Here is a 530,866-nt window from a genome sequence, read left to right on the forward strand (position 1 = left end):
ATGGTATGGACCTAACAGAAGCAGAAGATATTAAGAAGAGGTGGCAAGAATACACAGAAGAACTGTACAAAAAGATCATCATGACCCAGATAATCACAATGGTGTGATCACTGACCTAGAGCCAGACATCCTGGAATGTGAAGTCAAATGGGCCTTAGAAAGCACCACTATGAAAAAAGCTAGTGGAGGTGATGGAATTCCAGTTGAGCTATTCCAAATCCTGAAAGATGATGCTGTGAAAGTGCTATACCCAATATGCCAGCAAATTTGGAAAACTCAGCAGTGGCCACAGGACTGGAAAAGGTCAGTTTTCATTTCAATCCAAAAGAAAGGCAATGCTCAAACTACCGCACAATTGCACTCATCTCACACGCTAGTAAAGTAATGCTCAAAATTCTCCAAGCCAGGCGTCAGCAATATGTGAACCATGAACTTCCTGATGTTCAAGCTGGTTTTAGAAAAGGCAGAGGAACCAGAGATCAAATTGCCAACATCCGCTGGACCATGGAAAAAGCAAGAGAGTTCCAGAAAAACATCTATTTCTGCTTTATCGACTATGCCAAAGCCTTTGACTGTGTGGATCATAATAAACTGCAGAAAATTCTCAAAGAGATGGGAATACCAGACCACCTGACCTGCCTCTTGAGAAACCTATATGCAGGTCAGGAAGCAACAGTTAGAACTGGACATGGAACAACAGACTGGTTCCAAATAGGAAAAGGAGTACGTCAAGGCTGTATATTGTCACTCTGTTTATTTAACTTATATGCAGAGTACATCATGAGAAACGTTGGCCTGGAAGAAACACAAGCTGGAATCAAGATTGCTGGGAGAAATATCAATAACCTCAGATATGCAGATGACACCACCCTTATGGCAGAAAGTGAAGAGGAACTCAAAAGCCTCTTGATGAAAGTAAAAGTGGAGGGTGAGAAAGTTGGTTTAAAGCTCAACATTCAGAAAACGAAGATCACGGCATCCGGTCCCATCACTTCATGGGAAATAGATGGGGAAACAGTGGAAACAGTGTCAGACTTTATTTTGGGGGCTCCAAAATCACTGCAGATGGTGACTTCAGACATGAAATTAAAAGACGCTTACTCCTTGGAAGGAAAGTTATGACCAACCTAGATAGCACATTCAAAGGCAGAGACATTACTTTGCCAACAAAGGTCTGTCTAGTCAAGGCTATGGTTTTTCCTGTGGTCTTGCTTTTTCCATGGTCCAGCGGATGTTGGCAATTTGATCTCTGGTTCCTCTGCCTTTTCTAAAACCAGCTTGAACATGTATGGATGTGAGAGTTGAACTGTGAAGAAGGCTGAGCGCCAAAGAATTGATGCTTTCGAAGTGTGATGTTGGAGAAGACTCTTGAGTGTCCCCTGGACTGCAAGGAGATCCAACCAGTCCATTCTGAAGGAGATCAGCCCTGGGATTTCTTTGGAAGGACTGATGCTAAAGCTGAAACTCCAGTACTTTGGCCACCTCATGCGAAGAGTTGACTCATTGGTAAAGACTCTGATGCTGGGAGGGATTGAGGGCAAGAGGAGAAGGGGACGACAGAGGATGAGATGGCTGGATGGCATCACCGACTCGATGGACGTGAGTCTGAGTGAACTCCGGGAGTTGGTGATGGACAGGGAGGCCTGGCGTGCTGCGATTCATGGGGTCGCAAAGAGTCGGACAGGACTGAGCGACTAATCTGATCTGATCTGTTTCCTTGTTAATTTTCTGTTTAGTTGATCTCTCCATAGGTGTGAGTAGGGTATTAAAGTCTCCCACTATTATTGTGATATTGTTAATTTCCCCTTTCATACTTGTTAGCATTTGTCCTACATATTGCTGTTCTCCTATGTTGGGTGCATATATATTTATAATTGTTATATCTTCGTCTTGGATTGATCCTTTGATCATTATGTAGTGTCCTTCTTTGTCTCTTTTCACAGCCTTTGTTTTAAAGTCTATTTTATCTGATATGAGTATTGCTACTCCTGCTTTCTTTTGGTCTCTATTTGCATGGAATATCTTTTTCCAGCTCTTCATTTTTAGTCTGTATGTGTCCCTTGTTTCGAGGTGGGTCTCTTGTAGACAATATATATAGGGGTCTTGTTTTTGTATCCATTCAGCCAGTCTTTGTCTTTTGGTTGGGGCATTCAACCCATTTACATTTAAGGTAATTATTGATAAGCATGATCCCGTTGCCATTTACTTTGTTGTTTTGAGTTTGAGTTATACACCCTTTCTGTGTTTCCTGTCTAGAGAAGATCCTTTAGTATTTGTTGGAGTGCTGGTTGGGTGGTGCTGAATTCTCTCAGCTTTTGCTTGTCTCCACCCTTATGGCAGAAAGTGAAGAGGAACTGAAAAGCCTCTTGATGAAAGTGAAAGTGGAGAGTGAAAAAGTTGGGTTAAAGCTCAACATTCAGAAAACGAAGATCATGGTATCTGGTCCCATCGCTTCATGGGAAATAGATGTGGAAACAGTGTCAGACTTTATTTTTTGGGGGCTCCAAAATCACTGCAGATGGTGACTTCAGACATGAAATTAAAAGATGCTTACTCCTTGGAAGAAAAGTTATGACCAACCTAGATAGCATATTGAAAAGCAGAGACATTACTTTGCCAACAAAGGTCTGTCTAGTCAAGGCTATGGTTTTTCCAGTGGTCCCGTATGGATGTGAGAGTTGGACTGTGAAGAAAGGTGAGTGCCAAAGAATTGATGCTTTTGAAGTGTGGTGTTGGTGAAGACTCTTGAGAGTCCCTTGCACTGCAAGGAGATCCAACCAGGCCATTCTGAAGGAGATCAGCCCTGGGATTTCTTTGGAAGGAATGATGCTAAAGCTGAAACTCCAGTACTTTGGCCACCTCATGCAAAGAGTTGAGTCATTGGAAGAGACTCTGATGCTGGGAGGGATTGGGGGCAGGAGGAGAAGGGGACGACAGAGGATGAGATGGCTGGATGGCATCACCGACTCGATGGACGTGAGTCTGAGTGAACTCCGGGAGTTGGTGATGGACAGGGAGGCCTGGCGTGCTGTGATTCTTGGGGTTGCAAAGAGTCAGACACGACTGAGCAACTGAACTGAACTGAACTTGCTTGTCTGTAAAGCTTTTGATTTCTCCTTCATATTTGAATGAGATTCTTGTATTCTTGCCAGATACAGTAATCTGGGCTGTAGGTTTTTCATGTTCATCACTTTAAGTATGTCCTGCCATTCCCTCCTGGCCTGAAGAGTTTCTATTGAAAGATCAGCTGTTATCCTTATGGGAATCCCCACGTGTGTTATTTGTTGTTTTTCCCTTGCTGCTTTTAATATTTGTTCTTTGTGTTTGATCTTTGTTAATTTGATTAATATGTGTCTTGGGGTGTTTTGCCTTGGGTTTACCCTGTTTTGGACTCTCTGGGGTTCTTGGAATTGGGTGATTATTTCCTTACCCAATTTAGGGAAGTTTTCAACTATTATCTCCTCAAGTATTTTCTCATGGTCTTTCTTTTTGTCTTCTTCTTCTGGGACTCCTATGATTCGAATGTTGGAGCATTTAACATTGTCCCAGAGGTCTCTGAGGTTGTCCTCATTTCTTTTAATTCTTTTTTCCTCTCGGCTTCATTTATTTCTATTATTCTATCTTCTGCCTCACTTATCCTATCTTCTGCCTTGGTTATTCTACTGTTGGTTCCCTCCAGAGTGTTTTTGATCTCATTTATTGCATTATTAATTATATATTGACTCTTTTTTATTTTTTCTAGGTCCTTGTTAAACATTTCTTGCATCTTTCAATCCTTGTCTCCAGGCTATTTATCTGTAAATAGCCTGGAAACATTTTGTTTTCAAGATTTTGAATCACTTTCACTATCATTATTCAGAATTCTTCTTTAGATAGATTCCCTATCTCTTCCTGTTTTGTTTGGTTTGGTGGGCATTTATCCTGTTCCTTTACCTGATGTGTATTTCTCTGCCTTTTTATTTTGTTTATATTGCTGTGTTTGGGGTGGCCTTTCTGTATTCTGGCAGTTTGTGGTTCCTCTTTATTGTGGAGGTTCCTCGCTGTGGATGGGGTTGGACGGGTGGCTTGTCAAGGTTTCCTAGTTCTAGAGTATAGTTCTATAAAACTATTACCAAATAAATAATCTGTCAGTATATCTAAATGCTTTTGTTTATAATTTCCAACACCTAACAGTGAGGCTGGCATATTTCTAATATATGCTTCCATATGGCCTGTCATTCAAGGGCCCAAGCTTCTTATAAGCATTTTGATAGTGTCCTTTGATAGTACTTTCCTTGGTAAATGCCTGTTACAACTCTATTCATTCCACAGTTTAAAAAGATTTTTAAAAAGAGCTATTAAACTACTTATTCAGCATAAAATGTGATGAAAGTTTCTTCAGCCACATTAAGGGGAAAAAAAGCAAGTCTCAACCCCAAACAAAAATGAGACAGTGGTAGCTAAAGAGCAGCTTTGCAGACCAAGAGAGGAGTCACTAAGGAAATGTCTGGGAAAGTACTTTGATGTGCCCGTCGTGGTTCTCATGAGAGGCTTCTCCCTTTACATAGAGTGAGGATCAGGAAACTTCTCCACACTGTTGGTAGGGCCAGACAACTTGGGGGTGGGGAGCGTTTGCTGGGAAATGAGAAACGAGAGCTAAACATACTGAATTTTCTTCTGTCTTACCATGCAGTTGTCTGCTTTCCATGGTCCTTGATGTACTGGGTTTTTCCACAGCAAGTTCCTAGGACCCTCCAACAAGCTTTATGAGTTACAGTCACACATCTACACCCTGTTGTTGTATAAAGATAAAGAAACACTGTAATCTGCTATATTTGGATAGCCTTCTTGGTGAGGCAAAACAGATGTCAAGAGAGGAGGGCTATCAATCTAAAGCTAAAGTGAGAGGAGAAAATTAAAGTTAAAACTTCAAAATAAATCATTCACTAGGGAGTCAGTAGATGACAGAGTGGGACAGAGTGGGACAGAGTGGGGTGGCAGCTCCAGGGAGGAGGCTCAAAACAGGTTCAAGATCCTGTTCCAGAACCAGAGTGCATTCAAAGTGTCAAAAGTGCCTCCTTTTAAGCACAATCATCTGTAGACCCATAAAGGAGTTATAGGAGGTAGAAATTCTTATGAAAGTAATCATAGGATCCATGGGTCTTTTTAGAAAGGCACATCCAAATGCTAATTATGAATCTATAATCAGCACAGATTCAAATGGACCCTCCCCAGGCTCCAGCCTTCCAATGCCAGCTTTGAACCTTTCACATATTTGTGAAATTGCTGTACTGTAGTTCTTTCTCTGTGTCTTTCCCTTCTTCTCTCCCTTCATCCCACTCATTTTTGTTCCCATAGATAAGACAAGACAGAAAGAGTGATAGCTCTCTTCCTGTTTTTGTTTTTTATCTCCCTTTTTAAACCACTGGAAAGTAGAAATAGTGTCTGCTGTTCAATAAGCACACCAGAGTGTTTAATTCATATAGTGGCTGCTGAGAAATACTTTTGAACTCTCTGATTAAATAATTCAAGAGTTTTAGACTTCCTTTATAAAACATAATGGAAAATGTGTGTGTAACAGAATATATACAATGAGAACCAAGTGCCTTTGAATGTTTTCAGAAGTAAAGTGCCAAACCCTGTTTGGCAAAGACATGCGCCTTTATTTGATTTTAATGGCACTTCAAGAGGCACACCCGAGGCCAAAATTTAATGTTTTAAAAATATAGAAAAATACTCAGAATCAGCAGTTTATTTCTGTTTTTGTAAGTTCTATATTTTGGCACAGGAGGAATAATATTACAGGGCCAAGATGAATGCTCTGTTCTTGATTCTGTGGCGTATAATTTGAATATTTCATAGCACTGAATTATAGCAAGCATCTGATTCATTTAATGTTCAGAAAGCTCTGGTTAAGCAAAGAATCCATCTGGCCTAAATCAAACTGGGCGAGAGCTTCCCAGAGAACCAAGGAGAGAACAGCTATGTTGGGATATATGATCCTACCCAGTGTTCCAAGGAGGTGAAATTCCAGGTGAAGAGGTAGTTCAACAAATCTAAATCTCATTTACAAGGCTTGTCTCCAAAGGTGGAGAACTGGTAAAGAACTAGATCAAAACATATGTCTTTAGTTTCATGCAAGACTGTACCTCAACCAACTTCTATGGACAGCTGCCTCTCCTCTACACCAATCCCATAGCACCACCATCAATACTATCCACTTTTACCAAAATAAGAAGTTTCATTTTTTTTTTAATTAAAAAAAAAATTATACATGTGTTCCCCATCCTGAACCCTCCTCCCTCCTCCCTCCCCATACCATCCCTCTGGGTCGTCCCAGTGCACCAGCCCCAAGCATCCAGCATCATGCATTGAAACTGGACTGGCATCTCGTTTCATACATGACATTTCACATGTTTCAATGCCATTCTCCCAAATCTTCCCACCCTCTCCCTCTCCCACAGAGTCCATAAGCCTGTTCTATTCATCAGTGTCTCTTTTGCTGTCTCGTATACAGGGTTATCATTACCATCTTTCTAAATTCCATATATATGCGTTAGTATACTGTATTGGTGTTTGTCCTTCTGGCTTACTTCACTCTGTATAATAGGCTCCAGTTTCATCCACCTCATTAGAACTGATTCAAATGCATTCTTTTTAATGGCTGAGTAATACTCCATTGTGTATATGTACCACAGCTTTCTTATCCATTCATCTGCTGATGGACATCTAGGTTGTTTCCATGTCCTGGCTATTATAAACAGTGCTGCGATGAACATTGGGGTACACGTGTCTCTTTCCCTTCTGGTTTCCTCAGTGTGTATGCCCAGCAGTGGGATTGCTGGATCATAAGGCAGTTCTATTTCCAGTTTTTTAAGGAATCTCCACACTGTTCTCCATAGTGGCTGTACTAGTTTGCATTCCCACCAACAGTGTAAGAGGGTTCCCTTTTCTCCACACCCTCTCCAGCATTTATTATTTGTAGACTTTTGGATCGCAGCCATTCTGATTGGTGTGAAATGGTATCTCATAGTGGTTTTGATTTGCATTTCTCTGATAATGAGTGATGTTGAGCATCTTTTCATATCTCAAGTTCCCTTTCCCTACTTTCTCACAGTACCTATCCTAAGAAGCTCTTACTGTTTAATTTTAAGCCTTTTCAATCTTACATTCTAAAGCACAGAGCATGCAGACACCTGTGAATCATCTGAAAATGACAAATGCTGTTTAAGGAAGACCTAGCGTATGACCCCTTATAATTAAGAATGATTCAATTAAAGAATAAGGAAATAGCTCAAGTACATAGGCCAAAGGAACACAATTGCTTTTTCTTGCAGTTATAGAGAATACAGTAATCGCTTAGGCATGCCTGCTTTAAATATTGATGTCATCTCAAGAGATGATACAATGTCTTTCTGGATGGCCGTACAGAGTTTAAGTTCAATCAGCAGCATGCAGACAACAGGCCGTTCATTTCCATACTCCAGATAATGCAAAACAGTTATTTCATCCCAAGGCCTGTTGAGAGGCCAGTGAAATCACTGGTCTGCATTAACTTGCACTTCTAGGCCTCTAGATGGTGGTTGTAAAATTGTAAGTGTTTGGATGAACACTTCACAGGACTTGATGAGGAGTGCTTTTCACAATAGAAAATGTGAGTCACACAGCTTTTACAAGGGTATCTGTCTCATGCAGAAAGCCTGAAAAACGAATGAAATGTTACCTCTGCCAGAAGAGTGTCAAGAGGCACACCAAGAGGCAACATGAGAAACCAAGTAAGTTATGCTGTGTAAATCAAAGCTCCATTTTCCTATTTAGAAAATGGGCTTTGGCAGCAAATTCTTTATTGTCCTGAGCAACAATAGCAGGAACCAGAATGGTTGCTATGAAAGTTTATGGAGTTTTTCATAACCCACTGTTGCTTGGCACATTTCCCCACTCTGGGGATTATAGTGACTTTGCTCTATCATGGTTGAAAATGATAGAAACATTTTCATCCAAATATTTTTCACATAGATATATCTAGTTACATTTAAACATTATGATTCTTCATGCCATGTAGAGCTGGAACATTAAATCCATGTGGGAGATAGGGGCAGAGGGAGGTTATTTATCTATTTGCCTTGCAGCAATCCAGAAATTAGGAGGTTTCCTGTTTTATATTCAATATGAAAGTATTTCACACAGGTATGAAATTATGGTAATTTGAGGATTTATAAAAATCCCATAAACAAAAATTTATTTCTATAACTAAATCATTAATGGTTAGTGAATTTATCCAAGTGAGCAGAGACTTTTTCAAGATATATATATATATTTTTAAATACATTTTATTTTTTTAGTTTCTGGTTTTTCTAAATAAGCATCTCTAAATGATAACATTTTAACCTTATTGGGAAATTCTGCCTTTATAAATATTATGTTTCTAAATACTCAAATTGGAACTTAAGCTAAACATAAGGAACTTTTATAATAGTAAGAACATTCATTGTCTTTTGCCTTTAATTTTTGCATTTTTACTTAAATACAAATTTTTCCATTTATTTTATTAATTTTTAATTTTTAAAAGAGGAAATATAGAGAGAGGTAGGTCCCTAAGAATTCAAAAAAAAGGAAAGAAATGTAACATGTTTCAAAAATAAGTGCTTTGGCAAGGATGTCTATTATACTTCCTCTGTTTTAGTTTTCATATAAATCTAAATTTCTTTGTTTACAATCAACAACAACAACAAAAGTATAAAGTAGATATACATATTTGCAAGTAAGAAATATAATTTAATTGTAAATCGAGAAAACATATTAGAGCCTTGCTCATTAAACATCCAACGTCGGTTTTGGAAGTCACACTCCTAGACATGTAACATATGTCTTACAATAGCAGGTCCAGGTCTGCTTTTGGAAACGACATGCATCATGAATAATCTTCACGTGAGTCACAGGCACCAATAAAATTAAAAAAAAAATGTGGAGAGGTAAAGTAAAAACACCATAAATACAATTATCACCACTAAATTTTATATGCTAAGTTGTAACAATTATTTGATCACTTACTGGCACTTACTTAAAAAGGCAAAATGTTTTTAGCTGTAAAAAAATATATACCATCTAGGATTTGAATTATGCACTCTTTTCCTTGGGCCAAATTTAACTGCATTGCTTTCTCACCCACCAAAAAATCTTTATCCTATATTTTTGTAACACATCACTGGAAATACATTTCCCATCATTATAATATATATGGCTCTTAGGATGCTCTGGCTAAAAACAATACTTTTTCAAAAAGTGTTTTTAACATAATATGTAATACTGATTCAATATCAACATGTATAAAAGTACATGCATATTCCAAAAAGCAAAAGTAAATTAGTTACCAAAAGCCATGTGCTAGTGACCACATGAAGGCACACAGCTGCTTGCTAAATCATTTGTTTATGATGATTTAATTTTCACATTAGTCACATTAGTTTTCAAAAGTGTAAGAGTTTGTGCTGAAGGTGACTTTTCCTAGAGCAATAACAACTTTAGAACATTTATCATTGATGCTTGAAAACTGCAATTAAATAACAGAACGCTTTGGTGCCTTTAAACAGATTCTAATAGCCTCAGTACCTTACAAATGAATTATTAAAATTCTTAATTTCTAGAATCAAATGCTAAAAGACTTTTAGCAAGGAAAAAGCAAAGCATTAAAACACTTCTCTAGTGATACTGCATGAATAATACTAAGAATTTTCTGCAAGTATATTAAATCATGAACTGCTGAGAGAAGAAACCTATGCAATTTCAGACTTAAGAATCACGAAGAGGATACCTTATGGATAGAGATGGGAAAGTTAGTAATTTTTATTCAAATCGCGGTACATTTTAACATTCCCAGTCAGTTTAGCTTCACCATCCTTTGGAAGAAGAGGTCTGGATCCAGCCCCTTCTGGCCAATGATTACTGCTATTTTTAATTTAAAATCTTTAGTAAATGCCTTCCTTTGATCTCCTCAAGAATTGTCTCCTGGGAGACCCTCAGCTGGACTTCAGGTTTGACTTGTACACATGTACCTTCAGAAGAATACTTTAAACCGAAATGTCTTACTTCTAGCCAACCAGCCCATGGTATGCATGGGCAGGTTCAGTTTTCACTCATCTGCAGGTCTTGGTCCCAAAAGTCAGTACCTTATGGACATCTGAAAGGGTAGGTTTACCAAATAGATGGCAGTTTTCAAGAACCTTTAGATAGGGATCACCAAAGTGGGAAGCAGTTTATTTGAATCTTACCATAAAATACCTGCTACAATTGAAAAGAACTGCCACAGGGGGAAAAAAATGCCACCCCAAATGGCCAAAATTAGCACAGAGATAAAGCTTATTACACTGCCATAGTTTTCGAGGGAAATAAAACACACATAATATTTTCCATTTATTTCTCCAGCACCATCCACTCCATTCTACATCTGCAAGAAAGAGCTCATACTTTTCAATATACCTTACTTCCCATGCCACTGCCAGCCGTGACAGATTTGTGTATGTCACCCAATACTTTCCTTCTTCCTAGATACAAATCTATACTTCATTTTCTAGACTTCTTGTGCTTCTTTTTTTTTTTTCCCACCTCTGCTCATAGTTAAAGCAGATGTGTCTTCTTCATCCCTTGTCTTCTCTTTGACTGCAGATGGAGGAAGCCAAGCAAACACCTGGGGTCACATGAGAGATGCAGAGCTACCTATGGAAGGAGCCTAGGTCCCCAAGTGACCACATGGAGCAGAATCTCTGTCCCTCTGACCTGCACTGAACTTTCACAAAAGCATAAAATATACTCCATGGAGGAGGGCATGGCAATCCACTCCAGTATTCTTGCCTCGAGAACCCCATGCACAGAGGAGCCTGGTGGGCTATGGGGTCCATGGGGTCACACAGAGTCAGACACAACTGAAGCAACTTAGCACGCATGCATGCACACACTTACGGGGTTAAACTTCTTCAGGTTTGGAGGTTTTTTGTTTTTGTTTTTAAATAGCATTTAGTGTATATGATGATTAATAAACCACTCCCCTCATATCACAGTTGAATCTATAATCTTACTTATTGGATTTCTAAAAATAATATATATATATATATATTTTTCCATTGTGGAAGGAGTCTACCATGGCCAAGCCAGTAGGAACTTTACAAAGTGTCTTTCAGCTGGATTTGCTCTTTGCATTCTCCTCACTCATGACTCATCCAATGACCATTCTAAAACCATTTTCTTCTTTGCTACTACAATTTACTTGTAAGAACAGAGAAGTTCTTACATAGGATAATGACCCTAGGAGTTCCATAGAGAGACCAGCAAGATGAAACAGAGATGAGATCACCTTATTCTGAACTACCTATGATTTCAGAATCACAGAAGTGTTAAATCACATTAGGCTACTAACTTTGGCCTTTCTGGAAATTTTCATTGCTTTATAGGATAATCAACTATTCCACAAACCAGAGATATGTGGGAAAAGGAGGAAATTCAAGTAGCCGAATGGAATCAGCCTTATCATATAGATACTGCAGAGTTTCCTACATGTAATCTTTGTGAGCAGTGTTCTACAATTCTTTGGGGACAAAAAACACAGGGAACACATTAGAAACTATATTTCACTGTTTGACACATTGGAATTTTCAACCATTGTTTTCAACTAAAAAGTATAAAATAATAAACTTAGATGTTCTAAGTGTGGCCTTTGGAACTTCCTTTGTTGATGCTATCATGAGTACACATAATAGAAGTAAAATGGAAGATGAACAGTTTACAGTATAAAGAAATATTTCCATCTTCACAATCTACAGTTTCAGGGCTCCCCTAAGGCCTTGAAATGAAGTCTACTTGGTGGTCTCAACTCTAACCCCTGGAGAATGTGTTCTACATCTCCAACGCAGAACACCTGATTCTGCAGAATTTGACACTTCTCTGCAACCTCCACACAGAAGAAACAGAGGACTTGACATGCATGGAAATTAAATTATCTTCACCCCCAGAGACATGCTGTCCTTCCAGGTCAGGGTTACATTAAGGTCAAATGAATGAGCTCAAATTTCAACCAATTCTGCTCTAGCTGTGATTCAACAGAAAACACATCCTTTTGAGCTCTTGACAAACTGCTATATTTTACAAGATCCATCAAAAATAAGAATGGAATAAAACCAAGTATATCACCTTAATTGAAAAATAGTTTTGCATTATCAAACCAGGTGATTAAACCTTAAATGCTAGAAAATCACCTAAAACTGTGAGTTTCCCACTAGTTCATGAATGTACAAATAAATTCTGAGACAGTTATAAAAACTCAGCCTGCTGACCCTAACTGTTCAATATAACTTTCATAGAAACCTAAGAATTGTTAACTTGGTTTTGCAGATTAGTAATTCACAACCCTATGTAATATCTGAATGACTGAGATGCCGTCAAAAATAAAGCCTCTTAGGACTCATCACTAAGGCCTTAAAGAAAATATAGAGGCACTTAAAATATGAGATAAAAATGCTTTTAAAGACTATTAATCATTGATATTCATGGGAGTTCTGTCAGTGCGTAACTACATTCAGTTCAGTTCAGTTCAGTCATTCAGTTGTGTCCGACTCTTTCCGACCCCATGAATCGCAGCACGCCAGGCCTCCCTGTCCATCACCAACTCCCAGAGTTCACCCAAACTCATGTCCATCGTGTCAGTGATGCCATCCAACCATCTCATCCTCTGTCATCCCCTTCTCCTCCTGCCCCCAATCCCTCCAAGAATCAGGGTATTTTCCAATGAGTCAACTCTTCACATGAGGTGGCCAAAATATTGGAGTTTCAGCTTCAGCATCAGTCCTCCCAATGAATGCCCAGGACTGGTCTCCTTTAGGATGGACTGGTTGGATCTCCTTGCAGTCCAAGGGACTCTCAAGAGTCTTCTCCAACACCACACTTCAAAAGCATCAATTCTTCGCACTCAGCTTTCTTCACAGTCCAACTCTCACATACATACGTGACCACTGGAAAAACCATAGCCTTGACTAGACGAACCTTTGTTGGCAAAGTGATGTCTCTGCTTTTGAATATGCTATCTAGGTTGGTCATAACTTTCCCTCCAAGGAGTAAGCGTCTTTTAATTTCATGGCTTCAGTCACCATCTGCAGTGATTTTGGAGCCCAGAAAAATAAAGTCTGACACTGTTTCCCCATCTATTTCCCATGAAGCGATGGGACCAGATGCCATGATCTTCGTTTTCTGAATGTTGAGCTTTAAGCCAACTTTTTCACTCTCCTCTTTCACTTTCATCAAGAGGCTCTCTAGTTCCTCTTCACTTTCTGCCATAAGGGTGGTATCATCTGTATATCTGAGGTTATTGATATTTCTCCCGGCAATCTTGATTCCAGCTTGTGCTTCTTCCAGCCCAGAACTTCTCATGATGTACACTGCGTGTAAGTTAAATAAGCAGGGTGACAATATACAGCCTTGACGTACTCCTTTTCATATTTGGAACCAGTCTGTTGTTCCATGTCCAGTTCTAACTGTTGCTTCCTGACCTGCATATAGGTTTCTCAAGAGGCATATAGATAACTACATTAGACTTATTTAAATGTTATATATTTTAAAAGATAATTCCTTTTGCTGAAAGTGGACTGTTTTACCTGCCCACTTCCACTCAATCCTTTCTCAGCTGATATGTCCAGTCATCTTTTGGCTGAAACAAGATAAACCTCAGACAAATCAGGAAAATTAAAAATACATATAACTCTAGTGCAATAAAATGTTTTTAGTTCATTCAGAGCACAATACGTTTCCCACAGAGGCAGTTTGGTGCATTTAATGAATTTATATAATTATAACTACAAATGGGGGTGATTTGTTTCAAAGTCCTTGAAGTCACCCACACTTTGAATGAAAGTCTTCTGAATTCCTAAAGGTCACTACTCTACCCTTCTACATTTTATGGGTTGTCTAATCCAGGTCCTAGTTGTTACGCAAGAAAAACAATGTCAAGAAGCAAGTTTTCTTGCCTTCATCACTGGAATTTTCAGTAGTCTTAAATCCGTGGACCTGCAACCTCCATTGAAGACCTACATGACTTGAACTATGTTACCTTGAGGAGCAGCAGGTAAATATGATTAGAGAAATGCATCTTCAGAACACAGGCCACTCTTTCAATAGTGTGCATGTAGTTTGAAACTAAATAATCATCGTCTAGTTCCTTGATCAACTGTACTCACATCATAATCATCATCTGCTAAATCAGACTGTCAAACCTCTTGCCACAAAAATTTCATGTCTTCTGCATGTCCAGTAAGTCCACATGGCTATGTAACTCTTCTCACTTTCAGAATTCAATTGTGTGCATATATATATATATGTGCACATATGCACACAGTCATATATATATATATATGACTCCTAAGAAAGAGGAATACAAAGAAATAATGTCCCACAAACATATAAAGATCAATGTAAGAGGTGTGATCTAGCTTACTTCTCATGTAATACTACTTAAATATTTCCTAATAATTCATTTTTTCAGTTGCCTAATAGAAAAGAAGCATTTTCAACCAGTAGGTATATAATATACAAGGAGTGTAAATGACAAATATATACAAGTAATAAAATGAATGTAAAAATCATCAAATTACATACAAAGTGAAGCTAGGTTTCCACCTCTATGGCTCAGCACCATATCAATATTAGACCAAAGGGAATTTCTCCTACCTTGTTCCAACAAGGCTTTCATACAACCTGGCATTCTGGAGGAGAAGCTTTCTTTCCATGGCAGACTTTTCCATAATGAGTCAAGGTTCCCAGCCTAACCAAGCGCACTTTAGGTCTGAAAATCATTAACCTCAGGGCACCTCAGGCTTCACACAGACACGCCCAAATATGTACAAGGATAGAGCCACTCTTTCTGATTAAAAACACAAAGACCTCCTGAGAGGCAGCAAAGATGCCCTGATTAGACATAAACAGCCACCCCCAAGTGAGTTGGTGGCAGCAGCCGCAGGCTTGCTAGCGGAGCACACCACTCCTTGAGAATCACATTGACTTGTAGCACCTAACCTCCTGATCCCACCTGCATCACCTGAGGATGAAGTTAAGCTGATTTTCTGCCATCCAGGAAGATGGAGACCAATCTGGTCAAAGCACAAAACCACAGAAAATTCCTATTACAAAAAGGTAAATATATATTCTCCAAGCAAATAGTATGCATTGCTTGCTCATTTATTTTAGTTCAAAACTTGTAACAAGTATATGAGTTGACTACAAGATCATATATATATATATAAAATTATTTATTGATGCAGGTACAGATGTGGGTATGGATGCAGACATAGGCCCATACATCAACCTAGTTTAAGATGATTTTGTTGTTTTCTTTTTTTCTTACATTATTAGAATCATTCCCTGTGTATTATTCTGGGATGTTTCTTCTGGTTTATAAGGTATAATCTACAAATCATACATTCCAACTGTTGTATGGTACAGTTCTATGAATTTAATCTACTGGTGTATGATCACATTCACAGTAGAATGTAGAATATTTCCATCATCTCCCAGAAGTTTTCTTATGCCACTTTGAAATCACCCTTTCCCCCACTTCCAGGCTGAGGCAACCATTGATCTATGAGACTTAACAATATATCTTGGAAATTATTCTATGGGAATGGTAAAAATAGAATAAATTCCAGTGGTTCTGCAAAATATAATCTGTGACATGTTCCACACATTTATAACGGAGTTTTAATAGTACATTGGAAATGGAACTACAGAATAGATTTGTATAAAAGCCCTTTTATATTTTTCTATTTTGAGATCTATAGCAAATGCTAAACAAGAGCCATATGGACCACACAACTTTTCTCCAAAAAGATTATCAAGCATTAGGAAAAATTAGCAGCTGTCAATTTACTCCTTCAATTTACCAAAAAGCAACAGGCATAGCTGGACTTTCCCGATGGCTCAGCGGTAAAGAATCCGCCCGCCAATGCAGGAGATGCAGGTTAGATTTTTGGGTAAGGAAGATCCTCTGGAGGAGGAAATGGTAACTGACTCTAGTGTTCTTGCCTTGAAAATTCCATGGACAGAGGAGATTGGTGGACCACAGTCCATGGGGTCGAAAAGAGTCAGGCACGACGAAGCACAGCACAGCAGCAATGGGCATAGATAAGAAGAATTGGTGGAGAGTAATGGAAAAAGGAAAGAAATATTAAAAACACTGTAAACTATTTTCTATGTTTTTTAAATTATACAAATAAGCTTACTATGCATGATAGAGTAAAAATATATTGAAGAGTTTCTCAGGGCCTGCTTTTTCAGCTAAGAGGCCAGATTTGAAAATAGTAGGAGTACAGCCAGAAGACAAAGGACTTGGAAGAATTTAGGAGGGATTTTCATCTTCATAGGTTCCTGATGCCAAAAAATGGAACTTTGAATAATTTCTTTAGCACAGCATAACCATGACCCTCAGATATCAGATTTAATATTCTCATTTCGCATTTCATAGCTTCTACAAGGTTCCAAAGGAGAAAAAGTACATTTTTTCCTCCAGATTAATATTTTGGCAAACTAGAACTTGCCCAGAGGAATCCACTAGCCCTATTCATTCACATATGCAAAGAAAGCTAAGGTTATTGACTAACAAGTTGATAAATTGTAACCTGGCCAACAGCTGTTTTCATGGAATTTCTCTGTATTGAAATGACAGAAGCAGAATGCCTGCATTTTCTCTATGTGTATTGCATCTAGTGGAGTATAGGATTACAAGAAAATATTGCTATTTTACACACACACACAAAAAAACACTATTATTCATGTTTTGTGTGTTCAATTAAACTTGTTGGCTTAAGCAGGTGTAATCTGACGGCAGACATATCACCTGGATGTTCCTGGAAGGGACGACAGAGCTTCAGGCTCATGGGTCAACTACAGGACAGTATTTTGGAAGTGCATGATAGGAAACTGCAAGGATACTGTTCCAAAACACATTCTTTTTAAGAGCCAAAGATTCTGAGTATTACACTGCCAGGGTGAACTCTAGAGAGGTGGGGTGCAAAATATGCTCTCGCCAATATGACAGCAAGACTGCAGCAGTTTCATAGCAGGGAGACCCTTACGCAGGGGGAGGCTGTTTTTTTTCACTTTAAGATGCAGTTCCCCAATTCTGTTTTCCTGTCAGATTCAGTCCACCACAACACTGAGGGAAGAATAATTCCATTCCTTTGCTTATAAAGTAAAGGCTTTACTTCTACAATATAATACTCCACCAAACACCACCAAATGGCCCAGAAACCTAGGAGGCCCAGGCTAGATTTTATGGCCAAAGAGTTTCAGTTGTTGAATATTTAGTGACAATATCTCAGTCAGCCTCAGAGAAACCCGGTTCCCAGCCACTGAGCACAAACAGCTCAGTCACACAAAGAGGCTTGCAGATTTCCCTCCATCTGATCCATTTCAGCAATTCTATTGAAGAGATGACTTAAGAATACAGATCTCAAGACTCAGGTAGAAACTACATTTCTACTTTTCATTTCAAATACGTTTCTATTTTTCATTTCAACTAACTATATTTCAAATAAGTATTTATAATTGGTGCAAAAGAAACCAGATCTATTGCTTAATTGAACTATAGCTTTATTGGCCATTCACTGTACAAAAACCAGTAATATCTAGTATTTGCTCCACACTAAACCCTCACAATAACTGTATGAGGTAGGTAAGGATGTGCTTGCTTTGTATGATATAATTGAGTCCTGGAGAAGTTGAGAGATCTGCCCAAGAACTAACAATTTTTAAGTCAGAGAACAGGAGGTAGAACCCAAGTCTTCAATGTTTTAGGTGATATTCTATCACACCACAGCTGTCTTCTAAGTCACTTAGTCCCCAAATGAAAATGTGACAAAAGTTACAGAGAATTAATAAAGGAGAAGGTTGGAATTGGTTAGACGTGAATGATCTACAAAACTAGGTATTAAAAATGGTTCTCTAAGATCCTGAAGCCACTAATGAATTGATTTATTAATACTGGACTCCCTTTATCTTGCCTTAACTCCCCGAGGCTGAGTCATGCAGAATGTTCCAGAACCTGAAATAGGATCTCTCTCAGTCAGTAGGAATCAGAAGATGGGAATGAGAAATGAGACCTTGCCTGTTGTTGAGATAGAAAATCTCAGGGCTTTTGTTAGGCCGTGGGGATAATCTGGCTCCTGGTATTAAAATCATTTAGTAAAAGGAATTGAACTTTTTTAGAAGAAAATAGTACACAGCTTCATTTGCATATTTATTGGGGATATTTAGATAGATCAGTAATTTAGATTTCCTCTATAAATCAAACCTTAAGCACCAGATCAGAATAAAATTAGATTAGTATCCAAAAGCCAACCAAAACCACTTCATCATTGAACCAAATGACATTTTGTAACTCAAAGTATTTTTGGTATTCTGTGTTTGAGTCCTTGAGTATACCTATGTAAATATGAAACACTTGCTGATTTGGAGTATCATGTTAGGGACTATTTAAGATAATCTCACTTAATAGTAAATTGGATTAGGCCAGGTTACTTATACAATTTAGTGAAAGAATGTGTACTTTGGTTTGGTTAGACTATGATAATCCATTCGCAATCAACATTTGTTTCCCTACTTCTCAATTTAATCAATTTGATAAAATAAAGTGTCAACCTAACATATTAATACTTCTCTCTTAAAAATCTGTCTTTTATAATTTTAGCAAATAAATAAGCCCATATTTATGATTTTTGTCTACAACTATGTTTGAACACGCAAACACATGAAGATAAAATTTTCAGTTATTCCAAGATCTTTGAAAATGTTGAATAAATTTGAGGAAAAAGCATTTTTTCTTAATGAAACAAATATTAATTCCAAGGCTTTCATTAGAAGTTAGCTTTTTAGCTGAGGATACTCTACTCTTTCTTTCAAAATTGTTGTTATCAGCTGTTTAGTTCTGCTTGTGGTAAACTCAATAATATTGTTGACTGACTTATTTCAGTGCTTGCTGTAGTATTACAACACTTGAGAGTGCATAAAGAATAGCAAGACACTGTAAATAGCTTGCCTTCTCCTCAAGGTTCCACCACTGCCACACCACCACCTGACTCTGAGTTTATTACGTAAATATATGTACCTGTAATCTATACATATCATTGCCAATACCTTCATTCAACTAGATCTAACTGTCCCGGGGATTGGATCGCTTCTCTTTTTCCTTAGTCCCAAAATCACCTAAAAGAGGTTTCTATTCTGAGATGGTAATTAAACAACTGCTTTTTTAATTTGGTCAGTTCATTCCAATCCCTTACAGTTGATTTCAATAAAACAAGATCTCAGCCCGAAGCACAGGGCACTTAGCCATCTTCAGAGTCATTGGATTATGACACGTATTACGTAAAATCCCAAATGCTGAAGTCCTTCCGACACTCCATTTTTTGGCAACTTAGCCTTTTGGTGAGAGTAAGTCTGTTTGATGGATGGTCCTGAACAGGAGTTATGTGATCTCTGGCCTTTGTGCAAAAGAAAACGTTTTTTTAAAAAACCACGTTTTGTGTGATCCATCATGAAACAATCTTTCAATTTATCTGCTATGACTCTAGTCTTCCCGCACTGACAGAAATGTGCCTCAGATACTGTCAGTCCCAGTTCAGATGAAACTCTGCATTTGGCAATCCACCTACCATTGCCAGCTGGAAGGAGGCCTTCTTTTAGCTAACAATACACATTTAAAATTCAGGCCCCAACATGGGACAAGCTATCTGTTGAATGCGGATCATGCGTGTGAATAGAGCACACGTGGAAATACTGCCACAGCCAGATTCACACCGCAGGCAGGAAAGGATTTCGGGGCTCACTGTGGCCCAGCGGTTCTGAGAGAGGCAGAGGGCATACGGTCATCTCTACCAATCAATGCCAAATATGTCATTTGCAGCATCAAATTAGGTGTTTGGGGTCTTTTCTTATTTTTGTTTAAGTAGCAACATCACTTACTGAGAAGCCATTTTCTTACGGTATTTGTGTAGGTGAGAACAAGCAAAATAATCTTGGTGAGTTACAAAATAGAAAATCACAGATTGCCACTTGAATTGCTTCTTGGCATACCAAAGTTTTTATTTCTGTTTTGGCTGTGGTTTCACAACCCTGAAGGCAAACTGTGGGTGTGCAAATAAACCGATTACTTAAAACACAGGTTCTTAAATCACTCACCCTTCCTCTGTTTCAAATAGCATACAATCTGTTTGCAATAATAATGGGCATAAATATCACCCACATCCCTCCAGCTAAATGGATGTTAATACTATAACTGCTGTGTTTACTTTGCACCTGAATTCCACTGTGGTGAGTATTTGGGAGATTTGGATTCCAACAGAATATTCCAAACGGCATTCTGGCAGATGACAAGGAATACAAATGTAGTTCATTTTTAGATTAATTTATAGCGTGTCCCAGGCCCCTTGGGCATCCTAGCAAAGGAGAAAAAGAAAAAAATTAAAAACACACCCAAGAGAAACATATCCAAATAAAACCAAGATCGGGAGCTCAAAATAAATGATGCTATAATGAATACCACAAACTACAAAGAAAAAATGAAGCTTCTGATTACTCAGAGCCCTGGAGGCTGAAGAGGTGATTAGCCAATTAACCATTGCATAGTATTTTGGAGCTATAAGAAAGCTTTCTATCAATGAGAGTTTTAGGAGTTTGGAAGAATGACTCACAAGAAGATGCCCTTCCCAGCCAGTCTTTCCTGTAGCCCATAGGAATAATTCCACTCTGCAAAGTCCTCCCAGCAGCTGAGGTAGGAACAAGAACAGACTGTCCATCACTTTATTTTAATCATGTTTCAAAATAAACTGACAAAAGTGAATAAACAGCTTCTGAAAAGGAAGCTGACAATTTCATCCTTAATACAAAGAAATTACTAGCTCTCAATGGGGAAATTAGAAATTATAAAATGAAGATAAGAAAGATTTTCAATCTATTAAGTTAATTAGATAAGTAACTATATTATGGATTTTACAGAGTGATGGGGATACTTTTTCCTAGAAATAGAAAAAATCATCTTCATCTCAGAATATTTCTTCACAGAATCTTTGATTCAAACCCAATTAATACTGTTCATTAAAGTCTGAATTTAAGTGTTTTGGATGCTGTTTATGTGAAGTTAAAGAGAACAAGAAAATGTCAGAAAATTAATTGTATATATTTCTGATGTGTGATTACATAATGAAAATAACTGAATCTGTCTTCTCATGTTTCTGGGACCTGAACCTATCCCAGTATAAAGGCAAGCTTAAAAATCTGAAAATGTGATTTAGGGTTGACCCAAGAAGTTGGCACTCCCCTCTGTACCACACCAAAGAGATGTTACTGAGACAAATTTTAGAGTACTGCCAAGACTGCATCTATGGATGAGTCATTAACACCTTTGTCCAGGCATAACTGTCAAGGTACTACTATCATATGAACATCACACAGCATCAACTGTAACAAGGTTTGCTTTCCTTAAATGACTGAAATTTGAATGTGAAAGTAAGAGGAAAATAAAACTCAGAATATACCATTAGCAAATCTGTTCAACATCTGTTCAGTCAAGAAAAGGTTGGGATCTGCCAACACTGAAACATAGATTCAGGCTCTTATCATATTTAAATTTAATTTTAACTACCATATAATTGTCTTTGTAAACAAATTACATATTACGATATACTAGGTCTCCAACTTATATTTAAGTAGAGAGCAATACTCTTTTAAAGAGATCTTAAACAAATGTCAAAATTTTTTTTTCTAATTTTATTTTATTTTTAAACTTTACATAATTGTATTAGTTTTGCCAAATATCAAAATGAATCCGCCACAGGTATACATGTGTTCCCCATCCCGAACCCTCCTCCCTCCTCCCTCCCCATACCATCCCTCTGGGCCGTCCCAGTGCACCAGCCCCAAGCATCCAGCATCGTGCATCGAACCTGGACTGGCAACTCGTTTCCTACATGATATTTTACATGTTTCATTGCCATTCTCCCAAATCTTCCCACCCTCTCCCTCTCCCACAGAGTCCATAAGACTGTTCTATACATCAGTGTCTCTTTTGCTATCTCGTACACCGGGTTATTGTTACCATCTTTCTAAATTCCATATATATGCGTTAGTATACTGTATTTATGTTTTTCCTTCTGGCTTACTTCACTCTGTATAATAGGCTCCAGTTTCATCCACCTCATTAGAACTGATTCAAATGTATTCTTTTTAGTGGCTGAGTAATACTCCATTGTGTATATGTACCACAGCTTTCTTATCCATTCATCTGCTGATGGACATCTAGGTTGCTTCCATGTCTGGGCTATTATAAACAGTGCTGAGATGAACATTGGGGTACACGTGTCTCTTTCAAAATTTTATCTCTAAACAGACAAAAATAGAGCTGGTCTTAAGGAAGCCAGAGCAGGGGCCTTGTGCTCCCGGAGACCTCCTGCCTCCCACATCATATAATTATTTACTTGTTTTATTCTCCCATACCACCAGAAATTCATGGAGGCAGAAACTATGCCTGTCTTGTTCCTTCTTATGTTCTGAATATCATACACAATGCCTGATCATAGTGTTAATAAATAAATTTAGAAGGTTAAAGGGAGAGAGGAAAAAGTGGGGAGAAGGGCAGGAAGAGAACCCAAAGCTTAGAATTTACAAAGTACCGTTCTCTACATTTATGATTGGGTACTCAGGGCAGTGAGAGCTGTAAGCTATGCCTTGGATGGGCTTTTACAAGGCAAATAGGAAGAAAGGTTCACAGCGATGTTCTTTGCACATTTCTCTATTGTGGTATTCATCACATTTTATTTCAATGTCTGTTAACATATGTGCATCATCCCACACGACTGTGAGAACCTCAAAAGAGATGACTATTTCTTATGCAAGTTTGTGTCCTTGACACTCTGCACAGTGCCTAGGGCATGGAAGGTACCTAAGAAATACTTGCTGAATGAGTGCGTAATCTTTTTATCAGCATGTGGAAGCTGGCTTGGAAAAGATCGTGTTTAGTTACAAAATCTTCATCTGAGATACATGAGTGCATATTTTGATTATGTACAGTAAGTATAACTAGAAATTTTGTTACTAAATAGGATAAATACCTCTTGTTCTACATAATTTATCCATTGGTATTATAAAATACCCTAGCTCTTTCAAAAATGCTCACTATACAAATTTTTTATAATTGTGGGAAATCAGAAATCAGTCAAATATCAAAACTGCATAATGTTTAATTATGTAAATGATTATGCATCTACCTGATGGAAATATTAAATATCTATTTAGAGTTATGATTTTGAAGGCCATTTAGAAATGCTTGAAATAGTTAATATATAAGAACATAGTTACAAGGTATAAGAAACAGCTAACGTATAAGAACATCTATTTCTCCTTGTGTATGCACGCATGCTCAGTAGCTTCAGTCATGTCCGACTCTTTGCAAACCCGTGGACTGTAGCCTGCCAGGCTCCTCTGTCCACAGGATTCTCCAGGCAAGAATACTGGAATAGGCTGCCATGCCCTCCTCAAGGGGATTTTCCTTACCTAGGAATCGAACCCATGTCTCCTGCATTGCAGGCTGATTCTTTACTGCTGAGCTACAGAGAAGCCCCCATTTCTCCTTCAGTTCAGTTCAGTTGAGTCACTTAGTCGTGTCTGACTCTTTGCGACCCCATGAATTGCAGCACGCCATGCCTCCATGTCCATCACCAACTCCCGGAGTTCACCCAGACTCATGTGCATCGAGTCGGTGATGCCATCCAGCCATCTCATCCTCTGTCGTCCCCTTCTCCTCCTGCCCCCAATCCCTCCCAGCATCAGTCTTTTCCAATGAATCAGCTCTTCGCATCAGGTGGCCTAAGTACTGGAGTTTCAGCTTCAACATCAGTCCTTCCAATGAATACCCAGGACTGGTCTCCTTTAGGATGGACTGGTTGGATCTCCTTGCAGTCCAAGGGACTCTCAATAGTCTTCTCCAGTACCACAGTTCAAAAGCATCAATTCTTCGGTGCTCAGCTTTCTTCACAGTCCAATTCTCACATCCATACATGACCACTGGAAAAACCATAGCCTTGACTAGACGGACCTTTGTTGGCAAAGTGATGTCTCTGCTTTTGAATATGCTATCTAGGTTGGTCATAACTTTCCCTCCAAGGAGTAAGCATCTTTTAATTTCATGGCTACAATCACCATCTGTAGTGATTTTGGAGCCCAAAAATATAAAGTCTGCCAATAGTGAAGATTAAATAACATTTGGTGCACTGGGATGACCCAGAGGGATGGTATGGGGAAGGGGGTGGGAAGGGGGTTCAGGATGGGGAACACGTGTATACCCGTGGCAGATTCATGCTGATGCATGGCAAAACCAATACAATATTGTAAAGTAATTAGTCTCCAATTAAAATAAATAAATTTATATTAAAATTAAATAAATAACATTTGCTTATTTATTCAGAGAGTTAAAACAGAAGGAAACTAAGGTTTTAAACACTGCAATGTGACAAGCATTATTCTGTTTTTATAGTGTTTGATTATTTCCAATTCCTTTTTCTCATTCTTTGGTATATGCCAAAAGAACAATGAGCAAAGTCACTTCGCCAAGGTGCCCCCTGTAAATGATATACTCTGCCTTAAGAACCTTGTCCTGCAAACTTACGGTTACCAAAGGTGGCAGGAAGGGATAAATTAGGAGTTTGGGACTAACGTGCATACAGTATTATATATGTAAAATAGATAATCAACAAGGACCAACTGTATAGCATAGGGAACTCTACTCAGTATTCCCGTAATAAGCTATATGGAAAAAGAATCTGGAAACAGATACATGTATACATATAGCTGAATCAATCTGCTATACACCTGAAACTAACACAGCATTGCAAATCAACTATACTCTAATATAAAATAAAAACAAATTTTAAAGAATCTTGCATATCTATCTGTTTATCAGTGACTTGGAATGGCTGAGAAATAATACATACTACAATTTGGAACTGAATTAACACAAAAAAGTGAGAAAGATATCTGGTTACTTTGAAGACCTTGCTGAAACCCAAAATGATTCTTAAAAATGGAAATAAAAGCAAATACTTGGCAGGAAGGTAGTCAAGAGAGAAATATAAATACATTATGTGAATTCAAGAGGAGGAAAAAAGGGTTTGCCACAGAGGCTAAGAAGTGCCACTGTGAACCTTTAACTGAACATGAGTCAGCAGCGCACATTTATTCTTTTAAAAACAGCAAGATAGAGGAATGCACTAACAAGAACAAAACATGCAAGAACCCTGAAGCAATTGTCCCACTGGGCATTGGTCAGGCACTTATTACAGTACTATATCCAATTTAAGGTCCAGAAACTAAAGGAGGCTAGGGAAACTTGGAGAGGAATGAGAGAAAAGCAGCAGAAAAGATGGAAAGTTCAAATAAAAGGGTCTACGAGGAGCTGGAATTCATAGAGCAGGCCTGTAAAAGAGTGACTTTTCTACATGTTCATATAGTTACATGTTTTTCCCATAATCTTTGCACTTATCTAAGAGATGCTGCAGTCTTCTCTTGGGCCCCTTTAGCCTTCTAATAACAGTGGATTCAAAGTCTTCAGGTTGGCAGGGACAGGAGAAGACAGAAATATTAGATTCAATCTGTGTTACTTTGTTAATTTAAAAAATTATATACATCTGTGTCTCTTTTGCTGTCTGACATACAGGGTTGTCGTTACCATCTTTCTAAATTCCATATATATGCATTAGTATCCTGTATTGGTGTTTTTCTTTCTGGCTTACTTTACTCTGTATAACAGGCTCCACTTGTATAGAACAGTCTTTTGGACTCTGGGAGAGGGATGGGGGTGGATGATTTTGGAGAATGGCATTAAAACATGTATAATATCATATAAGAAATGAATCGCCAGTCCAGGTTCGATGCAGGATACAGGAAGCTTGGGGCTGGTGCACTGGGATGACCCAGAGGGATGGTATGGGAGGGAGGTGGGAGGGGGTTCGGGATGGGGAACACGTGTACACCCATAGCGGATGCATGTTGATGTATGGGAAAACCAATACAATACTGTAAAGTAAAAAAAATAATAATAATAAAATAAAAAATAAAAAATTATATAATCACCTGCAGAATATCTATTCCTGGTACTTCAAATATAAGAAAATAAATTTCCTCTGTCAGATCTATTTTCCTTCTTATGTCCCCATGTCTTTTTCAGTGGTATCACTCCGCATCCAGACACGCAAAATTGATAGGAGCCATCTTGGACTTTTCCAGCTCCCTTATCAACCATTCCAAATTAATGAAGATACATTGATTCTACCTACTAGTAATTTTCAATTTACCCCTTCCTCTCCATTACTCCCACTGTTCCCACCATCCAGGACCTCTTCATCCCTTACTCAGACTATCACGATGAATTCCTAATTCTGTCCTTTTCTATGTGAGCTTATTTTCCACTCTATCATTCAAAAAATATTATTTAATTATATTCCTTTTCTGCTTGAAGAATTCCTGAGGCTGTATGCTTCTTGAGGGATAAAATCATAGCTTGTAGTGCAACAACTTTCATCCCAACATAACAGCTGGGCTCAATTCCTTCACATCCTTTCCAAGTACCCTATATTTCAGCCACAATGAACTTTTTACCACTTCCTGACTATGCAGCAGTCTTCTTTCATGTCTTCATGATCATACAGTGAATTTTTGCTCTGCCTCAAATGTTTCTACCTTCTTTTGTGTCTCTGGAACTTCTACGCATTTGCATTTTTTCAAAACTCATTAAAGATATTCCACCTCCCCAGAAACCCCATAAAACCCATGCCCAAAACCTAGGCTGTGTTCCTTGCCTATACGCACCCTTGTGCTTACTTCCGTCACATCACTCTGTACTCTATATTTGGTTAATGTCTCTCCATCCAAAATGTGAGCCTATTGAAAACAGAAAATATATTATTTGCTACTGTTATGTCTATATATTTTCAGCACATAAGGGCCAATCAATAAAATGTCCTCTCTCAAAAAATATCTCCCCACTAGACTACAAACATCTTAAGAGAATATATCATGTCTTATCCATATTTGCATATTTACTGAATGAAACTTGAAAGAATAAATAACTTAGCATCATCATTTACCAATCATGGAAACTGTTTAGTTCTCCCATAAATTCCTTTTTATAAGCTGATTTTAAATTTCATTAATAACATGTAGGTTGGGTTCTAAATAAACCATAGCTTACCTCAGAAATATGATCTAATTTTCATTGGCATTCACCTGCATCCCAGGAACTTAGCCTGGGTAAACTGTCATCAGTGGAGTTGGCAAAAGCTATGCAAAGAATAACTGACTACATAAAATGTATGTGATGTTCTCCTTATTAAAAAAAAAATATATATATATATATATATCAATTTTAGGTAAACATTGGCAGCAGTTACAATTCTATCTGCCAGTTATCTAATGGAAATATGTACTCTTTCAACCATTCATATACAGAAAATAAATAACTTACATTATTCCTAAGTTTGCTCACAGACAGCCAAAAATACCTCTGTCAACAATTAGTTCATAAGGAGAAAACTCATTAAAATTACAGAACAATAATAAAAAACCAAATTCTCCAAAATTACAATGAAGGAAAGTTTTTCATACATATTACTTGAGAAAAAAACTCTTTAAATTATTGAAATATATTGTTTATAATAACTATGGCTATTTAATTACCTATTTGCCTTATTTACAATTTAATGAATATTCTAAAATATTAAAAGAATTATCATCTTGTAATAGCTCTAGAATTATTATAAATTTGATTCATTTTAGTTAATAATAGCTGACAAACTTAGATATAAATGAGTCTTATACATATATTTCCAACTTGAGAGATAACCTGTCCTAAGTAGGGACTTAGAAAAAAATGTTTCCTTCCTGTCTATATGTATTCTTTGAAGAAAGAAAATAAACATTCATGAAGAAATAATTTTTAAAGTTTATTAGGTTAAATGTTAATTTTCTAAATACAGTTTAAATGTATGCATACTGCTTTCAATTTTAGTTACTGTTTAGATATTTTGGCCAGTGTTATTTTTTGTTGTTAATTGAGATGTCATTTATCTGGTGAAATGTGAAATCCTAAGTACAGTTCCATGAGTTTTGAGAGATTAATAGGGTTATTAACCTAAAGTGAAAGTCGCTCAGTCATGTCCAACTCATTGCAACCCCATGGGCTTGTACAGTCCATGGAATTCTCCAGGCAAGAATACTGGAGTGGGTGGTCTTTCCCTTCTCCAGGGGGTCTTCCCAACAGAGGGATCAAACCCAGGTCTCCCACATTGCAGGTGGATTCTTTACCAGCTGAGCCACAAAGGAAGCCCTTATAAACCAACACAAGTCTAAATAAAATTAACCTCACACAAGATTAAAAAAAATTTCTTGCTTCACCCCAGACAATTCCCTCAGGGCTTTGTTTGTCAATCTCAGGGGTGACCACTGTTTTGACTTCTGAATGGACAGTGGGCCTATTTTTGAGCTTCATATGAACATATGTACTCTATCTGTGCCTGGATTCCTTTCCTCAGCATAACATTCTTGAGATTTATTGACACTGCTTGTTCATTCATTTTTGTTTGTTCCTTCATTTTATTGCCTGTACTGTTTAATTGCAAGAATATATTACTCTTTCTTAATCTATTCTCTTACAAATAGCTGTGAAAAGAAGAAAAGCCAAAAGCAAAGGAGAAAAGGAAAGATATACCCATTTGAATGCAGAGTTCCAAAGAATAGGAAGGAGAGATAAGAAAGCCTTTCTTAGTGATCAGTGCAAAGAAATAGAGGAAAACAATAGAATGGGAAAGAGTAGAGATCTTTTCAAGAACATTAGAGATACCAAGGGAACATTTCATGCAAAGATGAGCACAATAAAGGACAGAAAAGGTAGGGACCTAACAGAAGCAGAAGATATTAAGAAGAGGTGGCAAGAACACAGAAGAACGGTACAAAAAAGATCTTCATCACCCAGATGATCACGATGGTGTGATCACTCACCTAGAGCCAGACATCCTAGAATGTGAAGTCAAGTGGGCCTTAGGAAGCATCACCACAAACAAGGCTAGTGGAGGTGATGGAATTCCAGTTGAGCTATTTCAAATCCTGAAAGATGATGCTGTGAAAGTGCTGCACTCAATACACCAGCAAATTTGGAAAACTCAGCAGTGGCCACAGAACTAGAAAAGGTCAGTTTTCATTCCAATCCATAAGAAAGGCAACGCCAAAGAATGCTCAAACTACCACACAATTGCACTCATCTCACACGCTAGCAAAGTAATACTCAAAATTCTCCAAGCCAGCTTCAACAATACTTGAACCATGAACTTCCAGATGTTCAAGCTGGATTTAGAAAAGGCAGAGGAACCAGAGATCAAATTGCCAACATTTGCTGGATCATTGAAAAAGCAAGAGAGTTCCAGAAAAACATCTATTTCTGCTTTATTGACTATGCCAAGCCTTTGACTGTGTGATCATAACAAACTGTGGAAAATTCTTCAAGAGATGGGAATACCAGACCACCTGACCTGCCTCTTGAGAAACCTGTATGCAGGTCAGGAAGCAACAGTTAGAACTGGACATGGATCAACAGACTGGTTCCAAATACGAAAAGGAATACGTGAAGGCTGTATATTGTCACCCTGCTTCTTTAACTTATATGCAGAGTACATCATGAGAAACGCTGGGCTGGAAGAAGCACAAGCTGGAATCAAGATTACCTGCAGAAATATCAATAACCTCAGATATACAGATGACACCACCCTTATGACAGAAAGTGAAGAGGAACTAGAGAGCCTCTTGATGAAAGTGAAAGAAGAGAGTGAAAAAGTTGGCTTAAAGCTCAACATTCAGAAAACGAAGACCATGGCATCTGGTCCCATCATTTCATGGGAAATAGATGGGGAAACAGTGGAAAGAGTGATAGACTTTATTTTGGGGGGCTCCAAAATCACTGCAGATGGTGATTGCAGCCATGAAATTAAAAGACACTTACTCCTTTGAAGGAAAGTTATGACCAACCTAGACAACATATTAAAAAGCAGAGACATTACTTTGCCAACAAAGGTCCGTCTAGTCAAGGCTATGGTTTTTCCAGTGGTCATGTATGGATGTGAGAGTTCGACTGTGAAGAAAGCTGAGAACTGAAGAATTGATGCTTTTGAAGTGTGGTGTTGGAGAAGACTCTTGAGAGTCCCTTGGACTGCAAGGAGATCCAACCAGTCCATCCTAAAGGAGACCAGTCCTGGGTATTCATTGGAAGGACTGATGCTGAAGCTGAAACTCCAATACTTTGGCCACCTTATGTGAAGAGTTGACTCATTGGAAAAGACCCTGATGCTGGGAGGGATGGGGGTAGGAGGAGAAGGGGATGACAGAGGGTGAGATGGCTGGATGGCATCACTAACTCAATGCACATGAGTTTGAGTGAATTCCTGGAGTTGGTGATGGACAGGGAGGCCTGGTGTGCTGCAATTCATGGGGTCGCAAAGAGTTGGACACGACTGAGCGACTGAACTGAACTGAATGTTGGTGAAATTCACTTAATCTTTGGTTTTCTTTTATGTTCTGATTAAGAAACCTTTGACTATCCAAAAATTGAAAGTACATTTTCCTGTTTCACATCAGAAGCTTTATGGTTTTAACCTCACATTTTGGTCTATGATTCATTGTAGGTTAATTTATCTGTATATTATGAAATACTTGTCCACACTGATTATTTTAAAAATTTGGATGAAGATCAGCTGATACAGCACTAAAAGCATTTTCCCAACTAAATTGCTTTGATACCATTATTGAATATCTTGATTATCATAGCTTTAAGTCTTAAAATCAGATAATGCAGTACTCCAAATTCATTCTTTTTTAAGATTGTTTTGACCATTCTACGTTCTTTGCATCAACAGATAAATTTTAGAATCAATTTATCTATTTTCACACATACATACCAAATCTAGCTTTGGATTTTTTTGGCATAAGAATAAATCTAGAGATGATTTTGAGGAGAACTGACATCTTAACAACCCATTAATATGGCATATATTTCTACATTTATTTATATGTCATTTCATTTCTCTCAATAATGTTTCACAGTCTTCATTATAGAAATACTCCATATATTTTTTAACTTATTATGCATCTTATATTTTACAATGGTATTGCAAATAACATTTAAAATTTTAATTTTCTGGTTGTCTGTTACTATTTTACATAAATACAACTGATTTTCATATGTTGATCATGAATTTCATGAGTTGTTAAGTTTATTTTTAGCCTGAAGCACTGCAATGAGCATTACATGAAGTGGCTAAAATTTGAGTAAAAGCTCAGAGTCTTACTTGTAAGAAGCATTAGAAGACAGAATTCAGGAGGATCAAGACAGATACAAAATGAGAAAAGGAATATGGAAAGGAAAGAACTTTTTAACTGGGTGCCCCAAATTCTGTGTATAAATTCTCCTTGAAAGTCCTAAGTTACCCACGCACTGGATAAACCCAAACAGACCAGCTAAAAAGCAAAGATTTTAGCTGTTGATCATGGCAGGGGAGTCACAGCATGATGTTTGAGTCCATCTATGCTAACTTCACTGCAGATGGTGACTGCAGCCATGAAATTAAAAGACACTTACTCCTTGGAAGGAAAGTTATGACTAGCCTAGATAGCATATGGAAAAGCAGAGACATTACTTTGCCAACAAAGGTCCGTCTAGTCAAGGCTTGGTTTTTCCAGTGGTCATGTGGGGATGTGAGAGTTGGACTGTAAAGAAAGCTGAGCACTGAAGAATTAATGCTTTTGAAGTGTGGTGTTGGAGAAGACTCTTGAGAGTCCCTTGGACTGCAAGGAGATCCAACCAGTCCATTCTAAAGGAGATCAGCCCTGGGTGTTCTTTGGAAGGACTGATGCTAAAGCTGAAACTCCAATACTTTGGCCACCTCATGTGAAGAGTTGACTCATTGTAAAAGACTCTGTTGCTGGGAGGGATGGGGGTAGGAGGAAAAGGGGATGACAGAGGATGAGATGGCTGGATGGCATCACCAACTCGATGGACGTAAGTTTGAGTGAACTCCGGAAGATGGTGATGGACAGGGAGGCCTGGCGTGCTGCAATTCATGGGGTCGCAAAGAGTCGGACATGACTGATTGACTGAACTGAACTGAACTGAACTGATGGTAACTTTCTGATAAAGCAAAAAGAAATCAATACTCTGAGGCATGTATCAGAACCTCTAACCTCTACAATGTCATTCACAATGTCCAGGATTCAGCATTGATCATAGGGCATCGCAATGATACAGTATAGTGAATCTGGATTTTGCTTCAGCCTTTAAAGAGTGTTCAGTTTTGTCCATGCAGTTAATTCACTGATGACTCACCAGGAACATGTCAAAACTTGGTTTCAGGCTTTGTTAAGGCAGATCTAAAGCAGGCCTGGGCTTACCAGGTGGTGCTAGCAAAAAGGAACTCACCTGCCAATACAGGAGACATAAGAGACGAGGGTTCGATCCCTGGGTTGGGAAGATCCCCTGCAAGAGAGTATGGCAACCCACTCCAGTATGCTTGCATGAAGAATCCCATGGACAGAGTAGCCTGGTGGGCTACAGTCCATGGGGTCGCAAAGAGTTGGACATGACTGAGCAACGAAGCACACACACAAAAAGCAGCCTATGGTGTGGAATTATTTATAACTTGTTGCCTTTGGGGAACTTCAACTAAATGTTGCTTTTTCACATCATCATTCCAGAATCAAAATTCCAAAATGCTTTTATAAAAGTTCATATAAGTATATTAGCAAAGTTCATATATTAGCAGTCTTTTAAACTAGAGATACGAATTAGCTTCCATTTTACATTTAAACTGAAACCATACATACTTTTATTGGAATTCCTTGCACCTGGAATAGACGTTCCCTGGAAAATCTGCAAAGTCTCATAGTCAAAACAACTACTAACATGTTATTTCTGCCTTAAAATACTTCTATAAATGACTCCTTTCTTTTAAGAACTCCAAGGAAATACCAAAGAGGAAGCCCACTTCTCAGTTCTTCCAATGAGAGTAAAAAAAAATTGTTTAAAATTTTATCATTAGCTCCAAGTATCTTGGCTCTAAAATAAAAGTTATCTCAAAATTGACAAGAGTATCCAGGTCCTATTCATAGAGCTTGATGGTCAACAAGTGCTTGACAGTAGACAGAGGTCTACTCCACTTAGGATGGTATTGAGTTTGATCTTCAATCATTCTAGGACCTTTGAAATAGTTCAAAGAGACACCTTACCCTCACCTGGGAAGGGCCAGAGAACCTGTGCTGATGTCATTATTATTTTAAGTTTATATTAAGTAGATGGCAAAGTAATTTATTGAAAATGAATATGGTACACTTTTCTCTAATAAAATATAATGTAATCTATTAAATTAATAGGGTGCTGGGCTCCCCTGGTGCCTCAGTGGTAATCTACCCGCCAATGCAAGAGTCACAGGTTTAACCCCTGGTCCGGAAGATCCCACATGCTGTGGAGTAACTAAGCTTGTGTACCACAACTACTGAGTGCGTGCCCTAGAGCCTGGGAACCACAACCACTGAGCCCTTGCGCCACAACTGCGGAAGCCTGTGGGCTCTAGAGCCTGTGCTCCACAACAAGGGGAGGAGCCACTCAATGAGAAGCCCAGGCACCACAACTAGAGAGCAGCCCCTGATCACCATAACTAGAAAAAAGCCTGAGCAGCAACGATGACACAGGACAGCCACCAAATAAAATAAATAAATAATTTTTTAAAAATTAATAGGGCCTGGCAAAAAGGAAGAAGTTCCCCCCCGATCTTTGTCACAAAGTACCCTAAATCTCCAACATCTAGTGCAAAAGTGATCTCTTCAAACACAATTTTATGGGAAAATGATTACTTTATCTATTTGGTTTATTTTTAAAGAATATGCTAGTGATGGATTAGTATTAGCATAATATATATTTTATATAGATTATAAAATATACACATAATTAATATATAATTAATATATTATAATTATATTACAATTAATATATTATATTAATTATATAATAAAACATATTATAAGTAATATATTAATATATTATATATCATATAATTAATATATTCCTTGTTAAAATTAGAGTGTTTTCAGTAATATATTCCAGAATGAGCAAACAGGCAGTCCATTTGACCTATAGCCAATCTCTTTCAATCCAATCCATATATGTCTTATAGGTATTTTAAAGAGTAAGATACCATTGCTATTTCTCATGTTGCATTTTAAATGATCACAAGAGAATAGGGGAAATGAACCAATGAATAAAGAACATTTTGTGTGATAGAAACAGTTATACTTGCTTTAAATATTACTACTATTAAAAAAAATAAAATAAATATTACTACTATTATCCTGCTACTTAAAAATTATATATTTGCAACAGAGCACCTTGGCTTACAGGCAGGAGCTGTGGTCTAGGTGCTATGGGCAGAAGGAAGTAAGTTAATATGCATGGGGTTTTGTTTTTGCCTGGAAGAAGAGAGAAAATATGGAGATAGGAACTCTGAAGGGAAAAGAAATGAGGATAATGAAAGGGAAGAGTTGACTTTCATTCTCTTAGCTCCAAACAGCCTGACAGGCAGGTTTTGAGCCTTTGTAAGAGTATAGATGTGAGAGTTGGACTCTGAAGAAAACTGAGCACCAAAGAATTGATGCTTCTGAACTGTGGTGTTGGAGAAGATTCTTGAGAGTCCCTTGGACTGCGAGGAGATCCAACCAGTCCATCCTAAAGGAGATCAGCCCTGGGTATTCTTTGGAAGGACTGATGCTAAAGCTGAAACTCCAGTACTTTGGCCACCTCATGTGAAGAGTTGACTCATTGAAAAAGACTCTGATGCTGGGAGGGATTGGGGGCAGGAGAAGAAGGGGACAACAGAGGATGAGATGGCTTGATGGTATCACCAAATCGATGGACGTGAGTCTGGGTGAACTCCAGGAGATGGTAATGGACAGGGAGGCCTGGCGTGCTGCCATTCATGGGGTCGCAAAGAGTCGGACACGACTGAGCAACTGAACTGAACTGAACCGAAGAGTTTTATCGGAAGAAGCTAAAGGAACTGTATAAATGAACAAGTGTGAAACTGAGGAGGCATGGTAGGGCCTGAGGATTCAGGGAATGTATGTAGCACAGAGTTAGGGACAGGCCAATACCTGCCTCCTTGAGCCCACTGCCTTCAATACTAAAGGCACTAGTGGTAAGGAACACGCCTGCCAATGCAGGAGATGCAAGAGACTTGAGTTCAATCCCTGGGTTGGGATGATCCCCTGGAGAAGGGCATGGCAACCCACTCCAGTATTCTTGCCTGGAGAATCCTATGGTCAGAGGAGCCTGTCAGGCTACAGTCCATAGAGTTGCAAAGAGTCAGACAGGACTGAGCGACTAAGCACACCATGCTCAAGGGCCACTGATGGAGCCTAAGTGTGGGGGAAGATCTTACAGGGAGCAGGCAGAGGTGGCAGGAACAAAGATGACTCTGGGTCATTAATGAGCACTTTAGAAGCTGGAGGAGACATAGAGGGGGTTTTAGAAAGAACTCACTTTCCTATGGGTGCAAAGCTGGCATCCACAAGACCTCATTTATACACACAGGATGGAAATACCTAGAGCTTTTAGATTATACTCGCTAGCATATCTTAGAAAGTTGCATCCACGTATACACATCAAATGCATCCTACTTCTATTTTCTTCCTGAAAACACCTCTATCAATGAAAGTGAAAGTTGCTCAGTCATGTCCAACTCTTTGCAACCTCATGGACTATACAGTCCATGGAATTCTCCACGCCAGAATACCGGAGTGGGTAGCCTTTCCTTTCTCCAGGGTATCTTCCAAACCCAGGGATCAAATCCAGGTCTCCCACATTGCAGGTAGATTCTTTACCAGCCAATCCACTAGGGAAACCCAAGAATACTGGAATGGGTAGCCTATCCCTTCTCCAGCGGATCTTCCCAACCCAGGAATTGAACCTGGTCTCCTGCCTTACAGGTGGATTCTTTACCAGCTGAGCTATAATAAGTGACTGCACTTAAATGTTTGTTCATCTGTGATATCAACCCATAGGTCTTCTTTTATTTTTCACAGCAGCAAATTCTTCTACAGACAGACCTTCACTCAGAGGTGGTGGTTGTTGTTCAGTCACTCAGTCGTGTCCGACTCTTTACAACCCCAAGGACTACAAAACAACAGGTCTCCCCGTCCTTCACTATCTCCCAGAGTTTGCCCAAACTCATGCCCATTGAGTCAAAGATGCCAGCAAACCATCTCATCCTCTGTTGCCCCCTTCTTCTGCCCTCAATCTTTCCCAGCATCAGGGTTTTTTCTGATAAGTCAGCTCTTTGCATCAGGTGGCCAAAGTATTGGAGCTTCAGCTTCAGCATCAGTCTTTCCAATGAATCTTCAGGACTGATTTCCCTTAGGATTGACTGGTTGGATCTCCTTGCAGTCCAAAGGACTCTCAAGAGTCTTCTCCAGCACCACAGTTCGAAAGCACCAATTCTTCAGCATTCAGCCTTCTTTATGGTCCAGCTCTCACACCTGCACATGACTACTGGTAAAACCATACCTTTGACTATATACACCTTTGTTGGCAAAGTGATGTCTCTGCTTTTTAATATGCTGTTTAGGTTTGTCATAGCTTTTCTTTCAAGGAGCAAGCAGCTTTTAATTTCATGGCTGCAGTCACCGTACCCATGTTTTAATCAGGGTTCTCAGAGAGTAAGAATTAGAATGAGACATATGGACAAACATAAAAAGAAACTTATTTATAGGAAATGGCTTACATGCTTATGGAAGCTGGAAAGTACCACAGTCTGCCATCTGGAGAGGCAGGGGAGTCAGTGGTGTAATTGAGTCCCAGCCAGAAGGCCTGAGCTTCAGGGGCTGATGGTGTAGAGTCTTGATTTGAGTCTAAAAGCCCAAGAACCAGGAGTACTGATGTCCAAGGACAGGAGAGAACAATGTCCCAGCTCAAGAAGAGACAGTAAATTTATTCTTCCTTTGCCTTTTTGTTCTATTCAGACCCTCAGTAGATTGGATTATGCTTGTTCATATTAGTAAGGATGGTCCTCTTTACTCAGCCTACTGATTCAAAAGCTAATCTCTTTGGGAAACACCTTCATAGACATACCCAGAAAAAATGTTTTACCAGTTATCTGGGAAAGTCCAGTTAAGTTGATACACAACATCAACCATCTTACCACACTTCCATAATTCCCCAAGAAAACTGCATCTGCCCTCTTCCTCTGTTCTTTGTTTTACTTTGAAATGACAACAAAAAAAAGTTACTGAAATCACATTTATTGAGTGTGGATGCAATACCATGCCTTATGCTTTGTATAATAGAAGCTATTCTCTGTCTCCAGGGAGATTAAAATCATGTAAGGCAAAAGAGATAATACATAAATGAGTAGAAAACAGGATGGAAGGTAATAAGTGAAAGAGGTACCTATTATATGAGCATTAAGAAAAAGACAAGTGATAACAGCAACAATATCAACATTTAAGAAGTACTTAATACATGCCAAATGCTATTCTCAATCCTCATAATAATTCACTAAGATAGTTACTATTGTTTCCATTTTTTTCAGTGAGCACACTGAGGCATAGAGAGGTTTAGTAATGTGTCCGAGGTCGCACAGCTAAAAATTGACAAAGCTGGAGTACAGAATAATAACAATTCACTCATAAAACAAAGGAAAACTCAAACTTTCATGTTGAATTGAACACAATAAAAGCCTGGTTCCATTAACCTCTAAAAACACAATGCTGAGAATTTTCAAAAGTCTTCTTCAGCTTTTCACAGATTAAACTTAAAATACAACTGCTCCAGATTATGCATGATTTCTTATCCAACTTCATTTTTCCATGTTTTCATCATTGTTTTTGCACTGGTATTGTTTTTACTTTTTTCTTTATAATCAAAGTATTTCAGACAATGGGTAAAGGAGACTTTTATAGGCCAGCCTGGAAATATAATAAACAGATTTCTAAAGACCAATTTACAAATTAACACCCGAAACACCACTTCTTTGTGAATTGAGGATGTGTAAATAGGTAGATATGTGTTCATTAGTATGTGCTGGGTTCTGGACTGGATACTGAAGTGGTGTTGTTGTTATTCAGTCACCCAGTTGTGTCCAACTCTTTGTAACCCTATGGACTGCAGCATGCCAGATCTCCCTGTCCCTTACCATCTCCCCAAATTTGCCCAAGTTCCTGTCCATTGAATTGGTGATGCCATCCAGCTGTCTCACCCTCTGACACCATCTTCTTCTTTCCTCAATCTTTCCCAGCATCAGGGACTTTTCCAATGAGTCAGCTGTTCACATCAGATGACCAAAATACTAGAGCTTCAGCTTCAGCATCAGTCCTTCCAGCGAGTATTCAGGATTTATTTCCCTTAAGATTGGCTGATTTTATCTCATTTTTGTACACTGAAGTGTACAAAGATCAAGTAAGCAGAGACACTAACTTCAAGGGGTTTTTAATTTTGCTTCTAATACAGATAATATCTTCTTGGATAGGTATCTATCTTTCTAATATGTAAGAGGAAATAAGTATATAATTAAAATTTTTATTAATGAACTAGTACCATTAAAGAAAAGCAAAATATTTTCATGTCAATTTGAAGAATTCTGTTATACATCAAATAATAGTGATAATCTTTGGACTGATGACAACAAACAACACACTTCTATGAAAATTGAGCATTATTTGGTCAAATATTGCTACTGCTAAGTGATTGACATTTATTTCATTTAAGCAAGAAGAAAGAGGAAGTACCCCTTAAAATAAAACAAAATAACTAGCAGAAAAATTAGGAGACCACATACACACAGGAGAAATTTGAAGTACTATGCTTTAGCTTAGTGAGGAGTTTTTGTCCCAATTTGGGAAAAAGCAATTGCAGTATAAGGATCCAGTACCTCTTGCCTCCCATTTCCTCCCACTTTATCAGATCAGATTAGTCGCTCAGTCGTTTCTGACTCTTTGAATCGCAGCACACCAGGCCTCCCTGTCCATCACCAACTCCCAGAGTTCACTGAGACTCACGTCCATAGAGTTAGTGATGCCATCCAGCCATCTCATCCTCTGTCGTCCCCTTCTCCTCCTGCCCCCAATCCCTCCCAGCATCAAGTCTTTTGCAATGAGTCAACTCTTCGCGTGAGGTGGCCAAAGTACAGGAGTTTCAGCTTTAGCATCAGTCCTTCCAAAGAAATCCCAGGGCTGATCTCCTTCAGAATGGACTAGTTGGATCTCCTTGCAGTCCAAGGGACTCTCAAGAGTCTTCTCCAACACCACACTTCAAAAGCATCAATTCTTCGGCGCTCAGCCTTCTTCACAGTCCAACTCTCACATCCATACATGACCACAGGAAAAACCATAGCCTTGACTAGACGAACCTTTGTTGGCAAAGTAATGTCTCTGCTTTTGAATATGCTATCTAGGTTGGTCATAACTTTCCTTCCAAGGAGTAAACGTCTTTTAATTTCATGGCTGCAGTCACCATCTGTAGTGATTTTGGAGCCCAGAAAAATAAAGTCTGACACTGTTTCCACTGTTTCCCCATCTATTTCCCATGAAGTGATGGGACCGGATGCCATGATCTTCATTTTCTGAATGTTGAGCTTTAAGCCAACTTTTTCACTCTCCACTTTCACTTTCATCAAGAGGCTTTTGAGTTCCTCTTCACTTTCTGCCATAAGGGTGGTGTCATCTGCATATCTGAGGTTATTGATATTTCTCCCAGCAATCTTGATTCTAGCTTGTGTTTCTTCCAGTCCAGCGTTTCTCATGATGTACTCTGCATAGAAGTTAAATAAACAGGGTGACAATATACAGCCTTGACGAACTCCTTTTCTTATTTGGAACCAGTCTGTTGTTCCATGTCCAGTTCTAACTGTTGCTTCCTGACCTGCATACAAATTTCTCAAGAGGCAGATCAGGTGGTCTGGTATTCCCATCTCTTTCACAATTTTCCACAGTTTATTGTGATCCACACAGTCAAAGGCTTTGGCATAGTCGATAAAGCAGAAATAGATGTTTTTCTGGAACTCTCTTGCTTTTTCCATGACCCAGCGGATGTTGGCAATTTGATCTCTGATTCCTCTGCCTTTCCTAAAACCAGCTTCAACATCTGGAAGTTCACGGTTCACATATTGCTGACGCCTGGCTTGGAGAATTTTGAGCATTACTTTACTAGCGTGTGAGATGAGTGCAATTGTGCGGTAGTTTGAGCATTCTTTGGCACTGCCTTTCTTTGGGATTGGAATGAAAACTGACCTTTTCCAGTCCTATGGCCACTGCTGAGTTTTCCAAATTTGCTGGCATACTGAGTGCAGCACTTTCACAGCATCATCTTTCAGGATTTGGAATAGCTCAACTGGAATTCCATCACCTCCACTAGCTTTGTTCGTAGTGATGCTTTCTAAGGCCCACTTGACTTCACATTCCAGGATGTCTGGCTCTAGGTCAGTGATCACACCATAGTGATTATCTGGGTCATGAAGATCTTTTTTGTACAGTTCTTCTGTGTATTCTTGCCATCTCTTCTTAATATCGTCTGCTTCTGTTAGGTCCATACCATTTCTGTCCTTTATTGAGCCCATCTTTGCATGAAATGTTCCTTTGGTATCTCTGAAATGTTCCTTTGGTATCAAAAACGACAGAATGATCTCTGTTCGTTTCCAAGGCAAACCATTCAATATCACAGTAATCCAAGTTTATGCCCCAACCAGTAACACTGAAGAAGCTGAAGTTGAACGGTTCTATGAAGACCTACAAGACCTTTTAGAACTAACACCCAAAAAAGATGTCCTTTTCATTATAGGGGACTGGAATGCAAAAGTAGGAAGTCAAGAAACACCTGGAGTAACAGGCAAATTTGGCCTTGGAATATGGAATGAAGCAGGGCAAAGACTAATAGAGTTTTGCCAAGAAAATGCACTGGTCATAACAAACACCCTCTTCCAACAACACAAGAGAAGACTCTCTACATGGACATCACCAGATGGTCGACACCGAAATCAGATTGATTATATTCTTTGCAGCCAAAGATGGAGAAGCTCTATACAGTCAGCAAAAACAAGACCAGGAGCTGACTGTGGCTCAGACCATGAACTCCCACCTTATACATGTATCCATACATATGCATACATACAATACTTACACAACTTTAGAAAAAAGCCTATTTACTGAGTAAATAATAATTTTAAGTACATTCCTTTATCTTTTGAAATCAAAGATGCACATACTAAAAACACATCTTCCATATAATTTATTTCTGAAATTGGCATCCAAAGTGAAACAATCAGATCATAATATCAGTTTTTTAAATGATCACATCCTGAAATTTGATGTTACATCTTAAAGAAATTCCTATATGGTAATTAAAACATTTTTTTAGTTGGCGCCAATGGATTTTGTACTTTCATCAATTAATTATCTTATTAAGGAAAATTATTTCCACCTCTCTCTTATTACCCAAAAAGGAATCATTATACTGAGCTTAAATATCATTTTCTATCTGCTGTTTTAATTTATACTTTCCTATGAGAGATTATTTTTTTCCTTGATTACTAGGTTAAACATGACTAAAAAATGTGACTTTGAAGAAATCCTTAGGAGATAACATGGGGATTATCACATAAAACCTGTGATTTAAAAGCTGGATAAATTTAATAAAAATCTCATTTTACATTAAGAACAAGCAGGAGACTATCTTTCCACCAAAGCTAGCATATTTAAATCTCCTTCCTCAGATATTATCATTACTTAAAATTGTGGGAACTCCAATATGAAAGTGACTGCACTTCCAAATTAAATCACTCTGATTCAAATTAAATTCAAATTCACTCTTATTACAAGTTGTACCTGCAATTTCGACAAAGAATGGAATGACTTTAGAGGTGCTACATTTCATAAAACTTCCAACACATTTCCCCCTCAACTTTGACAGCAATGAAAACTTTTCCTTTCATTTTAAGTCTTTGTTTTTCAAAGGAAATTTGATTTTGCACATTTCTCTGGGTAAAGAGAAGCTTCTGTTAAAACAAACATCAAAAGTTATTCTAAGTAATTTAGGGGATAAATTCCTTTTAATGCAGCATTTTGGAGCTGGAATTCTATAATAGCCACACGGAATGAGGAGCTTGAAAAAGTCTTCTTCTTAATTTATAGCTCATAATTTTCTGTAGGATTCTAAATTGAAGACAGTGGTTTCTTCCTTTTTAAATCTAAGATAACTTGGTCAGTTCTTTCTGGATGGAACTCTGTAACACTTGAAATGAATGCAGTCATAACACTATGGATACTTGGCTGCTATCTTCACACAGATTTATTTCCAGAAAGTGTTTTAGGAAGGATTGAAAAAAAAATGGGCCTTTATATTACAATTCAATTACACTAGTGAGACTTAAAGAAAAATTCAGGGTGAGTAATTTTTCCCTTGATTATAAAAGACATGTTTAAGAAAATATATTAATTAGTCAAACCACCACTTAGTAGTTTCTGCTTCTCTTGAGATATCTCCTGACTTTCTTAAATATGGGGTTTGATTTATTTTGCCACCATAAAACTAAAGTAGATTTATTTATGTGATTAATGATTTACTGAATTATAAATAACCATGATTTCTCAAAATGGTGTCAAGTAGCATAAATCAGAGAATACAAAAGGATTTTTCTCTGTAAGAAATAGATATGGAACACTTTTTCACTATCCTGTTTTAAAAATGGAAAATATTACTTAAAAAGGAACTCTGGCAAGGGTCAGAACTATATTTTCCAAATTGTACTATTTTTGTTGAAGCATAAAATACATTCATAGTCTAAAGTGCACAAATTTTAAGTTTACAAATTTTTATATTAGATATTTGTAACTACCACCCAGAACAAAATATATCATTACTGGCATCCTCATCCTTTTAGGGGTCGCCACCACCACCACCACCACCTCAGGTAAGAACTTTTGTGTCCGAATTTTATCATTCAACATTATTTGTGATATTTCTCCTTATGGTTCTATGTCTAGAAATTCATTATTTCCCCATGCCATGCTGTATTCCACTGTATGAATATACCACAGTTATTTATCAATTGGAATTTTGAAGGACATTTGAGTCATTTCTAGGGGCAGACTAGTTTAAATCATGCTGTCATGAATGTTCTTGAATGTTGGTGCAAATATATATTCATTTCTATTGGATATACACCTAGAAGTGGAAGTGATGAATCATAGGATACATGGAAGTTCAGCTTTAGCAGATGTTGCAGGACATTTATTCACAAATGACTTTTAAAGCAGTGTAGGAAGTACCCAGATTCTCCACATTATTGCCAACACTTGGAATATATATATATTTAAATTTTTACCATTCTGGTGAGCTTGTAGTGGTATCTCATAGGGTTTTAAAAATTTGGTTTTCCCTGAAAAATAACGATGTTAAGTCTTTTTTCACATATTTATTTTATATATGCATTTTTTGGTGAAATTTCTGTTCAGATTTTAGGCCCATTTACTTTATCTATTATTTTGTTATTGATTTGTAGAACTGATATATGCAAAGGAAACAAGTCTTTTCTTAAATATATCCACATATCTTCTTAACTCCATGACTTACTAGGGTTTTTTGCCCTTACTGGTGTCTTTTGATGAACAAAAGTGGCCATTGTTTAAACACATACTGCTTATACACCATTTAAGAAGTCTTTGCCTACTCTTGAAGTTATGATATTCTCCTATTTTAGCTACTAGAAGCTCTATTGTTTTACCTTTCATATTTTTTTGTATGCTGAGAGACATGTGATCTTATTTTATGAATATGCAATTCACTCAGTATCGTTTATCTTTTTTTAAAAATCTTATCTCTAACACATTGCAAGAGCTCTTTAGTCGTGAATCATGCTGGTATGCACTCTGCTTCATTGCTCTCTATAGTTATCACTGTCCCAACACCACACTGCCTTAACTGCCTCAGTTTTTAAATGTCTTGATTTTAAAACTTGATCTAGTAATTCAAATTTTCAACTTCTTAAATTTATTTTTGACTGTGCTAGGTCTTAGTTGCTGCGCACACGCAGGCTTTCTCTACCTGGGGCGTGCACGGGCTCCTCTGCGGTGCACGGGCTTCCAACTGTGGTGGCTTCCCTCCTGAAGCACAAGCCCTAGGGCCCATAGGCTTCAGCAGTTGCGTCTCGCTGACTCCGGAGCGCAGGCTCAATAGTTTGCCACAGGGGCTTAGTTGCCCCTCAGCATGTGGAATCGTCTTGGACCAGGGATCAAGCCCTTGTCCCCTAAATTGGCAGGCGAATGCTTAACCACCTGACCACCAGGAAAGTCCCAAATGTTCAACTTTTAAGCTTTCATTTTCAAGATTACTTTGGCTATTGTTGACTCTTTGCATTTCCACATACGTTTTAGAATCATCTTTTTGATTTCTTTCAAAACACCTTGCTGGAATTTTATTGAGATAGTATTGAATCTATTAATCTGTTTGGGGAAAATTGACATCTATACAATATTAACTCTTCCAGTCTCCTCTGTATTCTATGTACAGATCACTCCAAATCAGCAACTTGATACAGTAACAATATGTTTTTTCCTTATGAATCTGGGACTAGACTGGGCTCAGTCAGCATTCTCATGAACTTACAGACAGTGACTGGAGCACAGACAGTGACTGGGTTGTGGAAATTTATCATGTTGCACACTTTAAATATGTTCAATTTATTGAATGCCAACTGGACTTAATGTGTATACAGACACTTTAAACCATTTTTTCAGCTCTCTTCATTTTGATTGTCTTTCAAAACAGAACTCAGATGAAAAAGGAAGCACAACTATTTACCAACAGCAAAAATAAATGGAATGAGAGTGTATGGCAAGTATAATATCAAACTATACCTAATGTTTCAGTGTTCTGAACTTAAATATAATCCTAAATCTGGAAAGATAAAAAAACAGCACTAACATAAACATCAGAAAGCTTTTAAAACTTCTAGTACACTAACTATTTCTCACAAAAGAATATTTTTATATTTTTATGTATACATATAGTAAAATATAAAAATATAAAGAATATATGCATATACATATATAATATGTATAATATTATATATATATAAAATAAAGAAAATATAGAGGTTCTGTTTTCTTTAATATATACATGAATTTTAAAAGCTGAGCATGAACTTTATTCTTTTAGGGAACATTTCCTGGATACATAATACTGACAGCCCCAAATAGCAAGTTATACCAAATGTGACTCTCCGTATCCAATTTGGCAAATGTAACATAATGGAAATAAAATATTTACATTAACTCTTTTGAATAGAGAATGGGATATTGAAAAATAAATAAGAGAAAAAATTTTTGATTATATAATTGGGCCAATTTTCTATCTTGGGTTAAATTACTCATTTGGCCTGTTAGTTTCATCTTCACTCAAATAAACTCTTAGACTTCAAAATTCTCTTTGGTCCAAGAGAGAACAATGAGCCACAATCTTCCCCTGGTAGATCTCCCTAATCCTCTAATATCTCTCAGTACCTCATGTATTACCACACTATCAGAAAATAAATATCCAACGTAATATATATCTAAATATTAGCAGTGATTGTATAGACAAAACTAGGTTTTCTTTTGTTTTCTTAAGTATTTATGTTTGCTGTTTCATGATTGAGATCAACTTTGGTATATAATTAGATCAGATAGCTATCCACCCAAATGACTGATACCTCTCCACTAAGCTCCTAGTATATATAACCGTACAGTCATTAAAAAAGCCAAAGATGGTAGGAACAGATTTAAACTTTGAGTCAGAGAATATAAAGTTGTGTTCTGAGTCTTCTAGTTTTCTAATTTTGTGATCTTAAAAAAAAATCAGTTTTTATCATTTTCCACCTAAGAAATAGGAATGATATCATATGATAATCCATTGTGCATATTTAATGAGGAAATGTGCACAGAAAGTGGTTTTAAAGCAACAAAGTACCATGCAAACACATACAGAAGGTATTGTTATCTCATTAGCAGAGGAAATAGAAGAATGGGGATTCCTATTTTGGGTCTTTCTAGCTTCCTTGTGTTAACAGGTTCATGAATTATTATTTCTTACTGAGGATAAGCCCCTTAAAAGTGGCTTCAGTACCTGAGATAAATGGTTCTCCTTCTCTATAAACATTCAAATTTGAAGAGATAGTCAACTTTTCAAACCTACTTGAAAAATAAATATCTACCATTATAATTATAGACTCAGTAGTCTATAGTTTACTGCCAGGCTTATGAAAGTGTTTTCCCTCATATTTTGTTAAGTGCATAACTGACATGATGATGCTATGTTGACATGATTCCGTGATAGATAGGGTGATGAAACTAAAGCTGCGTGATGCAGTTACCTCACCATCAGTCACTCCATGACATTTTAATTTGAACCCTTAAACATCTGCTAGCTTTTTTTTTTTTTTTTTTGAAAATAATTAGAGAGCCATTTATTTTACTGTTTGAGTTAGTCGTTTATAATTTATTTCCCCAACAATCTGGTCATTAGAACAGAAATGACTTTCACATAAATGACAAGACATGTCAGCACAAATACAAAATTTCTGCAAATAGCAACCAGTAGTTAATCATATGCTGGATCCACAACCTCTATTCTGATTGCATGAAATAGAAAAACGATGGTTTGTTAATAGGAATGAACTCACTGGCAAAGATCACAGAAAATTCCAGGCAAAGACTGAAATAATATATCATTACATAAAGTATCCTTTTCTGATTTTCAGTTGCACAGGAAAGGGGGAAAGGGTGGGAAAGCAGAGGAAGGATAGTGCTGTTGAGAGACAGAGTGCTATGAAGTAATGTGAAAACCAGTAACTAGAAACTGTTTTGACATTATTCACCTTTGTGAAAGTGAAGTCACTCAGTCGTGTCCGACTCTTTGCAACCCCATGGACTGTAGCCTACCAGGCTCCTCCATCCATGGGATTCTCCAGGCATGAATACTGGAGTGGGTTGCCATTGCCTTCTCCAGGGGATTTTCCCAAGCCAGGGATCAAACCCGGGTCTCCCGCATTGCAGGCAGATGCTTTACCCTCTGAGCCACAGGGAAGCCCATTCACCTTTGACCCCATTTTATGTTTTTAAGACACTGTTTGAACTCAGCTTTAAATTTATGATCAATTTTATTTCAGGAGAAGAGTTAGAAAGGAAATAAATGAATAAATCCTGTTGACTGGTGTTTCATCGGTGTATGAGAAAAGGGAGACGTGGTAACACAGACAATTTGGATATTGTAGTAGTATGCCAATTCTAGCTCACCAGGTCCATATTCTAAAATCTGTGTCCATCAGGCTCTTTGTGGTAGACTACATGAGTTGATTGTGGTACACATGGTCAACATGAATGATTCACTGTGAATTGGGTATGGGGATCACTTCTCTCTGCCTAACCCACACATTCCTATTTTTAGATGGTAGGAAATAAATTTTTTCTCCTATAATATTTAGTGTCCCCTCTAACTGCATTAAATAAACTCATAAGAAACAAAAAAATTCTTTAATGCTGTGACTTTACAGAAGCCATAGAAATTGAGAATGTTAAAATGTATATTAATACTATATTTTGGGGCCACTAACCATAGATTCCATTTACCTTTTCTCACTTCATTCATCATCTTCTTTCAAGCTGCCTAATGCTCTCATCAAATTATCCCACCTTCAAAATTGTATGAATTAAAAACCATATTTCAATAGGTAATTTATAGAATCCAATTATGATGGGAAATTTTTAAAAAATAAATTAGTTTTTCATTTGTCTGTTTTTGTTTTAAACTTACTATGTAAGTACTGAGAATACAACTTCATCGTGACTTTTTGTAAATATTGATAAACTACTATTGTTCAATGAACCAACAGATAAAGAAATAGAAGGATGATAAACTATAACAGTTGTCTCAGTAATCAAAATGGGCAAATCCAGAAAATGAAGCAAAGGATTAATTCACTTACCCAACAAGTATTTGTCAATCAATTCACTATGTACCAGGGAAAGACAGAGTAAAGTGATGAGCAGAAAATCATTCTACGAAATTATCCTCTAAAGAAAACTGGATAAACACTATTGTTTCTATCAGTGATGATATCATTCAACAGAAAGTAGAAAGATGTGATCCTTGGACAAGTTACTTAACCTAAGCCTTAGTTTTTCATCTGTAACATACAGGTGGTGATAACAGTACTTGTCTCATATTGTTCTGATAATTGGTTAAGTAATACATATAATACACTTAGAAAAGTGGCAAAAAGTAAACCATAAACATATTAAAATAAAGGCTAAAAAGTATATTGCATTGTCTCTAGGTTATAATTAGACAACCTAATAAATGTAAACTCTAGATAAGCCTGAACCTTTAATATCTTAGAACAGAATCTGTATCATTTTCTCCTTAAGCACTAGATATACAAAAACATCTTTATCTTGAGCCATTCCCATTTTCTGTGCTTTTGTCCTGAACTTTGTGATTTCTGTGTCTGTTCTGGTTATATTGATCCTGAATAACCAATAATGTTGATCCTGAATAATAAATCTGTGTCTAAAAGATTCTGCTTCACCTGTTCGTCCTGAAACCTGCCAATATAATGCTATTACTGAATATAATTTCTAAGCAACAAGGGTGAAGGAAAATAAAACACAAATTCATCCCCCAGATGAGGCAGACTATACTTAATACATACAACTACTTGCAAGGATATGTATTGTTCCTGTTAAAAACAATTTTTTATGTTAGACTTTTTCTTTGCTTCAGAAATAGTCTACACCCATCAGTGAAACCAACAGAAATTCCACATTTGGACCTGAAAATCACTGAGAAAGGAAGATATCTTCTCATGTACATATTGACAATTGCCACTGACTGACTGGAACTGGCAGGTACAAACATATAAGGGATGATTTTGATCATTTCCCTCCCATTTTTACATTCAGTGACAGTGGGAGCTTAAAACCAGCCAGCTCACTAGTTGTTTTTTTTTAAGAATAGTGTCCAGAGATTTTTTTACTTCAGTCATCCAGTTATCCAACTATCTGCCATTTTCCCTTCCATACATTATCTATACACCTTTCCACCTATGTGTTCATAGATCTACTCATCTATTCATGGTACCTATCTCAGGTACCCATCTATACACCCATCATGCACATCTATGCCTGTACATCTATACATGCACCTACCTATACATCCCCTCTTGCATTTACTCACCCGCCCATCGCTCATCCATCTATATCTGCATCTACCATCTACATCCTAAGTTGCTAGCTTGAAATCACCCCATGGATGGCATAAGCTAACATTATTAACGTTGGGGTGTTTTTTAAAGAACTATTTGTTAACTAGCTAGTGGTATTTAACACTAGCATGACACTGAGAATGAACTAGTAATGGCTAGTGACTATTTCCTTCTTCTGGACTTCTCTTTTCATTTATCAAGTGGCAGCTTATTTTTAACTGACCATAAACTTCATGCAATGGTTGAGCACCCTGCCGTATCAGGCCAAGGGGTCTGTCTGCACCTCTCCTCATGTAGAGGAGTACACAGGGAACCTGAGACTCAGAGAAGGCTCAGTCAAGAGGACCTGGAGTGAGGCGAGGATGTCAGGCCAGGATGCTCAGTGTTTTAAGAGGTAGAATGTGGAGGGTAGGCAGGAGAGGATGGGGAAAAGGATACAAATTTTACTCTTACAGATACTAGTGTGAAATACAGGAAGAAATTTACATTCTTCCCTATAATTGAATTTTTTTTTTTTTTTTGAGGTCTAGTCCATGAAATTCTGAAGATTTAATCTCAGTCTTCCCTATCCTGTCTTTGGAGTTACACCTAAATTTAAGGCCAGAGTATCAGTGTAAATTGGAAGGGTTGTACAGTGTATCACTGGTGATCTCAAATACTCATACTGACAGCTCATCTGTTAAGGAATACACATTCCCACCTTTTTCCCCATAACTGATTTATTCAGATCACTGCTAGACTTTGTCACATGATAGCTTCTACTGCTCCCATAAACTCTGAGCCTTAGGAAACTATGAGGCTAATTCAGAGAAGTCTGTCCAGAGTATCTCCACTCTCCCAGTCTCTACTTGGAGTGCTTTGGGGAAGGTAGTCACATAGGGCTCTCCTGCTCTCAGGTACCTGGACTTATCTGAGGATTTGTGATACCATTTTCCTCCTCCTTTTGGAATACAGCAAAACTCTTTCTATGGGATCTGTCAGCAGAAAATGATTTATTCTCCCTCATTCTCTCATCTTTCCCCCTTGGGAATGATTTTCAGTGTAGGTAGAAAAGAAGACTTTCTTCTATAGCATCATGGATTTTATATTCCCTAAGTTTGCCAATTCAAAGATTAAAATTGGGGCAATTAAAAGGTCTTTTTTTTTACTTTCTGCTCCATGTTTCTCACCTTAGAGGAACACCTCTGACTGTATGAAATGCTGAGAGGTGGGAGAAAAGATAAGTACAGAGAACAGCAAGTACATTTGATAAAACTTCAAATAACCATATCTCACCACACGTGGTTTAACATATTTTCTTATATGACAAAGGGAGAAACATCTTTCAAAGTAATTACACGGCTTATATTTTATAGGTGATTGCAGAGTCAAGTGAGGGGTTACAAGCAGAGTGTTTGGGCAGGAAACAAGTAAACATTTAAGGATAAAGTCCAGGAACATCTAGTATAGAATGTGATTTGACACCTGTATCACAGGGGGATAGTTAAGGAGACAAGCATAGCTGCATGCATTAGAAGGCAGAAACACACACAGGCTTGTTTTATATTTTCCACGTGTAATCTCCTTACCTTTTTCTCCTAAATCCTTGAAAACTAGAGTGAGAGCATAAGTCTCAGGGTATGCATAAAAGTTGTCTTTTGACTTTTCATTTCAAACATTGGCATTGGAGGATTAGGCTAAAATCTAATCAGGAATGTGAGATATCATAAAGGTCCATTAACTGCTGAAACTCAGCAATGTTTCTGAGTTGCTAAAACATCTTAAATCATATTATCCCTAAAATATCCTTTTTTCTGAAGAATGTGAACTACTGATATTATATTCACAACTGTTGGAGCTCTTTTCCAAGCTTTCTCAATAAATCACAACTTCTAACTTCCATAATTTTATAACAGGATGATGAATCATTGTAAAAGTGAGCTCAAAATAAGTTATTTCACTTCCCAAAGAGAGAAAGAAAATGTCACACAAAACATCTAAATGAAAGGACTGATGTTAACCCCACTCTATTCTAAAAGGAGGATTCATTCAAACACATCTGTTAATCTTTCTCACAAAGACAAATTTTGCAAGAGTTGGCCAAGGAAAGACAGATAATATAACATGGAAATCCCCTGCATGATTATGGACTTCTCTAGAGCATGCTTATTATTAATTTATGACTTTGCACCTTCCATGAAGACTATTGGGAAGAATTTCTCCTAGGCGATTTTTTTTTTTAAGGTAAGTTCATAAGTAAGACAATTTATTCCAGAAAAAATTATAGGGCATCATGCAGTGTTTTAAATTAACTCTTGGATTCTTATTGACATCAGAAAGGAAAAGGGTAAATGATTAGTAAAGCAAAAGTTGTTTAATCATTTCTATACAACTCCCTCTTAAAAATGTTACAGTAAAAAGCCAGGAGACCCCAAATGACCAAACATTAAGATAAAGTCAAAGGAAGCTATATATATATATATATATATATATATATATATATATATATATAAACACTGAACTAGGGAATTCCTGTGATGCCTAATGCTTATTTCACTAAGTGCATATAATCTCTCATATATCTAACGGAATAGATATATGAGATAATTAATCTTTTATCCAGGATTAATCAATACTAAGATAACACATAAATGACTCCCCATCAAGGAAGAATATTAGAATTTTCTCTGTTTTTTTGCCTTGGAAATAGCATCAAAACAACACTAAAAATGACAAGTCTATAGGTACGTTATTGTCATTTGGAAAAAAAAAATCTTTATGGCAAATGCCAAGACTGGGTTGGCAAAGCTACACACTGAATCATAAATACATGGATTTTGTGTATCAGTTACAGCAGCTTGAGGTCAGATTAGCTCAACTCCACAACACTTAGCAAAAACTAACTCTTTTATAAAGACAGAGAATAGCATTAAGTTCAAGCAGAGTGGCATCCAGAGGATAACCACTTGTAAATTCTCCTTGAATCTTGATCTATTTATGCTTATAAGCCACTTAAAATCAGTTCTTGCACACCATATCCTCTTACCAATTTAAGTGGATTGACTGGTTAAAGAGAAAAATGTGTTTTTGGAGGCAAATAAATCTGGATTTCAAATCTAATGCTTTCACTTAATAGCTGTATGACTTAAATATACATGACTGAGTGACTGAACTGGAACTGGAATAAAAATTGGGGAGCATTAGTTTCCTCATTTGTTAAATAGAGATAAAATTATCTAAACTCTAAGATTATATATATATTCAGTTCAGTTGCTCAGTCATGTCCAACTCTTTGCGACCCCCTGGGCTGCAGCACGCCAGGCCTTCCTGTCCATTACCAACTCCTGGAGTTTACTCAAACTCATGTCCATTGAGTCGATGGTGCCATACAACCATCTCATCCTCTGTCTCCCCTTCTCTTCCTGCCCTCAATCTTTCCCAGCATCAGAGTCTTTTCTAATGGGTCAGTTCTTCGCATCAGGTGGCCAAGGTATTGGAGTTTCAGCTTCAGCATCAGTCCTTCCAATGAATATTCAGTATTGCTTTCCTATAGTATGGACCGGTTGAATCTCTTTGCAGTCCAAGGGACTCTCAAGAGTCTTCTCTAACACCATAGCTCAAAAGCATCAATTCTTTGGTGCTCAGCTTTCTTTATAGTCCAATTCTCACATCCATACATGACTCCTAGAAAAACCACAGCTTTGACTAGATGGACCTTAGTTAGTAAAGTAATGTCTCTGCTTTTTAATATGCTATGTTGGTCATAGCTTTTCTTCCAAGGAGCAAGCGTCTTAATTTCATGGCTGCAGTAACGATATGCAGTGATTCTGGAGCCCAAAAACATAAAGTCTCTCACTGTTTCCATTGTTTCCCCATCTATTTGCCATGAAGTGATGGGACCAGATGCCATGATCTTAGTTTTCTAAAAACTTAGTTTTCTTATATATGTACATGTATATATATATATATATACATACACACATATATAAGATGAGGAGAGTAACTAACCCAAAGTCTGTACTGGCTAAACACTGATTCTGTCTTATCTTCATTCTCTTCTCTGTTACTGAACACAAAAGACACATTGAGAAAATAGGAAAAACACGAATCATACTCATACTCAGTTCTAAAATCTACTTTGGAATATCCCTTTGCCCAGGTTACCTAGAAATAGAGCTTGAGTCAGAGCTTGAGCACCGATGCTTTGTTGGGCAATGCCAGAGAAGCAGAAAAGGAATACAAGGCAAAGAAGAACAAGAAGTGAAAAGGTGTGAATTTCCCAGGGATCCTGGCTTCTTGAAGAGATGTAAACCTTTCTTTTGCCACTTACAATATCAACAGTCAGGCTATAAAGAAACACTAATGGCTGCTGGCCTTACAAATAGCTGTGAAGAGAAGCAAAAAGCAAAGGAGAAAAGGAAAGATAAACATCTGAATGCAGAGTTCCAAAGAATAGCAAGAAGAGATAAGAAAGCCTTCCTCAGCAATCAGTGGAAAGAAATAGAGGAAAACAACAGAATGGGAAAGACTAGAGATTTCTTCAAGAAAATTAGAGATACCAAGGGAACATTTCATGCAAAGATGGGCTCGATAAAGGACAGAAATGGTATGGACCTAACAGAAGCAGAAGATATTAAGAAGAGGTGGCAAGAACACACAGATGAACTGTACAAAAAAGAGCTTCATGACCCAGATAATCCTGATGGTGTGATCACTGACCTAGAGCCAGACATCCTGGAATGTGAAGTCAAGTGGGGCTTAGGAAGCATCACTATGAACAAAGCTAGTGGAGGTGATAGAATTCCAGTTGAGCTATTTCAAATCCTGAAAGATGATGCTGTGAAAGTGCTGCACTCCATATGCCAGCAAATTTGGAAAATTCAACAATGGCCACAGGACTGGAAAAGGTCAGTTTTCATTCCAACCCCAAAGAAAGGCAATGCCAAAGAATGCTCAAACTACCGCACAATTGCACTCATCTCACATGCAAGTAAAGTAATGCTCAAAATTCTCCAAGCCAGGCTTCAGCAATACGTGAACCGTGAACTTCCAGATGTTTAAGCTGGTTTTAGAAAAGGCAGAGGAATCAGAGATCAAATTGCCAACATCTGCTGGATCATCAAAAAAGCAAGAGAGTTCCAGAAAAACATCTATTTCTGCATTATTGACTATGCCAAAGCCTTTGACTGTGTGGATCACAGCAAACCGTGGGAAATTCTGAAAGAGATGGGAATCCCAGACCACCTGACCTGCCTCTTGAGAAACCTATATGCAGGTCAGGAAGCAACAGTTAGAACTGGACATGGAACAACAGACTGGTTCCAAATAGGAAAGGAGTATGTCAAGGCTGTATATTGTCACACTGTTTATTTAACTTATATGCAGAGTACATCATGAGAAATGCTGGGCTGGAAGAAACACAAGCTGGAACTAAGATTGCCGGGAGGATATCAATAACCACAGACATGCAGATGACACTACCCTTATGGCAGAAAGTGAAGAGGAACTAAAAAGCCTTTTGATGAAAGTGAAAGTGGACAGTGAAAAAGTGGCTTAAAGCTCAACATTCAGAAAACAAAGATCATGGCATCCAGTCCCATCACTTCATGGGAAATAGATGGGAAACAGTGGCAGACTTTATTTTTGGGGGCTCCAAAATCACTGCAGATGGTGACTGCAGCCATGAAATTAAAAGACACTTACTCCTTGGAAGGAAAGTTATGACCAACCTAGACAGCATATTGAAAAGCAGAGACATTACTTTGCCAACAAAGATCCATCTAGTCAAGGCTATGGTTTTTCCAGTAGTCATGTATGGATGTGAAAGTTGGACTGTGAAGAAAGCTGAGCATGGAAGAATTGATGCTTTTGAACTGTGGTGTTGGGGAAGACTCTTGAGAGTCCCTTGGACTGTAAGGAGATCCAACCAGTCCATTCTAAAAGAGATCAGTCCTGAGTGTTTTTTGGAAGGAGTGATGCTAAAGCTGAAACTCCAGTACTTTGGCCACCTCATGTGAAGAGTTGACTCATTGGAAAAGACTCTGATTCTCGGAGGGATTGGGGGCAGGAGGAAAAGAGGACGACAGAGGATGAGATGTTTGGATGGCATCACAGACTTGATGGACGTGAGTTTGAGTGAACTCCGGGAGTTGGTGATGGACAGGGAGGCCTGGTGTGCTGCAATTCATGGGGTCACAAAGAGTCGGACACAACTGAGCGACTGAACTGAACTGAACTGATGCCCCAAAATGGACAAAGAAGAGGAAATAGAGAGGGATTTTATGTGCCTGCTTCCACTGTCATCCATTGGTCAGTGTTTGCCCATAGGGAGTTCTGGTTTGCTTCTGACAGGTCAGATAATGGAAGTGCCCAGAGTTCATAGGGAGTAGTCTTCTCAGCAGCAGCCAGAGCAGAGCAAAGGTTCAAGGGAGAAAGAGGTTAACAGAGACTCGGAAGCAGCACCTAGGAAATGTCACCATGAATAATAACCCCTTGTCTGATGCTTCATTTTCAAATATGTCTCCCTTTCTGTAGGTTGTCTTTACATATTTTTAATAGACATTTCTCCAAAGAAGACATATAGATGACCAGTAGGCACATGAAAAGATGTTCAACATCACTAATTATTCAGTTTAGTTCAGCTCAGTTCAGTCACTCAGTCATGTCCAACTGAGCTAATTATTAGAGAAATGCAAATCAAAACTACATGAGATACCACTTCACACCAGTCAAAATGGCCATCATTAAAAAGTTTATGAGTAACAAATCATGGAGAGGGTGTGGAGAAAAGGGAACCCTTCAACACTGTTACTGGGAATGTAAGTTGGTGCAGCCACTATAGAAACTAGCGTGGAGGTTCCTTTAAAACTAAAAATAGAATTAATATATATCGAGCAAGCCTACTCCTGGGCATATATCTGGACAAAATTATAATTCAAAAAGATACATGCACCCCTATGTTCATAGAAGCACTATTTACAATAGCCAAAACATGGAAACAACCTAAATGTCCATAGACAGATGAATGGATAAAGAAGATGTGGTACATATAAACAGTGGAATACTACTGAGGCATTTGCAGCAATATGGAAGCAACTAGAGATTATCCTACTAAGCAAAGTAAGTCAGAAGGAGAAAGAAAAATACCATATGATATTACTTATGTAATCTCATAAGGAATCTAAATATGGCACAAGCAAACCTATCCAGAAAACGAAAACAGACTCATAGCCATAGAGAATAGATTTGTGGTTTCCAAGGGGGAGAGGACCAGGGGGGAAGAACTGGGAGTTCAAGATTAGCATATGTAAACTATTATATATAGGACGGATGAACAACAAGGTCCTACTGTATAACACAGGGAACTATCCTCAACATCCTGTGATAAACCATAATGGACAAGAATATTAAAAAAAGAATGCCTATATGTGTATAACAAGTCATGTTGCTGTGCAACAGAGATAGACACAACATTGTAAATCAACTATACTTCAATAAAAAATTTTAAATTAAGATAAAAGAAAAATATCATCTTAATATATGCAGAAAAAGCTTTTGACAAAATTCAACACTAATTTATGATAAGAACTCGCCAGAAAATGAGCACAGATGGAAATTACCTCAACATAAAAAAGGCTATACATGACAAACCCACAGCTAACATCATTCTCAATGGTGAAAAGTTGAAGGCATTCCTTCTAAGATCAGGAACAAAGCAAGAATGTTCATTGTCACCACTCTTATTGAACACCGTTTTGGAAGTTTTACTGTCTGAGCCACCAGGGAAGCTTTTGGAAGTCGTAGCTGTGGAAATCAGAGAATAAAAGAAATAAAAGTAATCCAAGTTGGAAAAGAAGAAGTAAAATTGTCAGTGTTTGAAGATGACATGAAACTATACATTAAAAACCCTAGAGTCTACCAGAAAATTATCAGAGCTCATCAATGAATTTGGTAAAGTTCCAGGATTCAAAATTAATACACAGAAATATTTTGCATTCATATACACCAACAACAAAAGATCAGAAAGAAAAATTAAGGAAGCAATGCCATTTAGCATCACATTGAAAAGAATAAAATATACCTAGGAATAAACCTACCTAAGCATACAAAAGACCTCTACTCTGAAAACTATAAGAAGCTGATGAAAGAAATTGGAGATGACACAAACAGATGGAAGGATAAACCATGTACTTGAATTGGAAAAACCAACATTGTTAAAGTGAATATACTTCCCAAGGCAATCTACCCAATGCAATCACTATCAAATCACCAATGTCATTTTTCATAGAACTAGGACAAAAAATTGTAAAATTTAGATGTACACACAAAAGACCCCAAATACTTGAAAAAATCTTGAGAAATAAAAATGGAGTTGGAGGAATCTCTGACTTCAGACTATACTACAAAGCTACAGTAATCAAAATAGTACAACACTGATACAAAAACAGAAATATAGATTGATGGAATAGGATAGAAAGCCCAGAAATAAACTCACATACCTATGTTCAAATAATCTATGACAAAGGAGGCAAGAGTATAAATGGAGAAAAGTCAGTGTCTTCAATAAATGGTGGTGGGAAAAGTGGACTGCTCTGTGCAAAAAAAAAAAAAAAATTAAATTAGGACAGTCTCTTGACAACATATACAAAAATAAACTCAAAATGGATCAAAGACCTAAATGCAAGACTGGACACTATAAAACTATTAGAGGAAAACATAAGCAGAACACTTTTTGACATAAATTGCCATAACATCTTTTTGGATCCACCTCTGAGATAAATGAAATTAAAAATATAAGTAAAAGCAACCTAATTAAACTTAAAAGCTCCTGCATGGCAAAGGAAACCATAAGCAAAACAAAAAGAAAACCCATAGAGTGGGAGAAAATATTTGCAAATGAAGCAACCAACAAGGGATTAAGCTCTAGAATATACAAACAGCTCATGTAGCTCATTAAAAAAAATAAACCCAATAAAAAAATACATAGAAGATCTAAAGAGACATCTCTTTAAAGAAGTCATACAGTTGGCCTAAAGGCACATGAAAAGATGCTCAATATCACTAATTATTAAACAAATAGCTAACCACTTCCTGAACTCAAGCTGTCTGATGGTACATCTCTCTGAGACATAGATTCCTACTAAGGTAAAGTAGTCTTTTCCTAAGAAGTTATGAAGCAGAGACTTACTCATGAGGGCAGGTGGAAAGAGCTATATTATACATTTCCAATACATTTTCTAAAAATATCCTCTGTGTATTTACTGTAACACTGCTGATGAGAAAATCTATGAATTTTTTTTTTTGCAATTACTCTTGATACACAATTCTAAATATTATCTATAAAACAGCAGTTTTAAGCTAAAAACAAAAAGAACTCCATGCTAGCAGCCAAGATGCTAGGTTATTTCCACTGCCTGCTACAACCATCACTGTATAGCTTAGTTTATAAAATTAAGAAGGTGATGAAAAAGTCACCATACTCCCAATAGCAAGGGATATGAATCCTCAGGTGGTGACACACAGGCACAGAGATACTCAAGCAGAAATTCTGGGTGGCAATCAGGAATACTATGGAACATGTTAGCATTTCTTTTAATTAAGACTCTCAGCAATTCTAAGAGTTTATGATTATTTTCTACCCTAAACTTCATGAAAGCTGATTTAAAACCAGTAAGGAGAAAGGGGAAAAATAGGATCTTATGGCATTAGATTTTCAAGGAGAATATTGCTCAAAAAAGATGAAGAGTCCTAAAACTAATAATCTGTCCCTACAATTTTATACAATTACATCAGGGAGAGACAACGTCTAAACTAGTGGTTCTCAAAGCATGGTCCATGACACTGAGGGGTTCCTGAATTACTTTCATGTAGCTACAAAACCAAAACTATTTTTCCTAATATCACTAAGACGTTACTTACAGGCTTTCCTGGTGGCTCAGTTGGTAAAGTATCCACTTGCAATGCAAGAGACCTCCTGCAATGCAGGAGATGCAGATTCAATTCCTGGGTCAGGACGATATCCTGAAGGAGGAAATGGCAACATACACCAGTATCCTTGCCTGGGAAATCCCATGGATAGAGGTGCCTGGTGGGCTACAGTGCATGAAGTCAAAAGAGTCAGACACAACTTAGCTACTAAACTACCACAGTTCAGTTCAGTTCAGTCGCTCAGTCGTGTCCGACTTTTTGCAACCCCATGAATCGCAGCACGCCAGGCCTCCCTGTCCATCACCAATTCCTGAAGTTCACTCAGACTCATGTCCATCAAGTCGGTGATGCCATCCAGCCATCTCATCCTCTGTCATCCCCTTCTCCTCCTGCCCCCAATCCCTCCCAGCATCAGAGTCTTTTCCAATGAGTCAACTCTTTGCATGAGGTGGCCAAAGTACTGGAGTTTCAGCTTTAGCATCATTCCTTCCAAAAAAACCCCGGGGCTGATCTCCTTCAGAATGCACTGGTTGGATCTCCTTGCAGTCCAAGGGACTCTCAAGAGTCTTTTCCAACACCACAGTTCAAAAGCATCAATTCTTCAGCACTCAGCCTTCTTCACAGTCCAACTCTCACATCCATACATCACCACAGGAAAAACCATAGCCTTGACTGCTGCTGCTGAGTCACTTCAGTAGTGTCCGACTCTGTGCGACCCCATAGACGGCAGCTCTTCAGGATGCCCCGTCTCTGGGATTCTCCAGACAAGGACACTGGAGTGGGTTGCCATTTCCTTCTCCAATGCATGAAAGTGAAAAGTGAAAGTGAAGTTGCTCAGTCATGTCCGACCCTCAGCGACCCCATGGACTGCAGCCTTCCAGGCTCCTCCATCCATGGGATTTTCCAGGCAAGAGTACTGGAGTGGGGTGCCATTGCCTTCTCCCACAGCCTTGACTAGACAGACCTTTGTGGGCAAAGTAATGTCTCTGCTTTTGAATATGCTATCTAGGTTGGTCATAACTTTCCTTCCAAGGAGTAAATGTCTTTTAATTTCATGGCTGCAGTCACCATCTGCAGTGATTTTGGAGCCCCCAAAAAATAAAGTCTGACACTGTTTCCACTGTTTCCCCATCTATTTCCCATGAAGTGATGGGACCGGATGCCATGATCTTCGTTTTCTGAATGTTGAGCTTTAAGTCAACTTTTTCACTCCACTTTCACTTTCATCAAGAGGCTTTTTAGTTCCTCTTCATTTTCTGCCATAAGGGTGGTGTCATCTGCATATCTGAGGTTATTGGCAAGACTTTATTTAATTTTGTAATTGTTTATGTGTACAATGTAGTTTAGAGAAACTACACATGTAATAATATCATTACTGTGCTAGCTAATGAATCGCTGTGCATTCTTTTAAAAAAATTTTCTTAGATGGTTGCTTTTTAGTATAATTATGTGCATTTTCAGATATTAATTCAGTTTTTTCTCAGTACTTCAGTGCCCATACTAGTTTTCTTCACTTTATTTCTTCTATAATCTCTGTAACATTATTATCATTCATAATCATTGAAATCTCAGAGGTTTCCTTTTGCTTACTTGTAAACACAAAAAGTTGGTACACATTATAGTCCTATTTTGCACCAGTATTTTTAAATTTAATACAGGAAGTCTCACTCATCTGCGATAGTGTAAAGAGTGTACCAAAATCCTGATACGAAGAAGTTTAAGAAGCATTGATCTAAACAAATTTCTTTGCCTAAACATGGTGAGCTCTAATGAGCGCACAAAACTACATAAAATCTACAAAGAGGTGCCACTGTGGCCAAAGATAAATCCAAAAAGCTCTACAAAACTAGAGCTATTGGTCAGAAAGTCTAAATTCAATATCAAAGACTCTTGTTCATTTCAGAAAAAAAATAAAATTAGAAGTACTTTGCTGAGAAGATGATCTAAAGCTAAATGAAGACAAAAAACGTTTCCAATATTTTTTTTACAATTAAAAACAATAACTTCTGTGGTCAGTGGGCTTATTTTGAGTCAAAGGAGATATATTTATCTACTATTCCCTTTCTGTTGCTGTGGAAAGATACTGCTATGGAGTATGTTAGCCTCTTTCTTTATTGGTTGGACAGACAGACAGAATCTTAAAAAGAGAGAAGGCAGACGCAAGTTGCATATGAATAAATGTCTATCTTGTTTAATTGGTTAACCTTTTTGGTAGCTCAGAATTCTGAAGACTCCTACAGTAGCACTTATAAAACACCACGTATTAATGGTCAATAGCTTAGTAATCACTCACTCCAGTGTTCTTGCCTGGAGAATCCCAGGGACGGTGGAGCCTGGTGGGCTGCTGTCTATGGGGTCGCACAGAGTCGGACATGACTGAGGGACTTCACTTTTATGCATTCGAGAAGGAAATGGCAACCCACTCCAGTGTTCTTTCTTGGAGAATCCCAAGGATGGCGGAGCCTTTTAGGGTTTTCTATGTAGAGGATCATGTCATCTGCAAACAGTGAGAGTTTTACTTCTTCTTTTCCAATTTGGATTCCTTTTATTTCTTTTTCTGCTCTGATTGCTGTGGCCAAAACTTCCAAAACTATGTTGAATAGTAGTGGTGAAAGTGGGCACCCTTGTCTTGTTCCTGACTTTAAGGGAAATGCCTTCAATTTTTCACCATTGAGGATAATGTTTGTTGTGGGTTTGTCATATATAGCTTTTATTATGTTGAGGGACGTTCCTTCTATTCCTGCCTTCTGGAGAGTTTTTATCATAGGCTTTTCAAAGGCTTTCTCTGCATCTATTGCATAATCATATGGCTTTTATTTTTTAATTTGTTAATGTGGTGTATTACATTGTTTGATTTGCAGATATTGAAGAATCCTCGCATCCCTGGGATAAAGCCCACATGGTCATGACGTATGATCTTTTTAATGTGTTGTTGGATTCTGTTTGCTAGAATTTGTTAAGAATTTTTACATCTATGTTCATCAGTGATATTGACCTGTAGTTTTCTTTTTTTGTGGCATCTTTGTCAGGTTTTGGTATTAGGGTGATGGTGCTCATAGAATGAGTTTGGAAGTTTCCCTTGCGCTACAATTTTCTGAAAGAGTTTGAGTAGGATAGGTGTTAGCTCTTCTCTAACTTTTTGGTAGAATTCAGCTGTGAAGCCGTCTGGTCCTGGGGTTTTGTTTGCTGGAAGATTTCTGATTACAGTTTCAATTTCCGTGCTTGTGATATGTCTGTTAAGATTTTCTATTTCTTCCTGGTTCAGTTTTGGAAAGTTGTACTTTTCTAAGAATTTGTCCATTTCTTCCACGTTGTCCATTTTATTGGCATATAATTGCTGATAGTAGTCTCTTATGATCCTTTGTATTTCTGTGTTGTCTGTTGTGATCTCTCCATTTTCATTTCTAATTTTGTTGATTTGACTCTTCTGCCTTTGTTTCTCGATGAGTCTGGCTAACAGTTTGTCAATTTTATCTTCTCAAAGAACCAGCTTTTGGCTTTGTTGATTTTTACTATGGTCTTTTTTGTTTCTTTTGCATTTATTTCTGCCCTAATTTTTAAGATTTCTTTCCTTCTACGAACCCTGGGGTTCTCCAATTCTTCCTTTTCTAGTTACTTTAGGTGTAGAGTTAGATTACCTATTTGACTTTTTTCTTGTGTCTTGAGGTATGCCTATATTGCTATGAACCTTCCCCTTAGCACTGCTTTTACAGTGTCTCATAGGTTTAGGGTTGTGTTTTCATTTTCATTCGTTTCTATGCATATTTTGATTTCTTTTTTGATTTCTTCTGTGATTTGTTGGTTATTCAGCAGCATGTTGTTCAGCCTCAATATATTGGAATTCTTAATAGTTTTTCTCCTGTAATTGAGATCTAATCTTACTGCATTGTGGTCAGAAAAGATGCTTGGAATGATTTCAGTTTTTTTTGAATTTACCAAGGCTAGATTTATGGCCCAGGATGCGATCTATCCTGGAGAACATTCTGTGTGCACTTGAGAAAAAAGTGAAATTCATTCTTTTGGGGTGAAATGTCCTATAGATATCAATTAGGCCTAACTGGTCTATTGTATCATTTAAAGTTTGTGTTTCCTTGTTAATTTTCTGTTTAGTTGATCTATCCATAGGTGTGAGTGGGGTATTAAAGTCTCCCACTATTATTGTGTTATTGTTAATTTCTCCTTTCATACTTGTTAGCATTTGTCTTACATATTGTGGTGCCTATGTTGGGTGCATATATATTTATAATTGTTATATCTTCTTCTTGGATTGATCCTTTGATCATTATGTAGTGTCCTTCTTTGTCTCTTTTCACAGCCTTTGTTTTAAAGTCTATTTTATCTGATATGAGTATTGCTACTCCTGCTTTCTTTTGGTCTCTATTTGCATGGAATATCTTTTTCCAGCCCTTCACTTTCAGTCTGTATGTGTCCCTTGTTTCAAGGTGGTCTCTTGTAGACAGCATATATAGGGGTCTTGTTTTTGTATCCATTTGCCAGTCTTTGTCTTTGGTTGGGGCATTCAATCCATTTACATTTGAGGTAATTATTGATAAGTATGATCCCTTTGCCACTTACTTTATTGTTTTGGGTTCGAGTTTATACACCCTTTCTGTGTTTCCTGTATAGAGAAGATCCTTTAGCATTTGTTGGAGAGCTGGTTTGGTGGTGCTGAATTCTCTCAGCTTTTGCTTGTCTGTAAAGCTTCTGATTTCTCCTTCATATTTGAATGAGATCCTTGCTGGGTACAATAATCTGGGCTGTAGGTTATTTTCTTTCATCACTTTAAGTATGTCTTGCCATTCCCTCCTGGCCTGAAGAGTTTCTACTGAAAGATCAGCTGTTATCCTTATGGGAATCCCCTTGTGTGTTATTTGTTGTCTTTCCCTTGCTGCTTTTAATATTTATTCTTTGTGTTTGATCTTTGTTAATTTGATTAATATGTGTCTTGGGGTGTTTCGCCTTGGGTTTATCCTGTTTGGGACTCTCTGGGTTTCTTGGACTTGGGTGATTATTTCCTTCCCCATTTTAGGCAAGTTTTCAACTATTATCTCCTCAAGTATTTTCTCATAGTCTTTCTTTTTGTCTTCTTCTTCTGGGACTCCTATGATTCGAATATTGGGGCATTTAACATTGTCCCAGAGGTCTCTGAGATTGTCCTCATTTCATTTAATTTGTTTTTCTTTTTTCTTCTCTGTTTCATTTATTTCTACCATTCTATCTTCTATCTCACTTATCCTATCTTCTGCCTCAGTTATTCTACTGTTGGCTTCCTCCAGAGTGTTTTTGATCTCATTTATTGCATTATTCATTATATATTGACTCTTTATTTCTTCTAGGTCCTTGTTAAACACTCCTTGCATCTTCTCAGTCCTTGTCTCCAGGCTATTTATCTGTAACTCCATTTTGTTTTCAAGATTTTGGATCATTTTCACTATCATTATTCAGAATTCTTTATCAGGTAGATTCCCTATTTCTTCCTCTTTTGTATGGTTTGGTGGGCATTTATCCAGTTCCTTTACCTGCTGGATATTTCTCTGGCTCTTCATCTTGTTCATATTGCTGTGTTTGGGGTGCCCTTTCTATTCTGGCAGTTTGTGATTCCCCTTTATTGTGGAGTTTCCTCACTGTGGGTAGGGTAGGACAGGTGGCTTGTCAAGGTTTCCTGGTTAGGGAAGCTTGTGTCAGTGTTCTGGTGGGTGGAGCTGTATTTCTTCTCTCTGGAGTGCAATGAAGTGTCCAGTAATGAGTTATGAGATGTTAACGGGTTTGGTGTGACTTTGGGCAGCCTGTATATTGAAGCTCAGGGCTATGTTCCTGTGTTGCTGGAGAATTTGTGTGGTATGTCTTGCTCTGGAACTTGTTGGCCCTTGGGTGGTGCCTGGTTTCAGTGTAGGTATGGAGGGGTTTGATGAGCTCCTATCGATTAATGTTCCCTGGAGTCAGGAGTTCTCTGGTGTTCTCAGGATTTGGACTTAAGCCTCCTGCCTCTGGTTTTCAGTCTTATTCTTACAGTAGCCTTAAGACTTCTCCATCTATACAGCACCAATGATAAAACATCTAGGTTAAAGATGAAGTTTCTCCACAATGAGGGACACCCAGAGAGGTTCACAGAGTTACATGGAGAAGAGAAGAGGGTGTAGGGAGATAGAGGTGACCAGGAGGAGAAGAGGGGGAATCAAAAGGGGCAAGAGCAAGCTAGCCAGTAATCACTTCCCTGTGTGCTCTCCAAAGTCTGGACCGCTCAGAGATGTTCACGGAGTTATACAGAGAAGAGAAGAGGGAGGAAGGAGACAGAGGTGGCCAGAAGGATAAAAGAGGGAATCAAAAGGAGAGAGACAGATCCAGCTATTAGTCAGTTCCCTAAGTGTTCTCCACAACCCGGAACACACAAAGAGATTCACAGAGTTGGGTAGAGAAGAGAAGGGGGAGGGAGGAGATAGAGGTGACCTGGTGGAGAAAGAGGAGAGTCCAAAGGGGAGAGAGCAATCCAGCCAGTAATCTCGCTCCCAAGTAAAAATGGGTACTGAAGATTGGGTTCTTAAAGGTACAAAATTGATAACAAATACCAAAAAGCAAAGATTAAAAACCTAGAATAGAGGTTGGATTCTCAAAAATACAATATTAAAGAAAAAAAAAGTCATAAAAATTATAAAATATATATATATGAAGTTGGCTTTAAAAAATAGGGTCTTTTTTATTTGCAAAGTAATGGTAGGTTATAAAAATGAAAATTAAAGGAGTAATAGAGGGCTTAAAAATAAAACTTTTTTTTTTTTTTTAAAGAATAGTAAAAAATATATCTAGGATATTCTCTGGTGTTGTTGTGGACAGTGTGGGGTCAGTTCATTTTCAGATAGTTCCTTGATCTGGCTTATACTTCTCAAAATCTATAGGCCCCTTTCTATGAAGTTGGTGCTAACTACAGGGTTTTAATCTATTGCACCTGTCACTTCCCTGTTTGTTTTAGCTTCTTCTGTTTGCTGGTCTCTTCAGTGTCTAATTTCCACCCTGACACAAGGGGGCGGTGGTGGACACTTTTTAAGCCTCACTTGTTCAGTCGCGCTGTGGGGAGGGAGGAACACTGCAAACAAACAACACTGGCGTGTGCTTGCAGTGTCTCAGCCACACTGGGTTTGCCCCTGCTCACGGTGTGTGTGCTTTCCCTGTCTACACTGCTTAGGCTCTAGGTTGCTCTGCCGGGAACTGTCTGAGGTTGGTCCTGGCTTGTATGCACTTCCCAGGTCTAAGCCGTTCAGGTTCAGGTACTCGGGTACTCCACAAAGGCACAGACTCAGTTGGGCCTGCATTTTGTGCCCTTCCCAGGTCCAAGGAGCTCAGGTGACCAGGTGCTTGGTGAGCACAGTTGCTGTGGCTTATTGCCTCCCCCGTCCCTGCTGCTCGATTTTCTGGGTGTAAAACCAGCTCACCTTCTCAGGTGTGCCGTGTGTCTCTTCTGGGGAGCTGATCTCTGGCTGCGACCCTCCCGGCGGATGTAGATCGTCCAGAATCCCAAGAAGTCTTGGTTAGCAAGAAGCCTGCTTGCAATTTGGTGGATGATGCCTCTCTGGGGCCATGATTGCCCCCTTCCAGCTCTGGCTGCCCTCACCTGCCTGTCTCCAGCAGGGGATGGGCTGGTCCACAGCCAGGTAGCTCTGCTCAGTCCTTTGTTCTGTGAGCGGGCCTGGCAGTGTCTTAGGTTAGGGCTTTTCGAGGGATAGCTATGCCACAGTCTGGTTTGCTGTCTCAAGTTAGTTCCCTCAGATTGCCCTTGGGGCATTCAGGCCCGGTCCTTACTCTAAGCAATGCAGACTGTGCCTCCCTGCCCAGCCCCGCTTGCTAGTGGCAGATGAGGGCATCTGCACTTCTTCTCCACTGGGAGTTACTGTTGGGCATGTAATCTGTGGATTTTAATTATTTATTTATTTTTCCTCCCAGTTACATTGCCCTCTGAGGTTCCAAGGCTAGCCAGAGACTTGCCAGTGAGTGTTTCCTGGTGTTTGGAAACCTCTCTTTTTTAGGACTCCCTTCCCGGGATGGATTTCCATCCCTACCTATTTTGTCTCTCTTTTTATATTTTATATTTTTTCCTACCTCCTTTCGAAGACAATGGGCTGCTTTTCTGCATGCCTTATGTCCTCTGCCAGCATTCAGAAGTTGTTTCATGTTTGAGTGGGTGATGACATCCAACCATGTCATCGTCTGTTACCGTCTTCAAAATCTTTGATAATATCTATTACTCATATTAAATACAATGAATTGGGAAGCCAAATACATTTAATTTTGTCAATCTGTGCTAGATACTGTAATGAGCTAAGAAAATGTTACAAAGTTTGGAGAGCATGTTTTTCAGTAGTAGGTTGAATGACATATATAACAGAAAAATATGAATAACAGGGATTTAAGGAGAAATCATTTCTCTCTCATGTGAAACAAACACAGACAGAGCCAAACTGGACTTACAAAATAACTTTTCAAAAGTATTCAGCCCCTTCCAGCTTCCACTCTCCCATCCCTGGGGTGTGGTCCTTGACTCCAGTTTCAAGGAGGCTGCCTTGCTCTCTCAACAGCAGGGTGAGCACAGAATGAAACAGGAATCTCTTCTCTCCTTGAAGGGAACATCTATGAGTTGTACACAACATCTCCATTTCCATTCATCAGCCAGAACTCCATAATCACCGACTGTGGTAGATGGAATGGCTCCCCCAAAATGTCTACCCCCAATCCCTGCGACTATGTTAAATTAAATGGCAAATGGGACTTTGCCAATGTAATTAAGGTTACAGATCTTAAAATAGGGTGATTATTCAGGTGGGGCTGACTTAATCATATGATCTGGTAAAAAGTGGAGTACTTTCTCCAGCTGGAGGCAAAAGCAGGCCAGGGTATAAGGGGAAATCAGACATTCCCAGCATGGTTCTAAACACAACACCTCTACTGGCCCTGAGATGTAGGGATCCACATGCAATGACCAGTGAGAGGCCTCAAGGTGCTAAGAGCAGCCTGAAGCTGACAGCAGGCAAGGAAACAGCGTTCTGGTCCTACGAAACCAAGGAATTAGATTCTGCCAACAACCTGAATGAGTCTGGGTATGAATCCTTCCCCAGAGCCTTTCAAATGAGAACACAGTCACTGTGACACCTCGATTTTTGCATTATAAAACCTGGAGTAGAGAAACCAAGCTAGCCCAGACTTCTGAACTGCAGAACCAGGATGTAACAAATTTGTGTTATTCTCAGCTACTACATTTGTGCCAATTTGATACAACAGCCATAAAAACTAATATACCTGGTCACACCCAGCAGCAATAAATGTTGGGAAATACGATCGTTCTTCTAACTATAGGGCAGTATGTGCCACTGAAAAGTCTGGGCCAGTTTGAAAAAGAATGGGGAGAATATGTATTTGTTCAACAGCTAGTCTCTACCATAGAAGGAGAAGAGCAGTTTGAATGAATGAAAAAGGAATAAAACAGACTTAGTATTTTAAGCATAAAATGGAATAGAAGCAAAAGTAAATGAATATAACTCTCAAAGAAGTTCAAAATTATTAGGGATCTTTCAAAATAGCAAACTCTTTACTTCTGATTTTGCCACTGAATGTGCTGTGCCTTTACAACTGAAATACAAGGTGATACTGATATAGTCAAAACTCTCTCAATCCCTTATCTACGAAACTGGCAATTAGTTAATAATTTTCTTAAAAGTCAATTACATTGGGGAATCATAATTAAAATTACATACCTTAAAGATTCTATTTTAACTTAAAACATAAGTGTACATTCATAAGCAAATGTTTTTATGTAGAGTCTAAGCCATTATTTGAATGTATGGCAAATAATAGTTTTATTGCACTTGTTCTAAAATCTCCAGTTTGAGTTTCTTTAAAATAAAGCAAAAACCTAAACTTTCAATGCAATCTGAGCACATAATCTTTCTAAAATTTGTTTAGAAACCTATCTCTTCCACAAGTAATTCATTATCGTTCCTATAAGCCACATTACCCATATGCTACTCAAAAGACGATTCAACTGTTTTCTACAACTTTCATTTTTGCACACATTTCACCAGTGTGCATAATATCTATTAAAACACACAGTTACAGCAATAAGTACTATTTGCATGTACAGATTTGGCTGTAGATGAATGAGAAAGAAGTGAGAGAGATATGCAAGACTGTACCTGGTACTTAGACTTTCTCAGTGGAGCAGGCGTAAGGCAGAATATTTGCAGAGACAACAGAGAGCAACTCAATTAGGTGAGTCAGTTAAAAAGAGGATAAGAAGATTTACAGTTTTTCACTATCCCTACGGAAAAACAAAACAGTAAATTGTATTTCTACCTATGGATTCAAATTCTAGCTTCATTGAGAGCTTTGAACTGTATCTCCATGAAGTAGAATCATCAAGCAGTTCTCACACTCAAGAAACTGTTATGGCCTAAAAAAAAAATCCACACCATTTCCCTCTTCCTTTGGAAAAAGCTCTTGTTCCTTTGTGAGCCCTAGAAGTCAAGTAGAGTTTCTAGATAAGAGGTGTGGTGGAGGAGAACTCAGCAAGAAAGAAAGGTGCTTATTTGTCAAAATGGATTGCGGTGGGACACAGGGAGACATGTAAAAGAGGGAGGGAGCAGGGTGAGACCCTATTCTATAAACATTCTTGTCTTCTGAAATGGCAACTTTAATGCAAATTTCTGAAGAGGACAAATAAACATTTTCTAGTAAAACAATTGAAAATTCACCCTCATAAACTAAACCTTATCTGCTTGAGAGTTTCCATTATGTCCTGACCTCCCAAAGTGATTTCCTGTTTTAAAACAAGTTGTAATTTTCATTTGAGAATGATAGGTTTCCAGCACCGAGATTTAAATTTCCTTCACTGAATTAGTCTAATAGCATTAATCTTTCTAACTTAATTTATAAAAATCTTAATGGCAAAATTTCAACACTAAAAAATTTTAAATAAAAAATTAACTATGACTCTTTTCATTCCAAGAAAACTATTTTCCTTTTAATCTTCTATACCAGGGTTTTGTCTATATGCATACAGAGTTTTGATATAATTGTAAACACAATGTATATGTTTATTATATTATTCTTTTTACATTTGACATTATGTGAAAAACATTCATCCATGTTTGTTAAATAGTTTTTATAATTATCATCTCAGGAATTTCTAACCAAAATAACATATGTTTCATCATAGGAATGAAATTCTCTGTATCATCACCTTGACCATCTTATTACAACATGCAGATAATTGTTCATTAGCTATACACTGACAGTAAAAGCATGGTTTAAAGTTAGGGCTTTGAAATCAGGCATTTTTTGCTTTGAATCTGGGTTCTGTCCTGTAGAAGTTATGTGACTTTGGGTATCTGAAGTTGCCATTTGTAATTTTGGGGAAAAATAGTATTTACTGCTACTGCTGCTGCTAAGTCGCTTCAGTCGTGTCTGACTCTGTGCGACCCCATAGACGGAAGCCCACCAGGCTTCCCCGTCCCTGGGATTCTCTAGGCAAGAACACTGGAGTGGGCCGCCATTTCCTTCTGCAATGTGTGAAAGGGAAAAGTGAAAGTGAAGTCAGCGACCCCATGGACTGCAGCCTACCAGGCTCCACCATCCATGGGATTTTCCAGGCAAGAGTACTGGAGTGGGATGCCATTGCCTTCTCCAAAAATAGTATTTAAGTCACAGAAAATTGTAAAGATTGAGTAAAATAATGTATATAAAGCACCTGACCACAATAGCTGACACATAGTATTTAACAAATGATAGTTATTGTGAGATAATTAGTATCCGCTCTGTTTAAACACTATATATATTTCTCACCTTTGGGGCTTCTCAGGTGGCTCAGTGGAAAGCAATTCACCTGTCAATGCAGGAGATGCAAAAGACATGGGTTCCATTCCTGGCTTGGGAAGATTCCCTGGAAACGGAAATGGCAACCCACTCCAGCATGCCTGCCTGGAAAATTCCCTGGACAGAGGAGCCTGGCAGGCTACAATCCATGGAGTTACGAAGAGTCGGACATGACTGAACGACTGAACTGAACTGGACATGATTGAGCATGCACGCAAACACCTCCCACATTTATAATACTTCCTAACTTAAAAATAACAACTGAGAGAGGCAGACCTACACTAACCCCTCCCTCCTCATAGCCCATTCCTCACCACACTCGCCCTTGATGTTGTACACCTGCTACTGCCCTACTCACTGGCTCAGCACCTGCTATTTTGTGTTACTGTTTATTTTCATCAGAACAAGCTGTATCTCTTCAATACACTGTAAGCCATCCAAGGCCAGGATAATAGTGTGTCTCTTTGTGGCTCAACAAGATGTCATCACTTTCAGTCTGCTCCATCTCCAAAGCAGTGTCTTTGTCCAATATTTCCACATTGCCCTGGGTACTGGCTTTGCTTCTAATTTGGCTCATTTCCTTACATTTTCTAACTGGATTTTATAGTTTTGACTCCTTTTCCTTGGCCTAGCTTTGCACATCTTCTAAATTAATGTTAAGAACATTTGGATTTAAAAAGAAGAGATGGTGGAAACGGAGCTTTGGAAGAGAAATAGAGTATTTTAAGCACTAAATGGATAAGTAAATTTAAAACATTTGTTTAAACTTGTTTTCCATTGTATTTATTTACTGTTACAAATCCTTTACTGAAGGAGTCTTAAACACAAGCGTATTTGAAACAAGAGGTTATTTTAAACATATGTGCAGGCGTTGTCCAAAACTATGCAGTAAGCCCTAGCCCCAGAATCAGCCAATTTCACTAAGTTTGGCAGGTTTCAAAACTGATTTTTATGACAGGGCCCAGTGGAATCACAAACTTCGTTGAATTAGACAGGTTTATCTCCGAAGTCCCACACAAGCCAAACTCCACTGACACAAAGATTGAAAGACATCCATTTTAATGACCACAGGAAAGTCAAATGAAATTCAGGCAGAAGAGCTCCACTGTACATTCATATCTGAGACCTGAAAATATCATCAGTCATGTGTCAAACTTAGTGCTGGCAAGGATTTCACTTTATTCTGCTGTTGCCAAATCAAAAGTTATTACTCTTTAACTTGCTGGGTCCTCAACATACCACAGCTTATAACAGGAAAATATCTAGTGGACCACACTATTCAGGCACTAGAGGCAGAGAATGTAAAATCACAAGTGTTGAGCAGGGATTGTGTGAAGTCTCAGCATCATTTAAACCTAATTACACGTATGAGTTATAGATGGTTTCTAAGCTGATGAAAGCTTTATTTGTGGTATTTAGAGTTTTCTTAGGACAAAAATAATATCTGATTAAAACTGAATTTGTAAAACTCAACCTCATAAACTTATGCTATGGTAAACCACAGACCAAAGACATTCCCTGAAATAAAGTCTCCTCATGTTTTGCAGGGCACAGGAGATACCCAATCAGAGCACTGTGAGGGAGGGGCACAACATGCTCTTATACAATACCCATAACTTCCACGGTTAGTGTCTGTATTAGTAAAATCTGATCCATGGATGAAACGATTATAAACTAAGGAAAGGCCAATCACAAGAGAGAAATAAAAGATTATTTCTAAAAAGAGGAGGAACGTTCATGAGCCTCTTCATGAGCCAGGAGAATTAAGTTGTTTGAAGTAGCATCCACTTGGAATTCCCTTTTCCCCATCTCTCCCTGTTGAACCCCTACCTTTGCTTCCGACATACTCTCCGGTCACCTCTTCCGTAAATCCTTGCCTGGTGATACCATCTCATGGCTCACCCATTACAGCCAGACTATCACAGCCTCCTGAGCGAGGTGTCTCTCCCTGTTAAATTCCCGGCTTCCTGGGGGCAGCGAAATCGTCTGTAATCTTTAGATGCCCCTACCTGGCGCCTAGCATAATGCCTCCTAAGTGGGAGGGACATAATTTGAACCGACTCCTATCTGACGGGGCTCTCCTACGCACAGTCCAGCAGATGGCAGCAGTGTTGCCTTCAGCAGAGGCCGTGGGGATCTCCACATTCTGACCTCCACTCATTAATGAGAGCACAGCTGCGTTTTCTTCTTCCTCCTCCATCCACGGCTGAGCCATACACTCGTGAACGTTATTTCACAGCACTGTGCACAACAATGTATGAGTCCCGGATTTGCAACTCTCTGTGTAATTACCTGAAAAATGGAGGTGGAAATTTTGAAATTTAATAATCCCCATTCCCCCTCCTCCCACTAACACACACACTTTGAAACACATGGGATAATTGCTATTAACATAATAGATCACACATATGTGACGAGTTAAGTGTGTTGGCGAAGCAGGCGGATCTGTCCGCCATTCCTCTTGTTTCCAGCTGGGGAGACTTTAGCTATAATTACAGAAACCAGTTAGCCTTGCGTTCCACCCCAACTTATCCCTCCTTAAGGGAGGAGAATTAATTGGTCTAATTGGTGGATAGGGGGAGAAGTCACTGAGCAAGTTTATTCAGGCTTTTCCTTGTTTTCTCTCTTTCTGGAGTCATTTATGCAAGGACCCTGCCTTCCCTGTCTGCTCCATATCATGTGGTAAACATCCTGATTCATGAGGGAGGTCTGTGTTATCAAGCATTGCTTATGCCAGATGAATAAGTGTGTCTAATAGTGGGGCAGTGTTAGGAAGGATGGGGCTCCCAGGTGGCTCAGTGGTAAAGAATCTGCCTGCCAATGCAGGAGACACAGGAGACTTGGGTTCGACCCCTGGGTCTTGAAGATCCCCTGGAGGAGGAAATGGCAACCCATTCCAGTATTCTTGCCTGGGAAATCTCATAGACAGAGGACCCTGGCATGCCACCTCCATGGGGTTGCCAAAGGTTCAGACATGATTGAGTGACTGAGCATGCATGCACTTTAGAAAGGATATTGTGGCTGCGAATAGAAGTGCTTTCTTCAGACCAAATTTTGATTAGTAATAAAGCTGGCATTTTTTAATCTACATCTATCTGACACTCTACCCTCATAAAGCAGAAGAGAGTATTTTATTTTGTTGTTCAGTCAATCGTTTGTGTCTCTTTGTGACTTCATGGACTGCAGCACACCAGACTTTCCTGGAGATGCTAAGTCACTTCAGTCGTGTCCGACTCTGTGCGACCCCATAGATGGCAGCCCACCAGGCTCCCCCGTCCCTGGGATTCTCCAGGCAAGAACACTGAAGTGGGTTGCCATTGCAAACCACTTCAGCGTTCTTGCCTTGAGAGCCCGATAAACAGTATGAAAAAGCACTTTATTTGGAGCCCCCCAAAACCTCAGCTTTACTTCTTAAAGCTTAATCAAAATTAGAAATTTACCCTCGCTTTTTCATACCTAAATATTTGTTATTTTACAGCCAACATTTAAATTAATGTTCTTTAAGATTTCTTACAATAATTAGTTGCCTCATCAAATGCTGAAATTAAGTAATATTTTTTAAAAAATAAGCCCTCAAAGACTATTCTTTTTTTATTACAAATAATTGGCAGCAAAATCAGTGGACTAAGCAACTAGTCTTTGCAACAAAGTAATTTTATGTGGACCTGACATCTCATCACCCTCCTCTACCCTCCTCCAGCTGGGGAAATTTTCATTCCTTCTGCCATACTTTAAACATTTGGTTAACCAATTGGAACAAAGCATGCTCATTTACCTCACTGAATAAAATGCTCAAAAGCATTTTGCTTTCTTGACTAGCCAAGTCTTATAGCTTTGTATATGCTCTATTTCTTAATGAGGACTTGAGCAACTAATTATTTCAAGGCCTTAGAGTAGTCTTCAAAATTCTCAAAATAAACCTTGATGTTTTTAGTTGCTAATCAGCTACAGCTGAAGGGAAAGTTCAGAAGTGCTAATGAGATGGGCTAATGATGTATACATGTTTATTCAAAGCCCAAAATGCTCCCTTTTTATCCTAAAATTAGCATAATCATTAACCAATCTGAAATCAAGACTCCAACAGCAACATTGTAGCCTCATCACTCCTCTCAAAAACTCTTAGAGTAGGGAATTTGATGAACTATCAATAGAAATGCCAAGTTTACACTGTTTCCTCTTATCTCAGTAGTCTTCCTTTCACCCTGGTTCTTCTTTTCTATTTTGAGATTCTTATATGCATAGAATGGGATTAACCAAAATCTAACCATTTGTGTCATATTCTCATCATTGGTATTCATGACATGGTTGTATTTAGTTAGTTAGTTATTCTATTTATAATTTTAATAATAGAATAACTACCCATAATCCTACCACTCACAACAAACAGAGATCCCTGTCCTTAAAGATATATTCAAAGATTATATTCTAGTGAGAGCAAAGAAACTAAACAAAAATGTAATTTTTAAGTAAATATACTCAAACATAAATACTATGAAACACACACACACACACAACACAAAGCAGAGGAGGATAGGCAGATAGGAAATGCCAAAGATGGAAGGCATGCTAAATAAGGTGGTCACGGTAGGCTTCATTTAGAAGGTGAAATTTAGTCAAAAACTTAAAGGAGACAAAAGTGTTGTCGATTCAGATATCTGGAGAAAGAACATTCCAGGTAAAAGGAGTATCCAAATGAAAGGTCTCAAGATAGGAGAGTTCCTAGCAAAAGTGAGGAAGAGCAAAGAACCTGCTGTGATTGTAGGAGGCTGAGCAAGGGAGTAGAAGTCAGAGAAGAAACGGAAGGTCTTAGCCTTGTAGCCATCATATGGACTACAGTTTTTACTTTGAGTACAAAAGGGAGCTATGTCAGGATTTAAAGGAGACAAGTACCACCTATCGCTGTATGGTCCAAGTTTTAAGAAGCTCACATTGGTTTATTTGTTGACAATAGACTCTGAGAAGATGAGGATAGTAGAAAAACTGATTTAGAGATTCTAGTCACTCCGTGGAAGGGATGAGAAATGGGAAGATTCTGAGTATATTTTGAAGTTAGAGCCAACAAGATTTCTTAAAAGATTAGACATGGGGTGTGAAAGAATAAAAGTAGTCAAAGATGGCTTTCTAGTTGTCATAAAGAACAGCAGGGATAGAGTGGCCAGAACTGAGATTAGTGAAGCAGGATTGTAGATGGGTAAAGAAGATCAGGAGTTCACCTTTGGACATGTTGAGTTTGAGTGGTACTCACATTTAGTGGAAATATCCATGGATATGTGAATGTTAAGTCTGGAACACTCTGGAAGTTAAGTCTGGAAGACAAATGGTCCCAGAAGTGTGAATATGAGAGTAATTACCATAGAGATGTGTAGACAAAGAGGAAGAAAAAAAGAGAAAAAGTCTAATATTCCAAATTAAGAAATCAGGAAGAAGAGAATCCAGACAAGGAAACTGAGAAGGAATAACCAGAAAGGATGGGAAGAAACTAAGAGAAAGTGGCATTCTGGAAGCTAAGTGAAGAACATTTATTAAGAAAGTGAATGCCTGCTCAGTCGCTCAGTTGCGTTTGACTCTTTGCGACCCCATGGACTGTAGCCCGCCAGGTTCCTTTGTCTGTGGGATTGTCCAGGCAAGCATACTGGAGTGGGTTGCCATTTTTTCTCTAGGGGATCTTCCTGACCCAGGGATCGAACACATGTCTCCTGTGTCTCCTGCATTGCAGGTGTATTCTTTTACCCCTGAGCCACCAGGTAAGGAAGAGGAATGATCAAATGTATCAAATGATACTGACAGATCAAGTAAGATGAGGATTGAGAATTGACCATCATATTTAAGATCATGAAGGTCACTGGTGACCTCAAGAAGACTCGTGAGGAGAAAACCTGATTAGATTGCTTTAAAGTAAAAAGGAAGAAGAATTGAAATCAGGAAGTAAAGATAAATTTTTTGCTCGCCAAGAAATGCTGTGGTAGGTAGAGTTGAAAAAGGGTAAGAATAAATATTTTTAGGATAAGAGAAAAATTCATATTTATGTATTTGTGAGAATAATTCAGTAAAGAGGGGAAATTTGATGATTTGAGAGGTAGAAGGGAATATTGAAAGAACAATGTCCTTGCTATGCTATACTGTCACTTCAGTCGTGTCCGACTCTGTGCAACCCCATAGACGGCAGCCCACCAGGCTCCCCTGTCCCTGGGACTCTCTAGGCAAGAACACTGGAGTGGGTTGCCATTTCCTTCTCCAAGGCATGAAAGTGAAAAGTGAAAGTGAAGTCGCTCAGTCGTGTCTGACTCTTAGCGACCCCATGGACTGCAGCCCACCAGGCTCCTCCGTCCATGGGATTTCCAGGCAAAAGTACTGGAGTGGGGTGCCATTGCCTTCTCCGGCAATGTCCTTGAGTAGGCTACAAAGAAGTTTAGACGGTGAAGAATACAAGGCTGATAAAGGATCTGAGTTTTTATGAGGGTAGCAGTGTAGAAGGATCAAGGGAGGAACAAAAAATAAAATGGTAATGTTGGCACCTATATGGAGTTTCTCTTAATTTTTCAAACACCATGAAAATACAAACACTTCACTCCAAATTTAGTTTTTGGCAACAGACTGCCCAAAGTGTAGATTAACCAAGACTTCCCAGTCTGTTGCTTACCCTAATCTCTGAGGGACTGGTAAGGAAAAGAAGTGGAGATAAAACTCAAAATGCATATCAATTATGGACATTTTTAACAGAGTATCAGATTAAAGTTGAGCAAGGATAAAAGGTTATTCATAAAATACATTTAAGAATTTTCTGAGCATTTCACATACTTATTCACATTTTCCATTGCCATTATATTTTCAGGTTTCATGTCTGAGTATAATTCTATCAATGTACAACTCAAAATTATAGTTTTAAAATAGAACAAATCGATTTTATGGAAATCTGAGATTTTGGCCATAGCTAAAGGAGAATAGAATTCCAATTATTAATTAAAGTAAACAAATGTGTCCATAAAGACAGCAAGGAAGCACATTTATTTCTTGTGAAAATAACCGATTGGTCAAGGACTTGCTGGTCCAGTGGAATAGTATGTGGGCCTTAAAACAGGTATACCTTTATTACCTGAGGGGAAAACATTTCTAGTATTTCCCTGGTGGAAAATGCTGGTTAAAACAACATGTCTAATTCTATCATGTCAATATTCTATATCACGTCTATATATCATGTCTAACATGTTTATATTCTATCCATATAAAATTAGACAAAAAATCGGATGACATTCCTATAAGAATATTCAACAAAATATAAAAGGCTGCCTTGTAGTGGTGAGAATTCAAGTGATTTTATTATTCTCTACACTTTCTATATTGCTTAAATTATTTCTATTATCTTTAGAATTAGGAAAAAAATTATAACAGCCATTGTTGTTTTGAATAATAAAAGAGGCAACGATCAAGAAAATAACAGATTCAGCACACCGTTATGTAATGCTAAAAAATAGTTTCAGCTATCATCACAGAACACAGAATGCTCACCTTTAACCTAATTCTATCACTGTCTTGCTTAGGTGGCTTCAAGCAAATAAAAAGATCATTTACATGACTATTGTCTCATTGCAAAAAAGATAGAAGGGTCTGGTAGATTAACTAAACTGCCTGAAAGCAACTTGGGGAAAGTGATACAAATTATTTTTAAGATTTATTATTTTTTTTGTTTGTTTCATAAAGTCTGTGCTTTTCCGAGCAAAAAAGATCAGAGCTCCAGAGATTTTTCAGCTCCAAAAGCCAAACTCTGCCCTCAGTTATGTGTATGCAATTAGCTGCATGTGTATAATTGAGGGAAGAATTTGGCATACAAAATTTGAAATAATCTGGAAATTTTTTAAATCTGGAAAAAATTAGAATCTGTTTGATAAAATAAACTATGATGTGATCCAAATTCAAACGGGCTTTGATGTGTTTAAAAAATGGTGTTTTCACTTACATGAGAAAAGAAAATTTTCATTTAGCCCAGTCTAGAAAAGACAATTCTGGAGGATGAGAGGGAAGAAAATACCAGCAAGCAAGCTTTTCCCAGGATTACAAATATCATGTATCTCCATGATAAGAAGTGAGTTTGTGCTCCCTTACTGTTAACAGTGCCTCACATAACAAAAAAAAAGGAGAGGAGAGGAGAAGGGAGGGGAGGGTCTGTGTAGGAATACTCTTGAACTCCCCAGAGTGTTCTTACTGCAGCTTTCACATGCATCTGGTATACTTTTATTATCTACAAATCCCCCTCTCCTGCACTCCCTGCTCACTATTAGAGTGAGCTCTTCTGCAAATCGATCCTTCCCCAAGTCATCCATCAAGTATAAAATCAGCCCAAACAAAGACTTTCTTCTCAGCTTTTGTTCCTACTTCAATATTCCTTTCACATGTCATCTGAACAGGACCACCAATGTTTTGCTTCTAATAATTTCTGAAGCCCCTTTCAATGTTTCATTTTAAACCAGAAATTGAAAATAAATAAAGTTCCATATCTAGACCTTTATCATATTCCAAACTTCTTCTTTCAATGTCACATTTTAAATTCTGACATATCCTTTTTAGCCCTGCCATGTCACCGAGCAAAGAATCAGAACAGGGAAATAACAAAAACCACAACTCCTTTCCCCCATTTCTGCCTTGGGGGGAGAAAAAAAAAAGCTAGCTGTGCAATGTGCAGAATGTTCATTCTTCTGGCTGTGTGTGTTGAGCTATTTATCAACCCACAAAGTATGATCTGTTTCTCCTTTATGGTCCTTTCAACACAAAAAAAAATATTGGCGTTGCTTCTCCCTGCCCCTCAAGAGAGTCATCTGGATTATAACCGCACTACCCATGGGATTAAACCACTTGTAAAGAAGTGGAGTCTTTTGCTTTTGGATCTTGAAATTTTGAAAACAACCTTAAGCTATTCTCCTAAAAACATTAAAAGGAGCATTTTTGTGTGTTCTTCAGGCATCTTTACAAGTTCTTGTGAAAGGATAAATGTTGCTGGTTTGCATTTTTATATGTTCGTTATTTTTCAGAATAGCCCTGCCTATCACCATAGATAGGGTTATAAAATCAGAAGAGAAAAGCCAAAGTCTTTCTAAATGGCCTTTTGCCCCCTCTATGAACCAAAGGCAAAATATTTTATAATTAAATATTAATATGGTCTCTGACCACTGCTTCAATAATTGAAACATGTAATTGTTCAGAGACCTGGTGCACCCCATCTCGAAAACCCAGTAAATCTCATTAAGTTTCAGTTCAACCTTTTCAAGAGGCTAATCTATTTTTGTCAGAAACTAAATAATACTCAACACTTAAAAATTTTTTTATTTGTTTATTTGGCTGTGCTGGGTCTTGGTTGTGATATGCAGGATATATAGTTGTTGCATGCAGGGTCTTTTAGTTGTGGCACGCAGCATTTTAAGCTGCAGATGCGAACTCTTAGTCGCAGCATGTGGGATCTAGTCCCCTGGCCAAGGATTGAACCCAGACCCCCTGTGTTGGGAGTGCATAGCCTAGAAATCCTCCTTCCTAATATCAGCATGAGTGTTACCCTCTTTGAAGGTAAGCTCCTAGTTTTGCAGTATATTAGATTGCTAGGGATGCCACAACAGCTTGAGTGGCTTAAACAACAGAAATAAATTTTTTCACAGTTCTGAAGGCTGGAAGTCCAAGATCAAGATGTCAGCAACATTGATTTCTCCCGAGGCCTTCTTAACTTGTACTCATCACGCGGTTGTCCCTCTGTGCATGAGTCCCTGGTTTCTCTTTTTCATCTTATAAGAACACTAGACATATCTGAATTTGGGTCTCAATCTTAGGGCCTCATAATTTAATCACTTCTTTAAAGACTATCTCTGAATACAGTTAGATTCTGAGGTAACGGAGTTTAGAGCTTTTAATATATGAATGGGGGGCACAGTTCAGCTCATAATTTAACTTATTTTTTTATATTACAGTCACCCACACTTCATTGTAGGAATTGTGGCCAGGCAAACATTTGGTTAGGTATATCTTGAGGAATAATATTACATCTTAAAAATATGCGACAGTTTTTATTAATAGCAGTTTTGGAATATTTTGTTGTTCAGTTGCTACATTTCTTGTCTTGAGCAAGGTATGAAATCAGTAAATAACTGATAAGTTAAAAAGATACCAAGTACCCAATGAAATGTTAGATTGAGTAAATAAGTTTGTCACTGGCATGGCAACTTTCAGATTGCATCACCCCACCATGCCAGTGGCCATGATGTGATTTTATAAATAAATGTGCTTCTAAGTACACCTCTAATAATTTTTTAATCCCAAGTAATTTCTTTTACTGGGATGAAGACCTTTTTTAAAATCCTCCACAAGACTTCCCTGGTGGCCCAGTGGTTAAGAATGCAGGGCACAACTGGGCTCGATCCCTGGTTTGGGAAGATCCCACATGTTAGATCAGCTAAAGAAAGCCCATGTGCCAGAACTACTGAGGCCATGCTCTAGAGTCCGGGAGCTGCAGATACTGAAGCCTGTGTGCCCTAGGGCCTGGGCTGTCCAACAAGAGGAGCCACCACATCAGAAGCCCGCATCCATAGAGATTAGCCCCTGCTTCCACAACTAGAGAAAGTGAAGATACAGTGAAGATACAGTGCAGCCAAAAATAAAATAACTTAATTTTTAAAAATCCTCTATAGTATTAGATATAACTGATTTCATAGACTAAATCACTACAAATTCCCCCAAGGAATTGTGAGTGTTCCACCTGGCCCTTCCATGTAGACACTCCCCAAGGTCCTCTCATCAGCTCACTTTGCACACATTCCTTGATGACCTCATCTATTCCCATAGTTTTATTCTGACCTTCCCACAGGTGGCTCCCAAATCTATATCTTCCTGAGCACCCAAACCTACATTTCCACTGTCCGGTGGGTTTCTTTGCAGTGTTGCAGACACCTCACAGGAAAACATTCTTCTCTAAAAACATGATTACCATACAAAGGTTGTGATACCATGACATAATTAGAAATATATGTATATTTGGTTTTCATCACTGGTTCTTGTCACAGAACTTCTAAAACTCTTGGAATTTCCTGGGTGGTAAAAATGAAAGGAGCATCCTTTATTATTCATAAGAATACAAACAAGGCTACTGGAGTTGATGAATTTCAGTTGAGCTACTTCAAATCCTAAAAGATGATGCTGTTGAAGTGTTGAACTCAATATGCCAGCAAATATGGAAAACTCAGCAGTGGCCACGGGACTGGAAAAGGTCAGTTTTCATTCCAATCCCAAAGAAAGGCAACGCCAAAGAATGTTCAAACTACCACACAATTGCACTCATCTCATACACTAGCAAAGTAATGCCTAAAATTCTCCAAGCCAGGCTTCAGCAGTACATGAACCGTGAAATTCCCAGATGTTCAAGCTGGATTTAGAAAAGGCAGAGGAACCACAGATCCAAATGCCAACATCCGTTGGATCATAGAAAAAGCAAGAAAATTCCAGAAAAACATCTACTTCTGCTTCTTTGGCTATAATAAACCCTTTGACTGTGTGGATCACAACAAACTGTGGAAAATTCTTAAAGAGATGGGAATACTAGACCACCTGACCTGCCTCCTGAGAAACTTGTATGCAGGTCAAGAAGCAACAGTTAGAACCAGAATGGAACAACAGACTGGTTCCAAACTGGGAAAGGAGTCCATCATGGCTGTATATTGTCACCCTGATTAGTTAACTTATACACAGAGTACATCATGCGAAATGCTGGGTTGGATGAAGCACAAGCTGGAATCAAGATTACCGGCAGAAATATCAATAACCTCAGATATGCAGATGACACTACCTTTATGGCAGAAAGTGAAGAGGAAATAAAGAGCCTCTTGATGAAGGTGAAAAGGGAGAGTGAAAAAGTTGGCTTAAAACTCAACATTCAAAAAATGAAAATCATGGCATCTGGTCCCATCACTTCATGGTAAATAGATGGGGAAACAATGAAAACAGTGAGAGACTTTATTTTCTTAGGCTCCAAAATCACTGCAGATGGTGATTTCAGCCATGAAATTAAAAGATGCTTGCTCCTTCGAAGGAAAGCTATGACAAACCTAGACAACATATTTAAAAGCAGCATCATTACTTTGCTGACCTAGGTCCATCTAGTCAAAGCTATGGTTTTTCCAGTAGTAATGAATGGATGTGAGAATTGGACCATAAAGAAGGCTGAGTGCAGAAGAATTGATGCATTTGAACTGTAGTATTGGAGAAGACTCTTGAGAGTCCCTTTGGACTGCAAGGAGATCCAACCAGTCAATCCTAAAGGAAATCAATCCTGAATATTCATTAGAAGGACTGATGCTGAAGCCGAAACTCCAATATTTTGGGCACTGGATGCGAAGAGCCAACTCATTAGAAAAGACCCTGATGCTGGGAAAAATTGAAGGCAGGAGGAGAAGGGAATGACAGAGGACAAAACAGTTGGATGGCACCACTGACTTAATGGACATGAGTTTGAGCAAACTCCTGAGATGGTGATGGACAGGGAAGTCTGGCGTGCTGTAGTCCATGGGGTCACAAAGAGTCAGACGTGACTAAGTGACTGAGCAACAACAACCTGAGTTTATGCTAACTAGTGACTCTTGAGGTCGGGGTGGGGGTTGGTTGCCAAAGGAGCCAGCCACATGACTGGAGGATTGGAACTTACATTCAGGCCCACCCGAAACTTCTAGAGAGGAGAATGAGGCTAGGGATTAAGTCAAATCACCATTAGTTGACGATTTAATGAATCATGCCTAAGTAATGGAATGTCCACGAAAAACTCTTTAAGAGCTTCCAGGTTGGTGAATGCATCCATGTGCCAGGAGACTGGTATACCCCAAACTCCATAGAGACCGAAGTTCTTATACTCAGGACCCTTCCGGAACTTGCCCTGTGTACCTTTTTAACTGATTGTTCAGTTTATACTTTATAATAAACCAGTAATGGAAAGTAAAATATTTCCCTAAGTTCCGTGAGCCATTATAGCAAATTGTAGAAACTAAGGTGGGTGAAGGAAAGTCATGGAAACCCCAAATTTGTAGCCAAGTCAGACAGAAGTATGAGTAATCTGAAGACCCACTACTTGTAATTGGCATCAGATGTGGTGGAGACAGTCTTGCGGGACTGAGCCCTTAATCTACGGAAAGAAAGTGAAAGTGTTAGTCTATCAGTTGTGTCCAGCCCTTTGTGACCCCATGGACTCACCACGCTCCTCTGTCCATGGAATTCTCCAGGCAAGAATACTGGAGTGGGTAGCCTTTCCCTTCTCCAGGGGATCTTCCCAACCCAGGGATCGAACCTGGGTCTCCTGCATTGCAGGCAGATTCTTTACTGTCTGAACCACCAAGGAAGTCCTGTGGGGTCTATGCTAACTCTGCATAGTTAATTACAGAATAAATGATACTGTAGGGACACCCAGTAGGTGTCCACAGAGAATTGGAAAAGTTCTTGTGGAAAACTCATACATTTTGTGTCAGATGTGTTCTTAGTAGAAAAACAGTTTTCCTTTAAAGATAAAGAATATAACAGATCTGGGTTCCAATCCAAATGTTTAGGCAAACAAACTGGTGATCCTGGACAAGTAACTCAAGTTCTCTGAGCTTTGAGTTAACTAATTAATCAAGAAACCAATTAACTAAAATCTGACTTCCTTGTAGGAACAACATGAAGATTAAATAAAAAGTTTAAATTAAAAAGGATATACTTAGCATTTACTCAATAGCTTGAAGTGCTACAGAACTAAGAAAAGTAAGGAAGGGAAGAAGGAAGGAAAATGGGAAAAAAGAAGGAAGAGAGGGAAAAGAAGAAAAAGAAAAAAGGAAAAAAAGAAGGTTGAAATATTTTACATATATATATTCTTTAACTTGATTAATGAAATATCATTCTCCCAATTCATATTATTAATATTTTTGTCAAATTCTGCTCTTTCTTTTCCACATCTTTCACATCTGGTCAACAGCTAACATCTGTTGATCTCCTTCTAAAATGTGTCCCTAATATATATACTCTTTTCTCTGCTGACTGCTTTGGTTCTGACTTTTATTGCTACTCAGCTGGATAAGACACCTAGTCTAATTTTCCCTTGTTTTTTTTCCCTTCTCCCTTTCTCCCATTATTTCAATTCCTATCCCTAAATTTCCTTCATACTGCTCATATCTTCTTTATGTGACTACATAAATTAAAATTTTTCCATGATTCTTCATTCCACAGAATATCAACAACCAACATTTATCTCCACTCTATTTTATCCAAGATTTTTTCCATGAAAGTTCTCAAAACCATCTCATGCATCAGCTATAAAAGATGTATCACTCACAAACCCAAATGCAGAAGTGAGCAACCACTCTGCTCACTTTTATTCACATCACCCTGTGAATCTCCTTCCTTATATTCGCCAACCAAAACTCTACCCAATTTTCTCATGTTGGAATAATTATTCATACCAACTCTGTGTTCCTCCCCATGAGCTGAGTTGACTGAGAATAGATATAGCAATCAGATGAATGCTTAGTCAAATAGACATTAAGTTATTGTCAAAATATTGGTTTTACTATTGGCAATATCAGATTAACAAACGCAGCTTGATCTATGACAAGAATCTGTTTTGTTTTGTTTTACTCTCTTTCCCCAAACCTACTGATCAAGACTGTTCCTCCAAAGAAGAGTTAAGATCTTCAGATAAGAAACACTTATCCAGACCCTCCCATTAGGCTCTGGGACCCCATAGATATGAGTCTTCAGGCCCTTAGACCTTGAACTGGGGGCGCTTACTCTATGGAGGAGCCTAGAAAAAAGAAAGAAAGAAAAGGAAAAAAGAAAAAGAAAAGCACACTTCCTCAAAGCAGACAGATCTCAAAGAGGAGGCAGAGATAAATGAAGCCAAGCAAGTGAGAAGACTATCTTTTCAATTTCTCATATCAATTTAGTCAGTCTTCTTGGGGGAAGGAGAGGAAGAAATGCAAAAGAGAGAAAAGGTCAAGCTTCACTTTTCATTAGTTACAGAAGGATCAAAGTTTCTACCTCTTGTGTGTGTGTGCAGGCAGGAACACTGGATGAGGGAAAATGTGGTCCCATCTATGCCCTGCCTTTCAGTGTTTAACTTAAGATCCTAAAATGTGCATAAAAAGTAAATTGTCCTTTTGTGGGAAAGTTGAAGTTATAGCTAAACATATAAACTGCATTAAAAACATGAACAGTGAAATGAAACAATCAGGTAATAGAAGGAAAAAGAAATGAAAAAGTTGACTGGCCAATATGGAAACAAGAAAGAATAAAAAACATATGGAAACTTTTTTCAAAATTAATTATTAAGGCACATATGGCCAAAAAAAAAACCAACAACACTAAAGTTTATGTATGTTTAAATACATTTGAATTCCTTTCTCTCTGTAGTGGGTAACATCATAAGCCAGATTTGTGTTTTATTTAGTTGCTTTGTTTGAATTTCCTGAAAGGAAAAGTAAAGACTATTTAATATAAATAAAGAGATTTTGGTGCCTTTTCCCAATGTACTATAAATGTGGGATTAGAAAGTTCAGTTTGGTTTTATTGCTGATAATACTACAGTGTCATGGTATAAATATGATTGAAAAAGAACTTGAATAAGCATATGAAAACAGGTACTTGAGTCCTTCTCATTAACTAAAATTTATTATATGAATATATATATATATATATATATATACTTTTTATTACACACACATGGGCTTCCCTAGTGGTTCATACAGCAAAGAATCTGTCTGCAATGCAGGAGACCCAGGTTCAATTCCTGGGTCAGGAAGATCCCCTGGAGAAGGGAATGGCTACCCACTCCAATATTCTTGCCTGGAGAATTTCATGGCCAGAGGAGCCTGGTGAGTCCATGGGGTTGCAAAGATTCAGACACGACATAGCAACTACGACTACTACTATACATGTGCATATATATACCTACACATGTCTCCTTAGGCCTAAAATTTTCATGCTCATTTTTTCAGTTCATTTTTTTTTAGAAAATATTGAATGATTCCACTTAACCATTTTTTAAATTTTATTTTATTTTTAAACTTTACAATATTGTATTAGTTTTGCCAAACATCAAAATGAATCCGCCACAGGTATACCTGTGTTCCCCATCCTGAACCCTCCTCCCTCGTCCCTCCCCATACCCTCCCTCTGGGTCGTCCCAGTGCACCAGCCCCTAGCATCCAGTATCGTGCATCGAACCTGGACTGGCGACTCGTTTCATACATGATATTATACATGTTTCAATGCCATTCTCCCAAATCTCCCCACCCTCTCCCTCTCCCACAGAGTCCATAAGACTGATCTATACATCAGTGTCTCTTTTGCTGTCTCGTACACAGGGTTATTGTTACCATCTTTCTAAATTCCATATATATGTGTTAGTATACTGTATTGGTGTTTTTCTTTCTGGCTTACTTCACTCTGTATAATAGGTTCCAGTTTCATCCACCTCATTAGAACAGATTCAAATGTATTCTTTTTATTTTTTATTTATATTAATATTATTAAATCATGCCTTTTACATCCAAAATAGATTTGTGTTTTTGTTGTATTTGGATGAGCCCAAACTATGCTTTTGAAAGAGAACTTTGAATTTTATATACATTAAAAGCATTTTTGATATATTAGGGGAAAAATACACCTGGAATTATAAATAGCCAAGTTGGAAAAGCTTCAGAATTGTGCTTAAATTACCTCAAATATTGATTTTCCACTAAAACTATAGTAAGACTCAAGGAAAATGAACTATTCCACATTCTAAAGTAGTGAATATGCAAACATCATCACATTAAATCACTAACAAGCAATATAAAGGAATTGAGAGTCACTTATTCATTATTCAAAAAATATTAACTTGCTGTCTATCATGTGTAAAGAACAATTTTAGGGTTTTTTCCCCTACACTGACAAGCAAAAAGTGATAAAAATTTCAGCTCTGACTGTGCTTACATTTAAGGGAAAGGAGACAGATTATGACTAAGCAAAGTGCATAGTTTATTATTTTCAAATGCTACAAAGAAAATGGGGTTTCCCAAGTGGCGCCAGCGGTAAAGAACTTGTCTACCAATGCAGGAAATGTAAGAGATGTGGGTTTGATCCCTGTGTCAGGAAGATCCCCTGAGAAGGAAATGCCAACCCACTCAGTATTCTTGCCTAGAGAATCCTGTGGACAGAGGAGCCTGGCAGGCTACAGTCCATGGGTCGCAAGGAACTGGACATGACTGAAGCAACTTAGCACACATGCACGCACAAAGAAAATATAAAGCAGGAAGGGAAAATGAAATATTTCAGGGGATGGGGAGATAACTACTACACCAAAAACATTCATCAGTTTTCAAAGGTCATGTTCTATCTCAGATTAGGAGATGGTGAAAGGGATCCCTGAGCCTCACATTAGTTCACACAAGTCAGGTTCCCTTCCTTAGAAGAACCACTGATTAGACTTACGAGCAATGTAAGAACAACATAGGTACCTCTGTGTTCCAGCCTCTAAGGAATCAGCTCTGTTCTCCATTTACACATGACCAAATGAAACCCAAGGAGTTTAAAGCAGATACACAAGTTTCGTTACTGGCAGACTAAGCACATACTAAAAAGCGCTATTTAAATTGTGGTTAAATAGATGGGGAAACAGTGGAAACAGTGTCAGACTTTATTTTTCTGGGCTCCAAAATCACTGCAGATGGTGACTGCAGCCATGAAATTAAAAGACGCTTTCTCCTTGGAAGGAAAGTTATGACCAACCTAGATAGCATATTGAAAAGCAGAGACATTACTTTGCCAACAAAGGTTCCTCTAGTCAAGGCTATGGTTTTTCCTGTGGTCATGTGTGGATGTGAGAGTTGGACTGTGAAGAAGGCTGAGTGCCGAAGAATTGATGCTTTTGAAGTGTGGTGTTGGAGAAGACTCTTGAGAGTCCCTTGGACTGCAAGGAGATCCAACCAGTCCATTCTGAAGGAGATCAGCCCTGGGATTTCTTTGGAAGGAATGATGCTAAAGCTGAAACTCCAGTACTTTGGCCACCTCACACGAAGAGTTGACTCATTGGAAAAGACTCTGATGCTGGGAGGGATTGGGGGCAGGAGGAGAAGGGGACGACAGAGGATGAGATGGCTGGATGGCATCACTGACTCGATGGATGTGAGTCTGAGTGAACTCCGGGAGTTGGTGATGGACAGGGAGGTCTGGAGTGCTGCGGTTCATGGGGTCGCAAGGAGTCGGACACGACTGAGCGACTGATCTGACCTGATCCCTAACAGCAGCTAGTTCATAAACTATTTTACTCATTCTTAATAAGAGAAGAATTGAAGAAAAAGCATTTGGAAACTTTTGAGACAAAATAGAAAAGTTTTATGTCTATTTCATCTAATAATACAAAAAGTAGGAGTTTGTTTCTTTCATCTTTACATTTTATTTTCCAGTAATTCACTTTTTGTATTTATAGAAGACTCAATATGAGACAGAGTGAAAAGTCAAAAAGCAAACTAGTTCTTCTTCACAGTTAGTTTAAGAGGCGTTGAACTAAAATACTGATCCAACTCAAATTCATTTCAAAAACAACCACATATTAGAGTGAGTGACTTTTTTAAAATATGAAAAGTAGATATGTTTATTTTTTCAGATTCTGTGTTTCAACAAATATTTTTTAACCTAAAAATAGTTGCATTTGATAAGAGGGCTTATTCTGTAACAAGTTTACTTTTATTTTAATTCAATACAAGAAAGGAACATCAATATGAAATTAAATGATTTTCAAGTAAATGGTTCCTTCTGTGATTTTTATTTTCGTTATTGTGTGTGTGTGTGTGTGTGTGTGTGTGTGTGCACCAGGCATAGTGTTAAGGGCCGTAGATTTAGAAACAGTCTATGCTTTCATGGAGCTTACAGTACAGTTAAACAATAAACAAGCAAACATTCTCTGGGCAGGATTTCAATGTTCTCCATTAAATCTCATTGTCTCCAGTTTGTATGGACTGAAACAAAATCTTAGATCATGAGGTCATTCATTCCATTCATGCTACTAGTTTTAGAGTCACAGCATCTGGGGACACACGTGCTAACCATGGTGACTATGTGTTTCTTTTGAGTAGGGACCTGAATCTGTCTGTCGAAGCAAGGGATCTTGGGGAATAAGAAATTGCCTTCAAATGATCTAACTATGTTGGGTATATTCCACAGTATAGTAAAAGGGATATTCTATCTGCAATCCCCAAACCATGATTCCTATCCTTTCACTTTAGACTGCCAAAAAAATTTATTCACAAATTTTTAATGGCCTTGTGACTTACTATAGCTTTAAATATATTTTAAAATTTTAATCTTGAGTTTATAACCTTTGAATTAAATACTATAATTAATCATTAGAATAAGCAAATTCTTTAAGAGGTATACTTAAAAAAAAGTTCTAGAGTCTCTAAGAATTCTAGCCTTGAATCTACCTTAGAGGTTTAGCCTGAGATGATGGTATTTATTTTGCTTTATTATTATAAATTTTTTTCAGTGGTTTTTACATATAGCAATGATAAAAGGCTGAAATAAAAGAGATTGGGAAGAGACATGTGAGACATATTTTGAAATGTCCGTCCAGTGGTCTCTGTTTGGTAAAGAAGCCTCAAATTCATCTAGCAATAAAAAATAAGTGCTAATTGGTAACTTCTATAAAAATTGGTAACCTCTTTCAGGGTTTTAAGTTGATATTTGATAGTCAGGAGGGGGAAAAAGTAAAACTGTGCAACTGATTGAGGTGTGCAACCGATAGTGAAGGGTGTCCCAATATTTCTCAGGGTAAAATAATGAACAACAGTCAGGAATAATACTTTTGGCTCAGCTGTGTGTATCACTGTGAATAAAGGGACTAGACAACTTAAAGAGGGGATCTCAAAAATGCTACTGAGACCCTCTAGTCATTGAGGGATATTTCATTTCTTTAAAAGAAGAATGTTTGGTAAATTTGCAACTTGCATTGAAAATTTAATCTCTCTTTAAAAAAAAAAAGCAAAGAAAATTTAATCTCTGAGAAAGCTGATGAAGCAGTGAGAAAAAATTCCAACCCACAGGACTGATTGTTTGTAAAGGGAAATCGCAGCTATAAACATGTCACTTCCCAGCTCCAAAATCTTCAAAGACCACAGGTTGTTGGCTGAATAAAGTGCTAATAGTAAAGCCCCTCTGCAATTCGGCTCAAGGTTCCTTTCCAGACTTAATTCCCACAAGTTACTTACAACAGAAAGGATGGGATGGGTAAAGAAGTGATATAGACATTTATTTGAGGATGTACTATAAGCCAAGCACTGCATTATGTGATTCCATTTTATCTTCACAACTCTTACATCATAGGATTTTTGTGAGGGCTGAATAAGGTCATTAACGCCAACTGCTTCACACAGGTATTTATATTAATAGAATTATTGTGCTTAGAACAATGTTGAACACATAGTAAGACCTCAATGAATACAAGCACTTATTAGTTGTTTAGAAAAACCCAGGGAGAGGAAACATCAGCATCTCTCTTTCAGGATGAGGGAACGGGTGATCATAAACTTTAAGCTGTTTACCAAATGGACGGCAGGGCTGGGATTTTATGTGACTCAGAAGTTCTTGTTCTTCCCACCATACCAACCTCTCTCCACCATGGCATTCAATTCTTCAACTAAATTGGACTCTACTATTCCCCCAAATACATCACAAGTTTCCCCAGCATTTCACCTCTGCTCATACTTTTGATCTCTCCTGCACTGTCCCTGCCTTAAACCCTGTCTTCTTCAAGTAGAGGATCAGCTGGAAATAACTGTCCATTTCATAGTTTTTCCATCCCATGCATTTGCCAAATGCCTGCACAATTTTTCCCAAGCACCTACACAATAAGTGCAGTGACTAAAGTTAGCTTGGCTTGTTTAATTTTTTTGGCATTTTGACGTTATTATTTCTGAATTTTTAAGGCAAGGAACAAACTCATATTTTAATTTATTTAAGTATGTTTCAACGAATAATTATTGAATTCCTACCATGTGCCAGAAAATGGATATATATCAGAGTATAACACGTACAGGATGGAGAAAAGAGACATATACCCACAGGACTTAATAAATACTTGTTGACTAATTGTTCTGTAAATATAGTTTTATAGAAAAGCAAGACCCATTCCCCCAAATATATAGAACAAACCTGTTTAGATTTGAACCATCATTAGCTCTATGATAACTCAATTCTATTTCTAACACAACCCCATAGCATATTAGTCTCTCCAGTCATGTCCAACTCTTTGCAACCTCTTAGCTCAAATGATAACTCAATTCCATTTCTATTATAACCCCTCATACACATCCTGACTGGGGAAAGCCATGTCCTTATATATTTTTGGATTGATTTTTTGTGGATAACACTTGGGTCTTATTTTTCCTTATCTTTTATCCCACAGTACCATTCCTTGGGGAAGAAATACAAAAACATCTCAATCTTGGAGGCTTGCAAAGTAATCTTTTTAGACTTGATAATAAACTGCTCATACAAAGCCCATCAAACATGCTTATCCCAGAAAACACTGCTTCCTCAGAGACTAAGAGATTGAGCTGTTTATAAATTCTTGTTGGCATTCTTTCCTCACAAATGCTGATCATCCTCCCAGTTCCTCAAAGTCAAGTGACATCTGATTAATTGGAAACTTGTACTGCTATTTTATTAATGTTCCTCCCTAGTTCGCATTACTTTGTGTTTTATAGGAACAAGCCTTTTTTTGCCACATAACTCATATTTTATCTCTATCACACTGTGCCATTTGGATTTACCTCGTTAACTAAAGACTGTCTTCTTTTGGATGTTAAGTGTATTTGATTGCTTTCTGCGGCTTATTAAAGTGTTTCATTTTAAAAGGAAATTGTTTAGCCATTTAATGCAAAGTGTTGAATGCCAATCGAACCATTTGGGTTTATTTGGTGGGCTGTTTAAAAACTGGACATTTATTCCAAATGGCATTCAAATGATTAGGTGAAAGTTCCCTAAGAAAAATATGATCCCAGGTTTTATAGTCACCCTGCTATGGTTCAAAGTTGTGATAAGAGTTTATTAAGGCCTGGGTCAGATTCCTGCAACCTGTCTCCTGTGAGTCAAGTGGGAATCTGCAGACAGTGCTAGCCTGGGACATGAGGCAGCTTTCCATTGGCTGTTTTGGCATCCCTTAAAAATGATGGTCTTCAATTATGCTGCCTTCAGCTTCTCCAAAGACTCCCTATTGCCGTGAGAGTAAAGTACAATCTCCCCACAACAGCTGAAGACCTTGTACCTTCAGGCCTCTGGGAACGTCTCCAAACCCACCTCTCCATTTCCTTCTATAGTCACTCACCTTATTCCCGATCTTTGCCTCTGCTCCTATGTCAGAGTTGCTGAACTTATCCTCCCACAGCCTAGAATGTTCTTTTTCCAGATCTCACATGGCTGCCTCCTTCATATCCCTTTGGCCTTTGTTCTGATGAGATATCTTCAGAGAAGCCCTTGTTAACACTCTACAGCTAAAGGCTCTAAACCCATTCCTGTAGCTCTCTACCTTATCACCCAATTTTGTAGCAAAATGCTCCATTTCATAGCACATATCAATATCTTAAAATCCAACATTGAAGAAACTAAGATCATGGCATCCTGTCCCATCACTTCATGGCAAATAGGGAAAAATTGGAAGCAGTGAAATATTTTATTTCTTGGCCTCCAAAAATCACTGCAGACAGTGACTGCAGTCATAAAATTAAAAAACGCTTGCTCCTTAGAAGGGAAACTATGACAAACCTAGACAGTATATTAAGAAGCATAGACATCACTTTGTTGACAAAGGTACATATAATCAAAACTATGTTTTTTCCAGTAGTTATGTATGGATGTGAGAGTTGGACCACAAAGAAGGCTGAGTGCCAAAGAACTGATGCCTTCAAATTGTGGTGCTGGAGAAGACTCTTGAGAGTCCCTTGGACTGCAAGGAGATCAAACCAGTCAATCCTAAAGGAAATCAACCCTAAATATTCATTGGAAGGATTGATGCTGAAGCTGAAACTCCAATACTTTGGCCACCTGCTGAAAAGAGCTGACTCATTGGAAAAGACCCCTGATGCTGGGAAAGATTGAAGGTAACAAGAGAAGAGGGCATCCGAGGATGAGATGGTTGCACAACGTCACCAATTCAAGGGACATGAATCTAAGTAAACACCAGGAGCTAGTAAAGGACAGGGAAGCCTGGCATGCTGCAGTCCATGGGGTCACAAAGAGTCGAACACAGCTTAGCCACTGACAACAATAACAAATCAATGCCTTAAATTGTATTGATTTTGTCTCACTTATAATTTGCCTCTTTCCACCAGAATATAGGCTCCACAAAAACAAAGACCTTTTCTCATCCGCAACTATAGTCCCAGCACTTGGAATCCACCAAAGTTGGTGCTAAATAAATATTTGGTTAGTCATTAGATACAAACTTAATTATAAGAGGGACTAAGGATTACATGTGGTAAGATCAAAGGAAGAAGTCTGTTAATGGCAGCTGAGACCTCCACCCCGCTGTCTGAATAATTAAGCAGCGCCCTACTTGGGAATCCTCAGGCTGCGGTTCACTTGGCCCACCCTCACTGCGAGATGGTTTGGTGCTATCGAGTCATGGAGGAGTCTCACTGTCTTCACCATCTCAGTGGCTTATCAACTTTTTCATCCCAATCACTTACAGAACTGTCTCTGAAAGGACTTCTTATAGGTAATATTCTCCATACAAATATATTTCCACTGATGTTTTAAGGGCTCATATGTCTGTCCTATTGACCAATCTTCCCCCTGGTTTGGAAGACCTGGGGGAGGTCCACAGAGACTTAATAACTCCATCCTCTCCCCATAGTTTGGAGAATGCACATTCATACGTTCCATGCGTCCATATGAAAGATGATATATTCTATTCTAGGCACCTTTCTAGATACTGGAGATAAAATAGTAAAAAATAATGTTTTAAAAATTAAAAATCTCTGCTCTCCTATAATTCACATTCTAGTAAAAGAATCAGACAATAAACAAAATAATTGGAAGTATATTATATAATATGCTCAATGTATTAAATGCTACTGAGAAAAATGTGGGGACTGAAAATGAATCAAGTAAAGAGGCATAATTTTAACAGAATGGTTACAGAAACTCCCACTAAGAAGTGGAAACTTAAGGAAAGACTTGAAGGAAATAAGGAAGCAAATCATGTGAGTATCAGGCGCAAAGGTAAATGTAAAGGATGAGCAAAAAGGTTGACATGGCCAGAGTAAGTGAGCAAGGTTGGAGGAGGTGGAGATATGAGAGGTAGTCAGAGAGGTCAAGGGGCCAGGTCACAGATGGTATGGACCACGGTGGCCTCAGTTCTTACTCTGAGGGAGATGAGAGCCCTTCAGAGGTTTTGAGCAAAGAAGTGACTTGATCAGCCATATGTTTTAATAGGACCACTCTGACTTCTGATTGATAATAGACTGTAAGAGAGCAAGGGCGGGAGAAGGACAATGCAATAATTCAGAAAACAGATGATGGACCTTGGACGAGGGTGGCGATATGCTGTTAGGAAATGTCTGGATTCTGGATAATCAATGTTTGTTGACATACCGCCTAGCTCTCATGAAAAGGAAAAGCAGTGGAACACAGTGGATAAGGGCACAATCTCTAACACCAGATGATTTGCGTAGAGCTCGTGACTCTGACATCTCCTTAACACTTGAATTTATACAAGTTACATGTCCTCCCTAAACATCAACATATTCCTTTGTTAAAAGAGAGATGGTAGGGGTATTAGTTAAAGTAATGTTAGATATTCTAATAGATCCAAAGCTGAAAAATGGCTCTAACAGGACAGAAATTTATTTTGAATTGATGTAAAGTCTCATGACGGTATTTCTGATCAGTGAGGTCTCTCCCATAAAAAGTGATTCAGAGGCTCATGCTACTTCTATCTTATGGTGCTGCTGTTTTTCAACTTTTGGCTTCTGAGGTCTCCCTGGGTGTGGATTTGCAACCAGCAGATGGGACAAACAGAAGTCTCATGTGTAGAAAAATGTTAATGGGCTGAGCCTGGAAGCAATACAATCATTTCTCCCCCCATTTCATTAACCAGTGAACTCACCCCTTGGTTCCACAGTCACTCCTGACTACAAGGGCCCTGGGATACTTGTTCTCCCTGTGTGCCCAGGAAAAAGAAATGCGTTTGGTGAACAGCTTATCAATCTTCACCATCACTCTTCTCAGGGAACTATTGTGGGGTGAGACAACAGTTGAGAAGTACTAACCTGAAGGCCTGTAAGAATACAAGTGTGTGCTTGGTCACTCAGTTGTGTCTGACTCTTTGCAACCCTAAGGACTGTAGCCCGCCAGGCTTCTCTGTCCATGGGGACTCTCCAGGCAAGAATACTGGAGTGGGTTGCCATGCCCTTCTCCAGGGGATCTTCCCAAACCAGGGATTGAACCCAAGTCTCCTGCACTGCAGGTGGATTCTTTATAGTCTGAGCCACCAGGGAAGCCCATTGCTAGAATACATAGTTGTTACTAACTTAGGAAATCACAGAGGAAGGAGAAAGTCCTACCCACAGGTGTTTTTTTAATCATCCAACTCAGGGTCCTTTCTGCCCATTTGGTTGGAGGAGAGCTGGTCTTAGAAGAGTTCCCCAGTTCTCTCCTTCTGTGAGTAAAAACCCAGAGCCTTTCCATTCAGCTTCCTCAATGTTAATTAAGACAGAATACCAACATTGATGTGAGAGCAATGTTATTTCCTTTCACATACAATCTTAGATGCCATGCTTAGTAATATAAAAAGTAGGTATCAAAAATTCTCAGCCTTTAATAGAAATAGTCACTGAGCTAAATAGGGGGACCCACAATTCATCCTCTTTGTTAAAAATAAATTTCTAAACAATATCTCTGAGTTATAATTTATATGCCTCACTTTAAGAGTACAGTTAAATTATTTTTGGTAAATTTATACAATTTTACAACCATCACCACAATTCAATTTTTAAAACATTTCCATCATCCCTAAAAGTTTCCTCATGCCCATTTGTGGTCAGTCCCCTCCACAAAACCTAGTCCCAGGCAACCATGAATCTACTTTCTGCCTCAATAGATTTGCCTTTGGGGGCACTTTACAGAAATGAAATCAGACACTATGTTGCCTTTTTGTATCTGGCTTCTTTCCCTTATCACAATTTTTTAGAGGTTCATCCATGTTGCAGTATGTATCAGTAGTTCATTCATTTAGGTTGTTTAATAACATTCTATTGTATTGATATGGCATATTTTGTTTATCCACTTACCAATCAACCAGCATTTGAACTGTTTCCATATTTGGCTATTGTGGACAATTCTAGCAGGGTTCCCATCCTTGCAATGGTGGTCAGATGCCGTCCTCTTAGAGGCTTTGCCCAGGTGGCAGTGACATTTACAATAACAGAGTGGCATAGTGGAAAGATGATCAGAGTTGATAGAAAAATGACTTGGATTTAGACCTTACTTCTCCTTTTGTCTGAGCTATCTGGTAGGAGATAACCTCACACTTGATGGTATAAAGAGCCTACAGTGGTTTTTGAAACAGTAAATGCTCCACAAATGTAAATTCCCACTCTATTGCCCTCACTCCATTGTCTCACATTCTCTCCAAGAAAACTCAGAACCTCTTATCAGCAACCCCAGGTGCTGAGCCAAAATTCCTCCTATTTGCACGCCTTCTTTTATCAAGTCTGTGAGTAAAATAAGGTGCCTTCTGTGTGTGATGTGGAGGAAGCCGTTTTTTCTCCCTCACTCTTTTTCTACTGGTCCATAAAATAAGAGCTCTGCCCTCTCAGAAGTGTTTATTAGAAGCGTTCACCTTTCTTCTAGATCTCATTGTTCCTCTCTACAGGACAAGAGTGACTATTCTGTTTGACAGAGTCTGATAGTCGTTGATCCATATTTCCCCAGTTGTCATAGTTAACAGGGTAAGTCACTGCACCCACAAAGGAGACCTCTTGCTTGTGTCCCTGACTGGGCTTCCTGGCCCAATATGGTAAGAAATTGCTGGCTGGACAAGTTTTTGCTCTGGAGGCCTTACAGATCAAGTAAATCCAAATTAAATCTGAAAAAAAAAAATTAGGAAGCCAGATGGACCACATTCAAGCTACATTTGCCAATCAAGCTTTACCTTCAGAAAAGCTGACAATATAATTTTCCGATTCCTCTGCTTAGTTCTCAATCAGTTGCCATTTTGAGGAGCAAAGGATCTGATGAATTCTCTCAAGCCCAACATATGGAGGCTGTTTGTCTCTTTTAGAAACAGAGCTGGGAATATATTTAGGCAGACTGATGGTTGTAGTCCTATTCTCCTTCCATGTGTAGAAGACTCTTCTCAGCACTAACCACCCAGTAATGTAATATTAGTATCCTATCATTTAGCACAAGTTTATCCAATCCCTCTTGGGTTTCCCAAAAGAATTTGTTAGCCTTCTTTCTCTGAAGTAACAAATTATAGTCTGAGTCTGCCTCACATCCCACATCAATCACTTGTTCAGTCCCTGGGATTGCTAAATGGTTGACCCAATTGGGTAGCTTTAACTGTCCAATCATTTAGATTTGGGGTGTTAAAACAACTGAAGTGGTCTGACTACTTAGACTTAAAATGCCTGACAAACCATGATGGAGACCAAAACATCCAATTTAACTGGAAAACAAAGTTGAGGAATCTTTTAGATGTGTTCACATGTGTTCACAAGCACACAACGTGTCTCTTAGGTTCTCATTCTCTTTTCCCTTCCTCCCCCTCCCTTCTCCTTTCCTTTTTCCCTCTTCTCTACCCTCTACTTTGTCTTTCTCATCTCTCATGTTTAGCAAATACTCATAATGATAAAATAGTCATTTTTTATTGGGAGTGCTTCCTTCTCATTTCACCCAACATCAGAATCCAAGAAAGACTAAAAACAATTGTTACACTTGTTTTCTTGACAACTGAGCCAGTCAGTGAAATAGTTCATCCTACATAAGAAGAAACAATGTGATATTGGCAGAAGGAGGTGAGATACAAGGAACACCCCAGAGAATATAACAGGTCACAGAATATTACTAAGATACACCGAGCCTTCGTGGTGCAGCCCGCGGCACTATTGAAGTCTTTAGAATACCAACTTGAAGGTTGCCCTGTTTGTTTACAATCCAATGCCATCCTCTTGGCTGCCATCGTTACCCTTTGTCTCTCTTCACCTCTGAGTGCTTTTGGCCAAGTTCCTTAAAGAATGGTAAATCCCTAACTCTGAGGATCCAAGCCTCCAAGCCCAAAAATGATCACTAAAGGAAGATGAAAGCTGAACAGTTAGGAAGTGGCAGGAGACACATTAAACTTTTAGCAGAGGAAGATCATCACCTCTGGGCTTCAAGTTAACCTCTGATATCACAAGGTCATCCTTTAAGACTGGGAAATTAAAATTGCAAGTGCCCCTCATGTGGATTAATGCTGAAGACACAGCTGGGCACTCCCAAGGGGATCAATGCCTTGTTAATGATACAGCAACAAGCGTTAGGAAAATTCTATGAGCAGCCCCCCATAGCTGGTTGTTGGCCATCATGCAAAGTTTAAAATCCTCCTTTTGAAGACATCTCTCAAGGGCTCAGCTTTTGAGATTTTGGCTCATCAAAATAAGTTATTCTCAGTACTACTGAAATTAACCATATTCAAAACACAACAGAGCCCTGTCTAAAAGAGAATGAAAGGACATAAAATTTTCTCTAATGTGTAAAGGAAAGAGCGCAAAATGTCTTAATTTAAAAAATGTGATGTTTGGAAAGTACTTTCTATTATGCAACAGATTACTTAGTACATCAAATGTTTGGGATTTTTTTTCCTGAAAAATTTAACCTTAAGATCATTAATGCATTACAAATTGACTTTTGTTTCAGTTTCTTTTGATTTCTTTTAAAATAAACAAAAAAAAAATAAAATAAAATAAACTAACAATTGTCCTGCTGTTGAGACTCACCCTAAGATACAATAATGTTTTAAATATTTAATTCTGGATTTCACTTAGACCTGAAAAACTAAATAGAGAGATGGGAATTTTTTTTTGTATTAATTGAATCATATTTATTTATTAGATTTGGACACTTCATTTTAATGATATCAACCTATCAAGTATAGGAATCACGCACAGTGTTAAGAGAACTACATAGAAAATTTAACATCTTAAGGCACTCTACAAATGTGCAGTAATGATAATTGGTTCTCATATTTATTCACAATCTTTAAGGATTTCATACCCATAAATATCAAAATATTTGGGTTGATGTTATCATCCTCCATTATTCTACTGGAAACAATTTTAGTCATTACAATGAGGTCATTTAATTATCTTCATAATTTAACCTTGCCACGGAAATGCTCTTTTTGTTTAATAATTAAATATGAAAAATCATATGATGCCCATAAGTTAAATAAACAACTATCCTGGGACCAGCATCTTCATTCTTTGTAATAAACTGACCAATCTCTGTAAATAATTTTCTTTCTAAGAAAGCTATCAGGGGAGGAAAATATTTTGGCTGCCGAGGATATAGTCTGTAACAGTGTGTTGAAAAGTTTTCAGGCCAAGTAGAGCACTTCACAGTTCACTTACAGATATAGGCTGTATACTATATATATATATATAGAGAGAGAGAGAGAGAGAGAGAGAGAGAGAGAGAGAGGCTGCTAAGTCGCTTCAGTCGTGTCTGACTCTGTGCGACCCCATAGACAGCAGCACACCAGGCTCCCCCGTCCCTGCGATTCTCCAGGCAAGAAAACTGGAGTGGGTTGCCATTTCCTTCTCCAGTGTATGAAAGTGAAAAGTGAAAGGGAAGTCGCTCAGTCGTGTCCGACTCTTCTCGACCCTATGGACTGCAGCCTACCAGGCTCCTCCGTCCATGGGATTTTCCAGGCAAGAGTACTGGAGTGGGGTGCCGTTGCCTTCTCCAATATATATATATATATACATACATACTATTAAAATGGAAAACTACAGATAAAAATAACAAACACTCATGTATCTACCATACACAGTTAACAAATATTAATATTTAAATATGCTTACTTCAGGCTTCCCTGGTGGCTCAGACAGTAAAGAACTTGCCTGTGATACAGGAGACCTGGATTCAATCCCTGGATCAGGAAGATCCCTGCAGAAGGAAATGGCTACCCACTCCAGTATTCTTGTCTGGGAAATCCCATGGACAGAGGAGCCTGGTGGCCAGAGCCCATGGGGTTGCAAAGAGTCGGACATGACTAAGCGACTAACACTTATGTTTACTTCAACTCTGTTAATACAGAGCTTTCTTTATTGTTCATTTGTTTCTTACTGGGAAATAACCCATTACTGATAAAGTTAAAATTGCCATTGTACACTTAACATTGTCATGTTTCCCTTCCTCTTTCCCCATATGCAATGTCTATCGTATGTTTAGTTTACACTTTCCTGTTCATATTTTTATTCTTTCTCTCTATGGAAATAGAGATGATTGATACAGAGATAACGAGGTCCAATGCACAGGCTATTTCATCATAATACATATGGTCTTCTTACTGTTTTCTCATTAGGTTTTTTTGTTGTTGTTGTTCTGACAGTATCAATACATGTAGATATAGCTCTTTTAATTACAGTAGTCTACTGGATTAACCAAAAAGTTTGTTCAGTTTTTTCCATACCATCTTACAGAAAATTGTTTAGTTTGCTAGAAAAATTTATTAAGGCAACACTTTGTAAAAGCATGGCATTAATATCAGGGAGAATATAGAAAATATCATACAAGTCCCTGATGTGACCAAGTTGGTCTTCTGAGCAGCCCAAAATAACTTCAGGAAAAATAATATCAATAAATAATAATGACTAAATTGTACTGAACTCTTACTGAGCTTTAATTGTCGCATTTGAGCTGAGAACTAGTACTCTTTTCAGCATTTTACTCTCCTAACTCATTTAATCCTCACAATAAGGTAAGAAAGCTAAGTCGAAGTTAGTTTGCTTTTAAGCACACTGCTAGAAAGTAGCAGCACTTTTTAGTTTGTCTGAATGGAAAAATACGGACTATTAGTCTTTTGTTCTCAATTGCAGGTGCTTAACCATAATTTTGAGTCAACAGGACATCCCTCTGGGTTCCTGACACTACCTGGGTCTGTATTTTGATTTATACTGATCTTATCATAGTTGTGGTCTTCACTGTAAGTCATTGCAGCTAAAGATAAAAAATTTCTTTTCCCTTAAATCTGCACCATCTCAACATGCTCCTCCTATATATTAAAAAGCAGTCACAATTAAATTCACTTTTAAGCCTTTTAAAAATTTGATATGCTAGCTGATTCAAATTCATCTTAAATCATCTCTTTCTTTGAAAAGCTCATGAACACTTATTAACTTTTAAATGAAGAGTATATGTGATCTCATATGTTTATATTAATAAACAAAAGTCCCAGGAGACTATAGAAGTTTCACGGTTCAAAGTCTCATGGAGAGTCAAAGGCAGACTTGTACTTTCACAGGATTTCTAGCTAAGCTTCTTGTTTGGTCTTCCATAAAATGCGGATGGAGATCAAACACCTCAGAAACTGAAAATTAGCTTAAATAATGTTTAGCAAGTGATATAATATTATCCTGGAGAAGGTAATGGTTACCCAATCCAGTATTCTTGCCTGGAGAATTCCATGGACAGAGGAGCCTGGTGGGCTACAGTCCATGGGGTCACAAAGAGTCGGACACTACTGAGCAACTAGCACAGACAGTAATATCATTTCTTCAAAAAGAAGTTAAAATAATATTGCCCTCCCTCCCTGCTGCCCTGGACATAATTTGATTCTCTATATATTAATAGCAATAGAGAACTTCAATTTCAGAATATGCATAAATCCAGTGAAATCGAACCTTAAATAAATTTATTTAAAATTTTATCTCCTTAAAATTTACAATCTTAGTTGAAGTTTGATTTTGCTTCCATACATTTTCAAGGATTCTACTATCAAGCCTTGTTGTTGAAGAGCCCTAGCCATGAGACACAAGTGCCCTTGTGGCTAGCTGAGCGCACAGGGCATAAGGAGACTCCCCTCCAACCCCCGCTGGAATTCTAGCCCTCCACCTCTTTCTCTCTTCATCCAGGGATAAGGCTGCATTAAAGTAGTGGTTCTAAACCCACCGTTTCATCTAATCAGCTAAAATATCTACTTATCTAACTGCACAGCTTTTATTATAAGCCCATATAGTACAAGTCAGTTGTAAAGCAAGACTACAACCTGAGGTCAAATGCAAAAGGCTTGCCTCTCTGAAAGAAAACCACTTCTCAGACAGCACTGAATAAAGATTATGCAGTGCTATATTTATTTATTTGATGCTTTACATAGAGTTTAGTGTCTTAAGAGCTGGACTGGAAACATCCTCTAAAAATACCCCAGAGTGCCCTAAAGAACTGGCGTAATTCATTCTGAGCTTTTAGTTATTTCTGGCCTCTTCAATTTACTTGGCTTTGGTCCTGGTACTTAATGCTTGATTCTATTTCTGGCTGACACAACAATATATAAATAGCCATAAACGCAAAAGTTATTTTAAATCCACATCAGACCTGTAATTCAGTTCAACAAAAGCAGGAGTTTGTGGCATTCAGCCTTTAGATGTCTTTGTTATGCTGCATGTTACAAGTATTTAGCATTAATCTAAGATACCTGATAATGATGCTGAGGTCAAAATTAAACATAAGTTGTGGACATGAGCTCTGGAGTATGAATCTCTACTCCTCCACTTACTAGCTGTGAGACCCTGGGTAAGAGACTTAACATCTTTGTACCTCTGAGACAATAATGATACCTATTTCATAGGCTGTAAGGATCAAATGCAAAAATACATGTCAACCACATGGAAACGCATCTATCATGTACCTTGTATATAGTAAGAACTCAATCAACATCAAGTTGTAATACATGACAAATATTACAAGCTGAACTATTTGTTGTTGTTTAGTCACTAAATCGTGTCCAACTCTTTGCGACCCCATGGGATTTCCTAGGCGAGAATGCTGGAGTGGGTTGCCATCTCTCCAGGGGATCTTCCCAACTCAGGAATAGAACCTGCATCTCCTGCATTGGCAGGTGGATTCTTTACCACTGAGCCACAGGGAAGTCCAAAACTAGGCTCTGTAACACTTCTAACTTTTATAGCTTCTGTTTGCCAACAATGGAGCATGATTTGACTTGCAATACAACTAAATCTATGCCATAATGAGCCTTAGTTTGTACACACAAATGGCCTAGATTATCCAATTAACATCAAAAATTTTAATTTAAGAAATATTAATTAATGTCCATTAAAATTTCTATTTTTTTGAATTAACATTGTGTCAGTGTCTGGTTTTCAAAATCTCATAAAGTTACTTTTTCTCTACTGTTTTCTGGGACTCAGCCTCCTCATTAGGCATTTTCTCATCTTCTAGCATAACAACATTTAAACCCCTCCTTTGTCGTCAGTTTTGTTTCTTCTTCTATAGGTCATCTTTTATGTTAGAAACAATATTTTTAAAAAGGAGAAAATCTAGAAGAATAGGTATGCAGTTTGGCTCTGCCCAGCTAGACTCTACTTAGCAGCAGAATATGGCATGTTTTGACTAGGCATCCCTGATATACTTGCCAATTCTTCATTTGCTTCTGGGACTGTTGATTCCCTACCTGCCTCATTATCATCTATCATCCTTGTTCCTGAGAGTGGACACATTTTGAGGAATCATGCTGCCTGAGAAAAAGTTCTCTCCCTCTTCTGTCAAGTGCCAAGAAAGGGTCTGTTGTGCAATGAGACTGCTAGAGAGAAAGGAGAAATATCTGTTGTGACTGTGAAATTATCAGAATGAAGCATGTATAAATGACATCTGGAGTTGGACTACTCAGAAGGAAACCATATTTATCAGTTGGCAGGTCAGATTGTTTGAATCATCATTAGTACTTGGTAGTTATAAAATAATCTGGGAGAAAACAGAACCATTTACACAAAAGACAGCAAGACCAGAATGCTTGGTAAGTTGTTTGTCTCATGCCTGTTTTGATAGTGGCTTTGATAACCAGCTGGTCGCTTGTATTCATAAATTTAACTTCACCTTCAATAAGGCTTTCTAGGCCCTCATCTTCCATGTGTTGGAAATGCAGCTATTTAAAAGTGTGATGAGGTTTTCCTGTCCTCAATGAATATTGCCTCATAGATCTCAAAGATTGACAATTCAACATGTGCTTCTGTGATCCAACTGAAATCATCTCTCTGAAATCGTATCACACAAAATTTTATCTATTTTAAAATCATATTGTGTACTTTTATAAGGAAGGAGGTTTATATCAATGAGTATGTCACCTCTAAAAGACCTGGTTTCTTAAAAATTTAAAATTGCTTTCCAAGTAAAATTTAAAAATAATACAAACTCTTAAGGTTACATTACATCTGTTGTCTTAAAATAATTATAGTTCCCCCTTTCATCTTCAAATGATGGATTTCATCCACTTTGGTTGCTCAATTATATGGTCACTATATTTATATAACACTTGCTAGGTGTTATATGCAATTTACATGTATTAACTTGTTTAATCTTCATAACATCTCAATAAGGTAGGTGCTGTTGTTATCCCAACAACAAATCACAGCACAGAGTGGTTAGGAAAATTGCCTAAGGACAACAGAAGGAATTTGAACCCAAGCAATCTGTTTCCATACATTTATGATCCTACCCTCTATGCTACTGTAGACTATGTAAGTTTTGATACTTGTTTTTCTTCTCCCCGTTGTTTGTACTTTTAAATGACCCTTTGGTCATGAGGACAACTTCTGGGCATTCCCTAGAAACAAATCATATATGAACAAAAGCGGCCCAAATGCCTTGATACCTTGGGGTGTTCTGATCTAAACTTTCCAGAATTGGTTGTCTGAATAAGGACTCTGGAGGATGGGGATGAGGGAGAAGGAAAGCCTAAGCACTATCATCAGTTCCCTTTTAGGAAACCAAGCTTTTGTTCTCCTGGGACCATGCTGTAAAAAATGAGTTGTGGAAATGAGAAGAGAGGGTGAGTTGACATTTGGAATTTAGAGATGACTTAACTGCACAACAAAGAGAAAGATAAATCTTCATGTTTATGTAAAATTATGACATCTGAGCTAAGAGAGCATGCATTGCAAGAAGATGCTTTTAAAAGGGACTTAAAGGAGAAAGAGCTCAGTTCCCACTCCCAGAACTGGAAGCCAAGGCTGTTTTTCTCAGCCACTGCCAAGATCCACCCAAATGTAGCAGGTCTGAGATCTTCAGTCACTTAAACCTTGTAAAAAGATAGATTCACATCCAGGGACTTGTGTTAAGAGAACCTTTCAGTTTCTTTAAACTTGATCCAAGGAGAGAAGGCTGCAATTCTGTTTCACTGAAATCCTTATCTTAGCCATTCCAACTCACATTTCCAGGCAGCTTTGGAAGTTTCTCTGAGGATACTCAAAAATCCAAGAAGGGCATGTGGTCCTCTATTTTCAGCAGCTTGAAGTGAAGTCACTCAGTCGTGTCTGACTCTTTGCTACCCCGTGGAGTATAGCCCACCAGGCTCCTCTGTCCATGGGATTTTCCAGGCAAGAATACTGGAATGGGTTGTCATTTTCTTCTCCAGGGGATCTTCCCAACCCAGGAATTGAACCCAGCTCTCCCGCATGGCAGGCAGATGCTTTAATCTCTGAGCTACCAGGGAAGCCCATCAGCTTATATCTTCCCTAATCTCAACATATTATTGGAATACAAAATTGTCCTCAGTATCAGCAAAATCACATCAATTTTGTCTTAAATATTTTTTAGACATACTTTATTCATGGGTCTATAGCTTTTTAGTTTCACTTTAAACAATTTAATTTTTTAAAGTTTTTGAATAAGTATTTTTCTGTATGATCTTTTTTTCTTCTGGGCCACATCCCCTACAATTACTAGTAATAATATGCAAGCATTTGGAAACTTATTTTGGAATTCACACTTAGTTCTAAGTTTTTTACTTCATACTTCAATATAATTATGAAGTCTCCAAGATCACCCCAAGGTTTGGTGATTTACTGGAAGGGCTCACAGAACTCAGCATATAGTCTTACAGTTAAGATTTATTATGATAAATGGATACAAAGAAGAATAAGCAAAAGGAAAGGGCATATGGGGTAAAGTCCAGTGGAAACCAGGCACAAGCATCCAGAGTCATCTGCTGATGGAATCACAAGGATATGCCTAGTTTCCTCAGACATGAGTTATAACAACAAACGTGAGATACCGTCTACCAGTAAAGCTTGTTAGAATCAGCATCAGGGTTTCCATTTGAGGCTAGTCATGTAGGCACTCTTTGCCTGGCATGCACACAAATTCCAGACTCCCAGAAAGAAAGCAGGTGTTCAGCATAAACATATTATTTGTACAAGCATTTATGGCATAGCCAGTCACTCCAGTGAGGGAATGGGGGGAACTCTCCTGAAACCCAAGTTCCCAGATGCCAAAGGCCAACCTTGTAAGCAGGCCTTACTAATGATAGCAGTCAAGCTTGCTCTTTTCTGCACATATTTCATAATCTGATTTTCCACAGATAAAAATAACTTAAAGAAATCATGTTATCTTCTCATAACCATACGTTTCTAGTTGGGTCAATCCCCAGTTATTCCAACTCCCTATCCAATAGTTTTTCCAGTAGATTACACAGCTGCTCAGAAAACCATCTGATATCCAAGCAATTGAAACTGATTTAAACAAACTGAAAGATGAATAATCAAGGATGCAATTGTAGCTTTTTGTCATTCACATATGAACTAGAAATAATGATAGTCTCCAGATTAGCACTGAGAAGTCCATGAGAACTTTCAGCAAGAATGGAAATCTATAATATATTCTGTCTAGTTCAGTAGCCACTATTAACATGTATGCATTGGGCTCTTGAAATATGGTTAGAGTGACTGAATAAGCATTTAATTTTGTTTAATTTTTTAAATTATTAATTTATTTTAATTGGAGGGTAATTACTTTACAATATTGTGGTGATTTTTGCCATACATCAACATGAATCAGCCATGGGTGCACATGTGTCCCGCCCTGTCCTGAACTGCCCTCCCACCTCCCTCCCCACCCCATCCCTCTGGGTTGTCCCAGAACACCCACTTTGAGTGCCATGCCTCATGCATTGAACTTGTACCGGTCATCCATTTTACATATGGTAATATACATGTTTCAATGCTATTCTCTCAAATCATCCCACCCTCACCTTTTCCCACGATCCAAAAGTCTGTTCTTTACATCTGTGTCTCTTTTGCTATCTTGCATGTAGGATTGTCATTAGCGTCTTTCTAAATTCCATATATATGCATTAATATACTATATAAGTGTTTTTCTTTCTGACTTACTTCACTCTATATAGCAGGCTCCAGTTTCATGCACCTCATTAGAACTGACTCAAATGCATTCCTTTTTACAGCTGAGTAATATTCCACTGTGTATATGTACCACAACTTCCTTATCCATTCATCTGCTTACGGACATCTAGGTTGCTCTTAATTTTAATCTTTTTTAATCTTATTTTAATTTTGTTTAATCTTACTTTAATTTTGTTTAATCTTATTTTAAACAGCCACATGTGGCTAGTAGCTACATACAGGAAACACAGTTCTACATAATTTAAGACTTACTTTATTAAAGCAAACTACAGTAAGTTCATAGATTATATAGCCCCTAGAACACTAACGTTTCCTTCAGGTTTCTTGAGGGCCATACCAATACCACCATATGGTCTCTCAAAAGTCTTAATTTCTTGCGATCTTAATCCAAACCTAGTAGGTTTAATCAGAATAAGAATATTCTAACACTACTGCATGGACTGTTTGTTTCTCTTGAGTCATTTAAAAAATAACCACTATCTGGAGATTGGTAATAGTCCATCTGCAGAAATGGCTCTGACTGATAGACCTCAGAAAAAGGAAAAGAAGGCATATACACTGGTGCAAAATCAGTCCTCAATGTTTAATATCAGTTCATATGTTTTTAGAGTTTACTAGTAACTATCTTAGAAAAGAGGGAAAGGAGAAAGCAAGCACAATAGTTTTCCTTAAAAAGGTAACTAATGAAATAAATTATAAAATTTAACTTACTTCAAATATTATAATGTTTGGCATACAACCTTCATAATATTATATCCCCAAAATCCATTAGAAATTATTTTTGCATATGTATAAAACATAATAAAAATGAAAGCATATAAAGCAAGCAAGGTCAATTTTTAAATAAAGTGAAAGTTCTATTTTTGTTATCTGTGCCAGTATAAAAATCACGTTTTCATCAATGGGAACTAAAAACAAATGAGTGCCATCTTGTGGTGGCATCTACCACTCCTAGATGACACTGTAAATTGCTCCTACCTTCTAAAAAAAAAGGCTTCTTAGTCCCCATTTTCTAATGCTGTGACCTTAATCTCAGGCATTCCTTCAGACTTGGTCTCTGGATCAGTTTCAGAATGTACAAAAGAAAAACAAAATTGAAGAAGTGTATGTAGAGGGAAGGGCCTGAGAAGTAAATACCAGAGTGAAAAAGATTTCTATGAAAAATAAAGAAATATTGGGAGTAGAGAAAAAATTTTTTAATTCAACAGGTGAAGCTGGCAGCCTAAGGAAAAAATAAAATTGTACATAATGCAAGGTCTTTTTAAGGGAGAAGAAGGAAAAACTAATATTAATAAATGTTACCCTACTGGTACTAAGGTTGCTTATAAATGAAGGGAGTAAGAATAAAAAATGAATATATGACTAAATCTATTTTATTCTACCTGTTTTTAAAAGACTAAAAAACACTACCATGTGTAAAGTAGGTAGCTAGTGGGAACCTGCTGTATAGCATAGGGAGCTCAGTTCACTGCTCTGTGATGACCTAGATTGATAGGATGGTAGAGGGAGGCTTGGGGGGTGAATATATGATACATATAGCTGACTCACTTCATTAGACAGCAGAAATTAACACAATATTATAAAGCAATATTACTAACATTACTAATATCACTAATATTAAAAGTGCTTTCTTACTAATAAATACAAAGTACCTTTCAGAATAGAAAATTGCATTTGAAACTAGGATGCTTAACTGCTGCTGCTGCTAAGTCGCTTCAGTCGTGTCTGACTCTGTGCGACCCCATAGACAGCAGCCCACCAGGCTCCCCCATCCCTGGGATTCTCCAGGCAAGAACACTGGAGTGGGTTGCCATTTCCTTCTCCAATGCATGAAAGTGAAAAGTGAAAGTGAAGTCCCTCAGTCGTGTCCGACCCTCAGCGACCCCATGGACTGCAGCCTACCAGGCTCCTCCATCCACGGGATTTTCCAGGCAGGAGTACTGGAGTGGGGTGCCATTGCCTTCTCCGATGCTTGGCTGCAGTGGGAGTCAAATGTGGGATTTGCCCATAGATGCACCAGAGTAGTTTATGGCACTAAAACACAGTGATCCATGACAAGTGTTAGGAAAGCTAAGATAAAAACCAAAGAGTTTCTTATGGCAAGATTATTCAGAATCTTTAATATGTTCATATGCATTGTGAATACTCAAGAGTCAGATTTAAGTTTCATCATTTTCTAAACTTTTATCGGTAAAAAACCATTTTCCCCCTTTGGAGTATATCCAAGTACTAATGTTCTACAAGAACATTTTGTAAAACGTTGTTCTTATTCAATAGTTCCAAATCCTTGTCACTGAACAAGACTTTCAGCATCCTGTCTCATTGCTCTACCTGAATACTACTACTACTAAGTTGCTTCAGTCGTGTCCGACTCTGTGCGACCCCATAGATGGCAGCCCACCAGGCTCCCCCGTCCCTGGGATTCTCCAGGCAAGAACACTGGAGTGGGGTGCCATTGCCTTCTCCAATGCATGAAAGTGAAAAGTGAAAGTGAAGTCGATCAGTCGTGTCTGACTCTTTGCAACCCCATGGACTGCAGCGCACCAGGCTCCTTTGCCCATGGGATTTTCCAGGCAAGAGTACTGGAGTGGGGTGCCTTTGCCTTCTCCGGCTCTACCTGAATACGTTATCACAAAAGTAAAGTACACATACAACTAGGGAAGCTGCTGTAACCCTAAACGAGAGCCTGCCCTATTAAGTATGAGTTGGACATCACTTAATGTTACCAATGCAGCCAATGACTTCTTTTAAAACTTGTAGCAGTGGGCTAATAATCCCATTCATAGCCTCTAGGAGTACTGACAGTCTTTTGTCAAAACAACTGACAAAATTAAGGAATATGGCAATGACTGTTGATTACATGACCACTGGTAATATAGGCACACTATATAAAGAGGTCTTTGTGGGTAAAGAATTTGTATCACAGATTGCGTAACTGTTCACCAAATTATTTCACTTTTCTCCTAGCCATAAACTAATGTATGTTTTCTAGTTTTCTTTAGTTTTGAATGCTGTCCTCTGCCTAATATCTTACCAGTGAGATGTGAATGAAATAATGTATAATAACTTCCAGGTTTGGCTCACAAACACCTTTGTGGTCATATACTCTCTCTCTTTTCCTCAATTCTTCAGCAGGAATTAATGCCTAGAAAGACTTAGACACCATAGATTGAAAATGAGTCTTGTTCAGTGTATTCTCCTGAATAACCACATGGTGCAGAGGCCACCCTCTACTACCACCATTTCTGATTGGACTTTACATAAACAAAAAAGAATGAACTGTTATCAGTTACCAAGATCTCAGGTTTTTCTGCTTATAGCATGTGTGTGTGTGTGTGTGTGTGTTAGTCACTCAGTTGTCTCCAGCTGTTTGAGACTCCATGGACTGTAGCCCACCAGGCTCCTCTGTTCACAGGATTCTCCAGCCAAGAATACTGGAGTGGGTTGCCATTTGGTGGCAGATCTTCTGCCATCCAGAATATCTTCCCGACCCAGGGATTGAACCCAGGTCTCCTGCCTTGCAGGTGGATTCTGTACTGTCTGAGCCACCAGCGAGCCCACTTATAGCGTGGGGTGCCATTGCCTTCTCCCAATTATTGAAGGAGGACATAGAATTGTGTGTAATCAAAGACTTTGAGAAATTTGGCTAAATTCTCTGTAAATTTTGTGGCAGTACTTCCTTTTTTCTTTTTCATGAACTTCCATATCTTGCTTATTTATTTTTCATATATTTGGAAAACTAGTGAGAAAGAAACAATGCAAGTAGAATCAAAACGTAGCCTGCCTTTAATCTCAGCCACTTGCTAGTCATTGACTTTCAGTGTGTCACTTTCCCTGAACTGAATCGTCTTTGACTCTGTGATTCCCTTTTGTGATACATTTAGCTTTCTCATCACCCCCATCCCCAAACACTCCCCTAATGTGGTTTGGACCTAAGCTTGTCTCTTAATTCTGTCTTTCTCTAGTGCAACTTTGTAGTTCTGAATTTTGCCAACACAATTTCACTATGTAATCATGTTTACTTGCTCTCAGTTCAGTTCAGTTCAGTCGCTCAGTCCTGTCGACTCTTTGCGACCCCATGAATCGCAGCACACCAGGCCTCCCTGTCCATCACCAACTCCCAGAGTTCACTCAGACTCACATCCATCAAGTCAGTGATGCCATCCAGCCATCTCACCCTCTGTCGTCCCCTTCTCCTCCTGCCCCCAATCCCTCCCAGCATCAGAGTCTTTTCCAATGAGTCAACTCTTTGCATGATGTGGCCAAAGTACTGGAGTTTCAGCTTTAGCATCATTCCTTCCAAAGAACTCTCAGGGCTGATCTCCTTCAGAATGGACTGGTTGGATCTCCTTGCAGTCCAAGGGACTCTCAAGAGTCTTTTCCAACACCACAGTTCAAAAGCAGCAATTCTTCGGCACTCAGCCTTCTTACAGTCCAACTCTCACATCCATACATGACCACAGGAAAAACCATAGCCTTGACTAGACGGATGAAACTCCTCTATTGAAATCAACAAGCTACAGGCCATGGGGTCACTAAGAGTCGGACACGGACACGACTGAGCGACTTCACTTTCACTTTTGACTTTCATGCATTGGAGAAAGAAATGGCAACCCATTCCAGTGTTCTTGCCTGGAAAATCCCAGGGACAGTGGAGCCTGATGGGCTGCCGTCTATGGGGTCGCACAGAGTGGGACACGACGGAAGCGACTTAGCAGCAGCAGCAGCAGTCCAAACATGGAAGAAGGCAATGGCACCCCACTCCAGTACTCTTGCCTGGAAAATCTCATGGATGCAGGAGCCTGGAAGGCTGCAGTCCATGGGGTCTTTGAGGGTTGGACACGACTGAGCAACTTTACTTTCATTTTCATGCACTGGAAAGGGAAATGGCAACCCACTCCAGTGTTCTTGCCTGGAGAATCCCAGGGATGGGGGAGCCTGGTGGACTGCCGTCAATGGGGTCGCACAGAGTCAGACACGACTGAAGTGACTAAGCAGCAGCAGCAGTCCAAACACATTTACTCTGTCTGGCTCCATGTCTGGTTCAGCCTCATCCAGGACAGGTCTCCTCACTAAGTTGTGACCATGTCCTTAGCATCCAATTAGGATACAACTTCAAGGTATGATGCCAGGACTCAAGGCCAGGCTTTCTGTTACTGAGAAAAACCATATACTGGGCAATAAAACAAACCACAACAAATTTTTAAATAATTTAAATACTACACAATATGTCCCTGACTATAATAGAATCAAACTAGAAATCAATAACTGCAGACCAACAGGAAAATCTCTGAACATGTGGAAATCAAGCAATACATCTAAATAATTCATAGGTCAAAGACAAAGTGTGACAGAAAAAAATTAAATGTGAAGTAAATGAAAATGAAAATACAACATATAAAATTATTTGGGCTATAGCTAAAGCTACAGCACCAGGAAAGATGTTTCTAGCAGTAAATGCTTACATTGCTGCTGCTAAGTCGCTTCAGTCATGTCTGACTCTGTGCGACCCCATAGACAGCAGCCCACCAGGCTCCCCTGTCTCTGGGATTCTCCAGGCAAGAACACTGGAGTGGGTTGCCATTTCCTTCTCCAATGCATGAAAGTGAAAAGTGAAAGTGAAGTCGCTCAGTCGTGTCCGACTCTATCGACCCCATGGACTGCAGCCTACCAGGCTCCTCCGTCTATGGGATTTTCCAGGCAAGAGTACTGGAGTGGGGTGCCATTGCCTTCTCCGAAATGCTTATGTTAGAAATAAGCAAATATTGCAAGTCAATAATCTAAGTTCCCAACTCAAAAAACTAGAAAAGAAAGAGCTAAATAAAATGGAAATAAGCAGAAGGAAATACTAAAGAACAGAAATCAATGAAATTGAAAATAAGTAAAATGATCAAAATATTCATGTCCATCAGCAGATGAATGGATAAGAAAGCTATGGTACATATACACAATGGAGTATTACTCAGCCATTAAAAAGAATACATTTGAATCAGTTCTAATGAGGTGGATGAAACTGGAGCCTATTATACAGAGTGACGTAAGCCAGAAGGAAAAACACCAATACAGTATACTAATGCATATATATGGAATTTAGAAAGATGGTAACAATAACCCGGTGTACGAGACAGCAAAAGAGACACTGATGTATAGAACAGTCTTATGGACTATATGGGAGAGGGAGAGGGTGGGATGATTTGGGAGAATGACATTGAAACATATAAAATATCATGTATGAAACGAGATGCCAGTCCAGGTTCGATGCACGATACTGGATGCTTGGGGCTGGTGCACTGGGACGACCCAGAGGGATGGTATGGGGAGGGAGGAGGGAGGAGGGTTCAGGATGGGGAACACATGTATACCTGTGGCGGATTCATTTTGATATTTGGCAAAACTAATACAATTATGTAAAGTTTAAAAATAAAATAAAATTTAAAAAATATATTCAATAAAACAAAACACTATCTACTTTTATTTAATCAAGAAAATTGCTAAACCTCTAGCAAGACTGACAAAACAGAGAAAATATATAAATTACCAATATAAAAAATGAAATAGGAAATATCACAACAGAGCCTGAAGTTACCAAAGGGATAATAAGGGAATACTATGAAATACTTTGTACTTGTAAATTTGACAATTTAGAAGAAATAAATCAATTCTTAAAAAAAAAAAAAACATGCTACCAAAATTCATCCAAGATAAAATATATAATCTGAATAGCTTTGTAACAAGTAGATAAATATACTTAATTTTAATTTAAAAGTTCTCAAGAAAGTAATCTCCAGCCCAGATGGTTTCACTGGAAAACTCTGTCAAACATTTCAAAAACAATTACACTAATTTCTCACAGTCTCTCATTTAGAAAACAGAAGGAAGAAAACACCTTTTAACTTGTTTTGTGAGAACAGTTTTACCATGATGCCAGAACCAAAACAAAACAAAGGTTATTGACCAATGTATATTATTAATTAAGACATAAACATTGTCAACAAACCATTAGCAAACCATTAGCATTCAATAATGCTGCTGCTGCTAAGTCACTTCAGTCGTGTCCCACTCTGTGCAACCCCATAGACAGCACCCACCAGGCTCCCCCATCCCTGGGATTCTCCAGGCAAGAACACTGGGGTGGGTTGCCATTCCTTTCTCCAATGCATGAAAGTGAAAAGTGAAAATGAAGTCTCTCAGTCTTGTCCAACTCTTCACGACCCCATGGACTACAGCCTACCAGGCTCCTCTGTCCGTGGGATTTTCCAGGTAAGAGTACTGGAGTAGGTTGCCATTGCCTTCTCCTCAATAATACATAGAAAAAATTATATACCATGGAATTCATTCCAACTCTTCAAGACTGGGTTCAACAACAACAACAACAAAAAGACTGCTTCAACAATCAAAAATTAATCAATAAAATCCATCATTACAACAAGCTAAATAAAGAAGTCATATGATTATATCAACTGATAAATTGATGCTGAAAAAAGCATTTGACAAAAACGAACATCTATCCATCACAAAAACTCCCAGCAAATCAAGAATAAAGGAGAACTTCTTCAACTGACAAAGAATATCTTAAAAACCTCCACTGAATGATGAGTGTGTTTATTTCAGTTGTGAACCCGACTGAGAGGCTCAGAGAGTTGGAGTGGGCCTGTGTCCCCCCCGCCGGCAGGCAGGGACTAGACATCACGGCAGATATGGCAAAGCGGGGACAGGCACCCCTGATGTGAGGGTCCCTTAGGGATGGGGCCGGGAGGGAGGCTGCATTTCTCAGGTGGGCAGTAATCAACTTAATGGTCCTTTAAAAATGTTTGTGTATTAAAAATTTAAGAATACCACACTTTAATATTAAATATTCATAAGGTCTAGTATCTTGATAATAATGTAGATGTTTTAATAACAATTTTTGTCCTTCTTAAAATAAAATGAAAGAAACTTGCAAAAAAAAAAAAAAACCTCCAATGTGCTTTATGGTGAAAGACTGAATGCTTTCTCCTAAAATTAGGAAGACAGCGAGAATGCTGGTTTCACCACTTTTATTCAACATAATATTGAAAATGCAAGCCACTGAAGTTAGGAAACATAGACTGAAAAAGAAGAAAAAAAATATCCCTATCTGCATTTGGCATGATTGCCTACATAGAAAATTCCAAAAATTGTCATACACACACACACAGGAAAAATTCATTTAGCAAGGCTTCAGGTACAAAACCAACACAAACAGAAAGTATACACATTTTTTATACTGACAGTGAGCATGAATAAATAAAAGTTAAAAAACAGAACACTATTTACAATCACTCCAAAGAAAATGAAATATTAGGTATATATTTAATAAACATATATAAGAACTACATGTTGAAAATGATAAAATATTGATAAAAGAAATAAAGAAATTAAAATAAATGCAGAGACATAGCATATTGAAAGATTCAACAGTTAAAGATGTCAGTTCTTGCGGGAGAGATAGGGAGTTTGGGATGACCATGTCTACACTCCTGTATTTAAAATGGATAACGAACAAGGATCTACTGTGTAACACAGGCAACTCTGCTTAATACAGTGTAACAACAACCTAAATGAGAAAAGAACTTGAAAAAAAAAGATACATGTATATGTATAACTGAATCACATTTCTGTACACCCGAAACTAACACAACATTGTTAATCAACTATACTACAATATAAAATAAAAAGTTTTAAAATGTCAATTCTTCACAGATTGATCTACAGATTTCATGAAATTTCCATCAAAATCTCAACAAAGTTTTTCGTAGATGTAGTCAAGATTATTCTAAAATTTATATGAAAAGACACAGGCCTTAGAACAGATAAAACAGTTTTGATGAAGAATAAAGAGGGAGGGATCTATCTGACACTGAAGCTCACTATGCTGCAGCAATCATGACAGTGTGGTATGGGTGGAGGCATAAACACATGTAAACTAATGAAACAGAACAGATACCTCAGAAATAATCCCACACAAATATTTCTAGTCTTTTCTATTCTATTGGTGGGAATGTAAATAATCCAACTACTCTAAAAACGTTAGACAATTTCATATAAAGTGAAACATGCAACTACTATATGACCCAGCAATTCCACTCTTGAGCATTTATCCCACAGAAGTGAAAAATTATGTTCACGTAAAAAACCTATATAAGATGTTTATAGCAGCTTTATTCATAATAGCCAGAAAGTAGGGAAAAAAAACTTTATCATTTTATATCATGAATGGTCAAAGAAACTATAGTACTATGTATCTCACATACCATGTGATACAAATACCGTATAAAACTACTCAGCAGGAAAAAGGGAAAACTATTACAGTTGACAATGATTTGAATGAATCCTCAGAGTTTATGCTGAATGAAAAAAAAACATATCCCCCTAAATTACATGCTATATTATTCAAAATACAAACACATATATGTATGCATATATATTATATATATACATATACATATTTGACATGCTAAAATTTTAGAAAAGTGGAACAGATTAGTGGTTTCTAAGGATTAGTGACAGGATGGAATAGGGTAGAGATGGAAAGGATAGAAGGGAGGTGCATGTGGTTACTAAAGGGCAACAAACCGGATGTATCCTAGTGGTGATGGAACAGCTCTGTATCTTGACTATGGTATGGGATACAAAACGTACACATGCATTAATTCACATAGAACTAAATACAGACATAGAAACATACACACACACACACACAAAGTATAAGTAAAACTAGTGAAATCTGAATCAATGTTTTGTATTGACTGTAACGTCAGTATCAACATGTACTGATGTAACATGTAAAGTCAATATCAACATCCAGATTGTGATATAATTTTGCAAGATGTTACCACTGGGTAAAGGGTACATAAGATTGCTCTGTATTATTTCATACAACTACATGTAAATCTATAAAATTTCCAGTAGCATTTCAGTTAAAAATACACAGCCTTGCTACCAATAATTACTGTTCCTCCACCACCACCACCAGCAACACTTCAAGTGACCAACCATCCCAGTGTGCCCAGTACTGAGAAATTTCCTAGGATGCAGTGCTTTCTGTTTTAAAACTCAAGACAGGCTCTCTGTAGAAAATCCTAGAAATTCCAAAACAAAACAAAACCTATAGAATTAATAAGCAAATTCAGCAAAGTTGCAGGATATAAAATCACTATATAAAAATCAGTTGCATTTCTATACACCAAAATGAACTAAGAAAGAAATTAAGAAAACAATTCCATTTACAAGAGCATCAAAACAATAATATACTCAGAAATAACTCTTAGCAAGAAAGTAAAACATTAGTACACTAGAAACTACAAAGTATTGCTGGAAGGTATTAAATAAGACACAAATACATGAAAAGAATTTGGGGTTAATGGATTGGAAAACAACATTATTAAGACATCCATTATACTCGAAGTCATCTACAGATCTAACACAATCTCTTTCAAAATTCCAAAAACATTTTTTTGTAAAAATAGAAAGAAACATAGGGGGAAATCTTCTTGATATTGAACACAGCAACTATTTCTTGGATATGGCATCAAAAGCACAGGCAACAAAAGTAAAAGTAGACAAATAGGACTACATCTAACTTTAAACCTTTTTTGCAGCAAAGGATACAATTAACAGACTAAAAAGACAACCTATGTAATTAGTAGGAGAAAATACTTGCAAATCATATGTATCTAATAAGGAGTTAAGAGCAAGAATATTGAAAGAACTACAACTCAAGAACAAAAAATCAATAACCCAATTAAAGAATTAGAAAAGAACTTGGCATTTCTTCAAAGATTACAGACGGATGACCAATAAACATATGAAAAGATGTTTAACATAGTAAAATATCAGAAAAATGAAAACTATTATACAGCAAGATATCATTTTGTACCAGTTGGGAGGGAAGACTACATTCAAAAAAGCAAAACAATAAATAATGAAACGAGGATGAGGAAAAACTGAAGCACTTATACATTGTTGGTGGAATTACAAAGCAGTGCAATTGCTCTGGAAAACAGTGTGGAGGACCTCAAAAATTAAAAATAGGACTACTATATGGTTCAGCAATTGCACTTTTGAATATATATTGAAAAGAATGAAAAGTCATAAAGAAATATTTACACAGATCCATGTTCACAGAACTATTCACAATAGTGAAGAGGTAGAAGCAACCCAAATGTCCACTGAGGGATAAATGGATTAAACAAAATTTAAGATATACGTACAATGGAATATTATTCAGCCAAAAATAAAATATAAATCCTATTTAATGCTAGAATACAGGTGAACTTTGAGGATATTATCCTAAGTGGAATAAACCAATTCAGTTCAATTCAGTCGCTCAGTCGTGTCCAACTCTTTGCAACCCCATGAATCACAGCGCGCCTGGCCTCCCTGTCCACCACCAACTCTTGGAGTTTACCCAAACTCATGTCCATTGAGTCGGTGATGCCATCCAACCATCTCATCCTCTGTCATCACCTTCTCCTCCTGCCCCCAATCTCTCACAGCATCAGGGTCTTTTCCAATGAGTCAACTCTTCGCATCAGGTGGCCAAAGTATTGGAGTTTCAGCTGTAGATCAGCCCTTCCAATGAACACCCAGGACTGATCTCCTTTAGAATGGACTGGTTGGATCTCCTTGCAGCACAAGGGACTCTCAAGAGTCTTCTCCAACACCACAGTTCAAAAGCATCAATTCTTTGGCACTCAGTTTTCTTCACAGTCCACTCTCACATCCATACATGACCACTGGAAAAACCATAGCCTTGACTAGATGGACCTTTGTTGGCAGAGTAATGTCTCTGCTTTTTAATATGCTGTTTAGTTGGTCATAACTTTTCTTCCAAGGAGTAAGCATCTTTTAATTTCATGGCTGCAGTCACCATCTGCAGTGATTTTGGAGCCCAGAAAAATAAAGTCTGACACTGTTTCCACTGTTTCCCCATCTATCCACCATGAAGTGATGGGACCAGATGCCATGATCTTCATTTTCTGAATGTTGAGCTTTAAGCCAACTTGTTCACTCTCCTCTTTCACTTTCATCAAGAGGCTTTTTAGTTCTTCTTTACTTTCTGCCATAAGGGTGGTGTCATCTGCATATCTGAGGTTATTGAGATTTCTCCTGGGACTCTTGATTCCAGCTTGTGCTTCTTCCAGCCCAGCGTTTCTCATGACGTACTCTGCATATAAGTTAAATAAGCAGGGTGACAATATACAGCCTTGATGTACTCCTTTTTCTGTATGGAACCAATCTGTTGTTCCATGTCCATTTCTAACTGTTGCTTCCTGACATGCATACAGGTTTCTCAAGAGGCAGGTCAGGTGGTCTGGTATTCCCGTCTCTTTCAGAATTTTCTACAGTTTATTGCGATTCACACAGTCAAAGGCTTTGGCATAGTCAATAAAGCAGAAATAGATGTTTTTCTGGAACTCTCCTGCTTTTTCGATGATCCAGCAGATGTTGGCAATTTGATCTCTGGTTCCTCTGCCTTTTCTAAAACCAGCTTGAACATCTGGAAGTTCACAGTTCACGTATTGCTGAAGCTTGGGGAATTTTGAGCCTTTTCTAAAACCAGCTTGAACATCTGGAAGTTCACAGTTCACATATTGCTGAAGCTTGGGGAATTTTGAGCATTACATTACTAGCGTGTGAGATGAGTGCAATTGTTCGGTAGTTGAGCATTCTTTGGCATTGCCTTTCTTTGGGACTGGAGTGAAAACTGACCTTTTCCAGTCCTGTGGCCACTGCTGAGTTTTCCAAGTTTGCTGGCATGTTGAGTGCAGCACTTTCACAGCATCATGTTTCAGGATTTGAAATAGTTCAATTCGAATTCCATCACTTCCACTAGCTTTGTTCATAGTGATGCTTTCTAAGGCCCACTTGACTTCACATTCCAGGATGTGTGGCTCTAGGTGAGTGATCACACCATCGTGATTATCTGGGTAGTGAAGAGCCTTTTCGTAAGTTCTTCTGTGTATTCTTGCCATCTCTTCTTACAAAAGGACAAATACCACATGGTTTCACTTATATGAGGTATCCAAACCAGTCAGACTGATAGAAACAGAAAGTAGAATGATGGTTACTAAGAGTTGTGGAGAGGAGGAAAAGGGGAGTTGTATAATGGATATAGAATATGAAATACATGAAATGAAAAGGTCCTGAAGATCTATTTCAAAACAATGTGAATATACTATATACTGATGAACTGTACACTTAAAAATGGCTAAGATGGTAAAATCTATGTTATGTGCTTTCTATCACAATTTAACAAAATAAAACTGAGACAGTCCCAGGCAAACTGGAGCAAGTTGTTCACCCTAGCACCATCACTCAGCAAAAGGAACATTGTTGTAATTCCATATTAGGAATAATGAATTCTCCTGCTTCTTAGGCTCAAAGAAAACTGCTCTCTTGCAAACTTGAACATAGTAAATTTTCTTTATTCCTCCAGGACAGGTGGACACAAGATTAAGAAAAATTAAGGAAGACTTAAATGAAACTTAGAATCAAAAGATTGAGACTCTAACATTTAGATCTTTAATCCATTTTGAGTTTATTTTTGTGTATAGTGTCAGAAAGTGTTCTAGTTTCATTCTTTTACAGGTGCTTGACCAGTTTCCCCAGCACCACTTGTTAAAGAGATTGTCTTTTCTCCATTGTATATTTTTTCCTCCTTTTTCAAAGATAAGGTGTCCATAGGTGTGTGGATTTATCTCTGGGCTTTCTGTTTTGTTCCATTGATGTATATTTCTGTCTTTGTGCCAGTACCATACTATCTTGATGAATGTAGATTTGTAGCATAGTCTGAGGTCAGGCAGATTGATTCTTCCAGTTCCATTCTTCTTTCTCAAGATTGCTTTGGCTATTCAATTAAGGATCTAAATGTAAGACCAGAAACTATAAAAGTCCTAGAGGAAAACACAGGCAAAACACTCTGTGACATAAATCACAGCAAGATCCTCTATGACACAACCCCCTAGAGTAATGGAAATAAAAGCAAAAATAAACAAATGGGACACAATTATACTTAAAAGCTTTTGCACAATGAAGGAAACTTTGTGAAAAGTGAAAGACCAAGGTGAAAAGACAGCTTCAGAATGGGAGAAAAGTAACAGCAAACCAAGCAACTAACAAAGAATTAATCTCAAAAATATGCAAGCAGTTCATGCAGCTCAGTACCAGAAAAATAAATGACCCAATCAAAAAATGGGCCATAGAACTAAACAGGCATTCCAAAGAAGACATACAGATGGCTAACAAACACATGAAAAGATGCTCAACATCACTCATTTTCAGAGAAATGCAAATCAAAACCACAAAGAGGTACCATCTCATGCTGGTCAGAATGGCTGCTATCAAAAAATCTACAGGCAATAAATGCTGGAGAGGGTGTGGAGAAAAGGGAACCCTCTTACACTATTAATGGGAATACAAACTAGTACAGCCACTATGGAGAACAGTGTGGAGATTCCTTAAAAGACTGGAAATGGGACTGCCATATGACCCAGCAATCCCACTTGTGGGCATACACAGCGAGGAAACCAGAATTGAAAGATACACATGTACCCCAATGTTCATTGCAGCACTGTTTATAATAGTCAGGACATGGAAGCAACCTAGATGTCCATCAGCAAACGAATGGACAAGAAAGCTGTGGTACATATACACAATGGAGTATTACTCAGCTATTAAAAACAATGTATTTGCTCCGGTTCTAATGAGGTGGATGAAACTGGAGACTATTATACAGAGTGAAGTAAGTCAGAAATAAAAACACCAGTACAGTATATTAATGCATATATATAGAATTTAGAAATATGGTAACGATGACCCTATATGCGAGACAGCAAAAGAGACAGAGATGTAAATAACAGACTTTTGGACTCTGTGGGATAAGGTGACAGTGGGATGATTTGAGAGAATGGCATTGAAACATGTATATTACCATATGTGAAATAGATTGCCAGTCCAGGTGTGATGCTTGAAACAGGGCACTCAAACCTGGTGCACTGGGACAACCCAGAGGGATGGGATGGGGAGGGAGGTGGGAGGGGAGTTCGGGTGAGGGACACGTGTACACCTGTGGTTGATTCATGTCAATGTATGGCAAAAACTACCATAATATTGTAAAATAATTAGCCTCCAATTAAAATAAATAAATTTTTAAAAAAAAGAAGATTGAGACTCTGCACATGCTGACTCCCTGAAATACATAAGGATGGGACACCCGAAGTGATCACTAAAGAGGGAGATGTCTGATGAGACTGTTTCATTTTTAATTGTTGGGCAGTGTCAGGGTTTGCCACTCAGTCATGAGACCCCACTGACTGTAGCACACCAGGCTCCTTTGTTCATGGGATTCTCCAGGCAAGAATACTGGATTGGGTAGCCATTTCCTTCTCCAGGGGCTCTTCCCAATCCAGGGATTGAACCTAGGTCTCCTGTGTTGCAGGTAGATTTTTTACTGCCTGAGCCACCAAGGCAGATAATTATTGGTTACGTCCTTATTTGAAAAGCCACTATCACCACATCTTTAGGAATGCCTTAATTGCTGCAGTCTGGTCTGCAGGGATGTGAGGAACTGAGAGTTAGCTGGTATGTCCACACTTGGGTCTGGGGGTTAAAAAGAGAAAAGTGTTCTCTTCAAACCAGGGTTGAACAACTGCCCAGTTTAAAGGTGAATGCAGGAGCCAAAACTGTGCAAGCAGCTACCTCTTCCCAGTTGCAGCTCTCACTCTACAGACTCTCTTGGAGCCTTAGTGATTAACGTCTCTGCCTTATCTACTTGACAAACATTTGCTTTAAGATATAGAAAGAATATATCTATATCTTGAAGACATTTTCTTCATAAAGGTTTCTTCACATCTACTTCTAGATAGAATGACTGTCCCTAAATTCTCCCTTGCAGCTTCCAACACAAATAAGAATAGTTTCCGTGGACCTCAGAGCACATTTTCCAAGACACATTGCATAGGTCACAGCAGAATGAACAAACTGGACTCCTCCCATTCCTTCCCTACCACATCCTATGACAAAAACTGCCCCATTGTGCCTTCTCTTTTGTCTACATTTTCCTTCCACATACCTTAAAATAATTGGACCATAGAATGAATTAATCACTTTCCAAATTTCCTGCTCTTAAAAAATTAAAAAGTATGGTTTTAATCAGAAAGAACAAAAGAAAAAACTTTCTCATTCTTTCAGAAGTTGAATATGACTTAAGAATTCCTTATGATCAAATTCTACATGCAGAAAAATTATTCCTTCAGGGTTTGTGTTCTGTATCCTCTGAATCAGGTTAGGATTAATGGCTAGTGTTTTTTTCTTAACCCTATGGAATCATTCTTTTGAAAATGAAATGCTATTAGAACACTACTAGCAAGATCCCAGGCAGGGACTTTTGAAATTTCATGCTCTTGATTTATTTATCTACTGTGATATTCCCACCACATTGATCTCTTTAGCAGTTCCTAAAGCAAACCATACTTATTAAAATATTCCTTTGTCTTTGCACACATTGTTCTCTTTGCCTGAAATATCATTCTTCTTTCCTAATCTTCCCACCTTTCTCCTTCTAGCAAAATACTTCCCTTATTTAAAGTAGCAGACTATTTTTGTTCAGTCGCTAAGCTATGTCTCACTCTTTGCGACCCCATGTCCTGAAGCATTCCAGGCTTCCCTGTCCTTCACTATCTCCCAGAATTTGTTCAAACTTATGTCCATTGAGTTGGTAATGCCATCCAACATTCTCATCTTCTGTTGCCCTCATTTCTTCATGCCTTCAATCCTTCCCAGTATCAGGGTCTTTTCCAATGAATCATTTCTTCCCATCAGAGGGCAAAGTATTGAAGCTTCAGCTTCAGTATCAGTCCTTCCAATGAATATTTGGGGTTGATTTCTTTTAGGATGGACTAGTTTGATCTTCCGGAGAAGGCAATGGCACCCCACTCCAGTACTCTTGCCTGGAAAATCCCATGGATGGAGGAGCCTGGTAGGCTGCAGTTCATGGGGTCACGAAGAGTCAGACACGACTGAACGACTTCACTTTCACTTTTCACTTTCATGCATTGGAGAAGGAAATGGCAACCCACTCCAGTGTTCTTGCCTGGAGAATCCCAGGGACAGGAGAGCCTGGTGGGCTGCCGTCTATGGGGTTGCACAGAGTTGGACACGACTGAAGCTACTTAGCAGCAGCAGCAGCAGTTTGATCTTCTTGCTATCCAAGAGTCTTCTTCAGTACCATAATTTGAAAGCATCAGTTCTTCAGCATTCAGCCTTATTTATGATCCAGCTTCCACATTCATGTATGGATGAATGTGAAACACTAGAAACACTAGAAAAACCGCAGCTTTGACTATATGGACTTTTGCTGGTGAAGTAATATTTCTGCTTTTTAATATGCTGTCTAGGTTTGTCATGGCTTTTCTTCTAAGGAGCAAAGGTCTTTGAATTTCATGGCTGAAATCACCATTTGCAGTGATTTTGGAGCCCAAGAAAAGAAAATGTCACTGTTTCCACTTTTTCCCCATATATTTGCCATGAAGTGATGGGCCCAGATGCCATAACCTTAGATTTTTGAATGTTGAATTTTAAGCCAGATTTTTCACTCTCCTCTTACACCCTCAGAAGATTTTTAGTTCCTCTTCATTTTCTGTCATTAGAGTGGTATTATCTGCATATCTGAGGTTGTTGATATTTCTCCTGGCAATCTTGATTCTAACTTGTGAGTACTGAGCCTGGCATTTTGCATGTCAGTTCAGTTCAGTTGCTCAGTTATGTCCGACTCTTTGCGATCCTATGGACTGCAGCACACCAGGCTTCCCTGTCTATCACCAACTCCCAAAGCTTACTCAAACTCATGTCCATCCAGTTGGTGATGCCATCCAAACATCTCATCCTCTGTCGTAACATTTTCCTCCTGCCTTCAATCCTTCCCAGCATCAGGGTCTTTTCCAAGGATTCAGTTCTTTGCATTAGGTGGCCAAAGTATCGGAGTTTCAACTTCAGCATCAGTCCTTCCAATGAATATTTAGGGCTGATTTCCTTTAGGATGGACTGGTTGGATCTCCTTGCAGTCCAAGGGACTCTCAAGAGTCTTCTCCAACACCACAGTTCAAAAGCATCAATTTTTCAGTGCTCAGCTTTCTTTATAGTCCAACCCTCACATCCATACATGACTCCTGGAAAAACCATAACTTTGACGAGATGGACCTTTGTTGTCCCTATAATAATGTCTCTGCTTTTTAATATGCTGTTTAGGTTGGTCATAATTTTCTTCCAAGGGGCAAGCGTCTTTTAAATGCAAGGCCACAGTCACCATCTGGACTGATTTCGGAGCCCCCAAATTAAAGTCTCTCATTGTTTCCATTGTTTCCCAATCTATTTGCCATGAAGTGATGGGACCAGATGCCATGATGTTCATTTTCTGAATGTTGAGCTTTAAGTCAACTGTTTCACTCTCCTCTTTCACTTTCATCAACAGGTTCTTTAGTTCTTCTTCACTTTCTGCCATAAGGGTGGTGTCATCTGCATATTTGCAGTTATTGATATTTCTCCCAGCAATCCTGATTCCAGCTTGTGCTTCATCCAGCCCCACATTTCACATGATGTACTCTGCATATAAGTTAAATAAGCAGGATGACAATATACAGCCTTGATGTAATCCTTTCCAATTTGAAATCAGTCTGTTGTTCCATGTTCAGTTCTAACTGTTGCTTCTTGACCTGCATACAGATTTCTCAGGAGGCAGTTAAGATGGTCTGGTATTCCGTTCTCTTTAAGAATTTTCCACAGTTTATTGTGATCCACACAGTCAAAGGCTTTGCATAGTCAATAAAGCAGAAGTAGATGTTTTTCTGGAACTCTCTTGCTTTTTTGATAATCCCACAGATGTTGGAAATTTGATCTCTGGTTCCTCTGCCTTTTCTAAATCCAGCTTGAACATGTGTAAGTTCATAGTTCACATACTGCTAAAGTCTGGCCTAGAGAATTTTGACCATTACTTTGCTGGCAATGTGAAGTTAGAGGAACTGTTGGTAGTTTGAGCAATCTTTAGCATTGCCTTTCTTTGGGATTGAAATGAAAACTGACCTTTCCTAGTCTTGTGGTCACTGCTGAGTTTTCCAAATTTGCTGATATATTGAGTACCAAAATCAGATTGATTGTATTCTTTGCAGCTGAAGATGGAGAAGCTCTATATAGTCAGCAAGCATAAGACCTAGAGTTGACTATGGCTCAGACCATGAGATCCTTATTGAAAATTTTAGTCTTAAATCGAAGAAAGTAGGGAAGCCACTAGGCCAGTCAGGTATGACCAATATAATCTTTTATTATTATACAGTGGAGGTGACAAACAGGTGCAAAGGATTAGATCTGGTAGACAGAGTGCCTTAAGGGCTGTGGATGGAGGTTTGCAACACTGTATACAAGGTGGTGATCAAAACCATCCCAAAGAAAAAGAAATGAAAGAAGCAAATTGGTTGTCCGAAGAGGCCTTACAAATAGCTGAAAAGAAGAGAAGTGAAAGGCAAAGGAGAAGGGGAAAGGTATATCCAACTGAATGCAGAGTTCCAAAGAACATCAAGGAAAGGTAAGAAAGCTTTCCTAAGTGAACAATGCAAAGAAAGAGAGGAAAACAATAGAATGAAAAGGACTAAAGATCTCTTCAAGAAAATTTGAGATATTACGGGAATATTTCATGCAAAAATGAGCACAATAAAGGAGAGAAATGGAGGACCTCACAGAAACAGAAGAGTTTAAGAAGAGGCGGCAAGAATACACAGAAGAACTATACAAAAAAACGTCTTAATGACTCAAATAACCACAATTGTTCTAACCCAGATAACACCTAGAGCTAGACATCCTGGAGTGTGAATTCAAGTGGGCCTTAGGAAGCATTACTACCAACAAAGCTAGGGGAGGTAATAGAATTCCAGCTGAGCTATTTAAAATCCTAAAAGTAGCACACTAGGTGATATTTAATCCCAGCCTCCTTTTATGACCATATCCTTCATGATACCAAGTTTGATTTGATTATCTATCTCAGTGCTTTCACTGCACCAGGTGCATACATATATTGTAGAACAAATTCTCTGTAACATCTCTCAGTTCAGTTCAGTCGTTCAGTCATGTCCGACCCTTTGCGACCCCATGGACAGCAGCACGCCAGGCCTCCCTGTCCATCATCAACTCCCAGAGTCTACTCAAATTCATGTCCACTGAATCGGTGATGCCATCCAACCATCTCATCCCCTGTCATCCCCTTGTCCTCCTGCCTTCAATATTTCCAGGCATCAAGGTCTTTTCAAATGAGTCAGTTCTTCGCATGAGGTGGCCAAAGTATTGGAGTTTCAGCTTTAGCATCAGTCCTTCCAATGAATATTGAGGACTGTTTTCCTTTAGGATGGACTGGTTGGATCTCCTTGCAGTCCAAGGGACTCTCAAGAGTCTTCTCCAACACCACAGTTCAAAAGCATCAATTCTTCAGTGCTCAGCTTTCTTTATAGTCCATCTCTCATATTCATAATGACTACTGGAAAAACCATAGCTTTGACTAGATGGACCTTTGTTGACAAAGTAATGTCTCTGCTTTTTAATACATTGTCTAGGTTGATCATTACTTTTCTTTCAAGGAGCAAGCATCTTTTAATTTCATGGCTTCAGTCACCATCTGCAATGATTTCAGAGCCCCCAAAAATAAAGTCTCTCACTGTTTCCATTGTTTCCCCATCTATTTGCTATGAAGTGATAGGACCAGATGCCATGATCTTAGTTTTCTGAATGTTGAGCTTTAAGCCAACTTTTTCACTCTCCTCTTTCACTTTCATCAAGAGGCTTTTTAGTTCCTCTTCACTTTTTGCCATAAGGGTGGTGTCATCTGTATATCTGATGTTATTGATATTTTTCCTGGCAATCTTGATTCCAGTTTGTGCTGCATCCAGCCCAGCATTTCTCATGATGTACTCTGTAAATAAATTAAATAAGCAGGGTGACAATATGCAGCCTTGATGTACTCCTTTTCCTATTCGGAACCAGTCTGTTGCTCCATGTCCAGTTCTAACTGTTGCTTCCTGACCTACATACAGATTTCTCAAGAGGAGGGTCAGGTGGTCTGGTATTCCCATCTCTTGAAGAATTTTCCAGGGTTTTCTGTGATCCACACAGTCAAAGGATTTAGCATATTCAATAAAGCAGAAATAGATGTTTTTTTCTTGCCATTTTGATGATCCAGTGGCTGCTGGCAATTTGATCTCTGGTTCCTCTGTCTTTTCTAAAGCAGCTTGAACATCTGGAAGTTCACAGTTGACGTATTGTTGAAGCCTGGCTTGGAGAATCTTGAGCGTTATTTTACTAGTGTGTGAGATGAGTGCAATTGTGTGGTAGTTTGAGCATTCTTTGGCATTGCCTTTCTTTGGGACTGGAATGAAATTGACCTTTTCCAGTCCTGTGGCCACTGCTGAGTTTTCCAAATTTGCTGGCATATTGAGTGTAGTACTTTCACAGCATCATCTTTCAGGATTTGAAATAGCTCAGCTGGAATTCCATCACCTCCACTAGCTTTGTTCATAGTGATGCCTCCTAAGGCCCACTTGACTTCACATTCCAGGATGTCAGGCTCTAGGTGAGTGATCACACCATCATGATTATCTGGGCCATGAAGATCTTTTTTGTATAGTTCTTCTGTATATTTTTGCCATCTCTTCTTAATATCTTCTGCTTCTGTTAGGTCCATACACAGGGACAGGGTCTCTGGGCACAGTAGACTTGGGTATGGCATAAGCCCTCTTGGAGGAGGTCGCCATTAACCCCACCATAGAGCTGCCAGACCTTACACAGGACTAGGAAATAGACTCTTGGAGTGCATAAACAGAAGCCTGTGTGCATCAGGACCCAGGAGAAAGGAGCAGTGACCCCACAAGAGACTGACACAGACTCGCCTGTGCGTGTCTAGGAGTCTCCAGTGGAGATGTGGGTTGGTGGTGGCTCGCTGTAGGGCTAGGGGCACTGAGTGTAGCAGTGCATGCATGGAGGTCACCATTATCTTCATTACCTCCACCACAGTTTGCTCAAGGTAAATAGCAGGGAGGGAACACAGCTCCACCCATCAACAGAAAACTGGATTAGGGATTTACTGAGCTTGGCCCACATTGTACAGGAGACAGGGATCAAGACCATTTCCATGGAAAAGAAATGCAAAAAAGCAAAATGGCTGTCTGGGGAGGCCTTACCAAATAGCTGTGAAAAGAAGAGAAGTGAAAAGCAAAGGAGAAAAGGAAAGATATAAGCATCTGAATGCAGAGTTCCAAAGAATAGCAAGGAGAGATAAGAAAGCCTTCCTCAGCAATCAGTGCAAAGAAATAGAAGAAAACAACAGAATGGGAAAGACTAGAGATTTCTTGAAGAAAATTAGAGATACCAAGGGAACATTTCATGCAAGGAAGGGCTCGATAAAAGACAGAAATGGTATGGACCTAACAGAAGCAGAAGATATTAAGATATTAAGAAGAGGTGGCAAGAGTACACAGAAGAACTGTACAAAAAGATCTTCACGACCAAGATAATCACGATGGTGTGATCACTCACCTAGAGCCAGACATCATGGAATGTGAAGTCAAGTGGGCCTTAGAAAGCATCACAAAGCTAGTGGAGGTGATGGAATTCCAGTGGAGCTATTTCAAATCCTGAAAGATGATGCTGTGAAAGTGCTACACTCAATATGCCAGCAAATTTGGAAAACTCAGCAGTGGCCACAGGACTGGAAAAGGTCAGTTTTCATTCCAATCCCAAAGAAAGGCAATGCCAAAGAATGCTTAAATTACTGCACAATTGCACTCATCTCACATGCTAGTAAAGTATTGCTCAAAATTCCCCAAGCCAGGCTTCAGCAATATGTGAACCGTGAACTTTCAGATGTTCAAGCTGGTTTTAGAAAAGGCAGAGGAACCAGAGATCAAATTGCCAACATCCGCTGGATCATCGAAAAAGCAAGAGAGTTCCAGAAAAGCATCTATTTCTGCTTTATTGACTATGCCAAAGCCTTTGACTGTGTGAATCGCAATAAACTGTGGAAAATTCTGAAAGAGACGGGAATACCAGACCACCTGACCTGCCTCTTGAGAAGGCAGGTCAGGAAGCAACAGTTAGAACTCATGGAATAACAGATTGGTTCCATACAGAAAAAGGAGTACGTCAAGGCTGTATACTGTCACCCTGCTTATTTAACTTACATGCAGAGTACGTCATGAGAAACGCTGGGCTGGAAGAAGCACAAGCTGGAATCAAGAGTCCCAGGAGAAATCTCAATAACCTCAGATATGCAGATGACACCACCCTTATGGCAGAAAGTGAAGAAGAACTAAAAAGCCTCTTGATGAAAGTGAAAGAGGAGAGTGAACAAGTTGGCTTAAAGCTCAACATTCAGAAAATGAAGATCATGGCATCTGGTCCCATCACTTCATGGCGGATAGATGGGGAAACAGTGGAAACAGTGTCAGACTTTGTTTTTCTGGGCTCCAAAATCACTATAGATGGTGACTGCAGCCATGAAATTAAAAGACGCTTACTCCTTGGAAGGAAAGTTATGACCAACCTAGACAGCATATTAAAAAGCAGAGACATTACTCTGCCAACAAAGATCCGTCTAGTCAAGGCTATGGTTTTTCCAGTGGTCATGTATGGATGTGAGAGTTGGATTGTGAAGAAAGCTGAGCACCGAAGAATTGATGCTTTTGAATTGTGGTGTTGGAGAAGACTCTTGAGAGTCCCTTGTGCTGCAAGGAGATCCAACCAGTCCATTCTAAAGGAGATCAGTCCTGGGTGTTCTTTGGAAGGAATGATGCTAAAGCTGAAACTCTAGTACTTTGGCCACCTCATGAGAAGAGCTGACTCATTGGAAAAGACTCTGATGCTGGGAGGGATTGGGGGCAGGAGGAGAAGGGGACATCAGAGGATGAGATGGCTGGCTGGCATCACCAACTCGATGGACATGAGTTTGAGTGAACTCCCAGAGTTGGTGATGGACAGGGAAGCCTGGCGTGTTGCAATTCATGGGGTTGCAAAGAGTTGGACTTGATTGAGGGACTGAACTGAACTGAGTTTGGCCCCACCCATCAGAACAAGACCCAGTTTCCCCCTCAGTCAGTCTCTCCCATCAGGAACTTTCCAAAAGCCTCTTATCCTTCTCCATCAGAGGGCAGACAGACTGAAAACCACAATCACTGAAAACTAACCAATCTAATCACATGGACCACAGCCTTCTCTAACTCAATGAAACTATGAGTCATGCGTGTAGGGCCACCCAAGACGGTCGGGTCATGGTGGAGAGTTCTGACAAAATGTGGTCCACTGGAGAAGGGAATCGGAAACCACTACAATATTCTTGCCTTGAGAACCCCATGAACAGTATGAAAAGGCAAAAAGATAGGACAGTGAAAGATGAACTCCCCAGGATGTTAGGTGCCAATATGCTACTGGAGATCAGTGGAGAAATAACTCCAGAAAGAATGAAGAGACAGAGCCAAAGTAAAAACAGCACCCAGTTGTGGATGTGACTGGTTATGGAAGCAAGGTCCAATGCCGTAAAGAGCAATATTGCATAGGAACCTGGAATGTTAGGTCCATGAATCAAGGCAAATTGGAAGTGATCAAACAGGAGATGGCAAAAGTGAATGTCGACATTTTAGGCATCAGCAAACTAAAATGGACTGGAATGGGTGAATTTAACTCAGATGACCTGAGTTATATCTACTACTACTATTATATCTACTACTGTGGTTAAGAATCCCTTAGAAGAAATGGCGGAGAAGGCAATGGCAACCCACTCCAGTACTCTTGCCTGGAAAGACCCATGGACAGAGGGGCCTGGTGGGCTGCAGTCCATGGAGTCGCTAAGAGTCGGGCATGACTGAGCGACCTCATTTTGACTTTTCACTTTCATGCACTGGAGAAGGAAATGGCAACCCACTCCAGTGTTCTTGCCTGGAGAATCCCAGGGACGGGGGAGCCTGGTGGGCTGCCGTCTGTGGGGTTGCACAGAGTCAGACACGACTGTAGCGACTTAGCAGCAGCAGTAGCAGAAGAAATGGAGTAGCCATCATAGTACACAAAAGAGTCTGAAATGCAACACTTGGATGCATTCTCAAAAATGACAGAATGATCTGTTTGTTTCCAAGACAAACCATTCAATATCATGGTAATCCAAGTCTATGTCCCAACCAGTAATGCTGAAGAAGCAAAAGTTGAACAGTTCTATGAAGACCTAGAAGACCTTCTAGAACTAATACCCAAAAAGATGTCCTTTTCATTATAGGGGACTGTAATGCAAAAGTAGGAAGTCAAGAAACACCTGGAGTAACAGGCAAATTTCGCCCTGGAGTACAGAATGAAGCAGGGCAAAGGCTAATAGAGTTTTGCCAAGAGAACACACTGGTCATAGCAAACACCCTCTTCCAACAACACAAGAGAAGACTCTACACATGGACATCACCAGATGGTCAATACCAAAATCAGATTGATTATATTCTTTGCAGCCGAAGGTGGAGAAGCTCTATACAGTCAGCAAAAACCAGATAGGGAGCTGACTGTGGCTCAGAGAATAACTCCTTATTGCCAAATTCAGACTCAAATTGAAGAAAGTAGGGAAAACTACTAGACCATTCAGGTATGACCTAAACCAAATCCCTTATGATTATACAGTATAAGTGAGAAAGATTTAAGAGACTAGATCTGGTAGAGTGCCTGATGAACTATGGACAGAGGTTCATGACATTGTATAGGAGACAGGGATCAAGACCACCCCCAAGAAAAAGAAATACAAGAAAGCAAAATGGCTGTCTGACGAAGTTTTACAAATAGCTGTGATAAGAAGAGAAGCAAAAAGCAAAGGAGAAAAGAAAAGATACCCATTTGAATGCAGAGTTCCAAAGAATAGCAAGGAGAGATAAGAAAGCTGATAAGTTCCAAAGAATAGCAAGGAGAGATAAGAAAGCTGATAAAACCTTCCTCAGTGATCAGTGCAAAGAAATAGAGGAAACCAATAGGACAGGAAAGACTAGAGATCTCTTCAAGAAAATTAGAGATAGCAAGGGAATATTTCATGCAAAGATGGGCTCAATAAAGGACAGAAATGGTAACATCACTATCTGCTTACTATTGTTTTCAATTGTTGATAAACGCCAGGGCAGATACAAAGGCACAGTCTTTCTTGTGCCCTCAAGAGCTAGAATTCACTCAGTGGTTTCACATTGTAGTCTTTAAGAAATTTTTACTGAGTGACATGAAAGAGTACTAACAAATTACAAAACAAAAACAAGAACCTAAAGGAATTGAAGACAAACCATAGAAAAAAAGTTATAAAGAATTATTGTACTAGTTCAATAGCTTTTCCCTCCATAGAAGACTGTGATTGTTTTAATTTGCATACAAATTACATAATTATTTTTCACATCTTTTTCTTGGAGAAAAATTTCTCCAAGTTTAATTTAAAGCATAATTTCCTGGAATTCAACCACATAAACATGTTTTGAAAACTAAGACCCTCTTTCATTTTTTATTTTGCCTCCATCATCAACTCTATCCTGGACATTTTCTTCTGACTTGAGGTGCTTCTATAGCCTTTTAATATATAAAAAGTGACAGAAAAAATGAGACACTTTTAACCATGGAACTCATACTTCTCATAAGAAGACATTTTAGTTTTCAGCCTCAACTGCAAAGTCTTTAGAAAGAACAGGCTTCTAGCATAAAACTAAAGCATAGGAGTCATATCAGTCAATTATCATAGGTCATAATATGCCATCCTACCTTCTCTATACCTCCAGTGAATGAACTAGCTCTCTACATGTTAAGGATTCACATGGCAATATTCCTTAAATAGAGGATGGAGTGTGTGTTACTGTTGTTTGTTCCTTTGTGGAAGGATTTATTTAAATTTCAATTTATCTATGTAAGTCTGGAGAATTCTCTTTAGCTATTGTTAAAAGGGTTTTTATTGAGTGGTCCATTAATCTGACATTTAAAATGGCTACCAATAGAACCCACTTACTGCATGCACGAACTCTGATCTAGGGCATATATAGCCATTATGATATCTCAGAAGATGTAGAAAAATTACTTCAGGAATGGGAATGAGAATGTTGGTGGTAATGACGGTGCTGGTAGCACTAGAAATAGAAGGCCGATAGTGGCAATAGGGATGATGTTATTGGTGGTTGAAGTCACAGCAATGACAGTGGTGATGGTAGTGGTGACAATGCTAATGGTCATTGCTGGTGGCCATGATAACATGGGGGGACTAATGGTTGCCGTGACAATGGTAACCATGGTAATGGTGATAGTGGAAATGCTGGTGATGGTTTTAGTGGCTGTTTTGAAGTGAAGTGAAGTGCATGAAGTCGCTCAGTTGTGTCCGACTCTTTGCAACCCCATGAACTGTAGCCTACCAGGCCCCTCCGTCCATGGGATTTTCCAGGCAAGAGTACTGGAGTGGATTGCCATTTCCTTCTCAAGGGCATCTTCCCAACCCAGGGATCGAACCCGGGTCTCCTGCATTGTAGCCAGACGCTTCACCATCTGAGCCACCAGGGGAGTCAGTGGCTGTTTTAGATGATGATAATAATAGTGATGCTGGTGGTATTCACAGTAAACAGTTGCGGTGGTGATAGAGCAGTGGTATTTGTGGTTGTTTTAGTGGTGATAGTAATGGTAGCAGTAGTGATGGTAGTGGGTTTCCCTGGTAGCTCAGATGGTAAAGAATCTGCCTGCAATGTGGAGACCTGGGTTCGATCCCTGGGTTGGGAAGATCCCCTGGAGAAGGGAATGGCTACCCACTCCAGTATCCTTGCCTGGAGAATTCCATGGACAGAGGAGCCTGGTGGGCTGCAGTCCATGGGGTCACAAAGAATTGGACAGGACGTAGGAGCCTGGTGGGCTGCCGTCTATGGGGTCGCACAGGGTCGGACATGACTGAAGCGACTTAGCAGCAGCAGCAGCAGAGCAGCTTCCATTCACTCACTCACTCAGTGGTAGTATAGTACTTTTTCTGTTTAGTATTTAGATACTCAGCACAGGACTAAGAAAGGTGACTTTTTAAAATCAAAATTCAGTATTTTAACTTATATTTAAATATTAGCTATGTAGTAGCTAAATATGTTCATATATGAAGATATTTATAGTATACATACTTTATTTTTATTGAAATATAGTTGCTGTACAATATTATCTTATAGGTGTGCAATATAGTGATTCACAATTTTTAAAGGTTATATTCCATTTACAGTTGTTATAAAAATTGGCTATACTCCCTGTGTTGTATGAGATACCCCTGTAGTTTATTTCATAACTAATACTTTGTACCTCTTACTCCCCTACTTTTGCATTGCCCCTCCCACCTTCCGTCTCCCCACTGGTAACCACTAGTTTGTTCTCTACATCTGTGAGTTTGTTTGAAGAGAGATAAACTTTTGAACAAGCTCCTGACAACTCTTCTCCATGAATATACAAGAGAAGATGAGTAATAGATTAATACTAGGAAAAAGTCTTCCATTTATATTTAAGTAATATCATGCTCAGAAGTTTGCCTCAGATTCTTTAAAATCATTTCTCCCTGAATGCCATCTGGTATCTGCCCCTCACTCCCAACCCTCAAGCCACACATTTCACACTTTCATTCACCCCTTTCACTATTTATGCAGAGAACTCAAACCAAATGTCATTTCCTCTGAGAAACCTCCCCTGATACCAACCTCATCATAGTTCCTGGGGCTTTCCACTCACCAAGTATTTATCACAGTTTTAAACTATTTACTTATCTATCTCTCCAGTAAATAAAAAATATCCTTGAAGACAGGCAAAAACTATGCCTTTTCATCTCTGTATTCCCAACATCTAGCACAGTGTGAAATAAATGTTTGCTGAATGCCTACAAGAAAAAGAATGAATCTTTCCTATAAAATGGTGGATTTCTTAGAAGGAATGGATTTATGTCTTTTTCATCTTAGTAACTTTTTGCTGACTATCTCCCAATGTTTTCTACAGTTGGCTTTTTGTGATAATGGAGGAAAAATAAATTTAAAAGATAGTTTTAGTACTCATTTGATTCAGAAAATAACACTGAGACAGGTAGAGACATTAGTTCACTAAGATCCCTTCCATTCCTAAGACTCAGCAGTGCTATGATACTAGTGAGGTATAATTATACCTGAGAAGTTATACTGACAGCCAACAATGTCTTACTTCAGTCACCCAAGATTTCAGAAGCAACGTACAGATTGTGCCCAGACCTTGTTATTCCCTTTCTAGTTCTCCTTCACAAAATCATATTACCTTATTCCTCATTTCTTTCTCTTCTAATGGGTCTATTTCATACATGGTATTAAGTACTTACTAGAACAACCCTCTTCCAGTAAGCCATAGAATTAATAGTAGTCACACTACTTATGTTTCAAGAACACTACCTCCTCCCCAGTTAAAGAAAAACGAGTCACCTTAGAAAATAAGACCTGCAAAGATGTAAACAGCATTGATTTGGTCCAGATGGTAATGTTTGGCAGTTGCCTAAAGATTCACATGACCAGAGCTTCAGGACAAATCAATTCCACCACACCTTTGCTTGGAGACGGGCTGAAAACAAAAACAGGGTCAATTCCCAATCTCACTGCAGTTTCTTTGATGTAGAGTCTCCTTCATTAGGGACATAGTTCTGGCACCAGAGATCAAAACAACTGGTCTTTATTATCTTTTGCTTGCTCCCTCTGATGCTGCTTGCGCCAAGAAAAGGAGGTGAATGATTTCCAACTTGGGTTCGGCCCTCCTGAGAACTTTGCGGTTTCATGAGTCTGAAAACAGTACAGTCATCCCAAGACTACTTTGTCCTGTAGTGTTCATAGGGTCCCCTATTCCCAAAGCAGACCTCTAAAAGCCATTTCTTCCAGTTCAACCAGCAGCCAAAAGTCAGCCTTGATAAATACGATTTTAATAAGTGCTAGAAAATCAGGAAATTGCCGGCCCTTGGCTCTTGTGATTTTTATCATACCGAGTTCCCTACAGAGAGCTGAAGAAGAGCCAGTAATGTGTTGTCCTTCCTATCAGAGTCCTGCTAAAAAAAAAAAAGTTTGCGTTAAAGAGATATTTTCCTGTCAGGTACTACTGTATTTCAAATGTATTCCCTTCTAGGAGAAAAAAGATGAAATTAATTTGAAAACAAAGAGAAGAGTCTGTAGCAACACTGGCAGAAGACAGAGTTTATAAGTCGGCCCAAGAGTACTCCAAATCTACCATAAGGGAAACATCTGACAAAGAAAAATGTGTGCTGGCAACTTGTTTGATTGTAATTTCAATGAAAAATTGAAACCATACTTCCATGGGATTAAGCTTCCCTCATTCACCAGAAGGAGGTTCCTGTTAACAAATACAGTCCATGTTAGCATCCCCCACACTTCTCCTTTCAGGCTGCTTGCCCGTAAGTATACATCGTGAGCAGGAGATGGAAGAAATTTCCTCAATGTGCTCAGAGGTGGTAGAGTTGGATTTTTATACGCTGAGGACTAAAGTGGCTGCAATGGTGGCAAAATGTAGACATATGCCTTGCAGATGCGGTATTAATTAAGGGAGTAAATAAGGCCAAAGTGCTTCCCTTCCAGAGAGATAATAAGACTCTCTAGATAGTATACAGAAGAGGCCCATAGTTTACCTATTATAGTGTAACAATGCTGAATAGAGGAAGATTCTTTATTTTTCCCATGGGTATGTATTTTCATTGTTGTCATACACAGGAGAGTGGTATAAGGAAAATGGTCATGTTCACGATTTGCAAAAGAATAAATGTTTGGGAAGGGAAAACAATGCACTGGAACCCAAGGGTCCTTCACAGTATGTGTCTACGAAGAATCTCAGAGCTGTTTACAGTATGTAAATAACCCAAGGAGTTAGTCAAAGCAGTGATAATTAATGTGTTTAAAGAGTAATGAACTCAAGAACGGTATATGGAAAATACAGCTGAGAGTTGAGCAAAGGCAAAGGCTGGAAGAAGAAATTATTTTGTCTGCATTTTTACTTACTTATTTTAAATAAGACTGCTGCTTGTCTCGCATTATGGTCCCTACTTACTTCTTCCACAGTCCTCTGACCATCCACAGAAACACACAGATATTCACCTGGAAAAAAAAAAAAAAATCAATCCTGGGGACAGAGAAAGGATTCTCTACTCCAGTGAAGCTATTTCACTATACAAAGGATTGAATTACTTGGGAGTGTTTGTAAGAGAAATACACATCTGGTGGGAAGAAGGAGAATGCATCTGAAGGTTAATCCCTTATGAAAGGGTCTCAGCCAAAGAATCTTCTATAGAGTGTGTGATGAAATACACTTTCCCCAGGTAGCCCTAATTATGTAGAAAAATGTCCAGTGTTGCCCTGCCATGTCTACATTTTGTGTAAGTTCCCAAAGGCAGGAGTTATGTCTTTTAAACATTGACTCTACTATCTGGCATATGAGATTGATGCTCAATTAGTAGAGTCAAATAAAATACCCTTTATAGAAACTCTGCTTTTATACAATTCAAGATAAAGTATGTTAAAATCAGAAGCCAAGAATTTTTTCATTACAAAAATCAACAAGAGCTGCTATAACCAAAGAAAAAGCAGCTAGGTTTTCAGATATGATTAACTCCAGTCACACCAATAACAGCCCAAGACTAATTTGTTTTATATATTTTGTGATGTGCATATGCTCAGTTGTATCCAACTCTTTGCAACTCCATGGACTGTAGCCCGCCAGGCTCCTCAGTCCATGGGATTTCCCAGGCAAGTATACTGGAGTAGGTTGCCATTTCCTATTCCGGGCAATCTTCCCAACCTAGGATCAAACCTACCTCTCCTGTATCTCTCGCATTGGCAGATAGATTCCTTTACCACTGCACCACCTTGGAAGCCACTATACACTTCTTCCATTACTTTAATGGTCAGCCTAAAACCTGAAATTATCCTAAGGCTAAATTGCTATGAGTGTGCAGCCAGGAGGAATCACTCCAGTAATTCCAACACCTTTCTGCCTGCAAAGCAAGAAATGATGTACTACTTACTTCAGAATGTACACAAGTAAAAATCACATGGGGCACTGAAGATACTGTACATTTCTGACTATATGTGTGGATCTCAACAAACTGTGGAAAATTCCTAATGAGATGGTACCAGACCACCTAACCTGTTTTCTGAGAAACCTGTATTCATGCCAAGAAGCAACAGTTAGAACTGAACATGGAACAAAAGACTGGTTCAAAATTGGGGAAGGAGTACAACAGGCGGTATAGTATATTTGTCACTCTACTTTTTTAACTTATATTCAGAGTGTATCATGTGAAATGCCAGGCTGGATGAATTGAAAGCTGGAATCAAACTTGCTGGGAGGAACAACAACCTCAGATATGCAAATGATACCATTCTAATGGCAGAAAGTGAAGAGCCTCTTGATAAGGAGAGTGAAAAGGCTGGTTTAAAACTCAACATTAAAAGAAATAAAACTAAGATCATGGCATCAGGTCCCATCACTTCATGACAAGTGAAGGGAGAAAAGTGGAAACAATGATAGATTTTGGGCTCCAAAATCACTAAGGACAGTGACTGCAGTCATGAAATTAAAAGATGCTTGCTCCTTGGACAGAAAGTTATGACAAACCTAGACAGCAGATTAAAAATCAGAGATATCACTTTGCTGACAAAAGTCCATATAGTCAAAGCTATGGTTTTTCCAGTAGTCATGTACGGATGCAAGAGTTGGACCATAAAAAGGCTGAGTGCCAAAGAATTGATGCTTTCAAACTGTAATGCTGGAGAAGACTTTTCAGAGTCCCTTGGACTGCAAGAATATCAATCAGTCCTAAAGGAAATCAACCCTGAATACTCATTGGAAGGACTGATGCTGAAGCTGAAGCTCCAATATTTTGGCCACCCAATGTGAAGAGCCAACTCATTGGAAAAGATCCTGATGCTGGGAGAGATTGAAGGCAAAAGGAGAAGAAGGTGGCAGAGGATGAGATGGTTAGATAGCATCACGGACTCAATGGACACTTATTTGAGCAAATTCCAGGAGATAACGAAGGACAGGGAAGCCTGGTGTGCTACAGTCCATGAGGTTGCAAAGAGTTGGATACAACTGAGTGACTGAACACCACCACCACCAGATTTTGTTTAGAAACTGTTCTTTAAAGAGTTGTTCTTCCGTGTCCTGGGTCCCAGAAGGCAGGCCACATGTCTTGGTAGGAGGAAGTTTATATTATAAATGGCCTGAGGAGAATCTCTTTCCTCTGTGAATAGCTAGTATAGCTCTACCAGATCATGATGTTGCTTGCAGGTAAAAGGATGAATGAAAACTCTGTTGTCCTGGATAGTAGAAACAGAGAGAAAAGAGTTGTTTTCCAAAGTTCTGTCTTTCCAATATACCAAAAGGCAACTGAAGAAATGAAAATCACCAGAAACACAGGACACACAATCACAAAGATCAACTAGAAACAAAAGCACTTGTTGGATGGCAAAGATTTGAGAAAACAGCAATAACTAAAAGATAGCACAGTACAGATGATAGCTGTAGACAGAGGACTACTATGATATTTTAAAACTGTAATCCTTAAGTATGCATTGTTCTTGATCTGTGAAACAGTGCTCTCATTGCGTTCAGTACTTTCTGAACTTCTGCTTTAATATTGAATAAGGTCTAAAGTTGTGGAGGTAAGGAGAAATATGACCTTTTTCCTATTTAAGGATCATATATAAATAGACACCAAGTGTTACAAATAAAATAACAATCAAATAACCTGAAAGTCAACATGAATAAAATTCAATAAAGATCTTTGTTCTTAACAGATTTTAGTTTAGTATTCAATAATCTTTCTCCACAGGTGAATAGCTCTAAATTATAACAAGGAATTTTAGTTGAGCAGGGTTGTTAAGCAGTAGAATGATTGACACAAATAAGGCACATAATCTTTTTGTTTTGTTTTGAGATCTTAAATGAATTCTTATCTCCTGGGATGGTTTACCAAAGCAATCCAACTGAATGACAAAGATACATTATTTTCAAATTTATCTTTTGATCTCAGTTTACGATTTCATAAATACAATTTTCATAGAAAGATATCTTTCCAAGCCCTATATAATTTTACAAACAGGTCTTTTCCTTCTGAAGAGAACTCAGGAAGCATTAGATGGGTGCTTAGGGATCAAGCATTTAAGAAACAATATGCTGAACTATATAATTTTAAATAGTTTTAATATCTTGACTGCATGAGAAGATTTAAGTCTTACCTTATTTCTTCCTACCTGTAGGTCTTGAGACAAGTCTCTTGATCTTTCTGAAACATATTCCCTATTTTTAATATGTGTATAATCATACCTGTCTCAAAGGTTATGAGCTTAAATGGAATAATGCATTATAAATGAAGTTTACTTTGTTTGGTATATGAACAAAAGATATGGCTTTTAAAATATAGAATATTCATATGTTTTAATATGCACCCTTTTAGAATCACTTAACATAATAATCTCTGAAGTATTTATCACCAAGAGAGACAATATTTTGTGAGGAATCTTTAATTTTTATCAGTAAATTAAAATTTTCACTTTCTAATATAGTGGCACTCAGTTTCTTCTGAAACTTTTTTTTTGCATATTATGTTTATTGGATTGAAATTGTCATTCTTAAGACTAGCCAAAAATGACCCTGATCAGCATTATCTTGGCTTGTGCTAACACAGGGAGCAATTGTAAAGGGAATCCTTGGTTTTCCTTATTCACTTTGCAAGTTATTGCCCAAAATAGAGATGCTCAAAGAGCTGTTTTGTAATATCTCTGTCCCTCAAATATGTCAAAAGGCCATATGATGTAGCCGCAGGGAAAAAATAAGACATATGGGGAGCTGTAAACAGAACAGCAGCTTAAATGCTCAGGTGACCTGAACTACAGACAGATCACACAAGGATTTGCCAAACAAGAATGAAGTTCTTATGACAAACACAGCTGAGAAATGAGTTGATCTGATGAACTTTTACATGGTTCATAGTCAGAATATAATGAAATACAAGGAGACCTGAGAGATTCATTGAGATCCTATTAAACTTTTATCACTCTTTAGTCTCCAGAGAATCTAGTTATTCAAAAAATGTGACATATAATCTGGTTCATTCAACCTTTCAGCGCTACTTCCACTTCCAGGAGGAACATCGCTCCTTGGCGCATTTTGCTGGTGGCAATATTTGATGAAATATTCTATTTGAGAGTGATGTGTGGGGGTGGGGAACTAATTCTCCTCAAATAACCTACCACTGCTATGAAATCTTGGCTTTGTAGTCTATGTCGCTGAATTTTACAGAGAAGGATTTTTTTTTTTTTTTCTTTTTACATTGGGAGAAAATCCAAAATAAAGAGACTTGGGAAACAGGACTCACTTCACTCTGCAGGGACAACAAAGGAGCTTCATATGTGCTGAGAGTGTACTTTCTTAAGTAGTTACATATGGTTTGCATCTGTTCATCTCTTAAGCACCTTGTATCGTTAGCATTTCTTTGTTTAGTGAAATTTCCATTAGCTTTAATTATATAATAAAAACATCTTTCCAAAATGGCACCCTTTTGAGTTGTGAGCCTTGTATCTTTTGCTAGGGTAAATCATTTTGTGGCTGTTTCAAATAATAGGAATCTCCTGAGAAAAGTGCTAATAATTTGAACCCATTCATTTCAGTCAATAGATGTTTATTAGGCTAAATGCTGGATACTTCTTCTCAGTTCTTCCTCTAATTCTCACCATTTGTTAAATGTGCACTCTATACACTGATGTTTCTTTGACTATTAATTGGAAATTTTCAAAAAGACCATCATTTATTACCCTACATGCAAATAAATTGGGATGAAGACTATGAATCCCAGGTTCTAGTTTGCACGGTCTTAAACAAGTCCCTTGACCTCTGTGGTCTTGTGTGTTCTCCTGAGTGAATTAGAAAATTACTAAGGTCCTTCTCATTCTAGGACTTGTGGGTTCTCCATGGAATAGTTCACTATCAAAATGTGATCTGAGGGACTTCCTTGGTGATCCAGTGACTGAGAACTTGCCTGTCAATGCAGGGGACATGGGTTCAATACCTGGTCTGGGAGGATCCCACATGTCACTGGACAACTAAGCCCAAGCACTGCAGCTGCGAGCCTACGTGTCACAAGTACTCAAGTCCACACACCTAGAGCCCATGCTCCACGACAAGAGAAGCCATCGCAGTGGGAAGCCTTCACACCACAACTAGAGAGCGGCCCCTGCTCATCCATCACAACTAGAAAAAGCCTGTGCAGTCATGAAGACCCAGCCCAGCTAAAAGTAAATAAAAACAAATTTTAAGTCTTGGTGATGGATGTGTCTAAAAACAATAAAAATTATAATCTGAAATTTCTGTCTCCAAAGGCAATATGCTCCTGACAGTTCCTACACAATATTCTGTCTTCAGCATCCACTGACTGAGAGGAGGCACAGATCACTTGGGGTGAACACTATAGCCATCGACTCAGAAATATTTTTATCAAACACAATGATAACTACTTCCTCCACATTCAATGTCAAACTCAATCTCTAACCTAAAGGTTAACTGTGCTATGGTCTAATTGTCAGCTGCACACAATCTGTCTGGTCAAACCTCTGATGACTGGCTCTGGCTGTCAGGCGAGAAGCCGGTTAGAAAATATTTGGATCCTGGACACTGACTCTGGGGCTTTCTGATCCAGAGGGAGGTATCAAATATTATGTGGATCAGGCACTAAGGCCCTTCTCAGCATAGTCAGGTTTCCGCTGTAATTGCAATGCTATAAACTGGATAGTAGCTGCCTCAGTGTGATGTGTCTCAGTCTAGAATGGTCTGAATGGTCCAGTGGGAGCAAACTTATAAGGCCCTCCCAAACGTAGAGCTCGCAGCAGCCTCCAACCCCACCCAGGCTGCACACAGCTGCTTGCAGCCTGCCTAACCTGTGCTGAACATTCCCTGACATATTTAAGTCAGCTGCCCTTGTATTTGTGGGGCCAGAGGGAAAAGGAGAAGAGGACAGAAAGTGAGAGAGAAGGAAACAGGGGTCTTTATGTCCTATATCCTCAAGGAGTTATCATCTGAATAAGTTTGAAAATTCTTTCATTGTACTGAGTCACTGTGTTTCTCCAGATGAGAGAGATGAACCTCAATATGTTTGACAACAACGTCTGAAGCATTTCTGAAATCAGGTCTGTTAATTTGATTAAACACCCAGAGAGCAGATTTATCAGTCTTCTTTCTGCCTTTCACAACTCCTTCACAAGCCCTACATCCCAGGACCCGTTTCCATTCCTCAGCCTCCCCCTCCAAAAGCCCTCATCTCTCATTTCCCTCCTAACTCACAGTGTACATGTCCTTCTCTGAGTCTCTCAATGGTTCCCTGTGTGCGTCTATGTGTGCCACTTTCTGTATGTCTTTGTCTCTTTCTGACTTAACTTCAGTCTCTCTTGGCCTATGACTATGTGAGTTTCTCTTTCTGTGTTTCTGTTTCTCCCTTCTTGCCTCTTCCCCAAATCGCTCCTGATCAAGTAGAAAATAAAACAAATGTAATGTTTCTAAATACACATCTGCCACTGATATAACTGCCAATTCTTCTCTTAAAAGTTAGTGTCAATATAAATGCATATTGAGAAAGAAAATATAGAATTGCTCTCTTCTAGGTATTTCTCATAAAAAGGGGGTTGGGGAAGACCTGGAAATTCTCTTCTCAGGCTTGAGAATGAGGAGTCAGGAGGGCTCAGATGATGGCTACCAAGGATCCCAAATTAGGCCTCAGCATCTGCACTCCCTAGCGGTGACACTCAGCCCTGGGGTGATGGTATGTGGTATAGCTGCAGCCCATTCACCTTGCGGGGCCCTCGCTGTCTCCAGGGGCTGGTGCTCATCTCTGCTCTGGAACCCTTCCGGGAGGTGTTTTTTTTTTTTTTTTTTTAAGGTGGCAAAACAGATTTGTAGAGCACAGGCCTTTCTTTCCTTTTCTTTATAATATGAAATGGAGATGACACTAATCTGCCTTAGGAGAGTTTTAAGGTTCTTGGGACAATGAAATGATAATGTGTAGTGTACGGGGAATTGATTTTTGTTTGGTTTGGTTTTCTGATTTATTAATTCTGAAGAGCAGTGGTCTCAACTGAGGCAGTTTTGACTCCAAGGGAGACATTTGGCAATGTCTGGAGACAATTTTGGCTGTCACAACAGCAGGGACATTACCAGAATTGACAGGGTAGAAGCCAAGGATGCTGCTAAATGTCCTGTGGTGCACAGAGCATTTCACCACACCAGAGAATCATCCAGTCCAAAACAATGCCAATGGTGCAGAGGCTGAGAAACCCTGATTCAGAATGATAAACTTTTTAGAATGGTCTTATTTCTCTTATTATTGTATCATCATTTTACTTCCATTATTTTATTATTTTTAACACGCCTTTTCTATAAATGTATTTTACACATTTTGTCACCCTGGCACATCTATGATGTTACTCCATGCCTTAAGCTAAGGGAAGTTGGCCACCTTCTGCTTTTTGGCCATCCAGCGCCTAATATCTGTTCCTTTGATGAACCCCTGGGCAATTAATATAACATGCTATATTAAGTATGGGCTTTCCTGGTGGCTCAGTGGTCAAGAATCTCCCTGCCAGTGCAGGAAATGCGGGTTTGATCCCTGGGTCAGGAAAATTGCTGGAGGAGGGCATGGCAACCTATTCCAGTATTCTTGCCTGGGATATCCCACGGACAGAAGAGCCTGCTGGGCTACAGTCCATGGGGCTGCAAAGAGTTGGACATGACTTAGCAACTAAGTAACAAAAGCAACAAAATATTTAGTTATACAAAGATTCACAAGTCCAAATGACAAATATAGTAATTATAAGTCCAGTGACACCATAGCTCAATTTATTCACTCAACCATTTGAAAAATGATAATTAATTTAGGTGAGACATCATGATAAGTGCTGGGAAACAGATTAAAATAAACCCAGATATGATCTCTACCACCAATTTACAGTTAAATCTTAATAAAAGTAAAAAATAAAAAATCACAATTAAATTTTTAACTATAAACTACAGTAAAGCAATAAATATGCATTCTAAGAATGCAAATAACCAAAGGGATCTTATTTTAAAGGTGAGAAAGGGTTGAGAAGCATCAAGGAAGTTTTCTCTGATTGACAGCTGAGCTATGACTTGAGGGAAGGGTAGGAGTTAGTGAGGCTAGAAACCTTTCCAGAAAAGAAAACAACATGGCAAGACTCTAAGGTCAGAAAAAGCTTAGTCACTTAAACAGTTGAGATTTCAAATGTATTTGTCTCCTTGTCTTGAATCATCCAATTTCTTTGTGAAAACTGGTAACTGCATAAGGCTGCATTTCTAATTGTTTATAGTCTCATAAAATGATAAAGCTTTTTTGAGGGGAAAATAGGTTAATATAATCAAGGCAAGTATATTAATGAATGTGATATGATCATGAATCAGTTCAGTTCAGTCGCTCAGTCGTGTCAAACTCTTTGCTACCCCATGAACCGCAGCACGCCAGGCCTCCCTGTCCATCACCAACTCCTGGAGTCCACCCAAACCCATGTCCATCGAGTCGGTGATGCCATCCAACCATCTCATCCTCTGTCATCCCCTTCTCCTCCTGCCCTCAATCTTTCCCAGCATCAGGGTCTTTTCAAATGAGTCAGCTCTTCGCATAAGGTGGCCAAAGTATTGGGGTTTCAGCTTCAACATCAGTCCTTCCAACACCCAGGACTGATCCCCTTTAGGATGGACTGGTTGGATCTCCTTGCAGTCCAAGGGACTCTCAAGAGTCTTCTTCAACACCACAGTTCAAAAGCATAAATTATTCGGTGCTCAGCTTTCTTTATAGTCCAACTCTCACATTCATACATGACCACTGGAAAAACCATAGCCTTGACTAGATGGAGCTTTGTTGGCAAAGTAATGTCTCGGCATTTTAATATGCTGTCTAGGTTGGTCATAACTTTCCTTCCAGGGAGTAAGTGTCTTTTAATTTCATTGTTGCAATCACCATCTGCAGTGATTTTGGAGCCCAGAAAAATAAAGTCAGCCACTGTTTCCACTGTTTCCCCCTCTATTTGCCATGAAGTGATGGGACCGGATGCCATGATCTTAGTTTTCTGAATAAGCCCCAAATAAAGGAAGTTAAAGTTTATAAATACTGTCTATATGCAAGAGATGCCTAACTCCTTAATTTAATAATTGAAAACAAAGAAACTGGGTGGCCTCCATGAACATCACACCTCAAGTTATCTGTAGGACTAGGACTAGACCCAAGGTCTCCTGCCTCTTGTCCTTATTTGGGATGTAGCACCCAAATATTGCAGTAGCATCATGAGATGCCACAGTTTTTCTATAAAATATCCCATGTTCCCAAAATCAAAGATAAACATTATTATATATTGACAACCAGCCTAATGTACGGTGGAAATTTTTTGGTCATTTCATTCAAAGATTAATAAATTAAGCAGATCTTCTTCAAATAAAATGATCAAAATATAGCAGATTAATAAAATTGAATTTTACTTTTTAATAGACAAAATAATGTAGAGAAGAAAATATATTTAAAATTTTTTCTTATGTATGCTAGATAATTTTGGTTGAACTTTCAGATTCACTCTTTACCCTTCTTAAACCTCGCTTATGCACAGGCTTGATGAGGGTGGAGGGTAGAGCTAGTGGCAGAGGCTTGATCTATATACACTGTATCAACACTGTATCTGGCTTTTGGTTGGGTTTGACCAGTTGGGTAGCACTGGCAGCAAGGAGGGAGGGAATAGATTAGGATATTGATTAGCTCAGGGTGCCTCCATACAGGGTGTCCATGGGATGGTTGCACCCCTTGATCACAGTCTCCTGTCAGGCTTCCAACTCAAGAATGTTTCTTTCTCTCCCTCTCCCACTCTTTTCCCACTCTTTTTCTCTCTCCCTGTTCCAATAACCACATCCCCCATCAGGTCTAGAGACGATGGTAACAAAGCCCTATTTACTCACTAATTCCAGACTACCATATCATCCTTTTGGTTTCCTTACATTCTTCCCACACCTTTGGAATAGTCATTTTTTAAAAAGTCTCCTCAAATTAATTTAAATGTCCATCAGTTAGCTGTTTCTTCAATATGCCATTCCCAATACTGAACAGGAACAAGGTACTGCCTATCATTAAACAACCTCCCTGTTAGTTCGTCACACATACATGAAAGTCACAGAGTACAGCAGAGTTCTTTATTTCATATTTGAGTTGTATCTTTCAACCCCCAGAGATCTCACAATGAGATGAGGCTTCAGTGCCGCCTTCTTTATTCATTTCGTGTCTGCTCAGTTGTTTCCGACTCTTTGCCACCCCATAGACTGAGGCCCACCAGGCTCCTCTGTCCATGGAATTCTCCAGGCAAGAATACTGGAGTGGGTAGCCATTCCCTTCTCCAAGGAATCTTCCCAACCCACAAATCGAACCTGCGTCTCCTGCATTGGCAGGCAGATCCTTTACCTCTTGAGCCACCTGGGAAGCCCTCTTTATTCATGACCCATTCCTCAATGGGCCTGGATCTTTGACTAATGCTTTTGAAGCCTCTACAGTGACTATTTCTCTTGGAACCATTTGAGACCAAACCCCTCTCTTTCGGACCCTGTTTTAGGTTGAAATGTATCCCCTCAAAAGATATTGAAGTCCTAAACCCCAGTACCTATGAATGTGACATTTTATGGAAATAGAATCTCTGCAGACAAGTCAAAATGAGTTCATATTCAGTTAAAGTGGTTTCTAATCCAGCATGACTGTTACCCTTATTAAAAAAAAAAAAAAAAAAAAAAAAAGGATGAGAGAGATAGACACAGGGAAAATACCATGTGGCAATGCAAGCAGAGAATGGGTAATGTGTCTACAAGCCAAGGAGCACCAAGGATTGCCAGCAGCACTAGAAGCTAAGAACCTGCACGGAGCAACTTCTCCCCTAGACCCTTCAGAAAGAGCATAACCTTGATAACATCTTAATTTCACACTTCTGGTCTCCTGAATTGAGACAGTAAATTTCTGTTATTGAAGTTGTCCACGTTTGAAGCACTTTGTTACAGTAGCCCTAAGAAACTAATATAGACCCTTTTCCTCTTTTTTTCCCTTTTGCAAGTCTCATCCATTCTTTTACCCTTTTCTTCCCATGCTCCACCCCTGAACTCTCACTTCACCTCTTCAGTCCTTTCCATAAGTAGCCATTTTAAGGACGCTCCAATCTCCTTCTGCATGAACTTAGGGCACTTAGATCCAATGTGTGGGCAGCCACAAAATAATCAGACTTCAATATGACCAGATGGGCCTCTCAAATGTTTCCATTTCCAGAGGAAAATGTGTAGAGTGGAGATGAAGGAAAAAATGTTAAAAGGCAGCACACTAATTTTGTTAGACGTGCATCTGACCTAGTGTGTCTCATCCGGGGGTGATTGTCTCTCACCCCAGGAGGCAGTGAGTGGAGACAACTGTAGGAGGTTGCTACTGGTACCTAGTGGGTAGCAACCAGTGATGCTGCTAAACATCTACACAGCACAGGACAGCCCCTCCCACAAAGGATTGCCCAGCCCCAAAAGTCCATAGCGCCAAGGTTGAGAAATCCTGCCCCAGCACATGCCTTAAATATGTTCACTTCCATCTTTTCTATTGAAAGAGAAAAATGTGTTTGACTAAGTAGCAATGAGAAATAATTCACCAAGCAGCATAAAAATAGCTGTTCCATTCTGTTCTATTTCATTGTGATGAAGTTCTTTCAGAATCACTCTACTATATATAAAATAGGTAACTAATAACCTATTGCATAGCATAGGGAACTCTACTCAATACTCTGTCATGATCTATATGGGAAAAGAGTGAAGCTAAGACATGGGAAAAGAGCTTTAAAAAAGAGTAGATATGTGTATCTGTATAACTGATTCACTTTGCTGTCCAGAAGAAACTAATATAACACTGTAGATAAACTATACTCCAATAAAAATTAATTTAAAAAAGAATCACTCTATGTATTTCAGAAAAAGAAAGATCGTCTTTCAGTCAGTGCTGCATTGCAAAATTCGACTTCCATGTCAATACACATTTAGATTCTTCAGCCTGGAACTAAACTCAAAACGTTTTGGCACAAGCAGTTTCCTTTCTTGGTGCCCTGTCCTCACTATGATATCTGCTCGCTTCTAAAGCTTCCAGTACACACATGTGTTTCAGTTCTTTTACCCTGTCTCCTCTTTTTCCTGTTTCTACTCTCTTTTTCCTGTCTCTACCCCGCCCAATACTGGTTTTACTAAATTTTGCAAACTTGTGGACTTTTAAAAAGATTAGTCTGCCAAAATTCTGAAACATTTTAAGGAAACCATAGCTAACATAAAACATGTAGGAGTTTTTTTTTTTTTTCTCCAGCCAAGACACAGGCTGAAACTCAGTCTAAATGAGTTTACTTTTACTGAATTTGAATAGAGTTAATAAATATTTCTTCCCAATAAGTATTTTAAAGCATCTTGCCATGCTGGCATTTTTATCTTTTAAGTCAGAAACTTGCTAAACAAAATGTCCTCTCCTCTGAGATTTCTTGATATATTTGAATTTCCAGTTTTGTTCTTCTGTAACCATTTGGCTTCATCTTCCTAAAAGATTAAAACTAACAGTGGGCATTGTAGTTCTTATGAGATCTACCTTATGTGAAAGGAAATCCTGATTTGTAAGTTTGATTGATGAGCTGCGAGGAAGTGAAAAAAAAAAAAAAATGATAGTTACTGTTTTGTCCTTGGTTTGTTGTATACCTTTGAGAAACCTAATTCATCTTTCAATGAAATTATTTATGTTCAAAATAGAGATGATACAAGTCCAAAAACTTATCTAGGCTTCCATTTGTTATAACTGAACTGTGAGTGTCCCCTCAGTGCAGGTTGGTATGATTCATCTTCATCTCAGTTCCTAATGTTGAAGCATGAAAGAGTTGGTTTAAGGTAAAACATCTTTCCTCACACTTAGTCAAACCACATATGGACCCAACAGTCATAAAAGAATACAGTTAGAATGTAGAAAACAAGAAGTATCCCACACTGCTTTACCATAAAGTTTAAAATATTGGTTTTAAAGCTGTCTGAGTAACTTCAAATGTCTCAAACTCATTGAGAAGATTGCTAACCCTTTTTGTCACATCATCACATTGTCAAATGCCAAAATAAGTTTTCTAGGAATCAACAATGGGAAATCTGTTTCTTTTTGGTGACAAGAATTAAACGATCTAGGTAAGGACTCAAGTGAGACATCCTTTGAATAAATATGACAGATTTGGAAACCAAAATGACACCCTCCATACTAATGATCTTATTTTAATAATCACAGGAGTGTTGCATTGTTGTAGGAAAGACTCTAGAACTTCAAATACGTTGCAGTCTGTTCCAAGTTAAAACAATGCACAGTTTCAAAAAAAAAAAAGTGGCTTATGCAAATTAGAAAAATAAAAAATAGCCCAACAAATTTTGTTCAATATGCAAATGTAAATGACAAGTTGTTGATCTACCAAATATGCAGTGATGACTGTATTTCACCAAATCAAAGACATTGTCAATTGTAAGACAAATCATTATTTTAAGTACAACTAAGAAAGGAAAAAACAAACACTGTTAATTCATAGTAAAGCCATTATTTTAAGTATAAGTAAAAAATAAAAACTGGTGCCAAGTGAATTATGACATAATGCTTTCTAACTACATTGAATATAAAAGAGGCATCTCAGTTTCAGTTATGCTAAAATGTGAAAAACAGGCAACTTAGAATACATGAAGTAAGAAGGTTTATCTCTTTCTTTGAGTTCTACTGCATGAAAAAAATGTGTTGAGAAAGCTTTTTTCTTCCCTTTCTAATCCCTTCTTGAGGCCTGGAATATTTTGAAACTTAAAAAACAAAAGGGGAATTTAGTGGTATTCTTCAAGGTAGAGGGCTTCCCTGGTGGCTCAGTGGTAAAGAATCCGTCTGCCAAAGCAGGAGACTCAAGTTTGATCCCTAGATCGGGAACATCTCCTAGAGAAGGAAATGGCAATCAACTCCAGTATTCTTGCCTGGGAAATCCCATGGACAGAGGAGCCTGGCAGATGACAGTCCATGGGGTTGCAAAGAGTTGGACATGACTGTGTAACTAACACTTACACATTTTTTTTTTTTTTTAAGGTAGAAAAACAACAGAAACACCCTTGGTGTCATCCTGAATGGAATTTGTTTGTAAACGCTGGCTGGTGTCAGGGAGCCTTTTGCTCCTGGTAGACTAGCAGGCCATTTGGGGAGGCAATATTTGCTAAAGTGCTTACTGCCAAGCAGACTGCTTGCTATTACACTATCTGGCCAACTGTTTAACATTTTAACTTTTAAGATTTACCATTTCAACTAATCTAGAGGAAAATAAAATGTGAGAAAACAACTAGGTAGGTTTAGTCTAGCTGATATTTGATTAGACTACTCACAAGATGCACTATTTCAAGCAATGGAAAACGTAAAGTATTCAAAATGACTGTCAGCTGCCACGGCCACCTGGTAACTGATCAGAACTGAGTCCAAAACTGCCTTTGGATGCTCTATACATCTCTCTCTAATCCGACACTCCTACCAGTTTATTACTGTCAAAATCACTGTATTAAAGTGGGTTCTGTTATACCCAACTGACCTAACATCCTAACAGTTTACTGTAATAAAAGTTGCTTGTTCACGCAACAACTCAGAGCTGGCATTACTGGCCAGAAGTCCTGAATCTCTCCTCCAGAGACTCCCAAGAAACCTGGTATAGATCTTTAGAGCTCTCTTCACTCGTTTGGAAGACGGGGAATTCCATTGGATAGAGCTTATTTATGTGTCCATATATAACTGAAAGGGAAGTATACTTGTGTGTCTGAGAGCAAAAAGGAAATAAAGCAGTTTCTGCCACAATTAGTAGTGCTTCCAGGTGCCTGCATATATTTGTATTACTTGAACTTTCAACAGAATTCAAGACAGTGACCATACACTTAAAGCATCATTACTTGGCCTCTGCGACACCACACGTGACTAGCTCTCCTGTCTCAGGACTCAAAACTGCTCACTCTTCTTTGCTGACTCTTTCTGTGCCCAATAACCAAACACTACTGTGACCCAGGATTCATTGACACCTTTTTGTTATATTTTATACATCCTTCCTAGGTGATTTCATTCAGTCCTGTAGCTCCAAATTCACATACAAATGACTCACAACATTATATTTCTGGTCCTGAGTAATCACCTTGGGTGGATATTATGTTCTAGGTTAAATAATTCAGAAATTCATGTGCGTGTGCATGTGCATGTGTGTGTGTGTGTCACGAGTTACTTTTACCTATAACTTATCAAAAAGACTCTATCATCCACCATTAAATTAATAAATGTAAAGATTTATATAGAAGATTTAGATTAGATTTCTAAAGAAGATTAGATTACATTTAAAAGAAGATTTTAAAGATTTATTTAGAAAATTTGGACTATAAGAGCAACATTGGAAAATATCAGAAGAACACAGAGAAGGAGCTAAGAATAGCCAAGTAACTTAGAGATGTGATATTATTTAATGAGTACTATTAAAGACATATAATTAAATTTTAATATGCTATTAATATATATATATTAAAACCAACAAAGATTACATTTAGGGTGTCACCCTAGTGAAGGCTGGAGGGCACACTATAGCAGTCTTGGCAGGTCCGCTAGAGCACCAGGCACTTTTTAACCTGCTGCCTTTGCACTTGCAGAGTAATTTACAGCGGAACTGGGACTGGAGTAAGTAAATTTGTGCATGTGCCCTTTAAAAGTAGGCTCTCCTTTTCCTATAGCCTTCTAGTTCTCTTGGTCATTAACCCTGCTAGTTTTCAAAACCAGTTAAGATGTTCACTTCCTGGCGCTAGATTCCAGGACAGGGGTGCCTAAGACGGGGCTTGAACCCTTGGGTCCTTAGGGAGGACGTCTGAGATTGTGATATGCTCTTCCTCTTTTGGATCTCTCACTGAGGTGTGTGTGCTGACTAGATCATTTCTCTTCCCCTCTTACCATCTCGTATGGTACTTTCCTTTATATTCTTAGTTGTGGAAGAGCTCTTTTGCTAGTATTCAGGTTGTTCTGAGAGAGGGAGTTGTTCTCTGTGTCATTGTAGTTTTGGTGTGTCGTGGTAGGAGGTGAGCTCAGGGTCTTCTGCTCTGCCGTCTTGATCCCCTTTGCCCTGTAACTGCGTGCTTTGTGTTCCTTGGCTCATGGCCCCTTCCTCCATCTCCATAGCCAGTGTTACTGTGTATTTCTCTCTTGCTTTGCCTTCCTTAGTTTCTGTCACATGATCCTTTTCTCTACTGGGTCAAATCTTCCTTTGCCTTTTATAAGGACACTTGTGGTTGCATTTAGATAACCCAGGATAATGTCTCCTCATCACAAAATCTTTAATCACAACTGCAAAGTCTTTTTTGCATTAGGAGCTAATGTTCACAGGTTCCAGAGATTAGAACCTGAATATCTTCAGGGGCCACTATTTAGCCAATTAAAAGAATATGCTTTTTGTATTTCATTCTGTTTCTACCTTTGTATAAGAATGTTTCTCTGCTTAACTTAACCATATTTCTGGAACAGCTATGTCAAGCTCTTCAATACCCTAAACCCTAAACCTGGCTTTGGTTAGTGCACAAATATGTGCAGGGCAGCAAGCCAAGTGAAGGGAAAAAGCTTTGTCAGCTAACCAAGACTGTCTGGTGTTCTGGCTATCAGGGAAAACATGAACTATTAACAAAGGATATCCCATAATCTACTTTCTATTTTCCAGACTTATTTTTCACTCTTATGAGTGGTTTATTCATGATGCCCTAAAGTTACTTTTTAATTATCAGTCTAAGTTATTTAGGGGGTCTTGTTATTCTAGTCAATTTAAAATCCTATTCTGGGACACAAGATTCAGATCTTGTGTCCCAGAATTTAAGTTTCTAGGGCACAGCAACAAAAGCTTCTGGTAAAGAATTTTAAAATATGGGATTTTTAGCACAATTTGAAATAGACTTTTCAAAAAAATAGAAATCCAATAGTGACAGTAAATAACACCATAGTCACATGAGGGAAAAATAGATCTATGCTACTCAAACCTTTTCTCTTTTTATTCATTCCATATGGTTCCTATTATATACAAGTTCTAAAATAATAGAGTATTTTTTCAACTAAACTGAAAAAAACAGAAGCACTAGAAAGCAAAAGGATGGAAAATACAGAAGAGAGCACAGAAAGATACATGGAATAATTTTAAGTCTAACATATATATTTAAATGAAGCTTCAGGAAGGGAGATAAAGAATAGAATAGAATTAATATTTGAAAGATAATTGTCAAGAATTATCTAAAACTGATAAATGGATTATAAAATGTCTGTAAAACTGTCCATCTGAAGCAGAATAAACACACACATACAAAATCACAGGGCTTCCTTCATAGCTCAGTTGGTAAAGAATATGCCTGCAATGCAGGAGACCTGGGTTCAATTTCTGGATCAGGAAGATCCCCTGTAGAAGGAAATGGCAACCCACTCCAGTATGCTTGCTTGGAAAATCCCATGGGCAAAGGAGCCTGGCAGGCTACAGTCCATGGGGTTGCAAGAGTCGGACACAACTTAGCAAATAAACCACCAAACACCACCACCGTACAAAATCACAACTAGGTTCATTATAGAAAAGAAGTGTCTACAAACTAAAGACAAAGAGAAAAAAATCTTCAAATAAGAGGGAAAACAAAGATCTTTTTTGGGGTCTTCTAGGTCTCCAGGTATCAGTGTAAACTTGGGCCCTGTGACAATAGCCTTTCCCCAACAAAATAACCATACATCTGCTTGGGGAAAGACAGCGAGTTACTACCATAGTCACTTGTTTTAATGTTATAGGACTCTTACTGTCTCTATGAGATCTCTTTTCAGTCAGGGGGTCAGTTATAATACTTGGCTAAGATCAAGAAACAAGCAAGGGACTGTGATTTTTTTTTTTTTTTTTTTGAGTACTTCTTCTTAGCCTTATCCATCTTCAACGTCACTGACTGTATACCTCAAGAAATGCCCTTGTTGACTGCCCATCTATCTTGCCCCTAGGAATATATTATTCTATAAACCATCTCCACAGCTCCCCGTGGATCAGGTCCCCTGGCTGCTATTCTGACCTGGCTATCTTTTATAACTGTCCATACATTGCTTCTAGCAGTTAAATGCTGCCACGTGGGCCTCGCTAGTTCTAAGAACTAGGGTCTTGGGTGTCTGGGAGCCTAGTTCTGCAACAGCAGCTGTCAGCATTAGCCTTGGCCTACAGAGGATGGCTACCACCTCACCAGCACAATCCTTGTGTGTCTGTTAGTTGCTCAGTCATGTCCAATTCTTTGTGACCCTGTAGACTGTAACCCACCAGGCTCCTCTGTCCATGGGGTTCTCCAGGCAAGAATGCTGGAGTGGGTTGCCATTCCCTTCTCCAGGGGATCTTCCCAACACAGGGATTGAACCCTGGTCTCCTGCATTGCAGGCGGATTCTTTACCATCTGAGCTACCAGGGAAGCACATTACCACTTTGCCATATGAAAGAATTCCGGGCTCTCTCACAGAATATAGACAGGATGGTGGATTTTCCAGTCTTAAGTAGTACATCCACTTCAACATCCTCACTTTCAATTCTCTCACTTTTCTGAGACTTTTAATCCTTTCTGTCATCTGCTGTGCCATTCTATTTCTACTTAACCTGGAGGACACCATCATTTTTTCCAAAAACCATTCTCCCTGCATATTAACACAATCTCCTTGGACCCTGCTGCTGCTGCCAGGGTAATAAATATTTCATCATGTGAGAGTACTCCCATACCAATAAACTATCCCATGAAAAGAAAGTGAAAGTGACATTGCTCAGTCGTGTCTCACTTGCGACCCCATGGACTGTAGCCTACCAGGCTCCTCCCTCCATGGGATTCTCCAGGCAAGAGTACTGGAGTGGGTTGCCATTTCCTTCTCCAGGGGATCTTCCAGGGAAGAGTACTGGAGTGGGTTGCCATTTCCTTCTCCAGGGGATCTTCCCGACCCAGGGATCGGACCCAGGGATCAGACCCAGGTCTCCCGCATGCCAGGCAGATGGTTTAACCTCTGAGCCACCAGGGAAGCCCACAGTCAACCTTATATTCCACACCCCTTGATCCAACACTTCAGGATCTAGGACCATATATTTACTCTACAGTGCATCTATTGCCCCAAATCTAGTACCACTCTTCCTTTCTCCTACCAATACATGTTGATTTGTCCTGACTTGCCCTGCAGCTCATCCAGTGTGCAGTGCTCAGAACATCCCTTATAATGCCTAACACATCAGTTATAACTTAATCCTGGCTATAGCTAAGAGGGGAAAGTAAAGTTAGATACTGAAGGGATCTGAGTGTTGCTTTGCTGACCAGGGTCAATTACCCCTGGCAAGATGGTGACTCCTCTTGTCACCTTTTAATCTCTGAATTTAAGCAATCCATAGTACCCTGGTGGGAGCCATAGCTTATAATTCAGAGAGACTCAAGCTGTTATAAAAGGATGTTATAGAAGGATGCAAACTCTTTATGGACCAGGATGTTCTTCCCAGAGTTGCAGACAGAAAGCACAGAGCACCCCATTGGGTCACTGGGAATGATGATTAATGGGATCTCCCTGCTTCCACTGCTTTGGTCCTCAGATTCACGTATTCTTATTGGGGAAAGAACATATAGAGATCTCTTGACTCCTCCTGTATGTCTACCTGCCTTCCTTTTCTTAAAGTCTAATCTTCCAGGCATTTTCCTTCTAGGTTCTGGGCCAGCTGGGCGGGTTTATTAGCCAAAGACCTCAGGACACTGCCCCTTTCACACAAAGTGAATGACCCTAGGTACTACTCACAGTGTCACAAATCAGAAGGTTTCTTTCCACCATCTTTCAGGGCTATCTTCCCTCCACTACCTCTGCTCCCTTGAATGTGGATGAAATGCAGCCATTATTTATTTTCAGCTGGCATCCATATATTGAACTGACAATCCATTGACAAAGCTCAGGCCTTTTCCTTCAGTTAGTCATAGAAAAGTTTATAAAACGATGTGATCTGAAGGAAGAGCACTGGAGTCACTATAATAAGTTTATTTATGTCAGAGTGTTTGGGATCCAGACTACCTGCTTATGCAGCACGCTTGATCTCTGGTCTTACTTTGACTTGATCCCAGATGTGCCATTTCTGTGTTACAATAAAATGCTGCTGGACACACTCAACTTTACGACTTTGTAGACCTGATACCACCCAGTTCCTAATGGATATCTCTGGACACAAAATCACTTGGCACTTCATGATCAAGCATTCTATCTTTACCAGAGCCAAGTAACATTCCAGGAGCTATTTTTTTCAAAAGGCATTTAGTTTTTTTCTGGGTATGGATGACATGGCTTTGCCCTAGAATCCCAGTATCAGCATTGTGTATCTCCAACTGAGGTTTGCTGTAAACTCCACACTACCTGTGTTTAGAGCATTAAGACTTTCAACATCATGGAATCCATCAGATCACATGTCCCAGGCAACAGGACGGACTGGATCATAGTCTAGACTACTGTGGATAGATTCCTGTACTGCTTCTCTCCTGGTCCCACTCAGAACTGGCGGCCTTCTCTGTCACCTTAAAAATGGTCCAAACAGTATTTATATGTGTGAAATATGTTTCCTCCAAAATGGAAAGCGGTTTGCTGGAGATTTTCTTCTTTGTTGTAGGTGGTGCAGGATGTGGCACTTTGTCTGTTACTTTGGAGAGGAAATTGATATGGTCTTGACCTTTTGGTACCTAAAATCTTCACTGAAGTGGCATGTTCACTCATCCTTTGGAATATATATCTTTCCAAGCCTCTAGCATACTATCCACCCCTTGCTCATCCTATCAATCATCGTGATATCATCATTGTAATAGATCAGTGTTCTGTGAGCTATCAGGGAGATCCAGATCCCTTTGAAGCATTTTATGACAATTTTTTTAAGGACACCGTAAATAAACATTTTGTCAATTCACATAAATGGATACTCTTTTGATCCTGCTTTGTCACTCTGCTTATTTAACTTATATGTAGAGTACACCAGGCAAAATGCCAGGCTGGATGAAGCACAAACTGGAATCAAGATTGCCAGGAGAAGTATCAATAAACTCAGACACCACACTTATGGCAGAAAGCAAAGAGGAACTAAAGAACCCATTGATGAAAGTGAAAGAGGAGAGTGAAAAAAGCTGGCTTAAAACTAAACATTCAAAAAATGAAGATCATGGCATCTGGTCCCATCACTACATGGCAAATAGATGAGGAAACAATGACAGACTTTATTTTCTTGGGCTTCAAAATCACTGCAGATGGTGACTACAGTCATGAAATTTAAAGACTCTTGCTTTTTGGAAAAGCTATAACCAAACTAGACAGGATATTAAAAACCAGAGACATTACTTTGCCAACAAAGGTCCGTCTAGTCAAAGCTCTGGTTTTTCCAGTAGTCGTGTATGGATGTGAGAGTTGGGCTATAAAGAAAGCTGAACACCGAAGAATTGATGCTTTTGAACTGTGGTGTTGGAGAAGACTCTTGAGAGTTCCTTGGACTGTAAGGAGATCAAATCAGTCAATCCTAAAGGAATCAGCCCTAAATATTCATTGGAAGGACTGATGTTGAAGCTGAAACTCCAATAATTTGGCCACCTGATGCAACGAACAGACTTCTTGGAAAAGACCCTGATGCTGGGAAATATTAAAGGTGGGTGAAGGAGATGGCAGAGGATGAGATGGTTGGATGGCATCACTGACTCAAGGGACATGAGTTTGAGCAAGCTCTGGGAGTTGGTGATGGACAGGAAAGCCTGGCATGCCACAGTTCATGCGGTCGCAAAGAGTCAGACATGACTGAGCAACTGAACTGAACTGAACTGAATTTTTGATTCTGTATTCCAGTCAAAATAGAAAACAATGCATGTGCCAAATCAATGGCTATAAACCATTGAAGGCTTATTAATCCTCTCTAGCGTCTTATTATATCACATCCAGTAAAACAGCTACAATTGTGCTACTACTTGAATGAGTTTGCAGAGTCCTCAGGGAGAAATGAAAAATATCTTAGTTTTTATACACTTAAGGAAAGAGGAATTAATTAAAGATACAAATGGAAAGGGCCAAGTGGCTGAAATGTACAAACTCACTCACTCTTTCATTCAGTATATGGAGGTAAGTGACATGGAAAAAATAAAGAAGGTAGGTGGAATAGAAATCGACAAAGTAGGCTGCTCTATTATATATGCTGTCAATAAAGAAACTCACAACACAAATGTAACATTTGAGCAGAAGCCTGAAGGAAGTGGGGAAATGAATCTATGGATATGTGTAGAAAAATACAACTGATGGTATGATTGACTGAGTATGTTTGAAGATTAAGCAGAATGAGCTAGCATAGAATGGGAAGAAATAAGGTAAAGAGAGCAGGCCTGGGGGACAGAGGGCAAGGAATAGGGCAAGAATTGTAAACCACTGTAAGGTCTAAGGTTTTTGCTTTTGTTTTTTCTGGGTGAAGATAAATCCGTTTAAAGATTTTGACCAGAGGGATGCTGTGATGCATTTACGTTTTAACTTAATCCCTTCTATCTTGAAAATGCACCATAGGAGAGCAAGAGGGAAAGCAAGGAGACCAGTTTGGCAAGTAGAGCAAAAACAGAAAGTAATATTTTCTAAGGCTCTGATAGAATCACCTTTGCATAGGAAGAGATTCTCATGTTCTAACAACTTGGGAGGGGAAAAAATGAAACAAATGGAAACAGAATGTGGCTGGGGAGAAATATGAAGGAAATTTCACTAGGTATTCTTTCCCCTATTAGGCAATGAAAATTTTATAGCCTACCATGTTTCCTTTTCGTTTTGACTATTAGGAAGTTCAGAGACAATTTTAATGCTTAATGAACTCATTCATCAATGTAGTCATTCACTCACTTCTGTGTTCAATCAATAACCATCTATTTCATGGCTAACGTGCTTACACTGTGCAACAAGACAGAGTCCCAGGGTCTTGAAGGTCTTGACAAAGACAAATGCATAAAAAGAAATTGCTGAGTTTTTTTTTTTTTCAGAAAATAGATACGTTAAATATTTTGTCTAATTTCTTAAAATTATACCACTAATGAATATTAAGGAACAAATTAAAATTTTAAAAGAATGCTATGTATTATCTCATACAAAGAATGGTTAATCTAAAATAAATAACATAGAGTCAAAATTACTATTTCTCAGAAATGACTAATTGATAAACTCTAATTTTCTTTTGAATTCATGAATTGTGAATAAGATGTTCATTCGAATAACTTTTGAATAGTGGAAAAAAGTAGCATGCCAAAGTATATAAAATCACTATTTTAGTAGAAACAGCTATCGTAGTAATAATTTGTGGCAATGTTACATAGAGAAAAACTATCTTGCTTACATAGTCTGACAAATTATACAATGAAACAGCAGTAATGAGAGCTGCAATGTTTGAAGTGCTCTATTTTTACCTCACCACATACCTTCAGTCTAGTTAATTTAGGAACTTTAATGGAAATCCATAAGCATTCTTTTTATCTAGAATATGGTAAAATAATCAGTGTTGTACCAATAAGCTAGGCAACTCAAGCATAATAAGATTAAGAGAGGAAATAAAAAGTGATATTTATTTTAAAGCCTATTTTAAAAACCTGAAAATTATTGTGGAAATTCCAGTTTTTAGAATACAAAAAGCCAAATGGTATTAAGAAGACAGTCACTTAATGAGAAGAATAATTTTGGGAGTTCAGATGTTACCAGACAGTGATTACTCAGAGAAAGAGAAAAAAGTGAAATTTCTCCACTTATTAAATTGACAATTCCAGCAAAAACTTAATGGGAAACAAAATTAAATCTGTTCCAAGTCACCATGAAAATATTTAATTATCTATGCATTTCATTTAGAGCCATTTTTCCAGTATTTGGGAATACACTGGCAGTTACCATGTTTATTTTCAAGCTTTTTAGTAAGAGAAGATATTTACAATCCTGCACTAAAAACTTAATTATTGCTAGTGCAGTAATGGAACCAGAAAACATATAGTTTGGCTTTTTAAAATACTTTTTAACTATTTGATCTTTTGTATTATGTATTTTTCAGTGATACTTGACTATAGAATTATTTTCTTGGTTTCTGATCAACCAAAATGTCTATGATTTCTCAACCTGTATGTGTTTTTACAAACCAAAATAAAAAGATAGTTCTTAATTGTTTTTTCTTTTGGCACATTTTGTTTAATTTGGTTTGAGTGAGGATATCATAATTAAGGGGGAAAAGTAGAAAATCTTTTCATCTTTTATTGAGCTAAATACTATTTGAAGACTTTGGCATATAGCAGTGCAGTGTGTGTTAGTCACTCCGTTATGTTCGACTCTTTGCAACTCTATGGACTGTAACTGGCCAGGCTCCTCTGTCCATGGAATTCTCTGGGCAAGATTACTGGAGTGGGTTGTCATTCCCTTCTGCAGGGGGTCTTCTCAACCCAGTAATTGAACCCAGGTCTCCAGCATTGCAGGTAGATTCTTTCCCATTGAGCTATCAGGAAAGCCCATAGTAATGCAAAATTCTCCATAAAAATTTCTCAGTGCTATCAATTACCTCTGTGATGTTTAATTTCATGTGTCAATTTGGCTGGGTTTTGCACTCAGTTGCTTGGTAAACAACCGTTTTTATGAAAGTATTTGCTATGAAGATAATTTTAAAATGTGATTAAGTTTACATTAGCAGATTTTGAGTAGATTTCCCTCATTAATATGGGTGGACCGGGTGGACCACCAGTGAATTGAATGTAAGAGAAAAGAGTGAATTCCCCTGAGGAAGAATGAATTCTGCCTCTACACTACCTTTGGACTCAACACTACAACATCAACTCTTTCTTGGGTCGATAGCCTGATGCAGATTTCAGGCTTACAACTCCCCACGACCGTGGGAGCCAATTTTCTAAAATAAATCTCTCAGATAGATAGACAGAGATATATCCTATTGGTTCTTTTCTCTGGGGAATCCTGACAACCTCCATGATACTAAATCCAATTATAGATGCTCATCCTTTTTTTTCTCAGTCATATTTGACTTAGTTGATTATCCCTCTTCTTTAGTATACTTTCTTCACTTCAGTTCTAAAATACCATTCTTTTGATTTTTCTCCTACATCATTTTCTCTCCTATTCAAATCCCCTTGATGGTTGTTCTCTTCTCTTGATTTCTAAATGATGGAGTGGTTTTGGGTTACTCTATGATTCCTTTCTCTTTTATATTTATACCTCTCCTTTGCTGATTTCACTCAGCTTCATAACTCTAAAAGCCATCAATTCTTGGGATTCCTCATAATATCAATAATTAAATAATAGAAACAAAAATGTTTAAAAATAGATTTTCTATATCAATACGACAGTTATACAAACCTTTTATTTTTCTAGTAATAAAAGAAATATATGCGGCAGAAATCTCCCCCAGAAAATTCTGAGATGGATATCCAGGTTTCACAATACCCCAGAGTCACATATCAGCAGCACATTAAGAGAAATTGGGGAAAATATAATAAATACAAAAAAAAAAAAAAAACCCACATGGAAAAGGAAAGGACTCAAGATTGCTCTTAACTTGAAATCAAGAAAATTCCAGTACCCATCCACTTTTTTCCCCCTCACATTGTGCAGCTGTGGCATATTAGTTCCCCAACCAGAGATTGAACCTGGGCCCTTGGCAATGAGAGCAGAGTCCTAACCACAGGACCACCATGGAATTCTCCAGTCCACTTTTAATATCTGGTTGATGAGTTGTCTAGATAATGTGCTACTAATCCACACCCTTATTGTGTTTGTAATTAAGCTCAGAGCTGCATGTAGTAAGAACGAGCATGGTAAACCTGCTTTAAAAAATGTAGTTCCTTTCAGTTTGTCAAAGCAATCTTGAAGCCATATGGTTTGAAATATACTTCTCAGTACTTAGTTCTTTTTGTAATTTACTGTGAAGAGAAAAAAGAATTTTATGATAACCTCTATTGCAGAAAAACCATGCTCCATTTTGTAAAAGGGAGAGAAAAGACTACAATTGAGTTTTATGATTTCATGCATTGTCTATTTTAGTATGGTTACAGAACATTTGCTAAGCCAGGTTTTATTTCTTTAATAAATTCTTTCTCTCAAAACACAAAATTAAAATTAATAAGAGAAATACAACCTTAAATGAGAGCTTATATACTGCATTCCTTACAACAGCTGCTTCTATTTCATTTTAAGTCTGCCAAGCTTTATGTAGTCTTTGGAGCTGATCTTACAGAACAAAATACTTTTAACCCTAAAGTACATGTTTCCGATTTTGTGTATCTAAGATAACATTTCTTATAAAATTCAAGAACTAAAAACTGTATTGCACCTGAGAGGAAAAAAAATCTGTGTAGTGTTTAAAATATCATCGAAATCAATATGAATGATACCACTGAGGGCACAAAGAACTGTAAACTTTATTTCAGTCTTACTTAATCCACTATTTCTACTTTCTAGAGAGCCTTTTCCCAAAAAATAAAAACAGAACCCACATTTTGACATCTAAAATTAACAATGTAAGTATGATAAAAAGAAATAATCTCTTAAATTTTTCTTCCCAGTGGAAATTTTGTTTATGTGTAACAACTTTCTTCTATGGAGCTTAAAAAAATCTTATGTACACTAATTGGTGAATTTCAACATCCTTATGAAATAGGCAGGAAATTCCTGCTCCTCAAGACAAGAATGAAGCCAAAGTTATGTTCTGTTGTTTACCATGGAAAAGGATATCTAATAAACTGTTGCAAAGAAACAATTAATTAGCTATTCTTCTCTGTTGAGGACCAAACAAAAGGAAATTGGTTTAAAATGTCCTTAAATTACAATAGGGGTAATATGGACATGAGTTTGAGCAAACTCTGGGAGAGAGTGAAGCACAGAGAATCCTGGCGTGTGCAATCCATGGGCCTGCAAAGAGTTGGACATGACTTAGCAACTGAACAACAACAAAAGATAGCAATATAAGACCTTTTTAATGCAGAGTAAAAATGAGACTGAATGCACATTAACAGTGGAACACAAGATGATAGGAAAGGGTGGGGATCGTGAGATGGTGTTTTGCACGTCAATATTCATTGTAGCATTACTTACAATAGCTAAGACATGGAAACAATGTAAGTGACCAATGATAGAGGAATGGAAAAAGATGTGGTATACATATACACCTGAGTATCATTCAGTCATAAAAATAAATAAATAAATGAAGTCTTGTCACTTGCAACAGCAGGACTGAATCTAGAAAGATTTGTGCTAAGTGAAATAAGTCAGAGAGAAAGATAAATGCCATATGATCTCTTTTAAGTGCAATCTAAAAACAAACAAAACAAAATAAAAACAGACTCATAGGTACAGAGAAAAAATGAGTGGTTGCCACAGGGGAGGGGGTTGTGGGTATGTTGAAGTAGGTATAAGGGATTAAGAAGCACAAACTTTCAGTTATAAATTAAATATGCTATGAGGATGTACAACACAGCATAAGGAATGTGGTCAATAATATTATAACTTTGTGTGGGGAAGATGGCTATTAGACTTATTGTGATGATTACATTCATAATGTATGCAAATGTCAAATCACAATGTAATACATCTGAAACTAATGATCTTTTCACATCAACTATATTTCAATAAACAAACAAAGTAAGTAAAATAAGTAAAAGAATGGTTTCAGGCAGACTATAAATGAATGCTAAAATCAATGAGCAAAATTATGATGAAAACCAGGATATTTGCTGTCACAAAGTATATCTCCATTAGAAGAAAGACTCTTTCTATAAGGGAAAAAGAGAAACTTCACATTGGAGAAAACTGACAGACACTATATTCAACAAGTAATCAAGATACACATCTTCAGTATGAAGATATAGAACATTCTCTAACACCATATGAAAAAATAGACTCAGAATGGATTCAAGACTTAAATGTAAATCTAGAGTCAAAGTTGTTTGAGAAGCAGTTACATCCCTAGATATTTGCCTACTTCCAGGCTACTAAGCAACTACATGATTTTAAGGTACCCAATGTCTCAAAAAATTTACCATCCTACCTGAGAAAGCTATGATAAACCTAGACAGTATATTAAAAAGCAGGTATATCACTTTGCCAATAAAGGTCTGTGTAGTCAAAGCTATGGTTTTTCCAGCAGTCATGTATGGATGTGAGAGTTGGGCCATAAAGAAGGCTGAATGCCAAAGAATTGATGCTTTCAAATTGTGGTGCTGGAGAAGACTCTTGACAGTCCCTTGAACAGCAAGGAGCCTAAAGGAAATCAACCCTGAATATTCAATGGAAGGACTGATGCTGAAGCTGAAGCTCCAATGCTTTGACCACCTGATGCGAAGAGCAAACTCATTGGAAAAGATCTTAGTGCCAGGAAAGATTAAAGGCAAAAGGAGTAAGGGGTGGCAGAGAATGAGGTGGGTGGATAGCATCACTGACTCAGTGGACATGAATTTGAGCAAATTCAAATACTGGAGGACAGGGAAGCTTGGAATGCTGCAGTCCATGGATTCACAAAGAGTCAGACACTACTTAGCAACTAAACAACCACCTGAAAAAGAGGTTACTGGAGAAACTGCTCATTAGGAGACCAGTAAAGAAAAAGCGTGGGATATAAAATATATGAAATGGAACCAGGAGAGAGATGAAGCAAAAAATAAATGAATGGGACCTAATTAAATTTAAAATTTTTGCACAACAAAGGAAATCATCAACAAAACAAAAAGATAGTCTACTGAGTAGAAGAAAATATTTGCAAATAATATGACTAATAAGGGGTTAATATCCAACAATTTAACAGCTCATACAACTTAACATCAAGAAAACAACTTGAGCAAAAAAATGGGCAGAGGAACTGAAAAGACATTTTTCCAAAGAGGGAATGCAGATGGCCAAAGGAGATCAGTTCTGGGTGTTCATGGGAAGGACTGATGTTGAAGCTGAAACTCCAATACTTTGGCCACCTGATCAGAAGAGCTGACTCATTTGAAAAGACCCTGATGTTGGGCAAGATTGAGGGCAGGAGGAGAAGGGGATGACAGGATGAGATGGTTGGATGGCATCACCGACTCAATGGACATGAGTTTCGGTAAACTCCAGGAGTTGGTGATGGACAGGGAGGCCTGGCGTGCTATGGTTCATGGGGTTGCAGAGTCAGACACGACTGAGTGACTGAACTGAACTGAAGGCACATGAAAAGACGCTGAACATTGCTAATCATTAGGGAAATGCAAGTCAAAACCATAATGAGATATCACCTCACACTTATAAGAATGGTTATCATCAAAAAGATGACAAGTAACAAATGCTGGCGAGGATGCAGAGAAAAGAGAGCCTTATACGTTGTTGGTGGGGATGTAAAATGATGCAACCACCATGGAAACAGTTTCTGGTACAGAGTTTTCTCAAAAACACTACTACCGTGTGACCCAGCAATCTCAATCCTGGGTATATATCCCCCCAAAATCTGCAAAGACTAATTCAACAAGATACATGCACGGTGATGTTCATCACAGCTTTATTTATACTTGCCAAGATATGGAATCAACCTAAGTGTCCATCTACAGATGAATGGGTAAAGAAGATATGGTGCACATATACAATGGAATACTACTCAGCCATATCATAGAATGAAATTTTGCCACTTGTGGCAACAAAGAAAAACTTGGAAGGTGTTATGGTAAGTGAAATAAGTCAGAGAGACAAAGACAAATACCATATCTTATCACTTATATATGGAATAAAAAGAAAAAATACAACAAATTATAACATAAAAGACACAGATTCACAGATAAAGAGAACAAACTAGAGGTTACCAGTGGGGAAGTGGGGTGAGGCAATATGGGGTGGAGGAGTCTGAGGTACAAACTCTTGAGTGTAAGATAGACTCAAAGATGTATAGTACAACACAGAAAATATAACCAATATTTCGTAATAACTGTAAATGGAAATTAACCTTTAAAATTGCATAAATTAAAAAAAATTTTAAAGAACTAATAAAAATACTAAAAAAAGAATATATATCAACAACAGATAACTACTGATATGATGCACTGAGAAGGTATGATGCACTTCTGTGGTATTGCAAAAAAAAAGAACAATCTTAATGTAATATTGAGAAAACATTAAGCAAACCTAAACACATTCTACAAAAATAACTAAACTAAATTACTCAAAAAGTGTTAGAGTCACAAAAAACAAAGATGGACTTTTATGTGTATTTTGTTATAATAAAAAAAGTTAAAGAAAAAAGTTTTTCCTCAAGAATTCTGAACACCAAGAATTTTTCTAAAAGCCTTTCTATGATTAATTAGCCTGTAAATTTAGACAAGAATAAAAGTCAAACCACAATAAAGCCTGTATCACGTTAGTTTTCATATGAGGCTGTAGTAAAAGGAAATCTAAAGAGTCATTTAAAATAACTTCACATTAGATTATACTTGAGGTTAAAAGTCACATATTTATAGTATGCAAAACATAAATTGGCAACCTCATTATTTGTACATCCTTTAGAGAAAACATGGGGAACTAAGAAAAAAAAGGCAAGCACATGTAAGTGATTTTTTTGTGTGTGTTGTTTGGACTTTGGAAGCATAGTCTGTTTTAAAGCTGAGCCCAATCAAGAAAAGAAAAAGAGAACGCTCCATGAACCACAGCAAAAACTCAAACGAAACAAAACAAACAAACAATAAACTAAAAGTGAGAACACATACAGAAAACGGATTTTATAATTCTTCAGTATATGTTTGCCTTTAAATATTCACATCACTCAACTAAGTAACTTCTAAAGTAGACTCAAAATAAAATCGTTTGTGGAGCAAACTTTCATGGAGACAGTGATTAAAATATAGGAAGAAGATAATGCTTCTGGGTCTTCTGATGTTTTTTTTTTGTTTCCATTCCATCTCTACGCAAATGATTTTACAGGAAAAAAAAAAATCTCTCCTCAGAGCAAAGGGTTTTCTTTGGAGTGGGAAAATCAGTGAGTACACAGAAATCTGCCGTTTTCTCTCTCAGAAATTTTATCCCTGTGGGTTTTGAAATTCTTAGTTTTGGCTTCTTGAATTTCTAACTAGAAATTTCTTCCTATAAACTGTGTAAGTTTATCAGAATGGCATAAAGTTACTCATTGCATGCTCTCTGGAGAAAAGAAGGAATGGTCTTTCCCAATGAAGACAAGCGTGATAATGAAAATCGAATGTGAAGTAATCAAACTCATGGCAGTGCATTTTATAAGGAAAGATTTCATTATTTAAGTTGAGACATCAGCTAATGAGCTGTCAGGGTCATAATGTAACATGGAATTTAGTCTTGGATACACTTCAGGTAATAAAATATCTGAGTTTTTCACTCTTTTGCCTCTAAATCATTTTATTCATTCATTCATTTAAAAACCATTTATCAAGTGCCTCTATGTTGCCAAGTGCTACACTTCTCAGGCCTTCAAGAAGCTCAGGATTTTTTTGAGAGTAAGCTGGACAAGAAAGTTAGTAGCAGCACAAAATAGTAAGTGCTTTGAGGGGTCTATGCCCAGAGTTTGACAGGTGCTCTTAGGAGAGGAATTTAACATGACTTGGAGTAAGGGCAAAAAGGTGCAAGAAAACTATTCTCAGTAGAGATTACTTGAAGGATAAGTGATTTTTATCAGACGAAGAGAAAGGAAGGCTTTCAGCTGCAGGAAGAAGCATGGACAGATCTGAGAGAATTTAGAAGGTGAAATAGCTCGTGCTAATCAAATGTGGGAGTTGATGGGGAAAAAGGTCAAATAAAGAGAAACAAATCAATCTAATTTCCCACATATGTGTAACTTCATCAGCACTTACTATCTACCAGGCCAAATATTACATAAGTCCTAAGGAGAATACAACTGTGAAAAATATATGGTCATTGTCCTTAAAAACTTCCAAGTTTAGTGTGGGGTCTGTGGGGAAGAAGTATAGGAAGACTCTAAAAGCAAGTGCAACTGCCATACTGTGATGTATAATAGGAAATATATAGTTGGTTTTCATTCTATTTCTGGCACAGAGCTCCTAAAACCCTTGTAATTTCTTAAGTGAGGAGAGAGATAACCAGGTACCTTTTGTTGAGTTAATGAGGTAACTTTTGGACCTTACCTAAGGGTGGGGGATGATTGCTACTGGAGCCAACCAGGTAATTAGAGACTTGAAGCTTTCCGTCCCACTCCCTGACCTCCAGGGAGGGCAGAGGGGCTGGAGGCTGAATTACTCACCAATGACCAATCACTCAATCAACCATGGCCGTGTAATGGAAACCACCATAAAAACCTAAAGGACAAGCTTCTGAGAGCTTTTAACTTGGTGATCACATTGAGATTCTGGGAGAATGGCATGGTTGGAAGTTCCATGCCCTTTCCCCATGCTCTGTCCTTAGCATCTCTTCCATCCGTCTGTTCCCGAGTTACACGCTTTTATATTAAACCAAGGATCTAGTAAGTAAAATGTTCCTTTGAGTTTTGTGAGCTGCTCTAGCAAATTAATCAAATCTGAGAAGGGAGTAGTGGGGAAGCAAGTAGAAGGGAGTAGCTCAGTTTTAGAGCTGGTCAGTAAGCCGCCCAAGATCAGTGTCTTAAGGAAGGAAGGGAGGCAGTTTAATAGGACTTAGCTCTTAAACTGTAGGATCTGACACTTTCCCAGGTAGGTTGTGTCAGAAGTGAGTTGAATTGTAGGAGCCAGAGACTTGCTTGGTGCTGTGGGGACCCTGCCCCTACGTTGATACTGGGTCCCAGAATCTTTAGCAATGACATGTTGTGTGACTGAATTTGTTAACAGTATACAAGGAACTGCTAAGCTGCTGCTGCTAAGTCGCTTCAGTCGTGTCCGACTCTGTGCGACCCCATAGACCGCAGCTCACCAGGCTCCCCCGTCCCTGGGATTCTCCAGGCAAGAACACTGGAGTGGGTTGCCATTTCCTTCTCCAATGCATGAAAGTGAAAAGTGAAAGTGAAGTTGCTCAGTCGTATCAGACTCTTAGCGACCCCATGGACTGTAGCCCACCAAGCTCCTCCATCCATGGGATTTTCCAGGCAAGAGTACTGGAGTGGGGTGCCATGCCTTCTCTGTACAAGGAGAGATGCGATCAATTATTTCTGGGTGTAAAGTAAGGACAGTAAAGTTCTTCATTCAAGACTCCAACCCTCTCCTTTCACATGGTTAATCTAAAAAGATCACAGTATCCTCCCCCAAGCCCAACTTAACTTTTCAAACTGTACTCTAAGCACCCACACACAACCAGAAATTGTACTCGCCAGCTGCAAAACTTAAGGAAGAGAAAGAAACATGGCCATACATTGCAATACAGTTTTTAGTTCTTGAATTTTATAAGACCACAAAACAAATAGGGAGAATCCCTGAGATAATGACTGAAATTGGTTCTCTCTCCTAACCGGAGGGGAGAGGACAGAGACCAGGCAGATCCTCAGGTGGAAAGGCGGACGGCTTTGGCCTATGCCAGCCCTCTGTACAGTGTGCCCTCTAGAAGGGAACTAGAAGGAGCTCCATGGCCCACATACATCTTTGATTCTACAGCAAAGACCAGGAACAGAGGGAGAAAAGAGAAAGAGAGAACCAGAAAAGGAGGTCACAGGAAAAGATTTATGCTACCTAAGTGGGGATAAGCTATGACCAACCTGGACAGCATGTTAAAAAGCAGAGACATTACTTTGCCAACAAAGGTCCATCTAGTCAAAGCTATGGATTTCCCAGTAGTCATGTATGGATGTGAGAGTTGGAGTACAAAGAAAGCTGAGCACCGAAGAATTGATGTTTCTGAACTGTGGTGTTGGAGAAGACTCTTGAGAGTTCCTTGGATAGCAAGGAGATCAAACCAGTCAATCCTAAATGAAATCAGTCCTGAATATTCATTGGAAGGACTGAGGCTGAAGCTGAAACTCCAATACTTTGGTCACCTGATGCAAAGAACTGATTCGTTGGAAAAGACCCTGATGCTGGGAAAGATTGAAGGCAGGAGGAGAAGGGGATGACAGAGGATGAGATGGTTGGATGGCATCACTGACTTGATGGACATCAGTTTGAGCAAGCTCTGGGAGTTGATGGACAGGGGAGCCCGGCATGCTGCAGTTCATGGGGTCACAAAGAGTCAGACACGACTGAGCGACTGAACTGAACTGAACTGAAGTGGGGATAAAGGAGAGAGTAAATTACAGAGCTCTTATTATGAATGGCAGCAGTAACCAGTGAGACCTTATGGAGGAGGAATCCTAGGCTCTCTTGTTCCTCAATATAAAAACAATCCCAGTATAGCATTGGAAAAAGAATGGAATGCTCATCAATTATATTACAAATAGATTGACATTAAAAATGCAGCAATGTTTGCCAAAAGCAGATGGAAAACAGAAATTCAAAACAAGGTGAGATCATTTGCAAAATTCCAGCCCTGCCGCTAACTCCCAACAGCGGACAGGTCTTCTGCATCAGCATGGTGCTGATGGGTGGTGTGGGGAAGAGAGGAGGCCAAATGGTGGGGGTCGGGGTTAGGGGGGGCGGTGCCAAAAATAGTTATAGGTCCTTTCCTACCCATAATTTTCCAATATGTAGAAAGGTATCTATCTCCCTTTCCTCTTCTATTTAATAGGCATTGGTATCAATTTAAAGTCAGTAAATTGCTAAGTTACATCCTTGTGGGAATCAGGATTTCCTCCATTATATCGACTCTATGTACAAGCTAATTAATCTTAAACACTGCAATTTAAAAACCAGCCAAATTCTTAATAATTTCTGAGCCTCAGTTTGGATGATGATTCTCTTTCAATAATATTGGAACTGTAATTCTAAAGCTTGAAATAATTTCATACAATCTAGTCTGTCTTACGTTCCCTATTGGGGAAAGTCAAATTCAGAAAAGTCTGCTGATTTGCCTTAGTTTACAGAGCATGTTAGTAGCAACACTAGGGCTAGAATCCAGGACTTCTGGCATCTGGTACTCTATAAAACTGAAGAAAATGAACACGTTGGCTTTGAATAATTAATTCAAGAGCAAGGCTTACAAGATTAGTTATTAAGTAGTGATGTAACTAAAATAGCAGGAATGATAAGCATACAGAAACATTAGTCATGATTCAAATACTTTTAGGACATAATTGTCCTAAAAAGCTTTATAAAAGCTTACAAATCTTTACAAAAATCCTCTAAGAACTCTTGCCATAATGAAGACTTATTTTGCTTAAAACAAACAACAGAGAGATGGGTGGCAAAAACTTTCCCACCTACTTCTAAAGGAATTAGAAAAAGTTAAAATGATGTGCAGAGACTGCAAAAGAAAGATCTTATTACTTTAATCATCATCATGAGGGAAATTTTTCTGACAATCACTGTCGTTTTGCACATTAAGTCACTATTCAATTATCTAAATTTGAAACAGAAAGTACTGTTTTCTTCTACAGAGGGATTAGAAATTAAGACATTACAAATTATGAGAAGTTGACTATAATCAGCCACTCTTGCATTTTCTTCTTTTCTTTGTGAATTCTTCAAATTAAGACATACAAAACATGGTTTCCAGAAAGGCATGTGGGTAGGTCTAGAAGCAGATAGAATACTTTTTCTCAAGATAAAGAAGTACTGTTGAGTACTATAATTTTTAGAGTTAGAGAAAATAGTTAAATGATTTTAAATACTAGAATCCTCACTGGTTTTAAAGAAAAGCAGGCTTCTGAAGAGAGATAAAATTGACAGATATATGTAGAATCCCTGGCATGCTGCAGTTCATGGGTTCACATAGAGCTGGACACGACTTAGCAACTGATGACAACAATAAAATATCTTCAATGCTTAAGCCACTGTTAGTTGAGTTTTCTGTTATTAGCATCTTTTTTTTTTTAAATTTTACCAATATGAGTCCCAAGAAAGCACTCAGTGCCACCACCTGACACTATCTTAAGAACAACAGAATATTGTATGAAAGTATTTGCCTTCTGACCCTTTTACTCTATCCTTCTCTGTTTGCCAAAAGACTGACCTTTATGAATTTCCTCCACTTCAGCCAGTGGAGTCACCAGTAAGAGAGAAGAGGGTGGGAAGAGAATGAAGATGAATTCTTACTTCCCTCCCTCTTTTCCTTGTGGGTCATGGTGATAGGCATTTTCTTCACCCTTTTTCTGGAGGCCACAGTTCCTGTCAGGTAACCCCTACTCTCTTTAAGTTCTAAAGTGCTAAAGGCCACTTCTTTCCTTAACCCCTCTGGGCAGGTAATCTCACACTCACTCTCACCATAGGTTACCACTCCACCTTTGTTGGTTTTGCTTATCAGTGCCCACCTTATTAATATATTCCCCTTATTAATTCTCTTTTATTACCCTATTTTTGTTTGTCATCTGTTTCTGGCTACCATTCTGGCCTTATTAAGTAGAATGAGTATGGGATTTTGCAAGTAAACCAAAGATACAAATACATTAACTAAACTGACACCAAGTTAGCAAAGAGGGATAAACTTTTGCAAGTGGGACAATAACGGCTACTCCAGTGGGTTATTGTGAAGATTCACCTGAACGGTCTTAACTGTGCATGGGACACAAAAGATGCTTAATAAATGCAAATTCCCATCCCCTCCACTCCAGCTCTTCCATGAATTACTGAATGAGAATCTGTAACTAGAATAAAATTTCAAAGGCACCAACTTTGTGTAGAAGACCTAAGGCCTACTGCTTAAGATAGAAAATAAACAGCTCAAGTACCCCTACCCTCTCTTCATCACAGCCACTGCAAATATCAGCAACTGATTAAGGTACTTGTCCTCACTCAGCTCAAATGCAATCTCAGACTTCTTCTGAAAAAATCCTTCTGAGATGTCTTTTCCTCTCGCCCTCCTCAGACATCTTTGTATCTAATCATCCCAGAAACATAAAATTGCCAAATTTGAACTGTGTTGTATAAAGTAATAGACAAGGGTCCACATTTTTAGAATTATCTCTGACATCCTACAGCAGCTAAGAATTGGAATGTGCTTTGTGAGTGGCTGAACAATGAATTGCATATTTAGCTCCTGGCATCATTCTATCATCTTGGGTGCAACTTGAAATAAATAAACAAGCTAATAAGGGAACAAAACAAGAAACGTGAGGAGTTGGGTTTTTTTACAAACACCAGGATAGTATATTAATGGAGTGTGCAACATCTCTACTATCTAATTTCAGAATATTTTCATCACACCAAAAGAAACTCTATGCCCATTAGTAGTCATTCCCCACTTGCCCATTCACCTAATGTCTGGGAAATTACTAACCTACTTTGTGTTTCTGTGAATTTGCTTATTCTGGACATGTCATGTAAAGGGAATCATACAATATGTGGCTTCTTGCGGTTGTTATTGTTGTCTAGATGCTAAGTTGTGTTTGACTCTTTGTGACCCCATGAACTGCAGCATGCCAGGCTTCCCCATCCTTCACTATCTCCCAGAGTTTGCCAAAACTCATGTCCATTGAGTTGGTGATACCATCCAACCATCTCAACCTCTGTCATCCCCTTCTCCTCCTGCATTCAATCTTTCCCAGCATCAGGGTCTTTTCCAATAGGCTCTTCCCATCAGGTGGCCAAAGTATTGGAGCTTCAGCTTCAGCCTCAGTCCTTCCAATGAATATTCAGGATTGATTTCCTTTAGGATTGACTAGTTTGATCTCCTTGCAGTCCAAGGGACTTGTAAGAGTCTTCTCCAACACCACAGTTCAAAAGCATCAATTCTTCAGTGCTCAGTTGTCTTTATGGTCCAACTCTCATATCCATACATGACTACTGGAAAAACCACAGCTTTGACTAGATGGACGTTTGTCAGCAAAGTGGTGTCTCTGCTTTTTAATATGCTCTCTATGTTTGTCATAACTTTTCTTCCAAGGAGCAAGTATCTTTTAATTTCATGGCTGCAGTAACAGTCCATAGTGGTTCTGGAGCCCAAGAAAAGAAAATCTATCACCGTTTCCATTTTTTCCCCATTTGCCATGAAGTGATGGGACTAGATGCCATGATCTTCATTTTTTGAATGTTGAGCTTTAAGCTAGCTTTTCACTCTCCTGTTTCATCCTCATCAAGAGTTCTTTAGTTATTTTTTGCTTTCTGCCATTAAAGTGGTATCATCTGCATATCTGACACTGATATTTCTCCCAGCAATCTTAATTCCAGCTTGTGATTCATCCAGCATTTCTCATGATGTACTCTGTATATAGGTTAAATAAGCAGGGTGACAATATACAACCTGGACGTACTCCTTTCCCAATTTTGAACCAGTCCATTGTTTCATGTCCAGTTCTAACTGCTCCTTCTTTCAGTTAACATGGTGTTTTAAAGGCTCACCCATGCTGTAGTGTCAGTACTTCATGTGTTTTTATTGCCAAACAATATTCCATCATATAAATCTACAACACTTAATCTATCCATTAATTAGTTGACGGACATTTGGATTGCCTACACTTTTTGGTTGTTATGAAGCATGTTACTCTAGATAGCCATGTAAGTTTTTGTGTGGACATATGTTTTCATTCCTCTTAAGTATGTATCTAGGAGTGGTGTTATGGGTCTGTCAAATTAACACTTAAGTGGAACACAAGGTGCCGGATGGTGAGTCAGAGTTCAACAACAGACCATAAGAGAATATGAAAGAGAGATTTGTTAGTCACAGTTCCTAAAAAAAACTGCTCGGTACAGCTCGAGGAACCACACAGAAGGGTCAGTGCAGAGAGAGGCAGTACCTGGAGTACATGCTTTTACTAGGGTCTGTGGGAAATGTTTTGGGCTTCTTAGGTTAAGGCTGGATTGGCCAATTAAAACCAAAAGAGTGGGATTTTGGCAAATCCCACAGGGTTCTTACCTAAGGATGCCCAAGGGGAAGGCACTGGGAAGCAGAAGAGATGCAAGGACTATTGAAAAAGTCATAGTAGGAACTTACAACTGCTTGTGACTCTGTGGGCTGTTATTAAGTACATACACTTGCATGAGGGGCTAGTGTCAGTCTGAGATCCCTGCAGGGCACTTGGCCAAACACAGTGAATGCTAAGGGAATAATATAATACCATGGATTAGCTTAGCTAAACTCCCAAGTGGAATTTCTGGTTTACATGGTGACTCTATGTATTTAACATTTTGAAAAGCTGCCAAAGTGACTGCATCATTGGCCATGTAAGAGGGTTCTAGTTTTTCCATATCCTCAATAACACTTGTTATTGTCTTTCTTTCTATTTTAGCTGTCCTAGTGGGTGTGAAGTGGTACCTCATGTTTGGATTTGATCTTCATTTTCTTAATGACTAATGGTGCCAAGCATATTTTATGTGTTTATTGGCATTGGTATAATCTTTGGAGAAATGTTTATTCAAATCCTATGCCCTTTGTTCAATTGGGCTGTCCTTTTATTATTGAGTTGCAGGAGGTTTTTTTCTTTTTTTTTTTTTTTTTAATATATTCTGGATTGAAGTCCCATATCAGATACATGAGCTGCAAATGTTTTCTCCCATTCTGTGGGTTGTCTTTTCATTTTTCTTGTTGTTCTGTAAAATGCTAAAGTTTTAAATTTTTATGATGTTAAATTCAACTATTTTTTTTCCTTATCACATGCTTTGATGTCGTATTTAAAAATAAAAACATTGCCTAAATCAAAGTCATAAAAATTTACTTCTGTGTTTTCTTCTAAAAGTTGTACAATATTAGTTAATTAATTTTGTCTATGATTCATTGAGTTAATTTTTGTATGTGATATGAGGTAAGGATCCATTTTATTTTTCTACATATGGATATCCAGTTGTCCCAGAACTATTTGTTGAAAATTCTATCTTTCCCCCTTTGAATTGTCTTAGCACTTTGTTGAAAATTACTTTACCATAAATGTAAGGATTTATTTCTGGACTCTCAATTCTATTCCATATTTTTATTTATTGATCCTATGCCAGAAATATCTTTTGAATCTTGAAAGATGAATGGGTTATCCAATGCCAGTTAGACAAAGGTTCAAGTGAAGTGAGAGTAGGGGGTAGAGGGCATTCCAGACAAGGAGTGGACTTTGGCAAAAGCATTAACTGTGGAGCACAGTATGGGTAGAGAGAAAGGTAAGAACTAGGACTAAGGAATTTGGCTTTCCCCATACAGAAATGTGGAGCTTGTGAAGATTTTTACACATGATCACATTTGACTCTGGAAAAGTCTTTCCAGCAGCACCATGCAGAGAAAACAGGAAGACTGAAGGGAAGGCAAAGACATCATTTTAGAAACTATCTCAGTATGACCCAACAGTCAGTCAGAAGGGCCTGAAGTAAGACAGTACAGTGGGGGCAGAGAAGAGACATGGATGCATTGGTCAGATGTTTATAGGGGGGAAAAATTAGTGATATTTCTTCAGCAGTTGTATGAGTTAGATTGAGATAAAGGGAAAAAATTATTTCTACAGAAGAGTGCTAGAGAACACAAGAGAAGCATAGGGTTAACACAAATACAATCATTTATTTCCATTTGGGACATGTGTCAGACACTACTATAGTATTTCATTTTATGAATATGCATTGTAAAAAGCAATCAATAAACAGAAATTTCAATTAAGTAGAGCTAGGACCAAAGTGGGGAGCTCTCATATCCTGCTACATAGAGGAGCCCAATAGGAAGAAGGAAAATCTCCTCTTCTTTCCCTCTTCTTTTTTTATTACTCGGACAATAAAAAATCAAGGACTGTTTGTTTACTATAGCCCTCTTCACTTTCTTTATCTATAGAAAAGCATTCTCTTTCCCTGGCTATGCAGTCACTTGCATGTGGTTTGCCATGATTACAGATCCCAAATTACAATTCTCTGATGATCTGGAATAAACCCATCTTAGCTGGAGAAATATCTGAAGTATATTTATTTCAGATCATCAGCATTATGTCACTAGGTTTTTATAGGTTCTGTCTTACAGAAAAGAAAGCTAGTCTGGAGGGAAGATAAAAAAATTTCTCCATTTCATACAGCTTGTGAGTAGTAGAGCAGGTATCAAACTCAGATCTATAGTTTTTAATAGCTTTAGTATTTAAGGTGACTTTCATAACCACATTTCGCCCTAGAAGGCCACTATAAACTATGCATAGGCACAAAACAGGAAATGTACCCAATTCCTTACACTTATAATTAATTACCTTTCATTTCATGCACTGTCATATTTGTAGACACAAAAATAGTTGGGAATGAGGTGCAGACTGGAAGAGAACTGAATCTAAAATCTGCCTTATTATAAAGACCAACTCAAATTCAACTTATATTTATTAAGCATCTACTATAGTGAGAAATTTTGTGGAATACATTTGTATAGAATATCTGTCTTAACCCCTACAACAACCACCTGAAGTAGATCATTATTTTTGTTTTGTAAAGAAGTGATCTACTCTTAAAGACTTTCTTGATTTTTAATCCATTTTTTTATGTTTTATTTTGTTTCTATTCTTTGGCATTCACATAAAGGTATTCATGGAGCAATAATTTTTCTGACTGACTACAACTATTCTTTAGGTGCCAATAAGGAGAGAAACATGGCAACTGAAACTTAATGATTTTATAACAATGATCTGGAGCCTAGGTATGTTCAGATCCCGAACTTTTGAGTCTTTGAGCATCTCCTATGGTATGAAACACATGTGAGATTTAAAGAAATATACCAATAAATCTTGCATAATTTAAATTGCTATAATTATTTTATCCAAACTCTGATTCCTGGAAAATAAATGATGTACCTAGCATGCAACTGTCACTCAACAGTATGTTTTGAACTTAATTAGTTATCTTTGGGTTCAATTTGAATATACTTTTAGATATTCTTTAATATTGACAGTGCTGACACATTTCCATGGTATTTTACTTTTAAAAATAAAATTCTTCCCCCAATAATTATCTTTATCTAAAACAATAGTGACATTTATTTTACTTATGTTTAATGCACAGGAGAAACAAGGATGGGGGAAATATATATTTTCATACTATGTGTTGTAAATACCATTAATAATACCTATCGTCACACCAGATTGTGACACCATCTATGGATTTATTTTGTATAGTATCTCCTCGAAATTTTTTTTTTGTCTTTTTATTATAATATAAATTAGTGCACATCACAGAGTTTAGAAATTGCTTTTTAAGGAAATCAATGCTGAGTATTCATTGGAAGGACTGGTGCTGAAGCTGAAGAGCTGACTCATTGGAAAAGACCCTAACGCTCAGAAAGATCGAGGGCAAGAGGATGAGATGGTTGGATGGCATCACCGCCTCAATGGACATGAGTTTGAGCAAACCTTGGGAGATGGTGAAGGACAGGGAAGCCTGGTATGCTACAGTCCATAGCCCATGGGGTCACAAAGACTCAGACACAACTTAGCAACTGAACAACAAAGAATACCTGACTTTAGCCCTTAAAACCAAGTATTACAGGGGACTTCCCTGGTTGTCTAGTGGCTAAGACTCTGTGTTCCCACTGCAGAGGGTCAGGGTTCAATCCCTGGTCAGGGAAATAGATTCTACATGCTGCAACCAGGATCTGGCACAGCCAAATAAAAATATATAAATATTAAAAAAGAACAAGTATCATATAACATGGCTGAAAATAAAATTAGCATCACACACAGGACCACCTCAGGCCATAAAGCTGTTTTGCCACTAATGTATGCAAACTACTTCTTGCCATTTGTTTTGCCAAATTAAGCTTACTATGTAAACATGATCTTTATTCTATTTGCAATATCCTGTATACCTTCTCAAATTGGCCAGAAGACCAAATTCAACTCTTCCACCACATCTAAGCTTACAACAATATGTTTCAGATAAATGTCTCCAAATACTGTGGGTCTAGAGTTTGCTTTTTAGCCTAGCAATTTTATAGCAATACTGTAAAGCAATGACTTCAATTTCTCATAATCATGCTTGGCACAGATAGTGGCTCTTATCCAGAACTATTTAATTTCACCTTTTAGGAATTATGTAAATATCATATGTCTCTTTTCAAAATTTACCACTACAGTGTTATATTACCGACCTCATGTCTCAAAGACCACACAACATATCAACCTTAGCATTTGTCTTTTTTGCACTTAGCTCATGTGGTTTGCACCTGAAAACCATTCTTAAAACTTACCACCCACTCTCTCGCCTGCTCTGCCTCTGACTTTTAAATCACGCTTGTTAATTTCTGTGTAGACTTGGCTGACAAGCAGGAGGTGATGTACTGTGCAGGGCCATGTTCACAGAGGTACAATATGGGTCAGTATACAATTTTAACATTGTGGTTATTCATGATAATTATTGCATATGACCAGAATTAAGTGAACATAAGCAAAGGACTTATGTGGAGCACTTAACATTTTCCTTTTTGCATTTATATCCATTGCATGGCATATGGAATAAGCATATGGTCTCTGGACTTGGGTGGGTCTTGGTTGGAGTTCTCCTCCTGCTACTTCTAAGCTGTATGACCTTGGGAGAACTCTTCTCCTGAGCCTCGGTTTCCTCACAAGGAAAATGACAATAATTGTGCCTATGTCACAGACTTGTTGGGAGAATTACAGGAAAAAATTCACATGAAACACTTAGTACCTGTGTGCCTCATAGCAACTGTCCACAAAGTACAGTTGTTATCACTATTGTTATTATTGCTGCTATTATTGGGTTTAATCTTTGTGATTAAAATGGCCTGGATCAATAAGATTGGGCCCAAAACAGAAGCAAAGCACATTAGCCAAATTTCAACTAACTCTGGACAACCTTTACTTTTTTCTTAGAAAATCCACCACTTCTTGACTTTTATGTTTTAAATTTTTTCTGAAACCATTCTGGGGAAAATAAGCATAAAAATAAGGTACCAATTTATACATATCCCCATCCCTCTGCCTTCTTCCAGTGCACCTTTTCCCCTTCACACTCTGGCATACAAAACCCTACCATTCTGGCTAAGTGCTACAGCTGAAATGAAAACAGTAACTAGTTGAGCAGATGTGTGTCAACAACTACACTCTTACAAGCAGAATCCCAATTCTGCCACTTACAAACTATACAATCATGAATATGCTATTTAACTTCTCTGTGCCTGAACGTCCTTTAACATGGGGTTACTAATAAACACTTCAGAGCGAGGGCAATATGAGTTAATACATTAAAGTGTCTAGAGCAGTGCCTGGTGTGTGTGCTACACAGCTTTCCTTTACAGTACGCTGAACTCATATGGGGCATCGCATGGACACATACACACAAACATGGGACTGACTTTTCCTTTTCTGCACCACTACTAACGACCTTATTTCTATGCTGTGTCCTTAGGTAATCTGCACTGCATAGAAATCTACAAAAGATGACAGTCATTTCACTCCCTTCTCAGTATCTCCAGCACTCCTCAGTATTGTTAGGCATCTAGAGATCCCAATTTCCTATTTTAGCTCCTTTGCTTGCTGAAGTGACTTAGCATGCATGCACCATATAGTAAAGCTTTGTCATCCAATACTTTATCTCCTAAAAACACGCAAGACCTGAATTTAATGCTAATAAATATACCACTCATATAGCTAATAATTCTTTGATAAAAGCCTGATAAAAATGTCCTTTGTCATGAATGATGCCTTTTGCACAGTTTAGTTGATGTTATAGTCCATCATTGGGTAAGTACATCACACCCACACCCTACCTAACTTCAATATGGAATGGAAAGATACTAACAGAATATAGGATTTTCTGACCTTTCTACAGTAATTAGCAGTATCTTTCATTGGTCCCAGTGTTTTGGACACTGTGTTATCAGCAAATTTTAGTGACAGTGTCTGGGAAGTTAGCGCCATGCCACAGCTATTGTTAGGAAGAAAAAAATTTTACATTTTCTTGGAAAGGAAAAACTAGTTATCCTAGAAATATTATAAGCATATTATACAAGTTACAGTTATTATTCAGGGTCTATTTTTCTTGACTTGGGTTCTCAGTTATTTTATTTTTTTTAAAGTATTTGGCATAAAACAGGAGATTTTGTAGCATCAAGCCAAAGAAAAATCAGGTGTAGCATCTGATATCCATGGCTACCACTTTATTTGTAACTATTATCCATGGCATTCATGACACTTCATATCATAATAAGTGAAGTTTCTAGTGTTTCCTAGGACATTACTAGAAGCATTTAAAACATATAAATGTTTAACATTGAATAATAATAAAGTCTTTAAGAAGTTGAAACTAGTCTAGTGTCTTGTCTCAAGGGCTAAGAGATTAAAAACTTTATTAATTATTATAACACCCTCTGTTTCTGTGCATTTGGCTAATAAAATACATTTATCTATACAGGCTGAATACATGTTATTTCCTGGGTAGGAAAAATAAAGCATATAAGATCTTTGACATAAAAATTATTTTTGTATGAATATATTTTCAATGACATTCTGTATTATACTATATTATCTTATTTCTCAAGAGTAAATAAGAAGTCTTTTAGCAAAGAGGATCTAAATTAGGGTAAAGAATTTAGCAGAAATTTTTCAAGAATAAGGCTTGGGAATTTCGAGATGACTTGAATTCAAACTTTACTGATTGTTCTCTTGCTTTCAAAGTTGTATTCATTTCACCAATAACGACATATATTTGTATAATGACTCACTATATTGTAATTGAAAATGAGTGTACTTGTGATTCTCAATTTTCAGCATAATTGGCTTGGAGCTGGTGATCAAACATTTAGTTGTTGTAAGCCAAATCATTCATTATATCCTAGAGGTATCAGGTTATAAACTTCATTTATCTTCATGAAAATCTACTTCAAACAATAAAAGTACAAAAGTCAAATGCATACACATATGTGCACAAATACATGCTCATATGTGCATATATTTATTAAGTATATAAAATCAAACTCAATGAAAAGTCATTATAGAACAAGAAAAGGGCTCTAATGCTAGAAATGGAGATAATTATACATTAGAAAATGAAAATATGGGTAAAGTATGTTAATTATACAATGAATCACCAAAACTGACATAAGAAGAGTCAAATTACTATGGCAGTAATTTTTTTAAGTTGTTCTGAAATGACCTCCAGAAAATTGCTGGGCCTGGTTCTTTTGTGAAGGTTTCTTTGAACTTTCAAGGGATCTTAACTGCCAAGGTATCTAAATTATTGCAGAGCATCATAAAATAAACAATTCATTTTAAGAGTTTAGCACATTCCTGATCAAATATAGGATAAAAATAGAAAGCTACAAACCAATCTCACATTAATAAAGTTGCTAAAATAATAAATATTAGAAAAGTGAGTGCTGTAAATATTAATAGGAAAAAAATACCATATTCTTATTAAGTAATTGCCAACAATTACTCTGGCCTACATACAATTCACATGCTAAACAAAATCCCATTATTAATGCCTCTCATTACAGTAATGGATCTTAAAGATGAGAAGTAAATAGGGAGAACATGAGTTGGAAAAAGAAATGTATTTACTGTATCATTCTTCAAGAGAAGCCACTGGCCCATGGTCCCAGGAAATACAAGATTTTGAAGTGATCCTACTTTTCTTTGTTCTATTACCAATTCCCTGCTTTAAAATATACATATTTCATTTATAGTCCTAAAAAATTAATCAGAAATATTCAAGGAAAACAAAAAATAAAAAAAGATTGATAGTAACATCAAACAAAAACCAAAACACCATAAACATTCTTTTGTGGGGATGAGATTGGTAGGGTCTTTAAAATATGAAACCAACCAAGTTTGGACTGAAACCTTCTCCTACTCCCAGCAATATTCCTGTTTAAATATGGACATTCTTCATTGTTTCAAGAACCTTCGAACTATATTCAAATTAGAACCATTTGTCCAGAAAACTTAAACTGCTGATCAGTCTTCTCTAAAATTTTTGAAAGGTGCGATTTGAGTCTTACTCTAAGACTAGCTCAGGTGTAATCAATCAAGTCACCACCATCTTTAGCCAGCTTGTCACTGTTTCCTTTGACTTAGAGCAGTGTTGGCCAAGGTTAAGATCATTTAGATATCATAAATACAGATTCTGGTTGTTACTCTAAGGGTCTTCTTTATTATGAAAAGACATAACACAAGCAAGGGGTTCACAGTTCAATTCAATACAAACTGGAATTTGTCTAAATTTTGAGAGTACCTTTAAACCAAATTGCCATAAGTCAAGAACTACTTATACTACATCAGTTTTATGGCGTATAGCAACATAATTTTACTGAGTATAGAGACATATAATTTACATATTATAATGTATACACATACACACATTAATACATGAGTGTGTATGAGAAATAAAATCTATATAATTACATAAACATATCTGTGTATATACATACAGACATACATAAAATTTGATATTAATGCGTGTGTGTTAAGGGCTGAGTTACGTTCCCCTTCCACCATTTTTATGTTAAAATCCAAACTCTCAGTACCTCAGAATGTGACAGTATTTGGAGATAAGACCTTTAAATAGGTAATTATGTTAAAATGAAGTCATTATGATGGGTCCTAATCAACTATGACTGGTATCCTTACAAAAAGAGGAAACCTGACCTGCTGAGGAAAGTCCACATGAAGACACAGGGAGAAGACGGCCATTAGCAAGCCAAGAAGAGAGGCCTCAGGAGTAACCAATCCCATTGACACCTTGATCTCAAACTTACAGATTCCGAAACAAGGAGAAAACTAATTTCTGTTGTTTCAACCACTCAGTGTATGGCACTTTGCTATGGTAGCCCTAGGAAACTAATACAGTGTGTGTGTGTGTGTGTATGATTTAAAATATAATCGTTACCATGTAAACCAGAGTCACCCTTACCACATAATATCTCATTTTATAGACTGGAAAATTCACGGTCCTCCCAAAGATTCCTGCAAGGGCCGAGGGACTAGAGTCCTAGGTTCAGCCTCCTCTCTCCTGATTCAGTTCAGATACCGTTTTACAGTCGTCAACTTTTGTGGTCTTTGTCTTGTGCTAACCTAGGGTGGATCTCAGGTCTTTCCATAAAAATAAAATAAAATCATGTAAAAGGTTAACAATAATTCAAAACAAAACAAAAAGGGAATTGTGAACACAGCTGATTTTACAGCCCAGAAATGTAAAAGATTAAAGTTGAACATTAGCTGTCTCTGCTCTAACATAGTCCCTTAGCCATTTCCACAGTGGGAAATTCAGCTTCCTTTTATGTTCTAATGTCATAGCTCTAATTTTCTCTTCCTTCTATACCCACAACATCTTTACTCTCCACATCCCCCTCTCCGCCCCGCCCCCATCACTTCCCTCATCTCCAGCAGTTTGACTCCCATTGTTAGCTAATTTGGCTCAAGCTCTCAGGAGCCCCTTTTCTATATCAAGTAGCTAATCAAATTATTTTCTCAAACAAGGACAGTTCCTGTCCTCAGAGAATTAATTCCTGAACCCACTACTAAATTTATCCCTGCTATATTAAGTTTAACCAAGTTATTAAAAAGAGTGTGAAGGTAACATTTCAAGTTGTTTTTTTCACCTTGACTGAAAAAGAATGACCATCAATCATTAAAAATCATCAAACACCTACCAATATATTACCCTTTTATACGATCTCTAAATTGACACAGATCTAAAACTTGTTAAATCTGTTGCAAATTGTTGTTAAATTCTGCAGTCTTACTGGAACTTTTCACTATGCATATGAATTCTGAACTTTATTTTTTAAACCATCAACTGTTGCACCCAGCAAATGATTTAACTATGATTTCAAAGAGGACACTTTGAAAACTAAAGATCTTCTACAGTTGCCACTTTATATAAGGGACATAATAAAGAAGGCTTAGTTTTGCCTTTGCTCAAAAGATTTTCCACAAAATTAATATGTATTGATATAAATTGCCTAGTTGGAGAATGTCAGGTTACGCTTTGAGGAAGAAAATGAAAATAAATTCTTGTTCAAAATAACTTCTTAGGAAACAGGGTGCTACTGCCACCTGGGGGAGGCTCTTTCTGCTTCATTCAAAAGTTAAATGTGCTTCTCAGATGAATGAATACAGTTTATGTTTTCTTTGTCATATCCACACAGGAAGATTTTCTGCCCTTATGAAGTCATAAGTCATTCCAGATGTCTCCAAGATTCCTTCATGCAGAAGTACATACTTCACAGACTTTTTGAGAGGTACAGGAGAAGATGAACCAGAATATAACAAAACAAAGGTTTCTACAACTTATACACTAACTATGTTGGTAAATGTGGCTTATATACTAAAAAGTGTAAAAATCAAATTTAAGCTTTTAATAATAAAATAAAAACCCAATTTTTAAGCAAAGTTTACATGGCTTTAAGTTGTAGCTAATTGTACTTTTCTGAAATATGCTATCATTAATTGATATGGAAACTGTATATGTTGATATAATCATGCTAGTGATCATATCAAAATAATAAATTTCAATTGCATGGAAATAGCCAAGAGAGTTTTTTAGAGAATTTTTAAATTTATGAACTAAATACCATTATGAAGTCAATACTATTGTATGTATATTACATATCTGTTGAAAATTTTCATGAATTAGTGATATGTCAATTACAAAGGACAAAATTGTGACCTTTGCTTTTAAATGTCTAGTTTCTATTTAACACTTGCCAATATTGCATTTCACTAGGCTATATGATAAATTGTTACCTATTAACAATTATCTTAAACAAATAAGTTAATCCTGGAAATAGAAATTTCAGGAAGTACCTATTGAAATTACATATCTCTCAAGTGACAAAAAAAAGTCAATGCTGATTAGAGGAGGACAGCTAATCATTTATAGAAAGTATTCTGGTAATAGATTAACTAAATAAAGTACATACAGTATCAGTCTCAGACTGGTACAGTAATACTGTCAGAAGGTTGAAGTTCATACCAAACAACCATAGCAGCTTGAGGGAAGTCTCTGGAACAAGCATTTTTAAGATTGGAAAAGGTACGTGACATAGAGCAAACTGGTTGGGATTCCATAATTAATTAATTCTTTTTTTAAAAAATTACACATCTAATTCTGGAGTAAAAAGAAATCTGAGTGGCTATGGCGCAGCTGCCACAGCTGAATGAGCTGGGTGAGGTGGGATGGGGCCATCTGCAGGGACTCCTGAGGTGAGTGTCGTTCGTACGAGGGTGTAAGTTTCCTTCAACATGTTCATATTAAGGTCTGGAGAGAGTAAGGTGAGAGGCATTAGAGGAAAAGAAAGAGGCACATAGAACTTTATAGTCAAAATACAAGTTATAAGCAAAAATAGTAAATATGCAATTTTCAATGTCTTTATTTCTGAATCAACAGATTGAGTACATTTGGTGACTGGCCAGTAGCTTTGCCTTATCGATATAATGAAAATGACGGATGACCTTAAAATACACAAAAATAACTACATTTTAGGGGTGTTGTAATGAAATAGATTCTCCCAAGGTTCTCCTCCCTCCTAAGTGAACTGTACAATGTGCTGGTCTTTCCTTCCTTTGTTGAAGAGCCAATACTGAGCTATGGTGAACCACGGAAATGATTAATTATTTCATAACAGAAATTAAAGTAATCATTTTCATCAGAACGTTGCCCAGTTGTTAAAAAATTAGTAAACAGAAACAGAAGTCCTCCTTTAATATTATTCATGTTTCATAGGAGAGAAGCATTCAGGAAGTCAGGAAAGATGATTTTTTGCAGATGCCACTTGTGTATTCAAGGGGTGGGGAGGCAAGGAGTGGGGAAGGCAGAACACTGTTTAAAACGCAAGAAGGGCCGTTTCTTCCACTGTACCGTTTCCACTTCTCCACCAAGAGTGAATCATTTTCAAATATTGCTGCTATCTTTGTTTCTGAACTGAGAGACCTCAGCACCCATCATTAAACCAACTCACCTATCACACTGATAAGTTAACACGGTTCTCCTAAACATGGCTTACACTATCTTCATGTAATTCTTTTCCTCATTTTCCTACAATTATTGCTTCCTCCTCCTTTCATTATCTGTATTTGATTTCTCTGTCCTCTCGGAGTGTAAACTACTACTATTATTTCCACTTTCCCTCTGTCACTGGGGGGTCTCTGCTTTAGTGGTGTGCTCCTCCATGCTTTAGACACAAAGGAGGGGAGAGCAAATCCGAGGCAATACTTGGGGTGCTCTAGGCCAGTTAAGAAGCCTTACATTGGCTGAGGGGAGATGCCTGACTGCTTACGCGGAGCTTTTGTTTACCCAGAGCCATGATGAACTCCAACAAGATGACCATCAACTTGGCCCTCTTTGGCATGACTCAAAGTGGAAAAAGTTCTGCTGGGAACATTATTCTGGGAAGCACTGACTTCCACAGCAGCTTTGCTCCATGCTCTGTGACCAGAGATTGTAGTCTGGGCCGCAGCTGTCACTTCCGCAGCTTCATGCGTCGAGGAGGGCAAGACGTGACTCTGCAGGTCCAGGTGTTGGACACGCCAGGTTACCCGCACAGCAGGCTGAGCAAGAAGCACGTGAGACAGGAGGTCAGGGAGGCCCTGGCACATCACTTTGGGCAGGAGGGTCTGCACCTTGCACTGCTGGTCCAGAGAGCAGACGTGCCTCTCTGTGGACAGGAAGAATCTTCCCCAGTCCAAATGATCCAGGTAAAGAGCAGTCACACCAGTGACATTATTCCCATTTTGGATGGCATCACCTTAATAGGAATGAACTATGAAAAACTGGTTAAAAGAGGTATTGTAAACAAGTAGTTTAAAACAAGCACTGGTCACATAGGAAAAAACTGGTAAAAATTACTTGATTCTCCCACCAAGAGTCATTTTTACAAATTCCTTTCGAGGAATTCAGTCAGTCATTTTATAACTGGGAAATGACTTCTTATTTTATAAAAGAAAACAAAGCAAAAATGAGATACTGACCTTAGGTTAACTAAATCTCAAACTCCTAAGAACTGAGAATTTGATTGTCTATGTGGTCTCAGACTATCTGCCTCAGAATCAACTGAGCTGTTTGTTAAAAATGCAGATTCATCCAAGCCTTACTGAAACAGAATCTCAAGAGTAGAGCTTGCCTATCTGTATTTGCATAAACTTTCCATATATTTCTCTAAAACAGTCAAGTTTAGAACCACTGAACTAAAATACCAACTTGCATCCTTTCAACAAGGGACAACCTCTTACAGTTCGCCATAAATGGCTGGGGGGTGGGAGCGGTGGTGGTCACTCTGATTCAGTCATTGAACACTGTATTGAGTACTAGCAGAGTTTAATGATTGGTGAGTGATAATATGAGCCCTGCCCTCAAAACACTCACAGTCTAGAAGAGACAAATAGATAAACACATATATGACAATACATTAAGTGCCAAAACAGTGCAATCTATAACTCCTCAGTGGAGGAAGCATCACTGAGACCTACACCATGGCAAACATTCAGGGGAGATTTATACTTTATTTATAGGAAAGAAATCAGGAATTGTAGAAGCTTTGCTTGCCTCATCTGTAGGGTGAATAACTGCTCCATGCCAGCCATGAGATCACAGGGACCTCAGAGTGAATAAAAATAACATATGCCACCTTTCCCTAATGGTTCATCTGTTTGTTTATTTATTTACTTTCTTGATTCTCCAGTCTGCTGCTGCTACTGCTGCTAAGTCGCTTCAGTCGTGTCCGACTCTGTGCGACCCCATAGACGGCAGCCCGCCAGGCTCCCCCGTCCCTGGGATTCTCCAGGCAAGAACACTGGAGTGGGTTACCATTTCTTTCTCCAATGCATGAAAGTGAAAAGTGAAAGTGAAGTCGCTCAGTCGTGTCTGACTCTAGCAACCCCATGGACTGCAGCCAGGCTCCTCCATCCATGGGATTTTCCAGGCAAAAGTACTAGAGTGGGGTGCCATTGCCTTCTCTAGTCTAGGACCACCCAAATTTAACTGCTAAACTTGACTAGTATTACTCAGTAGCCTCATTAATTGACCTAACTCAGAGATCTCATCTCTACTAGAAGTTCCAAAGTAAACTACATGGAGAATAGAGAGTAGATATTTTCAAGCAAAATGAATTTGAATGAATGCTACTCTATTTCTGGTCCAATCTCTGATTATGTTGATGTAGAATTTGTTACACTTAGAAAGATAGTATACTTTGCTTTAAAGATATTTTCCTTTAACTAGTAAAGACACAAGATTGTTCTAAATGACAGACACACGTTTTCTTTTTCAGTAACTATAGCTGTTCCTAAAACAAACAAACAAAAAAAAGCATATGTGTAATCACAAAAAAACTAGTGGAAAAAATTAGGGTGACAAGAGTATAAAAAATAATCATCATCCAACTCCTGAAAAATCAAGAATATTCTGTACAAAAGCAAAGATGATTGCAATTAAGAAACAATGTGAAATCTAAGAAAGCCCATGAACCTCCTCTAACCTATTAAAGCCAGCATTCCAACAATATTTCTGGTAGAAATCAAAAGGGGGGCCCTGGAGCTATACTGTCAGTGTAATTTTTAAGCAGCTTAAAAAATTCATTTAAAGCTGCTATTAAATAGACATTTAACTTAAGCTATAGATGGATGTAATCCAGTAAACTCTGTATTTCTCAAAAACTAACCTCTCTCCGTATGTCTCCAGATTTTTCTTTCTGCTGATCCAAAAAAGGACATTTTAAGAGACATACATTTTGAAAATAGATTTTTCCAGTTTTAGGATACAGAACTATATTGTAATCCCCTAATTTTTTTTTTTTATACAAGTGAATTCATTTCATACATGTCTCTGATCCTTTTAAATGGTATTTGGCATACATGCAGCCTTCACTGCTTATGGCTGCCTTCCTTAAGTCAGTGTCCAATTCAGGAGTTGAAGGCAGAGAGAAGATGCGCGAGGGAAAGACTCAGATCCAGAACAATTTTTCAAGAGTAAGTAACCTCTCTCCCAGGAGAGGTTTAGTAATCCTCAGCAGGGTCATGACCCCTGGAGGCACTGCAGTCCTATTCTGGGCTTCCACCTTGATCTCTGGGTGAAGACTGCCTAAGCACAGGCTGGCTGTTTATGACCTTCTTCCTGAAGGTGCCTCAGATACTAGTGGCAGCCATCTGGATGTGCTCACAGACCGGGAGCAGCTGCAGGATGTCTGAATATTCAACAAGACCCACAGCTGTTAGGAAGGAGCAAGGAGTGGTTAAGGTCCTCTGCTTCCAGACACACCCTGAATTTCTTTTTCTTCCTGGCTCACGCAAAATGAGGAACAGAACATCTGTCTTCGCCTTTGCCTTTCCCCCTTTCTGGGGGCACTGATGCCCTCCATGGAAGGAGTCTTCAAGGCCAGTGCCAGAGAAGCGACCTCTTCTTTTCCTGCACCTCCCTGTTGTCTCTTTAAATATCTCTCAATTTGTGCTCTAATATTTTATAGAGGGGTTGCTGCTGCTGCTAAGTCACTTCAGTCGTGTCCGACTCTGTGCAACCCCATAGATGGCAGCCCACCAGGCTCCGCTGTCCCTGGGATTCTCCAGGCAAAAATACTGGAGTGGGTTGCCATTTCCTTCTCCAATGCATGAAAGTGAAAAGTGAAAGTGAAATCGCTCAGTCGTGTCGGACTCTTAGCGACCCCATGGATTGCAGCCCACCAGGCTCCTCCGTCCATGGGATTTTCCAGGCAAGAGTACTGGAGTGGGGTGCCCTTGCCTTCTCCGATAGAGAGGTTATAAGCTGCCAATTGTGACAACTGAAATGGTTCCTCAAATGATCCTTTTCTCTTTATGTCAGGCCTTCCTTAATCTACAGCAAAACAGTAGAGATGTTAGTGAGTTGTCTCCCCAAAATGGGGAAAAAAGGGAATGATTCATCTGAATCTTATAATTTGAATTAAAAAAAAAATCCCTAAATTATAGATCAGAGCATATATAACGGGCTTCTCTGGTCAGATGGTAAAGAATCCGCCTGCAATGCGGGAGACCTGGGTCTGATCCCTGGGTTGGGAAGATGCCCTGGAGGAGGGCATGGCAACCCACTCCAGTATTCTCACCTGGAGAATCCCCATGGACAGAGAAGCCTGGCGGTTCACAGTCCATGGGGTCGCAAAGAGCTGCACACAACTGAGTGACAGAGCACACAGCATATGTAATAGTCTCCTTAAGGAAAGTGCTAGCATGCAAACTGCACTAGGAATTGAATTCAGGAATTGATTACATTCTTTCCACGATCATGGTATCATGTTTGTATTATTACTGTATACAATCAGGTTTCAAGCAAGTATTTTGATTTCAAATGAACAACTTGACTGCTGATGTTATAGATGGGTGTACACAGACGGGGTTCAGAAAGACCAATGCAAGACCTGCACATACTGAACAGAGATCATGGGCTTAGCTGTTCCACAGAATTCAGTTGAAATATGTCTATTACAGTTCTAGGTACATGACTATAGATGTTACTTAACACAACTTTATTGGCTTCAGTTCCTCATTTATAAAATGGGGATAATTTACCTATGTTAGAGAGCTCTGAAGGCTGTATTTAATAAATGTAATGTGCTTGGCATCATGCCTGAATTACAGCGGGTTCGTAGTAGGTTTGCAGAAAATTGCCACTACTATTGTTTCGTCATCATCACTATCTAGACTGTGATGAGTAACGTATTCAAATGAACTACTAGATATAAGCAACACATTACAGAGGTTAAGAGCCTGGGTCCTGCAGTAAGTTATCCCTGTGTTCAATTTCCTACTTAGTTACTTGCTTTGTTACCTTGGGCAAATAACTTCTCTAAACTTCAATCTTTCCAATGATAAACTGGAAAAGATAATAGTTTTCTGGGTTACTTTTGGAATGAATGTAATATTAACATAATGGTAAATTAATTCAAACACTCCCACATGTCAAGTGCACAATAAACGTTACCTATGATCACTATAACATTTTTGCTAGTGTTTTACTCTAAAATTGGGACATATTATCTGTAGCCTTCTTTGGAATATTTTGATAGGCTTCATAAAAGAGTGAAATCAAACTTACACTGCCCTGATATATAAGAACTTCCTTATTAATTTAGGGAAAAAATGTAGGAAAAAAATTCACTGGGTTAGTAATGTTAAACTGAGAAGACGCAATTTAGTGGGAAGGACAGGGGTCTGGCAGTCAGGGAACCTCTGTTACAGGCCCAAGTCTGCCAATAATCGGCAATGTGGCTTTGGCCAAGCCATTTAGTATCACAAGGAAGGCCTTAATATCCTCATCTGTAAAATAAGGCAATTTTGACAGATGATCTCTAAGGTTGACTCTTCTCTAAATCTGATCTAACAAGGCTTATCATTCAGCTTTGGCTCTCTAAGAAGAAAATGTGGTGCTCTAAGTGGGAAGAGAATAAGGGAATAACATAAAGAATGGTCCTTATTGTCCTCCTGATCCATGATAATTTTTTTTTCTCAGTTGATGTAATAGTTGGCTTTTTAAAAAGTTTCCCCCTAAAAAGACCAGATGCTATGATTTCATCAACCACAAACAAATGGGGCAGGGCTGGTGAGGTCCTGGGAAAATGAACACAATTCCTGGAAAACAAAGTTTAAATCCTAACTAGTTGTCCCAAAAGGACTAGATGGACTCATACCCATTAGCACTTTGAAATCAAACAATTTATGATTGATTATAAATTTTCCATCTAGCTTAGTATTATATTTAAATTGTTAACACCAGATAACTTACATTAACCTATCTTTCTTTTGGATTTTTATGTGAGCTATCAATCAACCGTGATTATTCTCTGGGTCTGTAGAGAACATGTTTGGCCACTAACATGATGACTATACACCAAGCAACACTACTTTCAAATATTCAACTATTTTCTGGCCAAAAATCAATTTAAAGAATATAAGCTAAATCAACCATTCTCTTCTATTTTTGGCGGTAATTCAAAAGTGCAATTTCTCTCACAGTTTAGGACATGAGCATCTTTTCATAAATAATTACCAACATGTAAAAACTTTCCAGTGGCTGAACACATGGACTCGTAAGTGGTGTCAAGCTTACAAATCTATTACCCTTAGGTGCTTTAACTCATTTTTCCTGAATGATATTATGGTTTAAAGTATAGCAAACGTCTGGTGGAAACAAAGGCAGGGAGGGCATGTTCATGTTACAATATAGAAAGCCAGGAACTAAAAACACACTGTGAAGGTTACACCATTTAATGCAATAAGTACTAACCGAGCAAGAGGAGAGTTCTATGTTATGATATATAACTCAGGAGAGAACCACTCGAGCCAGTTTATTTAACATTAATTTGTATTATGGCGATGTTGTATAAATATTTAATAACAAATATAGCCCATGCATCAACCAATACCCAGAGAATAGTTCTGGCAGTAGCACTCAAGGGAGCTTAAGGGCAGTAGCTATTTATTAACTTATATTAAACATTTCAATATGAGCACATCAATAAGGCACTGGGGAATGTAAGGTATGGCACTAAATTTGAGAAACTTCTAGAGGCAAGAATGATGAAAGATCAATAGTTGTACTTGTTAAAAATAAAACCCCAATACTATACAATTCCCAGTAATGCTCAATCACTTTCTTTACTTGGTATGTCTTTATCGTCTGAGAAATTCCTTGCTAATTTCTATGCTCAGGCATCATCACATGCCAGATAAATTTTCTGATCCCTCCCTTTACCCCCACGTTACCTCCCCCACCCAAAATTAGACTAAATGTCTACCTCTGTAGTGCCAATATATTTTCTATCACATTTGCAAGGACAACAAATTAAATGTACTTTTTCCCTATGTGTCCCTCTTCCTTAGCCATAAGCTTAGTTAGTAAACAAGAATTTCCATCATACACAAGCAAGAAATGCATGTTTTGTACCATTCCTTGTCCTGGAACAAAGTAGATCCCTCAATAAGTATTTGCAGAAGAATAAATCCCCCAGAGAGCTTTTAAAAATTTATATCCCCAGGTTCCATCCCTGAAGATTTTGATGCACTTTTAGTAAGCACTCTAAGTGATTCTGGTGTAAATGGCCCAGAAATCTTATTCTCAGAACCTAAATCTATTATATTTAGCATGTCATTGATTTTTCAACCATTCAGGTTAATCTTCTTGGGTTGCAATAAAAATACCACCAACTTCACGGCTTAAGCAACAGAAATTTATTGCCTGTCAGTTCTGGAGGCTATGTCTGAAATAGATGTCAGCAGGTGAGTTTCTTCTGAGGGCTGAGAGTGAGGGATGTGTCCAAGGATTCTCTCCTTGGCTTATGAATGGCTGACTTTATGCTTACCTGGTTTTCTCCCAGTATTCATGTTTTTTGTCCACAGTTCTGTTTTATAAAGACATATTGGATTAGAGTCCCAGCCTAGTGAATTTATCTTAATTAACTGCATCTGCAATAATCCTATTTCCAAATAGTCACTTTGGAGGGACTGGAGTTTAAGTCTTCAACATCAATTTGGAGAAAGGGGTTACAATTCAATCCACAGTATGGTTTATTTATTTTCCAGTTCTCTGACTTCTCTCCCACAAGAGATGTGTTAGAGTACACAGAATATACGGAAAACTCTGAGGTCTGCTAATTTTGCTATGTCACTATTAGCTAAAATGTGATGTTGACATTGCACATATACTTTGATTTACACAAGAGCTATGTTCTTCAAAGGTTGGGGTAAAGGTTGGCAATTTGTGTTTTAAAGGCACATAAAATATGCCAATTAAAAGTCTCTCTTTGCAAAACTCTTTTTTGTAAAGTTAGAATCTTCCCGTTAAAATAATTATTCTTTAATGTACTGATCTTGAAATGTCTGAGGATTTTCTTGAAGCAGGGCATTTTCAGAAGAACCAGAAGCATACAATTATTCTATGGTGTAGAAAGACTGATATGAGGAAAATTTGGGGACCTATACCTTGAGAGAGTCCTCTGAATACAAAACAGAAAGTGCAGACTACAGGCAAATCTGTGAAAATGAACTAGAGTAGAAAAGAGAAGTTTCACAGGAAACTACAATTTTGTGTCCCAAAGATTAAACTTCAAAATTGAGGAACCAAAGTTAATAAATAAAACCCCGAATCTTCTATTTAAGATGATGGTGAGGGTCTAAATTCCAAATTAATCCAACATATTTATTGAGTGCACAATGTATTAGAGGCTTTGATTGATATAGGAAGACACAGACTTTCCAAGAAGTCACAGTCAAGTTATAGAGATGAATGTGAAAATAAATAACTCTGATAAAAGTTAGACTGTATTAGGAGTTATAACTGGTAACTGTGGTCTTGAGATGTTTCTAATTTTTAGGTATATTGTTCCACAGTTCTTATATTTTCATATTAGATTTACATATCCCAATTCTTTCCTTCCTCGCTTCCTTCTTGTTTCCTCTGTTTCCTTTCTTCATTTTTTTCAGTTGTTGAATATTATGACTCATACTTATTCAAAAGTTTCCCAAACTACCTTTCAATTTTTCAGTATTTTTATAAACTAGAGTTTGTATTAATCTAATACCTCTGTATAGGTTTGTACTCAACCTCTGTATATTAGTTTCTCCATACCATAATTGTATCTCCCACAAATCATCACGTTGAACTTCAAAAGAGGTAAAGCTTTAGCATGTCTGGCACTAAATATTAGTTGTTCTCCCTTCTTTTAATTTTAGAGGTTCTGGATATGTTATTAAATTATTCCTAAGCATATTTCTCTTGCTATTACAGTAGCAGCTTTGGAAATATTTTTGTAATGGGAGTGTTTGGAATGGAGTGAACTTTACTGTTGCATTGTCATGATTTCATATAACTTTGCAAATATTCACAAAAGTTAAATGGTTACTTCTAGATGCCTTTCATACTGTGTTAATGATCTGCCACATGCTATTACTTCTGCTTTACATCAGCTTTTTACTATTCAAATAAGAATTTATTGTATAACCAACTTCTACGTATTACTAAACAAAGGAATACTAGTATTCAATATTTTTCACCCACATTAGAGGAAGTCACCCAATAAATTGGGTTTGATTCTACATATGTGAAGAGGATGTGAATCACAGTAATATTTTGTAGTTGTTCCAAATGACCAACTGTATTTTGATAGCATTTCCATTACATGTCATCTGATTCATCAATAGATTGTAACCAGATTATGTAACTGTAAATTCTCAGAAAATGCTTTTAGTGATAATACAATATTCCTACAGAAAAAGATATGACATTCTCCTGAGTAAGGTCCTCTGACTTAAAGGATTTCAGTGGTTCTAACAGATTCAGGTTGACAGGCAAGTATGTACAACTGCTGAATGTTGTAAAGGTAATTATATCATGCAGCACAGATAATACACAGTTTTGAAGCTGTATTTACACAAATTACAACAAAATAAAATGGAGAACTTAGCTTTTTTTTAAAAGAAAGCCCACCCATCTCTCTGCATTTGCTTACATTATTTGACTCCATCATCACTTCCCATTATATATTTCAGTTTTAGAAACATAATGAGGTACAGGTCTGTTTACTGTCTGTGTTAAACCAAAACTCTTCTGCTCATCTTTGAGAAATACAGTCAAAAGCAAATAGCCACTTATCTCCTCTCTTTCAGGAACTTCTGGGCCACACTTGGATGAATTACACGGCCATTCTTTTCACCCATGCAGAAAAAATAGAAGAGGCTGGGTTCAATGAAGATGAATACTTACGTGAGGCCTCCGAAACACTGCTAAAGCTACTAAATTCTATTCAGCATAGGTATATTTTCCAGTATAAAAAAGGAAACTCACTTAGTGAACAAAGACTAAAAATCTTGGAAAGAATCATAGAATTTGTAAAAGAAAATTGTTACCAAGTTCTTACCTTTAAGTAAGATTTGGGTGAAAGGAAAAGCGCTTTGGGTTTTAGAATGTGGACCATCAGAATTTCCGTATGCTGCCAGTGAGCATGTACATTGATATAACCACTTTGGAAAACTGTTTAGCAATTAAAAATAAGATTCCTAAGGCAAACCCTGACACAATAATTATATATGTCCAAAAGAAATGTATATATCTGTGCACTAAAAGATGTGTGTACAAAAATGTTCATAGCAGTACTACTTATAATAGCTAAAAACTGGAGATTACCCAAATGTCCACTAATGGTAGAATGGATAAACAAATTGTGGTATATTCACACTATGAAATATTATGCAATAAGGAGAATGAGCAAACTAAACTGCATGTAACAAGATCAATGAATTATCCAAACGTAACGTTGAAAGACGGAGAAGGCGATGGCACCCCACTCCAGTACTCTTGCCTGGAAAATCCCATGGACGGAGGAGCCTGGTGGGCTGCAATCCATGGGGTCGCTAAGAGTCAGACACGACTGAGCGACTTCACTTTCACTTTTCACTTTCATGCCTTGGAGAAGGAAATGGCAGCCCACTCCAGTGCTCTTGCCTGGAGAATCCCAGGGACGGGGAGCCTGGCAGGCTGCCATCTATGGGGTCGCACAGAGTCGGACACGACTGAAGTGACTTAGCAGCAGCAGCGGCAATGTTGAAAGAAAGAAGCCGGACATGAAAGAGTATATATGCTACGATTTGATCTGTCAGAGTCAAAACTAATGTAAATTAAACTATTTTGCTGTGACAATCACAAGGAAGCCAAGTTACCCTTGTGGGGAGGAGGTAGAAGAGTGAAAGCAAGCACTGGGGCGGCTTCTGAGACTCCAGTAATGTTCCATTTCTTGATCTGGAAGCTGGTTTCACAGTGTGTCCCCAATGTGAAAATCCAACAACAAGCACTTCTGACTTATGAACTCTATACTACATACGCTATACTTAAATAAAAGTTAGAGATGAATAATTATACAAATTTTCAAAACTTGCTCCACTGCTTACATGATGCTAAAAACTTACACTTGTGAAGGCCTACTCCTCATGTGAGATATCTACTTCATATTTACTATAATTATGAAACAACTTAGCACACAGTAGATGCTCAATAAATGTTAACTTCCCTTTTCCACTTTCATATGATCCCTGGTTCCTATTTAGGCTTGGAAATGTAGGTAAAAGCTCAGAGCCAAATACTGCAGCACAAATAATGGAAATAACTGTTAACCAAATACAGATAAAGCTTTGACTGAAAAAGAGGCTTCCAGTCTGCCTTGGAAGGTCAGTCAATCTGGATAGGGAGAAAGCTCCAGGATAATCTCAAAGACAGCAGTAAAGATCAAAGGAAATTAATTTGAGTTAATCACAATAGCCAAGTCCATCAACAAGTCAAAATCAGATCACCCCCAAGTTTAACATTTGCACAAGTGTTATCATTTACAAGATTCTTTCCTAATATAGTCTCCAATTTACAGCTTGTTTGTATAATTTGTAAATGGCTTTTTTTAGTGTACATTATACTTTTATTTTCCATTAAAAACAAGATTAAAGCTGGTGGTTATTCTCTCAGACTAGTCCTCAAAAATGTACTTAATGTTTAATATTATCTGAACTTCTAACACAAATCTATAAAGTACTTCTAGGAGAAAGAATAATACAAGTTCCAACTTGAAACAACATCTCTATTTCTCTGTATGATCCCCTTCTATCATTGTGGGTCCAGGATTGTGAAGTAGGAACATCAACAATCAGGCTGAGTTTGGAAGTTAAGCAAAAATCAACACTTCCCCAGGGGTTGGTGGCTCACTGACAAAGAAACAGATTTGAGGTTGAGAAGTTGAAACTGCAGTGACTCGTGAAGAACATAGTGGAAAACTGATGTTCAATCCTTCATACTCTTCATGCATGTGATGTCAGATAACTCTTCATAGAACACAAACACTTGTTAGCCTCAGGAGAGATATGTGGTGCAGAATCACGTAGGATTCAAGATCTCTGAGGCGGGAGTAGTGCTGTGTCTTCTAGTTTCAAAGAGGAAGACCTCTGCGATGTTCTTCCCTGAATTAATTTGTGTGTATATATATATATATATACACACACACACACACACACACACATATTTTACATAAATCCCTGAATATGATATTATATATTTGACTTTTCTTTAGTAATCTTGTATTTTGCTTTTTTCAGTTAACTTTTACCTCTCCTTCTTTTCATGCAAATCAGCCATTACACATAGGTTAACAAAAAGCATGGTATACACTATATTTTCTGCATGGCCAGATAATCACATACATACAGAGTATACACATACACATAAACAAACACAGGTTTTTTTTTTTTTAATTTTCATAATATACTATTGCTTTTTTTTTTTTTTTTTTTTTAACATCACCTCATATAAATTCCTGCAACTCCAAAATGTAGCTTAAACTCACTGTTTTTAAAGGCTGCATAGCAGGATGTACATTTCTGGGAGCATATGTAACAAATTTATGTAACTATTCCTCCATTTATATGCATTCCAGTTTTCTGCCATGCAAAGTCATGCTCCAACATGTTCCTGTACATATTTAATAATGATTTCTCTTCTGTAAGTCATATTCCTTAGAGTGAGATTTAGGCTGTAGTATATATACACTTTAATATATCTTTTTAAATATATCTTACAAAGTTTCTATTCATAAATGTTGCAACAAACTTAATTTTCAACAACAGCCTTTGAGAACCCTTTTCCTACATTCAGGTCATCAGTGTTATTATCTTACACATGAGCTTGGTAAACAAAATCATACCTTGCTTACCATTTACCTTAATTTGCCTACTCCAGACTACTATCTAATTAGAGCATTTTTATAAGCAGGTTTGTCGTTTACTCTTCTATGAACTGCCTCTTCACATTATTTGTCTTGTCATTTTCTATTCGATCACTTTGCACAAAGTTTCTTTGCTTGACAAAAACTTTAGTCAGGCTCCTGAACTTTCTAGGCCCATCTGTGCCTAACTTAATTTTGGTAAGAACCTTGCCAATAAGTCAGTTACCAAAATCTACCCACAATATCTGATCAGGTTCCTTGTCTAATCACCCTGGTCTGTCTTCAGCAAAGATCCTGTTGGGTGGGTTTACCCAGACACACTCTGACACTTCCTTGTGTTCAGTATTTTCCTCTTGGTAATTTCCCAGCCTGTTCCTTGGCTATAAATTCCCACCTGCCCATGTTGTATTCAGAGTTGAGCCCAATCTTTCTCCCTCACAGTAAATTCCCATTCCAATAGTCCTTATACCTATCTTGATGATCCTTTCTTATCAAGTGTCACTGAATGTTTTCTTTAATACTTCCTGCTTGGTAAGCAGGAAGAAATCTACATATATTACAGATATTGGCCCAGTCTTTCATGTTGTAAATTTTTTCAATTCTGTCATTTGTCCTTCAGTTTTGGTTATGGTAACTTTAGCCAAAGTGAATTTTCTTTAGTCATACATTTCTATGTACATGCTACAAAATGGTTTTAGATTCATTTCCTTGTTGATGGGTTACCAATGGGTATATAGGTATATATCTTCTTTATTTCTAGATCTATTCTATATTCTTAATTCTTTTCCATTATCTATTTGATATATATTACTATCAATACCATGATTTAATTCAAATGATTTTTATATCCTTCCTTGATATCTACGAGGGCAAGTTTCCCTTGTTCTTTTCTCAACGTATTTTCTGACTACTCCCAGTCATTCATTTATATATATTATTTTAGATCTCATTTTACTTAACTTCAAAAAACTTATTTTGAATTGTATTTATGACAAATGACATTTTATAATATTAAAAATGACATTTTGTAATGATTGCTCCCATGCAAGCATACAAGATGTTTCTCCATCTTATGTTTATTATTTTTTTAATATTATTGAATTTCTTACATTTTTCTTTTCCTTAGTTTTGCCAATTTGATAAAGTTGCTATTCAGTTTTTCCTCTCAATACGAAGTTCTACTCTAATTTATATCCATTAAGAATTATTTGTCTCTGAATTCAGAATCAAGTACTTCTCTACCATTGTTTGGTAACAAAGTAAGAACTGTTTCCCTAAGAACTCTATCCCCAATGCATTATCCCCTCAACTTATTTAAAGACATTTAAAGCCCTTCCCTCCAGTACTCTCGCCTGGAAAATCCCATAGATGGAGGAGCCTGGTAGGCTGCAGTCCATGGGATCGCTAAGAGTCAGACACGACTGACGTGACTTAGCAGCAGGAGCAGCAGCAGCAGAGCACTTCCATTTCTTCCCTATCTTTTTCTCTTAACCTTGTTTTTCCTATGGAAGAAGTCTTAGTAATGTTTTACTTTCCCCTTCTTGCTAGATTTTGTTCATTATTTAATTCAAGATTTCCCCTTACAGATCACCCCTTATTATTTCAAAAGTCCTTTCTTGCCATTTACATTGAGCATTCATTTACATTATCTCTTTTACTCACCTAATATACAAATATTAGATGGTCCATTCCTTACCACTGTTTTCTTTTCTCATCTTCCCTCATCTTTCTAGTTAGTGCATTTTCCTAAAACACCGGCATTCTAGCATAGCATTTCAGAGGCATTAATTCCACATATGGTCTTCCATGAACCACTCTGCAACAGCAATTCTAGCTCTTCATGATAATCAACATAGTGGATGTAGGGAAATGATTGCTTAGTTGGTATCGGGGTTGTTAAAACATAAGAACAGCAAGACAGTGAAGCAAACACCTAGCTGCTGTGCCACCTAAAGCTGACTGGATTTTTCTGGATGAGAGCACATGTGTATCACTGAATAAACTTACCACTGTTTTTGTTGCTAAGTCTAAGTCATGTCCTACTTTTGCTACCCCATAGATTGTAGCCCACCAAACTCCTCTGTTTATGGGATTTCCAGGCAAGAATACTGGAGTGGGTTTTCATTTCCTTCCCTAGGGGATCTTTCCTACCCAGGGATCAAATCCACATCTCCTGCATTGCCAGGTGGATTCTTTATTGCTGAGCGACTTGAGAAGCCGATAAACTTAACATTAAGGAGATAACTGCAATAAAACAACCATGTGATCAGAATTTGCTCCAGGTAAAATAAATTATGCTTAGAATAAAGTTCATCTTAAGTATGTTGCCACCTTTCCTATTAAAAGTCTGTAATTTGTAATCTTTCCTCACATCTCTCCAGGTGGCCGTCTGCATGCTATTCTCACTTGGAAGACGAAATCTCTACTAAACTTTATATGTGGAAGTGCTTTGAACACTTTAGATTACTGGAGGATAATATACTTGACATTTTTGTGCACCTGGGGTTATAACCTCATTGGTACATACCATCCTAGGGAATTAGAAATTCACCTCTAGTAACTCACCAGCTCTGACCCTTACTAGGTTTGTTCATCTAGATACCATTAACTCAATTATTAATTTCATATTTCCTTTTTTAAGTTATCTACACTCTGCCTTTCTAAAAGATAACCTGCTTAGGTTTTCTCTTCTACTGATTTTCAGGCAGATCACAATTCTTTTACAAAAGGCTAATGCTTTAAGTGGCACTGCTATTTCCCAGATTCTCACTCAAACTTTAAGAAGTTTCCTTTCACAAGCATCTAAAATTTTTATTATCAATTCATATGCTTTAAGAAAAAATGTATCCTTTTATACGAAAACTGAAGGTTATGGAAAGAATTATTTCTACCAAAATCATTCTTCTGCTAAACTTAGTAAAGGTGACTTTTGGTTTGCATTTTTCATTAATCTTTTTCAAAGAGAAATCAAATTGTGTTGTTGATTTTGGATGACTTCTGTACTGTTCTTTCCAAATTTCCCAGGTGTGAAAAGTTGAGTGGGTTTTGAATTAACAAGTATCAGCCAAGTATCTTAGAGCTGAAAACTTGAGTGTATGCATATATTGAGAGCCTATCTCTACTGGGATGTATGATATTCTAATGAATACATTTACAGAAACAAATGTAAAACTTTGTCACAGCCTTAATATGAAGGCTCATCATGTCAATGCCATTGTAGAAATGAGCAGAAGTTAATAACTGGTACTTGAACAATTCTACGTGCATCATGCCAACAAGAAAGTCAAGAGTAGTAGTCAGCCTTTTCATTTAAAAGGATTATTCTTTTTTCCTGCAATTATTGAGCCCATGGCTTGGCTTGTTTCTGCTGCTGTTGCTAAGGACAACAGCCTGCCAGATAGGAAATGATGTTGATGAAGACATAAAATAACACTTACACACATATTTTACTCAAAAATCCAGAGAATTGGGAATAGGGTAAGTTAGGAAGGAGGTGGGAGTAAGGAAATGGAAGGAAAAAAAAAAAGGAGGGGGGAATACATAGGGTGAAAAAATAAAATATACAATAATCTGCTGAAATTCCAGATGGCTGACTTTCAACAAATTATTTCACTGTTTTGAGTCCTTTCTGTAATTTTCTCTTATACTCCTATGAATTATCTCTGCCAAAACTCACAAAAAGTTAAAATCATAAGTTCAATAAGTAACAATGTATATATAAATTACTAATTCTTTTCCATTTCAAAGAGCTGCTATCTGAAGAAGATCCAGTTTTACATACAGGCATATTAGCCATCAGCAACTATCTTTCATTATTATCGTAAAACTTTGGGTTATCATGCAAAAAGTACTGCAAGTGTGTACTGTTAATAGAAGTGTTCCTGGTTTAAACACCTACTTTATCTAACCTATCGCTCTAAACTGAGTGATGTCTTCACAGGCAGACTTCTGGGACAGACGTCATCACAGGACCACACCCTTGGTAGCAGCATGTTCACAGAATCAAGGCATGAAATGGTTCTTTAGAAAGGCAACAGCCACCAACAGCAGCAGCCTAGTTTTACCAAGTGATTCTTCCTATATCACTTCCTCAGCAAAAACAAAAAAACCATATGAATAAAACTGACAAGACATGTTGAAAGTACTTAAGTTAGCTATGAAGGATTAAATTTTTTACATATAATTCTCTAATAAAACCCATGACAGCAGACAGATATAGGCTTCCCCCGTGGGCTCAGCGGGAAAAAACCTGCCTGCATTGCAGGAGATCCAGATTCGATCCTTGGGTTGGGATGATCATCTGGAGAAGGAAATGACAACCAACTCAAGTACTCCTGCCTGGGAAATCCCAGACAGGCTACAGTCCATGGGGTGACAAGAGTCGGACATGACTTAGCAACTAAACCACCACCACCATCCCTCTCACTTTCATTAGAAAAGGAAATAGATCTTCCTTAAGTAAAATTTTGGAAGGCAAAGCTTTCTCTACAAAACAGCAATTAGCAATATTACTGTTAGATGAGTTAACATTAATTTGCTTCACTAGTTTATGTTCTCTACCTTGGCAACAGTTTTAGTTTACACACCACTGCACAGCACTTAGAACCAGGACTTGTGTCATAATTAAGTAGTCAAAGTACACAGCTAACACAGTACACTTTGATATTCTTATATATTTAAAGGTACAACATATAACTTCCCTAGAAAATTCAGTGAATATATTCATGCCCGTTTTAAGACCCTTGTCATAAGCAATAGTGAGTTGCTCCTCCACCCACCAAGAACCTGAGAGGAAAACTGCTGTTATTTATGTTACACTAACACACAGTAGTTATTAACAGATGTACTGTCTTTCCAGTCTAAGAAAATTGCAAAACAATTTGAAACTTTATCAGTTACATTAAACCAGTGAAAAGGCATCAATGAACAGGGCTGACCAGTAGCAAAACACCTAAAACAGGGATTTCAGTGGGAATGCAGGGAGAGAAGAGAAAGTTTCCATAAAGAATATCTCTAGTAAGGGGAGAGATACTACATCTGGTATAGAGGAACAATCAGGTCTGTTCAAAGACAAGGTCTGTCCATTTCATATATACAAAGTAATCCTCTGAACAAGAATTCAATCTCTCAGGAACTCTGATACCATGAAACAGGATAGAAGAGAGAGAACACTAGTTTCAGTGTAACGTAATATATATCCTCACAACTCAATGAGCTAAGTACTATTATTACACCCATTTTACAGATGAGGAAAGTAAGGGCTACAGAGGCTAAACAGTTGTTCAAGATCACACAGGTATTTAAGTTGTATAGTTGGAATCAAAACTAGGTAATCTGGTTTCAAAACCATTATTACTAAGATCTACAGAATTGTCAGCATCTCTAAGAGTCATAAATACAAGTCTAACTTGCTAATGTGCTTATTAAACTTCAGTGAGTTACTCTGAATATTTTGTAAATAGTATAAATAATAATTTACATGTTTTTTTAGAAAGCAACAACAAATTATCTGTTTGGTGGACACAGTGCTCTTGTATCCGCAGAGCACTTAAAGGTCTTCATAGAAGCAAGGTAGAAAAAATTTTCAATTTTATATTAACATGTCCTGAAAATGACTTATACGAATAATACACAATGGAATTTCTACATATACAAAAAGTTAGTCCTGTCAATATTCACTATAAGATATACTGGGTCAACACTACATGAGAAATTATCTTGGGGGAAAGTCAGCTTTTGTTTTCCTGGTTTAGTTTGCAATATATAAATATATAAATAGATGCCAAGAGGCACTAGCTGTTTAGTCTGTGACCTAATACCATTTCCTACTGTTGAAATTCTTAAAGAGCTGAATACCAGTCAGAGACCACAAGGGTTATTTTTTATTGATTCTCTAAGAGCTCTCATTCCAGCAACATAAGTAAAACAGAATTAAGTTTTCTATAAAAATAACTGAATGGCGTTAACTGGATAACTTGATTGAATAATGTTTTCATGTAACTTAAAAAATTGAGAATAAATATTTCAACTACCTGAATAGTTGAAATATTCTTTAAATTGTATTAGAATTATTTATAGAAATGTAATATAATTGGGAAAAATCAGAAAATATTCATGAAGTCTTTTTCCCAAAAGAATGTATCTTGAGTACAAAATAACTTTGGAAATTCATTTGTGTTTAGTTATCAACAAGTGTTAATGATTCTGTTAATATTCAGTTTTTCATGAAGAAGACAGAAATTTCTATGATGGTCACACGTCTTAGCTTACCAGAACTCCATGGACGTAAGTGAATGATACTTTTTATAACTCAGCATGCAGGACTCTTTTAAACATTTTTGCTTTGTCTTTCCTTCTTATTGTAAGCTACAAACAGCAACAGTGCTAAAATACTGTGTGTGATTTTTCTTTTAAAGTAGATATTCCTACCTCCATAGATGCATCTCTTTTTTGGTAACTCAGTCATCATCTCAAGGTGGGTACCTGAAGTTCATAGTGCGTAAGTTAATTTTCCTTGTTCCTACAAAATCTGAAAGATGAGTGAAAATAGGCACTTGACATCTAAAACTTACACACGTTAAATTTTTGGCTACAATTTATTTTAATATATATTCTTGAAATATATTTCTTTTAATGTGTTTAACATATATTTAGTATGATGGTACATGAAAAAAATAAAATATATCAATCTTAAATGTTCTTTTAAAGATAAAAGCTATAAATAGTCTTGTATTAGGTATCTAAAGAATCTTTGAAGTCACCTAGCATAAAAACTGAACTATTGTGTTTATGGTCAATTTACTGGAATCTACATTAGCAACACTTTACAATGTGTTTATTCTTTAGAGTTAGTCAAGATTTATTACTATTATTATTTATTATTTAGTTAGATGCAAAAAATAAGTTCTCTACACGGTTGGAAGTATACAAATCTGGGTTACTCTGGCAAGCAATAACAACAATGTTCAAATGCCATGTCTCCTAGCTTTTATGCTGTTTGGCTCTTTAGAATCAACAGATGGTCATCTTCAATACCATTACGATATGACTAGTTAATAAGCCTAACAGAAATTTTAACTTGTCTTTTTAAAGAGAAGACATTTATAATAAAGATACTAAAAAGCCAAAGGCTTCAAATTGCATGCAACATGTGCCTACAAATGAGAAACTAAATGTTAATCTGAAGTTTTCTAAATGTATAAAGAAAAAGCAATGTGCTAGCCAACACAATCACTGAACAATAAATCATCATGAAACACAGGCAAATTCCTCCTTGCAGGCTCAAAACCTACCGGTATAAATGTAGTGTTTCTCTAATCAATGGAAAACAATACATACCAGGTAAAAGACTACTCAAATCTAGAAGAGAAATAACCACAAAAATGAGCCAGTTGTATTTTAGCTATGAGTGACAAATGTTATTTCTTTTTATTGTTTTCTTTAATGAATTTCAGAAACTGAAGTGTTTTATTTTATTCCACTGTTGGCCATAGTTTGAGCCCTACACACTCCCTTCCCTTTCACCTCAAAGGGAGCACCTTTGTACGTAGCCACGCATACATCATTAGTGTAAAGATCAGGCTGGATCTGCTCCCAAATCTTCTTCTTAGGATTCAGCTCCTTGTCAGGCTCTCCTGTTGGGACAGGGAAAATAATAAATAGCTAACATATCAATAAACTGTCTTCAGAGATTTCTAGTGAATTGTCCTAGATACAATCTCTGATCTTTACACCTGATAAGAATCTAAATATTTACTTTTAACACTTACTTTATTTCTGTGACATCAGCACTTTTAAAATTCTTAATTGGCAAAACATTTTGTCATTTCCTTACAAATGTTAAAGGTATTATTTTTTACTCTTTTAAGAAACAGCTGTACAGCTAATTTATTCCCCAAATGATCAGAAGGAAAATACAAGATACTCATTTTATCACTACATATAAAGAAAGATTTTGAACAGATGAGAGCATAATTTGATGTGTTGCATTTTTATACATGGCAGAAGCAGCCTATGCTTTACTATATATTTCAACAAAAAATGACTAAATTGCTGCTACAGTACTTAAAGATTTCCTACAGTACTGGAAATAACTTAAGTGTTAGGGTTATCTAGCTAAATATGATAACTACTCTGAATTTCATCTGCTGCCCATTCTACTTGGTGAGAATGAAAGAGAACCAGCTGAATGAGAGAAGAAGCTTGCAAACAATTTGGCTGATAAGGTGCTGCTGATATCTAAAATATATAAAAAACTCATACCACTCAATACCAAAAAAACACCCCATTTTTAAATAGTAATTGGGTCCAAAAGCTAAAAAGTCTTGCATTTATACATGCTTTGAGATTAACTATCAACTCAGATTTATTAATAAGACTCAAAATAGGAATAATCATGATCTCAGAGAACACTTTCTAACACCATATACAAAAATAAACTCAAAATGGATTAAAGATCTCAACGTAAGACCAGAAACTATAAAACTCCTAGAGGAGAACATAGGCAAAACACTCTCTGACACACATCACAGCAGGATCCTCTATGACCCACCTCCCAGAATATTGGAAATAAAAGCAAAAATAAACAAATGGGACCTAATTAAACTTAAAAGCTTCTGCACATCAAAGGAAACTATTAGCAAGGTGAAAAGACAGCCTTCAGAATGGGAGAAAATAATAGCAAATGAAGCAACCGACAAACAACTAATCTCAAAAATATACAAGCAACTCCTACAGCTCAACTCCAGAAAAATAAATGACCCAATCAAAAAATGGGCCAAAGATCTAAATAGACATTTCTCCAAAGAAGACATACAGATGGCTAACAAACACATGAAAAGATGCTCAACATCACTCATTATCAGAGAAATGCAAATCAAAACCACTATGAGATACCATTTCACACCAGTCAGAATGGCTGCGATCCAAAAGTCTACAAATAATAAATGCTGGAGAGGGTGTGGAGAAAAGGGAACCCTCTTACACTGTTGGTGGGAATGCAAACTAGTACAGCCACTATGGAGAACAGTGTGGAGATTCCTTAAAAAACTGGAAATAGAACTGCCTTATGATCCAGCAATTCCACTGCTGGGCATACACACTGAGGAAACCAGAAGGGAAAGAGACACGTGTACCCCAATGTTCATCGCAGCACTGTTTATAATAGCCAGGACATGGAAGCAACCTAGATGTCCATCAGCAGATGAATGGATAAGAAAGCTGTGGTACATATACACAATGGAGTATTACTCAGCCATTAAAAAGAATACATTTGAATCAGTTCTAATGAGGTGGATGAAACTGGAGCCTATTATACAGAGTGAAGTAAGCCAGAAGGAAAAACACCAATACAGTATACTAACGCATATATATGGAATTTAGAAAGAGGTAACGATAACCCTGTATATGAGACAGCAAAAGAGACACTGATGTATAGAACAGGCTTATGGACTCTGCGGGAGAGGGAGAGGGTGGGAAGATTTGGGAGAATGGCATTGAAACATGTGAAATGTCATGTATGAAACGAGATGCCAGTCCAGGTTCAATGCACGATGCTGGATGCTTGGGGCTGGTGCACTGGGATGACCCAGAGGGATGGTATGGGGAGGGAGGAGGGAGGAGGGTTCAGGATGGGGAACACATGAGAAATAAAGGGATAAAAAATTAAAAAAAAGAAAAAAAAAGAAAAGTCTGAATGCAAATTTCCATTTATTATGAGACTAAATCCAGTGCATTCTCAAAAAAAAAAAAAAGGAAAAGAAAGAGGAGGGAGTGTCAATATCTTTGTCTTCTTGCTGTAATATTGTGTTATTTTTGGTTGATACTTTAGGGACTAGATATTGAAATAATTTATGGCTTTACAGATTTAAGACTAAAAAAGGAGTGGGGAGGGGTTTTAGCCATTATTATAAATATATTATGTGGCATCTTCTAAACTTTATGGAAGCAATGGTTTTATAGTTGGAAAATCGTTATTCAAAGCCAATTAGCAATTCAAAGGTTTGAGCCCCAAATGCAATTTCTATACCACACTTACTATAACATGAAATGTAAATCTCTAGACACTGAGCACAACAAATGAACATCAAAATGTACCAGCAGACACCTTAAGCTTTAAAACGTAAAACATATGCTGAAAAATAAAATACGGATAAATCATGGCTCTCTCTGGGAAAAGAAAAAAAAATACAGTAAGACTAATGATCTGTTGCATGCTGCTGCTAAGTCACTTCAGTCGTGTCCGACTCTGTGTGACCCCATAGACGTCAGCCCACTAGGCTCCGCCGTCCCTGGGATTCTCCAGGCAAGAACACTGGAGTGGGTTGCCATTTCCTTCTCCAATGTATCAAAGTGAAAAAGTGAAAGTGTAGTTGCTCAGTTGTGTTCGACTCTTAGCGACCCCATGGACTGCAGCCCACCAGGCTCCTCCATCCATGGGATTTTCCAGGCAAGAGTACTGGAGTGGGGTGCCATTGCCTTCTCCGATCTGTTGCATACATAGTATTAACTGTTATTTCCTTTCAGATTTACTGCTACAGAAGCAGTAACTGATGTGCATAAGCAGGATGAGAATTAACAGACCTCACGTCCCCAAGTTTATCAATTATTTGATGCTGTTCAGCTTGGTTAAGCATTTTATAAGTTATAAGAGTATAATTCAAACAACTGCATGGGCCACTTAAATGTTAGGTTTTTCCCTTTCACTTTAGAAAAATTTTTATATGTTATCTACATATTCATTTACTAAAGCACAAGGAGAAACTATGAATATGAAAGGAATTTTAGACTGCAATGATGTAGATATAAACACACACCAACAGCAAACAGATTGAAAGATTAAAAAATATGCTAAAGGCAAGAAATCCACTCTGGGCTATTAGCATCTCTAATGCTAAGTCACTGAGTATTTTAAAAAAAACTCCACACTACTTAAGAGTAATGTCCAGATAATAACAACTGATTCAAGTGCTGAAATATTTACCTGTTAATTCTAATTCTATATAAGGTAAGGGGAATGAAAGCTGTCATAGAAATAAAAGAACTATAAGCCTTCTCTGATGAAATAGTCCATATGAATTCATAGCAAGCCAATGATCCACCAACAAAAATGCTGGTAATATTTGAGATGCAGGCACATCTATTTTTTGATCCTTCTACAAACCTTAAGTAGGCAGCTAAGTTCTATTGGGTCTCGGTTTCTAAATTTGTAAAATAGTGGGTTAAAATAAATGATTTCTTCCAGTTCTAAATATCTGACTTAACAATTTATATAGAGAAATAAAACTTAAAATGCACTCATGTTAAATATTTAAGTAAAAAGGAAGGCAAATGTTAATCTGAAAAGACGAACCAAGATTTTTTTCCCTCAGTGTATGCTGAATCTTAAAAGAAAAAGTTCACTTTTATTTTCATTCCATTCCAGTTTAGAAAAATAGAATTTCAGGTTTGTCAGGTATAAACATAACATCCTAACCAAAAGCATAAGGTTTGGGGAAGTGTTTTGATTTCCCAGTAAGCAGTGGTGATTGTGACCAAAAGGCAATATATAGTCTTTTAATTTCTGTTTTTACTCTTAAGAGGTCTTCCACTTTTATGAAAGAAATGTTTATTCTACATCTGCCAAGCTTTCTTTACTGCTTCCAAAGGCCTATTTGAAGAAACTTTCTCACAATTAGGAAGCTTCATCTGTCTCAGGAGCACTTTACTAGAGAGAAGAAACAATATGAAATGAACCTTCCTTTTAGATTTTTAAAAAAATATGAATTTCAACTTAAAGATTTCCTCTAAATTCTAAAGGCTAGTAAAAGCATATACAAGTATATTACTAGGTTGACTTTGAGAATTATACATTTTCGGCTCCCTGTCTGAACTTTTCATCTCTTCATCTTTCTATGTTGCATTCTGAGATAATCTACACTTAAATGATTTTGTAGCACATTAACTGGTTCTCTATCCATATCACACTCTTATGTTATGTAGGTATCAAAATTAGTATTTCACTTAGGGTACAGTCTCTCTGGTGTTTTATGCAATTTGAGTGTTCATGGGGAAGGAATAATTACACAGTTGTGCTTAATGTACCATCTTATGTCAATCTCAATAAACAAAAATATCACTAACAATGGTCATTTAGTGTAAAGTCTTACAAGTCATATACAGGAGTGATTTTAAATTTAAACGTTCCAAACATAGCTTTCAGAACCATGAGTCCCAAATTACAAACAGTAACTAATAAATACTTACCAGGGAAAGCATCAAAAGTAATTCTGTCCCCAGGAACAGATCCATTAGGAGGTGCCAAGATTTCCACTTTCTCTGGTGAACTTGCACACATCACCATTGCCTGAGATACTACTCCCCTCATCTTTGCAGGTTTCAGGTTACAAAGTAAAACCACCATCCGATTTTGCATCTGTGTGAAATACACACTGATGATTAAAGATGTACAAAGATTTAGAATAATCTTATCTAGAATACATTAAGGTACATCTAATATGCTAAATATCAAATGTTCTATTTTTGTGGCTGTTTTATCCTTATCTGTGTCCAAAATCTTTTATGTTGTTAAAGAAGACTTGTATCAACACGGAAAAAAAAAAAAAAATTCTACGAACTGACAATGCATTATAGATCAAACAGCAGAGGCAATAATATTTCACTTAAAAATAAAGAAATGACTGAGGGAAACAGATTTGGTTTTAAATTTCATTGCTAGTTCTCATGTACTAGCAATGAGACTCATAAAGTTGATCTCCCTGTTTCCTCACAAAATGAGGGAAATGATATAAAGACGCCGCAAGGATTAAATCACAACCTATATATAAAGCATTTAGCTTAGAAACAGCACTAAAATAAATGCACATTTTTCCCCTACATGTTTGATCATTTTCAATACTATGCAAGATTCATTTCCTAAATTAAAAAGTACTGATCACTTAACAATTTAAGCTTTATGCACAGCACAACAAACAACGATAGCTATTTCTATAATTTGTTACAGAAGTAAACAGCAATTTCTTTAAACTTCAATAGTTGAAGTCTTAACTTTTTTGTCAATGAGCAAAAATAAGGGACACAGTTTAAATTCTTTCAGTAGGTGTAAAATAACATTCAAGAAGGGTCACTGCATGTGGAGACAAGACACATTCTAGGTGAAAGATGGTTTTATAAATAAATGTTATATATAAATTTACCCCCACATTCTAAGATTTAAAAAAAAATGAACCTAAGGTTCAAATGGAAAAGGCCCCCTTTTTGGTGATCTTATGAATTCTTATTCTCTTCAGACATTAAATAACTTTAAGATGCCATATATATGGGAACTTAATAAAAAAAGTTACACCAGATATGTACAAAAAAATAACAGGTTTAGCTAGATGCAATCTGTTAAGAATCAGATGACAGCTGTAGATTTTTACCTTAGAAAAATAAACAAATGTAAAAAATGTGGTATACAGTTTTAGGGAGCTAAATGCAGTTACCTTATAGACTGCTGACTAGTACTGACTTGATGGTTAGATTCAGATATGTATACAAATCACTTTGCATATGGCTGTGAATGACAGCTTTTGGAAAAGAAGAACTAGTCTGTAACTTAGGAGAACAAAAAAGTTGAAGCCCCAATGAGGAGGAGTTTTTCAAATTTGAGCTGGCTCAAGATTAACTGGTTCTTTCTCCAGGGCTCCTTATGAACCTAACTTCATAAGTTGTTATGAGAGGGTCCTGGTCCTATACAAAATTAATGTTAAAAAGAAAAAGCACACACCAGTGTCGTCTATCATTTTTCACAGATAAGAGAAATTTCTTTACTGATCTCCTTAATGCCATCTTTCTTACCTCAACAAAGCAACCAGATGATACTATTAATATGTGAGACAGACCATATTATCCCTTAGCTCAAAAATCCTCCAGTGGCTTTCATCTCACTCAGAAAAAAAGCCAAAGTCTTTACAATGATCTCTAGGACCCTACAGCATTTGGCATCCTTATCTCTGACTTCATCTCCCATCACATTCCCCGTTATTTAGTCTGCTACAATGACACTGGCTTCCTGCTGTTCTTTGAACATCCCAGGATAACATCTGATTCAGGGCTGCCTGAAAATGCTATCCCATAAGACAGAATAATTTGCTTTCTTCATTTTCTTAGACCTTTACTTAAATACCACTTTGCTCTTCCCTGGCCACTTTTTTCCCCTAGCTTCAATACTTTCTAGATTCTTTCCTTACTTTTATTTTTTTCCTGATATTAACACACTATCATGGAAGTTCTGATCCTCTCAGATACGAGCTTCACAAAGGCAGAGCCTTTTGTTTATTATTATTATTGGCAGTGATGGGCCTTTGCTGTGGCATGCAGGCTCTCAGCTGCAGCATGCTACCTTTAGAGCACACAGGTTTAGTAGCTGCTACACACAGTTCTTTCTAGTTGCCCCATGGATGTGGATCTTAGATCCTCAACCAGGGATCAAACCTACACCCCCTGCATTGAAAGGCAGATTCTTAACTACTGGACCATCAGGGAAATCCCAGGGTTTTTTTTTTTAAACAAATCTATCATTCATCTATCTTTCTTTCTATTCACTTGTCTACAACAGTTCCTGGAACAGTGCAGATTCGCAGTAAATATCAGCATCTTGAAATTAGAATGAATTAACTAGGGACTTGTGCAAGTTCACAAAGTCAATCAGCAACAGAGTTGGGAAAGAACCAAGAGGCAGAACTATTTTAATGTGGAAGACTATGGTCTTTGCAGTATCTCTGAAGCACCATGGAGCAGAAGAAATAGGTGGATGATGCAAATTTCTATAGAAGATGTCTAGAGAGAGCAAGTTATAAATTATTAATGTCTGACATTGGAAATATAGATATATTTAAATATCCAAATAATAAAAGTTTAAAACACACTATTTTTAATGAATAAAGGAATACCATTAAAAAGTTCAAGTTCAATCTTCAAAATTCCCTCTCCTCTTTTTTCTTCCAGTATGAAAATACTTGAGTTATTAAGATATAAAGCTTGTTTTATTAATTTTAGATTGGTACTTTCTGAGCTTATATAATGGTGATTTTAAAATTAAAATCAGGGAATAAAATTCCATGATAGAACAGTGATGATAAAATAACAAACTAAAAATACTTTTAAAAATTGAGAAAAAATAATATATCATTTCTTCTTTCTATGGTCATGACTTTGATCTTAATTTACAGATCTTTTGCAAGTTTTTGGTAGTTTTGTGCACTTTTTGGTGGATTTATCATATTTAAATAATCAACTGAATTAATCAATATTGATTCATGTTGTGTGGTTTGATATAAAATTACATGAAAAAAATTAAGAAAGAGGGATTGACACCAAAACGCATATGTAGAAATAATTTTAGCTACATAGATTACCTGTTCAAGAGGAACATGATTCACCAGGCCACTGACCACCGTTCTTGGGGCTGTTTCTCCAACATCTACTTCTTCTACATACAAAGAATCTGCATCAGGGTGTTTTCTGGCACTGATGATACAACCAATTCGAAGATCCAGACGGGAAACATCAACAGGCTTAGAGTCAGCACTTCCTGCTACTGGTTGCTGTTTTTTCTCCTTTTTCTCTCCTAAAAAATAGTTACAAAGGGTAAACTTCAGAAGTAAAACAAAAATGAAAATCTCCACAGTATTGATTCTGATGAGTTTAAAAGAAAAAATGAGTGTTCATCTTCTATCTTCATTTAAGTAACAAAGGAAAGAATTATCCATGTCACAACATCTTGAATTCCCTCTAAGCTATTCCTCTGTTGAACTGTCTATATCTCTAGCTAAAGACACAGAGTAGATGTTGGTAATCTATGGCTCAAGGTCAAATCCAGCCTGCTGCCTATGAAATTGTTTTACTAGAACAAAATTATGTTCATTAATTTATATATTGTATATGCATGCTTTGGTACTCTGGCAGAGTGAAGCAATTGTAACAGAGACTTTATAGTCTATAAATAACACTCTACAGAAAAAATTTCCCTTTCCCTGAAACAGAGGGAAAAAAATCCTTTAAGATTTACTGTGACTCTCCAAGAGTGAAAAATTCTTTAGAAAGAATATCTTAAGTAGCCAACTGACAGCATGAACTACAATCAAATATAATTTCACTGATAAAATGTGTCTCTCACCACTTAAACATACCAGTAAGTATACAATGAATTTCTCCATTTCTTATACTCCTCTGAAGACTTCTTAGGACTTTAGATTTGCCTACAGAAACTATCTGAGTGGAAGAAAACATTTTATTCCAATTATGTTTTCAAAATTCTACTTTCATTTACTTGCTGATAATATAACTCTTATAAGCCATAAGATCACTTTAGCCATTAAGTCAAAATGCAACCTGAATATAGTTCAAATTCCTAAAGTTTACATTTATCTTCTCTGGCAGAAAAAAAAAAGTAAGACAAAACTACCTCCTAATCTGTAGGACATAAGCTGTTATCTTGAAAGCATTGTTTCTTAACTACTTCTTTGTTTCATCTTTGGATAAATATTTACTGAGATCTAAGGCACTGAAAAAATTAAGATGAGTGGCCCACACTAGCCAGGTACCAAAAATCTCTTACAAGACAGACAGATATGGGCTTCCCTGGTGGCTCAGTGGAAAAGAATCCACCTGCCAATGCAGGAGACGCGGGTTTGATCCCGGCGATCCAGAAGATTCTACATGTGGTGAAGCAACTAGGCCTGTATGCCACAACTATTGAGCCTGTGCTCTACTACTGAGCCTGTGCCCTACTACTGAGCCTGTGCCCTGGAGCCGCAACTACTGAAGTCTTGAGTGTCCTAGGACCCGTGCTCTGCAACAAGAGAAGCCACTTCAACGGGAAGCCAGTGACCACTTGCCACAACAGAGAAAAGTCTGCACTGAAGACCCAGCATGGCCATAAATAATATTAAAGAAAAAAAAACAGATACACATAATGAACATGTGATAAACATTACAAATAAAAAGAAATACAGAAGCACAGGGAAGAGTAATTCTGGAGTGGGAACAGATGATTTTGCATAAAAGACATTCACAATTTTCACAAAGATTGCTTATAAAAGAGAACGTAGAGCTAGTTCAAAATAAATGACAAATTTTTAGTCTCATTAGCAAATTTTTTAAAAATACCACTTTTCATGTAACATATCAGAAAAGATTTTTAAAAATAGTTAAGAGCCTTAATGATAAAGATATATATGCTATGCTATGCTAAGTCACTTCAGTCGTGCCAGACTCTGTGCGACCCCATAGACGGCAGCCACCAGGCTCCCCCGTCCCTGGGATTCTGCAGGCAAGAACACTGGAGTGGGTTGCCATCTCTTTCTCCAATGCATGAAAGTGAAAAGTGAAAGCGAAGTCGCTCAGTCGTGTCCGACTTTTAGCGACCCCATGGATTGCAGCCTACCAGGCTTCTCCATCCATGGGATTTTCCAGGCAAAAGTACTGGAGTGGGGTGCCACTGCCTTCTCCATATATATATATATAATTACTACAAAAATCTTAATAGTTATCTTTGAGTGATAAACTATGTATTTATTTTAAAACACTACATATGGCAACCCACTCCAGTATTCTTTCCTGAAGAACCCCACAGACAAGAGGAGCCTGCCGAGCTACAGTCCATGGGGTCACAGAGAGTTGGACACATGTAGGTGACTGAACAACAACAACATACATACTACTGTAACAATATGATGTAGCTATATTTATGAATTTTAAAACTTCAGGCATTTGAAATACCTTTTTCAGGGATCTACATTACACAGGTGATTGTAAATATGAAATTCCATACCAAGAACTTCGTTAGTCATCATAAAGAGACTTTAGAAATGTTTCATTAACAAATGAGTGATGCTCATAAGTGTAGTACAGAAAGACTGTATGGGGGCCACAGCCCTTTCGAGAGCACAATTTTGTAATCTGGCAATCTTGGCAGTCAACATTGATTAAACAGCCCTCTATTCCAGCACTATCCAAGACAGTAGCTGCTGACTCCATATAGTTTTTAACATTTAAATTTAAAATAATTTAAAATTGAGTTCTTTAGTCATACTAGACATGTTTTTAAATGTTTAGCAGCCACACATGGCTATGTCTACTGTGTCGGACAACCCAGCTATACGGACAGAAAGTTCTACTGAACACAGGTATTCAAGACCTAGATCTTCATTTGGTCTTGGATGCTCCCTCCTCGAAAGGAAGACTTTTGTTGTTTCATTTAACCACAAGGTTGACTGATCTTGCAGCCACAATACTTTATCCTCTTTGAGGATGGACTTTTTACCAAACTTATAAGAACAGGTTGCATGAATGTTTTGTGCCTACTTAATAAAATTCATAAAAAGAAAGAATCAGTCTGACTTGGTTTCATTGTAACCATACCACCTAGTGGTGAAGTGATGTAGAAGAGGATGCACAGCACCTAGAAGCTATTCATGCTTATCAAAAGGAATTGACAAGGGTTAGGTGCTAAAATGGCTTAGATCAGATTATGAATCCCTCAGCCCTTTTATATTTTCCAAAAAAATTTAAAGAGTTTAAGTACCACGAGAGGCATGTGTAATGAATTATAAAAACCTATTTTTTGACATTTGGGAAAATGAAGTCCAGAAAGGAATAAAGCAAAGTTAATAAATAAGGAGTCAGATTTATGATTAGAAAAAGAGCTTTAGCGGCCAGGTAAGGACACACTAGAGAACATGAGGCTTTAACATTAATCAGATGGGCTCATGAGAACCTAGCCACCTGGTGTCACGACGCACTCAGTCGCTTCAGGGGTGCCAGACTCCTAGTGACCCGTGGACTGTGACCCACCGGGCTCCTCTGTCCACGGGGTTTTCCAGGCAAGAATACTAGACTGGGCTGCCATTTCCTCCTCAAGGGATCTTCCCAAACCAGGGATCAAAACCTGCATCTCCTCTGTCTCCTACTTGGCAGGTGAATTCTTTACCACTGAGCTATTGGGAAGCCTAAATTACCTGGTAGCACCTAACAAAATGCAGGCACAGAACCGGGCTCCAGATAGGTTTTGGTGGTAGGAATTACAGCCAAAGCTGATCTTATTGTGCTTCCCTTTATTGTGCTTTGCAGATAACTGCATTATTTACAAATGGAAGGTTTGTGGCAACTCTGCATCAAGCAACTTTCTTGACACCGTTCTTTCAACAGCATTTGTCACTTTGTGTCTTGGTGTCACATTTTGGTAATCCTCAAAATATTTCCAATTTTTTCATTATTATATTTGCTATGGTGATCTGCGGTCTGAGATCTTTGATGTCACTATTGTAAATGCTTTAGGGTACCACAAACCATGCCCATATAAAATGCTAAACTTAATAACTGTGTGTGTTCTGACTGTTCGACCATCAGCCAACCCATCTGTCTCTCCCTTTCCTCTGGCCGAAATTAAGCCAATTAAGAACCCTACCATGAAGAAAGAGAATGCAAATATCTCATTTATAATTTCTATTATGGTTACATGTTCAAATAATATTTTCAATGTATTACATTACAATGTATTATTAAAATTAATTTCACTTGCTTTTTGTATTAATGATATTGCTCAAAAACATTACAATATATATACACTTCATATTATATATCTATTGGACAGAATTCTCTTAGAACATTACGGTCCAATAATACAAAAAATGAGTTTAAATGTATATGTTTTTGTTGCATATAGATATGACCAGGACATCAATACGAGACTCTGAAGTATAAAAGCAACAACAAAACTTTAAAAATCTTTGTCATTAAAAAAAAAAAGAACCCTAAAATGGCCTTTAAAAAGTGATCAAGTGAAAGAAAAAGTCACATATTCTTCACATTTAAAAGCAAGGAATGATTACACTTAGTGAGGCAGGCATGTTGAAACCCAACACAGGCCAAAAGCTGGAGCTTTTGTGCCAAACAGCCAAGTTGTGAATGCAAAGAAAACAGTTGTTGAGGAAAACAAAAAGTGCCACTGCAGAGAAGACATGAACAATAACAAAGTGAAACAGTCATGTTGATAATATGGAGAAAGCGTTAATGGCCTGGAGAGAAGAGGAAACCAGACATATTCCTTTAAGCCAAAGCCTAACCCAGAGCCAAGCCTTAACTCTCTTCAATTGTGTGAAGGCTGAGAGATAAGAAATCTGCAAAAACAAACGGTTAGAGCTAGCAGTGCTTGGTTCATGAGATTGAAGGACAGAAGTTGTCTTCATAACATGAAAATTCAAGGTGAAGCAGCAAGTGATGTAAAAGTTGCAATTCAGAAGGTCTAGTTAAGATAATTAATGAAGTGGCTACAGTGAACCACAGATTTTCAACGTAGATAAAAATTGTAAGCCTTCTATAGTAAGAAGACACCACCCAGGACTTCCATAGTTAGGAGAAGTCAATGCCTGGCTTCAAAGGACAGGCCGACTCTCTTGTTAGGGGCTAATGCAGCTGGTGACCTTAAGTTGAAGCCAAGGCTCATTTACCATTCTGAAAAATCCTCTGGCCCTTAAGAATGACACTAAATCTATTCTGCTTGTGCTCTATAAATTGAACAACAAAGCCTGGATGACAGTACTTCTGTTTACAACATGGTTTACAAAATATTTTAAGCCCACTGTTGAGAGACTTTCACCTCACAAGAATGACTTCTTTCAAAATGTTACTGCTCACTGGCAATCCACCTGGTCACCCAAGAGCTCTAATAAAGATGTGCAGTGAGATTAAGCTTGTTTTCATGTCTGTTAATACAACATCTATTCTACAGTCCATGGATCAAGAAATAAATTTGACTTTCGAGTCTTATTCTTAAGAAATACACTTTTTAAAGCTATAGCTGCCACATATAGTAATTTCTCTGACAGAATGATGCAAAGTAAACTGAAAACCTTCTGGAGATGATTCACCATTTGAGATGCCATTAAGAATTCATGGAAAGAGGTCAAATATCAACATTAACAGAAGTTGGGAAGAAGTCGATTCCCACCCTCATGTAAAACTTTGAGGAGTTCTAGATTTCAGTGGAGGAAGAAACTGCAGATTTAGCAAGAGATCTAGAATTACAAGTGGAGCCTAAAGATATGACTAAATTGCTGCAATCTCATGATAAAATATTAGTGAATAAGGAATTGCTTCTAATGAATGAGCAAAGAAAGTCATTTCTTGACATGGAATCAACTCCTAGTGAAGAGGCTGTGAAGACTGTTGAAATGTAACAAAGGATTTAGGACATTACATAAATTTGGCTGATAAAGCAGTTGGCAGGGTTTGAGAAGACTGACTCCAATTTGAAGAAGTTCCACTGTGGGTAAAATGCTATCAAATAGAATTGTGTGCTACAGATAAATAGTTTGTGAGGAAGATTCAACCAATACAGCAAACTTTACTGTTGTCTTATTTTAAAAAAGTGCCACAGCCAGTCAACCATCAGCAACCATAAGTTTGATCAGTCAGCAGCAATCAACACTGAAAAAAGACTCTCCCCCATCAAAAAGATTATGACTTGCTAAAGGTTCAGGTGATGGCCAGCATGTTTTACCAATAAAGTATTTTTAACCAAGGTATGTACAGTATTTTTTTTGTTTTTTTTTTTAGGTATACTGCTATTGACCACTTAATAGAGCACAGTACAGTATAAGCATAACTTTCATAGATACTGGGAAACCAAAAAATTCTTGTGATTTGCTTTCTTGTGCTATCTGCTTTATTTTGATGGTCTGGAAATGAATCTGCAATATCCCTGAGATATGACTATACAGGTTTTGGTAGTCAGTTAGATACAAAAATTGAGGGACAGTGACAAGTTAAGGTTGACTGCAAGATTTCTATTCTAGTTGTTTAAGTGGACAGTGATATACTTTCTACTTCAGTTCTTACGGATTCCTAAAACATTTAACACCCCAACGCTAATTCAGACACTCTACTTTGACTGGAATATTGTTTTCTTATCTTCATGACTGCTTCTAAGCTAACTTTCTACCTGTGATTTCTCTGAAACTGTTCCCCACAAATACATGCAAATTCAGTCATAGCAAACTGCATATGGTTCTCTACTTCCTGGTGTTAGTTATGCTAGTCCCTCTACTCAAGTCATGCTCTTGCCCTGTCAACCTGGTCAACCTTTACACACCCTTGAGGGCCCACCTTTAATGTTCCATTACCCTACTGTTTTTAAACTTTATTCTATTTCATAAGTTTGAACTTTCTTTTTGACACCATTATGAAAAATGTTGACATTTGGTAAACTAGTCAAGTGCAAAACAAATTTAACTGTTAAAAAATACCTTTCTTTTCAGCTTTCTCTTTCATCTTCTTTTCTTCTTCTCCTCCTCCTCCTTTTACTTGCTCTTTAGCACCAGAAGATATGGCTGTTATTGGTATAGACTGTATCTCATTTTCAGAAACTGTAGAATCAGTTTTTAGTGGAGTATCAGATGGAAATGGTATTTGTTTTACTGACAAAGAAAATGAAATAATGTCATTTATGTTAAATAAACAAACAGAAAACTATGAAACTGTGAATCATAAACTATTTTGAAACAAATACAGTTGATATACAATATGTTACAGGTATTCAATATAATGATTAACAATTTTAAATGTTATACTGTATTTATAGTTATTATAAAATATTGCCTATATTCCCCATGATGTATAATATATCCTTGTAGCTTACCTAATACACAATTATTTGTACCTCTTAATCCCCAACTCCAATATTGCCCCCCTCTTTCCCTCTCCGGTGGTAACCACTGTTTTGTTCCCTACATCTATGAGTCAGCTTTTTATTGTATTCACTAGTTTGTTGTAATTTTAGATTCATCTATAAGTATTTGACTTTTTCTGACTTATTTCACTTGGCATAATACCCTGAGTCCACCCATGTTGCTGCATATGGCAAAATTTCATGCTTTTTTATGGCCGAATAGGACTGGAAAAGGTCAGTTTTCATTCCAATCCCAAAGAATGCTCAAACTACCACACAAATGCACTCATCTCACACGCTCGTAAAGTAATGCTCAAAATTCTCCAAGCCAGGCTTCAGCCATATGTGAACTGTGAATTTCTAGATGTTCAAGCTGGTTTTAGAAAAGGCAGGGGAACCAGAGATCAAATTGCCAACATCCGCTGGATCATGGAAAAAGCAAGAGAGTTCCAGAAAAACATCTATTTCTGCTTTATTGACTATGCCAAAGCCTTTGACTGTGTGGATCACAATAAACTGTGGAAAATTTGGAAAGAGATGGGAATACCAGACCACCTGACCTGCCTCTTGAGAAATCTGTATGCAGGTCAGGAAGCAACAGTTAGAACTGGACATGGAACAACAGACTGGTTCCAAATAGGAAAAGGAGTATGTCAAGGCTCTTATATTGTCACCCTGCTTATTTAAGTTATATGCAGAGTACATCCTGAGAAATGCTGGGCTTGGAAGAAGCACAAGCTGGAATCAAGATTGCCGGGAGAAATATCAATAACCTCAGATATGCAGATGACACCTTTCACGCAGAAAGTGAAGAGGAACTAAAAAGCCTCTTGATGAAAGTGAAAGAGGAGAGTGAAAAAGTTGGCTTAAAGCTCAACATTCAGAAAACGAAGATCATGGCATCTGGTCCCATCGCTTCATGGGAAATAGATGGGGAAACAGTGGAAACAGTGTCAGACTTTGTTTTTGGGGGCTCCAAAATCACTGCAGATGGTGACTGCAGCCATGAAATTAAGACGCTTACTCCTTGGAAGAAAAGTCATGACCAACCTAGATAACATATTCAAAAGCAGAGACATTACTTTGCCAACAAAGGTCCATCTAGTCAAGGCTATGGTTTTTCCAGTGGTCATATACGGATGTGAGAGTTGGACTGTGAAGAAGGCTGAGCACCGAAGAACTGATGCTTTTGAACTATGGTGTTGGAGAAGACTCTTGAGAGTCCCTTGGACTGCATGGAGATCCAACCAGTCCATTCTGAAGGAGATCAGTCCTGGGTGTTCATTGGAAGGACTGATGCTGAAGCTGAAACCACCTCATGCGAAGAGTTGACTCATTGGAAAAGACCTTGATGCTGGGAGGGATTGCGGGCAGGAGGAGGAGGGGACATAGGATGAGATGGCTGGATGGCATCACCAACTCGATGGACATGAGTTTGGGTAAACTCCAGGAGTTGGTGGTGGACAGAGAGGCCTGGCATCCTGCGATTCATGGGGTTGCAAAGAGTCGGACACGACTGAGCGACTGAACTGAACAGAACTGAGACACTTATAAAATAATTCAATAAAAACTTTCATTTCATTTACAACATACCAGGTGAAATGATAATTATCTGCTGATCTGGATAACTTAAAAACCAGTATCTGATTTCAGGCAAATTATATCTCTAAGCGTCAATGTATAAAACAAGAATATCTGTGTACATAAGATTTTAAGGATAAAATACATAACGTATATGAACCACTTGGTAGTGCCTGGCATACAGTAAAATTTAATAAATGTTAACTAAATACTATTATGGCTTATTTTCAATTCTACTCAATAGGGAATAGTGATGATCGAGTTTAATAGGGGACCAGTGATGATCACAGTAGAGATTAAGAGTGCAGCTCTCTAAACTCCAATTTTGGCATTTTTTCATGATCTTAGGCAAGATCATCTATCTGCCTTTTCTAAGTCTGTATTTTCTCTTCAATGTAAGAGGAAAAATGCATGAGAAGGGCAGTTGTGAGGATGAGACGAGTAATCAAGCATAAAACCCAACTTAATAAAGAATGTAATAATTATTGTTATGAATCAACCTATCATTTCTATAATTAATCACCTCCATTTTGAATTTCTGCCTTAATTAGCTCTTGTTTCAATCCTTCAATTTCTTTCTTCAATTTCGCATTTTCAACTCGAAGTTTCTTCTCTTCTCTCAAAGTTGCCTGCAAAACTGGGATCAAGAACCACCAGTTAAGACATAGCTGGGTTTTCTAAAAGGTTTCTTATGAATACTACTTGATAAAAGCATAGCCAGTATAATCAAAGCTAAAACCAAATGTTTCACCAGTTCCTTTGTATCAGTTTAATATTTATTAAACAACATGATATTTAAAAGAGAAAGGGAGAAAATCTTTGAAGTAAAAACAGAAGAGGTTTTGTTTATCAATCATTTTCCTAGCTTTTATAAAAATGCTATGACAGTATAAGAACCTTGTTCAGTGTTACTAACAGGTTAACTGAGAGACAAATATCAGATATATTAAACTTTTTTCAAAGTCGAAGATCTAATAATGATACCAAACAATAAAAAATTGTTCTCATTTCTTCCTTTTTAATCAGTATCTTGTAAAGGGACATGAAAACTCTTCAATTCCTAATGTCTCAAAAGTAGAGCTGGTCAAACATTAAACGAAATGATTTGCTCAACATAGTGTGTTAACGGTGAGCAATAGGGTACACAAAATATAAAAGACAAGGATTCTCAGTGGGGTTGGTACTGCTCTCTAGGTGGGACTTTGAAAATCTATAAGGGAATTTTTGGGTGTCACTAATAATGGGAGTCAGTATTGGCATTTGGAGGGCAGAGGTCAGGGATTTCAGATGTTCTGCAATAGGTTAGATATTCCTGTGAAATGAAGAACTGTCTCATAACCTGCACGGTTTTGCAGTGACATTGTACAGATGCACAGGTGAAATCCTGTTTATTATTTGAGCCTAGATTCTAGTTATTTTTTACATTTAAACATTTTTAAACATTTTCATTATACTCTGAATTTTCTAGGAATCAAGTACTATGCAAATCTGTACTTTGTTTTGTTTAAGAGTTCTACCTAAAGAAACATCATTCATCATTTTGAGTAAATCAAAAACATGACTCAAAGCTGATTTTGGTATCTGGGTTGCCAACACAAAGGCACACTATTATATCAATCTGTACTATGCCTGCTGCACTTTTGCTGATTCCATGTACGCAAATCACATAGCGTGTGATACTCTCATGTCAAGCAGTATAGTCCTGCCCTGTATTTACTTACATATACATATTTATTACTACTACTCTCCATAAATTACTTCCTTTTTAATTCTCTTCTATATTACATACATCTCTATAATCTCTTCATCTTTCTAATGGGAAGAAGCATTAAAAATTTTTTTAAATAGTAAGAAAAATCCTTTTTAAATTTTAAGAAAAACAGTAAGAAAAAGTATTTATAAAACATTATAAAAATAATTAAAACAGTATTTAAAAAGAAGAAAAATTTGATAAAGGGAAAAATTTTTAGATAGTAAATGTAGGATTCTTTAAGTCATTCAGTTTTATGTAGCAGAGAAGAGCATTTATTTAAATAAGTGATGGTAAAAGACTTTGGAATTTTCATAGTATTACCACTGGCTATTGAGAAATAAAATATACAAAAAATAACCTAAATTCTAGAAGCAGAAGATCTAATATTTTTGTGAATACATCATAGCAATTTTGAGGTAAAACATAAGCACTGGAAAAACTGTAAAAATCATTTCAGAAAATACCCAAAAAGAGAGCAATATGAAAGTAAAGATTTTCTTTTATATGAAATTAAAGGAGATATTTGAGTTTCTATTTGATTTTACCCAGCTTTCTTCATTTTTAGTCTCTAATTCTATACCAACTTATTTTAAATATTAATTTTTATTAGTCTTGAATTAACACATTGTTTTCTCTAAATATTACATGTTCACCATACACCAATTCTAATTTATCTTAATCCCAGAATATTTCTTCACTCATAATTGCAATATTAAAGGAATACAGAAGTCATCATCAAGACTGTGAAGTAATATAATATTGTCTGTGGTAAACACATTTTATTTTTTGCCGTCACTGTATGAATTTATTTTAAGTATCTCCCTCAGATCAGAAAACTTAAATTTTCAAATTTTCTTACTTGCTTTCTCCTTAAGAAGAGCAACTTGCTGCTTAAGGTATTCAATAATTTGATCTGCTTCTGCACCCTTCTGCTCCAATCTCTTCAGAACAGCATCACCAGTTGCCATTTTTGCCAAAAAACGGCAGAAAATCCTAAGTGAAAAAATGAAAGTGAAACATTATACTGTAGAATGAGTAAGTTTATTGTATAGGACATCATGAACAAGCAGTCTGAAAGGAAAAACATTTTCTACTGCAAGAGAACCATATATTAGAAAAACAAATCAATTAAGCGGCAGAAATGTTAATAGATTAATTCCTCACTCTGACTGGAAAAGAAAATCATTTTCTCCCAAAAGCAGAAAATATGATATTTAATCATATTTCAGGTTGCCAAGTTTTCAAGAAATTTTAAATACTGCAGAATATTATGACATAAGACACTAACACTAGGAGACAGACTAATAACAACCTTAACTACGAGATAACTGAGTACTATACCTGAGTTCCCAAGTAAAGACAGTTACTGAATTTCTTCTTTATATGTTTCTTTCATGTATTGGATATTTCTACTGTCTTATTTAATTATGTACAAACTTACATGTAAGGAAGAACATGTAAATTAGGAAAGACAATATTAAAGGAAAAAGATCAACAATTAGGAAAACATCAATTTAATCATATAGATACTGAGATACAATATTAGTGTATATATATTATATAGAGACAATTCTATAGAATTCTTTGTATATAGACATATATAGACACATATACAGAATTCTATACATATATAGACACACTGACATTATATATAGAATTCTATATATTATATAATTCTATATAATAGAATATACTCTAACATAATATATATTATATATACATACACTGACATGACATATATAGAATTCTGTATATCATATAATTCTATTTCTTTTGTGGAAGAAAATAGAATTTTAATTTTATAACTCATAGAAATTAGAAGACAGCCTATCAGTATGTAAATATTGCATATATAAGCAAAATTCTGGGATTAATTCATCATGTTCAAAATTTCAAACTTTTGAAGCCAAATTCATAAGGTTTATACTGCCAAATATTAAGACAGTCACATGACAAAAGTCACGATTGTTAATCATTAACAATACTAAGAATTGCCTTTTACCTAATTTAGCATCAGTTTACACTTCAAAGCATGACACAAACATTGCTGAAACAGCTCTAATTTTAAATAAATTATACACACTCAGAGGTGAAGTTTTTTATTAAAAAACTGGCTAACAGTGGACAAATAATATAAGATTGTTTTAAAATTTCAAATTATTAGGCAAAGAATACTGAGATGTTTACTTTTTTATAAAAAGAAAACCAACCCTCAAAAATCTTTATGCTAACAGTGACAATGTATGATATAGAAAAAGTTTTAAAAACCTTATAAAAATAAAGTTGTTAGTAATCAAGAAAATATAAATGGGGCAAAGGTGGTTAATCTGGAAAAGCCACAGTAAACTACTCCATGGACTACTACTTAACAGCTTAGAAAAATAGAGGAAAAAAAATGTACAAGAGTGAAAATGAAGATATAACTTAAATTCTGCCAATTTTTTTTTTACCAAAAGTGAATACACAATAATCCTGCTGCTGCTGCTGCTGCTGCTAAGTCGCTTCAGTCGTGTCCGACTCTGTGCGACCCCATAGACGGCAGCCCTCCAGGCTCCCCCGTCCCTGGGATTCTCCAGGCAAGAACACTGGAGTGAGTTGCCATTGCCTTCTCCAATGCAGGAAAGTGAAAAGTGAAAGTGAAGTCGCTCAGTCATGTCCGACTCCTAGCGACCCCATGGACTGCAGCCCACCAGGCCCCTCTGTCCATGGGATTGTCCAGGCAAGAGTACTGGAGTGGGTTGCCACTGCCTTCTCCAATAACCCTGCTATTGCTCCTCAAATGTTAAAGCCAGAATTTTAGAGAAAAATACATGGACATATGATGAAAATTTAAAGTAAAAAAGTTATGTTTTTTGAACTTTTAGTATTCCGGTTACAGCATTCTTTTAGTTTGACGTCTATTTCAGTTTAACATAAGTAATGACCAAATATTACATATTTCAATAGGTGAAATACAGCTATCGCTAACAGAAACAATGATTTGATTGGCCTAAGTTGTTTGGCATAAGCTGTAACTTTTGCTTCCCTACCAATGCAATATTTGATGAGTGATACTAAAATAAATGTGAAATTAGTGATACACATCAGAAAAAACCCTAGTAAACTTCTCTTAACAGATATGAAATAAATAGATTTAAGTCTAAAACAGGTCTCATAAATTCAACAGTAGGTCCACAAAGTCATCTCACCAATACATCAAGTTGCTTACAAAACCAAATATGAAACATATGCTCTAACTTACAAAACAGCTTCAAAACTAAGACTAAAAATAATTCACAAAATACAGGTAATAAATCCTAGTCTACAAGCAAAAAAGATCTATAATTATACTGAAATAAATCTATTAACTACCTGGAAAACATAGTTATGAGTTAAGTAAAATATAACTTTTGTGATACATATTGAAGCACAGACTGTTTAGGAAGAGAGAATGCCATGTTTCAAAACACAGAAACACAAGTAAGTTAAACATATAAATACATGCACACATAAGAGCAAACAATGTGATAAAGGGAGATGACAGAATAATCCTCAAAATCTTTGTTATCTCATGGTAAGGGGTTAGGATATATAAAGTGAAAAGACTAGCCATTTCAGGGAACCAATATATTATTACCACAAACTGAAAACAGGAAAAAAATTACAGCTAGTTAAGACTAGTTAATAATTCATTTGGTAGAAAATGGTTTAAAAATCAGCTTTAAACATTTTTATAAGTAAACTTTATTTTATAAGTAAACTTCAAACATTTTTATGAGAAAATTTTTTCTCAATAAAATGTATGTATCTCTCACTCAAATACAAACAGGTAAAACACCATCCAACTTTTCTTATACTTTAAATACTCCAGGACACTAATATACTATTCATATAAAGATAACTAATATATTTAATTATGTTAATTTAGTTAATATATTTAATTATATTAATTTACTTAATATATTATAAAAATAAGTATAATTTATATCCTTAGCCATAAGTGTAAAAATACTTGCTTAAATTAAGGTCTAGTTTTAAATTGGTAAAAACCAGGACCTAGAAACATGAGCTACCTGAAACATTCAGTAAAAATGAATTTTCTAACTACTAAGTGGATAAACAGGAGAAATAAGAAAGAAAAAAGAAACAGTATTAGTAACAGACAGAAATGTTACTGGAAAACACTTATGTGAGCCATGAAATCTTAAAATACTGAGAATACAGAAGGATCCTATTCAACCATTCATATATAAATTGTGGATGAAGCCATCTCGGTTTTCTTCAGGTACTGGTTAAAGAAGCGACTGGGTACCCACTCCAGTATTCTTGCCTGGAGAATGGACAGAGGAGTCTGGTGGGCTACAGTCCATGGGGTTGCAAAGAGTCAAACACCACTAAGCAACTAACACGTCCACTTTCCGCTTTCATGTTTAGGGCAACAATGCTAGCTTAAGGTCATTGCTTTAAGTTCAGACAAATGTTTATCATTCAACGCAGTGCTCATTTCACTACTCTGTGCCGACTGCTGCATAAGGTTCAATTTTACATTGAGTATCCACTGGATTTCAAACTTTTAGGCCTGCTTAGCTTCCTCAGAGCTTTTAATATACTAATACATAGAGGATTTCTCAAGATGATAAAGTTAATAATAGGTAACTTCTGCAGAGTATTTATTGTGGGCTCGCTAAATGCTGTGCATAGATCAGCTACAAATATAGCAATTATCTACATTATGTATAGAAGAAAACTTGACTTAAAATTAATTTGGCTCAGGTCATGGGGCTAGTTAGTAAATGAGGATTAAAACTTAGGTCCGTCTGATTCTGGAGTTAGCTCTTTTAATGCCCAAGCTAAAATTTCAATAAAGGATATGATTATGAAGCACTTCCCAAAGTATTTAGCCATGGAATACTAACCAACGAAAAGCTATTAAAATTTACTTGAACAAGAATTTTCTACAACAGTTTGGGAATGCTGACTTACTCTGCACCAAAATTAAAAATAAAAAAGATTATGTTATTAAAACAGATATAACACTTAACTGCATGCACAGTAATTACAAATCTACAATATTTACAAAGAAAACAGTATACCCAGTATGTTAACTGTATTTGGATAGTAAGAGTCAAAGCTTTTTTCCCCTTTTTCCTCTACTAAATTTAAAAAAATAAACATTTTTATGATAAAAAGCTTTGAAAAGTATTAGCTAAGTTACTCTGCCCTTTCACATTGTTTTTTTCAACATAACCACCATATTTCATCAAACCTAAAATGCTGCTGTAAGATGCCACTAATCATAAAGCCAGGTGAAGCTGATTTTATGAAATACATGAATTTGGACTGTATCTTAATCATTAAAACACATAAAAGATTGTTTCTGAGATTCCTATCATTTCTTTTTTTAAGTTTTCTTTTTTTTTTTTTTTCATTTTTTTTTTAATTGATTCACAGTGTTCTTTAGTTTCAGGTATACACCAAAATGATTCAGTTACACATATTATTTTCAGATTCTTTCCCTTATAGGTTATTACAGAATACTGAGTAGAGTTCCCTGTGCTATACAGTAGGACTTTGTTGCTTTTCTGATTTATATATAGGAGTGTATCTATTAATCTAATATCCCTAATTTATCCCTCTCCCTCTTTCCTCTTTGGGAACCATAAGTTTGTTTTCTATGTCTTTGGGTCTGTCCGTTTTGTAAATAAGTTCATTTATATCATTTTTTAAGATTTCACATATGTGATATCATACGTATTTGTCTTTCTCTGACTTTGTTCACTTAGTATGATCATCTTTAGGTCTATCCATGTTGCTGCAAATGGCATTATTTCACTCCTTTTAATGTTGAGTAATATTTCATTGTATACATGTACCACATCTTCTTTATTCATGCTTTCATTTCTTGGCTATTGTAAACAGTATTGCAATGAATATTGGTTTCTTTTTTTTTTTTTTTAAGAATAAATTCTTAATATCATCAAATATCCAGTGATGTTTAAATTTCCAGTTGCCTTACACACCTTTTTTTTTTTTCCTTGTTAATTTTCTGTTTAGTTGATCTATCCATAGGTGTGAGTGGGGTATTAAAGTCTCCCACTATTATTGTGTTATTGTTAATTTCTCCTTTCATACTTGTTAGCATTTGTCTTACATACTGCGGTGCTCCCATGTTGGGTGTATATATAATTGTTATATCTTCTTCTTGGATTGATCCTTTGATCATTATGTAGTGACCTTCTTTGTCTCTTTTCACAGCCTTTGTTTTAAAGTCTAATTTATCTGATACGAGTATTGTGACTCCTGCTTTCTTTTAGTCCCTATTTGCATGGAAAATCTTTTTCCAGCCCTTCACTTTCAGTCTGTATGTGTCCCCTGTTTTGAGGTGGGTCTCTTGTAGACAACATATGTAGGGGTCTTGTTTTTGTATCCATTCAGCCAGTCTTTGTCTTTTGGTTGGGGCATTCAACCCATTTACGTTTAAGGTAATTACTGATAAGTATGATCCCGTTGCCATTTACTTTATTGTTTTGGGTTCGAGTTTATACACCGTTTTTGTGTTTCCTGTCTAGAGAATATCCTTTAGTATTTGTTGGAGAGCTGGTTTGATGGTGCAGAATTCTCTCAGCTTTTGCTTGTCTGAAAAGCTTTTGATTTCTCCTTCATACTTGAATGAGATCCTTGTTGGGTACAATAATCTGGGCTGTAGGTTATTTTCTTTCATCATTTTAAGTATGTCTTGCCATTCCCTCCTGGCTTGAAGAGTTTCTATTGAAAGTTTTCTTTTTAATGGACCATTAAAAAAATTTTTTTTAATTGAGTTTGTTACAATACTGCCAGTGTTTTATGTTTTTTTTTTTTTTTTTTTTTTTTGGCCACAAGGCATTTGGGATCATAGCTCTTTGACTAGGGATCAAACTCACAAACTGCATTGGAAAGTGAAGCCTTAATCACTGTACCATCAGGGAAGTCCCTGAGAGCCCTATCATTTCTAAACAGCTTCCCCTTACTTCAGCAATCTCTTCAGTAGTCTTTCCCAGTCTGATTTTAAATTGCCAGTATTTTAAAAATTAACAAATCTTCTACCCCAGTCTCTCAATGTTAGGAACCAAACAATCAAACAATTGCTTTGAAATGGCAGTTTTAACTGCAGATTTTCATTTTTACTTCATAGTATAGCGAACACCTCAAAAATTTGGAAGTGATTCTCTATTTCTCAAAATATCTGATTTTGCTGTTTCAGAATTGCAATTAGCTAAAAATTTATATTCTTCTTAGACACTCTAAGCATTGCTTCTCATCAAATATAAGATGCCGTCAACTGTAAAACGGCTCTAGTAATTAAGGGAAAAAACCATAGCTGATTTAACTGATCTAATGCTCTCTTACATTTAGTCACATCCTGTGTTATGTACTGAAATACCTGCTTTGAATTTACTGCTTTTTGCTTTCAAGTATGTGATCAGGGAATGAATTCAAATTTCAGCTCTGCAACTCATTCATTAGCTGTGACTTTACTACTGAAGCAGCTGATTCACAATGTCGTGTTAGTTGCAGGTGCACAGCAAAGTAATTCAGATACATACATATACACACACACATAGTTTCTTATCCAGATTCTTTTCCCATATAGGTTGTTACAAAATACTGAGCATAGTTCCCTCTGCCATACAGTAGGCCCATGTTACTTAACCCGTTTTATATAAAGTAGAAGAAGGCAATGGCAACCCACTCCAGTACTCTTGCCTGGAGAATCCCATGGATGGAGGAGCCTGGTAGGCTACAGTCCATGGGGTCGCTAAGAGTGGGACGCGACTGAGCGACTTCCCTTTCACTTTTCACTTTCATGCACTGGAGAAGGCAATGGCAACCCACTCCAGCGTTCTTGCCTGGAGAATCCCAGGGACGGGGAGCCTGGTGGGCTGCCGTCTATGGGGTCGCACAGAGTTGGACACGACTGAAGCGACTTAGCAGTAACAGCAGTGAGTGTAAGTTACTCCCAAATTCCTAATTTACACCCCCCTGCCCCATCCATCTTTCCCCTTTGGTAACTGTAAGTTTGCTTTCTACATCTGTAAGTCTGTTTCTGTTTGGCAAATAAGTTCATTTTTCAATTTTACATGTAAGTGATATTGTATGGTATTTGTCATTATCTCTCTCTGACTTTACTTAGTACGATAATCTCTAGGTTCATCCATCGTGCTACACATGGCATTATTTCATTCTTTTTTATGGCTGAGTGGTATTTCATTGTGCATATGTGTGTGTGCACACACATGTGTTGTCTATACACACCATATCTTCTTTATCCACTCATCTCTTTGATGGACATTTAAGTTGCTTCCACATCTTGGCTATAGTAAATAATGCTTAGGTAAACACTGGGGTGCATGTATCTTTTCGAATTACAGTTTTCTTCAGCTATCTTCCCAGGACTGGGATTGCAAGATCATATGGTAGGTCTAATTTTAGTTTTTTAAAGAATCTCCATACTGTTCTTCATAGTGGCTGCACCAATTTACATTCCCACTAACAGAGCAGGAGGGTTTCCTTTCCTCCACACCCTCTACAGCATTGATAATTTGTAATTTTTTTGACGATGGCCATTCTGACTGATGTAAGGTGATAACTCACTATAGTTTTGATTTGCATTTCTCTAATAATTAGTGATGCTGAGCATTTTTCATGTGCCTTTTGGCCATCTGTATGTCTGCTTTGGAGAAATGTCTTTTAGATATTCTGCCCATTTTTTGATTGGGTTGCAAGGTGATCACCATAATAATCCAGTTAACATCCTTTACCATACATAGTTATAATTTTTTTTCTTATGATGAGAACCATCAAGATTCAGTCTATTTTCTAATATGCAAAACTATTATTAACCATAGTCACTATGGTATACATTACATCCCTGTGACAATCATTTTACAACTGGAAATCTGTATTTATTCTTGATTGTTTTTCTTTACTCACCAGAGCCTTCTTCCCCTTTACCAATGAGGACACAGGGGATGCTGCAGGGCCTAAGGGATGGCTATGAGAGTATGACTAAGAGAAGGCAGTCCATATATCTCAAACACTATGGCCATTAACACAGAAAAGCTTTTTGTCCAGTGACAAATACATAAAATTTTAAAAGGGATATGTCTTGGTTTCCCAAGACCCTCTACCAAACAAGGTCATTTTTTATCTGGTCAAATTTTTCCCAATAGGATTTAACCAAACCTTTATCTTACAGGTGCACTCACCACTGTTTTTTTTTGTTTCCTTTTTTCCATTTCTAATCCAAGAACACAGTTAATAATAGTAGCCACTATTTTAATGGGCCTGGCATATTACATACACTGTCATTTAATCTTTACAACCTTGTGACACAATATTTTCAGTTTATAGATAAACTCAAGAGAAATTATGTGACTTTTCTAACACCATTCAAATATTAAATAGTAAAGCCATGATTTTAAACTTGTGTTTGATACTCCTAACCTCACACTCGGAGAAGGCAATGGCACCCCACTCCAGTACTCTTGCCTGGAAAATCCCATGGACGGAGGAGCCTGGTGGGCTGCAGTCCATGGGGTCACTAGGAGTCGGACATGACTGAGCAACTTCACTTTTCACTTTCATGCATTGGAGAAGGAAATGGCAACCCACTCCAGTGTTCTTGCCTGGAGAATCCCAGGGATGGGGGAGCCTGGTGGGCTGCCATCTATGGGGTCGCAGAGTTGGACACGACTGAAGCGACTTAGCAGCAGCAACCTCACACTAGGAGTTATTTTAAAGTGTTCCCCAAACAAAATTAAAAAAGATTAACTCATCATCCATTAAAATTCTTGCATAACTAAATTATGAGGACTGAAAGTCTCACTGGCCATTTCTTACCACCTCTATTTAGGCCACCACAGTAACTTCCCAGAATTTGTGCGCAAGTCTCCTACCTGGTCTTTCACCCTATTCTCTCCAGTCTATTCTGGACAGCAGTCAGAGAGATTCTTTCAAAAAGGCAGTCAGGATATAACACTTCACTGTTAGTGAAGTGACCTAGATGCCCTTCAAGATCCTTCATGACCTGTTCCTGCTCTCTGATTCTTTCTCCAGCTCTAACTCCTTCACTCAACTCTGACCTACAGGCTTCCTTACGGTTCAGGCCAGTTTCTGTCTGATGGCTTTTGCAGTGTTTGATCCCTCAGCCTGACTCCACTACTGCAAAATATGGTTGTTGTTCAGTCACTAAGTCCCGTCTGACTCTCTGTAACCCTATATGGACTGTAGCCCGTCAGGCTCCTCTGTCCATGGGGATTTTCAAGCAAGAATACCGGAATAGTTTCCCATTTCTTTTTCCAAGTGATATTTCTGGACCAGGAATTGAATCTGTGTACCCTGCATTGGCAGATGGATTCTTTACCACTGAACCACCAGGGAAGCCCCTCCCCAAATTACTCTTACAATTAACTCTGTTTCTGTCACCTCTACTTGAGAGTGACCTTTTCAGTGAGACCTTCAATGGCCACACTAAAATTTCAAGCCATATCCCCCTTCCCTGCTTTACTACTTTTCTTTTCAGCACTCGTTACGATCTAAGACACGATAATGTTTTAAACTTTGTTTAATATGTGTCTTCCTCAATAAAACATGAACTACGGTAGAAAGAAATTTTTATCTGTTTTACTCATTCCTTTTTACCAACGCCTAAAACGGTGCCTCGGAGAAGGCAATGGCACCCCACTCCAGTACTCTTGCCTGGAAAGTCCCATGGATGGAGGAGCCTGGTAGGCTGCAGTCCATGGGGTCGCTAGAGTCAGACACGACTGGGCGACTTCACTTTCACTTTTCTCTTTCATGCATTGGAGAAGGAAATGGCAACCCGCTCCAGTATTCTTGCCTGGAGAATCCCAGGGACGGCGGAGCCTGGTAGGCTGCCGTCTATGGGGTCGCACAGAGTCGGACACGACTGAAGCGACTTAGCAGCAGCAGCAGCAGCAGCAGCAGCAGCAAAACGGTGCCTGGAACATGGTGGACGTCGAATAACCACCTGCGCAAAGAGCGAATTCCTATCACTACACCCAGTGCTCTCTCACACGCACAAAAGTAATCATGTTTGTGCGTATACTTTTCCCAGTAACATCCTTTCCCTCGGCCCCGCGTCCCATTTTTCAAACTTGGCTCCTTCAAAAGGTCCCAAGCTCTTCCATATTTCCTCAGGCCTAGATCAGCGCTGCTGTGCGAGGGCTTCCCACTAGTACCCGCAGGCCAGGTCCTAGCTCCCGAAGGCCAGTAAGGGAAAGGGGACTCCTACGATCGTAATCCGTCCTCCCCGGGACCCTCTGCGGACAACACTCACATGTATCGGTCGACAGAGGCACCTCAGCAGCCTCGGCCGGGAGCAGGTAAGGAGCGCCTGCGCCTCACGAAGGCAGTGAGAAAGGACCCAAAAAGGTGTCCTCGCTGAACGCCCGAGCGGTCTACAGAGTCCACTCCAAATTCTCTGTCCCCCGCTCTCCTGTGCGCAGCCACACCACATCCTCTGTCGTCCATCCCCTCAGTCAATAACGCCAATCATCCTGCACCTCTTCCTCGGTCGCTACATTTTCTCGCCAGGTTGGGCAAGAGGCAAGATGCTAGATGCCGGGGTCTTTCTTTAGAATTCCGTCGCAGAAACTGTGATGTCAGAGGAAAGGGCCGAGCTGCGGGTAGCTGGGAGAGCTGGGAGCTGTCAGCGGAGAGCGCCGGGCTCGCGCTCCTGGCCGGATTCCGAGCTGGCAACCCCCGCTGATTTCGCTCGCGGGCAGAGGGCAGTCTTGGAGCTCCCGGAGCTCCAGGAGCAGCCTCTTTTGTAGAAGTACCTGCAGTGCGCGGCCTGGTGCCCTAAGCAATAGCGACAACACCAGCCACAGCGACAGCTCTGGGGCCCTGTGTAGCAGCTGCATCCCCTTGTCTTTGTCTGCCTGCGTCCCCAGACCCAGAGGCAGGTATTTGGGTTTCCCAGTTTTTAACGGGTGGGTGAGACGGGAGATAGAGGCGGGTCAGATGCAGCGAATGGCCCCGCACTTCCCGCTGTGGTTAAAAGAGGTCACCGGTGCTGCTTTTGGCTACTGATCACAGTTTCCAATCCCCACCTACAGCCCTCCTCCCTACTCACCTGACTCCTTTGAGAACTGTAGGCATCTTTTTAAAAGGAACTGCTGCCTGGCTGTTCCAAAGGAAGGTTGAAAGAGGAGCTTAGAGAATGTGGATTCGACTCTCTCCACTAGTCAACGTAGATTCGAACTCTTGCTTTGGTTTGTTTCTTGTTTTCAAAGGCTTAGTCAGTTATCGAGATGTGACATTCATTTGTGAAGCGGAAGAATGTAAAAGAGTTGTCAGTGGTTGCTTTTCAAGGACTCTTGTCCCTGTTTTTGTTTGGGCTACAAAGACAACTGGGGAAAAGTATATAAAGTAAATGGACTAGTGTTACTAACCCATTAAAAATGTGTAAACTGTTTTATTTATAATGAAATAAGCATCTTTTGCCCAGTTTTTGACCTTTTTTGCCTATGATGCATTTCCGCTTCAAGTTCTTTGTGGGCAAATATTGTCGTGTTTGTTCACTGGTGAGGCAGAAGCTGGAAAAGCGCCTGACTTCAAATAGGAAATTCAGGATATTTGGTGAATGAATGAATGTTCAGATCCAGCTTCTTCTATTGTTTTTTGGGTTTTTTTTTTTTTTTCCTCTCTCTCTCTCAACTAATCTCTCATCTCAGGTGTTTTTTTTCTCCCCACTGACTTTCTTCCACTTACTAAGTGTGAGGAAATCTATATGAGTGTATTTGTTGTAGGTGAACCTTTTTATGTATACCCAACTTAAGACGTAGTTGAAGCAGAACGTTGATGAAATGGTTTGTGCTAACTAATGTTTTATCGTTTTGAATTATTTGCGTTTTATTTGGTGATTTGATCTTTAGTTGTCTAAGTGATAGGTGTGTCTAATTGAAAACCAAAAAGCATAGTAATAATAAAATGCAGCAGCTCAGTGTCTTCCTTCCTGCCCTCAGTCCTGTTCCTTCAAACATAACCACATTTCATCTTTTCTAATTTTAGGTAATGTATATTGAATAATATGTTAAACTGCTAATTCTTTTTTTTTTAATTGACTTCTTAAGATAGCCCACACCATCCACAACCTCTCTTCTACAAATTTTTGAGTGGTTATCACAATTTTTAGTTTTAATACTGGTTAGTTTCATAATTCTAAATAATATGTAAACTTTATTTTTTCACATCAACTTTTGAAAATACATATATTTGGCTCCTTATTTAGTAAAACAAGGAAAGTAGTGACTCTACTTTTAGATGGCAGAAACCACATCCACTCCTGCCTTTCAGTAGATGGACTTTTCCTTATACATTGACAATGTTATTAATAGTTACAGTGTATTTCTTAGCTCCAATTGTTTTTTGCTTTGTTTATGTGTATAAGAACCAGTAAAATGTTACAATATTATGGTTTTGTAAATAAACTTCAGTGCATAGCTAAGAAATATGCCATTATACATTTTCTTCCAGGTGTTTAATTGCATAACCTATGTACCACACTAATGAGATTTGTAATATTAACGTCAAATGGGTTGTTCTTTCCTCCTCTGCAGTGACAAAAATTATGCCATAGTTAAGTGTGCTTAATTTTTTGGATTATATACTAATTATATAGTTTTTGACCCTCCTCACTTTCGCAGAGGACTTTGTACTTTCTTCGAGGGAAAAGATTCATGTGCTTTATTCACCAGGTCCTCTTATTCTTTGTATGAGAAACTCCCTGCCATTTCTCTGCTTGAAGACACTCCCCTTGGAGCCCCATTACTTTCTGTTTGATTTGAACAGATTACTTTCTGATCCTTTTGACAGCTTCTATACTGGATTATATTCATTGAAATCTTGAATAAGGTGCAATGTTACAGTATTGTACAAAGGTACAATAAGGTACAATGTCTTTTACTACTTGGTCTTCTGCTCTGTTTTGGTAGAATACATCCTTAAAAAATGTATTCATAAAAATATGTGGGTAGTGATTTTATTTTTTAATGTTTGCATAATGTAAATTATTATTTTACTATTATGATTGATACTTTGGCTGGGTATAGAAACTAAATTATGTTTCTTACAATTTTTCAAGGCGTCACCATCTTCTAACTTCTGTTGATGCTCCTGGGGACATGAGAATGAGTGTTGGATCTTGATGTTTTGATGCCTAAACTGTTTGTTTTCTCTCTGAAATGATTAACATTTTCAGTTGTACTAGAAGCTTTGAAAATCTGTTATGACATGTTTTGTTCTAAGTTTGTTCTCCTTGCAATGAACTCATTCAGTGAAGCCTGAATAAATATCTCTGGCCTTTTTAATTTCCCTTCAACTGTGGGGAATTTTCTCCTAGTCTTTTCTAATTTTTCCCTCTTTATTTTTCTCTGTTCTCTTTTGTTGAAATTCCTGTAAGGTGGTTGTTGAATTCTTGGTTTGATTCACTGTGTTTGTAATCTTTTATGTTTTTATCTGTTTGTGCATTTGCTTCATGTTCTGAGTAGTAGTCTCAACTTTATTTTCCAACACTTCTGTCTAGTTTGATAATCATATGTTTAATTTCCAAGCACTAATTTTTAAAATTATTTTTCTCATATTCCCTTAATTTTGTTTCATTGTTCTTTTTTAATGAGATAAGATTTACAAATATTAAAAAGCACTGATTTTAAGTGACCAGTTTAGTGAGTTTTGATACATGTCAACAAACATGTAACAGTCACCACCCTAATCAAGATGTGAAACATTTGTACTACTCCAGAAAGTTCCTACCTTTCTCTTGCCAAGACTGTTCCCACAACCCTCCTCCCCACCCCAAGCACTACATTCTCATTCTTATGACTATAGTTTAAAACTGTAGTCCTGTAACATTTAAATGAAGCCATAGGATATGAACTCTTCTGTGTCTACTCCTTTCATCAACATAATATTTTTGAGATACATCCATATTTTGGCATGCTACGCTATGTTGCTTCAGTCATGTCCGACTCTGTGCGACCCCATAGATGGCAGCCCACCAGGCTCCGCCGTCCCTGGAATTCTCCAGGCAAGAACACTGGAGTGGGTTGCCATTTCCTTCTCCAATGCCTGAAAGTGAAAAATGAAAGTGAAGTCTCTCAGTCGTGTCCGACTCTTCTCGACCCAGTGGACTGCAGCCCACCAGGCTCCTCTGTCCATGGGATTTTCCAGGCAAGAGTACTGGAGTGGGTTGCCATTGCCTTCTCCAATATTTTGGCATATTTATTCCTTTTTTGTTGTTTTGAAATAGCGTTTCATTGGATGAGTATACCACAACTTGCTTAGCAGTTCACTTGTGTTATGTTTACCTTGCTTCCAGTTTGGGGCTGTTATGAATCAAACTACTGTGAGCATTCTCATACAAGTATTTTTATGGACATTTTAGTTATTATTGGGTTAGTACCCAAAAGGAATGGAATTTGAGTCGTAAGGTGTACTATTAACTTTAGTGCAGTTTTTCAAAGTCCTCGTGTCATTTTAGCACTACCGTAAGCAGCAGAGCTGCTGCTGCTGCTGCGCTAAGTCGCTTCAGTCGTGTCCGACTCTTAGCGACCCCATGGACTGCAGCCTACCAGACTCCTCCGTCCATGGGATTTTCCAGGCAAGAGTACTGGAGTGGGGTGCCATTGCCTTCTCAGCAGCAGAGAATCAGCTCCAATTCTGCATTTTTCTCAACACTTGGTATTGTCAGTCACTCCAGTTTTAGCCATTCTGGTAGTTGTAAAATGGTATGTTGTGGTTTTAATTTGCATTTTCCTGCTGATTAATTACATTGAGAACTTTTCCATGTGTTTATTGTCTATTTGAATTCCTCTTTTGTGAAAAATACACATTTCAGATTTTTACCTATTTTGTGTTGACTTGTCTTTCTTTTTATTATTAAGTCATAGGCATTCTTTATGTATTCTGAATGCTAATCTGTTACCAGGGAAGCCCTGTTATCATATATACAAACATACATGCATATATGTATGTATTTTATAAAAATGTCATATGTATATATATATAGATATGTCATAATAGCTTGGATTTGTACTTTGTCAAATGTGGCTTTTGATGTGCAATGTTTTTCATTTTGATGAAGCCCACTTTATAAAGTTCATCTTTTTAAAAAAATTCTCATTGTTTTGTTTTTAATCGGCTCAGATGAGATCTGTTTTCATTTTAATTTCCATTTGTTTGCATTGGAGAAGGAAATGGCAACCCACTCCAGTGTTCTTGCCTGGAGAACCCCAGGGACGGGGCAGCCTGGTGGGCTGCCGTCTATGAGGTCGGACAGAGTTGGACACGACTGAAGCGACTTAGCAGCAGCAGGACAGAGAAACAATAGATTTTTTTAACTAAAGTATTTTTTTAAGATTTATTTATTTATGTTTGCTTGTGCTAGCTTTTCATTGCTGTGCTGGCTTTCTCTAGTTGCCGCGAGCGGGGCAACGCTTTGTTGTGGTGCTCAGGCTTCCTGCTGCAGTGGCTTCTCTTGTTGCAGATCGCAGGCTCTAGGACTCATGGGCTCAGTAGCTGTGGCCTGTGAGCTCTAGAGCTGGGGCTTGGCAGTTGGTGGTGCATGTGCTCAGTTGCTCTGTGTTATGTGGGATCTTCCAGACCAGGAATTGAACCCATGTCCCCTGTGTTGGCAGGTGGATTCTTAACCCCTGGACCACCAGGGAGGCCTCTAACGTCCGTTTTTTTATGGCTTTTCTTATCCTGCTTGAGAAACATTTGCCTATTCTAAGGTTGCAAAAATATCCTCTTTTTTTTTTTTCTTCTTGTGCAGAAGCATAATCCATATCAGACTTCTGTGGATGTAGCAGTAGGGATTGTGGCTAATCTTCTTCCCATGTGAACGTCTTTTTGTAGCACCATTTATTAAAAAGACTGTCATTTCCTATTCAATTCCTTGGCCTTTGTTGAAAATCAGTTCATTGTGTTTAAAAATGTTTTTCAATTTAAAATGAAAAAAGCTTTCATTTTTATGAAATGTATTGTATATAGCACATATACATAGATAGGTGGAGATATAGAATGTGAAATTATGGAGAATAATATGAACACCCTTAACCCATCAATTAAGAACTAGGATATTACTTAGTATTTTTGAAGTTTCTTATGGATTCTTCCCTAATCTCATGACTGCTTTTCCTACAATGGTGCAGTAGTCACCTTATCCTTGGATAGGAGGATAGATAACTTGCTAGTAATGGGGGTCTGGTGGCAAAGTTGAGTCTTCTGTTCTTCAGCCTTTCAGATGCCCTATTTCTCATTTCAAATATTCTTCCGACTGCTGTTGTTCACCACTGTTCCCTCCTTCTCTGAATCTGAAGCCTCTGATCTGAAGAGGATGAATGAGCACACCTCTTAACTATATCATAGATTGTAACCTCCTTCTCTCTGTTTCTTGTGACCATGCTCTTACCTATTCAGAATGCTTTTAGGAGTTTCTTGAAATCAGCTCACGGCCTCTTTCTGCCCTCTTCCTTGTTACGAGTTTACACCTTTTAAAGCAGTTCTTTTTAATGTTTTAATGAAGTTTCTAGACAGATATATGAAAAGCAGCCTATTGTCTTGATTTAGACTTCCAGGTTTTATTGTGAAACCTGGAAGGGAAGAATGCAGTGCCTGACCAATCAATGTCTTTTTAGTGAGACACCTCGGTAAGAGAGAGATTTTTTGTTGGGAAAACTTTTTTATTGTGGTTGCCATAATGTGATAACTGATTTTAAATTAAGCTTCTTAATCTTCAGGCCACTTCATGATAAAATGCTGGACTCCATTTGTTTTGGAAACGATACTGCTAGACCCCTCAGGAACTTCAGGTAGAATATCTATTTCTAACCTGGAGGCAATAACATCTGTCAAGATCAGTGAGGGGAGTAAAACATCACTTGCAAGCACCTGGCTTTAAAACAAAAGTCGATTAGTTATTTAAGTAACATTATAAGGCTGTTTGTTATCTAGTTTAATTCTTTTGATTTTTTTTATTTTTAAAAATTTATTTATTTTTAATTGAAAGATAATTGCCTTGCAATATTGTGTTGGTTTCTGCTATCAACATGAATCAGTCATAGGTAGACATGTGTCCCCTTCCTCTTGAACCTCCCTCCCACCCCATCCCACCCCTTTAGATTGTTGAAGAGCCCCAGTTTGAGTTCCCTAAGTCATACAGCAAACTCCCATTGACTATCTATTTTGCATATGGTAATGCATATGTTTCCATGTTCTTTCTCCATTCATCCCACACCCTCTCCTTCCTCCCCACCCCACCAATATAAGTCTGTTCTCTCTGTCTGCATCTCCATTGCTGCCCTGAAAATCTGTTCATCAGTACCATATTTTTAGATTCCATATATATATATTAATACACATATTCATTAATAATGATATTTGCTTATCTCTTTCTGACTTACTTCACTCTGTATAATAGGCTCTAGGTTCATCCACTTCATTAGACCTGACTCAAATGTGTTCCTTTTTATGGCTGAATAATATTCCATTGTATATATGTACCACAGCTCTTTATCCATTCATTTGTCAGTGGACATCTAGGTTGCTTCCATGTCTTAACTATTATAAATTGTGCTGCATTGAACATTGGGGTACATGTGTCTTTTTCAGTTGTGGTTTCCTCAGGGCATATGCCTATTAGTGGGCTTGCTGGGTGATGTTAGTTTGATACTTAATACTGTTAATAGAGTCCTTGATTATTTAAAGTTCTGGTTGGTGTCCTTATTTCCTCTTTCCTGACTCCTTGCACTGTGAAAAAGAAAAGTGTTTGTAGTCTGTGGTATATTCAAACTTTGGATAAAGAGAAGAGCCTTATTAATGTGAATGTACAATAACAAACTTCTTCTAAACTCTTAAAATTGTCAGGCATCCTTGCAGAGGGAGTGTTCTGTCTTTTCCTTTATATGCCATTGCAAATCTTTGATTTTGATTTAGAGCTACAATATAAATTCATGATTGGGTGGTTTTTCCTCTTTGATATTATCTTGAAATATTCTCACATTGATAATTTTGCTGTAAAATGTACAGATTGACATTTCCCTCCAAATTATATATGGTTAATCATATTTAAGGTGAGAAAACACTGGCTTAATGTTTAGCTGATCTATCAAAAAATTCTCTCCTTTTCTAGATTACCTGGGAAGATTTAGGACACCAAGAATGTTTCCCTTGAAGGATGCCGAAATGGGTGCCTTTACCTTCTTTGCCTCTGCTCTGCCCCATGATGTCTGTGGAAGCAATGGACTTCCTCTCACACCAAATTCCATCAAGATTTTAGGGCGCTTTCAAATCCTCAAGACCATCACTCACCCCAGACTGTGCCAGTATGTGGATATTTCTAGGGGAAAGCACGGTGAGTTGTTGTTTTCTCATATTTTGTGTTCTCTACCCTGTAACCCTGATTAGGTTATAGTATACACAGTGTATCATTTTGGATGTGAGAGCTGGACTATAAATAAAGCTGAGCACCGAAGAATTGATGCTTTTGAACTGTGGTGTTGGAGAAGACTCTTGAGAGTCCCTTGGACTGCAAGGAGATCCAACCAGTCCATTCTAAAGGAGATCAGTCCTGGGTGTTCATTGGAAGGACCGATGTTGAAGCTGAAACTCCAATACTTTGGCCATCTGATGTGAAGAGCTGACTCATTTGAAAAGACCCTGATGCTGGGAAAGATTGAGGGCAGGAGGAGAAGGGGACGACAGAGGATGAGATGGTTGGATGGCATTGCCAACTCAATGGACATCAGTTTGGGTGGACTCCAGGAGTTGGTGATGGACAGGGAGGCCTGGTGTGCTACGGTTCATGGGGTCACAAAGAGTCAGACATGACTGAGCGACTGAACTGAACTGAACTGATACACAGTAAGTGTTAATTGCTCAGTCCTGTCTGACTCTTTGCAGCCCAATGGACTGTAGCCCACCAGACTCCTCTGTCCATGGGATTCTCCAGGCAAGAATACTGGAGTGGGTTGCCATGCCCTTCTTCAGGGGATCTTCCCAACCCAGGGATCGAACCTGGGTCTCCTGCATTGCAGGCAGATTCTTACCATCTAAGCCACCAGGGAAGCCATAATAATAAATAGTAAACATATAAAGTAATCAGAGTGTGTATGTTTGCTTGCCATCACTTTTCGCTCCAGCCAAACTGAGTCATTTGAGTTTTCCTGACTGCATTTGAATGATTCATATTTCTCAGATCTGAGAATCAGGATTTTTAATATTCTTTTTCAGGGAAGCCCCTATCCTCAAGCATATTTCTTCATCTCTCCAAAAAGGAAATGAAAGACTAATGTTAGAAACTTTGTGTTCTGTCGCTTATCATGTCTGACTCGCTGTGACCCTGTGGGCGGTATCCCACCAGGTTCCTCTGTCCGTGGAATTTTTCAAGCAAGAAGACTGAAGTGGTTTGCCATTTCCTTCTTCAGGGGATCTTCCTGACCCAGGAATCAAACATGCATCTCTTGCATCTCCTGCATTGGCAGGTGGATTCATTACCACTGAGCCACCTGAGAAGCCCAACAGAAACTTTAGAATTGTCTATTAGAATGTATTTTATGATTGAAAGTAATAATTTGGGCTAAGTTTTTTTCCCATGAAAAGAGAGTCACTAATGTTTTTACCTCTTCCTAGCTGCATTAGTCTTTTTTTTTTTTAGGATTTCATTTAGTAGAGTTGAATTCTATTGGTTAAAAAGTCAGTATTTCACCAGGAAGAATTTACTGCCTTTTTAGTAGTATAGTCGGGGCTTCCCAGGTAGCACTGGTGATAAAGAACTTGGCTGCCAGTGCAGAAGATGTAAGAGATGTAGGTTCAGTCCTCTGGGGGAGGGCTTGGCAACCTACACTGTTATTCTTGCCTAGAGAATCCCATGGACAGAGGAGGCTGGCAGGCTATGGTCCCTAGAGTCACAAAGAGTTGTATATGACTGGAGCAATTTAGCATGCACGCATGCAGTCATAAAGTCAGGTTCTTCTATAACTTGTATCTTTGCCCATTCTCCTTGCTAAAATATGACACTATAAACCGAGTGGCTTGTCTATTTCTCACAGTTCTGGTGGCTGAGAAATCCAAGATTAAAGCAATAGCAGATGCTATGTCTGGTGAGGTCCACTTCTTCATTAACAGTCATCTTCTCCCTGTAACCTCACTTGGTGGGAGGGGAAAGGGAGTTTTCTCAGGCTTCTTTTACAAAAGAAGAGCACTGATCCTGTTTGTGAGGGCCCTACCCTCATGGCTTCCTATGTGGGGCTAGTGCCTGTTAATGCAGAAGATATAAGAGACTCGAGTTCAATCCCTGGATTGGGAAGATCCCCTGGAGGAGGCCATGCCAACCCACTTCAGTACTTGCCTGGAGAATCCCCATGGACAGAGAAGCCTGGTGGGCCTACAGTCCATGGAGTTGCAAAGAATTGGACATGACCGAAGTGACTTAGCATGGACACCCTCATGATCTAATCGCCCCCCAAAGCCCCACTGCTGGACACCATCACACTGAGGATTAGGTGTCAGCATATGGATTTTGGAGGTGGGGCACAAATGTTCAATCCATAGCACCCCTGAAGGTGCTTATGGTGGCAATATTTTAATTATTTTTAAATTATTTTTGAAAGCTTAATTTCATGCTTAAAATTATTTTAAATGCATTTCAGTGAAATATATTTAATTTTTCTAACAAAATGAATTGTGAAAGATAACCCCATATACCTACTGATATTGTACTATTTTTATTCCCTTAAAAATCTCATTTTCAGATGTTTCAACCTAATATTACAGGTGCTGAAAAAAATGCAAACTCTTATTCCCTTAGTTTTGCTGAAAAACAGGCTAAATGATACTTTCAAGTAGTCTAGGTTATGCCTCTTGAAAATAGTTTCTCTGAAAGTTTTATAGAATTTGAATGGAAAATGTTTTTTGTAATAAATGTTATTAATGGCTAACATTTATTGAGTGTTTATTACTTATTAGGCAGTATTCTAAATGCTTTACATGTTTTAGTTAACTTAATCCTTACAACATTACCATGAAGTAGGAACTCTTATTGTATTCACATTTTACAGATGAGGAAATTGAGGCACAGAGCAATTAAGTAGCAATTAAGGAACTTTTGGCAAGTTTGTTGTTTACAAACAAGCAAATTTAAAAAATCTTTTTGCTAAAGTATTTGTTTGCTGAAGAGCTTCAAGATAATAACTAAATTGTAGATATCATTTGGGGCTTTTATATAACCAAATAGTTGATAAAATATTGTCAACCCCTGAATGCCTTAAATACCACCCACCTCCATCCAATTACAAATTCTAAAGAATTTTGTCTTGTGGAATTGGCCTGGTTCCAAAAATCACTCCAGTATAGCTATATGGTAGATCATTATCATCTGTAATGAGTAACCAAAATTTGCTGTTGTAGATCTGAAAATTTAGACTATGCTTATCTTCCCAAATTCTGGGCACTTTACTCAGTTCTTGGGACTTTTTCATTTCTTTTTTTTTTTTTTTAAGATCTATTTATTTATTTTTGGCTGTGCTGGATCTTCACTGCTGCTCGGGCTTTTCTCTGGTTGCGGCGGTCGGGGGCTACTCTCTATTTGTGGTGCTCTGGTCTTCTCATTGTGGTGGCTTCTCTTGTTGCAGAGCCTGGGCTCTAGGGCTCACAGAGTTCAATAGTTTGAGCTCCCAGGCTTTAAAGCATAGGCTCCACAGTTGTGGTGCATGGGCTTAGTTTCTCCTTGGTATGTGGGATCTTCCTGGATCAGGGATGGAACCTGTGTCTCCTGCGTTAGCAGGCCAATTCTTTACCACTGAGCCACCAGGGAAACCCAGGACTTCTTTATTCTTGTATCCTGAAGTGCCCTTTTTTGTTTCCCACTGACTGGAAGCCTATTTGGAGCATCCCTTCAGATGACTGGGGTCTTGCCTCTGTCCAATTTTCCCTAGGCTTTTTGGGATAATTGACTCAGTAGTCCTAGAGTCAAGAGTCTTGAGCTCCTTTTTTTCATCCCTGTACCTAAGTGAGCCTCTGTAAATACTGAACTAGGAAAAACCTTATGACATAATCTCTCTGGGGAGCCCTACTGCTAACTGCACAGGAAACTTCTTTTTAGTTATAAATGTCAGGTAGGAAGTAATCCTCTTGGACACTGTTAAACTCTGTTGATGTTGAACCTGGCTCAACAATGTGGGTAGTCTCCTTGGGCCCAATAACCATATTCCTGGTTACTCTGTTTCCCCTGATTGTCCTGCTCCTAGGTCTCCACAGCCCTCTCTTCCAGGGACATACAGATTATGGATGTGTATAAAATTCATATATTTTAAGTTTGACTGCCTGGAATGAAAATATCTGTTATTGTCAAAAGGTTAGGGAATTCGATTACTTTTTTTTTTTTTTTTTACTATTGGCAATGTTCATTGTCCTGAAAAGTCGTAAGCATAAGGAGTAACTAATGAAATTAGAGTAAGTGTTGTTGTGAAGGTCTGTTTGTTCCAAACATCCCAGTCATTTCAGTTACATTTAGTTTGAAAAGTCAACAATCTCCTAAGTGAACAATGCATATTTCTCAATGATGTAATCATTTTGGCTTGGACTGTACTTGTCTCCTCAAACAATCTTAATTTTGGTTCCTTTATTCTGTTCTTGTTACACAGATATTTCTCATCTTGTCATTGTTAGTCCCACACTCTCCCCATTTTACTTGGAGTAACGTGTAACATGTGGTTCATTTTAGTAACATTATGTTTTCACATGTTAGGTTAGCTCAGAAGTCAAGCTTTCACTGTTTCCAACAGATCATTCAGAACTGATTCAAGAGGATATTAGTTTCTTGCTAACTCAGCAGGTTGATGTATTTAATCTCAAGAATAGTTTACATTCGAATTTTGAACTTGATTTATCAAAAGAGAAATTGAATAAAATATCTTTAAAAGAAAAAAGGTCAGTAAAGCATGAAAATACTTAAGTTAACAAACTTGAATCTTTTTCTTTTGAACTTGAAATCTCAGCAGTTTTAGAAGCATAGAAAGGATTATAAATGGTAATATATTCCAATTGATTTGGTATTGATTACCCAAAAATCTTTTTTTATTGCTAGAAAATCAAGAACAAAATTATTTTAATTAATAGATTTGAAATTTAGGTGGAGAATAGTTGAATTGTTAAGGGCCTATAAGATAATTCTGTATCTCTAGCTGCATATATATATATTTCAACCTGAGTGTCTGTATCAGTTTAGAGTTCCATCAAAGAGGCAGAACTAGTAGGAGATAGATGGCTAGATAGCCTGACAGCTATAGATTAATTGGTTGGAGTTGGTTTATGTGATTGTGGGGGCTGGGTAAGCTAGCCTGAAATCCATAGGGCAGATTATCAACGACAAAGGCTAATTTTTATATAATAGCTAAAGTCATGGTCCCAAGAGTAGAGTTTCTTCTCCAGAGAAGACTGGATTCTGCTCTTGAGGAGTTAGTAACTCATTGAATCAGGACCACCAAGATTATCTAGGGTAATCGTCCTTACTCACATTAAACTAATTGTAGATTTTAATCAATTATTTAATGCCTTCACAGTAACACCTAGGCTAGCGTTTGAATAACTGAAGACTATATAGCCTAGCCTGTTGACTCATAAAACTGACCATCACAGTGACCTAGTAACAATACTGTTTCTTAAGCACAGAATTACCCTTTATCAGTTTGACTGTGTAAATATTTATTTAGGTATTTTATTTAAAAGGTGATGAGCTAGTCTCAGTTTTTACTGTGAATAAAGAAAGAATTGTGAAGGTGAAGTCGCTCAGTCGTGTCCGACTCTTTGCAACCCCGTAGACTGTAGCCTACCAGGCTTCTCTGTCCATGGGATTCTCCAGGCAAGAATACTGGAGTGGGTTACCATTTCCTTCTCCAGGGGATCTTCCCGACCCAGGGATCAAACCCGGGTCTCCGTCATTGGAGGCAGATGCTTTAACCTCTGAGCCATCAGGGAAGCCCAAAGAAAGAATGATGTGTAACTGTATTCTAATAAACTTTCATATTATCTTAACACATTCACAATTTACCTCTTTCTCTAAGTTAAAAGTTTTTTAAAATCTTTCATTTAGTCCCTCTTTTTACTCAACTACTTTATTATCTGTGGTGCTTAATATTGTGCTCTCTTCCATTTCTTAGCATTGGCTTAAAACTTACAGTTCAAGCTGTATGTACACTACAGAGATACTTGGCACTCATCAAATATTTCATATAGGAAAGATTATTTCATGGTTCTTGTATGTTCCACTCTTTAAAGTTCATCTTGGTGTCACATTTGTTTTTTATAAATAATGCTACTATATTGCTGACATATTTGGCATGTTATGATTCTCAGATATCTTTGTCATATTTTATTCTGTGAAACTATATTGTTTTATAACAAGCAGAAGTTATTTTCAAACAGTTGTTTAGAGATTCAGGATGAAGTCTCTCTAATGATTTTTTGGAGAAAAACCTGGTTCATATTGGAAACATTGTCTTGGTATATATTCCATTACCTCTGGGAGAATCTTTGATATTCTGCCAGGATTATGGGTCTGCTATATTAAAGTAATATTTACTTTAAAGTTCCTTAGGATCCTGAAGCTTTGGCAAACTCTAGTTTATGGAGCTTTGAAGGAGTTTCCTGAAGAAACTTGATAATTTTTTTTTCTAAATCATTGTAAACCTGACAAATTTTATATTAATGCCAAACACTTTAGATATGGAGACTTGTGAATATTAATTTAAAATTATTAATTAATGGAGTATGCACATTTTAGCATATTCTGATGGTCTTTTATATTAAAATCAGTGCTATTGTGGTATTATTACACCTAGTTTACAGAGCAGGCATATACTTTTCTACACAAGACAGATTTCTATTTAGAAAATGACAGTCATTATATGAGACTTATTCATTTCTAATGGCCACATTGAGCCTTTGCTCAAGTTAACTAATTTAATAGGTATTTTTAAATTAGATGTATATGTTTGAGATATCATGTTAGACACTGGTGATGCATTTTGAACAAGATCAAAATCTTTCCTGCCATCAGGAAATGCATCTAGTATCTAGTAAAGAACAAAGATATTAGATAAAAATGTATACAAATCCTTAGGATTTCAAATAAATGCTACAAAAGAAAAGTACACTGTGAAATAGATTATATTATAGAAGGAGCAAATTGATTTGGGGGACCAGGAAAGTATTTCTGGAGGAAATCACATTTAACTGTATAGTACTAATAATAGCTAACACTTAGTGATTCTTACATGCCAGGTCCTTATTTTATATTAACTCATTTCAACCTCACAACAGCTCTATGGGTTAGGTCCTTATTTTTCCCCCATTTTGCAGAAGAGGAAACCTTGGCATAGAGAGGTTAGCAAACTAATGAGTATTAAACCTAAAATTTGAGCCCAAACCAAATAGTCTGTGCTCTTAATCGCTGTGTTTCATGATAGGAGTTCACTGGGAGAAAAACAGGGAAGATCATGTTAGGCAATGGGAATCCATGTAATAGTACTTTAAGGTAGGAAAGGTGAAGGAAGACCAGTTACCCAGTGTAACTGGAAGTTGGTGAGCAATACACAAAATAACAAAAAACAAGGCTAGACAGGGAGTTACATATTCACTTTTATTAATTATTATTTTAGCACTTAGATTTTAGTATGAAAATATGTTGGGGGGCAGTAACAATTAATCAGAGATGACTGGTTAAGAGATTGTTGTAGTAATCTAGTAAGAAATGATGTTGGCTTGGACCCAGATTGTGGCAAATGAAGCAAACTGCAGATTCTGTAGACATTTGAGAGATAGGAATAGCAGTGCCTTTTCTTTGGATTTGAGAAATGGAGATGACTCCTAACTTTGTAGCCTGAGCAGCTAGCAGGATAGTGGTACCATTTACCGGTACTAAAGGGAAAGGCTTAAGGAGCAAACTATAAATTCAGTTTGAGTTCTGTTGAGTTTGAGGTGACTTTTATATTAAAGTGAGAAATTGGCTATGGAGTTTAAAAGAGAACTCTGGGCTTGATGTAAAATTTAGGAGTTTTTCAGCCTTGGGAGTAAATAAGGAGAAAACCCAGTTGAAGACCCAAAATCAAAGATGGAGGAACTAGAAGTATTTAAACTTGGGTAGAAGAGTTACCAGTCTACCGAGGAGACTAAGGAAGGTAGCCAGTGAGGTGTAAGGAAAACTGACAGAAATGCTGCTTCCCGTTTTGGTTTTCTGGCAGTATTGTTTGCTTTTTTCCTTCTAGATCTTCACAGTTGTGCTAAATCACTTGGAATTCAATTTTGCATGCTTTTTTCTGTATTGAATTGAAGAACTAGACCTTTTTATCTCACAGCTTTCTTTCCTATTATTTTTTTTTTCTCTTCATTTCATGGTCTTTCAAATTTAATTTTCTTTAGGTTCCTGTTCAGATCACCTGGAGCTCTTTTTTTTTTCTCCCTGAAAGTGATGGTAGTCATTTGTAGTAGTTTAAATTTTGTGTTTCAGGTCATTCTATATAATGCCACAACCTCAGTTTGAGCTTCCAAGAAGTGACCCATACAATACCCTGCCCTCACACTTCACTTGGTTGCCTGTACACCATTGTCCGTCATGTCTGCTCTCAGCAGGCCAGATCTGACCTTACCTTGAACCAGTGCTTACTGAGAGTTTTTCCTTTTACTGGATCGCCTCCTCTGAAATTTTTCCTGTCTTCTGCTTTCATTTCTCTACCTTTGCCACCAAACCTCTATGTAGTCATCACTATTTCCGGTCCCGTTTTACTTTACTTCTTTTTCTTGTCTGAGTTTGCCATCTGAGAAGGAAATGGCAACCCACTCCAATATTCTTGCCTGGAAAATCCCATGGACAGAGGAGCCTGGTGGGCTACAAACCACAGGATCACAAAGAGCTGGACGTGACTTAGCAACCAAACCACCACCACCACCACCATTTTGTGTTTACTTTCTTCCTTATCTTAGAACTCATTCTGCATACATATACATAAAACCCCAATTTCCTTTAAAAACTTACTCTCCCCTGAAATGACGTTATCAAATCCCCAGCCACTTGTGAGCCCAATTGCACCTTTCTCTGGTTCCTCTCACGTTGTTTCATCTAGAAAGAAAGAGTTTGTTGATCTGCTACTGTGTCAGACAATGTGTCAATCAATAATTAACTAATGATTACATTAAACATATATGGACTGACCTTCAAAACGGTGCTGACTTATTCTTAGACAGTTGATCTGTTGGAAAATAAAAATTCCATCATACTATATATTGTGCTCACGAAAATTTTATATTATTACTAATCTCAGCAGGCCCCATGATGTTACAAACAATCACAAGTTGATTTTCACTTCCTTCTCCATAATCGTGATTCAGAACATTTCTACTTTTCTCCAGTTTCTGAATTCAGTTTCAGAGACCTTATGTTTGAGCCAGACTGTCAAGACAGTTTGTCCCTAGATCCCAGTTTCCCCTTCACTTCAAAATTTCTTTATATCTTCATCCAAGCTTTTCCTTCTGCTAGCCTGTGTCAGAAGAAGGATTACTTCTTTTTGCCAAAGGTAAACCTTTCCAGCTGTTTTTCCTAATGCACAGGGGAGAAATCATAGAGAAAAACACAAAATGAAGATTGTTATTTGATGTATTGTTTTCTAACACATTTACCTTGTTATTCTAGATATCTGATTTTTATGAAGTTAATACAGACTTTGAAAAGCTCTTTTCAAATATCATTTGTACTATATGTTAATATCTTTAGTGGAGTATATTATTGTGTTACTAAAACATTGTATTAATCAAATATAACGTGCCTTTGTTTTTTTTTCTTTTTTCTTCGCTCAGAGAGATTGGTGGTGGTAGCTGAACACTGTGAACGGAGTCTAGAAGACTTGCTCCGTGAAGGGAAACCCGTGAGGTACTGTGTGTAATAGCAGGACAGTTAAATGCAAAGCAGAAACTGGCAAACAAAAAGGCATTGTACCTAGAAACTGCAGGGTCTTAGTTCCTTCTGTTATTTGTTTAATGATAAAATCCGGTTGTAAATTCTCATTTTAGGAAAATTAATTCACAGGCCTCATAGAAATTCAGCATTGACATTATCCAGTGTTCAGCTTTTGTAGGCATTCTGCAAAGTACTTGACAAAAAGTTACCAAAGAGGATATATGTGAAAACTTGAAATCTTTTTAGTACTAAGCTTTTCTTTAACATAGCTGAAGTTAAGAGAATTTTCCAGAGACAAGTACATGGTAACTTCTCACAGGGGACTGGTATTCCTAGGAACATGGTAAAGTGTATAAACTAAGGCCATGTTGAAGAATAGAGAGAAATACTCATCATGGCTTGGGTGGAATCTAATCATACAGTTTAAATTCAGCTATTTCAATGACATATGAAATTTGCTTTCTATCTCAGGCATTTTTGGAAAGAAAAATGTGTGATCTAAACTTTATTGTAAATGTACTATTAAATGAGCTTCTTCACTGATTTTCTGAAATTATCTTAAAATTATGAAAAATATTTTTAATGAATAAAAGTGTACTAAAGCAATGAAGATTGCTTGCCTTGAGCTTTTATATGATTGTAATTATCCATCCTACATTGAACTGCTGCTGCTGCTAAGTCACTTCAGTCGTGTCTGACTCTGTGCGACCCCGTAGATGGCAGCCCACCAGGCTCCCCCGTCCCTGAGATTTTCCAGGCAAGAACACTGAAGTGGGTTGCCATTTCCTTCTCCAATGCATGAAAGTGAAAAGTGAAAGTGAAGTCGCTCAGTCGTGTCTGACTCTTAGCGATCCCATGGACTGCAGCCCACCAGGCTCCTCCATCCCTACATTGAACAAATATTCCTATTCTTGGTGTCAATACTTTTTAATCATTGCTATATTATAGATAATGATACATCTTTTTCAAGGGTGGAAAAATTTGTGTCTTAATAAATGGTAGTAATTTAATAGCAGCAAAAGAAGTAAGTTAGATAAAAGTATTTTCATTGCTACTTTAAATGGTTTGGTTTAAGTGGTATCTGGAATGCAAGATGCAGATATCAAATCCACTATTGCCTCGCTTGCTTTTTTAGAAAAGTCTAATGTGACCATAGTAATAAAAGTGGCTTTTCTGTATTAAACATAACTTAGTAAATATGTTTTTATAAATATAATTTTTGCATGTCACAAATCTTTGATTATATTTGTTAAAGAACATATTGCTCTTTGCTCACCAATTTAAATTTATACTTTAATTTATAGGCCACCTATTCTAAAAAAAGAAAAGAAAAATCTTCATGAAAGTTCAGTTCAGTCATTTCCGACTCTTTGTGACCCCATGGACTGCAGCACGCCAGGCCTCCCTGTCCATCGCCAGCTCCCAGAGTTTACTCAAACTCATGTCTGTTGAGTCAGTGATGCCATCCAACCATCTCATCCTCTGTCGTCCCCTTCTCCTCCCCACTTCAATCTTTCCCAGCATCAGGGTCTTTTCAAATGAATCAGTTCTTCGCATCAGGTGGCCAAGGTATTGGAGTTTCATCTTCAACATCAGTCCTTGCAATGAGTATTCAGGACTGATCTCCTTTAGAATGGACTGGTTGGATCTCCTTGCAGTCCAAGGGACTCTCAGGAGTCTTCTCCAACACCACAGTTCCAAAGCATCAATTCTTCTGCGCTCAGCTTTCTTTATAGTCCAGCTCTCATGTATGGAGTCCAACTCAATACCTGACTACTGGAAAAACCATAGCTTTGACTAGATGGACCTTTGCTGGCAAAGTAATGTCTCTGCTTTTGAATATGCTATCTAGGTTGGTCATAACTTTTCTTCCAAGGAGCAAGCATTTTTTAATTTCATGGCTGCAGTCACCATCTGCAGTGATTTTGGAGCCCCCCAAAATAGTCTGTCACTGTTTCCAGTTTCCTCTTCTATTTGCCATGAAGTGATGGGACCAAATGCTGTGATCTTAGTTTTCTGAATGTTGAGTTTTAAGCCAACTTTTTCACTGTCCTCTTTCACTTTCATTAAGAGGCTCTCTAGTTCTTCTTCCCTTTCTGCCATAAGGGTGGTATCATCTGCATATTTGAGATTATTGATATTTCTCCCGGCAGTCTTGATTCCAGCTTGTGCTTCTTCCAGCCCAGCGTTTCTCATGATGTACTCTGTGCTGCTAAGTCACTTCAGTCGTGTCCGACTCTGTGCAACCCCATAGACGGCAGCCTACCAGGCTCTCCCATCCCTGGGATTCTCCAGGCAAGAACACTGGAGTGAGTTGCCATTTCCTTCTCCAATGCATGAAAGTGAAAAGTGAAAGTGAAGTCACTAAGTCGTGTCTGACTCTTAGCGACCCCATGGACTGCAGCCCACCAGGCTCCTCCATCCATGGGATTTTCAAGGCAAGAGTACTGGAGTGGGTTGCCATTGCCTTCTCCGTCTCATACACATTACTCTGTATATAAGTTAAATAAGCAGGGTGACAATATACAGCCTTGACATACTCCTTTTCCTATTTGGAACCAATCTGTTGTTCCATGTCCAGTTCTAACTGTTGCTTCTCGACCTGTATACACATTTCTCAAGAGGCAGGTCAGGTGGTCTGGTATTCCCATCTCTTGAAGAAGTTTCCACAGTTTGTGGTGATCTACACAGTCAAAGGCTTTGGCGTAGTCAATAAAGCAGAAATAGATGTTTTTCTGGAAGTCTCTTGCTATTTCTGTGATCCAGCGGATGTTGGCAATTTGATCTCTGATTCCTCTTCCTTTTCTAAATCCAGCTTTAACATCTGGAAGTTCACGGTTCATGTATTGTTGAAGCCTAGCTTGGAGAATTTTAAGCATTATTTTGCTAGCGTGTGAGATGAGTACAATTGTGCAGTGGTTTGAGCATTCTTTGGCATTGCCTTTCTTTGGGATTGGAATAAAAACTGACCTTTTCCAGTCCTGTGGCCACTGCATCTGTGTGGCACTGGAACGAGTGGCAGTGAGGAGATACCCCACGTCCAAGGTCAGGAGCGGCAGCTGCTCTTAGCTGGAGTGGGTGTGAGGAGATACCCCATGTCCAAGGTCAGATAAAACCCAGTAAGACACTAGGAGCTGGAGCAGCTGTGAGGAGATACCCCAGGCCCAAGGGCAAAGGAGAATCCCCAGCAAGATGGTAGGAGGGGCGAATTTGTGTTTAGAATCAAACCCTATTCCCACCAGAGACGCTCAGAGGGCTCAAACAAACCTTGTGCACACCAGGACCCAGAGACCCCACAGAGACTGAGACTCCTAGGTAGAGGAGCCCCTTAAATTTGTGCCCAAGAGGTATCTCATTTGCCTCCTTGTAGTCCCGCCCTGCCTTGGTATTCAATCAAGAAAATGCATGTCCAACAAAATATTTGCACAAGAATGCTTCCAGAAACCTAGTAGCCCCAAACTGGGAAGAATTCAAATGTCCATCAATGGGAGGATAGGTAAGCAGATCGCAGTATGTTAATCAACAATAAAGTGGAATCAACTACTGATATACATAACATGATGAACCTTAGAAACATTATGGTGAGCAAAAGAAAGCAGATACGAAAGTCATATTCTTCTAATTACATGAAGTTTTAAAACAATTAAAACTCACCTACAATGGTAGATATGAAAACAGTGCTTGACCCTGGTTGGGCAGTGGGAATACAGGAACTGATTCCAAGTGGCCTTGAGGGAACTTGCTGGGGAATCGACATTTTTACATCTTGATTGGGGTATTACTTATATAGTACATATACTTGAAAAAGTTGTCAAAATTCACTGACATGTATGCCTTAAGAACATGCATTTCACCTATGTAAATTATACCTCAAAAACTTTTAAGAGCCTGTTGAGATATTTACTTGGCTTGGATTGTGAGTCTCTCATATAGCAACAATATTTGTTGTTAATGAAGATGCTTCATCCAGTGACATACTTTTGTATTTTTTTGTTTCTATAAGAAGAATTAGTATGAATTAGTTATTGTTGAGTAACAAACTACTTCAGCACTTAGCAGCTTAAAACAATAATAAGCATTTATCAATTTATATAATTTCCCTGGGTCAGGAATTCAGGAATGTTCAGCTGAGTGGATTTTTAGCTCAGGATCTCATGTCTGTGCAGTCAGTGTATCAGCTGGGGCTGTAGTCATCTGAAACCTCCATTAGGGATTCGAGATCTGTTTCTAAGTTAGCTCACTCATTTGGTGCTGGTTGTTGACAGGAGGTTTAATTTCCTCCCTGTCTTGAGGGCCTTTCTGCAGACCTCTTGGCTGAATTCTTGCAGTATGGTGGTTGGCCTTTCCTAGAGTGAGTGAGTGAGCGGTCTAAGAGATGAGAGGAAACAAAGTGGAACCTGCAATGCCTTTTATGACCTCGCCTCAGGAGCGAGGTCTTATTGGATAGAAAGGTCGGCCATTAACTCTGTTCATTTGGGAGTAGACAACACAAGAATGTGAATCCCAGGAATCCAGGGGCATTGGGGGTCATCTTAGAGGCCAGCTATCACAGAAGTCTTGAAGATCATACAAGTATTAAAAAATCTGGGGGCGGGGAATGGGAATGAAATACTAAATCAACATTAACACTAACTGAAAAATAAAGTTCCCAAAATTATTCAGTACTCATTTAGGGCACTTGGGATGGAAGAAAGGAAGACGTTTACACCAGGAAGAGGGGATAAACAATTAAGGGCATGTCCAGAAGTACCAGAGGACATAGCTCTGCTACAACTGGAATTGCTTTACATCATCTAAATTGATGTTACCCAAGGTCTTATGCTCCCAGCCATTGCTGGGGACTCTTTAAACCACAAGCAGAGTAGTTCTCTGTCATCAGGATGGTAGTAACTGTAGGATGTTCCTTCTGATCTCCGTGTTTCCTCTCTGCCCATATACTGATGCATCCTTCTTGGACTTACTAAAAGAACTGAAGGAGAGAGAACCTGGTGACTCAGAAGACAAATTTCCGTTTTCATCATTTTATCTCAACTCTGTCCTTTTACTTTATTTACATTTGTATTGTATAAGGACACAATTGCCATTGTTTTACCAATAAGATTAAATCCATTAGCTCATGAAAAGTTTTACTTTTCTGTTCCTGTCATTGTTTATCCTTGTTTTAGAGATAATAAATCTCATAGTGTTAAACACCATTAGTCTCAACAGTGTACAGGTATAAAGAGGCCACCTTTCTTTAATGCCTTTGTATATGTCTTCATGAGGATGAAATGTTATAGGTGGATGCATATTCTTTGAGTAGTTAGTGGAACATCAATAGGATTAAATGCAAATTTCATATTGTCTTTCATGCCATTTACATAGTCTTTCTCATTTATTTAAAAGAGTCCTTGATAGTCTTACGGGTCTTTGTAATTTCTTCAAGTAAGATATGTTTAAACATTTATGTAAAGTACTTTTTAAAATCATTTTGGCACTAGATTAAAATTCAGTATTTCCCTTGCTTGTTTTGGAATATAACATTCAGCACTTGCCACCTTTGAGTAAAAATGCTTCTGTCGGGTTCAGTTCCAAGTTGTTATCTGATCTATCCATCTAAATTATCTTTGTTGTAAACTATTTGACTTTCCACATATTTGCATTAATTTTGTCTCCAGTAACAGAGCTGTTTCATGTGCAGAGTTGATGTGCTACAATTTTAATTAATTCTATAACTTGTTTGTGGAAAGTAAGAAGATGTTCTTATGGCTTATAAATCAGTTCTTTCCCTTAACTGCCAAAAGTAAGCATCCTGCACCTGTAAGAAAGGCTGATGAAAAGTAAACAGGAAATCTATTTAGATGGGTTTGCTATTTGAGACCCATGATTTTTACTTGTCCATCTGTCTCTGTTGCAAAACTGTAAGTGTCCACTTGTCTGGTAGCTCAGTTCAGTTCAGTCGGTCAGTCGTGTCTGACTCTTTGCGACCCCATGAATCGCAGCACACCAGGCCTCCCTGTCCATCACCAACCCCCGGAGTTCACTCAGACTCACGTCCATCGAGTCAGTGATGCCATCCAGCCATCTCATCCTCTGTCGTCCCCTTCTCCTCCTGCCCCCAATCCCTGCCAGCATCAGGGTCTTTTCCAATGAGTCAGTTCTTCGCATGAGGTGGCCAAAGTATTGGAGTTTCAGCTTCAGCATCAGTCCTTCCAATGAACACCCAGGACTGATCTCCTTTAGGATGGACTGGTTGGATCTCCTTGTAGACCAAGCTATTTGCAGTTAATTATCCAAACTTAAGCATCATTTAAGGCATCGATCTTACTGGATTTATATTTTAAAGAAAATTTTGCATCTTCTGTAAAATCATTGGTTCAAGGAATAGACTAATGAAAACTAGAAACTTAAGTAAGTAAGAGTCTGGTGTCAATTTACTCACTAATTTTTTTCACAATAAATTTAGTATCTTTAAAGCAATATGTGTACTAAAACATTATGATAGTAATTTGTACCACAACTGTATTGTAATTTAAGACTATCTGGAGTTTTCAGATCTCACTAGAAAATTGTGTTCTTTTTATAATTTTAATAGCCATAAAATGCTTTCAAGAATTCATGTTATCCAAACCAAAGATAATAATTTTGTACTATGATCTGGAACTAATTAATGAGTCAGTCTTTTATGAATTAATGTTATTTGTGGGGTTAGTTTGCTAACTTGGCTTGAAAGAGGAAACTCACCATTTTCTTTAGAATCTATTCAAGCTTGAATCTAAGGAATTAATTTTTAGAGTTTGCTGCTCTCTTTTCAGTGGTTTTTATATGTTACTTGTGCCAGAGTTCTCTCTCGCCAGTATTCTCTCCAGTTTCAGTTAAATGATCAAAATTATTTTCTGGAAACATAGAAGCATGGAATTCAATTAAACTCCTATAACCAGTACATTTCAAGGAAAAAAAAAAAATAGTGTTTGAAAGATTTGTTTGAAGTCATCTCATATTTGGTGCCTGTGAATCTATTTAATTGCTACCCTAAAGCCAGATTCAAGATACCGAAAAGTGGAAAATCTTAAACTGTATCTCATTTCTAAAATATTTTCCAGAGAATATTTAAAAAGAGATAACACCTTTGTCACTCCCCTTAAAGTAAGCATGAGGAAAATGGCTTGCCTTTTAAGTCTAGGTGTTATTTGGAAAGTATTTCCCGATAGAGCATGTACTTTTTCTTAATCTATAAAAGTGCCAGCAAGTAGAGTTCATAGACAGATATTCAGCAGAGTTTTGGCACTGGAGGTAAAGTTCCTGCATTGTCCTCAAATTTTCAAGTGAAGGCAGGGTGAGTAGTGCAGGCATATTTCTTTAATAAAAGGTAGTTTGTCATATGTTTTTAGGGTTATGGTTTTGAAAATTTACCAGAGAAACATCAGCATTGCAGAGGTTATATGTGAAACTTTGATGGGAAGCAGGCTGTGTCTGCAGTTGTTCACTAGCTTGATGGAAAACATGATCTGACTTACTCAATGAGTAAGTTTTATTTGCCCCTATTAAAAGACTGCTCACTCACTGATTTAGATATTCCAAAGGTTTTTTGAACACATTCTAGAGTATGTTCCACAGATGGATAATGAGCCACAGGTCACTGTCATCAGAAATAGGTAGTAGATACTCTTATTTTAGAATATAACCTGAGAGTAGAAATTAAGACTTTTGTACACATTTTTTGCCTTCAAGGGCCCTAGTTTCAGAATGCATTAGAAATTACAGTAGAGTCAAGTAACTTAGAGATTTATGTAATTGATATTTATTTTTCTTCTAGGTTTACTTGTTTTGTTTAAAGACAGATTCTCCGGGCAAGAATAGTGGAATGGGTGGGTTGCCATACCCTCCTTCAGGGGATCTTCCCAACCCCTGAATCGAACCCAGGTCTCCTGCACTGCAAACAGATTCTTTACCGTCTGAGCCACCAGGGAAGCCCTAAAGGCAGAAAATAATGCCCCCAAAAGATGCTTTTCACTCAGGCATGGCATCTTGCAGCTATCTTTTACTTTCTCTCTCTTTTGTACTATTTATACCGTTTGTCACTGAGTATTGTTCATACACCCTTGGTGATATTTTGCTGTCCTCTACATTCTTTAGTTAGGCCTTTATTAACAAAGAGTTTGACTATTGCGTTGCAACATTCTCTTAACTGCTCATACTGCCTTTAGTTTTTCCACACTCCAGTTACTTCTACTTTCTACTGCTATAAGAGTATTGTTAAAGATCAGTGCATTGCTAAGTTGCTTCAGTTGTGCCAACTCCTTGAGACCCTATGGACTTTTGCTTGCCAGGCTCCTCTGTCTATGGGATTCCCCAACAGGAATATGGGAGTGGATTGCCATTTGCATTTCTGCTAAAAACATCTGGTGGCTCTGTGTATGTGTGTTTGTGTGTGTGTGAAGAAAATGCATTTTATAGCCATTGGATTTGCCTTCAGACTCTCTAAATTATTTCCAAAGAGTGTCTGAGTTTTTCAAGTAGTTTTTACTGTTGCCAATATATGATTGAAGAGATTGAGTGCCACAGAATTGAAGTGTACCAAGAATACCAAGCTGTGTTTTTGCCCAGTGGTATATCTGTAGTCTTTGGCACAATGTACATAACACTTCTTCAAGTAATTCACTTACCTCTGTCCCCTTCTATACCTTATCACTGAACCAAAGCAAAAACTATATTTTCTCCAAGTTCCTTCTTTACAGTGTATCTCTAATTGTAAGGTACCTTTCCCCTTCTAGCTTATAATTATTTTCCTGCAGTTATTTAATTAAGGAAGGTATAGCTTCCTTTCCAGAGAAGGCAATGGCAAGCCACTCCAGTACTCTTGCCTAGAAAATCCCATGGATGGAGGAGCCTGGTAGGCTGCAGTCCATGGGGTTGCTACAAGTTGGACGCGACTGAGCGACTTTACTTTCACTTTTCACTTTCACGCAATGGAGAAGGCAGTGGCAACCCACTCCAGTGTTCCTGCCTGGAGAATCCCAGGGATGGCAGAGCCTGGTGGGCTGCCGTCTATGGGGTCGCACAGAGTCGGACACGACTGAAGCAACTTAGCAGCAGCAGCAGCTTCCTTTCCTTTAATTAACCGTACATTTTAACATGCATACAGTATTTTTAAATTTTTCTGTCTTCCAAAGTTGTTAGCATAAGAGTTTATGTATAATTAATGTGTTAAAAATTAACTGTTGAATGAACTAATATTTTAGTTTAGTCATGCAGTTGAATTCCAGTTCCCGATTATCATCCTTTTAATCATGTGTCATAATTCTGTTTCCCAAACAAATGAGTTTTGGTGAAAGTAAGATATAAATGTATCTTAGCAACTTATTCTTTTATTGGAAATACATTTATTTCCAAGATTTTTGTTTGTTTGTTTTCTTTAAAAATGGAGGGCTTCCCAGGTGGTGCTACTGGTAAAGAATCTGCCTGCAATGCAGGAGACAAGACATGAGATGCAAGTTTGATCCCTGGGTCAGGACGATCTCCTGGAGAAGGGAATGACTACCCATTCCCGTATTCTTGCATGGAGAATTCCATGGACAGAGGAGCCTGGCAGGTGACTGTGGTCATAAAGGGTCAGACATGACTGAGTGACTAAATTTTTTTTTTTTGGAATGATTAAAGGAGACAAACTGTCGATTTCCTTTCTCATGACTCTGGAGAATTCACTTCTAAGCTCATGCAGGTTGTTGGCAGAATTCAGTTCCTTGCAATTGTAGGACTGATTTCCCCATTTTCCTTGATTACTATCAGTGAGGGGCTCTCTCAGCTTCTAAAAGTCATCTTCATTCCTTATCATGTGGCTGTCTCCATCTCCAAAGCCAGCAATGGAGAATATCCCTCATATCACATCTTGCTCATTGCTGGCTTATTCCCATTGTTGGTAGAATTTGGTTCCACACACTTGTAGGACTGAGATCCCTGTTTCCTTGCTGGCTGTTGGCCTAAACAGCCATCTTAGCTTCTAGAGGCTGCCACCATTCCTATATCTCTAACCTCTAGATCCAGATTTCAAGGGCTCCTGTGATGAGTTCAGCTATACCATAGAATATAACATGATCATTAAAGTAAAATCTATCCTATTCATCATCTTGGGGATTATGCCAGGTGGACATCAGAAAGTTTGCATTTGGGGAACCATGTTAGAATCCTGTCTACCACAATTTGGTTAGTAAAAATTTGAGAAAAAAATTTTAATTTTATAGCAAGTGTCATTTGGCATTCTCTTTTGTATTTGTATTGTATTGGCTGAGATGGTGGGAACTGTGATGTGTCCGGGGTCACCAGTGCCCAGCTTCAGTGATTCAATAGAAGCACTCACAGAACTCAGATGTTATTTTACTCATGGTTTCATTATACTCACTGCAGCAAAGCAGTACAAAGCGAAATCCAACAAAGAGAAAACTGTAGGGCAAGATAATGGTGGAAACCAGGCCCAAAGCTTTCCCGAGTTTCTCTCCCAGGAGAGTTGTAGAAGATGTACTTAATTTCTCCAACGAAAAAAATGTGACAATATGTGCAAACTATTGCCTATTAGAGAAACTTGTCTGAGCCTAGGAGGAATTTTATTGGTGGTTGGTCACAGAGGTACCTAACACCTGTGTGACTGATTGCAGTTAATGATGCTCCAGACCCCCCCAGAAGGAAAGCAGGTGTTCAACATAAATCACATTGTTTGCACAAGCTATTTAGACAAGCTTCAGTGATTCAAGGCCTCAAATGGGCAAAACTTATCAGTTAAGTTTTCCAAGAGCATAATTCCCCAAAGCCCTAGGAAAATAGGCACCTTTGGGAGAATGTGCAAGATTTGAGATTGATGAGAGATTCCTTTGTGAGGAAGTATTAAAGTAGATTTTATAGCTACTCCAGTAATTCAGGAAATATGTTGTGACTACAGAACAGCGATTGCTGGTCTTGTTCAGTTAGGGTTGTGTACACTTTTTTTCACCCATCAACAAAATATTAGCTCTCCTTTGTTACTGAAACACATTGCCACAAACATAGCAGCTTAAAACAACACAAATTCATTACCTCATGGTTCTGTAGATCAAAAGTCTGTTGGGTTTGGGTGGATTCTCTGCTTCAGGTCTGGCAAAGGCAAAATCAAAGTGTTGACACAGGTTATTTCCTCTAGAGGCCCTAAGGAAGAATCCATTTCCAAGCTTATTCCCGTTGGTGGTGGTATTTAGTTTCACACAGATGTAGGACTGAGATCCCTGTTTCCTTTCTGGCTGTTGGCCAGGAGTTGCTTTTAGCTTCTAGAGGCTACCACCATGCCCTGGCTCGTGGCCCCATTCCATCATTTTCAAAGCTAGTAGCAGCAGGCCCACTTCTTCTGAGGCTTTGAATCTCTGACCTCTTCAGCCACCCTCTCTGACTTTTCTGCTCTGCTTTTCTACTTTAAGGATTCATGTGATTACTGTGGCCCACCTGGAAAATTTGGGGTACTCTCCCTATATAAAATTAGCTGATTAGCAACATAATTCCATCTGCAAAGACCCTTTCCAGCTGCATCTAGACTGGTGGTTGAATTAAAACCCTGGTGACAAGACTCTTGGGAGGATTCTGCATACTACATTCTTTAAACACATAATTACCAAAGTTTTCCCGCCACACTTGTATCTGAATTCCATATTCTTAATTATACCTCAATTTCTGAAAAGATAAATGAGGGGATTCCATGGCAGTCCAGTAGTTAGAACTCTGTGCTTTCACTGCTGTGGGCCCAGGTTCTATCCCTGGTCAGGGAAGGAAGATCCCACAAGCTGTGTGGCATGGCTAAAAAATAAAATGATTAATTAATTAATTAAGAAATAATCCTTTCAACAATTAGAAGCATGTTTAACTTCTGTATTATTGTCAAAAGAATTTTTTTCTGAGTCATTCAAGTTGTCAGTTATCTTAAGGAAAAAAATCAACCTTTAATAAGGTTTAAATTCAAACTGTCTTATATGCCATTTTCCAGAATTATAGTCAAGAGTAAAGTAAACCCTTTGTTGTTAATATAAAATTCCTTTTGTGGAGAGGGAGCTACTTCAGTGTCTATGTACAAAAAGACTGGCCAGAGACCATATAAATATGTTGATATAGAGTGCTGACCTGTTGTTTTCCATTCAGTTCAGTTCAGTCACTCAGTTGTGTCCGACTCTTTGTGACCCCATGAATCGCAGCACACCAGGCCTCCCTGTCCATCACCAACTCCTGGAGTTCACTCAGACTCACGTCCATCGAGTCAGTGATGCCATCCAGCCATTTCATCCTCTGTCATCCCCTTTTCCTCCTGCCCCCAATCCCTCCCAGCATCAGAGTCTTTTCCAATGAGTCAACTCTTCACATGAGGTGGCCAAAGTACTGGAGTTTCAGCCTTAGCATCATTCCTTCCAAAGCACACCCAGGACTGATCTCCTTCAGAATGGACTGGTTGGATCTCCTTGCAGTCCAAGGGACTCTCAAGAGTCTTCTCCAACACCACAGTTCAAAAGCATCAATTCTTCAGTGCTCAGCCTTCTTCACAGTCCAACTCTCACATCCATACATGACCACTGGAAAAACCATAGCCTTGACTAGATGGACCTTTGTTGGCAAAGTAATGTCTCTGCTTTTGAATATTCTATCTAGGTTGGTCATAACTTTTCTTCCAAGGAGTAAGCGTCTTTTAATTTCATGGCTGCAGTCACCATCTGCAGTGATTTTGGAGCCCCCAAAAATAAAGTCTGACACTGTTTCCCCATCTATTTGCCATGAAGTGATGGGACCAGATGCCATGATCTTCGTTTTCTGAAACACTTTTTTATTTTTTAGGCCAAATACATCTTCAATTGAAAGTTTTAGTGAAGTAATAGGTACATGCTATTTTGATAGAAAGCATGAGTGAGTGCACAAGAGTAAGGAACTAGAGTAAGGAAGAAAGAGAAGACTGGATTTGGGATGGGGAATATTTGTAATGAGATTATAAACTCATTTGAGGTTGCTGCTGCTAAGTCGCTTCAGTCATGTCCGACTGACTCTGTGCGACCCCATAAACAGCAGCCCACCAGGCTCCCCCGTCCCTGGGATTCTCCAGGCAAGAACACTGGAGTGGGTTGCCATTTCCTTCTCCAACGCATGAAAGTGAAAAGTGAAAGCGAAGTCGCTCAGTCGTGTCCGATTCCTAGCGACCCCATGGACTGCAACCTACCAGGCTCCTCTGCCCGTGGGTTTGCCAGGCAAGAGTACTGGAGTGGGGTTAGGCAGGTAATTTAAGTGAGTAAAGTATACCGAACTGAAACTGGGTTAAACTGGAAAGCAGGTAACATTGAAAAGAGGCAGCTAATCTTCATTCGGGAGCTGCAGCCTCATGTTGCCTTGTGAGAATGTGTCCTGGTGTTACCGTCTCTTTCAGATTTTCTAAAGGACTTAGATTCTAGATTCTTATATGAGAACCTCTGAATTTCTTAACATTTTCAACTAGTTAAAAAGTTTTAAAACACTGTGACCCAAGCAAAACAAAGTAATGAGCTAAATTTGGCCAATGGGCAGCCAGTTTACAATAGCTGGTCTAAGAATCTTAAGTTATTGCTGGCAGAAACTTTATGGTTTATCTGATTTAAATGAATGGGGGTCATGTTGAAAAGAAGGGAAAAGTACTGGTTTTTCTTTTTAACTTTTAAGAGTCATTCACTTATTTAACACATTGGAAAGAAAAGGTGAGATATCTGGCTTTTCTAATTTTACTAGTGTGGTGGGAATTATATACTTGTAAAAGATTGTTTTTTGTTTTAATAATAGAATGATCTGAGAATGATCGGACCCATCTGTGTTGGAAATTATTTTCACCTATGAAAACTTTATGCTTTAAAAAAATCTGTATAGCCTCAGTGGTCAACTGTCACAGCATTTTTTCCATTTACTGATTGTTTTGCCTCTTATTAAGCAAATTAATTCCTTCAGTGAGTGAGGACATTTCAGTAAACTAACTCAGATAGGAGTTACACTGACTTTAAGGGAACACCTTGAATTTTATTCTGTGGTATTATCTGTACCCATGAAAAGCAAAAGAAGGAGCAGATAGTAATTAAATTAACCAGTCCAATTTCCTATTAGGAATGTTTGAAAAGCAGAAACTGCTGAGTTGATAAATTATAAGATGTCAACACATAAAAGAACACAAATAAGTACTTGCAATAAGTATGTAAGAAGCTCAGAGGGTACTTTTTATTGTCTGATTTTTATCTTTTTTTTTTTTTTTTACTATTTTTTTAAAATGACTGTGGTAGTGGTTATAATATACATCCTTAATTTATCATAGTCTTCCATGAATTAATATTATGCCAGTTCATATATGTCGGAATCTTATAACGACATACTTCTATTCACCATCCTCCTACCCTTTGGTATTGTTGTCATACATTTTACAGTCTATATTAAAGACCTTGAGAAATGAGGAAAAAAATTCTTTTGCATTTAACCACATGTTTACCATTTCCTGAACTCTTAATCCTTTCTTTTGATCCAGGTTTCCATCTGGTATCATTTTTCTTCAGTCTGAAAAACTTCCTTTAAAATTTCTTTTAGTTCAAGTCTGATATAGGCAAATTCTTACAGATTTCAGTCACCTGAAAATGTCTTTATCTGTATATATATGATATATATATCTTTGTCTATATATATCACCTTAAATTTTTTCCTGGTTAATATTTTATTATAAAAAATTTAAAACATAGCAAAGTTGAAAGAATTGTACAATATACCTATATCCTACAATTAACATTTTTCCATCTTTTTCCTTATCATATAACTGCCCATCACACTACCTGCTCATCAACTCATTCTGTTATTTTGATGTGTTTCAAAGTCGGTTACACTATCAGTGAACTTTAACCCTAACTCTTTCAGCATATATATCATTGGGTATAATTCAGTATGTATTTATGATATCTTTTTAGGTAAAATTTATGTTCAGTGAAGTATGAAAACTTGTGTATCGTTTGATGGATTTTGAACAATAAATGCATCTCTGTAGCCCCAATACACATCAAGATTAGGTCACTACCATCTCCCTAGAAAATTTCCTAGTGTCCCTTCCCAGTAAATCTTTGCAGTTCACCCTACCCTTACCTCCCAGAGGCAACTACTTTTCTGAATTTTCCCCCTAAGATTAGTTTTGCTTATTTCAGCACTTATATAATTAGAATTATACAGTATAGACTTTTTTCTGTAAAGATTCTTTCTTTTACCCAAATGTTTCTAAAAGGCATCTAAATGGTTTCATGTACTTATCTTATTCCTTTTTTTATTGTTGTGATGCATTATATTTTATCAATATGCATTTAGCAATTATCCCTTTATGAACTCCTGGGAAATTTCCAGGTTTTTGGCTATTATAACAAGTTGCTGTGAATGTTCTCATAAATCTTTTTTCTGTTTGTGGGCAAATGTTTTCATATCTCTGGGTATATATCTAGCAGTAGAATTGATGGCGTATATATGTATAAGCATATGTGTCTGTGTATGTATTTATATAAGTATATAATTAATACTATTAGAAACCACCAGACCTTTTTCCAAAGTTTTGTACCTTTTACATTTCTGCTTACAGTGTATGAGGGCTCTAGTTCCTCCATATCCTTGTCAGCAGTTAATGTTTCATTCATTAGTCATTGTAGTGAGTATAAAGTGGTATCTCACTGTAAGTTTAATTTGCATTTCCATGATGACTAAAGATGTCGAGTGCTTTTTTGTGTAATGTCGAGTGCTTTTTTGTGTACTTACTTAGCAATCATATCATGACATACATATCTGTTCAATTTGAGGGATCACATTTTTACATGGGTTATTTGCCTTTTTATTACTGATTCATAGTCATTCTTTGTACATTCTCTATAGTCTCCATAAACATGCTTTGCTAGATATTTTTTGCAGGTGTTTTCTGCCAGTATGACTTGCCTATTCTTAAGGTGTATCTTAATAAACAGAGTTATTATTTATAATGAAGTCTAGTGTATTGATTTTTTCCTTTCATAGTTATTGTCTTTTGAGAAACCTTTACCTCTTCCCAAGTCATAAAGATATTCTCATATGTTTTCTCCTTAGAAGCATTATAGTTTTAGATTTTATGGTGGATCTTTGATCTTTCTCAATTTAATATTTGTATATGATGTTCAAGTTCACTTTTTGCCATATGGATGTACAGTTGTTCCAACTCTATTTGTTTAAAAGATTTTACTTGTCCCATTGAATTGCTTTAGTGTTTTTATTGAAAATTAAATGGCCACGTAACTGTAGGTCTGTTTCTGGCCTTCTGTTTTGTTTCATTTATCTCTTTTTCTATCCTTATGCCAGCGCCATACTGTCTTAATTATGCTAACTTTATAGTAAATCTTGAGTCAGGAAATAAAAGTTTCCAAACTTTGTTCTTTTGTTTCAAGATTGCTTTAAATATCTTTGGTTGTTTGCATTTCCAGATATATTTTATAATAAGCGTCTCAGTTTCTGAAAATGTCTGTTGGTATTCTGATTGGGATTGCACTGCATCTACAGACCAATTTGGGAACAACTGACATCTTAACAATATTGTCTTCCAATAAATGAACATGTTGTTTCTATCCAAATTTTTAAGTCTTCTTTAATTTTTCTGAGCAATATTTTATAGTTTATAATGTAGATTTCTTGTTCTTTTGTTAAGTATATTCCACAGTATCTTAGGTTTTGTTGTGATTACATTTATTACAAAATTGTTTTATCTTCCTTGTTCTGCTACCTCGTGTGTAAAAATGCAAGCAGCAAAGGAATAATATATAAAAATACAAACATGAAATAGGTCAAGAAAAACACAAGGCATGAAAATTGTAAGAGAAATGAAGCAGAGGAAGGATAAAAAGGGAAGAAAAAGTTGAAAACATTTCTACTTAATGATGATATAGTTCTTTATGTGCAAATCCTAAGGAGTTAAAAAAAAAAAAAACTACTCTTTGAATTAACAAGGAGTTTAGTAAGGTCATAGGAAAGAAAGCTGATATGAAGATATCAGCAATAAGATGTTCGAATATGTTGCTTGCTTAGCAATTACTTACCCAAACTGTTTAGCCTCTAACTTTTTTCTTAAGTGTTTTCAATTAAATCTTCCTTTTGGAAGATTAAGGAATCCAATGAGGTAGAAAGTGATTTTTTAATGCAGTCTTTGAATAATATTAAGGTCTAGGATAGATTCACCAGCTTATAGTCCCTAGAACTTCGGTGAAACTATTTTAGATAGACAGGGTGCCAGAAATCACCAAACTGGGCACTTATGCTGCAGCAAAGACAAAATTGACATGCTAGTTTCTGTCTAGTGATTATCTGAGATGAGACAGTTGGAAAACTGAGATAGCCAGTGTGTTTGAAGATACTTCCTTAATGTTTTAAGAAAGGACAGTTATTTGTGACTGAATGGAGGGTGATCTTATTTCTTTGTGAATATGGGTTGTTATCATAATTGCTAGGAGGGTCAGAACTATTCTCAGAGAGCAAGCTGGGATCTGATCAATTTTTTGAATACATACTTGATTTGAGCCCCAGTGGACAGCAAAATAAAACATGGGAGAAATTATCTTTGTTTGAAAACAGATTTGAGAGTGGAAGCTGTCAAATGTCCTTCTCGCTCATAGAATAAGCCAAATGTGTCCCTCATAAAATTTTAAAATTTGAGCAAGTCTGCAAGGGTGATCTTGTCAAAATAACAAAACTATCCCCAGATACCTAGAAGAGTTAACTTGTCGAAAGGCGTTCTTTAAAATTATTCATCTGGATGTCACCTAGACTCTCCAAAACGATTTCAGTTTTGGCATAATTGAAGGTTAGAAGTTCTTTCAAACAATGATTGGCCAAAATTTCTTGAAGCTATTTCTGGATGGAGGGTCATGTCATCAGTATGTAAAAGGACCACTCTGTACAATGTCAGCAGGCATACATCTAGTTCACATAAAATCTGTTCAGGTTAAGAAGGGGAGGACTATCCCTCACTCTTTGTCTTTTTCTCTCAAAACAGATTTTTGCCCTGATAGAGTGGACTATTTTTGCTAATTCTTAATCTTATTAGTATATTTGCTTAAAGGCTTTTTGAGAAATGTTAAAAGTCTTGAGGTAATGTTTATGTTGTATAGTTTAGCACAGAAATGATGATTGTCTGTGTTGTCAAAAGCAGATGGTGTGTCGAAAAAATCAATCAAAAGATTTATTAACAGACACTGACTGATAGACAGTAATTATGATGATGGTCAGTGGTATGGTAGTTATAACGTTTCCTTTCCTCCCTTAAATGTTAGCCTGTAAAAATTGTCTTTAATTTTTAATTAATAGGCAAAAATTAATTTACAGGCAAATTATTAGGAGTCTAACTGAGCATTCTCTGCATTTCTATTAGGATATGTTAACGCTTAACACCTTAACCCTAACCCTTGATACATACTGAGGGAATGATATATATAAAGAGTTGAATAAGTTAATGTTGGTAGCATTAAAAGGAGCTTTAGGACATTCTTAAGTGGTACAATTTTAAATTTAAAACAATCATGTCATTCATAAACAAAAGAGATACAAAAAAAGAAAGGGATACAGTATTTATTAAATATATACTAGATTCTAGTTATTTTGCTATATACTTTTTATAGGTAATTTTCAAGTTATTGGGGCTTTTCTGGTAGCTCAGATAGAAAAGAATCCATCTGCAATGCAGGAGACCCAGGTTTAATCCCTGGGTTGGTAAGATCCCTTGAGAAGGGAATGGCTACCCACTCCAGTATTCTTGCCTGAAGAATTCCATGGACAGAGGAGCCTGGTGGGCTACCGTCCATGGAGTCACAAAAAGTCGGACACAACTGAGCGACTAACACTTTTACTTTTCACTTTAAGGTTATTAGTCCTAGTTGGTGAGTAATCTAAGGTTTACAGAATATGAAATGTCTGCTGAAGTCACAGTGTAGCATAAATAGTGAACTGCGCTTCTAAAAGTCCTGCTGGGCCCCAGTGCACCAGCCCCAAGCAACTAGCATCATGCATCGAACCTGGACTGCATCAGTGTCTCTTTTGCTGCTCGCACCGGGTTATTGTTACCATCTTTCTAAATTCCATATATATGCGTTATATACTGTATTTATGTTTTTCCTTCTGGCTTACTTCACTCTGTATAATAGGCTCCAGTTTCATCCACCTCATTAGAACCGATTCAAATGTATTCTTTTTAATGGCTGAGTAATACTCCATTGTGTATATGTACCAACAGGCAATAGATCAAAACCCTGTGGTGACTACGGACTACATAGGAAGGGGCCTATAGATCTTGGTCCTGTTCTTACTGTAGCCTTTCTTAGAGCAAGTAAGCCTTTAATACTCCAGAATCTCTTTATGAGGGGTGCTGTTCAAAAAACACAGTTTTTTGAGAGAATGAGCAATTCTAAATTTCCAAGTTCAGTGAGTCCTGTCCATTAGTTATCAACCTATCTTGATGGCTCTGTGAGGATTTCTTTGTTTCCTGGCATTTTTATCAAACTGGAAACCAGAGAACCCTGTCTTTCCACTTTGTCACACAAAGCAGCAAGCAAAATTGGTTTCTTTATGACAAAAATCTTTTGGTATAACTCATGTCAAAATGAGTTCTGTTGTAAGATAATTGCAGTGGGGAAATGAGAACTGCATATACTGCAAAAGAATATATGTATAGAGTTTACGAGTTTTTAATTCCATCTTGGCCTCCTCAGCCACCTATTTTAATAATTTACAAATGCAAAGTTTAAATTAAATGATTTCTGTATCCTAAGTTATTCAGGACCTCAATGGGGCTGCTGCTGCTGCTGCTAAGTCGCTATAGTCACGTCCAACTCTGTGTGACCCCATGGACGGCAGCCCACTAGGCTCCCCCATCCCTGGGATTCTCCAGGCAAGAACACTGGAGTGGATTGCCATTTCCTTCTCCAGTGCATGAAAGTGAAAAGTGAAAGTGAAGTTGCTCAGTCGTGTCCGACTCTTAGCGACCCCATGGACTGCAGCTTACCAGGCTCCTCTGTCCATGGGATTTTCCAGGCAAGAGTACTGGAGTAGGGTGCCATTGCCTTCTCCTCAGAGGGGCTGCTGCTGCTAAGTTGCTTCAGTCATGTCTGACTTGTAGGGGGCAGCTCACCAGGCTCCCCCAACCCTGGGATTCTCCAGGCAAGAACACTGGAGTGGGTTGCCATTTCCTTCTCCAATGCATGAAAGTGAAGTCGCTCAGTTGTGTCCAACTCTTAGCAACCTCATGGACTGCAGCCCACCAGGCTCCTCCGTCCATGGGATTTTCCAGGCAAGAGTACTGAGCAGGGCTAGACAAAAATAATAATGGTGATGGTAACAACATTGCAATACTTTTTACTAGACATTATCCTAAGCACTCTATAATGGTTATCTTTTTCTTATAGGAGCTCTATGATGTAGTTTACTAATATTACTTCCTTTTGATGTAGGAGGAAAGTTAGGCTCCTATGAAGAATCCTAGAAGTTAAGTAATTTTCCCTTGATCATAAAGCTAATAAGTTGTAAGACTTCTAGATTCTCCCCTAATGAGGCAAAATGGTCATCTCTCTTAATTTCATATCCTCTCAGTCTTCCAGAAAGGAGCAAGCCGTTGTTATTGGTTGCTATGTAAGACCTGAGATTTTCAATCAGAACAATTATTACAGCCAGAAGAAAACAATTGTCAAAGGCCTGATTCATGTTTCCTCTGCTAAAGGCAGAAATGTGAGCTGAGGAGTGTAGGAGAGGGTTAGAAACTAAAATGAAAATTTTAAGTTATCGTTAGAAGAAACGGGCAGGTTACCAGGAAGGGGAACAACAAATGTCTACTGCATTTCAAGGATTAAGTACCTGCTCTAAACCTCAGTTATTATATCATTACCTGGAGCTCAAACTCTCTTTTGATTTCTCCATCCATGCTGTTAAACAGAGAAGCAGTATAGTGTGGTGGTTAAGGACATGGACTGTAAGATCAACCAGCTGGATCTGAGTCAGCTGTACCATTTACTCACTTCCTTGAGTGCCTCTATACTTCGATTTTCTTACCTTCTAGGACAGTGGGAAGAATTAATGAACAGATGTGAATTATTTATAATAGCATTTGGTATAGTATATAGATATTGTACTTGATATAATACAAATTATCTAAGTGTTCCTATTAGTAGCAGTAGTGGTAATAGTGTTATTATTATAGCTACTGTGCATGCGTGCTTAATCGCTTTAGTTAGGTCTGACTCTCTGCGACCCCATGGACTGTAGGCCACCAGGCTCCTCTGTCCATGGGATTCTCCAGGCAAGAATACTGGAGTGGTTTGCCATTTCCTACTCCAGGGATCTTCCCGAAACCTTCGTCTCTTACAACTCCTGCATTGGCAGGCAGTTTCCTTACCACTAGCACCATCTGTGAGGCTTATTGGATATTGTTATCAATAAGCCTTGCCTGTGGAGTATAGCCTTTCTATGATGACTCTTGCCTGGAAAATCCCATGGACGGAGGAGCCTGGTAGGGTCGGACACAACTGAGCGACTTCACTTTCACTTTTCACTTTCATGCATTGGAGAAGGAAATGGCAACCCACTCCAGTGTTCTTGCCTGGAGAATCCCAGGGACAGGGGAGCCTGGTGGGCTGCCATCTATGGGGTCTCACAGAGTTGGACACGACTGAAGCAACTTAGCAGCAGCAGCAGCAGCAGCATGATGACTAATTATGATGTAAATTATGATTAGTCTACTCAAGGATTATTCTATACTTCTTCATTAAGTACATATATATTTCAGAGACTGGGGTAGGTGCTAGTGTGTCTGAGATGAAAATATAATGTCCTAGTCTTTAAAGAGATTGCTAGTTAGTAAGCAGAGTTGTAACAAACAATTACAAAATACCATTTTTTGAAAAGTACTTATGAGAGGTATATGCAAGTTGTCTTGATAGGCAGAGTTCTTGCAATCAGGAGAATCCAGAAAATTTTTACTAAGAAAATAATGCTTGTATTGAATTTTTAAGGATAGTTAAGTATTATCCAAGTGGGCCAACTAGAAGTGCAGAGAAAATACCATGTGCGAAAAGACATTGATATGAATCGCAAGCATATGAGTAAAGTAGGGGCAGAGGGTCCTAGTGGCTAAGTACCCTAGTGGAGGGTCCATGAGAAAGCAATAAGAGTGTTCTCCTTATTTTCCTTTATAAAACAGTTTTGGAGGGTAGGAGTGAGCAGTCTTGTTTAAGATGATGAGTCTTAAATATTGGTGCTATATCAGATAGTGAATTAAGATGAAAAAGTAGTGATCATATGAAGAATGAAGGGTTTCCTACTTATAAGCTTTTCCCACATTGCCTAGAAGAGAGATTATGATTTTTCTCTGCTCTAGTCATCTAAATCAATGAGAGTTTTAGCTCTCTTCTATAGAATCCCAGGGACGGGGAGCCTGGTGGGCTGCCGTCTATGGGGTCGCACAGAGTCGGACACGACTGAAGTGACTTAGCAGCAGCATAGGCGGTCTAGTCAGTGCATTTGATGTGAGCTTCCTATTATCATCTCATCGTACTTTTTCTGTTCCTATATTAGTTTATTCACTAGCTAGTTATTTTGTCAGTTGTCCGTGTTGTTTGTCTTGGTGATAGGCCATAAAAAAGTCATTTCTGTTTTTTACATCATTTACCTCAGTTTCAAATGTAGATAAGTACTTCAAAATTGTCATGATAATGACAGAGCATCCCAAGTTCTAGCACATACATCTTAGGCAAACCCCACATCCTAGTTTTCATGTTCTGATATTCTTCCTTATTAGTTTATGCCCATAGATTGTAATTACTTCTCCCATAACAACAGCTTTAAGAATATGAGACTCCTCAGAAATCTGGGACTCCTTATTGTTCTTCATTTTCTTGTGAAATTTTCTGTTTAATGTGTCTGCATTTTTCCTGGTAAAATACTGTACTATGCTGAGCTGTGAAAAGTCTGAAAGAGAAAATGTCCTTCAACAGATGAGTAAATAAACATGACATATGCACTCAAGTGAAGTACTGTTCATTAATACAAAGAAACAAACTGCTAATGCAGGAAACAACATGGGTAGATCTTAGGAGCATCATGTTGAGTAAAAAAACAGGTTTGACACAAAATAATGCTGTGTCATTCCCTTTATTTGAAATTCTTGAAAAGACATACTTAATCTGTGATAATAGAAATCACTTTGTTTTCAGCCAGCATTAGGATATGGGATTGGCTGGGAAGGGGAACAGGAGAACCTTTTGAGATGATGGAAATATCCGGTTTCTCGATTGTGGCAGTGATTATGCTAGTATATACGTTTGTCGAAACATACGTTTCTGATGGTACCTTTAAAATGAGTAAATTTTATTATACACAATTTGTATCTAAATAGGGGCTTCCCAGGTGGCTGAGTAGTAAAGAATCTACCTACAATCCAGGAGACATGGGTTCGAGCCCTAGTCGGGAAGATCCACTGGAGAAGGAAATGGCAACCCACTCCATTATTCTTGGGAATAATTCTGGGAAATTATTCCATTATTCTGGGAAATCCCATGGACAGAGGAGCCTGGCAGGCTACAGTCCATGGGGTTGCAGAAGAGTCAGACATGACTTAGCAGCTAAACAACAACAAAGTTCATTTAAATAAAAGTATCAAGCAGGAATTATCCTGTTATAATCATGCCATGATGGAGAAAAACAAGTCATCTTGATGTCTTGCACATCTTTCTAGCTAACTATGTTTGTTTCTATAACTGCTGCTACAAATTTCCAAAAATTGAGTGGCTTAAAACAACAGAAATGTATTATCTCACAGCTCTGAAGGTCAGAAGTCAGGAATCAAAGAGTTGGCAGGGCCTACTTACTCCCTTTGGAGTTTCCTGGGAAGAAGCTCTCCTTGACTTTTCTAGTTTATGTTGTCAGTATTCCTTGGCTTCTTTTTGGCTTATGGTCACATCACTCCAGGCCCTGCCTTCATCTTTACATCTCCTTGTCCTCTCTGTGTCTCTCTGTTATAAGGACACTCAGCATTGGATTTTTGTAACAGGATAATCCATGATGATCTCCTCAAATGCAAAGACCCTTTTCCCAAATAAAGTAACATTCACAGTTTCCAGTGATTAGATTGTAGATAATTTTGGGAAAGGGGGAATACAACTTAGGCTACATCAACTAATATTATTATTCATTAATATAATGCTTCTCTGTGACTTGGTAAAGAAATGTAACTGTTCTCCAATTTCTAAACAGTATTCTCGGGTCATTATGGGATTCCATGAGTGAAAGCTTTCTCTTATCTCTCTTCTAAAAAGATTGTGAAATGAATCTGATCTTTCTTGCATTATAGTAGCAAGACCTTCGACTAGTTGAAGGTTAGGAGAAACAGACAGAACTGACTTATTTAGGCAATCTGATCTAGGACAAAGGAGTTAAATAAGTAAACGAAGCTCTGAAGAGTTCTGTTAATACATTAAGTTTGAGAACAAAGCCCTGACTATTAAAGTTATCTTGCTTTGTTCTGTCTTCTCTATGGATGAAGAACCTTACAAAGTTGATAAAAGTAGTTAAGAATAAAATTTGATTATTTTTTGATTCCTTGATTAAAATATGATTACTGTATCACTTCAACTTCTGATAAATAGAATAGGAAATTTTCGAAAGTCATATTTCTTATAATTGACCAACATGACATTGATCTAAACATTTCAGTTTGATAAATTTTTGTTTGCAGCAGATATTTTATTAAAGTATATACAGTGCAGGCCCTCTCCTGTTCACTGGTGTGATGGATTGGGGGTGGGGTGACAGATTGTCTAAAAAATGTGAAATGTTGATCCACTTGAAGAATGTGAATTGTTCTCAAATCAAAATTCTGAGCAGTAATAGTAATATATTCATTCTTTGTTCATACAGTTATATGTAAATAAATTGGAAATTTAATTAAAAAAAAAAAAGCCTTTGAAATGAACTAGGGTGTGTGTATCCATGCTAAATCACTTCAGTCATTTCCAGCTCTTTGCAAGCCTCTGAACTATAGCCCGCCAGGCTTTTCTGTCCATGGGATTCCCTGGGCAAGAATACTGGAGTGAGTTGCCATGCCCTCCCCCAGGGGGTCTTCCTGACCCAGGGATCAAACCTGCACCTCTTAGGTCTCTTGCATCGGCAGACAGGTTCTTTACCGCTCCACCACCTGGGAAGTCTGAACTACGGTGCAGATCAACCAAATATGAACCGTCATTGGTTCTGTCTTAGGGAAAAGTTACAGCTTCATATCATCCCAAATGCTGCTTGGGCTTGGCAAGTGGAACCTATTACCCCATGCCAGTGTCTGTATACGCTGATGAAAAAAATGGTTTTGGAGTTTTCTGTGTCAGGATAGTAAAGCTGCTCGGGAGAAGAAAACATTGATGGGGCAGAAATATACCCAGATCACCCTGGGTCCTCCAGTTCTGCATATCAAATGGTGATTTTATTCTTACAGAGAAATTAGAAAATCTTTCTTCTGATTGTGCTGTGCTTTGGAAACAGTTGATGAGGCCAGTTTATAATCTTTGTTAATTTATAAAAATATGTACACAGATATATTATAATAAAATGGTATTATATAATTTATTATGAACACCCCAGGGGTACTTGCACTTTGTCTTGTTCTACTTTTAAGATGGTCAGCATTCTGTATAGGGCCAATAATAGCTCACTGATTTCCATTTAGCCCCTGTTTGGTGTTATATTTCCCACTTGATAAATTTGCAAACTGAGGCAGGATACAGTTGGAACACTCTTCAAGCATAGCAAATCAGTGACAGAGTCTCCTGGCTTTATGTCTGAACCTCAAACCACTAAACTATGCTTTCCATATGTATTTTGATCTTCTCAAAGTAATTTTCTGCTGAGAAAGGAAAAGTTATCTAGTATTCAAGTTAGAAAGTTAATTTCTCAATTTATTCTATCCCATTGAGAATTAGTCACATTCCAGACTTATAGCTTTCAACCTTGTTTTATTCTGGAGTGAGAATTGAATTATAAAGTATGCTTAGTCTCACAAGTTATGAATAACTTATGGACAGATGGACTTTTTTTTTTTTAGATCTATTACAAAATAATCTTTTGGTAAGCAGTTAATCAATGCAACTTCCTTTTCAAAACATCTGAATCTGAAGCAAATTAATTCTTAAATTTTGTATCCTTTTAGGCTCAAACATGTGTGCCAGGAGTGAAATGAGTTATTTCCTTTTCAATTCCAAAAGCTTTCTTTTTTCTTTTTCCTTTAGAAGAAAAATTGCTGTTAAATGTTATGATTTTTTAACAAAGTTTTAAAATTTAGTAATTGATAAAAGACAAGTTAAAAGCATCAAATGCAGTAGTTCATCACTGAAAATACCCCTCTCCAAATTCTTAAATTACACACCAGTGAATCATTAAAAATTCTGTACTAGTGGAGCTCTTTTACCTTGAAATTATAGGAGGAGAGTTTAGGTTAAAGATAACACAGAGTTATACAGTTGTTTTATTATCTGAACATTAATCCCTAGTGTTTTATTTTTCTTTTCCCATTTCTTAAATCACACAGTAGCTAACTATATTTCATCTGTGCTTCCTCTTTCTAAACATTTTTACCTCAGGCTAATACCTAGTAAAGAAAGCTTTAGACCAAAAGGAAAATTTCTGTGGGAATGATCAGATTTTATAAGGTGAAAGAACATCTTGAACTCATAGAATCCAGAAGTGTGTTTCCTCCTTTGGTTTGCTGACTGTATGGGTATTTTGGCTTATGGAGTGGCCCTTAAATATCATGGATTATGGATCTGAGGAAACATCATGTGTGACTTTAGTTACTATCCATCTGTGGATGACTTCCAAATCTATGTCCGCGAGCCTGACCTCTCATTCTCTTTCTTGGCCTGTGTTTCTTGCAACCTGAATAACATCTCTTCTTGGAAACTTTGCAAATACTGTAAAGAACTGATGGTTTGAAGCTGATAGGAATAGGACTTTCTCATTTTAACTTATTTTTAAACATTTTAATTGGGTTATAATTAATATACAAGAAAACTGTAAGTATTTTAATGTATATGTTTGGTGAGTTTGGATATATGCAGGCACCCATAAAATCATCATGTTGGCTCTAAAGAATCCACTTGCAGTGGAGGAGACACGGGTACACTCTTGGTGGGGAAGATCCCCTGGAGAAGGAACTGGCAACCCACTCCAGTATTCTTTTCCTGGAGAATCCCATGGACAGAGGAGCTGGCAGGCTACAGTTCTTAGGGTTGCAAAGAGTTGGACATGACTGAGCATACATGCACTCACAGCAGAAGTTTCCTTGAGTCTTATTTATTTGTGTGTGACCTCACTTAACATGAGATCTCTTAACAAATTTTTAAGAGTGCAGCACAGCATTGTTAACTATAGGCATGATGTATACCAGATCTCTAGAACCTAATGACATTGCATAACTGAAACTTTACACCAATTGAACAACTCCCATTTTCTTCTCTCCCTCGCCCCTGGTAACTACTGTTCTATTCTGTGCTTCTTTAAGTTTGACTGTTTCTTAGATACTTCATGTAAGTAGAATCATGCAGTATTTGTCCTTCTATGTCTGGCTTATTTCGCATAGCATCATGTTCTCCAGGTTCATCTGTATTGTCAGAAATGGCAAGATTTTCTTTCTTTTTCTTTTCTTAAGGCTGAATAATGTTCTATCATATGTATATACCACATTTTCTTTAACCATCTATTGATTTACATTAGGGTTATAAAAGAATCTTCATGTTATGTTTTACATCTTCTAGAGTCAGTCCCCCTCATTAATTTTTTTACCCTGCACTTTCTTACATATTTTTGAATATTCATTATTCTTATCATATACACAAAAAGGGACACAAAGAAACTTTTGAAGGTAATGGATGTATCTGTTACCTTGGTGATGGTTTCATGAATGTATCCATGTCCAAACCCATCAAATTGTATATGTGCGGTATTTATATATCAATTACACCCCAATAAAATTGTTTAAGTAATAAAAAGTAATAAAAGTAATAAAACTCTGCAAGACACTGAAGTAGACTTGAACAAATATCAGCACTTCCTTTTTTCTTGAAGGCTTCCCTGGTGGCTCAGACAGTAAAGCTTCTGCCCACAATGTGAGAGACTCGGGTTCAATCCCTGGGTTGGGAAGATCCCCTGGAGAAGGAAATGGCAACCCATTGCAGTACTCTTGCCCAGAAAATTCCATGGACTGAGAGGCTCCTCAGAGCCTGGTAGGCTACAGTCCATGGGGTCGCAAAGAGTCGGACATGACTGAGCGACTTCACTCACTTTTTTCTTGGATAGAATAACTCAAATTCATAAAAAGGTTGTCTCCCTTTGATATATGCAGATTTAATGTGAATGCAACTCAAATACTAACAAGTATTTTTTTGAGCTAGAAAAATTGTAAGAATCTAATGAAATCTAATTTTCAATTTTAGCTAGATGATAAGATTATTATAAAAGCCACTATGTGGTGGCTCATTCTTTTTTCAATAAATGAAAGACTAGAGGGAGAGGTACATTTTTAACAAATCATTGATAGTACTTTTTGTGGATAAGCATTGTTTGAACTTAAGCAATTTGTGCTTTCTTGATTTATATAATCTTGAGGAATTATATACTCTCTTATAAATGAAGTTTACACTGTTAACCCATTACTATTCTAACATACTTTTTTTTCTGAGCTGTTATTTCCTTAGTGGTGATAAACTTGATCTTATCTTCACCCTCTTGCATCATCATGGATGTCACTGTATACATTTACGAAACACCTATTATTTGATACACATTTTTTGAGCACATTCCTTATAGACACTCTGATAGGCATAGGGATTCCAAGGTGAATAAGCTTCAATGTACTCAAGGTACCACTGTCTCAAGGTACAGTGCGAGAGACAAACATAAACAGAAATTATTACTATAGAATTAATAAACCTTGCAACTATGTATAGTTGCAGAATATAGAGTTGTACAATTCTACCAGGGTTAGAGCCATTGAATGATAAGCCATTAAGGATCCTGGCCAAAAAAAAAAAAAACTATTGAAGTTACAGAACAGATATAGAATAAAGAAGGATGTAAAAAAAAAAAGAACGGTTGAGATAACAGTGGAGGCTTAGAGAAAAGGGACCGCAAGGTCTTAATGAGATTAGAGAGCAGGTCCTCAGGAATGGGGAACAGAGAAATACAAGATTTTAGTTGAAAATCAAGATGTTTTGAGTAAGTAGCCAGTGAGCAATGTCTCTTGACAAACTATCTGTATTTCAGGATATTGGCTGGAGTTAGATGAAAATCTGTGGCTATACACATGTGAAGCTAACTAATCCTTATAGATTTTAAACGCCTGGTCTTGGCCTCAGTATATTTTAACCAACTAAGCTAAACAGCTGCAGATAATTTACAGATGATTGTCTCAGAAGAGCACAGTATAAATTTCCTTTGAAATACATCTGGAAAGGGATAAACAAAACATACTTTGTATTGTACTAACTTAATAGATTTGAAATTCATTAAGCCATATTTAAAATCCAAATACACCCAAGTTGACTCATGCCTAGAAATGATCAACATTTGTTCTTGATGGTACTGGTGGTGATGGTAGTCATGTTTTTCTCTCTTTTAGTTTTTATTCTTACTTTCCCAAAATTTATGATTTTGTAGGTCATTTTGTTCTAACCAATGTAATAAATAAATTTTTTTTTTCTTTTCCTCTCAAGACAGAGGAAAAGGATGATTATCTTCTAACTTATCATTGAATTCCAACTGTATCAAAATTCTTTTGAATTGAACTATATTAAAATTGTCAGTTTTTAAATCTGTCTTTTCAGCTATACTGTGGGTTTTTTGATTGTGGAGATCAGATTTTATTCTTGGTGTTCATGGAGCCTAAAAATGCAGAGGCCTAAAATCATAATGCCGAACAGTTAATAGCCACTTAATTGATGTATTTGAATGTAAATTAAAGTATCTCAACATGTCATCTTGCTTAGTCAGAAATTATCAATCATCATTTTAAAGCTATCTTTAGTCATATCTTTGTGTTTATAACAACCAAGGATTCTTATGCTTATTAAACTTTTCAGATTTTCAGAGACAATGGTAACAAAGTAGATGTTTACCCTACCAGTCTCTGATAGCAGCTAGTAATTAATAATTTCAAAAGGAAGAGAATATTTTCTGACCTGATTTAATTTATGTTTTCCAGGTTAATGATAGATTTCTTTATTAACAAGGTTCAAACTTAGAAATTGTGTAGAATAAAGTCCTGTTATCCCCTACATTTTTTTTGAATTGTACAAGTCCCATTCTCTTTATCCTAACTCTCCTTCTGAAGTCCGTTTTCAATTAAACTGTAACATACTGTTATTGAATATATGATGTTTTGCCTTGTTGTTGCATTGTACTTATACTGGCTACTTCAAAATAAGTTTTAAAAGGATTTCATAATTTAAGTTCTTGGCAGTGTTAAAAACAGCTTTAAGAACAAGTAAGTATACAAAATTCCACAAGTATTGATTTCTTTTTCCCACTATAGAAAATAGCATAAGCTTCTTATTCTCTTTTATACTTGTATTTTAAAATAAATTAAAAAATTAAATCATAAGAGTACAACAGGCAGAAAAGCAAATCTGATTTCCTGTCTGATTTAAATTGAAGAATACTGGTTCCATTAACCATAATTCATGTATAGTCTTTAGTAACAGCTAAGAAAAGATGTGTCATGAGCTTCAGCTTTATAATTCTATTTTTAAAAATTGTGTCAGTGTAAATACTTATCAGTTCAGTAATAGCATGAATGTGCTTCTTGACATGCAGGTGTTTTCCAGTTATATCTTAGAATCAGCTAACAAAAGCAGGTAGATTAAGTAGAAGATGTAGTCTTCTGTTTTCAGCTGTTTCAGAACTGGTTTAATAAAAAAGTCATTTTAAAGCTTTGGTTTCAATCTCATGAGAAAGACATCTGTATTGAAATAGTGTGCCACTGAGGTCCCCTAGTGTCGCAGCTGAATATGGCATCAGCTTTTAAGATTTTGTGAAGTGTTCTGTGTGTATGTATGTGTGTGTGAGAGAGAGACAGAGACAGAGAGATACAGAAAGAACAAAGACGAGAGGTTATTACCTGAAAGCTGGCTCAGAACAAATGATCACAGGAAACTATGTTCTTATGTTTTATTTGTTAATCAACCTCAAGGAAAGTTTTCCTTTGTTTTTAACAGGGGAGGGGTTTGCATTCTTTCATGCGCACATTTTTATCAATATTACTGTAGTTGTTTTAAAGTTTGGAATCTTTTCGTTTACATAGTTGGTTTTTATTTTTGTTTTTTGCAGATGTTAATGAAAACTATTAATTCTAAATTGTTCTTGTGCCACAGATTCCTTATTTGCTTAATACTGGCTGTTGTGGTGCTTTAATATGGGAGGAACTATTTGATAAATTAGTTTGTAGATCAGTTTAATAAGCATTCTTTATAAATAGTAAATTCTCTTGTTTTATTTTTTACGTACTTCATGTAGAATATAAACTTATTGCTTTATTTTAAAATATGGCTGACAACCGGAACCTACCAGACATACGAGGGAAGAAATAGTTTGAGAGAAAGAGAGCCGAGGGACAAAAAACAATTTTTTTTAACTTAGCCCAGAGGAAATGAAGATAAACACACTTTTTTGTTTCCTAAATTAAAAATAATTCTAATAATTATCCTCAGAGAGACTCAAAAGAAAAGTAAATTCACAGCCAAAGAATGGGATGTACTGAAAAGGAACAACTAGAGACCAGAAGAGAAATCTTGGAAATTAAATAATAGGCCATGCTCATAGAAAATAAAACATAAAGTTGATAGAATAAATCTAATTTTCATCTGCCCCCTAAGAGTTCTGACTAAAAGATACAGTAGAGGGAGAAAATAATCAAAGATACAACAAATCAACTTTTCCTTGTTAATGATTTTGTCTTAATGGAACATGAATTTTTAGATTGAGAGGACACACCTAATACTTACAAACACAAATTCTCAAATGCCCACACACTGGACATATTGGACTAAAATTTTTATAGGTCTAACAATATGAAGTATAAAAGAATCCTGAAAGCTTCCAAAGAGGAATAACAAGGTATCTACAACAGAATTAAGATCAGACTGATATTTATTACATTTGTCACTATCAATAAAGAACATTTGAAGACAAGAAGAAATTCTATGTTTAAATATAATAGTAAGACATTTTAAGACATGCCATGCTTTAAAATATCTACTCCTACCACCCTTATGAAAAATTTTCTTATGAGTGTATTCTAGCTAAAGAAAAAAGAAACACAAAAATGAGGTATAAAAATGGTGGTAGCTGATGATAATCTTCATGAATACAGTTATAATTATAAAATTATAGCAGCTAGAGTTATAATTATAAAATTATAGTATCTATTAATCCTGATGATGGAGGTATCTTCTGAGAGCTAGGGGTTAAGTTGGCTTAAGTTTTTATTTCCTTCTCTGCTTAGTTCTGCGAATTTTTACTGTACGTAGTGTAGCGGCGTACCAGTTGCTTCCCATCTGTCTGAGAGTAAAAGCCAAAGACCTAAATGGCCTAAAGTGATCTCGCCCTCTGACCTTGCTTCCTCTCTGACCTCATCTCCTCTCAGACCTACCCTTTGCTCACTCTGCTGCGTACACAGTAGCTTCATTTTGATGTTTTTTTCCTCTAATTGTTCCATTTGTTCTTTGTTCTTTTTCTCCTTTTATTCTACCTGCTTTTAGGTTAACTATTTTTAAAATTATTTCATTATGTCTCTGTTATTAGCTTGTTATTTATACCTTTTAAAAATTAATTTAGTAGTTACTCAGATATTAATTTGATTTTTTTAAAGTATGATTTAAAATGTTAAAAAAAATGAGAATAAAAGAAATCTATACCTTAATATTAGTGGTTTGTGGGATTGGGTTTGAACTAATCTCCCCTGCTTTTCTGTATATTCTTCCTAACTTCCTGTATGAATGATGTTTTATTTAAAAAAAAAAAAAAGGAGAGGGAGAGGGAAGGAGAGAGAGAAAGAGGAAGAAACTGGGCGTCCCTATGGAAGTTGGCTTAAGAGAGCATAGGATAAGAAAGAAATATTTGATAAATCATAAATTTCGGACATTACCTTGCAGATTGATTTGGAAAGTAAGCTCATGTCTCTCTGCCATAAAATATAGCTGTTTTTCAGGGACATTGGTGTGTTGTCTTGAGCAGGATCCATGGTTTTCATTGATTTGGTTCTGCCATATATCTGAAATTTCCTGATAATTTGTTAAAGCCCAACCTGCAGAAGGTCATTTGCACCCCACCAATATTAATCCCCCTTCCTGGGGAACGGGACTGCAGTTGGAGTAGTTGTTTGGCAACTGTAGGTTCTTTGTAAGATCAATTCTGCTGTAATTGTAAAATCAAACATGCCTGAGTAGATACTTTAGAAAATGTATAGAGTCTATTTTCTCTGATTAGAGGTGGTACAATAAAAAGAAAACTCTTTGGGAGATTCCCTGGCAGTCCAGGGACTCCATGTTTTCCCTCCTGAGGGCCTGCCCAGGTTGGGGAATGGGAACTAAAATCCCATAAGCTTCATGGTCAAAAAAATAAAATAAAATAAATATATATATGTATGTATATAGGTAGATATTTGAATTTTATCACTGAACCTCATTTTATTTCTTAAAACAGGTTCTATATCTGCTTTGTAATTGATCTATTGATCTGTGACTTTTTGTTTTCTTTGTAGCTATTCAAAAGTTTTGTGCATAGCATTTGAGGTACTTCAGGGCTTGCAGTATATGAATAAACATGGTATAGTACACCGGGCACTGTCTCCTCATAATATCCTTTTGGATCAAAAGGTAATCCTCAATAGTACATTAAATATTTGCTTTTTTATTTCAGGTTGTAGCCTGCTGAAAGAATTAGAATGTCTTAAGAGTATTCATAATGAAAAGATTATATGAACGTAATGTACTTGTGGTTTAAAAAGAAAGTATCTCTAATTATATAAATCATTGTGTCTTTTACATGCACTATTCTTTTTTCCCTGGACTCATTTTCTGTCTTCATGTTTTATTTTTCCTTTCACTCATTTTGTGAAATACACATTGAGACTTCTCAGTCCACTCTCTGTGAATTTGCTTTTATCTTAAAAAAGATTCTCTGACTATTTACATAGAACATTTTTCTCACAGTACAGCTGAATTGTGTTTTCTCCATTTTATTTTTCTTTTCTACTTTCTTTTTTACTGTGTCATTTATTTTCTTTGTTTACCAGCTGTTTGTACGTAGCTTATTTTTTAAATTGGAGTGCTGATTCTCTGCTTGGATTCTTATGGGGGATTAAATAAGAAGCTGCTGCTACTGCTGCTAAGTTGCTTCAGTCATGTCCGACTCTGTGCAACCCCATAGACGGCAGCCCACCAGGCTCCTCTGTCCCTGGGATTTTCCAGGCAAGAACACTGGAGTGGGTTGCCATTTCCTTCTCCAATGCATGAAAGTGAAAAGTGAAAGTGAAGTCACTCAGTCGTGTCCGACTCTTAGCAACCCCATGGACTGCAGCCTACCAGGCTCCTCCATCCATGGGATTTTCCAGGCAAGAGTACTGGAGTGGGTGCCATTGCCTTCTCTGAAATAAGAAGCTAGTCCCCCCCTATTATGGGTATTATGTGAATTATGGGTATTATGTGAATTATGGGTAGCAAGGTGATTTTTTCAAGAATTTTATTATTTTCTTCATAAGCATATAAAATAGTTTGAGGAAACTTTTTCTTGGGAATTATTTTGTGTATTAGTAGGATTTTTGTCTTTCTTCTAGACTTTCAGTATATGCTCTATGATATTAAAAATATAAATAAAATGGTGCTTATAATTTCATGGTTAAGATAATAGAGTAACTAATTGAAATTGTTTTTAAAATATAAATGCTTTGTAATTCTGGGAAATATAGCTCTTAAGAAAAAGAACTTCTAAACTGAAAAAAAAAATTAAGTTCTAAACATCTAAAAGGGGGAAAACTTGAGATTTATATAATGTGCTTTTGCCTTTTAAGACTCTTTTGTGGTATTTATGATTATTCTAAAACAATATAAAAATTGTTGGGAATAAAGCAGATTCACTAATATCTTGATTTGTGAACATACCTTTTCAAGTTAAAAACTTCCATGTCAAGTTTAAATCATAACATTTTGAAGACTTGCAATTCCTGAAAACAATTTATTTTGTGAAAATCAACACAAAATATTCTAAGCAAGGATTCAAGATAACAACATTTTGTTTTTTAAAGGAGCTCAGAAAATACAAGCAGCAACAATTTTTAAGTTTTATTTGTCATTTTGATATATATATAATATATATTGTGTTTGTATATGTTTGTAATGAATATAAAGCAGATGTCAAACACTGACAATTTTTTTAAAAATAAATTTATGATGAAATATAATTTTTCTTAATGTATCTGACTATATGATAGTGTTACTTATAAAATGTATAATCATAATTTTCCCTGCCAATAGTATGAAAATATTTTATGTGATTTTTTTCTTCCTTTGTCATTGTAGGGACATGTTAAATTGGCTAAATTTGGACTTTATCACATGACAGCATATGGTGACGATGTTGATTTCCCAATTGGGTAAGAATATGTTTTGGGTTTTTTTTTTCTTGAGTTCTATCTTAAACTTTCTAATCTTTTATTAAGGGTTTATTTGTTAATTTGTTAATTTTTACATGAAACTACCTTTTTAAAGTTAAAAATATCTTAATTTTCCATATACTTTTAAGAGGAGACAATGAGTTTTTCCCAGCATACAAAAATTCCCTGATATTGATTTTTCATTGAATTAGTAGTGAAGCTAACAGATTATTGAATTTCTTCACTATATATTACAAAAATTAACTTTATTTCATTCAGAATTAGGTAAATTTAAGGCAAAAAGGCTAACAAATGATAATGTGTGTTCCTGAAAAGACTGAGAAAAATCAGTTTCATGTTATTTTCTAGTGTTTTTAATTTAAATCCCTGTTCTCTAAGATATAATTGGATATTAAGCCTCAAGTCAGGTCGCTGTAACTATCAGTAATGGGGTGGATTCTATAACTGAAAGTCTGTATTGTAAGTTTGGAGAGTTTCTTTATATGGAATTCCAGATTTATATTGGCCTCCAAAAAGACAATGAAAGTTTACTTCATCCTGGACTCAATGAAAGCTTTTAATATAGATGTTTGTATTATATTTATTGTGTGGTTGCTTTTTAAATATGTTAATAATATAATACTTTTATAAGTGTTTAATTTTGACCTTATTTTAGGTACATAGAAGTTACAAAATAGTACAAAAATTTCCCATATTGCCTTTACTTAGGGTCCCCAAATGTTAACATTTCACAACTTTTGTTTTCTCTTTCTTTTATCTTATATGTATATGTGTTGTTGTGTATAATATAATTTTTCTGAATTATTTAAGAATTATTAGTGTTATAATGGCCTTTTACCCTTAAATATTTCAGTTTGTAATTTCTGAAGTAAGGAGTTTTCTTTCAGAACCACAAAATAATTGTCAAAATCAGGAAATTAAAGTTGATTTAATACTATTCTTTAAAGACCTTATGAATATTTTTTAATTGCTGTGTGATATGCTTAATGGTATGCATTTGTGTTTTGCTCTTTGGGCCCTCTAAAGTCAGTTTTTGTCACTCTATTATTGGAACTAGTGGTTTGGAATAATGGTGTATGTTTCTGCAGGAAAATATGTTTTAAATTTTTTTTTTAAATTGGAGTATACTTGCTTTACAATGTTGTGTTCATTTCTACTGTATAACTCTGTGAATCAGCTATATGTATACATATATCCTTTCCCTTTTGAGCTTCCCTCCCACCCTCCATTCCACCCATCTAGGTCATCACAAAACACTGAACTGGGCTCCCAGTGCTGTAAAGTAGCTTCCCACTGGCTATCTGCTTTAAACGTAATAGTGAATTGTATCAGTGCTACTCTCTCAATTTGTCCCACCCTTCCCTTCTCTCCCTGTGTCCACAAGCCCATTCATTCTCTATGTCTGCATCTCTATTCCTGCCTTGCAAATAGGTTCATAAAAATGATCTCATTTGTGAATTTTTTTATCTCTATAAGTTAACTTCTAGGTTTCTTACTTAAAATTTTCATTTGTTTGAACATAGCTAATCTTAAATTGTTTAATCATTCCTTCCTTTATTTATTAAGAAAATATTTATTAAACACCTTTTCTTAAGGCTTCTGGATATACAAAAATGGATAAGATAGGTCCCCAACTTCAAGAAGCTCATTATTTAATGGAAAATTTTCTGTTTTGATGACTTACTTATTAATGTGCATGAATTCATAGTTTATAGTTTTGACTACCATGTGGCTGTAGGCAACAAATAGTTGTTCTCACAAGCACAAAAAACAGTATTTTATAAAAATAGCCTGCGCTTTATTTGTTAAAAGAAAACCTTTTCAAATAATAAAATTAAATTTATAGTAAGGCTCTGGTATCTTCATCATGTATGATAATTACCCTTTGAAATAGCTTTTAGGCAGCTGAAGTAAGTGTGATCCTTCATTTTGTCTAAATTTTTATGTGAGAACTCCAAAAACAATACAAGCAAAAATTCCTTTAATTTTTATCTTTCACTTAAAGGTGCTTTAGGTTTTAGTGATGAATAGAAGAAAGGAAGTGATTTTTTTAAAGCATATCAAACATTTTGAAGAGTTACATTTGAATTTAAAATGCTTGGATAGAATTGGTCTCATGTGCCATTTGGTTTGGCTTACTTTGAAGTCTTGGACGCAAAAGTTCTGACCAGAAAGTATCAAAGAGCAAAATGTGAAACCTTAGCCAGGAAAAATAAAGTGATCAAACAGCTAAGTCATGAAAGAAAATATTTACACCAGACGAAGCTTGCAGTTGATTCAAAAGACAAATATTAAGGAACAAAAAAGTAAAACATTAACATCTGTTTCAAAATACTGTAATGAGTTAGAAATTGGACATTCATTTCAGTTGGCCAGTAGCTTAATACCTTGTTAAAACATCAGACAAATGGTGAAAACCACTTGTATTTATCTCACCAGTCATACTCACGGCAGAGTTCTAGTAATTTTCTCTGAGTGTTAAAATGCAGTGCTAAAGAAGAGGCACTTGTTGGAAGGGGATAATCTGTATTAAAAAATAAGCCTAACATTTACTATTTTATTAATTAACTTAACATGTCCTTGATTAAAAAGGAAATTAGAATATTTGAAGCATAAGTCACCTCGGTACTTCCGGAGATCATCAGTCAGAAGTTTTAGATATAGCAGTTTACCTGTAGTAATCCTTGACTTTTCACTACCCATTTTATTATTTCAGAGTTAGATGTGCTGGAAATCAGAATTAAAAATGAACAGTTTGCCTTCTGGATGTATCATGCTAATGATGACAGAAATAAAGCATTGCATTTGTGTCTTTTTTTTCATTTCTATAAAACTTCTTTATGTATTCATGAATATTTGTAACAGTTTTGTGAGAGAGAAATTATTGTTCCTGTTTTACAGAGTAAGAAACCCAAATCACATATAAAATATATGACAGGACTGGAATTAGAATACAGGCTTTATGATATCAGGGTCATTGCTTTTCCACTAGACTTCACTTATCTGAAGAGATTTCACACATTTATTTACAAGAGCAGTATGATCAACTAAGGGTAAAATGGCATCATCGTGCCAATGTTTGTCTATGAAAACGTACCTCAACCTTTTTAGTTATCAAGGAAATACAAATTAAACCTATTGTACAATGGTTTGTGAGTCTCACCCTCAGATGGCCAGATATTAGAAAGTCTGCCACTGCTGTCCAACAAGTGCTGGAGAAGTAAGCAATAGAATCTGTTGTACACCGCTAGTAGGAGTATACACTGGTACAGCCCCTCTCAAGAAGCATTTGGTGTGGTGTTATAAAGTTGAAAGTGCACATGTCTTGTGGCCTAGAAATTCAGTGCTAGGTTTATACTCCTGGGGAGACTTTTGCTAGAAGTGTTGCTACACAACAACATACTATGTGTAGAAACACACATGCTTTTTTTAGCAACATAGTTTATAGTACAAAAAGAAACGAAATAAACGCTCATTGACATCTGAATGAATAATATATTCATAAAACAGACATAAAAATGACTTAAATCTACATACAGCAATGTGAATGGCTCTTTTAAATAAATATTGTTGACTAAAAAAAGCAAATCACAAAGGAATAATGGCAGCATAACTCCAGTACTATAAAGTTCAGATATGTGCTTGACTAAACAATATATTAATGTTTTTTAGGGTTACAAACCTGGTAAAACTGTAAATAAATGGAAGGGAATTATCAACACACAAATCGGGACTTTTAGTGATAATTTCATATTCATTATTTAAACTGGTTGGTAGGTACATGAGTGTTCTTTTAAGCTTTATTCTTTACACCTTATTCATATTTAATAGTCTGTATTTTATATTTACTAAGGCAATTTTTTTAAAAACTTATGTTGGTGAAGGTTAAGGGAAAGAGGCAGTCCTATATACTGCTTATAAGAATATAAATTGCCATAACTTGAAAGGGCAACTTGGAAACACATAAAATTTTAAAATTCATCTACCTTGTGACTTTGTAGTACCATGTCTAGGAATTTGTCTTTCATCTATATATTTATGGGAAATGGGATATCTGTAATATATCCATGTAAGCATTTTAAGTAGTAGTCAACTTCCAAATATCCTCCTTCAGAGTTGTATCACATAAATTAAGTGTATCAATGCAATGAAATTATTGGCAGTTTTCAAAAAGAATGAGACAAATCTATACTTATTTATAAGAATGATCTCTAAAATATATTTTGAGTGAAAAAGAGTACAGAATAGTGCATATACTATACTTCCCTATAGGGCAATGATGACAAACGATCAACTTTATTTGTACATAAATAGTGTGAGTGACTGGAGTACAGAGATTGGAGAGAGTCTTACATTTCAATTTATATGTTTTTACAGATTTTGACATTCCTACTATTCAAAAGAATAAATACTATTTTCAAAGATAAAATTTAAATAAGAGTTAAGTATAAAGAGAAGATAGGCAGTAAGGAAGAAGGAAAAACACCTCGAAATCTGGAAGTCTGAAGGCAATGTGTTAATACAGAGGAAAACAAAGAAAAGAGCTAAAAGCGAGATAGGTTTAACATTCCTTGAGACTCGTATATTTCTTCTTGATTCCTAGACATAAGACCTGTGTTATGGTAGTTAAGAATTCTTCCTAGCAAGAGTTGTTCATTTTATCTCATTGAGCTTTTGTATGGATTATACTGTACTGATAGTAAAAACGTGCCACTACATACCTATTTCCCCCTTTCTAGCTCATGGTAATAAATTTATTCTTAAATTATACCATTTTAGGTATCCATCATACTTGGCACCTGAGGTAATTGCGCAAGGAATTTTCAAAACCAGTGATCATGTGCCAAGTGAAAAACCATTGCCTTCTGGCCCCAAATCAGATGTCTGGTCTCTTGGAATCATTTTGTTTGAGCTCTGTGTGGTATGTATAAAGGAATATTAAACTAATAAAAATAGTGTGTTTATTAGAAAAATATTTTGGGGTAGGAAAGCTATTTAGTAATAGCATCTTTTTATCTTTTTTTTGCAAATTGACTAGATATGAGGATTAAAAGGCTGAAATCTCAATTTGATTTTTTAAAAAATCCCACTTGACAATTTACTTGAATATTATTTTGGTATACCTAGAACTATTTGCCGGAGAAGGCAATGGCACCCCACTCCAGTACTCTTGCCTGGAAAATCCCATGGATGGAGGAGCCTGGTGGGCTGCAGTCCATGGGGTTGCGAAGAGTCGGACACGACTGAGCATTTTCACTTTCCCTTTTCACTTTCATGCATTGGAGAAGGAAATGGCAACCCACTCCAGTGTTCTTGCCTGGAGAATCCCAGGTTCAGGGGAGCCTGGTGGGCTGCTGTCAGTGGGGTCGCACAGAGTCGGACACGACTGAAGCGACTTAGCAGCAGCAGCAGCAGAACTATTTGCACCTGTACTAAGAATTAAAAACTTACACTGTATTAAGTGTAAAAAGCATATTTAGAAACTTTACACTAAAACTGCTTACACATTTCAGTATATTCATGCTCTCTCTCCCATCTGTGGTATTCTTTCTTCCTTAAATACCTTTTCCTCCCCTATTCTGTCTTCAATAATACTCACTTATAAGAGTCGGCTTTTTATGAGGCCTTCCTGAAATATCCTCTATATTTATTTGTGTAATAAAAACTATACAGTTATTGTAAACAAAGGAATTAAAAATGTAGTAGCTTAGAGAGTTCCCTGGTGGTCCAGCTGGTTAAGACTTCAAGCTTCCAATGCAGGGGTCACAAGTTGCATCCCTGGTCAGGGAACAAAGATCCCACGTGCATGCAGCCAAAAAAATAAAATGCCAATATCATCATAATGAAGATTTTTTTAATGCAGTGCCCTAAAGAACACAGATGTTTTTCTCCCTCATGTAACAATCTTCAGAAAGAGTGGGCTCTGTTCCACAATGTCATGCCAAAACTTTGGCTGTCAGGGATCACTCCGAAAGATGCTGCTTTATCCTCCTTTTTAGCCATAAGAAAAGGAGAGGAGTGAATTCTTGGTAACTGTCTTTAAGAAGATGATGTAAAATTTGCAGGCATCAACTCTACTTTTCACTAGTGGCAGTTTACTGATGTGGCCTTAGATAGGTGCCTGATAGATCAGGATGAATTTGGAGAGACAGCTAATATTTTGTTGATTCTGCCTCCAAATACCTGCCATGGTTAGTCTCCGTTTTCTTTATTCTCTTCTATTTTAGCATTTGTTACATGTGCCTACTTGGACAATGAGGTCTTTAGGGGCAGACAATTTTATTGTTTATCTGTTGTTCTGTTTTCCAATGGATTTTTAAAGTATTTTTGAAATATTAACTCATTGATCTTTACCATAGCTAAGGATTAGGATGATATTATTTTCATTTTGTGTGTTTTGTGTACAGAAAAGTAGTAGTAGTAGCAGAAGTAGTAAAGCATAATAGTTAAGAGACAGACTTTCATAGTCAGAACTTGATTTGAAATCTTACGCAACAAAGTATAGTTGTGTGACTTAAGGTAACGTAGCTAATATAGGGTATTATATCACAGTACATAAATGTTAGCTTTTATTATTAACACTTAAATGTTAACAATTACATGGTAGCTTATACATTGGCATTGCTTTTTCTAAGGGAAAATGCCAGACTTGCTGATTCTTTGCTATCCTTTGTCTAGACCATCTTCCTTTTCATTGGTATGAAAATATAGTAAATCTCATTTTTTGTTTAAAATCACAGCCTAATTGAAAATTCTTGTTGGAATGTATGCTGCTGCTGCTGCTAAGTCGCTTCAGTCGTGTCCGACTCTGTGCGATCCCAGAGATGGCAGCCCACCAGGCTCCCCCATCCCTGGGATTCTCCAGGCAAGAACACTGGAGTGGGTTGCCATTTCCTTCTCCAATGCATGAAAGAGAAAAGTGAAAGTGAAGTCTCTCAGTCGTGTCCGATTCTTAGCGGCCCCATGGACCGCAGCCTTCCAAGCTCCTCCATCCATGGGATTTTCCAGGCAAGAGTACTGGAGTGGGGTGCCATTGGCCTTCTCCAATGTAAAGTATACATAAGTGTAAATATGACAAATGTAACTTTTCCTTTTTATTACCATTAATTATATTTAAACTATTTATGATCTGGGTATTTCTTATATGAGTAATTCAGTTCAACAAATGTTATTGAGTATTTACTGTGTGTATAATAATACAACAGGCATAAACTGTGATTAAAATGTATTGTCAAAGAGCCTATGCTGCTGCTGCTGCTGCTGCTGCTAAGTCGCTTCAGTCGTGCCCGACTCTGTGCGACCCCATAAATGGCAGCCCACCAGGCCCTTCTGTACATGGGATTCTCCAGTCAAGAACACTGGAGTGGGGTGCCATTGCCTTCTCCAAAAGAGCCTATAATTAATGCAAATCCATAAACTTTGAAGATAAGCACAAAGAACTGCATGAATTATAAGAAAGGAAATATTAATTCCATAATAGGGGCTTCATGACATTTTAAGAGGTACTCAAAGTTTAGACAGTCCAGTTTTAGAATGATTTGAATCTTCCTCATCAAACCTTTAGATTTCATACAAAATATTAAATATAAATTAATAAGTAAAATGGATAGGAGCCATATCCTAGGAGACTTTGAATGCCATATTGAGAGGATTATATTTATATAAGATAGGGGGGTCATTTAAAGTTTTTAAGCAAGCTGAAATCAAACCTGCAGTTTTAGAAGATTAATTTTTTTAAAGGTGGGTCTTTTTTAATTTAATTATTATTGGAATATAGTGGCTTTACAATGTTGTATTAGTTTCAGGTGTACATCAAAGTGCATTAGTTATACATACACATACATCCACTCTTTTTTAGATACTTTTTGCATATAGATCATTACAGAGTACTGTATACCACTTCCTGTGTTATACAGTAGGTCCTTAATAGTTACCTATTTTAATGGCAACCTACTCCAGTGTTCTTGCCTGGAGGATCCCAGGGACGGTGGAGCCTGGTGGGCTGCTGTCTATGGGGTCGCACAGAGTCGGACACGACTGAAGCATCTTAGCAGCAGCAGCAGCAGCAGCAGCAGCAGTGTGTATAATATATGTCAACCCCAGTATCCCAATTTATCCCTCCCTCCCCTTACCCTCAGAAACCATAAAATTGTTTTCTACATCTGTGACTCTATTTTGTAGATAAATTCATTTGTACCATTTTTTTTTAGGTTCCACATGTAAGCAACATTATACAATATTTATGACTTATTTCACTCAGTATGACAATCTCTAGGTCCATCCATGATGCTGCAGATGGCATTATTTCCTTCTTTTTCATGGCCAAATAATATTTCATTGTACATATTTTCTTTGTATTTCATTGTACCACATCTTCTTTATCCATTCCTCTTTCAGTGGACGTGTAGGTTGCTTCCATGTCCTGTATTGTAAATAATACTGCAATGGACTTTGGGGTGCATGTATCTTTTCAAATTATGGTTTTCCTGGGGTATATGCCCACTTAATCATATGGTAGCTCTATTTTTAGTTGTTTAAGGAACCTCCATACTGTTATCCATAAAGGCTGTACCAATTTACATTCTCACCAACAATGTAACACTGTTCTCTTTCCCCTGCACCCTTTTCAACATTTATTATTTGTAGATTTTTTGATGATGGCCATGCTGACCAGTGTAAGGTGATACTTCATTGTAGTTTTGATTTACATTTCTCTAATAATTAATGATGTTTAGCATCTTTTCATGTGCTTTTTGGCCATCTGTGTGTCTTCTTTGGGGAAATTTCTATTTAGATCTTCCGTCCATTTTTTGATTGGGTTGGTTTTTTGTTATTGAGCTGCATGAGCTGTTTGTATATTTTGGAGATTAACCCCTTGTCAGTTGCTTCATTTGCAAATATTTTCTCCCATTCTGTGGGTTTTTTCATTTAGCTTATGATTTCCTTTGCTGTGCAAAAGCTTTTAAGTTTAATTAGGTCCCTTTTGTTTATTTTTGCTTCTCTTTTCATTACTCCAGGAGGTAGATCAAAAAAGATCTTGCTTCAATTTATGTCAGAGAGTGTTCTGCTTGTGTTTTTCTATAAGAGTTTTAGGGTATCTGGCCTTACATTTAGGTCTAGAAGATTAACACTGATAGTAGTGTAAGAGATTAAAAAGAGAGAGGAGGGGCAATTTATTTTCAATGATCTCTCCACCTGTAGTTCTAATTTCATAAAACTTTAAGAAAGTTTTTTCTTCTCTATTAAAAAAAGAAAATCAGAGCCTCTTTCACTGCATAAAGACCAAGCTGTCTTCTTAAACCTTCTCCTTCTAAGTCTTTTTAAATGATCATACAAGTTTACTTTGTTTATAATAATAGAATAGCCAAAATTTATGAAGCATTTTCTTTATGCAGAAAATGCTAAGCAGTTTTTTATACATCATATAACCTTCACTGCAACCTACATGGCATGTATAGTTAACATTCCAATTTATAAATGAGGAAAGTGAGGTTTAAAGTGGTCAAGTAATTTACCCATAGTATATAACCCGTGGTGGAAAGTCCAGCTTCACACACAGTAGTTGCTCAACACATAATCATTGAAGTTGTGCTTGATTCAAGACTCTTTTTTAAGGAGCCCTCTGAACCAACTAATAAGGAATAAGGAAACAACTAAAATATAACGTGTATCTTAAAATAAAGGGCTATACCAGCTACTATGGAAAACACAAAGATGGTTGTCTTAAGTAATTTTGAGAAGAGGAAGGAGTGTTGTGGGATGTTTCTTAGTGGAGACAACAGATCATCTGGGTCATGATATATAAGTGAGAATTAGCTGGGTGGATGAAAGGGTGAAAAGACATTTTGGTCTCTTAATCAAATAAGACTCCTGGAGTCCCTTTGGACAACCAGATAATATGTGGGTCTCAAAAATGAAGAATGCTTGAGATCAAACTAAAATGTAATGATTCTTAGATATACAAAATGTTTAAATGGTAAGCATTATGCAACATTAAAAAAATGTATGTCACCAATGATTTTTCTTTAGTGGAGCCAATTCAAAAAAAATCTGATATACACATGTATACCTGTGGCGGAATCATATTGATTTATGGCAAAACCAATACAATATTATAAAGTAATTAACCTCCAATTAAAATAAATAAATTTATATTAAAAAAAAACAAACAAAAAAATCTGATAAAACCTCTGAAGAGAAATAGAGATAATTGAAAAATCATTTTCAGCAATGAAAAATAAAACCTCCCTCCCTGGGAAGAATATGTAAATGTTAATAAGAATTGCTTTTATCTTTTATGTAGGGAAGAAAATTATTTCAGAGTTTGGATATTTCTGAAAGACTAAAATTTTTGCTTACACTGGGTAAGTGTCTCACAATTATCTTTCAGTTATAAATATAATCTTTAGTGAGAGTAATTATACACATAGAGAATATGTTCTTCAAAATACTAACTACACTGAAAAGGCTTCACTTTCTTCAGCTTTCCAGTGATCAGTGATAAGCATTAACAGGACACTTTAAGCACCCTTGAGGTACTACAGGAGAGCTTTTCCTGATTCACTGTAAGGAATTATAATGTCCTTGGATATAATCTTAGCTTTATGATCTAGCCAACCAAACTAACTTTTGAATCAAAATATGAAATTGTAAAATTGTACTTCTCTGTAGCAGTTACCTTCAATGTACTATAACTTTTGAGCTTTCCGTTTAGTGAATTATATGTAAGTAATGACTGACAACGGAGAAGGCAATGGCACCCCACTCCAGTACTCTTGCCTGGAAAATCCCATGGATGGAGGAGCCTGGTGGGCTGAAGTCCATGGGGTCGCTGAGAGTCGGACACGACCAAGCGACTTCACTTTCACTTTTCACTCTTATGCATTGGAGAAGGAAATGGCAACCCACTCCAGTGTTCTTGCCTTGAGAATCGCAGGGACAGGGGAGCCTGATGGGCTGCTGTCTCTGGGGTCGCACAGAGTCGGACACGACTGAATCGACTTAGCAGCAATGACTGAGGAAGAATGTTTATTCTTCCTTCTAACAAGCTCATATGTTTCACATGTGTATAATCCAAATACTTGTAATTCACATTTATAAAAATTTGTGTAATCCACTTAAAGTAGAATAAGTTAAGGATGTATGGTAAAAAAAGAGAGAAAAACAGTGATAGAGCGCTTTGTATAAAAGAATGTCAGATCGGTGTCCAGGTTAATAGGGTCTACAAATATGGATGTGTATAGAATAATATTAGTGAATATTAAATAACAATGGATTGTAAATAAAATTGTATAAAATTTTATAATTTTATCACTTTAATTTCAAAGATTGGTAATATGGCTATTAAGGAATCTTAGAGATCTATAAATGGTGTCTACAGGCTAAACCTTATACTGTAAAGACCAGAAAAAATGTGTGCACATTCTTCAATTGTATTTAATGAAAACAGTCTTATAAGCATAAAAATAAAGCCTTTATCATTTATTAAAACATATAAGGAAAAGTCTCAAGCTTTTTAATATTCCAAGTTCCAAAATTGCATTATATAATTTAAAATAATGTTATTAAAGTTTAACTCCCAGTCTGGTAAGTTGTAAAAGCAGCTTTGATTCATGTAATTTTCCTCTTTTATAGACTGTGTAGATGACACTATAATAGTTCTGGCTGAGGAGCATGGCTGTCTGGACATTATAAAGGTTTGTCATTACTCTGTTCTTGAACATTTATTTTGCATACTTGGCATCCAGTAGCAAACTATTTTAAAGCAAAGGCTTTCCAAAACAGTCAAAACTTCTTAAAGTAGAAAATGATGTAAGTAATATAAATTTTTAAGTGGATTGTTTAAAATAATTACTTTCTCTCTCTGTTTACCAGGAGCTTCCTGAAACTGTGATAGATCTTTTAAAGAAGTGCCTCACCTTCCACCCTTCCAAGAGGTTGATATCAAGAGTTTGGGATTATTACTGAGATCTTAACATATAAGTACTTAGTTTTTTAATACTAATGGATTAAATAAGAATATTAACATATGTAGTAATGTATGATTGATATTAGTATCATAACTGATAGTTTTGGCTTTAATGTATGGTCGTAAGAGAAGAAAAAAATAATTAAAACATGATCAGAAAGCTGACATATACCAAAATCAGCCACTAGTTCATTTCCTAACCTCCAATTTGAAAATTAGCTGAACTATGGAAGGTAGATGTGCCTAGATACAATGATATGAGAAAAATGAGAACAAAAGTTTATTGGCAAATAAGTATTATATAAAAAACTTACATAGTGAGCTAAGTTAATAATTGTTGATAATGTAAAAGGATTTCTTAGAAGTTTTATTATGTTCATTTGATGATGTCACTGTTACCCATTCATTTGTCCCTAAACTCTGTAAGTATGTAATATTTGAAAATAATATATTCTGATTTATCTTTATGAAAACATCTTTATCAAGACATGTTCAAATGAGAGGAATGGTATTAAAGCATAATTTTGGGTAAATATACCACATGAATTTATCTCAGATGACCATTATATCTACTACTGTGGGCACACACCCCTTAGAAGAAATGGAGTAGCTGTCATAGACAACAAAATATTCCAAAATGCAGTACTTGAATGCAATCTCAAAAATGACAAAATGACCTCTGTTCATTTCCAAGGCAAACCATTCAATACCAGGGTAATCCAAGTCTATGCCCTAACTAGTAATGCTGAAGAAGCTGAAGTTGAACGGTTCTATGAAGACCTACAAGACCTTTTAGAACTAACACCCAAAAAAGATGTCCATTTCATTATAGGGGACTGGAATACAAAAGTAGGAAGTCAAGAAACACCTGGAGTAACAGGCAAATTTGGCCTTGGAGTACAGCATGAAGTAGGGCAAAGGCTAATAGAGTTTTGCCAAGAGAATGCACTGGTCATAGCAAACACCCTCTTCCAACAACACAAGAGAAGACTCTCCATGTGGACATCACCAGATGGCCAACACTGAAATCAGATACTTATATTCTTTCCAGCCAAAGATGAAGAAGCTCCATACAGTCAGCAAAAACAAGACAGGTAGCTGACTGTGGCTCAGATCATGAACGCCTTATTGCCAAATTCAGACTTAAATTGAAGAAAGTAGGGAAAATCACTAGATGATTCGGGTATGACCTAAATCAAATACCTTATGATTATACAGTAGAAGTGAGAAATAGATTTAAGGGACTAGATATGATAGAGTGCCTGATGAACTATGGATGGAGGTTTGTGATATTGTACAGGAGACAGGGATCAAGACCATCCCCAAGAAAAGAAATGCAAAAAGGCAAAATGGCTGTCTGAGGAGGCCTTACAAATAGCTGTGAAAAGAAGAGAAGTGAAAAGCAAAGGAGAAAAGGAAAGATATAAACATCTGAACGCAGAGTTCCAAAGAATATCAAGGAGAGATAAGAAAGCCTTCCTCAGCGATCAATGCAAAGAAATAGAGGAAAACAATAGAATGGCAAAGACTAGAGATCTCTTCAAGAAAATTAGAGATACAAAGGGAACATTTCATGCAAAGATGGGCTCGATAAAGGACAGAAATGGATGGACCTAACAGAAGCAGAAGATATTAAGAAGAGGTGGCAAGAATACACAGCAGAACTGTACAAAAAAGATCTTCACTATCCAGGGAATCATGATGGTGTGATCACTCACCTAGAGCCAGACATCCTGGAATATGAAGTCAAGTGGGCCTTAGAAAGCATCACTATGAACAAAGCTAGTGGAGATGATGGATTTCCAGTTGAGCTATATCAAATCCTAAAAGATGATGCTGTGAAAGTGCTGCATTCAATATGCCAGCAAATTTGGAAAACTCAGCAGTGGCCACTGGACTGGAAAAGGTCAGTTTTCATTCCAATTCCAAAGAAAGGCAATGCCAAAAGAATGCTCAAACTCCCACACAATTGTACTCATCTCACACGCTAGTAAAGTAATGCTCAAAATTCTCCAAGCCAGGCTTCAGCAATCATGAACTGTGAACTTCCAGATGTTCAAGCTGGTTTTAGAAAAGGCAGAGGAACCAGAGATCAAATTGCCAACATCTGCTGGATCATCGAAAAAACAAGAGAGTTCCAGAAAAACATCTACTTCTGCTTTATTGACTATGCCAAAGCCTTTGACTGTGTGAACCACAAGAAACTGTGGAAAAGTCTTAAAGAGTTAGAAATACCAGACCACCTGACTTGCCTCTTGAGAAATCTGTATGCAGGTCAGAAAGCAACAGTTAGAACTGGACATGGAACAACAGACTGGTTCCAAATAGGAAAAGGAGTACGTCAAGGCTGTATATTGTCACCCTGCTTTTTTAACTTATATGCACTGTACATCATGAGAAACGCTGGACTGGAAGAAACATAAGCTGGAATCAAGATTGCTGGGAGAAATATCAATAACCTCAGATATGCAGATGACACCACCCTTATGGCAGAAAGTGAAGAGGAACTAAAAAAAGCCTCTTGATGAAAATGAAAGTGGAGAGTGAAAAAGTTGGCTTAAAGCTCAACATTCAGAAAACAAAGATCATGGCATCCGGTCCCATCACTTCATGGGAAATAGATGGGGAAACAGTGGAAACAGTGTCAGACTTTATTTTTGGGGGGTTCCAAAATCACTGCAGATGGTAACTGCAGCCATGAAATTAAAAGACACTTACTCCTTGGAAGGAAAGTTATGACCAACCTAGATAGCATATTGAAAAGCAGAGACATTACTTTGCCAACAAAGATTCATCTACTCAAGGCTATGGTTTTTCCTGTGGTCATGTATGGATGTGAGAGTTGGACTGTGAAGAAGGCTGAGCGCTGAAGAATTGATGCTTTTGAACTGTGGTGTTGGAGAAGACTCTTGAGAGTCCCTTGGACTGCAAGGAGATCCAACCAGTCCATTCTAAAGGAGATCAGCCCTGGGTGTTCTTTGGAAGGAATGATGCTAAAGCTGAAACTCCAATGCTTTGGCCACCTCATGCGAAGAGTTGACTCATTGGAAAAGACTCTGATGTGGGGAGGGATTGGGGGCAGGAGGAGAAGGGGACGACAGAGGATGAGATGGCTGGATGGCATCGCTGACTCGATGGACATGAGTCTGAGTGAACTCCGGGAGTTGGTGATGGACTGCGATTCATGGGGTTGCAGAGAGTTGGACACGACTGAGTGACTGAACTGAACTGAACTGACCTGAAGATCATGGCATCCGGTCCCATCACTAAATGGCAAAAATGGGGAAGCAGTGGAACCAGTGAGAGACTTTATATTTTGGGGCTCCAAAATCACTGCAGATGGTGATTGCAGCCATGTAATTAAAAGACACTTACTCCTTGGAAGAAAATTTATGACCAACCTAGACAGCATATTAAAAAGCAGAGACATTAATCAACAAAGGTCAGTCTAGTCAAAGCTATGGTTTTTCCAGTGGTCATGTATGGATGTGAGGGTTGGCCTATAAAGAAAACCGAGTGCCGAAGAATTGATGCTTTTGAACTGTGGTGTTGGAGAAGACTCTTGAGAGTCCCTTGGACTGCAAGGGGATCCAGCCAGTCCATCCTAGAAGAAATCAGTACTGGGTGTCATTGGAAGGACTGATGCTGAAGGTGAAACTCCAATACTTCGGCCACCTCATGTGAAGAACTGACTCATTTGAAAAGACCCTGATACTGGAAAAGATTGATGGCAGGAGGAGAAGGGGACAACAGAGGATGAGATGGTTGGATGTTATCACCAACTCAATGGACATGAGTTTGGGAGAACTTCTGGAGTTGGTGATGCACAGGGAGGCCTGGCATGCTGCAGTTCATGGGGTTGCAAAGAATCAGACATGACTGAGCTACTGAACTGACTGAACTGATACCACATTAAGAGAGTAGGAAGAAAATCAGAAGATAGTATTGATTTATAATTTTATTATTTAATGAAGATATTCAGCGAAGCAAGTTTATGATGGTCAAGCTGAAAGTAAAAAATGGAGATGCTCATATGTAATAATATTTGATAAGTCGTAAAGTACAAAAAGCACAAAAGAGACAAAAAAGTCAGTATTTACTTATAATCATTTGATTCTTTTTTAAAGGTGTATATCTAGACTCTAATAAGGAGAGCTTCATTATTTTGTATGCCTATGAGGTGTTTATGACTTTTAATTATTTCCTTGTAGGTATGCCATTATTCTAGGAACATTTTAATGACTTTAATTCCTGTGCTGTATTTTAAATGTGTTTCTTAAGGCCAACCCCAGATGAATTAATGCAGGACAATGTGTTCAGTGAAGTGTTACCCTTATACCCTCCCTTTATCAAACCTGCCAGCCTGTTTTCTTCTTCTCTGAGATGTGCTGATTTGACTCTGCCAGAGGATATCAGTCAGTTGTGTGAAGGTAATGATAAAGAATACTAGTAATAAAGCCATGTTTTTAAAGGAAGTACCCTCATCCTAGTTTCAGCTTTAAATTTGTCAACAATATATATTTACATTAGTGAGACATTTTGGATACTTACCTGAGAATTAAGAAGTAATTTTGGAAGTGGTTAAAATATAACCTAACATTTTAATCCTTTAAATTTAAATTACTTTGGAGCAAGGACTTTAAGAATCAAAGAAAGGAAGTAGTATCAAACAAAAAAATTTTTCTTATGTAAATCCAGGTCATAATGCTATAATCAGATCTTCTGGTTTCCGGTGGAATTTCTGTTACCTCAATATTTATATAGATTTCATAAAATTTATTATAAATTATCTAAAAATCATATTATTGATAAGTCCATTATTATTAAATTCCATGTTTGTTAGAGAATACCACCTTTTCTCTTTTCATTCCTCTCTGAAAATTACAGCTCTCAAAATGTGTTTTTTAGGGACACCAGTAAATTATATAAAAAATTATCATGACATAATCACGGTAGGAAATACTTACTAAACATTCATTTGGGCAAATACGTATTGAGTTTCTACTATGTTCTCTACACTGTATCTTCAAGCATCATTTGTACTGGGGATATAAATTTTCTTATAAATTATAAAGATAAATTATAAGATAAATTAAAATTTATCTTCTTATAAATGAAGATCCAAGACTTTCTTGGCAGTCCAAGTGGTTAACATTCCACACTTGCTATGTAGGGGGGATGGGTTCAATCCCTGGTCGGAGAACTAAGGTCCCACATGCCGTGTGGAGTGGCCAAAAAACTGAAGGTCAATATGAACATAGTACAATGGAAGCAAAGCCTCTGTGAGACATCAAGACTTTTAAAAGAGGCAGAAATTGTCTCAGGACAAAGGATGGGACAGGGTGTGCTGGTTGCCTACTCAAGTGCTTTTTTTTGCTCTTATTTCTTTCCTGCAGGGCTTGATAATAGCTAGTGTGTGTGTGTGTGTGTGTGTGTGTGTATCTCTCATATATATATATATATATATACACACACACACATATACATATATACACACACTTACGTATATATATCTCTGGTACAGAGGATAAAAATCACACTTTTTTCTCAAAGACACTGGATGCACAACCAGTATGCATATCTGCATTTAATCCTCTATGAATTTTGTAGTATGAATATTGTAAAGGAAATCTTACTGTGTTCTTCAGCTTTTACTTTTTTAAAATGTCAGCTATTATTGCTTGTTGCCTTTTAATAAAAACAGAAAGTGTGATAGCTATTTTTTTTAATTTTCCATTGATAGATATAAACAGTGATTACCTGGCAGAAAGATCTATTGAAGAAGTGTATTACCTTTGGTGTTTAGCTGGAGGTGACTTGGAAAAAGAGCTTGTGAACAAGGAAATCATTCGATCCAAACCACCTATCTGCACACTCCCCAAGTAAGGAAAGAAAACATCTCTTGTAAATGAGAGAAATCTAGTAATAACTTTTTTTAATTTGATAGTTTTTTCTTCTGGTAGGTAGACATTGTAGCTAAGTGATTGTGAAAACAATTTGAAATCAATACCTTGCTTTCTTGGCAGGAGTTTTTTTTTTTAATTCTATTTTTTAATTGGTAGAAAATTGCTTTACAATTTAGTGTTGGTTTCTGCTGTACAACAACGCAAATCAGTCATAATTGTTGGCCACCTCATGCAAAGAGTTGACTCATTGGAAAAGACTCTGATGCTGGGAGGGATTGGGGGCAGGAGGAGAAGGGGACGACAGAGGATGAGATGGCTGGATGGCATCACCTACTCGATGGACGTGAGTCTGAGTGAAGTCCGGGAGTTGGTGATGGACAGGGAGGCCTGGCATGCTGTGATTCATGGGGTCGCAAAGAGTCGGACATGACTGATCAACTGATCTGATCTGATCTGATATATCCCTTTCCTGCTGAGTCTCCCTACCTTCCTATAGTCTCACCCATTGAGGTCATCACAGAGCACCAGGCTAGGTTCCCTGTGTTATTTAGCAACTTCCCACTGTTTTACAGATGGTAATATATATATGACAATGCTGCTTTCTTAATTCATCCCACCCTCATTGTCCCCCTTAATGGACATGAGTTTAAGTAAACTCCGGGAGTTGGTGATGGACAGGGAGCCCTGGCGTGCTGCAGTCCATGGTGTCACAAAGAGTCACACACAACCGAGAGACTGAACTGAACGAACTCATCTTCCCCTGTGTCCACAAGTCTGTTGTCTACTAGGTTCATTATTACCATTTTTTTTTAGATTCCATATATATGCATTAATATACAATACTTGTTTTTCTTTTTCTGACATTTCACTCTGTATAAGAGGCTCTAGGTTCATCCACTTAACTACAACTGACTCAGATTTGTTCCTTGTTATGGCTGAGTAATATTCCATTGTATAAATGTACAACTTCTTTATCCATTTGTCTGTTGATGGACATCTAGGTTGCTTCCTTCCTGGCTATTGTAAATATTGCTGTAATGAACACTGGGGTACATGTGTCTTTTCTCTGGATATATGCCCAAGAGTGAGATTGCTGGGTCATATGGTAGATTTATTCCTGTTTTTTAAGGAATCTCCGTACTGTTTTCCATAATGGCTGTATCAGTTTGTATTCCCACCAGCAGTGCAAGAGGTTGACCTTTTCTCCATGTCCTCTCCAGCATTTATTGTTTGTCGGTTTTTTGTTGATAGCCATTCTGACTGGTATGAGGTGGTACATTATTGTAGTTTTGATTTGCATTTCTCTAATAACAAGTGTGAGCAGCTTTTCATGTGTTTATTGGCCATCTGCGTGTCTTCTTTGGAGAAATGTTTGGTAGGAGTTTCTAATTGCAGAGTTCTTATCAGTGCTTTTGTTATTTTTTAAACTACTATTTTTAATAAATTATTTGTTTTATGATCTATTTGAAGTAAAGGTATTATTGTGGAACATCTCACAATAGTTGGTGATCAATAAAACAAATTGTACAAATAGAACAGTAATATTTAACAGAGTTAATATACTAGGCTAGTATGCCCATTATGAGGAACTTTTTTTTTTTTACTTCTAATGATATTTTAAAATGTACTCAGTGACCTCATTGCTTGTCCTAGAGATCATCATGGTACTAAAGCGCTGTTGAAAAACTGCAGAGTTGTATAAGGTCTTAGACACTATCTTGTAAATTACTTAGAAGTTAAATGACAATACAATGCTAAGAGCCAAAACTGTTAATTGTTCTGTTGCTCATCATGTTCGTTCATAAAAATGAGAACCTACATCTCTTTCCATTAGTGCTTTAAAGTTTTAATTTTAGGTTTTAGGACTAGATTTGATCTTTGTAGGTAACTATAGAAACCATCTGCTGATCATTTTTTTCTTTGTATGTAAATTTTAGGTTAATTGTTTGAATACAGCACTAATTCTGTACCTCTCCCCCCTCTTAAACTGATTCTTAAATATTAACTTCAGTTGTACTGTTCACATGATAAATTAAGTAGAAAAATCAAAAATAAGATGATGGCAATTCCAAGAGTAAATGGTTTGAAGGATATAAAAATTAATTCTCTAAAATTCTAAATATGTTTATTACTCAGTATTCGTTCTCCTGAGAAGTTATCAGCATTAGCGTTTTATTTTCTTCCTCCTTTTATCATTTTTTACCCATATGAATTTCCTCTGGAACATATTACATACTGTCAGTGTAATTTTATCATTGCACCTGCATGAACAGTGTAAATCATGTTCTTGTATCCCTAAAATGCTTTACACTTGTGTGCTTATTTATAGGGGCCTCTCAGGTGGCTCAGTGGTAAAGAATCTGTATGCAGGAGACTTGGGTTTAGTCTCGGGAAGAACCCCTGAAGGAGGAAGTGGCAGTCCACTCCAGTATTCTTCCCTGTAGACATGGACAGAGTTGCCTAGCAGGCTGCAGTCCACGGGGTTGCAAAGAGTCGGACACAACTGAGTCACTGAGCACGCATGCACTGTGTTTATACAAACTCAACATATATTTAAAAATGAAGATTTTTTGGAGAAATTTCAGCCACCAATTACAGATTTTATTCAGTCTAAAATTTCTTTCTTTTAATGAAGAGATTTATGATTCAGAGTAAATTTTATTTTCTAGAAGGTTTTTAAACAGTAAATTGGATTTCTATGCTCATTAAAATAACTTATTTTTTAAATCTCTTTTTAGTTTTCTCTTTGAAGATGGTGAAAGCTTTGGACAAGGTCGAGATAGAAGTTCACTATTAGATGACACCACTGTGACACTGTCATTATGCCAGCTAAGAAATGTAAGAATGGTATCTTGGCAAATTTGCTTCAGACCTTTTTCCTTCTTTCCTCCCTCCCTTCCTTCTTCCTTCCCTCCCTCTCTTAGTGGCTTCTTTTTTTTTTTTTTTAATAAAACCTTACTGATACACATGAAGCCTTAGATTCCTTCCTGATAACATAAAATATGTGAGCATTTCTTTAACATACATGCCCACGAGTGGCATTGTTGGAAAATATATCTGCAATCAGTCTAGTATCTATGGTTATATTTTCTGTTCACAGAAATCATCTTATCACTTTATCTCTTTACCCTCATTGGATAAGGGTTCTCATTTCTCCATATATGTGGTAACATATGGTCTTATTGGAGAAGACAATGGCACCCCACTCCAGTACTCTTGCCTGGAAAATCCCATGGACGGAGGAGCCTGGAAGGCTGCAGTCCACGGAGTCACTGAGGGTCAGACATGACTGAGTGACTTCACTTTCACTTTTCACTTTCATGCATTGGAGAAGGAAATGGCAACCCACTCCAGTGTTCTTGTCTGGAGAATCCCAGGGACGGGAGCCTGGTGGGCTACCGTCTATGGGGTCGCACAGAGTCGGACATGACTAAAGTGACTTAGCAGTAGTAGAAGTATGGTCTTATCAAATTCTTAAAAAATTATTATTCTAAAAGGTGCAAAATGGTATTTTTCTGTAATACTAATTTTCAATTTCCCAATTATTGTACAGTTATGAGCCCTTTTATATTTTTTGTGATTTGCTTACCTCTTGAGTATATTACTAGTTTTTATCTCTTGCCAGTTTTTTTGAATGATTTCTTATTGATTTGAGGATTTAAAAAATGTATTTATTTACATAGTCTTTGTTAGCTATACAGATATACTTCAATTATCTCACTTAGCTTTATGATGTTTCTTGCTCTAAAGTTAGTTTTGTTTGAAATTAATGTAGCTATCCTAGTTTTCTTTTAATTAGTGTTATTCATGGTATATCTTTATTCCTTTACTTTTAATGTATCTATGTCTTTATATTTAAAATGGGTTTCTTTTAGATAATGTAGAGTGTGTCTTTCTTACTACTTTTGAAGGAAAATTTTGTTGGGTACAAAATTCTAGTTTGATTTTTTTTTCTTTTATGCTTTAAACATTTCACCCCACTCTCTTGCTTGCATGGTTTCTGAAGAACTGTCTGATGTAATTCTTATCCTTTTCCTCTATAGGTAAAGTTCCTTTCACTTCTGTTTTAGTTTCTGTCAAGGTTTTCTATTTGTTATTTGAGTTTTTGCAGTTTAAATATGATATGCCCAGGTGTAGATTTTAAAAAAAATTTTCTTGCTTAATGGTCTCTGAGCTTCTTGGAATTTTTCATTTGGTGTATGTCTGATTTTAAAATTTCTGTCATTACTTCAAATATCTCTTCCATTTCTTTCTCTCTCCTCTTGGGTATTCCTGTCACACATAGGTTACATCCTTTGATTATTCCATAGTATTTTCATCTTTCTGCTTACATTACCTACCTCTTCTTGCATGTGGTTCATTTTTTTCCCTTATAACCTTTAGCATTTTAATCAGTTATGTTAAATTCCTGCTCTGATAATTCCAAAATCTCTGCCATATGTGAATCTGGTTCTGAAGAGTGCTTTGTCTCTGCAGAATGTTTTTTTTATACTTTAGCATGCCTTACAATTTTGGGGGTGGGGAGAATGCAACATGATATATTGGTGAAAAGAACTGTAATAAATAGATCTTCAGTGAAAGATTTCATGTTTATCTAGCTGTTTACTATTTGTGTAGCTTTTTTCTCAGAGTAAAATCCTCAAATGTCAATGTTCTTACCTTCCTTACTGTCTTTAGATTTCTCTGGACATAGAATCTGAGGCTTGCAGTTCTTTTAGCTGGAGTCTCCTATATCATACAGAAACTTTGTTGTTGCTCAGTCACTTAGTGTCCAACTCCTTGCAGCCCCAGGGATTGCAGCTTGCCAAGCTTCCCTGTCCTTCACAGAAACTCTACATATGGAAATAAGATAGGGGAGGGAAAGTAGATTGAAGGGCTAATTAGGTCTCAGTGTTTTATAAGCCTGTGTCTCTGGGCTGTGGAATTCTCAGCTTCCCTCCCTGTTGCTTCAGGTGAGACAGGAAGGCTAGAGAGAGCAGTAATTGGGTATTTCTCTTCCCCACATCAAAGACTAGAAGGACCTAGAATTTTGTATTTCCCTTACCGCAGGTCATTTAGGCTCTGGTAAAATAGTTTCCCTGAAGAGCAGGCCTTTACTTAAGACAACAGGATACCCTAGGAGTAGTTCAAAATGGTTATTTTGCCCCTTCTCGTGCAAGAGACAGGAGGGGATTTTTCTTAGACCTTCACCCTGAGAACATGCTGGGACTTATGGGGGTAAAACTCAAGGAAGTGTGAAGTTTCCCTTAGGTCTGGGCCTCCACAAGTTTTTATCTCTCAAGCTTCTATTATCTCTCAAATTGCTAAATCTGCAGCAATCAGTTACCCTTCAAGTGTTTTACCAGGCTCCAGCAATGGCTTCTGTTCCAGCTTAGTTGTGATTCTTTATATTTGTCATTGCTCCAGTTTTCTGGGTAGCATTTTGCCCTGATTCTGATAGTTCTAAAAAGGATTGTTATTTTCAGTTTTTTCAGCTTTTTTCTTGTTGTTAGGGCAGAAAGGATGACTTCCACACTGATGGAGTATTGGTCTGAAAACCAAAATTTCTAGCCTTTTTATTTTTAGTGATCTATGTGCATCCTCAGTCGTGTCCAACTCTAAAGATAAAATAGGTGATTTCCCTAGTCTGTCTCTAGGCTAGCAGTTCAGCACGCTCTCCCCAGGCACGCACGCACACATACACCCGGAGTTCTTTCTTTACCTGGATGCAGCAGGGTCTCCCTCCAGTTTGACTGCCTAATTAAGTGCCTGAGGCTTTGTCCTGTTGTACTCTAAAACCCTAGTCCACAGTTCTCAGTATCCTTTAGTACTAGCTTAGCTCTTTCTCTCTAAATACAGCTTTGTGTCTTCTGTCACTGCATTTTCATTACTCTTATAGGCTTTTCCTCTCATTTAATATTTTAAATGCTATGCAGTAGGAGGATGTTAGACTCTCTTACCTACTTAAATGCCAGCAACAGAAAATTAAAATATATAATTATTACACTTGATACTCTAAACTTACCATCCCTTTGAGTGAAAGACTGTACAGTGGATAAAATAAGTAGTAATACAAGGTGGTAAAAAATAAAATATATCCAAAATATATGTTTCAACTACTTTTATTTAACTCTCAATTTGTTTCTTTAATTTAAATATGATACAAATGATATGAATACAAGTTAAATGAATGTAGACTTTAGTTTTACTTCCCCAATTCCCTTACAGTTCCACTTTTGAAATTTAAAATACTTTTTTCTATAATTATTAAGAATAAATTTTAAATTTGTTAATTTTTAAAATAATATGGAAATGAATAATAATTTTACCTTATACTTTTCTGTGTAAGAATTTTTGCCTTTTATAAACCCTTAATATGCTAATTTTTTAGCTAGAAAAAAAGCAGAAAAGATATTAGCTATGTTTATGACTTTCAGGACAGTAAAACTTAAACTTAAAAAATGTAAGTTAATAATACAGTAAAATTTGTGAAAATTTTAGTTTTCAACTTAGAATTTTAATCCATGAAAGAAATACCTAAAGTCTTAAAAGCAAAATGGGAAATGCATGTTCAATTTTAAAGAAAAGCTAGGCATAAAGTCACTGTTTATCAGATTCTTAGTGCTGGGTTTTTTTTTGGCTTTTAAAAATTCTGGGAACAACTTCCATGGATGAGTGCATAGATGCTAATCAACAGAATATCAATGCTGGGTCTACACAGAGCTCCATCTTCTATGTTAGTCCGCAGAGGAGCATTCTCTGCCTTCCAGTTGGAAGTTGAACTGAACAGCAGACAGGATGGCATTAGCTTTAATCACTCTGCTTACAGTGTATCTTAGATTTTACTTTACTCTGACAGCCTTCTTCTGTTTTTAAAGATATCTATAATTCTGGCAATATTATTATTTGGAGTAACATTTTTTATAATGACTTTGTGAAAAAAATAAAATAATTGCTTTTTGTTAGTTGATTTATCAGCTCTTTGAATCATTTATGTTCAACTTATGATGTGAGAAATTCTTTTGAATCCTTTTTATTATCCTCTTACTTTTGTCTTACTATTTTATTAATGTCAAAACAAAAATCTGACTTTGAATTAAGGAATATATATTCAAAAGTACCTTTTAAAATAATCTTCATATAATTTTAAAATAGTTATACATTTGTTAAAATTTATACTAACTTTAGTTTTCTGAATACTTTATTTAGTATTTATGTTTGGAAAACTTTTATAATAGGTATCTAATCTTTACAAAAGGTACCTAGAGGTAAGAAAAATCAAAAAAACAAAAAGCAATTCTTCACAGATAAATTTAATCACTGGAGGCATGGCATATTTTCATATTTATGTTAGGAATGAATTTTAGACTCTATTTTATACTTTTCTTGTTACCTTTATAAATTCATAATTTTATGTTATTTTTTCTTTTAAATATGGATCAGCATTTCTGTCACAGGTCCTAAACATCAAATATTTTCTGTCTCAATTCACAGAGATTAAAAGATGTTGGTGGAGAAGCATTTTACCCTCTACTTGAAGATGAGTGAGTATATCGTCTCCTTTTACATTTATTTTTCCTATCTGTTTATGTTATTCTGGTGAGAAGCTTGTACATTTTCTTTGGAAAAGAACACAAAACTATGGTATTTGAATTTTTAAAAATTTTATACCTTTTGTCAATTTTTCTGCTTTTGTTTCTCTTTTACAGTCAGTCTAATTTACCTCATTCAAACAGCAATAATGAGCTCTCTGCAGCTGCCACTCTCCCTTTAATCATCCGAGAGAGGGACACAGAGTACCAACTAAACAGAATCATTCTCTTTGACAGGCTGCTAAAGGTAGAGATTCTAAAACCTAAAGTGTTATAAGTGCCCGTATATAGTCCTTATCTTTTATTCATTCATAATTCTTAGGGAATCTTGATGTCATGAGAAGACTAATTCTTATGACTTATGTTTTCTGATTAATTTTAATTATAAATGATACCTGTTCATAGTATATAAAATTAAAAAGTAAACAAGATGCAGGAATCTATGCACAATCATATTAGATATTAACATCCTTACTATTTAAAGAACACCTAAAAACCAAAAGAAAAAAGCACTATTATCTAAACAGGGAAATAGATAAAGAACACAATAGAAATACAACTAGTCAGTAAATCTATTAGAGAATGTATCATTACTATTAATAGAAATGTAAAAAAGTAAAATATGTAAAAAAGTAAAATAGCCTTTTCTTGCATACCAAATTAGAGTAATTAAGATATATTAAGATTGGAACTGTCATTCTTTTGGAATAAGTGTAAGTTGATAGAAACATTTTGTAAAACAATTGAAGGTATATATCAAGAGCATTAACAACATCCATACCCTTTATCCTAATATGTCTCTTCTAGAAATTTCTCATGACATACAAATTTACAAATAGGCAAATTTGTATACAAAGATATAGGAGAAACTGTAATAATAACATATTTATTTAATACTTTCTATATCATCAGCTATTTTACAAAGAGCCTTACTTATATTACTTTACCTGTATGAAACTGATAATATTATCCTCAGAATGAGTCTTTTTCTTAATTCTCACAGAGCACAAGATAGAGAGGGATGACTAAAAACAGTAGAATCAACTCCTCTCATTGTGTAATACGAGATTTACAGAAGATAGAGAACTATTTCACTGCTAACTTTTATGTATTAATAACACCAAAGTAATTTCAGGCACTTAAAAACATTATAATTCACCTTCAACTTTTTCACTGGTATATTGAGAACTGGCTAGACTAAAGAGGTGGCATTGGTAATTCAAGGTATTTTTCATATCTTTTTTTTTTTATCTGTAGGCTTATCCATATAAAAAAAATCAAATCTGGAAAGAGGCAAGAGTCGACATTCCTCCTCTTATGAGAGGTTTAACCTGGGCTGCTCTTCTGGGAGTTGAGGTAAAAGAGAAAAGAGAAGGTTGGAAGCTGATTAACAGTATTAGGAAAAAAGAATGAAAGTGCCTTCTGAATGTTGTGTAGTAAAATATGAGCATTAAGAATCTTTGGCAATTTTACGTGAAAAGAATAGAGGAATAGACTAGACAGAGTAGAAAAATATAATTGAAAGGTTTTTTTATCCTTACATTGTATTTAATGAACTCAAATTATCTTGATTATTAATTTTAAAATCAGGATATTTTAAGAATATATATGCATCATTTGTAAGTCTATAGTCCTGCATATAAAGTATGTTCCTCTAGAAATAAGTTTGCCTATTTATAGGTAGTTCTGTCTAAGTTTGGAGAAGTCTTCCATTCTAATTTGAACCTTGTCAGAAATCATTAACATAATTTAGTGCCTTTTGACGCATCTGTCTTATCAGAAGCACACTGCTAAGAGAAGTAGCAACTTTATCTTGTACAATACCTTATCTGTGGCAGTGAGGAAAGGAAAAGTGTCACAAAATTATTAGGGTGACTTGCAGTGCTAACAGAGAAGAGCAGTCATAATAATGAGCCAAATACTACCAGATTGTTCCCTTTTCTGTCAATTTCCTTGACATCTTACCTTCATCTGTTCTATTATAGATATCTTATGGCTGTCCATCACCTATTTTTTGTGTGTGAATTTTCTCAAATATTTTTAATCCTTTTCACTCTCTGTTGAAAGATTTCCTTTCTTCATTTTTGATTCCTTTGGTGAGAATTTCTGAACATTTTTGAGTTTGGTTGCTTCCTTTATAAGAATGTCTAATGTTCTATACCATACATCAGTAGTTAGTATTGTAATACTTTAAGCATATAAAATAACTTTAAGGATATAATGTAGCTTTAAGCATATAATGTTCAAAAGTTCAAAAGGACTCCAAGGTCTAAATCTTTCATTAAATAGATGTGCCAGAGAAGTTGATGCAGCACATAATGTCAGAATTTGAACCCCAAATTCCTGGCTCTTTCTCTACCATTAACATTTACCAGACCCATAAGAATTGTTCTGTGCTTAGTCCTATAGAACATGACCAAAATTTTAAGTGCTTTATTCAATTGTTCTTTCTTTAATGGTATAAAAAGGTAAATGGTTCCTCTAGTCTCTTAATGATTTTATAACTACATGATATTCCACTCTGATTCATCCCAAACGTCTGCTTCCTTATGCTGAACTACCACTCCTAAAAACAGTTTCATTTTATTTTTGCTTTCATTACCAACTTTTAACAGGAATATTTCTTGTGGGATGAACCCCACCAACCTTCCCCTGAATTAAAAAAAAAAATTTTCTCCTTGAAGTTTACTATGTATGAGATACAGTGAATAAAGAACAGAAAAGCTGCATTTTGTGTCATTGTGGAGGCTGGGAGATTGGCTAAGCATATTCATTAGCCATGTGACTCATTCAACATGTATGTCTTACAGTATGTATGATTCAAATGTCTGCCTCAGCAAAATAGTAAATTGTTTCAGACTTTTATCACAAACTATCAAAATGTAGAAAAGTTTTCTAAGGATATACTTTGAGCTTGAGTGTGCCTGTCCATAATTGAGTGTGCTTTCAAAGACAGATGTTTTTAAGTAGATTTTGCCTAAATGTATAATTTATTAAGGATATGAAGAAGTAATTTATCTTCTCTTTTTTTTTGCAGGGGGCTATTCATGCCAAGTATGATGCAATTGATAAAGACACTCCAATTCCTACAGATAGACAGGTATGATATAGATTTTCTTAAACAACCTAGATAAGTTTGCCAAATCTTTCAATTTTAGAGAAGCAAGAGGAATTTTCTTCCTTTCATCATGAATACTCAGCAGCCATGATATACATATGATATTAGAGAAGCATAAGTCTTACCTCCGTCCATAGTTCTTCAGGCACTCTGTCTATCAGATCTACTCCCTTAAATCTATTTCTCACTTCCACTGTATAATCATAAGGGATTTGATGTAGTTCATACCTGAACGGTATAGTGGTTTTCCCCACTTTCTTCAATTTCTGTCTGAATTTGGCAATAAGGAGTTCATGATCTGAGTAAAGTAATGCTCAAAATTCTCCAAGCCAGGCTTCAGCAATACATGAACCATGAACTTCCAGATATTCAAGCTGGTTTTAGAAAAGGCAGAGGAACCAGAGATCAAATTGCCAACATCCGCTGGATCATCAAAAAAGCAAGAGAGTTCCAGAAAAACATCTATTTCTGCTTTATTGACTATGCCAAAGCCTTTGACTGTGTGCATCACAATAAACTGTGGAAAATTCTGAAAGAGATGGAAATACCAGACCACCCAACCTGCCTCTTGAGAAACCTATGGGCAGGTCAGGAAGCAACAGTTAGAACTGGACATGGAACAACAGACTGGCTCCAAATAGGGAAAGGAATACATCAAGGCTGTATATTGTCACCCTGCTTATTTAACTTCTGTGCAGAGTACATCATGAGAAACGCTGGGCTGGAAGAAGCACAAGCTGGAATCAAGATTGCCGGGAGAAATCTCAGTAACCTCAGATACGCAGGTGACACCACCCTTATGGCAGAAAGTGAAGAGGAACTAAAAAGCCTCTTGATGAAAGTGAAAGAGGAGAGTGAAAAGTTGGCTTAAAGCTCAACATTCAGAAAACAAAGATCATGGCATCTGGTCCCATCACTTCATGGCAAATAGATGGGGAAACAATGGAAACAGTGACAGACTTTATTTTTTGGGGCTCCAAGATCACTGCAGATGGTGATTGCAACCATGAAATTAAAAGATGCTTACTCCTTGGAAGAAAAGTTATGACCAACCTAGATAGCATATTCAAAAGCAGAGACATTACTTTACCAACAAAGGTCCATCTAGTCAAGGCTATGGTTTTTCCAGTGGTCATGTATGGATGTGAGAGTTGGACTGTGAAGAAGGCTGAGCACCAAAGAACTGAGGCTTTTGAACTGTGGTGTTGGAGAAGACTCTTGAGAGTCCCTTGGACTGCATGGAGATCCAACCAGTCCATTCTGAAGATCAGTCCTGGGTATTCATTGGAGGGAATGATGCTAAAGCTGAAGCTCCAATACTTTGGCCACCTCATGCGAAGAGTTGACTCACTGGAAAAGACTCTGATGCTGGGAGGGATTGGGGGCAGGAGAAGAAGGGGACGACAGAGGGTGAGATGGCTGGATGGCATCACCGACTTGGTGGACATGAGTTTGAGTAAACTCCGGGAGTTGGTGATGGACAGGGAGGCCTAGCGTGCTGCGATTCATGGAGTCACAAAGAGTCGGACACGACTGAGCGACTGAACTGAACTGAACTGAAGTCTTACCTCTCTCAGATATAGTCTAAAAACTCATTAGTGAGTCAGAACTTTTCCTTTAAGGAGTTTAAGCCAAGTAAGTTTTCCTAGTATGTACCTTTTTTGTCTGAAGAATTTGTGCTTTATTTAGACCAGATTTAAAGTAAGATTTTTTGAAAACTAAATTAATACATACTTTTTCAAAACAAATGATCTGCTTTTCTTATTTAAGTATACTTAAAACTTTTTAGTGTTCCTGAAGGATTAGTATAAAGTTCAAACACTTCAAAACACCAGGAGTATATAGGTGGCCTATTCTTGAATTCATAATACAATTTCTCCTCTTCCTTCTCTCAGGATTTATTGGTGATCTGTCTGTTATAGTTCTACCATATTGTTTTGCTGTTTTACAGATTGAAGTGGATATTCCTCGTTGTCATCAGTATGATGAGCTGTTATCCTCACCAGAAGGTCATGCAAAATTTCGGCGTGTCTTAAAAGCCTGGGTCGTGTCCCATCCTGATCTTGTGTATTGGCAAGGTAACTTTTTCCCCCAATTACTAAGACTTTCTGAAGTGTTAGGAATGTTGCATGACTGATAATTTTTAAAATCAAAACAAACTATCAAATTATCTTTGGCTTTAAGAAAAGTCAATACTAAGCTATGCTCCATTTTTTGAGATGTTTATATGAGAACTTTTTTTTAAAACTTTGTCTAAATGTCTAGTGAATATCATTTAAATGCATGACATTTAATGAAACAATTTGTCATCATGTTGATTAGCAAAGTATAAAGAATATTTTATACTCGTATAGTCTTTGTGAATACATTTTTAATCCTTGATGCAAATAATAAAATAATTTTGTACTGTAAATAATTTGGGGATAGTTTATATTCTTGACATTTAATGATTTACAGCTTTTGCTTAACAGATTAGGGTATTATGAGGTTATTAGGAATTGGGGAATATATAAATCACCCTGAAGTTCTCATTTTTTCTCTTTTTAAAAAATATCTATAATGCCCTATCTCCTTGATTTTTACCTTTTCTCATTATTCTTTTTGCTGTCATTGATAAATTCATGAGTGAGAGATCCATTCCACCTAGTGCTATTTTTTAATTTGTCGTTATGAATAGTAATCTTTGTATTTCAATTCTATGTCTATTTCTGGCCAAACATGAAAATAAAGCTATTTTTTTTTCTAGCTCTATTCATTTTAGAGTTCCATGTCTCCCTAACAGTTACAGATACAATAAAAGAAATATCATGTATTTATATTTTACTTTACAATTTTTTAAATAATTTTTTTTCATCTAATGAACATGTAAGAAGAGAAACATGTAAGAAAAATTTTCATCTCTTTGACAAGGAAACCTCTTTGGAGTTAAGTGATTGCCAAAATCACACAGACAGAGACTGTATTCAACCCTTCTATCATTTGTACATTTTTCTGTTACTGTATTTCTCTCTTCAACTTATAATAACCTATTGATAATAATGGTTGATTTATATTGGATATTTACTATATGCTAATTACCATCTGTTACTCCTCACAATAATCCATAACATATTTCTGGATCAAATGTATAATACTGAATCTATATGAAAGTAATGCAGAGATCTGAATAAGGTATGTATCTACAATTCTGCTGGATTATGTTTAATTTTTTCCTCAATCTCTCTCCATCAGGTCTTGACTCACTTTGTGCTCCATTTCTATATTTAAATTTCAATAATGAAGGTAAGCCTATTTATCATTTAAATAATTATTGTGTTTATTGTTCTAAAATATTTTATTCAAACATGATATCTTGCTCTCTTCCTAGTAGAGCCTGTAAATTTCTGTGAAATAATCTGTTGTGACTCATTTTAGAGGATGTGAAGAATTAATTTATTTCTGGGAGTTTTTAGCGGTAACTAGAGATTTAGAGCAGAGAAGGCAATGGCACCCCACTCCAGCACTCTTACCTGGAAAATCCCATGGACGGAGGAGCCTGGTAGGCTGCAGTCCATGGGGTCACGAAGAGTTGGACATGACTGAGCAACTTCACTTTTCACTTTCATGCATTGGAGAAGGAAATGGCAACCCACTCCAGTGTTCTTGCCTGGAGAATCCCAGGGACGAGGGAGCCTGGTGGGCTGCCATCTATGGGGTCGCACAGAGTCAGACACGACTGAAGTGACAGCAGCAGCAGCAGAGATTTAGAGAGAACCTGATGGATTATTCTAAATGCATTCATCTACTTTGGTGACCATTTTTATGAAACTTTGGAGAAAATTCTTTCCTCCAAAGAAGACTGTTTTAGAGATTAGTTTTCATTTATATGTACTCTGTAAATGATTTGTAAGGAAAACAGTATTGATCTTGCATCCTCCAGAGTCTTTTATTTCAACTACTACTTCCTTTTTTTTAAACCACTACTTCCTTAATGAAGACTTTTCTTACCCTCTTGCAACTTGTATTTCCAGAAATTTATCTTCTGTATGTTTCATATCACAGTTACTTATATACTAATATAAATATATAGTGAAGGACAGGGAAGCCTGGCATGCTTCATTCCATGGTGTCACAAGGAGTTGGACACAAGTTGGCAACTGGACAACAATATACTAATACAGTAACCCTTCTTTTGGTAGTGGATTTTTTTTTAATGACAAGGGTTTTTGTTTTGTTTTTTCTGTCCCCTGATGTAATTCCTTTTTTATAGTAGGTATTTAGATAAATATGTAAATATTTATTATGAATATCCTGTAGCATGAATCCTTAGAAACCTTAATCTCAGAATCTCCATTTCTTCAAATTCTGTTTCATATCAGAATGCATAGATTCCTGGAATTGAGTTCTGGTCGGACAGGACTGAGCGACTTCACTTTCACTGTTCACTTTCATGCATTGGAGAAGGAAATGGCAACTCACTCCAGTGTTCTTGCCTGGAAAATCCCAGGGACGGGGAGCCTGGTGGGCTGCCGTCTATGGGGTCGCACAGAGTCGGACACGACTGAAGCGACTTAGCAGCAGCAGTAGCAGCAGCAGCATAATCCCAGAGAACTAAAATTTCACCATTTGAAGGCTTTTTAAAAATGCCTGTTCTCTAGTATTACTTTTTAATCTAGATAAGAGGCCTGGCTGTGTTTAGTTAAGCATAGTTCATTATGATACATATTGATTTAAGAATGGCATCTGTATTTGATCTATATTTGAAAGAGCAATTATTACTAGTGTTTTTAAATCCAATGTTCTCAGACTCTTTGCATCAGTAAAAATTATGGACATTGAAGTTTATGTAGCACAATAATGATTATTATGTTTAGGGATTTTAAAATGCATAAAGTTCTGGTAATAAAGATTTTCTTGTAGGATAACGATTTCTGCAGTATATATATATATTTTTTTTTTTTCTGATTTTTTGGTGTTGGTTGTTTTTTCCTTTTGCTGCTGCTATAGTAGTTTGAAATTGAAAAGGTACTGGAGTGGTTATCTCTTGTTGTGCACAATATTTTCTGTAGGGTTTTTCCCCATATAATTTTGTGCTTCCATCAGTTATTAAGTAATTCTTGGAATGTGTGCTGAGTGAGTGAATGACTGCTGATCTTTTACCTCATTAACTAATTTGTTATATTTGCCATACTCTTTTTTAGCTCTGGCTTATGCCTGTATGTCTGCTTTTATCCCCAAATACCTGTACAACTTCTTCTTGAAAGACAACTCACATGTAATACAAGGTAAGGAAATATTTCTTTGCCTTTTTATAGGGAAAGTTATTATGTCAAAAGTGATCAATACTAGTTAAATTTATGGTTTTCACCCAACAAAATATGGTGACAGTTTATCACTAAAACACATGAAGAAATAATTAAGTTTAATCTTTCTCCCAGTCCACAAAAAATTACGGTGTTTTCTAATAATTGTTTAATATCTAATCTGAGTTTGGTTCAAATTCAGGTGTGCCAGTTTAAGAAAATAAAAGTCCAGCTGTTTGTCTCTGTCACAATTAACGTTGATTACAAAAAGCTTTGCCATGGAGCAAGCCTACTAGGAATTAATAAAAATGTAGTGTGACCAATAATAATAAAATTTTCAAAGTATGTAATAAAAAAGCTATGCTGTAGGAGAGGATTAAGAATTTTAATATGATCTTATTAGAAGGGATAAAGAGTATTCATTTTATATCTCATTGCAAAAATTTCTGAAAATACAAAGTTTCGTTAAAACAGAAAATTTATATGAGACATGATTGTGTGGAAAAGAACACCATTAAACCTCACTTGAAATTTGAGTGGAAATTTCATAAAAATCTTGAATTTTTTTTTTTTAATGACATTTACCCCAGATGGTACAGTGTTAAAGAATCTGTCTGCCATTGCAGGAGTATCAGGAGACATGGATTCAGTCCTTAGGTCAGGAAGATCCCATGGAGTAGGAAATGGCAATCTACTACAGTATTCTTGCCTGGAAAATTCCATGGACAAAGGAGCCTTGCAGGCTGCAGTTCGTGGGGTCACAAAGATTCAGATGCAGCTGAGTGACTGAACACACACATGCACACCTACATAGGTCACCTATCAGAAAATACTATTTTGGGAGATATTTTATCTCTTGATGGGAATTTTCATTATTAGAAACCAAAATTAGAGTGTTTTATGAACATTTAAAAGATTCAGTAGTAAATCCATGGAATCTGTTGTTTTAATTTTATTACTAGTTTGTTTTTCAGTAGCTTCTCTTAAATTCTCTTAGGTTGGTTTACAGATCAAAAGACATATGCATTTCAATTTGTTTCGTTTGTGCTAAGGAACCGTTCAATGCATTTTTGAAATAACTTGAAATTTGACATAGTGCTGATATGACAGTGCTGGTATCATCAGTTCTGCCATATCTTTTCCTTTAAAGAAATGTTTCTGTATGTAACAAGCATACTGTATCTCATTCTAAAGCCTATCCTGAGCAACCAAAACTTATGCCAGCCTTATAGTGTATATTTACATATATGAAATAATATATGGTATATAACAATATGCAAAATAATTATATCTACCTATTTTTGTGTGTATTATATATACACGTTTGTGTGTGTGTGTGTATTCTTTTTTTTTTTTCTTGGACATGAACTTGAGCAAACTCCAGGAGATGGTGAGGGACAGGGAAGCCTAGCGTGCTGTAGTTCATGGGGTCACGAAGAGTTGGACACAACTTGGCGACTGAACAACAGCAACATATGTGCAGTTATAATACATACATAAATTCAACCCATCAGTGTTTGGCAGAACACAAGGAAAATGTTTTCATGATGGATTAGGTTTCTTCAGTAGATTCTTAATCAGCCACGTAGTTCACCATAGTAGTTATCTTCTGTCAGGCTCAAATAAGAAAGACATTTAATAAACTGGAGCATAGCTGTGGAGAATTGCTTGAGGTGTGACTTTCTGGTTTAAAATAAAGTGTGCGTGCATGCTTAGTCGCTTCTGTCGTGTCCAACTCTCTGAGACCATATGGTCCATGGCCTGACAGGCTCCTCTGTCCATGGGATTCTCCAGGAAAAAATACTAGAGTGGGTTGTCATTCTTTCCCCATTTTATTAATAAAAGTTAATGATCATATGCTTTCATCAACATAAGTTGAATGCATATGATTGTTGATGTAGCATACCTCTGGCTTCTAGGTAAATTGGGACGATAAACATACCATCCCTAACTGGAAAGAGAAAAAATGAAGTTAAAAGTTAAATCCAGAAGTTCCCCTTTGGGATCTGTCCTGGATCTTCACTTTACTGCAACAAATTTCTATATCTGTATATGTAAATAAATTTGAGGTGTAATTATTCTATATGTGACAGTGTTATTCCTTATTTAAGTATCTGTTTACATTTTCTGAAAAAATGATAAATGTGAAACAGGTTTAATATCACTAGAGAAAATAATTTGTTGAATTTAATAGGGAAAAAGTCATTCATCATTTGAATAATTTGTGATTCAGGAAATGAACTGACTATTCTGAAGGTAGAAAATAAGTTGTGACATAGCTTTTAACAAAAAGCTTTTCTTGTTTAATAATTAGCCATAAGTGATTGAAGTAGTAACAAAACAGAAAATTATTTAATAAAGTGTGTTTTCTTCGTGGAGAAACTAAATCTAATTCAAAGTGTAAATAAAACTAATTTATGTGGATTTAATGTCTTTATTTGATGTACTATGTAAAAACAATGATTGTTTTAAACTTTATTGTCATTTCAGAGTATCTGACTGTGTTCTCTCAGATGATTGCATTTCATGATCCAGAGCTAAGCAATCATCTCAATGAGATTGGATTTATTCCAGATGTAAGTACTTGGTGCATTAATAAGAAATGATGTAAAAAAAAAAAAAAAGCAGAAATTGGCAACACAACAGAATAAAACTGTTTTTAAAGTTTTGTTGTCATAAGAAGTCCATCTATCTAAAGTTTCTGCTACTAACTATAGACTTTTATTATAAAGTTTATATGGTTACGTTCCATGTCTTCACTTAGTAAAGGGAAGTATCTTGTTTTTCTTGATACTATCAAATTAATTTGAAAACCTGTTAGTGGAGTGTTGTATTGTGCTGTCAGCAGTTTTCACTTGGATTTTATGATATTCAGGCTTGTTTTTGAAGAAGTAGGAAATTGGAACTTAGTTACTTCTTAAGTATTAATAGCTGCTTCTGTGTTTTGCTTGAGATATTACTTGGAAGCTTTGCCAGATTTGGGCTTACTTCATTAGCTTCTCAGGTTCCTTATCAAACCAAAAGTCAGAGCTGACTCTTGGTAGTCAGAGTGTAGCTTAGCCTGTTACTCACATGTAGCTTGTGGCATGGAGTCAAACCTCTTTTAAAAGACAGAGTACAATGTCATAGGTTTTTGTAAAACTAAAAAAAAATTCTTTTTGAGTTAGAAATCTCATTTTTTCATCTTAACCTTCTTTGTTTCCTGATCATACTGAAATGGGGAACTGAGTTCTGTTCACAGAGTCGAAGAATACCTTTCCTTTTAAGGCTTATATCCACAAAACAGTATGTTTATGGTAAGATTAGGAGTGAAAATGTTTATGTTAACACTGAAAATTCAGTTAAAGTGTTAACACTTAAACAGTACAAATACTTGCAGGGTGATTTGAAGTTTAAAACTACTTTCATAAACATTTCATTTGATTCTCAAGTCAAATATGTAAGGTGTATGAAGCAAGTAATTTCATCATTGAATAGATAAGAAATTTAATGTTTGAGAAGGTAATAAAACTAAATCTCAGGACATAAAATTTTAACATATCATTGACAACTCTCTGTCTGGTTCATCTTTCAGGGGGAGAACAAAGACAAAACATATGTGTACTAATTCTAGTTCACTGCTCTGTGTGTTGTGCTGTAACTCTGTGGTGTGATCATCAGGCCTAAAGTAACCATCCTTAATATCCAGTGGAATTTGCTTCTAGGCCTGTGGAGAAATACCTTTTAGTGGAGTACATGGCTTATTCAATGAGGGCTCCAAAGTATATACACATAAAACAAACAAAATAAGATCAAACCCTACAATTATGTATGGAGAGGAAAAATTATTTAAAAATTAACCAATATAGATATATATTATCATATTAAGTATTTATTTTTATATACCTCTGCCTTTCTTGCTTCACATTATAAATGTGATATATATTACATATAGACAGTTCAGTTCAGTTCAGTTCAGTTGCTCAGTTGTGTCCGACTCTTTGCGACCCCATGAATCGCAGCACGCCAGGCCTCCCTGTCTATCATCATCTCCCCGAGTTCACTCAAACTCACGTCCATCATGTTGGTGATGCCATCCAGCCATCTCATTCTCTGTCATCCCCTTTTATCCTGCCCCCAGTCCCTCCCAGCATCAGAGTCTTTTCCAATGAGTCAACTCTTCGCATGAGGTGGCCAAAGTACTGGAGTTTCAGTTTTAGCATCGTTCCTTCCAAAGAACACTCAGGGCTGATCTCCTTTAGAATAGACTGGTTGGATCTCCTTGCAGTCCAAGGGACTCTCAAGAGTCTCCAAAACCACAGTTCAAAAGCATCAATTCTTTGGCGCTCAGCCTTCTTCACAGTCCAACTCTCGCATCCATACATGACCACTGGAAAAACCATAGCAATACTATAGATTAAATCTTATGGCTGGAATTGAAGAAATTACAGAGGAACTGATTCCCTAATTAGTAGTGGTGTTAGATTTCTGAGGGAAAAATACTAAGCTGTAGACATAAAAAAAAGGATTTCTTTTCAAAATATTCCCTTGAAAGCACCACTGACCACTTGTGAGGAAAACAGAAACCTATATTAATTTAGTTATACAGGTGGCACTAGAGGTAAAGAATCCACCTGCCAGTGCAAGAGAGGTAAGAGACATCGGTTTGATCCCTGGGTTGGGAAGATCCCCTGGAGGAGGGAGTGGTCTGGGAAATCCCATGGACAGAGGAGCCTGGTGAGCTACAGCCCATACGACACAAAGAGGTGGACACAACTGAGCAATATACAAAAATATGTATGAAATTATAAAGAGAGTCTGATAAAATCCTTAGATACATTCTTGAACATAGGTAGAATTTAAAAATCACATATGGAAAAATAGTTTATCTTAGTTAATCAGAATAATTAAACTCTGAAGAATGTGGTATATGAGAAGAGGCAAGCAAAAAACAGTATTATTAAAAAAATAATAATTTAAACATAATTTAACTGCTTACTGTGCACCAATTACTGCTCTGACCCTTTAGCATGCATCTAATCTTCACAAGTTTGAAATCTAATTAAACAATGACTGTTAAATATTTATGCATAATATCGATTTGGGAAAGGCTAATAGCATGGCAGAAATAAAAGTCTAGATAATAACATGAAAGGTAAGAGTCATTGGGATTTCAACTTAAAACCTTTCTAATGATTTTGCATCATGTGAGGGGAAATTTAATGTGCTCTTTATAATATAGACATCAAGTCAGGGATCCTTTCAGATCTTGGATTTGATTTTACCCTACTTAAATCTAATAAATGAACCTCTTACTGTTTCATGGATACTGGTAGAAAATCCAAGACTCCTTTGTCAGTGATAAAGGGCTTTCTCATTCACAGCACAGCTAGCAGTGTGAGCATTGGCATATTTCTTTTTATTTCCCTGGGGCTTCCCTGGTGGCTCAGTGGTAAAAAATCTGCCTACAATGCAGGAGCCTCTAGAGACTTCTGTGGGTTCCATCCCTGGGTCTGGAAGATCCCCTGGAGGAGGGCATGGCAACCCATTCTTGCCTGGAGAATCCCATGCACAGAGGAGCCTGGTGGGCTAAAATTCCATAGCCTTGCAGAGCTGGACAGGATTGAAACAACTTAGCACACAAGCATCCACTTGATTTCCCTTGTTGCCAAGTCCCATAGAGATAACCCAGAAGATCCAGATGCTTCCTCCAGATGCTGTGGATTGCACTACAGAGGGGAATCTTTATTACTAATTATTTAATAATTCAGTAATTTTTATCAGTTCAGTTCAGTTTAGTCACTCAGTTGTGGCCAGCTCTTTGCGACCCCCATGGACTGTAGCATGCTAGGCTTCCCTGACCAACTCCCGGAGCTTGCTCAGACTCATGTCAATTGCATCAGTGATGCCATCCAACCATCTCATCCTCTGTCATCCCCTTCTCCTCCTGCCTTCAGTCTTTCCCAGCATCAGGGTCTTTTCCAATGAGTCAGTTCTTCGCATCAGGTGGCCAAAGTTTTGGAGCTTCAGCAGCAGTCCTTCCAATGAATATTTAGGACTGATTTCCTTCAGGATTGACTGACTTGATCTCCTTGCAGTCCAAGGGACTCTCAAGAGTCTTCTCCAACACCACAGTTCAAAAGCATTAATTCTTTGGTGCTCAGCTTTCTGCATTGTCCAACTCTCACATCCATACATAACTACTGCAAAAACCATAGCTTTGACTAGATGGACCTTTATTGGCAAAGTAATGTCTCTGCTTTCTAATAATGCTGTCTAGATTTGTTATAGCTTTTCTTCCAAGGAGCAAGCGTCTTTTAATTTCATGGCTGCAGTCACCATCTGCAGTGATTTTGGAGCCTAAGAAAATAAAGTCTGTCCCTGTTTCCATTGTTTCCCCATCTATTTGCCATGAAGTGATGCAACCAGATGCCATGATCTTTGTTTTTTGAATGTTGAGTTTTAGGCCAGTTTTTTCAATCTTCTCATTTACTTTCATCAAGAGGCTCTTTAGTTCCTCTTCGCTTTCTGCTATGAGTGCTGTCATCTGCATATCTGAGGTTATTGATATTTCTCTCAGCAATCTTGATTCCAGCTTGTGCTTCATCCAGCCCAGCATTTCTCATGATTTACTCTACATATAAGTTAAATAAACAGGGTGACAATATACAGTAATGACATACTCCTTTCCCAATTTGGAACCAGTCCGTTGTTCCATGTCCAGTTCTAACTGTTGCTTCCTGACCTGCATACAGGTTTCTCAGGAGGCAGGTCAGGTGGTCTGGTGTTCCTATCTCTTGAAGAATTTTCCACAGTTTATTGTTATCTACACAGTCAAAGGCTTTAGCATAGTCAATAAAGCAGATGTTTTTCTGGAACTCTCTTGCTATTTCTGTGATCCTGCGGATGTTGGCAATTTGATCTCTGGTTCCTCTTCCTTTTCTAAATCCAGCTTGAACATCTGGAAGTTCTTGGTTCATGTATTGTTGGAGCCTGGCTTGGAGAATTTTGAGCAATACTCTGCTTGCATGTGAGATGAGTGCAATTGTACCGTAGTTTGAACATTCTTTGCATTACCTTTCTTTGGGATTGGAATGAAAACTGACCTTTTCCAATCCTGTGGTCACTGCTGAGTTTTCTAAATTTCCTGACATATTGAGTGCAGCACTTTCAAAGCATCATCTTTTAGGATTTTAAATAGCTCAACTGGAATTCCATCACCTCCACTAGCTTTGTTCATAGTGATGCTCTCTAACATCCACTTGACTTCGCTTTCCAGGATCTCTGGCTCTAGGTAAGTGATTACACCATCATGGTTATCTGGTCGTTAAGATTTTTTTTGTATAGTTCTGTGTATTCTTGCCACCTCTGCTTAATATTTTCTGCTTCTGTTAGGTCCATACCATTTCTGTCCTTTATTGTGCCCATCTTTGCATGAAATATTCCCTTGGTATCTCTAATTTTCTTGACATGATCTCTAGTCTTTCCCGTTCTATTGTTTTCTGCTATTTCTTTACATTGATCACTGAGGAAGACCTTGTTATCTCTCCTTGCTATTCTTTAGAACTCTCATTCATATGAGTATATCTTTCCTTTTCTCCTTTGCCTTTAGCTTCTCTTCTTTTCTCTGCTATTTGTAAGGCCTTGTCAGACAATCATTTTTCCTACTGCATTTCTTTTTCTTGGGGATGGTTTTGATCACTGCCTCTTGTACAGTGTCACGAACTTCTATCCATAGTTCTTCAGGCACTCTGTCTATCAGATCTAATCCCTTGAATCTATTTGTCACTTCGAATTACATGGACTGTATAGTCCATGGGGTCACAAAGAGTCGGACACGACTGAGTAACTTTCACTTAACTTCAAAACTGTGTAATTGTAAGGGATTTGATTTAGGTTATACCTGAATGGCCAGGTGGTTTTCCCTACTTTCTTCAATTTAAGTCTGAGCTTGCCAATAAGGAGTTCATGATAAGAGCCACAATCAGCTCCCAGTCTTGTTTTTGCTTACTGTATACAGCTTCTCCATCTTCGGCTGCAAAGAATATAATCAGTCTGATTTCGATTTTGACCATCTGGTGATGTCCATGTGTAGAGTCATCTCTTGTGTTGTTGGAAGAGGGTGTTTGCTATAAACAGTGCGTTCTCTTGACAAAACTCTATTAGCCTTTGCCCTGCTTCATTTTGTACTCCAAGGCCAAGCTTGCCTGTTACTCCAGGTATCTCTTGACTTCCTACTTTTGCATTCCAGTCCCCTATGATGAAAATACATCTTTTTTTGGTGTTAGTTCTAGGAAGTCTTGTAGGTCTTCATAGAAACATTCAAATTCAACTCCTTCTGCATTAGTGGTTGGAGCATAGACTTGGATTACTCTGATACTGAATGGTTTGCCCTCGAAACAAGCAAGATCATTCTGTCATTTTTGAGATTGCACCCAAGTACTGCATTTCAGACTCTTTTTTTTAACTATGAGGGCTACTCTATTCCTTCTAAGGGATTCTTGCTCATAGTAGTTAGTAGATATAATAATTTTGACACGAAATCTTTATTTATGCTTCCCTATCTATTATGACCCCCTCCGATAATTACTGGGGTATCTTTGTATAACATCTTGTAAAAGCTTTAATTCTAGTAAGGTAAAGTATTAGTTTTATATATATATATGTGTGTGTATATACACACATATATATACATATATATATACACACATATATATACACATATATATATGATTAGTCTTATGAGACATTCATTAGTCACGTTGGATGAGGACAATTCCTTGTGGGACGAGCATGTCCAGTATATGACAAATACTGAGCATCCCTAGCCCTTATCCACTGATTACCTGCTAATATCCCCTAATCATTGTGACAATAAAATGCCTAGATGTTATTTCTGAAAAATGACTACACATATCTTCAAACATCCTCTAGGGAAGAGTCTGTCTCTATCGAGAATCCTAAAGTTAACAACAGAGAAGTGAAGGAAAAGGAAAAATATCTTAACCTGGAAAAAATTCCATTTTCTATGACTATTCTTCTGTCACAGAGAAAGGGCAAAATGAAAGATTTAACAAAGTTAAAATGTTAATAGGAAGGTTGGTTTTTGGTTTTTGAAATCTTGGTTTGTTTTATTGTGTTTTGTTGGCCTAGTTCTCAGGTGTGTAGATAATATGAAAATGTTGAGACTATTTTTAAATTTGAGTTTGAAAAAAGATTTTATATTTTTAATATAGAGATTATTAACAGTGAATAGTGGTGGAGAGGTGTGATGAAATGGAGAATTTTTCTAATATTTTCATTATTCTGTTAATAATCACATACTTTTAGCTGCATGTTATTAGTTTGTATGTGAAGTCTTTCTTTCTCCTCCCCCACCAGATCATAGCCTTCAGTGTTCTGTCTGTAAGATCATTGTTTAGGTGAATTTCTGTACCTCCAACAAAACTACAGGCTAGAATTCATCAAGGGCAAGGATGGGCATTTTCGTAATGAGATCCCAAACTGAGTTTCCTGCTGAATAACTAATCTTATTAAAGCAAGCCCTCATTAATCTTCCATCATTAAAATGCAGACTCCTATTGCAGAAAAGATTGTGATTTCTGGCTCCTTTCCATTTGCCGTGGGTCACAGAGCTCTGAATACTGAGTACTGCTGTAGCTTGAAAAGTTGGGAATATTGTGCATTGATGTGTTGCTTTAGATTATATGTATCATGGTAGTTATGCAATTTACATATAAATAGGGTGAGCAATGTGTATTTGGAAAAATTGGGGCCACAGTGATTTTTATCATTTCTGTCTTGCTATATGTTCCTGCTTCTGAAAATATATCCAGCCTTTGAAATGAGAATAAGAAAGTACACTTCTTCATTCTTCAGTTCAGTCCAGTCACTGAGTCATCTCTTTGCAACCCCATGGACTGCAGCACGCCAGGCCTCCCTGTCCATCACCAACTCCCAGAGTTTACTGAAACTCATGTCCATTGAGTTGGTGATGCCATCCAACCATCTCATCCTCTGTCATCCCCTCCTCCTCCTGCCTTCAGTCTTTCCCAGCATCAGGGTCTTTTCCAGTGAGTCAGTTCTTCGCATCAGGTGGCCAAAGTATTGGAGTTTGAGCTTCAGCATCAGTCCTTCCAATAAGTATTCAGGACTAATCTCCTTTAGGATGGACTCATTGGATCTCCTTGCAGTCCAAAGGACTCTCAAGAGTCTTCTCCAACACCACAGTTCAAAAGCATCAATTCTTTAGCACTCAGCTTTCTTTATAGTACAACTCTCACATCCATACAGGACTACTGGAAAAACCATAGCTTTCACTAGATATACCTTGTTTGGCAAAGTAATGTCTCTGCTTTTTAATATGCTGTCTAGGTTGGTCATAACTTTTCTTCCAAGAGCAAACGTCTTTTACTTTCACGGCTGCAATCACCATCGGCAGTGATTTTGGAACCCCTCAAAATATAAAGACTGCCACTGTTTCCCCATCTATTTGCCATGAAGTGATGGGACCAGATGCCATGATCTTAGTTTTCTGAATGTTGAGCTTTAAGCCAACTCTTTCACTCTCCTCTTTCACTTTCATCAAGAGGCTTTTTAGTTCCTCTTCACTTTCTGCTATAAGGGTGGTGTCATCTGCATATCTGAGGTGATTGATATTTCTCCCTGGCAATCTTGATTCCAGTTTGTGCTTCATCCAGCCCAGCGTTTCTCATGATATACTCTGCATAGAAGTTAAATAAGCAGGGTGACAATATACAGCCTTGACGTACTCCTTTCCCTATTTGGAACCAGTCTATTGTTCCATGTCCAGTTCTAACTGTTGCTTCCTGACCTGCATACAGGTTTCTCAAGAGGCAGGTCAGGTGGTCTGGTATTCCCATCTCTTTAAGAATTTTCCAGAGTTTGTTGTGGTCCACACAGTCAAAGGCATTGGCGTAGTCAATAAAGCAGAAGTAGATGTTTTTCTGGAACTCTCTTGCTTTTTTAGTGATCTGACGGATGTTGGATCTCTGGTTCCTCTGCCTTTTCTAAATCCAGCTTGAACATCTGGAAATTCACATTTCACATACTGCTGAAGCATGGCTTGGAGAATTTTGAGCATTACTTCGCTAGCTTGTGAGATGAGTGCAATTGTGCGGTAGTTTGAGCATTCTTTGGCATTGCTTTTCTTTGGGATTGGAATGAAAACGACCTTTTCCAGTCCTGTGGCCATTGCTGAGTTTTCCAAATTTGCTGGCATATTAAGTGCAGCAATTTCACAGCATCATCTTTCAGGATTTTAGATAGCTCAACTGGAATTCCATCACCTCCACTAGCTTGTTAATAGTGATGCTTCCTAAAGTCTACTTAACTTTGCTTTCCAGGATGTCTGGCTCTAGATTGGTGATCACATCATTTTGATTATCTGGGTCATGAAGATCTTTTTTGTATATTTCTTCTGTGTATTCTTGCCACCTCTTCTTAATATTTTCTGCTTCTGTTAGGTCCATGCCATTTCTATCCTTTATCGAGCCCATCTTTGCATGAAATGTTCCCTTGGTATCTCTAATTTTCTTGAAGAGATCCCCCATTCTATTATTTTCCTCTGTTTCTTCATTCTTAAGGAAACTTTTTCTGAAATGCAATGAATAGCATTCAAACTGAAAGTTATGAAAAGTTATCAGGTGGACAGTAAGAAACATGACAAAGGCCGTATTCCAGTACTATACGCGCCTCTTGACCTACTGTCACTGCTAAAGATAACGTCAGCAAATTCAGTGATAAATATGCTGGCAAAACCATTGTCATTTAACTACACTCTTAATGGATGCTTATACCACTGCTGATTTTCTCCTTTCCTAAAAGTTTATCACTGTCATTCTCCAAACTTCTATTTAGCTGAGTTTGTAGTAGCTAAAAATATGAAAGTATTTATCAGAAATATTTATATAATTTGGACTTCCCTGGTGGCTCAGACGGTAAAGCGTCTGCCTACAATGTGGGAGACCTGGGTTCGATTCCTGGGTATTTGCTTGGTTTGTTCATTTGTTCCATCATTCGTTCCTAGCCTTTATGTTGTTATTGTTGCATAAAGAAATTTTAGATTTTAATCTACAGACATTGGTGACAATGAATTTTTTAGAATTTTTTTTATTTTTAGATTTTTATCTAGTGTGGTTACAAGTGGAGAAGGAAATGGCAACCCACTCCAGTATTCTTGCCTGGAGAATCCTGTGGACAAAGGAGCCTGATGGGCTGCTGTCCATGGGGTCGCACAGAGTCCGACATGACTGAAGCAATTTAGCATGCATGTATGCATTGGAGAAGGAAATGGTGACCCACTCCAGTATTCTTGCCTGGAGAATCCCAGGGACTGGGGAGCCTGGTGGGCTGCCGTCTATGGGGTCGCACAGAGTCGGACACGACTGAAGCGACTTAGCAGCAGCAGCAGCAGTGGTTATAAGATAAATTAGAAGATTGCACCTTATTTAGAATCTCCCATAATAGAAGTCCCCGCCAACCTGTCCTAGACCATCCTAGAGTGCTATGATGTATCCTTTGGCTGTTGTGTTTTCCTTGTTGTTGTTGTTCAGTAGCTAAATCGTGACTGTTTACAGCCCCATGGACTGCAGCACACCAGGCTTTCCTGTCCTTCACTATCTCCCAGACTTGCTCAAATTCATGTCCATTGAGTCAGTGATGCTATCTAACCTCTCATCCGTTGCAGCCCCCTTCTCCTGCTGCCTTCAGTCTTTCCCAGCATCAAGGTCTTTTCCACTGAGCCAGCTCTTCACATCAGGTGGCCTAAGTGTTGGAGCTTCAGCTTCAGCATCAATCCTTCTAATGAATATTAAGGGTTGATTTCCTTTAGTTTTGACTGGTTTGATCTCCTTACAACCCAAGGACTTTTAAGAGTCTTCCCCAGCACTACAGTTCAAAAGCATCAATTTTCCGGCACTCAGCCTTCTTTATGGTCCAGTCTCACATCTGTACTTGACGACTGGGAAACTACAGCTTCCCTGACTTGACTCCTAACCCATTCTACCACCCTTGGATTCTTTAAAACCCTTGAACACAAAGGGCTTATTGAGCTCTCTTATAGTAGAGGTTAAATTACCTTTCAGAAAGCACTCATATCGTAGAGCCCAAGACTTACTAATCTCACAGGCAATGACAAAGTAATGTTTGGTATCTTCTTGCTAAGAACATATACATAGAAGTTAAGAATCCACCAGGTTTCCCTTTTTCTTAAATTCTTACTCTGCTTTCAAACTAATGTATCCTTATACTGATTGACAGACAAGTAAAAGGAAGTATATGCTTAGTAAAATAATTCAGACAAAGACAAATGCTGTATGATACCACTTATATATGGACTCTAAAAAGTAATATAAATGAATCTATGTACAAAACAGAAACAGACTCACAGACAAAAACAAATGTATGGTTACCAAAGGGGAGAGAAGGAGCAAGGGAGGGACAGATTTTAAGGAGTATGAGATTAATGAAGGCTGATTACTATACATAAAAGAGATAAGCAACAGAACTTACTGCATAGCACTGGGGATTATACCTAATATCTTATAATAACATATAATGGAATACACTCTACAGAAAACAAAACAAACCTGAAACAGTACTCTGTACACCTGAAACAAGCACAATATTGTAAATCATCTAAACTTCCATTTTTTTTTTAAGTGTATAATATGATGCAGTAGTTCTCAAACTTTTTGGTCGGTCTCAGGACCCCTTCACATTTTTAAAAATTAGCAAGTATCTCAAAGAGTTTATAGGTAGAGTTATATCTGTCAGTATTTACTGAGACATTTAAAAAATTATGTATTAATTTTTAATGAAAATAGCAGAATCATTATATGTTAACAAAATAAAATTTTTCAGAAAAGTAATTGTTTTCCAAAACAAAATAATGGAAAAGTAATATTGTTTTATATTTTTGCAACTTCTACTTAATAGAGGAAAGTTAGGTTCTCATATCTGCTTCTTAATTCATTCCTGTTGCAGTTCATTGTTCTGGTTGAAGTACATAAAGAAAATCTGTTGGCCCTACACAGACATAATTGCAAAAGGTAGTTTCTTAATGCTTAATTACAATATACAGTCTAAAACTATGTCAGTGAACTTTTCATATTCTTTTATATTCAAATCTATCAGTCTCTCTTACACTTTGAATGGCTCTTTTACCCATATGTGATTTTCTGATGTTGTAATTGGTCATTTAAAAAATATCAGTGCATTGAATTATTCAGATGTTTCAACTATGAAACATTTAGTTATATATATCAAAAAATCACATTCATTAATATCACCACTGATCTCATGCAGAAATTCATTAAGTATTGAGAAGCTGCCAAGCTCACACTGGCAGATACAATTTTCCAAAATTCTAATCTTCACCTGACAGCTAGAATTTTTTATTGAAGTGACAGGCTCACTTCATTTTCAAGAAATGTCCACCAAATATCCAAGCATGAAAAAAATTATTGTTTTTATTTTATTTTTCCAATATAACATTAAACTTGGCATTTCTTGAAAAAGTCACCTACAATGGCTCATAGCTCAAACCATTGCCCAAGTGCTTTTTCCTCCAGGCAGCCTTTTTTTTTTCTTTTCGGCTGAGCCACGTGGCGTATGGGATCTTAAGTCCCCCAACCAGGGATTGAACCTGAACCCCCTGCATTGGAAGTAGGTTTGCCCCTGGGCCATCAGGGAGGTTCTTTCAAGGCAATGTTTTACTTCAGTACACAGTACAAGTGCTTTATACCTACTTCCCAGTTTGTCTCACGGAACATTTTAAAAAATATTTTGCAACATGAATCATTTTTAGTTTTTAACCTTCACAAGATTATGACTTTTATACTTAGTGCCCCCACTTTGATTTGTGATATTGTGCCAGCAATTTTATCCACCAGTGGTTTTTGTACCATTAGCACAAGTGTGAACATAATTTAAAAAAAAAAAGAAAAAGGAGCAAAAACGTCAGTATTGTTATAGTTTTGAACTTTGGGGCCCTGGCTTTTAAAGATTCCCAGGAGTCTATGAACACAATTTGAGAATAAGCACTCAGACACAGGTGTGAAATGGCACAGAGTTCTAATCCTGACTCTTCAACTTAGTAGCTGAACAGTTAAGTTAGTTTCTCTTATCCATAGTGCTCTTTAATGTTGATTATAATAAATCGTATGTCTTAAGATTATTGTGACGATTAAATGAGATAATGTGTATAAACAGTTCAACACAGTTCCGAGTACACAGTAAATTTTAAGGAGTTAGCCATTATTAGTTTTCTTGTTTTATTTATTAGAGTTTGATCATGTTGCACTGTTTCTTTGGTCATATTCATAGGATTTATATTTAGAAAAGCATTCTATTACAAACTATAATGGATATAGTATTTTACTGTTTCAGTTAGCAAATACTTTGCTGGAGTAAATAATGATATAACAACAGCAAAGACTTTGTTTTTGAGTTGATAAGATTGCCACTCCATTTTAGATTTTAACATTTTTTATTTGCTGAATTTTTAAGGTACTTTTCTATCTCCCAGAAAGTGCTGCATAGCATGTTTTGTAGTCTTTTACTTAAAATTAATTATTTGAAATTTTTGAAATTTTTTTTTTTAAATACTCAGTGAGATAATTGAAACCTACTTTGGATATATAGCTAATCTTTTCCAAAAATGATAAATGTGGGTTTCACAACCGTTAAATTGCCCAAGTGATTTTGTTATTGATTTCTATTTTGTAGTTTTTTGGCTCAGTATTATAAGTCAAGTAATAATTAATAGAGAAAGGTATATTTATGCAGTTATTTATTTTTTAGTATTATGGAAATCATTACTTGCAAAAAATATAACTAATATAACCTTTGGTATACAAGGGAAAACAAGTTAACCATTTAACATCTGGGTCCAATGGATCTAATGGGAAATAGATGGGGAAACAGTGGAAACAGTGTCAGACTTTATTTTTTTGGGCTCCAAAATCACTGCAGATGGTGACTGCAGCCATGAAATTAAAAGACGCTTACTCCTTGGAAGGAAAGTTATGACCAACCTAGATAGCATATTCAAAAGCAGAGACATTACTTTGCCAACAAAGGTCCGTCTAGTCAAGGCTATGGTTTTTCCTGTGGTCATGTATGGATGTGAGAGTTGGACTGTGAAGAAGGCTGAGTGCCGAAGAACTGATGCTTTTGAACTGTGGTGTTGGAGAAGACTCTTGAGAGTCCCTTGGACTGCAAGGAGATCCAACCAGTCCATTCTAAAGGAGATCAGCCCTGGGTGTTCTTTGGAAGGAATGATGCTAAAGCTGAAACTCCAGTACTTTGGCCACCTCATGCAAAGAGTTGACTCATTGGAAAAGACTCTGATGCGGAGAGGGATTGGGGGCAGGAGGAGAAGGGGACGACAGAGGATAAGATGGCTGGATGGCATCACCGACTCAATGGACGTGAGTCTGAGTGAACTCTGGGAGTTGGTGATGGACAGGGAGGCCTGGCATGCTGCGATTCATGGGGTCGCAAAGAGTTGGACATGAGTGAGTGACTGAACTGAAGTTATTTTTTTGAATAATTTATAGAAGTAGCATAAAGATATGGTAAAAACAATACTAAAAATTTTAGAAAGCATTTAAACATAGCAAACCCCAGATTTTATTCCATATATTGAAAGTGTATGTATGTGAAACGTATGGTGTCCTTTTCACTTACTCCTTGTCTGTCATGCATGAACCTGGAGCATATCTATCCTGTAAATATTTATTCTATATTTCAAATACACATCTTACAGGTTCTAGCTTATTTCTGGTTCTTCTTCTTGTACTTGCACAGTCTAGACACAATTAGAGCAAAACATTGACAGGACTCTTAACTTTGCTGAAGAACAACTAATCTACAGTTTAAATTTTTTACAGTACTGTATGTCAATTATATCTCAATAAAACTGGAAGAAAAATTAGAACAGACTGTAATGATGTCTCTATGTATTTATTATATCTTCTTAAAAGATGATGTAACACTTTGGATGACATAGTACAAAAAATGAAAGATGGTAATAATAATGATGTATTTTAGTACTGTGAAGTGAAATGAAGTGAAAGTCACTCAGTTGTGTCTGACTCTTTGTGACCCCGTGGACTATATAGTCCATAGAATTCTGCAGGCCCGAATACTGGAGTGGGTAGCCTTTCCCTTCGCCAGGGGATCTTCCCAATCCAGGGATCAAACCCAGGTCTCCCACATTGCAGGAGGATTCTTTACCAACTGAGCCACAAAGGAAGCCCAAGAATACTGGAGTAGGTAGCCTATGCATCTCTTCTGCAGTGGATCTTCCTGACCCCGGGATCAAACCAGGGTCTCTTGCATTGCAGGCGGATTCTTTACCAACTGAGCTATTTAGTATTGTACCACCCCTCTATGAAACTGCTTTATAAAAATGGTGATGTTGTAACATGTTGTTGTTTAGTCACTAAGTCCTATCCAACTCTTTTATGACCCCATGAACTGTAGCCTATCAGACTCCTCTGTCCATGGGATTTCCCAGGCAAGAATACTTGAGTGGGTTGTCATTTTCTTCTCCCAGGGATCTTCCCAACCCAGGGATCAAACCCACATCTCCTGCATTGGCAAGCAGATTCTTTACCACTGAGGTACCAGGGAAGCCCTGATGTAACGTGAGCACATGTTAAATAAAGAAAGAACAGTTAGATTCTCTAATAAGCTTCAAGTCTGAAACCAAATTACCAGGGTAATTTTTTAAAAGGGGGTGGGGGCTTGCATCATCATTGGTGGGTCTACCATCAATAATCTGTCAGAGAATGCCAGGTGATTTAGATGTAGATCAAAAAATCAGGGCTTGCATCGTGGCTCAGATGGTAAAGAATCTACCTGCAATGCAGGAGACCTGAGTTCAATCCCTGGGTCGGAAAAATCCCTTGAGGAAGGGAATGGCAACCCACTCCAGTACTCTTGCCTAGAGAATTCCATGGACCGAGGGTCCTGGTAGGCTACAGTCAATGGGGTCACAAAAGTCAGAAGGACTGAGCAACTTCACTTTAAAAACTTAGATGTAGATAAAATGTATGATTGTAAGAAGAGAGGGAGTATATATCTTGGAAATTCAAGATCAATAAGCTTGACTTTAAACGCTAGCAAGAATCTTGATGGTGTTGATTCCCTACAGTCATTAATGTGCCAGGCACTGTGTTCCATACTGGTTTATCTATAAGAATGGAGTATTTACTACTATGTGTAAGATAGATAACTAATGAGAGCCTACCATATAGCATAGGGAGCTCTACACAGTGTTCTGTGGTGACCTAAATGAGAAGGAAATCAAAAAAAGAGTGGATATATGTATATGTATAACTGATTCACTTTGCTGCACAGGAGAAACTCACACAACTTGTAAAGCAACTATGCTCTGATAAGAACTGTTTTTAAAAAAGAATGCAGTATTTATTGGCTGTTTATTAAGATAAAAAATAGAAACAAATTATCTTTTGCCTCAGGGTTACTGGCTCACCAAAATATCAGAAAATAATGTGTTTTCTATTTAAAGTATTCTAGAGAATTGCTTTGTATATTGCTGTTTTCATATAGATTTATAATTCTCACCTCCTGACTGTTGTCCCATTGTTGCTGGTTAGGACATGAAGGCATATTTTGTACATAAGAATTTTTCCCCAAGATGCTAAGAAGATAGAAGACCAAGAGTACTGTTAAATAAGGAGAACTATTTATTACTGCTTTTACCTGTATTGGCCTTCCCTGATAGCTCAGTTGGTAAAGAATCTGCCTGCAATGTGGGAGACCTGGGTTTGATCCCTGGGTTGGGAAGATCCCCTGGAGAAGTGAAAGGCTAACCACTCCAGTATTTTAGCCCGGAGAATTCCATGGACTGTATAGTCCATGGGATTGCCAAGAGTTGGACATAACTGAGCAACTTTCACTTACCTGTATTATGTATTTTCAGAATTTATGTTCAACCCTTTCCCATTCCACCTAATTTATCCTGATTTAGCATAACCCATCATGTCTGTTCATTTTTGAGAATGCTGATAGTCTTTTGAAAATGAGAAGCACTTTGGAACACTAAACTCTTTTATGGAACATATTCTTGATTTTCAAGAATTTTTCTTTGTTTCAACACATCTTCTGTACGTGGTTAAGAAGGCAATAGCAGTCAGGTACAGACAAAATAAAGTATCTTCTAGAATTTGGAAAGTTGAGGGAAAAGATTTTATGTAAGAATATTTAAAATTTTGTGACCTCAGAGTAGCTGACATGGGGTTGAGAAATATGGATTTTGAGAGCTGGCAGAACTGCAACTACCTTAGCTTTCATTGTCTGTGCCTTGCTTTAACTGAGTCTGCCTCAGCCTGTGAAACAAGTGTACAGTTCACAGTGCCCAGGATTCTTTTCTCTTTACCTTCTGCTCCTGTCTCCTGGTTTCAGAACATAGGTAGCTTTTGTTAGATGATTTCATGAGTTTGACTCAGAATTCTGTGTCAAAATACTTCAACAAAAGTATTTTGTTGAAATACTTTCCTATTGTAGAAGTTTCTTGGCTGTTATGAAGAAGAATAATTGTACTTCCTATACTGACATCTGAAATATGTCATATCTTCTGCCAGATGTTTTAAAGCCTTTAATTAATCTTCACAACAATCCTGAAGGTTCAAAGAGATTTGTAGCTACCAGATCACAAAGTTCATAGTTTCAGGAAAATATATGGTCTACTCTGATGCTTTGAAAATCTGCTGTTTTTCAAACAACATTTCAATAATCTTTTATTTGAATAGCTAGATGTACATTTCCCTATTACACAGAATCATTGCAAGATACTCAACTTGCATTTTACAGAGGTGGCTGACATTAACTTAGATATAAAAGTGCTTCTGACTTGAGGTAAAGAGAAAATATGCTCATAAAAAGATAAAAGTCAATTAGAAGATACTCTCTTTTGTATTAATAATTTTTATTATTACTATATATGTATATAGAGACAGGTGAGAGAACACAGTATGTATGTAAATAAATCCATTTGACAAAAGATTCATCCTGAATTTTAAGAAATATTTTCTTTTTTAATCTTTTACATTTTATACATTTATAAGTTTTTGAGCCATAGTTTATGCTCTTGAAAATCAAATTAATGAGCCCCTGCCTTTGTTTTTCCTATTGATGTTTCTAATATTACCAGACCATAAAGAAAGATCTCATGAAATGGTAAATATTGCTATTCTTTCTTGATATTGCTAGGGGGCAGTATTTACTCAGCTGACTCTTTTTAGCAGGCTAGCACTGCTGCTGCTGCTGCTAAGTCGCTTCACTAGACCAAATCAATAATATACAGTTTTATGATCTGGAGAAAATAAAGGATATATAAAGGATATATAAGAAATTAAAGGATATGTAATTTTTTATTGGGTTTGTTTCCAACTTTAAATCAGGAAAGATCTGGTAATATCTCCAACTTAATTAAGACTAATTATATATTTTTTTTAATATATTTTTTATACTTGTAAGAAAATGTTTCATTATTTGTTATTTTTAAAATTAAAGCCTATACCACCATACTATTCTGTATGGTGTCTTTTTGTGTATTACATTGTATTATGAACATATACGAATATGCTAAGAAATTATTTAAGATGAAAATATCAGTTAAAATTTTAATAGGGAGAAATATAGAAGGAAAAAATAACAGGCATTCAATCTCACAGAGTATATCACCTATTTATTTTCTTGACCTCAGTTGGTAAGAGGTGACTGGTATTAATGAGCACCTAAGAGTTGTTATATATTATATTAAAGAAATGTATTCTGTTTGGATTATTACTCTTCAGTATCCATTAGAATGTGCTTCATTTTACTTCTAATTACTTTTTTCATAATTGTTGTCAAAGTTTAGGTATTAGTATTAGTTAAACATTTCAAGTTTAATATTTTTTCAGTATTCACCACTGTTTAATATGAAGGATAAATATATATATGTGCACACACACATACACACACCCCCCCCAAGGAAGATTAACTGATTTTCTCATTATTACATATTTATTAAAAATTTCTTAAGAAATTATTTAATCTTGTGACTAATCTTTTAATCTGTCCCTTTTAGTTATCTTTATTATATATTTCGTTCTTTCTTCAACAAATATTTGATTGTACCAGGCATTTTCCTAGGCCCTGCATGCATTGATGGAAAAAGAAGGCATAATTTCTACCCTCATTCAACTTACATTAGTGGGAGATAAAAAATAAAGATCAGTATACTATGTGATATGTTAGGTAGGGGTAAGTACTAAAGAAAAAAAAAAACAGCTTAGGCAGGGACATGGAGTTAAGTGGTCAGGAGAAGAAGGAATTGAATATTTAAGTAAAGTAAAGCCTCAAAGGTTAATTTTTGAATAAATGCCTTAATGAATTGCTGTGTTATCACATTTACTAACCTTTTCTTCTGCAGTATCTGATCTGCTCTTATTCCTATTCATCGTATTTTTTGACTCAAATATTGTATTTTCCGTCTCTAGAAGGATTTTTTGGTTCTTTTTTTTTAATCTGCTCTTTCTCTACATAACTTATTCAGTCATTTCTTAGCTTTTTGAACATATGTAACAGATATAAAAAACATTTTGACATCTTTGCCTGGTAATACAAACATTTATTCTAGTTCTTTGTCCATTTTGATTGAATGATTTTTCTCCTCATTATGATCGTTTTTTTCCTCTTGCTTTACTGATATTTTTTAATAGATTTCAGTCATTGTGAATTACTTTGTTGCATATTGGATATTTTATGTCCTTGTAAATATTGTTGGGGATTCCCAGGTGGCTCAGTGGTAATGAATAAGCCTGCCAATGCAGGAGACATGGGTTCAATTGCTGGGTTGGGAAGATCCCCTAGAGAAAGAAATACCAACCCATCCTTGCCTGGGAAATCCCATGGACAGAGGAGCCTGGCAGGCTGGGTTGCAAAAGAGTCAGACTTGACTTACCAACAAAACAACAATAACAGAATATTCATGAGCTTCATTTTGAGATGCAGCTAAGTAACACTGAAACAGTCTGATATTTTCAAGGCTTGCTTTTAAGGTTTGTTAAGTGAGACCAGGCAGCATAATTTGAGAGCATAATTTTGCCCCATTACTAAGGCAATATCCTTATGAGTACTCTATCTTATGCCTTGTTTATTATAGGGTTTTTTAAAATTCTGGCTGGTAGTAAGATGAACTATTCCTGGCTTTGTGTGAGCTTGGCAAGTTTTTCCGCTAGGTTTTCAAGTGGTTCCTCCCCACTTTGTGTTTTTCCTCATATGCATGCCCCCTTCAATATGTGGGGAAAGTGAAATTAAGTAACTCAGATAAGATTCGTAATGACAGTTAGCTTTGATCAGAATAGAGGATAATATAATTTATGTTCTGTCCTTTAAAAAAAGAAGAGTTAAATAATAGTGATGGAATTTATATCTACTCACTGTATGTTTAAACTGAAATTAGGCTGAAGAATTTAGGTTTTGTTATAGTTTTACTGTTTTCTGCAATCCATTTGTTGTTCAGTTGCTCAGTCATGTTTCACTCTTGCAACCCCATGGGCTGCAGTATGCCAGGCTTCCCTGTCCTCTACCATCTCCCACAGCTTTCTCAAACTCATGTCCATTGAGTCAGTGATGCCATCCAACCAACTCATCCTCTGTCATCCCCTGCCTTCAGTCATTCCCAGCATCAGGGTCTTTTCCAATGAGTCAGTTCTTCACATCAGGTGGCCGAAGTATTGGAGCTTCAGCATCAGTCCTTCCAATGAATATTCAGGATTGATTTTCTTTATGATTGACTGGTTGGCTCTCCTTGCTGTCCAAGGGACTCTCAAGAGTCTTCTCCAACACCACTCTCACTAACATCCATACATGACTACTGGGAAAACCATAGCTTTGACTAGACAGACCTTTGTTGGCAAAGTAATGTCTCTGCTTTTTAATGTGCTAAGTTTGTCACAGCTTTTCTTCCAAGGAGCAAGCATCTTTTAATTTCATGGCTGCACTCACCATCTGCAGTTATTTTGGAGCTCAAGAAAATAAAGTCTGTCACTGTTTCCATTGTTTCCCCATCTATTTGCCATGAAGTGATGGGACCAGCTGCCATGATCTTCATTTTTTGAAAATTGAGTTTTAAGCCAACATTTTCACTCTCCCCTTTCACCTTCAAGAGACTCTTTAGTTTGTCTTTGCTTTCTGCCATAAAGGTGGTGTCGTCTGCATATCTGAGGTTATTGATATTTCTCCTGACAATCTTGATTCCAGCTTGTGATTCATCCAGCCTACCATTTCACATGATTTGTTCATGTGAAGTTAAATAAGCAGGGTGACAATATAGAACTTTGATGTATTCCTTTCCCAATTTGGAACCAGTCTGTTGTTCCATATCCAGTTCTACCTGTTGCTTCTTGACCTGCATACAGATTTCTCAGGAGGCAGGTAAGGTGGTCTGGTATTCCCATCTCTTTAAGAATTTTCCACAGTTTGTTCCACAGTCAAAGTCTTTAGCCTAGTCAATGAAGCAGAAATAGATGTATTTCTGGAATATCTTGCTTTTTCTATGATGCAGTGGATGTTTGCATTTTGATCTCTGGTTCCTCTGCCTTTTCTAAATCCAGCTAGAACATGTTGAAGTTCTTGATTCACGTACTATTGAAGCCTAGCTTGGAGAATTTTGAGCATTACTTTGCTAGCCTGTAAGATGAGTGCAATTGTGCGGTAGTTTGGGCATTCTTTGGCATTGCCTTTGGGTTGGAATGAACACTGACCTTTTCTAGTCCTGTGGCCACTGCTGAGTTTTCCAAACTTGTTGGCATATTGAGTGCAGCACTTTCACAGCATCATCTTTTAGGACTTGAAATAGCTCAACTGGAATTCCATCACCTCCACTAGCTTTGTTTATAGTGATGCTTCCTAAGGCCCAATTGACTTCATACTTGCAATCCATACTCCATAGTGAAGTCCCATACCTCTGTCCTCCTCCCTTTCCCCACTGTAATGGCTGTATCATTGTATATAAATGATGATCTTGTGTAGAGCAGTGGGTTTATTTCATATACAATACTTAGATTTTAATGTAGCTTGGTACACAACTGTACTTATGGTTCCTGACATTTAACAATGTAAATACTCAATTGTGTACAATGCAAAGAAATATGGAACTTTAATCACAAATTCACAATTGATAGGTGCTGAAAAATCTATTCATTTAAAACCCCATCAGATCAGATCAGATCAGTCGCTCAGTCATGTCTGACTCTTTGTGACCCCATGAATCGCTGCACGCCAGGCCTCCCTGTCCATCACCAACTCCCGGAGTTCACTCAGACTCACATCCATCGAGTCAATGATGCCATCCAGCCATCTCATCCTCTGTCATCCCCTTCTCCTCCTGCCCCCAATCCCTCCCAGCATCAGAGTCTTTTCCAATGAGTCAACTCTTTGCATGAGGTGGCCAAAGTACTGGAGTTTCAGCTTTAGCATCATTCCTTCCAAAGAACACCCAGGGCTGATCTCCTTTAGAATGGACTGATTGGATCTCCTTGCAGTCCAAGGGACTCTCAAGAGTCTTCTCCAACACCACAGTTCAAAAGCATCAGTTCTTCGGCACTCAGCCTTCTTCACAGTCCAACTCTCACATCCATACATGACCACAGGAAAAACCATAGCCTTGACTAGATGAACCTTTGTTGGCAAAGTAATGTCTCTGCTTTTGAATATGCTATCTAGGTTGGTCATAACTTTCTTTCCAAGGAATAAGCGTCTTTTGATTTCATGGCTGAGTCACCATCTGCAGTGATTTTGGAGCCCAGAAAAATAAAGTCTGACACTGTTTCCACTGTTTTCCCATCTATTTCCCATGAAGTGATGGGACCGGATGCCATGATCTTCGTTTTCTGAATGTTGAGCTTTAAACCAACTTTTTCACTCTCCACTTTCACCTTCATCAAGAGGCTTTTTAGTTCCTTTTCATTTTCTGCCATAAGGGTGGTGTCATCTGCATATCTGAGGTGATTGATATTTCTCCCGGCAATCTTGATTCCAGCTTGTGTTTCTTCCAGTCCAGCGTTTCTCATGATGTACTCTGCATATAAGTTAAATAAACAGGGTGACAATATACAGCCTTGATGTACTCCTTTTCCTATTTGGAGCCAGTCTGTTGTTCCATGTCCAGTTCCAACTGTTGCTTCCTGACCTGCATACAGGTTTCTCAAGAGGCAGGTCAGGTGGTCTGGTATTCCCATCTCTTTCAGAATTTTCCACAGTTTATTGTGATCCACACAGTCAAAGGCTTTGGCATAGTCAATAAAGCAGAAGTAGATGTTTTTCTGGAATTCTCTTGCTTTTTCCATGATCCAGCGGATGTTGGCAATTTGGTCTCTGGTTCCTCTGCCTTTTCTAAAACCAGCTTGAACATCGGGAAGTTCACGGTTCACATATTGCTGAAGCCTGGCTTGGAGAATTTTGAGCATTACTTTACTAGCATGTGAGATGAGTGCAGTTGTGCGGTAGTTCAAGCATTCTTTGGCATTGCCTTTCTTTGGGATTGGAATGAAAACTGACCTTTTCCAGTCCAGTGGCCACTGCTGAGTTTTCCAAATTTGCTGGCATATTGAGTACAGCACTTTCACAGCATCATCTTTCAGGATTTGGAATAGTTCAACTGGAATTCCATCACCTCCACTAGCTTTGTTCATAGTGATGCTTTCTAAGGCCCACTTGACTTCACATTCCAGAATGTCTGGCTCTAGGTCAGTGATCACACCATCATGATTATCTGGGTCGTGAAGATCTTTTTTGTACAGTTCTTCTGTGTATTCTTGCCACCTCTTCTTAATATCTTTTGCTTCTGTTAGGTCCATACCATTTCTGTCCTTTATCGAGCCCATCTTTGCATGAAATGTTCTTTTGGTATCTCTGATTTTCTTGAAGAGATCTCTAGTCTTTCCCATTCTGTTGTTTTCCTCTATTTAGCACAAAATTTTTTGTCTAATAGAAGCTGACATTGACATAAAATATAAAAGTAGAGCTTTTTCAGATTTTTCTATAAATTACTATGGGTTTTGATACTTGTTATTAACAAAGGAGATTTTACTCTACTTTTAGAAATTAAGAATGAGTTCTTACTTCAAAATCTCACAAAATTAATTGGTGTGTGTGTTTCATTTCTAGATACTGTTAGGAAGATAAATTTGTCATCTGAAAAACATTATTTCATTCCTAGGTCTCACAACTTTTAGTCTCTTATGAAGCTTTCTGTTAATTTAGAAAGTGGTAATAGAAGATACAAGCTTCATAAAAACTTTTTAATGAGACATTTTGGACATTTTTCAAATATCATCTTATCATGTCTCAAAAAGTACTCAGTAAAGGTAACTCAACACTGATAAAGACTGTTTAAATCTCAGGAATATTTTGTTCCCTAATAGCAAAAGTTCTCCTTTGAAAATTATGCCATTGAAATTAATGTGTTTATATTACGTTTGGAATAGGCATTGTCCAGAGTGTATTCCTCGATGAAATGAAAATACTCTGTGAAATAAGTCTTAGCAGAAGGGTCATCTGCAATATTTGTAATAGATGTCATTATGTAATAGAGTATTTGTGATAATAATTTATAATTATATTTTCTGTTATGTTTTTCATTTTTTTTGAAATACAATTGATTTACAATGTTTGTTGTGTTAGTTTCTTGCATATGTATATATATGTGGGAGGTATATATATAAATATTTTAGATTCTTTTCCATTATAGGTTATTATTCAATATCGTGTAGAGTTCTCTGTGTTGTACAGTAGGTCCATATTAGTTATGTATTTTATAGGAGTATATATAGTAGTATGTCTATGTTAATCCCAAACTCCTAATTTACCCTCCCTCCTTTCCCCTTTGGTAACTGTAAGTTTGTTTTCTGTGTCTGTGAGTCTGTATCTGTTTTATAAACAAGTGCATTGTATCCTTTGTTTAGATTCCCCATCTAAGTGATATCATATGGTATTTGTCTTTGTCTAACTTAGTTCACTTAGTATGATCATCTCTAGGCCCATCCATATTGCTGCACATGGCATTATTTCATCCTGTTTTATGACTGAGTAGTATTCTGTTGTAGTATATATCACATCGTCTTTATCCATTCATCTGTCAGTGGACACTTGGGTTGCTTCTATGTCTTGGCTATTATAAATAGTGCTGCAGTGAGCATTGGTGGGGCATGCATCTTTTTGAATTAGAGTTTTCTCAGGATATATGCCCAAGAGTGAGATCACTATGTTTTTAGTTTTTTAAGTGACCTTCATTGTTGTTGTTGTTTAGCCTCTAAGTCATGTCCAACTCTTTTATGATCCCATGGACTGTAGCCTATCAGACTCCTCTGTCCATGGGATTTACCAGGCAAAAATACTTGAGTGGGTTGCCATTTCCTTTCCAGGGGAATCTTCCCAACCTAGGGATCAAATGCACGTCTCCTGCATTGGCAGGAGGATTTTTTACCACTGAGCCACCTGGGAAGCCCAAGGAACCTTCATACTGTTCTCCATAGTGGCTATACCAATTTACATTCTCACCAATAGTGTAGGAAGTTTCTTTATCTCCACACCTCCTCCAGCATTTATTATTTGTAGACTTTTTGATAACTATTCTGACCAATGTGTGGTGATACCTCATTGTAGTTTTGGTTTATATTTCTCTAATAATTGGTGATTGTGAGCATCTTTTCATGTGCTATTTGGCCATTCATAGGTCTTCTTTAGAAAAATGTCTGTTTAGATCTTCTGCCATTTTTTACTTTTTAATACTAAGCTGTGTGAGCTGTTTGTATATTTTGGAAATTAATTCCTTGACAGTCACATCATTTGCAAATATTTTCTCTTGTTCCATCGTTTGTCTTTTAATTTTGTTGATGGTTTCCTTTGCTGTGCAAAAGCTTTCCATTTAATTAGGTCATGTTTGTTTATTTTTCTTTCTATTTCATTACTCTAGGAGGTGGGTAGAAAAAAACATTGCTGTGATCTACGTCAAAGAGTGTTCTGACTATGTTTTCCTCTAGGATTTTTACAGTATCCAGTCTTATATTTATTATTATTTTTTAATTAATTAATTTATTTAAATTGGAGGATAAACACTTTACAGTATTATAATGGCTTTTGCCATACATCAGCATGAATCAGCCGTAGGTATACATGTGTCCCCCCATTCGGAACCCTTCTCCCACCTCCCTCCCCACCTAGTCTTACATTTAGATCTTCAATCTAATTTGAGTTTATTTTTGTACATGGTGTTAAAGAATATTTTTAATCAGTGGAATAGATTAAAACATAGAACTTTTTTTTTACGGTTCAGTTTATTGGAAGTCATTCTAATTATCTCTTTTATTTCCTCTTTATCCATTCCCTGCATCCCTTTGTTTTTCCACTCATAGCTCTATGCCATCCCTTGGTTTCTCACCATGTTTACTCGTAAGTACCATTTTCCATTTTCTTTCAGTATTGTATTGGGAAAAGAACAGGTCCATTCTTCCCTGGGATATTATCAGATTTAATTACATAAGCATCCTTATGTAATTATAAGGTAATATAGTTGGGTAGCAAATTTTTTCAATTGTTCTGACTGGGGGATATCAAAAAGAGTGTTCTATAGAATGAAAACCTATATGTCATAACATTGATAAAATCTCTGCCCTCTATTGAAACATAAGTTAATATTAACTATACTATTTACATAAAGTTTTAGAAGGAAACTTTTACAACCAAATCAGACTCAATTTTTAGAGACTATCTAATAACTAATACTTTTGTTATTTCCTAAAGTAGAATTCTTCTAGAAATAGAAAGTTTATGTGAATATGTAATACTTTAATGTATTACACATATTAATGCAGTAGATACCTAGATTAAATATGCACATATGATAAATGAAATACAATACTTGAAGTAGATCTGCATGCACTGGCCTGGAAAGGTGTTGAAAGTACTAATAAATGAAAAAAAGAAAGTTTCAGAAAATAGAAAACTGCTAATCAGATTTTTTATGGGAATTTCAAAAAGCAGTTCTTAGAGTGCATAGTAGAAATATAATGATACAGAAATTATAACAGTACTAAAGTTCTTCTAAGTAAATGAATTTGTTAAAATAATATAACCAGAAAATTCTAGGAAGAAATTGAATGTAAGAGCTATACCGAGATTGATAATGGAGGGTAGGAAATCTATATGATGAATTAGATTATCAATTTTTTAAACCTATCAATTTTACTGCCTTGGGAAGCAGTAAACCTACAAAACCAAGTAAACATTTTATAAAAATAGTTTTCCAATATTTTTCCTTTAATAGTTTTGACCCATAAGGGAATTATCATGACTAGTAAAGCAGCTTGTTGTTGATTTAATTTTTATTTTGTTTTAAATTTTTTAAATTGATTTATTTATATTTGTCACTTTACAGATGTATTTCCACTGCACAAAATTTTCCACCTCTGGGATACCTTACTGCTTGGGAATTCCTCCTTCCCATTCTGTATCGGAGTAGCAATTCTTCAGCAGCTGCGTGACCGACTTTTGGCTAATGGCTTTAATGAGTGCATTCTTCTCTTCTCGGACTTACCAGGTATAGATATATAAAAATGGAATCACTAAGTGAAATTTAATTATGGGATAATGAGACATCCTTAAAACAATTTTCAAAAATAATCATCCAGGTCTTCAGAATCTCTCCTGCTTGAGCCATATCCTTCCTCTCTGAACTCTCTCGCTTATATACTACCTCTTTAGCCGGCCCAGCATTATAGATACAAAGCTGGGTCATACTAGCTCAGTCATTTATTTTCATGTCAGTGATGATGCCAAAAGGTGAAAGACAAGGGCAGGAGAAGGGGGAGAAGGGAGCATCATGTGACATATATGCCTTGCTTAGGATAGGCCTGTTTATCTTCAGCAGATAGATAGTAAATAAAGGCCACTTGGGAAGGTGTTTGAGAACCCAAGTTTTTACAAAGATGTAATTCACATGGAACGTTGGTCTCTCCTATCCATAGTTAACTTGCTAACTATTTAATAGTTTAAAGAAAGGAAACACTGTCCTCTTGAGAGAGCAAATCATACTCCAGGGGAGTTCTATGTTATGCTGGATAGTAAGTAAAGTTATATATTGTATTCATAAGTGAGGAACTTGTAAGTCTAGGAGTTGAATGGTTAGTGTAGAAATATAGAATGCAAGTATAGTTTAAGCTTTTATACTATAGCTGAAAAGATGGAAGTAATATGGTTACATAGGATATAATAATCTGTGGCAGAAAAAAAAAACTTAACTACATTTTTGCAGAAACCAAAGTATTTTTCAAGTAGAAAAATTCTATTTCAAATTGCATTTCCTTGGATCCAACCCATCTATGAGTTTATTGCTATTCTTCATATTTGCAGGCAACCAAAGTGATTACTGAAAATAAACACACTTAAAATTATCCAAGAGATAAATTTTTCAAAAAATCAAAGAGTAAAAGAAAGATATCTTAAGATTTTATATTTAATAAGTACTCTCAAAAGGAATAATAAACTGCTGCCTACCCCAGTTTTTATTTTTCGTGGCTGATCTATACCTGGTATTTCAGCATTTTTCTGTTGTTGAAAAATCTTCATCCTTGTTGAGAAACTAAGAAACATTATGGGATTTGTTTAAAACTTCTCTTTCTACTTTCCTCCCAAACTAAAAGTATCACCATCAGCTTCCTAACTTACCAAACTTTAATTAAAGTTGATAACTTCTTATATGAACAAATAGTAGTTTAGTTCTTTTTTTTTTCTGGGAGATTCTTAATGTAAATCAAGTTATCTCTGGTTTTTGTATTGATGTTGAACAGTTACCCAAAAAAAGCTAGTTTCACAAACTACAAATACTGTCTGTAACTGTGTAGATGTTTTCCTCTTGTTCCTAACTTGCCAAAGTAAACAGAGGATGATTGATTAGGATGAAAGGAATTTTTCTGGTCATGTCTAAAAAATACATGTTAGAAATGATGATTGTGCATTTTTAAGTAAAGCAAATTTCTTGCCTTTCCAATTACATGCATAAATGTTCCAGCTATACACTGGTGAAGGAATCTATTTTCATATTGAACAGGCAGATTAGTGGTAACTCTGCTTATACATTAAAATAAAGTCATTATTCCTGAAATCAGAAAGTAAGAATATATGTTGGTTAGCACTGACTCATTGAAAAGGAAAACACTACTTAGTTTTGAAAGTAGGATAGGATGCCTTCTATTGATGTGATTTGCATGGGTCCTCAGTGCCATTATTCTGGCACATCATTTACTTGGCCACTGTATATGATTCCAGTTGGGAAAGAAAAAGTTTATAAGAAAAAATGTGACTTAAAAAAAAAAGGACAGAGGGGTTAAATGTAAACTTTTCCCTTAAGTACACCTATGTTTCTTTTTACTTTTAATCACAGTGCACTTATTTGGGATGTCTTTCCTACTTAGATCTAAAAGATATCTCTTTTCATCATGTTGAGCCCCCTCACTATACCTGATGCTTGAAGAAATTCAGAAGTGGTCATGGGAAGGCCTACAAAGTGAATCTGGATTAATATACATACAAACACACTGAATATGCCTTTTCTAATCAAAATATTATGTGGCATAAACTTAGGACATATTTGAAAGAAAAAAAAATTTTTTTTAAGACTGCAAAAAAAAGAGAAAGGATAGGCTAGCTCTATGCTGCTGCTGCTGCTAAGTCACTTCAGTCGTGTCCGACTCTGTGTGACCCCATAGATGGCAGCCCACCAGGCTCCCCCATCTCTGGGATTCTCCAGGCAAGAACACTGGAGTGGCTTGCCATTTCCTTCTCCAATGCATGAAAGTGAAAAGTGAAAGGGAATTTTACCTTAATTCTTGAGATAGACTTTGTAGATAAAGATAGGTTAGAATTAAACATTAATTTGAACTCTTTAAATATATTGTGCTTTACTGAAGTCCTCACTTAACTGTGTTTAAAAACATAAGTAAGCAGTCAGAACAAATTTAGCTAAATTCTTTTCTGAAGCAGATTAGCAAATTCACTGTTCAAAATATCTGTTGACAGTAATGTAATGGAATCACCATCCAGTTGGTAACCTTGAAAACAAAATGCCCTTGCATTTTTTTTTTTTATTGTCCCATTCTAGTTGCTTCTTTCTACAAAGAGAGGTCCAAAAGCCTAGTGACTAAGAGCATGGAATGTAGAGCCAGATCACTTGGGTTTTAGATACTAGCTCTACCACTTTCATGTGTAACCTTAGGGACCTGACTCAGCCTCTTTGTATCTGTTTCCTTACCCCTGATTTTATGTAAATGATAATTGTACCTACCGCACAGGATTGTTGTCCTAAGTAAATCAGTGCCTCTGAACAACTTAGAGCAGTCCTTGCAAAGAGCAAGAGCTATGTAAGTGATTATTATTATTAATGTTCTCATCATTATTATGATTTTCCTCACTTATTCCTTTCCATCGTGACTGCTTTCCTATTGGTAGAATAAATGAAGCAATCACCCCGTTTGGCTTTTTATATAGATTATTGAGACTGATATCAATCATATTGATTTCCTTATTAACAAAAGCAATTGAGGAATTGCCTGAGAAGCCAAGTAAGCCTTCATTGTATATGTATGTATGCATATTATGACTAAGCAGAGTATCTCTTTTCATCGCTCAGGGACAACATAGTCTAGTGGATACAAAGCACAGTCTTTGGAGTCAAGACATAAGAGTCTGAGTCCTAACTGTTCCACTCACTACCTGTGTGATCTTGGAAACTTTCAGTATGGTTCTCTTGCTGAGAAGAGTGATATGTAGAGTGAAATAGATGAGAGTTCACCCCCCAACTCTGGCATATATTAGCTGTGTGAACATGAACAAGTTGTTAATCTCTTTGGAAAGAAAATCCTATACATTAGGAAAGCTTTAGCAAAATGGAGCTAAAAATATGTTTTAGCGTTAAAATGAACACAGCAGATAATATGCATAATGTACTTGACACAAAACCTGATACCAAATACTCATAACTATTTTTTAAAATATGTGTAGCATTTAATACTTTAAACATACAAAGAATGTATGACATTCAGTCTTTGTAAATTCCCTCTCTTTTCTTCCTCCTTTCCATAACTTTGTACTAACCTTTTAATTCTTGAAGAGAGAACACAGCAGAAAGGCATTATTATTTTTGCCAAAAACTGCTTCCAAATTCTGTCCCCTTTAGTAAATGATATAGTGTGATATCACATTCCAAGGAGGTACAAGTGGTGCTAGAAAATTTTGCTGGAAGTTCTTAACATGTATTGGTATGTGTGTCATTTAAGTACTAAAGGAAATAACCATGAGACCAGTATATTTGGCATTTTTTACACAATCTCAAAATAGTAGTAGGGTATTTTGGAAAAAATACTGGGTTTTTCATAGCACCATTCAGTACTGGATATTGGCCACTGGTGTTAAGAGTGTAGTTTCCAAAGTTACCACCGTTAAAACCAACTACAGGATGAGGTAGTCAGCCTTCAGCCATATTATTCTGCTGTTGTGTCCATCTGGCTGACAAAATAATATTTTTGAGGATACATCTAAGCAGTTCCCAAGATGAATATGATAATCTGACTAAAACCAAAATGGTCATAATTTTAGAGTGGATTTTTAATAGCTGAAATGTTTAATTGCTTTTTTGCTTTGTTGGTGTATATCCTTTTTACAGTTAAAAAATTAATTCAGCATATTTATGTGATTGTGGTTGAAATAAATTCCCAGAATGCATAACTTTGTACCTCTGAACATCTTCAAGCATAGGAATCTTTTAAAGTAAGAAAGAAGTTTTTCTTAGAGAATCTATAAAAGAAATTAGGAAATCTGTATGGAAGAACACTTCACTTACCCTCAGAGATTAAAATATTTACTTTACCTCTGAAAGAAAAAAATAAGTATGTATAAAGTATTTTGAAGGAAATACTGTGTATATTGAAGGAACTTGAACGTGTGAAAAGTAAATCCTTTTTGCAGGAAGAAATCAGCAGTTGGTTGAAACATCTTAATTGTCTGATGTATGTTTTATTACAGAAATTTAATTAAAACATTTTAAATAAAACTTTAAGATGTTATCTCAGTATTACCTACATAATTTACGGTAGGATTCAACACATACATGAAAAATACTGGTAGTGTCTATCATGTAGCACTTCACTGGTTCCTCAAAAATATTGTAGCTCAGCAAGGGTACGTATCCCTTTTGACTTAAAGCAGTTTTGTAATGCAGTCTTTATTGTTATTTAGCATAGCATAGAATATGTCATGAAAATCACACGTATTTTGAGCAACACAGTTATGTACCAGGTTGTTTAAGATGTATGCTGAGAAATCCTAGCCATTTATTTCAAATAACATGCACATATTTTGAGACTGAGAGAAAAGTTATTAAAGTTATTAAAAACTAAGAAATAGAGCAAAGTACTAAAGTCTGTTGAATCCTTAAAGCTGTGTCTTGTTATTTTCCTGTTTTTCCACAAGATGAAACTGAAAATCAATGATAATGAGAGTGAGGAGGAAATTCAATTTAGTTTATGAAATCGTAGATTTAAGGTACTGGTGACAATCCCTGTGGTAGTGAAGTAGGAAAGAAGATCAATAAGAACTGATCCGGGTTTTCCTTTTTTTTTTGGATAGGGTTCAGTGAATAATTTCTTGCTTTCATTTAGGGATAAGTATAAATTAAATAGGGTTTTTATAGTATTTATGTATAATTTCCCAATTGTAAACAGTGGCCCAGATTTTTTAAAACTATACTTGTGACCCCTTTATTAAATAAATAGTTATAATGGTGATAAGTGCTACAGAAAGCAGTAGGAATTTATTACAGAACACTACCCAGTCTGAGGGAGGTAAAGAACCTTCTCTAAGAGAGTGATACTAAAGGTAATATCTGAAATTAATTGACTTTGGGAAGTAAGAAGTGGAGAGAGGGGAGCATCTTCTAGACAGAGGAAAGAAAGTGCTGCAAAGGCCCCAAACAACTCAAGGAACTGGAGTGGTATCCTTGGTGCAAGGAGGAAGGTGGTTAGAAAAGAGAGTGATCAAGCAGGATCTTAGGCCACATTAGGGATATTTTTCAAATATATCTGTAGAGGTATTTTCTTTCTTCTCACTGTTTTTAAAAGAATGAAAAGTATCCTTGAAAAGATACTTTTCCTTCAGTACGGCATTCCCAAAATAGAATGCTGTATTGATATTTGAGGTGCATTCTAGTCTCTGAACATTCCTTTCAAGAAGCTCTATAATGAGCAAAAGGCAAAGGATTCTTAACATGAGTATTCTCAGTAGGTATCCATAATTCCTTTTATTCTGGCTTGAGGAGAGCTGATGAGATGAAAAAAATAGAGCAATAATAGTACCCAGTTATTCAGTGAAGGTTTTGTATTGTCAGCCCTCTAAGATTTTATACTGTTTTACCTGAAGCTGAGAATCCATAATTGTTTACATTTTCTGCTTGTAGCTATGTAATGTTAATGCATGTCTATTTCTAAGCACATCTTCATGAAATTGCAAAAGGACAATCATATTGGAAATTAAATATGGAGATTTTACCCCCACCCATAGAAATTACATGTTAACATTAAGATTTAGATGAAAGATTAAATTCTTCTGAATTTAAATGGGTTAAGGAGAGATGAAAGAGTAATATATTTTTATTGACATGATCACGTAGTCAGTGAAATGAAAATCATGAAAATGTATTTTCAAAATCTTACTTAAGTTATCTCCTTGTTGGGAAGGGAATACTGTATTATTGTATGGAAAAGGGGAAAATATGAAAGCAGATGTTAGAAAACAATACTTCCAAGCTGAAAATAAATGTCTATGAAAAAACACAAAACCAGTAGAATAAATTGTAAATATTCAAATTGTAAGCTGTTTTTCGGAAGCTGGATAAATTCCTTTAACACTGAGCTAATTGTTGCTCTTAGCACATCACTAATTTTGCAATACATAAATAGTTTATATGAAGAAGGCAATGGCAACCCACTCCAGTACTCTTGCCTGAGAAATCCATGGACGGAGGAGCCTGGTGGGCTACAGTCCATGGGGTCGTGAAGAGTCAGACATGACTGAGCCACTTCACTTTCACACGCTGGAGAAGCAAATGGCAACCCACTCCAGTATTCTTGCCTGGAGAATCCCAGGGACGGGAGCCTGGTGGGCTGCCATCTATGGGGTCGCACAGAGTTGGACACGACTGAAGCGACTTAGCAGCAGCAGCAGCAAATAGTTTATAAAGTTAAAGGTTTCTTATGTATTCAGAAGTATAATGAAAAATAAAGTTAGGGTTGATCAGAATTTTCTACTTACCTTGAAAGCTGAGAGTAGATTAGAGTCGTAATACACCTTAAAGTTGGTCCCAAGGTTTCAAGGCTCTTTTCCATAGGAAGACTCTTCTCCATAGTAAAGCAGTCTTTTTTTATGATTGACAGGGATTCTGCTCTCTGAATTTTTTTGAGTAGTCCAAAAATTATCTTGCAGTCTCAATCAGGTATTAAACGTACTTTGTTTCAGGACCTCAATGATGGAATTTGTTTGTTTTTGTTTTACTGTTGAGTATTTATGTGTGTGTTAGGTTTTTAAAGTATTTTTAAAATATACAGAACATTTTACACTTCTGAAGTATCTTAAAAGTAGTCAACCTCAGAAATCTTTAAAAGTCAGAAGTTATGGTTAAAATTTCCCCCATATATACTGCTGGTGGATAATGAAAATAATAATGTAAGGACCAAAATGAGTATATATATATCATACCTAGAATGACTTTTAACATATATTGTTCTATATGTCATTGTTACTTTAAAATGTAATAATACTTTTGGGTCGCATTCTTTCCAGTCTTCTACCTAGCCTTTTGCATGTGTATGTGCTATCGCTTCAGTTGTATCCTGATCTTTGAGACCCCATAGACTGTAGCCCACCAGGCTCCTTTGTCCATGAGATTTTCCAAGCAAGAATACTGGAGTGGGTTCCTATTTTTTTTCCCCAGGGGATATTCCCAAGCCAGGGATCAAACCAGTGTCTCTTGCATCTCCTGCATTGGAAGGTGGGTTCTTTACCACTAGTGCCACCTGGGAGGCACCTAACCTTGTATCACTATACAAAAATGAAAGTACAGTTAACCCTTCAGCAACGCAGAGGTAGGGGTGCCTTTGCTTGCCACAGTTGAAAATCAAAATATAATTTACCATCAGTCCTTTGCATACCAGTTCCTCTGTATCTGCTGTTCCTCCACATCCACTCTTCCTCAGTATCAACGCTTCTGCATCTACAGATTCAACCAACCGTGGATAGTATAGTACTGGGATATTTACTATTGAAAAATATCTATGTGTAAGTGGACCCATGCAATTCAAAACCTATGTTGTTCAAGGGTCCACTGTAATCTGATGTGTTCTTGTTGCATTATCTTAAATGATGATCCTCAACAGAATGGAAAATAACTCCTTACTACATATCCCCTCTAAGTGTGAGTGCGCCGAGTCAAACAGAAAACAAACCAATAAACAAGATCAGAGAAAATGAAGAGGAATAATATGCCATATGCTTATAGGCTAGTTAGTAAATATTATTATAACATAGAGGAAATAACCAAAATTTTCATACTTTTATTTTAAAAATCTACATTGGATTACCTTGAAAAATGTAAACCATCAGTCCTTCAGTAAAAGCATGTATCAGTCATATGAAAAAATGCTTATTGAGCTTGAATACAAGGTTCTATTGCCAAGAAAGAATCAGATTTCCAGTTTTGTTTTGGATTCAGTGTTAAGTATAAAAGAAAAGGAGAAAAGGATGGCTACTGCTGAGCTGGTGCTGGGTCTTCCAAGCTGCTACATTGTTCTTTTTTTCTGAAGTGAGCTGTGTTCTATTAGCAACACCAGCTGCTTTGCATCATAATATGTATCTACTCAACTGCTAAATGATCAAGACAGTTATGTTAAGAATAGAAAACAGTTTAAGTATCTGTGTGTCAGTAATGCTTATTGCATTTCCTATTTTATTTCTCACTTCATTGTAGGCGCTAAGCAGCAGAGATGATAGATGCTTAGCAAAATGTGCCAGTAAGCACATGCACACATATCAGGGATGTGAAAGTCTGAGTGAAGTAAAGTAGGAGCCCAGTTATGTATTGTACCATCATTTCCCCCTCAGACTGCATAACCAAGATTGTACTTATAAAATGTGCTCAGTCCTTCATTCGACAAATATTTATGTGTGTGTGTATGTAATGTGTACATATATGTATGTGTATAATTAATCTTATTACTGGTTTATCATTCTTGTACTGGCCCAGAGCATTTTTGCCTAACTATTTAAAGGGGATTCAATGGTACCCTGTAACTATGACTAACACTTTTAATTTGAATTATATTAATTCCATGTAGTATTACTTCCTGGTTCCATTAAGTCACCTGACTAAGGAGGGGTTAAAAACGACAATATAAAATTAGGCTTTTAAAAGAATATTTAGAATGAGTGAGGAGATCACAACAAATTACAAAACAAAAATAGCATAATATTTTTATTCATTAAATGTCTGACATATCTCTGTATTTGTCCTCCTCTTTTGCTTCTTATTCATTGATTCATATAACAGTAGTTGTATATTATTTTCTATAGAAAACATGAATAATCAGCCTTTTCACAGGCTTAGTTGGTTGAACTTTGTTTTTTAATATTGATAATAGTAATGCATAAAACATATCACTTACCTCAGGTGTGGCTTCTGTTTGTTTGCTGCAAGTTTGTTTCCTGTAAACACAGGAATGCTATTTTTTTGTGAAGTTCCTGTCAAAAAAAAAAGAAAAAGTTAATGGTGCACCTATAATTGTGTATATAGCATTATTGAAGTATATTTCTAGAAGGAAAGAATTTCTCTTTTGATCAGGCATCGAAGAGAACCTAATTCTCTGCTTACAGTTTCACATGTTTAATGTTTCGAATTTTCAGTCTTATTTTTGGCTGTGTACATGTCAACTATGTTTTTCCTGCACATAAACTTTTGGTTCTAGAACACACATTCACATTGCTCCTATATAGTAGGGATTGGGGATATTCCAGGAAGTCATTTCTAGAGTTAGCAATAACTTTACTATATTGTCAAAGATAAGCAATGCCAGACACTAATTAAAGTGGTAAGCACAGGTTTTAATCAGTATTACACTATTGCAAAAATACCCCAGTGTGAAGTGAAAAACTGTAAAATATGTGAAGGACAGCATTGGGTCCATGTGAAGTACATCTGCATTTACTAATAGACACCAAACTTAGGCTCCTACCTTCCCACAGAGGTACCTATCTTCAGACAAGGACCCTATCTTCAGTTATTTCCTGGAACAAATAGTAAATTCTTCTGGCAGCCTTGATTTTCTCAAGGAGGCGTTCATAGGGTGTTAGGGTCATCTGAGGGATGTGACCTTGAATTGCTATATATTATGTTGAGAGTTTTGTTCAGGCCAACTTTTTAGGCCAAGATTGAGACATAGTTGAAGAAAGGCTTAGAAGAGTCTAGCTAGACTTGACCAAGGAGGAAATCTATGTCAATACCCAAAAGTGACTTAACATAACAGAAAAATACCCATTAAACCATACTAAATATATCTCTAGTTTAGCTTAATTATATCAGAGTATTCACAGCCACTATGTTGTCCAACACAAGAGGAAGTGTAATGGAGTTGAAATTGGTATAAAGACAGACAAGTTTTCACTGATTGTGATTTAAATATTTTTACTTTTGCACATTTTACAAAACATGACCATAGAAACAGTAAATTTGGAGGTACATTCTTTGGAGTAGCAGAATCGTAAAAGACTTGAAACTCAGAATCAGCAGCATAGCCAAGAGCCAGAGAGCGGAAATGTCTACAGTTACAATATCCAGTCTTCTCCATGGTCAGTTCCTAGAATACTGGCAAGGATTAGTTTAGACAGGTTAAAGAATAATTCTCTGGAGAAATATAATGTTCCCCAAAAGAGGAATACCTTACTTTTGGGGATCTTCTAACAAATGACCATATCCCCAAGTTACCTATAGTGAATCCACCAGTAACAAAGCCTTGCCCACATATTCAGAACTTCCAATATAATTTTTAGTGCTGTTCTTTTAAATACCACCAAACCTCTGGGGAAAGTCTCCAGCTAAAAAAACACAGAATAGCACCTACTGAATAAAGGAATATCCTCAGAAAAGCAATTATGAGAAGATAAAATAGCTATGAAAATTCAGGATTTTTTAAAGTATTAATATGACAAAAAATACTTACTGGAAATTAAAAATGATGTGGAAATGCATTCAGCTTTATATGAAAGAGTTGGGTGATAAAACTTAAGAAAGCCCTCAGAGAATACAAGAAAAATACGGATGCAAAGTAAGAGGAAAGGGCAAAATTATTAGAAAATCTATTCAGGATGTTCAGGATTCTTCTAATGAAAGAAGAGAGAAGGAAAAAAGTGAAAAATTATTACAGATAATACACAATAACTTTTTCTGCAACTGAAGGATTATAATAAGACCATCATTATGAAATTTCAGAACACCAGAACTCCTAAAGGTTTACAGAAAAGAAGAAAATCACATATATGTGATCTTAAATCAAAATTGCATCAAATTTCTCAGAAGAAAGACAATAGAGCACTTGCCTTACATAACTCTGAAGAAAAATAAATCAATCCTAGAGTCTTATGACTAGCCCAACTATCAGTCAGAGGCAGAATAAATATATTAAAAACATGGACAATTCCAAAATAATTTGCTTCCTGTGCATCCTTTCTTAAAAATTACTGGGAAATGTGTTCCACCAAAATGATGCAGTAAATCAAAAGGGAGAAAATAATATCTTAATGCCCAAATTAGGGATCAAATGTAGAGGGAATTAGGTGATGGTAAAGAGAAGTGCCATGTAAACAGCTGTTCACTCTATCTGGAAAGCAGTTCATACTCATTAAAGCAAAAGAATGGAGGGCTTCAGGAGAGAGATCTTTTCCACCTACCCTTGCCCAAATGTAACATGAGTTGCATTTTATAATTTTAAAAATAGTTCAGTATTTATGAGAGGGAACAATAGTAATGGATAAGATAGGTAAACTATGATTTACAAAAGTTATTTTTCTGAGTGTACCTCATGGAGCTTGGAATCAAACCTGGGAAAGCATAATCCAGGGTGCATACTTTTTCACAAATGCATTATATCAAAATGAGAATGCAAGGTAGAATGTAGTAGTGCTCTGGGATGAGAGGTTATTTTTAAAAGAATAATTGCATATTTTAATGTACAGTTTATAAAGTACTTTTCATAATATTTTGGTTATGATAAAGTACTTTGGAAGGATTTTGAGATGGAAGGATGACATGGGTCAAGAGAATGGAGAATGGGATATTTGCCAGTAGTAATAATCAGGCTCAAATTGGGGTGGATGCCAGTGAATTCTCACGATTCCCTGTAAACCTTTTATGGTATTGGTAGGGTGTTTTGGAAGCAGATATAAATGACTTTTCCATGCCAGTGATTTAAGGACTGAACTACAACCTCTCATCTGCATCAGTAATTTGACCTCAAGCTTTTAATGGGTGACAGATGTGTCAAACTGATTTGAGCACTACGGATGCAAAATTTATGGTCCAAAATTCTTTTCCTTTGGAAATTAAACAGTGTGAAGTAGATAAAAATTTTTTTTAAGATGACAGAGTTTTCTCTCTTTAGCTGCAAGTTTTTAACGATATTAATTGGAAATGTTTTAAAATGAATTGAACATATCTCTTCTGTCTCAAGTGAAGTAGAGGAATGTATCTGAACTTTTATTTTTCTTCTCATTCGTGTTTGTATTCTTCTCTTTGTGGAATATTAAGTTGATGATGTTAAAGAGCTTTTTAGAAGAATACATTTCCTATTGACAATTTCTCAAATAAATGGGCCCACGCTTCAAAACATGTTTAACTCTTGTTTTATAGATTTTATGTTAGGAATAGCATATGGTGGTGATGAAATCTGACCTCTTTGTGCAGCAATGGAAATAACCAACTGTGAAGTTCGCAAGCATCACTAAGAGCAGATAAAGCAATGTTTAATTGAATAACTGGTCTTTCTAGAGCTGCTGGCTATTGTTTCCCAAATCTAAATAAATTGGGAAGTGAAAGATGCCTTATAATCCTTTTAACTTCAGAGATTCTACTGGTGGTAACAACACTTAACACATTCAATCACTTAACTTCATTACGTGTTAATTTCTTCATCTTCAACAGAAATCAGGGGATTACATTACCTGTCTAAAGGCAATGGCAACCCACTCCAGTGTTCTTGCCTGGAAAATCCCATGGACGGAGGGGCCTGGTAGGCTGCCGTCTATGGGGTCACACAGAGTCGGATACGACTGAAGCGATTTAGCAGCAGCAGTGAAAGCATACAACACCTGTCACATAATAGATGTTCAATAAGTGTCCATTTCTGTGCCCTTCTCTAAGAGTTTTCCACCTTATAAAAGCAGACAGTTCTATAAGGCATGACTCATGCACCATTCACAGAATCAATTTAAGGGCCTATTTCCTTTTTCCTTTATATGTAAGCACTTCATTCCAAAAAGGGAAATAGGGACCTTATCCCTCTGTAAGGGATTTGATGTATTTTTCTCCATTGCTTATCTGAATTGACACTATTGGACTTTTACAGAGGAAATGATGATAACTACCTTTTACTATATTAGGAATATAGAAAGGAAAAAGCTGGTCCATGCTAAACTCTTTCATCCTAGCCAAATTCTTCAATTTCTACTGCCTTTCTGTGATAACTCCATTTCCCCATAGAGTTACAGCTTTACTCTCCATCAGGAATGTTAATATTAATCTCCTCATGGGTTGCAGTCTTATTGAAACACACACACAATAATTTAGCATTGTAATAAATTTCCTATGTATATTACCTCTGTATCAAAGGTGTTTAAATTTCTTTCAGATCAGAAAAAGAAAAGAAAATTTTCTTTGAAAATATTTTCTATCATTTTTAATTGGGTGCATTTTATTTCTGTATATGTGATACCTCACTTAAACTTTTCTGCACTTAAATCAAGAAATTCTTTTTAAAAGGATAAATACTGAATTTAGATTTTGATTAATTTTTGTCCTGATTATTTTATATCTTCTGTAATAAGTGGAAGTGAAACTGTTAGTACCCTTTACTTGAAATCATGGTATATTAAATCTGAGTCTTTTGTTTGCCCACTCCCAAATTCCAGCCTTCTTTCTACTCAATTTTTTAATTTGAGAAAGTAAAAATATTATTAAAGTTAAAGAAGCAGATTCTCTAACAAGAATGTATGATTAATATATTTAACTTTTTGAATAATGATATACTGAAATATACTCTATATATGTATCATGTGTCTACATAATAATACCAGATACCCTCTACCATTCTAATCATATGTTGATTAATATCCATATTACATTTTACTGACATCTTTTCTAATTAGTTTTCATTTTAGCCATATTTGTGCATATGTATTTAGGAAAACTTGTGGTTCTTACATAAAGAGAGCAATAGCTTCTATATTTGCTTTTTTTTTTTTTAATTTTTTTCTATCTAGAAATTGACATTGAACGCTGTGTGCGAGAATCAATCAACCTGTTTTGTTGGACTCCTAAAAGTGCTACTTATAGGCAGCATGCTCAACCTCCAAAGCCAACATCTGATAGCAGTGGAGTCAGAAGTTCAACACCTTATTTCCCCACTGAGTGTCCAGATCCTCCAAAAACAGATCTGGTATGTATTTGCTTGACTTAATTTATAAACTATAAAAGAAGATGGATATTATATTAATACACTTTAGCATCTTTATTGTTCATAATACAATAATCACTTATGTTCTTTTAACATAGCTCTCTCCTAGGATGTTGTATTCATACAACTGGTTCAGGTCTTGAGGCCAGCCAAAGGTGAGAACTTAGTTAAGGCCTTCTCAGGTCTTTCCTATGCATGCAAACATCCTGTGTGTGCATAGACAGACTTCTAGATTCCCAGGATTCTCTTAGCACTTTCAGATTCCCCTGTGGACGTTGAATTCCTCAGCTTTTAATTTTACTGTTTTTATTTTTATTGTCAGCTTATTCTTTGCTTCTACTGTTATGGCCACTTCAGGCAGCCACAACATTAAACAATTGCTGCTGACTCTTTTTGACAGATATCTTCAGAGAAGTGTCTCTTTGCACAGAGAGGGTTGTGAATCAGGTCAAATAAAGGCAAGCATTGTAAGGAGAGGTTTCTAGGAAACTGGAAGATAGGTCAAGTAATCATAACCTGCTGAAATGACAGTTTTGGGGAGCTCTAAAACCATTCTGTCCTGTCCAGTGGTTGCTAGATTTCTGGTTTGTGAGACTGTTGGTTTTTAAGGTGACTGTGGAACTGAGGAGAGGGAAATGAGAGTAGGGAAAATTAAAACTCCACAAATCTTACATTCTTACTGAAATTCAGATGTTTCTTTTGACTACATACTCTATAGATTGCAGCAGACAGACCTTTGTTAAACTTCCAGAATTCTAAAAAGTTTATTTTGATAATTTCTGCCAGTATTCTCATTGTGTTTTGAAGGAGCAGCTCTTCTGAGATTCTTACTTTGCCATTCTCACTGATGTCACTCATATTCTATGCTATTTGTCCACTACATTTTAATTCCTCAATGAAACAAAACGATTGAGAAGTAGTTGATTTTAAAAGCTCAAAAAGGAAGAGTGACAGCTCAAGTAATGTGAAACTTCCATTTTGTGATTAAGTGAAATTTTACTAAGGAAAATTGCTGTTTATTTTAACTTTGAATAAGTAGTTTTAAATCTTTGCCCTTACATTCTCATCTGACATGAGATTTTTGTTTAAAGTGTTTAATAGTTTGAATGTCACTAAACCCCAAGTCCCTTAATATGTTGCTAATTATGATAAGTGTCAGAGTACTGGGTCAATTTGCTAAAACTTTGTAATACAAACTAACTTTTTTTGTATACTCATAAATCTGATATATTATTCCCAACAACAATACTAAGAATGAAAGAGAAAAATGTATTATTTACATAAAATGTTGCTATATGAAGAATATTCAAGTTTTGATTCACTTTTGTTTAGAATTTATTTCATTCTTTTTATATTTCAACCGTAAAGAAAAATAATGTAAAAATGCATTGTTTTTCAACAATATGTCTGAATACATACTGTTAAACAGATGTCATTCAAGTTACTGAATTAAGAGTGCCTACATTCAAAATTTGCATTTAGTGAAGGATATACCGACAGTAAGCAAAAAAAGTAAACATTTAGTGTGTTTTCTAGAGTCTACATTATAAGTAAGATCATGTGGTATTTGTCTTTCACTTAGCATAATATCCTATGGATTATCCTTGTTGTTACAAATGGGAGGATTTCTTTTTTAATGGTTGAGTAATATTCCATCATATACGTATACACAACACTTTCTTTATCCATCCATCTGTTGTCGAACATTTAGTGGCATTTAGGTGCCATTGTGGAAATTAAACAATAAGAAAAAAATGGGACTGCATCAAACTGAAAAATTGTTATACAACAAAGAAAACTATCAATAAGACGGGAAGGCAGTCTTATGAATGGGAGAAGATATTTGCAAACTATATATTCAGTAAGGGATTAATATCCAAATTACACTAAGAACTCATACAACTCAAAATCAAAGAACATACAACCCGATTAAGAAATGGGCAGAGGACCTGAATAGACATTTTCCAAAGCCATAAAGTATATGTTAGTTGCTCAGTCATGTCTGACTCTTTGCGACTCCGTTGACTGTAGCCCATCAGCCTCCTCTATCCATGGAATACTCTAGGCAAGAATACTGGAATGTATTGCCATTCCCTTCTCCAGGGGATTTTCCTGACCCAGGGATTGAACCTGGGCCTCCCACACTGCAGGAAGATTCCTTATTGTCAGAGCTACCAGGGAAGCCCTTCCAAAGGCATACAGATGGCTAACAAATACATGATCAACATCACCAATCATCAGGTAACTGTAAATCAGAACCCCAATTTGATATACACTCATACTGGCAACTTAGCAGCAGCAGCAGCATTCTGTTAGAATTGCTATCATCAAAAAGACAACAAATAATTAATTGGCAAAAATGTGGAGAAAGGGAACCTGTGTGCACTGTTGGTGAGATGTAAATTGGACCAGCCACTGTGGAAAACAACAGAAAAGTTCCTCAAAAAATTAAAAATAGAATGGCCATATGATCTATGGCAGTTTCACTTCTGGGTGTTTACCTGAAGAAAGCAAAATTAATTTGAAAAAAATATCTACACATCAGTGTTCTTAGCGGCATTATTTATAGTAACCAAGATATGGAGGCAACCTAAGTGTCCATCAATAGATACATGGATAAAGATGTGGTATTTTCATACACACACAATGGAGTATTACTGAGACAAAAAATATTGAAATCTTGCCATTTGCAACAACATGGATGAAACATGAGGGTATTTTGGTCAGTGAAATAAACCAGAGAAAGAAAAATATCATATTATCTCACTTATATGTTGAATCTAAAAGACAAAAAAATAACAGAACAAAGTGAAACCATACTTACAAATACAGAGAACAAACAGGTGGTTGCCTGAGGAGAAGGATGTGGCAGAGCGGTGTGTGTAAAATAGGTGAAGAAGATTAAAAGATACAGACCTCCAGTTATAAAATAAATAAACCATGGAGATATAATACACAGTATAAGGAATGTAGTCAATAATATTTTTATAACTTTGTATAGGGTTAGATGGCTAGTAGACTTATGGTCTTCCCTGATAGCTCAGTTGGTAAAGAATCCACCTGCAAGGCAGGAGACCCTGGTTCAGTTCCTCAATCGGGAAGATCCCCTGCAGAAGGGTTAGGCTACCCACTCCAGTATTCTTGTATTCCCTTGTGGCTCAGCTGGTAAAGCGGGAGACCTAGGTTCCATTCCTGGGTTGGGAAGATCCCCTGGAGAAGGGAAAGGCTACCCACTCCAGTATTCTGGACTGGAGAATTCTGTGGATTGTATAGTCCTTGGGGTCACAAAGAGTTGGATATGACTGAACAAGTTTCAATTCACAGACTTACAGTACTGATCGTTTCATAATATCTACAAATGTCAAATCACTGTCTAGTACACCTTGATCCAATATAATATTGTATTCCAGCTATATTTCATTTTTTAAAAGGAGAAGAGGAAAAGGACAATGGAAAATGCCAAGAAGTGGGAGTCTGGAGAACATTAGAGAAGAGTTACCATTTTATGTGAGAGACTCAAAGAAAATCTCGGAGAAGGCAATGGCAACCCACTCCAGTACTCTTGCCTGGAAAGTCCCATGGATGGAGGAGCCTGGTAGGCTGCAGTCCATAGGGTCGTGAAGAGTCATACACGAATGAGCGACTTCCCTTTCACTTTTCACCTTCATACACTGGAGAAGGAAATGGCAACCCACTCCAGTGTTCTTGCCTGGAGAATCCCAGGGACGGGGAGCCTGGTAGGCTGCCGTCTATGGGGTCGCAAAGAGTCGGACACGACTGAAGTGACTTAGCAGCAGCAGTAGCAGCAAAGAAAATCTATCTAATAAGGAGACATTTGGGAAGAGAACCTAAAAGAAGTGAGAGAGTGAGCCATATATATTTCCTGAGGAAAAATGTTCCATCTTGCAAGTGCAAGGTAGTAGCATTGCTTTGAATGTTAGGGGAACAGTAAGGATACTATACATAGAATGGAATGATAAGAGTGTTGTTTTTGTTGTTTAGTCACTCAGTGGTGTCTGACTCTTTTGCAAACCCATGGACTTTAGCTGACCAGGCTGTTCTGTCCTTTAAAGATATACAAACTTACTATTACAATAGTAAGTATTAATTTTTAAAGAAAAACCAACAGATATTGCTGACTCATTGAATGTGAGGTACAAAAGAGAGAGTGTGTGAAAGAAAGTGTCAGTTGCTCAGTCATGTCTAACTCTGCAACCCCTGGACTGCAGCCTGCCAGGCTCCTCTGTCCATGGGATTCTCTAGCCATTCCCTCCTCCAGGGGATCTTCCTGACCCAGGGATTGAACCCGCATCTCCTGCATTGCAGGCAGAGTCTTTACCATCTGAGCCTCCTCGTGGTTATCCAGGTCATTAAGACCTTTTTTATATAGTTCTTCTGTGTATTCTTGCCACCTCTTGGGCTGGCAAAAAGTAATAGAAATAAAATAAAATAAAAAAGAAAGTAATAGAAACAAAAACAGTTTTCTTACTATGTAGAAGTTAAAAATAAACCAAAAAATAAAATAAACAACTTCTTTTTTACTCTTCAAATAAAGAATACATTTCCAATAAAAATTCTAGAGTATCTAGAAAATAATCAGAACCTATTAGTACAGCACAAGTAGATATTTCTCTTAACCACTTACATGATCCCTTATGTATATTAGATATTGATTGATTGTCCCTATCAAGTCATTTTATTTCAGCTAGCTTTTGGAAGATTGATAGAGTTTATATAAGTAAAGAAGATAATTTCTTTTTTATTACCATGAGAAATCTCAACACCATTCTAAAGATTTATGGAAAATAAAAATAATGTTCCATATTCACCTAATTTTGCTTTACTTACTCTTTCCAAAGCATACTCTGCTTTGGTAAAGAGCAGGTTCACTGGAAGAGGCCACATTTCCTCTGCTAAGGAGGGAACTTGCAACACTATGGAGTTCCACCATTAATGTTCTGGAGTGTTAGGTTATGCAGAGGCTAAAATTTTATAACACACATATTGTGACTTTGTGAATATTAAGTATGTAAAGAGTTGAAAGAAACTGGGTCGTTGAAATTATTCACAGTGAAATAAAGGAGTTCTTAAATACACAGATTTGAAATTAAAATTTAAATTACTCATTACAGTTTTTCTGCTTATACATTTAATATCCTTTTAGTTTGAACATACCTTTCTTGAATTCTATAGTCTAAACAAAGATCATTTCTTCTTGTTAACTATTGATATCATGGTATTGTGTGTGTGCAAGTTGTATTTAATTGTTACATTTTATTTAAGTGATGAATTTAGTGCTCCCAAAAATTACTCTGTAGTAAACATCATGAGGAAAAATGTATGACTTCATATTTATAAAATGTAGCTGTAAGTTGCTGAAGGAAGAAACAGGAAAAGTAGATCCAAAAGAAGTGGCAAAGCCAGGGAAGCATATTCTTAAACTCTAATTTAAGTTGGTTTCATTAGTACTATATTTTAATTAATTATGAGACTTTATACAGAGAAGAATTGTATTAGGGGAAGCTCAGAGTCCTTGGCAAGAAATATCTTGGTTAGGTGAGAGAACAAAAACGACTCCAGCAAGACTTCTGAAGTCTCTCTAATGTTAAAAGGGGAATCTTGATAAGAACAGTCATTCCTAAACAGAGCCGATCCTCAGAAGGAGAATATCTTTGATCCCTCTCTAAGCTAAGTCAGACTTTTCCTTCTGTTAGTCAAAGCGAGAACTCCTCCAGATTGGATAGAGCTAATGAGAACTTGTTTCTGAGGTTAAGGAAGTGAACTTCTCACACTGAGTAGTCTGTCAGAGTCTGACACTTAGGACTGGCTGGATTAAAATTACATGGCAAAGCTGTATCTATTAACATAATAAGGCAAATGAAGTGTAATAGGTAAAGGCTTCCTATTTTTGAAATCCATAGTATTTGTTTTTCTTTAGGGTTTATTAATATAGCTGATTGTTTTCTGTACCTATAATTTATCTTGTTAGTCATTTATAATAGCCTAACACTATATTTTAATCCATTTAGCATGATCATGAGGGTGCCAGATTATTCAGTCTCTATATGTGCCTATATTTCCTTTATTAAACTAAATTCGTGAAGAGTAAGAACTGCATCTTAATGATTTTTGTGTTCCCGTTGCTTAGTATAATGCTTGATGCATCGTAACCTCTTAAGAAATGAAATAATAAGATACATCTCTGATAATTTACATGTGCGTTAAAGATCCCCAGGGCCCAGTTCAATGGCCAGGAAATAGTGTGCTCTCAATATACATGTATTTAGTTGAAGTAATTACCACAAATAAGGTTTTACTAGTGAACTCTCAGTTGAACAAAGCATTAATCCACAACTCATTATTCATCAGGCATGTTAACTGCATCTACTTTTCCTTCATAGCATACATTTTACTGATCATTTTAGTGGTACATGTTTGCCATTGCTTTCTGTCATTGACCGTTCATATTTTTTCTCATTTTAAAACTCCATTTGCTTCACTGCAGCAGTCTAAAACTTGAAATATTTACATATTGAATATCTTCAACATTTACTGCTGCCCCTTTTTTGTGAAGTGTGAGAAATCAAAATTCCAGTTGCATATTAAAGATATATCTTCTTCTGAGTTATAGAAATCCCTGGGTCTTCTTTTGCTAAATCATTAAATTAGTAAATGCCACTTTTCTGACTGTAGATACTTCGGTGTTCACGGTCTGTTCTGAATGGAGCAGTGCCCTCTTAATTCAGTGAGTGAAACAAGGGCAGAAAAATGCCCAGAGCCAGACAAGAATCAAATAATGACTGAAGGAGCACTAGATTTCTTGAGCGTACTGTACTGAGGAAGGTTGGATTGTAGGGTTGGATCTTGGGAAGAAAAAGAGATGTTTACAAGTTTGGGATAGGAGGGTACTGAGGATGGAGCTTTTGATAGAAAACACAAAAGAAGAAAATAAATAAGAAGTCTTGTCATCTTTGGTGAAAATAACACTTGTCATGACTTAGGGTAGAATACCCTGTTTAGAATAGGCCCAGGCCAGCAGCTGGACTGATCTGAGCCACGGCATACTTCCCCACAGACATCAGGGTAAGACTTTGACATGGCATTAGCATATCTACATTGCAGTTGACAGGAAGGTTATGCTGGTGACAGTTTTTGTTCCTTTGCAGTTTGATTTAGTTCAGTATGGATTTGAGACAGTTCCTAAAGCAGTGTTTTTTCACTAGTTAAGTCTATCGAATATATTTTCTTCATGAAGACTGTTGGGCACAGGTAGCACAATTCCAACTTGCTAATGAATATCTGGGTTCTTGCACTGAGATCTTTCTTATGCATACTCAAAGTCCAGGGATGTCATTGCATGTATCAGTGACATTCCATGGCATTTAAAGAGAAACGGATTCTGGCGCTATTCTACAGAAGGGCTAGCAACAAGAGACACACACAGGATTCTGTGAGTCTAATGATTTTCACAATCCCAGGGTTTAAATGTCTTGTTTTTTTTCAGCTATCCTTCCAGGATATCCTATAAACTATGCAAAATAAATAAACAAGCCTTGTTATATGATATATACTACCAAAATTTCAGTTTGTTAAACCCAATTTGTATATGTGCTAACAAATAAAGGTGAATAATGAAAAAGAAAAGGCAACTTTTATCTGAAATATTCTCATATCTCCTAGAGAATTAATGTTAAAGTTTATTTGTTTCTTCATTTCTCCCCAAAGCCAAAATGAGCAACTAAACTGGAATTATTCCAGATATGTCTATGTGAATTATAGGTTACTGCTCCTAAATCCAGAGAAGGCAATGGCAACCCACTCCAGTACTCTTACCTGGAAAATCCCATGGACGGAGGGGCCTGGTAGGCTGCAGTCCATGGGGTTGCTATCAGTTGGACACGACTGAGCGACTTCACTTTCACTTTTCACTTTCATGCATTGGAGAAGGAAATGGCAACCCACTCCAGTGTTCTTGACTGGAGAATCCCAGGGATGGAGAGCCTGGTGGGCTGCCGTCTATGGGGTCTCACAGAGTCGGGTAAGACTGAAGCGACTTAGCAGCAGCAGCAGCAGCTCCTAAATCCTATAGAAATTAAGTAAAACAAACATTAGCAAAGAATAGATTAGAATCCTGACAGACTTCATTTAATTAATGCATTTTAAACTTTCATGCTTATTAAATAGATACTTGAAATAGTTTAAGATTAATGTTTGTTTTCTTGAATAAACTAAATGGTTCCCAGTGAATTCAAATAGCCCTCTTATGGAAAACTAGATTCCTACATGTACTTATACCCATTTCCAAATCCTATTTTCAGTTATATTCATCTGTTTCAGTTTCTTTCTTTCCCAGTACTAGTACCAAGAGATTATTAAAATTATAACTATATCATACGTTTGGCACTGTGTTTCTACATGAATTGTAGAATTGGCTTGTCGTTTTCCCTCCTCCCCTGGGAAAAATATCATTTTGGTATTTATGTTGTGATTAAGTTTATAAAAAGTAGAAAAAATTGATATACAATAATGAGTTTTATATTTTCCAAAATTAGGATATGCCTTTCTATGTATTCATGTCTTGTAGTTTCTCTATGGTGTTTTATTTCTTATGTGTTTCTTGTTTGGCTTATTACTATTTTAACCTTTCTCTTGCCATTATTATTAGGATATTTTATTTCATTGTATTTTCTAGCTGGTTATATATAAAGAAAGATGCTGGCTTTACAAACAGTTTAATGTAGTGGTAAACAGCTACATTGTTTAGAATAGATTAGAATTTCAAAACCCAGGTCTGCCATACCAACTGTATGACCTGTTTGCTTATCCATCAAACAGAGATTAATAATTTTACATGCTTCATCGGATTATTGGGAGTATTAAATTAGATAGTATATTCAGAACATTGCTGGCACATAGTAAACACTCTGTAAGTTTTCATCCTCATTATCATTATCATTTATCTGCCATGTTAATGTTCTCTCATTATTTGTAAGTTTTTCCATTGATTTAAATTTTCCAGTTGTATATCATGTAAAAATTATAATTTTGCTTCTTTTCCAGTTCTATCCGTCTTATATCTATCTGTTGTTTAGTTAATTAACCTCAGTCTTCAGAACAGTGTTAAATAACAACGGTAATGATGGACAGAGCTTCCCAGATGGTATAGGAGTAAAGAATCCGCCTGCCAGTGCAGGGTATGCAAGAGACGCATTTGGATCCCTGCTTCAGGAAGATTCCCTGGAGTAGGAAACGGCAACCCACTGCAGTATTCTTGACTGGAAGATTTCATGGACAGAGGAGCCTGGCAGGCTACAGTTCATGGGATCACAAAGAGTCGGACATGATTGAGCATGATGGTGGACATCTTTAGTTAACATTTAGAGTTAGTGGCAGTGCTTCTGGTGTTTTACTTGCTCAGTTTTGACTTCAAAGATAAATTTTATAGGTTATGAAAGAACCATGCATTCTGATTTCTTAAAGAGTTTTATCAAATATCTTTCAACATGTTTTTTGGATATTCAGAAGTAAATAAAGAGAAAATAACTATTATTGGCTCCTAAGCTTTTTATTGTTTCAGTTTTTGGAGCCAGCTGTAAATCTAGGCTCTGTCCTCATTTCTGTTTATATAGAGGGTATTGACAGTATATACCACAAGCTCATTAGAGATCTCACCAGCCTTGTCTTTAGTACAGCAATCACTAGACTTTCTCCCATAGGTGTTTCTTGGCACTCCAACCAGAGAGCATTTCAGTCATTACTTGACTTTGGTTATATAATGAGGAGAGTGATGAGAGAATTTCCCAAGTGACAAGGAACACAGGAGCAAAAATTTCCTTCGATGTATAAGATGTTCAAGCTGGTTTTAGAAAAGGCAGAGCAACCAGAGGTCAAATTGCCAGCATCCACTGGATCATGGAAAAAGCAAGAGAGTTCCAGAAAAACATCTATTTCTGCTTTATTGACTATGCCAAAGCCTTTGACTGTGTGGATCACAATAAACTGTGGAAAATACTTCAAGAGATGGGAATACCAGAACACCTGACCTGCCTCTTGAGAAACCTATATGCAGGTCAGGAGGCAACAGAACTGAACATGGAACAACAGACTGGTTCCAAATAGGAAAAGGAGTACGTCAAGGCTGTATATTGTCACCCTGCTTATTTAACTTATATTCATGAGAAACACTGGGCTGGAAGAAGCACAAGCTGGAATCAAGATTGCCAGGAGAAATATCAATAACCTCAGATATGCAGATGACACCACCCTTATGGCAGAAAGTGAAGAGGAACTAAAGAGCCTCTTGATGAAAGTGAAAGAGGAGAGTGAAAAAGTTGGCTTAAAGCTCAACATTCGGAAAACGAAGATCATGGCATCTGGTCCCATCACTTCATGGGAAATAGACGGGGAAACAGTGGAAACAGTGTCAGACTTTATTTTTCTGGGCTCCAAAATCACTGCAGATGGTGACTGCAGCCATGAAATTAAAAGACACTTACTCCTTGGAAGGAAAGTTATGACCAACCTAGATAACATATTCAAAAGCAGAGATATTACTTTGCCAACAAAGGTCCGTCTAGTGAAGACTATGGTTTTTCCAGTGGTCATGTATGGATGTGAGAGTTGGACTGTGAAGAAAGCTGAGCACTGAAGAACTGATGCTTTTGAACTGTGGTGTTGGAGAAGACTCTTGAGAGTCCCTTGGACTGCAAGGAGATCCAACCAGGCCATCCTAAAGGAGATCAGTCCTAGGTGTTCATTGGAAGGACTGACGCTGAAGCTGAAACTCCAATATTTTGGCCACCTGATGCAAAGAGCTGACTCATTTAAAAAAACCCTGATGCTGGGAAAGATTGAGGGCAGGAGGAGGAGGGGACGACAGAGGATGATATGGTTGGATGGCATCACCGACTCAATGGATATGGGTTTGGGTTGACTCTGGGAGTTGGTGATGGACAGGGAGGCCTGGCGTGCTGCGGTTCATGGGGTCACAAAGAGTCAGACACGACTGAGCGACTGAACTGAACTGATAAGAAAAAAAAATGTGAGAAAAGGGTAATGATGTCAGTAACCCAATTTAAGTAAAGGCTGTACCTTGGAAAGGTAGAGTTAGAGATGAAGATATCAATTTAACCAACTAAAACACCTCTTTGTCACCAGTGGGCTCTACTTCCTGAGTCTCTGCTGCTATTGAAAGCTGACTATAAAGTTCTGTGTGAAGTAGCAGTTCTGTCACATTCCAGAAGGAAGCTATCATATGTTCTACCTTTAGGAGCTTAGCTGAGGGGAGCCACTCTCATGTTTAACATATTCATCTTCTTTATCTCATCCTAGGAAATTTATCAAGTTCTGGTTTTATTTTGAAATTATTTCCAGAAGCTTTTAGAAAATTATAGAGTGGCACCAGCACCACCGCTGCCCATATACATCACCACATTGTCCATGTTTTTGATCCCTGGACCACTGTGAGAGTTCTCCACGTAACTGCCTCCATGTCTTCTGCCCTCACTTCAACCACTTTATTTTATTTTTTTTTCAACCACTTTAAACTAAAAAATATTTCCCAGTTACCTGTCTTTGAAATGCATAAGTTCTTAATTGATCTAAGTCTGTATGTATACTTTTTTTTTAATTTATCTATTTTAATTGGGGGCTAATTACTTTACAGTATTGTAGTGGTTTTTGCCGTACATTGACATGAATCAGCCATGGGTGTACATGTGTTCCCCATCCTAAACCCGCCTCCCACCTCCCTCCCCTTCCCATCCCTCAGGGTCATCCCAATGCACCAGCCCTGAGCACCCTGTCTCATGCATCGAACCTGGACTGGCGATCTGTTTCACATATGGTAATATACATGTTTCAATGTATGTATGCTTATACATATAAACAGTACTAAGCCTCATAATTAGAATCATTCCTGAATCTCTTTAAGTAGAAACTCCTCTGATGTCGTTAAGTGTTATGTACACGTTTCTAACTTCTGTCCTAAGGGATAGGCAAGAAATTTTCTGACCTATTAACAGCTGAAAATCAATCAGAAAAAAATTGTCACAGAATTCTAGAGCTGAAAAAAACATAAGATGTCCGCTCCTGGCCCTTCATTTTATACGTGAAAAAGCTAAGACCCAGAGAGATGAAATATCTCCAAAATATTGATATTGTATATCAAAGAGAAAATTACTTTCTTTACATAAATTAAGCTTACACACAATTTTTTAAGAGCACATCTGTGAAAATTTTAGCATAAAATCCCTAATCACTGAAGAAGTTCTATCTCCATATGTTTCATATTCATGTACATTATCTCACTTATTTGAGGGAGAAAAATATTCTCTCTAGTATGAGAGCTATATTATGCAGCTTCCAGAGCATGACAGTTTTATTTCAGACTTCCATTTCAGATGCTAGGTTTCTGTATCTTAGAAATAGTAACCTTTCCTAGTCTCTCTATAAGCAAGAGGAATAAATGAAAATACTATAATGCCATTTAAACAATTTGTTTTTTAAATATCTTTGCAAGTTGATAAAGTTTTTGAGGATTGTTTTTCTTTGTTAGTGTTCCTTTGAGAATGGTAGTTAATGGCACTGCCGGTCCCTCCTCATACATTAGCTAGAGATAGCTATTACTAAGAAAGCAGAGTCTGCTTGCTGTAGACATGTGGGAAAATAAGAATTACCGGATATTGCTCTAAAAACTCTCAGCTTTATGTATTCTAAGCCTTACTAATAGTTTACATAATGTAAGATTTACTCAGCAGTGTATGGATATACCTAACAAAAGTAACTTTTTTCCTTTCCCTTTTTCTTCAAACATTGTTTATTATTTCTTATGGTTTGACTGAAGTTTTTATGCTGATAATTCAAAAAATATGATCCTCTAGCCATTGTTGTTTGTTGTTCTGTTGCCCAGTCATGTCTAACTCTGTGACGCCATGGACTGCAGCGTGCCAGGCCTCCCTGTCCCTCACCGTCTCCCAAAGTTTGCCCAAGTTCGTGTCCATTGCATTGGTGATAACATCCAGCCATGTCATCCTCTATCATCCCCTTCTCCTCCTGCCTTCAATCTTCAACCTAGCCACATCTTCTCCCAAACACTAGTTTCTGTCTCCAGCCGCATCTCAACACTTCAACTTGGTAGATAGACCCCGTGCATCCTATTTCACAAGTCTAAATCAGAACTTGTCTTCCCCTTGTCTACTGTCTGTCATTCTCCCTTAACCACCCATGTCCAAAACATAAGTACTATCTTGGCTCATCCCTGTCCTTTATCTTTCATAAATTTTCCTACAGTGCCTCTCACGTATTCTTCCTTTACTTTTAATCAATACACCCAGTTTTACTGAACAGGCTCTGAATTTCAGGCTCTCTGCTAGGTAGTGGAAGTGTAAAAACAAGCCCTAGTCCCTGCTTTCAAGGAGCTCATGGTATATTTATTGAAAGAGACTAGTATCAGTATGGAACAGGGCCTGTAAACCTGAGACACTCTGGTTGGATACTTGTGAACTAAATTAAAAAAATTCCTTCAAAATGAAAATAGCTTCCTGACAAATTTCTGCCTTGTTTATAGCAGGATTAATTGAAACAATTGTGGAAAGGATTTTAAATGAGTTATTTATTCAGCATACCTCCTAGAGGTAGAACCCAAACTTTAGAATCAAAATACCTTCCCAGTATGTTTGATTAATTGCTTCACACAGAATATACATGTAAACCCCCACTTCTTTTCTTCACAAACTCCTATTCATCCTTTTAGGCTTTACTCATGTATTACCTTTTTTAAAAAATGTTTCCAAATTTCCACTTGCTGCTGGGCAAATGAACCACTGCTTTTCCTGTATCAGGACGGAAACCAAATTTCAGTGAGTTCAGGAGTGAATGTAAAGAAAGTAGATGTGAGAAGATAGACAGTAGCTAGAAAGTACTTGCCCCTTGGAGAGTAATTGTATTATTTAGTATTTATTTTTACATTTAGCTTTCACTATGGATGGGAGAGAATTGGATGTATTTGTAGGCCAAGGGAATGACTGAAGGAAAAAAAAAGATAATGAATAGAGCAAGGCTCTCGGTTTCCCGTTGTCATCACTTAATCTAGATCTTCATAAAATTCACTTTATTACAAGATTTTCTGCCTACTTTTTTCCCATCTCTAATTCATCCTGCAAAATATGGCCTAATTAATCTTCCTAAAATATTGCTGTTGACATGTGACACATTCCTCCAAAAATCCTAAGTTCTTATCTATTTCTTATGTCCTTGAGCTTCTCTGTCTTCAGAGCCCTCATGGTCTGTCGCCTACCTACTTATTCAGTACTATTTCTCTCTTTTTCTCAGGACAGATGTTCATTCAGTAAAACTAGTCTCTTCATTACCATTTTCATACCCTTTGGCTCTAAGTTCTATCAGAACTAGTATCTTTGTTTTGTTCATAAATGTATCCCAAGCATATTGTATATACCTAGTGGGTGCTCAATAATTATTTATGGACTGATTCCTTACTCATTCACACCTTAGAACTCTTACAATTACCTACTTATGCAACACTCCTCTTCCTCTTTTCTACTTTTCTAAACCTTACTGATTGTTTCCTGACTCAAGTCCCACTTCTTCCACCAATTTTTTGCTAACTATTTCTCCCCATTATTGTGTTTATTCCTTTCCCTGTATTCTCATAGTATGTAGCTGTGATTCCATACACTGAATCTTATGAGAGAAGCAGTGTAATAATGTGGTTAAGAGCTCAGACTCCAGAGCCAGACTAAAGTTGAATCCTGACACTGTTACTTACTGATTATGTGGCCTTTGTTATTTAACCTTTCTCTACCCCAATTTCCTCATCTGTAGCATGATCAAAATAATAAAATCTACCTCACAGAATTGTTGCAATATTGAAATGAGCTCATATATGTCAAGTGCCTATCACAGTGACCAGCACATAGCAAGCACAATATAAATATTTTCTTTCATTATTGTGTAATTTTATTATTGCTTTTATGTTAGTATTTTCCAATCAGATTAGGGACTCTTTGAGGTGAAAATGGTGTTTTATCTCTATCAAGATGGCTCAGCCCAAAGCTGGTTGATTAAATATTTTTTAATTGATGATTTATTAAAAATTTAGACTATATTAAGACTACCATGAAATTCAAGCTGCTTCACTTGGAATGTGATTTTTAAAAACAACTTATTTCATCTAAAGATATACAGTCTACCGAACACTTTTATCCTTATTATATCAATTGATCCTTAAATTGGTTTATTCTCACAGTACAGCTTAGAATTGTATGGTCAGAGAAAGTAAGCATCTAACACCCTATTTCTCAGCACTACCACATTCCCTACTTCTTGCCTGCTCATACAGGTACAGGACAGATTAGTAAGTCTTCTGTATAAACAGACATTCTACTACAAAAGAGAATATCACTACCCCTTCGTTTAGGTATGCCCAAATCTCTACAAATGGCTGTCTTGGGCACTTCCCTTCACTTACCTTGTGAGAGAGCCAGGGGGAGTGATTAGAGTGTCCAGAAACACCTACTTCTCTATCCTGCAGGATGAGAAGGGAGGGGCATCTTATCTTGAACACTGCTCACCATGAAGTTGACCACACCACCTCCAACTAAAGCTCCTTATGTAATTTGGGAGGAGAGAGGACACTGGGATAATAATTGGAAGTTGCAATTTCAGTCACTTCTCACCTAGCCCCGGGGAGGGGGGATGGAGAGGGGGCGGGCAGGGGAGACGTTGGTGGCTTTTAAGCCTCTTTGTTTCAACCCAGGAATAATATCATTCCGCATCCTGTTACACATGCATACATTCATTTACCAAACATTTCAGCACCTTCCTTGGGCAGAGCCCTCTCATCTCTTGCTATGAGAGATACAAAAGAAATCTAAGCAATTTAAGCTGTTGATATACCTGGCTCTTTGTTGTCATCAGCATATTTGTATTGATCCTGTCTCTCTCCTCAAAACATGATATGTCACTTGAAGGCTCTGTGGAGTAGAGTTTTCCTTAAGAAAGTGTACTTAAAAAAAAAAAAAAGTATTTTCATTGTGTTGAAATACACATTATTTAATACATAGATAGCTGGCCCTGTGATGTTCCCTGTCTTATAAACATGCCTACTTTTGCTTTTCATGCTTTCTGATTTCCACCTTTCTTTTAGAAGTTTGTACAGTTGGTGTTCTAATTCTAAATGTTTTTGCTCAAAATAAGGCAAATCTCTCTCTATAGGAAATGTATACAACGTGTGCCACTTTCTGTGCTGCTTCATTTTAGTTTCTTGAATTAGAAACTAGATATTTAATAAATTCTGCTTTGCTTCCAAAATGAAGAAAACTTAAATTGACTCAAAGAATCAGTACCATAGACATTCTAAGGTCATCCTGTCCAGAGAAAAACCCTCAGAAGCTCCAGGAAACTATCAATCTATCATGTATTTCCTGAACACCACTCCTGGCCTCATTTATACCCAGGTACCACTTAGCAACTAATCCACCACTGTAAATGTCATTTGAAATCCTTAATCTCCAAGTGGCTTTAGAGAGCCTAATTTTTTATATTAAGATTTTATCTTTCTTTCTCACCCTCCCCCTAAACACACAGATACACAAAATAATATACGAAAACTGCTTCCTTACATAGGGAAGGGTGTTTGTTGTTTTTAACCTTCTAATATACATTATGAGTATAATCACATAGGGAGTTGTTTCTGAGTACAGGATCAAAATATATTACTCTTAGAGGAAATGCAATTCTTGTTAAGAAAAATAATAGCCAGTAAGCAATAATCTACTAAATAATTTCTAATATCTTACATTAAACTAGGAAAACCTGTATAATTATTTAGTGATGGTAATGTAATTTACATTTATGTTGATAGAAGCTTAGAAAAGTATATTAAATATTCTTCCAGGTAGCCAATAGGCCCTTTTCTCTTTGATGAAGAGTTGGATAAAGATCAGTTTATTCAAATATTTTTTCATGCAGAAAACAAGGTAGTCCTTACCAATGAAACATGGCAGTAAACCTCAGAAGTTTTTTCTCCAATTGTCTGTATTAACGTTTGTTTGTCTCCTTTCTGAATGCATGAAAGCCTGCCCTACTGGCCAATATTTTTTTTTTAATCATTTAAAAACTTCATCTGAATTTAAGCATAATAATAACTTTATTGTTTTTCTGTAACATATTTTAGACATATTTCACTACATATTTTCTAGTGCTAGATCTGATTACCTACAATGGTGACCATAAGCCATGAGCTTTCATTTGTGAAGCCTTTTCATATTGCTGTAAATATTTGGTAAGAATTATCTTCAGACTGATTAGATTCATAGTTATGAAGTATTTAAGAGAAGTATATAATAGTGCTGGTTGAACATAAATCTCATATTTTTATAAATGTTTGAATTTTCAAAAATAGCTCATGCTTAATGATTAAAACTTAAAACACAGAAATGCATTAAGATAAAAAGTTGTTAATTCCACTGACTCACAGACTTTTACAATTTCTATGCATCATTCTTATATCTATGAAAATGTATTTATATAAACATGCATGTGTTTATGCACACACACACATATTCACTGTGATATATGTCACCAAACTGGTATTGCAGTGGATTTATTGTTTTTTTTTAATATTTATTTTATTTATCTACTCATTTATTTGTTTGATTAGATCAGGTCTTAGTTGTGGCACAGGAGCTTCATTGTGTCATGTGGGATCATTCATTGTGGTGCACAGACTCTCTAGTTTGGTGTGTAGGCTAGTTGCTCTGCAGCATGTGGGATCTTAGTTCCCCAGCCAGGGATCAAACCCTCATCCCTTGCATTGCAAGACAGATTCCTTAACCACTGGACCACAAAGGAAGTTCCAAACTTATTGTTGTATAGGATCTTTTTCCCCTTGATAATACATCTTTATTGTTTCTTCTATTGAGAAATATTTTTCTAAAATGTGATTTTAATGGGTGAATGCTATTTCTTTACATGAATCTAGTGTTATTTATTTATCCTGTCACCTTTTATTATGTGTTTCCAGTATTCCAGTTTTTCATAATTTAGGAAAAACAATATATTTAATAAATATTTTCCCATACTGCTTGGTACAATCTGTGATTATATCCATGGAACAGATTTCTAAAAAGAAATTTCTATTGCATTCATATTTGAAAATTTCTTAATACATATTATGATTTTTTCCTCCAGAAAGTCTATGTTGATTCACATATCTAAAGCATGTGTATTTTATTTATTTTTATGGAAGTATAGTTGATTTACAATGTTGTGTTAATTACTACTGTATAGCAAATTGATTCACTTATACATATTTACACATTCTTTTTTAAATATTCTTTTCCATTATGGTTTATCATAGGATATTGAACATAGTTTTCTGTACTATACAGTGTGTGTGTGTGTCTGTCTGTCTGTGTGTGTGTGTCTGTCTGTCTGTCTGTCTGTCTGTGTGTGTGTGTGTCTGTGTGTTAAGTCACTTCTGTTATGTCCGACTTTTTGCGACTCTGTGGACTGTAGCCCCCCCAGGCTCCTCTGTCCATGGGATTCTTCAGAAGAGAATACTGGAGTGGGTTGCCATTTCCTCCTCCAGGAGATTTTCTCATCCCAGGGATTGAATCCTGGTCTCTTAGGTCTGCTACACTGGCAGGCAGGTTCTTGCCGCTAGCACCCCCTGGGAAGCCCTGTGCTATATAGTCGGTCCTTGTTGTTTATCCATTCTACATATGAAAGCTTGTGTAGAAGCTCCCACTCCATCCCTCTCCCAGGTCCTACCCCCTGGCCACCACCAATCTGTTTTCTATCTCCAAGATTCTGTTTCTGTTTGACAGGTTCATTTCTGTTATATTTTAGATTCCACATAAGTGATATCATATGGTATTTGCCTTTCTCCATCTGACTTGCTTCACTTTAATGATAATCTCTAGTTGAATCCACGTTGCTGCTGCAAATGGCATTACTTTGTTCTTTTTGTGCCTGAGTAGTATCCTATTGTATATGTGTACCACGGTGTCTTTATCCATTCATCTGTCAATGGGTATTTATGTTGTTTCCATGTCTTGGCTATTGTGAATAATGCTGCCATGAACATAGGGGTGCATGTATCTTGTTGAATTATAATTTTGTCCAGATATATGCCCAGGAGTGGGATTACTAGATCATATGGTAGCTCTAGTTTTAGTTTTTTGAGGAACCTCAATACTGTTTCCACAGTGGCTGCACCAAGTTACATTCCCACCAACAGTGTACAAGGGTTCCCTTTTTTCCACACCCTCTCTGACATTTAATATTTGTAGATTTTTTTAGGGAGGGCCATTCTGACAAGTGTGAGGTGGTGCCTCATTGTAGTTTTGATTTGTATTTCTCTAATAATTACTGATGTTGAGCATCTTTTCATGTGCCTTAAAACATAATGTGTTTTTGAGCTCTTCCCTACATGCTTTCTGTCAGAGTTCAACCAACAGCAAAAGATTATACACTCACATCAGGATAATTCAAGAACAGTTTATTTAGAGAGATGATAGTTACAAAGATGATGGTGAAATGTTGGTGAAAATATGAGAAATAATGCAGTAAATTATGAAAATTAGCAATAGCACTGATCAGAACACGGGAAATGAAAAGCAGATTGAGAAAGCCATTTTGAGAGGAAAAGTGACTTTTGGTCAACAAACGTAACTAAAACAAGGTGAATTTTCAAGTACAGAACCAAGGGATTATATTACCTTGACCTGCTCTTTCTATTGTCTGAACCACCTTGAAAGCCAGAGGACCTGGGGTCCCTCTTCTAGGTCCAAACAGAGGCCTCCCACCAGTAGAGAACAGGCAGGAACCAATGGAGAGTGAATCTGGAGAGACAAGCAAAAGATATCTAGAACACTTAGCTACTTTTTCTATGTCTTTGGTTATACATGTTTTTTATATATCTGTGATCGAGGTAAAAACTTTTTCTTTACTTATTTGTGTTTATTTTGTCAAGTATATGTGTATATCTCCCCTCCCTTCATTTTAACTAAGCAGGCTGTTTTTTCTTATTGGTTTGCCTTATTGATTAAAAGAGTTCTTTATATATTAAGGACATCTTAAATTTTTATTTTTCACATATATTTCTCTTATTTAAGAGTTCAGCTTTTGCTATATGCTTGAAATTAATTTAAGTCATCAATTCTTACTCTTTTGTGATTCTACTTTTTACATATAATTTTTGTTCAACTTACAAATCATTTTACTTTGTAGTATAGGATAGAAACATGATTTTATTTTATTCTAGGTAATAAATGATGCCTACATTATATCCTAAATTATATACCATTTTCTCCAGTGATTTGATATGGAATCCTATTCTTTTACAGCATTCTTTCATTTATTGAGGTCTTTCTATACACCCCATTATGGCCTATTAGTCTCCTAGTCAATTCTAGTGCAATATCATGTGTTGATATCTTATACGGTTTTAGCATATGACAATGTATTTTATTATTTTTCATTGTTTCCTTGACATTCTCACCTATTTAGACAAATGAACTTTAGAGTTTTTGTTTCAAAATAACAAAGAAATATTCTTTTAGAGTTTTGATTAAATTGTAATATATTAATACATTGTTTGAAGAGGAAATAAAGGTCTTCTAATACTGAATCTTTCTTTCCAGATAGCATTTTATGTGTCTCAGGTTTTTCTAATGCCCATCACAAAACTGTTTCATTTTCTTTAAATATTATTTTTATTTCTAAGTATTTTGTTTTGGAGGAATATTTTGACATTGCAATTGAAAGCTTATGTTCCTTGAGTTTTTTGACTGGCTTCTGCTGCTGTTGAAAATAGCTAACAATTTTGTTGTATATATATTGTGACTAAAACTTTACCGAATTCTTACCAGTTTTATTAGACTTTCCTCTGAGCAGTCTGGATTTTCTAAGACTATTGTATTATCTAAGAGATACGTTTTTTTCACAATAAGTCTGCGTATATGGTTCATCATTAAGTAGAATGTCAAATATTTGAGATGAAGAACATCTGTCTTAATGAAATCTTTCATCGCTCAGATTAGCTTTCCTTCTGATATGTGTTTACCATGAGTTTTTCTTTTTCTAAAATTGGGAATAAATGTGAAGTTTTGTCACATATGGCTTTGTGTCACCTACAATGATGAATTACATACTTTGTCTCCTTTGACTAATTAAAGGTGATGAATTACTTTTCAAATCGTCCTTCTATTGAGCCATCCTTCATTCCTAGAATATCCCGTTTGGTCATAATATGCCATTCTTTTAAATTTCTACTGCATTCAATTCTCTAGTTTTGAGATTTTTTGAAAGAATCTATATTCATAAGGAATATTGAGGGTTGTGCATGCATTTGTGTTTGATGCCATTTTTGTTAGATTTAAGTATTAGGTTAAGGACGCTTCATAAATGACCTTTCAATGTTTTCTTTGCCTTGGAATAGTTATAAGATAGAAGTGCTTAGGGGAAAACTGTTTGGCACCTCTCTTTAAAGCAATTGTTTAAAAACTTTAAAATCTTACCTGTTTTTACACAGTCTATTTAGTTGTATTTACAAAGTCTATTTAGATTTTGTAAATAGTCTGTTGTATTGTAAAGTGCACACAGAGTTTATCATTCTCCTCAACTTTACCTTGGTCTATGAATATATAGGTCTATTCAGATTTTCTGTTCTTTTGAAAATATTTGGAATCAGTTATTCTTTCAAATATTTTTACATGCTTATATTTTTCTCATTTATAGACAATTAGAAAGATATATAGAAAAGAGAGATATAAAGAAAATACAGAGAGAAGGAAAAAGAGAAGCATATTTACTTATATTTTTCTCATTTATTATCATGCACATGGTTCATATACAGCTTTTCTAGTTTTATTGATATTCCCCTAAGTTTCAGCTCTAGTATTTATGTATTTTTTCCTTCATTCATATTTTTTATTATCATTAAATTACCTACTTTACTAGGATAGTTTTGTTGTCTGTTTATTTTTTCCTTCTTTATATTCATCTAAGTCTTTCAATTAATTAGAGTATGTTTTGTAAGCTTATATGGTAGCAGCTGGCATCTTCAGTTTTTCAGTTGAGGAAAGGAGAGATGGCTGTGAGAAATTATTGAGGCAGACATGGGTTTCAGTATTCTTGATTAACGATCACAGAGCCCAGAGGCTAGAGAATCGGATGATTTACCATCCCTGAAGAGTCTGTCTAGTGATCCAGACAAATAGCTTTGCTAATGTTATTTAATCACATTTTTATTCACTCATTCATTCATTAAACACCTATTAACAATTTTTGGTGCCAGACCTTGTGCTGTCTTTTGGAGATACAAATACGAAAAGACGTAGAACCTGTATTTAAGGATTTTGTAATTCAAGTGAAGAAACAGATAATCAATTACAAGTATAGTAATTACTATGATACAGGTATGTACATGTTTTGGGAAAATGTGTACATACCCCATAGCACAAAATTACTCAGGAAAAGTAATAGAAAATTTAGAAATACTATTTTATTCATTTGTATTCAACAAATATATTATGTGTCAGATAATATGCTGAAACCTGGGGAGATTGTAGGTGTAAAAGTAACTTTCCTTGTCTTTGAGGAGCTGTTAGTCTGGTGGAAGTAAATAATCCTATTACAATAAAGACATGTACCAGATACCTGTGGGGACACAGGAAAGAAACTAAATGAGCCTGTCAGAGGTTAAAAAGACTTTCTTCACAGAGAGAGTAATGTTTGAACTGATACTTGTAAGGTGAGCAGGTATTTATTAAGTGGACAAGGTGTGGCATTCTAAGCAGAGGAAGCAACATGGGCAAAGGTGGCACGGTGGTATAAAAAGGCAGATAGTCTGCTAATGCCAAAGCACGAGGTACAAGGTGGTGAGGGGTGAGAAAAAAGGTGAAAGATACCAAGCTTTTATTAAACGCTGACAGTGTGTCAGACACTATTCTAAATGTTCTATAGAGATTAACATTTAGTTCTTACAGCAGCCCAGGAGGATTTAGATAACTGCTGTTATCCCACTTTTTAGATGAAGAAATTAGGCAGAGAGTTTAAGTATCATGTCCAAAATCATACACTGTGAGTGGGCTGGCCAAAATTTGAGTCCTGGTAATCTGACCCCAAAGCCTATGGTCTCTTGCCTACTATAGACAGGTACCAATTCATAAAAGACTTTATATTCTATACCAAAGAATTTGGATTTCACTCCATCAATGTCTAGAAACCAGTGAGGTGTTCTTAATTATAAAAATCTACATGATCAGATTTTTAAGTGTATGTTAGCTGCTCAGTTGTGTCCGATTCTTTACGACCCCAGGGACTGCGACCTCCCAGGATCCTCTGTCCATGGAACTTCCCAGAGAAGAATACTGGAGTGGGTTGCCGTTCCTTTCTCCAGGGGATCTTCCTGAGCCAGGGATCGAATCCAGGTCCCCTTCATTGCAGGCAGATTCTTTACTATCTGAGTCACTAGGGAAGCCTGATCAGGTTTTTATTTCAACTCAAGTGGCATTTGGAATATGGACTAGAAGGGATGACTTTATGTGAAGAGAATATTAGAGGAAAAAAAGAAATAGCAAGAGGGGCAAACAGCTTCTGCAGTCCGTTTGAGGGATGGTGGAAGCCCTGAAGTAGGGCAGTAAATCAGGGAACAGGTTCAGATTCAAGAGTTATTTTGATGAAACTTGGGGATTTGTTATATAGGAATGAGAAGTAAGGAAGGATGAAAAGTCTGCAGTGGTTTTCAGATTTCTGTCCTTGGTAACTAAGTTGAAGTTAGTGCCAGGACATGTGACAGAAAATATGGGAGGAGTGTTCTAGACACTGGTTCTTTATTCTCATAGTTAATATTTCCAGGGATACAAGGATTTTTAAGTGTTTGCAAATCAGTAAGTGTGATGATCACATTAACAAATTAAAGAATAAAACCATATGATATTCTCAAAATATATAGAAAAGGCTTTTGATATAATTCAACATCCATTTATGATTTTAAAAACAGCTCTCCAGAAGGTGGACATAAAGGGAAATACCTCAACATAAAAAAGGCCATATATGACAAACCCACAACTAACTCAACAATGAAAAGCTAAAACCATTTCCTCTAAGATCAGGAACAAGATAAGGATTCCCACTCTCACCACTTTTATTCAGCATAGTATTGCAAGTCCTAACCATAGATATCAGACAAGAGAAAGAAATGAAAGGAATTAAAATTAGAAAGGAAGAAGTATCACTGTTAGCAGATGACATGATACTATAATAGAAAATCCTAAAGACACCATCAGAAAACTGCTAGAGCTCATGAATTTGGTAAAGTTGCAGGTACAAAATTAATACATAAAAATCTATTACATTTCTGTACACTAACAGTGAACTATCAAAATTAAGGAAACAATCCCATTTACCACTGAATCAAAAAGAATAAAATAATAAATAAGGAATAAACCTACCTAAGGAGGTAAAGGACTTCCCTGGTGGCTCAGACAGTAAAGCGTCTGCCTACAATGTGGGAGACCCAGGTTCAATCCCTGGGTCAGGAAGATCTCCTGGAGAAGGAAATGGCAACCCACTCCAGTATTCTTGCCTGTAAAAATCCCATGGATGAAGGAGCCTCGTAGGCTACAGTCCAGGGGGTCGCAAAGCGTCTGACACGACTAAGCAACTTCACTTTCACTTTTCCCTTTCTTTCAAGGAGGTAAAAGACCTGTACTTGAAAAACTATAAGACACTGATGAAAGAAATTGACGATGTCACAAACAGATGAAAAGATATACCATGTTCTTGGATTGAAAGAATTAACATTGTTAAAACGATTATACTTCCCAAGGCAACCTACAGATTCAATCCCTATCAAGATACCAATGGCATTTTTCACAGAACTAGAACAAATAATTTTAAAATTTGTATAGAAACACAAAAGACCCCAAATAGTGAAAACAATCTTAGAAAAGAAAAACAGAGTAGGAGGAATCATGCTCCCTGACTTCAGATTATACTGCAACGCTACAGTAATCAAACCTGGTACTGGCACAAAAGCAGAGACATAGATCAATGGAACAGAATAGAGAACCCAGAACTATCCCCAGGCACCTGTAGTCAATTAACCTACTACAAAAGTGACAAAAATAGAGACAGTTTCTTCAATAAGTGGTACTGAGAAAACTGAATAGCTACATGTTAAAAAAAAAAAAAAATCAGAACATTCTCCAAACCGTATACCAAAAAAAGTCAAGTCTGCCATTTCAGACTCTTAGGTACCATGACAGAGTGATTCTCCTAGTAGTTTAATGGACACAGGAAAATAACTGTCATGTTACCAGGTTTGGATTTTTGCTTGCTTGCTCCGCGTTATCACTAACACATTTAGATAGCCCTTTCAGAGAATTCACTCTACTGAAAGATAGTTTTTGTCAGTAACATTGCTAAATAAATTTTGACTCTAGTTTGGAAATGGAATATTATTTTTTTTAAAGTCATTCTCATTCCAATTGATTTCTGATATTTGGACATCTAAATTTAATGTGCATTGTATGTACACGTTCTTAGGCAGAAATGATAATAGAAATTTTCAGAGTTGTTCTGTAGTTATCCTCAATTCTTGTCCATTGTCCATAAACAATGTTCTGTGAATTTGAAATCCTACTCATACAGGAAAATATCAATATCAATGATACTAAAGAAGGTTTAAATTTTATAAAGGAAGTTTTACTTTTATGCCTCTAAGTGGAAATTGTACAGTGAATAGTGAAATTGTGTATAAAACTGTCTAATAAAAGAAAAACTATATTCTGAATTTTTTAGTATTATAATTATTTTCTTCATAAAGCAAAGTTGTATAATTTTTCCTAAGTATAATTTACTAATCTCCTAAATTTGATTTGTAGACGAACATGCTTGCAACATATTAAAGTTCTTTGATGATACACACTGAAATTTCAGAAAGTTATGAACTTGTCAGTGACTCCTGTTTCCTTCTTTTCTTACCATTTCATAAGGCAATCAGTCTTTTCTTTGAAGAAACTCCTCACAAATGATGCATTTGATTGGAACCAACGCCAAGGTCAAATCTCTTTCATCAGTCAGTTCTTCATAGAGAATACTTTAGTCAAATTCTTTCCTTCATCAGTCAGGCACACCTTCCGTTCAGACAAAACCTCTTTTAGAAAAGCCCCATTCAGCACTGAATGACTGAAAGCAGAACTAGAGTAATCAAGAGTTCTTTATTTTATCTTCATAAATGTACAGCTTCAGGTGAAGGCTGAGGAAAATACCTATAGAGCCTGCAATCTAATGCAAAAGAAGATAGAAGCATTGATTGTATGACTTGCTGATTTTAAAACTAATCTTTCTGAAGCAGTTTTAATTTCAGAATGTTTAAATAGATTTAATTTCTAATACTAAAAAATTAAAATTCCTAATTCCTATTTTTGATTAAGTGCAATAAACTCATAAAACTTAGCAACTTCCATTTCTGTTTAAAAGCTAATAAAGTGAGAGAACAAGTGCTTTACTCTTACTACTAAAGAATTTATAGCATGCATAGTCACAGAAACCCAAGGGATGAGGGCTGACATTCAAACTCCAAAAACAATTGAGAACAATTTTTTTTTTTCAAAATAAGTCTTGTCTGTTACGTGATTCATAGGCTTTATTCTCTCCTGCCTAGAAAGTCTAAATTGGAAATTATATATGTGGAGTCCCACTATGAAATTGAGGAAAGAGAGAAAATAAGCAAATGAGATAATAGACTCAATCTTGGAAGCATATTAAGCATATAAGTAAAAATTATTTGAATCCCCATATTTTAAATCAAGTGAATTTTGAAAGTTCTTAAATTTTCAAATTACGTTAAAAAAGTTTTCAAGAGTGGCTACTAGTGTTCAGCAAGTTTATGTTGAATTGAGATGTATTGCGTCACCTTTTGTGAAGGGTAGAGGATCCTCCTGCCTACCAAATAACATGAATAATAATTGTGAATGGCCCTTAGTCTGAATTGGGCTTCCCTCCTGGCTCAGCTAGTAAAGAATCTGCCTGCAATGTGGGAGACCTGGGTTTGATCCTAGATTGGGAAGATCTCCTGGAGAAAGTGAAAGTGAAGTCGCTCAGCCGTGTCCGACTCTTTGCAACCCCATGGACTGTAGTCTACCAGGCTCCTCTGTCAATGAGATTTTCCAGGCAAGAATACTGGAGTGAGTTGCCATTTCCTCCTCCAGGAGATCTTCCTGACCCAGGGACTGAACCCAGGTCTCCTGCATTGTAGGCAGAAGGGAAAGGCTACCCACTCCAGGATTCTGTCCTAGAAAATTCCATGGACTGTATAGTCCATGGGGTCGCAAAGAGTCAGACACAACTGAGTGATTTTTTTTTTAAGTCTGAATCGGTATTATGACATATAACAAACATATACAGACAGGTTCGGTGGTCTGGAGTCTGATTTTATCTCCTTTACAATTAAAATACATTGTCAATTTACTTTAATTATCTAAGAAATCATTATGTTGTTCTTCATTTCTGTGAATCTAATTTCCACCCAACCATTCATAAGTAACATAACTCATGTTAGAAAAGTTCAATACTGAGTCACAAAACAATTTCTCATATTACCAGACTTTAACTAATGCAATTTACAACAACAGTAATTATACTTGAAAAATGAAATGTTCTTAAAAGAGTTGTTTTTAAAGATAAACAGTGCTCTCATAAGGAAAAGTCTACCTCATTTCTTTCCATCACATTTGAGCTCGGAAGTTGTAGTGAAGGAAAAGATTAATGGTTTCCTATGTGTGCTTTCCCAGGTGGCTCAGTGGTAAAAAAAAAAAAAAAAAATCTGCCTGGCAGTACGGGAGACACAAAAGACAAGAGTTCAATCCCTGGGTTGGGAAAATTCCCTGGAGAAGGAAATGGCAACCCCCTCCAGTATTCAGTTCAGTTCAGTTCAGTTGCTCAGTCGTGTCCGACTCCCTGCAACCCCATGAACTGCAGCATGCCAGGCCTCCCTGTCCATCACCAATTCCCAGAGTTTACCCAAACTCATGTCCATTGAGTCAGTGATGCCATCCAACCATCTCATCCTCTTCTCCTCCTGCCCTCAATCTTTCCCAGCATCAGGGTCTTTTCAAATGAGTCAGCTCTTCGCATCAGGTGGCCAAAGTATTGGAGTTTCAGCTTCAACATCAGTCCTTCCAATGAACACCCAGGACTGACCTCCTTTAGAATGGACTGGTTGGATCTCCTTGCAGTCCAAGAACTCTCAAGAGTCTTCTCCAGCACCACAGTTCAAAAGCATCAATTCTTCGGCGCTCAGCTTTCTTTATAGTTCAACTCTCACATCCATGCATGACCCCTGGAAAAACTTCAGCCTTGACTAGACGGACCTTTGTTGACAAAGTAATGTCTCTGCTTTTTAATATGCTGTCTAGGTTGGTCATAACTTTCCCTCCAAGGAGCAAGCGTCTTTTAATTTCATGGCTGCAATCACCATCTACAGTGATTTTGAAGCCCCAAAAAATGAAATCAGCCACTGTTTCCCCATCTATTTGCCATGAAGTGACGAGACCGGATGCCATGATCTTAGTTTTCTGAATGTTGAGCTTTAAGCCAACCTTTTCACTGTCCTCTTTCACTTTCATCAAGAGGCTTTTTAGTTCTTCACTTTCTGCCATAAGGGTGGTGTCATCTGCATATCTGAGGTTATTGATATTTCTCCCAGCAATCTTGATTCCAGTTTGTGCTTCTTCCAGCCCAGCATTTCTCATGTATTCTACATATAAGTTAAATAAGCAGGGTGACAATATACAGCCTTGACATATTCCTTTTCCTATTTGGAGCCAGTCTGTTTTTCCATGTCCAGTTCTAACTGTTGCTTCCTGACCTTCATATCTTAAGAGGCAGGTCAGGTGGTCTGATATTCCCATCTCTTTCAGAATTTTCCACAGTTTATTGTGATCCACACAGTCAAAGGCTTTGGCATAGTCAATAAAGCAGAAAAGATGTATTTCTGAATGTTTTTCTTGCTTTTTCGATGGTCCAGCGGATGTTGGGAATTTGATCTCTGGTTCCTCTGCCTTTTCTACAACCAGCTTGAACATCTGCAAGTTCATGGTTCACATATTACTGAAGCCTGGTTTGGAGAATTTTGCACATTACTTTGCTTAGTGTGTGAGATGAGTGCAATTGTGTGGTAGTTTGAGCATTCTTTGGCATTGCCTTTCTTTGGGATTGGAATGAAAACTGACCTTTTCCCGTCCTGTGGCCACTGCTCAGTTTTCCAAATTTGCTGGCATATTGAGTGCAGCACGTTTACAGCATCATATTTTAGGATTTGAAATAGTTCAGCTGAAATTCTATCACCTCCACTAGCTTTGTTCATAGTGATGCTTCCTAAGGCCTACTTGACTGCACATTCCAGGATGTCTGGCTCTAGGTGAGTGATCACACCATCGTGATTATCTGGGTCGTGAAGATCTTTTTGTAAAGTTCTTCTGTGTATTCTTGCCACCTCTTCTTAATATCTTCTGTTTCTGTTAGGTCCCTACCATTTCTGTCCTTTAATGAGCCCATCTTTGCATGAAATGTTTCCTTGGTACCTCTAATTTTCTTGAAGAGATCCCTAGTCTTTCCCAGACAACAACAATATGTGTGACTAATAAAAAAGTAAACATCAGTGATAGGAAATAGGTACACAGTACACTGCTAAAATGAGATATAGTTTTCTATATCTCATATTTCTATATTTCTCCCATATGCTATAGTGATTGATATAAAAACTTGAAGATATTCTGTACTGGCTATAGTTTGTCTCTCTATAATAGTCTCAATATTTGTATTGTTTGTTCATTTTTTTCAGTCAAGAGAATCCATTCCGTTAAATGACCTAAAGTCGGAAGTATCACCCCGGATTTCAGCAGAGGACCTGATTGACTTGTGTGAGCTGACAGTGACTGGCCACTTCAAAACACCCACCAAGAAGACAAAGTCCAGTAAACCAAAGCTCTTGGTAGTCGACATCCGGAATAGTGAAGAGTATCCTTTACACATTTGGTTTTAAAGGGTGGTACTGCTTTATTCACATTGCTTCCTTTTCATTTAAAGGGCATGTGATAAAAACAATGAACATGTTTGGGATTCCTCTGAATTCAGATAGCTAAATCTCAAACTGGTGCCAGAACAGACTTGCATAATATTAATATAATGTTTCATAAGATAACATTACATACCAGAGACCTTAAAATACTTTCCAAACAACACCAGAATAGTGGGCTATTTTCTTGGTTTTTGTGTTTCTCTGGTGTATATTGGTACTCCTGGGGGAATTTGAATCCTTCCTGGCATAGATAAAACTTTGGCAGAGATGAAAAGTAAGTGTTTACCTGATCTACCTCTTAGCCTAGAGAGGAAAGTTCACCAGATCTCAACTCTGAACTTTTATTTATTATAATTTTCAAAATATTGGCTTATAGGGAACATGTTAAAGTATTTTCCACTGATATTTTACTATTAAATGTACCATAACTTCTGGTGGTTTTGCTTGGCATTAAAATATAAAAAGTTACAAAGTAGTAATAGTTTAGTCTTTCTCCTTATATTTTCATCTCTATCAGATTTTTGTAAAGCATGTCTTGATTCTCTATACTCTTAAATCTAGATAAATGATTTTCTGTTTTTGTTTTTTTTTTTTTTTTGAACCAGGTAACTACCTCTTAAAATCTTTCTTAGAATCTCAATATATAAAATATAAATGAAATTTTTTACAATTAATTTTCTTTGTAAGTTAACATTTGTAGCATTTACTAACTATAAATAAGGGTTATATGTGGATGAGGATTGGCAAGTTGCTGGTTTCTTATATGCTGAAGCTGGCATATAAGTTTTCATGTGCATATTTTCAATCACAGTTTTTGAAATGAAATTTTAAAATGAAATTCAAGCCATAGATTTCCAGAACTCCTGAAGCAATCCTTAGAATCTTAGATTACTGAAAATACTTTGAGAGCCTTCTACTTCAAATGATACCTCACCATCTTTCTGTGAAAAGTTTCTACTTTCCCTAGACTGTGAGACCCCAAGTTTGGGGAAAATATAAATGTTCATGTTTCTGGTGTTAGGGCATTAGGGGTACTAAGAGTTCCTCAGCAGAGTAGAGTGGACTCCCAAAAGAAGCATTCAGTTCCAATTGACTGGTCAGGGACCCCTGATGTACAAGTTCTACTTATCCATGATTTCAAACGTTTTAAGTACTTTTAGTTTCTTAATGTTATAGTTTATGTTTCTTTTGGTTGAGCCTTTAGTTATTGGAGAAGGAAATGGCAACCCACTCCAGTGTTCTTGCCTGGAAAACCCCATGGACGGAGGAACCTGGTACGCCATAGTCCATGGGGTCACAAAGAGTCAGACACAACTGAGCAATATTTAGTTTACTTTTACTTTTATTTACTGACTCATAAAACCATCCAAAAAAGCATAATTTTACAGTGATTTATCCTAATGTTAAGGACTATTACTAAAATAATTAAAACAGTTTATGTATACACCACACTCCTGATATTTCCTTTCAAGCTACTTAATTAACCACTTGAAATTTTTAAATACACACAGTATGAAAGGAACATTCAATCCAAGTTTTCCAAAGCTTGTGGTCTGACTTTAATTTTTATTAAAACTCTCCTTTATTTTATACAGAATAAATATAAATAGAACAGCAGAAAGCAGAGCAACTCACCTGAACATTGTTCTCTGATAAGTATAGGTGAGTTGCCCAATGTAGGAGTGTCTTTATGTCATCCTACCACTCTTGGTTCAAGGTTGGGACTCGGCAGAGACCTGGCTTCAGTGACTTTATCTCCTCTGATTTCCTCTCTTACTGTACTTGCTGGTTTCTTGCCGGTCCAAAATGGCCAAGCATATTTATACATCAAGGCCTTTGCCCTCACTCCTCCTGCCTAGAATATTTCTCCCCACATCTTTTATAGCCTGCCTCTTTACATCATTCAGCTCTGCTGAGATATCATCTTTTCTCAAAGGAGATAGTCACTGAAGCCAGAAGGTATGGGGCAGTCAGAAATCTCTACAGTGTGAGTTTAGAGTTACTAACATACTTTTAATTACTCAACTACCTGTAATCACTGTTCAAAAAAATCCACGATGAGAGATTTATGCTGTTGGTTAAAGACTTTTCACTGTCCTGTTGAAGATACAAAAATGTACATGGTGGCAGTTTTATGCCTGACCTGTTTCTTTAAAATGAGAGACACTTAGAATGAATAATTTATTAAGATTCAATAGATATAAGTGAATTGACTTCCAATAATAGTGATCATTAAGCTCTCACAGTGTGCCAAGCGTCGCATAAAATAATATCTCTATTTTACTGATGAAGAAACTGAGGCTTGAAAAGGCTGATCAACTTTCGCAAGGGCACATAACTGACAGTTGGTAGAGCTAGCCTCATGTTCCAAGCTTTTTTTTTTTTTTTCTAATTTTATTTTATTTTTAAACTTTACATAATTGTATTAGTTTTGCCAAATATCAAAATGAATCCGCCACAGGTATACATGTGTTCCCCATCCTGAACCCTCCTCCCTCCTCCCTCCCCATACCATCCCTCTGGGTCGTCCCAGTGCACTAGCCCCAAGCATCCAGTATCGTGCATCGAACCTGGACTGGCAACTCGTTTCTTACATGATATTTTACATGTTTCAATGCCATTCTCCCAAATCTTCCCACCCTCTCCCTCTCCCATAGAGTCCATAAGACTGTTCTATACATCAGTGTCTCTTTTGCTGTCTCGTACACAGGGTTATTGTTACCATCTTTCTAAATTCCATATATATGCATTAGTATACTGTATTGGTGTTTTTCTTTCTGGCTTACTTCACTCTGTATAATAGGCTCCAGTTTCATCCACCTCATTAGAACTGATTCAAATGTATTCTTTTTAATGGCTGAGTAATACTCCATTGTGTATATGTACCACAGCTTTCTTATCCATTCATCTGCTGATGGTCATCGCAGCACTGTTTATAATAGCCAGGACATGTTCCAAGCTTTATTCTCCAAGCTTTATGCAGGTGGCTGTTTGGTCTTTTCATAGGACTATTCAGCAAGCATAAACAAGATTGAGATATGTCACTTAATATAAATTATTGACTGAATGAGATGTGTATTGATTCCAAATTATGTGTTCATACACTGTATGTCTGTACGTACTCAGTCGTGTCTGACTTTTTGCAACCCTGTGGACTATAGCCTGCGAGGCTTCTCTGTCCATGCAATTTTTCCAGGCAAGAATACTGGAATGGATTGCCATTTCCTACTCCAGGGAATCTTCCGGAGCCAGGGATCAAACTCGCATCTCCTGTGTCTCCTGCATTGGCAGGCGGACTCTTTACCACTGTACTGCCTGGGAAGTCCCATACATGGTATACATTCTTCAGGTCGTACACACAAACTGAACTGTAGATTCCAGTGCCTCTGTGTGTAGGGGCCTTAATCCCAATTAAATACGACTACTACTTATCTTTATACAGACACAGACACAGAATCAAAGAAAAATGAGTTATTTTAAATACTGTAGAGAAAATTTGGAATGCTTTGAGAGAGGAAGCATGTTAGAAAGGTTCTTTCCTACTGTAGTAACTTAATTTATAAGATCTAATGCTTTAAAAGTATGTTTTATTAAAATTTTCCAAAACTGTCACTAAGATGCTGTAATTTTAAAACTAACAAAGTAAGCCTGTTGAAATCTTCATATTTTTTCAAGGAATCATTTTTGTAGACTAACTTGATTTTTCAGTTAAACTCTGGGATTAACATGACTTTTCCTATCTGTTTAAGAAATGAATAAATATTTAACACTAGTATATTTTTTAAATAGTTTTATTTCTCCAGTGCCTACAAATTATAGTCCTATACAGTACAGCAGGGAGGGAAAAACAACCAAACCAGAAACTCTGTAACATCTTTTTCTTCCCCTAAGAAAGTTATCTTTTTAAGTGTTGTATATAATATTTAACTGTTTATAGTCTTCTTATGTCATTTTTTATGTTTCCCAGGTGGCTCAGTGGTAACGAATCCACCTGCCAAAGCAGGAAACGTGGGAGACACAAATTGAGTCCCTGGGTCAGGCACATCTCCTGGTGTAGGAAATGGCAACCCACTCCAGTATGCTTGCCTGGAAAATTCCATGAACAGAGAAGACTGGCAGGCTACAGTCCATGGAGTAGCAAAGAGTCAGAGATGACTGAGCACACACACAATCATTTTTTTATCCTCTGCTTTTATGGATCAATTAAGCAGGAAAATTTGGCTAATACACTTCTTCATATAGGTGATACATCTTTATATCGGTGAAAAATTTGCTTTCCTCATACATTTTACTCTGTCTAGAATTAAATTTCATGTTGTCTTTCTTCACCTATGTAAAATAATTAAAATGATCATTTATGAAAAGGAAGGAGGCAGTGTTATCCTTCAGCAAGATAAGCTACCAGTGAATTCAAAGGACAGCCTTACCCCTCCCTAGAACTCTGCTATGCACATAGGGAAAGAAAAGTACCTTTTTCCTCTACTTTTCTAAGTTCTTTTCTATAGGGACCCCTATAACAGAAGACAAATTCACAACAGAAAAGTATACAGATTTTATTTAATAGAAGTTTTATATGACATAAGCGCCTTCATAAGGAACACGTGAAGAATTGACTAAACCTGAGTGTTTTTAAGCTAGGTCTGATGAAAAGTAGACAGCCATGGGAAAATGTGATAGAGCAAAAGGGGTTTGAGCTAAGCGTTGTAAACTTTTGTAGTAAACCAAGGAAAACTTAGCAAGACCTGTCCATTCAGATTCCTCTTAGTGTTCCTCAGTCTTGAAGATAAGGATGTTCCTATCCTCTAAGTATTAATATAAGGAGCGGGCACATGAGCTAAGTCACTTCGATCATGTCCCACTATGTGCGACCCTGTGGACTACAGCTCTCCAGGCTCCTCTGTCTGTGATTCTCCAGGCAAGAGTACGGGAATGGGTTGCCATGCCCTCCTCCAGGGGATCTTCCCGGCCCAGGGATCCAACTTGCATCTCTTATGTCTCCTGCATTGGCACACAGGTTCTTTACCACTACCACCACCTGAGAAGCCCAATATAAGCAGGGCATCTCTCAATTGAAGGTTTTATGACCTGATGCATGGGAAGGTCAGAAAGTCCTTCCTGCACATGACATTTCTCAAATTCCTTCGGCTTAAAATATTCAGTATGTCAAGATGTCGTAATTTGGGGTGGCGTGTCCTGAACCCCATCACAGAGATAATATTTTAATCTATTATCAGTTTTTGTGATTGTAGGTGAGGAGAAGCATGTCAAAAATATGAGAACTGCCTCTAACCTAGGAGGAGACCAAGAGAGGAGGGGAATTTAGACAAGGAAGGCTGGAGGACATGAAGACAGACTTCATACACTTGGAATAGAGATATAATCCCAGCTTTAGAATATGAAGGAACCCTAGAGATAATCTAGTTCATATTCTCAATAGTAGAGCTAAACGGCTTATATCAGGGAGGCTAAACAGCAAAGTTTTGTTGAAATCTTATTTTCTTTTTGTTTTTATAAGAAGGAAACATGAATTGTTAATCTAGGTAAAGGTTCAGGTCAGTTATTTTTGTCCTTCAGTACATAATGGAAACTTCAGAGCAAACAATAATTGAATATTTTAAAGAGGCAATAGAAAATGTTCCTCAGGTAGTACATAAATTTGATAAGTATTTAATAGTTTTAAAGATAATACACAAGTTAAACCGCTGTTTTCTTTTTTTTTAATTTAAATTTATTTATTTTAATTGGAGGTTAATTACTTTGCAATATTGTATTGGTTTTGCCATGCATCAACATGAATCCACCATGGGTGTGTACACGTGTTCCCCATCCTGAACCCCCCTCCCACCTCCCTCCCTGTACCATCCCTCTGGGTCATCCCAGTACACCAGCCCCAAGCATCCTGCATCGAACCTGGACTGGCAATTCATTTCTTATATGATATACATGTTTCAATGCCATTCTCCCGTCATGCCACCCTCTCCCTCTCCCACAGAGTCCAAAAGACTGTTCTATACATCTGTGTCTCTTTTGCTGTCTCACATACAGGGTTGTCGTTACCATCTTTCTAAAGTCCATATATAGGCGTTAGTATACTGTATTGGTGTTTTTCTTTCTGGCTTACTTCACTCTGTATAATAGGCTCCAGTTTCATCCACCTCATTAGAACTGATTCAAATGTATTCTTTTTAATGGCTAAGTAATACTCCATTGTGCAATTGTGTGGTAGTTTGAGCATTCTTTGGCATTGCCTTTCTTTGGGATTGGAATGAAAACTGACCTTTTCCCGTCCTGTGGCCACTGCTGAGTTTTCCAAAATTGCTGGCATATTGAGTGAAGCACTTTCACAGCATCATCTTTCAGGATTTGAAATAGCTCGACTGGAATTCCATAACCTCCACTAGCTTTGTTCATAGTGATGCTTTCTAAGGCCCACTTGACTTCACATTCCAGGATGTCTGGCTCTAGGTCAGTGATCACAACATCGTGATTACTGCACAATTGCACTCATCTCACACGCTAGTAAAGTAATGCTCAAAATTCTCCAAGCCAGGCTTCAGCAATATGTGAACTGTGAACTTCCTGATGTTCAAGCTGGTTTTAGAAAAGGCAGAGGAACCAGAGATCAAATTGCCAACATCCGCTGGATCATGGAAAAAGCAAGAGAATTCCAGAAAAACATCTATTTCTACTTTATTGACTATGCCAAAGCCTTTGACTGTGTGGATCACAATAAACTGTGGAAAATTCTGAAAGAGATGGGGATACCAGACCACCTGACCTGCCTCTTGAGAAATTTGTATGCAGGTCAGGAAGCAACAGTTAGAACTGGACATGGAACAACAGACTGGCTCCAAATAGGAAAAGGAGTATGTCAAGGCTGTATATTGTCACCCTGATTATTTAACTTATATGCAGAGTACATCATGAGAAACGCTGGACTGGAAGAAGCACAAGCTAGAATCAAGATTGCCGGAAGAAATATCAATAACCTCAGATATGCAGATGACACCACCCTTATGACAGAAAGTGAAGAGGAACTCAAAAGCCTCTTGATGAAAGTGAAAGTAGAGAGTGAAAAAGTTGGTTTAAAGCTCAACATTCAGAAAACGAAGATCATGGCATCTGGTCCCATCACTTCATGGGAAATCAATGGGGAAACAGTGTCAGACTTCATTTTTCTGGGCTCCAAAATCACTGCAGATGGTGACTGCAGCCATGAAATTAAAAGACGCTTACTCCTTGGAAGGAAAGTTATGACCAACCTAGATAGCATATTCAAAAGCAGAGACATTACTTTGCCAACAAAGGTTCGTCTAGTCAAGGCTATGGTTTTTCCTGTGGTCATGTATGGATGTGAGAGTTGGACTGTGAAGAAGGCTGAGCGCCGAAGAATTGATGCTTTTGAACTGTGGTGTTGGAGAAGACTCTTGAGAGTCCCTTGGACTGCAAGGAGATCCAACCAGTCCATTCTGAAGGAGATCAGCCTTGGGATTTCTTTGGAAGGAATGATGCTAAAGCTGAAATTCCAGTACTTTGGCCACCTCATGCGAAGAGTTGACTCATTGGAAAAGACTCTGATGCTGGGAGGGATTGGGGGCAGGAGGAGAAGGGGACGGCAGAGGATGAGATGGCTGGATGGCATCACTGACTCGGACGTGAATCTGGGTGAACTCCAGGAGTTGGTGATGGACAGGGAGGCCTGGCATGCTGCGATTCATGGGGTCGCAAAGAGTCGGACATGACTGAGCGACTGAACTGAACTGAATATTCCATTGTGTATATGTACCACAGCTTTCTTATCCACTCATCTGCTGATGGACATCTAGGTTGCTTCCATGTCCTGGCTATTGTAAACAGTGCTGCAATGAACATTGGGGTACATATGTCTCTTTCAATTCTGGTTTCTTCGGTGCGTATGCCCAGCAATGGGATTGCTGGGTCATAAGGCAGTTCTATTTCCAGGTTTTTAAGGAATCTCCACACTGTTCTCCATAGTCCCTGTACTAGTTTGCATTCCCACCAACAGTGTAAGAGGGTTCCCTTTTCTCCACACCCTATCCAGCATTTATTGCTTGTAGACTTTTGGATCACAGCCATTCTGACTGGTATGAAATGGTACCTCATTGTGGTTTTGATTTGCATTTCTCTGATAATGAGTGATGTTGAGCATCTTTTCATGTGTTTGTTAGCCATCTGTATGTCTTCTTTGGAGAAATGTCTGTTTAGTTCTTTGTCCTATTTTTTGATTGGGTCATTTATTTTTCTGGAATTGAGCTGCAGGAGTTGCTTGTATATTTTTGAGATTAGTTGTTTGTCAGTTGCTTCATTTGCTATTATTTTCTCCCATTCTGAAGGCTGTCTTTTCACCTTGCTTATAGTTTCCTTTGTTGTGCAGAAGCTTTTAATTTTAATTAGGTCCCATTTGTTTATTTTTGCGTTTATTTCCAATATTCTGGGAGGTGGATCATAGAGGATCCTTCTGTGATGTATGTCGGAGAGTGTTTTGCCTATGTTCTCCTCTAGGAGTTTTATAGTTCTCTGGTCTTACGTTGAGATCTTTAATCCATTTTGAGTTTATTTTTGTGTATAGTGTTAGAAAGTGTTCTGCTGCTGGTGCTGCTAAGTCGCTTCAGTCGTGTCCGACTCTGTGCAACCCCATAGACGGCAGCCCACCAGGATCCCCCGTCCCTTGGGTTCTCCAGGCAAGAACACTGGAGTGGGTTGCCATTTCCTTCTCCAATGCATGAAAGTAAAAAGTGAAAGGGAAGTCGCTCAATTGTGTCCAACTCTTCGCGACCCCATGGACTGCAGCCTACCAGGCTCCTCCATCCATGGGATTTTCCAGGCAAGAGTACTGGAGTGGGGTGCCATCACCTTCTCCTAGAAAGTGTTCTAGTTTCATTCTTTTACAAGTGGTTGACCAGTTTTCCCAGCACCACTTGTTAAAGAGATTGTCTTTTCTCCATTGTATATTCTTGCCTCCTTTGTCAAAGATAAGGTGTCCATAGGTGCGTGGATTTATCTCTGGGCTTTCTATTTTGTTCCATGTTTTCTTTAATATTTCTAAAGATTTCGTTTCAAATTTCCTAAATATTTCAGTTCCAAATTTCAGAGTTCATATTTAGTGTCCTAGTCATATAATGTGGGTCTAACTGTTATCTATGAATAGAAATACTTTGAAGGTCTGTTCTCATTTGCTTGAAGTCAAGGTTGGTTTTGAAGCTTTATTTTTAAAACTCTTAACTTTTTTTAAATATCAGAAGCTATAGGAAAGACCTCAAGCTTACATTTTTAATTTAAAAAGCACATAAATTCAGTTGTTTTCATTATTATACCATGTTATTCATCCTTAGTAAATGCTAGATTTGCTCTTGTCTCTGTGTCCTGAAGAATTAATTTCTAAAAAAGTCTTCAAAGTAATATTGAGGTACTTGTGTTCAGAGCAAAGTGATAATAAAGAGGCTTAGTAAGATTCTTGTTTGGATCTAGATTTAAGATACTTGAATTACAGTTTCTATTCATGTATATTACTACAGCTGAATGGACCTTGTATAATGTGGGAGTATATGGTAGCCACTACTGAAGAATGTCTCCACTGTCTGGATTAATAGTTTTGAGAAGTACATCAATTGTTGTTCAGTTGCTCAGTGGTGTCCAACTCTTTTGCAACCCCATGGACTCTAGCCTGCCAGACTCCTCTGCACATGGGATTTCCCAGGCAAGAATACTGGAGTGGGTTCCATCTCCAGGGGATCTTCTTGACCCAGGAATCAAACCCACATCTCCTGTATTACAGTCAGATTCTTTACCATTGAGCTACCGGCACAGGAGAGCTCCTGGTTTCTCTGACACCTATCCATTGCCCCAGTTCGTGAGTTCCATCAACCTTATTTAAACAACCAGTCAGTCCTGCCTGAGAACCTACTTTGCTTGGTTAAATCAGAGCCCCTGCCCAACAGGAACTCAGTCTTATGGCTAAGGCAGACAAATGAGATAGATAATTGCCATACTGTGTGAAATGCTCTATGTCTGAGCCATACTCAGAAAGCCTTGGGAATATTAGGATGGTCATCTAAGCCAGATAATGCCTGAAACAGGTCTTAAAAGACAAGTGGAAGTCACCCGAGCAATGAAGAGAAAGAAGACACTTGAGACTGAAAAAACACGTAGTGGGTGGGTGCAAAGAATGTGAGGAAGACACAATAAGGGAATTACAAGTACTCTGGGTATACTTGGCTGGAATATATGAGGTTAGAAAGTGAGACTAATGTAGGCAAAGGTAACTTACAGAGAATGTTGTATAATGTGCTAGGAAATCCAGGTTTTATTCCATAGGCTGTGAGAAACTGTTAAAGGATTTTAATCAGTTAAGTGGTATGCTCAGATTTGTCTTTCAGTGAGAAAAAGAATGAATGTGGAAGGAATGGTGCAGACAAGCCTGGAAGGATGGACTCACCCAGAGATTTGATGTACTTAAATATTCCTTCATATTTGCAGTCACAGAGTGAGGTCTCTAGCTTTGCCCTAAAATAAACTAGTTTTCCTGGGCCCTTTGGGTTGGTATCTATGCTGGAGAAAATCCAGGGAAATGACTCCTGTTGCTGTTTCTTTTTCCTCATACTGTATTTTGACAAAAGATAATTATGTACCATAACACTAACAAGTATTGATAGGTAGTGGTGCCACAAGCTAGAAGGCCAGGAGGCATTTAGTGTATTTGCCCCTCATACTAGTTACTCTAGGTTTGGCACAATGCTGAAATCTGTTTACTCAGCAAATATGTTAGATGTATTCTAGACACTAAATTAAGCATTGTAAGAGTTTCATAGATGAGATAAATACAGATCCTTTATATAAGTCATTTAAAGTCTTGATGAAAGTCAGGTACATTAGTATGTATTAATGGTTTTAGTCTCTAAGTCATGTCTGACTCTTGCGGTCCTCTGGACTGTAGCCTCCTAGGCTCCTCTGTCCATGGGATTTCCCAGGCAAGAATATTGGAGTGGATTGCCATGCACTTATCTAGAGGATCTTCCCAACTCAGGGATCGAATCCATGTCTCCTGCATTGACAGGCAGATTCTTTGCCTTTGAGCCACCAGGAAAGCCAAATTAGTGTGTGTTATAACAAACCAAATGGCTGTCATGAGAGATGTACAGAGACTGTAGGAAGGGAAACTTTCATGGAGGAATTCTCAAAAGATAGATAATATTTGAACACTCAAAAATATAGAGAAAATATATTTAGGTATCCCTATTTAGGTAGGGAAAACTATAGGAACTAGGCAGAACATACGCTGGAAACAGTATGTGATCCAGTGTGGTTGGAATTGAAGTAGTTTGGTTCTGTTCATAAGCGCTGAACTGAGAAATTTGGACTTTGTCCTGTAGGCAGCCTTGGAAGTTTTCTCAGGATGGGTGTGGTAATCAGAACTTTGTTTTAAATATTTTAATATAACAATACTGTGAATAAAATGGATTTCCAAAGGAAAAGAGAATTGGAGAAAACAAAAAGCTATTGCTATAGTCTAAGCTCAAAGTAATGAGTGTCTGAAATAGGCAAGTGGTAATGGGATACAGATAGGACAGTGGAATTTATGAGTATAGTACAGTTGAACGTTGCCACTAATGAGATAACAAAAATGAGGTTTTAGAGTGACTTGGAGATGGTGATCCTATTCAAAGAAAGCAGCAATAGATTTAGCAAAGAAAAATGATGATATCTCAAGGGTATAATTTTTATATCAGTTAATACAGCTTAGTTATATAATAGAAAGCTTTTGGCTTTTGATATACTAAAGGTATAGCCTTTACTTTGAGCTCTTTAACACTAACTATAATTTGCAAACTATAACATAGCAAACAAAGAAGCCAACATATAACTGAGCATACCTTCTTGGTCTGGTAAGATACAAGTATGCTTTGTGTATAGAAGTGTGATGTCACCAAGTGAGAAATGCTGTGCACTTTCAGAATTTAGAAACCTTAAGGTTATTTCTGTACTGAATTTTGAACCATCAATTATTTAAAGGAATTTTAAAATCTTTTAGTAAAGTAAATAATTTTTTGGAATATGAAAATTTGCCTATGTAACTTACCTATATCATGTATCCATATTATTCTTAGAACTAATATTTTTTCTGCATTCCTCATTAAAGTGTGATGCATCTTCTTGTACCATCATATAGACTGACTTGTGACTGTAAGAAAGTCTTCGTATCTTAGAAATGTACAAGATAATACACATCATCCTTACCTGTTAATATTGTTCTAATAACCCAACTCCTTTATCATACACAAAAATATTTAAGGTACAAACACACCTGAGGCAGTGACTGCTATAGTAATCAGATGCTTTTGTGTTTTTATAGCTACTACTATTCCATAGAAGAGATTTCATTGCAATTTCTATCAACTTCTTTAATCATGTCTTATGTCTTTTAATTCTTTCAAATTCATCATTAAAAATCCAAATAGCAAAATGTCTTATAAACACTGAAAAGATAATAGCTAGTGTTTACATGTGGCATTGTTTTTATTGTGTTTTTTTTTTTTTTTGCCAAAACCAATCTTAAAATTATGATGGACATTGTTATAAGTACACTATCAAGATGTATATATGATTGAGGCTAATTACCACATAAATACTTGGGCTTCTATAGCCTTGGTCTCTAAACTGGATACGTGAAGCTGAAGCTTTTTAAGGTTATAGTTTGTAAAATAGTATAGTGTCCATCTGTTGGGTAGTATACCCACTATAGAACCTCTTTAAGTGTAGGTGGATTCTTTACCACCTGAGCCCCCAAGGGAAGCCCAAATGTAAAAGGCAAATGCAATGAATCCAAGTTTTTGTCTAGAATGTGAGGTTAAGCAATGAAGTAACAATCACAATTCTAAAAAATGGATGTTCGTCTCTCAGTTCAGTTCATTTGCTCAGTCGTGTCTGACTCTCTTCAACCCCATGGAGTGCAGCAAGCCAGGCTTCCCTGTCCATCACCAACTCCCAGAGCTTGCTCAAACTCATGTCCATCGAGTCGATGATGCCATCCAACCATCTCATCCTCTGTTGTCCCCTTCTCTTCCTACCTTCAATGTTTCCCAGCATCAGGGTCTTTTCCAATGAGTCAGCTAAAGAACTCACACATATTTGTCCTCTGCTGCTGCTGCTGCTAAGGCGCTACAGTCGTGTCCGACTCTGTGCGACCCCAGAGACGGAAGCCCACCAGGCTCCACCGTCCCTGGGATTCTCCAGGCAAGAACACTGGAGTGGGTTGCCATTTCCTTCTCCTATTTGTCCTCTACTTCAGTTCAATGAAATAAAACAAGTCTTTTGATCATGGAGAAAGTGCATATTGCAGTGTATTCTTTTATCATTTTGCTCTCCTTGCCATGTTGTGCCCAGAATTAATCAGAGTCTCTATATGTCAGAAATCTTCTTCTGTTTCATTGTACTTCAGTTCAGTCACTCAGTCGTGTCCGACTCTTTGCGACCCCATGAATCGCAGCACGCCAGGCCTCCCTGTCCATCACCAACTCCTGGAGTTCACTCAGACTCATGTCCATCGAGTCAGTGATGTCATCCAGCCATCTCATCCTCCGTCGTCCCCTTCTTCTCCTGCCCCCAACCCCTCCCAGCATTAGAGTCTTTTCCAATGAGTCAACTCTACGCATGAGGTGGCCAAAGTACTGGAGTTTCAGCTTTAGCATCATTCCTTCCAAAGAAATCCCAGGGCTGATCTCCTTCAGAATGGACTGGTTGGATCTCCTTGCAATTTGTCCTATTAACACAAAATATACAGAATCTGTTCTTTGTTCATTTTTCAAACACCTAATACTTTATTATGATTATGAAAGACTGAAGATTAAAAAAAACTTTGACTACCTGCCTTTACAAGAGTCTGACAGCCTCTCATGTGTTTAGAATTTGCCCTGAAAAAGTTCTACTTCATCATATGATGTTTGCGTCATATGAGAATTTCTGTTGTAGGCAATGAAAGGTAAATAATTACCAAGGAAACAAGATCTTTAAATAACCAAAACTGTCTGCATTGTCCAACTTACTTAAGAAGAGAATGTTCATTGTAAATGTATTAATATGTAACTAGACCAGTCTCATTCTCCTCTGCTATTTGCCAGTCACACAGTTAATAGCTATCTAGAGGTTTGATCATTCTGTCTACAAATATCCGTGTTTACCCAATCTTATTTGCACTATAAGTTTTATGACAAGAGTGTTCTTGGATGAGTGCTTTTATATGTTTTCCAGGATTTTTTTGACTGAACTAAACTAAAAATGGGGCAAGTGTGGTTTAAGATTTTTTTCTTTTGTGTCTTATTGTCCAAAGTGTTAAAATAGCATTAAAAAGGTTTGAAATAGTTTTGTATTTTGGATTCTAACTTGTCTCTTACCCAAAGGACTCTGTTGCCATGATACTTTGTCAGCATTTTAACATTTAATCTAGTGAACATTTTTTTAAACATCAAACCATAAAACACAAAAGCAAATTCTAGAATGATAAATTTATGACATACTTGTAGTGACTAAAAGGCAATTTGGACTAAAATCTTCTTTAAAAGCATGTAATAAATTGGTGATATTGAACCTAGAAACTCATCTAGATGCTTGTGTATGACTTTAGATACAGATATTAGATATTGGGTATTTGGATACAGGTGGGTACTTTTTTTAAACCAAATATAGAATTTATCTTGTAAAGTAAATAATTTTATTTAATTCTTTAATGTGTGGCTGAATAAATTATGTATAGAGAAGGCGCTCGAATAAGTTTAACACAGTCTGAGCATTGCCTTTTACCTTTGATTTTGAAGGGAGAGAGTCTAATGGGCTCAGCCCATGTCAGATACCTTCGCCCTCCCTCTCCCTACTGTCCTGTCAGTCTTGATTGTGGCGGGGTCTCCTGACGCAAACGTGACCGCCTACGCTCATCCTTTCATCAGGGTCAGTGGTTGAGGTCCTTTCAAACAAGAAGGCAGGGTTGGGGCAGGCAGTGCAAACGTGTCTGCTAGAGCACTTAACTAGTATAGATTTGTATTGTTTTTGCTACTGAAAAAACACTAAAAAGGAAAAATGTACATGGTTGACACTGGCTATTTGATAAACACAGAAACTCTCTCTGGCAGTTGATTTAGGCTGGCAGATGTAGATTGCTTTGCTGAAAATAGTGGAGTTGTCATATTCACAGTTTGAGAAAAATCAAAAGTTTTTATGGTATATCCTTATTAAAGATTAAAGTGCTATTGTAATTATATGCTGAGGACAAAGTCATTTCTGTTCATGAAAACTGAAGCCAATGCTTTGAATACTGAGTCATTTCATTGTAAATGTTCAAAAAACTAGAGCTGATGAAATGTTCTAGAACATTCTAACTAAACAGTGTACCTGGAATGGTATCTATTCTATTTCTCATTTCATTTTCCAGAACTTTTTACATCCTTCCCCTCATTATTAGTGCCAAATGCTTCTCTTTAAAGAAAAATGAATTAACAGCTGACTAGAAGTTTAAGATAATGTGTTCAACTTCCACCATCAATCTTGAGAGTAGGAGCCTCAAATTTCCCCTCTTGGTGTTAATAAGGGAAAAAGAGAGATTGACAGAAACAGAGAGAAGTAATATTCTAAAGATGAACCTACAAACTGGGGCAGTTGAGAAATTTTCATGTCAATAAATAATTATAATTTTATAATTATATTAATATAATATTAATTACATTATAATTATAATGTATAATTCTTCTACAGCAATGACTGATTAGTTTTTTTTGGGGGGGCAGATATTCGTTGCTTGTGATATAACCTTTTAAAATGCTATGTCTTTTCCATTTTGTAAAGAACATATCTAAAGTGGAAGTTCAGGGGGAGTTGCTAATATTGAACATAAACATCTCTTCATGATTATCATCAGTGATTGTTAAGGAGGAGACAAAATACAGCCTAGACAGACGTCTCACAGACTGACCTTCACATTCACTCTCCTCCTAGCCTTTCTCCAACTTGTTGCCCAGGTGCAAATGTGATCTGTTCTTATCTGCCTAAAATACTTCCTGATTTTCCTCGCTCTAGGAGAAAGACCAATTTTAACAACATGATCTGCAAGGCGCTGTATGATCTGGCCTCTGCATTCATTTCCAGGCTAGTCTTATGCTGTCTTTGCTCTCTGCATTCCACTATACTGGCCTTCCTTCCTTCTCATGATTAGTCATGCGCCTCCCCAATACACACCTCACATTCCTGCCTTAAATGTTTGTCCCTTCCACCACCCTATACCACCTGTATTCTATTCTGTTGCCTAACTTTTATTAATTATTCAGATTTACCTCAGCCATCACTTATTTCCTAGTGGAAACTTTCCCTGTCCTCCTCAAATTGACATGTCCTATCAAAGCATCGTATACATCTGTTTCAGAGCAGTTTTTGTAGTTGTTAATTTATGCTTTTTAAAAAAGTGATTGATATAATAATATCTTTCTCTATAGACTCTATAGGAAGAATCATCTTTTTAATTGCACTCTTTTGTAATAGAGCTTTAAAATAATCACAGTAGTAGTAATAATAGTAATAATGAATTGAAAGCCATGAATGTTGTACAACCTATGTGATTGCCATTGATTTGCTGCATTCTGATCACTTTCACAATATTTTGTTTAATCAAGAAAGTCTTGTTTACATCTTTGGCTAATCTTTTTCCTTTCTGTCAAAAGTTCAGGGGGAAAAAAGAAGTAAAACTGATGAATAACTAAAGCAGTAATTAATAAAAGTTAATTAATAAAGTAGTAATTAATTAAAAGTTTATTGTGTACACACCAAAAGACAGTTTGCAAACCAGGAGCAGTTGAACCAAAACATGGAGTGAGGCTTAGAGGTATATTGTTAAAAAGCAGCAGTGACCATTTTTCAGTGACTGGTTACAATATTAGAATTTTCTTAAATGAAAGGGAAATGGGTAGTGAACGTCAAATATCCATTTAGGGAGACAGTTTAAGTTTCACTTACAATTTTCAGAGGCATAAACAAGAAGTGACCCAGGTCAAGTTAGCCTCGCTTGTCTTGCAAAACAAGCTAAATTAATCTTTGCTTGTATGACTAAACTGGTTTTGTCTCTTCAGGGGATTTTCAAGTCTTATCTCCATTTGTGTTTGATTTTAATGGTACTCTCTTCTGAGAATTAATTCCCTGTGAGCTTCTCTCACACATTCACATCTGCACACAAATAAATGTTTCCCTTAACCTTTTTTCTCAGTTTTGTTCGGGGTCACATTTCAGGCAGCATCAACATTCCATTCAGCACTGCATTTACTGCTGAAGGGGAGCTTACCCAGGGACCTTACACTGCCATGCTCCAGAGCTTCAAAGGGAAGGTCATTGTCATCGTGGGGAATGTGGCAAAGCACACAGCAGAGGTAAGTGTACTCAGAAATGTCATATGGACCTCATGATGAGTTGTTTACCGGCCTACTGCAACAGGTTGTCTAAATGTTATTTCTTCAGGAGCTGGTTGCAAATCAAATGAGCTTTGAATATCTGTCTATATTCTTACATCAAAGAGATTGTCTACCTTTTCCTTATAGAAGAATTCAAGCCTTTTTTCCTCACTCTACAGCATCAGGATCAATACTAAGCTTGCTGCTGCTGCTGCTAAGTCGCTTCAGTCGTGTCTGACTCTGTGCGACCCCATAGACGGCAGCCCACCAGGCTCCCCCGTCCCTGGGATTCTCCAGGCAAGAATGCTGGAGTGGGTTGCCATTTCCTTCTCCAATGCATGAAAGTGAAAAGTGAAAGTGAAGTTGCTCAGTCGTGTCTGACTCTTAGCGACCCCATGGACTGTAGCCTACCAGGCTCCTCCGTCCATGGGATTTTCCAGGCAAGAGTACTAGAGTGGGGTGCCATTGCCTTCTTCAATACTAAGCTTAGGAAACTTCAAATGATAGCCTACTATGTTTTGTTGTGGTTTTGATGTTTTAACTATTTTCTGAAATTACAAGAAGTAAATTCAGTTCCTTTCATTGGAGAAAAACAGTGGGACTTGATCGGTGGTTTTGAAAGTTGATTGTGATGGATCATTTGTGGGTTTTCTTTCTTACAGGCCCAAAGCTTTATGGTAATAGAGAATTTGGGAAGGATATCAACTTTCAGGAACTGAGGAGTATATGAAACAGTAAAATGGCTTTTCTCTCTTCTGGCTATGTTCTTAAAATTTTTGAAACTTAAAACAGAGTAGTTTCTGGAGGTCAAAAACTTCACCTTTTTTTTTTTAATTTATTTATTTTTAATTGAAGGATAATTGCTTTACAGTATTGTGTTGGTTTCTACCAAACATCAACCTTTACTTTTCATAAAAGACAAGTTAGAGGCTATCTGGACTATGAGAGCCAAATGTACTTATTTACAAATCCCTCAGTCAAACATTAAAATGTACACTTTGAATATGTATAAGTTATTGTATGTCAATCAGAGCTCTATAAAGCGGCTTTTAAAATGACATATCTAGATGTAGGCAACAGTGAACCAGGACAGGCCCTTTTTCTAAAAGGACAGAAGAATCTGCTCCTGAAAAAGTAGCAGAGATAGTTTGCTCTCTGAAGATAGCTTATGCAAATAAGCTGAATAATCCAGAAAGGATATCTATGGAAATGTAGTCAAGTGAGAACTTTAAGACTATTGTCATAGGCTGTTTTAAGCATCTAATAATCTTGTTTCAGAAGTATTGGCTTTTGACACTAAATTAAAGTCATCCTTGGTTAAAAAAAAGCTTAATTGACAAAACTAAAGAAATATCTGAGTGGATATTAGCTATGTAAGTCTTAAATTATTCATCTCTCTTTTATGTCACTGTATTTAGCACCTGATAGGGAATCTAAATTTACCTATTTCAGAGAAAGTCAGTATAGTAAATGACTAATGTGCAATTTTAATAAGTAACTGAGAAGATTTTAGAACTAAAGCCTTGGTATCTCAATTATTTTTATGTAAATCGGCTTTTATTATTACTATTATTACCACAATACTTCTGCTGTTACATTAATCCATATTGCAATATCACTCCAATGAAAAATATCCATTTTCCATTACAATGCATATCAATACATTCAACTCACAGAAATAGTATTCAGAATCACTTATTTCTGGGTGGCACATAATACACAGCCTTAGGAAGAGTTGTTTTTTATTACTCCAAATGAGCTGGACTTTAAAAAATTATTTTATATTTTGACTGCACCATGAGGCATGCAGAATTTTAATTCCCTGACCAGGGGTATAACTCACACACCCTACAATGAAAGCATAGAGTCTTAACCACTGGATTGCCAAGGAAACTGTCAGGAAGAAATGTTAACAGTGATAATCATCCCAATTACTGACTGGTGATTGTGTGCTTGGCACTGTGACAAGTACTTCTATATGTTATCTCTTTTTATTCTTCATAACAATTCTATCAGTTCAGTTCAGTCGCTCAGTCATGTCCGACTCTTTGCAACCCCATGAACCGCAGCACACCAGGCCTCCCTGTCCATCACCAACTCCCGAAGTCCACCCAAACCCATGACCACTGAGTTAGTGATGCCATCCAGCCATCTCATCCTCTGTTGTCCCCTTCTCCTCCTGCCCTCAATCTTTCCCAGCATCAGGGTCTTTTCAAATGAGTCAGCTCTTCACATCAGGTGGCCAAAATATTGCAGTTTCAGCTTCAACATCAGTCCTTCCAATGAACACCCAGGACTGATCTCCTTTAGAATGGACTGGTTGGATCTCCTTGCAGTCCGAGGGACTCTCAAGAGTCTTCTCCAACACCACAGTTCAAAAACATCAATTCTTCGGCGCTCAGCTTTATAGTCCAACTCTCATATCTATACATGACCACTGGAAAAACCATAGCCTTGACTAGATAGACCTTTGTTGGCAAAGTAATGTCTGCTTTTTAATGTGCTGTCTAGGTTGGTCATAGCTTTCCTTCCAAGGAGTAAGCATCTTTTGGTTTCATGGCTGCAATTACCATCTGCAGTGATTTTGGAGCCCAAAAAAATAAAGTCAGCTACTGTTTCCACTGTTTCGCCATCTATTTCCCATGAAGTGATGGGACCAGATGCCATGATCTTAGTTTTCTGAATTTTGAGCTTTAAGCCAACCTTTTCACTCTCCTCTTTCACTTTCATCAAGAGGCTTTTTAGTTCTTCTTCACTTTCTGCCATAAAGTTGGTATCATCCGCATATCTGAAGTTATTGATGTTTTTCCCAGCAATCTTGATTCCAGCTTGTGCTTCCTCCAGCCCAGCGTTTCTCATGATGTACTCTGCATATAAGTTAAATAAGCAGGGTGACGATATACAGCCTTGCTGCTGCTGCTGCTAAGTCGCTTCAGTCGTGTCCAACTCTCGGCGACCCCATAGACGGCAGCCCACCAGGCTCCCCCGTCCCTGGGATTCTCTAGGCAAGAATACTGGAGTGGGTTGCCCTTTCCTTCTCCAGTGCATGAAAGTGAAAAGTGAAAGTGAAGTCGCTCAGTCGTGTCTGACTCCTAGCGACCCCATGGACTGCAGCCCACCAGGCTCCTCCATCCATGGGATTTTCCAGGCAAGAGTACTGGAGTGGGGTGCCATTGCCTTCTCCGATATACAGCCTTGACGTACTCCTTTTCCTATTTGGAACCAGTCTGTTGTTCCATGTCCAGTTCTAACTTGCTTCCTGACCTGTATACTGGTTTCTCAAGAGGCAGGTCAGGTGGTCTGATATTCCCATCTCTTTCAGAATTTTCCACAGTTTTATTGTGATCCACACAGTCAAAGGCTTTGGCATAGTCAATAAAGCAGAAATAGATGTTTTTCTGGAAGTCTCTTGCTTTTTTGATGATCCAGCAGATGTTGGGAATTTCATCTCTGGTTCCTCTGCCTTTTCTAAAACCACCTTAAATATTGGGAAGTTCACGGTTCATGTATTGCTGAAGCCTGGCTTGGAGAATTTTAAGCATTACTTTTACTAGTGTGTGAGATGAGTACAATTGTGTGGTAGTTTGAGCATTCTTTGGCATTGTGTTTCTTTGGGATTGGAATGAAAACTGACCTTTTCCAATCCTGTGGCTACTGCTGAGTTTTCCAAATTTGCTGGCATATTGAGTGCAGCACTTTCACAGTGTCATCTTTCAGGATTTGAAATAGCTCAACTGGAATTCCATCACCTCCATTAGCTTTGTTCGTAGTGATGCTTCCTAAGGCCCACTTGACTTCACAGTCCAGGATGTCTGGCTCTAGGTGAGTGATCAACAATTCTATGATGGAGGCATTATGTACACATTTTATGTACAAGGAAAACTTAGATTTGGAGTTTATCTAATTTGCTGGTGTCAGAGCCAGGACTGAAACATGGGTCTATATGACTCTAAGCCCATACTCCTAACTTAGTGAGCAAGTAAGGCTTTTGAGTCTGAATGCAGCCATTTATCCTGTTTTTTCAAAATAGACTTGTTCTGATTTTTCATGGATCACAATAGCTCCTCCCAATTATGCACTAAGTGCTAACAAGCTTAAGGCTGTACTTTCAGAAAGCATTAACCATTTGAAAGATGGTATCAAGTGGACCTGAATAACTGAATCTTCTTAAATATGTCAAATGCATCCCAACATCCCACTCATTGTATTAATCTCTAGATTTATGTTTGTTCTAAGTTTACTTTATCATAAAGGTCAAAAAATATATACAAATAAGTGGGTAACTCTTTCTTTCATTAAATAATAAACTATAGATCATATGTCATGTTGTGAAATGCATGTGTCACAGTGCGAATAAATTTAAAAGTTCGACAAATGAAGGAAATCTGGAAGCAAGACTATTTAGATGAAGCAATAAGAATATATGACAATAATGGTATACAAAGAGCCATCACATTCCTGACAAATCAGCCAGTGTCTTCCTTATCAGAAACCAGATGCTATCATAGTAGTTCCTTCTTCCTCAGACTCTACATGATTATTCATACTTGCACATAAGTGACTGAACAGATTGTATGCTTGGCTATTAATGCTTCAATCCAATGTCAGAAAGTAATTTTTGAGGAACAGTTTTAAATATTTGTATAGAGATGTGTCAACTAAAAAAAAGCACAATCTAAAATTTGAGAAGCATGTTTTATTCAGCAGACTTAGTGAGAACTTAAGCTGGAGATACAGCCTCTCAGCTCTTAGGGAATGTTCCAAAGAGGGAAGGGAGGAGCCAGGATATAGCATTTTTGCTGAGGGGGGAAAAAAAATATAGTCAAACATCAAAAGATTACTGCTGATCACAAAAACAGGCATCTCAGTGGTACTAATGATTTTAGTACCTGTCTATGTGTGGCAAGATGCAAGAGTCTGGGCTTATTGAAATTATTCCTTTGATATACATCTTAACTATCTAGGGCCAGTATCCTGTTTTTCTCCATCTGTAATTGCCTTCACCATACACCATCAGGGACTTCTACAGTGGTTGATGGTTTTATGGCTGCAACACCCTTGGTTTATTGAAATGGCTAATGACATTCTTTTGTCCACAGATGTACTTTTAATAATTTTTTTCATCTTGGAGCTAAAGAGAACTTTTGATATCCTTTTGCTTGTATTGTTCCATCATTTTTTTGTCTGCTGTACAGATCTGTATGACTTTACTAATGCTTCCTTTCCCCTCACCCTCCTCTAAGTTGGAGGCATCTCAACTTAAAGCATATTTGCTAGAATTCTACTATGTATCCATGGTACTAGATATCTTTTACTTACCCTACCTCCCATCAGAGATCCATTCTCCACAGTTCTTCACGCTGCTCTCTGTTCAAGATGGCAGACTTCCATGTCTTCTGGCTTCCAGTTATTGAGCTAATGGGGACCTCTGACAAATTTTGGGAGGGAGCAAGGTCAGGATATTTATCCCCCTGGTTTCTCCTTTCAAAGTTGTCTCAGTTTTACAGTGTTCCTCTACTAAAGGTTAATGCTTCTTTACAATAAACCTTCTCTATACTAACTTTCCAGCCCCTGGTCCCATTAGCTTTAGGGGCGGCAACAGCTCTGCTTTTTGGTAGTTGCAGGGTTACTACATCATCCTATATGGTTCTCTTACATTCCATAATGTTGTAATTAATCTCACTGTGAGTTAAAATCCCTCAATTTATCCTGAGGGTTTGTTGGAACCCTGACTGTTATAAGGATGCTATTTAAATGTATGATTTTTTAGTCAGACTATATTAGCTGCTCTGTTCTCTTTCTTACTAGCTGTTAAACTATGCAGATGGTTTAACCTCCCTAAGTCACCATTGATTCCTTTATAAGATGGGGAAAATAATACCTACCTCATGGCATTGTTGAAAAGATTGCAGATTAGGCAATAAGGGGTTCAGTACACAGCCTGATAATAGTAAGCACTCAATTAATTTCAGCTATTAATTTTATTTTCCAGTACTATATAATTTGCATATAATACCAAATGTGAATTTGGTAAGTACTATTTTATATATGATAAGAGTATAAAAGTTCTAGAGTTTGCAAGTAACAGCAGCAAAATGGCAGAGTGAGCAGTGCTAATCTCCCATTCTTCCACAGAAACATTGAAAAAAAAGTAGATTCTATACTTTTTTTAATAGAATGGCAAGAGCAGGCATCCGTGTCTTCTTCCTGATCTTAGGGAAACAGCTTTCGGTCTTTGACCATTGAATATGATGTTAGTTGGATTTTTTTCATATGTCGCTTTTGTCACATTAAGGAGATTCTCTTCTATTTAAGTTTATTGAGTATTTTATCATTGAATGGTATTGAATTTTATTAAATGTTTTTTCTGCATCAGTGGAGATAATTGTAATTATGATTTTTCCCTTTCTTCTATGAATGTGGTATTGATATCCATATATTTAACTATCCTTGCATTCCTAGTGTAAATTCCATTTGGTCATGGTACATAATCCTTTCAGGAGCCTCCTGAATTCAGTTTGCCAGTATTTTGTTGAAGTTTTTACTTCAATAGTCATCAAGGGTTTTTGTCTGTACTTTTCTTTTCTTGCAATGATTTTGTTTGACTTTGACAGGAGAATGATGCTGATTTGTAGCATGAGTTAAGAAGGGTCCTCTCGTGTTCAGTTTGTTGGAAGGGTTTGAGAAGGATTTGTGTTAATTCTCACCAGAGCAATTAGGCAAGAAAAAGAAATAAAAGGTATCAAAAATGAACATACATTAGTTTCCTAGGATATGAAAAATAATAGAAACTGGGTGGCTTAATACAATATAGTTCTAGATGCTCAGTTCAGTCGCTCAGTCGTGTCCAACTCTTTGCGATCCCATGAATCGCAGCACGCCAGGCATCCCTGTCCATCACCAACTCCCGGAGTTCACTCAGACTCACGTCCATCGAGTCAGTGATGCCATCCAGCCATCTCATCCTCTGTCGTCCCCTTTTCCTCCTGCCCCCAATCCCTCCCAGCATCAGAGTCTTCCAATGAGTTAACTCTTCACATGAGGTGGCCGAAGTACTGGAGTTTCAGCTTTAGCATCATTCCTTCCAAAGAAATCCCAGGGCTGATCTCCTTTAGAATGGACTGGTTGGATCTCCTTGCAGTCCAAGGGACTCTCAAGAGTCTTCTCCAACACCACAGTTCAAAAGCATCAATTCTTCGGCACTCAGCTTTCTTCACAGTCCAGCTCTCACATGACCACAGGAAAAACCATAGCCTTGACTAGATGGACCTTTGTTGGCAAAGTAATGTCTCTGCTTTTCAATATGCTGCTGCTGCTGCTGCTGCTGCTAAGTCACTTCAGTAGTGCCCAACTCTGTGCGACCCCATAGACAGCAGCCCACCAGACTCCCCCATCCCTGGGATTCTCCAGGCAAGAATACTGGAGTGGGTTGCCATTTCCTTCTCCAATGCATGAAAGTGAAAAGTGAAAGTGAAGTTGCTCAGTCATGTCTGACTCTTAGCGACATCATGGACTGAAGCCTACCAGGCTCCTCCGTCCATGGGATTTTCCAGGCAAGAGTACTGAAATCAAGGTGTCAGCCATGTTCCCTCTGAGGCTGTGGGTTGAATCTTTCTTCACCTTTTCCTGCTTCTCATGGTGGCCAACAATCCTTGCCACCCACAAAATAGGACAAAGTATTTGTAAATTATGTATCTATAAAGGATTATTACTGGAATACAAAGTCAACCCACAAACATTAGTTATATTTCTGTTCACTAACAATTCCTACAACTCAACAAAAGAAGGCAATCAAATTTTTAAGTTTACAAATTTGGCCATAAGCACATGAAAAGATACCTGACACCATTTGTCATCCAGTTCTGTTCACTCACTCAGTCATGTCCGACTCTTTGTGACTCCATGAGCCACAGCACACCAGGCCTCCCTGTCCATCACCAACTCCCAGAGTCTACCCAAACACATGTCCATTGAGTCAGTGATACCATCCAACCATCTCATCCTCTGTGTAGGGAAATGCAAATCAAAGACACAGTGAAATACCACTTTGCACCCAAATGTTGGCAAGAACTTTGAGAACTGGAACCCAGGTGCATGGCTTGTGGGGGGGCGGAATGTAGAGTAATGTAGCTTATGTAGAAAACAGTTTAATAGTTTGGCAGTTCCTTCAAAATGTAAACATAGAATGACCATATAATAAGCAATTCCACTCCTAGGTAAATACCCAAAAGAATGGAAAACATGGACTTAAACAGGATACTTGTATGCCAGTTTTCATAGCAGCATTATTTATGATGTCCAAAAGTAGAAACAACCCAAGTGTCCCTCAAGACATGAATGAATAAACAAAGTGTGGTATATACATATAATGTACTTTGGAATGAAGTTCTGATACACATTACAACATGGATGAGCCTTCAGTTTGGTTCAGTCAGTCGTGTCCAACTCTTTGCAACCCCATGGGCTTCAGCACACCAGGCTTCCCTGTCCATCACCAACTCCCAGAGTTTACTCAAACTTATGTCCATCGTGTCAGTGATGCTATCCAACCATCTCATTCTCTGTCGTCTTCTTCTCTTCCCACCTTCTATCTTTCCCAGCATCAGAGTCTTTTCCAGTGAGTCAGTTCTTCACATCAGGTGCCCAAAGTATTGGGGTTTCAGCTTCAGCATCAGTCCTTCCAATGAATATTCAGGACTGATTTCCTTTAGGATTGACAGGTGTGATCTCCTTGCAGTCCAAGGGACTCTCAAGGGTCTTCTCCAACACCACAATTCAAAAGCATCAATTTTTTGGCACTCAGCTTTCTTTACAGTCCAACTCTCACATCCATACATGACTACTAGAAAAACCATAGCTTTGACTAGATGGACCTTTGGTGGCAAAGTAATGTCTCTGCTTTTTAATATGCTGTCTAGATTGGTCATAGCTTTTCTTCCAAGGAGCAAGCATCTTTTAATTTCATGGCTACAGTCACCATCTGCAGTGATTTTGGAGCCCCAAAAAATAAAGTCTCTCACTGTTTCCATTGTTTCCCCATCTATTTGCCATGAGCCTTCAAAACAGTGTAAAGAAGACAAACACATAAAAGATAATTTTATGTGTTTTATGGAATTTTATGATTCCAAAAAAAATAAAGTCTAACACTGTTTCCACTGTTTCCCCATCTATTTCCCATGAAGTGATGGGACCAGATGCAATGATCTTAGTTTTCTGAATGTTGAGCTTTAAGCCAACTTTTTCACTCTCCTCTTTCACTTTCATCAAGAGGCTTTTTAGTTCCTCTTCACTTTCTGCCATAAAGATCATGTCATCTGCATATCTAAGGTTATTGATATTTCTCCTGGCAGTCTTGATTCCAGCTTGTGCTTTTTCCAGCCCAGCGTTTCTCATGATGTACTCCGCACAGAAGTTAAATAAGCAGGGTGACAACAGCCTTCACGTACTCCTTTTCCTATTTGGAACCAGTCTGTTGTTCCATGTCCAGTTCTAACTGTTGCTTCCTAACCTGCATATAGGTTTCTCAATGGGTACAGGGTTTCCCATTAATGATTAAAAAAAAAAAAAAATGGAAATAACCAGTGGTCATGTTACTCAGTCCAAGCTTGCTCTGCTCACTGCACGAGAGGTCAGTGAATCCGAGAGATGAAGTGTTAAGGCAAGGAATACTACTTTATTCAGAAAGCCAGCTGACCAAGTAGATGGCAGACTAATGTGTCAAAATAACCATCTTGTTGGGGTCTGGATGCCAGGTTCTTTTATGGATAAAAAATAGGAGGAGGTGAGAAAGCAAAGTAAAAAGGCCATTTAATCTTCTAAGTATCTCCTAAAATGGCAAGCCTCAGGCTGGGAGACGTGTTAATTTCTTCCTTCCTGCCATCTGCAGGTGGACAAGGTTCTGAACAAAGGCACTTCAGCTTAACAGTCAGGCAGAGGGGCAGGATTCTCTGAGGCAGGCCATTATGTGTGATTGTAATAACAAAAGCAGCCAAAGAAACAGATCTAGTGTGGAATAGTCAAAATAGACTCTTCCCTATTACAGTTATAGTTATACAACATTGTGAATATACTTAATACCACTGAATTGTACACCTAAAATGGTTAAGATGGAAAATTTTATGTTATAAATTTTTTATATTGATTTTAAGTTCTAGAGTTTGATATCTTCAGGATACCCCCACTGTCCCCAGTTCGTATGGAGCCCTACAATTTTTGGTCAAACAATAGTGAGGATTTTCATAAAAGCTGTTCTGATCAGGTCTAATATTTTTCCTCTGTGTGTATCAAAACCAAAACAGTGATTTCTAAACAAGTAGCAGCTTTTCTTCTAAGCTGAAATCAATGCACTGCAACTGGCACAGTCCTGTTTTGAAAAGATTAAGAAAGCCATAGTTGAGTGCTGTGAAAAGAAAGCAGAGGTACCAATTCTAGTTAGTATGGTTACAAATTATCTTTGCAGATGTTTATGATTTTATGTCAAACACAAAATGTTTATGATTTGGACTTGGGAACTTTCTGTTTGCAAAACAGTAGGCACTGATTATAATTTTTCTAGTTTTACATCTGCCGTTAAAACCTAGTAATAAAGTTAGACTGAAAATTCATCAAATGAAATCAAGTATAGTTCAGTAAAAGAAAAATCTCTCAATAGTGGATTTACAACTAGCAAAATATCATTGAACAACTGCAAGAGAAAATAAGTGAACCACTTATCTAGAATATGATAGTATTAAATCACTCATTTGACATAGCAATTAGGACTAGGGTATTTTTTGTAATACAGGTATGAAGGAAGTACTCTACAGTGACCAGATGTATTGAATGTATTGTCTAAAATCACACAGAAGACAGAAGAGATCTGAGAAATATCACTTATTCATGTACCTGGGAAACTATAATCAGAGATATATGATTCCATTTTAATTATGTATTCATGAACTGTTTCCTGTAATTACAACTGATTAGCAACTTTTTCTATGAGATAGCTTCTTTACAATTACCACTTCATAAGGCTTTTGTTTTTGACCTTGCTCCCACATTAAATACATCAAAAAACTTTTAGAATCTGACATTTCTACTCTAGATAAAACATTACTCTTGACCCCCGCCCCCCTCAGAATAGGACAAAAAAGAAGGACTACAAAGATCTTAGCTTAATTAGTATTCTAGGTAGAGGCTTCTGCATACCAGAATTAAGTCCTATTAAATCTCGCTTGTCAGTAATCTTTAATTCACCTTAACCTTCAGGTTCAATAAAACAGTGAACCATGATAGAATCAAGCATTTCCAGATATTTTGTGAACAAAGTTATGCCAGCATCAAGGAAATTCAGATAGTCTCCAGTGAGTGGAATCCCTAGTCTCTGAAATGTATAGTACTGTTCAAGAGTGGGATCAGATTTTGTGCTGATCCTTGCTGCTGTATAGTCAGCAAGCATTTGACAAGCCAGGCGTTAACAGGCTGCATCTGTCGCTATGGGAGTAGGAAGACCCCTGTATGAAAAGAAGGGTAAAGACAATTCAAGCTTTGTGGCACATTTAAATGAAAAACGTGGCAAGGTCTCACTCTTGTCTTCTTGCAGAAATAATCATGTCTTTGAAACTCACATGAGAAACTGCATCTTCGATTGTTAAACTAGAATTAGATTCCCTGGGTATACAAGGAAACATGCTGAATTAATCTCAGAGAGCAAGTATATAAATCTGAGAATTAAGGCAATAGCTTTTCAAATCAGTAGGGAGAGGCAGAAATAGTCTACCATCCATATCCTGGATTAAATGAACTCAGGAAAGTTCATTGTTATATCCTAGAGTGGATTACTCAATTTTAACAGAAATTTTTATTTTAAGCACTAATCAAATATTCAGTTCAGTTCAGTTCAGTCTCTCAGTCATGTCTGACTCTTTGTGACCCCATGAATCGCAGCATTCCAGGCCTCCCTGTCCATCACCATCTCCTGGAGTTCACTCAAACTCACGTCCATCGAGTCAGTGATGCCATCCAGCCATCTCATCCTCTGTTGTCCCCTTCTCCTCCTGCCCCCAATCCCTCCCAGCATCAGAGTCTTTTCCAATGAGTCAACTCTTCCCATGAGGTGGCCAGAGTACTGGAGTTTCAGCTTTAGCATCATTCCTTCATGGACAGATGTATGATTTGTTTTGATTCTCTTAGCAGTCATTACTCACACTGTCCTACCCCCAGCCTAAGGTCAAAGTCGTATACATCTTAGCTTGACAAAACATCATGGTGAATCCACTTCTTTCCTAGAAGTACATAATAATGTTTAGCAACAATGATGACTTAGCACAACAGCATGCTTTAAAATGTTACTGGGTTTCCTTTTTTCCCTTGTGGGAAAATAATACAGTGGGATCCAACTCGAGCTAGTGATAGGTCTCAGACAGAAAAATGGCCAACAACACTGACCAGAGCAAAATGAAACTCCAGTCAGTGTTTACTTTCACTGAGTCCTTTCAACAGTACATCATATTACTATGTTAGTCACTGAAACACATGAAACTCTAAAAATAATTACTCTTTGTCTAGGTTATATTTAGTGGTTATAAGACCACAAAGATTTCATCACTGCTAGTGTATCACATCGAAAAGTTATCTAAGAAAGAAATTGAAGGAATCTTTGTGTTTCACTTTGACTTGTCAACAACCCTTTGGATATCCTCTTGGCATGAAATCAGTGCTTTTCTTTTGTCATCAGAAGAAATATTCATCTGAGAACATAAGAGCCATCTTCAGTAATAAGCCATGTGTGTTATTATTCTTTTCTTTAAAACCAAAACAAACACTTCTGAATAACATTTGATTCAGAAGCCTAGACAAGAGATGATTTTTGTGGCAATTCTATGACTAAACATTGTGTGTAGCTGATGTTTTCTATCCTTGGCATGTAAGGATTAAATTTAGAATATGGCATTTGTTTTCAAGTGAAAATAAGCAGATTTATAATAAGCAAGGCATACTGTTGCAACTATTTTTAAAAATAAGATGATTCTCCAGTTGTGTTCATTTATAGTCCCCTGGAGGCCAAGGTTATTTGACCTTCCCATGTCGGATTGGAAGTTAATTTGTATTGCAGTAATAGGAGGCTCCTGCCCTCCAGTCCCACCCCACTACTTCCTGGATCCCTTAACCAAGCTAAACCAAGATTTGTGATACTGAGATAATCACTAGTAGCCCTTGCCTTTTCCATTTTTCTCTAGCTCCGTCTCCTTTCTTCCTTCTCTGCTCAAGCTCTTCCCTTAGCTTTTGGCCTCAGGCATTTGAGATTGTCCTCCTCCAAGTGAGTGTTCAAAGGGGACCAAACGATTCTGAAAACTCCTTAAACCAATTCAGCGTATGTGTTATCCATATAGTAAATTTCTCTAGCTCCTGATAGTATCTGTCTAGTTTGTCCAATTAATATAATACCTTTACTTTGTATGAAACGTTCTGTCAAAAAATACATTAGGTCTCTTTATAATTGTACCTTAGGCATTTTGATAATAGGAAGTGAATCTCCTTTATAAGTTCCAAATATGTAAGGAATTCTTTCTTGGTCTTGTTAGAACTGTAAGCACTGGTTATGGTTGAACTTGGCTTTTCTCCTGACCTTTTCCTTGCCTTTTTGTCAGCAAATTTTTTGGTCTGTGGGTTTATATCAGATTATAAGGAAAGAGTTTAGATATTAATGCAACTTGAAGACACTAGACATCATATGAGGCTTAAGAGTAACAGTGAAAACTCTTCTATATAACTTTACATTTGTTAAGCAATGGAGGATAATTTACTTTTAAAAGCCCATAAACTAAAATAAAACCTGTCCTGAGAATCCCTATTCTTATAACCTTTCAAAAATTGTGTGAATTGAAAAGCAATGTAGGAGTTGCAGTAACGGGAACCCTAAAACACCTAACCCAGACTTTGGTTTTGTAACATGTTTATTAGATGTATTATGTGTATAAGCAATTTTTTAAAAAACAGAGGGAGCTCATTTACAATTTCCAGAAAAAAAACTTCCAAGTCATTATCTGAATCTTGTGATCTCTGGCGCTATATTCATGACCTGTCACTGGACAAAAGTTATTTTGTCTTAATATGTGTTATTCTGTATACCTAAACCTGGTCTCCATAGCCTGCCATTTAATTAATTATTCCTTACCACAGGAATGTTTGTGGCTGAATGAGAAAATAACCATACTCACCCTCCCTCTTGACCTACAAAGTTTGGGGTTTGGCCGTGGTCCATCCATCACAGCCTCACTTTTGAATCTGAGTTTTTATTGTGTACATCCTTTTCAGAGCATGGTATACTGTGTGTAATACGACTGGTGCCTTGGACGCAGTATGGGTTTACCGTTCTCAGTTGTCTAGTATAAACAGAAGTGGATAAATGATTGTTGCTGAAATTCTCGTCCTCAGTATTGCAGATCATAGGAAAATGTGCCACAGAACTCATTAGCGCTCCTGATACATTAATGGTATTAGATGATGGAATTTTATCAAAAGAGGCTTATCCTCTAATGTGAGCCAGTATGCTTTTATGTCATAAAAACAAACTTTTATGTCATATCCAAAATGTTTTCTCCTAATTCTTTAATGTCAGCTTTTCAGAAAATTTCCACATAGCCATTCTTAAGAGAACTTATTTGAAAGTATAAGCTGTTTTTAAACACTAATCTGTAAATCTGTAGAAAGATCCCAGTTTGCCTTATGCATAAATACTAGGTCACTATTAGCTATCATAAATTTTTTAATTAAATGAATTAATGTAAAGGAAAATTTTTAACCTAGAATTCATATGAGTCTTAGAAATTCTTTGAATTAATTAAAAATTTGTTCCAAGTGTTATATACGTATGTGCTGTATGATATATTTTTTCAGAGAATAGGTTCATAAGCTTTCTTCTGATTGCCAAAACTATATGTGACCCAGTAAACTATAAGAGTCACTAGTATAAATTACTGCTCCAACATAAACAGTTCACCATTTACACTGGAAGCCCTATATTACGTTCCATATGGGAAGAACTCTGGTCTTTTAAGTTTGAATCTGTTCAATTGCAGAATGTTGTAAATGGCTTTCCTATTAAAGGATCACTTGGGGAAAGGAAAGAGGAGAAAAGGAGGAAACTAGCTTTATAGAGACTATTTAGTATGAATCAAACACTTACATATATAATATTGAATTTAAACCTCTCAACACTTTAAATACGCTAGTAAAGTGTATAATTATTACAGATTTAACAGATGAAGAAACTAAGGCCAAAAGGCTAAGTGACTCACCTAAGATCCCACAGCTAACCAGTGGTATTAACAGAACCCTGATTCAAACTCTGTGCTGTCCAGCTACAAAGTTCCTACACCTTCCTCCATACCACCCAGCCTATTTGATTGAAATAGTGAATTTTCCCTCCTTCTTTGCTGGTGGAATAAACTTTATGGAAAATTACTATTTGTCTTATCATCCTGTTAAGTAGGTCTGAAATTCTCTCATATTCATTTCCAAACTGTCTTCACTGAGATCAATATCTCATGCCTAACCTACTACCGTTTCCCACTGTCCTTACCTGCAAGCAACCTTCTTCCCCCAGCTCCACCCTACAACCAATGAGATTTGTGAATGATACCTGATCATTGTCAGAATGCCTGTATGACTTCCCATTGCCATCAAAATTCAAACTCTAATCAGAGTTTATAAGGCCTTTCTTGAACTGGACTCTGTTTTCCAAGCTCACTCTCACTGCTCTTAGAGTCCAGACATAATTAAACTACTCATAGTTCCTTATATACTGTCTCTTTGTACTTCTCTCTATTTGAAGCATTCTTATTTCTGTTCACCCTTTTGTCTTGAAAAGCTGTTCATATAGCATTTCTTTATGGAATTCATTCTTAATTCCTCAAGTGTGGAACTAAGTAGCTTTTTCAAGTGCTCATAGAAAATATTTTACTTACTCTTACAGTGGCATTGAGACCACATACAGAATTTCTGTGCGCATTAGATAAATGTGTTCATTTAGGAACACAGCACCATGTAAGGCCACAAAACTTGGATTGGAGACGATGGGGCTACATTTCATGCTTCACTTACCTCTTTTCCATGTTCTCTCATGTCAGGCACAATTTGTACAACCTTAAATAATGGTTCTGTGAGGCATTTATCAAAGGGCATTGTAGTCAGCTGTCCACTTACCTGCATCTCCTCCTGAAGTCCAGGCTCACTGAGGACAGGGATTACATTGTATTCATGGTCACACCCCCAGCCCCTAGCGTAGTGCCCTTCGGATAGCAAGCACTCAATTCATATTTGATGGTTAAATTAGTGACTAAGTTAAGAATGAACATCTTAAAAATAATAGTTTGCAGTAGACCATGCACTTACAGAAATTGGTAAAAAGACGATAGAAAAAAATGCTAATATCAACTACAAGTTTAGTTTAGGACAACAAACATTGAGTATCTACAGGGTGGAAACTATTATGAGGAAGCAGAAATGAGAAAGGCAGGCTTTGGCCATATAAAACTTGCAATCTAATTAAGATAAGACATGTATGAAGTGAAAAAATCTAATTAAAAAGATAAAACACATGTACAACTGATTAAAACTCAAAAGTAGAATATGCAATGTGCTATGAGATTTATAGTTAAAGTTGTAGAAAATCAGTGAGAAGGAAGGAATTTCTTCAAGTTAAGTGAAGGATTCCTCAAGTTTCATGGGGAAGGTGGTAATAGACCTAGATCTTGAATTATCAGTAGGATTTCAGTAAGGTAAAGTGTTGAGAGGAGGGCGTAGTCAGGCGGGAACATTCCAGGCAAAGGAAATAACACAGGCTGATTAGAAAGCACAGGGCTTCTCTGAAGAGCATTTTAACTACGGATAAGGCTGGAAAGATAGGTGGGGTATTTGGTTATAGAAGGCCTTCAATGCTATGCTAGGGAGTTTACATTTTAGCAGTGGGAAGCTATTAAAGATTTTAAAGAAGGAAAGTAACATTCTCAGCTATAGTTTAGAAAATCATTTGAAAAGTTATTTTTAAGTGTCTCCCCTCTCTTTTGCCCATGCTCCCAAAGAAATTGAAATTTTAAAACACCAAGAACTAGAGACCAGTTAAAGAATTTCACTCTTCCTGTATTCCCAGTCTATTTCAGTGCCAGATTCTATCCAGATTCTACCTTTAGTTGACCTTCTGCCTTAAGCTTGCCGTCTCCCACTGTCTAAACAGTTTCTTAAGTCCCCGGTGTCAGCAAAGCTCAAACGGCTGTTCAGAAAAGACAACAGAGGCGCTTCTCTGAGACTGACAGCCAAAGCTCTGCAACTTTCAAGAGATTTCAGGAAATGGCCTCCCTGCTATTACTATGTGACTCAAGGCATCTGGTAACATCCTGTCACTATCTTCTTTTACCTTATTTAAGATACTAAAGGACAACCTTCTCATTAACCTTTAACCTAAAGAATAAGCAAGTATGAGTCTAAAATGAATTTCTTTTGTCATTCTCAAAATTCAAAGAAACTTTAGACTTAATATTACCAAAATGAAACGTTGAATAAGAACTTTTAGGTACTACAGATTGCCCTTACTGACTATAAATAAGCAAGCTATTCCTTGTAAGAAATCCACCGATCTTGCTGAAGGGCACTAGCCCTACGAAGGAACATATCTCTATATAACAATTACTGGATTTCCTAAAGGTCCTCCATAATGTTACCATGTAGGTAGCAGGGTACTGCAGAGAAGGCAATGGCACCCCACTCCAGTACTCTTGCCTGGAGAATCCCATGGACGGAGGAGCCTGGTGGGCTGCAGTCCATGGGATCTCGAAGAGTCGGACACGACTGAGCAACTTCACTTTCACTTTTCACTTTCATGCATTGGAGAAGGAAATGGCAACCCACTCCAGTGTTCTTGCCTGGAGAATCCCAGGGCTGGGGGAGCCTGGTGGGCTGCCATCTATGGGATTGCACAGAGTTGGACATGACTAAAGTGACTTAATAGCAGTAGCAGCAGCAGCAGCAAGGTACTGGGTAAAATGGAACAGGAAGAACTAAAAATGCAAGAACCACTGAGGGACTAATTCAAGAGTAATTGGGATCTAAAATGAAGTATGAGCTGAGGAATGGAAAAGAGGGAATGGATCAAAGATAAATCACAGAACTAGCACAGTTTTGTGCCTAATTGAATATGGAGCCAAAGGAAGTTTTGATTTTTTTAAGTAAAATATCACCTTAAAGTTTTCAGGTTTGATTTTGGGGAGATTGCTGATACCTTTAATAGATAAGGAAGAGACAATAAAGTAGGTTTGGAAGGAATATAATGATGTTGGGATATACTGTGTTTGAAGTGCTCATGGGACACCAGTATAAAAAAATGTCAGTCAAGTATTTAGAGGTTCAGACTGGAATTCAAAGGAGAGTAAAAACTATATGGGTATGTACAGAAGCCTTCCAGTTATAAACACTTAATATTCTACAATACAAAACAAAAAGATGTAGGGCTTTTCTTTGTGTGTGCTCACTCACTCAGTCGTGCCCAACTGTTTGCAACTCTGTGGACTGTAGCCTGCCAGGCTCCTCTATCCATGGAATTTCCCAGGCAAAAGTTGCCATTTCCTTCTCCAGGGGATCTTCCTAACCCTAAAATCAAACCCACATTCCCCTGCATTGCAGGCAGATTCATTACCACTGTGCCACTTATAAATGTATTATTTTAGGAGAGGAGACAAAGTCCAGCTGATAGCCTGAAAGGAGATTGTCAAAAACCATTAAAAGATATAACTTGTATTTGTGTCAAGAAATTGTAAAAATCCATTGTCTCTATTACAAAATATTAATATCTTATATATAAGAAAAATTTGCTTTAGTGCAAGTGATTGGATTCATTGTTTTTCAGTCGATCAGTCAAGTCCGACTCTTTGAGACTCCATGAACTACAGCACACCAGGCTTCCCTGTCCTTCATCAACTCCTGGAGCTTACTCACACTTATATCCATTGAGTCAGTGATGCCATCCAACCATCTCATCCTCTGTCATCCCCTTCTCCTCCTGCCTTCAATCTCTCCCAGCATCATGGTCTTTTCAAATGAGTCATATCTTCACATCAGATAGCCAAAGTATTGGAGCTTCAGTTTCAGCATCAGTCCTTCCAATGTATATATTCAGGATTAATTTCTTTTAGGATTGACTGTTTTGCTTTCCTTGCAGTCCAAGGGATACTCAAGAGTCTTCTCCAACACCACAGTTCAAAAGCATCAATCCTTCGGCACTCAGCTTTCTTTATGGTCCTACTCTCACATCCATACATGACTACTGGAAAAAACACTGCTTTAACTAGAGAGACTTTTGTCAGCAGAGTAATGTCTCTGCTTTTAAACATGCTATCTAGGTTAGCCATAGCTTTTCTTCCAAGGAGCAAACGTCTTTTAATTTCATGACTGCAGTCACCATCTGCAGTGATTTTGGAGCCCCCCAAAATAAAGTCTCTGTTTCCATTGTTTCCCCATCTATTTGCCATGAAGTCATGGGACTGGTTGTCATGATCTTCATTTTTTGAATGTTGACTTTTAAGCCAGCTTTTTCACTTAACTCTTTCACTTTCATTGAGAGGCTCTTTAGTTCTTCTTTGCTTTATGCTATAAGGGTGGTGTCATCTGCATATCTGGGGTTATTGATGCTTCTCCTGGCAATCTTGATTCCAGCTTCTGCTTCATCCAGCCTGGCATTTCGTATGATGTACTCTGCATATAAGTTAAATAAGCAGGGTGACAATGTACAGCCTTGACATACTCCTTTTCCTATTTGGAACCAGTCTGTTGTTCCATGTCCAGTTCTAACTGTTGCTTCTTGACCTCCATACACATTTCTCAGGAGGCAGGTAAGCTGGTCTGGTATTCCTTCCCATCTCTTTAAGAATTTTCCAGTTTGTTGTGATCCACACAGTCAAAGGCTTTGGCATAGTCAATAAAGCAGATATTTTCTGGAACTCTCTTGCTTTTTCGATGATCCAGCAGCTGTTGGCAATTTGATCTCTGGTTCCTCTGCCTTTTCTAAATCCAGCTTGAACATCTGGAAGTTCAAAGTTCACGTACTGTTGAAGCCTGGCTTGGAGAATTTTGAGCGTTACTTTCCTAGCATGGGAGATGAGTGCAGTTGTGTGGTAGTATGAACATTCTTTGTCATTGCCTTTCTTTGGGATTGGAATGAAAGTTGACCTTTTCCAGTCCTGTGGCCACTGCTGCATTTTCCAAATTTGCTGGCATATTGAATTCAGCACTTTTACAGCATCATCTTTTAGGATTTGAAATAGCTCAACTGGAATTCCATCACTTCCACTAGCTTTGTTCAGTGATGCTTCCTAAGGCCCACTTGACTTCACATTCCAGGATGTCTGGCTCTAGATGAGTGATCATACCATTATGGTTATCTGGGTCATTAAAATCTTTTTTGTATAGATATTTTGTGTATTCTTGTCACCTCTTCTTAACCTCTTCTGCTTCTGTTACGTCCATACCATTTCTGTCCTTTATTATGCCATCTTTACATGAAGTCTTCCCTTGGTATCTCTGATTTTCTTGAAGAGATCTCTAGTCTTTCCCATTCTATTGTTTTCCTCTATTTCTTTGCATTGATCACTGAGGAAGGCGTTCTTATCTCTCCTTGCTATTCTTTAGAACTCTTCATTCAGATGGTTAAATTTTTCCTGTTCCCTTGGCTTTTGCTTCTCTTCTTTTCTCAGCTATTTGTAAGGCCTCCCCAGACAACCATTTTGCTTTTTTGCATTTCTTTTTCTTGGGGGTGGTTTTGATCACCACCTCCTGTACAATGTTACAAACTTATGTCCATAGTTCTTCACACACTCTGTCTATCAGATCTAATCCCTTGAATCTATTTCTCACTTCCACTGTAAATTGTAAGGGATTTGATTTAGAGCATACCTGAATGGTCTAGTGGTTTTCCCTACTTTCTTCAATTTAAGTCTGAATTTGGCAGTAAGGAGTTCATGATCTGAGCCACAATCAGCTCCTGGTCTTGTTTTTGCTGACTGTTTAGAGCTTCTCCATCTTCGGCTGCAAGGAATATAATCATTCTGATCTCAGAATTGACCATCTGGTGATGTCCTGGTGTAGAGTCATCTCTTGTGTTGTTGGAAGAGGGTGTTTGCTATGACCAGTGCATTCTCTTGGCAAAACTGTTAACCTTTGCCCTGCTTCATTTTGCACTCCAAAACCAAACTTGCCTGTTACTCCATGTATCTGTTGACTTCATACTTTTATATTCCAGTCCCCTATGATGAAAACGACATCTTTTTTTCATATTAGTTCTAGAAGATCTTGTATTTCTTCATAGAGCTCTTTGACTTCAGCTTCTTCAGCATTGGTGGTTGGGACATAGACTTGGATTACTGTGATATTGAGTGGTTTGCCTTTGAAATGAACAGAGATCATTCTGTCATTTTTAGATTGTACCCAAGTACTGCATTTCTGACTCTTCTGTTGACTATGAGGGCTACTCCATTTCTTCTAAGGGATTCTTGCCTACACTAGTAGATACAATGTTTATCTGAATTAAATTTGCCAATTCTAGTCCACTTTAGTTCACTGATTCCTAAAATGTCAATGTTCACTCTTGCTGTCTCCTGTTTGACCACTTCTAATTTACCTCGATTCATGGACCCAACATTCTAGGTTCCTATGCAGTATTGTTCTTTACAAACATTGGACTTTACTTTCACCAGAAGATACATCCACAACTGGGTGTTGTTTCTGCTTTGGCTCAGCCTCTTCATTCCTTCTGGAGCTGTTTCTCCACTCTTCTCCAGTAGCATTTTGGGCACCTACCTACCTGGGGAGTTCATCTTTCAGTAGTATATCTTTTTCCCTTTTCATACCATTCATGGTGTTCTCAAGGTAAGAATGCTGAAGTGGTTTGCCATTCTCTTCTCCAATGGACCACATTTTGTCAGAACTCTCCACCATGACTCGTCCATCTTGGGTGGCCCTACACAGCATGGCGCATAGTTTCTTTGAGTTAAACAAGGCTGTGATCCATATGATCAACAAGGGAAACAAAAATCAAAGGAAAAAGGAAAAGGAAGAGAGGGAAAATATCATTTGGATGTGTGAGACAAAAAAAAATCTGATATTGAGCTGTAAACAAAGCCAACAATGGAGCAGAAGTTGCCTTGACTTCTGTTGTGCTGACGTATCTTGTGACTTTGGGAAATATTTATTTTTCTTGTCATTTCTATTCAAACTGTGTACTTTAAAACATTAAAATTATTTTCCTTTCCTTTATTCCTCTGGGATTTTGTTAGAATCACATATGACAGTAAAACAGAAGAGACAAAGAAGAATTTATCATTGTACATGAAAATATTAACATATCTTTTTTTTTCATATACCCCTTGAGTGGCCCATATACCATTAAAAATTACCAAACCCATTGAGAGAAAAGGGACTAAGAATGGAGGCCAAGAGTAGAAATGAAACTTTCACTGTACTGTCTTCATATTCATTCATCTGCTTTGGTTCCTTAACTGTGGAAATGACAGAGGACATTGTCTCTCATCTGACTACTCTCTGGATTCTACATAAAAATTATCACAAAGTTTATTATTTATATATAAACGTCATCATAATTACTTTTTTGTATAAATGTTTTTTATAGTGATAACTTTTAAAGACATTTTTAAAAACCACCTTTCCTCTTTCAACTTACGCAAAATTTGAAAGAATACCCTATTAGTAAAGGATAAAAGAAAACAGCATTTAACTCTTACCAGAACCAATTTCCTTCCTGTTTGCCCAAAAGTCCTTTCTACCTCCTCCATTGGCAATAAGGCAGCTTAACCAGTACCTAGCATAATACCTGACACACAGTAGGTATTCAGAAAATATTTGTTGAATAAATGGATCTGTTATTCAGCAGATATTAGAGAAAATGCTATGAACTAGACACTGTTCTGGGACAAAGTCCTTACTTTTATGGAGCATACGGTATATTGCGAGAGATGGATGAGTAGGTAACATATATGAAATAATTAGAAATTTGAACACTTACTGAATATTTAATTATATTAGGTATTATTGTTAATATATTGAATGTTTTAGTCATCCTATGGTTATATTTTTTAAGTCATTTTATTTCAGAGATACATATTTATGTGCTAAATGATATATGGGATTTATATCAAGATGATAATTGTAGTTGAGAGGCTTGAGTAGGAGGAATAAATGAAATAAATTGTCTATGAGTTATGATTGTTCAAGCTGGGTGTTGGATACCTACAGGCTGATTATACTCGTGTATGTCTATTTTCATATTTTTAGATATTTTTCTTAATGAAAAGGTAAAGAGAAAGAGAATAGGAAGAGATGAAATGGAGACAGAAAACATTGGCAACAGAAAAGTTAAATGAGAAAACACGTTGAGTTAGTGCACTACAATTATCTATATGTCTTCTTACATAAAACGAAGCAATTAAAAATGTTTTTTAATATGAAATTTTTATACTATCACATTTCTTAATCCCCAAGGATTAGTTCCAAGAATAGAAGACTAATGTATACCATAGCATGGATTCTGAATATCCCAAACACCATTAGGATAGTTATCTCTAAAAAAAATGGACCAGAAAGCTTAGACCATATAATATCTGTTTTTGTAAATTCTCATTTTTTTTCTTAAAGCATAATTAACCATATTTCAGTATATAACATGCTAGACTAAGACCCTGGAAGTACCTGTCCTGCTCCTTATTTGTCACAGGTACCTTTGATAAGAGTGTAAGATGATTACTGACCTTGTGTTCACCTTCTTGGTTTTGCCCTCCGGCTGATTTTTGTTTCTGTGAGTGAAATAAGAAAGTAAAGTAGCCACTGCCTAATTGTTATTAGATGTTAATACTGTGAAAACTGGTTTCACACCTTATATAGCCCTCTTTTTTGTTTCAGTATTAATAAGGTATAATTGACACAGAAGAATTGTGTATATTAAATGTGTACAACTTGATGTTTTGATATATATACATTATTAAGTGATCACCAAAATCAAGCTAATTAACATATCTATCACTTCACATAGTTACCATTTTCTTTCTTAGCAAATTTCAAGTATACCATGCAGTACTGTTATACTTGCTGTATATAGTAACTGTAGTCACTATGATGTACATTAGATCTCCAGAATTTATTCATCTTGCACAGCTTAAACTTTGTACCCTTTGACCAACATCTGCCCATCTCCTCCCACTGATCCCCTCACTCCTGGCAACCACCGTTCTACCTCTGCTTCTGTGAGCTTGCCTCTTTTTAATTCCACATGTAAGTGAAATCATACAGTATTTCTACCTCTTTCCTACTAATGCTTGTCACAACTCTTATGTTTCTAATTGGGATCACTGAGTTGTACAGTTAAAATGATCAGGACATTAATTAGTGACCCCAGAAATCTCAAGGGTCAGGACAAGACCTTGAGTTATATTTGACCCAAGGCAACCCTATTCTCTAGATGGAGAAATCACCTATATTTTGTTCATATTAGATTTCTCAGTTTGACTTTCACCAGGAAGTTGGTCAATTTATGACCATTATCAAGTCCCCGCTATGAACTTAAAGCTCACAAGGCCAGACTTTCACATCAAGGCACTTAATTATCTGCAATGCGCTCCTTGCAGAATCTCGTAGAAGCCTGGTTTTCTTAAATCCTGCTGCTACTATACGTTCTACTACAGAGTTTCCTAGGATACTCAGTGAGAAACAACATAGTCCTGCTCTAGTCCTGTCACACCTTTTACCTGTTCTCAGCTGTGATTTCTTGGCCTTGGTTAACCTGCACTACTCTGTGGCAGATCAAAAATCCCTCTTCTCCACTCACTCTCCTCCTACAGTAGAACTTGATTTCCTTGGACAAACACGCCAGCCTCTTATTGCAAGCTAAGATGCAAGATAGAGAGAGAAAACAAGATGAGTGGCACACACAAGAGCCTGCCATTTTCAGACTGGGCTGATTTGAAGTGTGCCTACCCTAGAAACGAATACCGCTGCCAGATCCCACTAACCAGAAGAATGATAAAAATGCAAGAGCTTTGCTTCTCCACACGGGAGTACATCCCATAAGAAATGCAGCTGCCACTGCTCTCGTAATTCCCAAAATTCTATCCCAGAAAATACTACATTCTGCCATCTCCACGTATGATGTTGTCTTCTTCTTATTGTTGTTCAGTCACTAAGTTATGTCCGACTCTTTGTGACTTCATGGACTGCAGCACGCCAGGCTTCCCTGTCCTTCACTATCTCCTGGAGTTTGCTCAGACTCACGTCCCTTGAGTCAGTGATGCCATCCAACTGTCTCATCCTCTGTCACCCTGTTCTGCCCTCAGTCTTTCCCAGCCTCAGGGTCTTTTCCAAGATCTACACTGATTGTGCAAGTTTGAGGAGCCCCATTGTCTCCACACAAGACTTGGTCTTGCAAATTCCAGCCCCACAACATGGCAGCCTCTTTTAGTACAAAGTGACTTGCTCTCCACACTGGACTATACTTACAAGAATTACAGTTTGAGGTCCCAAACAAACATGAACAGCAAATGAATCTCGTTATCTAATAAAGCTGCCATCAATCTGGTTACACAATAAAATCACATTGGATTCTAGGTGAATAAAACAAAAATGATACTGGAGCTTCATCCCGAGAAACTCTACTTCTTACTGATCTAGAGTGGGCCTGAGTATCACTGTTTACTAAAAGCACCTAGATGATTCTGATGGCTTTATAGCACTGGTCCAATATGATATATTGCCACTTCTACCAAGGATATTGTTCAGTAAGTCTAGGTTTGTGATTTCTGCTTGAAGTCAGGCCTCTCCCAGAGTTTCAGTTGGAGTCTACACCAGGGCCTTCACACCGAAGCCGGTGCCAGACAGAGAGCAGAAGATGGATGAAACCTGAACTCTGTATGCCTGGTTCTCCTCTGTTCCACCATGTGTCTTCTCCATAAGTGACGTGGCTGTTTTCACACAGTGAATTAATTCATAGCCCTTTCTTTCCTCCCTAACCTGTCCAGCCATAGCCTCAAAGATCGGTATAACGCCTGTGGCCATCACACCTGGGTTCTCATTCCCTCCAGGTATCACTAATGAAAGAGGAGTGGGGAGAAGACAACAGCTCCCCCTCCAAACCTCTGTTAAATACAGAAGTACCTTGAACTTCTGCTTGTATAATAGCAATGCTGCTGAATATTGTTACTGTCTCCTCCACTGTAAGTGCTGCAAAAACTGCAACAGTGCCTGGTACTTCGTGGGTGTTCAGTGAAATGTTTGATTGATACATAAATGAAGGAACGAATGAATAGATGGAGAAGAGCTGTTTCTATCACAGAAGTGGAAAGATGCTGTCATGGCTTCACTGTTAGGGCCCAGTATGTTACATGGATCATTGGAACAATAAGCAGAGGACTGGGGGAGCAGAACTCATAATCTTAACCTGAAAAGTCAACACTTGCTCTTTTTCTTAAGCACAGGCTTGCCTCTTTTCAAGGCACCTAAACGTGTGCCATCTCCTTGTTGCTCCATTTCTGCTTTTCTTCTTAGACCTCCCACATTGCAGCAGTCTGCTTGTTATAAAATGCTCAGTTCTGCTTGCTTCGCCTTTACCAGTTTCCAGCTCAATAGTAACCTACTTGTTATGTCCCTCCTCTTAAAATAACAGTGGGGGCTTTCCAGCTCTACAGCAGAGTTTCAGAGAGATTAGTTAAATGTACAGTAAGTCCTGTCTTACTCATTTTCTGACTTCTACAGTGTTTTGAAAGTACTGAACGCTAAGACTGCTTATCCACAAGACCTTTTGAGTAATGGTATGTTTATTTTAGAATATCGACCTAAATGGTAATTGTATCACTGTATGTGGGAGAATGAAGCCAAGGTGTTTTAGTAATCATATAGTACCAGGGGCTTGCTGCCTGCAATGACTCAGGGCAGATGAGTCTGGTGCCTCTGTTCTGAAGGACTGGGGTTCAAGGATAAATAAGCAGGAAGAACAGGATGAAGATCAGCTCTCTTTGCACTCTAGCTCACATGATACCTTTTGGATCAAGGGGTACTGTTTCTCTTCAACTACTTAAATACTTAACTACTATTAAGGAGACTCTCAGTGGCTCTGGAAGAGTTTAGGGTTTGAAAGGTACATGGCCTTTGAATCTCTTAAGGCTCTACAGAAATGGAAAAGATAAGTGGGGTCAGCAATACTGAGGTCCATTTCTGTGAGTTGTTCTGAAAATTGCTAAGATCCAAATCCAGCAACATCTGTTTTACCTACTTACCAATACCTTTATCCTTTGGGCTTAAGATAGTATTTTTGAAAATATTGTCCACAGACCTGCTTTAGAATCATCTAATGGTATTTGTTTAAAAACAACAACAACAAAAACACATTTCTGAGCCCCGGATCTATTGCTTATTAGCAGAATCTCTGAGTGAGGCCTTGAAGTTACCCTGACCAAACCACTCAGCTGATTCTCTTGAACCATAAAGTCAAGACTGCTGGCTTGAGATTCCACCAATATTAAGCTTCAGATAAGCTTCAAATACTCCCAAGAGACAACAGCATTGTGAGCAAGTATTAGTCATTTTTCTTGAAGGATCTGAGATCAGCTTATAATAAAGTAATTGAGAAGAACGTGAGGACACAAACACCCAAGGAGGAGGAACAGGACACCACATATAGATAGAGAGAGAATGCCAGAGAGCCCAAGAAAACCTTCTCTACTTCACTCTTTTTCCCTCAGTTATTTGTCCTGTATCATAGTTTAGTTCAGATCAATAGGCGTATATTGAGTCCCTGCCATGTCCAGGGCATTAGAGATAAAAATATACGGGGACTGGCGACTAGCCAGTCCAGGTTTGATGCACAATACTGGATGCTTGGGGCTGGTGCACTGGGACGACCCAGAGGGATGGTACGGGGAGGGAGGAGGGAAGAGGGTTCGGGATGGGGAACACTTGTGTACCTGTGGCAGATTCATGTTGATATTTGGCAAAACCAATACAATATTGTAAAGTTAAAAAATTAAATTAAATTAAAAAAATATATATACGGGGAACTTCCCGGGCAGTCCAATGGTTAAGACTCTGCGCTTCCATGGCAGGGGGCACAGGTTCGATCCCTAGTCAGGGAACTAAGATTCTACATGCCATACAGTGTGGCCAAAACAAATAAACATAAACAACACTGTCACTGTCCTAGAGGAGTTTACAGTTTGCTAGAGAAGCAGACTCTTAAATAGGCAATTTACATTGCTGTAAGCCAAAGATAAAGTCTTGCACAAAAAGCCTGGGGGCTGAGAAGAGGGTCTCCTAATGCAAACTTGGCTCCTAGACAAGGAATTGCCTGAGTAGGGAAATAAGTAGAAATTAGGCAGGTGGGAGGGGGTTTGTTTTGAGGAGAAACTAAAACCCAGGAGTTGGTGGGAGTTGGAGCCTGTTTCCAACCAACAGTGTACAACAAAAAAGACTCTTGAGTCCTAAAGTGATCCCTATCAGGGGACTGATTACAGTCCACAACTCAGGTACAAGGAGTAGAGAAAGATAATCCACGATCCTGGATACATAGACATGGGCAAGCCAGGGAGTGTGTATGTCTTGATAATTTTTCAAAGCCCTGCTTTGTTAGGCATCTAGAAGACTTCTTAGAGCAGTCCTTCCTATTTATTCCAAGTTTATAGTCTCGAACTGTTCATTGCAGTTGCTCCAAAAACATGTTAGAACCAGTTTATGGGCCCTCCCTTCCCTGGTAGCTCAGCAGTAAAGAATCCACCTGCCAGTGAAGGAGACATGGGTTCTATCCCTCATCCAGAAGATCCCCTGGAGAAAGGAATTGCAATGCACTCCAGTATTCTTGCCTGGGAAATCCCATGGACAGAGGAGCCTGGAGGGCTGTAGTCCATAGGGTCACAGAAGAGTCGGACATGACTTAGCAACTAAACAACATTGGCCCTCTCTGGGATATTGTGCACATAATTGCAATAACTAATATGTTGAAAATACTATAAAAATTGTTCAAAATATAGATGAGAATGTTTTGGCAATCACTGGAAAGATATAGGAAAAATAGGAATGTTAATGATTTCTGGGGGTGGGGGACTAAGAAGAAATGTAAGAGGAGTTTAGGTCTCACTGCTTATTACCCTTTTATATTGTTAGAACTGTTTACCATGTATATTTACTGCCTATTCAAACAAGTTTAAAAGAGAACTAAAGAGACACATTTATACCATAGCATGAATACGTTTGAAAGAGGGATTTAATTTATATTAAAAACTAAATTAATGATTCGTTGATAAAACAGTGACAGCAGTGATATCACCATTGTTTTGTCTGCTGCTGCTGCTGCTGCTAAGTCGCTTCAGTCGTGTCCGACTCTGTACAACCCCATAGACGGCAGCCCACCAGGCTCCCCCATCCCTGAGGTTCTCCAGGCAAGAACACTGGAGTGGGTTGCCATTTCCTTCTCCAATGCATGAAAGTGAAAAGTGAAAGTGAAGTTGCTGAGTCGTGTCCAACTCTTCGCGACCCCATGGACTGCAGCCCACCAGGCTCCTCTGTCCATGGGATTTTCCAAGCAAGAGTACTGGAGTGGGGCAGCTTGAGAAAAAAATGGGATTAGACAGATATCAATTTTGTGTATCCTTTATAAATTTGTCCTTTTTTTTTTTTTTTTCAGTTTGCAGCTCATCTTGTGAAGATGAAATATCCAAGAATCTGTATTCTAGATGGTGGCATTAATAAAATCAAGCCCACAGGCCTCCTCACCGTTCCTTCTCCTCAAATATGAAGAACAAGAGCATCGCTGTTAAAAGGACAGAGTAGCCGCACCCCCCACAGCACACTGTCCACACCCTTGCCACTCTGACAGAGCCAGACTTCCAGATTGTTATGTCTTCATAAAGTTTTGTCATGAGACATTTATTTTTTAAAATGCATGACCCAAATGTTCAGCTATCCAGGAATCAAACTTGACTGTACATGTATTGCTGAAAGAATTTTCTTAATGGTGAAATCCGACCATGTATTTTTACCACATCAACACAAAGCCAGAAGAATTCAATTGACGAGGCAGGTTTAGCATTATCAAGAAATCTTGCTGCACTGAAAAGGCTGTCTTCCCACAACACTGAACAGATAGTCCTAACAGCGGTATTCTTTAGGAATATAGACTGAATGTGGGCTGAAATCATTCTCCCATGATAAAGAAAAGTGAAAAGCTATTCACCATACATTCCTTATAAGTACATGTTACATTTGGTATCTCATTTTTGGCCCAGACATGTGTGTGTGTGTGTTTAGAGGGAGCATTATTTAGCCCATTGGAGAAAGTAATAACAGTTCTAAAAAAATGACAGTCAGAAACTATTCATATTATATAGAATATTGTTCAGCTTCTGTAGCTGAGACACTAAAAATAAGAGTGACTTAGACAAAATAGAACTTTATTTTTCTCTCATGTAACACCCTACAGAGTCAATGTAGGGCTAGTGTATTGAATTCATGGTTATTAAGAACTCAGGTGTCTTTTTTCATTGATCTACCACCCTCAACACTGGGTTTCTATCTCATAGATCAAGATGGGTGTTCAACTCCCACTATCACATCTGCAGTTTGGAAGGAAGGGAATCTCAGAGGAGGGAGGAGGAAAAAGAAGAGAAGGTAAAAATAGGGAGGAAAAAGAGAAGGGAGGGCATGTTCCTTCTCTTTAAGGGCACAAACCAGAAGTTGCACATGTTCCTTCTGCATACATACTATTAGCCAGAACTTAGGCATGTGGCCACAATTAGCTATCAAGAAAACATGAAATATAGTTTTGACTGGGCAGTCATTTACCCAGTTAAAGTTTTTATTACTGTTTAGGAAGAGGAGAACACATTGAAGGACAGCTGGCAGCCTCTGCCACATAATCCTAAAAATCAGACATTTCATTGAATCTAAGATATATCACAATTTTATGCACCATGAAGAAAGGAAAATGCAGCCAAATAAACTGTGACACCCTATCAATTATAAGATTCATTTCCATTTCAGAAATGTGAAAAAATATGCATATTAGAATTATTAAAATACAGTATGTCTTTTTGACTTTTCAATTTTGTTTTAACTACAACATGTTCTTTTTTATCTTTAACTTGTATTTCTCTTTTCAGTATTAGGACTACATAAGTAGAATATTTCAATAAGAACCTCAGTCCAACTTTCCAGACTATGGTTTTATGACTGCAGTTTGTTTTGGGGTTTTTTGTCATCTATATTTTTTATTCAGATATAATTTATATACCTTAAAATTCACCCTTTTAGAATGTATAATTCATGTTTTTTAGTAGATTCACAAACCTGTGCAATAATCACTGTTAATTTCAGAACATTTTCAAAACCCAAAGAAGAAATCCTCTACCTATAAGCAGGCATTCCCCATTGACCCCCTTCCAAGATCTTTAATTTGATTTTTATGTATGGAGTGAGATAAGTAGCCAACTTCATTCTTGCACGTAGATGTCAAGTTCTCCCAGCAGCTGTGTTGGGTTTTTTGCTCAATTAAATTATATTCAGTCATTCACCAAATAAAATCCTACTCCTTGCAAGACACTGACATAATCAATGGTTGTATCATTCTGTGATCTCCAGAGAATATACAAAGAAAAATGTGAGAATTAATGAGAAAAGAAAATTTTACCATGATTCCTCTAACATCATTTACCATCATCTACCCTGGTTAAGAAAATAAGTCGTCCTATCCATTCCTTCAGCCTTTGATGACTTATTTGACTGCATAATCAGTGTAGCACTGATGATTGTTTGGGAGAAGTGCTTCGGAGTCTTAACTTTGCCTTCCTGAAAAAGCAGAGAAAGATGGAGGAGCAGAGATGTGAACTGAATAGGGTGGTAGGTAGTGAGAGAGGGTGAAGACCTGAGTTGTGAGGGTGGCTGTGTGAGAACATAATAGTGGCCAGCCTCCGTTACAACTTTGCCTTTGTTCTTTCTTAAAATGATACATTTAGGCTTATTTTGAAAAACTTGGAAGTTTTTTTAAAACATTCAAATTATGAATAATATTTAATATTCTCAACAGTAAAATAAGCAAGCATACAATCCCTGCCATATCTACATACAGGGTATGTTTTTCGATGGCAGATGGTTTCAACAAAGTTGACCCCACAACCGTTTGTTGAATTAAACCCTATATAACCCGTGACTTGTAGAGGTCCTTTTTTAATGTATTTTTGACTCCTACACAGTCACTATCAGCAGTGTTTATTTTGGCATCAGCAGTCTCTTCCCTCTGCCTCAGTTCAGTTCAGTTCAGTCGCTCAGCCGTGTCCGACTCTTTGCGACCCCGTGAATCACAGCACGCCAGGCCTCCCTGTCCATCACCAACTCCCGGAGTTCACTCAGACTCATGTCCCTCTGCCTGGAATGTCCTTATTACCGCCACCAGCTCCACAGACACACACACGCACACATACATTTACAGATTCTTCATAATCTAGCACCAGTAGCATGGTCTCCAGTTTTCTCTGACTTCTGTGTGCTGCATTGAGCCTCAAGTCTATCAAAGCATTCCATTCATACTTCTAGTAATAGACTTGTTACATCATTTTGCAATTATCTGTTCACATTTGGAACCTTTATTTTTAAAATATGAGCTCCCTTTAAAGTCAGAGTCTATAATTTATACCTTTTGTTATCTTCAGCAGCCCAGTACACTGGCGATACTTGCTGTATGTAGAATTGAATCTCTAGCTTAGAGATTTGATATGAATATAAGAAATCCAGGTAATTTTTTTCAAGTGCCAAACTCATCTGGTACCTGATGATATATAAATGAATTGAAAATTCAATTCATGGAGTAAAGATAGGATCTCTAATATTTTACCCAACTCTAAAATTCTATACAACAGGATAAACTAAGCTAGTTGCATCTACTTTCCAAAACATAGAAATGCTAAATTTAGAAATGTTAATAAAAATATCTCATACTTAACCAAGACTGAAAGAATAAAACAAATTTCTGATGTCAGCTATAAAGTGGAGCTGGGATATCAGATATCAATATAGGCCCTAGGAGCTGAAGTTCATAGGGATAGAGGCTTTGGGTCTTCTGGTAAGGAGTTGGTACTAAGACTCCTTTACAAAGTGACAGTTTCAGAGAACTCTTTGCTCCATGAAGTGATTAGAGATGGCTTTCAGCCAAATCCGGGAAACTATAGGGAAGATGGTCATGGCCTGTTATTTTGAGGGAACACATCTGTTTTAGACAGATGGAGACATTCAATGGAAAGGCTGGATTAAGTCCCCAGACTAGGACAGGCTTCAGGGCATGTGTTTACCTGACTGTTTAAAAAGGAGAGTAATGGACCTTCCCTCGTGGCTCAGTGGTAAAGAATCTGCCTGCCAATGCAAGAGACACAGGCTTGATCCCTGGTCTGGGAAGATCCTAGATGCTGCAGGGAAGTGTCTGCTCCACAGCTACTGAACCTGTGCTCTAGAGCTCAGGAGCTGCAACTCCTGAAGCCCTCGCGCCCTAGAACCCATTCTCTGCAACAGGAGAAGCCACCACAGTGAGAAGCCCGCATTCCACAACTAGACAGTGCCCTGGCTCACAGCAGCCACGGAAGAGCTCGCATGGCAACAGAGACCCAGCACAGCCAGAAAATAACAAATGAGAGCATGAATTATATCAAACTTCTGGACTTCCCTAGTGGCTCAGATGGTAAAGCCTCTGCCTACAACTAGTACACATTGTAAATAAGCTATTTAAAAAGTTTGCCATTTTTTTTTAAGTTACATGTATTTTTATCTTCTCTGAGTAATTTTCTTGTTAATATCTTATGATAGGTGCTTGTCACATGAAGACTAAACCTGGATCTTGGCAAATTCCATATTCTATAGATAGACTGTTATATTTGTAGCTGGTACTAGTGACTTTCAGGCCTACTCTCTCCTCTTGGAGTGATGATCTTTGATATCTTTTCTCCTCCCTTTGAGAGGACTCATTTTTAGTTTTCATTGTTTGCAGCATTTCAATACCGCTCTGTTCTAATGCTCACGGCGGCCAATAAGCAGTGCCCAGGTGCCCAGCTACAGCATTGCCGGCGTTCCTTGATATCATGTACTAATCCTCAGGGTGATGGAGACGTAAACACTGTCCTGCCTTGGCTTAAGACTAATCTCAGAGCTATAGCAAATGCATTTAAAGCCTTAGATCAGATTCTAAATACAGCTTCTTGCCACACTGAAAGAGTCAACTTTTGAAACTATTATTGTCGTAATAGGTAGCTGTGACTTTTTGAAAAACATTACATGGCCTACTAATCTTTTAAAAAGCAGTTACAGTGTGATCATTAAAGTACTAAAAATTGAGACAGTCCATGCATTAATTTTCTCATTAATGCTGGAAACTCTTTTTTTTTTTTTTACCATTATTAATTTCTTCTCAACTCTATTTGCATACTCTTCAGTCTTTTATGGTAGGATAATTTACTGTTTTCAGGCTTATAGTTTGTTAGAACTGTTCCTACTGGCTTGGAACTGCTAAATGTGCCCATTTCTTCCCAGTTCCACATTCAGTGACCTTGGTAGCTTAAAATTGGCCATGGCAGGAGTATTTAGAAATAGACATCATGAAACATGGCTTTCTTTGCACTCATTTTTATTTTTTTGAAAGCCAGTTAATAATATTTAGCAGAAAGCTACTGATTTTGACCATCCTATGCTCAGCATATTACCTGTAGATTATAAATCATGAAGATAAATTTAAAGATCATCCAATCCAAACATCATTACCCAAACAATAACAGTGAAATGATTTTGTGCAAATCACATAGCTAGTAAAAGATCCAAAATTACAATTCTGCTTTCCTGATTCTTAACACATTTCTCTGTCTACAACATACAAATGGAGAAGGTAAAAAACACCAATTTTGACCCATTACACACTTATTACAGGACAAATTTTGGTCAGGCCTGTGTTATATTATGCATCAGATCAGATCGGTAGCTCAGTCATGTCCAACTCTTTGCGATCCCATGAATTGCAGCACGCCAGGCCTCCCTGTCCATCACCAACTCCGAGTTCACTGAGACTCACATCCATCGAGTCAGTGATGCCATCCAGCCATCTCATCCTCTGTCGTCCCCTTCTCCTCCTGCCCCCAATCCCTCCCAGCATCAGAGTCTTTTCCAATGAGTCAACTCTTCGCATGAGGTGGCCAAAGTACTGGAGTTTCAGCTTTAGCATCATTCCTTCCAAAGAAATCCCAGGGCTGATCTCCTTTAGAATGGACTGGTTGGATCTCCTTGCAGTCCAAGGGACTCTCAAGAGTCTTCTCCAACACCACAGTTCAAAAGCACCAATTCTTCAGCACTCAGCCTTCTTCACAGTCCAACTCTCACATCCATACATGACCACAGGAAAAACCATAGCCTTGACTAGACGAACATTTGTTGGCAAAGTAATGTCTCTGCTTTTGAATATGCTATCTAGGTTGGTTATAACTTTCCTTCCAAGGAGTAAGCGTCTTTTAATTTCATGGCTGCAGTCACCATCTGCAGTGATTTTGGAGCCCAGAAAAATAAAGTCTGACACTGTTTCCCCATCTATTTCCCATGAAGTGATGGGACCGGATGCCATGATCTTTGTTTTCTGAATGTTGAGCTTTAAGCCAACTTTTTCACTCTCCACTTTCACCTTCATCAAGAGGCTTTTTAGTTCCTCTTCACTTTCTGCCATAAGGGTGGTGTCATCTGCATATCTGAGGTTATTGATATTTCTCCCGGCAATCTTGATTCCTATATTATGCATAGGATATGAAAATAAAGCACAAAAAAATGTTGACTAAGCTCACTGTTAACTTTATGATGTAGAAGTATCACTTAGTATTAACTCCTGGCAGACGCCTCTCTCACTGCCCCTTCCATATTCCCTCAGAAAACAGTAAAGATTTCCAAGAAAAGAAACACAGTTAAGTATCTGCATTCCCCCAAACTGAGGGAAGAACCACTGTTCTCAGGAACTCCTGCTATATATTAAGTTACCTCTTCAACTCCAAGACAGGATTACCCAGAAAACACTTCTACAGTGTTTCTATAAACAGTCAAGTCCTTGATATACCAGGTCAAAGTTGGCCTTTAACCTTTGCCTTCTATGTCTTTGCTAGGCACCAGGCTTGAAGAACTGGAGAAGTCCTTGTATCAGCCTCCCAGTAACACGTGGAAAGCCAAAGAGAGGGACTACAAGGAAAGAGGTTAGTTAGCTAGTTTCTAGGTCTATTATTCATAAAAGAGAAGAAATACACTTTAGTTAGATCAGAGATCAGTTAAGTCATATAGTCAGTTCGGTCATAGGTCAGATAGTTTGCTATCTTAAAAAAAATTAATTTTATACCTGAGGTAAACAATCTTGATGATTTATTACTTGTCAGATATTATATCTTTTCTAAAATTATCTTTAAGATCATTAATAATCTCATGTACCATGCATTCATTTCCATGAATTTCACATCAGGTTATTAAGGACCTGAAAGGCATGGGAGGAATATGATCACTGGATTGAGCCCAAATGACACAAAGAGTAATTTGCATACTAATGTACAACCAATAAAAGAGAATCTTTTATTTCAATATGTAATAAGGATTAAAAGCAATCTCTGTGCTCACACACCATCATTAATTATGTATAGCAATACAAGATTACAGGATAAAACATCTAATGCAGTGGTCAGTATGAACACTTGGTTTTATTCAGTCTCTAAGTCATGTCTGACTCTTTGTGACCCCATTGACTGCAGCACGCCAGGCTCCTCTGTCCTCTACTATCTGCTGGAATTTGGACAAATTCATGTCCATTGAGTCAGTGATGCTATCTAACCATCCCATCCTCTGTTGCCCCCTTCTCCTACCGTCAATCTTTCCCAGCATCAGAGTGTTTTCTGATGAGTAGGCTCTTTGTATCAGGTGGCCAAAGTTTTAGAGCTTCAGCTTGAGCATCAGTCCTTCCAATGAATATTCGGGGTTGATTTCCTTTAGGATTGACTGAGTTAATCTCCTAGCAGTCCAAGGGACTCTCAAGAGTCCTCCAGCACCACAATTTAAAAGCATCGATTCTTCAGTGCTCAGCTTTCTTTATGGTCCAACTCTCACATCTGTAGATGACTACTGGAAAACCCATAACTTTTGACTAGATGGACCTTTGTTGACAAAGTGATGTCTCTCCTTTTTAATATGCTGTCTAGGTTTGTCATAGCTTTTCTTCCAAGGAGCAAGCATCTTTTAATTTCATGGCTACAGTCACCATCCGCAGTGATTTTGGAGCCCAAGAAAATACAATCTGTCACCGCTTCCACTTTTTCCCCTTCTATTTGCATGGAGCTGTCTGTGGCATAGATCATGAACCTCCTTATTGCAAAATTCAGGCTTAAATTGAAGGAAGTAGGGGAAACCACTAGACCATCTAGGTGTGACCTAAATCAAGTCCCGTATGATTATACAGTGGAGGTGGCAATTCAATTTAAGGGATTAGATCCGGTAGACAGAGTACATGAGGAACTGTGGATGGAGGTGTGTAACACTGCGCTGGAGGCAGTGACCAAAGCTCAGTTTGATCGTAGTAACTCCTTATTCTGAGCCTGATTCCTGTTTATAAAGGAGGTTCTGTCCCACGAGTGTTACACCTGTTCTCCACGTGCTCTGCAGAGGCCTTCCTGAGATATGGCTTGGCATGAAGGCCCCACCATGAGAAACTAGTAGAAACAGGAAGAATCAGCTTCCAGTGATTTATCTATTTATCCCTGTGTAGAAAAAAACAAAAAGACATCAAAAAAGATTGATTCAGAGCTAGGAGGTTAGTTTGAGTTCTGTACTTTCTCAAATTAATCTGGTGGAGGCTGATCAGTGTTAAAAAGTTTTTCACCCCTACTTTGGGGCTACTACAGCAATGACTGGAGAGTTGCCCTAAATTGTGGTTTATTTACATGTAGTTTGTAACAAGAATTTTTTTCATATCAGCATGCCCTAATGTTGATACCAGGTAGTCTTGATTTATACAACCATTTGGTGCCTAAAAAGACGCCTGAGGTGAGTGTTTTCCTGGTACCAAGATAATTTTTAAAACTAGCCCTCCCACTTTTTAAATTAACTAATATGAATCCTACAGGGATTAAGTCTAACAGCATCCCAGGTAACAGAAAAGACCTAATTCAGAAGAACTAGTTCGTAAATAAATATACCTATAGTATTTATTTATCGGGCTGCTAGTTAACTAATACTTTATGAAATCTATTGAGCATGAAATGTGCCGATTAGGCATTTAAGTACATATTCCAAAATATGCTTATTTCTAAATCACATATTTTTTTAAAATTGCATATGTGTAAGTGAATGAAATAAAGGAGATGGTTTTAATAAATAATTAACATCTTAACCAACTCATTTCACTGTAAGTTCTGGAAATGTAATTTTAACATGAAGCTTATGCAACAATATAACAACTATTTTAAAATTGCAGCGGTGACTTTTATAACTTAACATAAAGCAAGATGTTACATACTTACACAGAAACTATCCCATAAGATGACAATAGCTCAAGTAGAAGCTGACTTTATTAAGTGCCTTATACATAATTAATTCTTTAGTTATTATTAACATCCTGAAATGAATTTAAAACTGCCCCTTTTGATTAAGTGAAGTAATATAAAAATTCATATTGAAGTTCATTACTATCAGCTAAATTAATTCAATAAAATAAAAAACATAAATTAATGAGGAAATTATTGCAATTATTTAGCCCTTTCAATTACCTTGTCCTGCCTAGGACATTAAGTGAGCCTTTTTAAAAGGTGCTATGCATTTATTGTAAAGACTGATTCAAATTTTACTAGAGCATTATCACGTACCAGCTAGAACAAAAAGATGATTTCTAGGATATGAACAAAATGATAAGTTAAATATCTGATACAAATTAGTTGTATAAAGATTACCAAAGGATCCCACTGGCAGCTCTAAAATCTGTCATCCCAGCATAGATGCTAAACCTGACACGTCTTGGCCCCGGTCATGCTTTTGTTGCCCAATGAGAGCACATGTGTGACTCAGCTATCAGTGTCTCAAGGGTAGGTGATATCCTAACTCCTCAATGACACCTTGCCCCTGACATGGCATGTATATTTTTGTTTACCCAGATCTTGGAAGGCTGGAATGAGGAAGAATTCTGGGCTGGGGTTTCAGATTGGCTGGCAATTGTTTAGTGGTTATGGTTGAGAGAGGGGTTGAACTTTCTCAAGATTCTTTCCTTTCACAACACTGAGTACCCTAAGCCCCCCAGAATTCTGGTAAATCTCGCTTCCTGCAGCACTATTTGGAAGCTCAACCTCCATCCCCTGTGGCTGTCCTCAGAGCTGCTGCTGCTCCTAAGTCGCTTCAGTCGTGTCCGACTCTGGGCGACCCCATAGATGGCAGCCCACCAGGCTCCCCCGTCCCTGGGATTCTCCAGGCAAGAACACTGGAGAACACTGTCCTCAGAGCAGGGCCTCCAAACCTCCTATCAGAATTCAACCTCCAGACACCTCAACAATAGGAAATATTAATATATTTCAAGATCCCAACACTATTGCATAAAGAATTGTCAGAAGACCATTCTGAGAGAAAGTGCAAGTTTAGAAAGAGGAAAAGAAAAGAGAGTTTTCCTCTCCCTTAAGAAACCACAGATTAGGGGGAGCATACAGGGAGACCAGGGCTTCCCAGGTGGCGCTAGTGGTAAAGAACCCACCTGCCAATGAAGGAGACGTAAGAGACTCGGGTTCGACCCCTGGGTCAGGAAGATTCCCTGGAGGAGGGCATGGCAACCCACTCTACTGTTCTTGCAGGGAGAATCCCATGGACAGAGGAGCTTGGTGGGCTACAGTCCGTGTGGTCACAAAGAGTTGGGTACAACTGAAGCAACAACACGCACAGGGAGACCAAGAGTAAGAAAATCTGGAATCTTCTGCCTCTCCACTGTGGCTGTCGGCATGTCCCTGTGCAGTTCACTGAGGCTCTCTAAGGCTCAAGTTCCTCCTATATGAAACAGGAATAAGAGCGCTGATCCAGCCTGTCTCCCAGGCTTATGCTGGAGCTCATGAAAAAGCATTTTATAAAAGGACAAGTGTTACTCAAATGTAACATGTTTACAATTTTTATAAAGGTCCTAACTGTTCTATAAAACCATCAAGCCAAATTGTTTATCTACCATGTTGTTTTTAAATAAGAAATTTGACACAATAACGATTACTCTTACAATCCATAAATATGGTCCTATTATACAATATACACAAGGGGAAGGCTCTATGAATGGTGATAAGATTGCACACTACACGTTGGCTACTGTTTGGTGAAAAGCAACCATTTTTGCTAAGTCGATAAGTTTTATCCAAGATCTTTTCAGATTTCTCTTTGTTTTCTACACTCCCCTTCCCCTAACCCAGTTTTACCAACTTAAAATACCTTCTTCTAAGAATAATCTAAATTATTCTCTCTTGATAAAATCTGGCAGTTTCAGCTTTGCCAATAGTCATCTACACCTCGATGATAGAGATTAACTTCATTTCAAATCCACTCTTCCCTTCAGTTTTATCTCCTCCTTCCCTTGCAGCTCTCCCCTGGACTTCAAAGCAGCTTTGTGGTTTGCCTTGCAGAAAATCAATGGTTGAGAGATGAAAAGCAGCTCTTGTTTATCTCTATCCGCTGAAGGTCATTCTGCTCAGTAGCATCCATGTGAGATCCACAGCCATTTTTCCTTACAGAGGAAAGAAGTAAATTGAATACATACCTGTAAGCCATTATAAGGAGAGAGTGGTGCCCATTTTAAATGAGTAGGATCACAACAGAACAAGAATATATTAGTATGAATAAGTAGTATAATGGAGTACTGGTGTTTGGAGTACAAATTTAGACTGTCACTGGATACGACCCTGATTTAAAAAAAAAAAAAAAAAAAGCTATGTCTGGACTTAGTCATGAGGCATAAAATTATCACAGATATGGCTAGAGTTGTTGGCCTTGCTTACCCAGGTTGTGTATCAGTCCCTTTTCAAACAGTGATGACACATTCTAGCCCAATCCTGTCATATCTATTGCTTAGCTCTCGGTGTTCTTTTTGTTCCAAAGTCGTTTCTTTGAGGGCAAGTTGAGTAGCATTTTCATTCTATTTCCCACAGAAATTAGAACATCATCAGCACAGAAGTGGGCTTCAATGTGTGTCTATTGAACAAATGGAGAGGATCATTGTTTACAGCAAAAAGCACCAATCAACAATGATTACTTAAGTACCAGGTATGTGCCTGCATCCTAGGATAGGCAGTGAGTGATATTAATGAGGTAGACGTGGTCCCTGTCAGAAGGGTTGGCACACACAAAGGAATTTGAAAAGAGACCCCTGATATAACTTTGTGGCACAGGCTATACACTTGTTCTGTGTGCTCAGCAAAGCTGGGCCAGGCACTTACTTCCCTGTGAGCCAGGGCTCTCCATAATGAGACCACTTCTCAAGACTGGGGGTTGGGGGGCTCTAGTACTTTGGACTTCAACACTTTGCCACTTGCTGAATGTGTGACCTTGAACAAGTTCTGTCTCAGCCTCAGTTTCCTAATCTGTTAAACAGTGTTGATCAGTGCCTGCTTTGTGGGCTGGCATGAGGAATAAAGGGAAAAATGATTGCAAGGCACACAGTGCTTAGCACCTAGAGCACATAAAAATAGAAGTAGCTATTTTTATACCATTTATTGTTAACCTGCCAGAGGAAAGCTTTTTACCTCATCATTAGCTCACCTTTAGAAGCACAGTTTCACGATGTCTCCATGCTTGTGGTCTTTTTCCACTCATTATGTGGGAATTAACTAGCCAAGACAGAAAAAAATGTTAAGGCTTACAGTGAGCATGACCAGGGCCAGAGAAGAAGAAGGAAATAGGGTCCTTTCTTTTTGAAGCTCCCCCTGAAATGAGGGCCGGCAGGAAGCTGTGCGTGTTAAACAGCCATGCACTGGGCACCGTGGAGTTCTGTGCAGTTCTTGCTGATCCTTGGGAAACAGCACCTGCTTCTAGAGTTATTTGCCAGGCGTCTTGAGAGCCTTTGGGCAATTGCCTGCTAAAAAGAGACACCGCAGCGGCTAGCTGCTGCTGCTCCCGCACTGAGCCCTTGTAGAACATCTACCCTGTGACTGTGAGGAGCTGTGCAGTCCTGCCTCCAGAACTAGCTTCCCCCTAGCTCTGACTTCTCAATTTCAGGGATCCTATTTGGAGTCAGTTGTACTGAGGGGCAAGCTGAAATTCCCTTTTAGCCTATGCCTGTTGCCAACACTGTTCTTGCCTTTGTCCTTAACATGCATCCATTTCCTAAAAGCACTGCAAGTTAATTCTGCTGCAGGTGGTGATGGCACGCCTTCCGAGGCACCTCAGCTCTTGCACAGATTAGTACATAATTCTGACGCCACTGAGCATATAAGTGTCAGGATAAATCTTTCCTCTGCTGCTTAATTATTGATATCAGTAATAAGTTATTATTACATTATTTCTAATATTAGTAGTAAATTGGGACATCCAACTTATTACTGCCACCAATGCAGTGGTAAAGAACCCTCCTCCTAATGCAGGAGACGCGGGTTCAATTCCTGGGTCAGGGAATATCCCCTGGAGGAGGAGATGGCAACCCACTCACTCCAGTATTCTTGCCTGGGAGATCCCCTGGACAGAGGAGCCTGGTGGGCTACAGTCCATGGGGTCGCAAAGAGTCAGACACAACTTAGTGACTAAACAACAGTAACAAAGTAATAAGTTAGTATTTTGAGTATCTGAGGATTCATAGGCTCTGTTAAGAAGGAAGAAATTTTATTTCACAACACTGTTACTCTGTTTCTGCTCTAGAAGCAGTCTAATTGCTTAATCTAAAAAATATGTACACAGTGATTCCTTGAAACAAGTTTTCTATTGGGATGTTTAAGTTTAAAAACTACCTTAAATGTATCTCTTATTACAAACACATACTTCAGTTCAGTTCAGTTCAGTTCAGTTGCTCAGTCGTGTCCGACTCTTTGCAACCCCATGAATCGCAGCACGCCAGGCCTCCCTGTCCATCACCAACTCCCAGAGTTCACTCAGACTCACGTCCATCAAGTCAGTGATGCCATCCAGCCATCTCATCCTCTGTCATCCCCTTCTCCTCCTGCCCCCAATCCCTCCCAGCATCAGAGTCTTTTCCAATGAGTCAACTCTTCGCATGTGGTGGCCAAAGTACTGGAGTTTCAGCTTTAGCATCATTCCTTCCAAAGAAATCCCAGGGCTGATCTCCTTCAGAATGGACTGGTTGGATCTCCTTGCAGTCCAAGGGACTCTCAAGAGTCTTCTCCAACACCACAGTTCAAAAGCATCAATTCTTCGGCGCTCAGCCTTCTTCACATAATAAACTGGAGCTAAATTTCATCAGGTTAATTGTTTATTGTTGCTCTATATTATTTCCTTAAGAAAACATACTGGCAAATCATATAGGAATTTCTTCCCGAAGTATACCTCAATATGTTTAAACACATCTGTACTGGTTGGAGGAGTGACCGGACATTTCATGTAGACAGGATGCTCTGATGCAGTGCTCTGAATAGTAGGAGGTGCTTCAACAGAGTGTACATGAAGTCATTGGGTGGGAACCTGACTTCCTTTCCCGGCTGTGACCTGGGACATTTAATGTTGCTGAGCCTCGGTTTATGTCTCTGTCAAGCAGGTTTAATAATCATGTGTGTTCCACAGGGTTACAGTGAAGCTGTATGTGATCACGTATGTAAAGCACTTATCAAAGTGCCTGGCACACAGGAAAGACTTAATTCAGGGCAGCTAATAATAATATAAGACACCATGTGCCCATCCTGGTGTGTGCTTTTCCTAAATTCTTGTGCTGTTGAATGTAAGCAGTGGTGAAATGGGGTAAGCAAGATGCATTTTTGGCTAATAGAAGCAGCGTCCTTTATTCACGGTGTCTATGGGCCCAGGAGGGGCTAGAAATACAAAGAAAAGGAGCAGCTGCCAGCAGTGCCTTCTGCTGCTGCTGCTAAGTCGCTTCAGTCGTGTCCAACTCTGTGCAACCCCATAGACAGGAGCCCACTAGGCTCCTCTGTCCCTGGGATTCTCCAGGCAAGAACACTGGAGTGGGTTGCCATTTTCTTCTCCAATGCACGAAAGTGAAAAGTGAAAGGGAAGTCGCTCAGTTGTGCCCGACTCAGTGACCCCATGGACTGCAGCCTACCAGGCTCCTCTGTCCATGGGATTTTCCAGGCAAGAGTACTGGAGTGGGGTGCCATCGCCTTCTCCGCCAGCAGTGCCTACAGAGCTGTTAGAAGATGGCCACAGGAGGCGGATCATTGTGGAGCAAGAAGGCAGAAGGAGGCCTGGGTTTGCCGAGGCAACAGGAGACCGTGTTGCTGAAACCTAGTGAGGGGTAGATGAGGGGGCAGTGCTGGCAGAGGGAGAAGAATGCCCAGAGCGAGGAGAAGAGGGGAGCAATGGAGGATGTGTGAGGGGCAAACTGCCTGTGCTAAATAGTTACTGGGCCTGTGTAAGGACACAGGTGGAGGCCCTTCTGCACTGTTCTAAAGGGCATGGATCCAGTGGGGTCTGTTTAAGAACTATGTACATGATACAGTATCTCCCAAAGGGAATGCCACGGAGTTTTACTTCTACCAAATGCTGAGGGGAAACAAAAAGCTGTCTACCATATCCTCTCTTGGAGACTCACATATCTCATACTAAAGCTTAAGAAGACTCTACCAAAAAAGATACTCATTTAACTATTAAGGTAGCATTTGCTAAACTGAACTCACCTGGCACGTGCTAGCTTCCTCAAGCCCTGGTGGGCACTGGGCATTGCAGGAGGCCAGCTTGAGGCAGCTCCACGGCTAAGGCCCAAACCACACTCAGGCCGTGTGGTTATTGACTCTCTGAATGTCAGTTTCTCATCTGCAGTGTAGAGGAATTAAACGAGATGACCTTGAAGATCCCGGGGGGCTCATGACATTGGTGAGATTCAGTTTTCACACACTTCCTTTCCCAGAGCTCTGTGCCTGTCCTGTTGCTGCCAAACTCCAAAGTTGGGACAAACCAGAAGAGCAGACTTCACAGTAGATAAGCTGTCTCCAGGAGCCTCGCTTTTCCATCCTAACTTTCGCTTTGATCCATCGCAGGCCCAGCAGATGCCATAGTGATGAGCTCTGTAATTCCATGGGAAAGACGTGGAAACCCAATCATAACAGCAATAATTCAACAGCCTAGCAAGTGCCAGATTTAATGTGTGCTTCTCCCATAGCATGACAGATGATAAATATATGACAGCAGCAGAATGTTCATCTCTGACAAAAGAACTTCAACACATTTACTGAAATCTCTAATTTGCAGCAAGTTGAGTTCCAGTTTATAGGTAAGTTAGTTTGCATCTTCTCATAACACAGAAACATTTGACATGGTTTAGACTCCCAGGAATGCCCTTTGCACTAAGCCCATTTAATCCACGATGAAACAATAGCTCTGAGTGTATTCCTCAAGGACTGGACTTTGAAGGCATCTATTTCATCCTCTTCCCCCCATTCCTCTCCCTGGCTTTACAGCTTCTCTTATTTCATCATTCAGACCTCCCACACATCACTAACTTTACCAATTCACCAAGAGAAAAACATGGCTATCTCCCAAATTAATGCTGTCTGTAGTGAGAGGGAGGAGGCCACACAAATGGTTATCTTCAACATTTAAGCGTGCCCCACCCACCCCACCCCCAGGATGGTGGTGTTCAACCATTCACACATGGTGTTAATTGTTGTCATGTCCAACTCTTTGTGACCCCATGGACTGCATCCCGCCAGGCTCCTCTGTCCATGGCACTCTCCAGGCAAAAATACTGGAATGGGTTTCCATGCCCTCCTCCACAGGCTCTTCCCAACCCAGGGATTGAACCCAGGTCTCCTACAATGCAGGCAAATTCTTTATTGCCTGAGCCACCAGGGAAGCCCCATTTGCACATAAATCACAAGTTTGAAATTCCTAAATCAAATCCTAAATTGCCATAATCCAGGCAAGTAATGTTGCTTTGAAAGCAAAAATAGGAGGATCCACATTTTCTCCTCTTCTTTGATGGTATTGAAGCTTGAACCTAAATTGGACCCTATCCAAAGATCCACATATATCCAGGCATATCCATCCTGTTGGTGGGTAGGAGCCACCAGCAAGACAGTGGTTGGGACAAGAGTCCTGGGTCAGCCCAGCACTAATCTAGAACCGTGGTTCTCACAATGTGGTCTTCAGACCAGCAGCCTCAGCATCATCAGGGAATTCATTAGAAATGTAAATCTTGAGTCCCACTCCAGACTTGCAAAATCAGAAAGTCTGGGCTTAAACCCCAGAAGGGCTTCACAAAGCCTCCAGGTGATTCTAATAAATACTAACGTTTGAGAAGGCTGATCTGCCTGCCTGCTGCTGCTAAGTCACTTCCATCGTGTCCGACTCTGTGCGACCCCATAGACAGCAGCCCACCAGGCTCCCCCATCCCTGGGATTCTCCAGGCAAGAACACTGGAGTGGGTTGCCATTTCCTTCACAATGCATGAAAGTGAAAAGTGAAAGTGAAGTCGCTCAGTCATGTCTGACTCTTCAGGACCCCATGGACTGCAGCCTACCAGGCTCCTCCGTCCATGGGATTTTCCAGGCAAGAGTACTGGAGTGGGGTGCCATCGCCTTCTCTGGATCTGCCTGCCTAGCCTTCTGAATTCTTGTCTGTACTGCACAAAAAGGGAGGGCTACAGGCAGAAGCTGAAGGATACATTCTCATAAGGTGATGCGTGACCTGGCAGCTTGATCATCACTACCTAGGAGGCAAAAGTGACAGAACTGGGGGGAGGTGGCATCACCCAGTGAGAACTTCGGGGAGTGCAGCAGCTCCTCAGCCTCCTGCTGATTTGGGCCATGAGGTACTGGAGACTCTTGGAGGAATCTGGACTGTCGAGAACACCGGAGCCATGAGGAGGTGAGGAGAGGCTCAGCCACCCTCAGGTGGCTTCTCGGTCCCCAACCAGGGAACCCTGAACAGAAGACCATAAAAGGGTTGTTCCTGAGGTCACAGGAGACCCCACTGAGGACTATCTGAAACTGGGTGAGACTTCAGTGGGGGCCATGAAGCTGGCAGGGGAGGGGTGTAGGGGAGGAGTGGAAAGTGAAGGGAGAGGGAAGAAAGCCTGTGATGTTCAGGCTATTGCCACGAATCTAATCCTGTTAGAGTGGGGAGGCCTGGGGAGGCTTGAGTTACAGGAAGAACAGAAATTCATCTTTAGCGTAGGCTTTAGTACAGAGAACATTTTGATGCCCTCACCTCTCTCTGATAACTCTGTGGTATAAACACCAAGCCAAGAAAACTCTTAGCTTGGTTTTAAAGTCACAGAGGGGCCATCCCTTCCCCTACACCCTACCCCAGACACATGCACACAGGGGTCTGCATGGCACATTGTGGTGGGAAGTTACCGAGGGCTTCCTGGATGACAGGGGAAGACTGCTTGCCCGAGCATCAGTCAGATCCATAGCTTTCCCTGATGATTACCCCATCAGCTTCAGCCCCTGATAAAACACATTAGCCCTTTCAAGTCTGCTGGAAGCTCCAGTCCCAAGCAGTGCCTCCTCGGATGCAGTGGTTTGGCAATTTGGGGTCTCCCTGGGCTCTCATGAAAAGGGTATCACATTTCTGACCGCTTTCCCTGTGGTTGGACTTATCCCTCCTCCTCTGAACCAGCATCTCCCTTTTCTTTCCTACTTGTTTACCCTCTTGTAACTTTGAAGGCAATGAAGTCCAAGTCAAGGAAATTGTTAATCGCACCCTTCAGTTTGGTTGAACAGAAGAACTGGTGTGGACTTCGGCTGGGGCTGCCAGGAAATTCAGGGCCTGTTTATTTGGCCTGGGGTGCCTGGAACCCATGCTAAACATCTTCTCAAGTTATGGAGCTGCCTCCTTCCCGAGATGTCAGCTTAACACTCATATTGCTACTTTTTAAGCTACTGGGTATCTGGGGGCACTCTCTCTCCAGAAGGTATTTTTTTTTAGAAAATTAACATTGGCCGGATGGGTGGGGGGTGTGTTCATGTGTTATATTTATTCATCCCAGACTCCATCAGCTTAGAAGTGCAGTCTCCAGGCATTAGTCAGCACTGGTTCCTAGTGAGTATATCACTTCCCCTGGGGCATCCAGACAAGAAACAAGGACTCTAAAATTCCTCTCAGTGGCCCCATGCCCTCTACTTCTTGTCTCCCTGCCCCTGGCTTGTGTAACACAAACCCCATCTTGCTTGCTATCTTTCCTTCCCAACTTGCAACTGGATTTCCTCCACCAAGTAGCAGGCGAGTCAAAGAATACAAATGCTTCCCAGTGCCAAGATCTGTGTGGAGCTCAGTCTCCAGGGAACTCAGCCTCAAGTACCTTTCCAGCTGCCCAGCTGCCAGGGAATCCAAAGCAACAAAATCTTCCTGCCACCTGCCTCTCCGTCCATTTTGATGAGGGGGGCCTTAACGGTGGAAAACTGACCACATAAAATGGAGCCAGGGGAGAGGAAAGTGGTCTGCCACATCACAAGTGCCACCATTTTGACATAGAGTTGTAGGAAGCAGTGGAGGCCACCCTGAGGGGTGCAGATGCACCATATGTGATGGAGATTCACTGGAGCCCGTGTCCCCGCAGAGGCTGGCCGGGCATGTGTGATCTCCAGGCTCCCCTGGGTCAGGTTGGACTGCATAATTCTGTGGTGGAAATAAGCCTCTAAACTGAGGTCACGTCTCCTGTGGAGGCGAAAGCAGAGTTGGTAACAATGGCTTCTTTGGTGTCCTGGGAAGGGATGGCTGTTGGCACGGCTCACCCATCTCCCTTTGTGAGGTGCGTTGCTCCATCCTCCCTGTTTCCCTTCCTTCCTCCCCTCGTGCTGGGTGATAAACAGGCCAAACAGTATCATCCATTTCACCTGGAATGAGCTCTCTTATCCTCCTGTATCGATGTCACTGACATTTGATGCCAGGTACTGCAATAGATGATAAACAACTTTACCTTTTATCTTACAGAGGACCCAAGAAGAAAGGATAGTGAGAATAAGCAGGTTCATTGTTGACAGAGAATCAGGCTATTCACTAGGACACTTTTCCTTCCTTAGAAATGGCCTCACTAATCTGGCAGAGCACAGTGATAGATGTGGGGGGTAGAGGAGGTAGGGAGGTATCTTAGAGTTTGAGAGACTTATTTAAATTGGCTGTGTCACCCCTAAGTTGAAAAGTTTTCTGGCCTGATGTCAGTAGTGGAATGTTAACTATTGGGCTGGGTTCCCACTCCGTGTTTCTCTTCCTAATCAATCCTAATCATATTTCGCTCATTCATGATCTCATATAACCTAGTGGTGAGATACAACATCCTTCATTTTCAGACTAATAGTGGAAATAGTTATCAAGTAATGGATATTTCCAGTTACGGCTTCTATTGCCCATTTTGTGAAACCAGTCTAGACCTTTCCCTGGGTCAGAAAGCTTTACCTCATAAATAAAGAAGTGAGCCTTGAGTCCAAAAATCATGATGATTCTTACTGTCTAAACTAGTTGATGGGGAAGCCTTGTAGGGTCATTGGAAGGACCTCACTCTAGAGTTAGCCAGACAGGGCTTCAATTCCCAACTCTACAACTTACTGACTCAATGACATTGGGCAGGTCACTAGACCCTTTTGAAAGTCAGTTTTCCAATCCATAAATTAGGCAATAATACTCATCTTGTGAGGATTTAGTAAACTAATTTAGGATAAATTCCAGACACTTGCTCACCAACCATTGCATTTCCTAGATCTTAATTCCATTCTATTCTTAGCTCCATGAAGGCAAGGATATTTTGTTCAATCCTATGTCCTCAACACATATTAGATATTCAGTAAAAAAATGTTTAAACAGATTATTTGGAGGACAAAATCTCTGGGATTTCTTTCTTCCTCATTCCATACACCTTTTTCTTACCCCATCCTGTACTTCCTCACCAGTCTTCTGCTTCTGGACAAAACGGAAAAACAGGGGCCATGAAATTAAAAGACGCTTACTCCTCAGAAGGAAAGTTATGTCCAACCTAGATAGCATATTGAAAAGCAGAGACATTACTTTGCCAACAAAGGTCCATCTAGTCAAGGCTATGGTTTTTCCTGTGGTCATGTATGGATGTGAGAGTTGGACTGTGAAGAAAGCTGAGTGCTGAAGAATTGATGCTTTTGAACTGTGGTGTTGGAGAAGACTCTTGAGAGTCCCTTGGACTGCAAGGAGATCCAACCAGTCCATTCTAAAGGAGATCAGCCCTGGGATTTCTTTGGAAGGAATGATGCTAAAGCTGAAACTCCAGTACTTTGGCCACCTCATGTGAAGAGTTGACTCATTGGGAAAGACTCTGATGCTGGGAGGGATTGAGGGCAGGAGGAGAAGGGGACGACAGAGGATGAGATGGCTGGATGGCATCACTGACTCGATGGACATGCATCTGAGTGAACTCTGGGACTTGATGATGGACAGGGAGGTCTGGCGTGCTGCGATTCATGGATTGCAAAGAGTCAGACACAACTGAGCGACTGAACTGAACTGAGTCTACTCTTACATCTTGTAATAGGATGAATCATGTCCCCCAAAGATATCAAGTCCTAATCCCCAGGCTAGTAAATGTTACCTTCCTTGAAAAAAAAAAAAGAAATGTTACCTTACTTTCAGATGTATAAATTGAGAATTTGAAGATGAGATTATGTAGGTGGGCCCTAAATGTCACAACTGTCTTTATTGAGAGAGAAACAAAGGGAGTTAGCACAGGCACACAGAGGAAAGGTGGTGTGAGGATGGAGGCAGAGATGGAGGTGATGCCAAAACGTTCTAGGAACACCAGGACAGCCCCCAGAAGCTGGAAGGGGATTCTCCATTAGAACCTTCAGAAGGCATGTCCTTTGACACCTTGATTTCATATTTCTGGCCTCCAGAACTATGGCAGAGTAAATTGCTATAGTTTTCTGTTGTTTTCAACCACCCAGTTTGTAAATTTTTACAGCAGTCCTAGGAAATGAATGCACATCACAAACAACTGAAAAATTAGACAAAACACATTAAAAAAAAAAAAAGGATTTTCAGATATTGGTCAATGGACACTGCCAGACACTGACTACTGAGAGAAGGGTAACTCGGCCCCAGCCTACCTCCCAGAGGGTTTCCAGGCTGCAACACAGCAAGGAGACCATGGCTCTCAGAATTTGGCAGTTTGACTAGGCATGCATGTGGAAGGGCTGGGTTGCTTTCCCAATATTGGTCTGACAAGTTGATTATTATATAATCTCCTGAAGCAATTCTTTTCTTTCTTTGCTTGACCAGTTTGTTTATTTTTTAAAAAGCCTTTAGTTGGCCTTTTCACAGATTGTGAATCTCATTTAACTTAGATTTGTGTTAAATTTGGCTATTTTTAAAAAGAGAAGAGAAAGGATTTCTTCCTGTTGGTTATGTTCTTGATTAACATGGTCATAGAGATGTTCACTGATCTGTTCATTTAAGAGAAGGGAAAGAAATTTGAAATCTCTCATGTGAAATATGACTTGCCTTGGGGCACCAGGGTTCCCTCACCAGCGCTGTTTCTTCTCCGCTAGGGTATAAGCTCCCTGAGGGCAGGATATGATCTCATTCTCTGCTGTATCCCCAGAGTCTATACTGATTCCTGCACACAGTGAGTTCTCAAGCCTGTTCACTGGATTAAGTGGTCAGCCTCATTTAACTTAAGCAAATAAACCCTGTACAGTGCTTGGGACACGAACACCAAAAACAGAATGTGGAAGATGGTGGCTTCTTAAAGAGGACAGCATGGGGCATCAGTCTTCTCATGCTGCCATAAGGATACATTGCCGGCTGGGCCACTCACACAACAGGAATTCATTTTCTCACAGTTCTGGAGAATCTAAGTCCAAGATCAGAGTTCCAAAAATATTCAGTTTCTGGGGACGCCTCTCTGCCTGGCTTATAGACGGCTGCCTTCCCCTTATGTCCTCATGCATTCTCTCTGTGTGAGCACGTGGACAGAGAGAGCTCTGGCATCTCTTCCTTTTAAGGTGCCAGTCAGATTAGGACCCCACCCATATGATCTCATTTATTATTGTTGCTATTATTGACCGCCAAGTCAGGTGTGCAATCTTGGCTCCTGACCAGGGACTGAACCTGGGCTCCCTGAATTGGGGAGAACAGGGTCTTAACCACTAGACCAGGGAAGTCTCTGGCTTCATTTAATTACCTCCTTACAGGCCCTGTCTCCCAGTGCAGTCATACTGGGTGTTCAAACTTCGACATATGAATTTGTGGGACACAATTCAGCCTATAACACACGGGTTTGTTTGTGTGTTCCATTTTTTCCTGCTGCTGCTAAGTCGCTTCAGTCATGTCCGACTCTGTGCAACCCCATAGATGGCAGCCCACAAGGCCCCACCATCCCTGGGATTCTCCAGGCAAGAACACTGGAGTGGGTTGCCATTTCCTCCTCTAATGCATGAAAGTGAAAAGTGAAAGTGAAGTCGCTCAGTCGTGTCCGACTCTTAGCGACCCCATGGACTGCAGCCTACCAGGCTCCTCCGTCCATGGGATTTTCCAGGCAAGAGTACTGGAGTGGGGTGCCATTGCCTTCTCCCTAGTAAATATCTAAACCAATGTGAATCTGGTCACCTCTAGACCCCAGATGTTAGAGAAAGAGAACTATTTCTATACTACAAAATTAATAATAGTTGCTTAATATCATCAAATATCCAGGCAGTATTCAAATTTCCCCAATTCTCTCATTAGTTTCTTCAGTGTATGTTTTATCTTATTAGTTGCATTTGGTTGATATACTCTAAAGTCTCTTAATTTTTTTTTCTTTTTCTTACAGTTTGCTTATTGAGAAAACTTAAGTTGTTTGCTCTCTAGTTTTCCTACATTCTAGATTTTGTTGATGGCTTTCCCATGGAAAAGCATATTTAAATCATTTCTCTATTCTCCTTATTTCCTAAAAACCATTAACTTTGACTGGAGGCTTGAGGGAAATGGAACATTTAACTCCCAAAATAATTTATTCTAATTTAGTGTTCTCTTCGTGAAGTGTTTATAAAGACAGTGAGGGTCAGAGATTATTCTCCAGGAGCCACATTGGCTCTGAGATGGCAGAGGGCAACTGAGGGAGTGATTCTGGTATTTGAAAACCTATGCCTGAAAATTTCTAACCACTTAGAGTAACAAGGCCAGAGCTCCTTCATGAGAGCAACAAAAATGCACAACACATTAATGTATTTTAGATTTTTATATTGCTTTGTTTAATAGATTTTGAATTGTAGGAGAGGGGGAAACTCAGGGCATATCTCCAATTTTATTCTTAACCTGCACAAGTAACAAGCAAAAATATAATCTGTCAAGCAGCCCTCCCTGGAGGACTCTGGTTAATGTTTCCAGGTTCCTCTAGAAACAATTACCCTCATTTCAGAAACACACTGGTTTTCTAGTCCACACCAGATCCCACCAACTTATTTTGTTCACAAGAAACAGGTTAGCAAAGAGGGAAAATCTTCCCTCCAGCCCTCTAACCTGCTTGTCAGAGAATTAGAGCCAGATTCGCTGATGTATCTGAAAAGAAGCCTTTCCTGGTTATAGCAAAACCAGTGGTGCTCAAAGGTCTTGAATTTAGAGATAAATGAAGCACTTAACAGAGGCTCTTGGACAAAGATTTTCTCTCTGGAAGTTCATTAGAGAATGATTTTATTAATGATTTGCTCAATAGGCCACCATTTGTTCAGAAGGTCATAGGATTTATTTTTACATTTTTTATATACAGAAAAGTATGTAAAAAACATAAATGTACAGTTAAAAATAATTATAAAATGAGCACTTACATTATGGCTAGATTCCAGAAATTTCCAGGGTGTCCATTCCCAATCATAGCATCCCCCCTCCCCACTCTCTGACTTTTCTTATAATTACTTCCCTATGACCTTCTCCTGTGCATATACAATACTTCACTTGTTTCATATCTCTCTTAAGATGTTATCCCCAGAACTGAATATGGTCTTCCTCTAATAATCCAATGAGTGTACAGAATCAGATTCAGGAAGAAATTATTCTGAAGCATCATAAATACACATCAAGATGCAGGCTACTTACCCAGAGAGCAGAAGCAAAACCATGCACCCCTAGGTTTGTCTGTAGGGCGAACATGAGCAGACCACTTAACTATTATAAAATTCTATGCTTTCTCTTCCTGTCTGATGAACTGAAAATTAATGGAACCGTTGGTAAAGGGAGTCATGGATGTGTTTCTGCAACCTCAGCAAAAGGCCAGCCTTCTTTATCTTCACTTACTGAGGCTTTGTTCTCCCTGCCACTTATTTTCTGTGAGGAAGGGAAGAAGGGTATCCTTTCCCCTGCTGCTTGAACACTTCAGAAGATGGCGTGATTTTTTAGGAGAACATCTAAAGTGATGCTTCTGAGAGTCAGAAAACCACTGCAGAGTTAATGGAGAACATTCATTCTGAAGCTAGAAATGTGAATAGAGAAATACATGTATTTCAAGTGTTATAAAATAAGGAAATTACCACCATTTAAAGTGTAGAGAGAAACTGCTGGTACTATATTAACCAATTCGTATGCATTGTATTTTAGATTTTTATATTGCTTTGTTTAATAGTAATATTTTACTTTGCCAAATCTGAGACCCAAGTATTCTTTGCTATTTCCCTGTGCCAACTTCAACCTGGAGCCCTCCTGCTCATGTGTCAGTGCTTACCTGAAAAGCCCCTTCCTCAGGGAGCTGCTCCTGACCCTCCAAGCCAAGGCTGAATCTAACACCCATGCAGTCCTCTGAACCATGAATTTCTCCATCTTAGAATTTCATGCTGTCTCTCTACTAGATTATAGTTTCTAAGACTATTATCTAGAATAGTACAGAATCAACTCATTATAATCTCAGTTTATGGTCCAGAATGGAAGTCGAATATACATAGTGGATAATTATTTTCATTTCAGGGAGAAAGCAGGAAACTAAGGCAAGAATAGAATTCTGGTCAGCCTGAACTCCCAAGCCTGGGCTCCTAACTAGCACAGGACCATGTTTTCCAGTAAGTATAATACCTTTTTCTCTTTAACTGGCTATTTTTTAACCAGCTAGACGTAGTGCCGGGTGCTTTATGCACTGTAAAAGTCTCCATGTCTTGGAGATGGGTCCCCTCCACCGCCCCTATCTCAGATGATAAAACTGAGGCTCAAGAAATTTGATACCCTGCCCGAGAGCCAGGAGTTGAACTTCTTAGGCTGTATCCCTCCCTACTCACCTCTTTCCCCCTCCCACCCAGCATCTCCCTCTAAACAAATTAGATATATGGATTTTGGCCTTTTGCAGAGGAGACCAGAGTGCATGAAGAAGAGAACGTGCTTTGAAAGTGTGGCTCAATACTTTCTTTTCACTTACTAATAAATCCTGGATAATATACATCAACTGAGCAATGCACATGTTTACCTAATTAAACGTGAGTGTGAATAGAACCACTGTTGAGAGGCTCAGATTGGGACTCCCAAGTCAACTAGTCTGCATTCAAACACACACGCACCTCTCCACAGTTGTGTAATGGGGGCGTGTTCCTAAACCTCCCCAGGCCACCCTTCCCTGTACTCCAGCAGAGGCTGACAATGGTGTGTTTGTCATGGGGCTGTGTGAGGACTAAATGGAGTAATACACGCAGCGCTGAGACACAGTGCCTGGCACACACGTATGCTCATTAAGTGTGGGTGGGCTCATTAGGAGGCTTCTGTTGCCAATAATGGAAACTCTTGATTCTATGAATTTAAACAACAACAGAAAGCACCATATCAAATAACAAGGCCACAACTCAGGTGGTGCCACTTAATTCAGGGTTAATCCCTCAAGGGCTCCTACCCACTCCAGCCTCCATCCTGACAGCACCCCCACTTCCTCACAGAGGTTAATCCCTTGGCCCCACACTCTGATTAATTCTTAGGTCCAGGGCTTGACTTTACCAGCCTAAAGACACGGTTCCACTTACACCGACTTCACTAACACTTAACAGAAGCTCAGGCCAGTTGCTGAGATGGTCTGTGGGTTTATCCAGTCCCTCAGGTCACACCCGCTCCCTCACCAAGAGCAGCTGCATCACTTTTCCTGCTTCCTTTTCCCATCTCCTTTTACCTCCTCCTGAGATCCAGGAGTTTATGCTTCTCAGGCCCTCCCTGAGAAGCCCTGTCCTCCTTGAGGGCTGCCCCTGTACTCGGGGCAAATGTGAATTTCCTGCAAGACCTGCTCCAGGCCTCCCTTCATAGGAGTTGGCTCATCTATCTCTAAGCCACAAAGATGTGAGAGTGGAAATTAGTGTCACTGCCCCAGGAATATATGTCTTTTGAAATAGCTCTCATCCAAAAAGTGATAATGGTAGAAATTCCAAATACTGAGATAAATCTTGGGATGATCCTTTTAGTGCAGGAAGACTCTTAGCCTTTCCTGTAGAATTTGTCTTTTTCATTCTTGCTTTTTTGTTTTGATTTTTAATGCTTATTTCAAAAGCAAAATCTCAAACCAGAAAAATTTAAAGATACAAAAATTAGAAAGAGGTAAGCATAAAACACCCATCAGATCAGATCAGATCAGTCGCTCAGTCGCGTCTGACTCTTAGCGACCCCATGAATCGCAGCACACCAGGCCTCCCTGTCCATCACCAACTCCCGGAGTTCACTCAGACTCACGTCCATTGAGTCAGTGATGCCATCCAGCCATCTCATCCTCTGTTGTCCCCTTCTCCTCCTGCCCCCAATCCCTCCCAGCATCAGAGTCTTTTCCAATGAGTCAACTCTTCGCATGAGGTGGCCAAAGTACTGGAGTTTCAGCTTTAGCATCATTCCTTCCAAAGAAATCCCAAGGCTGATCTCCTTCAGAATGGACTGGTTGGATCTCCTTGCAGTCCAAGGGACTCTCAAGAGTCTTCTCCAACACCACAGTTCAAAAGCATCAATTCTTTGGCGCTCAGCCTTCTTTACAGTCCAACTCTCACATCCATACATGACCACAGGAAAAACCATAGCCTTGACTAGACGAACCTTTCTACATTATTAGTGATCCTTTGATTATACTTGGATACATCATTGGTTTTTGTTTGTTTCTGGTATGCAAATATTTTTTATTTTCAAATAGATAACCCACATTTGATCAGTGGCTACTTGTCTAACTCAGCAGTATAGTCTGAATATCCTTTTATGTTAATAGACATGGGTCCTCAGACTAGACTTTAATGCTAAGTATTCCACTGTTTAGGTGTACTGTAATTTGTTTCAGAAAGCTACAATGTGAGAAAAAGGTCTCTTGGTATGTGGTTAGGCAGGTGCACACTTGGGTTTGTTCTTAAATCTCATTATAAAAATGAGTACTTGTCCTTCCAGCTAGCAACTTTAGTAATAAGGAATAAGAAGGAATTTCTTTTCTCTGACACCTGTTTTGTTCATCTTAAAATGGATATAAGGCCTACCTCTCAGGGTCATCGACTTGATATCAACAAAGGAATATAAACCATAGAGCATTTTAGAAAGGAAGCTGATATTATTATAGATACTCCTGGATACAGTTCTCTTAGAATATTTAACTCAGATGAACATTATATCTACTACTGTGGGCAAGAATCAGGGAAGGCAATGGCACCCCACTCCAGTACTCTTGCCTGGAAAATCCCATGGATGGAGGAGCCTGGTGGGCTGCAGTCCATGGGGTCGCTAGGAGTCAGACACGACTGAGCGACTTCACTGTCATGCACTGGAGAAGGAAATGGCAATCCACTCCAGTGTTTTTGCCTGGAGAATCCCAGGGACAGGGGAGCCTGGTGGGCTGCCGTCTCTGGGGTCGCACAGAGTTGGACACGACTGAAGTGACTCAGCAGCAGCAGCAGTGGGCAAGAATACCTTAGAAGAAATGGAGTAGCCATCATAGTCAACAAAAGAGTCCAAAATGCAGTGAAAGTGAAGTCGCTCGGTTGTGTCTGACTCTGCAACCCCATGGGCTGTGGCCTACCAGGCTCCTCCGTCCATGGGATTTTCCAGGCAAGAGTACTGGAGTGGGTTACCATTTCCTTCTCCAAAATGCAATACTTGGATGCAATCTCAAAAATAATAGAATGATCTCTGTTTGTTTCCAAGGCAAACCATTCAATATCACAGTAATCCAAGTCTATGCCCCAAGCAGTAATGCTGAAGAAGCTGAAGTTGAATGGTTCTATGAAGACCTACAAGATCTTCTAGAACTAACACCCAAAAAAGATGTCCTCTTCATTATAGGGGACTGGAGTGCAAAAGTAGGAAGTCAAGAACTACCTGGCTGCTGCTGCTAAGTCACTTCAGTCGTGAGTAACAGGCAAATTTGGCCTTGGAGTACAAAACGAAGCAGGTCAAAGGCTAACAGAGTTTTGCCAAAAGAATGTGCTGGCCATAGCAAACGCCCCCTTCCAATGACACAAGAGAAGACTCTACACATGGACATCACTAGATAGTCAATATGGAAATTCGATTGATTATATTATTTGCAGCCAAAGATATAGAAGCTCTATAGAGTCAGCAAAAACAACACTGGGAGCTGACTGTGGCTCAGTTCATGAACTCCTTATTGCTAAATTCAGACGGAAACTGAAGAAAGTAGGGAAAACCACTAGACCATTCAGGTATGACATAAATCAAATCCCTTATGGTTATACAGTGGATGTGACAAATAGATTCAAGGGGTTAGATCTGATAGAGTGCCTGAAGAACTATGGATGTAGGTTGGTAATATTGTATAGGAGGCAGTGATCAAGACCACCTCCAAGAAAAAGAAATGCAAAAAGATAAAATAGTTGTCTGACGAGGCCTTACAAATAGCTGAGAAGAGAAGCTAAAGGCAAAGGAAAAAGGAAAGATATACCCATTTGAATGCAGAATTCCAAAGAATAGCAAGGAGAGATGAGAAAGCTTTCCTCAGCGATCAGTGCAAAGAAGTAGAGGAAAACAATAGAAGAGGTCTCTATTGAAAACAATTGAAGAGATCTCTTCAAGAAAATTAGAGATACCAAAGGAACATTTCATGCAAAGATGAGCACAAAAAAGGACAGAAATGGTATGGACCTAACATAAGCAGAAGATATTAAGAAGAGGGGGCAAGAATACTTAGAAGAACTATACAAAAAAGATCTTAATGACCCAGATAACCATGATGGTGTGATCACTCACCTAGAGCCAGACATCCTGGAATGCAAAGTCAAGTGGGGCTTAGGAAACATCATTATGAACAAAGCTAGTGGAGGTGATGGAATTCCAGTTGAGCTATTTCAAATCCTGAAAGATGATGCTGTGAAAGTGCTACACTCAATATGCCAGCAAATTTGGAAAACTCAGCAGTGGCCACAGGACTGGAAAAGGTCAGTTTTCATTCCAATCCCAAAGAAAGGCAATGCCAAAGAATGCTCAAACTACCGCACAATTGCACTCATCTCACACACTAGCAAAGTGATGCTCAAAATTCTCAAGCCAGGCTTCAACAGTACATGAACCATGAAATTCCAGATGTTCAAGCTGGATTTAGAAAAGGCAGAGGAACCAGAGATCCAATTGCCAACATCTGCTGGATCATCGAAAAAGCAAGAGAGTTCCAGAAAAACATCTATTTCTGTTTTGTTGACTACACCAAAGTCTTTTACTGTGTGGATCACAGCAAACTGTGGAAAATTCTGAAAGAGATGGGAATACCAGACCACCTGACCTACCTCCTGAGAAATGTGTATGCAGGTCAGGAAGCAACAGTTAGAACTGGACATGGAACAACAGACTGGTTCCAAATTGGGAAATGAGTACGTCAAGGCTGTATGTTGTCACTCTGCTTATTTAACTTCTATGCAGAGTACATCATGAGAAACGCTGGGCTGGATGAAGCACAAACTGGAATCAAGATTTCCGAGAGAAATATCAATAACCTCAGATACACAGATGACACCATCCTTATGACAGAAAGTGAAGAAGAACTAAAGAGCCTCTTGATGAAAGTGAAAGAGGAGAGTGAAAAAGTTGGCTTAAAGCTCAACATTCAGAAAACTAAGATCAGGGTATCTGGTCCCATCACTTCATGGCAAATAGATAGGGAAACAAGGGAAACAGTGACAGACTTTACTTTTTGGAGCTCCAAAATCACTGCAGATGGTGACTGCAGCCATGAAATTAAAAGACACTTGCTCCTTAGAAGAAAAGCTATGACCTAGACAACATATTAAAAAAGCAGAGACATCACTTTGCCAGCAAATGTCCAAATAGTCAAAGCTATCATTATCCCAGTAGTCACGTATGGATGTGAGAGTTGGACTATGAAGAAAGATGAGTTCCGAAGCATTGATGCTTTTGAACTGTGGTATTGGAGAAGACCCTTGAGAGTCCCTTGGTCTGCAAGGATATCCAACCAGTCCATCCTAAAGGAAATCAGTCCTGAATATTCATTGAAAGGACTGATGATGAAGCTGAAACTCCAAATCTCTGGCCACCTGATGCAAAGAACCGACTCATTGGAAAAGACCCTGATGTTGGGAAAGATTGAATGTAGGAGGAGAAGGGGACAACAGAGGATGAGATGGTTGGATGGCATCACCGACACAATGGACATGAGTTTGAGTAAGCTCTGGGAGTTGGTCATGGACAGGGAAGCCTGGCGTGCTGCAGTCCATGGGGTCACAAAGAGTTGGATGCAACTGAGCGACTGAACTGACTAACTGACTTAGGAGTCTTTGAGAAGCTCTCTGATTATTGTGTCAACTTTAAAAATGATTGTGGGCAGCATTCCATGTTATCTGAGTGAGTGGGTTTGTGGTTTTTTGAAGGCATCTTACTCCACGGTTTCTCCCTCCTCTTTCTACTGCTTCATGTCCAAATGATCTCATTTTAGCAGCCCAGGCTATGTGCACAGACCAGGCTCATGGCTGTTGTGTGTTTCCTCCAGAAATTGTGTGTAAGCTGACTTGGGCACCCTTGATTAATATTTAACCTAGCAATACAAGCCGTAAGTCATTGTCCAAGGCTGGATGGATTGATCTGGAATGTAAAGGTTTATTTATTTACTGGCTCCCTAATGTGCGGGTTATGTTACTTGTGGTTGTTGCATTGCCATGCAGGAAATGTGCACATTCTGAGGCCAAGACTTAAGTCAGAGTCATAATAGTCCACCCTGGTGATTTTCCACAGCACTAAAAAAAGCTTTAAAGATACAGTAGCAGCAGGAGTCCCAGCCTACTACACCAGAGGCCAAGGCAGAGCAGAGACTCAAATATTAGATTTCATCTTCCTTGAGCCTTCTTCCCACACACATGTGCACATACACACACACACACACACACACACACTCCAAATCCTTTTTGAGGATCATCTCAAGTCCTTCATCTTCTGTAAACCTCCCCTGACCTTTTCCACCCTCTAAAAATCCCAGCCCAATAAACACTTTCAGCCCTTCACAGTCTCTGTCATCCACAACAGCATTTAATTGTGAACTGTCATGCCTGTTACTATTTCATGCATGTTGGGTTTGTCTCTGCAAACAACCAATCAAAGCTGAGGGCCAGATACACTTCCCACCTCCACCCTTAGCCAGGGTAAAGCACAGAGGGAGATCTCAAGCAATTCTTCAGAGAGATTGATTCAAACAGAACCGGCCCTTCCCTTCTTGTTTAAATTTCCTTCCACTGACTCTTTTTTTGAAGATTTATTTAATTATTTGGCTGCACTGGGTCTTTGTTGCTGAGTGAGGGCATTCTCTAGTTGCGCTGAGTGGAGGCTACTCTTGTTGCACGGGCTTCCCTCTGTGGTGGCTTCTCTAGTTATGGAGCATGGACTCTAGAGCATGCAGGCTTCAGTTGCTGTGGCTCGTGGGCTCTGGACCGCAGGTTCAGTAGTTGTGGTGCACAACAGTCATAGATGCTCCATGGCATGTGAGATCTTACACGAGCAGGAATCAAACACACATGTCCTCTGCGTCGGCAAGTGGATTCTCAACCACTGGACCACCAAGGAAGTCCTCTACCAACATTTATGGAGGGCCTATTTCCTCCAGTCTCCAGACAAGGCACGTCATGGGTGAGGGCAATTCCAATCCCTTCCGAGTCCCTTGGAGAAAACACCATTGGCTACTCAGAATGCCAATTTTGCATAGTAAACAGCTGCTGCTGCTGCTAAGTCGCTTCAGTCGTGTCCGACTCTGTGCGACCGCATAGACAGCAGCCCACCAGGCTCCCCCATCCCTGGGATTCTCCAGGCAAGAACACTGGAGTGGGGTGCCATTTCCTTCTCCAATGCATGAAAGTGGAAAGTGGAAGTGAAGTCGCTCAGTTGTGTCTGACTCATAGCAACCCCATGAACTGCAGCCTACCAGGCTCCTCCATCCATGGGATTCTCCAGGCAAGAGTACTGGAGTGGGTTGCCATTGTAAACAGCTAAGTAATATTAAAACAGAGAACTTTCCTGTGACCCACTCTTGTATCTTACAGAGGAAGATCTGGCTCAGTGAAGTTAAACAACCGACTCAAGGTGACACAGATGTTTTTCAGGCATCAAAATCATAACCCTTTTTGCAAAAAGCTATAAAAGTTTTTGTATTCCTCAGAGATGGGCACTAAAAAAATACACGGTTCAGTAAAACAGTTGTATGTAATGATTCCACCATAGCAACAGATTCTAAGAATTTATTCCCTTTGGTTGTGTAGAAAATTATAATTAATTAAAAGTTTACCAAGGAATTCTTTTTAATGTAACAATTCCTTCTAGGGTAAACAAATAGGAAACAAATAAAAATTCACACCTTTCTCTGAAAGGCTGGAATAGTGCCTGATGGACCAAAATCATTCCTGTTTAGGATAACACAGTATAGCTCACAAATCTCACTTATCTTATGTGCTTTCTGCCTGCAGCATTCAGTGTGCATTAGAAAACTGTAAATATTTTCAGCCTTGTCATGGCAGATTAGTGCACAGGTCTAGCTATGAAAAATGTTTGTGTGTCAAGGAGTCCAATAAGCACGATAGCACCACAGGCTGATTTCACAGATGCATTGAAAGATAAATAGTGAAGTATTTTTACTTTGCAAAAGCATGTTTGCCCCTAGTCTGAGCAAAGCACAGTGTTAGCAGATGTGGAAGAAACACAGACCAGTCAGTCATGGAAGCAACTTTCAAGGACAGGAGCACAGTCCTCTGTGTTAATAGGGACAGAAGTCTGGCTTAGACTACAGAGAGACTTGCCTGGTTCACATAACTCAAAGGCCAGGAGAGCACTGGCTTCAGGTGAGGCTTGATCTAGCAGCTCAGCCGTGTCTCCAAGGACCCAAGTTCTCTCCATCTTTTTCTGTTTCCCACAGGCTCAAGTTTATCCTCAGACTCCAGAGTTCTTTTGGCACCTCCAGATGTCCCTCTGATGGTGGCAGGTGGCTGCCATGGCCACAGAGCTGTCGCCCTCACACCACATTGTCTAGGGAAGGGAGAGTTTCTACGTTCATTTTCTCAGAAGTAACTAGGAGATCTGCTTGGTATGGACGAGCATGGGTGGAGGGCTCAATTTTGGATCAAGGGGAGTACTCTGCTCAGCCCGGGTCTGTGTAGTAGGTCAATGCCTGAACCACTTCCGGCTAATTGATCAGCTTAAGCAAGCAAGTTCATCCTGGAACTTGGGGCGTAGGGGTGGGAGAGGGTCCAGTCTACTCAAATCCCTTTCGTGACTGGGGAAACAGTGTTTTAACTAATTAGCATCAGGCTTCTGTCATCTAGAGAAGGGAAAACAGAAGTAGGGAAACCAACAAATGCCCAAGAATAAACTCAGGGTGTGACGATGTGACGATGCTCCAACCAGGAGCTGTGTGTCACACCTTCAGTGATGCTTCCACCACCCCTGTGCAGACCACCAGCAGTGCCCCATGAGCTGCGGTGAAGGTCGTCACTTGTGAGAAAACTGTGATCTTTCAGCTAGAAGATTAATTTTGCAGGAAAGTGATTGTGCTGCAAAAGACATTTCACTCTGATTGAAGTGGTAGAGGTTAGGAACTAAAAAGCCAGAGCAGTTGGAGCCATCTGAAGAAGATCAGATATGGGGCTTCTATCAGGGCCAGCACCCCATGGTTCTACGTCCCACAGCACCTTCCTTGGCAGTTACTTCCTCCCACACATTAGTAAAACACTCACAGTGTTGGCACTGAGATGTGTTAGAAAATGGTGACCCAATGTTCAGTTCATCTCAGGGAGGGAAGCAGTGTAATGACTGGAAAGGGCTTTGAAATAGATGCAGAAACACTTGCTTCTAGTCTGGTCTGTGCCCCTAACTCAGTCGAGGCAGTGTCAACACGTGGGCTCTGGAGTCAGGCAGACAGGCAGGCAGCACAGTTCCCAACAGTGTGCCCTTGGGCAAGTTACTTAACCTCTCTGATCCCAAATTTTCTCCTCTATACAATAAGGGTAATAATAATCCTTGTTGCTGGCATGAAATCTTGCTATGTCTCAGTTTGTTCCCATGCAAACGAATGAAGGAATGTTTTACGTGGCAAGTATTAACTGTCTGGTGGATACAAAGGAGGTGGCCAGTCTGTGGGATGGAAATGAGCGGAGTTAATTGCAGCTCACACGGAGGGAAGGTTTTGAGGTGAACGTAAACCTTCTAACTCCATGTGTAAGTGACCCAATTGCTCTGCTGTAGCTGGGAGGACAGGACAGGATGTGGCATGTGGCCACACACCTGCCAGGCAGGATTCAGGGCTGGCAGAGTAAACCAAGGGGATGTCCTTATGTCATTGGACAATTTCCTGCTTCACTAATAGCCACTCTTTCTACTCTGAGAGTACGGAGGTCAGTGACACGTGGAGGGAAGCGTTTTTAAGCAATTAACAGAAGTGATCCCAGGCTCCTATTTATTCCCCCCCACCACCAGCTTCTTGCCCACCCAGGAACATTCCTGAACCTTTGTAACAAAGGCCAGCAGTGTGAACAGCACGTGCAGGGCCCATGGCTTGGGTTTGATTTCTGGTTCCACCCACTGACTTTGGACAACTCTCTGAGTATCACTTTCTTTCCTTATCCGTGGAAGAGGATGTGGGTGGTGGTTTCTTGCAAGGTGGCCGTGGGGATCATTAAGTGGAAAGTACTTTGCTCCATTCCAGGCTCACAGGGTCGGGGAGCGGGGCTTTATTCACTGAAGCCCTGAGAGGTGAGGTGCTTAACTGGAGATATGTCAGACCTATGGAATCACTGCTATATTTTAGAATTTGAACTCTGAAAATTACACTATCTTTTAAATAAAAAACATATTGAAAATTAAAAATACAGTTGGTCCTCCATGTCTTTGAATTCCATATCCATAGATTGGAAATATTTTTTTTAAGAAACTGCTTCCTAGGTAGTGCAGTGGTAAGAATCCATCTGCCAATGCAGGAGATGCAAGAAATGCATCTTTTGATGCATTTTGATCCCTGCATTGGGAAGATCCCCTGAAGGAAGAAATGGCAACCCACTCCAGTATCCTTGCCTGGAAAATTCCATAGAATTTTCTGAGCCTGGCGGGTTACAGTCCATGAGGTTGCAAAAGAGTCAGACATAACTGAGTACACACACACACGTGAAAAAATATTTATTTATTTGGCTGAGTTAGGTCTTAGTCAAAGCACATAGGATCTTTGATCTTAGTTATAGCATGTGGGATCTAGTTCCTTGGCCAGGTATCAAACTCAGGCCCCCTGTTTTGGGAGCACAGAGTCTTAGCCACTGGACCACCTGGGAAGTCCCTGAAAAAAATTTTTTTTAATTCTAGAAAGTTCCAAGAAGTAAAACATGAATTCACTGCATATTGGCCACTGTTTACATAGCATTTACATGGTATTTGGTATTATAAGTGATCTAGAGATGATATAAAGTATACAGGAGGATGTGTGTATGTCATATGCAGATAGTGAGCTATTTTATAGGGGATTTGAGCATCCTTGGATTTGCTATCTGCAAGGGTGCTGGAACCCATCCTCCTCAGATATTGAGGGAGTGCCAACTTGTCAAAGTGCCCAGGCATTATTTTGAAACATAGCCAATGAGATATGTGCTAATGGAAAGCACAGTTCAGGAGCCCATCACAGGATTTCTAAGAAAGAATCTCAAGGACCAGTTTGAATGTCCTGTCTATATGCTCCCTACCCCCACCCCTCACATTCTACATTGCCTCATTTCCTGTACTTTAAAATGGCACTGTCTGCATACAGTACAACTGACTAGAGCAGTTATGGTGATGATACTGGTTTGGACAAAAAGTTCGATCAGATTGTTCCATAGGATAGTGTGGAAAAACCAAAATGGGCTTTTTGGCCAACCCAATACAAAGGATAGTGCAGGGGCATGTGGTTTATTTGAAAGAGGGCCACTTCAGAGCCCCACTGCCACTCGCTACCAAGCTGACTCTGCAAGAATTTTTTAAACTCCCCAGGCCTCAGTTTCCTCATCTATAGAATGGGGACAATAATATTTCTTTAAAAGTTGTGATGCAGTTTAAATAAAGCATCTCAGCAGCAATAAATAGTTTTTTTCTTTCTTGTGGCTTTGAGACTTTCTAATTTTTCTCTGGTTCTTTACCAGTTGTTGAGTGTATTCACTATGTCCCTATATTAACTTTTCTAGATTCACACAACAAGACAAATGTAAAACTCATTTCTAAAGCCGTGTCTTGTCCTTTTGGTTAATTAATGATTTTTGTTAGTTTGGATGCCAAAGGTTTATGCTTTTTAGGAATCTGAGTCTGTCAGCCTAGATAAGGTTTGAATTCCACATAGCTTTTGATGCATGGATATTCCAAGGTGACTGAACATTCAAAAGTAAACAGTCATGGTCTCCTAGCTACTAGCCAGTGAATTTCTTTGCCCTACATCTATTTCCTGAAGAGTATGCATTCAGTTCAGTTCGGTCACTCAGTCATGTCCGACTCTTTGCAACCCCATGAATCTCAGCATGCTAGGCCTCCCTGTCCATCACCAACTCACGGAGTTCACTCAGACTCACGTCCATCAAGTCAGTGATGCCATCCAGCAATTTCATCCTCTGTCGTCCCCTTCTCCTCTTGCCCCCAATCCCTCCCAGCATCAGAGTCTTTTCCAATGAGTCAACTCTTCGCATGAGGTGGCCAAAGTACTGGAGTTTCAGCTTTAGCATCATTCCTTCCAAAGAAATCCCAGGGCTGATCTCCTTCAGAATGGACTGGTTGGATCTCCTTGAAGTCCAAGGGACTCTCAAGAGTCTTCTCCAACACCACAGTTCAAAAGCATCAATTCTTCGGTGCTCAGCCTTCTTCACAGTCCAACTCTCGCATCCATACATGACCACTGGAAAAACCATAGCCTTGACTAGACAGACCTTTGTTGGCAAAGTAATGTCTCTGCTTTTGAATATGCTATCTAGGTTGGTCATAACTTTCCTTCGAAAGAGTAAGCGTCTTTTGATTTCATGGCTGCAGTCACCATCTTCAGTGATTTTGGAGCCCCCAAAAATAAAGTCTGACACTGTTTCCCCATCTATTTCCTATGAAGTGATGGGACCAGATGCCATGATCTTTGTTAACTGAATGTTGAGTTTTAAGCCAACTTTTTCACTCTCCTCTTTCACCTTCATCAAGAGGCTTTTGAGTTCCTCTTCACTTTCTGCCATAAGGGTCGTGTCATCCACATATCTGAGGTTATTGATATTTCTTCCAGCAATCTTGATTCCAGCTTGTGCTTCTTCCAGCCCAGCATTTCTCATGATGTACTCTGCATAGAAGTTAAATAAGCAGGGTGACAATATACAGCCTTGACGTACTCCTTTTCCTATTTGGAAGCAGTCTGTTATTCCATGTCCAGTTATAACTGTTACTTCCTGACCTGCATACAAATTTCTCAAGAGGCAGGTCAGGTGGTCTGATATTCCCATCTCTTTCAGAATTTTCCAGTTTATTGTGATCCACACATCAAAGGCTTTGGCATAGTCAACAAAGCAGAAATAGATGTTTTTCTGAAACTCTCTTGCTTTTTCGATGATCCAGCAGATGTTGGCAATTTGGTCTCTGGTTTCTCTGCCTTTTCTAACCCCAGCTTGAACAACTGGAAGTTCACAGTTCATGTATGGCTGAAGCCTGGCTTGGAGAATTTTGAGCATTACTTTACTAGCGTGTGAGAGGAGTGCAGTTGTGTGGTAGTTTGAGCATTCTTTGGCATTGCCTTTCTTTGGGATTGGGATGAAAACTGACCTTTTCCAGTCCTGTGGCCACTGCTGAGTTTTCCAAATTTGCTGGCATATTGAGTGCAGCACTTTCACAGCATCATCTTTCAGGATTTGGAATAGCTCAACTGGAATTCCATCACCTCCACTAGTTTTGTTTGTAGCGATGCATTACATAATGCTATTTCCACTTATGTTGCTTCCACCATCTTGAAAAATACCCAAATCCTTTGCTGGACTGATCTATGTGTAGGCTAGAAACAGCTAAACAGAGACAAGAACAAGATGGCAGAGGAGGAGGTGGACATGGAGTACATCTCTCTCCACAGATACATCAGGAATACACCTTTAGACACAGAAATGCATGAAGAACACCAGCTGAGAGCAGACAGGAGTACCTGACCAGTGGAAAAGGATATATAGAACCATGCAAAACTCGGTAGGATGAAGGAACTAGGCAGGAAAAACAGGAGCGTTAGTAGGGCTGGACCTGCCCTCAGCCAGTGGAGGACCAGAGACATAACCCTAGGGATTATCAAAGAGTAATAATTCATACAAAGGAAACCACTTGAATACAAGACCCAGCATCACCCAACCACAAGTAGCACCCTGTGCAGGATGCCTCATCTAAACAACAACAACAAAAAACAAAACTACAAATCATCAGCAGACAGGATTACCCTTCACTTAGCCTTGCCCATCTGAGGGAAAACAAACAAACAAACAAAAACTCAGCACAAATCTCACTCTATACAAAGTTTACACAAACCACTGGACCAACCTTAGGAGGGCTGAAACCAAAAGGAAGAAACAATTCAACCTTGAAGCCTTGCAAAAGAAGACCTCAAACACAATAAGTTAAAAAAAATAAGGAAAAGGCAGAGAAATACTACACAAATGAAGGAACAAACTAGAAACACCGAAGTCCAGATAAATAAAGAGGAAATAGGCAAACATCCTGAAAAAGAATTCAGAATAATGATAGTAAAGATGGTCAAAAACCTTGAAAACAAAATGGAGAAAATGCAGAAATCAATTAACAAAGGCCTAGAAGGATTAAAGAATAAACATACAGAGACAAACAACACAATTACTAAAATTAAAAATACTCTAGAAGAAATCAATAGCAGAATATCTGAAGCAGAAGTACGAATCAGTGAGCTGGAAGATAAAATGGTGGAAATAACTTCTGAAGAGTAGAATAAAGTAAAAAGAATGAAAAGAACTGAGGATAGTCTCAGAGACCTCAGGAACAACATCAAATGTACCAACATTGGAATTATGGGGGTCCCAGAAGAAAAAGAGAAAAATAAAGGGTATGAGACAATTTTTGAAGAGATTATAGTTTAAAATACCCCCAAGATGGAAAAGTAAAGAGTTAATCAAGTCCAAAAGGCACAAAGAGTCCCATACAGGATAAACCCAAGGAGAAACATGCCAAGACACATACTAATCAAATTAACAGACTAAACACAAAGAAAGAATATTAAAAGCAGCAAGGGAGAAGCAACAAGTAACATACTAGGGAAACCCCATATGTGTAACAGCTGATCTTTCAGCAGAAACTAGGCAGGTCAGAAGGGAATGGCAGGATAAATTTAAAGTACTGAAAGGGAAAAATCTACAACCAAGATTACTATACCTGGCAAGGATCTCATTCAAAATTGATGGAAAAATTAAGTGTTTCAGACAAGCAAAAGTTAAGAGAATTCAGTGCCACCAAGCCAGCTTTACGACAAATGTTAAAGGGAATTATACAGTCAAGAAAGACAAGAAGAAAAAAGACCTACAAAATAAACCCCAAACAATTAAGAAAATGGCAATAGGAACATATACATCAACAATTCCTTTAAATGTAAATGGGTTAAATGCTCCAACCAAAAGACACAGACTGGCTGAATGGATACAAAAACAAGACCCATATATATGCCGTCTACAAGAAACCCACTTCAAACCTAAAGACACATACAGACTAAAAGTAAGAGGATGGAAAAATATATTCCATGCAAATGGGAAGCAAAAGAAAGTTGCAGTAGCAATCCTTGTATCAGATAAAATAGATCTTAAGATAAAGAATATTACAAGAGATAATGAAGGACACTACATAACAATCAAGGGATCAATCCAAGAGGAAGACATAACAATTGTAAATATCTATGCAGTCAACATAGGAGCACCTCAATACATAAGACAAACTCTAACAGACATAAAAGGAGAAATTGACAGTAATGCAATAATAGTAGGAGACTTTAACACCCCACTCACACCAATGGACAGATCATTAAAACAGAAAATTAATAAGGAAACACAAGTCTTATATGATACATTAGATGATATGGATCTCATTTATATCTTCAGGACATTCCATCCAAATGCAGAAGAATACACCTTCTTCTCAAGTGCAGATGGAACATTCTCGAGGATAGACCACATCTGGAGTCACAAATGAAACCTCAGTAAATTTAAGAAAATTGAAATTGTATCAGGCATCTTTTCCTACCACAATGCTATGAGACTAAATACCAATTACAAGAACAAAACTATAAGAAACACAAATACATGGGGATTAAACATGTGTCTAAATAACCAACAGGTGAGTGAAGAAATCACAAGGGAAATCAAAAATTTTCTAGAAACAAATGACAATGAAAACATGACAACTAAAAAACCTATGCAATGCAACAAAAGAGGGAAGTTTAAATCCTACCCCAAGAAACAAGAAAAATATCTAACAGACAACCTAACTTTATACCTAAAACAACTGGAAAAAGAAGAACAAAAACCCCCAAAATTAATAGAAGGAAAGAGATGATAAAGATCCAAGCAGATATAAATGAAAAACAAATGAAAGGAACAATAGTAAAGATTAATAAAACTAAAAGCTGGTTCTTTGAAAAGATAAAATTGACAAACTTAGGTCAGACTCATCAAGAAAAAAAGAAGAATCAAATCAACAAAATTAGAAATGAAAAAGGAGAGGTTACAACAGACACCACACAAATACAAAGGATTATAAGAGACTATTATGAACAACTATATGGCAATAAAATGGACAACCTGGAAGAAATGGATGGATTCTTAGAAAAATCCAACCTTCCAAGACTAAACCAAGAAGAAATAGAAATTATGAACAACCCAATTATAAGCACTGAAGTTGAAGCTGTGATCAAAAATCTCCCAAAAAACAAAAGCCCAGGACCAGATGGCTTCACATGAGAATTCTATCAAACATATAGAGAAAAGCTAATTCCTATTCTAAAACTCTTTCAAAAAATTGTAGAGGGAGGAATACTTCCAAACTCATTATATGAGGCCACAATCACCCTGATACCAAAACAGCATCAAAAAAGAAAACTACAGGCTAATATCACTGATGAACATAGATGCAAAAATCATCAACAAAATTTTAGCAAACAGAATTCAGCAACACATCAAAAAGCTCATACACCATGATCAAGTTGGATTTATTCCAGAAATGCAATGATTCTTCAATATAGGCAAATCAATCAATGTGATACACCATATTAACAAATTGAAAGATAAAAATCATGATAATCTCAATAGATGCAGAAAAAGTCTTTGAAAAAATTCAGCACCCATTTATGATTAAAACTCTTCAAAAAATGGGCATAAAAGGAACCTACCTCAACATTGTAAAGGCCATATATGATAAGCCTACAGTAAACATTATTCTCAATGGTGAAAAACTGAAAGCATCCCCCTAAGATCAGGAACAAGACAAGGGTGTTCACTTTTGCCACTATTATTCAACATAATTCTGGAAGTCCTAGCTACAGCAATCAGAGAAGAAAAAGAAATAAAAGAAATCCAGATTGGAAAAGAAGAAGTAAATCTCTCGCTGTTTACTGTACATGATACTGTTTACTGTACATGACATGATACTGTTCATATAAAACCCTAAAGATAGTATCAGAAAATTACTAGAGCTAATCAGTGGATTTAGCAAAGTTGCAGGATACAAAATCAATACACAGAAATCACTTGCATTTCTATCTACTAACAATGAAAAATCAGAAAAAGAAATTAAGGAATCAATCCCATTCACCATTGCAACAAAAAGAATTAAATATCTAGGAATAAACTTACCTAAGGAGACAAAAGAACTGTACACAGAAAATTATAAGACACTAAGGAAAGAAATCAAAGATGACATAAACAGATGGAGAGATATTCCATGTTCCTGGGTAGGAAGAATCAATATTGTGAAAATGACTATACTACCAAATGCAATACAGATTCAGTGTGATCCCTATCAAATTACCAATGACATTTTCCACAGAACTATAACAAAAAATTTCACAGTTCATATGGAAACACAGAAGAGCCCAAATAGCCGAAACAGTCCTGAGAAAGATGGAGCTGGAGGAAACAACCTTCCTGACTTCAAATTATACTACAAAGCTGTGGTCATCAAGACAGTATGGTACTGGCACAGAAACAGAAATGTAGACCAATGGAACAAGATAGAAAGCCCAGAGATAAACCCTTGCACCTATGGGTCCCTTTTTGTTTTTTTCTTTTTAAGAGTGTTAAAATCTTTATTTTTACCCCACAGCCTTGTAGATTTTCTTTTACCTTATTGGTTCTTATTTTTCTTTAAATGAAACAGAGCATGTAAAATACCCAGGACATGCTTAGTAGAGTTAAGTAACATACTTCATTTTAAATGAGAATTGAAATTGAGTTTTTCCCCCAAAAAATCTAATAGACAGTGTCCTTATCAACAAAGTTTATTAAGATAGATAAATAGGCTCACTGATACATCATCTTTCACCTACCAATTACTTTCTTAAAGCCTCTGCACCTCAGTTTCCTCATATATAAAATGGGAATGTTAATAACACTTTACTCGTAGATTTTCTGTTGGATTAAATGAAGAGGAGCATGCAAAACAACCAGGACGTTGCTTAGAAGATCTAAGCAACTCACTTAATTTTTTTTAATACAGAGAATTGAAATTGGGTTTTTTTCCCCAGCAATCTAGCCAGACAATGCCCTTTCCCCACACAGTTTACTAAACAGATAAATACGCTCAACAAAAAGCATGTATTTTCCTAACTAGTAACAACAGTAATGTCTCTGTGTCTCAGATTCCTCATCTATAAAATAGGAATGTTGATAACACCTTCCTCGTACATTTTCTTGGTAATTAAATGAAGCAGAGCATGTAAAACACTGAGGACATGCTGAGTAGACTTAAGTAACATACTTCATTTGGGGTTTCTTTTTAAATAGAATTGAAATCAAATTTTTTCCCCCAAACATTCTACATAGACAATGCCCTTTCCCACAAAGTTTACTAAGTATAGATAAATACAGTTAGAAAAGCATCTCTTTCACTTACTAGCAATTTCATTAATGCCTCAGCTTCCTGAAGTATAAATGGGAATATTGACAATAATTTTCTCATAGATTTTGTTTTCAGTTAAATGAAGCAGAGCATCTAAAACACCGAGGACATTATGTTGATGTATGGCAAAACCAACACAACATTGCAAAGTAATTAACCTCCAATCAAAACAAACAAGTTTACATTCAAAAAAATAAATAAAAGCAGTCTAAGTAACATACTTAACTTTTTTTTTTTTTTAAGAAGAATGAGTTGAATTTTTGACAAAAGAGTCAAGAATATATAATGGGGCAAAGACAGCCTCTTCAATAAATGGTGCTGGGAAAACTGGAAAGCTACATATAAAGAGTGAAATTAGAACACTTCCTAACATCATACACAAAGATAAACTCAAAATGGATTAAAAACCTAAATGTAAGACCAGAAACTATGAAACTCTTAGAGGAAAACATAGGCAGAACACTCAATGACATGAGTCAAAGCAAGTTTGTCTATGACCCACCTCCTAGAGTAATGGAAATAAAAACAAAAGTAAACAAGTGGGACCTGATTAAACTTAAAAGCTTTTGCACAGCAAAGGAAATTATAAGCAAGGTGTAAAGACAACCCTTAGAGTGGGAGAAAACAATAGCAAATGAAATAAGTGACAAAGGATTAATTTTCAAAATATACAAGCAGCTCATACAACTCAATGCCAGAAAAGCAACCCAATCAAAAAGTGGGGGAAAGACCTAAACAGACATTTCTCCAAAGAAGACATACAGATGGCTAACAAACACACGAAAAGATGTTCAACATCACTCATTATTAGAGAAATGCAAATCAAAACTACAATGAGATATCACCTCACAACAGTCAGAATGGCTCTCATCAAAAAGTCTACAAACAGTAAATGCTGGAGAGGGTGTGGAGAAAAGGGAATGCTCTTGCACTGTTGGTGGGAATCTAAATTGATACAGCCACTATGGAAGATGGTATGGAGATTCCTTAAAAAACTAGGAATAAAACCACCATATGACCCAGCAATCCCACTCCTAGGCATATACCCTGAGGAAACCAAAATTGAAAAAGACACATGTATCCCATTGTTCACTACAGCACTCTTTACAATAGCTAGAACATGGAAGCAACCTAGATATCCATCTACCAATGAATGGATAAAGAAGTTGTGGTACATATACATGATGGAATATTACTCAGCCATAAGAAGGAATGCATTTGAGTTACTTCTGATGAGATGGATGAACCCAGAACCTATTATGCAGTGGGAAGTGAGTCAGAAAGGAAAAGATAAATATCGTATTCTAACACACATACATCCAGAAGAATGGTACTGAAGAACTTACTTACAGGGCAGCAATGGAGAAACAGACAGAGAATAGACTTATGGACATGGGAAGAGGGGAGGAGAGGGTGCGATGTGTGGAAAGAGTAACATGAAAACTTACATTACCAAATGTAAAATAGATAGCCAACAGGAATTTGCTGTATGGCTCAGGAAATTCAAACAGGAGCTCTGTATCAACCTAGAGGGGTGGGATGGGGAGAGAGATGGGAGGGAGGTTCAAGAGGAAGGGGATACATATATACCTATGGCTGAGTCATGTTGAGGTTTGACAGAAAACAACACAATTCTGTAAAGCAATTATCCTTCAATAAAAAAAAAAATTTGTTTTTAAAGAAAAAGAAACAGCTAAACATGCCTGCCATGGACTGAATTATGTCTCCCTAAAGCCATATGTTGAAGCCTAATCCCCCTCATTGCAGTTGTTGTTCAGCTGCTAAGTCATGTCTGACTTTGCAACCCTGTGGACTGCAGTACGCCAGACTTCCCTGTCCTCCACCATCTGCTGGAGTTTGCTCAAATTCATATCCATTAAGTCAATGATGCTATCCACCATCTGCTGCCTTCCTCTTTTCCTTTTGCCTTCAGTCTTTCCCATCACCAGGGTCTTTTCCAGTGAGTAGGCTCTTCACATCAGGTAGCTAAATATTGGAGTTTCAGCTTTAGGGTCAGTCCTTCCAATGAATATTCACGGTTCAGTTCCTTTGGATTGACTAATTTGATCTCCTTGCAGCCCAAAGGACTCTCAAGAGTCTTCTCCAGCACCACAGTTCAAAACCTTCAATTCTTGGGCGCTCAGCCTTCTTTAAGGTCCAACCGTCACATCCATACATGACTACTGGAAGAAATACACTTCAACTATACGGATGTTTGTCAACAAAGTGATGTCTTGGCTTTTTAATATGCTGTCTAGGTTTGTCATAGCTTTCCTTCCAAGAAGCATGCATCTTCTAATTTCATGGCATTTGGAGGTTATTAGGTTTAGATGAGACCATGAGCATGGGACCCTCATAATGGGATTTGTGCCCTTGTAAAAAGAGATACCAGAGAGCTTGTCCATGTGAAGACACAGTGAGGAGGTGGTAGTCTGCAAACCAGGAAGCAGGACCTCTTCAGGGAACCCGGTTGGCTGGCACCTTAATCTTGGACTTCTCTACCTCCGTAACTGTGAGAAATAAATTCCTGTGTTTAAGCCTCCCAGTCCATGGTATTTTATTACAAGAGCCTGGTTACGCTAAAACAATGGCCATCCATACAGTTGGCCAAGCCACCTATACAATGCAAATGGAGAATTAAAACCTAAATACTGCTCTTTTATCTCAAAACTAGCTATAGAAATAAAATTCCAGTGTATATTGATCCTGTTACCCTGAATATAACAGATATATTCTATACATAAATTGTATGTGCTATGCCTCATAATACAAGTGCTGGCCATGCAAAGATGTAAGTGTTTGGATGTAGAAACTAGTATGTATGTGAATATAGCTGACCCTTGAACAGTGAGGGTTTATGGACACTTAGCCTCTATGCAGATCAAGAAGTAACAGTTAAGACTGGACGTGGAACAATGGACTGGCTCCAAATTGGGAAAGTAGTACATCAAGGATGCATATTGTCACCCAGCTTATTTAACTTATATGCAGTGTACATCATGGGAAATGCCAGGCTCTTGAAGCACAAGCTGGAATCAAGGTTTCAGGGAGAAATATCAATGACCTCACATATGCAGATGACACCACCCTTATGTCAAAAAGTGAAGAGGAACTAAAGACCCTCTTGATGAGGGTGAAAGAAGAGAGTGGAAAACGCTGGCTTAAAACTCAACATTCAAAAAACTAAGATCATGGCATCTGGTCCCATTTCATGGCAAATAAATGGGGAAACAATGGAAATAGTGACAGACTTTATTTTCTTGGGCTCCAAAATCACTGCAGATAGTGACTGCAGCCATGAAATTAAAAGATGCTTTATCCTTGGAAGAAAAGCCATGATAAATCTAGACAGCATATTAAAAAACAGAGACATTACTTTGCTGACAAAAGTCCATATAGTCAAAGCTATGGTTTTTCCAGTAGTCACGTATGAATATGAGAGTTGGACCATAAAGAAGGCTGAATACCAAAGAAATGATGATCTGTGGTGTTGGAGAAGACTATTGAGAGTTGCTTGGACATCAAGAAGATCAAACCAGACAATCCTAAAAGAAATCAATCCTAAATATTCATTGGAAGGACTGACGCTGAAACTGAACCTCCAGTACTTTGGCTACCTGATATAAAAGAGCTGACTCACTGGAAAAGACCCTATTGCTGGGAAACATTGAGGGTAAAAAGAGAAAGGGATGACAGAGGACAAAATGTTTGGACAGCATCACCGACTCAATGGACATGAATTTGAGCAAGCTGCAGGAAATGGTGATGGATAGGGTAGACTAGCATGCTGCAGTCCGTGGGGTCACAAACAGCCAGACACCACTGAGCAACTGAACAACAACAAAGCCTCTATACAGTAAAAAATCTGAATATAATTTCACAGTTGGCTTTCCTTATCTGAGATTCCTCCACTGTGGATTCAACCAACCATGGATCATGCAGTCCTGTAGCATGTATTTAGTGAAAAAAGCCTGTGTGTAAGTGGACTCGTGCAGCTCAAACCCATGTTGCTCAAGGGTCCACTGTATATACATAGAGGTGTATAACAAACGTATTAGCATAGGCAATCTAAATAAGCTACCAGTAATAACAACAAGAACAATGTTAACGGTAACACTGGAAATAATAGTAATAATGACTTCTTACTCATTGGATGCCTGTTATGGCCAGATGCTGTGTTAAGTGCTACAAAAATATACTATTCAAGTTCCCTGATGGCTCAAGTGGTAAAGAATCTGCCTGCAATGCAGGAGACACAGAAGACACAGGTTTAATTCCTGAGTTGGAAAGATCCCTTGGAGGAGAAAATGGCAACCTACTCTAGTATCCTTGCCTGGAAAATTCCATGGACAGAGGAGCCTGGCAGGCTACTGTCCATGGGGTCACAAAGAGTTGGACACAGTTGAGCATGACCAAGTACATAAATCCTGAAAGAAGTATTGTATCTCTTTAAAGGAAACTGATGATCAGCGAGGTTGACTAATTTGCCCAAGGTCACACAGCTGGCAATGAGCAGAGATGCACATCCTGGATTGTGGAAAGAAGGCTGTGACAATGATGATAACAATAAGCCTTCTGGGGCCAGGAGCCAGGATGACCTGGGCCGCAGGATGAGGACAAGTCACCATACAGGTGAATGACCACACAGTTAATGCCAACTGAGGCAAGCAGTCCTGAGACCCCTTTGCACCCACTCCACCTACCCACCTACCCACCTACCCCACACTCCCTGAGGCAAGCATAGAACTACAGGAGGAAGAAGGGGGCTGCAGAGAGAGAGTCAAAACTGTAGGTCCCATGGGGCTACAGCTGCTGCTCTTGGTGATATGGTTGTGGTGACAGGGTCCACTGTTTCTCTGGGGTGTTGAAGAGGCCTCACTGAAACACTCAGGATCAGACACTGCATTTCCTTTGGTTTTAAGGCATCTCATTCGACAAACTTGCTCTCATCATCAAAGAGGGGATAATAAAGGCCTTCCTTTCCCTTCCTGCCTGCCAGAGATACTTATCTTCACTCACCCCAAGTGACTGCTAGCAGGGGGATGTGGGAGTTCTTCGTGATACATACCTGGGTGAAGCAGGACATTTTAGCTTCTGTGTGTATACTCCATTCTCTGCATCCTACCATCACTTCAGTTCAGTTCAGTCACTCAGTCGTGTCCGACTCTTTGTGACCCCATGAATCACAGCACGCCAGGCCTCCCTGTCCATCACCAACTCCCGGAGTTCACTCAAACTCATGTTCATCGAGTCAGTGATGCCATCCAGCCATCTCATCCTCTGTCATCCCCTTCTCCTCCTGTCCCAATCCCTCCCAGCATCAGAGTCTTTTCCAATGAGTCAACTCTTCGCATGAGGTGGCCAAAGTACTGGAGTTTCAGCTTTAGCATCAGTCCTTCCAAAGAAATCCTAGGGCTGATCTCCTTCAGAATGGACTGGTTGGATCTCCTTGCAGTCCAAGGGACTCTCAAGAGTCTTCTCCAACACCACAGTTCAAAAGCATCAATTCTTCGGTGCTCAGCTTTCTTTACCATCCTACCATGGTCACATCAATTCCTAGTCAGATGGGGCCCTCCCCTATTTTTAACAGAATCCTTGAGTTTACCTCACTGAAGTCTGGGTTGGTCAAAGTCATGATTCTTAATTTCGAGGAAGCGATTTGGGGACACATTGTTGTTCCTGCCTCACATACACTGGAAAGCACAATCTAAAATCTGTGAGCAAGCCTGCTTCCTCAGGGCCATGGCCAGCTTGTCCATTTCTGTCATCATGACTGAGGATGTCCATCTTTTGGGTCTATGAGCTGTGCCCTTGGTACTTGTTGGGTGTGTTTTTAGCAGGTTCCTACAGCCTGGCTTCCTGCCCAGAGTCTCCACTGAAACTTTGGCACCCCTCCTGCGATTTGGCTGGAATCAGGAAGAACTAAACTTGGCTTGGTGGCCCACATCACAAATGCCCTCACTTCACAGGACATCCGGCTTTTTTTCTGCTTTCCTGAGCAGGACCATGAAGTTGCTCTCAAGCTCTGCTGCCCACTTGACTCCTGTTGCCTTCCTCCCAGTCTCTATCCCTGGGAGGCAGATCTAGGTTGATAGCACCTTATTGGTATTTGAGGATATGAACTCATAGCACCCCCTTCTCTGCTAGATGAGGAATAAATTTAAAAGTCTCTGTTATCAGAGACCAAAAGACTATCTGTATCACTGCTAAGCAAGATTTAAGAAGGTAGCTTGGATCTGCAACCCAAATGGCTTCCTTCCCAGGTGCCTCAGCAGTAAAGAATCTACCTGCAATGCAGGGGATCCAGGTTTGGTCCCTTGGTTGGGAAGATCCTCTGGAGAAGGAAATGGCAATCCACTCCAGTATTCTCATCTGGAAAATCCCAAGGACAGAGGAGCCTGGCGGGCTGAAGTCCATAGGGTCACAAAGAGTCAGAAAGTCCATAGGGTCACAAAGAGTCAGACACGACTTTGTGACTAAATGACCAATCATCATTCGCCTAAGAGACTTTCTTAGCCAAAGCAGCTGAACAATTACAGGACTGTTCCCCACCGCCCTCCAGGAGCACAATCTTCCCTGAGAGGGCTTATAAGATTGAGAAAAACATGTGGAAACTACAGGCAGGCAAAGAGAGACAGGCATGAGGCTCCACTAGCCCCACCCAACAGGATCTATGCACCAAAGGTCTAGCCTGACACTATTCACTGGCCCTGGGAAGACAGAGGGAGAGTAAAGAAAGGAGAATGCAGTGACTTCCTTGCTACTTCAGAAAAGGAAGAGTTCCTAAATTTGTGGGTTGGTAGGAGCCCAGAGAAGGGGGAACACCAATCACCATCCACCCCTCTCTGAACCCCCATCCCCCCACACATCCAAGAGTTGTATGGACAAGTAATAAAAAGGAAAACTCTAGAGGGAAATTAGAATGGCAAGAGAGAAAAAAGGTATCCCCCACCAAAAGTGTAAGGATAGAAGGAAATATTAGAAATATGAAATATCCTAAAGAATGATTCAAGGTTCTAAATATCTACTATCCTGTAGTGAGTTTTAAAATTACGGAACATTATGCACTGAGACATAGACACACTAATGTTATAGAGGAAGAAGTGAAGAAGAGTGGTTGACACGTTCAGGTCACAAGCTGTACACTCAAAAATACATCTTTCATGAGTTTTGCTGGGAAAGAAGTTTTTTTAATGAATGATATTTTTTAATTAAAGCAGTTAAGATCGTATGTTCATTGTTCAATGAGTTTAGGATTTTAAAATTATTGAAACAAACAGATTAACCCATTTTGCAAGTTGGCACTGCTCACCTCCTCTGAAAATGCTGTGGGTTTAGAAATGGCCTTGCCAGGTCAAAGGGAAATGTTTCACCTTGGACAAAATAGCCAGTGATCTCATAACAGGGACTGCCAACCACTCCCACCAATGGGAGGATTTCCTTCATGCCCAAGGAAATTACAGCTTTTTTATAGAAGAAGGTCAGGGGTGGGAATTAAGCCGATATTTAACAGTGAGCACTGCTAGTAAACCCCCCACCCCAGGGGTGTCCTAATAAGGTCACACAAACTTCGAAGCCAAAATAAAGTCGTGTTTAGGACAGCTGGCTAATCTTGGATGATCAAGTTGCAACCAACTTGAAAAGATATAGACTTGGTAGTAAGAGCAGTACACACTAACAGAATTCCCCATTAATACTATTTTTAAAAACACTTAGAGACTTAACATTTTTATAAAAATAACTTGGTATTCTTTGCATACAATGTGACCCTTTAGAGGAGAAATTTATGGCAGCTCCATTCCTCAGTGATCTCATAAAAGTAGGAATAGAGAGGGATTTGCGTTTGAATGTAGGGTAAAAGCTAGCACATCAAAGTGGGAAGAGTCTTTTGCAAAGTGTTCCTCCCAGGATTAGCATAGCTCTTTGAAAGTTTGCTGTATGCAGAGGAGGAACTTTCTTCTGATCTTGGAGGAGATAAATAATTGGAGGCTTTTGACTGCCATGTAGGAACAACAGACACAAATCACATTTGCACATATCATAGGGCAGGACTTGGGATAATCTTTGTGTATTACAAATTAGATGTATTTAAATGGACCATTGGATGGTTACACGCACATTGTTTTGTGATTACATCGTAAAATATTTTAGTGCCCATCCTGCTGGCGTCTCTCTCTCCTTTGCTGGCTTTAAAGAAGCAAGTAGTCATCTTGGGGAGCCCCATGTGGGAAGAAACTGTGGGAAGCCTCAAGGAGTTAAGGAAAGTTTACAGCCTCCATCCAGCAAGGAAACAAAGCATATGCAAGGATCTGAATTCTGCCAACAATGACATACCTAGCCGACACCTTGGTTGCAGCCTTGAAAGACATTGAAGCAGAGAACCTACTTACACCTAGAATCCTGATTCATAGTGTCTGTGAGATAATAAGTGTGTTGTTTTAAGCTGCTAAATTTGTGGGAAATATGGTTAGACTAATAGAAAACTAAGATAATCTATTTCCTACAGTAGAATGATAATCAGTCATTGGTGTCAGGGGATATCTTTAAGGAAGTCCATGAAAAAGTCAAATGGGCAGGTGGTGGTATAAATACCTCAAGTTACCATTAAAATGATTCCAGATGTCTAACTCAAATCAGGACCTATTCACCATGTAGATTTAGAAGATTGTTGTTGCTGTTCAGTCACTTAGTTACGTCTGACTCATTGTGACCCCGTGGACTGAAGCACGCCAGGCTTCCCTGTGCTTCACCGTCTCCTGGAGCTTGCTCAAATTCATGTCCATTGAGTCAGTGATACCATCCAACCATCTCATCCTCTGTCATCCCCTTCTCCTCCTGCCTTCAATCTTTTCTAGCATCAGGGTCTTTTCTAATGAGTTGGCTCTTCGTATCAGGTAGCCTAAGTATTGGAGCTTCAGCCTTAACATCAGTTCTTCTAATGAATATTCTGGATTGATTGCCTTTAGGATTGACTGGTTTGATCTCCTTGTACGCCAAGGGACTCTCAAGAGTCTTCTCCAATACCACAGTTCAAAAGAATCAGTTCTTCAGCGTTCAGTCTTCTTTATGGTCCAACTCTCACATCCATACATGACTACTGGAAAAACCATAGCTTTGACTATATGGACCTTTGTCAGCAAAATAGTCTCTGCTTTTTAATATGATGTCTAGGTTTGTCATAGCTTTTCTTCCATGGCTTCATGGCTACAGTCACCATCTGCAATGATTTTGGAGCCCCTCAAAATAAAGTCTGTCACTGTGTCCCTTGTTTCCCCATCTATTTTCCATGAAGTGATGGAACCAGATGCCATGATCTTAGTTTTCTGAATCTTGAGTTTTAAACCAGCTTCTTCACTCTCCTCTTTCACCTTCATCAAGAGGCTCTCAAGTTCCTCTTTGCTTTTTGCCATAAGGGTGGTGTCATCTGTATATCTGAGGTTTGATATTTCTCCTGGCAATCTTGATTCCAGCTTATGCTTCATCTAGCCCAGCATTTCGCATGATGTACTCTACATATAAGTTAAATAACCAGGTGAAAGTGAAAGTGAAGTCGCTCAGTCATGTCTGACTCTCTGCTACCCCATGAACTGTAGCCTACCAAGCTCCTCTGTCCATGGGATTTTCCAGGCAAGAATACTGGAGTGGGTTGCCATTTCCTTCTCCAGGGGACCTTCCCAACCCAGGGATCGAACCCGGGTCTCCCACATAGTAGGCAGACACTTTTACCATCTGAGCCACCAGGGAAGACTAAATAACCAGGGTGACAATATACATCCTTGATGTACTCCTTTCCCAATTTTGAAGTAGTCCATTGTTTCATGTCCAGTTCTAACCATTGCTTCTTGACCTGCATACAGATTTCGCAGGAGGCAGGTAAGCTGGTCTGCTATTCCCATCTCTTGAAGAATTGTCCACAGTTTGCTGTGATCCACATAGTCAAAGGCTTTAGCATAGTCAATGAAGCAGAAGTAGACGTTTTTCTGGAATTCTCTTGCTTTTTCTATGATCCAACGGATGTTGGCAATTTGATCTCTGGTTCCTCTGCCTTTTCTAAATCCTGGAAGTTATCAGTTCACTTACTGTTGAAGCCTGGCTTGGAGGATTTTGAGCATTTATAGTGCCTTTTTACTTTGGCAGCAATGTATGCACACCATGCAGTTACAGAACTCTATACTCTCTGAAAGACCAAGTGATTGACTCTCTGCAATAGGTTCTCATCAGGCTGTGAAAGGACATTGAAAAAACTTCAGTTCCCACATAGTTCTTAACAGACCAAAAAGATACCTTTAAAAATTAACCATAATGCAAATGCAGAATCAGTAGGTACATCTTTCTCATTCCTTAAAATAAAGAACAAACTTCTTCAGAACAGAGCTTCAAAGGTCATTATTTTTCTTCTTTGCTAGCAACATAACATGATATGGAGTGAAAAAACTAGAAGAAAATACTTAAAGAAACTTCTCTTTTCCCTATTTTGTTTTCTGCTTCTGGATCATGACTTCTCTAGATTAATGGTGTTGTTGATCAAGGGGTCCTTGGGCGAACCCAGGACAGGTGCAGACGGCTCTTCTAGCCACCACCACCACTCTGCCCCTGGTGACAAAGAAAAAGAGAGAGAGACCCAAAGAGACATAATCTCACATTTCCCTATGGGAGAACAGATAGCCAAGCTTTTTTCCTACCCTGAGGGTGGATATATTACAAAGCTTGACTGAATTCAACTTCCCAATGGGACCCAGGACCTTTGACTTTTTAAGAGACATCTACTCTGCTTGGAGAAGATCAAACTGCATGTGAATGAGGGAGACTTGTGTGAACTTCCCAGGACCACCCAGAATCCAAAGTAACACTGGAGGGTAGGATGGGGACTCCTAGCTTTTGAAAGCCACAGAAGAGTTTAGAGCTTTGTTTGAAAATAAAAGGACAGATTAGCTCTAGGGTGGCTATCCTAGCTTGAACTGATGGAAATGGACTGCCTAACTGTGGGCCAGAGAAGGAGCTTGAAGGGCACTGAAACAGAGGAGTGATATGGACAGCGTGTGCTTGGAAGCCTAAGGACAGAGAGCCAGTGGTGCGGAGGTGTGACTGCCTCCATGTACACATAGGACCGCTTGCTAAAGTAGCCCTACAGGAAGGGAACAGACTCCCAAAGAGTTTTAACCTCTGTTGAGAAAAACCTTCTTTTGTTCTGTGAGGGGAATGTGTAATTTCCTCAGTTCTGCCTCACCACAGCAAAAAATTGAAACAGCGGGCCAGTGTTACAGCTCTGCTAGAGCTCAGTTTTATTCAGCAAGCAAAGGAAAGTACACCCTCAGGGCATGAGGGTGGGCCGACCCCAAAGGAGAGGCCTCAGTCTGTCTTGGCTTCCTCCTTTTATACGTTTGCCTCCTCCCCACCACCTTGAGCCTGCCTTTTGCAGACTGGGCTAGCCAAGAAGGGGGAATGTTTGTTTCACCTGAAGTTCTCACTCTGGTCCACAGGGTTTTTTTGTTCTGTTTTTGTGGGCTTTTCCCTTTCTTTATCTTTTAGCCACCTCCATTTTGGGCTCCTTTCTCCTATTCTAACTACCTAACATTCCCCCCTCGAGAGATGGGAGGCCCAATTCTTTGGGAGTAGGGCCATTGAGGTGCCTCTGGCTACTTCCTGCTGAGCTGGGATGGCGAGGGGCCTTGGGTCTCCCCCTCTTGCTATTCTCAAGCTTCAGAGTCCTTATATCAGTGTCCATCTAAGGGTGAGTGATATTTTATGTGATCAGGTGTAGTTTTATATATCCTTGTTGAACTGGCATTGCATGTTGTAGCTTATTGACAGGTGTATTGAGTGTCCTCTTCTGTTTTTTTCCACAGCTTGATTTGTAAGTAGTGAATCCAGTAGTTGTCTCCTGCTACCTCAACTGCTGTGGGGGTAGAAAGTATTACAGGGTAGGAGCCCTTCCATGTGGGCTGGAGTTGAGCCTTTGGAGACCCCTCTTTTCAGGCTTTAATTAGGACTTGAGTCCCTGGAGCATATAGTCATGGCTCTTTAGAATCTTTTGGATCCTGGTTGATACCCAAAAGTGTATATCTTGTTAGAATTGCCCAACAGCCATGGTATAAGACCAGAGGGTCTGAGCTTCTCGATCTAGGAAGAGGTCATTGACATAAACAAAAGATCTCCCACATAGCATCTCATAAGGACTAGAACCAACCCGTTCTTTAGGGGCAATACAGGTATGGAGGAAAGCTATTGGTAAAGCCTCCCTCCTTCCCAGGGAGGTCTCTTTGGCTATTTATTTTATCACTGATTTTAAGAACTGGTCGGCTCTTTCTACTTTTCCTGATGACTGAATGAAGGCACAATGAAGATAATAAGTAATGCCCAATGCTTTAGAGACCCCTTGGCTGACATTAGAAGTAAATGATGTCCCATTGTCACTTTGTAATGAGCTGGGCAGACCAAATCATGGAATGATTTCATGGAACAGTTTTTTTTTACCACCTCCTCAGCCTTCTCAGTCCTGGTGGGAAAGCCTTCAATCCATCCTGTGAATGTATCTATCATGACTAGTAGGTATTTATGCCCTTGAGAAACTGGCATCTAGGTGAAGTCCATCTACCAGTCCTCTCCTGGGTAGGCCCCACGTCGTTGGATGGGCTGGGCCAGCTGGGGTCTTTGAGCTCCATGGGGGTTGTTTAATGGCAAGTGGAACAAGAGGAGACCATGTGTCTTATAGTCGTTTGGAGGCCTGTTCCTCTGAAAGACCTTTCTAGTAATCTTTGGAGGACCTTTCCCCCTAAAGGAGCTAACCAACTTCCATTGGAGGTTCCCAGAGAGAAAAAGAATCCCTCCTTTTGGGACCACCCCATATGATCTTCTTGAAAGCCCTCACTTTTAGCTTCAGGATCTCACCTTCAGTATTTGAAGAAGTTTCTGGCAAAGTAGTCTGTGGAACTAAGGTGGCAACCCCTGTTAGGTCACTGTTCTGTAATGCTGCTCTCTTAGCTGTCTGATCAGCTACTTGGTTCCCTCTGCCACCTTGATGCTCCTTTTTTGGTGTTCTTTACAGTGGGAGACTGAAACCTCAGTGGGCAGATGGACTGCCTCCAAGAGCCTAAGGATTTGATCACCATATTTGACTGAGGACCCTCAGGTAGTCAGGTGGCCTCTTTTTTCCAAATAGCAGCATGTGCATGTAGCTCTAGAAAGGCATACTTGGAGTCAGTGTAAATGGCTACTCTTTTTCCTTTTCCCAGCTCTAAAGCTAGAGTCAGGGCTATGAGCGCAGCTAATTGGGCTGAAGAACCTGGTGGCAAATGTTTAGCTTCTAAGGTCTCAAAATTGGAGACTACTGCATATCCAGCTCTTCTTTTTCCATCTAAGACAAAGCTGCTTCCATCAGTATATCAAATTTCCTCAGGATTGGTCTGGAGAAGGAAATTGAAACCCACTCCAGTATTCTTGCCTGGAGAATCCTGTGGACAGAGGAGCCTGGTGGGCTGCTGTCCATAGGGTCACACAGAGTTGGACACAACTGAAGTGACTTAGCATGCATGCATGCATTGGAGAAGGAAATGGCATCCCACACCAGTATTCTTGCCTGGAGAACCCTAGGGACAGAGGAACCTGGTGGGCTGCCGTCTATGGGGTCGCACAGAGTCGGACATGACTGAAGTGACTTAGCAGCAGCAGCAGAATGGGTCAGAGGATCTTCTGACAATCCCTCTTGGGGCTTTGTCCAGTGGTCCAAGGTTTCTAGGCAAGAGTGAAAGGGGAGAGAGCCCTTGGGGGATAGGCAAGAGAGTGGCTGGGTCAAGAACCTCACAAGGGGATATAGTCAGGCCTGGATTTGCCATCAGCACTACTTGATACATAAGGATCCTTTAATCAGACATCTATAAATGGCCTCTCCCATTCAGAAGTTGTTTCAGTTGGTGGCTAGTAAAAATAGTTTGCCCCCAAGAGAGAGTTTTAAAGCATCTTCTATTAAGACTGCAACAGCTGCAAGATTTCAAAGGCAGGGAAAAGTCTCTTCCCAGTAAGGTAGTAAGACACCTAGGGACCACCAGAAACTGGTAGGAAAATATTTGTCCATCCCAGCAACGAAGTGCTCAGGTGAATCTTTTTGTAATTATTTTTCTTGTAGCACTCAAAATGGTACAGGTTTGGGAGAAGAAGGCTCTGGAGCAGGAGGTCAGGACAGAGTAGGGAGCCCCTGTGTCAACTAAGAAAGTCTCAGACCTACCTGCCACATCCAGTTGCACTCTTGGCTCTACTCCCATGATGGTTATCTGTGATGGGTGGGCTGACTGGAGTGGGCTGCTTCAGTCCTGTTGAACCATTGTGAGGGAAGGCTTGGCACTTGACCTTGAGGCCCTTGGGTCCTGAGGGCAGAGTGCCACCCAATGTCCCAATTGATGGCATTTGTAGCAAGCTGTTTTAGGGGACTTGTCATGGTTTGGACACTCTTTGGCCTTATGTCTCGCCTGTCTAATTAGGCATTTGCCTCATGCCTTGTCCTTCAATTGGAGAAGGAAGTGGCAATCCACTCCAGTACTATTGCCTGGAAAGTCTCATGGACAGAGGAGCCTGGTAGGCTACAGTCCATGGGGTCGCAAAGAGTCAGACACGACTGAGCGACTTCACTTCACTTTTGTCCTTCAAGGACTCAGGGTTTGCCATAGGGCTTCCCTGGAGGGCAGCCAGCATCTTGGCATGCCTTATCTCTTTCCTTCTCTCCCTTTCCTGGGACTTGGCCTCCCTCTTCTGTTCTCTGTAATAAAAGGTATTGGTGGCTGTCTGGACCATCTCACCTAAAGAGGCAGCAGGGTCCTACTGCTGTAGCTGTTGTAACTTTATCCTGATGTCTGATGCACGTTAGGAAAGGAATGTGTCCTTTAAAATCACCTGTCCCTCATAAGAGTCTAAGTCCAGATTGGTAAACTTTTGGAGGGCCCCTTTTAGCCTTTCCAGAAAGGCAATGGGATTCTCGTTGGGCTGCTGAGTTACTGCTGAGACTGGGCATAGTCCTACAACTAATTGGCTTCCTTCTATTTCCACAGGTGGGCTTCCTTAGGGGTGAGTCTTTCTGAAGCTTATCCTCTCAGTACTGTTGCAACCTGAGAGTCAGGCCTCCCCAGGTCAGGATGCAGATCCCCAGGCAGGTTGAGGCATGACAACCTCCTGGAGACCGAATCACTGGGCAGGTCAAAGGCATGTCAACCTCCAGAGAAGTTGGTCCCTGAGCAAGTGAGTCATGTCAACCTCCTGGGACCCATGGACTGGTGGATCCCCAAGCAGGTTGAGGCATGACAACCTCCCAGAGATGAGATCCCTAAGTAGGTCAAGGCAGGTCAATCTCCTGGGACCCCAGGCTGGAGTTGGGTATCTCCAAGTTCTCCAGCATGACTAGTGCTGGGTAGGATTAAGGGGTTGTAATCTTAACTCATTTCTGGTTTGTCCACCGTGGATGGGAATAGACACCATGATGTACAGCAATCCAAGCCTGTGCCCTGAAACTGGAAATCTGGTGAAACAGCCGTAAGCCTTATCCTCTTATTGCTCTGAGCTAATAAGTCACTGATTTCTTCCCCTAGTCCTCCACAAGAGCAATTTAGGGTGTTTCCAATGGTAAACACTTCATTGTCATAGACCCACTTAGGTAATAACAGAAGTAATGACAAAGGAGTGGGTTATCTGGGCCTGTTAGGGGCTTCAAGAGTATTTTAATAATAAGCTGGGTGGAGTGATGTTGCCTATAGAGGGGGCAGAGTCCTGGTTGTAGGAATTAGTAAGTGGCTTAAGGACAAATTGATAAGAGGCGACACCAGATTTTCCATAAAAGTGGAGTGGAGATTTGGTATGTTTGTAATTTTAGAAGTGTGGTAAGGGTTTGGGCCCAAACAGCCTGCAGGGATAACTCCCAAAGTGGCAAACATTGTCCCTGGAAGCCCAATTGCCCTTGAAGGAATGCCACCAACAGATGGACTTCTAGCAGGCATTGTGTGCCTGTCACCCGCCCTAGTGGGTCCACTGAGAGGTGCTGTTGTCGCACATGTTGTAGGAAACATGGAAGATGAAGGCCCGAATATCTGGAGAGATTGGATATTATACAGTATTTCCCTTCCAAAGGCCAGCTATTTTCTGGTTGTCCCTCCAGAAGATTGTAGCAGCATCGTTGTGGGCCCAGATGGGGCTCAGGAAAAGAGCATGAAACGGGACAGAAGGGGGCAGGGCACAACTTTCGGAAGAATGATATAGGCCAAGGGCATAACATGAGATCTGCCTGGTGGCTCAGACAGTGAAGTGTCTGCCTACAATGTGGGAGACCTGGGTTCAATCCCTGGGTTGGGAAGATCTCTTGGAGAAGGAAATGGCAACCCACTCCAGTATTCTTGCCTGGAAAATCCCATGGATGGAGGAGACTGGTAGGCTACAGTCTATGGGGTCACAAAGAGTCGGACACGACTGAGCGACTTCACTTTCACTTTTCAAGGGCATAACATAAACTGGTTAGAATCAAATGGGTCCAAGATGGCAGACTAGTCAATACAATTCTGCTAAACCTTGATCCTCAATCTGCAAACTAAATGGCACACCTGGAGGCACCATGACAGTTTCAAGACACTATCAAAAGACCAAGGAGTCGGTGGTTCCCCAATTGTTGGAATGATCCTCCCACTCATTAGCATATGAAATCACCCAGCTCATAAAAAAACCAACCACACCACATTCCATGGCCACCACACTCACCCTCTGTGATGGCCCATACTCTTGGAGTGTGCTTCTCTCTGAATCCAAACAAATCTACCTCTTACCTATCACTGTGTCTCTCACTGAATTTTTTTGCAATGAGACATCAAGAACTTGAGCTTCATTGGTCCTGAAACCAGGCAACATGGATTTTGACCAGGCTCAAGTCCCATTCGGACATAACTGAGTGGCTGAGCATAGCACAGAGTCCCTGCCATGTGGGTTTGAGTCCCAACCTTAGATAAACAGTTTCAAATACAACTTTCAGAAATGGAAAGATGATGACCTGCCCAATCAAACAGTGTCATAGATGGAAAGAGGAACTGAAGGATGGGAGGAAAAGGCAGTGGGAAAAGCATGCTGAGGAACCCCTTTCATAACTTGCCAGAAAAACTGTTAAATGCCTGACCTGTGCCCACAATTTTCATTGGCCTGATCCTTGGCACAAAGGAGGTTAAGGACAGACGAACCCTCACCTGCTTGGGCAACAGCTACAAGGGCACAGAGGACAGTGGAGCCTTTGGGACACACTGGGGAGCAGCCCCTGCCAGAGTCACTCAATTGCACCCACTGCCACTTGCTTGTTCACAGAGGGTTCAAGGAAACAAGAAACAAGAGATTGTAAAGGAATTAAGGTTTTGTTAGCCATATGTCCTTCCAGCCATAGGGGCAAGGACCTCCTACCTTAACTGGAGATCTTCTGGAATTTGAGACTGAGCCAAGTGAGCTTTCTACCGAGTTTGTTTTTGCTGTCCTGATTTCCAGCACTGCCCTGGGTTTTCTTCGTGTTCAGCTTCCACCATGTGAGCTTTTGCCAAGTTGAGCTTCTGGGGGCCAAGCCAAGATTGTTTCAGCCTGGTTAAATCCCAGAAACAGCACCAGGTATGTCGGGGCAGTGTGTAATTTCCTCACTTCCGTCTCACCACAGCAAAAAATTGAAGCAGTGGCCTAGTGTTACAGCTCAGTTACAGCTCAGTTTTATTTGGCAACCAAAGAAAAGTACACCCTGAGGTGTGAGGGTGGACTGACCCCAAAGGAGAGGCCTCAATCCATCTTGGCTTTCTCCTTTTATAGATTTGTCTCTTTCCCCCTTTGAGCCTACCCTTTGCAAATTGGACTGGCCAAGAAGGGGGCATGTTTGTTTCACCTGAAGTTCTCACTCCAGTCCGTGGATTTTCTTTTGTTCCATTTTCGTGGGCTTTTCCCTTTGTTTATCTTTTAGCCACCACCATTTTGGACTCCTTTCTTCTATTCTACCTAGCTAACAGTTCAATGAACACAGTCAAGGCTAAAAAGCAACACCTTTCCAAGCAGAATTGGGCAAGGTGTTTGGTTTTGTGTTTGTTAGTTGTTTTGCTTGTTTTGTTTCCACATATCACCCAGAAACCCCTGGACCTGTGAGGTTTTATGAAGAATTCTTACAGCATTTAATCCCAAGCAATGCAATTTTAGCTGACATACATCAGTTTAAGTAGTGTTGAAGTAAAATTCCATTTTAAACAAGCCAGCATAGAAAATAATGTACGGTACTTCACTTATCCAAAGGGCTCCACAGTTATCTAGAGACATGACTGCAAGTTATTTCTTTCAATACTGGAATTGGTCTGGCCACAATTCACCAGATTTTCTACCTTCAATGTGGTTCATAGGCATGTTTGCCTTCTGCAGTAAACTTCCAGAATGAACCCATTATCTACAAAGGCATCTAAATTCTGACTCTAGCTTCACTGTTATAATGCTTTAATTACCAAGACCTTAGAGGAATAATCCACTGAGCTCAACTGCAAAACCTTCAGATCTACAAATTTCCCTTATTGCCTACTATAAGTTCCCCTGCAGGTGGCCTGCAGAGCAGCTGGGAGGGAGCAGTGAATTTTGTTGCCCATTTTCTTCTGTTGTTTTTCAGTGAAATGCTTTTGAGTCTAAAAGATTCCTATTGGCCTGTGTCTTCCCTATTTCTATTTCTAAAGGACTACCAACCACTCCAGCCTGGCTTTTCTGGGAATCTAACCTCCTGCACTTGGTCCCAGGCCTCCAGGGAATGTTGCCATGGTTCACTGGAGCAAGTGAAGGGAAGGAAAGAGGCCAGCAATTACAAACAGCTTGTGACTCATTTTCAGCAGCATAATTGGGCTCACAGAGGAGGGCCTGTCCACTGAAATAGTTCAAAGTCCTGGAGAAACAAAAGTTTATGGTTTATCTATTCAAAAGAATACTCAACAGCCATTCAGACAAGGTAGTAAAGGCATGTCCAACTTCAGGGAAAGCTGTCCGTAAAGTGTTGTTAATTATAAGCTTCTACCTGGAGTTTGGAGAGTGAGCATAGGTTCACACAAAACAAAAGTTCTGAAAGAATACATACCCAAGTAGCAGCCATGCCTATTCCAGGTTGAGGTATAATGTCTTCCTTTGTTACTTCCTTCCCCTCCTTCTTTTTTTTCTTCTTTCTTTTTGAATTTTCTCAATACGTTTCAGTGAGCATTTATGACTTTTGGCATTTCCAGAAATGTTCATTGGGTTCTCTGGGTACTCCTGAGTACATGTTCAGACCCTAAAGCCTCTTCCTGCTCTGGCCTCCCCCCACCTCCCTGTAGGGCCTATGGGACTCACTACTCTGGCTCTGCAGTAAATGAGAACACTTTGAAAATCAGGCCTGGTACCTATTGTCCAAGTGATCCTGGGAAGTTTTATTACTCAATGGCCCTCATATTTCTTGTCTGTGAAATAAAAAACTTAGTAATGCCTATAGTCAAGCACTGTGGTCATACAAGGGAATTATGTTATCCAATGAGGCCAATTGAGATAATAAATGGAAAAGTGTTTGTTGACTGTAACCCATGTGCAATTCTTAGCTCTTGTAATATCCTTGCTATCCACACAGGAATAGAAGTCAAGAGGACCCAAGCCCAGGTGATAGGACTGCTCCTTACAAGTGGCTTACAGGTGTGTGGTGGTGTAATCATTCATTTTTGACAGAAATGCTGTTATTGAAATCAGATTTCCCTACTTGTCTCAGTAATGTCTTTCTAGTCATTGTTTTCACATTTTGATATTTAATAAAAAGGCTTTTAGAAACTCCAGCTATGAAATGTGAAGAAAGTGGTCTATAAGTATGAAATGTCCTGAGGCGTAGCTGACTGTAGGTCCTGGCTCTAGGGTTGGAAGAATAGAGCCCCAGGCTGCAGCATGGTCAATAGCCAGATTCTCTAAAGACATCCCCAGAGTCTCTGGTGAAACTGTTATGCCTAGGGTTAGATTGAAACAACCATATTAATAAAAATTGTGATTCAGAATCGCCCCTTCGACAGTGAATTATTGACCCCATGAAGAATATTGGCATACATGAATGATCTTCACTCCAAAAGAAAAAATGTAAATGCATTTTGCTTGTTACTTATATGTCTATTCTCTGCTTTCTCACAATGCTGCTGGAGTGGGTTGCCATTTCCGTCTCCGATGCATGGAAGTGAAAAGTGAAAGTGAAGTCACTCAGTCGTGTCCGACTCTTCTCGACCCCATGGACTGCAGCCCACCAGGCTCCTCTGTCCATGGGATTTTCCAGGCAAGAGTACTGGAGTGGGGTGCCATCACCTTCTCCTTCTCACAATGCAGACATAGTTAAATTCTTTTATACTTAAAAGCTTTTTGACCCAAGTCTTAAAAACATACACAATGACAGATAAGAAGTATAACATCTCATCCACTTTATTTTTTAATTTTTCTTGGTGTGCTGCTCAGCATGCGGAGTCTTATTTTTCCCAACCAGGGATGGAACCTTTGCCCCCTGGAATCTTAACCACTGGACTACCAGGGAATTCCCACATCACATCTACTTTAGCACAGACACACATTAAAGCCCTGTGGGTATTGTTTTTCAAAGAAAAGTTGCCAAAATTGTATAATGAAAACTCAGAAATGTTTCCTCTGTAACACTCTTCCAAACATCAACATTTTGCCTCATTTGCTTTATTGCTTTGTCTCTCTATATTCATATATTTTGCTGTTGAACCATTAGAAAGAAAGTTGTGAATTTTATTTTTTATGTGTATTTCTTCATTAACCTGAGTGTCTGGAATTTGTTTTCCAAAGGTAAAAACAACTTGGCACATTCAGCCACATTGAGACTCCTCCTCCATTTAACTTGCCAAATAGCTGGTAGAAGTTCTCTCTGCAATTTGCTTTTGGGTTCCAACACGAGCTCTGCCCCTTCACATCCCCGTGCCCTTTAAAAAGTCACTGAATCTTTCTCACACTTAGTTTCCTTATCTGTTGAGGGAGGCAGTTATATTTATGTCCTTGTATTACAGTGAAGATTAAATTAAATGGCTCAGAAAGCGCTTTGTAAATTGTAACTTTTCTGTGTATACCTGAAATGTTATTATTCACAGTGCTGAAGAACTAGCACTGACTCAGGTTCTTCTAATTATGAATTAGCCCTAAACCATGTTTTAGGTATTTGCTGGTGCTTGCAGCTGTGCTGTAATTTGCAGGCTCTCATGAAGCTATTAGGGAAGGCAGGGAGCTTCTCCAGGCAACTATGATCCAAAACCGTCCTCCCTAAGGCAGTGATTGTCTAGAATTAGCGTTGAAATCACTGCAGGGCTGCCGAAACCCAGACCGCTGTGGATCCGCCCTGAGATTTTGATCCACCTCCGGGTGGGCCTAGGAACCTGCATTTCTGGTCCATTCCCTAGTGATGCTGATTCTGCTGGTTCCAGGACCACACTGTGAGAACCCACTGTTCTCAAACATGGTCAGCTGGGTAGACTTGTTGCACAGGGCCTTACATGTAGGAAAGGCTCAGGTCTGTAGAAAATTTTTATATTCTAAAGTGGTGCTTTGAAAACCCGAATGGGCAGACAGGTCACCTAGGGACTCTTGTTACTTGTGGATTGTGCTTCATTAGGTTTAAGATGGGCTCCTGAGTCTGTTTCTAAAGGCACACAGGTGGTGCTTGTTCTACTGGTCTGCTGACCATAATTTGACTAACAAACTGAAAGGTACAGCCCACGGGTATGCATTTGATTTCTATTAAAGAAGAAGTAGAAAAGGCTGCTGCTGCTAAGTCGCTTCAGTCGTGTCGGACTCTGTGCGACCCCATAAACTGCAACCCACCATTCCTAAGTATCCCAAGCTTCCTACTGTCAGCTTTGACTGTGCATGCTCTTCGCCTAGTGTGGGCCACAAGTTCAACCCTGCAGGAACCAAGGTATGTCCTATTGTTTTGTGTTACCTTATTGAATAATATATTAGAAAGAGCTTGCAGAAGTGCATACAAGAACAAAACTGAAAAGAAGTCTGCATCTGTGGCTGTCGCCTGCCAAAGAGACTAAACTAGTTCATGAGAAAGACTGAGCAGGACTACTGACCTATCGTTTAAAATGCCTTGTGAATTAAATCATTCTCTCTTAACTTCAAGTTTTAAAGTGTCATCTCAAATATTTTGCATTTTTTTGGGGGGGGCAGGGCGGGGACACACTCAGAAGAACTGTTCAGAAGGAGAACGATTAGAATTTGTCAATGACTTGAATAAATAGAAATAATACATAAGTTAAACAGTGGCATATTTCAAGAATTAATAATGTTGATAAGATGCTGCTTTTATCCAGAGAAAGGGGGAATTAGCAACAGGGAGCAGGTTTGGGGGAAAGAAAAAAAGGGAGGAAAATAAACTATAATTCATACAGTTTGGGACCTCTTAGTTTTTTCTAGTAACTGGTTGGAAGTGTAGGAATGTCTTTTGTGGAGTTCAAGGGAGAAGAAAATTTCAGAGAAGTGGGTACAGCAACCTCCATTGCTAAATGCTGCTGGTGTGATGTTGCGTGTGAGTTGAACAGTGGAACAAAGTACAAGAGAACATGTAGTCTTTGAAAAAGCAATCTTAACAGAACAGTTAAAGTTCAGAGTCGAGCAGTGGTATTAAGGCACTGGAAGGTGAGTCTCATGTAAGTCAGGCTTGTAGGTAGTCGGTGGAAAGTAGAAAGAGAAAGGAAATTTAATCTCAAACCAACATATATCCGAATCAGTTGGGGTGTTGTAATAACACTGTTTTCTGGGCCCCACCACCAGAGTTCCAGACTCTACAGGTCAGATATGAAGCCCCAGGAATGTGCAGTTCTAATATATTCCCTGCATTGGGGTTACATGGTTGGGGGCCACTCTTTGGAAATAATTGGTTTAAATCAGGCTTTTGTAACTTTGGCAATATTGCCATTTTAGACAGATAATTCTTTTTTGTACAGAGCTGTCCTGGGCTTTATAAGATGTGTACCAACATATCTGGCCTCTACCCACTAAATGCCAGTAGCATCCCCAGGATAATACAACTAAACATGCTTATAGGTATTACCAAATGTCCCCTGAGGGTCAGAATTGCCCCCAAATGGGAACCACACCTTTAGATAATTCAACAGATCTGAAAAGACTGAGAAAATCCAGAAATGATGAAGTGGCTTGGTCTGAAAAACGAAGATCCATGTGAAACAATGGAACAGAGTAGTAATCCATGCTTTTCAAAATTTAATGACCAGGTTATGATAAGGGCTCAGTGTTTGGCTTTTAAGTGAATTAACCCCAGATAATCAACTTGGAACTAACTTGCGCTGTAATTCCAAGCTGCTTTCAGCTTTCCTCATCCTGGAGTCCTGCAAAGCATTTTTAGTCAGCTGTCCCCGATACATGAATGTCCCTTTGTCTTCTAAAATGTGGGCTTTCTGGATCGCTGCCTCACTTATGTTTAAGTGTCCTCAATTATGACTTTCTTATTCTGAAGCCCCTGCTATTTATTAGACAAAGGAACATTTTGTACCAGGTTACCAAGTTTATTCTGTGCTCCAAAGTTTTGTTTAATGTCTTTTGGGGGGCTGTCTTCTAGCAGCATATCGTTAAGTCTTGCTTTTTTTTTTTTTAATCCAATCTGGGTGAGAAGCGGCTGCAACGCCGAGCGCCGAGCGGAGGAGGCAGGAACCCGAAGGCAAGCAGGAGCTGGGTGGGGACCATGGCCGGGACCACTGTCATGGCCGCGATCGCCGTCACCGAGGCAATGAAGTGCAAGATCCAGGTTCTGCAGCAGCAGGCCGATGATGCAGAGGAGAGGGCCAAGCGCCTCCAGCAGAAAGTGGATGGAGAAAGATGGGCCCGAGAACAGGCTGAGGCTGAAGTGGTCTCCTTAAACCGTAGGATCCAGCTGGTTGAAGAGGAGCTGAACCGAGCTCAAGAGCGCCTGGCCACTGCGCTGCAAAAGCTGGAGGAAGCTGAGAAAGCTGCTGATGAGAGCGAGAGAGTTATGAAGGTTATTGAAAACCAAGCCTTAAAAGATGAAGAAAAAATGGAACTCCAGGAAATCCAACTCAAAGAAGCTAAGCACATTGCAGAAGAGGCACACAGGAAGTATGAAGAGGTGGCTCGCAAGTTGGTGATTATTGAGGGAGACTTGGAGCGCACAGAGGAGCGAGCGGAGCTGGCACAGTCCCGTTGCCGAAAGATGGGTGAGCAAATCAGACTGATGGACCAGCACCTGAAGTGTCTGAGTGCTGCTGAAGAAAAGTACTCTCAAAAGGAAGACAAATATGAGGAAGAGATAAAGATTCTTACCGATAAACTCAAGGAGGCAGAGACTCGTGCTGAGTTTGCTGAGAGATCAGTAGCCAAGCTGGAAAAGACAATTGATGATTTGGAAGATAAACTGAAATGCACCAAAGAGGAGGACCTCTGTACACAAAGGATGCTGAACCAGACTCTGCTTGACCTGAATAAAATGTAGAGCACCCCAGCCCCGCCCTGCCGCTGCTCCTCCCTCTCACCCCGACTCCGACTCCACTGGGGCCAGCCTGCCCGAAGCTGACCTTTAAACGGAGGGCTGATCTTTAACTGGAAGGCTGCTTTCTCCTTTCGCCACCTCTCCCACCCCTCTACTCCTGTGTCCTTTTCGCCAAACAGTCTCTGCCTCTCCCCAGAGATTCCAGTTGGGCTAGAGGCTGAGCACCTTTGGGAACAACGTTTAAGGGAATGTGAGCACAATGCAAAGTGTCTTTAAAAGCATGTTGTGATGTACACATTTTGTAATTACCTTTTTTGTTCTTGATGTTACAACCATTTGTAAAAAAACATTCCAGATAATTCCGTAGAACTGAAGCAGGAGTCTAATCCCTTTCTCACTTTTGGAAGGTAACATTTCAGCTTAATTGCCTTCTCCAGAGAGAAAGGGAAAAGGTTTGGGCCTGCCTTACTGAGAGCCTAGCAGCCCAGAGAAAGGCTCCATTTGGGGAAACCTCATTGCCCTGTAAAAAGTACCTGCCAAAGCAGAAAGATGATTCCAGAAGGAGTTAGCCAAAAAAAAAAAAGTGCTGTTCAGGTTTTCAGCTTTACGGTATCTTTGGACAACTTTTTTTTTTCTTTTTTCATCAGAAGTGACCAAACAATTAAGATGGTAAAACCTCTGAGACCAAATCCTTGTCCCAGCTCTACCCTGTTCCCAACTGCTCACAGAATGGATCATGTGCCCCTTATATTGAAGTGACCACTTATTTGCTCTCCTGCCTCCTTGAAAGAAAGGAAAGAAAATTGTTTTGCCACTGATTTAGCCATATGAAACTCATCTCATCACCCTTTTCTGGGTCTGAAGCTGCTGTCTCTAAAAGTGCCATCTCACTGTGCTTTGTATCGGTTAGTGCTGGAGAAATCTTGAAAAGCGTATGTACAAAACTTGTAAATTTTTATATTTTGGAACTTTGCTTCTTTGGGGTTGAGGCAGACTGGTCACCCCTCTGCCTGTGAGAGCTCTCTACAGTCTGTGGGCTAGCAGTGTGCTGATCTTTTAAAGTTTCTTTCCCTACCCAATCCCCCTTTTTTGATGAGGTTTCAGTGAGGTCTGTTAGGGGTGCATCCTGCAGCTTAATTGGCTTAAAATGTTCTCTCCTTTGGTGTGGTCTCTTTGGGGACCAATTGGGAGAAAAAAAACCAATAGTGTAACTGTTTTGATACTGAAAATTGATAAATGTCTTTTTGAAATAACCAGTCCCTCCAAAATAAATAAATCCAATATGACAATCTCTTTATTTTTTTTAATTTATTTATCTTAATTAGAGGCTAATTACAATATTGTATTGGTTTTGCCATACATCAACATGAATCCGCCACGGTGTGCACATGTTCCCAATCCTGAAACCCCCCTCCCACCTCCCTCCCCGTACCATCCCTCTGGGTCATCCCAGTGCACCAGCCCCAAGCTTCCTGTATCCTGAATCGAACCTGGACTGGCAATTCGTTTATTATATTATACATGTTTCAATGCCATTCTCCCAAAACATCCCCCCCCCTCCACCACAGAGTCCAAAAGACTGTTCTATACATCTGTGTCTCTTCTGCTGTCTCCCATACAGGGTTATCATTACCATCTTTCTAAATTCCATATCTATGCATTAGTATACTGTATTGGTGTTTTTCTTTCTGGCTTACTTCACTCTGTATAATAGGCTCCAGTTTCATCCACCTCATTAGAACTGATTCAAATGTATTCTTTTTAATGGCTGAGTAATATTGCATTGTATATATGTACCACAGCTTTCTTTATCCATTCATCTGCTGATGGACATCTAGGTTGTTTCCATGTCCTGGCTATTATAAACAGTGCTGCGATGAACACTGGGGTACACGTGTCTGTTTCAATTCTGGTTTCCTCAGTGTGTATGCCCAGCAGTGGGATTGCTGGGTTGTATGGCAGTTCTATTTCCAGGTTTTTAAGGAATCTCCACACTGTTCTCCATAGTGGCTGTACTAGTTTGCATTCCCACCAACAGTGTAAGAGGGTTCCCTTTTCTCCACATCCTCTCTAGCATTTATTGCTTGTAGACTTTTGGATCACAGCCATTCTGACTGGCGTGGAATGGTATCTCATTGTGGTTTTGATTTGCATTTCTCTGATAATGAGTGATGTTGAGCATCTTTTCATGTGTTTGTTAGCCATCTGTATGTCGTCTTTGGAGAAATGTATATTTAGTTCTTTGGCCCATTTTTTGATTGGGTCATTTATTTTTCTGGAATTGAGCTGTAGGAGTTGCTTGTATATTTTTGAGATTAGTTGTTTGTCAGTTGCTTAATTTGCTATTATTTTCTCCCATTCTGAAAGCTGTCTTTTCACCTTGCTTATAGTTTCCTTTGTTGTGCAGAAGCTTTTTAATTTTAATTAGATCCCATTTGTTTAATTTTGCTTTTATTTCCAATATTCTGGAAGGTGGGTCATAGAGGATCCTGCTGTGATGTATGTCAGAGAGTGTTTTGCCTATGTTCTCCTCTAGGAGTTTTATAGTTTCTGGTCTTATGTTTAGATCTTTAATCCATTTTGAGTTTATTTTTGTGTATGGTGTTAGAAAGTGTTCTAGTTTCATTCTTTTACAAGTGGTTGACCAGTTTTCCCAGCACCACTTGTTAAAGAGATTGTCTTTAATCCATTGTATATTCTTGCCTCCTTTGTCAAAGATAAGGTGTCCATAGGTGCATGGGTTTATCTCTGGGCTTTCTATTTTGTTCCATTGATCTGTATTTCTGTCTTTGTGCCAGTACTGTACTGTCTTGATGACTGTGGCTTTGTAGTAGAGCCTGAAGTCAGGCAGGTTGATTCCTCCAGTTCCATTCTTCTTTCTGAAGATTGCTTTGGCTATTCGAGGTTTTTTGTATTTCCATACAAATTGTGAAATTATTTGTTCTAGCTCTGTGAAAAATACTGTTGGTAGCTTGATAGGGATTGCATTGAATCTATAGATTGCTTTGGGTAGTATACTCATTTTCACTATATTGATTCTTCCAATCCATGAACATGGTATATTTCTCCATCTGTTAGTGTCCTCTTTGATTTCTTTCACCAGTGTTTTATAGTTTTCTATATATAGGTCTTTAGTTTCTTTAGGTAGATATATTCCTAAGTATTTTATTCTTTTTGTTGCAATGTTGTGAAAGTGAAGTCTGCCTCAGTCGTGCCCGGCTCCTGCATGGACTGCAGCCTACCAGGCTTCTTCATCCATGGGATTTTCCAGACAAGAGTACTGGAGTGGGGTGAATGGAATTGTTTCCTTAATTTCTGTTTCTATTTTCTCATTATTAGTGTATAGGAATGCAAGGATTTCTGTGTGTTGATTTTATATCCTGCAACTTTACTATATTCACTGATTAGCTCTAGTAATTTTCTGGTGGAGTCTTTAGGGTTTTCTATGTAGAGAACCATGTCATCTGCAAACAGTGAGAGTTTTACTTCTTCTTTTCCAATTTGGATTCCTTTTATTTCTTTTTCTGCTCTGATTGCTGTGGCCAAAACTTCTAAAACTATGTTGAATAGTAGTGGTGAAAGTGGGCACCCTTGTCTTATTCCTGACTTTAGGGGAAATGCTTTCAATTTTTCACCATTGAGGATAATGTTTGCTGTGGGTTTGTCATACATAGCTTTTATTATGTTGAGGTATGTTCCTTCTATTCCTGATTTTTTTATCATAAATGGATGTTGAATTTTGTCAAAGGCTTTCTCTGCATCTATTGAAATAATCATATGGCTTTTATTTTTCAATTTGTTAATGTGGTGTATTACATTGATTGATTTGCAGATATCGAAGAATCCTTGCATCCCTGGGATAAAGGCCACTTGGTCATGGTGTATGATCTTTTTAATGTATTGTTGGATTCTGATTGCTAGAATTTTGTTAAGGATTTTTGCATCTATGTTCATCAGTGATATTGGCCTGTAGTTTTCTTTTTTCATGGGATCTTTGTCAGGTTTTGGTATTAGGATGATGGTGGCCTCATAGAATGAGTTTGGAAGTTTCCCTTCCTCTGCAATTTTCTGGAAGAGTTTGAGTAGGATAGGTGTTAGCTCTTCTCTAAATTTTTGGTAGAATTCAGCTGTGAAGCCGTCTGGACCTGGGCTTTTGTTTGCTGGAAGATTTCTGATTAGTTTCAATTTCCGTGCTTGTGATGGGTTTGTTAAGATTTTCTATTGTTTCCTGGTTCAGTTTTGGAAAGTTGTACTTTTCTTAGAATTTGTCCATTTCTTCCATGTTGTCCATTTTATTGGCATATAATTGCTGATAGTAGTCTCTTATGATCCTTTGTATTTGTTTGTTGTCTGTTGTGATCTCTCCATTTTCATTTCTAATTTTATTGATTTGATTTTTCTCCCTTTGTTTCTTGATGAGTCTGGCTAATGGTTTGTCAATTTTATTTATCCTTTCAAAGAACCAGCTTTTGGCTTTGTTGATTTTTGCTATGGTCTCTTTTGTTTCTTTTGCATTTATTTCTGCCCTAATTTTTAATATTTCTTTCCTTCTATGAACCCTGGGGTTCTTCATTTCTTCCTTTTCTAATTGCTTTAGGTGTAGAGTTAGGTTATTTATTTGACTTTTTCTTTCTTGAAGTATGCCTGTATTGCTATGAACTTTCCCCTTAGCCCTGCTTTTACAGTGTCCCATAGGTTTTGGATTGTTGTGTTTTCATTTTCATTCGTTTCTATGCATATTTTGATTTCTTTTTTTATTTCTTCTGTGATTTGTTGGTTATTCAGCAGCATGTTGTTCAGCCTCCATATGTTGGAATTTTTAATAGTTTTTCTCCTGTAATTGAGATCTAATCGTACTGCATTGTGGTCAGAAAAGATGCTTGGAATTATTTCAATTTTTTTTAATTTACTAAGGCTAGATTTATGGCCCAGGATGTGATCTATCCTGGAGAAGGTTCCGTGTGCGCTTGAGAAAAATGTGAAATTCATTGTTTTGGGGTGAAGTGTCCTAGAGATATCAATTAGGTCTAACTGGTCTATTGTATCATTTAAAGTTTGTGTTTCTTTGTTAATTTTCTGTTTAGTTGATCTATCCATAGGTGTGAATGGGGTATTAAAGTCTCCCACTATTATTCTGTTATTGTTAATATTCCCTTTCATACTTGTTAGCATTTGTCTTACATATTGTGGTGCTCCTATGTTGGGTGCATATATATTTATAATTGTTATATCTTCTTCTTGGATTGATCCTTTGATCATTATGTAGTGTCCTTCTTTGTCTCTTTTCACAGCCTTTGTTTTAAAGTCTATTTTATCTGATATGTGTATTACTACTCCTGCTTTCTTTTGGTCTCTATTTGCATGGAATATCTTTTTCCAGCCCTTCACTTTCAGTCTGTATGTGTCCCTTGTTTCAAGGTGGGTCTCTTGTAGACAACATATATAGGGGTCTTGTTTTTGTATCCATTCAGCCAGTCTTTGTCTTTTGGTTGGGGCATTCAACCCATTTACGTTTAAGGTAATTATTGGTAAGTATGATCCCGTTGCCATTTACTTTATTGTTTTGGGTTCAAGTTTATACACCGTTTTTGTGTCTCCTGTCTAGAGAATATCCTTTAGCATTTGTTGGAGTGCTGGTTTGGTGGTGCTGAATTCTCTCAGCTTTTGCTTGTCTGTAAAGCTTTTGATTTCTCCTTCATATTTGAATGAAATCCTTGCTGGGTACAGTAATCTGGGCTGTAGGTTATTTTCTTTCATCACTTTAAGTATGTCTTGCCATTCCCTCCTGGCCTGAAGAGTTTCTATTGAAAGATCAGCAGTTAGCCTTATGGGAATCCCCTTGTGTGTTATTTGTTGTTTTTCCCTTGCTGCTTTTAATATTTGTTCTTTGTGTTTGATCTTTGTTAACTTGATTAATATGTGTCTTGGGGTGTTTTGCCTTGGGTTTATCCTGTTTCAGACTCTCTGGGTTTCTTGGACTTGGGTGATTATTTCTTTCCTCATTTTAGGGAAATTTTCAACTATTATCTCCTCAAGTATTTTCTCATGGTCTTTCTTTTTGTCGTCTTCTTCTGGGACTCCTATGATTCGAATGTTGGAGTGTTTAATATTGTCCTGGAGGTCTCTGAGATTGTCCTCATTTCTTTTAATTCGTTTTTCTTTTTTCCTCTCTGATTCATTTATTTCTACCATTCTATCTTCTAATTCATTAATCCTATCTTCTGCTCCATTATTCTACTATTTGTTGCCTCCAGAGTGTTTTTGATCTCATTTATTGCATTATTCATTACATATTGACTCTTTTTTTATTTCTTCTAGGTCCTTGTTAAACTTTTCTTGTATTTTCTCAATCCTTGTCTCCAGGCTATTTGTGATTCCACTTTTATTTCAAGATTTTGGATCATTTTCACTATCATTATTCAGAATTCTTTATCAGGTAGATTCCCTATCTCTTCCTCTTTTGTTTGGTTTGGTGGGGATTTATCCTGTTCCTTTACCTGCTGGTATTCCTCTGTCTCTTCATCTTGTTTATATTACTGAGTTTGGGGTGGCCTTTCTGTATTCTGGCAGTTTGTGGAGTTCTCTTTATTATGGAGTTTCCTTGCTGTGGGTGGGGTTGTATCTGTGGCTTGTCAAGGTTTCTTGGTTAGGGAAGCTTGTGTCCATGTTCTGGTGGGTGGAGCTGGATTTCTTCTCTCTGTAGTGCAATGAAGTGTCTAGTAACGAGTTATGATATGTCAATGGTTTTGGAGTAACTTTGGGCAGCCTGTATATTGAAGCTCAGGGCTGTGTTCCTGTGTTGCTGGAGAATTTGCATGGTATGTCTTGCTCTGGAACTTGTTGGCCCTTGGGTGGTGCTTGGTTTCAGTGTAGGTATGGAGGGGTGTGATGAGCTCCTATCGATTAATATTCCCTGGAGTCAGGTGTTCTCTGGTGTTCTCAGGATTTGGACTTAAGACTCCTGCTTCTGATTTTCAGTCTTATTTTTACAGTAGTCTCAAGACTTCTCCTTCTATACAACACCGTTGACAAAACATCTACATTAAAGATGAAAAGTTTTTCCACAGTGAGGGACACCCAGAGAGGTTCACAGAGTTACATGGAGAAGAGAAGAGGGAGGAGGGAGTTAGAGGTGACCCGAATGAGATGAGGTGGAATCAAAAGAGGAGAGAGCAAGCTAGCCAGTAATCACTTCCTTATGTGCACTCCACAGTCTGGACTGCTTGGAGATGTTCATGGAGTTATACAGAGAAGAGAAGAGGGAGGAAGGAGACAGAGGTGGCCAGGAGGATAAAGGGGGAATCAAAAGGAGTGAGACAGATCCAACCAGTAATCAGTTCCCTAAGTGTTCTCCACCATGTGGAACACACAGAGATTCAGAGAGTTGGGTAGAGAAGAGAAGGGGAGGGAGGAGACAGAGGCGACCTGGTGGAGTAAAAAGAGAGTCCAAAGGGGAAGAGAGAAGTCAAGCCAGTAATCTCGCTCCCAAGTAAAAATGGGTACTGAAGATTGGGTTCCTAAAGGTACAAAATTGATAACAAATACCAGAAAGCAAAGATTAAAATTCTAGAGCAGAGGTTGGATTTTCAAAAATACAATATTAAAAGAAGAAGAAAAAAAACAAAGTCACAAAAGCTATTAAAATATATATATATGAAGTTTGCTTTAAAAAATGGTCTTTTTTTTTAAAAGTAATAGTAGGTTATAAAAATGAAAATTAAAGCAGTAATAGAGGACTTAAAAATTGTTTAAAAAGTTAAAAAAAAAAAGAAATGAATGATCATAAAAATAGTAAAAATACATCTAGGGTTTTCTCTGGTGGTGGTGTGGGCAGTGTGGGGTGAGTTCATTTTCAGATAGTTCCTTGGTCCAGCTTATATTTCTCAAGATCTATAGGCCCCATCCTATGTAGTTGGTACTAACTACAGGGTTTTAATCTATTGCACCTGTCACTTCCAAGGCGGTTCCCTCAGTTTTAGCTTCTTCTGTTTGCTGGTATCTTCAGTGTCTGATTTCCGCCCTGACACATAGTGGGTGGTGGTGGACACTTTTTTTAGGGTCACTTGTTTAGTCACGCTGTGGGGAGGGAGGGATGCTGCAAACAAATAACACTGGCATATGCTCGCAGTGCCTCAGCCACACTGGGCCTGTCCCCGCTCACGGCATGTGCACCCTCCCTGCCCACACAGCTCAGGTTCTAGGTTGCTCCGCCGGGAACCATCCGAGGCCGGCCCTGGGCTGCATGCATCTCCCAGGTCTAAGCCGCTCAGGTTCAGGCTCTCCGGTAGTCCTCAGAGGTGCAGACTCCGTTGGGCCTGCGTTTTGTGCCCTTCCCAGCTCCGAGTAGCTCGGGTGATGAGATGTTTGGCAAGCGCGGTCACTGCAACTTATCGCTTTTTCCATCCCTGCCGCTCGGTTTTCTGGGTGTACAACCAGCGCACCTTCTCAGGCGGATGATAACTGTCCAGAACCCCAGGAAGTCTTAGTTAGCAAAGAAGCCTGCTTGTAGTTAAGTAGATAATGTCTCTCTGGGGCTGCGATTGCCCCCTTCGGGCTCTGGCTGCCTGTCACAGGAGGGGGATGGTCTGCAGCCGGCTAGTTCTGTTTAGCCCGTTGTTCTGTGCATGGGCCTGGCAGTGTCTTAGGGCTTTTCGCGTGGTAGCTATCCTACAGTCTGGTTTGCTAGCCCAAATTATTTCACTCTGATTAGCCTCGGGGCATTCAGGCCCAATCCTTACTCTAAGCGATGCAGCCCTCGCCTCCCTGCCCAGCCCCTGCTTGCTAGTGGCGGGTGCAGGCATCTGCGCTGCTTCTCTGCTGGGGGAGTTACCGTTGGGCTCCTAATCTGTGGGCTTTCATTAGTTACTTATTTTTCCTCCCTATTATGTTGCCCTCTGTGCTTCCAAGGCTGGCCACAGACTCGACAGTGAGAGTGTTTCCTGGTGTTTGGAAACTTCTCTCTTTTTAAGACTCCTTTCCTGGGACAGAGCTCCGTCCCTCCCTCTTTTGTCTCTTTTTTGTCTTATATATTTTTCCTACCTCCTTTTGAAGACAATGGGCTGCTTTTCTGGGTGCCTGGTGTCCTCTGCCAGCATTCAGAAGCTGTTTTGTGGAATTTACTCAGCATTTAAATGTTCTTTTGATGAATTTGTGGGGGAGAAAGTGGTCTCCCCATCTTATTCCTCTGCCATCTTAGGACCACCTCTGACAATCTCTTTAAATGGGGTGTTTAGGCCCGTTTATACACAATATGATTGCTGTTAAAGTTCCTGTTTAAATCTATCAGCTTGCTCTTTGTTTTCTAGTTGTTTCATCTGTTTACTGTTCTTTCTCTTTTTTTTTTCTACTACATTATTTGAAAATTTAAAAAATATTTTATAAGGTGAAACACACCTGACATAAACTACCCATTTTTGAAGTAAACAATTCAGTGACATTTATTACACTTAAAGCACTGTGCAAATACGACCTCCAGTTGGTTCCAAAACATTTTAATCACCCAAAATAAATCCCTTACTATTAAGCAGTTACTCTCCATTCACCCTCTGGCAACCACAAATTTACTTTGTTTCTGTGGGTTTATCTATTCTGGATATTTCACATAAGTGGAATAATAGAATATGCAACCTTTGTGTCTGACTCCTTTTATTCAGCATAGTATTTTTGAGGTTCATCCACATTGCAGCATGTGGCATCACTTCATTCCATTTTGTGGCTGAATAATAGTCCATGAATTGATGCATAACTTGCCTATCTATTTATATATTAATCAACATATGGTTATTTCTATGTTTTGCCTATTGTGAATAGTGCTGCTATGAAAATTTGTATACAAGTATTTGTTTAAGTACCTGTTTTCAAAACTTTGGTCAGAGACCTAAGAGTGAAACTTCTGGGTCGTAGGTTAACTGTTTAACTTTGTGGGAAACAGTTGAGCAGTTTCTCAAGATGTTTGCACCATTTTATATTCCCACCAGCAATATTCATTCCTCTACATCCTCACCAACACTGGTTACTTTCCATTTTCTTGAGTATCACCTACTTTGTGGGTATGAAGCGATGTCACATAGAGGTTTTAATTTGTATTTCCCTAATGATGAATTGTGATATTGTGATTTATAATAAATATATAGATACAGTCTTTGTCCTGTTTCTGGTGCAGAGCTTCTAAAACTCTTGAAATTTCCTAAGTAAGGTGAGCAATAAATGTTCTTTTTCTCTGAGGTAATTTCTGGACACCCCCTAAGGATGGGTGTGGTTGTCAGGAGAACCAACCAAGTGATTAAAAAGTTGAAACTTTCAGTTCCACCTCCTGACCTCTGGAGAGAGGAGAGAGATTGGAGGTTGAAACAATTACCACTTGCCAATGATTTCATCAATCATGCCTGTGTGAGGAATGCTCTGTAAAACCACACAAGGTCAGGGTTTGGAAAGCGTTTTTGTTGGTGAGCACCCGCTGGACTGGAAGAAACACAAGCTGGAATCAAGGTTGCCGGGAGAAATATCAATAACCTCAGATATGCAGATGATACCACCCTTATGGCAGAAAGTGAAGAGGAACTAAAAAGCCTCTTGATGAAAGTGAAAGTGGAGAGTGAAAAAGTTGGCTTAAAACTCAACATTCAGAAAACGAAGATCATGGCATCTGGTCCCACCACTTTATGGGAAATAGATGGGGAAGCAGTGGAAACAGTGTCAGACTTTATTTTTCGGGGCTCCAAAATCACTGCAGATGGTGACTGCAGCCATTAAATTAAAAGACGCTTACTCCTTGGAAGGAACGTTATGACCAACCTAGCTAGCATATTCAAAAGCAGAGACATTACTTTGCCAACAAAGGTCCATCTAGTCAAGGCTATGGTTTTTCCTGTGGTCATGTATGGATGTGAGAGTTGGACTGTGAAGAAGGCTGAGCGCCAAAGAATTGATGCTTTTGAACTGTGGTGTTGGAGAAGACTTTTGAGAGTCCCTTGAACTGCAAGGAGATCCAACCAGTCCATTCTGAAGGAGATCAGCCCTGGGTGTTCTTTGGAAGGAATGATGCTAAAGCTGAAACTCCAGTACTTTGGCCACCTCATGCGAAGAGTTGACTCATTGGAAAAGACTCTGATGCTGGGAGGGATTGGGGGCAGGAGGAGAAGGGGACGACAGAGGATGAGATGGCTGGATGGCATCACTGACTCGATGGATGTGAGTCTCAGTGAACTCCTGGAGTTGGTGATGGACAGGGAGGCCTGGTGAGCTGTGATTCATGGGGTTGCAAAGAGTCAGACACGACTGAGTGACTGAACTGAACTGAACCATAGAGGTGCTGAGAATGGCACCTGAAGGAAAGGACATGGAAGCTCCCCAGCCCCTCTCTATACCTTCCCTCTGCATCCCACTGTTCCTGAGTTATATCCCCTTTTAAAACAAGCAATAATGTAAAATGTTTCTCTAAATTCAGTGAGCCACTCTAGCAAACTAATCAAATCCAAAGCAGGGTTGTAGGAATCTTCCATCTGTAGCTGATCAGTCAGAAGCACACGTAACAGCCTGGGCTTGCAACTAAGGTCAGAAGTGGGGACTTGGTTGGTAGTCTTGTGACACTGAATTCTTAACCTATGGCATCTGTTACTGTCTCCAGGTAAATTATGTGGATATTTAATATCAGAATTGAGTTGAATTCTTGAAAATCCTGCTGGTGTCCAAAAATTGTTTGGTGTGTGGGAAACAACCCTCCCTCCCCCAACCCGCATATACATACATTGGAAATTGAATCTTGGAACACCAAAAGACTGATTATGATGAGTATTTTTTCATGTGCTTATTGACCAGTTGAATAGAACTTTTTTTGAGAAATGTCGGTTCAGATTCTTTAACCATCTTTAGACTGGATTGTTTTGGTGAGTTGTGAAAATTCTTTACATATTCTGTTTACTAGACTCTTATGAGATATGCAGTTTGCAAATATTTTCTCCCATTTGATGGGTTGTATTTTCACTCTCTTAATTATGTCCTTTGCACAAAGTGTTTCAATTTTCATAAAATTCACTGTGCCCATTTTTTATTTTATTACTCATGCTTTTGGTGTCATAGCTAAGAATTCATTGCCAAATCTGAAGGTCATGATAATTTACCTGTATATTTTCTCCAAGTTTTATAGTATTAGCTCTCACATTCAGGCCATTGATCCGTTTTGAGTTAATGTTTGTATATAATATGAGGTATGGAGGCAATGTCATTCTTTTGCACGTGGATATCCTCTTGTCCCAGCTCTATCTGTGGCTGTCCTTTCCCCAGGGTTTATTTATGAACTCTTAATTTTCTTCCATTGATCCATGTGTATGTCTTTATACCAGTACCACAGTTTTTATTACTGTAGTTTTGCAGTAAGTTTTAAAAATGGGAAGTGTGAATCCTCCAATTTTGTCCTTCTTATTCAAGATTATTTTGGCCATTTGGGGTTCCTTGAAATTCCATATCAATTTGAACATTGGTTTTGTTGGAGAAGACTCTTGAGAGTCCCTTGGACTGCAAGGAGATCCAACCAGTCCATTCTGAAGGAGATCAGCCCTGGAATTTCTTTGGAAGGAATGATGCTAAAGCTGAAACTCCAGTACTTTGGCCACCTCATGCGAAGAGTTGACTCATTGGAAAAGACTCTGATGCTGGGAGGGATTGGGGGCAAGAGGAGAAGGGGACGACAGAGGATGAGATGGCTGGATGGCATCACTGACTCGATGGATGTGAGTCTGGGTGAACTCCAGGAGTTGGTGATGCACAGAGAGGCCTGGCGTGCTGCGATTCATGGGGTCGCAAGGAGTTGGACACGACTGAGCGACTAAACTGAACTGAACTGATTCCAATTTTTTCAAGAAAAGGTCATTGGAATTTTGATAGGCATTGTTATGAGTATGTAGATCACTTTTAGTAGTATTAAGATATTGATGTTTTTTAATCCACACATACAGAATGTCTTTCAACTTATTAAAATCTTCTTAAACTGGTAGATAATTATTAATAGTTGATCTAAGAAAGGAAAAATTTTATTCCAATGTTTTATATATATATATATATATATATATATATATATATATATATATATATAAAATGTCCAATGTGACAATCTTTCAGAAAGCTCTGAGGACTATTCTACCTGTTAAAGGTCAAAGCACAATTATACAAAGTTTTGAGACAAAGGGTTGTATGTCAAATGATGTATTGCTGACAGTTTACATTGTCCAGATCTACACGTAAGAATGAGCAGTGGATCATGGGTTATCATGGCCCCTTAGCAGATTAAAAAGGAAGGTTATCTCCTAAGGAGGTCTGGTTAAATGCACAATATACCCTAAAGGGAAATGAGGAAGCCCAAATAGGAGAAGAAA

General features: G+C 38.0%; 4 protein-coding genes across 8 annotated transcripts; 3 read left to right on the plus strand and 1 right to left on the minus strand.

Annotated features, from left to right (window-relative positions):
• Nucleotides 1-189,567: 189,567 nt before the first annotated feature.
• Nucleotides 189,568-202,094, plus strand: GIMD1 (GIMAP family P-loop NTPase domain containing 1). The gene is made up of 3 exons (XM_061419454.1): nt 189,568-189,661; nt 190,926-191,322; nt 200,251-202,094. Exons 2-3 carry the CDS (start codon nt 190,930-190,932, stop codon nt 200,509-200,511), a joined length of 654 nt encoding a protein of 217 aa, XP_061275438.1. The 5' UTR covers nt 189,568-189,661; nt 190,926-190,929; the 3' UTR covers nt 200,512-202,094.
• An 8,639-nt stretch (nt 202,095-210,733) lies between these two features.
• On the minus strand, nt 210,734-241,000 carry AIMP1 (aminoacyl tRNA synthetase complex interacting multifunctional protein 1). Its single transcript, XM_061419453.1, has 7 exons — nt 240,702-241,000; nt 230,244-230,377; nt 228,155-228,268; nt 225,629-225,799; nt 218,738-218,949; nt 215,586-215,754; nt 210,734-210,976 (listed from the first exon to the last, which is right to left on the minus strand). Coding segments are annotated over exons 1-7 (969 nt in total). The 5' UTR covers nt 240,704-241,000; the 3' UTR covers nt 210,734-210,809.
• A 22-nt stretch (nt 241,001-241,022) lies between these two features.
• Nucleotides 241,023-450,940, plus strand: TBCK (TBC1 domain containing kinase). Of its 4 annotated transcripts, none has more exons than XM_061419450.1 (26): nt 241,023-241,329; nt 248,559-248,780; nt 258,275-258,347; nt 292,177-292,291; nt 293,993-294,066; nt 298,867-299,008; nt 304,391-304,451; nt 305,722-305,783; nt 305,962-306,023; nt 310,337-310,485; nt 311,799-311,937; nt 314,700-314,799; nt 319,435-319,484; nt 319,650-319,779; nt 320,790-320,888; nt 322,570-322,632; nt 324,602-324,728; nt 325,882-325,932; nt 327,831-327,914; nt 330,423-330,508; nt 356,369-356,405; nt 357,391-357,552; nt 371,583-371,758; nt 401,652-401,827; nt 419,146-419,305; nt 449,028-450,940. In XM_061419450.1, exons 2-26 carry the CDS (start codon nt 248,588-248,590, stop codon nt 449,136-449,138), a joined length of 2,682 nt encoding a protein of 893 aa, XP_061275434.1. In that variant the 5' UTR covers nt 241,023-241,329; nt 248,559-248,587; the 3' UTR covers nt 449,139-450,940. The 4 variants fall into 4 exon arrangements, with proteins under 4 accessions (XP_061275434.1, XP_061275436.1, XP_061275435.1 ...); XM_061419449.1 differs by having other exon boundaries at nt 241,046-241,325; XM_061419452.1 differs by lacking the exons at nt 401,652-401,827; nt 419,146-419,305; nt 449,028-450,940 and adding an exon at nt 380,837-382,271 and having other exon boundaries at nt 241,039-241,325.
• Nucleotides 450,941-515,236: 64,296 nt separating this feature from the next.
• On the plus strand, nt 515,237-517,789 carry LOC133249289 (tropomyosin alpha-3 chain-like). 2 transcript variants are annotated; one of them, XM_061419456.1, is made up of 2 exons: nt 516,817-516,884; nt 517,019-517,789. In XM_061419456.1, the coding sequence occupies exons 1-2, from the start codon at nt 516,817-516,819 to the stop codon at nt 517,497-517,499; spliced, it is 549 nt and encodes a 182-aa protein (XP_061275440.1). In that variant the 3' UTR covers nt 517,500-517,789. The 2 variants fall into 2 exon arrangements, with proteins under 2 accessions (XP_061275439.1, XP_061275440.1); XM_061419455.1 differs by having other exon boundaries at nt 515,237-517,789.
• The last annotated feature ends 13,077 nt before the right edge of the window (nt 517,790-530,866 follow it).

This window comes from Bos javanicus, chromosome 6, assembly GCF_032452875.1.
Source record: "Bos javanicus breed banteng chromosome 6, ARS-OSU_banteng_1.0, whole genome shotgun sequence".
NCBI lineage: Eukaryota > Metazoa > Chordata > Mammalia > Artiodactyla > Bovidae > Bos > Bos javanicus.

What these genes read in the sequence shown, in the direction of transcription:
- GIMD1 (XM_061419454.1), top strand. Translation starts at nt 190,930, where the DNA reads ATGATGAACTCCAACAAGATGACCATCAACTTGGCCCTCTTTGGCATG. An exon ending in CCCCAGTCCAAATGATCCAG is followed by an intron (nt 191,323 to 200,250) that starts GTAAAGAGCAGT and finishes CCTCTCTTTCAG; the next exon opens with GAACTTCTGGGCCACACTTG.
- AIMP1 (XM_061419453.1), bottom strand. An exon ending in GGCAGAAATTCAAAATGGAG is followed by an intron (nt 225,800 to 228,154) that starts GTGATTAATTAT and finishes TTTCTTTGTCAG; the next exon opens with TAAAACAAATACCATTTCCA. An exon ending in AGAGAAAGCTGAAAAGAAAG is followed by an intron (nt 218,950 to 225,628) that starts GTATTTTTTAAC and finishes ACTATTTTTTAG; the next exon opens with GAGAGAAAAAGGAGAAAAAA.
- TBCK (XM_061419450.1), top strand. Translation starts at nt 248,588, where the DNA reads ATGTTTCCCTTGAAGGATGCCGAAATGGGTGCCTTTACCTTCTTTGCC. An exon ending in CCTATCTGCACACTCCCCAA is followed by an intron (nt 311,938 to 314,699) that starts GTAAGGAAAGAA and finishes ATCTCTTTTTAG; the next exon opens with TTTTCTCTTTGAAGATGGTG. An exon ending in GTTTCTCACCATGTTTACTC is followed by an intron (nt 356,406 to 357,390) that starts GTAAGTACCATT and finishes GTCACTTTACAG; the next exon opens with ATGTATTTCCACTGCACAAA.
- LOC133249289 (XM_061419455.1), top strand. Translation starts at nt 516,735, where the DNA reads ATGGCCGGGACCACTGTCATGGCCGCGATCGCCGTCACCGAGGCAATG.